This window comes from Callithrix jacchus, chromosome 11 (genome assembly GCF_049354715.1).
Source record: "Callithrix jacchus isolate 240 chromosome 11, calJac240_pri, whole genome shotgun sequence".
NCBI classification, from domain to species: domain Eukaryota; kingdom Metazoa; phylum Chordata; class Mammalia; order Primates; family Cebidae; genus Callithrix; species Callithrix jacchus.
The window spans coordinates 112,064,207-112,572,187 of NC_133512.1; the positions used below are offsets into that span (position 1 = coordinate 112,064,207).

The 507,981-nt window shown below is 40.3% G+C and overlaps 5 protein-coding genes, 2 long non-coding RNA genes and 1 pseudogene across 41 annotated transcripts; 5 read left to right on the forward strand and 3 right to left on the reverse strand.

Annotated features, from left to right (window-relative positions):
* The first annotated feature begins 6,571 nt into the window (after positions 1-6,571).
* Positions 6,572-36,749, forward strand: WDR91 (WD repeat domain 91). Of its 2 annotated transcripts, none has more exons than XM_054237687.2 (15): positions 6,572-7,250; positions 8,333-8,512; positions 9,101-9,307; positions 10,869-10,952; positions 11,953-12,083; positions 13,573-13,738; positions 20,026-20,184; positions 21,815-22,008; positions 23,046-23,196; positions 24,433-24,527; positions 24,705-24,873; positions 29,005-29,113; positions 29,912-30,024; positions 31,308-31,505; positions 34,284-36,749. In XM_054237687.2, the coding sequence occupies exons 2-15, from the start codon at positions 8,366-8,368 to the stop codon at positions 34,446-34,448; spliced, it is 2,088 nt and encodes a 695-aa protein (XP_054093662.1). In that variant the 5' UTR covers positions 6,572-7,250; positions 8,333-8,365; the 3' UTR covers positions 34,449-36,749. The 2 variants fall into 2 exon arrangements, with proteins under 2 accessions (XP_054093662.1, XP_054093661.1); XM_054237686.2 differs by having other exon boundaries at positions 6,572-6,718.
* Positions 36,750-39,156: 2,407 nt separating this feature from the next.
* Positions 39,157-47,286, forward strand: CYREN (cell cycle regulator of NHEJ). Of its 7 annotated transcripts, none has more exons than XM_035254692.3 (4): positions 39,196-40,647; positions 40,746-41,020; positions 41,982-42,057; positions 42,953-47,286. In XM_035254692.3, exons 2-4 carry the CDS (start codon positions 40,884-40,886, stop codon positions 43,220-43,222), a joined length of 483 nt encoding a protein of 160 aa, XP_035110583.1. In that variant the 5' UTR covers positions 39,196-40,647; positions 40,746-40,883; the 3' UTR covers positions 43,223-47,286. The 7 variants fall into 7 exon arrangements, with proteins under 7 accessions (XP_054093664.2, XP_035110583.1, XP_054093667.1 ...); XM_054237692.2 differs by having other exon boundaries at positions 39,196-40,027; XM_035254691.3 differs by having other exon boundaries at positions 39,196-39,525.
* Positions 43,890-61,708, reverse strand: TMEM140 (transmembrane protein 140). Its single transcript, XM_009003014.5, has 2 exons — positions 61,513-61,708; positions 43,890-45,369 (listed from the first exon to the last, which is right to left on the reverse strand). The coding sequence occupies exon 2, from the start codon at positions 45,343-45,345 to the stop codon at positions 44,788-44,790; it is 558 nt and encodes a 185-aa protein (XP_009001262.1). The 5' UTR covers positions 45,346-45,369; positions 61,513-61,708; the 3' UTR covers positions 43,890-44,787.
* LOC144578444 (uncharacterized) lies at positions 48,655-64,164 on the forward strand. The gene is made up of 5 exons (XR_013524243.1): positions 48,655-48,778; positions 50,497-50,587; positions 57,328-57,381; positions 63,252-63,365; positions 63,931-64,164. It is a non-coding gene; the product is annotated as an uncharacterized LOC144578444 (long non-coding RNA).
* Positions 64,165-74,407: 10,243 nt separating this feature from the next.
* AGBL3 (AGBL carboxypeptidase 3) lies at positions 74,408-214,777 on the reverse strand. Of its 6 annotated transcripts, XM_009003028.5 has the most exons (17): positions 214,363-214,777; positions 213,168-213,276; positions 211,844-211,904; positions 208,670-208,855; positions 185,837-185,944; positions 164,160-164,298; positions 162,232-163,011; positions 159,483-159,645; positions 147,640-147,766; positions 146,650-146,750; positions 146,315-146,427; positions 139,571-139,637; positions 131,857-131,931; positions 124,023-124,080; positions 122,529-122,600; positions 92,173-92,404; positions 74,408-75,331 (listed from the first exon to the last, which is right to left on the reverse strand). In XM_009003028.5, the coding sequence occupies exons 2-17, from the start codon at positions 213,228-213,230 to the stop codon at positions 74,932-74,934; spliced, it is 2,745 nt and encodes a 914-aa protein (XP_009001276.3). In that variant the 5' UTR covers positions 213,231-213,276; positions 214,363-214,777; the 3' UTR covers positions 74,408-74,931. The 6 variants fall into 6 exon arrangements, with proteins under 6 accessions (XP_009001276.3, XP_078199838.1, XP_078199836.1 ...); XM_078343712.1 differs by lacking the exon at positions 162,232-163,011; XM_078343710.1 differs by lacking the exons at positions 185,837-185,944; positions 208,670-208,855; positions 211,844-211,904; positions 213,168-213,276; positions 214,363-214,777 and adding an exon at positions 167,799-167,937.
* LOC103795015 (V-type proton ATPase subunit G 1 pseudogene) lies at positions 97,598-98,059 on the forward strand (annotated as a pseudogene). The gene has a single exon (XR_013524242.1). The product of XR_013524242.1 is annotated as a V-type proton ATPase subunit G 1 pseudogene (transcript).
* Positions 214,778-224,052: 9,275 nt separating the features above from the next.
* On the reverse strand, positions 224,053-462,280 carry CALD1 (caldesmon 1). 22 transcript variants are annotated; one of them, XR_013524233.1, is made up of 16 exons: positions 462,184-462,280; positions 357,901-357,988; positions 333,565-333,673; positions 269,680-269,826; positions 263,954-265,082; positions 262,605-262,670; positions 256,713-256,858; positions 249,439-249,700; positions 246,431-246,571; positions 239,163-239,206; positions 238,985-239,066; positions 235,956-236,093; positions 235,473-235,568; positions 232,874-232,988; positions 230,431-230,511; positions 224,053-226,648 (listed from the first exon to the last, which is right to left on the reverse strand). XR_013524233.1 is itself a non-coding variant. In XM_009003025.4 (15 exons), the coding sequence occupies exons 3-15, from the start codon at positions 333,633-333,635 to the stop codon at positions 226,643-226,645; spliced, it is 2,406 nt and encodes an 801-aa protein (XP_009001273.3). In that variant the 5' UTR covers positions 333,636-333,673; positions 357,901-357,988; positions 431,058-431,150; the 3' UTR covers positions 224,053-226,642. The 22 variants fall into 22 exon arrangements, 12 of the variants coding, with proteins under 12 accessions (XP_009001273.3, XP_009001272.3, XP_078199843.1 ...); XR_013524235.1 differs by lacking the exon at positions 462,184-462,280 and adding an exon at positions 431,058-431,150 and having other exon boundaries at positions 238,985-239,063; XR_013524232.1 differs by lacking the exon at positions 462,184-462,280 and adding an exon at positions 431,058-431,150.
* Positions 462,281-477,254: 14,974 nt separating this feature from the next.
* Positions 477,255-481,064, forward strand: LOC103795016 (uncharacterized). The gene is made up of 3 exons (XR_013523784.1): positions 477,255-477,322; positions 478,302-478,488; positions 480,411-481,064. It is a non-coding gene; the product is annotated as an uncharacterized LOC103795016 (long non-coding RNA).
* Positions 481,065-507,981: the final 26,917 nt, after the last annotated feature.

A 507,981-nucleotide genomic window follows, 5' to 3' on the forward strand; every position in this document is an offset into this window, starting at 1 on the left:
ACAGTCAAGATGCAAACAACTCCATCACCACAAGGATCCTTTGTGTTGCCCTTTTAAAAATGACACCCTTTCTTTCCTTACACCCTTCCCACGTGTCCATCCCTCTTCATGGCCTTCACTAATCTGTTTTCCATGGCTGCATTTTGGTTTTTCAAAAATGTTCTATACATGGAATCATGCTGTTGAAGGACATCTGGCTTGTTTCCAGTTTGGGCTGTTATTAATAAACATTTGTGTGCAGGTTTTTGTGTAAAAATCTAAGTTTTCATTTCTCTGGGACAAATGCCCAAGTGTCATTACTGGGTTGTATGGTATTTGCATGCTTAATCTTGTAAGAAACTGCCAAATTGGTTTCTAGAGTGTGAATCATAATTTTAAACACATTGTATTATAACTATTTCTCCAAGTAATTAAATTTTCTTAAAAAATAAAAATTGTAACAACTGCATAATATTACATGGGATAGATGTAGCATAATGTATAAGAGTTGAACATTTTGGTTGTTTCAGATTTCTTTCTCCTTGTAGAAATCAGTAATAGACTCCTGCATGTGGAACTGCTGTAAACAGATCCATTGGAACTGGTTCCTGTAGTCCCCAGGGGTGACTAAGTTCTCAAAGACTGATTTATGTTAACCTCATTGCACAGGAGCCTGAGGAAGATATCATGATGTCACTTTGTGAATCTTTGAATGAGACATATAACTGTCACAGGGACTATTCATGGTAGCAGTGGCATAAATGATATCCTTTCTACCTTGGTGAATGAGGACCCCCGCAAACAGGCTTTGTGTGAGCAACATGGCTGTTTATTCACCCAGGTGTGGGCAGGCTACGTCTGAAAAGAGAGTCAGTGCAGGGTGGTGGGATGGGAGTTGGTTATATAGGTTTGGGATAGGCAGTGAAAAGTTAAAGAAGTTACCGTTCAGGATGGTTTTTGTAAACTGGGAGGGGGTCGTAGGGTCTGGAGTCATGAGGTTGACCAAGATCAGTTACAAAGTCCAATTGCCTTATCAATGGAGGTGGGAATAAGGAACAATAGAAGAATGTCTCAGGTTAATTAGATACTGCAGGGGTTGATCATTCTTCCTCTTTTCATGGTCTTCCAGTTACTTCAGATTTTCTAATTTCAGGAGGCCATCCACAGGTGTATGTGCAGGTCATAGGGTTGCCAGGGCTCGACTTAGGGTATGGCCTATGGTACAGCCATTTCAAATAACCTTGCATTTGAAGACTATCACAATCAGAAACTACCTTTCAGTTTACCAGAAGGAAGACACTGGAATGCTACGTTTCCATGTAGTCAAGTGCTGGAGAACATAAATGGTCCTTTTGTGAGCTTTGTACCAGGAAAAGGGGAGTGGGATGCCTCTTAGGGCCCAATTCTGGGGTGGTCTAGTGCCACCTTCTCATGTTGGGGATGGCCTTGTCATAGGTCAGAACACAGGACGAATGCTGGCTGTGCTGCACATGAGTGTGAGCCCTGTCCATGGAAGTCTCTGGTTTCTGTGTGCCTGTGTTTTAAAATCTCGCTCTACTGACATAATATTTATTTTGGAAGTGAGTGCCCTCAACTAAGGCCAGTGAGCCTAGTAGCTTTTCTCTCTCTTTCCACTGATGTTGCATCCTTGGATTCTAATCCATCTTAGGTTGATTTTGCAGTTTAACTCTTAGTGGGAAGTACAATTTCTTCATTCCCAAGTTCTTGGAGGGGTACCTCACAATAGCCTCTAAATACGTATACCTTTCCCTATTGTAAATAACCCATCATTAAAGATAATTTTGCACTCATATAAAATACCCATTCTGCATAAATCTTATTTTTAATGTTTAAATTATTTTCTTTTTTAAAAAAATAGAGAACGGGTCTCCCTATGTTGCCCAGGCTGGTCATAACTTCTGACCTCGAGTGATTCTCCCACCTTGGCTGCCCAAAGTGCTAGGATTACAGGTGTGAGCCACCATGTAATGCTTTTTTTTTTCCTTCCAGTTTGTTTTTAAAATTATTTCTTTAAGGGAAATTTTAGAAGTGGGATCATTGGGCTAAAGAGTAGAAACATTTTGGGAGCTTTGATAATTTAGAAATTGTCTCCTAGAAAAATAGCTCCTTCTGAAGGTTAAGGACAATGCCTCTTTCATTTTATGTTCACCAACAGTGGGCAATAAATTTTAAAAATTACTAATTTGAGAAGTGAAAAAGGGTATCTGTTTTAACTTGTGTGTCACTGATTTTCAAGGAGTGAAGCATTAACATGTAAATAGGCTGCGTCCTACAACAAGCATGAGGGCTCTCAATAGGAAACCTGTGAATTACTGGATGGGTCACGGTAGGCCATTTCCAGTTTTCAGAGGTACTCATAACTTTTTATGGAACTGACTAGAGTAAGAAAAAGATTTATCTACCAGAGGCTATGGCAATGGATGCTCTCTACTGAGGATGTAACTTGGCACTATCTGTGAACCAGACAGTGGGCATCCAACAGACAATGAATTTGCTGGTGCCTTGATTTTGGACTTTCCACCCCCCAGAACTATGAGAAATAAGTTTCTGTTGCTGATAAGCCACCCAACTGATAGTGTTGAAAAAAATAGCAGCTGAAAAAGACTAAGACAGTGACATTTGAACAAACACATGAAGGAGGAAAGGCAGCTATCCACGTGGCTATCTGGAAGAAGACATTCCAGGTAGAATAAAAGACTTGTGCTAAAGCTCTGAGGAGCTGCCTTTCATTGATCAGAAAACTAGTCTTAGCTGGTTTTACAGGCTCTGGTCTAGGAGGTGTCAGGGCAGATGGAGGTGGGGGAGGTAAAATCCGTGGTTGCAGACTTTAGGTGCCCTTAGGGAAATCTAATTTACAACTTTCCTGTAGGTGAAAGCTTTGGTGACTGAGATTTGTCCCAATTTTCCAAATTCGCTTTTGATGATCTGAGTGAGATCTCAGAGCAGGAGTTGGTCTCCCAGTGAAGCAGGAAAGGCTGCAAAACAAACCTCTCAAACACCGAACTTGGAAGGAAGGGGTGATTTGTTCAGCCGGGAGCAGCAGCGGCATAGCTGCCTAACAGCTGAGCTCCCCAGCGAAGAAAATCCTTGCCCTTTTAAAGGCTTACAACTCTATTACAAGTGAAAGGGTCTTGATCCATGAAGTAGGCGTGGGGTACATGACTTAGGTGGGGGTCTCATCGGGTTTCAGTAAAAACAATGACTTCTGGAAAGATTCCTCCATGCCATATGTGAGTAACCCCCCATATAGGCACCGAGGAAGGAGAACTAATCAGAACCCTGGCACAGTTAAGGCCTGAGGAATATCTCAGTTTATAGTGTTACTACTCAGTTATTTCCTTTTATATAATCCTTTATACAATCATATATTAGTTTATAGAATTAGGGCTTGAAGAATATCTTAGTTTATAGTGTTACTACTCAGTTATTTCCTTTTATATAATCCTTTATACAATCATATATTAGTTCACAGAATTAGGAGTTGAAGAATCCCTTTATATAATCCTCTATATATAATAATATAATAGTTCATAGTATGAGTGCCTAAAGAATATATATATATATATATATATATATATATATATATATATAAAATTATATCTTAGTTCATAATCAGAGGAATGCTTAGAGTAGACACAATACAGAGCATGAATTAAGAAATAAGCAGCTTATAATCGGAGGAATGCCTAGAGCAGACACAGTGCAGAGCATGATTTAAGGGGAAAAAAAACAATTATACCAGGACAAGAACCCATGGCCCAGGCGGCAGCCTTCAGTATCGTAAAGATACCCACTGTACGGCAGGCTTGGGGCAAGAGCCACTCCTCCTGATAAAGGAGTTGTAGGACTTTGCTCCAGTTCTCGTGGAAGGCTGCCCTCAGACCGGCAATCACACCTTGGTGACTGTGAACTTTATCAGCTCTTGCTACTGTGCTGCTCGAAAAGCATCTTCCCATAGAACTCATTGGAAGCTGCCAGCAGGTGGTGGTAACCCTGACAGCGCTGTCACCACTGTGTGACTTAAAGCATCCGCCCCCCCCCCCCCGTAAATCTTCTTAGTAGTTTGCCCATAGATAGAGGTATAGCACACTGCACCCTCTTCACTGCGCATGACCCACCTTCAAGCCTCGGTGATCTAATGGGGTGGACCCCTTACTTCACACGGCTCTTGCCTTGATGGGAATGGGCCCCTTGCTGCACACTGTCCACCTCCTAGCCTAGGTGACCTAATGGGGGTGGACCCCATGTTTTATTGGTCACGACCCTATCACTATCCTTAAAGATTGTTTCACTCACTGCCCTAAACACAATAAATATTCACGCTTCTGGACATTTGAGGCCTCGCCTGACTCTGCTCATAGGTGGTGTGGCCCCCCGAGCCCAGCTGCATTTTCCTTGTACTTCTGTGTCCTGTCTATTTCTCGGATCCTGTGCCTCAGCACAGCATAAGGGACACCCCATGACCCTGTGGGGCCTTCAGCCCTCCACCATATCCATGATCTATAGATGGGATTGTGGTTAGCAGTAGGGGTCTTATCCTTAACCTGGCTGGTGGCGCCAACCGGTCTCTCCTCTGGCTGACTTGTAACTCCTCTTTAGAAGTCAGACAGATGCAATTGAGATGCAATGGAGAAGGCTGAAGAGGATTAAGGGTCTTCTTCCTCACCAGTAGTCACAGTGGTGACTCTCTTCCTGCTCTTCGGGCAAGGTTAGCTGCCTGGGGGGAAAACTTGTGGAGGCGCGTGGGGCAGACAAAACAAGGTCTGCCTCGACTTGCTGTGGCTTGCTCTGTGCTATCTTTTTGGCTTTCTCTGGTGCAGATCAGAGCCCTTTTGGAGCTGAATTCCCTTATAATAGGATTGGAGGGTGTGAGCAGAGGGGCAGCAATGATTCTGAGTTGTATTTTGACAAACACGAAAAGTCTACCATTAGAGGGAAAGACAAAGGAACACTCACTGCATTTTACCAATAGGCTATTCGCAGAGTGCTAAGTGTTTTTACATACACTGTCTTATTAAATCTTCATTACTACTGTGCAAAGTGGGTGTTATTGTCACTATTTTGCAGATGAAGAAAGCAAGTCTCAAAGATATTGGCTATTTTCCTACTTACAAAAATATATACACCTTGTAAAAACTTCAACAATAAAAATAAAGTAAAAACAAGAAGTCCATCATAGTCTGACCTCTCAGATAAAACCACTCCAGTTGTCACTTGGTATCTGCAGGGGTTTGGTTTTAGGACCCTCCCTAGAAGACCAAAATCCATGGATACACTGATGTAAAAAGGCCTAGTATTTGCATCTAACCTATACACTTCCTCCTGTATACTTTAAATAATCTTTACATTGCTTATAATACTGAATATAATGTACACATTATAGAAATTGTTATGCCATATTTAATGTGTTTTAAAAAATTATATTGTTATTTTAAAAAATTGAGATGGTGTCTTGCTCTGTCACCCAGGCTGGAGTGCAAGTGGTGCAATTTCAGCTCACTGTGGCCTGGACCTCCCGGGCTCAAGAGGTCCTCCTGCCTCAGCCTCCCAAATAGCTGGGACCACAGGCACGTGCCACCAAGCCTGGCTAATTTTGCGTGCGCGCGCGTGGTGTGTGTGTGTGTGTGTGTGTGTGTGTGTAGAGACGGGGTTTTGCTATGTTGCCCAGGCTGGTCTCGAACTCCTGGGCCCAAGAGATCAACCGGCCCTGGCCTCCCAAAATGTTAGGATTACAGGTGTGAGCCACTGCACCCAGCTATTTTTTATTTTTAAAACTTTAGAAAAAATATTTTCAATCCTCATTGGTTGAATCCGCGAAGCGGAACCTGAGGATGCAAAGATCCGACTGTGTAAGAACTTGGTGTATAATCTTCCTGAATTACAAAAATATGCATACATACATACATAGCTCATTTTTGTTTTTGTTTTTGTTTTTCCACAAGAAACCAGGACTATAGCATACACACTGCTATGAAATTTGCCTATCCTAGCAGTGCATCTTGTTTATCTTGCTGTGTAGCCCATTCGTCTTATTGATGAGAACAGGGCTTTGGGGGAGTTAGCGCTCTCTGAGGACACGCATGGTTGTGGCTTCACGCCGGTCACTCTGCTCTTAGGGGTCCAGCTTCCCCCGTGTAGGAGGAGGGCAGGGGATCGAGGGCTCCGCGATGTAACGCCAACCAGCAGGGCGCCGCACTCCCTGTCCGCCTCGCGACTACCTGGGATGTTCTTAAGGTCCAGCCCGGTTTGACTTGGGTGGCAGCTGCCACTCTCAGTAACTCAAATGGCAAAACCGCCGCCAGCACTACTAGAAACTCCGGCGAGCAGAAGCTCCCTGAGCCGCATGTCTGAGAGGGTGAGGATGAGCCCAGCGGCCCAGCGGGCCGGGGCCGGCTCAGGGGCGGGGCCTCGGGCGGGCCCAGGGCGGGGCTCCAGCAGAGGGGCGGTGCCTCAAGATGGGGCGCAGAGTGCGTGCGGGTTGTTAGGCTTGTCGTGGCGTGACGTATTCGGCGCCCGTGCTCGGCCCCGCCCCATTCCGCTGAGGTCCCGCCCCTCCGTCCCGCGCCGCACCACCCCTCAAGACGCTGGGGCTGCGATGGCGGAGGCCGTGGAGCGTACTGACGAGCTGGTCCGCGAGTACCTGCTCTTCCGCGGCTTCACTCACACACTACGGCAGCTGGACGCCGAGATCAAGGCGGACAAGGAGAAGGGGTTCCGGGTGAGGGGCCGGAGGGTGCGGCGCGGGCAGAAGCGGCCCGAGGGAGCCGGGGAGCGGGCTTCCCCGCAGCACTGCCTCCGGGACGGGAGCGGCGCTGTCACTCGCGCTGGGGCTCCAGAGACCTCAGCGCGTCCGACCCCAGCTTGACAGATGAGGAACTGAGGCCCTTAGACGGACAGGACCTGCCTGAAGCCCCATCGCCCCGCGTTAGGAGCATCGCCGAGGCTGGAGCCCCAGTGCCCCGGCTCCTGGTCCAGGGTTCCGTCTCCACTCCAGCCTCCTTGGCCAGGATGGCTATGAGGTTTTAGGAGCTGAGGTTAGGTAGATGGTTGCGTTTTGGCAACCGATATTCGTGTTGGCTTCCGATGGCAGTGGAAGCAAAGAGGTCTGCAGTCCACACGTTAGCTGGGTTCAGGTATCTGCAGTGTTTGTTTAAAAGGGCCTCGTCAGGGACTCATTGGCAGTTTTGCTTCTGCAGTTGTGGAAGACCTCATGACACATTAAAAAAAACCCAAACTTCCCCTGCTTTAAGGTGATTTTCCTTTGCGAGGTTCTTGGAATGTGCATGTGTGTAATTTGTATGTACTGACTTCAATGAGAGGCAGTGAGCTAGCAGCAGGAGCACTCCGGGAGAGTTAGGAGATCTGGCTTCCTGCCTGGCCAAAGTTAGTGGCTACTTAGTGACAAAAGCAAATCATTTCACCTCTCTGGGCCTCAGTGGCCCGATTTATAAACTAGGGGAGTTGAATTGGTATTGGTATTGAAACCCTTTTCCGGATTCTGTACTCCGGTGTAATTGCTCCTCACAAGAAGGTGACTTCCTTGGCTGACACTGAGCAGCTACCGCAGCTTCGGTGGAACTTTGATGACTTGAAGGAGTCAGTCCCTGCACATGATCCTTGGGATCCTGGAATTGAGATTGTCTCATACTGTCTTCTCCACCCCACCCCCTTTTAAAAAAAATGTGAGGTAACTGAGAGTACAGTCAAGCAACATTGCCAAGTTTTTTTTTTTTTTTTTTTTTTTTGAGACAGTCTCACTCTGTTGCCCAGGCTGGAGTGCAATGGCATGATCTCAGTGCACTGCAACCTCCGCCTCCCTGTTTCAATGATTCTCCTGCCTCAGCCTCCTGAGTAGCTGGGATTACAGATGCACACCACCACACCTGGCTAATTTTTGTATTTTTAGTAGAGACAGGGTTTTACCATGTTGGCCAGGCTGGCCTTGAACTCTTGACCTCATGTGATCCACCCACCTTGGCCTCCCAAAATGCTGGGATTACAGGCATGAGCCATGGTGCCCGGACTGACATTGCCAAATCGATCAAGTAAGTCAGAGGCAGATCCAAGATCTGGAGTCAGATATCTTGTGTTCTGGGCCAGAGCCCTTTTATACCTGAAATTCCTGTGCTTGCTAGAGGGTCAAACCACTTATCTAACATCAGAAAATTACTGAAAAACGGTTGCATTAATATGTTTTGAAAATGTTATAGATTGCTAACTTAAAAATTTTTTTAACACCCAGAAACCATGACATGAGGAAAAATCTTTATTCAGTGGAGGGGAGAATTCCCTTCTGTCCCTTACCATCTTCTCCATCCATGTTTCTCACCAGGTGGATAAGATTGTTGACCAGCTGCAGCAGTTAATGCAGGTGTATGACTTGGCTGCCCTTCGGGATTATTGGAGCTACTTGGAGCGTCGGCTCTTCAGCCGCTTGGAGGATATATACAGACCCACCATCCACAAGCTGAAAACCAGCCTGTTTCGCTTTTATCTTGTCTACACAATCCAGGTGCCTGTTGATTCAGGGGTTCTGTTTCCCTTGGTGGAAGGAGCTCTTTGACCCTGAAATAGATTTTCTTCCAATTCCTAGGGAGGACTCTGTATGTGACTACGGTAAAGAGCGTGGCAGTCACAGTGCAATTATTTTTGACTGTTTTCCTTCTTTTTCTTTTTTTTTCCCTTGTCATCTGTAGATATCTGACTTGTCTTCCCCATTCCTATTTCCTTTCTTATTTTAAGATGTAAGCTTAAAGCAAAGGTGGTATTTTAAAAAAGGTAAGTCGCCGGATTAAAGTTTGAGTAATAAAGATGATAGCTGACCTGGAGGAATGAGTCACTTAGTTATTTGAATATCAGCTAGGGATTAATTTTTAGGATGGCATTTATCATTAGAACTTCAGTTTCAGCCAGCTTTGAAATGACAAGTTCCTTGAGAAAAGAGTGAGGATTTCCTTTATACTATGGAATTTGTAGATCCTGTTTCGCCACTCACCTGGCAGGCTGATAGCCAAAGGTTGTCTGCTGTGCAGTGATGAAGAATCTTACCTCTGGACTTCTGTCTCTCCTCCCTCCTTGTTACCTCCTTGTGTCTTGGCAGACAAACAGAAATGACAAGGCTCAGGAGTTCTTTGCAAAGCAGGCCACGGAACTCCAGAACCAGGCTGAGTGGAAGGATTGGTTTGTCCTGCCCTTCCTGCCATCCCCGGACACCAACCCCACCTTTGCTACCTACTTTTCTCGACAGTGGGCCGACACCTTCATTGTGTCCCTGCACAACTTCCTGAGCGTCCTGTTTCAGTGCATGCATATCCTCTCAGTTGCCTGGGGCTGAGGTTCCCAGCCTCAGGCACCCAGACCTCAGGATCAGTAGTCTACTGCTCTCCATACAGGCATTTCTTCTACATATTGCACAGGTTCCATTTTCTTGGGTCACTTGAGGGGGCTGGACAGATTGTGGTTGTTTTTGCCATTCAGCCAGGGAATCATAAATCTTAGTTCTGACACTGTGCTGCTGAAGTAATAGCTGACATGTGTGGGAAGGGACAGCGGCAGCAGTGGGGTGCTAGTACAGGCTTTCTCAGCAGGCACTGGGGTTGGAAGGCAGCTGCTGCTTGGAGAAACCGGGCAGCCTTGAGAGTACTTTCTCTGTGCATGAAACGTGTTCCCAGGGATATGCCTTTGCTTGAATTAGGTACAAATGAGAACACTTCTTGGGCTGGAACTTCTGCCTGCGTTAGTGTTTGGGTTACTGTCTTTATAGTAACTTCAGTGTTCCTTAAGTTGCCAGAAAATACAGTAGCTTTAAGAATATATATGCAGGTATTTAAGAGGGGGATTGAATAAGAATGTAGGTAAATAATTTACAGGCTACCAAAAGTACAAGCCAGAGCTCCTGAAGCCTGGGGCCTAGGACCTGGGCCATGTGGCATGCTGTCATTCATGCTCTCTAGGCTGGAAATCTAGGGAGGAGAAGGCAGTCTGGCTTGAATGGGGCTGACTGGTGAGACACTGATAAATTTGGGTGTTTAGAGACCCACCCTTGGGCGGGCATTTTGGCCTCTGGGAGGAATGCTTTCTGGTGGAGGTGGGAGGGGCGCCTTTCCTGCCTTCACTCTGTCAGCGTTGCCAACGAGTATGAATTCCACTCTTGCAGGAGCTGCATTTTTTTCCTGCCTTTTGCTCCCTCTCTTCATCCTGAGGGCTCTCCAGTGAAACTTGTAGGCCCTTCAGTGAAATTGAAACTGTCATGCAAGATCTTTCCAGTTACACACATGTTGGCTCCATCTTCTTCCCCAGTTCTGCGGCCCTGTCTGCTCTGTGCTCCTCTTAACTGATGCTGCCTGAGGCAGTGGAGAAGGACTGTATCACAAGCTAGTTTGGGGTTGTTCTTGGGGTGGCCTTGCAATCTGCAGAAAGCTTTCCCTTTTTAGTCCAAACCTTTGCTAGGGAGAGGCTCAATGTGGGGAGGCGAAGCCAAGTGGCTGGTCCTTTCTGCCTCAATGGCTGTATTTTTGCAGAGCCACTGGCCTCAAGGGCTGCTTTTAGCTGCCTGAACAGACCTCACTAAAGCTCAGACTGACTGTGAAGTTCACTGGATGCTAGCTAGCTCTTTGTTGCTGGTATTTGGGAGAACATGCTTAGGTTTGGATTTATGTCCCCTCTGTGGGCTGGCCAGGCAGATGGTCATGCGTCTGTGAGTCTATTCGAATGAAATGACAAGGGAGCGACAATTTCCTTAAGCCCACAAGAGCCCACAATACCACTCCTGTACTCTGTTCTCTGTGTCTCGTGTGTTTTACTGGTTTGTCAAGGGTTTGGGAAGGACTGAACACTTCACAGCCTGGCTTATTCTTTAACTTTGTGCACCAGTCCCTGTGATCCTGAACTTTGATGCGGAGTGTCAGAGGACTAACCAGGTTCAAGAAGAAAATGAAGTTCTGCGTCAGAAGGTGTGTTCTGAACAGGCTCGCTCCTGGGGAAGTACTTCTGCTTTTTGTGGGTGAAATTAGGTAGTGGCAGTGGAAGGCTATATTAATCAGCCTTCCACTGCCACTACCTAATTTCTCAGATGGAAATGAGTCACCAGAAAGTCAATAATGGGGATTTGGAGAATAACAGTCTCTGAAAACCAGAGGTGAGATTCATATTTTAAGTCAAATGTATAGCATGAACAATGTAGTAATAACAGGTAATTAACTTTTCAGGAGAAAAAGACTATATGCATCCATGCCACCTTATAAATAACCGGTTTTCATACATATGTTTTGTCTTTCCACATATAGCTATACACACACACACACACACACACACACACTTATATATATTGTTTACAACCCAGATATAATTTAGTTTTTCCTACTCAGCTATATATTTCTCTAGTTTGATAAAACAATAAATGCCTATACATTTTGCCTGAGGAATATTTCTCTTTCTTGAAATTAAGAATCTCTGTAGGTGATATTGTTAGAAAAAGGAAGATTATAGGCTGTTTAGGTTATAGGGTTTAAGATTCTTGGGTTTTTGGGGTGAGCAAATATGTAATTTTCTTCAGGGAAATGGTTAAAAGCACTGTAATTCATTAAAAAAATTTTTTTTTCATTCCAAAATCAGGCTTTGCAAGTTCCAAAGCCTGATTTTGTAGATTCCAGAAAGCAAAGCAGGATGGGTGGAGCTATTTTTCTCAGTGAATTTAGGAGGAAATAAGTCAAATGATTTTTTAAAAAATGAGTTTTGGATTTCTAATGGTTTTTGTTTTTCTGATCTCACTGTTGTCCAGTGGCAGCAGTCACTTTTCCCAATCTGCGGTTAGCAGAGTGAGATGGGCCCCTTGAGGCTGAGGCGAGTGGCTCTCAGAGCCAGTGGCCTTGGATGCAACGAGTCTAGAAATCTCCCTCCGCAGAAGGAGGGTTAGCTGAGATCATTGGCTAACTCAGCCCTACCCCTATGTAGCTCTTTGCATTGCAAGCTGAAATCCACCGACTGAAGAAGGAGGAGCAACAGCCAGAAGAGGAAGAGACGTTGGTGCAACACAAATTGCCTCCTTATGTCTCCAACATGGACCGCCTGGGGGACTCGGAACTGTGAGTGTGTATGAAGGTCCTTTCTGTGCTCTCAGCCCCACGGTTCCCTCTAATCTCGCCTGTGCCTCCTGAAGGAGAATTGCGGAAGAGCCTCCTGGCACATAGTGCCGTTGCTTCAGAGCTTTATTTTTACTTTTTGAGACAGAGTCTCACTCTGTCGCCAAGGCTGGAATGCCATGGCCCAATCTCGGCTCACTACAACCTCTACCTCCTGGGTTCAAGAGATTCTTCTGCCCCAGCCTCCTGAGTAGCTGGGATTACAAGTGCATGCCACCATGCCTGGGTAATTTTTTTTGTATTTTTAGTAGAGATGGGATTTCATCATACTGGCCAGGCTAGTCTCAAACTCCTGACCTCAAGTGATCTACCCACCTTGGCCTCCCAAAGTGCTGGGATTACAGGCGTGAGCCACTGTGTCCAGCCTTGCTTTATGAGTAAGCAAGGCTTGCTTTATGAGTAAGGTCCCCCTGGCCTCAAAAGTCGTGTAGGAGTTCTCAGCCTCCAAGCCTGTGGCTTCTGCCTAGAGCTGCGGAACTGCATGGCTCTGCCAGGGACCTCTACATCCAGATACGTGTAGCCTGGATAGATAAAAACACAACCACTGTTGTAAAGTCTTGGGAAGGTTTTACACATTGGAAGGAGCATCTCATGTATGGAAAGATTGGATGTAACCATGGGTTGGATGCATTCCTCAGTGGAAGTATGCACCTCTCTGATGGTTTAAAGAAGTAGGCAGATTAGAGAAGGTATTTGAGTGACCTTCAGAAACAGCCAGTTAAAGCAGAAGCCCCAGCTGGTCATAATAATAGTAGCAGTTGAAGACACAGAGGCACACACAGGTGAGGAAGCTAGAGATTGGTGAGTTAGGATGCAAACCCAGGCAGCCAGATTCCAGACCTCCACATAGCCAAGTCCTGAACCAGATGAAATAGCTCTAGTGTTGGAATCGCTTTCTGATGGAAATAAAATGCGAGCCAAATACATAATTTAACTATTTTAGTAGCTATGTTAAAAAAAGTAAAAGAAACAAGATGAAGTTAATTTTAGTGATACATTTTATTTGGCCTAGTATATTCAAAATATCATTTCAATATGTAATGGATATAAACAAAATGTTAATGAGCTATTTTATACTTTTTTTTGTGCCAAGTCTTTGAATTCCAGTGTGAATTTTATATCTCTAGCACATCTCGATTTGGACTAACCACATTTATGTGCTCAGTAGCACATGTGGCCAATGGCTATCCCATAAGACAGCTCTAAGTTGACTCAAAGAAGAGCTGCAGACTGCACCCTTAAAAGAGATAAGCTGCTGGCTCCCTTTGTATAAAAAAAGTGGTACCAAGGATAATACCACCTTAAAGTCCAGGCTCCTGGACCTGACTGAGGCCTGGTCACTTACCGTCATCCAAAGCCCTGTAGGTCTATGTTCTTGGTTTTTTCACATCCTGTTTCAGCCGTCTGACCCTGTGGTGTGTTTGCTGACCAGTGCCATGGTGTGCAGCCAAAGGAATGCCTCCCTCTCCCAGTCACCTCGCGTGGGCTTCCTATCCTCGCTGCTGCCTCAGAGTAAGAAGAGCCCCTCAAGGTTGTCGCCTGCCCAGTGCCCTCCTCAGGCTCAGAGCTCGGCCAAGAAAGAGTCCTTCGGTGGTCAGGTAAGCAGAAGTCCTGCCTCTCTAACCCTGGCCAAGAAGCCCCTGACAGCTGCCTGTGATTCCAGACCTCCTTGTCAAGTGTAGACTTATTTGCCCTCTCTTTAGGACTGATTTCTTGGGCATGTTGATGAGATTCTAAATGGACATCTCATTCCCTTTCTTCTCCCTTCCCAGCCTTTCCTCTCACAAAGTGATGGTTCTGCAGGATGAGAACCTATATAAGACTGTATTGGAGGAACTGAGAGGAGAAGGAGGAAAATCCACCAAATGCATTCTGGCTCCTTACCTCCATCTTCACCTCTGTCTGGCTAGACTGCAGGCACTGTGGTGTTTGATACGCTGGGTAGATGCTTGTGCACTGATCAAGGCAGTGCCAGACCTCACACCCGGGTCTCCTGAACCAAGGGGCTGCCTTCCCCTGCCTGTACTCCTGTGTCAGCTCTCAAAAGTCTGTGATGCTTTCTGGGTGAAGTAGTAGATAGCTGATGACAGGAAGTATGCTTTGAAGAGTCTCCCCTCTTTTCTCATAAATTTCCTGTGAACTCATGAAGGCTTATGACTGTGTTTTGGTGGCTCAAGTGTGAGTTCAGGCAATTAGAATTTTGAATTTTGGGTGATATAAAAATAGTCTTTGTGTAAAGAGTAAATCAAGAATTACCTCTGAATCCATGTATTTTGCCTAGAAGTTGGTATTTGTTGATTCTGCAAAGGATTTTCACTATTTCTCACTTTTATGGAAGACTGAGAGGATTTTTTTGATGTCAGCTTATATCCAAAACAGCCAAGGGTGCCACTGAGTAGTTTAACTAGTAGACATTGTCAGAATTCATTGCTTTCAGAAATGCCTGCAGACTCAGTTTATTGCTTGCGTAGGGATACTTTCTCTGTTAGCGTATTGTCATTGTCTGCGGCTTCTTCTCCTACTGGCCTAGATGTAAGACCAGTTGCAAGTGACATAGCAGTTTGTGGCTGCTTGCTATATACCCAGGGAGGTAGGGGTCTGCCTCAGAATGCAGCGCTTGGACTGGGTATTGTTGAGCTGGAGACACTGAGCAGGACAGTGGATCAGAAAGAGCATGGGCTTTGGAGTCAGGCAACTTTACTTCCAGCCCTGGCTCCTCATTTGTCATTGGTGCTCAGATTGCTTAAACTCACCCCAGTTTGCTTGGGATAATAATAATAATAGTATTTACTCCCCAGGGGAGGATGAATTGAGCTGCTAGAAGAAGAGTGTTTGGTATACGCAGCGCCCGGCAGGGGGTCAGCACTCAGTAAATGTTGGTAGTACAAGTTGTATTTCTGCAGACCCTGGCCCACGAGGGAACCCGAGTTAGTTCTGAGACCTAAAGTGCCATTAATGCAAAATAATTATAATCTTGCAGCCATGAGGGTTCAGGCAGTTAAAACCCTATCATGGTCACTCCTGTGAATGTTTTTCTGAAACTCAAATCTTAAACTTAGAATTCCATTTCTGTGGAATGTGGCCGAGTACGTTGTACTGCTTGCTTTCTGGATCTCTCACTGTGGAACATTTTATAAGTTTAAAAGATCACATATGGAATGTTGAGCCCCTTGAAATGAGCTTGAAATTATGAAATTCAATATCATTAACTTGAAAGAAAACACAGAGACAGCTTCTGTGGGAGTACTTCTGTGAGAGTAAGCCATGGCCGTTACTCTATGTGGTCAGGAACTGTGTGCCACATGGTGAGGTTGAAATGAGATTGGAAATTATTTATGCAGTTTACAGCTAAGTGATGGGGATACGAATGTGTAATGTGCAGTAAAACATGCCTTATCTTGCCTCCAAAATATAATGGAACAAAGATTGGGTCACTGTGTGGTATGTTAACAGAGCAGTTTCTAGTTCCTCAATGAAGACGACAGATAATAATCTAAAAAACCCAGTAGTCAGGTCACTTGTTTTTCTTATTAGTGGTAGATGATTTAGATTCAGCATTTATGTTTCACTTCTAAAAATAACTAGTAGATTTAAGGTTCAAGAAAAGCACAGAATTTTAGAGTTAGAGGGAAGCTTGAAGGTCATCTGGCCCAACTCCTGCTGAGTATAGGACACTGTCTAGATTGATTCTTCCTAAGATACAGAGCTCATGGGCTGTCAAAGTGGGAACATATGCATGTTAGAAAGCTGTTAGAAGAAACTTCTTTATGACATTTCCTCCCCTGTCTTAGCTTAGCCCTCTGGAGCTACATAGAATAATAAGGCTTATTGTATAGAATAACTCTTCCTATCTTTTCTATGGTAAGCACTCTTTGTTCACCCTCCCTCCAACCCCCACCTCAACTGTTTGTCCCTGTGGTATGATTTCCCCTCACATTCTGGGCCCCCTGCTCTGGGGGACATTCTAAAGTTTCAATCCCACTGTTATAATTAATGCCCAAATTTGAGTGTACAATTCTAGATGCTGTCTCACAAATACTAAATGCAGGGCATGGTAGGCTCACTTCCTGCCATTTTGATAATATACTTCTTTGAACTCAGTATACAATGGCATTGGTTTTTAAATAAGCCACATTGCTTTGTTAGTGCGTATTAAGTGTGTACTCTTTCTTCCTCACTACTATCACACCACAGCCCTTCTTTCTTTTTTACTGTTAAAGAATAAGCACACACAAAATATAGGCTGTATTTTATTGTTGCAGTTAGCAACATGTAACTCATTTATTACTGAGTTAAATGTAACTCATTTATTATTGAGTTAGCAATATGTAAAATGATTAGATTTTCCTATCTTAAATATAATTTATAGAGTTGTAAATTTGGCTCCCATCAGCATTTTGCCTGCTTGTAATTGGTTGCTGTACCTGTTGTCATTATTACTGAAATGCTCATTGCATTATTCTTGCAAAATAGATGGCAAAATAGACTGCTTTTTACATTGAAAGCCTGGCAAATCCTCTCCAGGCTTTCAATATGAGTCTGGAGGCAGTTTTTTTTAGTGGAAATAACTGCAAAACCATACTTTCCAGGCCCTTCTGGGATCTCTAATTACAATAGCCAGGGAGGGCACATCTGTAGCAAGCTTGCCTGGGCTGCTGCTTGGCCCACACAGCTTGCGGTTTGTACTCCATCCTTCCCGCCAGCGCTAAGTTTGCTCCTTTCACACCCACTTGGTGAGCCGTGGAAATGAACTCATTATAGAGATAACCTTTAATCGGCTGTAAAGTAAGGCGTTCTGTGCTTGTGACTCTTATTAGTGTCAAATTACCTCCCAGTTACTGAGAAGTAAGTGGTCATAACCACTGCCCTGAAGGCTTTTCACAAGGATCTTGACAGGAAGCGGGAAAGCCTGTCTTTCATTCTGGGATTTCTGTGTAAATAGGGCCTGTTTTCTGGGTGGCTTTGTTTAGCTTCAGGTGAGACCAAATTACTGGAACTTGTTTCCTGCTCCATGTGGATGGCTGCTATCCTGGTAAGCTCAGTGAGGCTTTGGAATCCCTCCTGACCTACTCAGTCCACCGAACATTAATGACTATCAACTTATGTCTGTCTCCAGAATGAGAAGGTCAAATGATAAGACAGAGGTTACCGTGTCTCTCCTGAACTGTGGGAGTCAGGTAGATTATGATAGAATATACTTCAGACTATTGGGATATTCTGGTATTTGAAGCCAACAGTTAGACTTTTATGAAGTTTGCCCTTAAAATGAAATAAAACTTTCAATTAACAGTTATTTTATCTATCCATCAGTCCATCATTTATGTATTGAGCCACTCGTGAATGAGTGCCCAGCCTGTGCAAGGCATGGTGCTGGGTGCTAAGATTACAAAGATGTGTAAGGTAGGGTCACAGTGGAAGAAGCTTCCAGAAGGGTGCGAGCTTCTCTGTGAGCAAGTGTCATCGTCTAGAGCGTACACAGTTCTGCTGACATCTTTCACTCTCTTCAGCTTTTTACCCATACACAAGTGCGTGGCCAGAATTTTATGGATTTATTTGAAGGTAATTACTTACATTGCACTATGACTTTATGCCTTTTTCCTTTGTTTTTATTTTTTAGCTTTTTATTTCTATAATAATTAATGGTTGCCAGTAAACATTGACTTGTTATATACATTTGTAGCTAGACACAAATTGGCCTTCACCTACTTACTGAAAAGTTTTGTGGACAACCACATTCACCAGCTTTTAATACTTTATTATCTTTCATTATTCTTCTTTAGTGACTAACATAGTTTTAAGAGAAAGAAGAAGCTATCCTCTTTGTTAAGCATAATCTGATAGGTCATGCTTAGGTCCATCACTCTCTTCCCATAAACTGCTCTATCATTGTAAAGGCAGTTCTTCCCTGCACCCCGCACCTTCCTTGCTATCTTGACTTGTGAGGGAAGTGTTACCTTTGCACTTCTCAGTGTTTTATTGTTTGCTCTTGCTGGGGAAGATTGTTTGCTCTTTGCTGGCTTTTGAATCAGTGAGAGGAATTAGAAGCCTCCTCCTTCTATCAATAATGAGCCAACTGAATTGAGCACTCTTTACTGCTACTGAAAAAGGAAAGACGGCATTTTCCCAGTGGGGGTGCTGAATAAGGCAGGAAGGGGCCCATAAAGTGGCTGTCTCCCTCTGCAGCATTTCCCACCTTTGGTTCCAAGGAAGAATACCCCTGTGACCCATGTACAGCATGGCATGCATGTGGCAGCACAAAATGTGGAAGTGGCACCTCCTGGACTGTGATGTGGCTGCTGATGTTGGCATTTTCATTGACTTGTTTTATAGGAATGTCAGATCATTGTCTTCAAACAGGACATGATGCAGTTGCCTGCCACTGCCTACCACCTCCCCAGACCTCAGCCTTGACAGCCAACTGCAACAGGCCACCTCCCCACTCCGTCTCTCTGAAGCTCTCTGAGGAGTGGACATTACCTCTCTGTGGCTTTTGTCCTCCCAAGACCCATACACAATTGTTATTGACACAGTTCTAATACTTTGAATTAAATGTGTTTGTGGCTGATTGAAACAGGTTTACCATCCTTTCTTTTTTCATGGAGGTACTTGAAGTTCATAAACAGGCCAAAAATAGCAAATGCCCTGGTTTGGTTCCAGGTAAGCTAATAGTCTTTTAAAATTTTCTTTCTTAACTGTTCATATGGCTGCAGGATTCCAAAGAATCTATGTTAATCATTTTAAATTGTTGACCATTGACATAAAAAATAATAAGCAGAAGAACTAGAAAGCAACAGGTCAGACTTTGGTTGAGTTTCTTCTCTCCACTCAGGGCTTGTGTAGAAACGGTTTCTCGAGAAGATTGGTCTCAAACCTTGAGTGGCTGTTGGCATTTATGTCCCTTTGCTAAGAGTGTAAAAAATGAGGGTAAGGGTATATACTCACCCTCACTCTTTGCTAAGAGTGTAAAAAATGAGGGTAAGGGTGTATACTCACCCTCACTCTTTGCTAAGAGTGTAAAAAATGAGGGTAAGGGTGTATACTCACAGTTTGTGGGTATAAGAAGCCCTGACTGACAATCTGGAAAGGTGATGAGGTGGCAGCTCCTTTTGAGAGTCTCTAGATTAAGAATGGAAATGTCTTCTCTCTATATGACCAGGGTGGGGATGATCGAATTCATTCCCTCTTGCTGTAACTTAGCTGACCCTATCACTCTTGTTATGAAAAGGAGCCACAAAATGCCAATTTATTTCCTGTCCAATATATCTTTCTCAGTGTTCCTTGGGTTTTCAACAATTTCTGTTAAGAATTTCTGGTATTCTAGTAATCATTTTCAAACACCTCAATATTTGTTTGGCCATACTTGGCCCAAAACAAGAGAGGGTACTATGTTCCTTTTCCCTCCAGGGGTGTTACTTATTGCATACATATTTTTTAGATTGCCCAAACATACTGTAGCTTGTAAACTTTTATAACACCAAGCGTAGGCTCTGGCCTGCCTCAGTCATCCCTTAGGAAGTCCTGGCTTCTCCCCCTCAACTAGACTAAATTGTTCTGATTAGATCAAGATGACATCTCCTTCCAGATGAGAGATACCGCAGGATGAGGATTGCAGGTGACCTGTTCTCTTAATGGGTAGAGAACAGAAAGAAGGAGGTCATATGGTCATAGCAGAGGCTGCCTATGACCTCACCTACCTAGCCGAGCCAAAACCATTTTAACCACCTGCCCCCGCCATCACACACCCCACCCCCGCCAGCCAGGGAGGAGCTTACCTGGGAGCTGTAGGGCAGAGAAGCCACTCCCTGGTTCTTGTTTCTCTCCTGGCATGGTTGTCATGGCCAGGGCTTATGGGAAGAGACTTCACAGCCAGCTTCTTGTCCTCTAGGCTACCAAGGGAAAGGACCCAACGTCTGGGGCCAAGGATGGGAAGAGCCTCCTCAGTGGGCTGGCCACTGGGGAGTCTGGCTGGTCACAGCACCGACAGCGGCGCCTGCAGGACCATGGCAAGGAGAGAAAGGAGCTTTTCTCCACAACCACTTCCCAGGTACTGGGGTGTCCTGAACACCCCTGGGGACACTCGTGTGGCTACTGAGGAGCACCATGGAGGGCCTCCTCTTCTCTCTCTTCTGAGTTCTGCTGTGCACAGTGTGCTTTTGTCTTAATTGGTTTCAATGGCTTATATTTTGGTTATTTGGGTTCATCATTTGCCTGGCTCTTCTGTGGTCCATTTCTCCCATGCAGTATTTCCCTAAGTAGGGACCAGAAATTGCAGGGCTCTGGAAGTGCTCCCAGACGATGACTTCTGTGATTAAGCTGGCTTGGGGACCTTTGCATCCTCATTCTTCCCTTAGGTTAATTGTGCTTAGCAGCCTGTCGTGGGCTCCTAGAGACCTGGGTTTCACCCAGTCACCCAGACTTGCTTGATCACAGGATTCCTTTGTCCTGTGCTGCCTTGCTGCCCTGAGGGCCATGTGCCCACACAGTGGGAGGCTGTGGCCCAGGCCTTTCTGTGCTGAGCCCTGGGCTCTGGGGACTCCCCTCACTGGCAAATGTGGGCCACGGCGTGCTCTTCATGGCATTACAGCTGAATCTGTTCCTGGCAGGTATTCCTGATTGGTGGTGGAAGTCTGAGGGATTTACTGGTTCTCTTGCCCAAGTCACCTTCTTGACCATATATTTCTTAATTGGGGCTATTTGCCTGTTTTAAAGGTATTTCCTCATTAATAACTTAGTACTGTGGTGACAACGGACCCTTAAGGCTCAGATCACAAGTCGTTCTGGCATTGCACGATTCAAGATGCACTTGGGGGCCAGCCACAGCCCCATAAGGTCTGAAGTTCCTTGTTATTGTTTTTTTATTGTTGAATTCCTCCTCCTGCCTTTCTGAGGAAGCATTTGCAGGAGCATCTGGACCCCAGGCTGGTAGAGAGTACCCTGGCCGATGCCCCCAGCCTGGATTGTGTCTAGGTGAGCACCAGACGGTAGCCAACACCTCTGCTCCAGGGACGCAGAGAACAGCCAGCCTTGGACCCTCAGCAGCCCTTGGATCTCTCTGTCTTCTGCCTGGCCAGCTGTGTTTGTTTCTTAGTTTCTCAGTGCCTGCCTCCCAGGAGGGCTGGTGGGCCTAGGGGTGCACTGGAATTGGGCTGGGCTTACCTCTCGCCCACCCAGCTTCACATCCAGTTTCTCCCCCTTGCCAGCTGTATGACTTTGGGCAAGGGATTTGGCTTCTGCTTTAAGTCTTTTAGTTTCCACAGCTGTAAAATGGGGAAAATAATAGCATCTTATGATTTGGGGAGGACTAAATGAGAGAAATCTGTAAAACATAGAGCGCGGTGTATGGCCTGCACCACGCATCCTCCACCTGGCCTGTTGTCAGGGCAGGGGTGTGTCCTGAGTCCCATCAGCTATATCATGGAGGGCCCACAGCCCCCTGTCCCTTAGCAGGGCCTATGTGGAGCAAAGTCTCCAGGAAGGGGCTGTCAGGGGAGCAGGTCCCCAACTCTGCCAGTGTGAGCTGAGCCCTAACCTTGCAGGTCAGAGCTCTTCTCCCCATTTCGTAATTACTGAGAGCTCTGCAGAATGCTGCTGCCTAGGCCTAGACCCCTTGCGGTGTGCGCTCTGGTATGGGGGATCCCTTCCTGGCTGACTTGTCGCCGCCCTGCTTATGACAGTGTGCAGAGAAGAAACCGGAAGCCAGTGGCCCAGAGGCCGAGCCCTGCCCAGAGCTCCACATGGAGCCGGTGGAGCCACTGACTCGGGCGTCCTCGGCAGGCCTTGAGGGTGGAGGAGTCCGCCCCGAGCAGCCCTTTATTGTGCTGGGACAGGAGGAGTATGGGGAGCATCACTCATCCATCATGCACTGCAGGTGGGTTGGGCCTGGGGCCAAGGAAACCCTGGGAAGCTCAGATTTTCAGGCAGCACATGTATAGGTGTGGCCAGCAGGAAATGGGGAGAATAGGGGCTTGGACAAGGGCCACAGTCATGGCTCAAGAATCATGGGAGTTGCTTGGAGCTGCCAGTGGACTGGCCAGCTCTTCTGCCCTTTTTTTTTTGAGACAGAGTCTTGGTCTGTCTCCTAGTCTGGATTGCAATGGCATAATCTTGGTTCACTGCAACCTTGGCCTCCCAGGCTCAAGCGATTCTCATGCCTCGGCTTCCCAAATAGCTGGGATTATAGATGCTGTGACCATGCCCATCTCATTTTTATATTTTTAGTAGAGACAGGGTTTCACCATGTTGGCCAGGCTGGTCTCGAACTCGCAGCCTCAAGTGATCCACTGGTCTCAGCCTCCCAAAGTACTGGGATTACAGGTGTGACCCACTGCACCCAGCCTCTCTGCCCTTTGTAGTTATGTTTCTCACAGTTTTGGGAACAAATTACCCTTTATTTTAACCCCGCAAACTCACTCAATTTGCTTTATGTTGGTACTTTTAGGTAAATGCCTGATTTGTAATTTGCCATTTGTAAGTTTTTACTTAAGCACAGTAAAAACCTTTAAAGAACAAACTATGATAGGGTGTAATTTTCAGCCAGTAGGTAGGTTTCTCGTTTTGACAGCCTTGATGGCTCTTGGGGCCCTTGGGCTGTTAGAGAATGTGAGTCCAAAGGCTCTGTCTCCAGAGACTGGAAGTGCTCTGAGGGCAGGGCCCTGCAACTCTTGCTCATGGCTCTTTGCCCAGAGTTGGTGAAAAACTTAGCACATGGTTGGCATTTAATAAGTATTTCTTAGACAAACAAATGAATGAATATTTCTAGAAATAAGTCTATATCAGTCCTTTGAATGTAGACCTCTAGGGATTGTTTTTCAAAACAGCAAGGAAGTCATAAAAGCGATCATCCTGGCATTAGTGGAAGAGAATGGGGACTGAGAGCTGACAGGCCTCCCTTTTTTCTCATCTCAGAGTGGACTGTTCTGGGAGGAGAGTCGCCAGCTTAGACGTCGACGGTGTCATCAAAGTGTGGTCCTTCAACCCCATCATGCAGACCAAAGCGTCCTCCATTTCCAAGTCGCCGCTGCTCTCTTTGGAATGGGCCACCAAACGGGACAGACTGGTGAGTAATGGTGGCCTCTGGGGCTCGCTCTGCCGGCTCAGTGGAGGGATTCCCCAGGGCTCTCCACTGGCTGAGTCAAGGCAGCCAAGCCAGTTTTCTTCCCTTCTCTCCATTATTGGGGATTCCAGGACACACATCCAGAACCAGCTCAGAAGGCTCCTGTTTTAGGGAGGCAGTGAAGTTACCAGATTGACAGATTGAAAAGAACTGCAGGGGGCCTGGAAAACACGGCTTCTTCCTGTCTGTGGCGGTCTGCCCTGCGGACCATTTGCTTGACTGCTGTCTCCTCGTCTGTCTGTGTTTCCAGCCGCAGTTGCAGCAGACACCCTCCCGTGCCAGGCCCCATGGGAAGTGGCTTCCTCTGGTGAGGGGCTGGTGTTCTATTTTGTGGTTCCCATGGGTCTTACAGTGTTCTTCTCTCTGGATTTTATATTTCAGATAGGACTTGTAGTAAGGAGGTAAAATTGACCTGCTGTTTTTTCTTTTACTCCGTTTATGGGGATTATACCGTATAGCCCAAGATGCAAATTCTGTTTTTCTATAATTTTTGGCAGCTGAAGGGATTATCATCATGGATGAGGACCCCAGGGCTTGCCCTGGGCTAGCGTCAGTTTGCCAAGTGAATGCTGAGGTCATACTCTACCTAATATTCCTCACACCTGAGCTGCTTCTGGAACTTTCCTCTGGCACTATTTGTGATTATGTTTGAAGCTTTTCACCAAATAAATCACAAATTCCTGAACACAAGGATAGCCACTTTTATTTTTTTTCTGGAGGTCTTTACAGACCCAGAGCCAGAGCTGTCCCCTAAAAAGGCAAATGGAACAGTCATCCAGGCCCCATGGCAGCCGAAGCCAGTACTCTGAGAGGGATACTGGGCAGACCAGGAGCGGGAAGGAAAGGTTCCAACAGCTGGGGGTTCAAACTGAAGAAAGTGAGGATCAGAGGGCCTCATTCCTCCAGCCAGAACATTTCCAGATGTATCCAAGGTGACATGTCTCTCCCAATCCACAGATACTTTTTGTGGTTTTGCTTAGAAGTTCAAGGTCGGCTCTCATGTCTTTGTTTAATTTTAAAGTGAGGCTCATTGTAGCCATATTTCCCCTGAACTGCCTGGATGCAGAGAGGAGGGGCCTCACCCCCGCAGCCTGTGCAGCCTCAGCCTCTCTGGAGATCCCCCCTGACTCAGCCTCATTCCCTGCTATCCTTCCCACCTCCCGCCCCTTGTTGTTCCAGCTCTTGCTGGGCAGTGGTGTGGGGACGGTGCGTCTCTATGACACAGAAGCCAAGAAGAATCTCTGTGAAATCAATATCAACGACGACATGCCCAGGTGAGCTGGAACCCACCCCTCACCATCAAGGCTGCAGATTGCCAAGTGTGGTCCATAGGGCTGGTTCTTTCCTGAGCCTTGTGCTCCATCTCCTGTGCAGGACAAGCCTCAGGACTGAAGTGTGCCCTCTCTCTGTGGGCAAGCAGAGGGTCTGACCCAGGCCCATGTGTGTTGCAGAATCCTGTCTCTTGCGTGCAGCCCCAGTGGGGCCTCTTTCGTCTGTTCGGCTGCAGCTCCTAGCCTCACTTCCCAGGTAGACTTCTCAGCACCAGACATCGGCAGCAAGGGCATGAACCAGGTTCCTGGCAGATTGCTGCTGTGGGACACGAAGACCATGAAGCAGCAGGTACGGGCCTCCCCTGTGGCTCTCCCTGGGGTGGGGCACAATCTGCATTCCCCTGGGTTTCTGAAGAGCCTCTTTTGCTTTGGTCTCCTCAGATTTTTAATAAAGTTTTAAGTGTTGAAAAGAACTGGGGATATTGTTAGCGACATGTCACTGAGAATTGTGCTGCAAACTTAGAAGTCACCCAGAACCTACCAGAGGGCCCCTACGATTGATTTTTAGGAGAGAACTTGTGGCTCCTTCTGACATCCTGTTAACTTAGAATTGTGTGAGAATTGTAGCAGCAGCAGCCAACAGTAACAAGGACACATGCAGATTCATAAGAAGCAAGGTGACCAGACAGCCTGTGAACTTGCTTCCAGGGGACCTGGCCACCCTTCAGAGCTGAGGACCCCTTCCCCCAAGACAGTAATAGATGCTGCAGCTGCCACCCTAAGCCCCAGAGAGATTGAATCTGACAAGGCAGTGCTGCTTCTTGTTGAAATTATTAGTTTCAGTGCTTACAAGCCATATGGCCTTTATGTTGAACACATTGTTTCCTGATGCTGCTGGACACTTGAGAGCCCCTGCTTTCAGTTGGGTCCTGTTCTATGTGCTCAGTTTGTGCTGTCCTGCATCTGCCTGTAGAAGCGGTCTGTGTTCCCTTTGGGTCTCTCAGACCTCTGAGGCCCAAATTCTTGACCTCCACTCCTTGCCACATACATTCATCCCCTCATAATTTTCCTCACTTTGGCAAACGTACCTCACTTAGAAATTGGAGATCTTGGCCGGGTGCAGTTGCTCATGCCTGTAATCCCAGCACTTTGGGAAGCCGAGGCAGGTGGATTGCTTGAGGCCAGGAATTCAAGTCTAGCCTGGGCAATGTGGTGAGCTCTTGTCTCAACAGAAAATTTAAAAATTAGCCGGGTGTAGGGGTGATCACCTGTAGTCTCAGCTACTTGAGAGGCTGAGGCAGGAGGATTGCTTGAGCCTGGGAGGTGGAGGCTGCAGTGAACTGATATGGTGCTATTTCATTCCAGCCTGGGTAACAGTGAGATTCTGTCTCAAAAAAAGAAAAAACAAACAAACAGAAATTGGTGTTCTTCCCAGACCTGTCCTTCTCCCTCTGCTCACACAGTCCATAAGCAAATACTGCCAGTGTGTTTCCAGTCTGACCACTTCTCTGCATTTCCAGGGACATACTCTAGACCTGTCTCTCATGTCCCTCCCTGCCCACTGTCCTGTCCACTGGTTTAATTCAATTCGTCTTAGTTCGTGGCATCTTGTATTTTCCTCTAAAGCTCTTATTAAAATTTGTAATTGTATGTTTACTTGTGATTTTCAAGTTTTTAATTAAACATTGAATACATACAAAAGCATATTGAAATCATAGGTATATAATATAATGAGAAGAAAAGCAGTACAGTGAGCACCCGCAGACCCATCACGGTTTATACAGAGCATCATCAATACATTTTAGCTCTTGTGTGGCCCTTCCCAATCTTGATGGTCTTTTTTCCCTTCCAGAGAGAACCTGTCTTGAATTTTGTCATACTGTTAGCTTACATTTTTTCTTTTTTGAAATGGAGTCTTACTCTGTTACCCAGGCTGGAGTGCAGTGGTGTGATCTCAGCTCTTCCCAGACTTGTCCTTCTCCCTCTGCTCACACAGTCAGTCCATAAGCAAATACTGCCAACGTGTTTCCAGTCTGACCACTTCTCTGCATTTCCAGGGACTCTGCCTCAACCTCCCAAGTAGCTGGGATTACAGGTGCCCATCACCACACCTAGCTAATTTTTTTTTATTTTTAGTAGAGATGGGGTTTCACCATGTTGACCCTGTCTCGAACTCCTGACCTAAGGTGATCCACTTTGGCCTCCCAAAGTGCTGGGATTACAGGTGTGAGCCACCACGCCTGGCCTGCCTTACATTTTAAAAATGACTTTACCACATTATTACGTATCCCTAAACAACCTAGTTTATGTTTTGCGTGTTTCTGACTCCATATGTATGGAACCACAGTATATCTGTTTTTCTAGAATAGCTTGTGGTATTCCAGGCTGAAGACTGATTCCCTAACCTTGTGACTTGGTCCATCCTCTGACTGCCTTTGCTAAGCCCGGAGCATTAGCTCTCTGTGTAATTGGCATTCCTTTGTTGTCTTTTTTTTTATGGCTGCTTTTAAAATCTTCTTATCTGGTTCTCTGGATGTGGATTTTCTGGCTTTTAAGTTTTAAAATTTAGTTTTTTAAAGTTCTGCCTGGGATTTGGTTTCTGAATCAGAACATCTGTGTCTTTGTCCAGTTCTGGAAAATTCTCAGTCATCATTTTTTCCAGTATTGCAGTTCTCTGATCATCTCTTTCTTTCTGGAACTCCCATTCCGTATGTGTTGGAACTTGCCTCTTCCTCTTTTTTGTTTCACTTTGCTGCATTCTTGATAATAATTTCTTTTGATCTATCAGTTTGCTAATCTCTACTATATCTAATCTCCGTTTCATCTATTTATTAGGATGGTAATTGCAGTTATTGTGTTTCTCATTTTTAGAAGCTCAACTTCATTTTTTTCAAACCTGCTTTGTCATGTTTGTAGTCTCTCATTTTTACCCATATTTTCAATTTCTTCTTTTATTTTGTTGAACAATTGAATATGCTTGTATGTTCTGCATTATAAATCTAATGTTTGAAGTCTTTGTGGGTCTGATTCTGCTCTGCTGGTTCTGGGTGCTGGATCCTTTTGCCTTATTTTCCTGTTTCTTATGAATTATGATCATGGTGTTGTTTCTTGAACCATTATCTCTGAGAATATTTTCAGGCTTGGATTGGAGGTGCATTTCTTGGATTTGCATTAATTTTTTCCAGGTTCTTCAGGGCACTACCAACTCCTGACAACTTTAAAATAGATTCATAAAGATTGTGAATTAGGGTCATAAGCCCATGTCAGGGCTAGCTTGTGGTTATGAATTTCCAGGGAGGTAGGTTTTCTTGTTTTCCCTCTCTCTGAAGTAGGTTTATTTCTAGTTCACTCCTGCTCTTTGGAGTCCCAACTCCATGTGACAGGTTCTTACCGCCTGACCTTGAACAGGTCACACATTGTTGTCTTCAGGCTCATGAGCTCTTCATGGGTAGCAGAATGGGAACTTGAGTCATCTGGATCTGATTAATGCCCCAGAGTGAAAGCCAGCTTTGGAGTGTGCTGATTCTCTGGGTTCTTGCTTTCTCTTAGTTTGGCTCTAGAGGATTTTTTTATTTGCTAGCTTAGGACTCTGTGTGTGTTTTTTTCCCCTTTTTTTTTTGAAACAGAGTCTTGCTCTGTTGCCCAGGCTAGAGTGCAGTGGTGAGATCTCGGCTCACTGTAATCTCCACCTCCCAGGTTCAAGCGACTCTCCTTCCTCAGCCTCCCAAGTAGGTAGGACTACAGGAGTGTGCCACCACACCTGGCTAATTTTTTGTATCTTTAATAGAGACGGGATTTCACTGTGTCAGCCAGGATGGTCTCAATCTCCTGACCTCGTGATCCACCCGCCTCAGCCTCCCCAAGTGCTGGGATTACAGGTGTGAGCCACCGTGCCTGGCCCCTCTGTGTATATTTTAAATAACATTCTATCTTGCATTTTTAATTTCAGTAGGATTATTTAGAGTTCCCAGGGTTCCATATTGTTTGAAATGATAGTCTTCATTAATTATCTAATCAATAGACCCTGTGTTCTATGAGGTGGTTTTGTTTGCTACTGTATTTCTAAGTGTTTCTATGGGGAGCTGGTAGATTTTTTAGTGTTGTCTGTCAGGAAAGGTGGTCGATGAAGGGTTATTTTCTGATGGCAATAAGACTTTTCAATGAGAATTTGCTTGGAATGCATTCTGGGTGAAGTGTAGGTTGCTAAGATATGTATTATATATTTTATAATGGAGCAAGTGTGGATGATTATCTCCCTATGGAAACCAGAATGTGTATAGGCACAGAGACCTTGTTCTCAAAAGAGCACAGGTGGTCACTGGCACAGCACTTTGGCAAAGGCTCAGATCTACATTTCCAGATTACATAAGGGAGGAGCTGGTGGAAAACCCAATCTAGGGCACCTGTCTGCTTTGGAATAAGCAGTGTGCCTACGCTGAGTGAAGATCTGCTACTGGTGTTTTTCATTTTGTTGCAATAGCTCCAGTTCTCCCTGGATCCAGAACCCATCGCTATCAACTGTACAGCCTTCAATCACAATGGGAACCTGCTGGTCACAGGGGCAGCGGATGGCGTCATCCGGCTGTTTGGTATGCAAGTGTGCTCATAGTAATCCTTGATCCCTCCTTAGATGTCCCAGGGATTTTTTTTTTTTTTTTTGCCAGGGTTGGATTTGTTTTGCCAGCTGGGCTAGAGGCTTTTGCAAACCCTGACTTCAGATGCATGTACTAGAGCTTAACTTTAGTCAGCGTTTTGAAAACACCCACCATAATAAACTCGCCCATAGTTAGTGTCAATAGACATGGGAGGGGGTGGAGCTCAGTGGTCCTTGAGTCTCGAGTTGTTCCATCTGAGTCCTTGTCACCTGTGTGGGATCCAGGAAGGCACACAGGAGTACTGCCATCCTGCCCACTTGCTGTGAATAGTTCATTCTAAAAAGCATCAGAATACCCTGGCATGCTGTGTACAAATCCCCAGGTCAGGCTGTGTCCCCAGGAGACATTCCCAGAGCCTGGGCTGGGGCAAGGTAACTATATCTTTAAGGGATTCCCAGGGCGCCTGTGGGGAATTTACAGAGGGCAGTTTCCTGGGTGTCTTCTTAAATGCAGGAATCCCTAGATGAGCTCCCCACAGGGACTCCTGAGCCTCACTTCTGACCTGGTGAAAGACGCTGCTTCTGAGGCTCAGAGATGCTGCTCTGATGCTCCTCAGAAACAGCCTGACCTCTTGGGCAGGGGCAGCTTTATGGCACTTGCTGGGTCCTGGGTACCCTTGGCCTCCAGAACAGCCATCAGCCTGAGTAGAGGGGGAGGGGGCCTCTTGCTGCAGGCAGATGCCTTCTGCAGAGCCCTGGTCAGGATGCGATCGGCGATGTCTCGTTGCCTCAGACATGCAGCAGCATGAGTGTGCGATGAGCTGGAGGGCCCACTACGGGGAAGTCTACTCTGTGGAATTCAGCTATGATGAGAACACCGTGTACAGCATCGGCGAGGACGGGAAGGTAGGCAGCCACACAATTCAGATAAGAGAGCACCGGGATGACATGTGGGCTGGCTGCCGGTTGTGGCCATACCTGTTACTGGCTCTACAACCTCAGGCCTCTTTTTGCAGCTTTATCTGTAGAATAGGGTTAAACTAGTAATTCGTCTTACAATCTTTTTGAGGTTTCAGTGAGTTCAGCAGGAGTTGGCTGTTCTTATGAAAAGAAGTACCAAAAATTACTCATCTTACCATAGATGGATCTGTGGGGTCTGGATTTAGGGCTGAGTTTGCTTCGCTGGGCTTGGTAATGAGTGGTCCAGGATGTGTCCACTCATGGATGTGTAGAGTTTGCTGAGTGGCTGGGGACAGCTTAGATGCATACAAACCCCAGCAGAGCCCAAAGATGTGAAAAGAAAGCCAGAAAAAAAGGAAAAGTCAGTGCCCCCAGTAGATTCCCTCTGCAGAGGGTTAGGAACCGGGAACAGTGATCACTTCAGATGGGGAGGTGGCAGGGGCAGAGGTGGGAAAAGGATGCCCTTTCCATGTGTGCCTGCCTGGACCTTTTGGATTGGACACTATCTTTTTATCCATTGAAAGGATTAACTACAAAATATGTTCTTCATTTGAAAAGTATGGGAAAGGACTTTTACGTTAAAGCTCGACTTCCTTCTTAATGTGGGATGCTCACAGTGAGGAGGTGGTCACAGCCAAGTCACCTGTCCATGGGGTAGGCTAGGGGATGATGTCTGCTATGGTAAGGAGCTGAGTTTATAATGGCATCGCCCAGTGTTCAGTTGAGTGTATGCCTAAGACACTGGTGCAATATATGTGGAATTTGTCCTCTGTACCTCATTCCTCAGACAGAAAAATCGACTTGGGTTTTAACTCTATAATAATAATGGAGTTAGAGTATATAATAATAATAGACCACTTGAAACATTCCTTCTGCTTGAGAGACGAGGAATCCAGGCAAAGCCACTTGCTGTCCCTTTTCCTCTCCTAGGGTCAGGCCAGGGGGAAAGAGAAGGGTTGGACTTTGATGTGAGGTTGCTGCCTCTTTTTCTAGATTTTCTTCCCTAAAAAATGCTTAAATCATGTTGGCCAGAGATCAGACTTGTAGAACTCTCACCCCAAGCCCCTTTCTGCCTCTGGCACTTGAAAGGCTTTTCAAGGATGTCAGCACTGTGGCTGGGAGGTGGGTCGCCCTTGCCAGCCTCTGCTCTGTGTGGGTCCTTGCTCTTCCTTGAGGCCTGCATTGGCCAGCCCTGCTGAGAGCACCCTACTTGTGCCCTGTGACTGCAGTTCATCCAGTGGAACATCCACAAGAGCGGCCTCAAGGTGTCCGAGTACAGCCTCCCCTCGGATGCCACCGGCCCCTTTGTGCTGTCTGGATACAGCGGCTACAAGCAGGTTCAAGTTCCCAGGGGCCGACTCTTTGCTTTCGACTCAGAGGGCAATTACATGCTGACGTGTTCTGCCACAGGCGGCGTCATCTACAAGGTAACTGGTGGTTGGTGGGGGGGTGGCGGTATCGTGATGGGCGGGGGTTCCTCCCTGGAGGTCTGGACCATGGCCACTGAGCATGGCCCTTTATCTCCGAGCTGCATGGCTATGGAGATGTCTTTGACAATGGATGGGCAGTGCCTAGAGCAGGGGTATCCAATCCTTTGCCTTCCCTGGGCCATGCTGGAAGAAGAATTCTCTTGGGCCACACATAAAATACACTAACACTAATGATAGCTGCTGAGCTAAACAAAATCTCATCATGTTCTTAAAACACGGATTTGTGTTGGGCCTCATTCAAAGCCGTCCTGGGCCGCATGTGGCCCATGGGCTACAGGGTGGACAAGTGTGGCCTAGAGCCTCCTTGTTGCAGGCTTGGCCAGGGCTGCTTTGCAGCTCAGGTGGGTAGAAAAGGCGGGATTGGGGCATGAGAACCCCCCATTCCCTGCTCATCCTTGACAAGATTCTGCCCTTTTTCTCCCTTCTTTCCTTGGGAATAACCTATTATAAAAATCACTCAGGAGTAGGGAGAAGAGTTTGGGGAGTGCTGGGATGGAGGAACATGTCCCCATCCAGGTCCCAGCTAGGTGGTTTAATTTAGAACTCTAATCTGATGTAGATTTGTTAATTTATTGAATGTGCCATGGGTCAAGTATATTCTAGTCCATATTTTTAAAAAAATGTTTTAAATTCTTAATTTTTGGGGTTACATCTATAGGTATATATATTTATGGGCAACATAAGATGTTTTCATATAGGCATGCAATGTGAAATAAGCACATCATGGAGAATGGGGTATCCATCCCCTCAAGCATTTACCCATTGCATTCCAAACAATTCAGTTACATTCTTTATTTTAAAATACACAGTTATTATTAACTGTGGTCACCCTGTTGTGCTATCAAATAGTAGGTCTTATTCATTCTATTTTTTTCCCCACCCAGTCCATATTAGAGACAGAAATTTGAGGGTGTGATTTGTCAAGCCATAGTGTAAGTTGTCCACATTATTTTCTGCCCCTCAGTTTACACATTTGTTTTAGTTCTTAAATCAGAACTTATTTCATGTAGTTTTAAGTATAAGTGTCTTCTATTTTACTGGTATCACCTTGACTAGTGATGAGGGTTTGTGGCATAGCCTAAGCTCCTGTGTCTGGTACTGAGTGGGTCCATTCTTAGTCTGTGTGATACTTTTCAGTTACTTGCCCAGTGGTGCTGGTTGTTTAGGAACATAGTCCTTCAAGGTGGGATATTCTCAGCAGCTGTTGCTGCCACAGCTCACTGACCAGTCAAGGGCATGTGTTTTGGATGGCAGTTTTGTGCTAGGCATTGGACCAGGCACTGTGGCATGTATGAAGGAGATACAGAATATGATCTCTGCTCTCTTGGGGTGTACCCTCAGACACAGTACCAACAAGGGAGAGCAATGTGGAGTTGAGCAGCTCAGAGAAGCAGGTAACTGCATCCTTGGGGAGGTGGGAGGCTGTGGATTGGAGGCCTTGGAAGCAGGAGGAGAGGAGGATGAGGAGTTGTTAGGTAGATGGAGAGGAAGGCAGGTCTTGGGGCCCCACATGGGCAGAGTGAGCAAGAGCATACAGTGAGGCAAGGGGTACTGCGTGTGCTGAGGTAGGAAGTGGGGCCTCCTAGAGTGTAGCCTGAAGTATGCACAGCAGGACCTGGCTTGCTGTCAGCTAGGCTCCTCTTTTCTGTAGAGCAGGATTATGTCAGTTGCCTTTGTCCTTTCCTTCAAAATTAGCTCCATCATTTCTCATAACCATTATTTCCCAGTGGAGATGCTGTAAAACGCTTTCCATTTAAAGCCTGATCTGATTTAACTCTTGAAAGGTTTGTTTTCGTTATATTTTTGGTGGGCTGTTCAGTACTTTGCTTTCTGTATGGCTATATGTGTCTATGTGTATGTGTATGCATTTTATTCTCAATCATGCAGACTTTGTCATTTGATCTGATCAGTTCCTATGATTTACAGTCAGTCAGACTTGCTGTATGACCAGTCAGTGGGTTGAAAGATTTTCCTCTGTAGAATTTGTAAAATGTGAATAATGAATTACTTAAGGAATATATTGAACTTCACGTCTCACTTTTACAATCTATAAAAAATTTAATTTATGGTTTTTGTGAGTATTTTCGCAATGAAAGCTGAATGCTGCATGTCTCCTGTTCACAGTTGTTACACACAGTGGTACTGATAGTCATTTAGTTTGCTCCTATCTTCCCTTCCGTGTTAGTGCCCTAGCACCCTATCACACAGGATTGCTGGCTGGCTAGCGCCGGGGTTCAGAGGAGAGCCAAGTTTCTGCATTAACTGAAGGCTCCCCCAGCGCCAGCATTATTCTGGGTCAGGCAGGCTGGCCCTCCCACAGGAGAGAGCTGCCTGAGGCCTTGCTGTCCTGCAGCTTGCATTCCCCAGCGTGGGACTGAACCTTCAACAGATAAGCAGATTCATGAGCACATGTCAGGTAGTGAGAAGTGATGCTGTAGTGAGAACGACCAGTGTCTGTGCAGGAGGCACCAGCCCACAGCAAGTTCAAGGTGGCTGAGAAAATGGCATCCTCTAAGGAGCCTCTCGGGGGCTGCTTTTCCACTTCAGATGGACCAGCTGTAGTTGGGAAACTGAAGGTGTTTCCTGGTTCAAGAAGTTAAATGGACTTTCTGGAAAGGTGGGCATGTGTGCCTGGCCACATCCTCAGGTTGGCCGCTGAAAGTGGATCAAGTGTGTTAGTGGTGTCTGCTGACGTCCTCTCTTGTCCTCTTGCAGCTGAGTGGCGATGAGAAGGTTCTGGAGAGCTGCTTGAGCCTGGGTGGCCACCGAGCCCCTGTGGTCACTGTAGACTGGAGCACTGCCATGGACTGTGGGACCTGCCTCACTGCCTCCATGGATGGCAAGATCAAGCTGACTACCCTGCTGGCCCATAAAGCCTGATGGCCTGCCCCAAGGGCCACCAGAGGAAGCAGTATTATCTGGGGGTGGGGGAGATACAGGACAAGAAAACTGGGCGCTCCACTCCAGCTCCCTGCCAGTGCAGTGACTCTGCAGGGAAAGGCTGGCCAGGGGGCTTAGGCACTTCCATCTGCGGTAACTAGAACGGGACCCACGTGGAGTAGGTGGCATATGCTTCCCAGAGACTGGTATCATGGCTGCGCCAGTACACATGAGGCTGTGGGAGGAAAGCTCCGGAGGAAGGAGAAACACTGAGGTGGCTACTGTGTTGGCCCAGGAGAAATTGACAGTATTTTGTATATATGTGCCCATTTTTCCCTTTTTTTTTTTTTTTTAAAAAGAATGCTCTTGTGGTCCCCTAGTGTCTCTTTGTAGGATTTGTGTCACTTTGCTTCAGTGACAGCCCTCCCACCGTGCCTGGCTCTGCTGACCCTCCCCTAGGCTCTCCTGTTGCTCTGCCATGGAGCCAGGTCAGCTCTCTGTCCATTCTGCTGGGTGACAAGGTTTCTTTTGTAGTTCCTGTTTCTCTGGGCTTAACTCAAGGCCACAAAGTTCTTTTTTGTCCCTGAAAGCTGGCAGCTTTTGTTATAGAACCTTCTCAGGGTGAAGGCAGGGGCTGAGGCCTCTGCCACTGGCTGCCCCTTTACATCCAGTGGCTGCTATTTCTTAAGACAGGCTAAGCGTCCCTTATCTGAAATGCTTGGGACAGGAGTGTTACGGATTTTAGATTTTTTCAGACTTTGGAATATATGCATATATACATAATGAAGTATCTTGGTAGATCCCATGTCTAAACATGAATATATACCTTATACATGTATCCTGAAGGTAACTCTATACAGTATTTTAATTTTGTACATGAAACAGTTTTGACTCTGCTCAGGTGTGGGATTTTCTACTTGTGGTGTCCTGTTGGTACTCAAAATTTGGGGGCTGGGCATAGTGGCTCACGGCTGTAATCTCAGCACTTTGGGAGGCCAAGGTGAGTGAGTGGATCACTTACGGTCAGGAGTTCGAGATCAGCCTGGCAAATACAGTGAAGCCCCATCTCTACTAAATATACCAAAATTAGCCGGGTGTGGTGGCAGGTGCCTGTAATCCCAGCTACTCTGGAGGCTGAGGCAGTAGAATCGCTTGAGCCCAGGAGGCACAGGTTGCAGTGAGCCAAGATCATACCATTGCCCTCCAGCCTGGATGACAAGAGGGAGACTCTGTCTCAAAAAAAAAAAAAAAGTTTTGGGTTATGGGGGATTTTGGATCTTTGGGTTACGGATGCTCAACTTGTATCTCTTTCATTTGGTGGCTCCTCTCCTTCCTCCACTGAACAAACATCCTTGTGGAAAGGTGATGGCTGCCTGCACCCCCTGCTGGTGAAGGGTGAGAAGGTTCAGAGCAATAGGGCCAAGTTGCTGGTGGGCACCTGAGGTTCAGGCCAGCCTAGCTGTGACTGAACCCACCTGTGGCTGAGCTGAGCATCAACCAGCTGTGTCCACACCCGGCCTGAGGCCTGCCCTCTCCTCCCTGGCTGGGGTGGGAGGCAGATCCTCCCATTAGGTGAGGAGCAACAAGAGACCTGCTCCCCTTCTCCCTCTTGCTTTTCACAGCCGAGGCGGAGCTTACGGGAGTCACTATTAGAGTGAAGGACCTGGGCTTTGGTCTTTGGTGCCTGGCAGGGGTGACCGTATCACTGAGATGGGGAAGGAGCTGCCATGAGTCATTTTAGTCTCTGAGCTCCAGCCCAGTTCTGGGGGCACAAGGCTGGAGTTAGGGATACTCCTGGTTACCTGCTGTAGGAAAAGCACAAAATAAATTGGCATTAAAGTCTTGGCTGTGTTCTGGGAGTTGAGGGAAAAGCAGGGAGGGATTTAAGTGGCTTGATGAAAACACCAGAGACAGTAGTAAGTAGTTACTTACTGATGTTTACCCATTTCTACCCTGGTAATCCTCCTGCAAATGAAGAAAACCAAGATTTCTTCACCTATGATTTTCCCCATCTTCTGTATTGAAACAGTGATCTTATCTCACGCAGTGACTGCAGGACGTTTAGAAAGGTGGCCGTGGGTTTCATTAGAGTGGGAACGTGTTAATGTCTCCTCTCTTCATCTCAAAGTTTCTGTCTTACTACCTGTTCCCTCCTCTTAATGCCGTCTCTACAGTTTGCTGAGATGCTTTAAGGATCAGAGACACAAAGAACATTTGAACCCAGGGCTCCTCTCATGCCACCACCCCCCGCGGGGGGTGGGGGGGAACGCTCGTCCTTAAATAAAGCATGTTGGAACTTCAGCTTCTCTCTCCTTCCACAGAACTGCTGGGCGTCTGCCCAAGAACCCAAGCACCCAAGCAAGACTTCTCCATTGTCTTGGTTGAGGGCGGCATAGAAGAAACCTCTTTGTCAGTCCCAGACTGTTTCCAGCTCAGGTGTTGGTCCTCAGCTCTGGGGAGGGCTGCACGAAGAGCCTGGTGGCAGGTGCACTCCCCACTTCCTCCCGCTCTTCAGATCCCTGCCAGTATTTGCCTTTTCTGCTTCATGGCCTCCTTCAGGCCTTGGCTGTGTTCTGGGAGTTGAGGGCAAGTATTTGAATGGAGAGGGCCTCATAGCCAGTCCCCATTCAGATGCTTTAGGAGTTCAACATAATGTTTTGAAATATGTATTCATTGTGGAATACAATGCAGAATGATTATATCTAGCTAACTGACATGCATTACCTCATATGATAAATAACATTTTAGCTGTCAGTTAAAAAAAAAAAATCCCGAATCCCCCAAATGCTTTGGGTGCTGACTCCAATCTGCAAATCACACAGTTTGGATTCCTGACCACTGCCTGGGGCAGGGAGCATCTCTCCCTTCAGATAGCTCTTTATGTACACTTGTTTCCTGCTCTTCCGGACTCATTTTCAGCAGGCTATGGAAAGAGGTTTTAAGGAGAGAAATGAAATGTGCAAGGGGTGGTTCTGTTAAAGAAAAACTTAATGATACTCGTTAAAGCACAGTAAAGACCACCATCTCGATATGTATAGGACCACTGCAATGGGGTCCTGCATGGGGGAGAGAGATTGGGCTCAACTCTGAATACAGGGTGCACAGTGGGAATTCATAGTCAAGGAGCAGGGTGGTGGTGGGGGTCTGTAAATAGAAAATTACTAACAGGACCCATCAGGGTAAGAGGGATTCTGGTGAAACTGACTTAACAGGACTGTTGCTTAAGACAGGCCAGGGTGATACACCACTCTGGGATGGTGGAGGGTGAGGAGCCTGATAAGGCCTAGAGACTGATCAGATACCCAAGGGGAAAAGGGTTTTTGCTAAGACTGGATTTTACAAGGTAGCGCACACATGGGCCTCGCAGAAGACTCTGAAGCTTGGACCTTAAGCCTCTCTGTCAGTTCTTCTAATTGCCAAGGATTTTTTCCCCTGAAAGTGACGAGGCAGAATAGCCAAGTATTTTATGTTCCTTTATTCACAAGGAAACGATGCTTCTCCACCCTAGCCCGTGAGACCTGGGCTTGTCGGAACTCAGCGGGTGAGAGCCGGGACCCTGGATGTCACTGACCCTAACCCCTCACGGCGGCGGCGCGACTCCCGCGCGAGACTGCCCTCCAGAAGAGCTGCACGCACCCCAGCCGCGGCGGTTAGGTTGTGACCTGAAGGCACTGGGGCCGCCCCTTCAGCCTTGCTATCTGGACTCCGTCCCTCGCGGCCCGGGGCTGATGGCAGAGATCCGGCCGTGCGGGAGCAGCGCAGGGGAGGGAGCGAGGTCTCCGAGCTCGCTGCACCCGGGTGTGAGCGGCACCCACTCTAGTCGCCTATTTGTTGCGGACCACGTTTCCGATCGCTGTCCGGAGTTCCCATTTGGGGACAGATTCCCCCCCACCCCCCGTTTTGGATATGGAGTCTCGCTCTGTTGCCAGGCTGGAGTGCAGTGGCGCGATCTCGGCTCACCACAACCTCCGCCTCCCGCGTTCAAGTGATTCTCCTGCCTCAGCCTCCCGAGTAGATGGGATTACAGGCTCCCGCCACCAGGCCCAGCTAATTTTTGTATTTTCAGTAGAGATGGGAGTTTCACCATGTTGGCCAGGATGGTCTCGATCTCTTGACCTCGTGATCCGCCCGCCTTGGCCTCCCAAAGTGCTGGAATTACAGGTGTCAGTCACCGCTCTAGATCTTATCATATCATCCTTGTAACCTCAAAATACTGTAGGGGAAGGCCTCACATCGGAGATTTCCAGTCTGGGCTCCGGCCTCCTTTGGACTGCGTGAAGCTAGCAGTGTGGTTTTTAACTAAAACTCAGCGCCGGCGCCACGTGACGGCGGCGGAGCCCAACGTCCTGCGCGCGAGCAGAGGAGACCCCCCGGGGCCGCCACCCGAATAGTAAGCCTTAGAAAGGACTCCTCTCTTATAGGATAACAGGCCGGGCTCCCATCCTCCTGTACGCGAGGACTGCCTGGTCCACCAGGGGGCGTTCAACCTCGTTTGAGGGAATTCCCGGAGGGGCTTTCAAAAATGCTCCCTTTTCCCTTCCGCTAACTTCAGGGCCCAGGAATGGACACTTTCGCTTTCCTCAGGTCGGGCCGGGCCGCACCGCCTAGCTGGCATTCACAGCGCGCAGGAAACTGGGTGCCGGCAAGGTACACGGGCACGGCCAGGACCTCCCAGTGAGCCAGCGGCTGGAAGCCGGAAATGACGTGAGCGATGGGACCGGAAATGCACCGGAGGCTGGGAGCGCGCAGGGCCCGGAAGACGCGGGCGGCCGGAGGAGGTCCGCGGAGTTCGGGCGCCGGGCAGGACGGCGAGGCTTTAAGTTCCGGTGGGGGGTGCGGGTCCCATAACCTTCCGGGAATTGCCTCCCGGCTCCGCTCTGGAAGCTACGAAGGGGCACGAGAGCCGGAGCAGGGGACCGTGAGAGCAGGGAAACCAGTAGGCAGGTCGGAGGAGCGCGCCGCAGGTCGGCGCCGCCAGTGCGGGGACCGGCCCCGAAAGCGAGGGCGGGCTGTGAACGGGCGGCACATCGCGTTCCCGCTGGTCCCGGTTCGCTCAGGCAGGATGGGTCGGTTTGAGGTCGGTCCGCGAGCGGGGAGCCCGGGAGCCCCAGCTTCTGGAAGGTGCTGCGGCCAGCCCTTGGGGCCGAGAAGCAGGGCGTACACAGTACAGGGTCTGGAGGCTGTGAAGCCAACCAGCTGATTTCAGACTTTTCTGTCATCTTCTGCAAGTTAACTAAGCCTCAGTTCCTTGTTTGCGAAATGTACTTAATATGCACCCCAGGGTGAAATAAATTTGTCTGCATAGACTGCAGCACTGTGGGCTTGGGAGGCGCCTTAGTGGGTAGGGGTCAGACATCACTGTCTGACTTTTGACAGAAATTAAGGTACATTGGCAAAGGTGTGCCCCGTGGCCAGACAGGTTGTGAGGAGGGCCTGCTAATATTTTTTCTTAAATTGTAAACATCCATATGAATGAGCAATGTATTATCAAATTATGATTCGGAGAGGACTATCGCTGACTACTGTTTTCTGGGCAAACCTCTGCTGTAGGAGCTTCTGGCTTGATTCTTAAGTGGAAGGTAGAGACCTAGGCCCTCTGAGTCAACTCCCGTCTGGGTGAGGACTGAGCTTCGGGACTGCAGAGTGGAGGCAGAACAGTTGGGATAGGGAAAAGAGAGGCCAAACTAGATCTGAGGCTGGTGTGGGGCAGGGGCCTCACAGTCTACCTACTGGCACAGTGATGCCCCCTGGCCGCTATTGCTGGTTCAAGTTTGACCAATCAGAAGTCTCTTTAGCTTAAGGGCGGGTGTTGGCCAATGAGACCTTACTGTGAAATAAAATGGCCTCAGTTTATTGTAACTCAGTCACCATAGAGGAATGGAGAAATCTGGAGTAGGGCAGATGAAAGGCCATTAAGGGGTATTTTAGGGATCGGATGGGCTGGGCACCCTGAGGACAGTGGCATTTGGGGTGGTAATGAGAAGGAACATTAGAGGTCTCCGCCTCCTTCCTTTCCTCCTGTGCTGAGTCAGCACAGATGCTGCAGGGTGGTATCTCTGGTTGGCTCTGGCTGCCTGTGGGGGCACCAGCTTTGGGGAGGTCAGAGGGCTCTCTCTCGAGCTGCTGTTCTGCCCACAATCACACCTGCTCGATGCCTGTGAATGGCCTTCTGAGTCTCCTGGGCCCTGCTCACCTCTTGGTCAGTTCTGGCCTACCCTGCACTGACGAGTAACTGTACCTGATGACTGGAGGTATTCTAGCTTATTGGAATTCACTGGACTTTGTTGTTTTTTGTAGGAATAAAAGATCAACTCTCACTGAGGATAAATGGACGTGTAATTCTGGGTGTGACTAGAGAGTGAGATTTGCCTTCCTGAATGAAAAAGCAGGTCATTAAGCTTGGGTCCTGACACTTCTTTGTGGGAAGGTACAGAGATGGAAACCTTACAATCTGAGACGAAAAAGAGGATCCTTCCCTCATGGCTGACAGCCCAGGTGGCTGCAAAGAATGTGGCACCAGTGAAGGCCCCCAAGAGGAGGAGAATGGCAGCAGTGCCGGTGGCAGAAGCAAGGTGCGACAACCCTGGTCAGAGGACCCCTGCAAAATTCGAGTGGATCAGGGGCCCCCACGATCTGGGCCGGGTCTTCCAGTTGAGGCAGAACAGCAAGATGGGTGGGTGTTTCAGTCTGATCATCTCCTGAGATCTTAGGAGGCGGATGGGCTGCCAGCGGGAGGCAAAGTGGGTTGACCCTTGAGGACACCCTCACTTTTGTCTCTGCTGTCAGCACACACACAGTGGCTTCTTCATGTCAGCCAGGCTCTGATGCCACTTGTCCAAAATGCCAGTCTTTTCCTTTGCAGCAGACATGGTTACATGAGATGGGTAAGATCAGGGGTAGGGTCTGGTCTCCTGAGTGGTGCCTGCTCTTCCTGTGAACAGACCTTCAGGGATGGACAGATGAGCAGCAGCTGCGGGGCCAGCAAGAGATCAGCAGCTGGGAAGTGAGTTAGTTGAATGATGGTAACTGCTGGAGGGGAGTGTCTCCAGGCTGCAGCATCAAGTGTGCTCCCCTCTCCCCCCATCAAGTGGGTGTTCCCTGTTTCCCTGTCTGGCTCCTCCTCCTCTAGGGTTTCCTAATTTACAGCCCTCCCTTGTGATGGCTGCCATCTTTCCCTAAATGTGGTCCTGCTTTCAGTTTCCTCTCGATGCAGCCTTGGCCTGAGGTCCCCTTACTCTTGCATCCACATGAGTGTTTCAGAGGCAGCTGTCCTTCCCTACTTCCAGATTCTTGTAGGGCAGTTAGTGGAAGGTGGGAGGCACCCCAGTGTTGCCTCCAAGAAGCCCGTGCCAGTCACTGGGCTGCAAGGCTGAGGAAATTGTGTCTGTGTCGGAGGAAGCTCCTCAGCTCAGGTGCTGGTGCCTCCTGCCTGGTGGGAAAGGCTTGGGGAAGAGGCCCGCTTGCTCCTGTTTTCTTTGTCCTTGTGAGACCTGAGAGCCTGTGTTATCTGTGCCTTGTGTGTCTTTGTTTCAGACTCCCTGTGACGAGGACTGTGTACTGCATGAATGAGGCTGAGATAGTTGATGTTGCTCTGGGAATCCTGATTGAGGTAAAGTCAGCTGAGCCACTTACTCATGACCAGAAACTCTCCATGGGCAGAAGCTAGATTAGGCCCTTGGTCACTGTCAGTAAGAGAGACACCCTCTGCCGCAGGCTTCGTCTTCTTCCTCCTGCCCTTTGCCTTACTCTTGTCTCGGCCCTGCTCCCCAGGCCTCTCCCATGTGGGTGTGCACCCATGGGGTGGGTCTTTGGGGCTAGACGCCTGGGAGCGCGTGTGTGTGTGTGTGAGGGAGAGCGACTGTGCACTAGTGTGGATGTGGATGGGACATGAAGCGTTTTCCTCTTTGTGTTCTTGGAAAGTGTTCCAGTTGGGTAGATGACTTTTTAGCCGTTGCCCTTCTCCTGAGCAGAGGCTGCTGAGCTTCCTGGCTTCCTGCAGTAATAATTGCAAGGCCTCAGAGTTGTAAAGCACTCTGTAGTTTCCCAGGTGCCTTGAAAGTGTGTGTGACGTCATTTTAGCTTAGCAATAACCCTGTGGTGTGGTTGTGTCAAGATACTACTACAAGAAATCGAGCCTCTGGGACTTTTCCTAGTGCTAAGACGTGGGCTCACACCCAGGTTTTGTATCCTAAGCTCCTTCCATTCTGTTACTGGCCTTTCTAGACATGCTTCTTCCATTTGTTTCTTTTTCCTTGCCCCTCAGCTGATCCTTACGTCTCTGCCTGCTTCTCTCCCAAGTGGGTCCTGGTTTCTTCAAGAGCTGAGAAGAGGGGTTTGGGCTGGAGTGGGGTGAAGAGAGGGTGGGTGCTCAGGATATGGGTGCATTGCCTGGCCTGGTCACATTGGCTTTGCTTCTGGATATATCCTACGTTACCGACAGACAGATCAGCATGTTAAGGAAATAAAACATGTTTGTTGAGCCTGCCGTTTCCTGTATTCCACAGAACCGCAAACAGGAAAAGCCCTGCGAGCAGCCGGCCCTGGTGGGCACTGATAACCCACAACCCTCCCCTCCCTGCTCTGTGTCGCCTCACACGAGTTCTGGGAGCAGCAGTGAGGAAGAGGACAGTGGGAAAGAGGCACCGGCCCCAGGCCTCAGCCCTTCCCAGAGGCTGGGAAGTTCCAATTCCCCATCCAGCAGGAGCCCCGAAGGGGAGGAGGAGGAGGAAGAGGAGGATGTGCTGAAATACGTCAGGGAGATCTTTTTCAGCTAGGGCATAAACTCTGAACTTCCTGCCAAGAGCAGCTGGAGGGCAGCTGAACTTCTGCTGGTGCTGCTGGGCCGCCCACCTATGGGAATGGGGCTCTCTGTGCTCCCACCTTTGTGCCTTCCTGGGCCTGGCAGATTGACTCCAGGCCTTGGGGCTGCTGTTTTGAGTATGCGGAAGCCATGGCTCAAAAGAGATCCCATTCGAATCCCGCTGTATGTACTGCGCCCTCTCCCAGCTCCGAGGCGCTGGAATCCCAACTGTCTGTGGTAGTCAGTGACCAGGTTCCAGGGAGAATGATGTCATATGCTGGTCCAACTGACTGGAACCAAAGAGACAATACTTTTCAAAGAAAAGGATCACAGCCAGGCGCACTGGAATTGCTAAAGTTTAGTCCGCATGATCTCTCCTGAAGGAGGAAGCCTGTTTAAAAAATAGTTTCCGTCATGGTCAGTCAGTCAGAGAGCTCCCATCCCTCCAGCCAGCCTAGAAGGCAAACGAGCTACCCACAGTTCTCCACCCTGTCTGGGAGCTTGAGGACAGTATACAGACTGGTAAGCCAGACAGGCCTCCTCCCCTAGGCTGCTACCTTGTTTTCACCTGTACCTTGGTCCCCAGGGAGTTAGCTATAAAGCAAGAGGGACAGCCCAGAAGAGACACTGAAGACAAGCAATCACATCTGAGTCCATGTTTCTGCCTCTGTTTTCAGTGTGGCCTTGGACAGGTGTAGATGAGTAAATCATTGGAAATGATACAGGTTTTCCAATACACAGGTGCTAGAAAATACACAAAATTCCCCAATGTGTAAGTTGTGCCAATGTCCTTTCCAGGTCCTGGTTGGGAAGTGGAGGGTGGCAGCGTTTGTATGTGTACAACCGTCCAGTCCTGTTCACACGGATTTGGTGTCCTGGGTCTCATCATGGGAGTGATTTGCCGGCAGATGTATCTGCTCTATCTGGCTTCAGGTCCAGGGAAGCTTTGAAGCAACCAAGGCTTCTCTTTGTGCCCCATGTATCCTTTGTTGAGTCACTCAGAGATCATTCCTGGGCCTGTGGGAGTGGAGTCCCAGTGGTGGCTCCTGGCAGCCCACTCACCATGGTGAGTCCAGTGGAAGCTCCCTAATCAGGGCCCCAGTGACACTGAGGTGCTCACTTTTTTTTTTAATGTCCTCATTTGTTGCCATAAATCTTTGCTAGGTTTCAGTTTGACATTTTGCAGATCAGCCTGGACGTCTGGCCCCATGATGGGAATCACTCCCTCCTGAAGCTAGAGGAAGATTTGCTCAGATCCATTAATTAAAGCAGGAATTGCTGTGACAATGAGCTGCATGGTTTTAGGGAGTCTTTGGAAGCCTTGGAAGTCCTGAAGGACAGACAGTCCTACACTAAGAAGCCACCGGTGCTCCGGCTGCCCTTGGTGTCCCTTGGCCTCCTTGATGTAAGGGCCCCACCTCTGTAGTGGGTTCCATCTGCTGGAGCTGGAGATCAGTATTAGCTATAAAATGAGTTGGCTGAAAAGATGTACCATCTCTGAGCGTGGCTGGAACTGAACCCTTGCAATCACATAAGACTTTAGCAGCTCTCAAGCGCACTCTTAGCCCTCTCAGCCCTCAGAGGGAACACAACTGTGGCCATAAGCAAGAGGATGAGTAAGCCCTGGGCGCTGCCCAGAGCTAGAAACCCAGGCCCCAGGAGGGAGAGCCTGACCCACTTCCACACATAGGAGAGGAAGAGGCCTAGGCCGCCAGCCAGTAGCACAGAGGCTGCACCCAGGAAGCCCACTGCCAGCCGCCATTCTCCCTCATCACTGTTGCACCGGGCTAGGAGGAGAGGCAGGGGCACAAAGAGGGTGAGGACCAGGGCCCCATACACGCCAAGCCTGGCCAGGGCCAGGCCAACCTGAGACACCCCCAGGGCCTCCAGCTCAGGGAACCGGTGACACTGTAGGATGCTGGTGTCCTCATTCCACAAGCAGAAGTTGTAGAAGCCAATTCTCAGGTTGGGCAGATCAGTGAGGTTGCCAGCCTTCCAGAGGAGAGCGTAGAACATCAGGGAGATGACCACAACTGTGAGGGCCATGATGCTCATGAACAGCAGCAGGTTGCCCCACCGAGGCCTTGGGCTGGCCATCTCTCCTGCCCTCTGCGGGGGGACCTGCGGGGAAGTCACAGCCGTCAGTCCAGCTCTCCCTCGCTTGCTCCCTGTGTCCTCACAAGCTCATGTTCTCCCTTTGGCATTTCTTAAAAACCCATGGCAGTCTTCTCTCCTACCCTGCCCTCTGCCAAAGGCCAGAAATCTGAGATGACCTCCTGCCAGGATCCCTTTGCTAGTAAGTCATTAGCTGCCCTCTGATTTGAGGTTGGGAGGAAAAGTCCCCCAGGCAGCTTTGAAAGTGTAAAATATCTTAAACTGAGTGAAATGCCCTTTAGCCAAAGGCTTTGCTCCAGTCCAAATACAAGCCACTGGAAGGATTAGTGAGGGGATTTCTCCGATCTTTTTTGATGCTGGGTTTTGGCTGAGGTGAAGGGCAAGGCCCACCCTTACTGGGGACTTGAAGATGGAGGAAGGTACGGTTTTTACTACAGCTGCCTAGACAACCACCTGGGGAGCTGTAAGAACTACCCATTGCTGCGCCACAGATCGATCAAAGCCCAACATTTGTGCTTAGGGCTGGGCACTGGTGTGTTTCTGAAGCTCTGCAGCTCGTTCAAAGCTGATCCTGGGTTGAGGACCACTGCCACACTCACTCTGATTTTACCTGCTGTGCTCTGGGAACTCATTTCTGGGCCAAGACATTACCTGGTGATGAAATCTCATTATATATTCATTATTTAAAAACCTAATACATTTTTTTTCTGACAATGGTAATATATGTTAATTATAGAAAACAATAGAGGATTTTTTTTTTTTGAGATGGAGTCTCACTCTGTCACCAAGGCTGGAGTGCAGTGGTGTGATCTCGGCTCACTGCAACCTCCACCTCCCAGGTTCAAGTGATTCTCCTGCCTCAGCCTCCCGAGTACCTGGGACTATGGGCACCTGCCATCATGCCTGGTTAATTTTTGTGTTTTGGTAGAGATGGGTTTTGCCATGTTGGCCAGGCTGGTCTCAAACTCCTGACCTCAAATGATTCACCCACCTTGGCCTCCCAAAGTGCTGGGATTACAGGCTTTTGCAGAAAACAAAAAAACAAAAAAAAACAAAACCTGTATCCCACCATACACATCATAAAACCACTGTTAATATTCTACCAATATTTTCTTCCTGTGCTGATGTATTTTTACATAAACATGCCATTGAACATGCTTTTCACTAGATTTAGTAAACATTTTTCAATGTTATTAAATATTCTTCAAAAACTTGATCAATGGCTGCATAATAGTTCACATGGAATCATCCATTATACTATCATTAGACAAATTGTTTCCACTTTTCACCATAATAAGTGATGGTCAGTGAAGATGCTTGTGTGAATCTTGTTTGGAATCTGATTTTTTCTCAGGTGAGCTACCTATAAGTGCACTTTTTGGGTAGAAATATCTTTTAGTGATTTTGCTGAATATTGCCTAACTGGCCTACAGAAAACTTGCTAATCATAGTCCGTCTAGTTGTATATAAAAGTGCCCACTTTGTTATACTCTTTTAAAACATTATTTTCACTACTTTTTAAATCAGAAGGGGTTTGTCCAGTTGGCCTCTGAAACAGTGGTCTGCACACTGTACCTTTACATATGTGCATTTTCCAATATGGGATAAGCTTTGGCTGATATGGTTTGGCTGTGTCCCCACCCAAATCTCATTTTGAATTTTAGCTCCCATAATCCCCATGTCATGGGAGGGACCCAGTGTGAGGTAATTGGATCATGGGGGTGGGTTTTCCCCATATTGTACTCATGGTAGTAAGTCTCATGATATCTGATGGTTTTATAAAGGGTAGTTCCCCTGCACATGTTCTGTTGCCTGCTGCCATGTAAGACGTGCTTTTGCTTCTCCTTTGCCTTCCGCCATGATTGTGAGGCCTCCCCAGCCATGTGAAACTGTGAGTCCATTAAACCTCTTTTTCTTTATTAATTACCCAGTCTCAGGTATCTCTTCATAGCAGCATAAAAATGGACTAATGCAACAGCATTCATACCTGGAAGTGACTAGGAACACAGAGCTTCAGGCTTTGTGAGGTACGAGATATGGGGACCATGATACCAAGTGGCTTCCTGTAAGCCCTGGGAAGAAGTCACAGATGGTGTTCAGCAGCAAAATGAGTGGTGGCCCTAGGGAAGGACCCAGAGGCTACACAGCCCTGATAATCAGCTTCTTAGGGGACCCCTCTGGAGGAACAGACCGCTCCTCTTCCCCAGAGGTGACTGGAAGGTCTGTCTCATTCCACACACTGCATTTGTTCTCTGAGAACAGAAAGGGACCAAGTGGGGAAAAAACAACATGGAACAAGCTGAGAGAGAGGGCGGTTCCATTCAGAGGACCTGGTGTGTGCCAAAAATGTGAATAAAGACTGACCAGCAACTCCTTTGTCAGAGACCTGGGCACACTGGCCAGCAGAGAGCTGGGGCCTGGGAGTACAGCAAGGGCAGGGTCCACACTGCCACCACCTCCCCTTGGATGCTACTGATCCCGACTCAGCAGTACTGGGCCATCTGTTCAGTTCTGCCCAGGTGTGCCTGTGGCTTCTGCTCCAGAGGAGCTGGGTGGGGACAGTTGGAGTGGAGGAGTGAGGGCTGTCCCGGGAGAAGCCCTGGCTGCCGCCTCTGGTGGCACTGTCTCTCAAAGGCTCTGGAGGTCCCAGGGCCAAGGACCTGAATACCCATGTTTGAATGTAGTTGAGAGATTCTTGGAGCAATGATGCTTGTTACAGAAGGATTTATTGGGAATTGAAAAGATGGCTTTAGTCTGTACATTATTAGCCTGGGATGATAAGGAGTTTTAACCATTTGAGTCTGTGGTATGGGAAAAATTGCCAACGGGAACATATTTTGTACGGTTTTGCTTATTTAGCAAATGTTGTAAAAGTCTATATCGGTGCTTTTAATGGGTTTGGGTATCTTAGGGTGTGTGTGGATTTCCAGGACTTCTCTGATTTATACCTACCGTTGTGCTGTGGAAAAGGTTTGACTTGCTCCATTGTTCAGGACCAACTAGGAAGGGACTTGGGGATGCCTTTGTTTAAACACTCCCTCTCACTTTTCCTATTTGAATTCTGTTACACTGGGATTCCCCCCCCTCCGCCCACCAAAAAAATTATGAAACATTTTGCCTCGAAAATAGAGCTCCCTTTTTAAAAATTAATGTGGCTTCTCAGAGGGGAGATTGCATCAGCCACCTCCTGGCAGCTCCTGCCAGGCACCAGGAGCCTTTGTTTTGACTTCCTCATTTTTCTCTTAACTGACCTTTTGGTGGTTTTAAATGTAGAACGAAACAAAATAAAACAAGCCAAGAAGCTCAGGACCAGGCATGTGGAGAAGGTGGCGGCCCCTCACCTTTTGGCAGTCCCAGCTCCTATGAGGCTCTCCACTATCTGGTGCGACTTGGAACTTGAACGTGGAATTCTCTGGTGAGGCCCAGCTTCCACTCTTGCCTTGTGCAGTCTAGCATCTGCTCAGCTGCTCAGGCTGTGTAATAATACATTCCCATCTGCCCATCCTCAGCTACTCCCCAGCTCCTAAAGTCTTTCCCTACTTTCTGTTTCTCTAAATCTGATCCATGCAGCATGAGCATTCATTCCTGGGCTCCTTCAGCCCACACTCTGGTTTAGCTATAAATTAGGATTTACTCTTCACCCCAGTGTCATGTCTCAGAGGAACAATCTTCATCTGTTTTGCTATTCTGATACACAGTAGGGGCTCTTTTTTTTTTTAATGAGCGAATGAAATTGCCACATAGTCTCCCTGAATTCTTTCATGTAGGAATCTTGGTTACACATCTTAGGACAGCAGAGCTGCTTGAGTGAGGGCTGTGTTTAATGTCACATGCATGCCCAGCACAGTGCTGGCATGGCCCATCCATGCTTTCCATTGGAACTATGAACAGACTTCAGGAACTTGTGTATGGAGAGGGTGGAGGTTGGTGCTCGCTTCTTTCCCTAAACGTTTTGCAGTGGCAGCATATGGTTCTTTGGTTGGAAATCTCATGACACTCTTCTCTGCTTCCCCACGGGCCTACCCTGCTTTTCGTTTTTGTTTTTCTTAAACAATCCTGATAATAACACCTTCACCACAGTGAACTTTTAAATTCCCTTTAATGATTAGCCAATGTTTCCTTCAGAGGCAGAGGGGAGACTGCTGAGTCACTGTGGCCATTTTTAGATGAACTTTTTCCTGTTTATAAAATAACACATGTTGATTGCAGGAAACTAGAAGATACATGAAAGTGCAAAGAAAAGACTAAAATTCATCTTCTACAGCTTCACATTGTAGAAATAACCACTCTGAACAGCACACTTCTTTTATAGTGGTGTTTTACACTGCTGGGATTACGTATATATGTTTGTATCCCACTTCGTGAACATCATTCTACTTGAACTAGAAAGTTTCCTAAGCACTATTTTAAGGACTGCATGTAGCTGTATCATAATTTATAGTGTATACACATGATGGCTTATAACGTTATTTTGTAACGTTATGAATGCTATGGTGAGTATGTTATGAATCAGTTTATCCTTCCACCAGCAGTTTAAGAGAGTGTATGTCTCATCTCATCCTCCCCAGTATTGCATATTCTTGAGTCTTTTATTCTTTGATAATGACAAATGATCAGTGATAGTTTTTCTTCATGAGTAAATGTTTTCAAGTGTTTGTTGACCATCTGTATTTCTTCTCTTGTGAGGTGCTGTCAGTTCTTTTGCTATTTTAAAAATCATTTTGAGTTTCAGTTTTTGTTTGTTGGTCTGTATGAACCCTTTAAAAATAAAGGCTGTTAGCCTTTTGCCATTGTAATTGTGTCAGTAAATTATAATCTTTTTCTGCACTAGGTCCTCTGGACCCAGGCACAGATTTAGACTCCAGGTCAGCATGTAACTTGACCACTGTCACTTGAGAGTTACAGCCTGAGCAGGGCCTTAGGAGGGAGATGATTTCTGCTTAAAGGCAACACAAATTCCTAGTTAGGGAAATAGAAGAAAAGTGTTCTCAGGAGATTAGTTTAAGGCAGCTTTTTTGTTTGTTTGTTTGTTTAAGCACCTCTAAAATTTTCATACTAATAAGGGAGAATGGGATGGGGGCTGAAAGAGACATGAATATTGTGTCATTTAATTCTAAATTGTGTTTTTGTCAGGTTCTTATTGAAAGAGTGAAACTTGAAAGGAACAAGATGACTATCTAAACGCGGGTAGTCTGTGCCTCTGCCATGGTGAGAAGCCAAAATAGTAAGTGGATCCATTTTGAACAGATTGTCTAGGAGAGGATGCTAGGATAAGCTGGAGAAGATATGGGAAACATAAGTAGGAGAGGGTTTGGGGCAGCTTGCTTAGCTGGAGCTGACTGAGAGTCTGGAGAGGCTCCTGATGTGGGGAAACAGTAAGAGAGAACCCCCTAGGGCTCTAAAACAAACTGTTACAGTCTTGGCCATGGGAGGAAACCCTGACCCACTAGGACCTTGGGCCTGACATACAGGGATCCTAAACATTGCTCAGAGACATTGCTACAGAAAGGAAACCCATACAAAACCTCACAGGCATCTGAACCTGGAGCAGCCTCAGCAGAGTGTCATTTTGAGAGCCTAGATCCTGGGACTCTACAGACATGGCTCTTGCTGCTGAGCTGCTCCGGGGAGACAGGAGAGTGGGTGCCCCCATGTACCCCTAGGAGGTTCTGCTGCCCTGCTGTGGGCTGCCAGTGAGACAGATGTGTGTAGACAGCCCTCCCTTCAGCTTCTTTTCCACATTGCTTGTCTGGGAGGAACACTCTCTGATCCCAGGTCCAGGTGGCATTTTGAGAGTTTAATGCTGGGCTGCATCCCCCTCCCAGCCTGAGTTTGGGCTGAGGAGGCTGCAGTGGCCTCCTTGCTAAGGAGGGATAGGGAAATCATTCCAACCTACACATATCTAGTACAAGACCCACTGCCCTGACATGGGCTGCTGTAAGACTGAGGCATAACCAGCCTGTATGTTCCACAGCTTCTTGTCAATGCGGCTTGCCTGTGAGGTGCTCCACCCTCTCTGGTCTCAGGCTACAGGTGCTATTTTGAGAGTTTAATGTTGGACTGCACCCCTCCCTGGGACTGAAATTGGGCTGGCACAGCTGTAGCTGCCACCCAGCCAAGGATTAACAGGGAAATCAGGCTGCCCTTTGCACATCTAGGTCAATACCCACAGCTCTGAAACATGCTGCTGTTGAGACTGAAATGCGAGCAGACCGCCTTCCCCACAGCTGCCTGCCCAAAAGGAGCCTGGCCCTCTTGTTCACAAGCTAAAGGTGCCATTTTGAGAGTTTAATGTGGGTCTGTGCCCCACCTTCTTGCTTAGTTCAACTTGATGTGGCTGCAGGGACAAGGAATCCATGCTCTCTCACACATATCTAGGACAATACCCAGCGACTGCTACTGGTTGCTGTGAGACTGAGACTCAAGTAGACCAAACTCTACAGCTTCTTGCCCATGCTACTTACCTGAGAAGGTCCCCCTCTCCCGCCTTCTCTGGTCACAAGCCCACAGCTGGCACCATTTTGAGAATTTAATACTGATTCACAATCAGTCTAAGTGTGAGGCAATGTGACTGCAGCTGCCACCCATGTGGGAATGGGACAGGGATGATCAAGCTCTCCTAAGCACACTTAGAGCAATGCCGACCACCCTGCTTCAGGTGGCTGTGAGACTGGGGATTAGCCCACCTCACCCATCACAGCTTCTAGCAACACCAACATGGACTGCCTGGATCCCAGGTGGCTGCTCCAACACTGCCACTGCCATCACTCACATGATACCACCTGGCCTGGAGCTAGAGATCATACCCACACACTGGGCTCACCATTCCCACTACTAGCTTCTAAGCAAGCCACATGTCGGCACAAGAATCGGCTCTCCAGGACCCACTAACCACCAGAGCCAGTGTAAACTGCTGTGGGGCCTAAAACCAGGCACACTCATCCCACTGTTGCCACCACTGGGGCCCAAAGTCTGCTCAGTTGACATCCAAGTTCCCAGCTAAACTTCTGGAGACTTCGTTTCATCTAATTACAGTACTCTATCTTACTCAGGAAATCACAGAGACCACTGACCTAGGTACTGCCGAAGAAGTCACAGAAAGATCACACTACTGCAGGTACCCAAAATCAAAGTCAAAGTATCCTGTTCAATAACATACATACATCCTGAGGAACAAATTTTCCCTTCTAGAAGCAATTTCCAAAAACTGGAACAAACAACCTTATACCAGATGCAGAGAAATCAATGGAAGGATACAGGAAACATGTAAAAGAGAAATATGACACCATTGTATTAGTCCATTTTCACACTGCTGATAAAGACATACTCAAGACTGGGAAGAAAAAGAGGTTTAATTGGACTTACTGTTCTAATTAAACTATAAGTTTAATTGTAACTGGCTGGGGAGGCTTCAGAATCATGGCAGGAGGTGAAACACACTTCCTACATGGTGGTGGCAAGAGAAAACAAGGAAGAAGCAAAAGTGGAAACCCTGATAAACCCATCAGATCTCATGAGACTTATTCACTAACATGAGAATAGGATAGGAAAGACTGGCCCCCATGATTCAGTTACCTCCCCCTGGGTCCCTCTTATAACGTGGGAATTATGGGAGCTACAATTCAAGTTGAGGTTTGGGTGGGGACACAGTCAAACCATATCAACCGTCAAAGGACCACAATAGTTGTCTAGCAGCAGATCCCAATAAAAAAGAATTCTTCAAAATGCCAGATAAAGAATTCAAAATATTGATTTTAAAGAAGCTCAATGAGGTGCAAGAGAAATCTGAAAGCTAATACAAAGAAATCAGAAAATTAGTCCAAGATATAAATGAGAAATTTATCAAGGAGATAGACATCTTAAATAAAAACAAGCAGAAATTCTGGAACTAAAAAATTCATTGAAGGAAATGCACCATATGCTCAAAAACTTCAATAATAGACTACACAAAGCAGAAGAAAGAATCTCAGAATTTGAAGACAGGAGTTTTGAAATAATCCAGACAAAAATGAGGAAAAAAGGATAAAAAAGAATGAATAAGCCTTTGAGATATCTGGAACTACAAGAAGCGCTGAACTTATGAATTATTGGTATTTCCAAGGTGGAAAAGAGATTAAAAAGTTTAGAAAACATATCTAAAGAAATAATCAATGAAAATTTCCCAAATCTATCAAGAAATTTAGACATCTAGATAGAGGAGGCCCAGTGATCTCCAGGAAAAGACATTGCAAAAGGACTTCACCATGGCATATTATATTCAAAATGTCTGAAATCAAGTGAAAGAATTTTAAAATTAGCAAAAGTGGCTAGTCACCTATAAATGAAATCTCAAATCACATCAGACTTAATAGAGGACTTTTCAGCAGAATCCTCACATGCCAGAAGAGAATGGGATGGCATTTTCAAAGTGCTAAAGGGGAAAAAAAAATGAATAAACCGTCAGTGAAGAATTTTGTATCCTGCCAGAATAAGCTTTATTAAAGGAGAAATAAAGTCCTTCCCATATGAGCAAATGCTTAGGGAATTTGCATTTCCTGGTACTATAGGAAATGCTCAAAGGGATCTTAAACATTGAAATGAATGATGTTTTTAATTAATTATTTTTGACATAGGGTCTTGTTTTGTCACTCAGCCTGGAATGCAGTAGCGCATTCATAGTTCACTGCAGCCTTGAGCTTCTGGGCTCAAGAAATCTTCCTGCCTCACCCTTCTGACTAGCTAGGACAGCAGACATGTGCCACCAGGCCTGGCTGAGTTTTAAATTTTTTATAGAGACAAAATCTCCCTATTTTGCCCAGGTTGGTCTTGAACTCCTGGCATCCCTCTACCTCAGTATCCCAAAGCACTGGGAATAAAGGCATGAGCCACCATGTCGAGCCAAAGGTTAATATTCACCATCACAAAAACATACAGAAATATAAAATGCATCGTTTATATAAAAAAATCACACAAAGGAAGAGAAAGGAATCAAATGGCAACATGAGAGTTTCATCAAAACACAAAGTAAAAAAGGCAAAGACAATTTATAAAACAACTTGAAAATGATGAACAATAAAACAGAAACAAATTCTTACAGATCCATATTAACCTTGAATGTAAGTGGATTAAATGCTCCCCTTAAAAGATACAGATTGGTAGAATGGATTAAAAAACATGATCCAACTATATGCTGCCTACAAGAAACTAACCTTACTCAAAAAGGCATATAGTCTAAAAACAAAGGGGTGGAAAAAGATGATTCCATATAATGAGAAAACAAAAGCAAGCAGGCCTAGCTATACTTATATCTGATAGACTTTAAATAATAAAAAAAAACCCAGAAAAACAGATAAGGTTAGTGTATAATGATATAGAGATCAATTCAGCAAGAGGATGCAATAATCATAAATATGTATGTACCCAACATTGAATCACCCAGATCCACAAAACAGATATCACTAGATCTGAAGAAAGAGGTAGACAGCAATGCAATAATAGTAGGGGACTTCAACACTCCACTTATAACACTAGACAGATCATTGGAACAGAAAATTAACAAAGAAACATTGTATTTAAATTGAATTTTAGACCAAATTGACTTATAAAACTACCCAACAACTATAGAATATACATTTATTTTTGTCAATACATGGAACATTCTCCAAGATAGATTACATGTTAGGCCACAAAACTTTTTTAAAAATTGAAATTATATCAAGTATCTTCTCAGACTACAGTGGACTAAAACTAGAAATCAATACCAAGAGGAACTTTGGAAACTATACAGATACGTGGAAATTAAACAGCATACTCCTGAACAATTACTGGGTCAATGGAGAAATTAAGACAGAAATTTAAAATATCTTTGAAATAAATGAAAAAACACATTGTACTAAATCCTGCAGGTTACAGCAGAAACAGTGCTAAGAGGGAAGTTTGTAGCATTAAATGCCTACATCAAAAAAATAGAAAGACACAAATTAACAGCCTAACATTGCACCTCAAAGAATTAGAAAAAGAAGAACAAACCAAATCTGAAGTTAGCAGAAAAGAAAGATCAGAGTGGAACTAAATGAGATAGACACAAAAAATTTACAAAGGATCAATGAAGCGAAAAGTTGGTTCTTTGGATCAATAAAGCTAAAAGCTGATTATTTGAAAAGATAAACAAAATTGATAAACCACTAGCTAGATTAACCAGGAAGAGAGAAGATCCAAGTAAACACAATCAGAAATGAAAAAGGAAACATTTATATCAGGCAACTGATACCACAGAAATACAAAAGATCATCAAGGACTATTATGAAAAACTATGTGTTCACAAACTTGAAAAACTAGAGGAAATGGATAAATCCCTGGAAACACAAAAGCCCCTAAGATTGAACCAGGAAGAAACAGAACTTCTAAACTGACCAATAATGAGTAGTGAGCTTGAATCAATAATAAAAAATCTTCCAAAAAAGCTTAAGACTAGATGTATTCACAGGCAAATTCTACCATACAAAGAAAAACTAATACCAATAATCCAAAAACTATTAGAAAAATCAAGGAGGGATTAATTCTCCCCAGCTCATTCTCTGAGGCCCGTATCACCCTGATAACAAAAACCAGACAAGGATACAACAAAAAACAAAAACACAGACCAATATCCCTGATGAATATAGATGCAAAAATCCTCAACAAAATACTAGTAAATCAAATCCAACAGCACGTCAAAAAGATAATACAGTATGATCACATTGGATTTATCACAGGGATGCAAGGATGGTTCAACATATGCAAATCAATAAATGTGATATCCTGGGTTGCTGGATTGTATGGTAGTTCTATTTTCAGTTATTTGAGAAATCACCATACTGTTTTCCCTAAAGGTTGTATTAATTTACATTGTTACCAACAATGTATGAGCATTCCCTTTCCTCCATATCCCTGTCAACGTCTGTTGTTTTTAGACTTCTTAATAACGGCCATTCTGACTGGTGTAAGATGGTATCTCATTGTGGTTTTAATTTGCATTTCTCTGATGATCAGTGATGTTGAGCATTTTGTCATGTGTTTCCATATGTCTTCTTTTGGAAAATGTCTGTTTATGTTATGTCCCTTGCCCACTTTTTAATAGGGTTGTTTTTCTTGTTGAGTTGTTTGTGTTCCTTGTAGATTCTGGATATTAGGCTTTTGTCAGATGCATAGTTTGGCAGCCCCTTCCCTACAGGGCACCATCAGCAACAGTTGCTATCATGGCCTTGAGGACTACCGCATGGAACTTAACATTTTTTAATTTTGCTCCTGTTAAATGTTATACACTTAGCAAATTTTGCAGAATAGATTATTAAAAGAAAAAACAGGTAAGCCATTAGGATCCTAGGGTCTTTCTTTTCATTAATTTCAGAAAGCCAAAGGGGACCAGGGAGGGGAGAACTTGCTTTGATAGGACTCTTTGATCAGTGGAAGGGGTCTGAGAAGGAATCTAATTTTAGCGAGAACATATTAATAATTGAAAACATACCTCAAAATCTCTTGAGAATTTACTATATGCCAGGCCCTGTGCTAAGCACTTAACAAGTATTATCTTACTAATTTCTTACAACCATATGTGTAGAGTTACTGTTTTTTGTCTTCATTTTCCAGAGAAGAAAACAGGCCTAGTGAGGGTCAGTAATTTGTCTAAGCTTGTACAGCCAGCTGATCAGGCTGCATTATTAATCACCATGAGGATCTACCTCTAACTGGGTGCCTGGCCCTTTACATGCATTAACTCTTTTCATCTTCACAACACCCATGTGTGGACATTAATATCACTGTTCCCATTTGATATAGTGAAGACAGTGTGGAGTACTGGTTCTGAGCATGGACCTTGAAGCTACGGCTGTTGGGTTCAAGACCCTGCTCTTCCATTCAGCAGCTATGTAACCTTAGTTACTTAACATCCTTCTGCCTCGTTTTCTGATCTGTAAAATGGCTATAATTATATAACTTATTTTATAGATGTTATGGAAATGAAATGAAGTTATTTGTGCATGGCACTTACAACATGACCCGGTAAGTATTATTTAAAGTGTTATTATCATAGACAGAAAACTGAGGCTCAGAGACGTTAAGCCCAGGCTACCAGCCTGACAGTGATGAAATTCCAGGAAGACAAATAGTGCCAGGGTTCATTCCCAGAGATGGACTCTAGGAAGCTGGCCTCATTTTGTTTGGTGGTGTTGACTGCAGGATGCAGCTGTCCTGTTGAGAGGTGGCACAGTGTGGCAAAGGAGCATGGGCTTTAGAGCCAGATGACCTGGGAGCATGTCGCTGTTCTGTCACTCACTAGTCATATGACCTTGGGCTAGTGAAGTAGCCAGCCTGAGCCTCACGTCCTCATCTGTGATGCATCAGTTGTCACGTTCCTCATGGGCTGCTGTGAGACTGAAAAAATTTAACTCGCATATAGGAGGATTGGGACCTGGCACAAGCTGGGTCAGTGTGTCTGCTCTAATTATGATGCTGAAGCAATAGCTCAGGGGAGAAACAGGAATTGACAGAGAGTCATGTAGAGACAGTTGGGTATGTCGCCTGAACGGAGGGAGGAGAACTGGGAAGAAAATGTCAGAAAGCTGGGGCAACAGAACTTGCCAGGGCATAGAACAAGGGTATTGGAGGCCACCAGTCCTGGGTAAAATATTTCTGGCACAACACATTGAAGATCAGTGTGTTCATGGGCGTGGCTGTCACGAAAATAAAAAGGGAAGAAGAAAGGGAAATGTGTCATATTTCCTTTGGCAGAAACATGAGTCCAGGTTCTAATTTTTTTTAAAACGGGGCTACTGTGGTGTTTCTCAACAGTGTGTCGGTGGTAACAGCTCCTGGATTTCACAATGTTTTATGTGGACAGCCATCCCTACCATCAGGCTTTTTATGGAATGCTGTGATGTTTTGATATACTTAATTATTCAATGTAAATAAAACAGCTTTATCAGAGAAATAGGACTATACCATGAGATTGTAATATACAGTCAGAAGCGTAAGTCCAGGCACCCAGATGAGAAGCCATTGAGATAGCTGTTTAAATGGTCCTATTAATATTAATTAACTTGCTATTTATACAATTATTTTATTGATTATTACTTCCCACTAGCAGATAATCAAAGTGGGAACAAATATTACAAAAAGTTTAGAGGGAAAAAAAAATCCTTAAAAATGAGAAATGTCTACAAATGACCCATCCTAATTTGTTTGTTTGTTTATTTGAGATGGAGCCTCGCTCTGTTGCCCAGGACGGAATGCAGAGGCACCAACTTGGCTCACTGCAATCTCTGCCTCTTGGGTTCAAGAATTTGCCAGCCCCAGCCTTCCAAGTATCTGGGATTACAGGAGCCTGCCGCCAGCTACCACGCCTAGCTAATCTTATAAGATTTAAAAATACATTCTATTGGCAGGACTCCATGGTCCAGTTTATGGGCGGCTAAGATTCACAAGATTCAGAGTTTGAGAATCAGTAGTACCAGAAACTAGTGACTGGCTTTGGCTGTCAGTGGCTAGTTTTCCTGCTCCAGCTCTCTTCTGCAATTATGGAGGTGATTTGCCACCCGCTTCGGCCGATGGAGTCAGCATTTTATCTTGTGACTCTATTAGTGGCACATTCTGGATGACTCCCCGAATCAGAGGCTCTGGGGAATCAGTGCACACAGGACAAACCAGGTGCCTGCTTTCATTGGGCCTGCACTCTGGTTGGAAAGGCAAACACCAAATGTATATTTAAAAAGATAAGTATAATTTTTGCAAAGCTTTGGGAAGAAAATAAACAAGGTGAGTTAGGGAGAGAAACTGGCAGGAGGAAGTGATGACTCTAGATTATAGGGTCGGGGGAAGCCTCTCTGCAGAAGAGACATTTGTTTTGAGGCCTGAAAGGAGTTCTTCATTAATGCTGAAGCAATTGATTAGCTAATGAGAAAAGAGAAACAAAACTATTTTAGGTCCTCATCTCACTCCGCATACCCAAATAAATTTCACATGGATCAAAGAGTAAAAGGTAAAAACAGATAAAAAATCAAAGTTCTGGAAAAAAGTATATATTTGATTTATGAGTGAGAAATAAAATTTGGAACTTAAAAGCAAGTAGAAACTATATTGAAAGAATTGCACCGATTTAACTATTCTAAAATATAGATTTCTATTCACCGAAAACAACATAAATATAATTAAAAGTCAATGAGCATGGAAAATATCTACCACAAATATGAAATGATTTCATGTACTTAATGTTTAAAATGTTTATGTAAACTGTCAACAAACATTAAAGCTCATTAAAAATGGACAAATATGAAGAGAGAATTCAAACAGAATGCAAAGTAGTTAACTAACATGAAAAAAACTCTGTAACTTTTCTAATATAATCAAAGATACACCAAGTAAAATAACCTGAGTTTCCCTATCAATGCTGTAGGTCAAAAACACTCGATGATACCAACAGTGTGGTAAAACTGGCTTTCTCACACAATGATGGTGGATGTGAACATTTGCACAAACTTTCAGGGAGGCAGACTGGCAATGCACATTAAAAACCCCTGGCTGGGTACAGTGGCTCACGCCTGTAATCCCAGCACTTTGGGAGTCTGAGGCAGGTGAATCACCTGAGGTCAAGAGTTCGAGACAAGCCTGACCAACATGGTGAAACCCTGTCTCTACTAAAAATACAAAAAATTAGCCATGTGTGGTGGTGGGTGCCTGTAATCCCAGCTACTCGGGAGGCTAGGGCAGGAGAATCGCTTGAACCCAGAGGTGGAGGTTGCAGTGAGCTGAGATCGCGCCAGTGCACTCTAGCCTGGGCAGCAAGAGTGAGACTCCATCTTAAAACAAACAAGCAAACAAACAAACGAACACCAAACTAAAAATAGCCATATCTCTTTGGCCCACTTTTATAAATCTATCCTAAGATAGCAATCAGAAATGCAGTAAATAATTTATACATAGGAATATTCAGCACAGCATTGCTTTTGGCACAAAATGGCAAACGGTTGGAAAGTCCAATATTAGAAGTGAACTATGACATATAAAGGACAAAATACCATGCATCTTTTAGAAAAAGCAGGTATAAAATCACTCTATATAGTGTGACTACATCCATATAAAGATGTATAGGAGAAACAGTCTAAAGAAGTATTTGAAAATTTCGTGTTAGCTCCGGTAGCTCTGGGTGGTGACGTTACAGGCAATTGTTCTTCTCTATTTGCATTAAAATATTTTTAGAATTATGTGCTACATTTATGAAAAACAAATTTATAAAATAGGCAATCAAAACAATCTTAGTAATTAGATAAAGCAGGGACTAAACTGGAAAGAAATTTGAGAAAGAGGAATATGTGAAAGATTGAAAGAATTTCTCATAGACCGAGTCTCAGACCTGAGATTTTGGGGAATGGGGTATGGGAAGATGATATTGAAAAACGCTCTTCAGCATGAGGGAAGAAAAGAAGGAAATATGCGTCTTTTCCCTCTCTCAAAGGAGCCTTTGATTTTCATAGGCAAAGAAGCATAGTGGAAGTTATTATAGAAACTAAGCCCACATTAAAAAAAAAGATCTCTTAAAATATGCCCCAAGAGAACTAAAATACCACCATGGATTTCTACTGGGGCACGAGAAGCAATCTGGTCTAATAACAAACATAGGGTCTAAACATCTCGTAGGTCCTGTTCTTTGAGGCAAGAACACAAGTCTTTCTGTCCATATTAATCTTCAGTGTGTATCTTAAGGTTTTATGGTGTTTTCATAACTACCTTTGAATAGTGGTTTAGTTAGCGCTGGTCAGTGACCTGCTTTTGTTTACCTGTTTCTGATGAACAGTGTATAGCACAAGCCACAGCCATGTCCTTGTACACGCTGTGTGCAAGACCCTGCTGTGCACAGTCAGCCCTGCATGGTTCTAATCAGTTATACTGGCCTTACTTTCATCATCTTTGAGGCCAGAGCTACTTAGGTTGATGCTGAGGAATGGAAGGAAGGAGAGCAGAGAGTAAAGGTGGGTAGAGTTTACAGACGCGAGGGAGGGAAGGTCACAAACACTGAACAACCAGTGGGTTCCCCTATGCGGATTGCCAGAATGAGAAACATCTGAGAAGAAAACAAAATTGTCTTACAAGGTAGTGGATGTCTGGGTAAGCTGTGATGCTTGCAGGATCGGTACTTACAGAAAGGAGGTGCAGAGCCCACAGGAGCACTCATGAAAAGGAGGAGCAGGAAATCAGGGTTGGTTGTTTGAATCTTCCTTCTCCCTGGCTTTCTAATGTCCGACTCTAGAAAGGAGTGGAAGCGAAATGGCAGGCAGATGCAGTCCTGAGCTGGTGCCCCCTTGCATTCGCTGTCGTGCCTAGTAAACAGCTCTCTGAACTTTGGTACATTTATTCTGACTGATGTCACTATCAGCTGATTTCACTTTCGTTTCTTAACTTGCCAGTGGCCCATGACTTTTCAGAAATGAGGTATGTAAACAACTTTTTATTGTCCATCATCATGAATTCTTTACCCACACTGATTTAAAGAGCCAGGTAAATGTCTTGATTATGTCACACAATAATTCCAGAAAGGAAAGTAGCCAAAGAACTCTCGAAGCTCCCAGTGATTTAAACTGCAAGATAAACACAACCCGGAATTTTCTTCAGAAGAAACTCCTCAGGATCACATGGTCCTAGCTCCCAGTCAGTGCGGCAGTCAGACCCAGGTCACCTCCTACTCATTCTCTTAGGAAGCAGCTATGCCATCTGTCCCCCTAACCCCTTTCAGAGATCAGTTTTATAATGATGACTGGGCTTCTCTGGGCACAAAACTTTGTGTCCTCAGCATTCTCACTAGGGTGTTTAGGCCCATGTTGGAGCAGCTGGACCATCTATTTTATTTCAAAATAGATGAGAACAGAGCAGAACAAAGCTTTTATTTTTGTAAGCATTGGGGCTCCTGGCCAGAGTTTAAAAATTGTTTCCCTTGCTCACATGACCAACTGGAAATTTCGACTGGGGGTTAAACTTGGTTATATGAGTAGACCGCTACCTAGTGGTATTGCTGAATCCTTCAGTGTTTCTCTTCTGCTTCCCTGCCCTTCCCCCAAAGGAGTTTTTTGAACTGCTACATTGCCCTCCCCCTGCCCCTAGTTCTTTTGAGCTCATACTCTGGAAAGAGGCTCGATCCAGGAGGAAGAACAGAGGTTTGAGATCAGAGAGTTCTGCTACATACTAGCAAATTATTTAATCTCTCTGAGCATCAATTTCTTATCTGTCAAATGGAAACAGTACCTACTTTGCATGGCTGCTCTGGGGATTGGAGATAATATAAGTGCTTAGTACAGCACTAGGAACTTAGTAATGGTAGCTATTATTATTAAAAGTGGAATTTCTGTATATTTGGTCTAGCCTCCCTATTAATGCCTTGAGACAGAGAAAATTAACTTTTTGGTACTAATATAAACTAATCTGAAAACTGAATACTGCTGAGTAAAGTGAAGTGATATAGAAGACATAGAAACATGTTTATATTTATGAAATTTATTCCAGGTTATCATGTACCCAGTTTTCAAAGAGTCAGTTTTTCAAAATTTGTTATGAAAATCGTCAGTCCCACACTCTCCCTTTCTTCTTATTCAGAGGCAGTCACTTTCACCTGTGCTCATTCTTTAGGCATTTACCTCAGCTCTCTGAATAACATGCTTGGATTGGTACTTGTTGGTTTTTCAGTTTCAGGCACAATCTACTGACTCCCAACCATAGAAGGTGAAGATTTAGCTTTCTTCTTCCCAACTATGTGTTCCTGAAGTATGCTTCCTGTCTTCCTTCTCTATCCAAACTGGTTATAGTTTTGTTTAAATCAATATTCAGTGTTTACTTTGCACAGGTACACTTTATTTTATTGTACGTCTCTTTCCTTATGGATCTTTTAGAAGCTGAGGATCTGTGGCATCCCTGCATTGAGCAAGTCTATTGGCACCATTGTTTCAATAGCTTTTGCTCACTTCATGTTCCTGTGTCACTTCATGTCCCTGTGCCACATTTTGGTAAGTTTTGCAACATTTCAAACTTTTTCATTATTACAGTGTTGGTTATGGTGATCTTTGATGTTACTGGTGTGATTGTTTTGGGGTGCCATGAACCGCACTGTATGATGGTGAACTTACTTGCCAGTCGTGTGTTCTGACTGCTCTGCCAACCAGGCATTCCTCCATTTCTCTCTCTCACGTTGGGTCTCCCTATTCCCGAGACACAGTAATATTGAAATGAGGCCAATTAATGCCCCTACAGTGGCTTGTAAGTGATTAAGTGAAAGGAAAAGTCACATCACATGTCTTTCATTAAAATTTGAAACTTAGAAATGACTAAGCTTAGAGAGGAAAGCATTGTGAAAGCAGATAGGCCTTATGTTGTGAATGCAAAGGCTCAGATGATCAGTAGCATTATTTAGCAACAAAGTATTTCTAGATTAAGGTATATCATTAGGTTTTCTTAGACATAACAGTATTATGCACTAAATAGGCTACCTTATAGTGTAAACATAACTTTATATGCACTAAGAAACCAAAAATTCGTGTGATTTGCTTTTCTGTAATGCTTACTTCATTGCAGTGGTCTGGAACGGAACCTGCAATGCATCTCTGAGGCACGCCTGGAAATACCGTTTACAGCAGCAGAGCCATGTAGAAAATGAAGATTACTTTTCTTATTCGGCATAACTTTTGGTCTTCTCCAAAGATAATTGCCTGTTTAATAAAGTTTGTTTGCTTGGTTTTCTATGAATTAACACTAATCCAACCCTCAAATCTTTATCAGATCTTCTATGAATAAATGTATATGCATCAAGTATTCTATATCTTTCTGAGAAGGGCTTTTCAGGGCCTTCCAACCTGCCTCAGTCTGGCTTGATATCACAGACAGCTGTTGTCCCGGATTCTCACATTGTCACCATGCTGGGGATTCCCTTTGCGTCTGTCCTAGGTTGGTTCTTTTACTTCCTGCATCAAAGGCATTTCTCTTTTCAATTTGTCCAGTTCTGGGAGAGTAAATCTCCAGTAACTTCCTGAGAGTAGGTACACTGAAGATAATTTTTTGAGAACTTACAAAACTGAAAACATCTTCATTCTAACTTGACCTATTCAAATATGATCATATTTAGTCAGAATATAAAATTTTAGGTAAAAAGTAATTTTCCTTTATAATTTTGAAGGTTTTGTCCCATTATGTGTAGCTTCCTTGTTTTGTTAGAAGTTTACATTTGTTCTGCTTCCTAGCCTCCAAAATGGTCTCCTCTCTTGTCATCCTTTCAGCTTTATGCCTTAAAAAATAAATTATTTTGGTGGTTTTAAGAGGAAGCAAAATCAAATGTATATCCAGTTTGCCATTTTTAACTGGAGGTCTAAAATATTTCTTTGTTCTTTTTTTTTTTTTTGTCTTTTGAAACGGGGTCTCTCTGTCTCCTAGGCTGGAGTGCAGTGGCATGATCACAGCTCGATGCACCCTCAACCTCTTGTGCGCAGGAGATCCTTCCACCTCAGCCTCCTGAGTAGCTGGGACTACAGGTGCACGCCACTATGCCTGGCTACATTTGATATTTTTTTTTTAGAGATAGGGTGTTGCCATGTTGCCCAGGCTGGTCTGACACTCCTGGGCTCAAGTGATTCACCTGCCTTGGCCTCCCAGAGTGCTGGGATTACAGGGATGAGCCACTGCACCTGGCCTCTTTCTTATTCTTTATCTTCCCTTTTCTCTTCTTTGTTTTTACTCCAAGAGGGTTGCTTTTTACTGTCTCTTTCACTGGTTCTCTGGCAATCTAGCTGGCCTACAGTTGAGCTTGTTGCTTTTATCAGACTTCTCATTTCCTCTTAATTGCCTACCATCAAAATTGCCATTGTTTTTGGCAGTACCCTTAACCTTGAACTTTCCCACACTCTGTTCCAAATAAATCAGTTTATTTGAGGACAGCTTCAGAACTCTCTGTTAATAAGGCTTGACTCTCCCCTGGGCAACAACATATCTGAGCCACTGCTCTGGAGCTGAGGTTGGTGACAGTGGCTTGCTTCTTCTGGAGTGACCCATCTGCTTTTTGGGCCTGGTGCTGAGTGGGGTAGTAGCCTCTGGTCTTTTCAACTTCAACTGGACTTTCCTGGCATGGAACCTCCACCCTATGAAGTAGCTGGAGAAAAGGTGACCAGGAATCCAGTATTCCCAGCCCACAGAATCTTTGCCTTATAGTTGAGTGGAGGAAGGGAGTCCCTGACCTCTTAGTCACAGTGGTCTCAAATGTTGTCTCTGCTGCACAGAGGTAGGGAGATGAGAAACACTGGCAGCCTTCTCCTCCTAGGGGAGATACCATAGCCCTTGACTGGGAGCTGGAGGGACTGTGATCCCAGTGTCCTTGGCCATATCCTCCCACAGTGGAGTTTCCCTTCTGCTGAAACATAGGGGAAGGAAAGGAGTGGGCCATGGCTAAGTACCACAGACTCTCACTTTTCCTACAGGAATTTAGTAATTTTTCTTGAATAAATATGTCTTTATTTGATATATATCTTAAAGACAATTTTTAGAGACTTTAAATGAGTTTTTCTAAAAATGATTTCTACCAGGTTTCCCCAAAGTCCCCTGCTGGGAAGTGTGTGAGAAGCTCTCAGGGTGCTGTTTTAGAGCTGGGTCTTTGCCCATTGTTTCTTAAAAAAAGTCTATATTAGGCCAGGCACGATGGCTCAAGCCTGTAATTCCAGCACTTTTGGAGGCCGAGGTGGGTGGATCATGAGGTCAAAAGATCGAGACCATCCTGGTCAACATGGTGAAACCCCGTCTCTACTAAAAATACAAAAAAATTAGCTGGGCATGGTGGCGCGTGCCTGTGGTCCCAGCTACTCAGAAGGCTGAGGCAGGAGAATTGCCTGAGCCCAGGAGGCGGAGGTTGCGGTGAGCCAAGATCGTGCCATTGCACTCCAGCCCGGGTAACAAGAGCAAAACTCCGTCTCAAAAAAAAAAAAAAAAAAAAAAAAGTCTATATTAAACACTTTATTTCTTAGAATGATTTAAGGTTCACAGGAAAATTGAGAGGAAGGTACAGAGATTTCTCATGTAATTCCTACACATACCCAAGGTCATCTAGTTTTTTCCTATGTTATCTTCTAGATTTATAGTACTGCATTTTACATTTAGGTCTATGATCCATTTTGAGTTAATTTTTGTGAAGGCAGGTCTGTGTCTGGATTTATTTGTTTGTTTATCCATCTGTTCGTTTGTTTTTTGCAATATGCGGATGTCCAGTTGTTCCAGCACCATTTGTTCAAAGGACTGTCTTTGTTCTACTGTATTGCCTTTGCTCCTTTGTTAAAGATGAGTTGACTATATTTATATGGATCTTTTTCTGGTCTCTCTATTCTGTTCATTGATCTGTCTGTTCTTTTGCCGATAACACACTGTATTGATTATTGTACCTCTATGGTAAGACCATTTTTAGAATTTTCTTTTTATTTATTTTTGTAGAAACAGCGTCTTACTAGTTGCCCAGGCTGATTTTAAGCTCCTGGCCTCAAGTGAACATCCTGCCTTGGCCTCTCAAAGTGCTGGGATTACTGGCATGAGCCACCACACCCAGTCTGTAGTAAGTCTTAAAGGCGTGTTATGTCAGTCTTCTGACTTTGTTCTTCTTCAGTACTGTGTTGGCTATTCTGGGTCTTATTGCCTCTCTATATGACCTTTAGAATTAGTTTCTATCCACAAAATAACTGGCTGGGATTATTAATTGGGATTGATCTATAGATCAAGTTGGAAAGAACTAACATCTTGACAATCTTGAGTCTTTCTATCTATGAACATGTACTATCTTTCCATTTATTTAGTTATTCTTTATTATTATTATTATTTATCAGAGTTTTATAGTCTTCCCCATATATCTTGACATATACTTAAGTATTTCCTTTTTCTTTTTTGGTGCTAATGTCAATGGTAATGTGTTTTTAGTTTCAAACTCCTATCATTCATTGATGGCATATAAGAAAACAATTGACTTTTGTATATTAACCTAGTGTCTTGCAATCTTGATATTATCACTTATTACTCCCAGTTTTTTGTTGTTGTTATTGTTACTGATTTCCTTGCATTTTCTACAAAGACAATCATGTTATCTGTGAACAAAAACAGTTGACTGTTGAGCTACACTGGAATTAGAGGCACCACCCCCTCATACAGAAGAAAATTGACATATAACTTTTGAAACCCCCAAACTTAATAGCCTATTGTTGATCAGAAGCCTTATGGATAACAAACAGCTGATAACACATATTTTGTGTATGTATTACATACTGTATTACAATAAACTAACTAAAGAAACTGTTAAGAAAATCATAAGAAAGGCAAATACATGGAAAGAACTGTACTGTATTTATTGATACCATTAAGTTTACATTATCCGTTTATGAGATAAATTGTCTGTCTGAAATAGTGGGCAACTGCAGCTGCAGACCTCAATATATCGTGCATATCAAGCAAGTCAACTTTTTCTTTTAATGTCATGACACATTCCAGTATTAGACATATCACTGAGGCAGAAAACTAACAAAGATATTGTGGAACTACACTTGACATATGACCAAATGGACCTAGCAGATACCTACAGAACACTCCACTCAACAACAACAGAATGTACATTCTTCTCATTTGCACATGGCACATACTCTAAGATCAACTGCATGCTTGGCTATAAAGCAATTCTCAGAAATTAAAGAAAAAATGAAATCATACCAAAGACTCTTTCAGACTAGAGCACAATAAAAATAGAAATCAATGCCAAGATTTCTCTAAACCATACAATTACATGGAAATTAAACAATCTGCTCCTGAATGACTTATGGGTAAACAATGAAATTAAGGCAGAAATCAAGAATTTCTTTGAAACTAATGAAAAAAAATATACAACAGTGAGAATGTCTGGGAGACAGCTAAAGCAGGATTGAGAGTAAAGTTTGTTGCACTAAATGCCAACATCCAAAAGAAAGATCTCAAATTAACAATGTAATACACACCTAGAGCAACTAGAAAAATAAGAGCAAACCAACCCCAAAGCTAGAAGAAGAAGAGAAATAAGCACAATCTCAGAGCTGAACTGAATGAAACTGAGACACAAAAAACCATACAAAAGATCAACAAAACCAAAATTTGTTTTTTTCAAAAGAATAAATAGAATTGATAGATCACTAGCTAGACTTGAAGCAATAGAGAAGATCCAAATAAACACAATTGGAAATGACAAAGGGGACATTACCACTGACCCCACAGAAGTACAAGGAACCCTCAGAGACAATTATGAATGCCTGTATTGATACAAACTAGAAAACCTAAAAGAAATGGTTAAATTCCTGGAAACGTACCACTTCCCAAGATTGAACCAGGAAAAAAGTGCAATCTTGAACATACTACAAGTTCTGAAATTGAATCAGTAATAGAAACCTACAATCAGAAAAAGCCCTGAACCATACAGATTCATTGCTGAATTCTACCAGACATATAAAGAAAACTGGTACCAAACCAACTGAAATGATCCTAAAAAATTGAGGAGGAGGAGGAGGAGGGACTCCTCTCTAACTCAGTCTATAAGGTGAACATCAGCCTGACACCAAAACCTGCCAGAGCCACAATGAAAAAAAGAAAACTTCAGGCCAATATCCTTGATGAGCATAGATGAAAAAATCCTCAACAAAATACTAGCAAACCAAATCCAGCAGCACAATGAAAGGTAATCCACCATGTTCAAGGTGAATGCAAGGTTGGTTCAACATACGCAAATCAATAAATGTGATTCATCACGTAAACAGAACTATAAACAATGTTTTCTGCATCTATTCATCATCTCAATAGATGCAGAAAAGGCTTTTGATAAAATTCAACATCACTTCCTGTTAAAAACTCTCAACAAACTAGGCATCCAGGCAACATACTTCAAAATAATAAGAACCATCTATGATAAACATACAGCCAACATCATATTGAATGGGCAAAAGCTGGAAACCTTCCCACTGATAATGAGCACAAAACAAGGATGCCAACTTGAACCACTGCTACTCCACATAGTATTGGGAGTCCTAGCCAGAGCAACTAGGCAAGAGAAAGAAAAGGCATCCAAATTAAAAGAGATGAAGTCAAACTATCTCCCTGCAGATGATATGATTCTATACCTAGAAAACCCCACAGTCTCTGCCCAAAGGCTCTAAGCAACTTCAGCAAAGTTTCAGGATACAAAAGCAATGTACAAAAATCAGTAGCATTCTTATACATCAATACTGTCCAAGCTGAGAACCAAATCAGGAATGCAGTCCCATTCACAATAGCCAGAAAAAGAATAAAATACCTAGGAATACAGCTAACCAGGGAGGTGAAAGATGTCTACAATGAGAATTATAAAACACTGCTGAAAGAAATCAGAGATGATACAAATAAATTGAAAAACATTCCATGCTAATGGATAGGAAGAATCAATATTGTTAAAATGGCTTTACTGCCCAGAACAATGTATAGATTCAATGCTGTTCTTATCAAACTATAACATTTTTTATAGAATTAGAAAAAAAAATTCTAAAATTCATATGGATCTAAAAAAGAGCCCGAATTACCAAAGCAATGCTAATCAAAAAGAACAAAGCTGGAAGCATCACACTACTTGACTTCAAACTATACTGGAAGGCTATGGTAACCAAAACAACCTGATACTGGTACAAAAACATACATACAGACCAAGGGAACAGGTTAGAGAACCCAGAAATAATGTTGCACCCTACAACCATCTGATCTTTGACAAAGCAAATAATAACAAGCAATGGAAAAAGAGTACCTTATTCAAACAATGGTGCTGGAATAACTGGCTAGTCATATGCAGAAGATTGCAACTGGGCCCCTTCCTTTCATCATATACAAAATACCAACTCAAGATGGATTAAAGACTTAAATGTAAAACCTAAAACTATGAAAACCATAGAAGAAAACCCAGAAAATGCCATTTTGGACATAGGCTCTAGCAAATATTTCATGTTGAAGACTACAAAAGCAACTGCAACAAAAACGAAAATTACAAGTGGGACCTAATTAAACTAAAGAGCTTCTGCACAGCAAAAGAAACTTTCAGCACAGTAAACAGCCTATAGAAGGGAAGAAAATATCTGCAAACTATGCATCCAAGAAAGATATAATATTGAGAATCTATAAAAAACAAGCAAAAAATAAACCCCATTAAAAAAGGTCAAAGGACACGAACAGACACTTCTCAAAAGAAGACATTCACATGGCCAATAGGCATATGAAAAAGTTCTCAACATCAGGTACTGTCTCACAATAGTCAGAATGGCTATTGTTAAAGTAAAAAAAAAAAAAAAAAACAGTGAGTTTGCAGAGAAAAGGAAATGCTTACACACTGTTGGTGGGAATGTACATTAGTTCAGTCACTATGGAAAGCAGTTTGAAGATTTATCAAAGAACTTAAAATATAACTGTCATTTGACCTGTCAATCCCATTATGCAGTACATACCCAAAGGAATATAAATTGTTCTAGTATAATGACACATGCATGTGTATGTTCTCTGCAGCACTATTCACAATAGCAAAGACATAGAATTAACCTTAATACCTGTCAATGGTGGACTGAATAAAGAAAATGTGGTACATATATACCATGGAATACTATGCAGCCATATAAAAGAATGAAATAGTGTCCTTTGCAGCAACATGGGTGGAGCTGGAGGCCATTATCCTAAGCAAATTAATTCAGGAGCAGATAACCAAATGCCACATGTTCTCACTTGTAAGTGGGAGCTAAACACTGAGTACGTGGTCACAATGAAGGGGACAATAGATACTAAGCCTACTTAAGAGTGAAGGGTGGGAGGAGGGTGAGCATCGAGTACCTATTGTGTACTACGCTTATTACATAAGTGATGAAATAATCTGTACATCAAATGCACATGACATGCAATTTATCCATGTAACAAACCTGCACATATATCCCTGAACCTAAAATAAAAGTTGGAAAAAAAAAATCTCTTTAAAACATATGAGTCATATCGGATCCTATCTTTTTATCCATTCTGAAAGTCTCCTGTCTTATAACCACTGTATTTAGACCATTGGCTTTTAATGTGATTATTGAAATAGCTGAATTAATATCTACCATATTTGTTACTGTTTTCTATTCATTACCTTTGTTTTTTGTTATTTTTGTCTTCCATTTGTTTTCTGCCTCCTTTCATTTTAATGGAATATTTTGTATGATTCAGTTTTTTCCCATTTTAGTATATCAGTTATACTTCTTTTTTACTCTTGAATTTACAGGATGTGTTTACAATGAATCTAATCCTCTTTCAAATGACATTATACCACTCACTTCTTCGGTAGTAGAAGTATTTTATAACAGGGTATTCCCAATTCCTCTCTCTTATTCCGTATAACATTGCTGCTATTCATTTCACTTATCAGTAGGCTCTGAATACATTATTATTGTTTTGAACAAACCATTATCTGTTAAGTCAATTAAGAAAAATAAAATATTTTATTTTACCTTCATTTATTCCTTTTCTATTGCTTTTTCTTTCTTTACATAGGCCAGAATTTCTGACCTATATACTTTTCTTCCTCTCTAAAGAATTTCTTTTAACGTTAAAGAAAAAGCAGGTCTAGAGGTGACAAATTCCCACAATTTTGGAAAATTTTCATTTCTCTTTCACTTTTGGAGGACAATTTCACTGGATACGGGATTATAGTCAATGGTTGTTATGGTCTGATGTTGCATCCCCCAAATTTCATAGGTTGCCATCCTAACCACTAGTGTAATAGTATTAGAAGATAGGACCTTTGGGTGGTAATAGGTCATGAAGGTTAAGCTTTCATGAATGAATTAGTGCATTCATAAAAAGAGACATGAGATGATCTCTCCCTGCCATGTGAGGATACAACAAGAGGGCCACCTGCAAACCAAGATGACTGCCCTTACCAGACACTGGATCTGTTGGCGTCTTGATCTTGGACTTCCCAGCCTCAGAACTAAGATAAATTTCTATTGTTTCATTAAGCAGCCTAGTTTATGGTATTTTGTTACAGCACCCTGAGCTGAGACAGTGGTTCTTTAAACCCTTTAAATATTTCACTCCACTCTCCTTTTTTCTTATGTGGTTTCTGAAGAGATGTCTGATGTAATTCTTATCCCTTATAAGGGTTACACCTTATCTATACATAAGGTGTTTTTTTGTTGTTGTTTTTTCTCTCTGGCAGCTTTTTTCAGTATTTTTTTCTTGGTCTTTGATTTTTTTGGTATTTAATCCTTCCTGGTATTCTGTGAGTTTTCTGGATCTGTGGTTTGGTGTCATTAATTTTGAAATTCTCGGTCACTATTGCCGCAATGTTTCTTGTGTTCCTTTTTTCTTTTACTTCTGGTATTCCCATTACACGTGTTACATCCCTTTTAAAATTGTCCTGCAGTTTTTGGATATTCTGGGTTTTTCGTTCTTTTTTTCTTTGCAATTAAGTTTTGCTAGTTTCTATTGACACTGTTTCAAGCATACTGATTCTTTCCTCAGTTGTGTCTAACCTGATGAGTAGTCCATCATTCATTCTGTTACAGTGTTTTTGATTTCTAACATTTTTTTTTTGTTTCTTAGTTCCCCTCTCTCTGCTTATATAACCCATCTGTTCTTTTATATTGTCCACTTTTCCCATTAGAACTGTCAACATATTAATCGTAGTTGTTTTAAATTTCTATGGAAATACGTGGAAGGTTTGTCAGAGAAGGCAGCAGTTGAGTTGAATCTTAAAGAAATAGGAGCTGCCAGGTGGAGGAGATACTGGGCCAATAGAATGAAAGGCTTTTATGAGAGAATGGCATGCTCAGAAAACTGCAAGTATTGTAGCAGAGTGAGGCAGTGGACTGCCAATCCTCCTACTTTGGGTAAACCATCTTATATTTGTATCAAATACAAGGAATGCAATTATGGATCAAGGCAAAATTGTTTAGGTGGTATCTCTGCATCCCTAAAAATCTTCCAGGAAACTGGCTTATCACCTATTTTTGGTCATCCACAAAGACAATAAATTCCAGAGTTTACAATTTCAAACTCTTAGACAACTGAAGATTCAAATGACATTTCATTGAATTAAAAGTAAATATTTTCCCAGAGTTTAGGCTTTTGTCCTGATCTATGTGGATAAGGGCCAACTGAATTTTGAGAACTCTTACTGTATCCTGAAGTCAGCTACAATAACTGCTGTGATCCAGAACACTAACCTGTTCTCCTAAACTTGAGCACCCACCTGGCAGAGGGAATCCCAAAAGCAAGTAGACTTCTGCTCTTGCCCAAGATAATCACTGGGGTTGAGAATTTTAGACCAAAAGTTGGGGGATTCTCTGAGAACCAGGAGACTTGCTTCCAAAGCACTGTCTCATGTGTTCAGAAGATAACTATTTTCCACTAGATGTTAAACATTCCTGAGGAAATCTACAGTCATGGTCCTTTAAAACAAAATAGTTACTCTTTTAATAGTGCAGTGGGCTCTCCTTGAAAACTTGTTAGCTACTAGAAATACTGCTGAGAGTAGATCACTCAACCCCAGATCTTCATTGTTCCACCCAGCTGTAATTAGACTGTGGCCTATATTTTTAATATACCTCACCTACCTGACCCTCCTTCTGCTTAGCCTCATTTTCTAATGGATGCCAATGTTGACCCATGATGCGAGGCTGCCTGATGCTGTTTTCTTACCACATCCATCTTGACTCTTCTGCCTGACATACCTGCTCCTTTGTGTGTCCTTCACAAATCCCTCCCAGTGCTCACTGCCTTATGAATGACAAACCGAGGTGCTAGACTTATTCCAGTGTCCACATGAATAAATGGCTGGAGATGTAAACTCATTCGCTGTAAAAGAAACTGTACCTCTTTACACCTTTCCCACATTTTGAGAAATAAAATGACTATTTTTAACCATAGTCTAAGCATTTCGCTGCCATTTTGTGCCACACTTGTGCTTTGTGCAACTAGCAACTTTTAATATACAGTATTTCTTCTAATCAATGGAAGTACACAACTTAACACTTTATCTTATTCTGTCATCATTTTATTCATGTATGTTTCATCTGTGCAATTATTTGATAATCTCCTAGTGGAGATAAATGGTTCCTAGCACACCAATGATATGACAGAAAATCAGGAAATGATGTTTGTTGACTGATTCATTAAAGTGTCTAGGGAGGTTAAAATCAATGACATTACATATCATCCCTGCCTTGAGTCCTTAGGTGTCAAATTCTGGTGTCGAATACATAAGTAGTTTTGGAAGAAATCAAAACTTCAGAGATATTTTCCATGTTGATACAAAAATAAACATATGTTTAAATTTTTTTCCGTATTTTTTCTGGATTTCTTTTTAAGTCTCTGAAAGATGTCCCCACTACAGAAAATGGGATATCTAAAATTTGTGGTTTATGCATATGCATGTGTAGGGGACAGGGAAAGGGGAAGCGGAGGGCTTTCCTTTTTTCTTTTTACTACCTAAGCATATGTTATCTTTCATTCACAGTTCTCAGAGCAGCATAAAGCTAGATTAACTCTCCCTTTGGAATTTCAGATATAAGGTGGTTGTCCATCATTCTTATTGGCCTGCTCATCCTTATTTTTAGTTAGATGGAGGGTTGTATGCTTAGAGCTTTGCTGGTTAGTTTCTTCAGCTTGAAGACTCTTATATTTTAGAACATTTGCATCCATTTCAAAGCTTGAAGAAGCAGTCTCCCACTTGCTGCTGAAAGGTTTTATGTCTTCATTCTTTATGGCCCAGATTTGAGAATGTTTATTCTTCTTGGGGACTTTGAGAGGTGATAAACTTTCAAATGACCTGTGGGGCTTGGACTGGACCCATTCTGAGGAGTTTGCTATAACATCCCCTTGGATTATAAAAGGTTGATTTCTGGGTGCTATCCAAGATGTGCTGTATTTCTTTATATTTTTGCAAGCAGCCGGATTTGGTCTAGAAAAGAAATGAAATATGTGAATTTTTGTCCATCATGTACCTACTTTGTAGTCCTAGGTATATTGTCATAGTATAAATAATATTTTTTCTTTTTAGTAAGTTCATCCTCAAGAATTTTACCATCATTTATAAGTCTTCATCTCTGATTTTTTTTAGCACTACTCCAGTCCTGTACTTCTAAATGCCTAGAGGATATGTTTATTTGGATACCTACTCTGACCTTAGCCTTCCTAGTATACTAGCCACTCTGGGTCCCAGCTCCTTACCTGTATATCTAGTTGAAGTAGATGGTCACTAAAAAGTAAAGTAGTTGTTTGCTCTAAAGATCTGTTGTGTTTATTCTATTAGAATAGATTCAGTATATATGCTATGAGTTTTGTTTTCTATTACCAGTAAAAAAATCAATGTGAGTCTGAGAAAGGGAAGTTTTCCTTGAGGGAGTTTTGCAAATTAATAATTGCAGCCACTTAACATCTCTGTTTTTTTAAGCATTCTATTTTTAACCATAGAATATCAGCTATATTTTTAATTAAACTTTTAAATTTTGAGATAACTGTAGACTTACATGCGTTTAGGAGAAGTAATACAGCGAGATCCCATGAACTCCCAGTTCCCCAAAATAGCTTGCAAAACCATAGAACAATATTGCAATCAGGATATTGACACTGATGTAGTCAAGATCGAGAATACTGCCCTCATGTTGCCCTCTTATAGTACCTGCTTCCCTCCTTCCCCATCCCCTCCTTAATTCCTGGCAATCATTATTAGTCTATTATCAAGTTATATTATTTTGTTATTTAAAGAATGTTACATAAAGGAATCATACTGTATGTAACCATCTGGGATGAATTTTTTTTTTTTTTTACTCAGAGTAATTGTCTGGAGATTCATCCATATTTTGTATATCAGCAGTTCATTCTATTATAATTGCTGAGTCTGGGACATGAACGTACCATGGATTGCATAATAAGTCATTCATTCAAGGACATCTAGATTATTTCCAGTTTATGGCTATTACAAATAGTTATACACACAGGGTTTTTTGTGAGTTAATTTTTGTATAAGATGTAAGTCTAAGGTTCATTGTTTTTAGCCTATGGATATCCAATTGTTCCATCACCATTTGTTGAAAGGCTCTTTTTTCTCCATTGAATTGCTTTGGAATTCCCTATCAAAATCAGTGGAGCATATTTATGTGGTCTATTTCTTGTTCTCGCCTCAGTTCCATGATATATATGTTTATATCTCCTCTAATACTACTGTCTTGATTACTCTAGCGATATAAAAGTTCTTGAAATCAGATAGACTGATCTCTCCCACTTTATCCCTCTTTGTCAAAATTGTTTTTGCTATTTTTGTGCATCCGCAGGTAAATTCTGGAATCATCTTGTCTGTAGATACAAAAGATCTTGCTGGGATTTTGATAGGCTTTGTGTGCATATTAATCTGGGAAGAACTGACATCTTTTTGAGGCTTCCAATTTATGAACATACTATGTCTTTCCATTCTTTAGATATTTTTAAATTTCTCTTATTCATGTATACTCTTCACTATACAAACCCTGTACAACTAGGTATTTTATTTTTTTGAGAGATTTTAAGTGGTATTATATTTGTAATTTTGGTGTTCATATGTTCATTGCTTACATATAGAAATGCAATTAATTTTGTACATTTATCTTATATTCAGAGGCCTGCATAACTTGCTTATTAGTTAAAGGTTTTGTGTGCCTGCGCGTTTGTGTGTTGTGGTAACTTTATTAGGATTTTCTAAATAGAGAATAACATCTTTCACAAGTAGGGACCATTTTATTTCATTCTTTCTGATTTGTATGCTTTTTATTTTTTTTTTATTGCCTTATTGCAGTGGCTAGAACTTCTAGCACAATGTTCAATAGAATTGTGTATTAGTATATTCTAACACTGCTAATAAAGGTCTACCTAATACTGGGTAATTTATAAAGAAAAGGGGTTTAATTAACTCACAGTTCCACATGGCTGGGAGTCCTCACAACCATGGTAGTAGGCAAAAGAGGAACAAAGTCACATCTTACATGGTGGCAGGCAAGAATGCTTGTGAAGGGGAACTCCCATTTATAAAACCATCAGATCTCATGAGACTTGTTCACTACCATGAGAACAGTATGGTGGAAACTGCCCCCAGGATTCAATTATCTCCACCTGGCCCTGCCCTTGATACATGGGGATTATTACAATTAAAGGTGAGATTTGGGTGGGGACACAGCCAAACTATATCAAGTGGTAAAAGTGGACTTTATTAAGTTGAATAAGTTCCCCTTTATTCCTTTTTTTTCCTTGAGATGGAATCTTATTGTTGTCACCAAGACTGGAGTGCAATGGTGCAATCTTGGCTCAGTGCAACCACTGCCACTTGGGTTCCAGAAATTTCCACCTCAGCCTCCTGAGTAGCTGAGGTTACAGGTGCCCACCACCATGCTTGGCTAATTTTTGTGTTTTTAGTAGAGATGGGGTTTCACCATGTTGGCCAGGCTGGTTTTGAACTCCTGACCTCAGGCGATTCACCTGCCTCAGCCTCCCAAAGTGCTGGATTTACAGGCATGAGCCACCACACGCAGCCTATTCCAATATTTTTTTTCTGAGACATTTTATCATGGATGGGTATTGAATTATGTCGAATACCAATTTCTGTGCCAGTTAATAGTATCTTGTGATTTTTTTTCTTAAGCTTGGTAATATGAAGGATTTCATCAATTACCTTTTGAATATTAAACTAACCTTGAATTCCTGAAATAGACTTCACTTGGTCATGGTGTATAATTCTTTTTATTTAGAGCTGAATTATATTTGCTAATATTTTGTTAGATTTAGCTTTTTAAATTCTATATTTATGCACAATTTTATTGTGTCATTTCCTTTATTCTTTTTCCCTTGTCTGGTTTTAGTATCAGGCTAATAGTGGTTTTATAAAATGAACTGAAAATTCCTAGTTTCTGGTAGAAATTGTATAGAATGGGTATTAATTCTTCCTTAATTTATTGGTAAAATTTTCCTCTAAAACCACCCAGGCCAGGTGATTTCTTTTTTAGGGTTTTAAAATTATGAAATCAGTTTACTTATTAGTTACAGGGGTATTCAAATATTTTATTTCATATTGAATGAGTTGGGGTAGTTCATATTTTATTGAGGAAATCATCCGTTTTCTTTAAGTTGTCAAATTTGTGTGTAGTTTTTTCTGGTATCTTTTTGATATATGCAGGATTTTTAATGATATCCCCTGTTTCATTCCTCATGTTAGTAGTTTGTGCCTTTTTTCTTTATTTCTTTGTCAGTATTAATAGTAGTTTGTCAGTTTTTATTGATCTTTTCAAACAACCAGTTGTTTCACTGATTTTCTGTGTCATTTTTCTGTTTTCAATTTTATTAATTTCTGCTCTTATCTTTATTATCCTCTTTCTGCTTGCTTTCAGTTTATTTGCTCTTCTTTTTATAGGTCTCTGAGGTTGGAGTTTAGATGATTGATTTGAGATGTTTTCTCATTTTTTAGCATATGCAGTTAGTTCTATAAATTTCTGTATCAGTACTGCTTTAGCTATCTGTCACTTATTTTGATACATTACAGTGTCATTTCCATTAATTTAAATATATATTTTTACTTCCTTTGAGAATATAGTTTTGTAATTTTTGTTTTTATTTTTTATTTAAAAAAAACAAGACACATGTACGGAACATGCAGGTTTGTTACACAGGTATATATGTGCCATGGTGGTTTGCTACATCTATTGACACATCCTCTGTGTTCCCTCCCTTCATGCCTCCCACCCCCCTACAGGCCTTGGTGTGTGTTTTTCCTCTCTATGTGTCCACATGTTCTCATTGTTCAACTCCCACTTATGAGTGAGAACATGTGGTGTTTGGTTTTCTGTTCCTATGTTAAGTTTGCTGAGGATGATGGCTTCTGGCTTCATCCATGTCCCTGGAAAAAACATGATCTCATTCCTTTTTATGACTGCATGGTATTCCATGGGGTATATATGCCACGTTTTCTTTATCCAGTCTATCATTGATGGGCATTTGGGTTGGTTCCATGTCTTTGCTATTGTAAATAGTGCTGCAGTAACCATACATGTGCATGTGTCTTTATAGTAGAATGATTTATATTCCTTCGGGTATATACCCAATAAAGTCTAATAGTATTTCTTGTTCTAGATCCTTGAGGAATCACCATACTGTCTTCTACAATGGTTGAACTAATTTACACTCCCACTAACAGTGTAAAAGCATTCCTATTTCTCCACAGCCTTGCCAGCATCTATTGTTTCTTGACTTTTTAATAATCACCATTCTGACTGGTGTGAGATGATATCTCATTATGGTTTTGATTTACATTTCTCTGATGATCTGTTTTTTTTTCATATGTTTGTTGGCTGCATAAATTGTCTTCTTTTGAGAAGTGTGTGTTCATATCCTTTGCCCACTTTTTGATGGGATTGTTTTTATTTTTCTTGTAAATATATTTAAGTTCCTTGTAAATTTTGGATGTTAGACCTCTGTCAGATGAGTAGATTGCAAAAATTTTCTCCCATTCTGTCAGTTACCTGTTCATTGATGCTAGCTTCTTTTGCTGTGCAGAAGCTCGTTAGTATAATTAGATCCCAATTGTCAATTTTTTGGCTTCTGTTAAAATTGCTTTTGGTGTTTCAGTCATGAAGTCTTTGCCCATGCCTATATCCTGAATGGTATTGCCTAGGTTTTCTTCTAGAGTTTTTATGGTTTGGGGTTTGAAATTTAAGTCTTTAATCCATCTTGAGTTAATTTTTGTATAAGGTGTAAGGAAGGGGTTTGTTTCAGTTTTCTGCACATGGCTAGCCAGTTTTCCCAGTACCACTTATCGAATAGGATATCTTTTCCCCATCGCTTGTTTTTGCCAGGTTTTTCAAAGATCAGACAGTTGTAGATGTGTTGTTATTTCTGAGGTCTCCCTTCTGTTGCATTGGTCTATATGTCTGTTTTGGTAACTGTAGCCTTATAGTATAGTTTGAAGTCAGGTAGTGTGATGACTCCAGCTTTGTTCTTTCTGGTTAGGATTGTCTTGGCTATACAGGGTCTTCTTTGATTCCATATGAAATTTAAAGTATTTTTTTCTAATTCTATGAAGTATGTCAATGGTAGTTTGATGGGAATTGTGTTGTATCTGTAAGTTACTTTGGGCAGTATGACCATTTTCACGATATTGATTCTTCCTATCTATGAGCATGGAATATTTTTCTACTTGTTTGTGTTCTCTCTTGTTTCCTTGAACAGTGGTTGGTAGTTCTCCTTGAAGAGGTCCTTCACATCCCTTGTTAGCTATATTCCTAGGTGTTTTATTCTCTTTGTAGGAATAATGAATGGGAATTCATTCATGATTTAGCTCTCTGCTTGTCTATATTGGTGTAAAGAATTCTAGTGATTTTTGCACATTGATTCTGTATACTGAGATTGATGAAGTTGCTTATCAGTTTAAGGAGTTTTGGGGCTGAGATGATGGGGTTTTCTAAATATAAAATCATATCATCTACAAACAGAGACAATTGGACTCCCTCTCTTCCCATTTGAATACGCTTTCTTTCTCTTGCCTGAATGCCCTGGCCAGAACTTCCAATACTATGTTGAATAAGAGTGGTGAGAGAGGGCATCCTTGTCTTTTACTGGTTTTCAAAGGGAATGCTTCTAGCTTTTGCCTGTTTAATATGATACTGGTTGTGGGTTTGTCATAAATAGCTCTTATTATTTTGAGATGTGTTCCATCAATACCTAGTTTATTGAGAGTTTTTAACATAAAGGGATGTTGAATTTTATTGAAGGCATTTTCTGTATCTGTTGAGATAATCATGTGGTTTCTGTCTTTGGTTCTGTTTATGTGATGGATTATGTTTATTGATTTGTATGTGTTGAACCAGCCTTGTATCCCAGGGATGAAGCCAACTTGATCGTGGTGGATAAGTTTTTCGATATGCTGCTGGATTTGGTTTGCCAGTATTTTATTGAGGATTTTTGCATCAATCTTCATCAAGGATATCGGTCTGAAGTTTTTTTTTGTTGTGTCTCTTCCTGGTGGACAAGACATGTCCACCATTTTATGATGGTGGCTTCATAAAATGAGTTAGGGAGGAGTCCTTCCTTTTCAGTTGTTTGGATTAGTTTCAGAAGGAATGATATCAGCTCCTCTTCGTACTTTTGGTAGAATTGGGCTGTGAATCCATCTGGTCTTGGGTTTTTTTGCTTGGTAGGCTATTAATTATTGCCTCAATTTCAGAACTTGCTATTGGTCTATTCAGGAATTCGACTTCTTCCCGGTTTAATATTGGGAGAGTGTATGTGTCTGGGAATTTCTCCATTTCTTCTAGATTTTCTAGTTTACTTGCATTAAGGTGCTTATAGTATTCTCTGATGGTAGTTTGTATTTCTGTGGGATCAATGGTGATATCCCTATATCATTTTTGTTATGTCTATTTGATTCTTCTCTCTTTTCTTCTTTATTAGTCTAGCCAACGATCTATTTTGTTAATTTTTTCAAAAAAACCAGCTCCTGGATTCAGTGATTTTTTTGGAGAGTTTTTTGTGTCTCTATGTCTTCTGTTAGCTTTTGGATTTGTTTGCTCTTTTTTTTATTTTTTATTTTTTATTGCATTTTAGGTTTTGGGGTACATGTGCAGAGCATGCAATACAGTTGCATAGGTACACACATGGCAGTGTGTTTTGTTTGCTTTCTCCCCTTCACCCACATTTGGCATTTCTCCCCGGGCTATCCCTCCCCACCTCCCCCTCCCACTGGCCCTCCCCTTTTCCCCCCAATAGACCCCAGTGTTTAGTACTCCCCTCTCTGTGTCCATGTGTTCTCATTTTTCATCACCCGCCTATGAGTGAGAATATGCAGTGTTTCATTTTCTGTTCTTGTGTCAGTTTGCTGAGAATGATGTTCTCCAGATTCATCCATGTCCCTACAAATGACACGAACTCATCATTTCTGATTGCTGCATAATATTCCATGGTGTATATGTGCCACATTTTCCCAATCCAGTCTATCATCAATGGGCATTTGGGTTGATTCCAGGTCTTTGCTATTGTAAACAGTGCTGCAATGAACATTCGTGTGCATGTGTCCTTATAGTAGAACGATTTATAGTCTTTTGGATATATACCCAGTAATGGGATTGCTGGGTCAAATGGAATTTCTATTTCTAAGGCCTTGAGGAATCGCCACACTGTCTTCCACAATGGTTGGACTAATTTACACTCCCACCAACAGTGTAAAAGTGTTCCTTTTTCTCCACATCCTCTCCAGCATCTGTTGTCTCCAGATTTTTTAATGATCGCCATTCTAACTGGCATGAGATGGTATCTCCATGTGGTTTTGATTTGCATCTCTCTGATGACCAGTGACGATGAGCATTTTTTCATATGATTGTTGGCCTCATAAATGTCTTCTTTTGTAATGTGTCTGTTCATATCCTTTGCCCAATTTTGAATGGGCTTGTTTGTTTTTTTCCTGTAAATCTGTTTGAGTTCTTTGTAAATTCTGGATATCAGCCCTTTGTCAGATGGGTAAACTGCAAAAATTTTTTCCCATTCTGTTGGTTGTCAATTCACACTAGAGACTGCTTCTTTTGCCGTGCAGAAGCTGTGGAGTTTCATTAGGTCCCATTTGTCTATTTTGGCCTTTGTTGCCAATGCTTTTGGTGTTTTGGTCATGAAGTCCTTGCCTACTTCTATGTCCTGGATGGTTTTGCCTAGATTTCCTTCTAGGGTTTTTTATGGTGCCAGGTCTTATGTTTAAGTCTTTAATCCATCTGGAGTTAATTTTAGTGTAAGGTGTCAGGAAGGGGTCCAGTTTCTGCTTTCTGCACATGGCTAGCCAGTTTTCCCAGCACCATTTGTTGAACAGGGAATCCTTTCCCCATTGCTTGTTTTTGTCGGGTTTATCAAAGATTGTATGGTTGTAGCTATGTTGTGTTGCCTCCACTGCCTCTGTTCTGTTCCATTGGTCTATATCTCTGTTTTGGTACCAGTACTATGCTGTTTTGATTACTGTAGCCTTGTAGTATAGTTTGAAATCCGGTAGTGTGATGCCCCCCACTGTGTTCTTTTTGCTTAGAATTGACTTGGCTATGCGGGCTCTCTTTTGGTTCCATATGAAGTTCATGGTGGTTTTTTCCAGTTCTGTGAAGAAAGTCAATGGTAGCTTGATGGGTATAGCATTGATTCTGTAAATTACTTTGGGCAGTATAGCCATTTTTATGATATTAATTCTTCCTAACCATGAACATGGAATGTTTCTCCATCTGTTTGTGTCCTCTCTGATTTCGTTGAGCAGTGGTTTGTAGTTTTCCCTGAAGAGGTCCCTTACATTCCTTGTGAGTTGTATTCCAAGGTATTTTATTCTTTTTGTAGCAATTGTGAATGGCAGTTCGTTCTTGATTTGGCTCTCTTTAAGTCTGTTATTGGTGTAGAGGAAGGCTTGTGATTTTTGCACATTGATTTTATATCCTGAGACTTTGCTGAAGTTGCTTATCAGTTTCAGGAGTTTTTGGGCTGAGGCGATGGGGTCTTCTAGGTATACTGTCATGTCGTCTGCAAATAGAGACAATTTGGCTTCCACCTTTCCTATTTGAATACCCTTTATTTCTTTTTCTTGCCTGATTGCTGTGGCTAGAACTTCCAGTACTATATTGAATAGGAGTGGTGACAGAGGGCATCCTTGTCTAGTATCGGATTTCAAAGGGAATGCTTCCAGTTTTTGCCCATTCAGTATGATATTGGCTGTTGGTTTGTCATAAATAGCTTTTATTACTTTGAGATACGTTCCATCGATACCGAGTTTATTGAGGGTTTTTAGCATAAAGGGCTGTTGAATTTTGTCAAATGCCTTCTCTGCATCAATTGAGATGATCATGTGGTTTTTGTTTTTGGTTCTGTTTATGTGGTGAATTACGTTTATAGACTTGCGTATATTGAACCAGCCTTGCATCCCCGGGATGAATCCTACTTGATCATGATGAATAAGTTTTTTGATTTGCTGTTGCAATCAGCTTGCCAATATTTTATTGAAGATTTTTGCATCTATGTTCATCATGGATATTGGCCTGAAGTTTTCTTTTCTTGTGGGTCTCTGCCGGGTTTTGGTATCAGGATGATATTGGTCTCATAGAATGATTTGGGAAGGATTCCTTCTTTTTGGATTATTTGGAAAAGTTTCAGAAGAAATGGTACCAGCTCCTCTTTGTGTGTCTGGTAGAATTCGGCTGTGAACCTGTCTGGACCTGGGCTTTTTTTGTGTGGTAGGCTCTTAATTGCTGCCTCGACTTCTGCCCTTGTTATTGGTCTATTCATAGTTTCAGCTTCCTTTTGGTTTTGGCTTGGGAGGACACAGGAGTCCAGGAATTTATCCATTTCTTCCAGGTTTACTAGTTTATGTGCATAGAGTTGTTTGTAATATTCTCTGATGATGGTTTGAATTTCTGTGGAATCTGTGGTGATTTCCCCTTTATCATTTTTTATTGCATCTATTTGGTTGTTCTCTCTTTCCTTTTTAATCAATCTGGTTAGTGGTCTGTCTATTTTGTTGATCTTTTCAAAAAACCAGCTCTTGGATTTATTGATTTTTTGGAGGGTTTTTCGTGTGTCAATCTCCTTCAGTTCAGCTTTGATCTTAGTTATTTCTTGTCTTCTGCTGGGTTTTGAGTTTTTTTGATTTTGCTCCTCTAGCTCTTTCCATTTTAACGATAGGGTGTCAATTTTGGATCTCTCCATTCTTTTCATATGGGCACTTATTGCTATATACTTTCCTCTAGAGACTGCTTTAAATGTGTCCCAGAGATTCTGGCATGTTGTGTCTTCATTCTCATTGGTTTCGAAGAACTTCTTTATTTCTGCTTTCATTTCATTGTTTATCCAGTCAACATTCAAGAGCCAGTTGTTCAGTTTCCATGAAGCTGTGCGGTTCTGGGTTGGTTTCTGAATTCTGAGTTCTAACTTGATTGCACTATGGTCTGAGAGGCTGTTTATGATGATTTCAGTTGTTTTGCATTTGTTGAGCAGTGCTTTACTTTCAATTATGTGGTCAATTTTAGAGTAGGTGTGATGTGGTGCTGAGAAGAATGTATATTCTGTGGATTTGGGGTGGAGAGTTCTGTAAATGTCTATCAGGTTTGCTTGCTCCAGGTCTGAGTTCAAGCCCTGGATATCCTTGTTGATTTTCTGTCTGGTTGATCTGTCTAATATTGACAGTGGAGTGTTAAAGTCTCCCACTATTATTGTGTGGGAGTCTAAGTCTCTTTGTAAGTCGTTAAGAACTTGCCTTATGTATCTGGGTCCTCCTGTATTGGGTCCATATATGTTTAGGATCGTTAGCTCTTCTTGTTGTATGGATCCTTTTACCATTATGTCATGGCCTTCTTTGTCTCTTTTGATCTTTGTTGCTTTAAAGTCTATTTTATCAGAGATGAGAATTGCAACTCCTGCTTTCTTTTGCTCTCCATTTGCTTGGTAAATCTTCCTCCATCCCTTTATTTTGAGCCTTTGTGTATCCTTGCATGTGAGATGCGTTTCCTGGATACAGCACACTGATGGGTTTTGGCTTTTTATCCAATTTGCCAGTCTGTGTCTTTTGATTGGTGCATTTAGTCCATTTACATTTAGGGTTAATATTGTTATGTGTCAATTTGATACTGCCATTTTGATGCTAGGTGGCTGTTTTGCCCGTTAGTTGTTGTAGATTCTTCATTATGTTGATCCTCTTTAGCATTTAGTGTGATTTTGGAATGGCTGGTACTGGTTGTTCCTTTCTATGTGTAGTCCCTCTTTCAGGAGCTCTTGTAAAGCAGGCCTGGTGGTGACAAAATCTCTGAGTACTTGCTTGTTTGCAAAGGATTTTATTTATTTTTTCACTTCTGAAGCTCAGTTTGGCTGTATATGAAATTCTGTGTTGAAAGTTCTTTTCTTTAAGAATGTTGAATATTGGCCCCCACTCTCTTCTGGCTTGTAGAGTTTCTGCCGAGAGATCTGCTGTGAGTCTGATGGGCTTCCCTTTGTGGGTGACCCGACCTTTCTCCCTGGCTGCCCTTAGTATTTTCTCCTTTATTTCAACCTTGTTGAATCTGACGATTATGTGCCTTGGGGTTGCTCTTCTTGCGGAATATCTTTGTGGTGTTCTCTGTATTTCCTGCAATTGAGTGTTGGCCTGTCTTGCTAGGTGGGGGAAATTTTCCTGGATAATGTCCTGAAAAGTATTTTCCAGCTTGGATTCATTCTCTTTGTCACATTCTGGTACGCCTATCAAACGTAGGTTAGGTCTCTTCACATAGTCCCACATTTCTTGGAGACTTTGTTCATTCCTTTTTGGGCTTTTTTCTTTAATCGTGGTTTCTCGTTTTATTTCATTGAGTTGATCTTCGACTTCTGATATTCTTTCTTCTGCTTGGTCAATTCGGCTATTGAAACTTGTGCATGCTTCACGAAGTTCTCGTATTGTGTTTTTCAGCTCCTTTAATTCATTCATATTCCTCTCTAAGTTATCCATTCTTGTTATCATTTTCTCAAATCTTTTTTCAGGGTTCTTAGTTTCTTTACGTTGATTTAAAACATGTTCTTTTAGCTCACAAAAGTTTCTCATTATCCACCTTCTGAAGTCTAATTCCGTCATTTCGTCACAGTCATTCTCCATCCAGCTTTGTTCCCTTGCTGGTGAGGAGTTTTGGTCCTTTCTAGGCGGCGAGGTGTTCTGGTTTCGGGTGTTTTCCTCCTTTTTGCGCTGGTTTCTTCCCATCTTTGTGGATTTATCCACCTGTCGTCTGTGTAGTTGCTGACTTTTCGATTGGGTCTCTGACTGGACACCCAGATTGTTGATTATGAAGTATTTCTGTTACTTGGTTTTCCTTCTACGAGTCTAGCCCCTTCACTGTACATCTGCTGAGGTCCACTCCAGGCCCTGCTTGTCTGGGGTGCACCTATAGCAGCTGCGGAACAGTGAGGGATGCTACCAGTTTCTTTTACTGCTATCTTTGTCCCAGAATGATGCCTGCCAAATGTCAGTCTTTTGGATATAGAGGGGTCAGGGAGCTGCTTGAGGAGATAGTCTGTAATTTGTAGGAGCTCAAGTGCTGAGCTGTGAGCTCTGTTGTTCATTCAGGGCTGTTAGGCTGCTATGTTTAATTCTGATGCAACATAACTCATAAAAAACTTCTTTTTTTCTCAGGTGCTCTGTCTGGGGGGTGGGGTTGGGGCTTTCCTTGTGAGTGTTCGCCCCGCTGTCTTGCCCAGCTAGGAGGCAGTCAAGTCACTATTTGCCTGCTGAGGCTCCGCCCTGCTGGTGTGAGGTTCGCCCTGTTGCTGCAGGCTCTGCCCTTCTGCTGTGGTCTCCGCCCTGTTGCCACAGGCTACACCCTGCGGCGGAGTCTCTCTGTTGTACCAGGTTGCCTCGGCAACGGCAGGCTGCGTAAGCAAAGGGCGTGTACCTCAGTAGGGGCTGATTGCCTTGGTAATGGCGGATGCCGCTCCCCCACGGAGCTGCGCTTTAAGAAAACCTCCTCACCAGGAGCGTTTGGAATCGCCATTTTGTTTGTCGCACTGCGCTCCCCCAAACGCTGAGTACCTGGGATTTCCTGGGCTGGCTCACTGTCCAAGTCCCGTTCAGTGTCAAGTTCAGCCCTCTCAGGTCTCAGTTTGCCGGTTCAACAGGGCTCCCGTAACAGTGCGCTTTTGTATGGAGCGCTGTGGAGTGCCTGTGCGCTCCAGCGCGGGCCAGAGTCGCACTGGCTGCTGGCTACACCAGCCGAGACCTCTGCCTGGTGTCCCACGTCTCTTTTATACCTGGGAATTTCCCCGTTCTGTGGGCAACTAAGATCCCTCTGGAAATGTGTTCCCAACTCACCCTCTCCACGCATCCAGCGAGAGCTTCAATCCTGGGTTGTTCTCACAGCGCCATCTTGAGTCCTCCATCTGTTTGCTCTTTTATCTCTAGCTCTTTTAATTGTGATGTTAGGGTGTCAATTTGAGATTTTTCTAGCTTTCCAATGTGAGCATTTAGTGCTATAAATTTTTCTTTTCAGCCCTATATTCATTCTCTTGTCCTTCTGAAACTACAATAATGTGAATATTAGATCTTGTTTTATAGTCTTACAGGTCCCTGAGGCTCTATTTATTTTATGTTAAGCCTATTTTTCTCTGATGTTCAGGTTGGATAATTTCTATTTTTCTATCTCTCTCAATTCACTGATTCCTCTGTTTGCATAGTTGTACTGTTGTGTTCAGCCATTACGCTTTTAAAATTTCAGTTGTATTTTTTAATTCAAAAATTTCAGTTTGGTTCTTATTAATATATATTTTTTCTCTCTCTGCTGAGGCTTTCTATTTTTTTTCACTTGTTTTTAAGTGTGTTTATAAATGTTTCTTTGAAGCATTTTTATTATGACTGCTTTAAAAATCTTTGTCAAAAAATTCTGACATCACTATCTTCTCAGTGTTGGTGTCCATTAATTATCATTTTCAGTTTTAGATCTTCCTGGTTCTTGGCACAACAATTTATTTCTGATTAAAACATGGTCACTTTCATATTATGTTATGAGACTCTGGATCTTATGTAAACCCTCTGTTTCAGTTGGCTTTGTGTTACTCTGATCCAGCACAGGGAGTGGGAAGGTAAGACCTCATTACTGCAAGATGGAAGTGGAAGTCCAGGTTCCCCATCTGGACTTCATTTACACCAGAGACAGGAGGCTTCTAATTATTATTGGACAGATGTGGAGGTTCATCTCCATGTGTAGCTTCCAATGAGACTGTGGTGGGGTCTAGGTGACAATTAGGACATGGCTTGATTTTTAGTCATTACTTTCATAAGAGATTCTTTATATATTAATACTTTAAATCTAGAAATGCACTCAATGAGGATTGGCCTGAGCATGAAGGTACAGACAAATAGTAAGGTATTAATTAAGACTTCTTTGGTTACAAGTAACAAACCAATTCAAGCTAGCTTAATAAAAAAAAGCATTAGGTAGGGTAGGGGAAGAGTTATAAGAAAGTACAAAGCTACTCATGGAAACAAAGGGAGAGGGAATTCAGCCAGCCTTCAGGAAAGGATTAGTACTAGAAAATGGAAAACTCCCAAGGCTTTTTATTCATCTGCATTCTCTGCTTTTCTCTTTTCCACAGGAAAGTTTTTACTTCCCTTAGCTCAAATTTGCATCCTACAGCAGTTTCACGTACAAGACTGATCCACTATCTCTCATTCCAATTCCGAAGTATAGAGAAAGATAATCTGACCAGCAACCATGCCAGTGGGTAGAGGTCACATAATTACAAATGCAGCTTTTGGAAACTCTACCCTTGTGGATCAAGAGGCAGTCCACAGAGAAGGGCAAATTGTGCCTGGAGTGGATACCCCCGAAAGTATCTGATATAGTACACGTGGAAATATTAAAAAGTAGGAAGGCAGCAAGCAAGGCCTTTCTTAACAGACAATCTCATTGCAAACTTAAACATTGGCAGGTTGATTTTTGTTGTTGTTGTTGTTTTACAGCTTAGTTCTTTATGGCTACCTTTTTCTGTTTTACATATCCTTTGTCTGACTATATCAACACTCTCACTATTCCCTATAGTAAGTGATTCAGGGTAAAGTGAGAATAAGCAAAGAATGAGGAGATTACACTTTGTTAAACCATCTTAGACATTGGTCTAAATTAGGATTAAGGAGTGCCTGTAATCCCAGCACTTTGGGAGGCCGAGACGGGTGGATCACGAGGTCAACAGATCGAGACCATCCTGGTCAACATGGTGAAACCCCGTCTCTACTAAAAATACAAAAAATTAGCTGGGCATGGTGGCGCGTGCCTGTAATCCCAGCTACTCAGGAGGCTGAGGCAGGAGAATTGCCTGAACCCAGGAGGCGGAGGTTGCGGTGAGCCAAGATCATGCCATTGCACTCCAGCCCGGGTAACAAGAGCAAAACGCCGTCTCAAAAAAAAAAGGAGAAACTAGTTTATGTGCTGTAAGAGTTTGCAGAATTATCTTGTTGAAGGATATAACATCTGAATGTAATGATAGGGCTGAAACCTAAATTGTCTGTTCTCTTCTTAAGCCAAAATGCATAGGGTCTAGGTGGATTAATAGGTGAATTGTATGTAAACAAGATGATTTACATACCTTAAATTTCTCTCTGGTCAAACATGGGTCAGATTTCAAATATGGAGGAATAAATCTCATGTTTGGCATTTCATTTGGTAATGATAAAAATTCTTGAGAAAGATTATGCAAATCAAAATATAATTGGAGAGATTTTTTTTTACTTCCAGTGAGATGAAGTAGGTGCATTTTCCCTATTCTTTGCACTAAAAATAACTACAAACCCCTGACATTATATATAAAATAAACATAAGACAACTCTGAAAGGTAGAAAGCAGGCAGACCACCTAGGGATTTCAAGAACCAAGGAACAACACAGTGGTGTCTCCTGGGTTTTCTTTTTGCCTCATATATCCAAGACTTGCAGCTGAGGAAGCCAGCAATCTGAAAACCCAAATGGGCCCAGACACGTACACAAAAAGCTCTCAACAACAGCCTGTGCTATACAGACAAAGGATCAAGAAAGGGATAGCCTACTGATATAGAAAATGTTAGGCCATAACCACTGTACTCCAGCCAAGCACCACAGATAAACAGTGCCCTCACTCCCACCTGTGTAAGCAGAGGCAGAGTGAGGGGCTTACACTTCCATTCTTATGAGGTTTAAGAAGGCATCTCAAACCTTTGCTAGGGTGGTGCCAAAGAAGGACAAGTAGAAGACAAAACTTTGACCGCCCCCAACCCCAACGCTGGCCTATAAAGAGTCTCTGCCTTCCCATGGGGTGTCATTGGAAACCAAATGGGGAGCCTAGATTTCCACACTCAACAGACAGAAATGAAGCCTCTTCCTCTCCTCATTGGGCTGGTATAAAAGGAGGCCTATTGTAGAGTCAGGGTTTTTACAAATGCGCAGTAGCAATGGCTCATAGCTTTCACACATTTTCTTATTAAAGTATTCATAAGTTTACTTACAGTTGATATGTAAGTACTCTTTGTATATTAAATATATTGGTCATGTTTTTCACTTATAAAGAGAAATGGCAAAGCATAATGATGAATTTTAGGAGGATTCTGGAGTCAGAAGGTCTAGGTGGATTTGAATCCAGATTCCACTACATATTGGCTAATGAGGTTTTGGATAAATTATTTAACCTCTTTGCACCTCAATTTGCTCATGTGTAAAATGTAAAGTGTAAACATATAACTTAGAACAATGTGTTGCACATAGGAAGTACATTATAAAAACCTGTTGATAATATTAGTATTGTATTTATTATTTTCAGCTCGTTACTGTCTTTACTTTTATTTATATGTGTTTCCTTTCTGCCTTAGAAGTGGTTCTGTTTTTTACCTTTAGAAGGAAACTGATCTCACTGTTTCTGCTTTCATCTGAGTATCAATAAACTAAAGTGGCCCAGATTAATTATTTTTAATTCTGGTTACCGCATAGGATTATAAGGTTTAAAACACCTGACAATTTTCAAGTCAGGCTATAATCATACTTTATGCATACTTTATTAATAGATCTAAATTAATGAGTAGTTTCATGCAAATAATCAATTAAATAAGGCCTGATATCTTACTCCTTTACTTATCAAGTGTTTTTTGACAGCTCTGCCTCTTTGTTCTTTGCCAAATGTGATGTAGCTGACATCATTTTCAAGAGCAGATATTTTTTTCTTAGGATAATGAATTAATAAGCCCTGCTTTCTTAAAAAGATGTGTTAAATAGCTAAGACTGATAAAATTGTATTGACTTACTGATGTTGGATTTGGAAGTTGGTTCTTGGATTGAATAGCTGATTTATCTGAGTGGTTTGCATGTTTTTAGTGCTATGCATGATGGGGAGCAAATGCTGTGATATTTCTTGAGTTTGAGCTTTTCCTTTATCCTTATAGATTCTTTTTTCATCATCTGTCCAATTTACGCCAGTCTTCTTGCCTTGGAAAGATATGCATTCTTTTATTTTGCTTTTTAAGTTGTGGTGCAGATCTGGGGAGCAAGCACAAAAATATGTACAGAGATATGAACTGTATTTATTCACAATTATTTATCAGTCATTATTTTATGCCAAGGATTTTATCTAAAATTCCTTGCCCATCTGAAGCTTGTACTTTAAAGGCAGTGGGCAGATAATAAAGAAACAAGTAAAACATATATTATGTTAGATAATGATAAAGTTTACAGGATAAAGTGAAGCTGCAGAGGGGAGTGGAGAATTCTTGAGGGGTTGATTTCTATTTTTAAAAAGATTTTAAGAGAAAGCCTCCTTAAGAAGCTGACATCTCATGGAAGTTAGGAAGTGAATCAAGCAGGTTTCAGGGGAAAGAGAATTTGAAGCAAAGGCCTTACTGAGGTGGGAGAATAGTAGTATGTTCAAGAACACCAAGAATGTATCAGTGGCTGGAGTAGAATGAACTAAAGGGAAAGGTATAAGAGATGAGTTCAAGTAGGTAACTTGGGTTCAGGTCATGTAGGGCCTCATAGGCCTGTGGAAGGACTTTGATTTTTACTGAATGTGATATGGAGAATCACTGGAAGGCATTGAGCAGAGGAATGTCAGTCTGAGATTTGTTTGGAAAAAATTGTGCTGGTTGCCAAGTTGAGAACAGGTTGAAGAGAGGCAAGAGTGAACAAGCAGGGAGATCTCTTGGAAGGCCACAGAAACAGTCCAGGAGAGAGGGTGATAGCTTGGACCAGGGTGGTGGAAATGGCTAGAAGGGTAAGAAGTGGGGTGGGGGTATTCTGGGCACATACGTGGATTTGCTAAGGAATTGGATATGAGATGAGAGAATAAGAGAGGAACCAATGGTGGCTCCAAAGCTGCTAGTTTGAGGAAATGGCAGTATAGGGATGGGAAGACTGGGAAGAGCATGTTAGAAAAATTAAAAATAGGATTACCATATGACCCAGCAATTCCACTTCTGTTTATATCCCCAAAAGAATTGAGAGCAGGGTCCCAAAGAGACATATATACATTCATATTTATAGCAGCATTATTCATAATAGCCAAAAGTTGTAAGCAACACAAGTGTTCATTGATGAATGGATTAATAAAATGAGGTATATTCATACAATGAAATGTTATTTAGCCTTAAAAAGGAAGAAAATACTGACAAATGCTACAGTATTGATAAATCTTGAGAGCATTATACAAAATAAACCAGACACAAAAAGACAAATGCCCTATTTGTCATCCAAATATTTGACTGCAGTTCCTAATTTGACTAGAATATTCCATTGACTAGAGTAGATACAAAAGTAGAAGGATAGTTTCCAGGTGCTTGGGGGAGGGGAAAATGGGAAGGTGCTGTTTAATAGGCATAAAGTTTAACTTTTAAAGGAGGAAAAGGAGTTCTGGAGATTGTACAACAATGTATTTAACACTACTGACTGCACACTTAGAAATAGTTAAGATGGTACATTTTTAAGTGTATTTTATCACAATTTAGAGACAACATTCTTGGGAAGTGATGGGGAACCCTGAGTGAAGCCTGAAGGAAGACTAGTAGTCAGATATTTTAAAAAAGTCTTATAATTCATAATTATCATGCCTAAATTGGTCTATAGATAGCATAAGAGAAAGTAGAATACTTTTAGAATAAAAGCAAGAAATACACTGTGCTTTGTTAATAAGTGTTTATCTAGTTAGTGATATACACTAAACTGTTTATAGGCAAAATAATATAATTTACAGAATTTATTTTAAAATAGGGAAAAGTTGTAAGAAAACAGATGAAACGAGTAGGAGGATGCTGATGAGGATGAATGATGGGTATCAGTGGACTCATTCTTCTTTCTACTTTTGTTTATATTTGAAAATTTCTACAATAAGTTTTTTGTAAATAAAGGAATTGTCTATTCTTAAAAGAAAAATAAACAGATAAATAAAGCATGCATTATATTAAGTTAGATCTGAAACATAATATATGATTGCAATATCTGGGAATACTGGCAAATGAAATGAACTTATTTACAGTTTCTTGATAGGCCATTCTTAAAGGGCCATTCAATAAACATTCATTGAATGTAGGCCTGGTATGGTAGCTCATGCCTTTAATCCTAGCTCTTTGGGAGGCTGAGGTGGATGGATCACTTGAGGTCACGAGTTCGAGACTAGCCTGGCCAACAGGGTGAAACTTTGTCTCTATTAGAAATACAAAAATTAGCTGTGGGTGGTGGCAGGTGCCTGTAATCCGAGCTATTCAGGAGGCTGAGGCAGAGGAATTGTTTGAACCCAGGAGGCGGAGATTACAGTGAGCCAAGATCGCATCACTGCACTCCAGCCTGGGTGACAGAGCAAGTCTCCATCTCAAAAAAGTAAAAATAAATAAATATACATTCACTGAATGCTTATATCTAGCACTATTTTTGTTTGGTAAATATGCGTGAAAAACACAGTCCCTGCCTTCAATATGTTAAGAATCAGGACTAGAGAGCAAAAAGTGAAGTATCTATTAGAATATACTTCTATAGAGATAAACCAGGACACTTACTACATACATATAGCAATACTTATAGATGGGGGGAAAGGGTATTGGGTAAATGAATAAACACAAGTCAGCCAAGTTAAAAAAAGGAGAGTGATCTAGGTTGTGGAACTAACATGGCACATTTAGGAAATCACAAGAGTGATGTAGAATAATTGGGATATCAGGTAGGTATGCAGACGTGGTTCAAACCTAGAGACTTTGTTTGCAGTAACACTTTTGTGAGAGATCCTCTGAGATGGGAATAATTCATCTGACAGTGGCTAAATAAATGTGTTTCAAATGAAACAATTAGGGGGCCATTGAAGATTTTATGCAAGATAATCGATTTGCATTTTTGAAAGATCACACTGGCACCCAGGAAAACAGAAGATTGAAGAAAAGTGAAACACGAGGCAGGGAGACAAATTAGGAGACTAATGCAGCTATTCAAAGGAGGCAAAATGATGGTCTGAATTAGCAGTAGCATTAAGATGAAGAGAGCAGATTCAAGAGAATCTTTAGAGGTAAATGGATATACCTTCATGTTATTAGATACAAAAAAACAGAAGTATACAACATTAGGATAAGTATTGGGTTTATTACTTAATAACTGGATGATGGCAGTATACTGACTGAGACATGGGATGAGGAGAAAGAGATCAGCAGTGGATAAGTTGAATTGAAGTGCCTGTGGGGAAAAACAGATGGAGATACCCAGTAGGCAGAGGAATATAAAATTCAGGAGAGGCTTAGACTGAAGATTAAAAAAATACGTTGGTTGTCAGTTGCTGGTTGAAGCTACAGGTAGAGATGAGAGTGCTCAAAAATAAAGTATGTGGTGAGAAAGACCAAAGGATGGACGACTGGAAAATAGCCCACTTAAAATTTAGGCAGAGGTGATGTCCTGCATGGTCTCCCCTTCACATATTTCATCATATGTTTCATGAACGGGTAGAGAAACAGAAGTAAAACAGTCTAGTGTCACAGATATGACACTCAGATAGTCATTGAGCTATTGTGGAATAGCTCACAACATGAATATTCCATAATAGCTCAGTGAATCAAGGGAGAGAGTTTAAAGGCCCTGGGAATAATCAACAGTAAAGAAGTCAGTATGGTTTTGTAAATAACCATTTCATGGTATGGCAACAGTAGACATCTTCTCAAGCAGTGGGTTGAGAAGTATACAAGTCAGGAAGTGAAGGTAATGAATGTTGGCTACATTTTGAGGAAGGTGAGAAAGAGGGCAGTAGTTAGAGTTATGTCACTAAGGAAACAGGGACGGGGATCTAGAGCACTGATGAATGAATTAACCTTAAACAGAGGGATATTTATTTCTTTGAAACAAGAAGGAAGGATGTTTGAGATGAGTTAACTTACTGATGGCTCTCTGGTTTTTGTTTTTGTTTTGTATGTGTGTGAAGTAAGAAATGAGGTTATCTACTGAGGGTAAACGGGATACGTTAGGTAGGAGAGAGAGAGGAAAAGATTTAGCATAGTTACTTTGGGGAATGGAAGATCAAATATATGTATACTAGTAATTGATATGCAAGTATATGTATATGTAGGTGATCAAGTATATGTATATGTAAATTGGGCAAACAAGAATGTATGTGCTATTTGGTAATGCAATTTTTCTCCAGCAGGGCTCTGTAATGTAAAATAGGGGCAGGGATGAGTTTCATCTAGAATTACAGTTGTTCAGCATGGGTTTAGTCAAAGGATACGGAGGCAAAAAGGGTTTTAAGGACATTGTTAAGAAAGTGTTTGGGAGGCCGGCTAGGAGCTAGCATGTGCTGTTCTCATGGAGAGAAACTGAAGGGGTGAGTAAATACAGCTCTCAATTGAAACATCCAGGTACACACATTGGGATTCATAAAGAAAATAACTTGACCCATGGAGAACAGAGAAAAGCAAGGCAGGACAACTGCTCACCCAGGAGTGACACGGAGCCAGGAGAGCCTCCCCTGCCCAAGGAAGGGGTGAATGAGTGAGTGACAATGGGGACCCACGCTTCTCCCACAGATCTTTGCAGCTCCCAGGTCAGGAGGTCCCCTCATGAATCCACTTCACCATTTCCTTCAGTCTGACACAGTTATTAATACAGGGAGTCTTGGCAGAGCAGCCTCTCAGGTACACACAGAGCCCCAGATTCATAAGGCAAGTTCCTAGAGGCCTTATAAAGAGACTTAGATTCCACATAATAATAGTGGGAGACTTCAACACTTCCCTGACAGTATTAGATCACTAAGGCAGAAAATTAACAAAGATATTCAGGACTTGAATTCAACATTGGACCAAACAGATCTGATAGACCTCTACATAACTCTTCACCCCAAAACAACAGAATATACATTCTTCTCATTGCCACATGGTACATACTCTAAAATTGACTACACAATCAGACCTATAACAATCCTCAGAAAATGCAAAAGAGCTGAAGTCATAACCAACACACTCAGACCACAGCACAATCAAAATAAAAATCAAGACTTAAAAATTTGCTCAAAACCATGCAATTACATGGAAACTAAACAATATGCTCCTGAATGACTTGTGGGTAAATAATGAAGTTAAGTCAGAAATCAAGAAGCTCTTTTAAAATTAATGAGAACAAAGATATAACACACCAGAATCTCTGGGACACAGCTATGACAGTGTTGAGGGAAATTTTTATCACTAAATGCCCATATCAAAAAGTTAGGAAGATCTTGCTCAGAATCGCTGCCGCCATGGCCAGTCAGTTGCAGGGGATTCAGCAGCTGCTGCAGGCCGAGAAGCGGGCCGCAGAGAAGGTGTCTGAGGCCTGCAAAAGAAAGAACCGGAGGCTGAAGCAGGCCAAAGCAGCAGCTCAGGCTGAAATTGAACAGTACCACCTGCAGAGGGAGAAAGAGTTCAAGGCCAAGGAAGCTGCGGCACTGGGATCCCATGGCAGTTGCAGCACCGAAGTGGAGAAGGAGACCCAGGAGAAGAAGACCATCCTCCAGACCTACTTTCGGCAGAACAGGGATGAAGTCTTGGATAACCTCTTGGCTTTTGTCTGTGACATTCAGCCAGAAATCCATGAAAACTACCGCATAAATGGATAAAGAAGAGAGAAGCACCTGTTCTGTGGATTGGCATTTTAGATGCCCTCATGGAATATGAAGCTTTAGTACAGCTCTAGTTATCTTCTTATGAAATGGCATTAAATTATTTCCGTGTATTATGTAGTAGGTCCTTCCACTTTTTGGAGAATAGCAACTCTAGCTTTTTTGTACAGACTTAGATTACCTAAAAAATTTCATCTTTTAACCTCATATTTCTTAGGAATTTAATGGGCACATGTTGTCTTTTTTCCTATGCCTTTCAGCTCAAGCAACATGTACATCAGTGTTGACTTTTTCTTTCTTAGATCTAGTTTTAAAAAACACACCACATAACAATTCTTTGAAGAAAGGAAGGGATTAAATAATTTTTTCCCCTAATACTTTCTTGAAAGTCAGGGGCTTTATCTATGAAAAAGTAGTAAATAGTTACTTGTAACCTGTGTGAAGCAGCAGCCAGCCTTAAAGTAGTCCATTCTTACTAATGGTTAGAATAGTGAATACTAGTGTAATTGGGCTGATTTTAGTTTCTCTTAACCAAAATCACTAGATGATAGAATTCAAGAACTTCTTACATGTTATTACTTGGTGTATAAATAATCATTTAAAAGTAAAGACTCTGTCCTGCAAAAAAAAAAAGTTAAGAAGATCTCAAATTAACAACATAACATCACAACTAAACTAACTAGAGAAGCAGGAACAAACCAACTTCAGAGCTAGCAGAGGACATGAAACAACCCAAATCATGGCTGAACCGGAGGAGACTGAGACATGAAAAAAATTTAAAGGATCAATTAATCCAGGAGTTGTTTTTTTGAAAAAAAAATCAGTAAGATAGATAGGCTGCTAGCTAGACTAATAAAGAAGAAAAGACAGAAGAGCCAAAGAATCACAATGAGAAATGACAAAGAGGATGTTACCACTGATCCCACAGAAATACAACGATGAGAGACTACTATGAACATCTCTATGCAAACTAGAAAACCTAGAAGAGAAGGATAAATTCCTGGATAGATATACCCTCCAAAGACTGAACAGGAAGAAATAGAATCCCTGAACTATTCAATAATGAGTTCTGAAATTCAATCAGTAATAAATAGTTTATCATCCAAATAAATCACAGGAGAAGACAGATTCACAGCTGAATTCTCCCAAGTGTACAAAGAGCCGGTACCATTCCTACTAAAACTATTTCCAAAAGCTGAGGAGGAGGGACTCCTCCCCAACTCATTTTATGAGGCCACATCATCCTGATACGAAAACCTGGCAGAACCACAACAAAAAAAGAAAACTTTAGGCTGATATCCTTGATGAACATAGATGCAAAAATCCTCAACAAAGTGCTTGCAGACCAAATCCACAGCACATCAAAAAGCTAATCCACCATGATCAAGTAGGCTTTATTCTTGGGATGCAAAGTTGGGTCAACATATGCACGTCAATCAATGTGATTAATCATATAAACAGAGCTGAAGACAAAACCACATGACTATCTCAATAGATGCATAAAAGGTTTTTGATAAAATTCAACATCCCTCCATGTTAAAAACTCTCAGTAAACTAGGTGTTGAGGGAACATATCCAAAAAGATCTATGACATGCCCATCATTGTGTGGACAAAAGCTAGAAGCATTCCCCTTAAATACTGGCACAAGGCAAGGATGCCCTCTCTCACCACTCCTATTCAACATAGTATTGGAAGTCCAGACCAGAGCAATCAGGCATTAGAAAGAGCATCAGAATAGCAAGAGCGGAAGTCAGATTATGCCTGTTATCATTAAGTAATAAATAGCTTACCGTCCAAATAAGTCACAGGACATTTATTTGGATGGTAAGCTATTTATTACTGATTGAATTTCAGAGCTCATTATTGAATAGTTCAGGGATTCTGTTTCTTCCTGGTTCAGTCTTTGGAGGGTATATCTACCCAGGAATTTATCCTTCTCTTCTAGGTTTTCTAGTTTGTGTGCATAGAGATGTTCATAGTAGTCTCTGATCATTGTATTTCTGTGGGGTTAGTGGTAACATCCTCTTTGTCATTTCTCATTGTGATTCTTTGGCTCTTCTGTCTTTTCCTTTTTTATTAGTCTAGCTAGCAGCCTATCTATCTTACTTATTTTTTTCCCCCAAAACCAACATGATTCTAGAAAACCCCATAGTCTTGGCCCAAAAGCTCCTTCAGCTGATAAAAAACTTCAGGAAGTTTCAGGATACAAAATCAATGTACAAAAACCACTAGCATTCCTATATACCAACAACAGCCTAGCTGAGAGCCAAATCCGGAACACAATCCCATTCACAATCACCAGAAAAAGAATAAAATACCAGGAATATTGCTAACCAGGGAGATGAAAGATCTCTACAATGAGAATTACAAACACTGCTCAGAGAAATCAGAAGTGACATAAACAAATGGAAAAATATTCCATGCTCATGGGTCAGAAGAATGAGTATCATTAAAATGGCCATACTGTTCAAACAGATTTACAGATTCAATGCTATTTCTACCAAACTACCAATGACATTCTTCACAGAACCAGAAAATGATTATAAAATTCATATATAAACCAAAAAAGCCCAAATAGCAAAGGGAATCCTAAGCAAAAGGAACAAAGCTGAAGACATCACACTACTTGATGTCAAACTATATTACAGGGCTACAGTAACCAAAACAGCATGGTACTATACAAAAACTGACACATAGACCAATGGAACCAAATAAAGAGCCCAGAAATATGGCTGAACACCTACAACCATCTGATCGTTTACAAATCTGACAAAAAGAAGCAATGGGGAAATGATTCCCTATTCAATAAGAGATGCTGGGATAACTGGCTAGCCATATGCAGAAGACTGAAACCAGACCCCTACCTTACACTATATATATATATAAAATCAACTCAAGATGGATTAAAAACTTGAATGTAAAACCCAAAACTGAAAAATTCTCACAATGTGGGAATAATGGGAGCTGTAATTCAAGATGAGATGTGGGTAAGGACAGAGCCAAACCATATAATTCCACCCCTGGCCCCTGCCAAATCTCATATCTGCATATTTCAAAACCATTCATGCTTTCCCAACAGGTACCCAAAGTCTTAACTCATTTCAGCATTAACTAAAAAGTCCACAGTGCAAAGTCTCATCTGAGACAAGGCAAGTCCCTTCCGCCTGTGAGCATATAAAATCAAAGGCAAGTTAATTACTTCCTTGATACAATGGGGGTACAGGCATTGGATAAATATACCCATTCTACCTGGGATAATTTGGCCAAAATTAAGGGGCTAAAGGCCCCATGCAAGTCTGAAATCCAGCAGGGGAGTCAAATCTTAAAGCTCCAGAATGATCTCTTTTTACTCCATGTCTCACATCCAGGTCATGCTGATGCAAGGGATGGGTTCCCATGGTTTTCGGCAGCTCCACCCCTGTGGCTTTGCAGGGTACAGCCTCCCTTCTGGCTGCTTTCATGGGCTGGCAATGAGTGTCTGTGGATTTTCCAGGTGCATGGTGCAAGCTGTCAGTGGATCTACCATTCTGGGGTTTGAAGGACATTGGCCCTCTTCTTACAGCTCCACTAGGCAGTGCTTTAGTGGGGACTCTGTGTGGGGACTCTGACCTCACATTTCCCTTCCACACTCTCCTGGCAGATGCTCTCCATGAGGGCCCTGCCCCTACAGCAAACTTCTGCCTGGACATCCAGGCATCTCAATACATCCTCTAAAATCTTGCAGAGGTTCCCAAACCCCAATTCTTGAATTCTGTGTACTTACAGTCTCAACACCCTGTGAAAGCTGCCAAGGCTTGGGGCTTGCACTCTCTGAAGCCAAAGCCGAAGCAGTACCTTGGCCCTTTTTAGCCATGACTTCGCCAAGTCCCTAGGCTGTACACAGCAAGGAGGCCCTGGGCCTGGCCCATGAAACCATTTTTTCCTCTTATGCCTCCAGGTCTATGATGGAAGGGGCTGCTGAAAAGGTCTTTGAAATGCCCTGGAGATATTATCCTCATTGTCTTGGGGATTAACATTTGGCTCCTTATTACTTATGCAAATTTCTGCAACCAGCTTGAATTTCTCCTAAAAAAATTGGTTTTTCTTTTCTATTGCATAGTCAGGCTGCACATTTTCTGAACCTTTATGCTATTTCCCTTTTAAAACATAATGCTTTAACAGCTCCCAAATCACCTCTCGAATGCTTTGGTGCTTAGAAATTTCTTCCACCATATACCCTAAATCATCTCTCTCAAGTTCAAAGTTCTACAAATCCCTAGGGCAGGGGCAAAAGGCCACCAGTCTCTGCTAAAACATAGCAAGAGTCACTTTTGCTCCATTTCTCAACAAGTTCCTCATCTCCATCTGAGATGGCCTCAGCCTAGATTTCATTGTCCATATCATTATCAGCATTTTGGTCAAAGCCATTCAACAAGTCCCTAGGAAGTTCCAAATTTTTCCACATTTCCCTGTCTTCTGAGCCTTCCAAACTGTTTCAACCTCTGCCTGTTACCCAATTTTGGGTATCTTTACAGCAGTACCCCACTCTACTGGTACCAATTTATTGATTAGTCTGTTTTCATGCTGCTGATAAAGACATACCCTAGACTGGGTAATTTATAAAGGAAAAGAGGTTTAATGGACTCAGTTCCACATGGCTAGGGAGGCTCACAATCATGACAAAAGGCAAAAGGCACATCTTACATGGTGACAGGCAAGAGAGAATGAGAGTGAAGCAAAAGGGGAAACCCCTTATTAAACCATCAGATCTCAGGAGAGTTATTTACTATCATGGGTACAGTATGGGGGACACTGCCCCATGATTCAATTATCTCTCACCAGGTCCCTTCCACAATACATGGGAATTATGGGAGCTACAATTCAAGATGAGATTTGGGTGGGGACACAGCCAAACCATATCAATCATGATGGAATCAAGGTTGGGCCAATCTTTTCTGCCCTTTTATTGGGTACTTCAGTACAGAAATATCCCAAGACAGAAACTATGAACTACATTAGTCTTCAATTAGTTAAGGACCACTCTAAAGAGTGATGAAGTAACAGATTGTCTTCAACTGAAAACCCCATGTTTAGGAATCAGAAGTTACCAGAATGTCTTATTTTCTTGAGAGGTAGTGGTGAGGGTGAAGGGAATCAATAACAGGAAGATATTAGGAATATGGCAATTAAGTTTTTTTCAAGGCTGTGTTAAATGAAAATATTTTTCTCCTATATTCAACTCATATACAAGTTAAAGCAAGTATTTTTTAGAGACAGGACTAAAATTGCTATCAATCCTGTCTTTTTACAAAAGTAGTTCCCATAATCCAAGTTTCATAGGATATGTTAATATAATGAAAACCATCTTTGTATGTATGAAAATCCTAAACAATAAAAACCAATAACAACTTTCTATTGGTGTCCTTGTCTTATCAGTCCAAGTAGAAATTTGTTTGCTCACAGGAGACTTCAAGAATGTCACTTTGAAATGATTTCCATATAAATCAGTTTCCTTGAGGGGAATTTTTTTCCTGGATTGGCCTCTCACTGATATATAAAAGATGTCTGTGTTGGTCTTTGCTATGACTCTGAGTCATACTTTGGGAGATGAAAACAATTGGGTACTCTGATTTCATTGTCAACCGTAAACTACTCATGCAGGAGTAATGTAATGCCATGTTATATTTGCATATTACACCTCAGAGTATGCAAAGTATTTTAATACATATTCTCATACTTGGCGCTCTGATGAGTCTTGTGATGTAGGCAGGATGGCCAATGTTATTCCCATGTTACATAAGGGGAATCAGAGAGGTTAAGCTATTTCCTCAAGATCCCATAACTAGTAAGGGGCAGAGGCAGGTCTAGCATTCACATCTTCTAACTAGTTTTTCTATTACCTTCTTTTGTCTTAATCTATCATTTGATTTCTTTCCATAGGACATGATAAATAATATATTTTTAACAGTTAAGTCAGTTTAAAATAATTCTAGATCCAAGTAAAAGTAGGCCCAAGTATGCTTTACATATTGGTCTCTTACCTAATTTTCTATATTTCTGGGGCAAGAGAGTCTACATCTTTCATTAGAACACATTTTATTTAACAGAAACCAATTTCTTAGAAGACAGGCCAGGAAGGAAGAAAGGATATACCGTGGTCTCTCTTTTATACAATCTAGTTGGTTCTCAAATACTTACCTATGGTTACCTATTCTGGCATCCAGACAGTTGTGTATATTATTCCTAAGGAAGGGGAAACTTGCCAGGGGTGATAGAGATATAATAATTACTGGTTTAGACAAAACTACAAAGTTTGGCTGTTACCTTTGACTACCCATTATTTCTTTCTCCAGTTTCTCCTATGACCAGTGCTCCACTTGCTACAACAGTTAGTAAACATTTGATTATCATTTGTTCTAAAGTGCTAAATATTTATCTTACGCCAGCAGTGTTTCTTTTCAAGAAGGGAAATTCAGACAATGCAATGCTAAATGCACAGAAATAAATATCTAACTAGATTTTAAGGCATCCACTGGGTAGTCTGGGGATATTGAAATCGTCTCAAATCTGCTAAAACACATCTTGTGGGACATTCTATATAAAACTGACCTAGTCACAGATACTGTGTAGAACATGAAGAGACATCTAATTAGCAATGGTTATCAAAAAAGTCACTTTTACCTGTTGTTTTAATTCAAAATCAAAATCTTATAAGACAGAGGAAAAGGTGTAAGGCAGTCAAGTAGAAGGAATCAAGTACAGTTCTCCTACCTCAGATATTTTTTTAGAAGCCAAGAAGGGGCTCATTCAGGTATTTTCACTAAAAAAGAGAATATACCATAAAATATCCAAGGTTAGGTTTTAAAAATCAATAAAAATTTTTAACTTTCTTGGCAATTACTTCATCCATATATTTAATGGCTAGTTTAATTGAGCCTTCAATTAACCTACCATTGTTTTATTCCAACATACAAAATATATGCATACATATTTCACCTGAAAGTCTTTAAATTAAATTGTCCAAGAGAACAGCAAACAATATAAATACTTAACCTATCTAATAAGTGTTAAACAATTCAAAACAATCTATGAAAGACAGTGACATGTACATTAAGGTGACCAACTTTTTTAGAGAGCCGATCTAGGACACAGATACGTCAGACCAAAAAGTAGTCTAATATATAATAATTATATACACATGTTATTTTACAATAAAATATGAAAATAACATTTTTATTATTCTGTATTATTTGCTTTATTTGCTTTGCTGTTACCTACAGGTGATTATTTAGGCAAAACAACAACAGGACTAATTAATAGTGGCAATTAGCAGTAATAGTAGACCAGATTAATAGTATGTGTAAGTAATATTTTTATAATATTTCTCTCCTCTGATAAAGATTTTAACTCTTTAGTGGATATTAAAGTTTTATAGATCACATTATTACTGTATATTCTTAGGTTATAGATAAGACCTTTTAAAAGATCAATGTAAATATTTATTAAAAACTAACAATAACATATTTCTTTGTGTCCCAATGATAAAGTAGGATATTTTTGCTGTTTCTTTTTCCAGTAATAGTTCTCTGAACTGCCTGTAGCCTTTGGTATATCTTTCTTTGATGCAGGGATTAAAAAGAATACACTTGAATGCCAAATTCCCCTTGACTTTCAGGTCTGCTCTTATCAAGCCCACATGACACTGATCCTGGTATCATTCCAGTGAAACGAAATCAAGTTAGATATCCTGTCGACAAAAATGGTTTGAGCCTGGAATACAGTTGGCATTCTGTGTGGCTTCCACATCTGTGGATTCTACCAACTGAGGTTGGAAAATATTTAGGAAAAAAATGCATCTGTATAAAACATGTGTAGATTTTTTTCCTGGTCACAATTCCCTAAAAAATACACTCTTACAACTTTTTACATAGCATGCACATTGTAGCAGGTATTGTAAGTAATCTAGAGATGATTTAAATCATACTGAAGGATATACGTAGGTTATATGCAAACACTGCCATTTTATATCAGGGATTTGAACGTATGCAGATTTTGGTATTTGTAGGAGATCCTGGAACCGATCCCGCATGATACCAAGGAATGACTGTACTTACGACTTTACTTATTAGGAATGGCGGGTGTTTAGACTTGTGGGGATTGGTTTACAGCTTTTCAAAACTGTCCGCTCACTTTGTATCTATAGACCTATTTTGGTAGACTAGCTCTTTGTCCTTTAGGCCCTTTGCATCTATAAATTGGTTGTGAAGGGTCTCCATATCTAAAATGTCCTGTTTATAGATCCTCTAAAATACATTGAATGTCATTATAATTTCAACTTCTCTTTCTCAGGTAAAATGTTTTTAAAGTACTAAGGTAATTTGAACTTAAATTGAACATAGATTACAAGTAAGTTAAAATTTTAGGACTGTTTAACTTGTATGCTCCTTTCTGGTGACACATTTTTGAGTTCTGAGTCAGTCTTATTTCCCCTCAATGTCATTTTTTACCATACACGTCTTTGTCACAACCCACATACGATATAAAACAACTCAGGTGCAGCCAGTTCATCGTTTTCTTGGCTTCTTATGGCTTCTTCAAAGATCATCAAACAGTTTTGAAGAAACAGCGTATAAATTCTATTTTACTGTAGTCCTTTCTTCCATTCTCATCCTCAACATATTTCCAAATTAGAGAAAGATATTCTTCTTGTCCTATATGTTGAAAATGTGATTTAATGGAAAACCAACATTTTGACATCACTATTGCTGGCAACAATGATAGCTATCTTGTAGGTACATGTCTAAGAAGGATATCTTCTTCCATTTATATAAAGTCAGAAGTCTCATTCAGTGCTTTTGTATGTTTTCAGGAAACTAAAAAGTGACTCCAAACTTTTATTACAGAAGCCTCACCGTCACAAGCTAGCAAATCATACCCTTTACTGTACAAGGTGTGGAAGACATTTAGTGGGTAAGATCTTTTCATTTTCTTTCATATGAAGTTCACAGACTGAATGAAATATGCCAGAATTTACATTTTCACTGCCAATAATGCAGATTGATGAGTAAAGTCTAGTTAGTATTTGGACAAAAGATTAGTTAGAAATATTTGGTTTTATATTTTCTTTGGTTTCATTAAAATATTAATAGAAATCAAAATTATTTGAAATGTCACTTTTGAAATCAAAGTACCTAAGAGCCTGGGATTTTTTTCTTTTGTTGCTATGATTCAGTGTGTGATGTGACACACTGTAGAAAACATTATTGTTGGTAAGATCTGACATAATGAGCTCTACCTTGTAAGAGGTAGCTTTTATAAAATTTTCCCTTCGTTGACCCATAGGATATTTTAGTCGTAACCTTTTAACCAGGAAATATAATTTTACTTTGTTTCATCAAGCAATCAAGGGAATGAATGATCTGATAAGCGTTCCTTTGTGTGGTATGCCCAAGAAAATTCACCAGCTATTATGTTCAATGAGCACTGGTGCTTTCCTGGGTCATAAAAACACTTTCAATTGATTTAGAAGTGCTTGCCTGTTTCTTGAGGACTCCCGAGATTCAGTCTTCATATGTGTTTCCACATCCTTTCCCTTATGATGCCCAGTCCCAAATTCTTTTCTGTGTATTTTGTCATATGTCTTATTTTGGGTATCTTCCTAGTTGTATATGTTATTCCACTAGTCATTGAAAGAATAGCATATAGCTTGCCTGCCTTCCTTCTTTCCTTCCTTCCTTCCTTCCTTCCTTCCTTCCTTCCTTCCTTCCTTCCTTCCTTCCTTCCTTCCTTCTCTCTCTCTGTTTTTTGGTTATATCTGGGTCATGCTGGCACTGCTATTATACTCATTCTCTTTTCATTATCTGAACTCTTAGGAAACATGATCTCAATATTCACAACATTAAAATTAAATTAGCACTATCTCACTGTAAACAAAACAGTTAAATCACAGATAAAGTCAAAGATGATTTTTTTTTTTTTTTTTTTAGAGATAGTGTCTGTCTCTGTCACCCAGGCTGGAATGGCATGATCTCGGCTCACTGCAACCTCTGCCTGCCAGGTTCAAGCAATTTTCCTGCCTCAGCTTCCCAAGTAGCTGGGACTACAGGTGTGTGCCACAATGGCCAGCTAATTTTTGTATTTTTTTAGTAGAGACAGGGTTTCACCATGTTGACCAGGCTGGTCTTGAACTTCTGACCTCAGGTGATCCATCTGCCTCGGCCTCCCAAAGTGCTGGGATTACAGGCATGAGCCACTGTGCATGGCCCAAAGATGAATTGTTAACACTCCAGATTGCAGCACACCTAAGTTGTACTTCAGTCCCGCCTCTACTCAGAGTGATGCTCCCCTGGATGATCCATAATTGTGAGCAACAAAAATTATGGTTGCCAACATCAGCAGTCAAGGGAAAAAAAGTGACAGTGACTTTGAAAGCTGGATGATCTATGACGTATCCAGTTAGCACAAAAAAACAGTGTTGCTTCCATTTTCCATTTTGGGGAACTGAAAGCAAAGATAACAAATGGCTTTGTATTTTCTTGCCTTTAAAAAATGGTTTAAAATCTCTTCTTGGTCACAGGACAGTGGGTAACAAAAATTGAAGTTAATAGGCCTTTACGGTGGGGTTTTATATTAACCTGAAAGGGAATTGGACTATGTTTGATGTTTGCTGTTGCCACTGGTGTCAAAGGCTTGGAATTCCTCTAGGATCTTTGTTTTTGTCTCTCCTGTTGTCTTTAGGGTTTCCTAAGAACTACTTGTCAGATAGAATCTGTGTCTTTCTTGTAGCTCTATCAGCTATAAACCCCTGTTAGTATACTGGAGTCATGTTGGTATGTGGCAAGGTGTGGGGAAGAGGAAGAGTCTATAAACTTATTTTTAAATCTCAGTCTAAGTGGGCCTGTGTTCCTGGGCTGTGACCTTAGTAAGTGTTTCTTAGCTTTTCTTCCTCTGACCTTCCCGTGAGACTGGAAGACTAGAGGAGGCTGGAGTTGGAGAAATATTCCTCCCCGCCCCCAGACAGGATAAGGTTCTGGTAAAGCCTGTTCACCTTGTGAACTTAGCAGAGTTCCAGGTTTAACATCAGTGACTTTATCTTGGGCTACTTACTCCATCTTGAACTGCTGACGAACTTTGAGACCAATAAGAGAACTATGAAAACTAAGTTCCTTTGCAAACATCTGTGCTCTCAACAATACAAGGAAACTGATCCCAGGCTTTAAGGGATTCTGTGTATAGTTTTTCCTTGCCAACTGATGCAAATGCACCATTCTACTAATGATTAAATCTTCTTTGTTTGGTAAACCAATGAAAAATCTGACAAACAACTCAGGTAATCTGAATAAATTCCTGAGGGTCCTCTTGCCCCTCTTGGATATACAGTCTCTGATTACTACCCAGGTTGCAATTCCTATTCTGAATAAATGCTTCATTTGTCTCTAACCTACTGATTTTCTCCTTTTAGAGTTGACACCCTAAGAGAATAGGCCCTTGTTAAGGAGAATGCTCTGGTTGTATTTTACAATGTTTACTCTTCCTCCCTTCCCAGAGCAACTAAGAGGTCTTTCTTGGCTCTATGAGAAGCTGGTGGGGTTCCTGAAGAAACTCCACAAAAGTGAAGCTCCATACAAGACTATGGCTGCCAGGAGTTTCTCAGTTTCAAGCTAGTGTACACTCAGCCCCTGGCAATTTGTTAAAATCACTGTTTAAATGTTCCTACCACTTTATGATTCTAGCAGCTTCTGCTTCAGACAAGCAGATCTCAGCCGTGACTTGGATTCGTTTGTCTCTTCAGATTTCAGGGTGGTGGTTTACTTGTCAGCCTCAGTTATCTGATGGATCCAGTAAGTTGCTGATTTTTAGTTCGTTCAACTTTTTCTTGTTGTAAGGACAGGAATGTTGACTTTCAAGCTTTATTCATGTTAGAGCTAAAACCAGAAATCCCCTTACTCTGTGTTTAAATAGCAAGTCTGTTTTCTTCTAAGAGTAGTTTTAACTCCTACATTTGGGTCTATGATCCATTTTCAATTATTTTTAGTGTGTGGTATAAGGAGCAGGGCCAACTTCATTCTTTTGCATATGGATATCCAGTCGTCCCAGTAATATTTGCTGAAAAGATTATTTTTTCCCTATCCAATTGTCTTGGCACCTGTGTTGAAAAATCAATTGAAATATATATAAAGGTTTATTTCCATATTTTCAATTCTGTTTCATTTATCTATATGTTTGCTCTTAGGCCAGTACCACACAGTTTCAATTATAGCTTAGTAGTCAGTTTTGAAATCAGGAGTCCTCCAACATTGTTCTTTTTCAAAATGCTTTGGTTATTCTGGGTGCCTTTAATTTCCATATGAATTTCAGGTTCAGTTTGCTAGTTTCTGCCCAAAAGATAGCTGACATTTTGATAGAGATTGCATTGAATCTGTTAATTTGAGGAGTGTTGTCATCTAGCAATATTAAATCTTCTGATTCATGATCATAGAGTTGTCTTGCCATTTATTTAGAGCTTCTTTAATATAGTTCAACTGTATTTTTTGTAGTTTTCAGTGAACAAGTCTTGTACTTCTTTCGTAAAGTTTATTCCTAAGTATTTTGTTGTTTTTTATGTTAATGTAAATGGAATTTTTTGTTAATTTCATTTTCAAAATGTTCATTGCTAGTGTATGGAGGTACAATTGATTTTTATAACAGATTTTTGAGATATAATTCACATACCATATAGTTCATTCATTACAACTGATTTTTGCCTATTGATCTTTTATCCTGCAACCTTGTTGAACTCATTTATTAGTGCTAATAGTGTGGTGTGTGTGTGTGCATGTGCGTGCGCACATGTCTGTTCCTTCGCATTTTCTGTATGCAAGAACATATATTCTACAAGTAGAGATGGCTTTGATTTTTTTCTTTCTAATTTGCATGACTTTCATTTTTCCTTCTTGCCTTATTGCCCTGCCTAAGCCTTCATTATGATGTTGAATAGAAATGCTGAGAGTGAATATCTCTGTCTTGTTTTGGATCTCAGGGAGAAAAGCATTTAGTCTTGTACCACCAACTATGACATTAGCTGTGGGATTTTTGAAGATGGCTTTTTTTTTTAGGTAGCAGAAGATTCTATCTTTCCTAATTTGTTGAGCATCTCTTTTTTCATCACGAAAGAATGTTGTATTTTGCCAGACACTTTTCCTGCATCTATTGAGATGACCATATGCCTTTTTCTTTATATTCTATTAATATAGTATATTATATTGTTTAATTTTCATAGTTCCATATGTTAGACTAACCTTGCATTTCTGGGATAAATTCTATTTGGTCATTGTGTATAAATCCCTTTTGGTTTGCTAGTATTTTGTCTTACTTTTCCATTCTAATTCTTAGTAGATAAAGAAGTTGGCTAAAAAAAGAAGTTATATTTATTTGGCCCCTGAAATCTTAACAATTACCTTTTCTGAGAAACCTTTTCTGATTTGGTGCTACCCGCAAATAACTCTGATGTAACACAATAAGTAGCATTTGTTTCATATTACTTGTCACCTTCTCTGCTATATTTTATTTACCATTGTACCCAAGTATCTAGCACAACCACTCACTATGACAACTTGGGACCTCTGAGGAGCAGAGAAACATCCGATTTTTAAAAGAATATTGACAACAATGGAAATACCATGTAACAAAGGTTGAATATAAGAGAGTGGCTAAAACAGAATAGTTTCAGGATAATTAAACCTCAAATAACTAAGATTTGAAAAAAATATTAACAACAAAAATTTTACTTAGCTGTATTCAGAATAAAAATATACAAGTGAATGTTCAGATTTATACTTCTGGAATTATTTTATAATACTTATAGATGACAAAGAGCAGAGTCCCTCAGCTCATAAGTTACTTCTCTCTTTTCTATTAAACAGAGTTTTCCTCTAACTGGAAAGGGGAGAATAAATATTGGAAGAGATGAGAGAATCATAAGGCTCTGAATGAGTTCTCTCCATCCCAGACATATTACAAGTAAGGAAAGCATTTACAACAAGACCACAGAATTATTGACAATAGTCCTTTAGAAGTCAAGGAAGTGATTTTCCTCTCTACCCTAAATGCCTAACTTGTCAGTTAAGACTACATCAAGATTTAAGGATTAGACTCTTCAAGAAATCATTTTTACAGATTTCCTGGTGGATTAGATTCCCTTCCATGAGCCACCGGATCAACTCGTGCATAACTATGATTCACTCTATCTTACTCTTATTTTAAGGAACTGTTTGAATCTTATTAAACTGAAATGATGAGTAGCTAATCTAGTTGAAGAGAGACAGAAGTATGTTTCAGGAAGAGAAGTCAGTATGAGCAGAAGCAAGGAGGTGAGATGACTGATACATGCTGAGGCAAGAAGATCATCTCTGTAAAGGTCAGGGTCCAGATCACCGGAAGTCTTTCATGTCATATTAGAGAAGTTGCTTTCTCTTCCTTGCTATAGGAAGAAACTCCTCCTGGTTCCCAGCTGATTGTGGTTAGAGGATGGGGTGGTAGAGGCGTGGTGTTTCCTTCCATTTTCTATATGACCTTACCTAGTTTCTGTGCTCACCAGGGTTTCTGTTACTCCTCTGATGCACTCTGGTGCTCTTCCTTAGTTTCTAAGGTGCAGCTAGAAGTTGTGAAAAAAAATTTTTTTTTATTTCTCAGAGCAATGTCAGCAAGATGGCTGGCTAGAAGACCCTAGTTCACACCCCTCAAAAAGAACAATGAATAAACAATTATGCTTGACCTATGAATAACACAGGTTTGAACTGTATGGGTCTACTTATACGTAGATTTTTTTTCAACCAACATGGGTCGAAAATACAGTATTCAAGGGATATGAAGCGCATATTTTTTGAAAATGTGGGTTCCACAGGGCTGACTTTGGGACTTGAGTATGTGTGGATTTTGGTACACATGGGGGTCCTGGAACAAATCTCCCATGCATACTGAGGGGCAACTATAGATTTTGATGAAAATAACTAAGGAAGAGCATCAGAGTGTATCAGAGGAGTAACAGAAACTCTGGTGAGCACAGAAACTAGGGAAGGTCACATAGAAAATGGAAGGAAACACCAAGCCTTTACCACCCCATCCTCTAACCACAGTCAGCTGGGAACCAGGAGGAATTTCTTCCTATTGCAAGGAAGAGAAAGCAAGAGGATCCCAGCAACCTCCATCAACAGATTGGACACCTATTGACTTCACCACCTGGGGTCCCCTGCAGTCCTCATAGACACAGACAGTCCTTCCTCACAGCTGAAGGAGCTGCCTGGACTCCACGAGCTGTGCTCCCTCAAGAGAAGGAGCTGTCATCTTGGAACTGGAACTACAGCAGAAGTATGTCTTGTATCAGAGGTGAGTAGCTATAGCTCCCCTTCATCCCTGAGACTAGGCTGCCTTGGAACCACCCCAGCCTGGTTCCATCCTCAAACCAAGCTCTCTGAAACGGAACAGAAGCTGTTACACTCTCCCTCTCCTTGCACCCTTAGGCTGGAGCTTAGGTGGTACCCTACCTCTTGGGAAAACAATGCCTTGCCTGCTCAGAGTAGTCATGCCTCTCCAGTGCCTAAGTTAAAGCAGTGCCCTGTATCCCATGAAATGGTGCCTTGGTTACTCAGAGTGGTCGCATACCCCAGTACCTAAGCTGAAGTAGTGCCCTACATCCCAGGGAAATGGTGCCTGGGCCACCCAGAATAATCATAGACCCTAGCCCTGAGCTCTAGCAGTACATTTCCCCTTGGAGGATCAGTGCCCTGGCTGAGCTGAGGAGCTGTGCATCCCAGGACTGAGCTGATATAGGACCCTGTGTCCCAAGGAAATAGCAGTGGCTGAGCTGAGACACTCTACTCTACAGGCCAAACTACTAGAGTATTCTGTTTCCCTAGAGTTGAACTAGCCCCTTAGAGTCTGAGCTGCTGAGATACCCCTCTTCTTGGAGAATGGAGTCATTGCTCTGCTGTTCCCTGTCCCTCTAGGGCCTAGATGACAACTGTACGTTACTACTCTGGGGTACTTTCTGCCACTGCACCTGGCCTCACAGAGTCTGTGATATACTGAGCCTCATCATTCCAGGGTCTAGAGTCACTACTACATAGTGCCTCATCCACTGGAATCTAGATTGTCACTGAACCCCATTTCCTCAGGTGCCTGAATTGCAGCCATATCCTGCCTCCTGGGCCCAAACTTCCAGAGTACTCTTTCCTACCCAGAGTAAGGCCAGTGCTGAGGATAGCATAGGAGTAGAATCACAGCTACAACCTGGCCCCATGGGATGCCTCAGGTTCATAGATCCTGGCTTTGTAGGGAACCTATATCCAACTGTGCCATACAAAGTGAACATGCACCAGAAGACCCAGGTGCCACAATAGTTTCATGAGTCCTTGAGTCAAAGACCCTGGTCTCACAACCACTCCAAGCACCTGCACCTGGAACCCCACACCTCTGCAGCTGCTTGTAGGTTGTGTAAGGCCTGAGAACATGAGGGATCTCTTCAGGTAAGTCTCTCTATTATGGGGAAAACAAAAATAGGAAGACTTCAAAAGCCCTTAACAGTGAAGAGATTAACAATATATGCTGTTCCTTCCACAAACCTCTACAGCCTAGACCACTGAGACAACCACAGTTAATGCTTATGTTGAACACAGATGAAGAAATTTCATGAAGACTATACCACTGCACCTATCCAGAAACAAGTCAGCACATTATTCCCAAATGGTACACAGAAACCCAACTGCAGGTGAAAGTTTCTCTACAAAGCCACTCTAGAATGTTTGGAAGGGTCAATCATTCCACCAGATGCACAGGTATCAATGCAGGGATACAAGCAACACTAAAAAGCAAAGAAATATGACACCACCAAAGAACCATAATAACCTTATGGTTATAAATATGGGTCAGTCATTCCACCAAATACACAGGTATCAATGCAGGGACACAAGCAACACTAAAAAGCAAGGAAATATGACACCACCAAAGAACCATAATAACTTCTCAGACTCCCATGTAAAGGAAATCAACAAATGGCTGGAAAAATAATTCAATGAGAAATTGAGCAAACTCAATGAGATTCAAGAAAATACAGATAATTCAGTGAAATCAGGAAAACAATTCATAATATGAATAAGAAATTCAACATAGAAATAATAAAGAAATATCACAGCTAAAACAGTCAATGAATTAAATAAAAATTACAATAAAGAGCTTCAAAGGCATACTTAAGCAGAAGAAAGAATCTCTGAACTTAAAGACAGGTAATTGAAATACCCAGTAAGATGGGGAAAAAAAAGAATGAAAAAGTAAAGAAAGCCTACAAGACATGAGACACCATTAAGCAAACAAATATTCATATTATGGGAGTTCCAGAGGAGAAGAGAAAGGAAAGGTGTAGAAAACCTATTTCTTAAAATAATAGCTGAAAACTTTCCAAGTCTGGGGAGACATATGAGATTCAGATCCAGGAAACTCAAAGTTTCCCAAATAGACTCAACTGAAAAAAGGTCCTCCCCAAGGCACATTACAATCATATTGTCAAAAGTCAAAGACAAAGAATTCTAAAAACAGCAAGAGAAAAGCATTAAGTCACACACAAGGGAATCATCATTAGACTAACAGCAGATTTCTTTACAGAAACTTTACAGGCTACAAGAGAATGGGATAAATTCAAAGTGCAGAATGAAAAAAAAAATTGCCAGTCAAGGTGACGAGACCCAGCAAAGCTATCTTTCAGACATGGGAGAGAAATAAAGTCTGTCATAGACAAGTAAAAACTGAAGTAATTTATTATCACTAGACTGGTCTCATAAGAAATAATCTAGGGAATACTACATTTGGAAGGAAATAGATAATAATCACTATCATTAAAACATATAAAAATATAAAACTCACTGCTAGAACAGATACACAAAAGGGAAAAAGAATTGAAGCTTATCAGTATAGAAAACCACCAAACCACAATGATAAACAATAAGACAGCAAGAATGAATCAAAGGATGTACAAAACAACCAGAAAACAACAAAATGATAGGAGTATGTCCTCACCTATTAATAAAAACCTTAAATATAAGTGAATTAAATTCCCCACTTAAAAGATATAGACTGTCTGACTGGAATTTAGAAACCAATTATATGCTGCCTACAGGAAACTTACTTCACTATAAAGACACATATGGACTTAAGTGAAGGGATGGAAAAAATATTCCACACAGAAAACAAAAGTGAGCAGAAGTATCTATATTTATATTAGATAAAACTGACTTTAGGTCAAAAACTGTAAAAAAAAAGACAAAGTCATAATGATAAAGAGGTCAACTCAGCAAGAGGATATAATGATTGTGAATATATATGCACTTCCCTCTAGAGCACGCAGAAACATAAAGATCTAAAGGGAGAGATAGACTTTGATACCAAAGGGGACTTTAACACATCACTGTCATCATTGGACAGATCATCTAGTCAGAAAATCAGAAAAGAAACATTGAACTTAAACTGCACTTTAGGACAAATGAACCCAATAAACATTTACAGAATATTGCATCCAACAGCTGCAGAATACAGATTCCTTCCATCAGCACATGGAACATTCTCTATTACTTATGTTAGGGAACAAAATAATTTTCAAGACATTTAAAAGAACAGAAATAATATTAAGTATCTTTTCTGACCACAATGAAATAAAACTAGAAGTCAATAACAAGAAGAACTTCCAAAATTGTACAGTTACATCAAAATTAGACAGCATATTTCTGAACAACCGCTGAAGAAAGTAAAAAGGAAATTAAAATGTTTCTTGAAACCAATGTAAATAGAAACACAACATCCAAAACCTATGGGGTATAGCAAAAGCAATACTAAGAGGAAAGTTTATAGCAATAAATGCCTACATACAAAAAGTAGAAATATTTCAAATAAACAACCTAATTGTGTACCATGAGGAACTAGAAAAGCAAGAAGAAACCAAACCAAACCAAAAATTAGTAGGAGGAAAGAAATAATAAAGATCAGAGCAGAATAAATGAAGTAGAGACTAAAAAGTATAAAAGATCAATAAAATTAAAAAGTTGACTTTTTTGAAAGATAAAATTAACAAACCATTAGTTAGAATAACCAAGAGAAAAAAAGAAAAGACCCAAATAAAATCAGAATGAAGAAGACATTACAACCGATACCACAGAAATACAAGGATCATTGGAGACTATTAGAAACAACTGTACTCCGACAAATTAGGAAACTTAGCAGAAATGAATAAACTCCCAGACATGTACAACCTACCAAGATTAAGCCAAGAAGAAATAGAAAACCCAAACAGATCAATTATAAGTAATGATTGAATCTGTAATTAAAAGTCTTCCATTGAAGAAAATCCCAGGCCCTGATGACATCACTGCAGAATTCTACCAAACATTAAAAGAGGAACAAATACCACTTCTTCTCAAACTCTTCTAGAAAATTAAGAGGAGGAAATTCTTCCAAACTTATTCTGTGTGACTAATATTACCTTGATATCAACCAGAAAAGGACACAACAAGAAAAAGAAACCTATAGGCCTATGTCCTTGATAAACATAGATGTAAAAATCCTCAAAACAAAAACAAAAACTAACAAACCAAATCTCCTAAATCCAGCAGCACATTGAAAAAACTATCACCATGATCAAGTGGGATTCATCCCAGGGGGGCAAGGATAAATCGCCATACACACATTGATAAATGTGATACATCACATCAACAGAATGGAGGACAAATACCCTTTGATCGTCTCAATATATGCAGAAAAAGCATTTGATAGAATTCAACACCCTTTCATGACAAAAACTCTCACCAAATAAGGTAAAGAAGGAATGTACCTCAATACAATAACAGCCATACAAGACAAACCCACACCCAATATCACGCTGAATGAGGAAAAGTTGAAATATTTTCCTCTAAGATATGGAACAAGACAATGATGCTTACTTTTGTTCAACATAGTAATGAAAGTTCTGGCCAAAGCAAATAGGCAAGAGAAAGAAATAACTGGCATCCACATTGGAAAGAAGGAAGGCAAACTGTCCTTCTTTGCAGATGACATGATCTTATATACAGAAAACCCTAAAAGCTCTATCTAATACTCCTAGAACTGATAAATTTAGTAAAGCTGAAGGATACAAAACCAACATACAAAGATCAGTGGTATTTCTATATACCAACAACAAACCATCAAAGCGGGAAATCAAGAAAGCAATCCCTTTTACAATAGCTACAAAAAAATAATACCTAGGAATAAATGTAGCCAAAGAGGTGAAATATCTCTACAAGGAAAACTATAAAACATGGATAAAAAATCTGAGGACGATACCAATAGACATCCCATGTTCATGAATTAGAAGACAATATTGTGAAAATGTCCATACTATCCAAAGTTATCTGTTGATTCAATGCACTCCCTATCAAAATACCAATGACATTATTCACAGAAATGGAAAAAAAAATCCTAAAATTTGTGCAGAACCACAGAAGACTCCAAATAGCAATAGCAGATCCTGAGCAAAAGGAAGAAAGTTGGAGGCATCACACTACCAAACTTCAAAATGAAGGCAATAGTAATCAAACCAGCATGGGTAAAGACATAAAAATAGATTTGTAGACCAATGAGAGAGAACAGAGAACCCCACAATAAATCTACTTATTTACAGACAACTGATTTTTGACAAAGGGGCCAAGAACATTCATAAGAGAATGATAATCTCATCAATAAGCTGTGCCAGAAGAACAAGATATCAGTATATGAAAAATGAAACTGGACTCCTATCTCTCACCAGAAAAAAAGTCAATTCAAAATGGACTAAGAACTTAAATGTAAGACCCCCAAACTATGAAACTGCCAGAAGAAAACACAAAGGAAATGCTTCAGGACATTAGTTTGATGAGAGATTTTATGGAGAAGACCTCAAAAGCCTAGGCAACAAAAGCAAATATAGGCAGATGGAATTCTATCGAATTGAAAATATTTTGCACAGCAAAGGAAACAATCAACAGAGTGATGAGATAACCTGCAGAATGGGAGAAAACATTTGAAAACTATCTGACAAGGGATTAATATCCAAAATAAATAAGGTATTTACCTCAATAGCAAAAACAAAAAAATCAAAACCAAAAAAACCCCAAGTAACCTACTTTGAAAATGGACTAATGAGCTGAATAGACATCTCTGAAAAAAAGACATACAAATGGCTGACAGGTATATGAAACAATGCTCAGCAGTACTATCATCAGAGAAATGCAAATTAAAACCACAAGAAGATATGACCTCATATCTGTTAGAATAGCTATTATCAGAAAGATAAAAGATAACAAGTATTAGAGAGAATGTGGAGAAAAAGGAATCCCTGCACTCTTTTGGTGGGAATGCAAATTGTGCAGTCATTATGGAGAATAATGTGGAGGTTCCCCAGAAAACTAACAACAGAACTACCATATGATCCAGCAATTCCACCACTGGGTATATATCCAGGAAGAATGAAATCAGTATGTCAGAGAGATACCTGCACTCTCGTGGCCATTGCCTCACTATTCACAAAAGCCAAGATATGGAGTCAACCCAAGAGTCCATCAACAGATGAAATAATAAGGAAAATATGGTATATATACACAATTTAACCATAAAAAAGAACAAAATTCTGTCATTTGTGGCAACATTGATGAGCTTGGAGGACATTATGTTAAGTGAAATAAGCCAGGCACAGGAAGATAAATACTGCATGTTCTCATTCATACGAGGAAGCTTAAGAAGTTGATTTCATAGAAGTAGAGAGTAGAATAGTGGTTAGTAGAAGCAGAGAAGGATAGAGGGGTGGAAAGGATAGTTGAAGGTTGGTTAACAGATAGCAATTATAACTACACAGGAGGAACAGGAATTAGTGTTCCATGGAATTATAGAATGAATATAATTAACTATTCATTGTGTATTTTCAAATAGCTAGGAGAGCAGTTTTGGATGTTCCAAACACAAAGACATGATAACTGTTTGAGGTGATGCTAATTACCTCAATTTAATCATTACACATTGTAGACATGTATCAAAATATCACCCTGTACCCCATATGTACAATTATTATATCAACTAAAAATAATAAGGAAAGGAAAACATTTTGAGTTATAGATCATAATTGGAAGAAACATTGCATAAGAAAACTATTCAGAATGAAATAGGCTTGGTAGAATTATTATGTCAATTAAAAATAATAAAAGGAAAAATTTTGAGTAATAAATCATTACTAAAAGAAAATTGCATAAGAAAGCTATGCAAGATGAAAAAGGTTAGGATGGGCTAGGCCCCAACTGCTTGGCCTCCAACCAGTTTTCACTGTAGTCTCCATAGTGGTAACTTGCAAAGTGTGGTCTGCAGATCATCAATGTCAGAATTATCTGAAATCTCATATAAACAATACAAATTAAGGGGTGGCATCAAAGACCTACTCAGTCAGAGGCTGAGGTTTTCATAAACACTTTTGGTAATTTTTTTGTTCACTAACATTTTAAAAACAGATATTCTATAAGACAACTTGCCAATAATCTTAAAAAATGCCAGGGTTGTGAATGACAAAGAAAGGCTAAGCCAATGTTCCAAATTAAGAGAATGAAGAAATATGATAATTCAATGCAATTCATGATTCTGAATTACACCTTGAATTAGATAGCAAGTTTGCTCTAAAGAACACTATTGTGATATTTGACAAAACTGAATTATATGTGATACAAAATAGTATTGTATCAACTTGAATTTCCTGATTTTAATGTAAGAGGATGTTCTTTTTTTTAGAGAATATATGTGGAAGGTTTTTAGGGATAAAAGAGCATGCTACAACTTGTACTCAGATGGATAATGGGAAAAAGATAGACAGATAGGGAGTGAGAGAAATTTTTTTACTGTTCTTGAAATTATTTTAAAATTAAATGTAAAAAAGAATAGAGAAAGAGAAAGCCTAAAGACAAGACAGTACCAGTCTTAGGATAATGCCAGTCCAACCCCTGTTAAATGACTGGGAATCACTGAAAGCCTTTAGGCGGTGGTGTTGCATAGTCAGATTTGTGTTTCTAGCAAATCACTTTGATGGTAGTATGAAGGGTGTAATTAAAATGACAATATTGGTGGCAGGGAGACCGACTAGAAAACTATAGTACACTTGGTAAGTGGATGATGATAAGAATCTGAAAAGAATGATGGTAGTTAAGACAGAGAAAAAGATTATGAGGTAAAATCAGCTGGATTCAGTGGCTGAGGGGATATGAGGGACAGAAGTGAAAGTGAGAAAAAAGGATACAGATCAGATTTGTAGCTGGAGTGGTTATGGAGATAGTATTACTGTCTGTGTTATTGGGAATATGGGAGGAAGAGCATTTAGTGTGGAATTAGATGAATCTGAATTTGGATATGTGGGACATCTGTGTGGTGATGTATAGCACATAGTTAAATATAAGGCTCTGAAGCTTTGATAAGATGTCACATACAATGTATGTATATGTGTGTATGATACATACACACCCATATATATGTATTCACGCATGCATACATACAAAGTATAACAATATGACATAATCAAGATCAAGAGTTCATGAAAGGCTGTGTCTAAGAAGATTAAATTTAAATTAAACAGGAATAAATTTACGGTCAAGCACAATGCACTAAATAATAAGAAAAGAAGTAAAGAATGGAGGAGATACAACTTAGCAGTAGCACCATGAAAATAAAACATTAAAGGTTTGAATATATGAAATCCAATATGTCAATATTTTAGGATAACTTTCAAAAGAAGAAATATCATCTTAAACCGCATTAATGGAAACCTGGTATCTATAAAGGAGCAAATAAAAATGATATATTTTACACTTGTTAGGTAACATCTGCAATACTGTGTTCAGTTTCATTTAAGCTCGAATAGCAACAAAAATGAGTAAAATTAAATGGTAAAGGGGCTTGAATCATGGTGTTTTATGGATGGTTGAAAGAAACAGGGAAAGTTTCAGGGAAATAAATGACAGCTTTTTTAAAAATAGAGAAGGTATTACAATCACATTATTTCAAGGAGAATTGGGGAAGATGAGTCCGTCAGAATTATTTACCTTTAAGGTTTCTTCACTATTTTGTGTTGTTAGAACAGATTAAAAGAAGTGGATGACATTTACAAGGACACATATTTTAAAGTCAAAATAAAATAAACTGTTTCAATGCTATAACTCTTTAGCACTGGAACGAATTATATTGCAGTTTAGTAAAGTAGTTGTCACCAAGCGTAGTCAACCAGAGTTTGGATATGCCTGGGACCTGACATGAGCAGAAGGTGAGGCTAGAGCACTCTCAAGGTTTCTCTCTACTCTAAGATTTGATAAGATGGGAATAAAAAGATTAGACAATGAGATGAATATTCTTTTGTTTTGGTTTGGTTTTGACTGGGTAAAATTAAAAGAAAGCAAATTGACATACAGTAAATTTCTACTGGTTTCCCCTGTGTATTTCTAGAGCTAGAGAGAAAAATAACTTTCAGATCCTAGGGGACCACTCATTACTGTCTGTGTTCCTATTTCACTCACCCAAACCTTGATCAGGTAGCTGTCTTCTGAAATAATCAACCATGTAATCATCTGTTTCATTTGGCCTTGTATCTAGAGAAAATGGTAAAGCTCATAGTAGCATGAAAATATTAATTCACTCATTTACATTTCCTATTTTTCATCTTTTCTCAAACTGGAAAAAGCTAGCAAATAACTTGTAGACAGTGGTAGTTCAAGGAAATTAAAATAAGCAGTCTTCAAATGTTAGAAATTTTTGTTGCATTTAAAAACACTCATACCTTTTGGGCAAGCAATTCCTTTTCTAGGAACTTATAAAAAATAATTAAGAATACACACAAATAGAGAGTTATAAAGTTTTCATTGTTGTTTATAACAGGAAGAAAATTGGAAACAAAATGTAAGTTTAATAGTAGGGGTGGCTTAATTAATAGAATGGAATACTTTGCCAACATTTATTTACATATAAAGAGGTTTATAATATATTGTAATTTAAAATTAAAAAGTAGGTTGCAAAATAATGTGACTATTATGTGATTCATTAATATGGTGTGTATGTGGATAAATATAGAAAAGGGTCTAAAATAAATATCCTAAAATGTAATTTTTACTTTCTTTTGCTTATCTTTATTTCTAATTTTTGACATTACAATGTTAACAAATGAATACATAAAAGTTACATATAAAAGCAGCTGAATTGCAGAAAGATAAAGTTTAAGTGAATTGATTATTTTAATTATAATAGTATACTTGCCTTTCCTAGGCATGATTCTTAGTTCTTATATCCATTTATACTCTTAATTATTTTGCTACATCCATAAACTAAATGGATATATAAATGTGTGTGCATGTGTTTATAATTAGGCTACCTCAAATCCTTTTGGGAAATAGGTAGATAAAAATGTACAATAAAATTAAGTATTTTAGCTAAAATTAAAGTATTGCTTAAATTATATTATTTTTTCCCCCAGAGGACCTCAACTAAAGATAAGGTGATGAAAATTAAGAAAAAAAAAAAAAAAAAAAAAAACCCAGAATGTGAGAGAGTCAGTTGAAGATTCACATCAGACTTAGTGGGTTGTAGTAGAAGTCAATGAACAGTCTGTGAACTGATTTCTCTCCTAGGCTTATATTCTATTAAATTATGAAATGAGAGGAAAAAGATGGTTTTTAAAACATAAAATCCCTTTCCCGTTGGGGATTTCCTTTCAAAACCTCAAGGATAGCCCCCAAATACGTGGCCCTCTCTGTTCTTCAATGTAATTGACCACTCCTTCCTCTGTGCTCCCTGGGAACCCTGAACAGACTACTGGCATTGTGTCTATGACACTGCACTTGGCTTGTTGTGTTTTCTTTCCTGATTAAAGGATGAGGTCCTGCAGGAAAGAAATAGTATCATGGACTTTTAATATCCCTAGCACCAAGCACAGTGGCAACCTCAAAGTTGTGGCACCAAAAATTCTTAGTTGAGTAAACAAATTAATTGTTTAGGAGAAGGTAGAAGCAGAATGTTACCTTTCACGTCAGAATTTGATTCTTTGTGTCTTTGCAGTAAATGTCCTCTATCATAAACCTAATGGAATGTAGAACCAGAAAGCAAACAACACTATGTTATCAACATGAAATGGAGTATATTTCCTATATGATTTATGGTATTGTGCATTTTTAACAGGCATTTCTCATTTCATCCTTACAAGTTTAGAATGACCAAAAATATCTTATAAATCAGAATCTTCTAATATTTTTCACTACACTACTTTTCTTCTGCATCAATGAGTAGAAGAAAATATTGATGCTATATTTTGGCAGTAAAGGTGGCTTAAAAATTTTCCACATCACATAGAGTTTATTTGTAATGAGAAAGAAACAAAAAAAGATATGCTTATAATCTCACTCATTTAAATTAGAAGAACAAACATATGGGAAGATAAAAGTGTGAAATGGGTGAAAAGATATAAAATTATGTAAAAATACATAAACAGATTGCAAAACTGTGCTTATATATAAAAAGATGAGGCCAGGCACGGTGGCTCATGCCTGTACTCCCAGGACTTAGGGAGACCAAGGCGAGTGGATCACTTGAGGTCAGGAGTTCAAGACCAGCCTGGCCAACATGGCAAAACCCAGGCTTTACTAAAAATACAAAAAAAAAAAAAAAAATTAGCTGGGGGTGGTGGCAGGCACTTGTAATCCCAGCTACTTGAAAGGCTGAGGCTGGAGAATTGCTTCAACCTGGGAGGCAGAGATTGCAATGAGCAGAGATCTCACCGTTGTACTCCAGCCTGGGTGACAGTAAGACTGTGTCTCAAAAAAAAAAAAAAAAAAAAAAAAAGATAAAAATCATTTTCTTGAAGCTTGTAAAGAAGTCCGAAGTTCCATATGAAGTTTAAGGTATTTTTTTCCCAGTTCTGTGAAGAAGGTCATTGGTAGCTTGATGGGGATAGTGTTGAATCTGTAAATTACTTTTGGCAGTATGGCCATTTTCACAATATTGATTCTTCCTAACCATGAACATGGAATGTTTCTCCATCTGTTTATGTCCTCTCTTATTTCGTTGAGCAGTGGTTTGTAGTTCTCCTTCAAAAGGTTCTTTAAGTTCCTTGTTAGTTGTATTCCTAGGTATTTTATTCTCTTTGTAGCAACTGTGAATGGCAGTTCATTCTTGATTTAGCTCTCTTTAAGTCTGTTATTGGTGTATAAGAATGTTTGTGATTTTTGCACATTGATTTTGTATCCTGAGACTTTGCTGAAGTTGCTTATCAGTTTCAGGAGATTTTGGGCTGAGACGATGGGGTCTTATAGATATACAATCATGTCATCTGCAAACAGAGACAATTTGACTTCCTCCTTTCCTATTTGAATACCATTCATTTCTTTTTCGTGCCTGATTGCTCCGGCTAGAACTTCCCATACTATATTGAATAGGAGTGGTGAGAGAGGGCATCCTTTTCTAGTGCCAGATTTCAAAGGGAATGCTTCCAGTTTTTGCCCATTCAGTATGATATTGGCTGTAGGTTTGTCATAAATAGCTTTTATTATTTTGAGATACGTTCCATCAATACCTAGTTTATTGAGGGTTTTTAGCATAAAGGGCTGTTGAATTTTGTCAAAAGCCTTCTCTGCATCAATTGAGATAATCATGTGGTTTTTGTCTTTGGTTCTGTTTATGTGGTGGATTACATTTATAGACTTGTGTATGTTGAACCAGCCTTGCATCCCCTGGATGAATCCTACTTGATCATGGTGGATAAGCTTTTTGATATGCTGTTGCAATCGGTTTGCCAGCATTTTATTGAAGATTTTTGCATCTATGTTCATCATGGATATTGGCCTGAATATTTCTTTTCTTGCTGAGTCTCTGCCGGGTTTTGGTATCAGGATGATGTTGGTCTCATAAAATGATTTGGGGAGGATTCCCTCTTTTTGGATTGCTTGGAATAGTCTCAGAAGGAATGGTACCAGCTCCTCTTTGTATGTCTGGTAGAATTCGGCTGTGAACCCATCTGGACCTGGGCTTTTTTTGTGTGGTAGGCTCTTAATTGCTGCCTCAACTTCAGACCTTGTTATTGGTCTATTCCGGGTTTTGACTTCTTCCTGGTTTAGACTTGGGAGGATGCAAGTGTCCAGGAATTTATCCATTTCTTCCAGGTTTACTAGTTTATGTTCATAGAGTTGTTTGTAATAATCTAGGATGATAGTTTGTATTTCTGTGGAATCTGTGGTGATATACCCTTTATCATTTTTTATTGCATCTATTTGATTCTTCTCTCTTTTCTTTTTTATTAATCCGGCTAGTGTTCTATTTTGTTGATCTTTTCGAAAAACCAGCTCCTGGATTTATTGATTTTTTGAAGGGTTTTTTGTGTCTCTATCTCCTTCAATTCTGCTCTGATCTTAGTTATTTCTTGTCTTCTGCTAGGTTTTGAGGGTTTTTTTTGATCTTGCTCCTCGAGCTCTTTCAATTTTGATGACAGGATGTCAATTTTAGATCTCTCCTTGCTTCTCATGTGGGTGCTTATTGTTATATATTTTCCTCTAGAGACTGCTTTAAATGTGTCCCACAGATTCTGGTATGTTGTGTCTTCATTCTCGTTGGTTTCAAAGAACATCTTTATTTCTGCCTACATTTCATTGTTTATCCAGTCAACATTCAAGAGCCAGTTATTCAGTTTCCATGAAGCTGTGCGGTTCTGAGTTAGTTTCTGAATTCTGAGTTCTAACTTGATTGCACTGTGGTTTGAGAGACTGTTTGTTATGATTTCTGTTCTTTTGCATTTGCTGAGGAGTGATTGACTTCCAATATGTGGTCAGTTTTAGAGTAGGTGTGATGTGGTGCTGAGAAGAATGTATATTCTGTGGAATTGGGGTGGAGAGTTCCATATTAGGTTTTCTGTATTAGGTTTTCTTGGTCCAGGTCTGAGTTCAAGTCCTGGATATCCTTGTTAATTTTCTGTCTTGTTGATCTGTCTAATATTGACAATGGTAACAAAAAGAGAGCCCGCATAGCCAAGTCAATTCTAAGCAAAAAGAACAAAGCGGGAGGCATCACACTACCAGACTTCAAATTATACTACAAGGCTACAGTAATCAAAACAGCATGGTACTGGTACAAAAACAGAGATATAGACCAATGGAACAGAACAGAGGCCTCTGAGGCAACACCACACATCTACAACCATCCAATCTTTGACAAACCTGACAAATACAAGCAATGGGGAAAGGAGTCCCTGTTTAATAAATGGTGTTGGAAAACTGGCTAGCCATGGAAACTGGACCCCTTCCTGACACCTTACACTAAAATTAACTCCAGATGGATTAAAGACTTAAACATAAGACCTAACACCATAAAAACCCTAGAAGAAAATCTAGGCAAAACCATTCAGGACATAGGCATAGGCAAGGACTTCATGACCAAAACACCAAAAGCATTGGCAACAAAAGCCAAAATAGACAAATTAGATCTAATCAAATGCCACAGCTTCTGCACAGCAAAAGAAACAGTCATTAGAGTGAGCCAGCAACCAACACAATGGGAAAAAATGTTTGCAGTCTACCCATCTGACAAAGGGCTGATATCCAGAATCTACCAAGAGCTAAAACATATTTACAAGAACAAAACAAGCCAATTCAAAAATGGGCAAAGGATATTAACAGACACTTTACAAAAGAAGACATACATGATGCCAACAAACATATGAAAAAATGCTCATCATCACTGGTCATTAGAGAAATGCAAATCAAAACTACATTGAGATACTATCTCAAGCCAGTTAGAATGGTGATCATTAAAAAATCTAGAGACAACAGATGCTGGAGAGGATGTGGAGAAATAGGAACACTTTACACTGTTGGTGGGAATGTAAATTAGTTCAACCATTGTGGAAGACAGTGTGGAGATTCCTCAAGGACCTAGAAATAGAAATTCCATTTGTTCCAGCAATTTCATTACTGGGTATATATTCAAAGAATTATAAATCGTTCTATTATAAAGGCACATGTACATGTATGTTCATTGCAGCACTGTTTACAATAGCAAAGACCTGGAATCAACCCAAATGCCCATCGATGATAGAATGGACAGGGAAAATGTGGCACATGTACACCATGTAATATTATGCATCCATCAAAAACAATGAGTTCGTGTCCTTTGTAGGGACATGGATGAAATTGGAAACCATCATTCTCAAAGAACAGAAAATCAAACACCGCATGTTCTCACACATAGGTGGGTGTTGAACAATGAGAACACATGGACACAGAGAGGGGAGCATCACACACTGGGGGTCTGTTGGGGGGGTATAAGGGAGGGACAGCAAGGGATGGGGAGTTGGGGAGAGATAGCATGGGGAGAAATGCAGCAAATCACACTGCCATGTGTGTACCTATGCAACTATCTTGCATGTTCTTCACATGTACCCCAAAACCTAAAATGCAATTAAAAAAATACGAACATTAAGAAAAAGAAAAAAAGACGTCCAAAGTGAGGACATAAACATTTGGTCCTGCTTTCTATCATGAAAGGACTTGCCAATATGATCCAGTTGGAGTAAAAGGGACACAAAACACTGTGGAATTGGAATTGTGACTGCTAATTTTAACTAGTCTACAAATCATTATGTTACCAAGAAAATATTTTAAATGCTCCCAAAGTTTTGTTTCTGTATCTGTGATATATGGATATTAGAAAGAATTTTCCAAAGGGGCCTGAGGAAGATTTATATGTATATGTATTACGTGTAACATATATGTACATCTATTACATGTATATGCACAGATATATTATGTGTATATACATTACATGTAATGCATATACATGTATATGCACATTCATGTTACATGTAATGCACATAAAACCAAAATAAAAGTAGACTATGAATTGGAGTTAAAAGCTGAAACCCACCTCTTCATGTATATAATCTATTGGCAGCAAAAAAAATCAGCAAAATCAGTATGAAAAGAGTAAAATGTAAAAATCAAAATTTGATTATTGAAGAAAGGAAAACATTCCAGAAAAAATACACAAATTTAAAAGTAGTGATATTATGTAATCACTAGGATTTGGCAAGACAAGGAGTGAAATCGGGTTGAAGAAAATTAGTAAGACTTGATTTGATAAACGCTTGGCATTTTCAGGCCCCACTGGAATGATTCTGTGAACCATAATAAACTATTACACTTATCCCACAGAAAAATATCACCAGGTCAGTGATCTTATGTACATGAGCTACAATTTCTAACTACAGTAATTGTTTTCGTTTAAAGTCTTCAGAATCAATAAGTGAGAGTGTCTTAGTGGAAAACAAAGTTAACTGAAATATTTTTAAAATAATTTACCAATTTTATTTTATGGTTGTACTGAAGTCTTATAAGCAAACGAAGTAAGAATACTCAGCTCGAAAGCATGAACTTAAGTTGTCCTAGCCATTTACCTGAGTGAAATGAGATTGTTCACTCTTTTTGTGAAAGATGAGTAGAAATTTTAAGATAAGTGACCATGATCTCCTATCAGCTTATGGGCATACTTAGAATGTATGCAACTTTCTCAAAGCATTTGACCAAATGAAGATTATTTTCCATTTGGAAGTATTTAACTTTAAATATAATGATTTAATAAAAATTTAAAACCTCCAATCAAGAAAGATGCAAATACATGAGCATTTAATATAAAGGGATTTATAATATTTTACATTAAATGTAGCTTGGATAGGTGAGGAAAACCACTATGTGAACTGTTTATGAGAACTAAATAAATATGTGTCTTGCAATGTATACATTGTTAAAATCCCCTAAGAAAACGTATTTTGGTTATTGGGTCCTGCAGATGACTTAACACAGGGGTATCAGTTAGAGAATGTTTGCCATAAAAAATTTTTAATTCCTATTCATATTACATTCTTGAAATAATGTAATTCTAGAAGGGCGAGCAGAGGGAAAGGAGCATTACTCCTTTATAGCCGTCTCTGCTCCCTGCACTACTAAGCCTCTAATGTTGATCCTCAGGAGTAAACACTTAGGTATATCCACATTCACTTGGGATGAGAGTGGTTTAGGCAGCGCTCTCTTTGTCTCCTTCCCTGACCACATTCAGCTCTTCTTTTCAGACTAATCCAATCAAATTTGGACTTCTTCAAAAGGATAGTTGCAGAAGTCAGTGTTTAAGACTTTTCTTGATTCCAGTTAGGGCTCCTGCTAGCTGTCTCTTTCTCCAGCTCTCTCTGGCAAACTAGTCAGTATTCAGTTTAACTTTTAGCGCTGATGAATCTGCTAGGGTTGTTAGAGTAGATAGGTAATCAGGCATCAGCACTGCAGGAGAGGGCTCCACCAAAACTCCGCCAGGAACGTCAGGCATCAGGTGGTCAGGTGGTTGTTAACCCTCTCTCTAAAATAATAATTGGTTGCAGCCAGCAACAGGGAAAGGCAGGCTTTCTACAGATAGGAAACACCTGAGACTGGTGATCAGCAGCTTCATGATAAGATTCAGGAGTGAGCTCAAGCATGCGCATCAAGAAACAAAATGGCGGAGTTTAACTGGTATATGAACTTTTAAAGAATTTGACTCACAGGCATAAGGCAGAAAAAGATTGAGACAAGTTTTAGGGCAGGAGTGGAAGGCAAGAACTGATGTTGCTGCAGACGTGTATGGATTTGCTGCAGGTAAGATAACTTCTGCCGGTAACATATTTGTCTTCCAGATTTTCTTATCTTTTTATCTGTTTGTTTGTTTTTTTAACTGCACTTGCACTGGTTTTGAGAATGTCCTTAAGCTTGAACTTCTCTTTTTCTGGAAGAGATTAGGAGCTATTTGTTTCATGACCTGAGTTTTCAGCAGGGCAAAATTTATAAGCTATGGCTTACGAGCTGGGGATGCGGAAATGGCACTCTTCCCTCCAAGTGATACCCTGCTTTAGGAGCTGAACTATAGGTGGGGGGAGACAGTAGCTTTAGGTCTTTACCATTTGCCTCTACCAGTGTGGAGCCAACATTTTACAAGTCAAGATAAAGGCAATCAGAGCCCAAGAATTCGAAAGAGTGGAGCACGTGAAGTAGAGCCTCTGTCTCATGAATGGGGACTGGGAGAGGAAGGGAGCCCCCATCTCTTGTCTGCACTCACCTGACTTAGCAATGGGTAGCTGGGGGCAGAATAAGAAATACTGTTATCCTGCGCCTCCCAGGATAGCCCTTTGGAGCTCTGGGGAGAGGGAACGGTAATTTCTTGTTTACACTAGTGTGTTGTTTCTATCTTACTCAGCTGGGGAGTTGGGTCGGGGTAGGGGAAGAGACAGTCTTGATTGAAATATCACAGGCTCTCACGGTTTTTAATGAATTTTAGTAGACTTTCTTGAGTAGATTTTTGTTTCATTTGCTGTATGCCCTTAAGACTATTTCAGAGACTTTAAATATCTGTTGTTGTTTGTTGTTGTGGATAATAATTTTCCCCAGTTTTGCTGGTGAATGTGTTTGCAGAGCTCTTCGTGCTGTCATGGTAGAAGCTGATCTTTCAGTACCACTATTTTTATTTTTATATCCTTATATTCCCATTTAATTTTTCTTAGTTTTAATTTCTTTATTCTTGCTACCCGGGATGCATCTCTGTAAGCTTCCTCAAATACTTTTTAGAGTAAGGTAAGTATAAATTCAATTTAAGTATGGCATCTTAATAAGGCCCACCTCTCATCCGTCAAGGATCTTTTGTGTTTTTATAAACAGTAAATAATATGAACAAAATTTTAACTTCTCCCCGGCGAAAATTCAAGTATAAGAAGTGTAAGAGAAAGTAACTTGCCATTCTCTTGCATTCATTAAAAAAAAAAAAAAAAAACTTGTAATAACTAGATTAATGAAGATTTACCTTTTGTCCTTCTCTGGCATTTTGGTGGCTTGCTAGAGTAGAATTCCTTTCCTTCTTTGTTTTCAAATGTTTTTTCTAAGTGAAAGAATCATACTTAAAATGAATATTTAATCAACATATCAAATAGTACATATGCAGACATGCAACTATTTTGAGACTCCCACTTTTAAGAAGATGAGAAGTATTTTATTCCTCCCACTAACTACAACAAAAAATTCTGGGTATTACATAAGCAGCTCTAAAAGGTGGAAAGGTGAAGGCAGACTAGCTAGGGAGTTCAAGGCCAGAGGAGTGGCATGATGATGAGTTCACTGGGTTTTCTTTTTGCTTCATATATTCCCACTTCAAAGCTGGAGAGGCCAGCAACCCAGAAATACCAATGAATGCAAATTAAAAAAAAAATCCCTACAAAAGCCTGTTCCTTCTAAGCCCAAGGACCAGGAGAGGGACAGCCTATAGAGACCAAAACCTTTTAGATAATAACTGTTCTACTCCACCCTAACACCACAGAAATGACTGTGATTCCCACACCCACCCTTGCCAACAAAAGCCGAGTGGAAGTGCCTCCACCCCTTCTTCCAGTTAATGTCAGAGAAGGCTAAGCAGGGGGGCCAGGAAAATAAGCATGTGAAAAGATATTCAACATTGTTTAACTGTTATGGAAATGCAAATTAAAACCACAATGAAATATCACAACACACTTGTCAGAATGGCTGAAATAGAAAAAAGTGACAACACCAAATTTTGGTGAGGATGCACAGAAAATGGATATACTGCTCTTAGGAATGTAAAATTACATATCCATTCTGGAAAACAGTTTGGCAGTCTGATAAAGAAGTAAACATGTATGTACCATAACTACCAAACCACCTACCAATTGAACTTCTGGGTTTTTATCTCAGGGAAATGGAGACTTATGTTCACATAAACCTGTACACAAATGTTATGTTCATAATGTCCCAAAACTGAAAACAACCTGCATGTTCTTCAACAGGTGAATGGTTCAATAGGCTGTGGTAAATCTATAGACTGGAATAAAAAAGGAAGAAACTATGGATGTTTGCATCAACTTGGGGGTGGGGGATGAGTATTCCAAGAAGGACGCCAAATGATAAAAGTCAATCCCAGCAAGTTACATATTGTGTGATTTCACAGAAATGTGAAAAGCATTTGTGAATAGTGAATGACGCATGTACAGAAATGCAGAAGAGATTTGTGGTTGACGGGATAACTGCAAGGTAAGGACAGGAGGGAGTGGGTGTGGCTTTAAGAGAGCAATGTGAGGGATCCTTATGGTCATGGAAATGGTCAGCATTTTGACTGCATGAATACAAATACCCTTATTGTAACATAGCACTATAGTTTTGCAAGATGTTACCATTTGGGGAAACGGAAAACAGGGTCCTTGGCATCTCTCTGAATTATTTCTCATAGCAGCAAATTAGTTAAAAATTTAATTTTTAAAAGTTAGAATTTAAATACTATTGTTTTATCTGTTTATTCTTAAAAGTTAACATTTTTATAATGCTAGAAAAATATCTTGGAAAGGATGCCTATACCAAAATGTGGCACATAATTAATATCTGATCATTGTAGGGATTTGTTTAGTTTTTGAACATGATCACACGGAATACAAACTTGTTCTTTTTCCTGTTATTTTTTTACCCCAGAGGGTGTGTGTGTATGTATAACTGCCCGAATTGTGGTCATGGGTATGAATATCTATCCATGAGTGTGCTGATATATATAACTGGGAAAGAGAAGGTGTTTGTGAAGTAAAGATTTGCATGGTATTTTAACAAACCCACTAGAATATATAAGTATAATGCTTTAAAGTATTGAGGGTAGAGAGAGGAGAAAGGAAAAGATTGGCAAATGGAAGGAAAGAGAATGTGATAGCATAGGAGAGAATATAGGTGAAGGTAAAACATTTATTCTTGTGCTATGTGATTGTTTAAAATTTTTTTGAATTTGAACTTTGTTCAAATTTGTTGCTCACGTCCCTAGATCCCATTCTTTCTTCTTCTGGCAACTGTGTTTAATTTTGTTTGGGAATTTAATCCTACCCACTCTCAGTTCTTGAGGTCTGGGTGTGTCCTCTGAGGATCTGTGAAATAACCCAGGCTGAAGTCAATCAGCACAGTCCATCCTGTTAGTTACAGTGAGTGATTTATGGATTGACACATCTAAATCAGCCTGATAACAATCATCTTTGCTTTTTTCCCTCCAGCTTTATTGAGGTCTAAATTGACAAACAAAAATTGAATTGTATATATTTAAGGTGTACATGATGTTTTAAGTATACATTTTGAAATTATCACCATAGTCAATTAACACATATGTCGCCTCACATAGTTACCACCTTTTTTAAATTTCTGTGATTTGAATACTTAAGACCTATTCTCTTAGCAGATTTCAAGTATATAATATAATATTATTAACTATAGTCACCATATTGTACATTAGGTCGTCAAAACGTATTCCTCTTACAACTGCAAGTTTATACCCTTTGCCTAACATCTCCCCGACGCCTGGTAATGACCTCCTGTTCTCTATTAGGTCAACTTTTTTAGATTCCATATGAAAGTGAGATCATGTAGTATTTGTCTTTCTGTATTTGGCTTATTTTACTGAGCATAATATCCTCCAGGTTCAAAGGCTAAATGATATTCTGGTATGTACACACATGCATACACACACACACACACACACACCCCTCATCTTCTTTATCCATTCATCCACTGATAGACACTTAAGTTGTTTCTGCATCTTGGCTATTGTGAATAGAACTGGAATAAACATGGGAATGCTGATATCGCTTTAGCATCTGGGCTTCCATTCTTTTGGATAAATACCAGAAGGGTGATTGCTGGATCATACGGTAATTCACTTTTTAATTTTTTTTGAGGAATCTTCATGTTATTTTCCATAATGGCTGTACTAATTTACATTCTCACCAATAATGTATAAAGGCTTCATTGTCTCCACATCCTTGAAAACACAATTTTTTAACTTTTTGACCTAGCAGGTGTCAGATGGTATCTCATTGTGGTTTTGATTTCAATTTCTCTGATGATTAGTGATGTTGAACAACTTTTCATATAACTGTTGGCCATTTATATGTCTTCCTTGGAGAAATGTCTATTTAAGTACTTAGCCCATTTTAAAATCAGCTCAGTGGGTTTTTTGCTATTAAGTTTTAGGAGTTCCTTATAAATTTTGGAAATTACCACTGTTTGAATATATGATTTGCAAATATTTTCTTCCATTCCATGGGTTACCTTTTCTCTCTATTAAATATTTTCTTTGTTGCACAGAAGCTTTTTAGTTTGTTGTAGTCCCACTTGTCTATGTTTGTTTTTGCTTTCTATGCTTTTGGTGTTATAGCCATTAAATTATTTTCAAGATCAATACCATGGAGCTTTCACCTATGTTTCTTCTAGGAGTTTTATAATTTCAGGTCTTATATTTAAGTGTTTAGTCCATTTTGAGTTGACTTTTTGTGTGTAGTTTAAAAGTCCAGTTTCATTCTCTTGTATGTACATATCCAGTTTCCCAACATCATTTTTTTCCTTTGATACAGGGTCTCATTCTGTAGCTCAGGCTGGAGGGCAGTGGCCCAATCATGACTTACTGTAGCCTTGATCTCCTGGGATCATCGATCCTCCCACCTCAGCCCCTGGGGAAGCTGGATAATTTTCTTATTTTTTTTTGTAGAGATGAGGTCTCACTGTGTTGCCCAAGCTAGTCTCAAACTCCTAGACTCAAGTGATTCTTTTGCTTTGGCCTCCCAAAGTGCTGGGATTACAGGTGTGAACCATCACAGTTGGCCACCAATACCATTTTTTCAAGATACTATCCTTTCTTCATTGTGTATCCTTAGCACCCTTGTCAAAGATCAGTTGACTGCATATGCATGGTTTTACTTCTGGGATTTCTATTTTGCTCCATTGTTCTGTGTGTGTTTATATGCCAGTACCATATACTTTTGGTTATTGTAGCTTTTGATGCAATAACCAGGAAGCGTGATGCCTCTAGTTTTGTTGTTCTTGGTCAAGATTGCTTTAGCTATTTGAGCTCTTTTGTGGTTCTATACAGATTTTAGTACTGTTTGTTCTATTTCTGTGAAAAATTGTCGTTGAAATAGGTATTGCATTGAATTTGTAGAGAGCTTTGGGTAATATGGACTTTTTGACAGTATTAATTCAGACTATTCTGTGACAACACAGAATACCTTTCCTTTTGTGTCTTCTTCAATTTCATCAACATTTTACAGTTTTCACTGCACAGATCTTTTACCTCTTTGTTAAAAATTTCCATCTCGCTGGGCACAGTGGCTCACACCTGTAATCTCAGCCCTTTGGGAGGCTGAGGTGGGTGGATCATCTGAGGTCAGGAGTTTGAGACTAGCCTGATCAATATGGTGAAACCTTGTCTCTACTAAAAATATAAAAATTAGCCAGGCATGGTGTTGTGCACCTGTAGTCCCTACTACTTGGAAGGCTGAGGCAGGAGAATCGCTTGAACCTGGGAGGCAGAGGTTGCAGTGAGCCGAGATCATGCTATTGCACTTTTTGAGGGAACTGCTAGAAAGGGAGGATGTCTGAACCAGACTTCATATGGTGAGGATGTGAGTGGAGGCTGGACTTCTGTAGTTATTTTACTGCCAAGAGAGGAAAGTCTGTCTGAGAATGGAACCAAAGAAGAAAAGGCAGAAATGAGATGAAAGTGGGAGAAAAAAACCCTCCAGGATCTTAATGACATCATTTGAGCCCCTTATTTAAGCCATGACTAAAGACATCCTTGTCCCTAGACTTTTTATTTAGTAATGCAACAAATTTCCCTTTTGACTAAACCATTTTAGAAATATTTTTTGCCTCTTGCAATGGAGTCCTGCTATATCTTCAAAATATGGTTTAGTAGCTAGACAATGAAATGAAGTTTACTATTTTACCATTGTCCCCATGAAATGGAAAATCTAATCTCCAGATACTCAGATCCCAAATTCTGGAGACTACCTTCTCTCCTTTCTATTTTTCAATCTTATAAACATGTCATCAGCAAATTCTCTTAACTCTGTCTTGAAAATATATCTAAAGTTACCAGGGGCTGCAGGAGTAAAGGGGCGGGTGTTGGGCAGGTGTTGGTCAAAGGATACAAAATTCCAGGTAGATAGGTGGAATAAGTTCAAGATCTATTGCATATCATTGTGACTATAGTTAATAACAATGTCTTATATTGAAAACTGCCAAGAATAGATTTTTACTGTTTTCAGTGTTCTCACCACAAAAATAAGGATGTGAAGTAATCAATATATTAATTAGCCCAATTTTGCCATTCCACAATGTATACATATTTCAAAACAATGTGGGATATACAATAAATATATATCACTTTTACTTCTTAAAAATAAATCAATTAAAGAAAAATGATGACACAAATTATGTAGAAGTGATGCATTTAGTAAAACTGTCTTGAGTGATAGTTTGAAAGATAGAAAATCTGCCTAAGAGACTTGGGTAACTGGATAAAGAGGTTTTGAGGTAGAATATTTAACAGTGTGTGTTAGTTATTGCTAGTTTCATTTGATAAAGTATTAGAAGAAAGAAATAAGCTTGAAAAAGAATTGGATAAAGGAATTAAATTGAGAGGAAAAATGGAGTCCAAAATTCTGAAACTTGGGTGTTGACTTCAATGTAGCCTTAAGGCCAAGATCAAATTAAGATCATGACTGGTAGGTAGTCTCTAACATGGTCTCTAATGATCCATCTAATGTCTCCTAGTATTCATTCCTTTGTATAATCCTCTCCTCTTGAGTGTGGGCTTGATCTAGTGACTCACTTGTAATGAACAGAAGATGGCAAAAGTGATGAAATTCTGCTGCTGAGATTAGGCAACCAAGAGACCATAGCTTCCATCTCACATGCCCTCATTCTCTCTTGCTTACTAACTGATAGGAGCCAGACTCCATGTTGTGGGCTGCCCTGTGGAGAAGCCCACATTGCAAGGAACTGAAGGATACTTCTGGCCAATAGCCATCAAGGAACTGAGGAGTCTGGCCCAACAGCCTGTGAGAAATTCAGTCTTGTAGAACCATATGAGTGAACCTGGAAGTGTATCCTCCCTCAATCAAGCTTTCAGATCAGATCACAGCCTGGACAACAACCTCATTACAGCTTTATGAGAGGCCTTAGATAGAAGCATCCAGCTGAGACATTCCTGGATTCATGACCCACAGAAACTCTTATGATATTAAATGTTTGTAGTTTTAAGCTGCTAAGGTTTGGAGTAATTCCTTAGCAATAAAAAATTAATAAACATCCTTTGATAAAACCTAAATTATTAAGATAGCATCTAATCCTTGCAGTGGATAAAATGGCTCTCAGAAAGCTTAAGTATGTGGTCTTGTGAAATGACTGAGTAATTTATGTTTTTTGTGTCTACCCACATTTCAAAAAGAATTGAGTGAGGTTTACTGGAATCAAATATATATATATAACCTATAGTTTTCTTAAGAGCTGTAGTGATCAAAATATTGTCAGCCTGAATTAAAAGGACTGTCACTGTTCAAAATGAACAAGAATTTTTTGATTTTCCAACTTTTTATAGGTAGGAATCAGGCTGAGAAAGATGTACAGCCATCAACAAGAGCATATGCTCAAAGCTTTCTAGAAAAATGGTCAAGGAAGCTGGGTGAAGGGTAGACAGGAGCAGTCCATGCTATCTTTCACTACCTTGGCAACTTTTCTGTAAATCTGAAATTATATCAACATAAAAGCTTGTTTTCTTTGAAAAAGCGTATGGGGCAAGACTATATACCCATGGATGTGTTTCCATCTGCAAATCCTCTCTTCTGAAGGACATGAAACAAAACAAAACAATAACAACTAAAATAAGTCAGGATGGGGATAGCTCAGAATATAACTGAACTCAACCTGTAGCCTGAATCCAAGACCAGTTGACCGTACCCACGTCTAACAGAGCCAACCTGCAGACCCATGAGTGAGAAAATAAGAGTTTGTTGTAAGCCACTGAGGTTTTGAAGTTGTTATGTAGCAAAAAGCAGTTAGTACACCTAGTATCTACCTGGCTTGTCCCTCATTTCCTTTAAGGTCCTAAGTGTTTCTTAAGTATCTTTCACTTTGGGAACCCCTATCCAAAAGTGCAGTTTCCTCCTAAACTCGGTATTCCCCTCCTGCCTTAATTCACTCCTTAGGCACTTATCCCCATGTAACGCATCATGTATTTTACTTATACGCTGATTATTTCGTGTCTCCCCTAACCAGAATATAAGATAACGAGGGGAAAGCTATTGTCTCATTTTGTTTGCTGCTTTATCCCCAGCACTCAGCCAGTGCCTGATGCATAGTTGGAGCTCAATACATAGTTGAATAATAAATGTTTAAATTAAGCAGTCAGGTGGTGTATGTTAGGCTACCACCTCTGTCACTAACAAGTTGCATGGCTTTTAAGAAATAATTTCATCTCTATGGATCTTTACTATTCTCATCCATAAAGTAAGAATGTTAGAATAAGAAACGCTAAGGTTAAAAAAGAAGTCTGTGATTTAAAATATGTACATAGTTAGAAAATAAGCAACAGCGGTGATGATACAATAATTACATATCTGCAATTGTTTGGCCTGATTATTAGTTACAATAAGAACTGTACCTACAGAGCATATCCACATATAAGCAAAAATACTCAGTCTTACCTGAGAAGTTAACTTGAGAAGGTAAGTCTGAGAGTCAATGGATTCTGAACTGTCAGAGTCTCGGCTACTACAAAAAAAAACCATAATTTTAGTTTATACAGTGTTCCAGTGGCATCTTAAAATTTCAACTATTGCTTTTATTTATCATCTTATTTGAATGGTTGAAAAGTTCTTTTTTTTTTTTTTCTTGAGATGGAGTTTCATTTTTGTTGCCCAGGCTGGAGTGCAATGGTGCGATGTTGGCTCACTGCAACCTCCACCTCCTGGGTTCAAACAATTCTCTTGCCTTCATCCTCCTGAGTAGCTGGGATTATAGGCATTCACCCCATGCCCAGCTAATTTTGTGTGTTTTTACTAGAGACGGGGTTTCTCCATGTTGGTCAGGCTGGTCTTGAACTCCCAACCTCAGGTGATCCGCCTACCTTGGCCTCCCACAGTGCTGGGATTACAGGCGTGAGCCACTGCGCCCCGCCAAAAAGTTTTAATTATTAGAAGTGGCCTGGTGCGGTGGCTCATGCCTGTGATCCCAGCACTTTGGGAGGCTGAGACAGGTGGATCACCTGAGGTCAGGAGTTTGAGACCAGCCCGACTAATATGGTGAATCCCCATCTCTACTAAAAATCCAAAATTAGGTTTGGTGGCACATACTTGTAATCCCAGCTACTCGGGAGGCTGAGGCAGGAGAATTGCCTGAACTCAGGAGGCAGAGGTTGCAGTGAGCTGAGAATGCACTCCAGCCTGGGCAACAAGAGTGAAACTCCATCTCAAGGGAAAAAAAGAGAATGTTTACAAAGGTGGTTTAGATGTTTAGTAGTTCCAAACAGCTTAGACATAGGGATTTTTGTTGAATGTGTGGAGAGATACAAAGGTTCGGGAATGTATTAATGGAATGTAAACTACAGAAAAGCAGGGTTTTTTCTGTCTGGCTCACTGCCCTATCACCAGAGTGGAAATAGTGCTGGGTATATAGTAGGCACTCAATAAGATTTGTTAATATGTGAATGAATAAATGCTATATCAGGGGAGTTTCCTAGATCTCATGGCTATCATTAGCTCTTAAAATTCATTTATTTTTATATTACTGTATCCATTCTACATAAGGCAATGCAGGACCATATGAAACATAGTACCCCAAGAAAAAAGGGTCAAACAAATCTATTTCTAATTATAATCATTTAATGCAGTAGTTGGAAAATTTTTTTGCTTGAGAACCAATACAAGAAATAAAACATTTCTGGGTTGTATTTTTATGTATTATTTTAAAATTAATATAATTTATGTTTTTAGAAAAGTTCTAGGATTACAGAAAAATTAAGGAGGTAGTAGAGAGTTCCCAAACACATGCCCCCATTCCCTGCATAGCTTCCTAAATTATTAACATCTGATGTAATGTGGTACATTTGCTACAACTGATTAAACAACACTGATACATTATTAAAAATTACAGTTTACCTTAGGGTTTACTCTTGTGGTATACGTTATATGAGTTTTGACAACTATATGTAATGATATATATCATCATTACAGTATCATAAATAGTAGTTTAACTGCCCCAAAATGCCTCTGTGCTCCATCTATTTATTCTTCCTTCTCGCAGAGCTTCTGGCAACCCAGTGTCATATAGTTGGGATCATACAGTATGTGGCCTTTTCAAACTTACATTTTTCACTTAGCAATATAAACTTAAGGTTCTGCCATATATTTTTTATGGTTTGATAGCTCATTTAGGAAAAAAATCACTGAATAACATTTCATTATCCAGATGTATGTTTCTTTATCCATTCACCTATTGAAGGACATTTTGGTTGCCTCCACTTTAGGGCAAGCATAGATAAGGCTGCTATAGAAATGCAATTGCTGGATCAAGAGGTGAGACCATGCTTAGCTTCGTAAACTGCCAAACTGACTTCCAGAATAGCTGTACTATCTTGGACTCCCACTAGCATAGAAGGAGAGTTCCTGTTGTTCCTCATCCTCACTGGTAGTTGGTATTGTAACTGCTTTGGATTTTAGCCATATAATAGGTGTGTCATGATATTTCACTGTTGTTTTACTCTGTAATTTCCTAGTGAAAAATGACATCAAAGCATCTTTTATTTTTACTTTTTTCAGATGTCAAGCATCTTTAGACTCATCAATTTTTTTCTTTCATGGATCATGATTTTGTCATATCCAAAAAGTCATTACCAAATTCAAGATAATTTAGATTTTCTCCTATGTTATCTTCTAGAAGTTTTATAGTTTTGTATTTTACCTCTAGGTCTGTAATTCATTGGAAGTTAATTTTTGTGAAAGGTACAAAGTTGCTTCTAGATTCATATTTTTGCCTGTGCATGTCCAGTTGTTCCAGTAACATTTGTTGAAAAGATTTATTTCTCCATTTAACTACCTTTGTTCTTTTTTCAAACGCCATTGACTATATTTGTCAGTGGTGACAAATATAGTCTGTTATTTCTCTAGTACTGTACTGTTTGAATTATGTAGCTTATATATGTAGCTTTATAGCAAGTCTTAAATTCAAGTAGTGTAGGTCCTTAGATTTGGTCCTCCTTCAGTATTGTGTTAGCTGTTTCATACCCATGCAGATTTTAGAATTAGTTTGTCTATAGTCACAAAATAGCTTTCTGGGATTTTGATTGAAATTTCATTGAGTCAAAAATCATGCCAGGAGGAACTGATATCTTAACAATATTGTCTTCCTATCTGTGAACACAAACCCTCTCTCCATTTATTTAGATTTTCTTTGATTTCTTTCCTCAGTTTTGTAATTTTCCTAATATAGATCTTACACATATTTTGTTAGCTTTAATCCAAATATTTTAACTTTTTGTGCTAGTGTGGATGGTATTTTGTTTTTAATTTTAAATTCCAATTGTTCATGACTGGTATATTGAAAGGCAATTGTATATTAACCTTGTATCTTTAAATCTTTCTATAATTGTTAGTTTCAAGTCAAAATTATTTCATATTTTTTACATGGATAATCATGTCCAGTGTGAACAGAGATGAGTATTTTAACTAAATTAAATTTAAAATGCCACTTTTCAACATTTGTAGAATAGTGCACAAGTAGTGCTTAGAGGGAAATTTATAGCATTGAGTGCATGTATCCAAAAAGAAGAAAGCTTTATCATGAGCAATCCAAGTGTCCACATTAGGAAGTCAGAAAAGGAAACAGAAACCTAATGCAAGCAGGAAAAAAAGAGAAATAATTTAAAAATCAGTGAAACAGAAAACAGGGAATCAATAATCAATGAAAACCAAGTTGAAGCTTTGAAAAGATCAATAAAATTGATAACTCCCTAGCCAGGCTAACCAAGAAAAAGGAAAGGACACAATTTACTAACATCAGAAATAAAAGGAGTTATCACTACTGATGCTGTGGAAATTAAAGAGATAAAGAAGGAATAGTAACAACTATGTGCTCACAAATTTTATAGCATAGATGAAATAGACCAGCTTCTTCAAAGACACAATCTACCAGAATTCACACTGGGAGATACATAGATCTAATTCTAATACAGCTATTTCAGTTGAAGAAATTGAATTGAGAGTTAATTAAAGAATGAAGCTATGCCTTCTACATGTATCTGTATGCAAAGTTCTTAAAACATTTGGAAGCTTTCATTTGAAATTGTTTTATATCTCTGGGAAAAGTAGATGGTGGTTATTATGTTCCTTTTTACTTCTGTAAACTATGTAAACTTTCTACTTCTGTAGACTATGAATTGGTGCTAGGAAATCAAGCTTACGTCCCAATTTACCATAAATTCCTGAATTTCTTAAAAGGTATTCTAGATAGTTAACACATGATATATATTATTTATATAGTATTTTATAGCACCAAGTTATAGAGCATTTACTAATACATTATCTTATTTGATCTCACTTCTATTTCTTATCCTGATTTAGAACCACGTTTATAAGTAGATAGTTTTCAAACATCGCATGTTCTCACTTATAAGTGGGAGCTAAACAAAGGGTACACATGAACATAAAGATGGAAACAACAGGCACTGGGGACTCCAGGAGTGGGAGGAAGGTGGGGGAAAGGCATTGAAAAACTACCTGTTGGGTACTACGTTCACCATTTAAGTGATGGGTTCAATGGGAGCCCAAACCCCAGCATTTGCAATAAATCCATGCAACGAGCCCACATATATATCCCCCTGAATCTATTAAAAAAGACTAATTGAAAAAAGTAGGTGACTTTCAAATGTTCCATTTGAGGACAGAGTAAATTATAATATATCCACACTGTGGAGTACTACACAGAAATAAGGAAAACATTTATATACTGAAAAATCTACAATGATTTTGAGAATATCATAAGTGAAAATAGCAAGATATGGAACAATGCTTATGGTATGCTACCTTTCATAGAAGGTACAGGGAAATGAAAATATGTAGCTATTCGCTCATATTTGCAAAGTAAAGCAATAAAAGAATAAGTAAAGAAACTAATGAAAATGGTTACCCATGGAACAAGGGAGGAAACAGGGTAGGTGGGGGACAGGGGAAATCAACACTTCTTTGAATGTCCTTCATTAGATAGTTTTGATGTTCTAATGTAAATGTGTTATATAATTTAAAAACAAAACATTAAATAAAAAGTTATTCCTAAAAATTAATATAATCAAAACCAAAGACACTTAACTGTCAGACTGGTGGCATAGCCACATAGAGAAAATAATCTCTTCTAAAAAATACTTTGTACTAAGCTTAAAAAGAATTACAAAGAAATGTTAAACTGCATTCAATAGTCATTTGATTGATAGCATTTTATTATGGGTATATGGTAGGGAAAGGAAGAAGCAGGTAAATATTTACCCTAATGCAATTAGGAAGGAAGATTTTTCAGTATAAGAGAAAAGAGACAGAAGCATAAAAAATAAGGAAGAATAAGCTCTATAATCTTAAATTTGAGCTGGGAATATAATTATGAACTGAAGATTTTTTTTCTCATGAAAATATGTTTCCTTACTTAATCCTTTGGGAAAAATAACCTGGAAGCAATAATAACTACCATCTAGGCTATGTTATCTAAGTACCCCTTTTCACTGAAAAGAACCAGGACTTCTGAGAGAAATGGTAGATTCCAGTTCTGGTACAGGAAAGGTATAAGATGAGCCTGGGAAATCTTGTCATGGTTGAAAACTGAAGACTATGAGAGTCATATCAAAAAAAATACAGGCCAACTTAATCGGTCTTGTCCAGATTTGGGAAAATATGAGCATTCATATAATGACTGAAATTGATTAGAGCACCTCAAATATTATATAAGCAAATTTATGAGCTCAAAATGATACTCTTCATCTAGAAACAAACTTGGTCACTAGGGAAGATTGCAGGGGCACTAACTCAAGACTAAAAAATATATAAATATAAGAGAAGAATTATACATTTGTTTTACCTTTCCTGTAAGTACTGTACTAAAATTAGTATATTATTTCTTCCAACTATATTCTCCTAGAATTGAATTTTCCAGTTATTATTAATTACTTTTTACTATACTGCTTTTGTGTCATCTCAATAAAATGTCAGTTCTCTGTGGGTAGTAACAGCATTAGAAATAATTTGAAGAGAAGAAAAAGTGAAAAACTATAAGACTAATAGAAAACAGCAAAATGATAATAGTAAATCTTCTATCAATAATGACCTTAAACATAAATGGACTACACTCCTCAGTCAAAGGACACAGAATGGCTGAATGGATTAAAAAAAGAGAACCCAACTACAATTCATTTACTCCCTTTAGATTTAAGGACATACATAGGCTGAATTAAGGGATGGGAAAATGTTCCATGCTAAAATGGTAACTAAAAGAGAATAAGAATAGCTATACTTATATCAGACAAAATAGACTTTAAGTAAAAAACCGTCATGAGAGACAAAGAAGGATATTATATAATGATAAAAGGGTCAATCCACTAGGAAGATTATAACAATCAACAAATATATATGCACCTAACATCAGAGCACCTAAATATATAAAGCAAACATTGATAGAACTGAAGGGAGAAACAGCAATACGATAATAGCAGGAGACTTCAATACCTCATTTCAATAATAGAATATTGACATAGATAATCCATAAGGAAACAGAGGGCTTGAACAACATTATAGACCAAATGGATCTAACAGACATACACAGAACCTTGTCCCAACAGCAGCAGGATACATATTCTTCTCAAGCACATCTGGAACTTTCCCAGGGATAGATAACATGTTACGCCAGAAAAGAAGTCTTAACAAATTTAATAAACAAGTATTATTACTGACTACCATGGAGTGAAAACAGAAACAGCAGAAGGAAAACTGGAATTTCACATTCACAAGTATAAAGAAATTAAACAGCACAATCTTGAACAATCATTGGGTCAAAGTAGAAATAAGGAAATTAAGAACAATTTGAGACAAAAATAAAAACATACCAGAAATAATGGGATACAGCAAAAGCGACAGGGAAAGTTATTGTGATAAATGTCTATACTTAAAAAAGAATAAATCAATGAACCAACTTTATACCTTAAGGAGATAGAAAAGAACAAAATAAGCCCCAAATTCGCAGTAGAAAGGAAATAACAAATATTAAAGCGAAATAAAATAGAAAATAGAAAAATAATAGAAAAAAAATCACCACTTACAGTTGGGATTTTAAGTTGAGAATTGACAACAAAATGCTGGTATAATTATAAAGAACATAGTACATCAAATTGCATTACTTCAGTAGTCTTAAGTTACCTAGACTCTACATCCAATGTAATTTCTATCACAGGAGTGTCTAAATCCTCAAAGACTCTTTCCAGGGCTATATGTCTTTCCATTTCTTCTAATTCTTTCAGGCACCGGTAATACTAGAGAAAGATGATAAATGAGTTTATTACAAACTAACTTTATATTTCATAATTATTTGGAGTATTTATAGACACCTGGAACAATTGTTACTGGGAAACTAAGTGCCCAAACCCCAGCAACACTTTTGGAACATTAAAAGGCAAACACTGCATAGATCCATAGTCAGCTTATGTTACCTGATAGGCTGGAGTCTGATGCTTCACTGAATGGACTTTGCTTACCTTGGTCCGGTCGGGATCACAGTAGTCCAAGAGAGAATCACAAAAATGATATCCCATTGATTCCAGGTCCTTTGTACTGAAATGAGTGCCTCGCTTATTACCTAAAACATCAATAAGTGTATCCACCCTTGAGGATAAGTTAATAATTTTTCTTAGCAGGTACATTGTAAAACAGAGAGTATAAACAAAACATTGATATGATTCCCTATCCTGTCCTTTGGATTTTCTTCTCCAAGGCAGGTAATTTAACAGCTCATTGCTTTCCCTTCTTCCTTTTCCACCATCTGGACCAAAGCTGATTTAACACACATTAGTGCATGTTGTAAAGGCAGAAAAAATATTCAATAAGACAGTTATACAGTATTTGGTTGCCAGTTAGAAAGTCATAATAATCACTGAGAAAAGCTTGCATAAAGATTTTATGAGAAAAGGTTTTCATCATCACAAATAATGTTATATCAGTTTCAAAGTGCTTTAAAAACTAGCTGGAAAGTACATGTGTAGATTTTCATTTACATATTATTTTAATATGGAGTATTCGAACCATGTTAGGATATGCTAGATGTAACTAAAAGATTTCTTAAATGGGACCACAAAGCACATTTTTTTGTTCAGAAAACAAAGTGCTTTCACTTAAACATATATTGACCCCAAAAAGTCCATTTTGCCTTGCAAATAGCAAATCCGATAAAAATATTTTTTAAAAGTCTGTAGATATTCCCTTAAGAATAACAAGCATTTAAAAATTAGCATATGAAACAACCAACTATTCTATTTACATGCTTAAAAGTTCCTTTCTAAACAAAGGGAAATGATGAAATAGAGATACCATATAGTGGGAATTTATTCATCCTGTTTACAGAATTGATTAAATATTAGTATTATTTAAGTAGGAAAAAAGTGGTATTATATATGCTGTTAAATTTATATTAAATTATATACATTGAGTTAAAAGCTTTGAGAGCTGTGAATGAGAACCCTTAGTCTTACCCAGAGTAGATCCACAAAAGGTGGCCTCCATGGTAAAGCTGTTCCTGATTCCCATTTTCCACATTACCACCCTTCCTGTTCCTTCTCTGCTCTTCTGGACATTAAACTTGCAAGCCAAGAATGAAAACTGAAAGGAAGCAAGTAAAGATGAGGCTCTTTGTTCTGGTACCTTTGGGGTTTTTTTGGAAGTAGTATTAAAAATGAAAAAGTGGTTATGCAAAATCTGGAATTCTCACTAAAGCTTCAGGAGCTATTTTTTATTTCCTGACCCATGGAAAAAATTCATTTTAAGGATGTTAAGTTGTTCACATTTCTGAGAACTATAGATTCTGATTCCTACAATAAAATTTACTATTTTTATAGAAAGATATGCATATGTCTTTAGGTAACATATATATTCAAAATCGGTTCTTTTCAAATTTTAAATTTTTGCAGATACATAGTAGGTTTATATATTTAGGGTGTAAATGAGATGTTTTGATAGAGGTATGCAATGTGTAATAATCACATCAGGGTAAATGGGATATCCATCACCTCAAGCATTTATCGTTTGTGTTAAAAACAATCCAATTATACTCTTTTAGTTTTTTTTTTTCTTTTTTCTTGCATTTTAGGTTTTGGGGTACATGTGCAGAACATGCAAAATAGTTGCATAGGTACACACATGGCAGTATGTTTTGCTGGCTTCCTGCCCTTCACCCACATTTGGCATTTTTCCCTAGGCTATCCCTCCCCAGCTCCCCCCCACCCGCTGTTTCTCCCCATTCCCCCCAATAAACCCCAGTGTTTAGTACTTCCTTCCCTGTGTCCATGTGTTCTCATTTTTCCTCACCCACCTATGAGTGAGAATATGTGGTATTTCATTTCCTGTTCTTGTGTCAGTTTGCTGAGAATGATGTTCTCCAGTTTCATCCATGTCCTTACGAAGGACACGAACTCATCGTTTTTGATTGCTGCATAGTATTCCATGGTGTATATGTGCCACATTTTCCCAGTCCAGTCTGTCATCGATAGGCATTTGGGTTGGTTCCAGGTCTTTGCTATTGTAAACAGTGCTGCAATGAACATTCGTGTGCATGTGTCCTTATAGTAGAACGATTTATAGGCCTTTGGGTATATACCCAGTAATGGGATTGCTGGGTCAAATGGAATTTCTATTTCTAAGGCCTTGAGGAATCGCCACACTGTCTTCCACAATGGTTGAACTAATTTACACTCCCAACAGTGTAAAAGTGTTCCTATTTCTCCACATCCTCTCCAGCATCTGTTGTCTCCAGATTTGTTAGTGATCACCATTCTAACTGGCGTGAGATGGTATCTCAGTGTGGTTTTGATTTGCATTTCTCTGATGACCAGTGATGATGAGCATTTTTTCATATGTTTGTTGGCCTCATGTATGTCTTCTTTTGTAAAGTGTCTGTTCATATCCTTTGCCCATTTTTGAATGGGCTTGTTTGTTTTTTTTTCTTGTAAATCTGTTTGAGTTCTTTGTAAATTCTGGATATCAGCCCTTTGTCAGATGGGTAAACTGCAAAATTTTTTTCCCATTCTGTTGGTTGCCGATTCACTCTAGTGACTGTTTCTTTTGCCATGCAGAAGCTGTGGAGTTTAATTAGGTCCCATTTGTCTATTTTGGCTTTTGTTGCCAATGCTTTCGGTGTTTTGGTCATGAAGTCCTTGCCTACTCCTATGTCATGAATGGTTTTGCCTAGATTTTCTTCTAGGGTTTTTATGGTGCCAGGTCTTATGTTTAAGTCTTTAATTCATCTGGAGTTAATTTTAGTGTAAGGTGTCAGGAAGGGGTCCAGTTTCTGCTTTCTGCACATGGCTAGCCAGTTTTCCCAACACCATTTATTAAACAGGGAATCCTTTCCCCATTGCTTGTTTTTGTCAGGTTTATCAAAGATTGTATGGTTGTAGATATGGTGTGTTGCCTCCGATGCCTCTGTTCTGTTTCATTGGTCTGTATCTCTGTTTTGGTACCAGTACCATGCTGTTTTGATTACTGTAGCCTTGTAGTATAGTTTGAAGTCTGGTAGTGTGATGCCTCCTGCTGTGTTCTTTTTGCTTAGAATTGACTTGGCTATGCGGGCTCTCTTTTGGTTCCATATGAAGTTCATGGTAGATTTTTCCAGTTCTGTGAAGAAAGTCAATGGTAGCTTGATGGGGATAGCATTGATTCTGTAAATTACTTTGGGCAGTGTAGCCATTTTCACGATATTGATTCTTCCTAACCATGAACATGGAATGTTTCTCCATCTGTTTGTGTCCTCTCTGATTTCGTTGAGCAGTGGTTTGTAGTTTTCCTTGAAAAAGTCCCTTATGTTCTTTGTAAGTTGTATTCCTAGGTATTTAATTGTTTTTGTAGTAGTTGTGAATGGCAGATTGTTCTTGATTTGGCTCTCTTTAAGTCTGTTATTGGTGTATAGGAATGCTTGTGATTTTTGCACATTGATTTTATATCTTGAGACTTTGCTGAAGTTGCTTATCAGTTTCAGGAGTTTTTGGGCTGAGACGATGGGGTCTGCTAGATATACTATCATGTCGTCTGCAAATAGAGACAATTTGCCTTCCTCCTTTCCTATTTGAATACCCTTTATTTCTTTTTCTTGCCTGATTGCTCTGGCTAGAACTTCCAGTACTATATTGAATAGGAGTGGTGAGAGTGGGCATCCTTGTCTAGTGCTGGATTTCAAAGGGAATGCTTTCAGTTTTTGCCCATTCAGTATGATATTGGCTGTTGGTTTGTCATAAATAGCTTTTATTACTTTGAGATACGTTCCATCAATACCGCGTTTATTGAGGGTTTTTAGCATAAAGGGCTGTTGAATTTTGTCAAATGCCTTCTCTGTGTCAATTGAGATAATCATGTGTTTTTGTTTTTCCTTCTGCTTATGTGGTGAATTACATTTATAGACTTGCGTATGTTCAACCAGTGTTGCATCCCCGGGATGAATCCTACTTGATCATGATGGATAAGTTTTTTGATGTGCTGTTGCAATTGGTTTGCCAGTATTTTATTGAAGATTTTTGCATCTATATTCATCATGGATATTGGCCTGAAGTTTTCTTTTCTTGTTCAGTCTCTGCTGGGTTTTGGTATCAGGATGATGTTGGTCTCATAAAATGATTTGGAAAGGATTCCCTCTTTTTGGATTATTTGGAATAGTTTTAGAAGGAATGGTACCAGCTCCTCTTTGCGTGTCTGGTAGAATTCGGCTGTGAACCCATCTGGACCTGGGCTTTTTTTGTGTGGTAGGCTCTTAATTGCTGCCTCGACTTCTTACCTTGTTATTGGTCTATTCATAGTTTCGGCTTCCTCCTGGTTTAGGCTTGGGAGGACACAGGAGTCCAGGAATTTATCCATTTCTTCCAGGTTTACTAGTTTATGTGCATAGAGTTGTTTGTAATATTCTCTGATGATGGTTTGAATTTCTGTGGAAACTGTGGTGATTTCCCCTTTATTGTTTTTTATTGAATCTATTTGGTTGTTCTCTCTTTTCTTTTTTATCAGTCTGGCTAGTGGTCTATTTTGTCGATCTTTTCAAAAAACCAGCTCTTGGATTTATTGATTTTTTTGAAGTGTTTTTCGTGTCTCTATCTCCTTCAGTTTGGCTCTGATCTTAGTTATTTCTTGTCTTCTGCTAGGTTTTGAGTTTTTTTTTTTATCTTGCTCCTCTAGCTCTTTCAATTTTGATGATAGGGTGTCAATTTTGGATCTCTCCACTCTTCTCGTGTCGGCACTTATTGCTATATATTTTCCTCTAGAGACTGCTTTAAATGTGTCCCAGAGATTCTGGTATGTTGTGTCTTCGTTCTCGTTGGTTTTTAAGAACTTCTTTATTTCTGCCTTCATTTCATTGGTTATCCAATCAACATTCAAGAGCCAGTTGTTCAGTTTCCATGATGCTGTACGGTTCTGAGTTAGTTTCTGAGTTCTGAGTTCTAACTTGATTGCACTATGGTCTGAGAGGCTGTTTGTTATGATTTCAGTTGTTTTGCATTTGCTGAGGAGTGCTTTACTTCCTACTATGTGGTCAATTTTAGAGTAGGTGTGATGTGGTGCTGAGAAGAATGTATATTCTGTGGATTTGGGGTGGAGAGTTCTGTAAATGTCTATCAGGTTTGCTTGTTCCAGGTCTGAGTTCAAGCCCTGGATATCCTTGTTAATTTTCTGTCTGGTTGATCTGTCTAATATTGACAGTGGAGTGTTAAAGTCTCCCACTATTATTGTGTGGCAGTCTAAGTCTCTTTGTAAGTCATTAAGAACTTGCCTTATATATCTGGGTGCTCCTGTATTGGGTCCATATATATTTAGGATCGTTAGCTCTTCTTGTTGTATCGATCCTTTTACCATTATGTAATGACCTTCTTTGTCTCTTTTGCTCCTTGTTGCTTTAAAGTCTATTTTATCAGAGACGAGAATTGCAACTCCTGTATTTTTTTTGCTCTCCTTTTTCTTGGTAAATCTTCCTCCATCCCTTTGAGCTTTGTGTATCCTTGCATGTGAGATGGGTTTCCTGGTTCCAGCACACCAATGGGTTTTGGTTTTTCATCCAATTTTCCAGTCTGTCTTTTGACTGGTGCATTTAGCCCGTTTACATTTAGGGTTAATATTGTTATGTGTGAATTAGATACTGCCATTTTGATGCTAGCTGGCTGTTTTACCCATTAGTTGATGCATCTTCATTTTGTTGATGCTCTTTAGCATTTAGTGTGATTTTGGAATGGCTGGTACTGGTTATTCCTTTCTATGTGTAGTGCCTCTTTCAGGAGCTCTTGTAAAGCAGGCCTGGTGGTGACAAAATCTCTGAGTACTTGCTTGTTTGCAAAGGATTTTATTTTTCCTTCACTTATGAAGCTCAGTTTGGCTGGATATGAAATTCTGGTTTGAAAGTTCTTTTCTTTAAGGATGTTGAATATTGGCCCCCACTCTCTTCTGGCTTGTAGAGTTTCTGGAGAGATCTGCTGTGAGTCTTATGGGCTTTTCTTTGTGGGTGACCCGACCTTTCTCTCTGGCTGCCCTTAGTATTTTCTCCTTCATTTCAACCGTGGTGAATCTGATGATTATGTGCCTTGGGGTTGCTCTTCTTGCGGAATATCTTTGTGGTGGTCTCTGTATTTCCTGGACTTTAGTATTGGCCTGTCTTGCTAGGTTGGGGAAATTTTCCTGGATAATATCCTGAAGAGTATTTTCCAGCTTGGATTCATTCTCTTCGTCACATTCTGGTACACCTATCAGACGTAGGTTAGGTCTCTTCACATAGTCCCACATTTCTTGGGAGACTTTGTTCATTCCTTTTTGGGCTTTTTTCTCTAATCGTGGTTTCTCGTTTTATTTCATTGAGTTGATCTTCAACTTCTGATATTCTTTCTTCTCCTTGGTCAATTTGGCTGTTGAAACTTGTGCATGCTTCGCGAAGTTCTCGTGTTGTGTTTTCAGCTCCTTCAATTCATTCATATTCCTCTCTAAGTTGTCCATTCTTATCATTTCCTCGAATCTTTTTTCAAATCTTTTTTCAAGGTTCTTAGTTTCTTTGCATTGATTTAGAACATGTTCTTTTAGCTCACAGAAGTTTCTCATTATCCACCTTCTGAAGTCTGATTCCGTCATTTTGTCACACTCATTCTCCGTCCAGCTTCGTTCCCTTGCTGGTGAGGAGTTTTGGTCCTTTGTAGGAGGTGAGGTGTTTTGGTTTCAGGTGTTTTCCTCCTTTTTGTGCTGGTTTCTTCCCATCTTTTTAGATTTATCCACCTGTCGTCTGAGTAGTTGCTGGCTTTTCGATTGGGTCTTTGAGTGTATGCCCAGATTGTTGATGCTGAAGTATTTCTGTTACTTAGTTTTCCTTCTAACAGTCTAGCCCCTCTGCTGTATGACTGCTGAGGTCCACACCAGTCCCTGCTGCTGTGGGCTTCACCCTGCTGCTGTGGGCTACGCCCTTCTGTCTTGGGCTTTGCCCTGTTGCCCGTGGGCTCTGCCCTGCTGTTGTGGGCTCTGCCCTGTTGGCGGAGTCTCTCCATTATGGCAGGTTGCCTTGCCAATGGCAGGCTGCGTCAGCAATGGGCACGTACCTCAGTAGGGGCAGAATGCCTCGGTAGTGGCGGATGCCCCTCCCCCACGGAGCTGCACCATCCTGGATTCAGCTGTGCCCACAGTGAAACTCTCAATCCCAAGAGTTTCGAATTGCCGTTTTGTTTGTCCCTGTGGGGGTGGGACCTGCTGAGCCTGATCACCTGGCTCCCTGCCTCAGAGCCCTTTCTCCCTCTTTTTTTTTTTTAAGTTGAACAGTTGACTCTCTCCCAGGTGTTTTAGTCGCCTGCTGGTAGGGCACCGGGATCTGTGTGATTTCCCGTGCAGGGGCCCACTGCACCAGCTCAAATGTTGCTTCCCGGGAATCTCCTTGTCTGGCTCACTGTCCAAGTCCCATTTAATCAGATGGACATGCTAATCTGCCCTCCCAAATCTCAGATTGCTGGTTTAACAGGGCACCCAGAGCAGCGTGTTTTGTGTGGGGTGCCGCTGCACTGCGGCGCCGGCCGAAATGGCCCGCGCAAGCCGAGAGGGCTGCGCTGGCTTCCCCTGTCTCTGCTACACCTGGGAATTTCCCGTTCTGTGGGCAAAAAAGATCTGTCTGGAAATGCGGCTAGGACTCACCCTCTGTGCCTTCACTGAGAGCTGCAATCCCGAGTTGTTCCTACCGTGCCATCTTGGAAAAATCTCTCTTTTAGTTATTTTTTAATGTATAATTAAATTATTATTGACTACAGTCACCCTCTTGTGCAATCAAATACTAGTTCTTATTAATTCTTTTTTTGTACCTATTAACCATCCCCACTTCTACTCTCCCCCACTACCATTCTTAGCTCCTAGAAACCATCCTTCTATTCTCTGTATCTATGAGTTCAATTGTTTTAATTTTTAGCTCCCACAAATTACTGAGAACATGTGAAGTTTGTCTTTCTGTCCCTAGCTTATTTCACTTAACACAATATCTCCAGTTCCATCCATGTGTTGCAAATGACAGAATCTCATTCTTTTTTATGCCTGACTAGTACTTATTCTGTATATGTACCACATTTTCTTTATCCTTTCATCTGTTAATGGACACTTAGGTTGCTTCCAAAAGTTGATTCTTTATATAGTGGGGATAAAATTTTATACTTTTTAAAAAGTTCTAGGAAGGGATTCAGTCTTCATTCATTTTAGGAATGAAGATTAGTGTTGAAGATGTCCAAAAATAAAGTTTTTTAATCTTTATATGAAAGACCATTTGAAATTATGTCCTGAAAGTTTGTCTACAAAGATATCAGTGTCTACAAAGAAATTTTTTGAGGTGCGATTTTGTTTTTTCAGTAAGGTGCAATAAAATTAACTTTTAGTGTAATCTTTTGAGACTGGCTTCTTTCACTTAGCCTAATACTTGTTAGATTTATCCAAGTTGTTGCATGTGTGAGTATTCATTCCTTTTTATTGCCAAGTTCTATTCCATTGTATGGGTGTACTAAAATGTATATCCATTTACTGGTTAAAGAACATTTTGCATTGTTTCCAGATTTTGGCGATTACGATAGAGTTGTTATAAATTCTTGTGTATACAGGTTTAAATATAAATGTATATTTTCATTTCTCTAGGGTAAATACCTAGAAATGGATTGCTGAATCATATAAGTATACAATTTACTTTATAAGAAACTGACAAACTACTCTTCAAAATGATACAAAAGTGTACACTATGAGAGTCCTAGTTACTCCAAATTCTTGTTAAAACTTGGGATTGTCAGTATTTTTTATTTTAGCAATTCTAGCAGGTGTGTAATTTTGTCTCCTCATGGTTTTACCTTGCAGTTCCCTGACAGCTACTGATGTGAAACATCTTTTCATGTGCTTATTTGCCTTCACATACCCTTTTTGGAAACATGTATTTAAGATTATTTCCATTTTTAATTGGGTGGTTTGTTTTATTACTATTGAGCTATTCTGGATAAAAGTTCTTTGTGAGATATGTGATTGCAAATAATTTATCTGTAGCTTAAATTTGTATTGGCTTAACAGGATCTTTCTGAGAACAAAAGGATTAATTTTGATGCAGTCCAGTTTATCAATTCATTACAACCCAATGGATAATGCTTTTGGTATTTTCTAAGAAGTTTTTGTCTTCTGTGTTTTCTTCTAAAAGTTTTACATTTAGGATTTGAGGTGTAAGTGAAAGTTTTTTTGTTTTTTATATGGATCTTCAATTGTTCCAACACTTATTTATTGAAAGGTTTCTTTCTCCATTAAATTTCCTGAGCACCTTTGTCAAAACGCCATACGTATGTGGGTCTGTTACTAGACTTGCTATTCTGTACCATTGCTCTTGGTGTTTTACACAGTTCCTATTAACATACTATCTTTATTACTGTAGTTTTATACTGTCTTAAAATTTGATAGTGTGATTCCTTCAACTTAATTTTTAAAATTGTTTTGCCTATTCTAGTTCCTTTGCATTTCCTTATTCATCTTATAATCAGCCTGTTTATAAACAATGATGCTGTGATTTTATCTGAAATTCTGTTAAATCTACAGATCAACTTAGGGATCATGTCTTACTGTGTTCAGTCTTCTAATCCATAATACAGCATATGTCTCTATTTATTTGGGCCTATGATTTATTTCATTAAAAATGCTAATGAAATAAATCATTAGTTTTAGTATACAGAGTCTGTATATTTTGTTAGGGTTATAACTATTTATTTTGGAGCTATGATAAAAAATAGTATTGTTTTTAACTTTGGTTTCCAGTTTTTTCATTGTAAGTATATAGAAATGCAGTTGGTTTTTGTGGGTGGGACTTGTATCCTATGACCTTGCTTAAACTCCCTTGTTCTAGGAGTTTTGTTTTGTTTTGTTTGTGTATCACTTCAGATTTTCTCTGTGGGTAATTGTGCCACCTTCATTACTTCTTTCCAATTGGTCTGCCTTTTCCTTTTGCCTTTTTGTACTGGTTAGAACCTCCAGTATAAGACTGCATGAAGTGGGAAAAAGTGGACATTCTTGTCTTCTTCCTGATCTTAGGTGGAAAAGATTCAGTCTTTCATCAACTATGCTGTTAGCTGTAGAGTTTTTTGTAGATGTCCTTTATCAGGTTGAAGAAGTACCCTTTTATTCCTTATTTGCTGAAAGTTTTCTTTTATATATAAACAGATGCTGAATTGTGTTTTGCTTTTTTTATATTGATTGATGGGATCACATGGTTTTTCTTCTTTCGACTCTTAACATAGTGGATTACACTGATTAATTTTCAAATATAAAACCAGCCTTATTTTCTTTATATATTGCTGGATTAAATACGCTAATATTTTGATGAAGATTTTTGCATCTATGTTCATGAGGGATATTAGTCTGTAGTTTTCTTTCCTTATACTATCTTTGTCTTGTGTTGGTATCATGGTAATCCTGGGAAAGACTGTGCCTTTACGTTTTTGCTAGAATGCTTCAGTGAATCCAACTGGATGAGGAAATTTGTTTTCTGTAGTTTCCTTTTAGAGTGCTTTTCAGGACTATTCAGATTATTTCACCTTGGGTTAGTTTTGATTGTTTGTAGTTTTCGAGGAATTGGTTCATTTCATCTAAGTTGTTAAATTTGTGTGCATAGAATTGAGTTTCCCCTTATTATTCTTTTAATGCCTGCAGGGTCTGTAGTGATACCTCTCTTTCATTCTTGATATTGGTTAGTTGTGTCATCATTGCCTCCCCCTCTTCCTCTTTCAGTTTCTCCTATTCCCTCATAAATCTTGGTAAAGTGTTATCAGTTTTGCCAATCTTTTCCAAGCACAAATATTGCTTAATTGATTTTTTCCCTTGTTTCTTGATTTCCAGTTTCATTGACCTGCTTGTCTTTATTATCTGCTTCCTTCTGCTTAGTTTTACTCTTCTTTTTTTATTCTTATTGTGGAAATTTAGACTGTTAAATTCAAGACCTTTGTTATTTTCTTTTCTTTTTTTCTTTTTTGAGATGGAGTCTCTCTCTGTTGCCCAGGCTGGAGTGCAGTGGTACACTCTTGGCTCACTGCAACCTCTGCCTCCTGGGCTCAAGCAATACTTCTGCCTCAGCCTCCCAAGTAGCTGGGATTACAGGCACAACCATGCTTGGCTAATTTTTGTATTTTTGGTAGAGATGGGGTCTCACCATCTTGGCCAGGCTGGTCTTGAACTCCTGACCTCAAGTGATGTGCCCACCTCAGCCTCCCAAAGTGCTGGGATTACAGGCATGAGTCACTGGACCCAGCGTGTTCTTTTCTAACATAAGCACTTCTTGCTATACATTTTCTTCTAAGTGCTACTATTTAGTTGAATTTTATAAAAGTTCATGTTGCATATATTCATATTATTTCAGGTCAAGATATATTCTAATGTTCCTTAAGAGTTCTTCTTGGGTGTAAGGATTATTTAGAAATGTGGTTTAATATCTGCATGTTTGTAGATTTTCTTCTTTTCTTTTATTGATTTAGTCTAATTCCATTATACTTAAAAAACACATTTTGTATGGTGTTAATTATTTTAAATTTGTTAATATTTATTCTAAACCAGGATGTGATCTGTGTTGGTGCTGTTCCATGTGCATTTGAATATAATGTATATTCTGATGTTTAGTAGAGTGTCCTGTAAATGTCAAATCCAGTTGGTTGATGTTGTCTAGTTCTTATGTATCCTTGCGTACTGTCTATCAATCAGTTCCAGATTAATGCGAGAGGTATTTAAAATCTCCAACCATAATTGTGGATTTACATGAAAAGATTTTAAAAAGAAACATTTAACAGAAAACCTAGAAACAGAAGCCTCTATGTTTTAAGCAACCTTTAGCTGACATGGAGGACCTCTTTAAACTGCAGAGTGGTTGAGTTGTTCAAGAAATTGGTCCATTTCATCTAAGGCACTACAGGGTAGAGATCTAAAACCCTAAGAAGCATGTCAATAAACAAACATTAAAATACCTTAGTAAAATAGAACTATGTTACGGGAGTAATAGACTATACCTAAGAGTATTGACAGTATAAATGTTCATCAGAATAGCTTCGGGTATGAGGTTGAGTTTTCTGGTCTTTCTGAGGAAATGAATCCTCTTTGGGGAACAAACCTGTTCTTTCTTTAAATAGCTATTTTAATCAGATCCATACTTTCTTTTTTATGTCTTTGGGCCCCAATTATCCCCAGAAGACAATTAATTCTTCTCAGTAAGTCCTTTATAATTGGATTGATTGGTTGGGAACTTATGGGAAGGTCTGCAGGAATTTCCTTTGCTATGTTAACATCTTTTCTCTAAAGAATGATTAAAGTATTTTCACATCTTGGTAAATGAGTAGCTCCAATATTTCCATAGTTTGTGAAAATAATAATATATTTTTTTCTTTTCTCATTCTAATTTCTATCTATTTTTGAAATATTGGTTATTGGATTAAGTTTTTTTCCTGGCAAAATTCTAATAAGAAACATTTGAAGAAACTGTTACACATTTCTTAAGAATACAATGTTTAGTCTGTATAATTTAGGCACTCAGTGAATATTAAAACAATAAAAAAGGCCCTAAAATTGATTGATAAAAATGGCGAATAGAGGAAGCTTTCAAAGCTAAAACAGCAGTGGTATTATGGTGGTAGGTTTTGGGGCACGTTTGTCTTTTTTTCTCACCATATTTTCAAGTTATTGCTCACGAAGTAGTTCTATATAGTTGCTTTCTTATTGTCAATTGTATAAACCAGCCAAAATAAATGAAAAAGCAGCTTGGAATAGCATTATCCATTCTGCTATCCCACATGGGCAACATTTGGTAAAGGAAAAGTTAAAAATCTCAAAAGATACTTACTTTATCTGGACAATTTTTGCTCAGCATAAGTGGGAAGATTCGTTGCTGTAAGTAGAATGTTTTAGATCTGTGGCTACCATCGCAGCCATACATGAAGATGTTCTCTTTCCTACTGTGGCCATGAAGATCACAATATAAAATAACCTCTCGTTTCTCCATCAGTCTGCCAGTAAGAAAGATAAGTTGCTAAGTTTTACCTCTGCATTTTTCTTCCATAGGTACAGCTATGAATTTAGAAGTGTAATATTCAAATAAATATAATTTCTTATATTCTAGTTTTCTCTTGTTGATATTGCATATTATTAATAGACAGTTTTTAAAATCTACACTAACATATTAGCTATATCAAGATCTGAATGCAGGCTGGGCACGGTGGCTCACGCATGTAATCTTAGCACTTTGGGAGGCCGAGGCAGGCGGATTGCCTGAGGTCAGGGGTTTGAGAACAGCCTGGCCAATGTGGCGAAAGCCCTCTCTACTACAAATACAAAAATTAGCTGGGTGTGGTGGCGCATGACTGTAATCCCAGCTATTTGGGAGACTGAGGCAGGAGAATTACTTGAACCCAGGAGGCGGTGCTTGCAGTGAGCCGAGATGGCATCACTGTACTCGAGCCTGGACCATAGAGTAAGACTCTGTCTCAAAAAAATAAATAAATAAAAATAAATGAATAAATAAATAAATCTGAATGCAGTAACTTTCCATTATAAGGACAAAATTTACCTTACTTCCAAAACTTTCTCCCACAAGAACTCTATGCTTTATTATTTTTATTTTTTCACTCTTGCTTTTACCCATTACCTTTCACATAGTTTCTTTCTGACTGGAATACCTCCTTACTTGATCTTTGTAAATGTAAATACTACCTGCCATCCTTTGATGCTGACCTCATGTCTCACTTCCTTTCTAATTTGTCAAGGCCACAGAGTTTCTCTTTTTGAACTTAAAGATACTGGTACCATTTGCATGGCCCTTGTCTAGGAAAGTTTTTATATTTTTCATATTCAAGCTTATTAAGAATGGGGAATGCTTCAAATCATCTAGACGAGTCCATTGCACATAGCAAGTGCCCAGATATTTGTTAAAATTGAGCGCTGATGACTTCATGCTGAAGCCAATTAATAGTTAACCCTTGATTAGTGTGGTGACTAAGTTATCATTTTGAGAAAAATGGTACCAAAGTTTGAACTGACTTTTTCTGATAAATTTCTAACAAATATATAAATTATTACACATTCCTGAAGACAACAGCCTTTGGTCTATATAATTTAACACTCAATATAAAAAGAGCAAAACAAAAAATAAATGCTGATCGACTAAATGAGGAGGCTTTCGAAGGTAAGGAAGTAGTAGTGTTAAGCTGGTAGGATTATAATTAATCAAAAGTACGCATACTATTTTCTATATCTGGAAGGGTAAACACCAAAATGTTAGCAACAGTATTTATAATAAGAAATATATTACATTTACAACAAAATATTAAAACCTAAAATATAAACTTTCAAAGCATTTTGCTTCTATTAGAAACCATACTGCTTTAAACTATAGTGAAATTACAAACTAAAATTTATTATTTGTTGATTTATTGCCCTTTTCTCATTTTCTGCCTAATAAATTCTCATTGATAACATAAGATTGACATAAAGCCACTAAATGATAATTACAAGTTTTTAGAAAACTAACTAGATTATAAGGCATGAATATCTAAAGTTAAGTTTTTAAATATGAAACATGCTGTACATTTTTAAGCTCCAAATTCCTCAGTCTTTCAATTTCTTATAAGCAAGTCAAAAGAAACTCTACTTCTAAAAAATTAATTACCCAAGAAATGCTATTACTTCTGAAGTGAAACAGGATATTAGGGTCTCTCATCTTACATTAATTTAAATAACTTTAGAAACAGTTTAGATTTTACCCATAGATAAACAGAAATACTTAGTATAAGATTTACCAATAGGTATCTTTATGGGTAAAAAGATATTCTAAGTATCTTATACTAAGTATTTTATACAAAAATCTACTCTCTCTTATTCTAATATGCTTCAGATATACTTAATCTTATATATACTTATAGCTGCTTACCTTTTCACACATGTGACTGACTTCTTATCCTACTTACTCGTGTATCATTAACTGCATTAAGATATTTCTCTCTCTTTGAAGTCTTTTAAAACTTGCTGAATAGACTCCTGCCTTAACCTTCTTACAAGACAATCAGAGACTAAATGTGACATTTAAAAGTGTTTCCATGGAGAGAAGCCAATGGGTATTAACCTGTCCGTCATGTCTCAGACCAGCGACCTTAATTTCAGAGAGCATGAAGCAGACATTATAGATATTCTATTAGATATACCATCAGCTCCCTTTATATGTACATATTTCACACACACACACACACACACACACACACACACACACATATAAACATGAAATTATTTTAAATATCAGTGCTAGCATTATCTTTAGCAAGAAACCAAATTTGGGATATGCAAATTTAACTATTGATTTCATCAAGTCATCAAAACATTCTAGAATCTGTTTTTATTTAAGGGAAGGTTAATGAATCCAGTGGCATAATGCCAGAGGGTACAGAATCACAGTTGTGAATAACTGGGAAAAAATAAAGTAGTTATACAGTAGTTAGACTATCTTAAGAGAAGTAACAGTAAAAAGAGTGAGATTGTGGGAGCAAAATTCTTACTACCAAGTTTACTAAATAAGCAGAGCAGTAATTTGAGGCTTATTTTACCTATGAACCATGTTCCGGGTATACCATACAGAAGGAAAAGATTCCTTCAGGAGAGATGTGTAATTACGGTTTAAATCCCGTCCAGCTAAGGAACACCGATAATTTCCCACAATCACACCATCTGGATTCAGCATGGGTACCACCTTGAAGACAAAAGTGTCCCGAAGCAACTGTGCATCACTTGAGTTTCCTAAAATATAATCTAGGAAGCCTTTCATGATCCAAGAGCTGTTGGTTTCCCCTGGATGGACCCTTGCAGTCAGAATCACAGCCTTCCGCTTTCTTGAGTCAGAGTTCTTCAAGGGGGTAGTGATTGTTAAAATATACACCATGTTCCTAGCAAGCGTGTGGCACAAGACACGTATTTTACAAAACTTTGACCGTACTGGATCATTATTGATGCCAGAAAGGTATTCTTGCAGGTTGGTGTAAGTGTATGGATAACAGTGAGCAAAGTAGCAGGTATCTTTGTTGTGTGGAAATTGAAATGTCCACGTAAGAGAAAAATAATGGCGCCCATCTTGCCTTGGGTTGTTCCTATAATACTTGATTTGGTCTCCTATTCTCTGCCAGCCAATATGATGAGCCTTGGCCTCTTTTTCAGAATAGAACAGTGGGCGCATACCCCGATTGTAAAGACTTGCAGGTTTGGTGAAGTTGACAATAGTGAATCTGTAGATGATTCCTGCTTGCATGTTAGTGACTTGGAAATAGTACCACTGGGTGTGTTTATTTGTGAAGAGGTCAGGGCGTACCGTCAGTTGGTATTCATACTCTGCCCTAATACACAAGAAAGAAAGGGAAAAAAGCACGAAAGAATGTAAAACTGACATTTTGTAAAAAATGAATGTAAGATTTTGAGTTGAAGGAAAATTATTTTCCTTTTACTCATTCACAGAAAGCTTTGTTAGGAAACAATCTAGGCAGTATAATAGCAAGTAGTTTCGAAAGATAAAAGTTTTGAAAATTTCCCTTTTGTTGGATGAGAAACTGCTTCTATGCTAATTCTAAAGCCTTTGTATTCCATTGCAATTCAAGAGAGCACCTAAAAACACAGATACTTGATAAAAGTTTATATATTTCAACCTAATTAGATTTTCTATATAAAACATGATTAAAGAGTTACTGAAACTGGAGCCAAGTCCAACATTTTTTTTTCACTTCAGACATATGCATCTATTAGAGTCTAACTCTAGGGATATAAAATAACCATCACTGAGAGATTTTAAAACATATAAATTAAGATGATCACATAGATTACATAATTTGAACTATTTGAGGATACTGGAGATGCTTAAATCAAGGCAAAAGTATTATTTTCACTGGACTGTTATTTATATATATAGTAATATTACCTGGTTAGCCGTGACTATTTTCTCTGCCAAGTAACCTTCTATTCTGTCGGCACTCTGCACTTAGTATGTAATCCGTATGTGTACAGTTGTAAATCATGACCTAGGAATACGTAAAATATATCTTGCAAAACCTTGATGGCTGTTGAGTCTAGGTGATAGGATGTGTCCATGAATGTAGCATTGTATTGTTCTCTGTACTGGAGTGTATGTTTCAAGATTTCCATAATATTTTTAAGTAAAATAATGCCCTTGGGATATTCTATGGAACACTCATCCTAAGAACTATTTCAGTGCAAAGTTTGAGAAGCACTGTGTGTGTGTGACAATTCATATTGCCATATTGAAAATGTACAGTACAGAAGCCTTCTTAACTTCACCTTATAGTTCTCAAAATTATTTGAACTCAGAATCTTTTATACTTCCCTCCTCCACAATAATCTCTAATTATTAATAGTATCTATAAACGAATTCAAGGCATTAGTTTAGTAATGGATAATAAGAACTTTAATGTACTTGATATAGAAAATAAATAGTTGATATCTAGTTCCTCAAATAAAAATAATTAGAACCTACACTTTGACTACCTTCTGTAGATTACCACTCTCAAACCTTGCTTCAAACATCAAAGTATTGTCACAGTAATCCATAGGTTGCTTCAAAGGTGTTCGGTTACCCCCAACTCGGGAATACACAAAACAGGGCTCTTTATAAGCTGATGAGAGAAGAAGATCATAAAGATGTCAAAACATATTTAAAGAAAGAAGCTCATTCTGCACAGTTTGGAGCAATAGTACAAGTATAAGGATTGTAAATTCGAAAGTAATTTGACACTAAGTTATATAGACACGTTGAAATTTAAAAGTCTAAGACTATTTAGACTAGGAAAACTATGCCTAAAATAAATTTGTGTATTTCTTACATAAAAAATATTCATTTGGCCATGTGCAGTGGTTCATGTCTATAATCCTAGCACTTTGAGACGCCGAGGCAGGCAGATTGCCTGAGCTCAGGAGTTCAAGATCATCTGGTGCAACATGGTGAAACCTTGTCTCTACTAAAAATATATAAAAAAAAGAAAAAATTAGCCAGGTGTGGTGGCACGTGCCTGTAGTCCTAGCTACTCAGGAGACTGAGGCAGGAGAATCGCTTGAACCTGGGAGGCAGAGGTTGAAGTGAGCAGGGATCACGTCACTGCACTCCACTCTGAGTGACAGAGTGAGACTCTGTCTCAAAAAAAAAAATACACTCCACTTCTGGTCATGATGAAGTAATTGGCTCTGAACTTGCGCTTTCACTGTAAATGACTATAAAACTGGATAAAAAATAATGAGCTGTTTTTATGCATTTGGACAACATGTAGAACAACTATGGTAGGATCTTTGAAAGAAGATCAATATATAAAGTGAACCCATGTTTAGCCCTGGCTTTCTGCATAGGGGTATTTACTGGACTACAGCCTAGAAAGGTGGCATTTTAAAACAGCATGACAGTCTTGAGCTGAAGAGGAAAGACTGTTGCTTGGGGCTGCTGAAATTTGTGGGTCAGGGCACCAGGGAGAAGAAGGTACATAGAGGGAGAACCTCCACAGTCTACATAGTGGTTTCCTAGTCTTTGGATGAGGGTTTGGCTACACAATCAAAAGATGAGACTAAGAAAGATAGGGGAGAGAGCACTACTGCAGGCTGAGATGCCCGAGGACATACATTGCTGGGATATATTAGATTTCCAACTTATCCAGAGTGGAAAGATTTTATGGAATAACTTAAGCATTCAATGCGACTCCAGAAAGCCTGCATCTTAGGCATAAGGGCCATATTCAAGAGTAAAGGCCATGACCTAGGATGGAGGATAAAATGAAAACAGACCTGCCCTTATACAAAATAAAAGCAAGCCTGAGAGAAGCAAAATGATCTGCCAGCAATTTAATTGCCCGCTAGAACAAAATTCAATATAATATTTAAAAGAACATAATACAGGCCGGCTGCAGTGGCTCATGCCTGTAATCCTAGCACTTTGGGAGGCCGAGGTGTGTGGATCACCTGAGGTTAAGGGTTTGGACCAACCTGGCTAACATGGCGAAAACTCATCTCTACTAAAAATACAAAAATTAGCTGGTGTGTTGGTGCGTGCCTGTAGTACCAGCTGCTCAGGAGGCTGAGGCAAGAAAATAGCTTGAACCCAGGAGGTGGAGGTTTCAGTGAGCCAAGATTGTGCCACTATACTCTAGCTTAGGTGACAGCGAGACTCCATCTAAAATAAATAAATAAATAAATAATAAAAGGACATAATACAGACTCCCTAAAACATATCTTTTACAGTGTTCTGCATTGTGATAAAAACATAAAGCATTCAGAGAAGCAGGAAAATGTGATCATGGATACATATAAAATTCAGCAGACTCCAAGATAATGCAATGTTAGAATATACATTCAAAGAGAAGGACTTTGAATATATATTCAAAGACAAAAATGGAAAGATAAGAGATCATGAGAAAACAGGTAAGTAATCTCAAAAAAGAAAATAAACTAAAAAGAACCAAATGAAAATTCTAGAAATAAAACTACAATAACTGAAAGATTTACAAATGGGCTGAAGATTTCATTATTCCACACTATATTAATAAATCATACAATCATTTTGTATGCCATAAGTATATACAATTATAATTTGCCAATTTATAATTGAAAATTTTTAAAAGGAAAAAAAGGTTAAAGCTTGCAAAAGTAATAATCAGTGAACTTGTAAACAAGTACAAATTGTCCAAACTGAAAGACAGAGAGGGGAAAAAATGGACAAATATCCACTGACATGTGGGGACGTATCTGGAAATCCAACATATGTATAATTGGAATTCCAAAAAACATGAAAGAAAGAATGGTATAAAAAAATACGTGAAGAAATAATGGCTGAAGTTTTCTCAAATTTTGGTGCAAAACCCCAACTAACCTATGGTTCTAAGAAGTTCAGCAAACTCCAAGCAGAATAAATATTAAGATAACCAAGTCTAGGCGCACCATAGTCGAATTGCTGAAGACAGCCAGAGAGAAAAAGACACATTACGTGCAGGTGATCTTCTACTTATGATGGTTTGACTTAACGATTTTTCAGCTTTACAATGGTGTCAAAGTGATATGCATTCAGTACCCTCCTTGGCTTATAATGAAGTTATACCCAAATAAATCCATCATGAACTAAAAATATCATAAGCTGAAAATACACCTTTGACATGATATTTTCAGCTTAAAATTGGTTTATTGAGAGGTAACCCTAATGTAAATTGAAGAATATCTGTATAAGAAACAGTGATACAGGCATACCTTGTGTAATTGTGCTTTGCTTTATTTTGCTTCACAAATATCATGTTTCTTTTTTTTTTTTGTAAGAAATTAACGGTTTGTGTTGAGCAAGACTGTCAGCGCCATTTTTCCAACATGTGCTCACTTTGTGTCTCTGTGTCATATTTTGGTAATTCTCACAACATTTAAAACTTTTTCATTATTATGATATCTGTTATGAGTGATCTTTGATGTTACTGTTGTAATTGTTTTGGGCCATCATGAACTGCACCCAAATAAAATGGTGAATTGCCGTGTGTGTTCTGACTACTCCACCACCACCCAGTCCCCCATCTGTCTCCCTCTCCATGGGCCTCCCTATTCCCTGAGATACAACAGTATTAAAATTAGACAATTAATAATTCTACAGTGGCCTCCATGTGTTCAAGTGGAGAGTCACACATCCCTCTCTTGAAATCAAAAGCCAAAACCGATTAAGCTTAGTGAGGAAGGCATGTCAAAAGCTAAGAAAGGCCAAAAGCTAGGCCTTTTGTTTCAGTTAACCAGGTCATGAATACAAAGAAAAAATTCTTGAAGAAAACTAAAAGTGCTACTCCAGTGAACACACAGATGATAAGAAAATAGTCTTATTGTTGATACGGAGGAAGTTTGGTGGTCTGGATCAAACTAGTCATAACATTCCTTTAAGCCAAAGCTGAATCCAGAGGAAGGCCCTAATTCTCTTCAATTCTATGAGGACAGAGACAGGTAAGGAAACTGCAGAAGAAAAGTTTGTAGCTAGCAGAGGTTGCTTCATGAGGTTGGGAGGCTGAGGCGGGTGGATCACGAGGTCAAGAGATCGAGACCAGCCTGGTCAATATGGTGAAACCCCGTCTCTACTAAAAATACAAAACTAGCTGGGCGTGGTGGCGCGCACCTGTAGTCCCAGCTACTTGGGAGGCTGAGGCAGGAGAATTATTGAACCCGGGAGTAATACAGACTCCCTAAAACATATCTTTTACAATGCGGTGAGCCGAGATCGCGCCATTGCACTCCAGCCTGGGTAACCAGCGAAACTCTGTCTCAAAAAAAAAAAAAAGAAGCCATATTAATAACATGAAAGCACAAGGTTAAGCAGCATGATGGAGAAACTTCAGCAAGTTATCCAGATGTAGCTAACATAGTTGATGAAGGTGGCTGCACTAAACAACAGCTTTTAAATGTAGATAAAACAGCCTTCTATTGGAAGAAGATGATATCTAGGACTTCCCTAGCTAGAGAAGAGAAATGCCCTGCTTCAGAACTTCAAAGACAGACTGACTCTACTCTTAGTGGCTAATGCAGCTGGTGATTTTAAATGGAAGCCAATGCTCTTTTACCATTCTGAAAACCCTAAGAATTATGCTAATTCTATTCTACCTGTGCTCTATAAACAAAACAACAAAACTTAGATGACACACAACTGTTTTTAGCATGGTTTACTATGCCCATTATTGAGACTTTTCAGAAAAAAGATTCCTTTCAAAATATTACTGCTATTGACAATACACCTAGTCAGCCAAGAGCTCTGATGGAGATGCCTAGGAGACTAACCTTGTTTTCATGCCTGTTAACCACTCTGCAGCTCATGGATGAAAAAGTAATTTCAACTCTCAAAATTCTTGTTTAAGAAATAGATTTTGTAAGGCTATAGCTGGCCTACATAGTAATTCCTCTGATGGATCTGGGCAAAGTAAATTGGAAACCTTCTGGAAAGCATTTTCCATTCCAGAAGCCATTCAGAACATTAGTGATTCATGGGAGGAGGCAAAAAGACCAGTATTAACAGAAGTTTAGGAGAAGCTGATCTCAATGCTTATGGATAACTTCGAGGGCTACACAACTTCACTGGAGGAAGTAACTGCAGATCTGGTGGAAATAGTAAGAGAACTAGAATTAGAAGTGAAGCCTGAAGATATTACTGAATTGCTTCAATCCCATAATAAAACTTGAATGAATGAGGAGTTGTTTCTTATGGAGGAGCAAAGAAAGTGGTTTCTTGACATGAAATTTATTACTGGTAAAGATGCTGTGAAGATTGTTGAAATGACAACAGAGGATTTAGAATATTTTATAAACTTAGTTATAAACTAAGGATTTAATAAGACTGACTCCCATTTTGAAAGAAGTTTTACTGTGGGTAAAATGCTATCAAACAGCATCACATGTTACAGAGAAATCTTTCATGAAGAGTCAGTTGATGTCACAAATTGTCAAAGCCACTCCACCTTCAGCAACCACCACCCTGATCAGTCAGCAGCCATTAACAATGAGACAAAATCTTCTACCAAGCTAAAAGAACATGAATTGCTGAAGGCTTAGATGATCATTAGAATTTTTTTAGCAATAAATTATTTTTTGCATTTTATCTTTTATTTATTTATCTCTGTTTTTGCTTTTTTCTTTTTATTGTACTTTAGTTTCTGGGGTAGATGTGCAGATCATGCAGGATTGTTGCATAGGTACATATATGGCAATGTGGTTTGTTGCCTCCATCTCCCCGTCACCTATATCTGGCATTTCTCCCCATGTTATCCCTCCCAACCTTTTCACCCTGCTGCTTTCCCTCCCCTGGCCCCCCTGAACAGACCCCAGTGTGTGATGCCCCACTGTGTCCATGTTTTCTCATTGTTCAATACCCGCTTATGAGTGAGAACATGCAGTGTTTGGTTTTCTACTCTTGTGTCAGTTTGCTGAGAATGATGGTTTCCAGATTCTTCATGTCCCTACAAAGGACAGAAACTCATCATTTTTTACGGCTGCATAGTATTCCGTGGTGTATATATGCCACATTTTCTTGTCCGGTCTTTGCTATTGTAAACAGTGCCACAATGAACATATGTGTGCATGTATCTTTATAATAGAATGATTTATAATCCTTTGGATATATAAGTAATGGGGTTGCTGGATCAAATGGAATTTCTATTTCTAGGTCGTTGAGGATGTGCCACACTGTCTTCCACAATGCTTGAACTAATTTACACTCCCACCAGCAGTGTAAAAGTGTTCCTTTTTCTCCACATCCTCTCCAGCATCTGCTGTCTCCAGATTTTTTAATGATCACCATTCTAACTGGTGTGAGGTAGTATCTCAACATGGTTTTGATTTGCATCTCTCTAGTAACCAGTGATGATGAGCAGTTTTTCATAAGTTTTTTGGCCTCATATATGTCTTCTTTTGAAAAGTGTCTGTTCATATCCTTCACCCACTTTTGGATGGGGTTGTTTGTTTGTTTGTTTCTTGTAAATCTGTTTTAGTTCTTTGTAGATTCTGGATATTATCCCTTTGTCAGATGGTCAGACTGCAAAAAATTTTTTCCCATTCTGATGGTTGCTAGTTCACTCTAATGATAGTTTCTTTTGCTGTACAGAAGCTGTGGAGTTTAATTAGATCCCATTTGTCTATTTTGGCTTTTGTTGCCAATGCTTTTGGTGTTTTAGTCATGAAGTCCTTGCCTGTGCCTATTCCTGAATGGTTTTGTCTAGGTTTTCTTCTAGGGTTTTTATGGTGTTGGGTCTGATGATTAAGCCTTTAATCCATCTGGAGTTAATTTTAGTGTAAGGTGTCAGGAAGGGGTCCAGTTTCTGCTTTCTGCACATGGCTAGCCAGTTTTTGCAACACCATTTATTAAAGAGAAATCCTTTTCCCATTGCTTGTCAGGTTTGTCAAAGATCAGATGGTTGTAGATGTGTGGCTTTGCCTCCAAGGCCTCTGTTCTGTTTCATTGGTCTATATCTCTGTTTTGGTACCAGTACCATGCTGTTTTGATTACTGTAGCCTTGTAGTATAGTTTGAAGTCAGGTAGCATGATGCCTCCAGCTTTGTGCTTTTTGCTTAGGATTTTCTTGGCTATGCAGGCTCTCTTTTGCTTCCATATGAAGTTTAAGGTTGTTTTTTTCCAGTTCTCTGAAGAAGGTCATTGGTAGCTTGGAGGTCATTGGTAGCATTGAATTTATAAATTACTTTGGGCAATATGGCCATTTTCACAATATTGATTCTTCCTAACCATGAGTATGGAATGTTTTTCCATCTGTTTGTGTCCTCTCTTATTTCCTTGAGCAGTAGTTTGTAGTCTCCTTGAAGAAGTCCTTTACATCCTTTATATTCCTAGGTATTCTCTTTGTAGCAATTGTGAATGGGAGTTTGGTCATGATTTGGCTCTCTGTTAGTCTGTTATTGGTGTATATGAATGTTTGTGATTTCTGCACACTGATTTTGTATCCTGAGACTTTGCTGAAATTGCTTATCAGTTTAAGGAGGTTTTAGGCTGAAATGATAGGTTCTTCTAAATATGCAATCATGTCATCTGCAAATAGAGACAATTTGACTTCCTCTTTTCCTAATTGAATATGCTTTATTTTTTTTTTCTTGCCTAATTACTCTGGCTAGAACTTCCAATACTATATTGAATAGGAGTGGTGAGAGAGGACATCCTTGTCTAGTGCCAGACTTCAAAGGGAATGTTTCCAGATTTTGCCCATTCAGTATGATATTGGCTGTAGGTTTATCATAAATAGCTTTTATTATTTTGAGATATGTTCCTTTGATACCTAGTTTATTGAGAATTTTTAGCATAAAGGTCTGTTGAATTTTGTTGAAGGCCTTCTCTGCAACTATTGAGATAATCATGTGGTTTTTGTCTTTGGTTTTCATTATGTGGTGGATTGTGTTTATATATTTGCATACGTTGAACCAGCCTTGCATCCCCAGCATGAAGCCTACTTGATTGTGATGGACAAGCTTTTTGATGTGCTGTTGCAGTCGGTTTGACAGCATTGTATTGAAGATTTTTGCATCTGTGTTCATCGTGGATATTAGCCTGATGTTTTCTTTTCTTGTTGAGTCTCTGCCGGGTTTTGGTATCAGGATGATGTTGGTCTCATAAAATGATTTGGGAAGGAGTCCCTCTTTTTGGATTGTTTGGAATAGTTTCAGAAGAAATGGTACCAGCTCCTCTTTGTATGTCTGGTAGAATTCAGCTGTGAACCCATCTGGACCTGGGCTTTTTTTGGTGGATAGGCTATTAATTGCTGCCTCAACTTTAGCCCTTGTTATTGGTCTGTTCAAGGTTTCAACTTCTTCCTGGTTTAAGCTTGGGAGGATGCAAGTGTCCAGGAATTTATCCATTTCTTCCAGGTTTACTGGTTTATGTGCATAGAGTTGTTTATAGTAATCTCTGAGGGTATTTTGTATTTCTGTGGGATAGGTGGTGATATCCCCTCTACCATTTTTTATTGTGTCTATTTGATTCTTCTCCCTTTTCTTTTTTATTAATCTGGCTAGTGGTCTATTTTGTTGATCTTTTTAAAAAAACCAGCTCCTGAATTTGTTGATTTTTTGCAGGGTTTTTAATGTCTCTATCTCCTTCAGTTCTGCTCTGATCTTAGTTATTTCTTATCTTCTGCTAGTTTTTAAGTTTTTTTTATCTTGCTCCTCCAGCTCTTTTAATTTTGAAGATAGGGTGTTGATTTTTGGTCTTTCCTTGCTTCTCATGTGGGCATTCATTGCTATAAATTTCCCTCTAGACACTGCTTTAAATATGTCCCAGAGATTCTGGTATGTTGTGTCTTCATTCTTGTTGGTTTTGAAGAACACCTTTCTTTCTGCCTTCATTTAATTGTTTATCCAGTGGACATTCAGGAGCCAGTTCAGTTTCCATGAAGTTGTGCAGTTCTGAGTTAGCTCTTAATTCTGAGTTCTAATTTGATTGCCCTGTGGTCTTAGAGACTCTTATGATTTCCATTGTTTTGCATTTGCTGAGGAGTGATTTACTTCCAATTATGTGGTCCGTTTTAGAGTAGATGCAATGTGGTGCTGAGAAGAATGTATATTCTGTGGATTTGGGGTGGAGATTTCTGTAGCTGTCTATTAGGTCTGCTTTGTACAGATCAGAGTTCAAGTCCTGGATATCCTTGTTAATTTTTTGGCTCATTGATGTGTCTAATATTGACAGTGGAGTGTTAAAGTCTCCCACTATTATTGTGTGGGTGTCTAGGTCTCTTTGTAGGTCATTAAGAACTTGCTTTATGTATCTAGGTGCTCCTGTGTTGAGTACATATATATTTAAGATTATTAGCTCTTCTTGTTGCATTGATCTTTTTACCATTATGTAATGCCCTTCTTTGTCTCTTTTGATCTTTGTTGGTTTAAAGTCCATTTTATCAGAGATTGGATTGCAACTTGTCCTGTTTCTTGCTCTCCATTTGCTTGATAAATCTTCCTCCATTCCTTTAATTTTAGCCTATGGGTGTCCCTGCATGTGAGATGGGTTTTCTAAATATGGCACACCGATGGGTCTTGATTTTTTATCCAATTTGCCAGTCTGCATCCTTTGGGGCATTTAGCCCATTTACATTTAGGGTTAATATTGTTTTATGTGAATTTGATCCTGTCATTTTGATGCTAACTGGATGTTTTGCCCGTTAGTTGAAGCATTTTCTTCATTTTTGTCAATGGTCTTTACCATTTGGTACATTTTTGGTGTGGCTGGTACTGGTTGTCCGTTTCCTTGTTTAGTGCTTCTTTCAGGAGCTCTTGTAAGGCAGGCCTGGTGGTGACAAAATCTCTGAGTACTTGCTCATTCGTAAAGGATTTTATTTCTCCTTTGCTTATGAAGCCTGTTTTGGCTGGGTATGAAATTCTAGGTTGAAAGTTCTTTTCTTAAAGGATGTTGAATATTGGCCCCACTCTCTTCTGGCTTGTAGGGTTTCTGCTGAGAGATTTGCTATGAGTCTGACAGGCTTCCCTTTGTGGGTAACCCGACCTTTTTCTCTGGCTGCCCTTAGCATTTTTTTCCTTCATTTCAACCCTGGTGAATCTGACAATTATGTGCCTTGGGGGTCACTCTTCTTGAGGTATATATTTGTGGTGTTCTTTGTATTTCCTGGACTTGAAAGGTGCCCTGCCTTGCTAGGTTGGGGAAGTTCTCCTAGATAATATCCTGAAGAGTGTTTTCCAGTTTGGATTCATTCTCTCCATCACATTCAGGTACACCTATCAAGTGTAGATTAGGTTTTTTCACATAAGCCCATATTTCTTGAAGGCTTTGTTCATTTCTTTTCACTCATTTTCTATTTTAGCTTCAGGGCGTATGAGTTTAGGTTTGCTAAATAGATATATTGTGTGATGGCGAGGTTTGGGATATGGATGATCCCATCACCAAGGTAGTGAGCATAGCATCTGATAGGTACTGTTTCTGCCCCTCCCTTCCCCATCTAGTAGTCCCTAGTGTCTCTTGCACCCATTTTTTTTTTAATTTTTTTATTGCATTTTAGGTTTTGGGGTACATGTGAAGAGTATGCAAGATAGTTGCATAGGTACACATGTGGCAGTGTGATTTGCTGCCTTCCTCCCCTTCACCTATATCTGGCATTTCTCCCCATGCGATCTCTCCCCAACTCCCCACCCCCTGCTGTCCCTCCCCTATTCCCCCCAACAGACCCCAGTGTGTAGTGCTCCCCTCCCTGTGTCCATGTGTTCTCATTGTTCAACACCCACCCATGAGTGAGAACATGCGGTATTTCATTTTCTGTTCTTGTGTCAGTTTGCTAAGAATGATGGTCTCCAGATTCATCCATGTCCCTACAAAGGACACAAACTCATCATTTTTGATGGCTGCATAATATTCCATGGTGTATATGTGCCACATTTTCCCAGTCCAGTCTATCATCAATGGGTATTTGGGTTGGTTCCAGGTCTTTGCTATTGTAAACAGTGCTGCAATGAACATTTGTGTCTTGCACCCATCTTTATGTCTATGTGTACTTAATGTGTAGCTCCCACTCATAAATGAGAGCATGCAGTATTTGGTTTTCTGTTCTGTGTTAGTTTGCTTAGGATAATGGCCTCCAGCTTTATGCTGCATCCGTGTTGCTGCAAAGGACATTTCATTCTTATTTATGGCTGCATAGTATTCCATGGTGTATATGTACATTGTCTTTATCCAATCCACCACTGATGGGCACCTAGGTTGATTCCACGTCTTTGCTATTGTGAATAGTGCTTCAATGAACATACATGTGCTTGTGTCTTTTTCGCAGAATGACTTATTTTCTTTTGGGTATATACCCGATAGTGGGATTGTTGAATGATAGTTTTGTTTTAAGTTATTTGAGAAATCTTTAAACTGCTTTTGACAATGGCTGAACTAATTTACTTTCCCACCATCAGTGTATAAGCATTCTCTTTTCTCCACAGCCTTGCCAGCATTTGTTGATGGGTTTTGTTTGTTTGTTTGTTTTTGCTATGCAGAAGCTCTTTAGTTTAATTAAGACCTACTTGTCTATTTTTGTTTTTGTCACAGTTATTTTTGGGGACTTAGCATAAATTATTTGCCAATGCTAATGTAGAGAAGGGTATCTCCTAGGTTTTCTTCTAGGATTTTATTGTTCGAGGTTAATATGGTTTGGCTGTGCCCCCATCCAAATCTCATCTTCAGTTCTAGTTCCCATACCTCCAAGTGTCATCGTGGGTAACCTGGAGGGAGGTAATTGAATCATAGGGGCGGTTTCCCTCATGCCGTTTTCATGATAGTGAGTGAGTTCTCACAACATCCGATGGTTTTATAAGGAGCTTTTCCCCCTTTGCTCAGCATTTCTCCTTCTGCCACCTTGTGAAGAAAGTGCCTTGCTTCCCCTTTGCCTTCTGCCATGATTATAAATTTCCTGAGGCCTCCTCAGCCATCCTGAACTGTGAGTCAATTAAACCTCTTTCCTTTATAAATTACCTAGTCTTGGGTATGTCTTTATTGGCAGCATGAGAACAGGCTAATACAGAGGTCTTATATTTAATTATTTAATCTGTCTTGAGTTTATTTTTGTGTATGGTTAAAGCTAGTTTCATTCTTCTGCATATGGCTAGCCAATTAGCCTTGCACCATTATTGAATAGGGAGTCCTTTCCCCATTGTTCATTTTTGTTGACTTCATTGAAGATCAGGTGGTTGTAGGTATGGTTTTATTTCTGGGTTCTGTATTCTCTTCCATTATTCTATATGTCTGTTTTTGTACCACTATCATTCTGTTTAGTTACTGTAGACTTAGAGTATAGTTTGATGTTGGGTGATGTGATGCTTCTGATTTTTCAGCCCCCACCCCCGCCCCCCACCCCACCAAGAATTGCTTTGGCTCTTCGGGTTATTTTTTTGTTTCACATGAACTTTAGAATAATTTTTTCTAATTCTGTGAAAAATGACATTGGTAGTTTGACAGGAACAATGTTGAATCTGTAAATTGCTTTGGGCACTATGGCTATTTTAGTGATACTGACTCTTCAAATCCGTGAATATGGAAGGTTTTTCAATTTATTTGTGTCGTCTCTCATTTATTTCAGCAATGTTTTGTAGTTCTCTTTGTAGAGATCTTTCACCTTCTTGGTTAACCATATTCCTAGGTATTTCAGTTTTCGTTTGTAGCTATTATAAATGGGACTGTGTTCTTGATTTGGCTTTGAGCTTGAATCTTATTGGTGTATAGAAATGCTGCCGATTTTGTATATTGATTTTGCATCCCAAAATTTTACTGATTTATTTGTCAGTTCTAGGAGCATTTTGGCAGAGTTGTTAGAGTTGTCTAGGTATAGAATCATGTTGTCTATGAAGAGAGAGAGCTTGATTTCTTCTTTTCCTGTTGGATGCCTTTTATTTCTTTCTGTTGCCTGATTGATCTGACTTGATCCAGTACTGTGTTGAATAGGAGTGGTGACAGTGGACATCCTTGTCTTATTCCGGTTCTCAGGGAGAACAGTTCCAGCTTTTGCCCATTCAGCATGGTGTTGACCATAGGTTTGTAATACATTGTTCTTATTATTTTGAGGTATGTTCCTTCAAGACTTAGTTTGTTGAGGGTTTTTATCATTAAGGGATGTTGAATTTTCTCAAAAGACTTTTCTGCATGTATTGACATGATCATATGGTTTTTGTTTTTAATTTTGTTTATGTGGTGAATCACATTTATTGTTTTGTATATGTTGAACCAATCTTGCATCCCAGGAATGAAGCCTATTTAATTGTGGTTAAGTTTTTGATGTGTTGCTGGTATTTTCTTAAGGATTTTTGTGTCTATGTTCATCAAGGATATTGGCCTAAAGTTTTCCTTTTTCACTGTGTCTCTGCCAGATTTGGGTATTAGGCTGATGATGGCTTCATAGAATGAGTTAGGGTAGAGCCCCTCCTCCTAGACTTTTTGGAATAGTTGCAGTAGGATTCATACCATTTCTTCCTTTTTGTGTCTGGTAGAATTTGGTAAAATTTGGCAATGAATCCATCTGGCCCAGGGCTTTTTTTTTTTTGGTTGGTAGTTTTTTTTAATTACTAATTCAATTTGGAACTTGTTATGGTCTGTTAAGGTTGTATATTTCTGTGAAATACGTAGTAATATCATCTTTGCCATTTCTGATTGTGCTTATTTGGATCTTCTCTTTTTTTTCTTTGTTAATCTAGCTAACAGTCTATCAATCTCAGGTATTCTTTCAAAAAACCAACTCTTGGTTGCATTGATCTTTTTATGGACTTTTGTGTTTCAATTTCATTCCATTCTTCTCTGATTTTAGTTATTTCTTCTCCTGATGGCTTTGTGGTTAGTTTATTCTTTTGTTTCTGGTTCCTCTGTGTGCAATGTTGGATTGTTAATTTGAGATCTTCCTCACTTCTCCATGAAGACATTTAGTGCTATAAACTTTCCCCTTACTACTGCTTTATTTGCATCCCAAAGATCTTGGTCAGCTGTGCCTCTATTTTCATGAATTTCCAAGAATTTTTTAATTTTTTCCTTAATATCATTGTTCACTCAACAGCAAGGAACAAGTTGTTCAATTTCCATGTATTCGTGTAGTTTTGAAAGGCATTCTTGTTATTTATTTATATTTGTATTGCACTGTGATGTGAGAATGTGCTTGGTATGATTTCAATTTTTTTGAATTTATTGGGTCTTTATGACAAAGCATTTGGTTGATCTTAGAGTAAGTTCCATGTACACATGAGAATATCTATTCTGTGGTTGTTGGGTGTTCTATTAGGTCCAATTGGTCAAGTGTCCAGTTTAGGTCTAGAATTTCTTTGTTAGCTTTCTGTCTCAATCATCTAACACTGTCAGTGGGGTGTTAAAGTCTCCTACTATTATTGTTTGTCTTTTTATAGGTCAAGAACTTTTATGAAACTGGATGCTCCAATGCTGGGTTTGTATATATGTAGGATAGTTAATACTTCTTGTTTAATTGAACTGTTTATGTAATGCTCTTCTTTTTCCTGATTATTGTTGACTGAAAGTCTGTTTTATCTGATATAAAAATTGTGATTCTGGACTTTTTTGTTTTCCGTTTGCCTGGTAGATCTTTCTCCAACCCTTTGCTTTGAGCTTGTTGTTATTACATATGAGATGGGTCTGTTGAAGACTGCAAACAGTGGGTCTTGTCTTTGTATCTGGTCTGCCATTCTATGCCTTTTAAGTGGGGTGTTCGCACCATTTACATTCAGTGTTAGTATTGATATGTGAGATTTTAATCCCGTAATTGTGTTATTAGCTGGTTGCTCTGTAGATTTGATAGTGTAGTTGCTTTACAGTGGGTTGTATGGTTAAGCATGTTTTTGTGGTAGCAGGTATTGTTCTTTCATTTCCACATCATCTTGTAAGGCTGGTCTGGTGATAACAAATTCCCTTAGCACTTACTTGTTTGAGAAGGATTTTATTTCTCCTTCACTTATGGAAGCTTAGTTTGATGGGATATGAAATCTTGATTAGAATTCTTCTTTAGGGATGTGGAAAATAGGTCCCCTTCTGGCTTGTAAAGTTTCTGCTGAAAGGTTCACTGCTGGCCTGATGGTGTTCCCTTTGTAAGTGACTCTAGCTGCCTTTAAGATTTCTTATTTCATGTTGACTTTGGTGATTCTCTGTGTACTTTGGGGATGATCATCTCGTAGAGCATCTTGTAAGGATTCTCTATATTTCTTGAATTTGCATGTTAACCTCCCTAGTGAGATTGGGGAAATTTTTGTAAACTATATACTAACATACATTTCCCAAGTTGCTTGCTCTCTCTCCTTCTTTCTCAAGAATGCCAATGGGTTAAAAGTTTTAGAATCTTTACATAATCTCGTATTTCTCAGAGGTTTTGATCATTAAAAAACCTTTCTTCATTTTTGTCTGAGTTTATTCAAACAACTGGTCTTCAAGTTCTGAGAGCTTTCTTCAGCTTGGTCTATTCTGCTGTTAATGCTTCTAACTGCGTTATGTAATTATTGTAGTGAATATTTCAATTCCAGAAGTTCAGTTTGTTCTTTTCTTAAAATGGCTATTATATCTTTCAGCTCTTGGATCATTTTACTGAATTCCTAGATTGGGTTTCAGTTTTCTCCTGAATCTCACTGAGCTTCCTTGCCATCCAGATTCTGAATCCTACGTCTGTCATTTCAGTCATTTTAATCTGGTTGAGAACCATTGCCGGAGAGCTAGTGTGCTCATCTGGAGGTAGAGAGACACTTGGACTTTCTGAATTACCTGAGTTCTTTCTTGTGCTGATTCTTTCTCATCTGAGAAGGCTGGTGTTCTTTTAACTATGGTTTGAGTATAGTCAATTGGCTTTATTTCTGGGTGTTTTCAGAGGGCCGAAGCTCTTTATGGGATATTTATTTGTGGATAGATTCTTGCCCTGGGTTTTACGGTATATTGGCAATATTTTGATATTGTAATTTGTGCTATGAACCAGTAGATGGCATTTAAGAGTAATTGCCAGCAGAGAGGCTCTTAGCCATAGAGCTCTTTTGTATTACAAGGCACATCTGAAGCAGCACTCTGTGGCAGGCAGGTGGAGAGATGACCGCCACCATCAGGTCTACTCCTGAGCCTTGCGGGAGTCCCCTCCAATCAGTGGTGCCACTTCTGCGGGGTTTTTTTTGTGTTAGGTGTTCCAGGTTGTGGGGCTCCCCTGCATGTCACAATGTTCCCAGATGGTCCTGTGGAGGGAGGCGTGCCCTGATCCTCTGCTGGCCCATGAGCTTTCATGTCTCACCTCTCTCAGTGTTCTGGAATGGGGACTCCTCCTTCTCAAGTGCTGGCCACAGATCTACACTCAGTGCTCACAAGCTGCATGTCAAAGAACTGGGACATTGTGACGGACCTGTGCCTCTATCTGGACGCTTGTGGTCAAGCACTGGCTGTGCTGGGGGATCTGAAGTGTTTCTAGGCCACTGGGAAGTATTCAGATGGGGCAACCAGCAAAGCATCCAGGTTAGGCAGAGGAGGCTGTGCCGTGCACATGCTCCTGCAGGAGCAGCCAGGCAGGGGCCTTGGGAGGGGCTAGCAGGCAGAAGAGACTGAAGAACAGACATGCCCCAGTCCCACAGGATAGGATTGTCAGCCCTGTTCTCGCTTGGCCCTGTAGTCGACTGGGGTTACAGTAACTCAGAGGAACACAGGGAGCCTTGGGAGATGGGTGCCCATGGCTGTGTCCTGCTTCAGCTGTCCATGTGCAGAATCCCAAGCTCCATGCAGGCAAAATCTCTGTCTCTGCCTACTCTCCGGGCAGATGCCCCTGCCAGTTCAAATGTCTATGGGGATCATAGATTCTCTTGTAGCTAGGATTCCAGTAGTCTGCAGCCAAAGTAGGCTGCCCACCATCCCTTCACTTGCCTCTTCCCTAGGACCATTCAGGGGTGGGAACTGGCCCTGGCATTCAGCAACCCCAGGCAGGGTTCCTAGCTTCCTTCCTGCCTTGGTGTCTGCATTGCCTTTCTATCAACCCTCAGTGTTTTCTCTCTGAGGAACTATTCAAAGTATGTTGATATACTTGATATGTTGGTCTCTCTCAGCGGGAGCAGTGCTTCCTGACTGTTTGCAGTCAGCCATCTTGTTTCTTCCTTTGCTGAGTTTTTATAGCACGTGAAAAAGTAAAACACTTGAAAACCATAGTACAAAGAAAGGGAAGAAGGAATTGAGAATATGCTTTTGTAAGGTGCTCACACTGTATGTGAAGTGACATAACATTATTTGAAGAGAGGATATTCTAAATTAAAGATATATACAAAAAAAAACCTATGAGAAAAATTTAAAAACAGGTATACTTGATAAACTGATAGTGAAGATAAAATGGAACAATAAAATATACTCAAATTAATGTCAATGAAGGCAGAAAAAGAATAAAAAAGAAATAACAGATGGAATAAAACAAAGCTAGTAAGACGGTAGCTATTAATCCAACAACATTAATAATTATATATTGGCCAGGCACGGTGGCTCATGCCAGCACTTTGGGAGGCCAGGGCAGGTGGATCACCTGTGGTTGGGAGTTTGAGACCAGTTTGACCAACATGGAGAATCCCATCTCTACTAAAAATACAAAATTAGCCAGAGGTAGTGGGGCATGCCTGTAATCCCAGCTACTCAGGAGGCTGAGGAAGAAGAGTCACTTGAACCCGGCAGGCAGAGGTTGCAATGAGCCGAGATCATGCCACTGCACTCTTGCCTGGGTTGGACAGAGTGAGACTCTGTCTCAAAATAATAATTATTATTATATTAAACAGAATAATTAAAAGACAAATTTTCAGTTTATATGAAAGGCAAATCCAACCATAAAAACTCTAAAAGAAAACCTAGGCAACAGCATTCAGGACATAGACATGGGCAAAGATTTTATAATGAAATCACCTAAAGCAACTGTAACAAAAGCCAAAATTGACAAATCATATCTAATTAAACTAAAGAGCTTCTGCATAGCAAAAGAAACTATCATCAGAGCAAACAGACAACCTACAGAATGGGAGAAAATTTCTGCAATCTACCCGTCTGACAAAGGTCTAATATCCAGAATTTACAAGAACTTAAATATACAGGAAAAAAATCAAAAAGCAGGCAAAGAATATGAATAGACACTGCACTAAAGAACAATTTATGTGGCCAACAAACATGAAAAAAGCTCATCCTCACTGATCATTAGAGAAATATCAATCAAAACCACAATGAGATACCATCTCATGCCAGTCAGAATGGCAATTATTAAAAATCAATAAACCCCTCTATTTGGGAGGCTGAGGCAGGAGAGTCAACTGAACCAGGAGGCAGAGGTTGTAGTGAGCTGAGATCGCACCACTGCACTCCAGCTTGGAACAGAGCACACTCCATCTCGGGAAAAAAAAAAAAAAAAAAAAAAAAAAGTCAAGAAACAACAGATGCTGGTGAAGCTGCAGAGAATAAAAACGCTTTTACATTGTTGGTGGGAATATAAATTAGTTCAACCAATGTAAATTAGTTCAACCATTCCTCAAAAATACCATTTAACGTAGCCATCCCATTACTGGGTATATACTTAAAGGAATATAAATCATTCCGTTATAAAGATACACATGTATGTTTATTGCAGCACTATTCACAAAGGCATAGACATGGAACCAACCCAAATGCTCATCAATGATAGACTGGATAAATAAAATGTGGTACAAATACACCATGGAATACTATACAGCCACAAAAAGAAATGAGATCATGTCCTTTGGTAGGGACATGGAGGAAGCTGGACACCGTCATCCTCAGCAAACTAACACAGGAACAGAAAACCAGATGCTACATGTTCTCACTCATAAGTGGGAGCTGAACAGTGAGAACATGTGGACAAAGGGAGGGGAACAACAACACCATGGCCTGACAGGGCCAGGGCGAGGGGAGGGAGAGCATCAGGACAAACAGCTAATGCATATGGGGCTTAAAAGCTAGGTGATAGGTCCAGCAAACCACCATGGCACATAGATACCTATGTAACAAACCTGCACATTCTGCACATGTATCCCAGAACTTGAAAAAAAGCAAATCCCAATGATATGCTGTTTATCTCCCACAATTTAAAAATATTAAATATAAAACATAGGTTGAAAGTAAAATGATGGAAAATATATACACACTATACAAATACTACAAAAAGAAAGATCGAATAGCTTATTTTTAATATCAAAGTAGATTTCATGGTTAAAGCTACAATATCAATATGGTGGTACTTGCTTGCATAAGTATCAATACATCAAAGGAACAGAACGAAGTGTCTAGAAATAGACCTACATATATATTGTTAACTGACATTTAATAAAGGTGGCTAGGCAATTCGATAGGCGACAGGATACTCTTTTCAATAGCTGGTGATGAATCAATTTTGTTAAAAAGTGGCAAAAATAAACCTTGACCATTATCCCAAATGGTTTTCATTCATAAAATATGATTCTAGATGAATGAAAGACAAAGATAAACAAGAGAAAAGAATGAAATTTCTTGAAAGAACTAGGTGATCTTGGGAAAAGCAAAGTTTATAGGTGGGAAGGATGTAAAATGCACTAAATTTGAAAGAAAAACAATTGGTAATTGATTTCATAAAAGTTTAAAAGTTCTACTCATCAAAAGACATTGTTATGAAAATGAAAAGGATTTCCATAGACGAAAGTGAAGATTTCACTATATCATATATATCTAATTCAGGGTTTATATCTGGACTACTTATCAATCATAAAAAGACACATTGTGGTATAGTCATATGATGGGGTACTATTTGGCAATATAAAGGAATCTGCTAACATGTATAAATCTGAAAACAGGGCCGGGCACGGTGGCTCACCCCTGTCATCCTAGCACTTTCAGAGGCCGAGGCGGGCGGATCACGAGGTCAAGAGATTGAAACCATCCTGGCCAACATGGTGAAACCCCGTCTCTACTAAAAATACAAAAAAATTAGCTGTGCATGGTGGCATGCGCCTGTAGTCCCAGCTACTCAGGAGGCTGAGGCAGGAGAATTGCTTGAACCCGGGAGGCAAAGGTTGCAGTGAGCCGAGGTTGCACCACTGGAGCGCCTGGTGACGGAGTGAGACTGTCTCAAAAAAAAAAAAAAAAAAAAAAATCTGAAAACAGATTCTAAGTCAAAGAATTCAGACACAACAGTGTACTTACTGTATGTATGACTGCATTTATATGAAGCTAAAAATCAGGCAAAACTAATCTATGGTGACAGAAATCAGACCAGTGTTTGCCTGGGGCTGGAGCTGGGGACTGACAGGGGACAGATGGGAACTTTCTGGGGTGATGGAAGTGTTCCACATCTTGATAGGCGTGTTGGTTACATAGATGATATATTTTTCAAAACTCACCAAATTGTGTACTTATGATCTATACATCACTCTATTTGCATTTTACTTCAATTTATCCAAAATAAAAACTAATCATGTCTCATAGTATGCCACATTCTTCAGTATCCTGTCCTAGGTTTTAACTTTATATTAACATTTAATTTTCACTGACATTTAAATAGTATCTTACCTACTGAAATTTGTCTTTTCTACTCTTGTCATTTGTAAAAATGGAAAAATGTAAGTATTTGTGGTTAATCTTTCACATGTTCAGTGAAAATCAAGTAAGTCAGATGTTTTTTCATCCTCAAGCCTTGGTTCTATAGCTTTCCTTTCAGCTCATGGACAGGCAGATTTTCACAACTCCCAAGTATGGTAGAAAAATAAGATCAAGTGGGATTGACTGCATGTTTGCTCTGTTTCTACCTACAGATCCATCCTCTACTGTTCTCCACATTATACCTTTCCAAAGAGGTTAATCTATTGATTGCCTCAGAGTTCCCTTGCCCTTTGGCTGTGGACAATAGGAGGCACTGGTAGAACATGGGAAGTTGGAAGGAGAGTGAAATTGGGTTATTTATCCCCCTAGCGTTTTCCCTTCAGTGCCATGGGCTGGCAGTTGTCTGTTTCTTTACTGAGAGCCACAATTGTTTTGAGGCTGCTCTCTCCTATACCTAAAGAATTCTACAAGTGTGGAGACCATTCTTTCTTGTCACCCTTTCAGGCTTAGGAGACCTATCTGCTCTGTTAATAGTCTTATGTTACTTCACCATCCCTTGTTAATCTCCATTATCTCTGCCTACCCTTTTAAAATTCATTAAATTAAATTTCATTAAATGTTCTTAAATTATTCTGAGTATGGTAATTCCTGAAAAGACCCTGACTGATTCATCTCAATTAGTTTAGTTTTTAAAATCAGATCTCATTTCAGTTATGTATGGCAGTTCTGAGGCATGTTCACCATATGAGTATTTACAATCAAATTGGAAAAATCAGAGGTAGTCTCACTTCACTTGTTTAGAAATATTGTGAATGTACTTTTTGTGAGTTGTTTGTGAGTATATGATTTCTAGAATCTGCTTACTGTACAGGAAGCAGTCTCTGTGAATTTCTCTTTGTCTTGCTAGCCCCTTAAACAAAATACATATGCTCCCTGGAAGTTACTTTTAATATACGAAAATACTCTAAGATATTAAATTGTGATAGTGAAATTGTGCGGAGTCTATACTTCCTTAAGCTGGTTCTTCAGGAGCAGTATAGTTGAGAATATACTCTGAGACTTCTGTGTTTGATTATTAGCATACTCTATCATCATGAAAGCAAACAAAATGTTTTGCATTAGTAGATTTCAAAGTTAAAAATATGAATCTTGAGTGTTAAGAACACTTTCCTGAGATATAATCTTAGATATTTTTTGCAATGTGGGGTAATTCTTTCTCTTTTAAAGATTAAAACACCAAGAAATGCGTCAGTCAGGAAATTAAAAGAAAAACATCTGAACAAATGCGTTAATGTGAGCAGTACATGGAGAGGGAACAATAATTGCAAAGCACTTCGCTGGGTTTATCTTTCAAAATTATATGAAGCAAAATCGTTTTAAATATAACTCTTCATTCTAATGGCCAACATGATGTTTAATTTTAAAGTAATTTTGCATAAACTCCGATACCCCTTTAAAAATATAACTGGCACTAAATCAACGCTTAGATCAATATGTAGCCAGGCATCTTTATGTCTGGGGACTGGTCATCTGAAATTTCTACTATAAGCAGCAAAACAAATATAACTACGAGATTAACCTAAGTACCAAATTATATTTTACATCAACATATGTCATTATGTGCCCACCATCTTCAGCTAGATAAACCACAGTATCTTCCTTTGATTCTGGATAAAGGGGTTCCGTTTCTAAGCCTGTCGGGATATATACTGGCTCAGGACAAGAAGGAGTCCAATCTGGGGGAAAAAAAGTGAAATATTATTTGAAAATTACTTCAAAATAAATGAAGAAAATTTTATTGCATATTTTCAAATTATTCATTGATAGATCTAAGCTAAAACGTAGTGTTTTGTATGGGCTAAGATTTTACTAAGCAATCATTGGATGTAATATCATTATCACACTATGATATACCTTATGACATTTCATTCATACCTTCTTCTGCATTATTATATTGAATAGTTTCATGATTGTTTTTGTTCATTATTGGTTTTATACTTATTTTATAACACAATTCTCTTTCTCCTGAGCCCCTGATAGCATTGTATTCCACCTGTGGGACTCTTACTCTACCTTTTATTCTTCCTTTCCCTTCAGCCTCTTTGCTTGATAATGGCTGTCAAGATAAATCTTATAAACATGCTCAGGCTTATCTTCCAAAAGGAAAGATATTCTTTGATGTCCCCCTACCCCTGCCACTTCTCCTTTAGCTACCAGCTTTCCTCTTTTTAGGATCAAATTTCTTAAATGTCATCTGCACTACTCTCTGGTCTTTGTGACCATGAGTTATTTGATGGGGGAAAAATGACTTCACATTCCTAGTTATTTGTGTTTTTTAATGGAGCAAGAATTTAGTGACAAGTAAGTGTTACCGGACAAACACTTTGGAGATTATGTGTACATCAGCTCTAACAACAGAAGTGCATTTGACGTAACCAATAGGGGACAAATCTAGCTACAGAAGAAAAACCGTCTACCATATTGATGCAAATTTGTATCACTGTACTGTAGAGTTAAATGAACCACACACAACCAAATAAATTCATAATAAAGATAAGCAAACTATAATTAAAATTTAAATGTTTTATTTAAAATCTTCTCATTAGTTGAAAGCCTTAACCAACTTAAGCAAAAATTAATGAACTAATAAAACAGCTCCCATTCTGAGAACATTAGGAATTTCAGCTATTTGCCTTTGTGTATGCCGATTTTCAAAAGTTGCACAAAATCTAGACTTCGCAGTTAAGAAAATAGTTAGAGATTTTATGTCTGCTTATGCTCTTCTTTATTCATTCATAACTAGTCCTTCTGGTAAAGAACCATGAGACCCTATCATTATAACTTGTATATAAGGGTCAAGTTTGCAGCTCATCAGAGTACCCTTACTGAGGGCCATATTTTGAGAATCAGATGTAACCCATTTCTGATACCCATATCCCCTGTTCCACTAAAATTGTTCTTTTTTTTTTTTTTTTTTTTTTTTTTTGAGACGGAGTTTCGCTCTCGTTACCCAGGCTGGAGTGCAATGGTGCGATCTCGGCTCACCGCAACCTCCGCCTCCTGGGTTCAGGCAATTCTCCTGCCTCAGCCTCCCGAGGAACTGGGATTACAGGCACACACCACCATGCCCAGCTAATTTTTTTGTATTTTTAGTAGAGATGGGGTTTCACCGTGTTGACCAGGATGGTCTCAATCTCTTGACCTCGTGATCCACCCGTCTCAGCCTCCCAAAGTGCTGGGATTACAGGCTTGAGCCACCGCGCCCGGCCTAAAATTGTTCTTTACATTATATTTGAAAAAGGGTGAGCGTTCAGTTAAATGTCTATAGATTAGATGGACAGACAGATCAATAGACATATGGAGAGATGAATGGATGGATGGTTGAACAATGCAAAGTTTTCATCCACATATTCCTTAAATGTAAATAATGTAATATACATCTACTGCATAAAAGCCTTATGTCTGGCAATATCGTCATTGCAAAAAAGCTACCCTAGAGCTAGGGTTGTTTAAGTAGAAGATTTTGGCTTGAAATGAAGCATTTCAAGATTTTCTGAGTATTCTATAGTAAGCAATTTAATCCGTAATGGACTTAAACATTAACATGGATTCCTGATAGAGGTTCTTCTTGACTGTTATTCAGTGACAGATTTTGCAGCTATCTTTATGGCAAGTAGCCTGGAAAATTCTATATTCGTCTTTCCATTATCACAGACTCCTATCCTTGTTGATGTCTGCTGTTCAAAAAACTACTTGAAAGTGGTAGTTACCACTGTCCCAAGAGAACTCAGATGTCTGTGCCTAACGAATATGTGTTTCCCAGTTCTCTCAGAGCTGCCAACTCTTGAGCTGTGAAAACAATACTGCATTCTTTTGAGTCCTCCTCTAGTCAGAGTCATGTTCCCAGAGGGAGACTGCGCTTAGCAGTTATCATGTCGTAGGGGCTCCAAATCCGTGCTGTTTGTGCCATTATGTCTCATGGATCACCTTGGGAAGATTTTCGCTTTGGCCTTCAGCTTCTTTCTCCATAGGCCTTAGGACTGGCTGAGGCAACATGACTTCAGCCCTACACCATATACTTCATTTTCTTTTAGGGAAAAATAATAATAATAATAAACTTGTATGTGAAAGAAAACTCCTTCAGGTCCTAACCACCGGTATAGCAGACAGGCCTACATGTCCAAAAATAGCTTATATTTTAGATGTAACCCCTGTACAAAAATAAGTTTAGAACAGCAAATACATATATTCTACTTAGGCTTTGAAATCAGTGCTGTAAATGGTTGAGTCAGTCCTAGAGCTGTTAATTTTTATGCTTTTGTAAGAATAGCAAATATTTTGTTTTCAAGCTTTCTGTTTGATGGTATTCTTCATCCTCTCAACCCTCCTTTATTTGATTAGTTTGAGTTCCACATCTGTAAATAACACTGTCCTTGATAACAAAATACTGTTTTCTCAGAAAGTCAATAAATGCATATTTAGAAAATGTCTTCATGATGGTCAGTCAAAATCCGTGGAATACAGTTATTTGTACTATATCTGTCATTCTTTTATGGAAGAAAAACTTAACAATTCACAGCTCCAGGACTGATTCACCCATTTACAGCACTGATGTAAAAGCCTGAGTAGGTGGTAAGGGTATTCCATTTTGTATATCTCTTTTCACTTGGCTACTGTGAGACTTGTTATCTGTTCTCCAATTCATCTTTGGTTGATCCCACTTTTTGATCACTGAGATATGGCATATGCAAATGATCTTATAAAAGGGCTATCCAGGAGTCATAGAAAATCCCAGAAATAATACAGGTTCTGAACAAAAGGTGTTTAATTTGGAATGCTTTTTATGAGTAATTATTTTTATCAGACTTGTTTATTGTATAAAAGTTAAAAGTATAGCTTAAGGAAAAAGAAAACAAATCCATAATCTCATTAGGCAGAGATAAATATCAACATTTTGGTTTTTATCTTTTTAGGATTTTTCACTTTCAACCACCCAGTTCAGATGCTTTTGGCGTATGCTAGGAAAAAATATGTTATTTCACACATCTAGAAACCCAGAAGTAGAGTGGACTCAAGGGATGGTATAATCAGTGACTCAGTGGTCATCCAGAGCTCAGTTTCTTTATGTCTCTCTGCTTTGTCATCCTCATCCTAAGGCTTACCGTTATACAATGTAAACAACATGGCTGCCAGTGGAAGCGTGTCTTATACTAACTGATTTAATCAATTGAGATGGAATCAACCACAATGAGTCAACCACAATGTCTTCTTCATGTATACAGCATCATTCTATATATACCGACCACCAATTTGTTTTTCCCACCCCACTTCACTAAGTATCTTACAGATGTTTAATATACATACATCTTTATAATTTTTTAGCATCTGTATAGTGTTCTCTAATATGGATTGCCACAATTTGACTATTAGTGGATGTTGTGTAATAGTTATGTTTTTATTTATCTAAGAGATAAACTGCTGGTCAGGTAATACATGTATATTTTCCTTTGCTAGGAAACAAAACTGTCAAACCTTTTTACAAAGTGAGAATACAATTTTTACATTCCCACCAACAATGTATTAGAGTCCCAGTTGCTCTACATTCTAATATTTGGTTGCCAGTCTTTTAAATTTTTTGCCATCCTGGTAGATGTCAAGTGGTATCTCATTGTGGTTCAAATTTTCATTTCCCATGTTGAAAATTTGTTTTCATATGTTAATTGATTATTATATGTCTTTCTTTGAGAAATGTCTGTTCAAGTATTTTGTCCATTTTAAAATTAGGTTTTCATTATTGGTTTGTAGGAATTCTTCATATATTCTGCATACAAGTCTTTTGTCATACATGTGTTGGGAATTTTTTTATAGGCTGTGGCTTGCCTTTTCATTTTTAACTGTATCTTAATGAGAAATTTTAAATTTTGATGAAGTCAACTTAATTAATTTTTCATTGTTTCTTTTCTCTGTCTGGCTCACTCCAAGGAGTTGTTGACTTATCTATGACTACAAAGATATTGTCTGTTTTCTTCTAGGAACTTTAGAATGTTAGGTTATATGTAGCTTTATATGTTCAGGTCTATAATCTGTCTTGAAGTAATTTTTGTGTACTAGTGAGGTAGACATCAAGGATTTTTTTTTCTACATGTATACTAAGTTGTTACAACACCAGTTATTGAAAAGACTTTCCTTATCCTCACTGGATTTCTTTGGTGCCTTTGTCAAAGATAATTTGGTCATAAACATGTTGGTCTATTTCTGGACGTTTTATTCTGTTCCACTGATGTATTTATATTTTTGTCAATTGTTTGTGCCCATTAAAAAAAATCTATTGGCCGGGCGCAGTGGCTCATGCCTGTAATCTCAACACTTTGGGAGTCCGAGGTGGGCAGACCACCTGGTCAGGAGTTCAAGACAAGTCTGGCCAACATGGTGAAACCCTGTCTCTACTAAAAATACAAAAATTAGCTGGGCGTAGTGGCATGCGCCTTTAATTCCCGCTACCCAGGAGGCTGAGGCAGGAGAATTGCTGGAACTGGGGTGAGGGGGGTGGTGCAGAGGCTGCAGTGAGCTAAGATTGCGCCACTGCACTCCAGCGTAGGCAACAGAGCAAGACTCCATCTAAAAAAAAAAATTTAGCAAAACAGACTTCTATCCATATTTCACATGGCCAGAAACAAGCAAATGTTTAAAAGTTTATTAGGAATTATACTTATGAAAAGTGTAAAAACAAAGAACCACAGCTTACTGATTTATCACAAAGCAAATACCACATAGGCCAAGAAATAATACATTGCGAGTACCTCAGGTACTCCACTCATGCCCCTTTCCCATCACCAGTCTCTCTCTCCCTTTGAAAAGTGGCCATTAGCCTTATTATAATGCAATAATTTCTTTACTCTCCTTTATAATTTTACCACCTAAGTATTCATACATATGCATACATATGTATATGTATGCATATTCATACATATATGTATGCATATCATACATATACATATGTATAATACAGTTTTTATCTACAGAAGTGTAAATAAAACTATTGCTTTGCTTTGCCTATTTTTTAATTTTATATAAATTAAATCACATAGTAGATGGTATTCTTCTGTGCTGTTTTTCGTGTGTATTTATGAAATCAACCCACTTAGTGGCATATTGCTGTAATTTGCTTATTTCATCGATATATAATCTTGTACAAAAATACTGCAATTTATCCATTTCTATTTACAGTGGACATTTGGGCTGTTTCAGTTTGGAGCTATTAAGAATAATGGGGCTATGAACAGCTTTATCCTTGTTGCTCGGAGCACCTCTGCTCACATCAATTTGGGTTATACAACTGGGAATAACAATTTTAGGTTGCAGTGCATGCATATATTCAATTTCAGTAAACTGCCAAGCTATCATCCAAATGATTATACCAGTTTACACACCCACAAGCAGGTCACAAAGTTTCTTCTAGTTGCTTCATATTCTCACCATTGCTTAGTATATAAATATAACCTTGCAAGGTGTCTGTCAAACAGTGCTCAGCCTAATTAACAATCAGGAAATTGCAATTAAAATCACAATAAGATGCCAATTCATGATAAGGTTGATTATCATCTCATATGTTTATTGGCCATGTGATTATCAATTTTTATAAAGTGCCTATTCAAATCTCTTGCCCGTTTTCCTACTGAGTTGTTTGTTTTTTCTCATTACATTCAGAAATGGTTTGTATATTCCAGAACTGACCTATTTGTCAGTTATGCATTGCAGATATTAATATGGTCTCCCAATCTATTGTTTGCCTTGTTTTTTTTTTTTGATATACTGAGATTTTAAATTTTACAGTAGTCAAATTTATCAGTCTTTTTCTTTTTGGTTAGTATATTTTATGTTCTGTTTAAGTCTTTCCAGATTTTAATATTATGGAGATATTTTCTTGTATTGTTTTCTAGAAGTTTCATTGTTTTGCCTTTTGTTTTTATATCCATAACCCACTTGAAATTGACTTTTGTGTATAAGGTAGGGGTGAGATTTCACCTTTCCCATATGAAAATCCAACTATTCCAATATTATTTACAGACTTTTCCTCTGGTGCTACCAGGTACTCACAGGGAAGATCAGAGAGAATCCTGGGAAAGTTCTTGTGGTGCTGGCTTGGGGAGGAGAACAGCAGCCTCTGCTGAACTCCACCCAGACCCATCTAGGAATCTCCCTTTATAGAACAAAATACTGAATCTATAATAGGACATTAGTAGAAAACCATTGCATCTGGGGAAAGGGAACAACAACAACAACAACAACAAAAAACAATGCAAAAAAAAAACCCAACACTACCACACTAACTTTGAGTGAGATGCAGGCATGTGTGCTGTTTTCTGTCTATATAGTTGCCTGTTCTACGCATTTCACATAATTGGAATCACATTATTTGTTCTTTTGTGTTTGGCTTCTATCACTCAGCATGTTTTCAGAGTTCATCCATGTTGTAGCATGTATCAGTACCTCATTCCTTTTTATGGCCAATTAATATTATATTGTGTAGAAATACAATATTTTGTTTTTCCATTCATCCATTAATGAACATTTGAGTTGTTTCCACCATTTGGCTACTAAGAATAATGCTGTCATTAACATTTGTACATAAGTTTTTGTTTGGATATACGTTTTCATTTCTCTTGGGTACATACTTACAAGTGGAACTGCTGGGTCAAATAGTAACTCAATGTTTAAGTTTCTACAGAAACGCCAAACTGTCTTACAAAGTAACTGCACAATTTTACATTCCCAACATCAGTGTATGAGGGTTCCAATCTCTCCACGTGCTTGTCAGCCCTTGTTATCGGACTTTTTGATTCTAGTCATCCTAGTGGGTGTAGAGGTATCTTATTGTGGTACTAATTTGCATTTCCCTATGACTGAAGATACTCAACATATTTTCATGTGTTTACTGGCCATTTGTTCATCTACTTTGGAGAAATGTTTTTTTAGATCCTTTGCACACTTTAAAATCTAGTTGTCTTTTTATTATTGAGTTGTAAGAGTTATTTATATAGTCTAGATAGAAGCACTTTGTCAGGTAAATAATTTTCAAGTATTTCTCTCATTCTATGGGTTTTATTTTCATTTTCTTGATAGTTTCTGTTGAAACACAGAAGTTTCAATTTTGATAAAGTTCAATTCATCTATTTTTGTTCTAGTTGTTGCTTGTGCTTTTGGAAGTATACCTAAGAATCCACTGCCAAATCCAAAGTCATGAAGCTTTGCCTCTGTTTCCTTGTAAGTGTTTTATAGTTTGGGCTGTTAGTTAGATCTTGATCCATTTTGAATCAATTTTTGTATATGGTGTGAGATAAGGGACAAAATTCTTTATTTTGAATGTGGTTATCTATCCAGTTGTCTTGGCACCATTTGTTGAAAAGACAGTGCTCTTCCTATTGAAAAGTCTTGCCATCCTTGTTAAAAATAAGTTGACCAAACACACATGGGTTTATATCTGGACTTCCAGTTTTATTCACTGGTCTACCTGTCTAACCTCATGATAGTGCCACACTGTCTAAATTACTGTAGTAAGTTTTGAAATCAGAAAGTGTGAGTTCTCAAAGTTGCTCTGTTTTAAGTTTTGTTTTCTTTTCTTTCTTTCTTTCTTTTTTTTTTTTTTTTTTGACCATTCTGGGTCCCTTGAGTTTCTATAACAATTTTAAGATCAGCCTGTCAATTTCTACAAAGCCACCCACTGGTATTCTAATGGAAATTGCATTGAATTTGTATATTCATTTGGGGAGGACTGTCATCATAATAACAGTAAGTCTTTAGATCTATAAACATGAGATGTCTATTTACTTAGATCTTTACTTTCTTTCAGTAATGTTTTGTAGTTTCAGGTATGTTTTTCACTCTTTACCTTCATATTTTATTCTTTTGCAAACAGAATACTTTTCATAAGTTCATTTAGGATTGTTTATTATAAGTGCATAGAAATACAATTGATTTTTAGATATTAATCTTGTATTCTGCAACCTTGCTGAACTCATATATTAGTTCTAAAAGTTTTTTTTTCAGTGGATTCCTTAGGATTTTCTATGTCCAAAATTATTTCATTGGCAAACATAGTTTTATGTCCTTCTTTCCAATCTGGATTTTCAAAACTTCTTTTTCTTGTCTAATTACTCTGGCTAGAACCATCATTACAATGTTGTATAGAAGTGGAAAAGTGGATATCTTTGTCTTGTTCTTGACCTTATGGGAAAAGCATCTAGTATTTTCAACATTAAGTAAATACTAGCTGTGGGATTTTCATAGATGCCTTTTATTGAGGACATTCCTTTCTCTTCCTAATTTGGTGAGTGTTTTTGTCATGAAAAGGCATAGGATTTTTTTAAAAATCCCTTTTCTATGTTTATTGAAAAATCTTTTTTTTTTTTTAATTCTACTGACATGCTCTATCACATTGATTTTTGGGCACAGGGAACAAACATGTCTAGATAGATTCCACTTCTTTATGACATATATTCTTTTTATTTGTTGCTGGATTTAGTTTGCCAGTATTTTTGCTGATGAATTTTACATCTATATTCGTAATATATATTGGTCTGCAGTTTTCTTGTGATGTCTTTGTGTGGTTTTGTTAACAGAGTAATACTGGCCTCACAGGATGAATGGGGAAGCATTCCTTCCCCTTCTAATATTGGAAGAGTTTTTGAAGAATTAGAAATTCTTTGGTAGAATGTTCTAAATGTTAAATGTTTCATAGAATTCAGCAGTTAAGCTATTTTGGTTTAAGCTACTCTGTAGTAGATTTTCTATCATTAATTAAATCCCTTTACTTGTTATATGTCTTATTTAGATGTTCTATTTCCTCTGGAGTCAGTTTCAGTACTTCGTGTCTTGGCCAATCATGTGTCCATTTCATCATAAGTTATTTAATTCATTGAAATTCCTTTTTAATCTGTATCTGGTTCTCATCTACTTTGATAATTACTTCCTCTTAGATTTCTAGCACAGGATTCTCAGGACAATTACATACATCATCACAAGTTGGTAATATTGAAGCCTTTAAAAGTGTTTGCAATTACAGCAGACAGTTTGTTCTGCACTTAAATCATATGCCACAAAATTTTACATAACTTCTTTTTAATGGTATCCAAGTCTAAGTATTCCTCCAAAAGATTTCACAGGACTTCCAAAGTTGTGCTGAGGGGTCACTTTATTTTGTCTTATGTGGCAGATATAAAAGATGAGTATTTTCCACAAGACAGAGTTAAGTGACTTTGTTAAGTAACTGCCAGAATAAGCCATTTCCATATGCAGATTTAAGTAGTTCAAGTTAGTTCACTGTTATGTGAACAAAAGAATATTTAGGAATATAAGGCCCTGCACTCAGCCAGTTGTCCTCCAAATTTCTACTGCTAGTTTTTCTGTACACTGCTAGTTGTCCTTCCAAATTTTCATTCTAACTTTCTTCCTTACTTACCAAAACCTGACTTTATCAGGGCAGCAGTGTACCTCCATTAAAAAACCTTAAGTTGCAGTTGCTCACACCTGTAATGCCATCAACTTTAGGTGGCTGAGGTGGGTGGATCACAAGGTCAAGAGATCCAGAACATCCTGGCCAACATGGTGAAACCCTGTCTCTACTTAAAATACAAAAATTAGCTGGGTATGGTGGTACGTGCCTGTAGTCCCAGTTACTCAGGAGGCTGGGACAGGAGAATCAACTGAACCCAGGAGGCAGAGGTTGCAGTGAGCCAAGATAGGGCCACTGCACTCCAGCCTGATGACAGAGTGAGACTCTGTCTCAAAACAAAAACTTTAAGTTTTCAGGCTTGCCTGTGGCCAGGAGTAGCCATGTAATATAATTCTAGTCAATGAGATGTAAAAAGATGAATCCTGGTGGAATTTCTGGGAAAGCTTTTTTTTTTTTTTTTTTTTTAAATAAAAAGAGAGAATCAGCTAGCATAAGCATGTTGCTCCTTGTTTTTCCTCCTCTTCATTGTATTTTCATCTGCTTAACAGGGTCTTTTGCAAAACAAGAGCTTTAAATTTGAAGTCTAATTTATCAATTTTTTATTAATCATGTTTTTAATGTCAATTCTAAGACTCTTTGTCTAGCTCTAGATCATAAAAATTTTCTTCTATTTTAAAAAAGTTTTATACTGGCATGTGTTACATTTAAATCTATAATTCATTTTGAATAAATTTTTGTATAAGATGTTAGACTTAGATTGAAGTTTTCCCTTGTATCTTTCTTTTCTTCCCATGGATATCCAATTTCTCCAGCAATATTTGTTGAAAATGCAAACTTTCCTCCATTAAATTGCTTTTCACTTTCGTCAAAAACCGTTTGGGAATATTTGTGTGGTTCTACTTCTGAGTTCTCTATTCTCTTCTACTGATCTAATATGACATAGCTTTGACTGTGGTAGCTATATAAAAGCTTGAGGTAAGAGGCTACTTTATCCCATTTTATGCTTCTTCAAATTGCTTTTTTAAAAAGTTATTCTAGTTCTTTAGCCTTTCCATATAAATTTTAGAATAATTCTGTCTATATCTACAAAAAGAAATCTTGATAGGAATTTGTTAAACCTGTATGTCAACTGGGGAGAGGTGACATCTTTACTAGATTGAGCTTAGTCCTACCCATGAACATGGTATATTTCTTGATTTATTTGGATCTTCTTTTATTAATTTCATCAACATTGTGTAGTTTTAAGAATGCAATCTTGTACATGTTTTGTTAGATTTACACCTAAGTAATTTTTTAAAAAGTAATTGTAACAGTAATGTTCTGTACTGTGTTAGGGGTTTAGCTTACCCAAATGTATGCATTTGTTAAATTTGTTAAAATTCATTGATACAATTAGATTCGTGCATTTGATGTTCTATAAAATGTACCTCAAAACTGAAAAGGAACGCTCGGTAATAATATACATGCTAAAGTATTTAGAGGTGAAATGTAAGGATATCTGCAACTTGCTTTTAAATGAATAAAAAACTAAAATGATGGATAAAGAGAGGGATGGATAGATGACTACATATGTGATAAAGCAATATAGTAAATTATTGATTGTAAAAATCTAGTTGATGGCCTTATGGGTTCCTGTATAATCCTTTCAACTTCTCTGCATATTTGAAAATATTCTTAATAAAATACTGGAAAGTAAGAAGTTAATACATAGTGAGAGGTAAATAAAGAATAAATCTAAATAAATTAGATTTATAAAAAAATCATAAACTAATAAATTATTAGAATACAGCATAAGACTAGGACTAATAAATAAATTCAAGCACTGATTCTCTGAAAAAATTAACAAGATGAAGCCTACCAACATACTCACGGGAGAAAAATAATGCAAAAACATAAAATATTAGGACAAAGGGAAAAAATCTCCTATCTTTAAAGGAAATTACAGCAATTATAAGAGAATATCTTAAATTTATGAAATGAATTTTAAAATCCTGAATGAAAAGCATTATTTTTCTAGGAAAATAAATAGCCAGACTGTCCCTGGAATACACAGGAAACCTAAACAGACCTAACAAAGAAGAAACTGAGAAGTTTTATAATACAGTATTCTCAGTCTCTCTAAAACAGTCACAAAGTATGCACAGTTTTAGAAGACTTCTCTCAAAATTAAAAAGAACATTAATGAAAGCATTATTGAAACTGTTCTGAAGAAAAGAATTCTAAATAAAATTTATACCAAAACCTGAAAAACATACACAAGTTATAAAATTTTAAAAATCTATCTTATTTATGAATATGAAAGCAAAAATCCTGCATAAAATTAGAAGACAGAATTCAGCAATCTACTAAAAATTATTCACAATGACTAACTGCACTTTATTTCAATACTATACATCTGGTTCAATATTAAAGAAGCTAACATCACTCACCAAAATAATAGGTCAAATAAGAACATCATAATCCTTCCACCCCATGGATGTTAAAAAGTCATTTAATAAAGTTTAGTAATTATTTCTGATAAAGTTTTCTTAATAATATAAGTGGGTAACTCCTTACCAGAATCAAAAAAATTTATTTTAAACCAGAAGTCAATATTATTTGCTTAATGAGAAAACAGTAAACCTATTCCCATTAAAATGAAGAATAAGATAAAGGCAACATTATCAAATATTTTTTTTACTGTACCAGTCAATGCATTTAATACAAAAAAGAAATATAAGATATAAAAACTGGAAATGAGGAGATATAATTATATGAATACAGGATAATATAACTGTATAATTGGAACATATATGATAATTTAAATATTAGAAACAAAAGATGACAATTTTCAAAATTAATACAACAATAACTTTCCTGTATATAAACAAGTTAGAAAATATAATGTAATAAATATTCTATTTGAAATTGCTATATTCACAAGAAAAATATTTAGTTTTAGCAACAAAATAAATAAAATGCCATAAAATAAACTTAGTTCAGGAAAAAAATTTAAAACTATGATAAGGGAGATAAAGGAAAACTAGAATAAATGGTGAGACAAATCTTATTATTGGATAGGAAGGTACAATTCTAAAAATGTTACTCTCCTTAAGTTAATCTATAAATTTAATGTGATTACAATAAAGTTACCAGCTTATTTATTTTAGGACAACTAGGAAAGATTATTTTAGATTCTATATAGAAACATAATAAGGCAAAAGTAGCCAGAAAAATCTTGAACAAAGTAAAACAGTAAGGAACTAAGTTTACCACATAATTATAGTTTAAAAGCCATAGTAATAGTGTTCATGCTGGCATATCAAAGGAAAACTAATGGAACAGAATCCAAAATTGGACCTAAGAGTTTAGTATATCATAAATGTGGACATTGTAAGTGGGTAGAAAAAAATAATTTATTTAATAAGTTTTGTTGGAACAATTCACCAGGCATTTAATAATAGGACTGGATTGGAAGTTTACTTCTTATATCAAAATGTATTCCAGATGGATCAAAAATTTAATCACAAAAAATACACTCTGACATTACCAAGAAAGAAGTAAGAAAATTTCAAAACCCCAGAAGTCATTTAAAAAATGATAGACAAAATAACTACATAAAAATTACAAATGTATGCATGCCAAAGACAAAAGGCAAATGACAAACTGAGAAAAAAAATGCATGCAGCATATAAGACACAGTAAACAAATCTCTTGCATAGACAGAAAGCACTTACAGATCAAGAAGAAGAAAAGTCCAACAAATAGCAAAATGGGCAAAGGATTTTATCAGACAGCTTATATAAAGTCAGTAGATACAATGTTTCGTCTCATCCATAAAGAATACATTAACAAAAAACACATATCAAGTAAACAATATCAGACTGTTAAAATCTAGAATGGATGATTAACAGCATTAATGAGAGTATGGAAGAACAGGTACTTTCATTGTGTAGTCAGGATTAACTCAGATGGCCTGTGTTGTCCAAACCCTGTACATCCAAAGAAAGATTTGGACCTTACCCACTCCTGAGAGATAATCTCTAAGACTCTGAAATATTCTGCCTGTTCAGAGTCTTTTTGTCTACTTGGGGCCTTGGGTCACATCAGATAGTTATGCTAATGTGAGTTGTGGTGGAGGGCTCTGGGCCACATTGTATTAATTTTGGATGGAGAGGCTGGGAACTGAATAATGAAGGCTGGCCACATGGACATTCCTTGCAGACATAACTGGTCCCTAATAGAAACTGTGGACACCAAGGCTGGATGAGCTTCCCTGATTAGCAGTACTTCATGAGTGTTAGCTCTCATCATGGCTGGAAAAAGTAAGTGCTATCTATGAAGCTCCACTGGGAGAAGACAACTAGTCTTTCCTAGACTCCACCCTAAATCAATTCTGTTGATTTTAGTTTGTAACATTTCACTGTAATAAGCCACAACCATTAATGTAATGGTTTTTCTGAATTTCTCGAGTCCTTTTAGTGAATCATTGAACTTTATTTAGGGTAGTCTTGGGAACTCCTGATCATAGGTGATGTCAGAAGTGGGACTCACTAGAATTACCCTGACTCACTGAAATACAGCAAAAGAATGGTTTGGGAAAAGGAAGAATAAGAGGGTGGGAGTTGACAAATCTTTGATTTGGGCAACCCATGGTGTGAAGTAGCCCGTGTTGCAAACAGTTACTAGAAGTAAAAGTCACCACTGGAATTTAGAAATGATAAATCTAACTCCCAAAGAATTGGCTCACTGGATGCATAAGGAAATGCAAAATGACAAGAAATATGCTAAATATACAGTCTCTCAGTTACTATGTGTAACAGCTAAAATGACAGTAAAGTATTGAGGCAATTTCTGATGCTGGGCCATGCTTGAATTTTAGCTGATCTAAGCTACAGACACTAGCTTCAGGGTTTCCAACAAAGGGACAGATAACATGCTGAAACAACTGACAGCTAAAATAAAATGAGTCAAGAGAGAATGGGAAAGACAAAAGGAAGAATCAAGGGACTCATTCCAGCAGGTTGGACACTGATAGGATCAAAAAGGTCTTAATGAAGCACTATTAGAAATTACATAGACCAATGGGAGCTCCTGGTATATCCCAACTTTGAAGAGCTTTAAACAAATCTGTTCTATTTACCTTAGTCTGGAGGAATTAACAAAGCCGAAAGGCAAAAAGGACAATGAAAAATGTTACCTCAAATCATCTGCGGCAATTGTCTCATAAAGACTAATGAAAAGAGTCAGCATCCTTTAGTCTGATCCTTGTTTGGTTAAGAATCAGCAGGTGTGGTTAAGATGGTCAGTGAGTGAAGAGTAAGCTCTTCTAGTACTCTTTGACATGGCAGACCAATGCACTGAGGTTCTTAAAACTGTTGGTGAAATCCTAATGTTGACTACAGTTAGTTTGGGAGACTTAGCCATGAAATGTTTGATGAAATTAAAAGTTGAGATTAAAACTGAATTATTTAAATGAACTTCATGTGAACTGAATGTATCTCCTTTTCCTGAATGCATTGCGATGTATTTTATATCTGACTGGGGATTATATAGACTATCTAATATTCTAAAACTGAAGGCATGTAAACTTGTCCTTTATCCAGTATACCTGCTAAATATGCCACTAAATGGGAACCCATAGAATTGTCCAAGCCCACAGATTTTAGTTGGAAATAGTATAAAATACCTGATGCACAAAAAGAGATTAACCTTTAATCAATGACATGTCAGAAACTGGGATGCTGGTACCAACATATTTTCTCTACAGTAGCCCTGTATGGACCAGAGTTTGGGGCTAATGGAAAAAGCCTGTGAGCACCATCAAGCAGTGACTACTGGAATTTGGACCAGAACATTTTCAGAAGCAGCTGTAAGACACGCAGCATTTGGGAACCAATTACTAACTTGCTATTGGACATTTTACTAATGTCAGAACTAATTTCTAACCAATTACTGACTTGCTAATGTCCAATAGCAAGTCAGTAATTGGTTCCCAAATGCTGTGTGTGTGTGTGTGTGTGTGTGTGTGTGTGTGTGTGTATTATAGGAATTATATTAGTGAATATATACATATGTGTATGTACACTGTCATAGAATTATGGAGACTGAGAAGTCTCATAATCTGTGTGCAAGCTGTAGAACTAGGAAAGCTGGTGGTGTAATTCAGTTCAAGTCCAAAGGCCTGAGAACAAAAGCTCTGATGTCTGGGGGCAGATGATGAATATCGCAGTTCAAGAAGACAGAATTCACCCTTCCTCCATCCTTTTGTTCTATTCAGGCAGGCCCTCAATAGATTGGATAATGCCCCACCTCCTTACACTGGTGATGGTGGATCTTCTTTAGGAATCTGCCAATTCAAATACTAATCTGTTCCAGAAACACCCTCAGAGGCACATCTGGAAATAATGTGTTACCAGGTACCTGGGTATCCCGTGGTCCAGTTAAGCTGACACATAAAATTAACCATTATACTGAAGGACATATAAACGTGAAACTTGAAATGCCCGTTTGTGAAAGCATTGTGATGTGAAAGGAACACTCTGATAAGGCAGTGCCCAGAAGGGCTCCATAATAAATGGAAATGGTTTATACAGGACAGTGTGACTGGGACAGTGTAAGGCAGTTGCAAGGTAGATAGTCAACATGCTGTTTGGAATGCCATTGTACTACATCCAATGACGGAAAAGTTCTGATCGAAGAAGGTAAAAACATCTGCTCAGGCTGAACTATATGCTGTCCATGCAGTGATGAAAAAACTGAACAAGTATAAAAGTTCCATTTTAAAATAATCAAAATTTGGGCAGGGGCAATGGCTGGCCATATGGTCAAATAGATGGGCAATTAAAAACTTAGATGCCCCATATGGGGCACCATCCTATGGAAATCACCATGGGAATTTAGGGGCAAATTAAAGTAGGACATGTCAATGCCCAGCAGAAGAACCCTCTTTCAGGATCAGATGATGACTGGACCCAGTAAGTGGAAAACTTGGTGTGCTTACTTGAGGTGGGCATGTGGGTCCATGAAATAAATGGAAATGAGAGACATGTAGAAATGTAGGCACAGGCTGACTGTTAGCATATTTCTCTTGTTCTCTCTGAGGCACAAAATACAAATAAATACTACAAGAGAGAGACCACAGGTGGCTACGGGCAGATTTCCTAGGGAGAAGGTGGCACACACAGCTGATAAGTAACATCAGAATGCTGTGGTAGCCCCAGGAGACTACCTATAGAGTAGTCTATAAAAGAGTCCTGACAGGACTAGACATTTACTTTGGACTAGGCTTTGCACCCCCAGAGGTACATGGGTACAAATGCTTAAAATACTATGAAAGGACTGAAACAGAAGATACTGTGCCAATTTGGACCATCAAGTTATATTTCTTCAGACCAAGAAACACACTTCATAGCCCATAGTGTCTAAGATGGGCAAAAAGATATCACATCAAAATGGACTAGTGGTTTAACTAGAGAATTGAAAAAGGTAATTGAAACATTGTCTAAAATGGGGGATGATAAAGGCAGGAGGGGTTTGTATATATACCTTCATGAGTATGTGTGCACATTCAACATGGGGCGGACGAGAGCGAGTTTCCACTTGACAAATTCTTTTATGGTGGATCTAGGGAAGAAGGGATGGAGGAGGACACTGGTACAAACTACAAAGTGATTTCCCACATCATCTCAACTTTCTTTTTTTTCCAAATTGGGGCAGTGGTTGGAGACTGCAGGTCTAGAAACAGGAATGATTCCTAAGCAGGAAACTTATTTAAAGCTTTATGTTAGAATTGCTGTAGGCATAATGGGGTAGACTGTGTCTTCACCCCATCTGGCAAAATTTGGATTGACAGTGAATGCAGCTGTATTGTCTGGTGGTCAAGGTAGCCCACTAGTTCTATACCTACATATCCTTACTGTATATAAAGGGAAATGAGCTGAAAGGAGGCACGAGCTAGACTGGTAATACTGCTGGCAATCTACACCAGCACAGTAGCTAAGCCTAACAACTCTTTCAAAGGTGGAAATGTTTGGGTAAAAAATTGTGACAAGTGAAAAATAGGAGAAATAGCCAAGGCATGGAATAAATAAATGGATTAGGTAATGAGGAAAAGTTAGTATTACATTGGTGCTTTGAGAGAGGCTCAGAGCAAGATGACAGTTGTCTCTTAGCTTCATTTTACTAGATGCCCAAAAAGGTGAAGTCAGTTTTCTAAGGCCAGCCCTGCTCTTAGAACCTGAAAAGGCTGAATGGAAGCCTGTGAACTTGAGTGGCATTGCTCTGGGAGACATTCTGGTCATATGATATAATGATGAACTGGACCAATTAATTGTTAATACCACAGTGGAACTCTAGTAACAGGCCGTTATCTTTTGATTCTTATTTTTCAGGTTACATCTACTACAATACTGCAGATACAGTATAACACGGGCATTGTTGGTATGATTCTTCTTCCTTATGTAAGTAAGTCATATGACGATGATCAAATGTATTGGAAAATTGAATCACAGCATGATTGATATGTAATATCAATGAAAAGTGGGCTGAGTAAGAACTGGATCTACTTAATTATGAGTTAATTTCTATGCTGAGTATGTATGTATAAGTTTGTCAAAAGGTATAAATAGCAGAATATTAAAATAGGAGATAATCATACTAGTTAAAAACTATGAAAAGGTCTAATGGCTTTATAGGACTGATTAGTTGTTTCACTAAATCTATTCCTACCCCACACTTGCTCCTCAAAATTTTAGGCATCATATTGACACTATCACTATGTCTTTTATAAGAATGCTATACTAAATGTAGATGCTTAGACATATATGATAGTTTTGCTGTAAGAGAGCCTAGGCCAAGTGACCACGGGTGGCCTGTGTGTAAATGATTAACTCAGCAGGCCTGGGTTGTCCAAATGCTGTACATTGTAAAGAATGGTCTGGACCTTGCTAAACTTCTGGGAGATAACCTCTGAGGCCTCGGAATACCTTGCCTCATGAGAGTATCTTTGTCTACCTGGGACCTTGGGCTATGTGAGATAGTTTATGCTAACAATTGATTTATTGTGGTGGTAGTGGTAGAGGCCTTGGACACACACTATCAATTTTGACCCCTGGAAAGTCCAGAGACTAAGTAACTGAGGTCAGCCATGTGGGCACTGCATGTAGATATAACCAATCTGCAGTAGGAACCAGTGACACCAAAGTTGGATGATTAGCAGTATTTCATATTATCTCAGGTTATGGCAGGGAGAATTAAGTGCTGTTAATTAAGACTCCATAGGGAGAAAACAACTGGAAGCTTGTGCTTGGTCTCATCTGGACACTGCTGCAAAGCAAGAGTCCCCAACCCCAAGGCCATGGACTACTACTGGTCTGTGGCCTGTTAGAAACCAGGCTACACAGCAGCAGGTGAGCAGTGGGTGAGCGAGCATTATCACCTGAGCTCTGCCTCCAGTCATATCAGCGGCAACATTAGATTCTCATAGCAGCGCAAGCCCTATTGTGTGTGTGCAAGGCATCTAGGTTGTGCGCTGCTCATGAGAATCTAATGCCTGATGCTCTGAAGTGGGACGGTTTCATTCCAAAACCATCCCCCCACATCTGTGGAAAAATTGTCTTCCCTGAAACTGGTCCCTGGTGCCAAAATGGTTGGGGACCGCTGCTATACGCCATTTATTTTTGCTAATTTTAATCTGTGTCCTTTCAGTGTAATAAACCATAACCATGAGTATAATGGCTTCTCTGAGTTCTGCGAGTCCTTGTAGCAAATCGTGGAATGTGAGTTATCTTGAGGACCCCTGACCATAGTCATAAACTGTTTGCTTTTATGACTATAAGTTAGTGCAACTCTTTTTGGATGAAAATTTGACAGTATCCTTATACCAGAAATTCTAGGATAGAAATTCTTATACCTAAAATATATATGTATATGTGCATTAGGCCACACATAAAAGGATATTTATGCAGTTCTGTCAGAACCAATGATTGGAAACACCTAAAATTTATCAATAAGGTACCAGTTAGGGAAATTCTGATTCATCCATTTAATGAAATCTGACATACCAGTTTATAAAAAGATTAATATATGTAAACTGATACGGAAAGACTTTCAAGATAGACGGCTGTGTAAGACAGAGTTAATTTATAGCTGAACTGGAAAAGCTGTTTTTACCTCTGGGGAATTCTGGCTGTCCAGCTTGGACTCTTGGCCAAGATAAGAACAGTAAGATTAATGATACACTGTTAACAAGGAGTCTGAAACTCCCCTTGATAACCCAGTTATCATGGCCAGTTTGTTTACTGATGGTTTTCATTTGGCAGAATCAGGAAGACAGCCTGATTTGATGACAGGACTATAGGGGCCTAAAAACCCAGATGGGAACTTTTGCCTTGAGGTCTTCTGAAGCTAAGATGAATCACATAGATCTTAGTGTTTCAATCTGAACACAGGTAGTCTATGTGTGAATAAGGCCCCTGGAAAGCTAGCACGTGGGCTCTCATGTTTACCATGGTATCTTTCTCTCGCTGCACCGTATCCTCTGCCTTTAAATAAAAGCCACACATAAGAATGCTCTGTGGAGTCTTACAAGTCCTTTCAAATATCTAAATTTATAAAATCTTTGCAATAGTCAGGTGACAAAAGCAAGGTCTACAACAATATGTAAGACAATGGGAAGTAAGCTTTCTGAAATGCTAGCAAGCAAAGTGGAAAGAGCCATCAAGGACAGGTGGGAGAAGATTCTGATTCTCCTACACAGGGATGTATTGCAGTGGGTGTTCCAGTTGGCTTAAGGACCGGTGGAATTTGCAAAAACTTCAGGGACACAGACTGAAAATAAATGAGCAGTGGGATAACCCCCAATGAAGCTTTTATCCAGTCTGACTCTATCTTGCACAGGTAGTGTCACCGATAGCTGTGTGACGTCATGACTCTGGGGATCTTGGGAAACGTATGCTTACGGAGGCTGCATCTGCACCGGTACTGTGTGGTGACTGCACCTTCACCAGAATGGAGGCTGGGTTCGCAGAACGCAAAGACTATTTATTATATAAGGTATCTGAAAGATAGCACCATAAACTCTAGCCACTCTTAAAACAGTATTGTTGGTTAGAAAATATATTTATAATTTCAATAGAAGAGGCTAGAAACGCAGCTGCCCTCATCTGGAAGAACCTCAAGAGAAACGGGGGGATTACCAGGCAAACAAGGAGAGTAGAAACTCTCCCCACTCTGAACTTCTGATGGTGACTCCTATGACAGAGGGCAAAATGAAGGCTGAAAGTGAGGGCTGGGAAATGTAAGGAACAGAAAGATGTGGCAAGGATGTGACAGAAGGGTTTTCTAGTTAGATGAGGTGGAACTTAGCTGAGTGGAACGAGTACATGGGGCTGGAAGTGACACTAAGAAGCAGTGGCAGGATGGGTGTTGCTTTCCTCTTCCTTTTGGGTCTCTTCTGCTCTCAGTCTCTCATCACTGCTACTGGAGAGAAATTAGGGAGAAGTCACAGTAGGAGCAGTAGGGATTTTCCTTTATTGTTCCTTATTCATTCCTTCTGCCACGGATGTCATGAGGAGGCTGGGAAACAGAACCAAAGTACAAAAAGAAAGGCTTGGGGGAAGGTTCCAATTCAGTAGCATGGCAGTGTTTTCTCTGCTTGACTTTTTAATTTCCTGCCCTGGTGCTGTAGCAAAATGAGGTTAGAGTGGGTGGTAGCAGAGGAGTGGTGGGAATGATGGCAGATGGACTGAAAGGAGAAAAAGGGAGAGAAAGGGATGCCCTATACTGGAGAAGATAAATATATACTCAGTTTTGAAGAGATCTGTGTAAATACATGACGCTGTTAAGTACTATTAAGCATTAATTCTTTAGTATATTTTTAACCCTATAACTTTGGAATTCTTGAGGAAAATTAACTTTGTCCTCTATGAACAAAAACGTGTTCTTTCTTTCTCCACTCCCTCTCCTTTCTCCCCATAACTATCTATCTATATGCCAGATAATATATGAAGAAAATTTAGTTTTTAAGAACTCCCAGTAGGCACTGCAATAAGTGTATAGTTATAAAAAGTATGTATGTGTAGTTATTTTATTCACCAATGAAGGCCTGTAAGATCTCTACCAGGCAATACCATATGTTTATGTGCCTCAATCAACAAAAGGTGGAAAGTCATGGCAGTGAAAGATGGTGGACAGTGGGATATTTGTCATGCCTGTGCATGGATTGGAGAGAGGAGGCTATAAGCTTTACCTGGGAAAGCAAAAAAAAACATTTGGAAACACACACATACAGAAACATTAATATCTATATATGAAAATATACACTCTTCAGTTCCATAAACATCCATTAAAGGACAAAGTAGGAAGTAGGAACAAGACAAAGGAGCAGTAAGAGAAAATGAAAGAAAAGAAATGGAAAAAGGAAAAAGGCAGAAGGAGGTAAAAGAAGATAAAGACACACTAAGGAGAAGACAGACATAGGAGGAAATAAGGAGAAAGAGACAGGGAGCCACAAAGAGCAGGACTACAGCTCACAGACATTCTGGCATAGCCTCCATCTGTGACTTCACTCTGTGTCTGAGTTTGACTGCCTTGGACACTGTCATGCCCTTTGGAATTGTTTAGAATTAATAAAGCTTCAGGAGCCAAGCAAATGCTGTAAGTGCCTCCATTTAAGCCCATGTGGCTACTGAACACTTGGAATGTGACTGATTTCAACTCAGATGTCTGTAAATATAAAAGGACGCCAGATTTCTGAAGACTTTGGACAAAAAATATTTCACATTCTTATACAGAAAGAATGTGAAATATTTTGGATATATTTGGGTTAAATAAAATGTATTTTTAAAGTTAATTTCATTTTCTTTTTACCTCTTTAAATGTGGTTACAAGCAAATTTATAATTACATATGTGGCTTATGTTATATTTCTGTCAGAATGTACTGTTTTCCAACATTGCGAGACTCCTTATTAAAATCAAGGTTGGCAAAGTTTGCTAATGTCTGAATCTCCCAAACTGCTACAAACATACCAATATGCTGGACTTTTTCATCGATGACTTCACAATGGTATGGCCACCGTGTTGGGCTCAGTGGACCAGAAGAAGAGACACCGTATAAATCCCGTGGTTCACGAAGACGTGGCACCCATCTCCCTAGCTGATATTCTAATAGTATCTGTGTAGTCCGGGGGAAGAAGGGATCACCAAAAGAGTTGGCTGAGAAAAAGATTTAAACACAATCATGAGTGGGAAGAAGAAAAACCCCAATTTCTACAATTTTTATATAGTTCCTTTTTCCCTTTCAACACTATTTGATGTGTGGATATCTTCATAAATGTTTTATAATTCATGGCACTTTTTATAAAAGTACTAATGAAATTTTGTGATGATTGATCTTCACAATAGCTAAAAAAGAGTTGTTGACCTTTAGACTATTCATTTATTCTAAAAGCTCACTACTACTTTAAAAACATTTGTTTCTTGCTGCTTTTCTAGCAAATCATCTACTTTGACTCTTCTTAAACTTAGTCATACTATTTTTTGTCTAATGAGTTAAACACAGTGTTGAACTATAACTCACTACTTACTGGAACTGTATTCTCAAGTTTTGCTAGTGAACTCAGTCACAACTTTTTCTCCGTTCTCCTTCTAGACCTACTGTGTGATACAATGCCAGGAACACAATTCACATAGACTCGTATAGGGCTATGCCAAGCAGACTGTGTGTAGTGGCCTGGTCTTTTGTTGTGATACTACGGCATCAGTTGATATTGATGATCGCCCCTCCTTAAGCATACTTCTCTTCTTTTATGATACATTTCCTGGGTTTCCACCACTCTTTTACATATTTGGTTTTTCATTTGTCTCCCTGACTCCTCTTGCTTTTTCACCTTTGAAATGTGGCTTTTTGCTGAGATTTAGTTCTTGGTTATTTTTATACAACAGCAGATACAGCAACTGGACTAGAATCAGATAACTGGGTTCCTTCCCTTTTGCCACTTTGTTACTGTATGACTTTGTTTGGGCAAGGCAGCCTCTCGGAACTTAAATCTTACTACAGGTCAATAACTAATAATATCATCTTCCCTAGCTACTTATCAGGATTGTTCTATGGCTCATTCATCCAGCAGAAGAACCAGGAAAAGGGGTCTTTAGACTGTGCAGGGAATCTGAAGGGAAGAAGGAAATCACAGAAAGGTATCTCCTAATCCTGTATATAAGCCTACACAAGTCTCAGCCAAATCCCTGAGCTATATAAGCAGACACATTCTTAGAGACCATGAAAACTTAACTGAAACTTTAACCCCCCCACCCACACACACATCTTAGCTCAACCCCTGAATTGCACATGTGCAAGATAGTCCCAAACCAACACAAGGAAAGCTTAAGAGAACCAAACGGAGATTTGAAACATCTATAAAGTCTCAAAATCCCTGAACTACGCTGGCATGGGAGAGAACCAAATAAGCATAGCAAAGGCTTACAGATCAGAACTGAGATCTGAATTACTATCCACAGAAGGAGTGACAAAACTTACCACTTAAACCTAACTGGATTGATTGCCTGCTAGAAGAAATATATTGACCTTGTCCAAAAGGGCCCAGACTCTACACAACATAGCATGAATAATGGAAAACCAGGAATAGGACCAGTTCTCAGGGCAAAAGGCAATCAACAAATGTCAACATCAAGATAACTCAGATACTAAAACTATCAGACAAGAACTTTAAAGGAGTCATTACAATTATACTCCATGAGGTAAAGGAAAAGCTCACTTGTACTGAATTAAAAGGTAAGAATTCTTGGCAAAGAAATAACCACTGCTGGGAATGCAAAGGGATATAGCCACTTGGGAAAACAGATTCGCAGTTTCTCAGACAGTATATATTTAGCATATAACCCAACAATACTGTTCCTAGGGACTTACCCAAGAGAAATAAAAACATATTCACACAAGGACTTGTACAAAAGGTTCACAGGAGCTTTATTTGTTACAGCCTAAAGCTGGTAACAATTTAAATGTGCATGAATGGATGGCTAAATGGAGAAATTGTGGTCTATTCACATAACGAAATACCTCTCAACAATAAAAAGGAACAACCAACATATGCAACAATATGGATCAATCTCAAGAGTATTATGCTTAGTGAAAGAAGACAGAAAACACAAAATGTATGATTCTGTTTTGTGAAATTCTAGGAAAGTCAAATATAGGGGAGGGAAAGCAAATCACTGGTTGCCTGGAGCCAGGGGTGAAGCCTGGAAAGAGAGGATCTGCTGCAGAGACACAGGAACATTTAGGGGTGATTAAATGTTTTATCTTGCTTTTGGTAATATTCTAAACAAAGGAAGCAACATAAAGGGATTACTATAAATGGGCAATTCATACCACCTATGAATATGAATAGATAATAAGCCTGTGGAGGTAATTCTTAACTTCTCTAGCAATCCTAGAAATGCTAGTTAAAGCAGTGAGTTATCACCTGTCTTCCAATAGCTTGGCAAAATTTTAAAAACAGAAGAGGGAAGCAGGGAAAAATCTATAAAACAGTATTATAAAATGTCTGTCTATGGGTATAGATATGTGTATATGCAAAGAAGAAGTTCTAGGATGATACACACCAAACTCAGAATGGTGGTGATCTCAAAGAGGAAGATTTATTTTAGGATGGTGGTAAAAGACAAAAGAAAAAAAAAGATAAAGGCCTTAACTTCAATTTCAGAGTATTTGTGATACCTATGTAAACATTTAGTAGAGATATTTTAGCATTTGAAAGTACAACTCTATAAATGTTTAAAAATTAAGTATACATCAAGGTGCCCACACACATGTTCAGTTGCAAATGAATGACTTTATTAAGGAGATTCTTGAGACAATGTACTTCATTTAAATGAAGATGTACTTCTAACATAATCTGTCCTTTATAACTTGAGTCATACAGTAAATGTATTTAAATAAATGACAATCCTTATGTTAAATATAAGAGAATCACCACTTTCACATATTATTTTCTAATATAAAATAGGTTTACCTAAAACAAACCTGAGAAGTTTGGACTCTGCAGTGAATACATTTCTCTCTCACAATCTACTAGAATCATTCCCTATATTATTCAATCTGACTCTTCAGTTTCCTCATCTTACTTTTTATCCACTCAAGGTTTTATGCTAAAAAAAAAAAAAACTACATGAAAAAGTTCAAACCTGTTAAAAGTGCACACTGATGAAGATCTTCATTTACAAATTTCATGAACATATCCTCATCCTAAAATAAGAATTTAAAAATATTTCTCTTTTAAAATCCAAGTTTTCAAATCCAGAAATTGTTTTACATCTATTTTAGTACTTGGGATTGAGTGTATGTCTTTAACCTTTAATAAATGAGAAAATTAGAGAATTATTATTGGCTTTAGCCAATATTCAGGATATTTGAAGTGTTGAAGCACCCAACACTTCAAATACCCTGAACCTTAAAGTTTGCATCTTTTATTCCTCCTTTTTCACTGGCTGTGGTCATCATAATAAATCTATGGAAGGAATAAAATTTAAAGATTCTTGGTAAACCTAGGAAAACAATTTAAATTAAGAATAAAATAGGCCAGGTGCGGTGGCTCACACCTGTAATCCCAGTACTTTGGAAGGCTGAGGCAGGCAGATCACCTGAGGTCAGGAGTTCGCGACCAGCCTGGCTAACATGGTGAAACCCCATTTCTACTAAAAATGCAAAAAATTGAGTTGGGTGTGGTGGCACATGCCTGTAATCCCAACTACTCAGGAGGCTGAGGCAAGTGAATCATTTGAACCCAGGAGGCAGAGGTTGCAGTGAACCGAGATTGCGCCATTGCGCTCCAGCTTGGGCAACAAGAGCAAAACTCCGTCTCAAAATAAATAAATAAATAAAATTAACAACAAAAACCCCCCACAGAAAGTCATAAATCCTTTAAGTGGCTTTAAGTAGCTAAAGTAAGCTTTAAGAGCTTATTTTGGGACATTAACTTACATACATAATTTATACTTTAATAAACTTTGAAGGAAATCTCTCAGTATATGTAGTAGAAACAGACTAGAGAATTTTAAATACTACGTTTCTCTCCTTTTTTCTTCTTCCAAGTCCATTCCTTTATGACATCAGAGCCACATTAAAATTGTTACATTGATACAAAATAAGGTTAGAACATGGTGGTTCTATGATACATATTACAGTGTAACACAGTGGAATCAGCACATATAAGAAAATAAGTGGACATCAATCCTAAAAATAAAACCCTACTCATAATTTCATACATGAATTTTAATAACATCTAGAAGAATCTTAGCTAAAATATTTTCTCAAAAAAAAAATACAAACATAGTTTTTCTTTCTAGACAGGGCACAGTGTTCCCAGTGATAGCTTAGCTTTTTCAGCCAAATTATTTCCCAACTTTAATGACAATAATTTAAACATCCAACTGATTTTATAATATTTTAATTGGGGTTTATATGATACAAATTTTATCTCCAAGTAAAATAAAGTTGAGAAAAACATACCGATTCATCTTCATCACTGATTGTTCCGTCCGAATAGTCTTCTTTTTCTGAATCTTCTGACATCTCTTCCAGTGTTTGAAGTGAGATTTCTTGTAATATAACGGGTAGGCTGTAAAACAATTTCTAAGGAACTTATTTGACAACTTTTCAAGCTGTAGGTGTTTACTATATTAAATGAGTACTCAAAAATAAATTCAATTGCATTTAATTTAATTTATTTATTTTTTTTGAGATGGAGTCTCGCTCTGTCTCCCAGGTTAGAGTGCAATGGCACAATCTCAGCTCACTGCAACCTCCGCCTCCTGGGTTCAAGCGATTCCCCTGCTGCAGCCTCCCAAGTAGCTGGGATTACAGGCGCCTGCCACCACGCCCGGCTATTTTTTTTTTTTTTTTTTTTTGTATTTTTAGTAGAGACGGGTTTTTTTAAACAGTCACAACAGTCTTCTCTAAAAACTACTTAGAATACAACTAATGAAACGTTCAATTTCAAAGATTTAAAGGAATTTTCCGTGATTATGAGACAATCACAATAAAAGACAAATCAGGTAAATAATTTAATTAAAAGGAATTCCCAGACTATACAGCCAAATCATTCACATTCTCTTATATTTACAATTAAATACTACAGAGCAAGTTCAGAATGATCCTGAGGCATTCAAACATAATGAATTAATAGTCACTTAGTGAAATGTAGCAATGTCATTTTAAGTTTTCGCCTTAATTTTCAACTGACCAAAATTTCAAGTGACAAGACTTTACATTTTGATTAATATTATTCTGTAGATACTGTCCGTTCTAATATTCGTTTATATTATTCTCACTCTTAGAAATCTCAATAGCCACCAGAAGGTTGTATTGGTGATGACCATTCCCCTTCTATGCAAGTATCTTCCCATGTGGTTAATAAGACAAGGGAATAATGGAAATTTCTTGTCAAGTTTCCATCGTTCTTGAGGGACCAAAGTACTTGACAATTTCAAATCTACTGGTTTACACCCCTCTCTAAAGAAAGCCTGTGTTGGAGCGTGGACTGCAAATCACTGCCAATGCCACGGAGCTGACTGTCCCACAGATGACACCCTCAGTCCTAAGAGACTGAAGTTTTTGCCTGGGCATCACGACTCCGCATTTGGAAAACCGGACTGGCCTAAATCTCACTCCTTACAGGCGCACACGGGGCACACAAAGTGCTGACCTGCTGGGGATACTCTGGCCTCAGGAGAGAGCCCGTATTCAGTCACACTCCGCGGGTGTCTTCCACTGCAGAGGAGGAGCAGATGCGGGCGTGTGCACGCTCAGCCGTGTCCCAACAGTACCAAGTTCTTGGCGGGAAGCACGATAAGGCCACAACTCCCCGCAGCCGAGTTCCCTCTGGCACTCACTCCTGGACACCACGGTGTGGGGAGGCGCTCATTTTCCGGGGCGCGCTCGCTTTCCTTCTCCGTACCTCACCGTCCTATTGTCCCGTTGGGGCTAGCACCTCGCTCACGCCCCGAGTCCTCTGGCCAGGCCAGTAGTCGTTTCCGTGCGATAAGAATATCTTGGGATCTCACGGAGGACGCAGGACCCAGCCACTAAAAGGAACCTCACTGCCTGAGTTCTGCAGCCCCAGCCCCGCCCCTCAACTGGTTTGCCCTCTTGAGACTTCGGACCGCCCTCGGAGATCACCTAGCAACCAGCCTGGAGGAAAGGAGCCTGCGCAGCGTTTTGGCGCCAGGAAGGGGGAACCCAGAGGATGCCGGGAACTCGGGGTGGGCTGCAGGGTGCGCAGAGATTAGAATCCCAGAGAGGCTTTGGGGTCAGTTGGGATAATTTAGGAATGGGGAAGGCTCGACAGCTTTTTATCCTAGAGGTCTGCCCTTCAGCTGTTGCCTTAGAGGAGGCAGTAGAGCATGCTGGTTAGGACTGTTTTGGAGCCCACCTGACTTTTAACAGTGCGTTGCTGGACAGATTAATTATCTGGACTTCATGGGTACGATACTTGCAATTACTACCTGGAGGTGTTAGACTATTAAAAAGCACGTTGATCTTGCTTTGAATACACACTGAAATCCATTCTACACAATTGTGTGATTAATTATCTTTATTCGATTCTGGAAAATGAGACTTTTCTCCTTAAGTACTAAATGGAGAGTCCTAGATGAACTAGGGTGAATTCTCAAAATTATCATCTCAGAGATTCTTTAAATATAGTAATTGTTAGCTAACATATTAAACACTGTTTTCCTCATCTCCAAATCACTGTATACGTCGTCTCATTTAATTAAATACGATCTTTCCATAACAGACTCAGACGTTATTCATCAACATCCCATATTGATTTTTCCCTGATCTTTAGCTCCAGTGGGTAATGTAATCTATTTTGAACAATTTTCCAAGTGCATCTGGAAAAAAGTCTAGATTTTGGTGATATAAGAATGTAAATAATAAACACTTTTCACAAAGCATTATATGCCATGAGATTTGTGATATTGTAGAAATGGAGATAATGAATGGTAGCAAGTTTGAAAGTAGAATAAAGGGCAAAGCACTACGGCTTAAACGTGGAAATGGGTTAACATCTCTGTATTTTGTAAGTTTCTGAAAATAGCAGGTGTTTTTGAGGTCAGCAATTTAAAAGTCTGAACCTTCCAGATTAGATCCTGGCTAGAGAATATTAATAGAGTATATCTTAGATCACCCTCTTGAAAAGTAGCTCTTATAGTCCTTATTTTATGCCATACATAAGTCATTAAAGGTGACATGCACAGAGAAATCTTTATGTATGTAATCTGTTTTTCTGTTGGATTTTAGTCGTGGCTGCAAGCTGTAGAATGTCAGTAGCACAAGGGAAAACTGAGAAATGGTCTAACCAAGTTATACAAGAAATTAGTGGCAGAGCTAAGAGACTTAAGTCTCAGGATTTTTAGTCCAAATAGCTGTATTATTATATGTCAAGTAATCCATGAGAAGAAAAATAATCTTAGTGCATAATTTTTAAAACTTGTTTTTTTGTTTGTTTGTTTGTTTGAGATAGAGTCTCACTTGCTCTGTCGCCCAGGCTGGAGTGCAGTCATGCGATCTTGGCTCACTGCATATTCTGCCTTTGGGATTCAGGTGATTCTCATGCCTCAGTCTCTCGAGTAGCTTGGACTACAGGCACACACCACCACTTATTTTTGTATTTTTTTTTTTTTTAGGAGAAATGGGTTTCCACCATGTTGGCCAGGCTGGTCTTGAACTCCTGGTCTCAAGTGATCCACTCACCTCAGCCTCCCAAAGTACTGGGATTACAGATGTGAGTCACTGTGCCTGGCCAAAAACTTAGGAATTTTAAAAAAACTTTGAAAATGATATGCATTCATTTTTCATTAACAATTTTTTTCTTTTTAAAGACAGCTCTGTCACTCAGGTTGGAGTGTAGTAGTGGAGCCTGCTCACTGCAGGCTCAAACTACTGGGCCCAAGGGATCCTCTCACCTTGGTGTAACAAATTTCCTGGATGGCTGCTACCTACTTAGGGACAGTTCACTGTTGCAAGAAACAAAACAGACATTTATTGTGGAGGTTATGTTCTGGTGGGAGAAAACAAACAAATCAATGATGATAATAAAAATGATATCACTCAGGTAATCACTGCTATGGAGAGAAATCAATCAGGGAAAAATAAAAGACAACAGGGAGAGCTGGGAGTGGGTGGGGTCTTGGCAGGGTTGCTCTTTTAGATGGAATGGCCAGGGCGGGCCTTTCAGGCCAGGGGCATTTGAGCAGAGGGATGAACCATAGGATGTCTTAGGAGGAGACTCTGCCAGAGAGGGTAAGCAGAAAGTACAAAGGCTCTGAGAAATCTTGTGTTATGAACTACAGTTGAGCCTTGAATAACTTGGGGGTCAGGAGCATTGTCCTCTGCGCATACAGGACAATGTGTATAACTTTTGACTCCCCAGTAACGTAACTACTGAGAGCCTACAGTTGACCAGAATCCTTACTGATGACATAAACAGTTGATTAGCGCATATTTTTTATGTTATATGTATTATATACTGTATGATTGCAATAAAATAAGATAGAGGAAAGAAATGTTATTAAGAAACATTAAGAAAGTCATAAGGAAGAGAAAATATATTCACCATTCATTAAATGTAAGTCAGTCATAATGTTATTCATCCTTGTCTTCATATTGAGTAGGCTGAGGAAGAGGAGGAAGAAAAGGAAGCGTAGGGGTTGCTCTTGCTCTCTCAAGGGTGACAGAGATGAAAGACATTCCCTCTATGGAGCCACATAGTTCAAACTCATGGTTTTCAGGGGTCAGCTGTATACTAGGCAGTACTGTTTAGCCAAAACTTAGCTGGAGTCAGTATCATTTTAAGGTAAGAGATTTTACAGGGATTTTTTTTTTCTTCCCCAAGTAAAACTGAAATCGTTTTCTTAAGTATCTGCTTTTTTTTTAACTCGTTCTTTTTTAACTTACTCTCCTATTCAAGACAGTAATACATTCTGGAAATGAAATGCTTTGTCTTTAAGTTAAAATGTGGAAGTAGGGCCCAGAATAAACTTCTACCAAGGACTTTGTCTGAATTTTGTTTCCCTCCCCTATAATGTCACCAAAGAAAGTTACTGGACATGCTCCTTCTTGTTTTTTTGTTCTTTTTTTTTGAGATGGAGTTTTGCTCTTGTTGTTCAGGCTGGAGTTCAATGGGTGCCATCTTGGCTCACAGCAACCTCCCTCTCCCAGGTTCAAGTGATTCTCCTGCCTCAGCCTCCCAGGTAGCTGGGATTACAGGCATGTGCCACCATGCCCAGGCAATTTTGTATTTTTAGTAGAGACGGGGTTTCTTCATGTTGGTCAGGCTGGTCTTGAACTCCTGACCTCAGACGATCCACCCACCTGGGCCTCCCAAAGTGCTGGGATTATAAGTGTGAGCCACAGTGCCTGTCCTGGACATGCTCCTTCTCTAGCCAGCTTCTGCCTTTTAGGAAGGTAAATTTTCCTTCTTTTTTTTTTCTTAGTGAGTTTACTCTAAGACTGCAGTTTAAAAGGCAATATAATGAAAAATAGAGTAAGAAAAGAGGAAAAGAGAACCAAAACTGTAAGTGCCAACTGTGCCAAAAAGCACAATTACTTGTGTGGGAATCAGGAAGAAAATTCGTTTTAGCAGGATGACCAAAGATAAGTTGTGTTCGGAATATATTTTTGTGTAATTATATCATTTTGATCAGAATCAAAATAGAGTCATGAAAGTTAAGAAAAGTCTGACAAACAGAGCTGGGAAAGGCTATGAAAGGATAGTCCTGACACTTGTATGCTTGAAAATGGAAAAGACTCCATAACAGCCATAACCTTACACGAAAAGTACTTCCACAAGGACATCTGCTCAGCAACAGCCTGGCTAACCTCAGACTGGCTTCACTCTTGTTATTGATCTTTGTGGCTAAGGATAATCATTTAAAAGACAAATACGTAATCTTCCTCCTTTTTCTTTTAAAAACCTTTGTCTTCCTTTACCTCCCTGACTACACGCTTAGTTTATTATGGCATGCATGTTGCAATGTTCTATTCTCAAATAAACATCTTTTCCTCTTGGGAACCTCTGTCATTTAGGTTGACAATTGAGAGGGTCTTAAATGAGAATATGAAGTGACTAGAGCAGTCAGTTGCTTATGATATCATAGAACTCAGTGGTCCTGTGACCTTAGAGGTCTTGTAATTTGACTGAGGGAGCCATAGTAGGGACTGGGAAGCCCAGGAGAGGCTAGTAGCTATCTTGGCCTTCTTCATACTGTCTGGGTCTAGGATGACCTCGTACAGGGCCAAACTGCTCAAACTGTTTCCAAGCTCAAATCTTGAGATCTGTCTCAGCCGGTCAGCTAACTAACACTCAGCTCAAGGGTCATTCACTTGGTGGTGCCTTTTCTAATTTGTCATTGGTAGAATTAATTGTCTGTATTTGGAGACTAGAGAGAAGTCATCATTGCCCTTAGTATTTGGAAATGAATTAGAAAGAATGCCCCCTGCCTGCTCAACAGATAATGGATAGGATAAATCATCTCAAAAGAGAACGAATGGTTCCCAGACTCAGTGTGAAATCTCATGGCAAAAAAAAAAAAAAAAAAAAAAAAACACATAAAATTGTCTTTTTTCCTCCAAAAAACTGCCCTAACTCAGCAATGGTGAAATTCCCTTTCCAGCTGAGGGCATGTTGGCTAGAGGTGGTAACTTTGCAGCTACTAAAACAGTCTCATTTTGATATTTGAGATTTGCATCGGGTATTTGGTCTACATGGCTGGTCTCAAGTGCTGTTCTTGCTCTGTCTGTGGACTTCAGGAAGAGAGCAGTGGCTCCCACCTGCCCCCTCGCAAGGGGCTCTCTTCCAGGAGTACTTTTAGGAATAATCTCTTGTGAGAGAGTTAAGCACGTGGGTTCAGAAGCTAACTGCCTAGGGTGAGGTATTCTGCCAGTTAGCCATATGACTATCAGCAAGTTTTTACATTCTCTATGATTCAATTTATTTACCTGTCAAGGGGGGGACAATACAGTAGTACCCATCTTGCAGGGTAGTGAGGATTGGGTAAATAACATTGTAAGTTCTAAGTACTTACATGTTACAACGGGGAGCAGGTTGGAGCCTCTATTCTCCTCATGGCATAGGGCAGTGGTTTTCAAAGTGTGGGCTGTGAGACCCTAACTGAGAAATCCTAGTGAACTTGACGACTAATTTTCATAATTTGAAAACTCAGAGCACCTGTGTTACTTATGTTGGCAGGTGTGATGGTTAATACTGTCAACTTGATTGGATTGAAGGATACAAACTAGTGATCCTGGGTGTATCTGTGAGGGTGTTGCCAAAAGAGATTAGCATTTGAGGAAGTGAGCTGGGAAAGGCAGACCCACACTTAATCTGAGTGGGCACAATCTAATCAGCTGCCAGCACGGTGAGAATATAAGCAGGTGGAAAAATGTGAAAAGAGAGACTGGCCTAGCCTCCCAGCCTATATCTTTCTCCTGCACTGGATGCTTTCTGCCCTCAAGCATCAGACTCCAAGTTCTTCAGTTTTGGAACTTAGACTGGCTCTCCTTGCTCCTCAGCTTGCACATGGCCTGTTGTGGGACCTTGTGATCATGTGAGTTAATACTTCATAAACTTCCCTTTATAGATATATAAACTATTCCATTAGTCTGTCCCTCTGCAAGATAGCATTTTATTCTAATAAAAACAGGTTAGAATGAAAGAGTGCTAGGTAAGGTTGAAAACTAGTTAAACTAATCTTGTGTTCTGTAGGATTGTGGTACTTTTGCATAATTTTTAGTATATTTGGTAAGAGAAGATTGAATGAAGTTTCCTTATCCAGGTAGAAATGACCTGTTGGGCCAGCTAAAATCTATTTTAATGCGACATTTTTTTGAAATCCTAATTCAAGATAGTAAAAGTCATCACCACCAAGAGCATGTCATGGCAAAACTCTGCTATTAAATCTGCATTAGAGGCCAGGTACAGTGGCTCATGCCTGTAATCCCAGCATTTTGAGAGGGCAAGGCAGACAGATCACTTGAGGTCAGCTTGGCCAACATGGTGAAACCCCATCTCTACTAAAAATATAAAACTCACCGGGGTGTGGTGGCGCACACCTGTAGCCCAAACTACTCAGGAGGCTGAGGCAGGAGAATTGCTTGAGCCTCGGAGGCAGAGGTTGCGGTGAGCTGAGATCTTGCCACTGCACTCCAGCCTGGCGACCGAGCAAGGCTCTGTCTCCAAACAACAGTAACATCAACAACAACAAACTGCGATGCAGTGATGTAAGAAACCAATGTTATTATGGAGCTGAGATGCAGAGTGAGTTGATACATGAATGATAAATGTAGTAATATAAAAGGTCACGAAACGAAACTCTCAGAACTCTAGAAACTTTACAGAAATTGACAGCAGCACATTTAACAAAGTTTATAAACTGAGTTGCTCATGAAATCATCTTATCACTTACCAAGCTCTGTTATGTGAAGAGGTACTGCGTACACTTCTAGGAGTACAAAAAACTTTAAGGCAGATATTTTTCTTTTTTGATTACCCCAGGCTGAAGTATTCTCTCTTCCCTCTAAATGCCGACAACTATATACTACATAGTTCTTTGACATTTATGTGCTAGAGCTTTGTGCTACTTTATCTCTTAAATTCTTGAATTGTTTTTCTCATCTTTACCATTCATCATTTATTTCCTTGTTAGAATACTAGAATTGTTCCACAGAGTGAAGCTAGGTGGCAATCGGTTTGAAGACCAGATAACTTTAAATTCACCTTACTTTTGGGAGGCAGCTCTCTGAAGACCCAATCAAAGCTAGAAGTAGTTTACCAAGCCCTAATCCTTGGCAGTTAGCAGATTCTGACTTTTCTTTCTCTAGTTCCATTGTATTGCCCAAGATCTAGCTCAGCCTCTCAGCTGCCAATTGTAGATCAGCATATGCTCTGAAGCAGAAGCAGCCCCAGCATGAACAAGAAGGAAAAAGTAACATAGTACAGGTGGCACATAGCTAGGATACTATTAAATACAAAAATATCAGTAATTATATTAAATATGAAAGGACTAAATATTCCAGTTGAAGTTTAAAGATCAGCAGATTGGATTACAACCCAAACCCAAATCATGTGATTGTTAAAGACACACATCTAAGACCAAAGAATATATAGAGGTTGAAATTTAAGGGATGGAAAAAATAATGTGATGCAAGTCCTACTCAAAAGAAAGCCACTGTAGTAATTTTTAAAAATAGAAAAAATCAGGCAAAAGTTTTTGCAGAAATAGTCACTTCATAATGATCTTTAGCTAAAGATCTAGAACCATTATATCTCCCTAGTGAATTGAATATTTCCCCTAAAAGATAATCTTAAAATGTGGAAAGCAAATTAACAGAATTACAGGGAGAAATCCATAGTCATAGTGGGAGATTTTTCATTTTCCTTTCTCAGTAACAGATAAAGGAAAAAATCAGTAGGATATAGACTATTAGAACAACATGATTAATAGAGTCGACAAAAATAGACACTGCACTCAAATCAAGACCTTGTTAGTCATCTCCTAATGCCAATGGAAGAATACAAACTTAGGATGAGATCTTTATTCTCATCCATTCTTCCACTTGGAGCACACGTGCAAGCAAAGGCAGGGAAAAACCTTTAATACAGGCCTGTTTTGACATCACAGAGGACACTAGTATGTTTTCAAGCTCATATTCTGAATATACACGTTGTAAAATTAATTTCCATTCATCCCTAATCTTATCAGTTTGGTATTGGTAGTAGATTGTATTCTTTCCATTGCTTAATTTTGCAAATTAATTTTGAAAACAATTATATTATTGTCTATACTTATCACCCTTCTTAAGACACAGAAATAAAAATAGTAATTTTTAATAGTATCTTAGTTGTGTCAATCATCTTTTTCTTTTTTTTTTTTTTTTTTTGTGGTACTCTGTCACCCAGGCTGCTGTGCAGTGGCACAATCTCGGTTCACTGCAACTTCTGCCTCCTGGGTTCAAGCGATTCTTCTGCCTCATCCTCCGAGTAGCTGGGACTACAGGTACGTGCCACCATGCCCAGCTAATTTTTGTATTTTTTTAGTAGAGATGGGGTGTCACCATATTGACCAGGCTGGTCTCGAACTCCTGACCTCATGATCCACCTGCCTGGGCCTCCCAAAGTGCTGGGATTACAGGCATGAGCCACTGTGCCCATCCAATTGTGTCAATCTTATGGGCAGTGTTGAGGGAACTGTTGAGGAGCTTCAAACTCAGTTTAAAACCTTTATGAGAACTGCTAATTTCAGACCAATTAGTGCTACATAAATATTCAACATTAACATGAAAAAATAACTTTGGATTCACATGTAATCACCAGTCCCTTGCAAGTACTAAGTATTGTACAAACGAATGGTATATATTAAATGGTGTTTCTACTATAAAAGACACTGCCTTTGGGAAAGCAGTACTTCCCATCTTAGCAGCCAGAGGGCTGGTATGTGACAACACTGGCAATGAGGAGGAGGATGGAGGGACATTTGATATTATCTATTTTTTTGAGACAGAGCCTTGCTTTGTCACTTAGGCTGGAGTGCAGTGGTGTGATCAGGGCTCACTGCACCCTTGACCTCCAGGGCTCAAGGGATTCTTCTGCCTCAGCCTCCTGAGTATCTGGGACTACAGACATATGCCACCATGCCTGGCTTTTTAATGTTTTTGTACAGAAGAAGGTCTTGCTATGTTGCCCTGGCTGGTCTTGAATTCCTAGGCTCAAGCAATCCTCCTACCTCCCAAAGTGCTGGCATTGCAGGCGTGAGCCACTGTGCCCAGACAATAGTTTCTTTTATGAAGGACTTGAAAAATCCCTCTTTAACCTTTCCCATACATGTTTGGTTAGTTGTTGACATAAGACCAATTTTCTTTTTTTGAGAGGAGTCTCATTCTGTTTGTTGCCCAGCCTGGAATGCAGTGGCATGATCTTGGCTCACTGCAATTTCTGCCTCCCAGGTTCAAGTGATTCTTCTGCCTCAGCTTCCTGAGTAGCTGGGATTATAGGTGTGTACCACCACGCCCAGTTAATTTTTGTATTTTTAGTAGAGACAGGGTTTCACCATGTTGGTCAGGCTGGTCTCAAACTCCTGACTTTATGATCCATCCATCTTAGCCTCCCAAAGTTCTGGGATTACAGGTGTGAGCCACCGCACTGGGCCTAAGGCCAATTTTCTACATTTTGTTAAACAATTGCTTGTAATAAGCATTTTAAAAATATGAAAATGCTTTTCTTCTTTAAAGAGTGAAACCAAGACTCAACCTGAAATACAAGTTTTACTGTGCCATAATCTTTATTACAATACACATACCTCTCACTATCAGTACTGTAATAAGTGAGGCAAAGACATTTTGAAAGAACTCCATTTATTGTGGATGCATTTTCACAATATACTTTTATTGCAGCGATCAATTATCAGTGAAAAATATCAAGTGTTTATAAAATTTTTAGGAATGGCAGATTCACAGAACATGCTAGTCAGCTTGCAGTTTTACCTCTTAAAGATAACAGAGAATTATAGTCAAACCAGTAAACAAGGAATTTACTTTTCAAAAGATTAAATCCAAACTGAACAAAATTCTACCCTAAAACTTACTCCATCCAAATATTGGAATAAAAGTCAGGAATGATACATTCTCTTCTGAACTTAAGATTTTCTAGAAAAATATATAATAGTGATCAGGAGAAGCTCTTGTTCAAAAATACAACAAAGCAATGTGACCTCACCATAGGCCTTAATTGAAACTTTGTCCATTTCACTCCAACGATGGGAGTCAGTGCTACCGGGGCACTTCTGTTTGTAAATTCTAATTTAGCTTCTCGTAGACTTGTGCCTACTCTGTCATGAGTGTTTGACTTGTGCATTCTTCGTGGATTTCCTTCCTTTGGCCCAGGTTTGCTAAAGCTAGGAGATTCAACTGTTCTTTACAGACTTATGAGGAAAATAGACTTTGGAATGCAGGGGTCACTTCTCATGCCAGCCCTGCCCTAGTTAGCACTTCTGGAGGAATATTGTAGATAAGAAAATAGTTATTGGAGAGGCTCCCGCAGTGTGTTAGGAATTGAGACACACAATTTTGGTTAAGTCCACTGAGGTATGAGTTTATATAACTCCACTGGATGTATCCAGCAATACCAGAACATTTTGCCAGGACACTGGAGGACTCGTTTATTATCTACTGTGAAGAATGAAGACTTAGAGGCTGTAATAAGATCTGGATTGTGTGTATAAAAATCATGAGTTAAAAAAGACTTGGAGAGGGCCGGGTGTGGTGGCTCACGCCTGTAATCCCAGCACTTTGGGAGGCCGAGGCGGGTGGATCACGAGGTCAACAGATCAAGACCATCCTGGTCAGCATGGTGAAACCCCGTCTCTACTAAAAATATAAAAAATTAGCTGGGCATGGTGGCACGTGCCTGTAATCCCAGCTACTCAGGAGGCTGAGGCAGGAGAATTGCCTGAACCCAGGAGGCAGAGGTTGCAGTGAGCCGAGATCGCGCCATTGCACTCCAGCCTGGGTAACAAGAGCGAAACTCTGTCTCAAAAAAAAAAAAAAAAAAAGACTTAGAGAAAAAAGTAAAACTAGTAGAAGTTACATATAACTTTGAAATTTCACCACTTTGTCAACTTATGACAAGTGCCGATGACAAATAAAGGTAGAAAAGTTTAATTTAAAAAGTTTCAGAGTATATAAAGATGAAAGTACTGTCATGACCCCAAACACTGGGTTTTGCTCACTTTACTTCTCTGCTTCCAGACATTTAGCCAAAGTTATTTGTCCTTGTTTAGACTTACACATGGAATTGCAATCTGTACAATATTGTCACTAACTTTCTTGTTAGTGACATTTAGAGACAAGATCTTATGACATATTGTGAACTTCTTTGTTTGGAATAAGCAGGCTTTGAGCTTGATTGAGATGACAGCATTAATAAAATTCACACTGGACTTCAAGATTGCATTTAATTATAAACTAAATACTATGTCTTTTGGAAAATTTCAACTCCTTGTGACACTTCCAATCTCTTTTTTCCCCCAATACTTTCTTCTTATAGGTCATCAGGCATTGAAAACGTATTGATACCTATCTGCCATGTTTCTATTGGCAAATATGAAATATTAATATATTGTGATTTTTAAGTTTTCAAAAGCTGTGATATTGGCTAGTTACAATGACATGCTACTAAATATAATAGTCTAGCACATAAAAAAGCATTCTACCATTAGTGTGTTTGTATATGTGTATGCACATACATACATAATTGGGTTATCTAAAATGTGGTTCAGGCTACTATCACTACTAAAGAAATCCACATAACAACCAACCTAAAAAATCAGTACCACTGTCAGCTAACATAATAATGTAATTTAGATATGAATCAGCATGAAAAAAAGTAATACCTTAACAGTACATTTCCTTTTTTTTTTTAAAGACAACCATTATTGCAGTATATCAAATCTGAAATGGGTTACTTTCAAAAAGTGTTCAATTGCCTACTAAGATTAATTTCTTCCATGCTTTATCATAAAGTGCAGAAACAACATGACTTCTGTATTTATAAAAACAAAAACTACGGTTCATTTTTCTAGATACTGCACACATTCCGCAGGCAATTTTAAACTTGGATCTTGTTGACTTCAGATGTGGTTGGTGTATCACTCTTCAGACACAGAGTTACGATGATCAGTAGAAAAGTCTCTATTTCACAGCATGGGTTTCTTTAGAAACAGGCTCCTGTGCAAAGGCAGTACTTTTACCATGAACATCTCTAGACTGTGATTATTAAATATAGTGATAATATACATGGATTTATTGGGATATTGAAAAATAAAATGAACCCAATTTAGTAAATCAACATAAATACAAAACAGAGCAAATTAGCTCTCTACAACTGAGCTCGTCCCGCGTCTTGAGCTTGGGTTCTTTCTTGAACTGTTTCAAACCTGCCGAGAGAAAAGAACTTGAAATTGACAGCCTACAGTGTTTCAGGCAGATGGTTTTTGTAGTCAAAAGAAAAAGGAATAATAGTATGGCAGGAATAAATATTTATGAAAGAGAGGATTATTGTTGGCATTCTATTAAAATATGATGTTTTATTTTTTATTGTTTTATTTTTCTAAGATGAAATCTTGCTCTGTCACTCAGGCTGGAGTGCAGTTGTGTGATCTCAGCTCACTGCAAACTCTGCCTCCTGGGTTCAAGTGATTCTCCCACTTCAGCATCCTGAGTGGCTGGGGCTTACAGGCATGAGCCACCACGCCCGGCCAAGTTTTGTATTTTTGGTAGAGACGGGGTTTCTCTATATGTTGGCCAGGCTGGTCTCAAACTCCTAACCTCCAGTGATCTGCCTGCCTTGGCCTCCCAAAGCGCTGGGATTACAGGTGTGAGCCACTGCACCCAGCCGGATCTCCTTTCATTTTATCCTTCCTTCTGCTGATTTTTTTCACTTCCCTCTTCCTATCTTTCTCCTTTATGTTCTTTTCTCCTATCTTAACCTTTGGCCTTGCTCATAGCATTCAGAATCAAAAAAGTTGCTTTTTTTTTTTTCATTTTTTAAACTCCACTGTAAGAGCCAAAAATCTACAGTGTGTATTCCAGGACAGGTACACGTGACTGAATAGCTCAGTTAGGGCCACATCAATGTATGATGGTGAAGGAGGATATGTTTATCTTCAGTTTTCTCCCATTTTTAATCTAGCAATCTATTTTCTCCCTCCTAATCTTATACCCCTACCCCTGAAACTTATCTGACCTAGAGTACCATTCTTATATCATTCTCTCCCCCTCAGCTAGTTGCTAAAATTATTTGCTAAGCTATTAAGAAATAGTAAAGTATTGTTAATTCAGATTTTCAAGTGTGTTCATTGTCTTCCTTCCTTCCTTCCCTCTCCTCCTTTCTCTCTCTCCTCTCTCTCTCTCTCTATCGTCTGGCTCTGTCACCCAGGCTGGAGTGCAGTGGCATGATCTCAGCTCACCGCAACCTCCACCTCCCAGGTTTAAGTGATTCTCCTGCCTCAGCCTCCCTAGTAGTCCCAGCTAATTTTTGTATTTTTAGTAGAGACAGGGTTTCACCATATTAGCCAGGCTGGTCTCAAACTCCTGACCTTGTGATTCACCTGCCTCAGCTTCGCAAAGTGCTGGGATTATAGGCGTGAGCCACCACACCCGGCCATTGTATTCATTTCTAAGGAACAACTGAGTAACAAGAAGTGAGTTTGACATTTTGGAGCAAAAGAGCTACCTAATCTGCTACCCCATAAACTCAGTTCTGTGTCTGGTGGTTATATTATTACTACTGTAGAAATAGTGGCATGTGAAAACTTGCACTGTCACCCTCCTACCTTGTACTGCCCTGGTGCTACACAACTCCAGGAAGTACCATTCATGTATGTATTTGAGTGGTGTTCACTGAGCCTGACCGTTCCACAGCATCTGTGCCCCACTTTCCAGAGCTCTGGCTAGAAGGAATGTTATCCAGAGACACTCCATTGGTGATGATGGTGTATGGTCAGCTGACATCCCCCTTTCAGATGGGAACTATATAAACACTGGGACTGCCATTCTGAGAGGTTGGATACCTCTCCGAGGTCTGAGAGGACACCTTGTGCTGTCAACGTTCTTCCCACTGTGATGTATGGAGAATGCCTTCCTGGGAACCATTCCATGGGTCTGGGCAATTTATATCACATGGCTGACAAGCCTGCAATGCGCTAATAGCATAGGCTACAGTGGTCATAAAGGCTTAGGTCAACAAGCTCATTCTTCGTTTAAAAAATAACAGAGGCCGGGCACAGTGGCTCACACCTATAATCCCAGCACTTTGGGAGGCTGAGGTGGGCGGATCACGAGGTCAAGAGATCGAGACCATCCCGGCCAACACGGTGAAACCCCGTCTCTACTAAAAAATACAAAAAAATTAGCTGGGCATGGTGGCGCGTGCCTGTAGTCCCAGCTGCTCGGGAGGCTGAGACAGGAGAACTGCTTGAACCTGGGAGGCGGAGGTTGCAGTGAGCCGAGGTCGTGCCACTGCACTCCAGCCTGGTGCCTGGTGACGGAGTGAGACTCTGTCTCAAAAAAAATAAAATAAAATAACAAAGAAAGTTCTTTTCTCCGCTGCCACCGGGAGAAAATTATACAAGGAATTGAATGACTATACATTTTCTCCTGAATATGTATCCTAAAAGAAAGATATGACCATGTTCCTACCACTGTGCTGTATTGAGAATGTCTTACTGAGACCCTTCCATGGGTTTGGGCTGCTTATGTGATGTGTATGACTGACAGACTTGCAATGCACTTTTCCTTTCACTGTGTTCTGTACTGGTCTTTTAGAGGCTGATGGCCAAGTATAGACTTTAGACGTGTGCAGGCAAAGTATAATGGTTAAGAATTCAGGCTCGCATCAGACTGCTGGAGTATCAGCGCAGGTTATGCTACTTATTCGCTATGTGACTTTGGGAAAGTTTCTTCATCTCTCAGCGCCTCGTTTTTCTCAGTTGCAAAATAAGAATGATCCGCTACTTACCTCACATGACTGGAGGATCAAATGAGGTAATGGAGGGTAAGAAGGTGGAAGAGTGTCTGGCATATAGCGGGGTGCTCACTTAGTGCTAGTAGTTTGTAATGTGATCATTACCAGCAGGCAGTTTTCATATGTTTAGCAATGACTTAGAAAGTGGAACTTATTTAAAAGTCACCTTAAGGAGAGGCTGGGCTAGTGGATTTTAATGGAATAAAAGCATAATATGTAGCTAACGGTGAAGGTGGGGTACTATGTTTAGGCAGCTGCGCCAGAACTAAGAGCGTGTAGAAAGTAGGAAAGGGAAGGTAGTTCTCTCACTGTAGTGAATTGCAGTGATTCTCTAGTTGTCTTTGATGTGTTCTGTAGTCCTGAGTTTGCTTAGGAAGTGCTTCTTTTTAAATTAACCCGTAAGCAGCCTGTCGTAACCTTGCTTATTGTTGGTCTTCAGTTTCTCTCTTTTTAATTTTTCTTTGTTGAAGGAGAAGACTAGACTATTACTTGGACGGGGAAAGGCTACAGTTGGGAGTTGAATGAGCTCATTGTACCACAAAGGGTCACGTTTGTAGTCTGAGCATCATTTGGATGTTCTTCAGAGCCTTCTTTCTGAAGAATGACCAATCCTTTAAGACTAAAAGTGAAAGAGGAACACTATCATTCTTAGTCATTTGTTTTCATAGGGTGGTAAATGGTTGCCTTACTTTTGAATATTATTTTAATTTTGAATATTTTTTGCCTTATTTTGAGTATTTTAATTTTTTGCCATACCAACCCTGAGTCTTAGGCTGCTGGCAGTGGCAATATAATCTAAAAGGACTCCAGAAAGCAGCTTTGAAAACACTCAGGGAGACAGATGTTTTCCCCAAGGATCTTTAAATGACTGTGGCACCAAGCTAGGACCTTGTAAGGAAACATAGACCATGGCATCCCATGCAGCTTTCTGCTGCTGACATTCCTACCACTGTGCTGTGTTGAGACTGTCTTACTGAGAACCATTCACGGGTTTGGGCGGTTTATGTTGTAGGACTGACAAACTTGCAATGCATTTTCCTTTCACTGTGTTATGTCCTGGTCTTTTAGATGCTGATGGGTATGCAGGCAAAGATCTGGAGGTCATTGATATTTCTTATCTGACTCCAGGACATTATACAGCAGGGTACATCAGGAAAACAAACCTCTGAAATACTAGTCCTCCCAATAGATTACCTTAGTGGGGGAAGTGACCTTGTCCACAGATTGCTTTTCCCAGAGGTTCCGCTTGCCGGATACATCTCCTGGTCTCAAGTCCTAATAAAGAGAAAGCAGAAAAACATTGATAGGTGGCCATTTATATTTTCTAGCCAGCTCTAAATAAATGGCCACATCTATTCTTTATTTGAATCAATCTGTTGTTTAATACACTTTACTCCGGGGACCTGAAATGCATAGAATTGAAAGGACCATCAGCTGTTGTTTGATATTTTTTTTTTGAGATGCAATCTTACTCTGTCGCCCAGGTTGGAATGGTGCAATCTTGGCTCACTGCAACCTTTGTCTCCTGGGTTCAAGCAATTCTCCTGCCTCAGCCTCCTGAATAGCAGGAATTACAGGTGTTTGCGACCACACCCAGCTATTTTTTTTTTTTTTTTGTATTTTTAGTAGAGACAGGATTAGCTGTTGTTTGATTTTATATAGACCATGACGTGTCTTATGATATGAGAATGGGCTGGAACTAGCCTCTGGGTCCTTGCCCCTTACCAAGGACTTACTGTTTATTGATCAGTAAAAGTGAAACAGGAGCATGTTAAAAATAATATAGCCACTTTTTAACTTTCTGCACTCTCAAAATCAGTAGAGCACAGGTTATTTAAAAATAATTAATTTGAGGTTTGATAAGCACTTCCTGCCTGACAGGTGAACCCTTTCAGTTCTCACCTCTTTTCCCCCAGCCCTTACTACTTTAGTGAACACCAGCCAATAGCCAACCCCACATGGTACTTCTCTGCCTAGGGACTTTCTCTGGTTATAGATGCCAGTTTTGCCTGCCCAGGAGGCAGGTTGGAAAGTTCAGAGAGTTTATATTTATTTATTTGTTTGTTTGTTTATTTATTTTTTGCTCTTGTCGCCCAGGCTGGAGTGCAATGACACAATCTCAGCTCACTGCAACCTCTGCCTCCTGGGTTTAGGCGATTCTCCTACCTCAGCCTCCCAAGCAGCTGGGATTACAGGCACCCACCACCACACCTGGCTGATTTTTGTATTTTTAGTAGAGATAGGTTTTCGCCATGTTGGCCAGGCTGGTCTTGAACTCCTGACCTTGTGATCCACCCGCCTCAGCCTCCTAAAGTGTTGGGATTATAGGTGTGAGCCACTCTGCCCGGTCCAGAGAGTTATTATAACGTCCCCAGGAGCAGTCCTCAATAGCTGACTGGCAAATGTTGGTGCAAAATTATTTCTCAGGCTCACGCTTGCCGCAGCTCGGGTAACTCTGAAGTATGTGTTCTTTGGTGGCTTCCAGGATTTCCGCCGTGGGATTAAGGTTTAACAGTCTATGTGGGGACTTGCTTAATAACACTTTGCGGGCTGCCTCCTTCTCCCAAACCCAGTCCCTATAGTGTTTTCTTCACCTCCATGTAAACGACTTGCTCTGGAATCACTGTCTTGGGATCAGCAGCTGGGCAGCCCAAACAAAGTCAGTTTTCTAGCAGCACTTTCCTCACCCTAGAATCATTTTGTGTCTCCTGAGGGGCAAGTGGGTAATTCAGAAGTGGATCAGTAGAACCTAGCAAATATAAACATTCATCACAAATTGAACCCATACGAGAAGTTGACAGCTGATGACATGTGTAAGAACATGTGGAAATCTTAGGACGGAAACACTAAAATACCATCAATAACAGTTATATAGCTTGGAGTCCTTATATACTACCTCATAATTAATTTCATTTGGGTAAGGATCCAAATTTCTGTTTCAGTTTACTTTTCTTCCAGCATTTGCTTATATTAGTACTTGGCAAAAGGTAGTTTGTAGAAAATAAATGTGCTTTACTGAAATAGTAATGCTTATCTTGGCAAACCCTTTTCTCAGGAGGAAGGCAAAGCTAACAGCCATTGCATTTACCCGTGGATACTGATCGAAATGGACATACTTCTGATAGATCGTATTGAGACTGTGACACTGAAAATGCACAGTTAAATGATACCATGTGAAGCATTTCAGATTTGTCTAAACCTTACTGAGTTTCTGGATTTCCTCTGTGGCATGAATTCCTGATATTCTATTAGAGAGTTACACCTGTTTAACTTGGAGCCATTAAGCAACAAATCAGATTATTTCTGTAGAATTCCACGACATTTGCCAGCATAGGTAGATGCTGCCAAACTGTCTGGAAGACTGTTGTAAAAGTTTGGACACTATGATTAGGAGCACACTGATGGACGCTCTGGAAGGCAGCTTTAGTGCTTTATTCATTTGATTCATATGAGACAAATATTTTTTCCCTCACATCCATGTTTGTCTACCGAAGCAAATGGACTGCACTTCCCATAAATCCTGCTGATGAATCTTTCAAGATCAGAGTTAAAGAGTTTAGAGTCCTTTTAAGAAAATATTAACATCCGAGTTATAAGTTGGCATTTTAAATCAAAGGGGAAATATAAATGGAATTACCTGACCAGACTACATTTTAGAGAAAGACCCACTCCGGAAGAAGAGGGAGAAATGAAGGCAGGAGAAGCAGGTTTCCAATCAACCAGAGACCAAAGAGTGAGGAACAGAAGTTCAGCTGAGAAAGACATTGTTGGTTTTTTTTTTTTTAAACAAAAAGAAAGACAAATTAGCTTTTTAATTGCTGTGTAACTTGTAGTTTAGACACCAAGAATAGACAAACCAGCTAAAACAGATATACTTAGAATTGAATGCAGTTACAAAGTTACACTGAAATACTATAAATTCTACCCACAAATAGCAAGGGACATCCCAGTAGCAATCTGGTGTATTTACAACATTGATTTCATAGAACTTTCTTCCATCTGGTTCTCATTCAGGAAGCCATACTAGTCTACAAAATCTAATGGGAAGAAAGACCTCACTAAAATCTATACTAACTGCCATGTTGTTCTTTCCTTTTCTTCTCTATCCTCTAGAGGGTGCTCTAGCAAGTCACACACTAGTAGAAAAAGCAGGCAATGATTCTGTAATTTCTCTGCAATATCTTTTTTTTTTTTAGGAAGCTGTCAATAACCCCAGAACAAGGTGTATGTTCTTGCTTACTTGCTGTGGAAACCTGGATACAGTTATACCTATCATAATAATAACTGAATTTTATCTTTTAAACCTCATTAGGATGTCATACAGATGATGGTAAACTCTTAAGTTGACAGGTTAAAGTGCCGATAAAAGAATAGGGGGCAAGTTCTGGACCAAATTTATGAGTATAATCTGCTACACAAATGAAAGATTGCAAATATCATAAACATGCAAAAATTAGCATTTCCTTGCAATATTTCACACTTATTGAAGAGGGAAGCATAGATCTTTCTCTCCTTATTATCTTAGAGTTCCTCAGTGGGTCCATGGACCGTCTTGTTTTTTATATGTATGTTTTTGGGGAGAGGATCCTTAGATTTCATTAGGTTTTCAAAGGGGTTCAAATTCAAAAAAGGTTAATAATCATTGGTCTGGAACCACAAAACTTATATATACTGCAGTGGCTTTGTTTTTGAAAATAATTTCTACTCCTTCTGATACCAGAGATGGTGGGAAAACTTGAGGCACTAAAGAGAACATAACTTTTGGGTATGGCCTCTTGTCTCGACAGTGTCCTTTTACAAACCCCCTTTCTTTTTTTTGAGACGGAGTTTCGCTCTTGTTTACCCAGGCTGGAGTGCAACGGCGCGATCTCGGCTCACCACAACCTCTGCCTCCTGGGTTCAGGCAATTCTCCTGCCTCACCCTCCTGAGTAGCTGGGATTACCACCATGCCCACTAATTTTTTGTATTTTTAGTAGAGACGGGGTTTCACCATGTTGACCAGGATGGCCTCGATCTGTTGACCTCGTGATCCACCCGCCTCGGCCTCCCAAAGTGCTGGGATTACAGGCATGAGCCACCGCACCCGGCCAGCAAACCTCCTTTCTTGTACCTATTGAGAGGGCAGGAATAGTTGCTTTTTTCAATGCATAAAGATTTTCTGATTGTCAGTTGGCTTGACGTTAGTTTATACTTCCTGTGAGTCCGTATGCAAAGAATCTCAGGGTATATATTAATTAAATGGTTCAAGGAGTTGTGCCCAAGAAGGATTTGCGAACCTTTTCATTTCTTCTTTTCTCTTTTTAAATTGGAAACTGACAAAATTTAGTGACTTTGGAGATTATATATGGAGCCAAAGAATGCAATTAAATGGCATGTAGCCAATGGATACAATTCAATGCACAGAGGTCTAGGATTGGAAAGTTTTTCTTCTTCCTCTAGAATGTAGGATTATGACGGTGGACTCTTACCTTTTTTTTTTTTATAACAGCTATAAAAGCAAACTTAACAGGGAAAGCTCAGCAATATACAGTGAGGAGCTTCATACGTTTTCTTATTATAATGACAAATCCAAGGTAACTGTCATATACATTCAATGAAAGGTGAAAAGAAATGTACTTTTTAGCAAGATAGCTGCACTTCGTAAATTAAGAGAATTTTAGATTCTCAAAAACTTATCATTCATAACCAGTTTTTCTAGTGTTTCCAGTTTTATGACTTTCCTCAGGAGGTGCTGACAACACAATTAGACCAATTATTTCAACAACTACCCAAGAACTGCATTTTTGTGCCATGGTATAAAAATTAGGTATATTGGAACACACAGGTTCACAATAGACAACATACATATTCTTTTGGGAATTTAGGGGTGGGTGCTCTTGATAAAGTAGTAGCCAAAATAATTTGACCTTTCGTTGTCAAATTGCTATCCAGGATTTATAGAATAGAAGCTAAACAAATAGACGAGTAAAGGGTCTAACTTTGAACTGCCTCAGTATTCTGGCTGATTCATCTCAGTTAGGGTGTAGAGGTGATTATTTGGTTTCATTTTACCCCCTGAGTAACTGCAATGCAGCTTCTTAGAACTGCTGTAAATTTGAACACTTCTTTGATATTCGTTAGGGAAAGCAAAGAACAGGGCCCTGTGATTCCTAGGTAAACAGACCAACTGATTGTTTTCTTCCTCTGCTAGGAGCTGAGAGATCAAAGAAACTCAGTAAAACCTAAAGGTACTTACAGAAGGTTTGGGAGCAGGTGACTTGTTTCCATCTGGGGTTTTAGTTAGCCATTCATTGATGCGGCTGGAAACCCCTACCTTCAAGCCAGCAGTTTCCTACAAAGGGGAATCATCCAAAATATTAAAGAACAAAGTTAACTACCTGGGAAGGAATTTTCAAGGCAAATTCAAAATATCATCTTAACACCTGATATTTACAGAATATATTGTCCGGTTTTCTTTCCCTTGTAACTCACCCTACCCCAACCCCAAGGGTGGACATTTCAGCTCAGGCGTGTTAGAGAACAATGGCCGGGGCTTCCACATAGGGCAACCTCACCAACACGTTCTCTCTGAGCCTGCGTTTGTGGTCATTGCAAAACAAAGTACACATTGCACCTTCTACACTGCTTTTATTATTTACTAGTGTGATTCCTAAATTGAAATCGACATGCCAAAAAAATGTGTCCCTCCACACTTAAAAGACAAAAATCAGATGCTCACCTTATTTGGGGTGCCTGCTGCCGTGGGGGATGAAAACACATTCCCTTTCTCCCACATGCTCTTGATGTTGCGTACCCCTTCAGCAGGAACAGGAAGATCCGAGGCTGCCGGCTTTGTAGGTTTTGCACTTTTCGTTCCCTGAAATGTGTGAGTTATTTTTAGGACTGGTGCAAGAAGTTTGTTCTCACATAATTGTAGTGAGCTTGTCTTCCCCAACACTGTCATCTTAAAAATTCGTTGTGTAAACACCTTCACTGAAAATGAGAGTGATAATTTCTGCTATAAAACTATATCCTGATGACAGATGTCCCTCAAAATGAACCCTCACAGCTAGATCAGAGGATCTTCCAAGAATGGAATATGGTTTCTGTTCGGACATCATTTATTGTGAAATTGATATTTTACTTTGTTTCTTCGATTTTTTTTCTTTTTTTTTTTTCTGAGACAGAGTCTTGCTCTGTCACCTGGGCTGGAGTGCAGTGACACAATTAAGGCTCACTGTAGTCATGACCTCCAGGCCTCAAGTGATCTTCCCACTTCAGCCTCCTGAGTAGCTGGAACCATAGGCTTCTCTCCATTTTGTAGAGAAAAAAATGAAAAAAAATAGTCAGGCATAGTCCCTGTGTTGCTCAGGCTGGTTTTGAACTCCTGGGCTCAACGTATCATCCTGTCTTGGCCTCCCAAAATGCTGTGACTACAGGCATGAGTCACCACACCTGGCCTCAACAATACTTCTTCAATGCCTACTGTATGCAGGCCACTTTGCTGGGCTCTAGGAGGCTGAGGGAGGAGAATCGTTTGATTCTTCCCGGGAGGCGGAGGTTGCAATGAGCCAAGATCACGCCATTGCACTCCAGCTTGGGCAAGAGTGAAACTCTGTCTCAAAAAAAAAAAAAAAACAAACTCTTGTCTCCAAAAGAAAAAAAAAAAAGACAGTTTTGTGAGCTGCAGGTGGCTTATATTTTAATAGAAAGGGAAGACAGTAACTAGTTATACAAGTAGTTATTTCAGACTTTGCTAAATGCTGTGAAAAATAATGAAGTGCCATAAAGCATGGCACACAATTGGGGAATAATACTTAGTTGGGGGTACAAAGAAGGCTACTCTGAAGAAGTGACATTTAAACCCAGATCTGACAGAAGACTTGAAAGTGGGGAAGTAAACAGGAGGAGCAAACTCCATTCCCTGCAGAGGTAACAGCATGTGCAAAAGTCCTGAGGCAGGAAAGAGCTAAAAGATGGAAAGACTGAGATACCCCTGCATGGGAAATATATTGGAAAGGAGGAAAAAATGGATGTAATTAAGAAAGAAGTGTATTCAAGACACTCTCCCGGCATTAATGAAGGCCATACCCCAAATGGCTCGAGTTTCTCTTCCAGTCCTGCTTTCTGGCCTGCACCTATGGTTAAGAAGGCACAGCCTTCTTGGATGAGTGACACCATTAGTGGCCATGGCATAAAGAACAGTCTCACTGGACTATGCAAAGTTTAAAGCCACAGTCTTGGTGTCATTACACCTATTAGTGCTATGACCAACTCAGCCACAGAAAATAATGATCTGCAATCTGTTGTCTATTTGAGTGGACATTTAGTCTTGTAAATCACATCTTCAGTGTTAAGACTTGATTGTTCCTTTGAAAAATCATCAGATGCTTCTCCTCCTTCCTCTTAGCATCTGTAAACTACTATTTTTTTTTTTAAGACGGGGTCTCACCATGTTGGTCAGGCTGGTCTTCAACTCCCGACCTCAGGTGATCCGCCCACCTTGGCCTCCAAAGTGCTTGGATTACAGGCATGAGCCACCACACCCGGCCTGTAAACTATTATATGTGTATCTCCACTCTAGAGTGTAAAAGAGAAGAAAAAATCAAATCAAACTGATCCAGTTACTTCATAGAAGGTGCTCTGATGTACAAGAGGCTAAAACCATTGACTAAAATCTATACAAAGAAGAAAACAGCAGGATCACATCTTGATGATCCGTTTTGGTGCTTTGGTACTGGAAATACACATTTCCAAATAGAATAAAACCCCCAGATCAGTTGGGTGGGGGAAAAAAAGGTGAAGTAGATAGACACATAAAACTGTGGTCCTTCAAATATAAAAATCTGTTTGAAACTGATGATGATTAAACTTGGGTTGGCTATCATCTTTATATTACATTATACTACTACTTTTGATAATAAGAGGTTTATATAGGGGTCCAAGGTGGCTCCGGCCGGAGGTCGTGGCGCTTGCGAAGGCGAGGTCATGAGTTCAAGGCTAACCTGAGCAACTTTATAAGCTCACACTGATTGGCAAAAAAAAAAAAAAAAAAAAAGAGGTTTATATAAACAACAGAGGACTAAGATCATAAGAGACCTCTTCAAACCACATATAGGAACATATTTCATAAGGAATTAGGGATATTGAAGATATAAATGTGAATGTATAAAAATTTTAGTTAAATACCAATAAACCCATTCATTAAAAGAGTAACCTTTTCATTAAACAATATTCAGGCTGAAAGTAGAAAATAATTTATTTAAACTCTTCTAAAATTTATCTTTATTATTGTATTTCTTAGAACTTAGAATTTCAAAGTGTAATAAAGCATCATTAATATTCTAACACTACTGGGGGCTGGGTGCAGTGGCTCATGTCTGTCATCCCAGCACTCTGGGAGACCGAGGCAGGTGGATCACTTGAGGTCAGGAGTTTGAGTCCAGCCTGGTCAATGGGGTGAAACTCTGTATCTGCTAAATATACAAAAATTAGCTGAGTGTGGTGGTGGGCCCCTGTAATACCACCTACTCAGGAGGCTGAGGCAGGAGAATCGCTTAAACCTGGGAGGCGGAGTTTGCAGTGAGCCAACATTGCACACTCCACTCCAGCCTGGGTGACACAGCGAGGGTACATCTCAAAAAAAAAAAATTCTAGCACTACTGTGGCTATTGGACTTGATTATTGTCCTAAGTGTTTTTGTGGTCTTCTATGTAGTCAGAATCTATTTCTGTTCAGTGGGACCATAACGCTGAGGACAGTTCTCACCTCAATTGCACTGGTATACTGCTCCAGTCTGCTGTCAATCTTGGAGACTACTGCTGCTTGATGAGTTGATTTGACACCACTGCTAAAAAAATAAACACAGACATATAAAAATATGAGAGAGAATCTTCCCATACATATGCTAGCTGATTAGCTCAAATGAACCATCAACCGTATTTACCTTTTCTGCACAGACTTATTCAAAAATTCTGCTCGCTCTTCTATCTAGGAATTGCAAAAGAAAATAAACCCAATTAATATTTCCAGCTTATAAACAGTGTTTCTCAGCCCAGGCCAATATCATCCCTGAACCTGGTAAATAAACACACGGGTTACTGTGCATAGCTCTGCTAGAAGGCAAAACTACATATAAGGTAATTGATAGTGAGATTTGGGGAACGAAGGTAAGACTGATACAGGGTAGAGAAAATGTGTTAAAAAAAAATCACGTTTTCAAGGCAAAATAAAGACCAGACAGAAATGGAATTAAAATGCCTCTGAAACAATATAAATAAATAATTAAAATTTAAGACTAACATAATCAGATGGGTGCTGTGGCTCACGCCTATAATCCTAGCACTTTGAGAGGCCACAGCAGGCAAATTACTTGAGGTCAGGCAATCAAGACCAGCCTGGCCAACATGGTGAAACCCCGTCTCTACTAAAAAATACAAAAATTAGCTGGGCGTGGTGGCATGTGCTTGTAGGCCCAGCTACTTGGAAGGCTGAGATGGGAGGATTTATGGAACCCGAGAGGCAGAGATTGCAGTGAGCCAAGGTTGTGCCACTGCACTCCAGCCTGGGTGACAGAATGAGCATCTATCTCAAAACAAACAAACAAAAACAACAAAGCTTGCATAACTTTTTCAAAAATACATGCTGTTACCTTTTAGGATGTATTTACTGTAGACATACCATGCTATTTGAGTAACAGAATTTTCCCACGATGTTTTAACTACAGATTTGGTATGTAACAGGATTGAATAACTAGGAAATGTGAACTAGTCTCTTACTGCTCAACTTAATTTCCTAACTTGACAAGGGTCAATCATCAAGCCTATTGTTGAACTTAGTGTTGGAATGTAAAAGATGTGATGCAGGTATAGTGAGGATGGGGCACAGCTCATCAGCAATGGCTGAGGCTTCCCGTGAAGACCCTCTTAGACCAAGTGTAAAATTAGGACATAAGTCCAAAGAAACTGAGATGGACATAGAAAAAATGGGCAGTTCAGTGATCTTTAATGAGTTCTTTTGTTGTTGTTAAGTTAGGAACTTTTTGCTACAACCGAAGCTGCTAAATCAAACATTATATTTTACTGAAACTGTATCACTTAAATTTAGATGTTAGCAATAAGCAAATATTTGTTGAATCCATGCCATACCTGACTCCAGACTAGAAATATCCTCTGCCACCCATCACTTATCAATACCATGAGCAAATATCTTCTTTGCTTAAAAGCACATGCAGGCTGAAAAATTCCATTGTCTTCCCTGTTCAGGGCAGCTAAGAAATATACTAGATTATAGTTGCCTTAGGCTAGTATGTTTGAGTAGCCCCTTGTCTCAGTGAGTTCCAGTTAATATGAGAAATTACTACAGGCTGGGTGGCTTCAAACAAAAAACATTTCTTACATTTCTGGAGACTGGGAAGTCTAAGATTAGGTTGCCAGCATGGTTGGGTTCTGGTGAGAGCTCTCTTCATGGTTTGCAGATAGCATCTGCAAACTGCTATGCCACCATATAGTGGAGAGTAGAGGGAGCAAGTAAGGTTCTGTGTCTCTTCTTACAAGGGCACTAATCCCGTTAAGGGGAGCTCTACCCTCATGACCTAATTGTCTTCCAAAGGTCCCACCTCCTAAATTTCAAGTTAGAATTTCAACATATGAATTTTGAGGGGACACACACAATTCTCCAAGATGTAAGGAGTTCTTTCTGACCCAGACTGGTCCGGGATTCATGAGCAATTAATAAATATCACAGAGTTGTTTTTTTTTAAACATGCTTCATGCTTCCTCTCTAATATCAGCTGAATAACACTTTTATACTGTTAGTAAGAGCATTTCATTCTTTCCAATGATTTCCTACAAAGATAAAAGCAAACTCTTACTTAAAAAACTTTATACAAAAAAGTACTATAAGTAATGCTGAGCATATGGGATATAAAAAAATCTATAAAGTAACTCTTATTTTTCTGATTTTAATGATAAACTTAGAAGTATGTTTCTGTAGAAAAAGTTCCCAGGTGAGTAAGGTGAAATAGTTTAAAACTGTGCAATGCACTGGGACTTTTAATATTGTCCGTCCATCCGTCCGTCCATCCATCCATCCATCCATTCATCCTGTTTTTGTCCCTGCCAGCCTGTCAGACAATTAGCCAATAAATTATATACTGAGTACCTTCTATATAAAATTGAATTCTAATAAAAAGTGTTATTGATCAAATTGGGTCCCCCTAAATAACGCATATGTTAAGGCTCTAACCCCCAATGTTATTGTATTTGGAAAAGGGGCATCCAAGGAAGTAATTAAGGTTAAATGAGATAATAGGGGTGGAACCCTGATCCTACAGGATTAGTATCCCTATAAGAAGACACACTAGAGAGCTCACTCGCTCTCTTTCCACCATGTGAAGACACAGTAAGAAGGCAGCCATCTGCAAGCCATGAGGAAGGCTCTCACCATAAACTGAATCTGCTCACACCTTGATATTGGACTTCCAGCCTCCAGAACTGTGAGAAATACATTTCTATTGTTTAAGCCACCCAGTCTATGGTATTTTGTTATGGTATCCTGAGCAAACTAAGATAGACACGGTCTTATTCTTTCTTTTTTGAGACAAAGTTTCGCTTTTGTTGCCCAGGCTAGAGTGGTGCAGTGGTCCCATCTTGGCTCACCGCAACCTCTGCTTCCCAGGTTCAAGCAATTCTTCTGCCTCAGCCTCCCAAGTAGCTAGGATTACAGGCATGCACTACCATGCCTGGCTAATTTTGTATTTTTAGTAGAGGTGGGGTTTCTCCGTGTTGGTCAGGTTGGTCTCAAACTCCTAATCTGCCCACCTCGGCCTCCCAAAGTGCTGGGATTACAGGCGTGAGCTACCACACCCAGCTAACAAGGTCTTATTCTTTAAGGAACACAAAATTTAGTCGGCAAGACTAGTAAAGTATATAAAATAAAATATTTAAAAATTAACAGTAGATATAATATTAAAGAAAGAAAAGGAAAAAAATGCTGTATCTATAAGAGAAGTAACTATCTGGGGGAGCTGGAGAAGGCTTTTCAGTAGTTTTGATGTTGAGTTGAGATTAGTAGTTTTTGGCTGACATGGTTTCAGAAATGAATTTATGAAAGTGAGCCAAGACGTGCATGGCTCAGCCAGGAAAGGTATGTACATATGCAAAGCAAGCATATGTACAAAGATTTGGGGAGCCACAAGGCACGCAGCATGGTGAGACTGAAGAATGAAGAAAAACTCAGTGTGGTGGGAGGACAGAGGTACTGCAGAAGGGGATATCGGAGGAGAGAATTGTTCTTTGCTCCACCTGCAGTGTCTTTAAGACTCAGGGACTGTCTTTCTAACATAGGCCATGGCATTCATTCAAATTACCAAGGCCTCAGATTCCTACTCCTTTTGTATCTATCATAGCTAACATAGCTTGACTTCATCATCACGTTTTGTACATTTTGTCAGGACACACTGTCCGTTTACTGATGCTCCTACTGGAAAATATCCTAGCTTAGTGACTCTGTGTAATTTAACAATTTGTACTGAATTTGTATATTACATGTTCTGTTTAAGCAGTTTAATGAGGGAAATTGGTTCTTCTGAAGACCAAGAGGTGGCAGTATTGTCTCGATAAAACTCAAAATACAAGCATACTATTCATTTTAGAAAACTGGTGCTCTTGTTACACCACACCCTGCCCCCAACCAACATATAAAGGCAATAGAAATTTTTAAAATCTTTGAATTTAATTTACTTAAAATTTATTCTTTATTACATATCAAAATCATTCACTAATGATTTTGATATGTAATATGTAAATGATTAGAAACCAGGCACAGACTTTCCCAAACAAGGAATAGAAATCATGAAATATTTTTCAAAGATACACTAGTTGATAGTACTTTGTTGTCAAATAGCAAATATGGTTCCTCCCATCGGTATTCTACGATGCTAACGGTGACCACTTAAAAAAGTTGCAGGGCCAAGGGTATCAATAGCTATTCCAATTAAATTGTAGAATATGAACTTGATCTTGAAAATCAGAGTCATAGCAAGTTCTTCAAGGCACATACATGGAGAGAATCATAGACTGTCTGCTTCTGAATACGTGTCTCTCTTATATAGAAAATTTTTCCTAGACTTTTTTTTTTTTTATACATCTACTTTAGTCAATTGCAGACAAATATCTCTCCACCAGAGGGAGTAGACAAATGGCTCCTTGGGAGTTCTAAATGAAGTGGGAAGCCAGCATCTGGTTGAGGGAAAGACCAGAGAAATAAGTAAGTTGAGAAATTTGGTGGCAAGGAAATAATTAAAGAGGAGGGAGGGTGAGTTATAGTTTCTCCTGGAAAAAAAAAATGTAGAATTTGGAAGTATAGATGACTACTACTTTCTTCATGTTACCAAGATGGTTCAAGGAAGGCTTGGGTGGGATTTTAAAGAAGGTGGAAAGAGAGAGCATGGTTTTCTTTGATTACTGTTGAGCCAGGAACAGAAGACCTAGATTGGGAATGGGCTGAACTCTGAGTGCTGTAAAGAGACAGCCTGACCCCCAGGGGGGTTTGGCTTTCTAGAGCAGGGGGTCTGCAACCCATTTGCCCACATAGCCCCAAACCTGAAATGGTTTTTTCTCTTTTTTTTTTTTTTGAGATGGAGTCTCACTGTGTCACCCAGGCTGGAGTGCAGTGGTGTGACGCCTCCCGGGTTGAGGCAATTCTCCAGTCTCAGCCTCCTGAATAGCTGAGATTACAGGCACCCGCCACTTCACTTGCAAGTTTTGTATTTTTAGTAGAGACGAGGTTTCACCATATTGGCTAGGCTGGTTTTGAATTTCCGACCTCAGGTGAGCCACCTGACTCTGTCTCCCACAGTGCTGGGATTACAGATGTGAGCCACTGCACCCAGCCTTGAGAACAGTTTTCACATTGTTAAATGGTTGAAAAAAAAATCAAAAGAAGAATAACGCTTCATGACATTGGAAAATTACATAAAATTCAGATATCAGAGTGGATGCTTTATAACCTAGCTAAGTTGATGGAAAATGAAATGTTAAATAAAGCTTGCCTACTCCGCAGAGCCTTTCTCTCCTCCTTTGGCTCTGCTCTGAGACCAGCATTTGGTCACCTTTGTAATTCTTGAATTGTTTCTTTGAGGCAGTCATTAGTGCCATCAGGACAGCCACCTTGCTTTGTTCTTTCCCTCATAGGACATAGCACGCATTAAGTATTTCATAACTGATCAAATATTAAATGTCTAATCCCTCTGTGGCTTAGTATGAATCTTCCCTGAAGCAGACCTTGAGACAAGGGTTTGAGTACAAATAATTTATTTGGGAGGTATCAGAGATATGACTGAGACCCAGATCATCATAAAGATTAAGGGAAGCCATCTGGGGATTTAAAAATTCTGATTTTTTTTTTTTTTTTTAGAGACAGGGTCTCACTCTGTTGTCCAGGCTAGAGTGCCGTGACACAGTCTCAGCTCGCTGCAACCTCTGCCTCCTAGGTTCACATGATTCTCCTGCCTCAGCCTCCCAAGTAGCTGGGATTACAGCTGTGCACCACCCCACCTGGCTAATTTTTGTATTTTTAGTAGGGATGCAGTTTCACCATGTTGGCCAGGATGGTCTTGAACTCCTGACCTCAGGTGATCCACCCACCTCAGCCTCCCAAAGTGCTGGGATTACAGGCGTGAGCCACTGTGCCTGGTCAAACCTGGGTATGATTCTGTCCTGGCTTTGCTCATTGTTGATGCTTTAGAACCTAGCTAAGTTGATGGAAAATGAAATGTTAAAAGTTCCAATCGCTGAAGATTCATTCATTCAGTCATCATGTAACAAATATTTATTAAGTATCTTCAATATGATATAAGGCACTGTGCTAGATGCTCAATGATGTTAATCCTCAAAGAAACGGCCACTGGCAATAATGGTGGACTGATTATAAATCAAGGATGGTACTTTCTTGAGTCCACTGTGTTTTTCCTACATCTCAGCTATTCATTCTATCATCTCCCTGACTCAGCTAATTCCTGCTCCTTCTCTGTTCTCTTGGCAGCGCTCTGTTTTACATCCGTTAGGAGTTGTGCTCCATGAAGGCTGTCATAGAACCAAAGCCATCCCAGAAAAGGACCCTCTGCAAGTCACTTTTCACCTACTGCCATCATAATTGCTTTAAAATTTGCACTGGCACCATTTCCAGCTGGCTTTTAATCATGACAGAGAAACAAATGAACAGCTAGCATGAAAAGCAGCTTAAACTTTTAAAATATGTGTTCCCATTTTATAAGCTTTAAATGGTTCTATTCTCAATTGTTCAAAGGAATGAGGCACATGGGGAATGTGGATCAGTGAAATTCAGAGATAATCACCAAATGCCACTTTAATGTATGCCAAAGCATCTAATAAACAATAGATAAAAATTTCACTGCCGTCTCTCCTTTCCGTATGTTGTAAACAATGAGAAGCTGTTAAACAGCTGAAAGGAGGTGCTATGGCCCAAAATTTAAATGTTGAAACTGAATCCTTGACGTGTTGGTATTAAGAGGTGAGACCTTGGGATGGTGATTAGGTAAGAAGGGTGGGGCCCTTGTGGGACCAGTGCCCTTGTAAAAGAGGCCTAAGGGAGTCCGTTTTCTCCCTTTCCCCTTCCACCTTGTGAGGACACAGGGAAAAGGCGCCATCTATGAGGAATAGGCCCTCCCAGAAACCACTTCTGCTGGCACCTTGATCTTTGACTTCCCAGCCTCCAGAACTGTGAGCAATACATTTTGAGAGAGTCTTGCTCTGTTGCCCAGGATAGAGTGCAGTGGCATGATCTTGGCTCACTGCAACCTCCACCTCCTGGGTTCAAGCAATTCTCCTGCCTCAGCCTCCCAAGTAGCTGGAATTATTCTAGGTGCGTGCCACCAGGCCAGGCTAATTTTTGTATCTTTGGTAGCGATGGGGTTTCACCATGTTGGCCAGGCTGATCTAGAACTCCTGACCTCCAGTGATCTGCTCGCCTCGGCCTCCCAAAGTGCTGGGATTACAGGCATGAGCCACCACATCTGGCCCCAGTCTAAGGTATTTTGTTAGAGCAGCCTGAACAGATTAACATGGAAGGATAGCAAAAAGATAAATGAAACAAAGGCCCCAAATAATCAATAACTAAACAAGGGGCTAAAATCCAGTTTCTATTATATTCTAATAAAGGTATTATAAGAAGATTTTTCTGGGAAAAAAATACCTTGAGAGATGAACCTTTAGGAGTGAAACACTTGAATGGTTTCTTGTCATCTGACAAGCCATCTTCTGGCATCTTCTGGCGTTTCTCAGCAGCTTCTGCTCTTCGCCTTTCAATCTCTTCCTTTAGCCTTCTCTTCTCTTCCTAAGAGAGAAAGAACAAATAACGAGGCATCAATATCAGCTTCACAGCCAAAGGGAAGAGCACTGTAGGAGAGAGAGCACAGTCGGAGAGGCAGGAGACTCAAGCCGCAGACCGGACACTCTCCTTCTAGGTGGTCCCCAGAGGTTGAGCCTGAGAGCTGGAGTCCAGCTGCCTGCATTTGCATTCTGGTGCTGCTACTTTCCAACTGCCTGACCTTGGCCATATTATTTATCTGCTCGGTGGCTCAGTTTCTTCATCCATAAAACGGGGATAACGAGAGCACTCATTTTATAGGGCTTTCATGAGGACTCAATGAGAAAGCACATGTAAAATGCTTAGACTAGGCTTGTTCAGCTCATGGCCTAGGGGACACATGATGCCTAGGATGGCTTTGAACGTGGCCTAACACAAATTCGTAAACTTTCTTAAAACTTTAGGAGACTTTTCGTGATTTTTTTTTAGCTCATCAGTGATCATTAGTGTTAGCGTATGTTATGTGTGGCCCAAGGCAATTCTTCTTCCAATGTGACCCAGAAAAGCCAAAAGATTGGACACCCCTGGCTTAGACTAACACTCATTATGGTGATTTCTCATAGGGTGATACCTAATCACCACCGTCCTGTGGGTCATTAACAATGACCTCACACTTCTGAGTATGTAAAATTAATATGAATATCCCTTTTACCTACATCCTGGGAGAGCTGTGAAGACAAATGAATAACTTATGTGAACAGCTATCTATCTGTGGTACTGTATTTGCCAGATGGTACAAGATGTGATTTTTATGGTTGCTCCCTGCTTCAAGTGAATAAATAATTTTAGATAGTTTGACAAACCCGAAACGCTATAGACCTTGCGTCATGGCGTTGCAATCGCAAATGTTTACAGTCTATCTCATTAACCCCTCTGTGTCTTCATTCCTAGTCAGGAATACCCTGTCTTCTCTATCAGGCAAAAAATTCAGAGCTCTGATTCAGTTGCACGACTTGATTTTCCGAGAGATTTATGCAGTCTCAGGGAGTTCTTAAACTGCGAGATCATTATCACTGCATGTTCTCAAGCAGAGAGCAGACGTTCATCTGTGTCAGAGGATATTGTAGAAGAATCCTGTGTTTGGCAGGTTGGCCCAAATAATCGCCTAGGTCCAATCCAGTTCTAAGACTTCATGATTTCCCTTCAGCCTTTCCTGATGCTTTCCTCCTCCGAATAATAATCATAATAACAGTGATGGCAATAATGATATCTACCAATTTTTGAGTGCCTAGAATGTGCCAGGCACTGGGAGCACAATGATCTATTAAAGTATCAGAAGAATCCTGCAAAGTTGATATTATTTCACAGGTAAGGAGAAGAAGATGCAGAACAGTTCAGGTTTCCCAAGGCCTCAGCTTGTCAGTGGCAGAGTTAGGACAGAAGCCTGGGTATGTTCTGAGATGGCGCCACTGCACTCCAGTCTGGGCGACAGAGTGGGACTCTGTCTTAAAACAAAAAAATGCCCAGGTGCAGTGGCTCACACCTGTAATCCCAGCACTTTGGGAGGCCAAGGTAGGTGGATCCCGAGGTCAGGAGATTGAGACCCTCCTGGCCAACATGATGAAACATGTCTCTACTAAAAATATAAAAATTAAGTGGGTGTGTTGGTGCATGCCTGTAGTCCCAGCTACTCAGGAGGCTGAGGCAGGAGGATCGCTTGAACCAGGGAGGTGGAGGTTGCAGTGAGCCGAGAACTTGCCATTGCACTCCAGCCTGGGCAACTGAGCAAGACTCTGTCTAAAAACAAAAGCAAAACAACAAACAAACAAAACACCGAGAAGCCTGGGTTTGTTTAATTCTAAAACCCTATCGTTCTGATGACTCCCAACTAAAGGTCATTGGCTCATTGAAAGCTGGAGTTAACAGAGACCTTGAAATAATGTATCAAAATTTTCCATACAGTTCAGGAAAATTTTGCGTAGGATCCATGTCAAAATGCCATTGAAAGTCTTTTTTTTTCCCCCATATTTTGAATGATGGGAGATCACGATCTCAAAAGCTCTAGACTCCAAGTTGGAAAAGCGGGGTCTCCATACTGATTCTACCACTTATTAGTCAAGAATCTTGAAATAAGTCACTCAAACTATTTGATTCCCAGTTTCTTTGCCCATAAAATGAGAAGAATGTACCTCAGGATGAAAGGAAAGACTGCACTTTGTAAACTGCAGTACTGTAAGTTGTAGTTCGTTAAACCTTATTTCATATGCTGAGCCAAAACGTTCCTCCTTGTAACTTTATCTGCTGTTTTTGGCTCTGTCTTAAAAGATGAAACAAACTCATCTATTTATAGTGATGGGGTTCCTCCTGCATGGCAGGCGCTGTATGAGGTCCCGGGTATAGAGTAATGAACAACACAGACACTGTCCCTGCCTGTTCACATTCTAATCTACTTACTTGCCCATTAAAAAAAATTTTTTTAATATTCTCTATAAAACGTCTCCAGCTATTAGAAAACAAGTATCACATAACTTCATTCTTGTAACTAATTTGCAGACCTTTCATCCTTCTCAGCTTTCTAACTTTTCCTTTTTGAGAGGCAGTATAGGGTAATGGGTTAACACAAGGGAGACCTCAGGAAAATTACAAAAAAACAACCAAAAAACCCTCTCTGTGCCTGAGTTTTCTCATCTGTAAAATGGGGATAAGTACCCATATCAGCGAGTTCTTAGAAGCAGTGGACAAATTAACATGTCTACAAGTTTTAGAATCGTACCTAGCACATGGTAAGTTTATTATTCTGAAAAAATATTAAGAGCCCATGCTCAAAAGAGCAGCCGCAGGGCACTAGGGAATTTTCCCCGGCCACGTTTGCAGTGGGCTAGTGCCTGCCTTACCTCCTCTCTGAGTTTTCGATCGGCCTCCTCCTGCTTCCTCCTCTGTTCTTCCTCCTCCAGAACCTTCCTTCTCTCCTCCCTCTTTTTCTTGAGCTCCTCCAGCTCCAAAGCCGCCTCCTGCTGCTTCTGTTTGAGCTTCTCAAACTCTTCGCTCTCAGTCTCCCCGCGACGACGACGAAGCTCCTCCAGCCGCTTGCCGGCTTCGACCTGGGGGGCGCCTTCAGCCTCCTTGGTGTCCACGCTGGCCTTCCCTCCAGGGCGGCTGTGGTTGGGGGGGCAATGGAAAGGGGTTTACATGCCTTTGCCTGCAGTCTCCCTGGAGGAAGGCGAGGTCATTCTGTGGCTTCTGCATCCCACACCAAATCCCCACTGCCTCTCATTAGCCCAAGGGGTAGTAGGTTGGGAAAGGGGTCTGCCTGGAATCACAGGGGCCGAATGGGAGCCTCAGTTCTGCCACTTGCGCTTCGTTTCCTCAGCTGTAAAATGTCACAAATATGTACTGCAAATTGGGGCTGTAAAGTGGTGCAGCTGCTATGGAAACAGGATGGAGGTTCCTCAAAAACTCAACAAGAGAACTACCTCATGATCCAGCAGTCCCGCTTCTGATATACCTCTAAAAGAATGGAAAGCAGTTGCAGAGGTATTTGTATACCCATGTTCACAGCAGCATTATTTACAATGACCAAGAGATGGACGCAAGCCCATCATGGCAGGAATGGATAAATAAAAAGTGGGGCTGAGCGTGGTCGCTCACGCCTGTAATCCTAGCACTTTGGGAGGCTGAGGTGGGTGGATCACAAGGTCAGGAGTTCAAGACCAGCCTGGCCAAGATGGCGAAACCCCGTCTCTACTAAAAATACAAAAATTAGCCGGGCATGATGGCAGACGCCTGTCATCTCAGCTACTCGGGAGGCTGAGGCAGAGAACTGCTTGAACTTGGCAGGTGGAGGTTGCAGTGAGCCGAGATGGCACCACTGCACTCTAGCCTGAGTGACAGAATGACACTCTGTCTCAAAAAAAAAAAAAAAAGCATGGTCTAGCCATACCATGAAATATTATTCAGCTTTAAAAAGGAAGGAGATCATCTTGTTACCTGGTACAGCATGGATAAACTTTGAAGATACTGTGCTAAGTGAAATAAGCCAGTCACAGAAATTATACAAATAGTATATGATTCTACTTCTATGAGGGATCTAAAGTAGTCAAATTCATAGAGACAGAACTTGAACTGTAGTCACCAGAGACAGAGGGTGGGTGGTAGAAGGAAATAGAGAATTGTTGTGTAATGGGTGTAGCCTTTCAGTCTTGCAAAATGAAAAGCGTTTGGAGATATGTTGCAGAACTATGTGAATATGCCTCACACTACTTAACTGTAAATTTTAAAATGCTTAAGATGATAAATTTGAGGTTATGTTTGATTTTACCACAATTTTTAAAAAGATACATGCTTCAACATGGAAAAATGGGGCAAATACTATTTATTCTATTTACCTCAGTGGGTTGCATGGGACTGTGTATTGTATCAATATGAGAGATATCATACTGATATAATTTATGTATCATCTACTGTATGAATAGTAGTTGTTATTGGAAGGGAAGGCATGGAGTCCCAAACATTACTTGTGAATGAGTTCAAAAGTCTCGTAGTGCCTTACTAGTCCTTTCCCATAAGTTACTGGATAACTTGGATCTACCTGGAGTAGTGGATCAGGAGGGAAGACAGAAAGGTTCAGGCACTGCGAACGGGAGAAAGTGGCTGAACTAAGGGTAGGCACTGAAGGAAATCCATCTATCCACAACTTTGCCTCGAGCTTGACTCTAGCAGCGGATCTCTGGTAGATGAAATTACCTATTGCCCCTTGATTAGAGCTAAACACAGTGATTTATGTCCATTCTTACAGAGACGCTCCAGGAAGTCCTTAATGACTGCATTAACCTGTGGCTTCCATCTGTGTATTTTCTATGTTCTTTAACTCCAACACAACCGGACTGTTCCTTATACAGACTTAAAATTGTGAAATTAGTTTGGTATGACACGGTTAAGGTGATTACTTACATGTCATTCTTTATGCTTTCTAAACCCTTTTCATATCCACTACTTCATTTAACAGTCACAATAACTAGGGAGATGTCAGGTTTGGTTGATCATCCCCATCTTACAAATAAGGTAACACAGGTGAGAGAATAATTTACTCAAGCTTTTGGTAGCTAGAAAGCAGCTGAGCCAGAATCAGATTCTAACGCTTATGTATTAGTTGTACTCTTCTTGTCACTATAATTATACCTGAAATAAAATATGTATTGTTATGAAGCAATGAATAAACTGAAAGAGAACACATTAGCCCATCTCTCCACTTCTCACCTCAAACCTTCAGGATGGAGTCTGAGAGGAACATTTCCTACCTCTGTCTCTAGAATTTCTGTAGTCTAGGCCTGGCTACATTCTGTGCCTGAGCAGAAGCAATGCTTCCTCAGATAGAATAGCTTATAAAACAGGAAGAAAATGGGTAAGAATATGTAAAAAATAGTTCTTTTTACATAAGAACTAAAATTAAAATTATATTGAGTTTTCTTTTGCGATTAAGGAGGATACACAGGGATTTCATTGCAGAATTGGGAACATGTTAAGACTTAAGACAGAATGCTATCCCAAAAGTCCTTATGTTAAAATTTTATTTCAGAACAGGTGTTTTTAGTATTTTACACATCTATAAAAAGATGGAGACATTAACCCCTACTGTGACCCCTAAGTTTCTTTAATAAATTTGCTATATGGTAGAATTAGAACACTGATCATTTTAAAACTGTCAATACTCACAGTAGAACTTCAGTAGCATACAGTGTTTTCACTAACACAGAATTTGCCTGGGACTTTACTCAGGAGAATTTAGTGCTTGAAGGCCCTCGTTATAAGTAGTCTTTAAGAGACAGAGATACAGCTTTGCCATTTAAAAACTTATTAGCAAGTAGTGAGGTCATTCTTAACTAGATGAGAATGTAGGTGTCCTATTCCTGACACTTTGTCTAGGGAACAAAGGAATTACCACACCCTAATACCATTTACCACATGTAAAGAATGGCACAGTGTTGCTAGCTGTGGAACCAAAGAACGAATAAAACAATGGCCAGGCACGGTAGCTCACACCTGTAATCCCGGTGCTTTGGGAGGCCAAGGAGGATGGATCAAAAGGTCAAGAGTTCAAGACCAGATTGACTAATACGGTGAAATCCTGTCTATACTAAAAATACAAAAATTAGCTGGGTATGGTGGCGTGCGCCAGTAATCTCTGCTACTTAGGAGGCTGAGGCAGGGGAATCACTTGAACCTGGAAGGTGGAGGTTGCCGTGAGCTGAGATTGGGTCACTGTACTCCAGACTGGGCATGAGAGGGAGACTCTGCCTCAAAAAAAATAATAAATAAATAAATAAAATAAAATAAAAGTAAAACAAGGAATGGGTTCAAGAAATACATTGTGCACATTGATTTTAAACACTGAAGTCATTCTAAATATACTGTGACCTCCAGGACAATAATTTTTAAGCTACTGACCAGAAAATCCATTTAGTAGATTGTAACCAACATTTAAACAAAACAGAACGTATCAGAGTGCATTGCATAGAGCAGAAGAAAGTTCCATTTCTTGACACACTTGTTTCAGTTATAAAAATATATACAGGCTTGTACTGGGTCATGATGTAAAACTTATTTCTTACTAAGGGTTTAGGTTAAAAAATTTAAAACTATTGGTCTAGGATCTTGACAGTTAAAAGTAAACTTTTATTTCGAACTCAGGGTTAAAGTATCCCTCAGAATCTTGTCATCAAAGGCTCTTTCAGAATCTTCTGACTTCACAGGCCTGTGACTCTTCTCTCAGTTAAGTTAGGGTCTTTCCTTTCAAAAATAAGTTTGCTCTCTCTGTGTTCGTCTTATCACTGCAGGAACTAGACCAGCAAAACACATGCCTACGGAAACATCTGTGGATTCCACTAGATGTCGCTCAGTCTTCATTTTGGACAATCAAAATGTTTGTCATCAGGGACTGGCTAAATAAGTCATAATACATCCTTCCAGTGGAAGGCTCTAATGTCATTAATTATAGGCTTATATCTACTGGTATAGAAAACAAGCTATAATACATTCTTATGCATGATGCAAGAATCAATGTAAAATTATAAGTATACTCACGTGTGTGTCTATCCTGAATATTATATACATAGATAAACAGCTGGAAAAAGTGTTACTGGTGGTTATCATTGGGTTGTGGGTATTTATTTTTATTCTATTTTCTGAGCATTTTTATAATGATTACATTTTTTTCTGTAACTGGAAAAAAAAAACTTTTAATTCCCACCTTAAAAATAAAACATCAAAAAGCCCTTCATTTTGCACTTTCTATAAAACCGTTGGTAGAATTTGCATTGCTATATCTTGCTCATTGAATGGAGATTTTTATGTCATGTTTTGGAGAGAACAAGTGAGTTACAAGAAAATGCAAACATTAGAGGGAACAGTAATTAAATCAAAGATAAACAGCTATGCTCAATAGAGGAGCAAAACTTTTGTTCACACCATCTCTGCCTATGTGCATGACCTCAGCTTTAGGGTGCCACTTAACGTGGAAATTTCTTCCATTAAGTTCTTTCCCCCACCCCTTGGCTTCTTTACATGTAAGTCAAGATGAGTATACAGTCTTTGACCATTAAGAATACAGCTTGTGGGCCGGGCGCGGTGGCTCAAGCCTGTAATCCCAGCACTTTGGGAGGCCGAGGCGGGTGGATCATGAGGTCAAGAGATCAAGACCATCCTGGTCAACATGGTGAAACCCTGTCTCTACTGAAAATACAAAAAATTAGCTGGGCATGGTGGCACGTGCCTGTAATCCCAGCTACTCAGGAGGCGGAGGCGGGAGAATTGCCTGAACCCAGGAGGCGGAGGTTGCGGTGAGCCGAGATCGCGCCATTGCACTCCAGCCTGGGTAACAAGAGCGAGACTCCGTCTCAAAAAACAAAAAGAATACAGCTTGTTCTCAGTTAAGCTGATAGGTACTAAACTTATCTAAATAAAGGCTGATACTGTCTTCCTCTCTCCTCATTTTATATGTGTTTGGAGCAGAATTATACCTCTGCTTCTATCAGCATGAACTTGAAACTAAAACTCACATACGTTGGTGGCTAAACAAAAATAAATAATATGCTAGCAGCTTGTTCCTGTATTTTTTTTCCTGCCCAAAATAGAAAAATTAAGGCCAGAGTCACATTTAAGGATTCTTAGCATTCAACTTGTCACCACCTCTTGTGACTATTTCTCCCTTCAAATTACCCAGCTCTTTGGATTTCTACACAATAGGCATGTTAATTATTAATTTAGCTTTGACTGAGCTTGTTGGCAAGCTTGCTAATTGTTAAACAGAATTTTTTCTACTGACAGATTTTTTAAACATTCCTCTTAACAAAAACAGAACTTATACCTTAAAAAACCCTTATGCCTATAAGGCATATTTTAAACTATTAATTTAAAAATAGTAATATTAGGTAACATTCATTGAACACTTTTCATGGGCCCGGCACTATTCCAGAGCTTTAAAACATTAAACTTCAGGCACTTCGGCAAGTTTTAGACTCAGCTTACTAGCCTGAATCACTTGCTTTGTAGGTTTTCTGTGAATGTTCAATAAACTTAATTTTAACATTGTTCTCTCTTGACAATCCCAAGTAGTATCTATAGATTCTACCTTTCTTACACCTTGACCATTTTATTTAGACCTTTTATGTACACCTTCTCTCTGCTTTAGGTTCTCCTTTGGATAAATATGAGTAGGTTTCTGTTCAAACTTTTGTATAGAAAAATGTTTGGGGGCAACTGTATTTATCCATCTAAGCCTCTTGATGAGCCTGAAATGTCCATCCCTAGCAGCTCCGCCTGCTTTCGAATATTACAAAGGCTTTGGTGTAAGGAGCATGTCAAACTTCTCCCTCATACCTACTTGGTGACTTTCTTATTTGAAGTGTTCAGAAAAATAGGATCTATAGGCAAGGCTGCAGCCAAGGCACAAGCCCAGGGAAATCCACATGGCAGGGACCCAAGACTCTTCTTCGGCACATCTGGCACAGCAGCCAGTGACAAGTAACAGAGGTTGGAATTTGGACCCAGTAGTTGGAGGGAGTGTTTTGTGGGAAAGGAGCACAGGAATCATGTGGCCAGCTCAGTGTCTGCACCTCAGGTTCTTCTACAAAATTGGTAGGGAGCTCTGAGAATTGGACAGTATTTAGAAATGAGAATTTACCTGGACATACTTGTCTAGTGTGTCTGATAATCAGTTGCCGAGATTTTCAATTTGATGGGGTAGGGGATTATGTTGAAGGGAAAGCTCAAGCTATACAAGAGAGTTTTTCCAAACTGTATGAAATAGAGCAGCAGGTCCATACCCTCTCACTCCCTCTTAAGAGACTCTCAAAGACCTGTGGCAAAGAAATCTGATTAATTAGGCCAGGCGCGGTGGCTCATGCCTGTAATCCCAGCACTTTGGGAGGCCGAGGCGGGTGGATCATGAGTTCAAGAGATCGAGGCCATCCTGGTCAACATGGTGAGACCCCGTCTCTACTAAAGATACAAAAAATTAGCTGGGCACGGTGGCGCGTGCCTGTAATCCCAGCTACTCGGGAGGCTGAGGCAGGAGAATTGCCTGAACCCAGGAGGCGGAGGTTGCGGTGAGCCGAGATCGCGCCATTGCACTCCAGCCTGGGTAACAAGAGCGAGACTCCGTCTCAACAAAAAAAAAAGAAAAGAAAAGAAGTCTGATTAATTGAGCTTTAACTAATGTTTCCCAAGTATTTGGCCACTAAACAATCTTAGTCTTATGCAGTATTTATAAACAACCTTTAGAAAATGCATTCTTGAAAATGGTACTGAGAAGGGTCTCTTGTGAAGGTGGTCAGACCATAGAGAGAATCATTGAACGATATGAATCCCAGTCATAATGTTTTCTAATACACTCTTCTCACATGAGGTCAGTGAAAAAAACCATGGATGCCACACATGATCTGCCTTTCAAAAGAATGGGAAAAGCAGATTAAGCCCTGTCTGAGTGGTGACTGCAGGTCTTCTGTTGGTGATAGGAGAACCGGACTTGCTGACTGCGCATCTGAGACAATGGCGAATGACCTCACAACAAAAGCATGCTGCCTGTTTAGCAAGTTTCTGTCTGGAGGCACAGGATGAGAAGACTTTTTTTTGGCATATGAACAGTTACTATTAACTAGCTGCTACTTCTTACCTGAAAGTATTCTCTGTATGTTTAAGTTTGTGGGTCATGAATTCTCCATTCTGTGACTTGACTTCTGTAAATCCTTTCTTCCGATCCATGAAGCTCTTAACTTCTTCTTTGGGTTCTTTGTCCTTTTTAATCTTTTCATCTTTGATCTAACCAACAGTACATATCAGGAAGGAACAGAACAAGAAAACCTTATTAGGATTTTGACTGGTATCAACAAATAAGACCCAAACTTGTTAGGAAGGCAGAAAACTCAGAAAGAAACCACTCAGATGTGGTAGCGTTGGAATCAGGGGAAAATCTGAGAGAATGAGCTATGGTCCTTTAGCCTGTGAACACCTTTAGCACAATTTTAAGAAGGCAAGATCATTCCTGATCTTACTGAGGTTTTTACTTTCAAGAGCGGTGGTAGTACTATTGTTTGGAAACCATTACGTTCTGGGAAATTCGTGTAAGAGTAGATGTTTGCAGTTCCCACTGGGAAGAGCAGTTAGTAGGGTGGCTTTGATGGAGAAGGGCCAGGTTTCCTGGACAGGTTTCTTCTTGGATGGAGAGAGAATCTGTGAGAAAGACACAAATGTAAAAGAAAGGAGAGGAAACCTACCAGTTTAGCTAGATCTGCCAAGCCATTTCTGGCAAAGACCAGTATTTTAATCAACAAGTAAATTCAGTCCCAAGGATGGGACACTTACTAACCCTACCCTTAGGAGGAGGAGTCAACGGCATATTTAGGATCTGTGAGGCCATGTTGGTAGTCATCTAAACCATTAACGTTAGAATGGAATAGGAGAAATTCCAGGGTTTCCCTTGATTTCCATTGTCAGTAAAAATTCAGTACTCTGGAAGTAGTTTTATGACTGTTGTGGGAGACACGGGAAGATGATATACGGTGGGCAGGTGTTAGCTTTCACATTTTGTGGATTTGTGTTTCTTACAGTTAAAGAGAGATTATTTAAAAGTAAACTGAATTTACATAGCTTTTTGTGCGGGGGGTAAAGGAGTTCAAAATACTTCAATCATATTATCTCATCCATTCTTAAAAGATGAGTGTGAAAACAGATGAGGTGCATTCACAATGGTTCTTTTCAAGACAGTTACAAAGCATGAGCATTCTAAAGAAACCCACAGAGGAAGGGAAAGCCGTAAAGACTCAGGACTCAGGACTTTAGAGTTTAGGCTGCTGCCTGGGACATTCTACCATGACCTGATCACTCACTTCTTCCCACTTATTCTTCAGATATCCTCTGACGATTTACTCCTAAAGTACATTATTTATTTATTTTTTTTTTTTGAGACAGAGTCTTGCTCTGTTGCCCAGGCTGGAGTGCAATGTTACGATCTTGGCTCACTGCAACTTCTGCCTCCTGGGTTCAAGCAATTCTCCTGCCTCAGCCTCCAGAACAGCTGGGATTACAGGAATGCACCACCACCCCCAGCTAATTTTTGTATTTTTAGTAGAGACCAGGTTTCACCATGTTGGCCAAGCTGGTCTCGAACTCCTGACCTCAAGTGATCTGCCAGCCTTGGCCCCCCAAAGTGCTATGATTACAGGCGTGAGCCACTGCGCTTGACCTAAAGTGCATGTTTTACAAAGAGCACAGGTTTTGGTCTTTATTGATGAGTTTTAAGTCCTTTGTCTTCTTTGGGTATTAGCTGATTAATTACTAGAAATTCCTACTGTGCTGCCCTAATTAGTTAAGACTTCAATTTTTCACTGTGGGGTATTTACCTAGGATGTCCCTCAGACACACTGAAAAGGAGGGCTATGCCTTGCCATTCCCTCCAAGAGCTTTGTCTGCAAATCAGGAAATGTGACTTCTGGCTCCAGTGCTGATAAACTAGTTGTGTTACTTGGCCAAATCACCTGACTGCTCTGGGATGCTGGTCCCACATATGTGAAAAGATGTGATTGGACCAGATGATTCCTTCTTAATGTTTCATCCTGTCATTTCCCTCTTGGCTCCTCATGGGTCATGAGAGGCTACAGAGAAAAGGAGCAAGCTCATAGCCTGAATGACAGCCTCACTGTGGCTCCCTGATGGCTGTCCTTGCTCAAGAATAAATACATCAGTATTCATTAGACAGGAAGAATGAAACAAAATAAATTCCCATTTTGGCCTACACTGTTAGACTTAGCCCCAGAAACCGTGGACTCGAGTTGATGTTCTGGTTAAGAAGTATCTGTGGCTACAAATGTGAGGGAAACCTATTTTAGAGAGAACCGTGAAACAAATTCTGAGCAGGATCTCACGGTCTGTGGAGTGCTATGTTTGGAGATACTCCCTTTAGCTCATTTCTCCTATTTTGCAGTCAGAAAAATTTCCATTCTCCCCAAATTTATTATATCTGATTTACTGGTCCCCAAGGTGTTTAAAATACATTTGTAAAATAGAATATGCCTAACAGACGAAAAATTACCTTTATTGGCAAAGGCTACAGTGGATGGTAGGCTTATGTTCTTTCCGGAAAACCTTCTGAGAAATATCGTCAATGTAATAATGATGATTTAAGTTCAACTGAAAATTATTTTCTCTTTCTGGGAAATGAATAAAGTAATTCCATAGAGCCTTTACATTTATTTTTGGATGTTATAGCAGATTTAACCTTAACTTATGGGATTCTGAGCCCCCTGGGAAAGGCATTAGAACTTACAGGTTAGAATGATACCTTGGAGAATGTCTGTGCTGATTCACAGGGAGCCAGGTATCCTGAAAGAGTCTGTGTGCTTGATACACAGATAACATTAGCATACTCATAAGAAAGGCTCTGGTCAAATGTGATCATTTGGGTTTTGAAACTCTAGATACTTGGGATATCCAGTACAATAACACATGGGAATGGGGTGGGGGATGGGAATTCAAATGACAGGTCCTTGTGCCAGAGAGACACTCAGAAAGTCAAGCGAGCAAGGACTGAGATGTGTCTCAGGCACATTTCGCATTATTTGGTTCCAGAATAGCAACAAGCGCTGGGTGCAGCTAGGGTTTCTCATGCTGAGTTTAATGTGCTTTTGTTAGCTTCATAAGCCCCAGATCCAACCCAGGGTTCAATTTCTATAACATGGACGTCTTCTAGACTCCCTGCTACTGAAAGTTTGGTCCATGGACCTCGTGGAATCAGATTCTGCATTTCACAAGACTCCCAGGTGATTTGCATGCACACTAATGTCTGGGAAGGGTTGGTCCGCATGACATGAACATCACTCTCAATACCTCAGAAGCAGCTCTGCTAGAAACTCTGTTTTTCTGTTAAAAAGAACTAAAAAGAGACTTATTATAACTGGAGAGGAAAGAAAGAAAGCTAAATTAAGTTTCAATGTTGGTGATCATCGGTGACTCACTGTCACAGTTAAACTGCCGTGGAGAAAGACAGGTTTTATTTTGTGTGTGTGTTTTTTAAGACACTGGACTGATTTCTGGAAATGTTTTCTCCAAGAAGGCTCATGTGATATTTTTGTTTACTTGTGTTGCCCTATCCTGTGCTGCATAAATCCTTGACAGGAAAGGTTTTAGTTAGTTGTTCTCTTTCTTTTTTGAACAAAAAGGAAAACAATAAAGGAAGAGGTTATTTAAAATGGCTGAATCATGTAAACGTGATTTAGGCTGACTCCATAAAGAAACAGTACGACTAGCTGGAAAGGGGAAAACCTAGTCTTTCGACCAGTAGATTATTTACACGATGTTAAAATAGGAATCTCGATTTGGGTTGTTTTCTTTTCTTTTAACCTTGGTTTGAGTGGCTTATCTGGCCTTGTGTCAAAAACAGGTCAAAGGTTTTGGAACTGGCTGGAATGTGAAGGGCAAAGGGGCAGGGCTCAATCATTCCTGAGAGTATCTGATGGACACCAAGGATGCTGTAGAACTAGGGCCTTATCTGAAAAGAGGCAAAAGGATCATCCGAGTGGCAACTGATGGGCCCTTCTAATTCTCAGACACTATACATAGGTATAGAAAGCTTTGGTCAGTACAAACAAATCCCATTTTAGTGAATTGAATGAAATTGTAAATATAGAATCCAGTGTTTTCTACAGCTTCCCTCCCCCCACATGTTTAATTACTGAATCATGCCCACTTTCTTTTTTTTTTTTGAGACGGAGTTTCACTCTTGTTACCCAGGCTGGAGTGCAATGGCGCGATCTCAGCTCACCGCAACCTCCGCCTCCCGGGTTCAGGCAATTCTCCTGCCTCAGCCTCCCGAGTAGCTGGGATTACAGGCACGCGCCACCATACCCGGCTGCCCACTTTCTATAAAGACATTCACTAAGAAACACTGCAAGAACCCATGTGGGACACATTTCAGTTTGAGTTTAGTTCCAAGGTAACTTTTTCATTTCTCTTTTTTGTAAATGAATTTGTAGGTATTTGTTCACAAAGTGAAAAGTGTTTCCCAGCATGTTCAATGATTTCCTTGAATGCCCCATGAGAGCTAAATTCAGTTTTCCTGTTATTAGCATTTACACTTTCTCCTTCCTTTACATGGTCTGTGCTCATATTCAATTTTCCCTTCCAAACCACCACAACTTCTATTAGAAACAGGGAGGAACATACATCTTAACAGAAATGTAGTATATAACATGAACTACGGGTTTTCATTTTTCATGTGAAATTTACAAAACATAGTTAAGAAAATAACCTACCCCCTATTTAATCTGGTCATCTGTTTTCTAAATATGGATTTCTCTGTTTAAGATTTTGAGTTTTCTGGCCGGACATGGTGGCTCATGCCTGTAATCCCAGCACTTTGGGAGGCTGAGGCAGGCAGGTCACAAGGTCAAGAGATCAAGACCATCCTGGCCAACATGGTGAAACCCCATCTCTACTAAAAAATACAAAAATTAGCTGGGTGTGGTGCATGCCTGTAGTCCCAGCTACTTGGGGAGGCTGAGGCAGGAGAATCACTTGAACCTGGGAAGCAAAGGTTGCAGTGAGCTGAGATTGCGCCACTGTACTCCAGCCTAGCAACAGAGCAAGACTCTGTCTCAAAAAAAAAAAAAAAAAAAAAAAAAAATTTGAGTTTTCTTAATAGATGCCATGATAGGCAGAGAAATGTACCAACAGCCTATGTGGGGTTGGAGCTTTCTGGATACAAATCACTTCACCAGTCTCAGAGGCGAAGAACTTCGGGTCTTCCTACTTCTGATAATTCAATTTCACCAAGTTCTAGTAAGTATTGTGATTTATTCAGTATAGTCAAAAATATTAAGATTATTTGGGGCAAACACAGCATGAGAGTCGACATGCAATCAGGTGTTCTGATGTGGCATTCTGATTACTGTCACCCCGTGCCATTCTATCTGCATAGCTCCTTGTTCACTTACCTACAGTCAAACACCCTGGCACCTGCTCCCGTGTGTGCCTCAGAAATGCAATGCAGAACATTTGGCCAAACTTCCCTTTTGAAAACCAAATATCACCTTCAGTTCACCAATTTTTCTACTGAGATGTGTGTGGGTGTTTTTCCTTTGAAAAGTTAAAGCATTAATCAAGGCCAGTTGGAAATATTTCATGATTGAAATGAAAGTAGAATGGCTCAAGGAAAAAAAAATTAGCATTCAGAAGAACAGAAAGCAGGATAAATTGATTCCAGCAGTCTTTTTCAAGCCTTTCTGATGGCGTCCCACAGAAAGAGAATTTACATGATAATGCAATACTTACTAACTACAATGCCCTCTGATGACTTCTGTCCATTTCATTTTAAAAAAAAAAACGCTGACTGATACATTTACTTAATTTTGAGACATTCTAACTGGATCTCACTATTCAATGGCTTGTGAGTCATGGCTTGAAATACACTGGGTAAGAGGTTACAATTTTGAGACTGTCAGACCTGAGATGTCATGGAACACTGACTGCTTTTTCTGTTGCTTTAGGATAATTACTTCTCAATCATATTTACCTCTTCTTTTTTGAAGGTAGGCTTGTCTTCTTGAAGCTTTTCTCTTTTAGCTCCCTTTTCTTCTCCCTTTTTATTTTCAAGAATGGTAAGGTCACACGAATAAAAGAAAACCTTTCTAACTGACAAGAGTGAGTGGGTGCTCGGATGGCCTTGCAAGTGCTGAGGGATGGCTTCTTTTCTGCTGTCTCAGCGCTCACAGCACAGTGGTTCTAAACAGCAAAGTGGGATATTTTCTTCCCACCCCAACATCTTGTGTGCCTGCCATTGTGCTCACTGAAATCTAGCATAGTGTGGCAGTCCTTGTGTGTGTTTGCAAACCTCATGTGTGGGGTTGGTGCACACTGCTCATGATCTCAACTATAGCTGTGTTCACGAGCCTCTTGTATAGAAGCAGGAGTTAAAGACAATTTCAGTGCATTGCAGACTTAGTGACAGAGAATTTGCTCTGGAAAGGTGAATGTGCAAGCATCTTTTTTTCTTTTTTTTTAGGGATGGTGGTGGTGTGATGTTTATTAGGTACAGTGCTTCTAATGCAGCCTTGCAGACTGAAAAAAACATCTTTCTCAAAGCTTACAAACATTTCCCCCCCGCATTTCCACCCTTCCTCAAGCCACGTGGATTTATGTCACCCAGGTAATAAAGAACAATATGTATGCTCTTAATTACCAGTCAGTTATAAATTGATACTACCCTAAATTAATGGCTTTCTGCAAGTCTACATTAAGCTGAGGTCTACATGTTGGCAAATCGGGGTTTTGACTTTTTTTTTTAAGGAGAGGTTCCAACCACTTCCTTTCCCTTCTTTATTACCAGTTAATTTTCAGGGGTTTGTTTTGCCTTCTTAAGATGAAATGTCTGACCATTATCCTTCATGTCTATTTCCCACCCCAGCTTTTATCATTATTTTTTTATTCAATGTCAAACCCATGAGTGAGGTAAGGAGTTACGGGCCTCTTGCCTCATGCAGACCTATGGATAGAGGAAAGATATTTGAAAGAATGAGTTCAGATGCAGGTGCAGAATCAGAAACCAACACAGCACCACCATGTTTAAATTTCTTTTTTTTTTTTTTGGTATTCATAACAATCAAGCACAGAGCAATTAATTTCTCTCTGTCTTTTAGACAGCCAAATTTACTGGCTATCCCAGTAAATTTGGTTGATTGACTATTCAGCCATCAATCAATTGCTGCATGCTTGCGTATTGCTATGGCCTGAAAAAAATGAACAGCTTGCCAAATGATCAAGCACGTGAACTATATGCATGTGGCCTCAGTCCCAAATTGGATGTGCATTACATTTCTCACAAGTCACAGGCATCACACATATGGTGCAAAATGTTTACTGTACCTGTTTCTTTGGGACAGCTGTCTGAAGTTTATCTTCTTGCACTTTCTTTTCATTTACCCATTTCCCTTCTATTTTCACTTTTACCTTTTCCCCTTTTATCTTTGTCTCTTGTGTGGCATTTTTTTTCTCTTCTAGCTGCTTGTTACGTTTCTGCTCTTCTGTCTTAGCTTTCTCTTCCTCCTCTGCCTTGGCCCTCTGCCTCTCCTCTGCTGCCCTTTTCTCTTCCTCCTTCACCCTCTGCCTCTCCTCTGCTGCCCTTTTCTCTTCCTCCTTCACCCTCTGCCTCTCCTCTGCTGCCCTCTTCTCTTCCTCCTTCACCCTCTGCCTCTCCTCTGCTGCCCTTTTCTCTTCCTCCCTCATCCTTTCCCTCTCCTCTGCTGCCCTTTTCTCTTCCTCCCTCATCCTTTCCCTCTCCTCTTCTCTCCTTTCTCTTTCTTGGGCAGCTGCTTTTTCTTCTGCTTCAATTCTTGCTCGTTCATCTGCAATCTTTTTGTCTTGTTCAGCTTTAATTCTTTCTCTTTCTTCTGCTTCCAACCTTACCCTCTCTGCCTCAGCTCTTTCCTTGTCTTCCTCTTCCATCTTTTCATGATGGGGAATCTCATCTGAACCTTGTTCCCTCTCCTCCTCTGGCTGAGGCTCTTCTGAACTGATCTGCCCATTTTTTAATGACATTCCCACCGTTTCCTCCTGGCTGGCGGTTGTTTTCTCTTCTACCATCCCCTCTACCTGATTTTCTCCAATGCTCCCTCGCTTTGATTTCTCTTCCTCCTCCTCCTCCTTTTCCTTGGCGTCTTTCTTGTTTTCATCAGCATTCCTCCAATCATTCTTCTGGTAGGACTTCGTGATTGTTTCTGTTTCCTCTATCTCGTATCTTTCTTGGCGACTTTCACTTTTTTCTTCCTTCTCTGCAGTTTCATTTTCTGCTGTGTCATTTTGCATTCTTCTGCTTGGGAGTGACAGACTTGCATCTGTTATTGTTGGGTCAAACTCCTTCTGCCGCTCCAGAGCCTCCTGAAGGCGTTTTTGGCGTCTTTCCTCTCGCCGAGCCAGGCGCTCCAGGAATGCGGCCTCATCATCCCCTTCCACTTGAGTGTTTGTGGTCGCTGTCTTGGCCTCCTCGTTGGGCACACTGTACAACAGAAAGAACAACACCAAAGACAGCTCGCTCATTCATCAGTCAGCAGCATTCATACAGCCTGTGCCACCCAGGACTACAGTAGGTGCCAAGCTCGTCCATATCCCCAGCCCATTACCATTTTACTACATGCCTGCCTGGCTTTCAGCTGACATCATGTGCTAGCCTTTCTCTGGGCACTGGAGTCTACTCAACATGCCAGAAGTGCTTTGGGTATGAAATGTCCCCTGGAAGCAGCTTTCAAACAAAAATGGACAAGCCCTAGTGTTTAGATACCTCAGCACCCCTCACTTTTTGAGTTGGATAATTCCGAGGTGTGTGTTCCACACTGGATCTCAGAGTTTCCCAGGGGAGCGAAGCTCCGGACACCCACAGTGGTGATGTGCTTGGTAATGCAAACTTTATTTGGTGGACCTGCCTTTTCTGTCTCACCTTCCCATGCCCCCGCCAGTGTTTCCTAGGATCGCCATACAAATAAACTACCAGGGGTCAGATCTTTGTTTCTGGACTGCTTCTTGGGGAATTTAAACTTAAGGACCAAACTGAAATAATAAGTGTGAATTCGTTTGGTGTCAGGTAGTATTCTCACATGTCACCCAGTCATCTAGAATTCCTGATCTGGATTGGAGGGTCCCGAGGCACTTTGAGAGGAAGAAAATGTACATTACAGTGTTGAGATTCCACACTCATGCCAATGACCCCAAGGGAAGAGACATCTAAGTGTCCCTTACAATTCCTGCTCCTCCTCCCACAGTCAGGGGGCTAGTGATTACCACTCAAGAATTAAATTTCCACCTTCCCCTTTCTTTGTACCTAGGTGGGGCCATGCGACCAGTAACTTCCAATGAAATGTAAACAGAAATGTCCAGCCAAGGCAATGAACAAACAGAGGTGCATTCTCTGTCTTCTCTCTGTCTGCTGGTAGATCAGTAAGAGCCAAGCCCTAGGTTTTGAGAGTCACAAGACAAAAGAAGACAGGTGGCTGGTTCTACCTACTAGACAGAAATATGCATAATGGTAAGTGTTACTGCACTAAACTTAAAAATTGGGGGCACTAATCTTTATAGCAGCCAGCATTACCCCAACGAATGTTTACACAATCTACCTTCTTTGTCAAGATTTCCATGAATAAAGGGTTTCTTGTCCATCTTTTCTACAGTGGACAAAGGGCAGTTACATTTGACATTTATTTTAAAAAGAAAAGTCTCTAAAAATGAAACTGTTGTCCATCACCTCCCTCGCTGCTGCAGGATGCTGGACACTGTCCAAGTTGGGGGTGTTGGTTCCTACTTGTAGGAAACACCCAGTCATGTGATACCAGAACTGTGGCCAGAGTTGGAAGAATTTGTCTTGCAGTGTTTAGAAACTCCATCAAATTTCATAGTTCAGACCAAACTTGGCCCTTTTGAAGTTCAAGTTCACTTAATTTTGGAAAAACACATTTCATATTTAACAACAAAAAATGTCAGAGTAAAAACCAGCTTTAAAATTTCCTTGGCTTTTACTTTTGCTACAGGATACTGCCTCCACGAATTAGACATGTAAGGATTAAATGTCGCTCCAAATGCAAAAATTTACAATTTAAGGAGAAATCTATAGAGAGGGCATTTGGATCAACTAATTTCTAATAATTTTTAAAAGGCACCAAAATTCCAAAGTGCTAGCCAGATTAAAGTTTTTTTTTTGTTTTTTTTTTTTTTTTTGAGGCGGAGTTTTGCTCTTGTTACCCAGGGTGGAGTGCCATGGCGCGATCTCGGCTCACCGCAACCTCCACCTCCTGGGTTCAGGCAATTCTCCTGCCTCAGTCTCCCAAGTAGCTGGGATTACAGGTGTGCACCACCATGCCCAGCTAATTTTTTGTATTTTTAGTAGAGACGGGGTTTCACCAGGTTGACCAGGATGGTCTCAATCTCTTGACCTCGTGACCCACCTGCCTCGGCCTCCCAAAGTGCAGGGATTACAGGCATGAGCCACCGCGCTGGCCTAAAGTATTCTTATGCTAAAAAAAAAAACCCCAACAAACTGTATTGAACATTTCTTTGCCTATTGATAAATCATGACAATAATCATCAGTAAATACCGAGTGCCAGTTAAGAGGTATTTGGCTCCAAGACTAATTATTTTTCTTGTGGCTAATATGTCAGAGATAAATCACATATTCTCAGACCTCAATATGCTTTTCTAAAAAAAAAAGAAGAATTTAAATTCAATCAATACCATGAAATCATGAATAATAGCCAAATATGAGAAGAGAAGGACAAGGAGAAGCAAGAATTTAAAAGCAAGAAAACTACAGACCACCAGTAACTTTCTAAGCCCCTGTTGACCACTCATTAATAACAAGATTCAGGAAAGGCATCAAAATGCCATTTTTAAAACTCTTTATATTCTTTCTGTCTCAGCTTGAAAATAGAAAAGGCAGGGAATAACTATGTTGCCCCCCAGTGTTAAGCATCTGGTAACAGTGAAAATTTATTGAGTGCTTACTATGTGTAAGACACTCCGCATTTTACATGCATTGGTACGTAGTTTAAGTTTAGCAGAATTTTTAGGAGAAAGGTATAATTTTTATTTCCATTTAAGTGAAGACATCAGTTAGTGAAAGGTCAAGCTGGAGTCAAAGTCAGTTAGTGAACCCTAGAGATCATACCTATTTCCCCTTTGCTCTACTTACTCCCCAGTTAGAGCTACTTACCAAGGGAAAAGGTCACCAATATCTGTGCTGCCTGCCAACATTTTCAAGACTGCTTTCAGAAACCCTCTAATACAGCCTCTCATACTCAGGTTAAGGAGGTCAGGCCCCATTCCCTTCAGCATTTTCTAAATAGACTGAATTAAACAAAATAAAACAATCTAAAACCAAAACCACATGTGAGATCTCATATAGTGTATCCATTATAATCAGTCCATGGTTTCGAATTGAAATTATTTTCTACATTTTCCTCCTCAAATATCCTCATCTTTTTTAGACCTTGGGGCATATAAATGACAATATAAATGGCATATACTAACCATTAGCATAATGAACTGTGTGACCTTATTTCTGCTGCAAAAGCCCTTTTTAAAGAAGTCAAACCTATTTAGTCATTCTCAACATCCCTGATTTCTACCAGGGCCTGAGTGAGAAAAAAAATGTAATAGTAAACTCATTAAGTATGTTTGAATCATCACATTAAATTAAGCAGAATTTTGTATCTCGTTGAATATTATGGTGATCAGAGACTATTGATTCGGGTTGCATATTAGAAAAAAGAAGACAGGGAGGGCCAGTGGGAGGGGGAGGTGGGGAGGGATAGCCTGGGGAGAAATGCCAAATGTGGGTGAAGGGGAGAAAGGAAGCAAAACACACAGCCATGTGTGTACCTACGCAACTGTCTTGCATGTTCTGCTCATGTACCCCAAAACCTAAAATGCAATAAAAAATTAAAAAAAAAAAAAAAAAAAAAGAAGACATCTACAATTCATGCCCACTTAAAAAAATTCATATGATATCTGTTAATGGTAGGCATGGAGGACTCTATTAAACTAACACATCTTCAGTTCAAAACAGATAGCAATATCCTATAGAATAAATATCTCCTTATTTAAAGATATTACCTGCCAGAAAACAATGTAGATTCCTTAAAGAACTAAAAGTACAACTTACATTTGATTCAGCAATCCCACTACTAGGTATCTACCCAGAGGAAAAGAAGTCATTGTATGAAAAAGATACTTGCACACACGTTTATAGAAGCACAATTTGCAATTGCAAAAATATGGAAGCAGCCCAAATGCCCATCAACCAACAAGGGGGTAAAGAAAATGTGATTTATATCTGTATCTATATCTCTATTCCATGTTGTGTTTATGTATATATATAATGTATGTATATATACATACACACACACACAACATGAAATACTATTCAGCCATAAAAAGGAACAGAATAATGGAATTCACAGAAACCTGGATAGAGTTGGAGACCATTATTTAGGTGAAGTAACTCAGGAATGGAAAACCAAAACCAAACATCCTATGTTCTCACTTATAAATAGGAGCTAAGTTATGGGGATGCAAAGGTATAAAAACAATAAAATGGACTCTGGGGACTCAGGGAGAAAGGCAGGAGGGGCGTGAGGGATAAAATACTACACAGTGGGGATGGTGTACACTGCTTGGGTGATGAGTGCACTAAAATATCAGAAATCACTATTAAACAACTTACCTATGTAACCAAAACTCCACCTGTTCCCCCAAAACTATTGAAATTACAAAAAATTAAACATACATATATGTAAAGATATAGTCCACCATATTTATTAAATTAAACAAATACTAGATTGTAAAATGAAATAAAAGCCTTCAACTGGGGTATGTTTATGAGATGGGAATGGGGTGGAGAGAGACAGAATAGTATGTCCTAATGTCTAAACCAGATTGCCTATCCAATCAGATTCGTTGCCTAAAACACCGCAAAATAATTAAACAAGTTAGATTGACCAAAAAGGGTTGAGTTGGGCTGAGAAAGGAATGCTTTGCTTGACAAATTACATTCAACAGACAGGCTAAGACACAAGTTAGAAATTCCGTATCACAAAGAGGACAGTACCTGTTCTGGGCATTCACCTCCACCTGGTCGGTCACCTGTCCCAAGGATTCTTCCTCCTGCTTCTGCCGCAGCCGTTCCTGTCGGGCTCGACGGCGCCGTTCCCGGGCGGCCTCCTCTTCATCATCGTCGTTCCTCTGGTAGGCGATTCTGCAACATTACAAAGACAAACCTCTCAGTATGCCACCTGCCAAACGTCTTCACCAACTTCTTGGCAGGAACAGTCCTGAGCCCTTTTCTGAATTTGACTGCTTAATGAATCACATTATTCTAAGAGGATGGTCTGTTTAGAGACCTAGTGAACTAGTTTTCAGACTTTTAACTATTTGAAAAGCATTAATCCAATAGCTACAGAAGACAATTTGCAATGACCAAATAACAACTAAAACATTCTACACAAAATGCAAGTTACAAAAGCAAGTTGCCTTTGGAAATTGTGGGTTAGCATTTATTTTCTTTTTGGAGATGGAGTCTTGCTCTGTTACCCAGGTTGGAGGGTAGTGATCTTGGCTCACTGCAACCTACTCCTCCCAGGGTCAAACGATTCTCCTACCTCAGCCTCCCAAGTAGCTGGGATTACAGGCGCACGCCACCATGCCCAGCTAATTTTTGTGTTTTTCATAGAGATGGGGGTTTCCCCATGCTGGCCAGGCTGGTCTTGAACTTCTGACCTCATGATCCACCCCCCTCGGCCTCCCAAAATGCTGGGATTACAGGTGTAAGCCTCTGCACCCGGCCTTAGGTTAGCATTTCTTTACAAAGCTGATTATCAGTATGTAAGATTTAGAAGAAGAGACCCAAAGGATTGAACCAAAAATAATCAAAATGCTTACTTAAAAAGATCTAGCATGTTGCATGAGTTACTTGTTTAGACACTGTCATGAAGATCAGAAAAGAATCAAGTTACACTACCAAACCAGGACTTTGGTGTTAATAAGCCCTAATTACAGTAAATATTATACTAATTATTAAATAGTATATTAAATAATAACTATTATTAAAATTGGGACTAGAATATCTTCTTTGCTTGGATTTTGTTTTTCTACCTAGTTCCTTTTCACTGGAGAGAGAAGGTGTTACTGACAACGGGTAGGATGCTTTGGAGTCAGTGCATTTTGAAGGGGTGGCAGCTCCCTTTAAAGCCCCCATCTTCTGCTCTAAAACATGCTTTAGTATCATACCACCCACATGCTGGGCACAACACAATGGCCCACAGCTGTTTATTTAGATAGATGTCTATGGGCTGAGGCAGACAGGAGACACAGAGGACTTCACATGTGTATACATTATTTAGCACTTTTTTTGAGACAGTCTCGCTTTGTCACCCAGGCCAGAGTGCAGTGGTGTGATCACAGCTCACGCAGCCTTGACCTCCTAGGCTCAAGCAATTCTCCCACTTCAGCCTCCTGAGTAGCTGGCACTACAGGTGCACACACCACCACACCCAGCTAACTTTTGTACTTTTTTTTAAGATACAGGGTTTCACTATGTTGCTTAGGCTAGTCTTGAGCTCTTGAACTCTATTTAGCTTTTGTAGTCATCTAAAGTGAATGCCTATTTGAGGAGATTACAAATCAATATCACTATGCTAGATATGTTTCTCTTAAGATTTATTTCCAAATAAAGAATTAGGGCTGGGGAACTGCAGCAGCTCATACTCAAGAGGAAATAGCTATTTTGACACATGTCTGACGAGATACAGAGTGCCAAGAAAGCATGGGTGCTAGCTTGAAGGGTCAGTGGGTTGAGTGTGGGTATGGGGCTGCATTGTGTAGCAAGCTGCTTTTTGTATTAAGAGAGCTGCAGTGTTTTTGTTACAATGTTACTGACATAGCTACAAAATAGAAATCCAGATATGTAAACATTTCATACTAATAATTCTTTTTAAAATTGTGGTAAGAACACTTAACATGAAACCCACCCTGTGGCATATTTTAAAGTATACAATACAGTATTAACTAGAGGCGCACTGTTGTATGGCACTTCTCTAGAACATGTTTATGATTCTTGTATCATTGCAAAGCCAAAATAATTTGCAAATTAAAATAAAACAGAACTATACCACTTATACCATACATGAACCTAATATAACTGAGGATGGTTTGCTCATGTTAGAGTTATAAATTAGGCATTATTAGGCTTAGACTCAGTACTTTTTTTCATCTGTGTCATGTTTGGACTTCAATAATAAGAATGTTATGAATGTTTTTCACTATCTCACAAAAAACAGGATTAACAATTCCAAAGGCTGGTTTCATCTTTGCTAACTGAAAAAATCTGACTTCATATTTACAAAAATCTGCTCGTGTGCAATCCTCAAAAGCCAATACAAATAAAGTGTTACTTACTAATTCTATAAAATGGGCTAGTTTATTCTACAAATATGGGGGGGGGGCAGTGGGATATAGTTGATAATGGATGACTAGATTATGCTTCAGAAAACTTGGGTTTTAGAACTGGTCTCTCACTAATTTACAGCCCTTTGATTAATCTAAATGAAATAATTTTCTTGTGTGTGACAATCAAATGAAATAATAGGTATGTCATGACAAAGCATTCCACACTGCAGTATCTTCCTGTCATTAGGAAAGTTCAGTTAAGGAGCTGCTTTGTGAGGAAAGATGAGTTCAATTTTAGACTTGTTGAATTTGAGGTGACAACATGACATGATTTGAATGTTCCTTTCTAATTCAACCACATTGTAGTTTGCAGTAGAAAGCCCTTCCCAGTGGTTTGGCTTCACCCTTCAGATTCTTGGCTTAATATTCCTTTGGCTTCTTTCTTGGGAGACAGCTTTAACCACAACAGGGAGAATCCTTAATAACTGCTTCCCAAACTAATCAAACAGAAAGTCTCAATTTGCTTTTCTACATCTCTGGATCAGCCATGAGGTCATGCCTGTTACCTGGGGCCTTCTTCCAAGACAAGCAAGAGGCATAAAATTCCATATAGGACATCCCTATTGATACAGTTGGGCTTTGTGTCCAAACCCAAATCCCATCTTGCATTGTAATCCCCAGGTGTCAGGTGTTGAGAGAGGAATGTGGTGGGAGCTGATTGGATCATGGGGATGGTTCCCTCACACTGTGGTCGTGATAGTGAGTTCTCATGAGATCTGATGGTTTTATAAGTATTTGGCAAGTTCCTCCTTCCCTCACTCTTCTCTCTTCTGCTGCCTTGTAAAGACAGTGCCTGCTTTCCCTTCCTCCATGATTGTTAAGTTTCCTGAGGCCTCCCCAGCCATGTGGAAACTGAGTCAATTAAACCTCTTTTCTTTATAAATATACCCAGTCTTGGGTAGTTCTTTATAGCAGTGTGAGAGCAAACTAATACACCTATACTGAAAACAAAACTCCTCTAAGCCCTTAATGGAATATAACCATGAGCCCTTAAGTTCCCACTATTTTGATGAGTTACCATCTTTCTCCTTTCACCTACCCACTGGGCATCATGGCTGGATATTGCTGGCTGTTTGCTCTGACATGAACTAGATTTGCTACATACGCTGTATCACATGTCATCTCTCTTCATCTTTGATTTCTCAGTAGAGGAGTAACCTGAACAACCGATCATCTCCACTGTCTCTTCTAGCTCTTCTTGCTTGGTACAGCCTAAAGTTTATAGGCTCTCCATTGGGAGCCCCTTTTCTAGTGTACACAGCTACTAGAGTCTATTAGCCCCTTTTCACACGGCTATAAAGAACTGCCCAAGACTGGGGAACTTACAAAGGGAAGAGATTTGACTCATAGTTCAGCATGGCTGGGGAGGGCTCAGGAAACTTACAATCATGGCAGAAAGCAAAAGGGAAGTAGACACCTTCTTTACTAGATGGCAGGAGAAGCGCCAAGCAAAGGAGGAAGAGCCCTTATAAAACTATCAGATCTTGTGAGAACTTGCTATCATGAAATAGCATGGGGGAAACTGCACCCATGATTGAATTACCTCCACCCGGTCTCTCCCTTGACACATGGAAATTATGGGGATTACAATTCAAGATGAGATTTGGGTGGGGACACGAAGCCTAACCATAACACAGGGCAAAATTTCTAAGGATCTTTTTATGACCATAATTTAAAAAACAGATTAAAATTGTTTACAAAGTTAAGAACAAAAATGAACTAAAATGGTTTCATGGCATTTTCAATCATAACAAGTCCAGTTGCTGGTTCAAGAATATATCAGTTGGCTCTATAGGTAAAATTGTGTACATGCCAAGTGACTTGATAGGAATGGAAATTCTTCAGCTGTGAGGCTCCCTACCTTAGCCTTCAGCATGCAAAGCAAACAGTCATTTCTTAGCTTTTGGGCCTCTTTCATGGTAACTTTTCCATCCTACTAACTCCACAGGTTTATTATTTTTTCTTCCAAAATTGAAAAAAACAAACCCTCAATTGTTCATTCTTTTGGATTTGAAAAGGAACTCTCACATATTATTTTTTTAAAACCAGATAATTCAAATGTATGAAAGAGAAAGTAAAACCCACTCCCTAGGATCCTACCACCCAGATTCGAACATGATGAATATGTGAAGTATCCTACCATTTTCCTGTGCATGCACAGATGTTTTCCTTTTTAATAAAATAGGATGTCATACATATCATATAAGAAATGTCATAAACCATTTCTTCAATTTACCTTGCTTATGACTATCTTTAACATTAGCAAAATATAAATTCAATTGCAACACAGTATTCCACTTAGGTATACACACACATAATAATTACATGGATCTACTATGATTTAATTTTCTACTGAGGCACATTTAAGTGTTTTCAACTTTATATCTTCTTATAAACAATGCAACAAGGACATTGTTATAGACTCACTTTAATCACTTGTTCAATTATTTACTTAAAACTTTTCAGAAGTTAGAATTTCTGAGTTTAATTTCTGAATTTAAGAGTATGCTCATTTTAAAGGCTTTTGATAATCATTGACAAATTGTCAATTTAACACCAGTAATGTACAAAAGCTGATTTCACCATAAAGCAGAATTTGTCCAAAAGACAAGTACACAGGATCCTTATTATATCCGAACGATAGCACAGGCTCTGCTTCATGCTTCAGTGAGAGACAAAAATGTTGACATTTCTGATTTTCCACACGCCAGATTTAAATGTATTTGAAATGCTGCTGACTAGTAAAAATCATACCTAACCAACCACTGGGTTGTAATAAAAGCATAATAATCCATTTGTTCCTTCTGTGAAAATTCAGCAGATGCCAGTATTAACCTGTCTGCCAAAGCCCACTGATGTTCCCAGATGATTCAGAAGCAGTGTGGGATCCTGAAGTTTATCTGACTCATCTGCGAATGACTGAATTATGTTTAATAGAGTTTAAATCAAATGTGTTTTATTGGGAACCTATTTTAAAAAAAAAAAAAAAAACAAAACTGGTAAGCCACAAATGATCTATAAAGCAGGTCTCGATGAAATAAAATGTTCGTTTGACCAGAATCCATGAACTTCCCACCTATGCTGGTTGGAAGAGGGTTTATTGTGGAGTGTTTTACTTTATTACTTGGAAACTGCTTTTGCTCATCTTTTGGCACAAACACTTGGAGAAAGGTACAATCGATTCTTCTGCAGCAAGATCCGTTGACAGCAACATGGCTCGTTGGATATTTGGGAGAAAGAGAAATGATCTTTGTGTGTATGTGTGTCTGTGTGTGTTGTGGGTGCACACACTAATGAATAAATGCAAAGAATTTTAAAAGTCCATAATAATCCCATGATGTTATTTGATTGTGTCCGTAGTATGAAAAAGTAGAGAGGATTTTTTCTATTCCTGGAACCATTGCTTAAAGGCCCTGGTGTTACAAGATAAGAAAAAAACACATATGCAACGGGAAAGCTCTCTTCTAATGCTGTGGCTTTTACACCAAAGATATTTTAGGTCTTTAACACCAGGCCCTGCTGCCCCAGTGTATTTAAGTAACAAGATAACCATGTTATAGTCTGCAGCTTTTAGATAGAAAGTTCAAACAAATTAAAGTCTTACAGACATGGCAAATGAGGAGATCACGGAGGTGTGATTACATGTGGATGGGCCAGGGTCTAAATGTATGCCAGACGAGAGACAGAGGAACTTGCAGACGCTTCCTTAGCAAGACACTGGAGCAAGGCACGAGTTGTCCTCTTGCTCCAGTGTCCCCCACCCCAGCTTCCCTATCAAATATTTCTCAAAACATCTGCAACACTGGCAAAATTCTTATTATCCTCTCATCTATAGTGAAGATCGTCTTGTTTGGTTTTTATCCCATGTTCCCCATAGTTTAAAGAATGTTTCTTTTATTCCCTTCATTTTGTCTTTTCTCCATTTCGGTATCTTCTGGTATTAGATTATAGGACATCATCCTTAAAGATTCAAGTAAAATCATGGCAACAGTATTTTATTAACAAAACAAGATCTCTTCTCAGGAAGCCATGTTTAAAAATTAAACCAGGAAAAAAATAATAGACATTTTTATGGGGAGGGGGCTGATTTTATTACAGGTTTGAGAGCATTCAAGACTCAGAAAGAATGAAAAAGAACGGTTTAAGTCTATAGAGAGTACAAATATTTATTTCATGTTGATAATCTCAGTACTGCTCTGAGTAATTACCTAGATAACCAAATAGTTAATCAAGTTTGGATTTGCATCTTGCAGTTATTTTTTACATACATGGTAACTATAGTTATTTTGCCATGTAAATATTTTAATAATATATTTGAGGACTTGTCAAAGTCAGTTCACTAGGCATACCTTTATTTTCATAATTTATGTAATAGGATATCATAGTTTAACCATTCTATAGGTAGAAATTTTGGGTTCCATTTGTTCCCCTATTGCATACAATGCATGTGTTTCTCTAGGGTAGATATTGAGAAGTGAAGTAGTATGTGTTCGTTTAAATTTAAAATTTAAAAGATCAGATCAAACTGCCCTGAAGAGCAGTTGGTGTTTTTTTGTTTGTTTTTTGTTTTGAGACAGAGTCTCACTGGAGTGCAGTGGCACAATCTCGGCTCACTGCAACCTCCACCTCCCGGGTTCAAGCCATTCTTGTGTCTCAGCCTCCTGAGTAGCTGGAATTACAGGCTCCTGACACCATGCCCAGCTAATGTTTGTATTTTTAGAAGAGATGAGGTTTCATCACGTTGGCCAGGATGGTCTCGAATTCCTGACCTCAGGTGATCCTGACCTCAGGTGATGCCTCGGTCTCCCAAAGTGCTGGAATTACAGGCGTGAGCTACCATGCCTGACTACAACAGTTAATTAAAACAAATTTACATTCCAATGCTTTGTCATTTCAAATACCCAAGTTGCGTCAACATAAACTAAGACAGTCCACTGCTAACTGGTAAGATTAAAGATGCAGTCTTCCACATCTTGTATTGTAATGGTTTCTAACATTTTAAGAATGAGGATCCTTTTAAAATATTAAGAAAAAATAAGATCTTAAGACAATTGCTTATATGTTTATTTGTTGAAATGTTTTATAAAATATAAATGTTTTAATGTTTTATAAAATAATGCATAAAAAGGAATCTGTATTTTATAAACCAGTACATGTATTCTTATTTGAAAAACAGTCTTTCATACATGAGACAACTATTTAGCAGACTACAGTAAATACTTGGTGTGGACATGAATTTGGGCATCTCTCAATCTTCACCACTAGAGAACCAATGCTGTATTGAAAGAGATTACAAGAGTATCAGTGGATAGACTTTGAATTGTCACCTTCAGACTTTTTTGTGTTCTTCAATATTCCCAGTGCTTGATAAGCACACACAGACACAGACACAGAGGCAGATCCACAGGTTGTGAGAAAAAGCCTCAGAGAAAACAAAAGGCTCAAGGTACTATAGTGAAGCCCAGTTAGAAAAGACTTAGGACTTCATTGAGATCAAAGTTTCCAAGTCTGGTTTCCTTGTTTCTGCCACATTCCTATATTTGGAAAAAGGACTCTGCACCTAAAATTCCAAGACCATCTGACACGAAGTTCACCGTTTGTGAATTCATAGTAACTTACTGGCCAGTAGACAGTTGACCGGACCCCAAGATTAGCTCTAATCTTTCTGCATTCCACTGTCTGTCCACTTTTATATAAGGTTGATGGAGATTTCAGGCTGGTAACTGAGATACTCAATCCAGAACACTATCCTGTCCCCAGCTTCCTGCAGCTATACACTCCCCACGAAGGCCACAATCCGAAGAAGAATGCCTGGGCCTCACAGCCTCAAAGAAGGATGACTTCTTAGTCAATTACTTTTATTTGATTCCCATCATTACTGGCTCTGCCAATGGCATTGTCTAAACCTGGGTCTTAATATGGAATCCAACTTAAAAAGTTAAAACCTCATGTAGGTTGGAAACATGCTTATCAACTATTTGGAGGCAAAATGACTCACACATACTTTCATTATTCTTTTTCATGTACCAAAACCCCCAGGGATTTTATTTTATAGTATGAAATGCAAGCAGATTCTCCAAATATATCCAAGTAGCTCTATAAACTGCTCAAACATTCTTAGCAAAATCTCAGATGATACTGTGATCAGGAGGGAAAATCCTGAGCTACCGAAATGAGTCATGTTTGCCCTGCAGATTTACTGTATGTTTGAAAGTTAAAAGAAGTTTATAGAAACATTCCAGGCTCTTAAATATGATTTTGTTTATACGTGGTGTCTGCAAAATGTTGTGGTTTCATGTAATTCACATAAAATCCAACTCTGAATTTTTTTCCTTGGAGTCCTTAAAATACAGGCATTAAAAGTTATGATGGAGAAAAAAAAATCAAGAAAATAAAAATATTTTTCACTTCAGAATATGTTTAGACTTAGTAAGTAGTCTGCAGTCAGTTGGTCTGTTAGTAATGAATAGAGGAGAGTGAAAGAAAGTCCCCTTGATTTAGAAGAAAAAAAAATTTTAGTGGAAATGTGCTGTATTATTTCATTGCGGGGTTCATTACAGGATCAGTGTTGTGTTTTTTCCTGGGGTGAAAGCATGCAAGGGGATATATTACTTGAAAGAAAATTACCCAGGAAACAAAGCATTTCCCACTTCATTTGTTCCCATTCTCCCACCCCATCTCCCCATACACAGATATATTTGAGAGTCACCAAAATTTGCATCCCAACCATACTTCGACTCTTAATAATAAAACACTGTGTCCTTGCAAGCTTTAGTGTTATGTATGTTGTCACTACCAGCCCAACATCTGCTTTATACAATGGTGCCATCCCCTAATTGTATGAGTTTCTATAATTACAGACCCTAACAGGGGACATATGCTGCAGAACAGAGGAGACGATGACATAAGATCCTCTGCTTGTGTCTACACATACCATAGCAGTCTGGTCGTTAGCATCATCATGCCTGGAACATCCTGTCCAACAAATGGATCAGGTCTGATTGGTCTTGAATGGTTAGAAGACATCCAGGACATGCTAAGAGTTCTGATTTTGACTCTGAGTTATAAAAGGACAGTTCTTAGAATGGTCCTGTTCCAGGACAGGCAGATCCCCAAGCTTAGAGGCTCATTTCTGAATCCATGCACATACTCGCAGAACATTTTTAAATGATGGACTCTAATTATTTGGGTTTATTATTTCAAGCTAAAATGGCTTTTATCATGACTTATATTGTACCTACAAATGAATATATAGTACATGACTACTTTATTTTTTATTATTATTTTAATTAATTTACTTATTTATTGAGACAAGGTCTCCTCTGTAACCCAGGCTGGAGTATACTGGTGCAATCTTGGCTCACTGCAGCCTCGACCTCCTGGGTTCAAATAATCCACGCACCTCAGCCTCCCCAGTAGCTGGGACCACAGGTGTGCACTACCACACCTGGCTAATTTTTGAATTTTTTGCAGAGACAGGGTCTCTCCATGTTGCCCAGGCTTGTCTTAAAGTCCTGAGCTCAAGCACTCTGTCCGCCTCAGCCTCCCAAAGTGCTGGGTTACAGGCATGAGCCACCATGCCCAGCTGTGTACACAACTACTGTAAAGAATAATCAGACACACAACCACGTGCCTACTACCCAATTTAAACAACACCAGTTGTTAGGGATCCTTATGTGCCCCTTTGCAATGCCATCGCTATCTCCTTTTTTTGTTTGTTTTTTTGAGACAGAGTCTTACTCTGTCACCAGGCTGGAGTGCAGTGGTGAGATCTTGGCTCACTACAACCTCCACCTCCCTGGTTCAAGCAATTCTCCTGCCTCAGCCTCCTGAGTAGCTGGGACTACATGTGTGCACCACCACACCCAGCTCATTTTTGTATTTTTAGTAGAGACTGGGTTTCACCATGTTGGCCAGGATGGTCTTGAGCTCTTGATCTCATGATCTGCCCACTTGGCCTCCCAAAGTGCTGGGAACCTGTCTCTTTTTAACTGCCTCCAAATATACACTAGCCTGAATTTTAGGATCTCTGAATTATTCTCTTGCTTTTCTTTGTAGTTTTACCAGCATGGTATGCATCCCTAAACAATGTATTTTTCAGTGTTGCCTTTAAAGAAACTATACATGACAATACTATAAGCATTCTGTGATTCATTCGACATGTTTTTGACATTCATCTATGTTTATATGAATAGCTGTAGTTTATAACAACAAATGAAGCACCACCTTTTCTAAACCTTTCTTGAGATTATAATTTGCATGGGATACATGTTTAATTTCTTTTCAGTTGGTGCCATTTTCTTTTAAAATTTTGAAGGCCAGGCACTATGGCTCATGCCTGTAATCCCAGCAATTTGGGAGGCCAAGGCAGTTGGATCATCTGAGGTCAGGAGTTCGAGACCAGCTTGGTCAACATGGTGAAACCCCATCTCTACTCAAAGTACAAAAAAATTGGCTAGGGTGTGGTGGTGCACGCCTGTAATTCCGAGGCTGAGGCAAGAGAATCACTTGAACCCCGCAGGTGGAGGGTGTAGTGAGCTGAGACTGTGCCATTGCACTCTAGCCTGGGCAATAAGAACAAACCTCTGTCTAAAAAAAAAATTGTTTTTAATAAATATGATTCTCAATGAACTTAGGCTTTTAAATGTTGTCAGTCAAAAGTAAAATCTGAGTTGGAGCTGCTCTTTGGCTGCTATTATCTATTAAAAGACAATCTTGCTTTAATACATAGTAGATGTAGATAATAAACCTTGGGAACGACTCAGACCTAGGTGTTCATGGCTAGTAGCACTATATTCTTCCAGCTCTTTCTCTTGCATAGAGGTCTAGATCTGGATATACAACTGAATCACACCTGCTCCAGAGCAGGATGTAGGGAGATTCCACGTATCTACTGGCTGAGTTGGATGCAATGACATTTGGCCACAGGTATATAAACAGGCACATTATTTTCATATCCAAAGACAATCTCCTAGAAACAGAAATTTCCATTGCCATCTTCAAATGTAAAAAATATGAACTCCTTTTAGATGAGTCTTATATTTAGAGTAATCTAGAAGTTTAAGCCTCACCCCCAAATCTAAAATGTTCGTGTATAGTCCATAATCTCACGTGATTGAGCTTCCAATTATGACACTGCTATCACAACGGTAGACCTCTAACAAAAGACATAAAGCGATTGGAAAATGAAAGCAAGATGTCCTTAGGTGGACATGATAAGCCTGTGAGTAATTAAAGGGGATCCCTGCAAGGGAAAGTGGTATTGCAGACATGTTGACGGAAACGGTACAGGGCATATGGATGCTGCTAAATCAAGTCACGTATCTTGTGTCAGCTGAGTGAATTCTCAGCATCCTCTCTAGACAGGCTCTGCTTAATGTGGGGAAATTTATGGGTAATGGATTTTCATAACAGGCCTTTTATGATCTTTCCCTCCCCCAAAAGTGCCCTCTGGAGCTTTTCTGCTTCCACTTTCATTTTTCTTAATTGGAAAAAGATTTACTATTCATTTCCTCCTTCCCAGGGCTCCTTTCCACTCGAGTGGCATTGCCTCCCATCTTGTTTCTCCATCTTGTACCCCTCATCTCTTCTTCATAGACAGAAAACTGTAATATATGATAGAACTGACACTGGGGCATTGTTGCTGGCTCTGCTAGTGAAGAAGTCACTGCTATTCTAATAAGAATGGGATGAACCCCACCTGCCTGACTCCAGAGGTCCTGTACATACCTATCTAACATCCAGTTGCCTCATACCCCCACTCCATGTGCTAGCATTGGAGAGCTTTGTGTACAAGTGGCAGAAAGCAGAAAGACAAACTTTGAGTGGAGACAGGAAGTAGGAAACGAAGGGCCAAATCCTGGATGTTTGGCCCATTGGAGAGAATATTTATTCTTGCAGGGAACTTGGCAGCCAACCACCGCTCATGGGTCCCATCTCACTACTGTTGAGAAAGGAAGTCAAGGAGTCTGCTCTGTTCTTGGTAGCTCATCTTCCTAAATCAGTGGAAACCTTACTTAAGATACAGCCTGCTCGATGTGGAGGGAGAAGAGCAAACACTCGTTTGTTGTGATTTGGTAAAAAAGCCAGCCTGACCAAACCAAACCAGGGTAGCATCTTCTATGCTTAAAGACTCCTTTTGAGTTAATAGAAGACACCTATAAAAATGTGAATGTTTTAACTAAGCACTCACATTTATGTGTGCAATTGAGTTAGAATCACTAACAGCTTAAGACTCAGGGAACCAGGACTCTGAGAGAGGGAGCATGAGCATTAGAAACATTCTTGGACAGCACTTAAATGATTTGAGGGTTCTTGTCTGTCCTGGAACAGATTTCTATCCAAAAAAGGTAATTCTATCCTAATCTATTGGCTAGATTAGATTACTAACCAATCAGGCTTACGCTGTCTGCTCACTAGATCACCAATGTAATCACTAATTCCTTAAACTAATTCCTCATACAGGAGGAACTGCTTCACTAGTGGAAATCACTGACTTGACTTGAAAAGAAAGTCTGTATTTCTGAATGACAGATAACAAAGTTACAGCACCGGCACTAGCCAGTTACTAGCCAGTGCTGTAACTTTGTTATCTGTAATTCAGAAATATGGGTTGCTAATCTTGTATACATTCCTCTCCCTGATTGATCCACGTGGAACCTACCTAGACTTGGAGGCAAGGACAGTTCAATTCACGTGAGACATCAGAGTGGTGAGCTCTGGGCAGCAATGGGGATGCATGAATACCTAGGTTCCAGGAGGAGGCATGAGGGCCTAGGTTCCAGGAGGGGGTGGCAAACCGTCATTCAGAACCATCTGCCAGATACCACGGTGGAGTCTGAACTTGCGGTAGTGGGATGCTGATAGGTAATGCTGCTATAACCTGGAAACTATAACACCCAGGTAGCTGGAATTAGCACATCCATTCAACAGATACTTATTGAACTTTTACTCCATTCAAGCCACCGAGGGCAGAAACCAAGATGAATTAAACCCCTGAGAGGGGTTCATAATCTCTAGGGAAGTTAAAACCTGTTAAGAATGTGATAATAGATAGAATGTGTTAAATATTACAGAAGACTTTTGGGATGGCAAGGATTGCGAGCTGAGGGAATGAAAGAGGACCTCTCCACATACAGAAAGCTCAAACAGCAAGACTGCAAATTCAGGAAATATGGTTATGGAAAAGCACACAATTCCATCTGGCTAGGGCTTGGAAGGCATGAAGGGCATTAGTGAGGCACGAATCATGCTTGGCACATACAAAAAGATGGCTTTGAATAACTGAGAAGAGAGGACCAATCATTGAATGAAGTATAAGCTCCTTCCAAAGGCTGTGCCCTGTGGAAGGGAGCTCTTGAAGGGCAGCACACATGAGGAGTTTCTCGTTTCAGTCTCCACTGCAGGTGTTTCATCTCACTCTGCAGCTTTCCCCAAGAAATAAAAGAAATTAGGGCCAGCTACCCAATATCAAGGACCCCATCCATCTTAGCTGCAGGAGGAGACATCTGTTCAGCAAGTCCTACAATCATTTAGAACAGCAGCACCTCAAGAGCCATAAGCTGTGACTTTCCATTTTTCGGAGTGGAAGTTCTGTCCTTTTTTATTCTGTGACCTTCTCCACCATCTTGCACTCACTCTGCCCACCCCGTGTTAAACTGGATTTTCACTTATTCTGCTTCTATTCAGAGCCCAGCTGAAACCCACTGCTTGTGGTAAGGTACTGATTGTCTAGGATGAGAGATTAATGAAACTAGAAGAATTTTGAGGTTATTTTGAATTCAAGCTTTACATTTTATACTTGGTAACCCGGGGTCCAAGAGGTAAAGTGACTCATACAAGTAATTACAAAATCAGGATTGACCCAGGTCTTCCAGTTCCTATGCCTGTTTTCTTTCTACAATAGAAAGCTTTCTTAGGGTGCCCTGGAGATGAACAAAGAGCTTCAGTCATCTGAGCCAGGGATTGGCAAACTATGACCTGCAGGCCAAAGCCAGCTCACTCTGTTTTTGCAAATAAAGTTTTATGGGAATAAAGTTTTATGGTTGTATTCTCTCTATTGTCTATGGCTGTTTTGCACTTCAGTGCCAGAGCTGAGTTATTATGACAGAGGCTGCATGGCTCACAAATTTGAAAATATATACTATCTAACCCTTTAAAAAAAGTTTGCTGATCCATGATCTAAGTCAATAGTTTCTAAATGTCTTTTCATAGTATACTATAATCAATTTTTAAAATTAAGCATGCATCACTAACACTGACATATATATTTATGTATACTATACATTTATACATATATGTGCACTCATTTAATTATAAATTAGATACATGTATCATTTAAATGTTTACAAATATTACAAAACACAATAAACAGAAATTTAAAAAGATAGAATGACAAGGAAGCAAAGGTATATTTAAAGTAATGTTAAATTTAATTTGTTAATGTTCATAAAACTTTAACTGTTTTTGAAAAATCTTGGCTGAACACATTGTAATCAATAATTTGAAGGTCTGGCTCTAAGTTCAGTTTATTTTGATATTCAGTTTTAAATGACAGTCAGAGCTTAATTTTTTTAATCCCCAAAGATATGTAAAGAAACACATTGTTGGCTTGGCAGGTTGAAGCACGGTACTAATACATTAAATCTGCCCAACTAACCATGCACTGCATTTTGCCTAGAAAATTGCATCCAAAAATTGTCTGTTCTGATGTCAATCAGTTCTAGTTCAAAGTAATCCCAAGGTGCTTCAGTTTTCCATTTTTAAATAAATAGCACCAAAATCTACTGAAATGCTTCACTGGGGAGATTTTTAAATAGATTAGAAAATGTTTCCAAGGTGGAGTGTGAAGATAAGATAGTCTTGGTAGTTTATATGTTTACATCTTTTTCACTGACAAGATCACAAAAAAACAGTGCCATTTTCCAAAAGATCTCTCCGATCATGAGTTTCTTCTGAAAAGTAATGGATTCCCCCTCTCTGCTGGAAACTCCCCTCCGCTGAAAGGAACAGGTAAAGTGTGAGGCAAGGACGCACTGGTCCCTGTTCACAAGCATTAGTGTCCGCTCTATATGCAAGTGTCAGTGTTGCTTTGGGTTTGCGTTATGAGTGTTACCTTTTGCTGCAGCTTCTGCAGAAATCCTTCTTAGTACAGGTCTATTTCACGAAGTTTAAACTAGATAAAGTTTACCGCTGGGAAATCCATTTACCTAGTCAGTTACAAGTAAATTGCCTTAAGTCACAGAATGCTGAAAAGACACGGCCAAGCAAAGGCCGCACTGTTCTCCCCCCTGAGGGTGCAGGGAACTTTCCATTTTTCCAGGGCACTATGTTTTTGTGATACTCTCAGGACCAGTCACATGGGGTCAGAAACCGAGGGAAAGTGCTGGTGCCAGAAAGCGCAACAAACAGTAAAGCTTGCTTTCTTTTTCTTTTAATTTCATTTTATATTCTCTTGTCCTCTTTGATTATACTTTCCTTAAGAGGCTCTTTCCTCCTCTCCATTTTTACCAAGAACCCACTTATGTGTCCCTCAAGGCCAGCTCAAATGCTACACTCTTCCATCATGGAAGTCGACTAGAAGGAGCCCTTTAATGCCTCTGAAATCTCTGTGGTTGTTCCAGTTATTTATCACATATTGCTCTATTGCTGCTATTTCTGTATTATCTCCCATATTATGACTCTTGAAAGCAAGAGTCATGTTTTAAACATTTTTTTTTTTTTTTTGAGACGGAGTTTCGCTCTTGTTACCCAGGCTGGAGTGCAATGGCGCGATCTCGGCTCACCGTAACCTCCGCCTCCTGGGTTCAGGCAATTCTCCTGCCTCAGCCTCCTGAGTAGCTGGGATTACAGGCATGCACCACCATGCCCAGCTAATGTTTTGTATTTTTAGTAGAGACGGGGTTTCACCATGTTGACCAGGATGGTCTTGATCTCTTGACCTTGTGATCCACCCGCCTCGGCCTCCCAAAGTGCTATGATTACAGGCTTGAGCCACCGCGCCCGGCCATGTTTTATACATTTTTAGCACTCTTCTCAAAGTGCCTTGCATAAAGCAGTATTTAATAAGTATTTTTAGTAACTGCAGTCAAGAAAGGCATATAGCATTAAAATACAAAGCTAACCTATACAAAATAAGAATGAACTGCCTAAGATCATATGGATTCAGCTAAATCAGAACATGGAAAGACCAAATACTCCAAGACTTAAAAGTTTTAGTGTCAAATACAGAACAACAGTGCTTCCTCAAAAGGCAGATCAATGTAATGGAACTCTAATCCATATATAGGGAAAGGCTGACAATTCTATGCTAGGCTCATGAGTATTTACTGCAAAAAAGGCGTTTAAAGCTATTACCACTTTATCTTTTCTCAGTAACAGAGGCAGGAGAAGGTCATCACCAAAACCAAAGCGTGTGCACACACACAGAGCACACATACACTTTATCAGAAGCTTTGGAGTGGCTTTAAAAGCAGACACTTCATACTGGCTCATGAATATGAACCAGGAATACCTGGCTGTGCCTGCTGCCATGTTGCTATGGGCTGCAGGGCTTACCCTTTGACCATGGTTCCAGAAGGTGAAGCCTGATCATTCACCAAAAAAAAAAAAAAAAAAAGGTGACCTCATAGATTTCAATTTAATCATTATGACAAAACTATATTAAACCAACTGAGGAATGACAGTGACAGCCTAAAAGCCAGGCGTGGAGACAGAATTTTTAGAAAAAAAAAAATACAGAGATAGAACCCCTAACACTTTGCACTTCCCTCAATTCCTTCCTGCCAATAGTTGCAAGCAATTACTTAGCCACAGACTTTCTTGCCAGTGTTTCTTAGGCAGGTTCTTGGCGCATTTTGCTCATTGGTCCAGAATGCAAATGTTTCAATGCATTTCTTTGCTTCTCATTCCTATGCTACTTTCTCTGGAGATGGCATTATGTTGCAACTATATATAGAAAACCCCCTTGAGTTCAGAGCTGGAAAATGGATGATTTACTTTTTAAGAAGACCAAATGATTATGGACAGGAGAAGTATTTGACTTTTGAACCTAGTCAATAAACAGGTGCTAAAGTCAAAAGGAGTCAACCGGTGTTTTCCATTGAGATTGTGGACTGTGGCCTGCTTCAAGAGCATGTATGTGTGTGTGTGTGTGTGTGTGTGTGTGTGTGTGTGTGCGCGCGTGTGTGTGTGTGTGTATACATGTGTGCATTTGGCATCAGCCTTTTTTATTGTCATGTGATTGGCCTTGGCTTGGCTCATGAATAGAGCCGTTCTGTATTTTCCTGCGACTCTAGCACGTGCCTTTTTACCTCCATAACTCCTCCTGTACCATCTTCCCTTGCAAATTTCTTATATTCTTTCTCTTTTCACTATCAAGATTAGTTTTAGTTTTGGCCTTTTGCAATATCTGTGGAAAGCAAAAAGAACTCAGTACAGCTAGGTTAACTGAGCATGTTTGATTTAGCCAGTGCTTTGGAAATAAAACTGGTTCTGAAATTCAATGGAGAAGTCATTAAGATAGCCCAAAATAGTTAATTCCACTGTATCCTGGGCTGTCTTGTCAGTTTACATTCAATTCCACAGTTAGGTTTATCAAGTTAGTTTAACCTACTTGGTAGTTGACCGAAAATCATCTTGGGATGGATCTCTACGGGGATAGTGAAGTGATTTTTAGTTCCATACATCTTAACCACTTGCCCAGATGATTAAAAAAATCAAAAGAACAGTTCAGTTTAATTATTAAATACATTGGAACAGTATGTTGACTATATTCAATATTTTTGATCCCGGTATTAGCAGCCACAACTCCAAAATGACATTATGTTACAGGCTTGTGCTCTCTAAGCTGTCCTTTGAGACGAACTGTCCGGCATCCCTTTGTGCTATCAATCTTACTCGATCCCACAGAGAACTCTGACACTGTTTATTGCATCTTTCTTTTTGAGATTCTCTGTTTTTGTTTATTTTGTAGTTTCTTTTGTACCTTTTACTCAGTGTCTTCCTCAACTCCTTCCTTCTCCTATCCAACATACTCTCCCTGGATAATCTCATCTATGTCTATAACTTAGTTGTCAATTTTAAGGCAAGGATTCTCTATATTCCCAGCTCAGTCAGCACTCCTGAATTTTTTTTTTTTTTGAAATGGAATTTTGCCGTTGTTGCCCATGCTGGAGTGCAATGGCATGATCTGGGCTCACTGCAACCTCCACCTCCCTGGTTCAAGCAATTCTCCTGTCTCAGCCTCCCAAGTAGCTGGGATTACAGGTGCCTGCCACCATGCCCTGTGAATTTTTATATTTTTAGTTCAGGTGGGGTTTCACCATGTTGGCCAGGCTGGTCTCAAACTCCCAACCTCAGGTGATCCACCTGTCTCAGCCTCCCAAAGTGCTGGGATTACAGGTGTGAGCCACGACACCCAGCCTTTGCACTCCTGAATTTCTAAATGGCCTTTCTCCCTTGGTAATGAAATGTCCAGTAAGGAAGCTGAGAGTAATTTTAGACACCTGATTAATCCACAATTCTTTCAAAATTCAAAACTTCTCTCCATGCTGATACCGCACTTGCATATGCTCTTACTTTTAAAGATTGATAATCTGAAAAAAAAATTTCTTGGTCATATCATCCTATCCTTCCTACAGTAATTTCACAATTCTGGAAAGTGAAGTTGGCTTAATATTATAAGAAAAAGTAAAATAAGAGGCATTTATTAACTAAATTAAGTATCAAGGGATGAATAACTTGCAAGGACACAGAGAAAATATAAAAAAATATCACCTCATTTGGGAGGCTGAGGCGGGTGGATCACGAGGTCAAGAGATCGAGACTATCCCAGCCAACACGGTGAAACCCTGTCTCTACTAAAAATACAAAAAAAAATAGCCAGGCGTGGTGGTATGCGCCTGTGGTCCCATCTACTCGGGAGGCTGAGGCAGAAGAACCGCTTGAACCCAGGAGGCGGAGGTTGCAGTGAGCCGAGATTGCGCCCCTGCACTCCAGCCTGGTGACAGAGCAAGATTCCATCTCAAAAAATAAAAAAAAATCACCTCATTACTTATGACTTTGAAATGGATACCATTTTCAACTACTTAGCAGAGTATTTTACTCCTTACATGCATGGAAAAGAAAGTTTAAACAATACTCATGTGTCTAGAAGTTGATTTTGGTTGAAAGCACAATTCTCTACTGTTGAGTGTTCAACAGCCGAACCAAATCTCCCAGCTTGAGAGGAAACCTGTCTAACTTGTTTCATAAATATATTGTATTTTCTTGAGAGGTTTCAAAATGTCAGGAAGAAAAACTGCCTGGCCCTTTAGGGGGCTGGATGATCCAATAGAGGATGCATTCAGAGCAGCGGTTGCTTCTCAAGGTCCCCAACCTTGACTGCATATTAGAATCACCTGGGGGAGCACCTAAGCCTCTTGATGACCAGGCCATACCCCAAACCAATTAAACCAGAATCCTGCTCGAGGTCTCATCCAGGCATTAGAACTTTTTAAAGCTCCCGGAGTGATTCCAGCCTGCAGTTCATGTGAGAAACACTGATGCGTAATGAGTGGCTCAGGAACACTTCGGACCAGATGCAGTTAAGTTAAAAGGCAATGTCGAGTCATTCAGAAGATAGAGTGGAGAGAGGAGTCACAGGCAAGCATTTAGTGATCAGATGGGAAATAGATGAGCAACTCATCACTTTGATCCTAAATGCCAGGCTCTTTTCGTTTCTTTTATTATTTTTAAATTGGGGAATATAAATATGTACAAGCAAAAGTCGGTGCTACTTAATATTGGTGCATAGATAAATGTTTAAAACTTACTAGACATTTGGGCCAGGTGTGATGGCTCATGCCTGTAATCCCAGCACTTTGGGAGGCCAAGGTGGGCAGATCATGAGATCAGGAGTTCAAGACCAGTCTGGCCAACACAGTGAAACTCATGTCTCTACTAAAAATATGAAGATTAGCTGGGCATGGTGGCGTGTGCCTGTAATGGCAGCTACTCAGGAGGCTGAGGCAGGAGAATCGCTTGAACCTGGGAGGGGGAGACTGCAGTGAGCCGAGATGGTGCCATTGCACTCCAGCTTGGGCAACAAAGCGAGGCTTTGTCTCAAAGTAAACTAAACTAAAATAAACCTTATTAAACATTTCTTAAATATACCCAATGGAATATTCCTTATTCTCTCCATGACTAAATTTGATCAAGTCCAATATCACCTTCCTCACCTGGTGGCCAAGAGGATTTTAACCTATAACCTCAACCTCTTTTAATGAAAACATCATAAAATCCCAAATTCCTATCTTTTTTCAATATAGATAACTGTGTCAGCATGATATTCCTAAGGCTGTTAGAGATCTGTGAAAAAACAATTCCTAGCAGTCTGTTCTACAGAATTCAAACTGAAAAAAAGAGAAAAAAACCTAGGTCTGGAGCCAGCCAAACCAATGAGATACCTGCCAAACCACACCTTATCCTCTTCAATCAGCAAAAATATCATCCACCGCCTGACTTCCCTTCCCTCACCAATAGGCGTTTGTTCATTCCCTTATTAGGACAGTGGCAGTGACCAGAGAGATTGCTCGTGTCTCAGGGCCCACGAGTGGCTCCCACAACATGTGCAGTTCATCAAAAATGAAAAGGCGGGGAGAATGGAAAAATAAAATCCTCACTGTAGGGAAGAGAATACATTTGGGGTAGGCCACAATTAGGGTTTGGAAAACAATTTTTTTTTTAAAGGCCAAACCAGAAAAACACAATCCTAATATTTTTTGTAAATGCATTTTTAGGAAGAATATGTTTGAAACTTAGAAATGCCATCAAGGAAACTTTATTTGCATGCTTCCAGGGAGTGGAATATAAAATCTGGAAGTATCTAGTCTTGCCTTTAAGAAGGGCTAGGCTTGGCTGGTCTATTCCAGTTATAGGACCTGGGATAGACACCCGAACACAGAGTTGTTATGTGATTTTTCTTTTTTAACCTGGAGAAAAATAAAAGCTCTGTCCTCCCTTCTCTCTGTGTCTCCTGTTTACAGGGCTACTTTCTCCACTATCCTCTGATCTTAATTCTTACACCTTCTTCCTCTTCTCACAAGGTACCAACTGAGAGTTAAACCAGGTTTTTTTTCTGTGATATTAGTGCAACTTCCAAGTCAAAATGAGACATCTCCCTGTTATGATCTGTGTCAGCAAGGCTGTCTTGCTAATCCTATCCTGTTTAGTGGTAAGCTGTTTTCAGAGCCAACTCATGAACTCAGATCCATCCAAGCAAAAACAGATGGCAACTTTTTACAAAACACTTCTACAAAGCACTTTTATCACTTTTTACAAAACACTTTCATGAGATCTAATTTGATCTTCTTAGTTAATAGTATTTGAGAGATGGGCACTATTGTTTCTATTTCATAGTTGAGGATATTGGCTCAGAGGGGTTAGGTGACTTGCATTCAGAACCAGGACATCACTACAATTTTGGGCTTTTCTGACTGGTGGTGTCCTCTACTTTCTCCAAATGTCACAGTCCTGCTCAAATAAGGAGCTCTGAAGCCTACTAGAGAGACTTTAAGTCCTCAGCTTCCCCTAGGGAGCCCTAAACAAAGGGTCTCAGGGCTGCTAAGAGAGTATAGGAGACCCCAGGAATCACCTCACCCTTCTGGGTCTGAGCTGCTGCTAGTGAGGAATACCTAATTTGCTCAATTTTACTCCTTGTTGAAGTTCTAGGTTTATCATTTGTAAAGTTAAAAACTAAAAATCATAGCCACTGTCTATTTAAGAATGAACAGTAACACTGATAATTTAATAAAGAGGAATGCACAGGTCCAGCCCATCTTACTTTGAAGGAGTGAGTCAAAGAAATTGTTTTCAAGGATGGTGAAGCTTACTTAACAGTAATAATTTGCTTTGTGCAGTAGTTACAAGGTACCAGGCAGATGCAGCTCATCTCATCCTTACAACAACAGTGAATAGGTATGACTGCTCTTATTTTACAATCTAGATGAGCAAACCTGGCACAGAAAAGTCAAATCAGTTGCCCGAGATTATACACACAGCATTTTAGCCATCACCGGCCAACCCCAAAGTCTGAGCTCTTTACACAACAACAAAGCCCATTCAGTTCTTTCCAGGTCTCAGCTCTCTGGCTTTGACTGGGCCGGGGTTAGAAGTCTAAGATTTAGAGAAGTCATATGACTTTGTATGCCAATTCAAGGCCAAGAGTTTCCTTTCTATCTATCTATCTATCTATCTATCTATCTATCTATCTGTCTGTCTAATTTTTGAGATGGAGTCTCGCTCTGTCACCCAGGCTGGAGTGCAGTGGCGCGATCTCGGCTCACTGCAACCTCTGCCTCCCGAGTTCAAGAGAGTCCTGCCTCAACCTCCCCAGTAGCTGGGACTACAGCGCGTGCCACCATGCCCGGCTAATTTTTTGTATTTTTAGTAGAGATGGGGTTTCACCATGTTAGCCAGGATGGTCTCAATCTCCTGACCTCGTGATCCGTCCACCTTCATCTCCCAAAGTGCTGGGATTACAGACAAGAGCCACCGGACCCGGCCTGACCTCTTTTTAGGGCCTGTAGGGCAATATTTAGAGCACTGGGCTGATTATTTAGGGGAAAGAGTCACAGAACTCAAAGTATCTTCCTAGATCCTTCCTCTTCAGCCCTCCAGGCCTGCTCCTCCGGGAGGAGAAGTTTGCTCATCAAGCGGGATATGATGTAATAATACAGCCGCTGCCAGATTCACCCACTCGAAGACCAGAGGTTAGAGCTCTGAAAACACAGGGAATAGCCTCCATTACGTGCTAAGCTGGAGAGAGCAGGGAAACCACCAGGAGCCAAAACCAGGCACCAGTCTTACACACACCCAAGCAGAGAGGAGGTCAGCAAGTGAGTGAACCCTCTGGCCTATTTTCCTCATCTGTAAATGGAGGTTAGTACATTATCAGTTAACTGACTGGTGGTGTAAGGATTAAATGAACTAATATTTGGAGTTGTAAGGATTAAATGAACTAATATTTGTACAGTGCTTAGAACAGTGCTTGGCATATAGTAATACTACATGAATGTTCGCCATTTTTATAATTCTATCATCATCATCTCATCATCATCAACACAATGGAAATTTAATCTGTGTTTACGGGTCTTGCAGAGCATGTTCTTGTTTCCAAACAAGCAGCGGGGAATTGGGCAGAAAAGATTTTTAAAACTTAAGGATCTTAAATGGCTTTTCACTGATGATAGTTACACCACAGAAGGCTGAGGAATGCAAAATAAATGTAAGGGAAAAATCCTTATCTCCTCTTTGCGTTCCCTTGTTCTTCCCTGTTGATTACCTTTCTCTTTCTTTTTTGAGGGGTGTACAAGGAGAACTGTGGCTAAATATGTTCAATAAATGGAATGCCTTTCATCTCTTATTTTCTCTTTCTTAATCCAGGTCATTTCTCACTGAAACGTACTTGTAAATTTATCAGAGAGCTTTATCTTCCCATGCCAGAAAAGGTTTGTGTCCTAGTGGAAGAGGATAATCCCCTTTTCTGTTCTTCTTTGGCGCTGGTTTCATACCCAGACTTCATGGAGAATTGATGGATCAGACTCGATGCAGGGAGACTGGTTAGCTTTCTAAGAAGTGAATGCTTCCTGATCACCAAGAGGCAAAAGTTCCCTAGCCCCAAAGATTTTAGACAGGTTTTTTACCTATCAGGGAAGGACCTAGCTGTCCTCCCTACTCCAGTGAACTTCGGCCGGCTGGCATTTTATTTATTTATTTTTATTACTATTTTTTGAGACACCATCTTACCATGTTACCCAGGCCAGAATGCAGTGGTGAGAACACTGACATCCCAGAGCAAGCGATCCTCCCACCTCAGCCTCTCGAGTAGCTGGGGCTTTAGGTGTGTGCCACCATGCCCAGTTAATTTTTGTAGAGATGAGATTTCACCATGTTGCCCAGGATAGTCTCAAACTCCTGGGCTCAAGCAATCCTCCTGCCTCGACCTCTCAAAGTGTTGGGATTACAGGTGTGAGCCAGCATGCCTGGCCAGTTGGCATTTTAAATGTACTTAATAATTATTATCCCACTTATTGTTTTTATTTATTTATTTTTTTGAGATGGAGTCTTGCTCTGTAGCCCAGGCTGGAATGCAATGGCACAATCTTGGCTCACCGCAACCTCTGCCTCCTGAGTTCAAGGGATTCTCCTGGCTTAGCCTCCTGAATAGCTGGGATTACAGGCATTTACCACCATGCCCGGCTAATTTTTGTATTTTTAGTAGAGAAGAGGTTTCGCCATGTTGGCCAGGCTGGTCTCAAACTCCTAACCTCCGGTGATTTGCCCACCTCGGCCTCCCAAAATGCTGAGATTATAGGTGTGAGCTACTACACCTGGCCTATCCTACTTATTGCTTATGAATTAAACCATGAAATTGCATGTTAAAGTTTAAAAATATTTCTGTATTTGTCATGAGTTCAGTTGTATCTTCCAAAAAATGGTATGTGGACAACCTAACGCCCAGCTCCCCAGAATATGACCTTATTTGGAAATAGGGACTTGACCGAGGTAAGTGAGTGAAGATGAAGTCATTAGGGTGGGTTCTAATCCAATGTGACTGATGTCCTTATCAAAAGGGGAAATTTGGCTTCAGACACAGAGACAGACCTGCACAGAGGGCAGACGCTAAGAGACAGTCTTGGCCACGTGAAGGCAGAGATTGGAGTAGTGTATCTACAAGCCAAGAAATCCCGAAGCTTGCTGCCAAACCACCAGAAGTGAGGACAGAGGCATGGAACAGATTCCTCCTCACAGCTCTCAGAAGGAAGCAACCTTGCTTGTGATTTACTTTTTTCTAAAGATTTTATTTTTGTAGAGGAGTTTTACATTCATGGCACAATTGAGAAGAAGATAGAGAGGTGTCCCATATATTCCCTGTCTCACACACACATAGCCTCTCCCATAACGTCCCCCACCAACATAGTTCCTTACAACTGATGAACCTGCTCGGATACAGTATCACCCAGAGTCTATGGTTGACATTGGGTGGTACTGATAGTTGACACAGGTCACTCCTGTCATAGTTGACATTAGGATTCACTCTTGCCATTGTACGTTCTATGGGCTTGGACAAATGTAGTATCATACCAAGTATTTCACTGCCCTAAAAATCCTCTGTGTTCTGCCTATTCATCCCTCCCTTCTTGCCCTAGTGCCTGTAAACCACTGATCTTTTTACTGTCTCCAGTTTTATCTTTTTCAGAATGTCACAGAGTTGAAAACCTACAGCTTACAGCCTTTTCCGACTGGCTTCTTTCACTTAGTAATATGCACTTGGCTTTCATGGCTTAACAGCTCACTTGTTTTTTGTTCTGAGTAATGAGTCTAGTGTTTGGGTACACCACAGTTTATTTATCCACTCATTCACTGAAGTCATTTATCCATTCACCTACTGAAGGACAACCTGACTGTTCTTTCAAGCCACCGAGTTAAGTGATACTTTGTTAAGGTAGCCTCAGGAAAGGAACGCAGAACTCAGTTTAAGGACTGAAGGATTCTACTTTGCTAATAATCATGTTTCCACCATCTAGCACCTTGTACTGATTATTTAGGTTAGTGGTTCATTACGTTCAAGCAGCAGCCCACCTGACTGTTTAAGATGCCTTCTGCTATAGGTTGTAAATTTATTCTATTGGATGTTCCATTTTTCCCTTTGCTGTGTTCCTTTTGTCCTCTTGTATATGGGGATCTTGGAAGAAGATTTCCCTGTAGTTCTGAGGTGGGCTCATGAAACCTAAGCCTTCCTAGGCTCCCAGGAGTAGCTGGATCACAGAGCCACTCCATTCCCTGGGAGTAAGGGGTGGTTTACATGGTGTACCTCCCAGCCCCAAAACCTTCAGATTCAGAAGAAACAGACTCATAATACTTCCCTGGATCACACTGAATGTTTCATTAATGTCAGACATTTGAAATTTATACCGGAAAGCTGAAAAAGCACTCCCCATGGAGTTGGCGTAGACCAGGATGGCTCAGTTTGTGATGCAAGGTTGTTTCCTCTGGGGTGAATCGACATACACATACTTCCTGATTGCTTCTCACTCAGTGGAGTTAAAAGGAAAGTCCCTGCCCCTGCTTGGATCTAGGGAACTTTTGCTCTTTTGTGACAACAAAATATCCACTTAGAAAGTTAACCAATATCACAAAACCATTTTTCACAATAGGCCTCTCTAGGTTGCAAGAAATTTGCCCAATGTGTGGAGACCTCAGCCAATTTTAGAATGTAGAGGTAATGGCCAGATTCATTGCATTTAATCTAGAAGTATGTACACTCAGATGATGGGTTGAATTGTATCCTCCACCTCCAAAAATATGTTGAAGTCTTAACCCCCAGTCCCTCAGGATGTGACCTGATTTGGAAATAGAGTATTTGCAGATGTAATCAAGATGAAGCCATTAGGATGAGCTCTAATCCAGTGTGGCTGGTGCCCTTTGGACACAAACACAGACACACACACACAAGGAGGCCTCTGTGAAGAGAGGGAGAATGCCGTACGAAATTATGGGAGCACTGGAGTTAATGCTGCCACAAGCCAGGGAACATCTGGGACTACCAGATGCTACAGGAGGCAAGGAGGGCTCCTCCCTACAGGTTTCAGAGGGAGCATGGCCCTGCTGACACCCTGATTCCAGATTTCTAGCCTCCACAACTGTGAGACATTAAGTGTCTGCTGTTCTAAGCCACTTGGCTCATAGTACTTTGTTGTGGAACAAGCAAAGCAGCCCTCAGAAATGAATACAACGCATCACGGTCACTCATGCTTCTGTGATTACCCAGAAGCTCCCTCAGGGTCATCTCCCATGCACCGAGATCATGGCAGTAACTATTATTAAACACCTACATTCCCCCCTGGTGCTTACCCCTTGAGCACTGAGTAAGCACCAGGCACTGCGCGAACCACTTTACATGTATCTTCCTTTTTCCTGTAGATCAATCAACTGAGAAACTCAGAGAGATTCAGTAACTGGCTCAAGGGCACATAGTTAATGAAATGACAGGACTAGGATTTGGATTCAAGCTTATCTGGATTTTGAAGTCAATAGTCTTAATTTATGCTCTCCTCACCTGTGCAGAATACTGCAAAATGGTGGCATCTGCTGGCAAACAAACACCTATCTGTTCCTACCTCCCTCTTGGCACTGAATCTGGTTTAAGCCCACCAGAAAAAGTAGTAATTCTATATTTTGCCAAAAGAATATTGATTTTTAGCAAGTTTCCTTTAACATCAGAGTTAGCCAACGTATAGTGGTTCAAATTCTTATTTTAAATAGTAAGTCAATGAGATAACTAAATCTGAAATAAAGAGCTCTAATTTTCCTGAAAGCAGAATAATGTTGTAATAAATGCATGCCAATCACAAATTGAATTCTGTTGAATTCGCCCGGCATCTATCAGTTTGTTGGCGGAAGATATCATGCCCTTTCTCTTCAGGGGTCTTTGGGGAGGGAAGTACCCAGAGGGAAAGGGAAAGGATGGAAATTTTATTTTATTTTTCCCTCTGTTACTTACAAAGTAAAAGGTAGAGTGATTTGGAGAACTGAGTTTTAGAAAAGGTGAATGACGACATTCCTTGTAAAGATCAGCAAACAGGCTGGGTGTGGTGACTCATGTCTGTAATCTCTACACTTTGGGAGCCACAGGCAGGAGTATCTCTTGAGTCTTAAGAGTTCGAGACTAGCCTGGGCAGCACAGTGAGCCCTCGTCTCTACAAAAGTCACATTGATCAGGCATCCACTGTGGGTTATGTACTTTGCATAGCTAGTTCCTTTCATTTTCACCTATAAGACAGACAGTAGACATGTTTAGCAAATGGAGAAACTTAGGCCAGTGAAATTAAGTGACCTGCTGGTGATCATGCACTGAGTAATGAGTGGGATCTGAACACAGATGTGGGAGTCAGCATACGGGGCCCTCGTGTCTTATTTGTCAAGAGGGTACCCATTTAGTGCTGTGAGGGCTGGGCCTGGGTAGCAGGAGGGGCACTGAGACTCTTTTCCGCAAGCTGCAGTGCAGCTACACCCCAGAAAAGCTGCCTGCAAGTTAGTGAAGACAATCAGTTGCTCTTTAAAGCCACCCCTTCTGCTTCCAGCCCAGGGAACGTAACCCCTCCATGCCTCAGCTTACTGATTCAAAAGCCGCGTGAACACAGTCTTTTTCAATTCAATTCTCAGGCACACCATAACATTCATGAAATAGCTGCAGAAAGTATCTGCAAAGAAGCGACAACAGTCATGAAATCAGCCTAAAGCTGAATCTAAAAAAGCTGCTTAACTTTTCTGCATTTTGTATGTTTTCTCGGAAGCTACGCTAAATTCTGGTGAGCAGTGGCTTTTGGTGGGCATAACTGGTTTGTGTAACGAATATTTTCACTCTTTAAAGGGCAAAAGGGGTCAATTATTTTCTTCTCTTTGGAGTGAATATAGTTTTTATTTTATTGTTATTTTATGTTTCCTCTGTTACTTACAAAGTGAAAAGTAGAGTGATTTGGAGAACTGAGTCCTAGAAAAGGTGAATGTAAACATTCCTTGTAAAGATCAGCAAACAGGCCGAGTGTGGTGACTGTTTCCCTAAAATCTGGGAGCCCGAGGCAGGAGAATTTCTTGAGTCCAGGAGTTCAAGACCAGCCTGGGCAGCACAGTGAGACCTCATTTCTACAAAAAATTTAAAAAATTAACTAGGAGTGGTGGCACGCACCTTTACTCCTAACTACTCAGGAGACTGAAGTAGGAAGATTGCTTGAGCCCAGGAGGTTGAGGCTGCAGTGAGCCGAGATAGTGCCACTGCACTCTAGCCTGAGAGAGTAAGATCCTGTCTCAAAACAAAAACAAAAAAGAAAGATTGACAAACAGACATGGAAAGATAGAGAAAAGACACGAAGAGCTAATGCGGCAGGCAGAGCTAGCCTGTTAGAGGCATAGGTCTAGGATGGTTAGGCCCCTGAATAGGAATTCAGCAGGCCTTGAAAGAAGCATTCTGGCTGGGTGCGGTGGCTCATGCCTGTAATCCCAGCACTTTGTGAGGCCCAGGAGAGTCAGGAATTCAAGACCAGCCTGGGCAACATGGCGAAACCCCGTCTCTCCTAAAAATGCAAAACTAGCCAGGTGTGGTAGCCGGTGCCTGTAATCCCAGCTACTTGGGAGGCTGAGGCAGGAGAATCACATAAACCTGAGAGGAAGAGGTTGCAGTGAGCCAAGATTGTGCCATTGCACTCTGGCATGGCCAAGAGCGAAACTCTGTCTCAGAAAAAAAAAAGAAGCATTCGTTCTAACCAATGTCTGTGTGAGATGAGGTTTTAGTTACAAAAGGAAAAGTGAAAGATAAATGAGGAAAGTACCATATTTGATCTAAAAGTTTATTGTTTTAAACCCTTCTTGATAAAATTATCTCTTTTAGTGGTTAGATTTACTGTTAGTTGCTTTTAATAAAAAGTGGTCTTAAAAACAGTAGAAATTAGTGTTTATAAATCTACTGGGTTAGAGCAGATAATATCAGGCAAAGCACACTCCTTTACAAATTGGCTCATAACTTAAAAACCCAACGACCACCTAGTTGCTTCCTTGATTTTAAAACCAGAAAAATGGCCAGGTTCAGTGGCTTGCACCTATAATCCCAGCACTTTGGGAGGCTGAGACTGGCAGATCACCTGAGGTCAGGAGTTCAAGACCAGCCTGGCCAACATGGCAAAACTCCGTCTCTACAAAAATACAAAAATCAAGCCTACAATCCCAGCTACTCTGAAGGCTGAGGAAGGAGAAGTGCTTGAATCCAGGAGATGGAGTTTGCAGTGAGCCAAGATCACTCCACCTCACTCCAGCCTGGGGGATAGAGTGAGACTCCATCTCAAAAAATAAAAATAAAATAAAAAATAAAACCAGAAAAAAGTATTTAAGGGCAGAAGGACCAGGATAATTTGGCTGAGCTTCTTCAATTCAAATCTAGTTATAATATCACAAACAAATGTCACCCTGAGGTTTCCATTTATGAAGTTGCAGCTTATTATAGCCTTGTTCAAGAATCCTTTCCCAGATCTACAAAGAACAAATGGTCCCTCCAAGCTGTTCCTCTGATATTAAATTTTAATTACAAAAGTAAGAAGGTTTAATAATAACTTGCCTTTGCTTTGTACTTAATATTTTTCTGCACACTTTCATGCAATTAGACTGGATGCTCTTGCTCACCCTGTGAATTACGCAGAGCAGGCATACGCAGAATCTCCACTTTATAGCCGTGTTGCAGCAAGTCTAAGCGACTGGCTTCAGATCACTGTGCTGATTACTGAAGGAGTTAGACCAGAATCCAGACCCGCTGACTCCCATCCAAAAAATCTTTTCTTAAACCTCCAGGCTGGCCAGGCATGCTGGTGGGTGCCTGTAATCCCAGCTACTTGGGAGGCTGAGGCAGGAGAATTGCTTGAACCTGAGAGGCAGAGGTTGCAGTGAGCCAAGACAGTGCCATTGCACTCCAGCCTGGATGACAAGAGTGAAACTCCATCTCAAAAAAAAAAGCAAAAAACTTTTGGGAGGCTTAGTACTTTTGGGAGGCTGAGGTGGGAGGACTGCTTGAGCCCAGGAGTTTGAGACCAGCATGGGCAACATAGTGGGACCCCCATCTCTACAAAAAAATACAAAAAATTATCAAGGCATGGTGGTACATGTCTGTAGCCCCAGTTACTCAGGAGGCTGAGGCAGGAGGATTGCTTAAGCCCAGGAGGTTGAGGCTGCAGTGAGCCAGGGTTGTGCCATCGCGCTCCAGCCTGAGTGACCAGAGACCTCTCAAAAAAACTACATTAAATAAATTTAAAAAGAAAAAGAAAAAAAAAAAACAACCTCCATGCTGACCCCCATAGCCAGCAGCCTGGGTTGTCACCAGCCAACATAGCTTCTTAAGCTGCCTTGATGGCAGGGACCAGAGATGCCAAAGTCATGTGATATGTTCAGTGGCTTTCAAACTTTCGTTTGTGACCTGTCTACAGCTTCTGAAATCTATTTAGTGGGTGACCAGCACTTTAAAATGAAATAGAATTTAATAGAAAATATCAGAGGACATTGTACACAGCAACAGTGAGCACTGTTTCATGTAATTTTTGTTTCATATATATATATATATATATATATATATATATATACACATTGTATATAGGTACTGGGGCTACAAAATAAAATGCATTTATTTCACAAGGTCACAGAAATAAAAATGAAGATTGAGGACACTGATGTAGATAATGCTAAGCTGGGTTAGAGGTCGGAAGACGACAGGACCCTTGAGGCCAGAGCCTACATGCTTTGTCCTTTTCTATGTTCTTAATGCTCAGTCAGCACAGCAGTATTCACTAGCATGCAAAACCCTCAATGAGTATTTGCTGAATGAATGACTGGAAATGAATGAGGTTTATAGATTTTCTAAAGACTCCTCTTAAAAATTTAATTAGGCTTGGAATTAGATTCAGCCAGCACTACATTTATGAAGAGCATGTTTCCAAGACCTTCTTTGTAAATTGCCTTTTGAAACTTTGAACATCAGGACACATGGTAGTTGGAATCTCAGACCAGCCTATAACCACCAACCACCATTTTTTTTTTTTTTTTTTGAGACAGAGTCTTGCTCTGTCAACAGGCTGGAGTGCAGCGGCATGATCTCGGCTCACCGTAACCTCCACCTCCCAAGTTCAAGCGATTCTCCTGCCTCAGGCTCCCGAGTAGCTAGGACTACATGCACGTACCACCATGCCTGGCTATTTTTGTATTTTTAGTAGAGACGGGGTTTCACCATGTTGGCCAGGATGGTCTTGATCCCTTGACCTTGTGATCTGCCCGCTGTGGCCCCCCAAAGTGCAGGGATTACAGGTGTGAGCCACCATGCCCAGCCAACTACCTTTTTAAACCCAAGGTACATCTGAAGCTTGTATGGAGAACCGAAACCGTGTTTCTATAGGGAAGCAGATCCTCACGGGTTCGGTTAGAAATGCCACGGTAAGTTCGCCTTCAGAGAACAGAGGACCTCTTCCCCATTTCTCATTCCTCTTGCCACTGTGAGGCTTGTCTCTATAAAGTGATTTTGATGGGCTGAGAGGAATGTGAGAAGCAGCGACGGCAGGGCTCATTTCAAGGATCAATAGGTCAAAGGTAAAGAGAGGGAAAAAACGCAGATAGCAATGCAAGTAGTGTCAATAGATATGAAAGGCTTGTGGCCACCAGGTATTGAATCAGTGTGAATGTGGGTGGGCAGGCCGTTCGTAGAGAAGACACATATACAGAAGGTCAAGACCACCTCCGTAATCACCACTGCTCGTGCAGTGCAGCAATATCATGTACAGAGTACCCAATATGTGCAAAGCACAATGACCAATTTCTCTGCCATTCTTTTTTATTTTTCATCTATAAACAGCAGTAGCAATTTTATCCATAACCAGATAAGGAGTCCAGATCATTTAAAATCTTTCATTGAACAAAAATTAAGGAAAATTGGTCAGTTTGGCCTTCAAACCAATAGTCACAAAATGTAAATGCCCATTACTTTGTAAGAGAGAAGGCCTCTCTCACCAGATTGTTGATTTTTACTTTGAACATAATTCTAACAAATGGGTATCCTGTTATTCTTGGCAACAGCAGAATAGGGAGCAGGACCAGTAGAGGCAGATGCATTAATATGTACTGGAAGAGATTTAAAAGCATCAATAAGTAGATGGAAGGCATCATATAATAAGTGGACCCATTTTTGGATGGGAGTCTTATCCCCTGAGGTATCACTATTTTACAGCATGATTAAAAAACTATATTCATGAGGACAACTCCTAGCAATTCGAGAATGTTTAAATGTATTGCAATATCTGTTTTAATGAAGGCAGAGTTTTTCACTAAACACATACATACAGATGGATGTGTGTATGTCTCTCTCTCTGTGTGTGTGTGTGTGTGTGTGTGTGTGTGTGTATCTCTCTAACAGAATTTAGCATCCTGGATAATTATAATGCTACATTTCCTGATAACACTGAATAAACCAGGCATTCCTAAACTTTTGACAAATCTCAATATTCTTGTGTTTATTTCCTTTGTCATTACTGCAGAGTATTTAAAAATGATGGCAAACATTTATTGCCCAGCACTGTTTTGGAATCAGTTCCCTGAGAAAACAGTGGGATGAACTAAATAATCTCCTATGTTTCCTGACTCCATGATTTTACAGTTTATACAGCCTTCCATGTTTGTTAGAAAATTTAACTCAAAAATAAAACTTGTAACTTTCATCTGCTGGATATATAAAAGCACACTTCTCTGTAAGAAAAATAACTCTTTGTGGATTAAAACAAATATTTACAGGAAACTCCAAATCTTGTTACAAGTAAACTTCCTCAGGCTTTGGGAAAATGATAAAAGTAGCAGTGAAAATACTAAGCTGCAAGTAACAGAAGTTCTCAGTGATCCTGGTAGAACCAAACACACCTTGAAATCGAAATAACTGAACAACCGTTCACACCTGCTCCAGAAAATAACATGGCCCTTGTGTCGGTCTTGGCAGTCAGGAATTTTAACATGCCTCATTAAATAAATCACAGCCAATCTTCCTCCACAGGTGATGAAACAGAGATACATTATCTGACGGCAATGCAAAGGAACTTAGAATTCATTTTGATGGGCACCTATTTTAGCACTTAACTTAGTCCGTCTTGCAAAGCAAAAGGAGTTCAGGCTTGTATGTTCAAATGACTCAGATGAAAAATGTAAACTCAGGTGAACTGAGTTTGATTTAGTCAATAATAGGAAACTTAAAGAATATTTCTGGGCATCAGCTCCATTCCAGATGCTGAAGATTCAAAGATTCAAAATCGTTCTGTTTCAGGTGAATTACCATTTATTGGGAGGGAGGAGAGCTATGTTCAACGCTAACTTTAGTACTGAGAAAGGAAATTGAATTTTGGGACCTGAACGCATTTAGACAAAGGAAAAAGTCAAGACGGGAGTGGGTAACTCAAACGTGCCTCCCCCTTTTAGTTCCTAAATACGATCGACCACTACAAGGTAAAAAGCTACAAAAGTCTCCCCCATATTTTGCCCACAAAGAATCACCATGGCAATGCAAACTGGTAGCTTATCTTTACAGGTGCAGTCACCCCGGCCCACCAGACACAAATGCATATCTGATTGTTACCCTATCCCTGTTCTGTGTTATGGGATGTAAAATGCAGATTCCCCACATTTTTCCTCTGCCTCTTTTATGTCATCTTATATAAAAAACGCAGATTCACTTACATGAAAACTGTGTACTTCTCAATAACCTGCCCTTTCCCCTTTAAATTTACAGCCCCCAAAATCACCTTCAGATAAAAGCATAGACCTGTCTCCCAGGTACATCCTTAACTTTGGCAAACAAACCTCCTAAAATGATTGAGACTTGCTTCGTCATTTTCCTCAATTGACAGTACAAAGCCAATAGGAGAAGGTTGGGCAAACGTTATCAGAGAGAGAGAAGTAAGGAGTGAGGAAGGCTTATAGAGGATGGGAGCATTTGATCAAGGCCTTGCAGGACAGGGAGGTGGTCAGAAACAGAGGAGACTGAGGGTGTTCCCTGTGTAGGGAATACAGTGAGTCAAGGAACAGTGGTGGCTTGTATATGCTGAGTTTGGGGCACTGCGAGTGATCTTATTTCACTGGATCAGGTACTCCTGTACTTTTTACAAATACCACATCCCTGCGTGCATTTCTTTTGTTATTTCTGCAGAATCTGATAAAATTATTCCTATCATTTATTTATTTTCCTGCAATGTTTTTAACATTCTCCATGGTGGAAGTCAGGATGGGAGGAAATACTGAAGGCATATTGTGGAGAACTTTTAATGCTGTAATAAGGAGAGAGTGGACTTTATCTTCAAGGATGCTGTAGGTGGCTGTATCAGAAAGGGGAGAGAGACAGAGGCCGAGGACCAGATGGCAGGCAATGACAACCATCCCAGTGAGAGGCAGTAGCTGCTGAAATCCAGGAAATGGCAGAGTAAACAGAGAAGACAGAGAAAGCAGACTAATAGAACCTCAGGCCTGAAGGAGTGGAAACAAGGGTCAGGACCATGCGTTGAGTGAGAGAGTGAGAGAGAGAGAGAGACAGACACAGAGACAGAGACAGAGAGAGAGGCAGACTGGGCTCTTTTCTTAGCATTCCACACTCTATTACTGATCAGCTGTCTGACCCTGGGCAAGCCCTTCCTGTGCCTCAGTTTTCCTCACCTGAAATGAAGGCTTTCAGTGAGATCAGTGGTTTCAAAACTGTCCCATGGAGACCCAGGATTCCAAGGAAGTTGTGATGAAGAGGATGGGGAGGTAGGGTAGAAGAGGGTTGAAGCGTGGGATAGAATCATGCTGTGGGCTGGAGAGTGGAGCAAGGATGAGGAACTCCAGACCTCAAACCTTCTCTTTAACCAGAACATCTCCTTCACATAACAGTATTCCCTTTAAGATTAAATTTGATTTTTAAAAAAGTTTGATAAGCCCTGGACTATACAGATAACTTCTAAAGTCCCTTTGAACTCTCCCACGTGAGTAATCACGCTTACAGAAACTAGTTATCCAAGAGATCTGCTAATGTAATGGACATGGGTCTTGTTTGTAGGACTCTGATGAGTTCCTCTGTTTATCTGATTAACTGTTGCACAAACGCTGGAACAACTGGAACAACAATTGTCATGCTGAATCGGTGCCAAAACTCTCAAAAATGGAAAAGATTTACTGAAAGGCCATTTGGTGTTCTTACTCTTGTGCGGTACCTTTTCCCAAGACCCAGTACGCTTTTCAAACCTCATAAACACCAGTGTGAAAACGGCCCTTTGCATGAGAGTACAAAGACATGGCTTTGCTACCAACTGTTGTCTGCTTTGGGGTAAGTTGAGTTACCCCTCTGGGTTCTGTTTCCCTGCCTGTTGAAGGAGAGCATTGCACCAAAGAGTCTAAAGGCCTCCCTCCTGGCTTGAACATTCCAGCATTTCATGATCCTAAACCCTTAGAGCCCGTTATCTGAACAATTCCTTGATCAGTAGCATATGCTCTGAATCTTGTTCTGTCTCAGTCAGATGGTCAGTATATCGAGGGCTTTGGCTGTTTACTTTAAGGATTGGGCAATGTGTGGTTTAGCCGAAATCTCTGAGTCCTGCAAACTGATCATTCTGAACGGAGGGCTAAGGTCTAAATTAACAGCAGACCTTTAGAAACACAATGCTTTGTGGATTGGTATTTGAAATGGAGAAACCTGTGCCCAGGTATAAACCCCTGGCAAATGGTCCACAAACCACCATTAAAATGGAAACAAGAAAAACCAGTGAATCAGAGCAACCATGAAGTGGAGACCGGAAAGTTTCAGACAGGTCTGAAACTCACACGCTCACTGCATTCCTTTCCTGCCTAGTGTCTCCTCCTCTCCCCTCCCACTCCCACATTTTTTTTTTTTTTAACAACAATTCGTTTGTTTAAAAAAAAAAAAAAATAGAAAAGAAAATAAAGGGAAAACCAAAAAGGCGAAATGAGGACTCACTGGGAGAGTGCGGCCAGGCTGCGTCTTCCATGCGATCCGGATCCACCCAGCATGTCCGCAGCTGGGAAGGGGCTGCGGGGCAGAGAGGTACGGAGACCTGGCCGGGCCGGGCGGTCAGGGCGTGGGCCGGGCCATGTGATCTGTGGCTGAAATGCACAGTGCAGGATGCTCCCGTGTTCTCCCTTTGTGTTAACACGTTGGTCCGTCCCTGTGACGAAAGTCTGGGCTTGTCCTCAGCCAAATCTACTCCTCCCCACCGATCCCTCCTCACAGGATCATCAGAGAGCTGATTGTTATTTTTTACTGTAATCTCTCTAATAGAAGCCCATCATGTTTGGCGATTAAAGAACACTGATTGCTTCAAGAGTTCCAGAAACGTTATTGCCGGGTAGTCAGGGCCAGGATTCCCAGTAGCTTTCCTGATGAAGACTTTATATGCTTAACTACAAATATATTTTCCAACGTAAGTAACTAGTCAAAGGAAAAAGAGACTGATGCATTTGCTCAGTCTTTTGGCAAATAGTTGATCATGGTATTACATGCATATACAACCTAATTCTGACAAGATCAACAGAAATCAGCCCACCAAAAAGTTCATCCGGGTGCAGTTCTCAGGCTCTCATTCTGAGCTCTGTTCTCAATTAGCATTGTCGTAGGTGGCTTCCAAAGCAAACAGTTCCCACTGAGAAATCAAATCTGAGAAACTCCTCTTATCCCTTTTATCCAGGGAAGGAGGCATGACATAAAAATGCAAACCAAATGCAAAGGGATGAAGAGAGACGGCTCTGCTCAGTGATGGGCTGGATGGTTCAGCCTATTTGGTGCTCACACCTCTCCAAGAACTGTGGGCAAGAGCCCTCCCGAAAACATGTTGAAACAGCAGGCCCCGTCTGCACCCATGGTACTCTGCCGGTGATCTCATCAGCCAAGCTGGGCAATGGAGCCTGGTCAGCAGTGGCTTGGAAAGCAGCCAAATCCCAGTCCTGAGAAGGGGGTGGTGCTGATTCTGTCTGGAGATGACACTCCATCTCAGCTTGACTTATGAATATGGTTCTTCATCTCTAATGAGCAATAAACAGATTGGTGCTTGGGTACCAAGCTGCTTGTGGGACTGACTGGCTTTTTATCAAGTGAGAACAACTCTGATCTCCACAATGTAGGGTTAAGATTATTCTCTTGGTAAATGGCAGGAGAAGCAGTCAGCTTCACACATTGAGAACCCTTTCACGGAATGAAAGAGATCTTTGAGATCTGTGGCTCTATGTCATATGCAGACAAGGACACCAAAGCACAGAGCATTTAGATGCCCAATGTCACGGAGCTGAACTGCATCTCCTACTCTGTGTTCAACTTAAAGTTTAATTGGGTTAGGTTAAATGCTGTCTTCACTTTAGCTAAAACACTTTAGTTGTTTTCTTACTCAAATACTATGGGGGCATCAAAGTCATAGTTTATAGGCCAAGTGAGGTGGCTCACGCCTGTAATCCCAGTACTCTGGAAGGCTGAGGCAGGTAGATCAAGGTCAGGAATTCGAGAGTAGCCTGGCCAACGTGGTGAAACCCTGCCTCTACTAAAACTACAAAAATTACCCTGGCTTGGTGGCGGATGTCTGTAGTCCCAGCTACGTGGGAGGCTGAGGCAGGAGAATCGCTTGAACCCGGGAGGCAGAGGATGCAGTGAGCCGAGATCATGCCACTGCACTCCAGCCTGTGTGACAGAGCGAGACTCCATCTCAAAAAACAAAACCACCACAAAAAATGAAGTCATGGTTTATAGAGTAAATACAGTTTAATAAACATCTCCATATATAATTATGTAGATGTGCATTTAAATATCTCTCTGATTACACATATGATCACTGAACATATACTGACTAAAGTAGCACATAGGACACTCACAAAAGTAGAGATACGTCTGCCTTCACACAACAGGACTTAAAATATACACTGACTTGTCTTGAGTTTCTTGCTGTAGAACATGTATGAAGACAGAAACATATCAAGGCATTCTGCTGCTCCTCTTTCTACCAAATTTGGCCCAGTACATTTTTCCCCTTCAATTACTGACAGAAGTCAGTGATTTTCTGTGGTAGGTGGAATAATGTTTCCCCTAAATCTCCAGAACCTGAGTACATGTTACTTTGCTTGGCAAAAGGGACCCTGTAGATGTGATGAAATTTAAGACATTGAGATGGGGAGAGCATCCTGGATTATCTAGGTATGCTCAAACTAATCACATGGCTCTTTAAAATCAGAGACCCCTTTCCAGCTATAGTTAGAGGAGCTTTATCTTCAGGGTGGGCAGAAAGATGCACTGGCGAAAACTTTGAAGATGGAGAGGGGGGTCCAGAGCCTGGGAATGTGACTTCCTCTAGAAGCTGGAAAAGCCAAGGAAATTGATTCTACCCTGGAGTCTCCAGGAAGGAATGCAGCCCTGCTGATACCTCGATGTTAGCCCAGTGGGACCTGTGTCAGACTTCTAACCTGTAGAACCGTACACTCTAAGTTGTGCTGATCTAAGCCACCAAGTTTGTAGTTATTTGTTGCAGCCATGCGAGAAAGCTATCACCTCCTGATTCCCTCCTCCCCAGCCCCCACCCCAATTCTGAGGTGACAAGTATAGTTCTGGCATATTCAGAATAGGTTCATAAAATGGAATAACCTAGAAAAAAAGAAATCTGTGGTTCTTTCTGGCCAGTATTCTACATGGAGGAGAGCAAGAATTTAGTAATCTACTCGCGCAGAATCCATGCACAGAAAGTGTGCTAATTGCCAGCTGTCCACAGGATGGCCACCAGGCTATTTCCCTAGTTGCCAAGTGAGGGAAAGGGAAACAGTGCATACCCTCCTTTGTTTTTAGGTGCATCCATTTGGGAAGCAGCTGTCTCTCTCCAGTTTATGATAGTAAAACTCAGTGATGTTATAGCTCGTGCTACCTGGGAGGGTACCGACATGGGAACAGTGAAGAGAGAAGTGAGTCTTGGACCTAGTTCAGACACTCGCTGGGAACAGGAAGAGCACAAAGACCAATGAAAGACAGACAATGCAGGAAGATGCATGGAGATAACAAGTGAATCCCAAGCTCAGAGCAGGGCTGGGCTAGGCAAGTGCTTCCACAAGCCCTCTGAGACCTGGTGGCTGGGGCTGGAGAGGCAAGGTAAGAGGAATGAGAAAGAACAGTCCAAAGGTTATTTGTGTGCACAGTGTTCTGGTTCTGCAGAGACCTCCAGGCCTGTGTGCTTTCACTGCAGAGCAGAGACTGGCACCCAGGGTCCAGCTGCCAGAACTGGTATCTCTGAGAAGTGAACTAATGACCACTGACTGGCACCAGGAACCGCTGAGCCAGTCATCCTTCAGCAAGATAATAGGTATCATGAATTTAATGACACTTCAGGACGCTTTTACCAGGAAAAACAAAAGTCTGGGCCACTCTGAAATTACTCATAGCATCCTTTGTTTCTGGACACTTTATTGTTTAATTTTTCATCAAAGAGATTCTGGGCTGGGAAGGTTGGAGGGAGGTCAGTGCAATAGGAAAAAACAGCTCCCACCACAGGGTGGTCCTTTATTAAGAAAACATGATTTTTTAAGAATAACTTGACTTCATGGAGGTAGGGGACCGGACCACATGATCTGTTCCAGACTTTATAGTCTGCAGAGGTTAAGAACAGCTTCTACCTTGGAGCAATTCCCAAGGGAAAAGAGAGGTATGTGGGAGGTGCTGTGCACATGCCCTAATGCACTTACGACGCACATGCATGCACACATGCACACACACACACACATGTGCAAAGGCACACACATATATACATGCATGCATGCACACAACATATAAAGCCATTCACTTCCTACAGAAACTCACATAAACCTAAGTGAAATTCACCCCTAGAGAGGCAGCAGTCCAAGTGGTATAAAGGGGATGTCTGAAAAGGCTGCTGGTGATATATTTTCTTATAAAGAAATTCATAGGCCCTGTACTCTTAGAACTAGGCAAAAAATCTTGACTAGACAGCTGTTCCTCCACCCCAGGGTGAACAGGAATGTAACTAAAGGAGTTTACATACTTGCAGGCAGCATCTCTTTCCTCCTGTCTGTTGGCCTCTCATAGTCTTCCTCTTGTAGCTGACAGCTGACAGCCTCTCCCATCCCCTGCCCCCACCATGCCACTGAACATGTTCACTTAAACTCTATGGCTCTGTAACATCCTGTGGTATTGAATGTATGGGCTGCTGTGGAAAATCACAGTTTACTCCTCATCCTCGCCTTCCAGTGGTTCTTCACTAGCATCCTTGTGGCCTGTGCTTTTCTTTTCTTATACTTTTCTTTTTGAGATGGAGTCTCGCTTTGTCACCCAGGCTGGAATGCAATGGCATGATCTCGGCTCACTGCAACCCCCGCCTCCCAGGTTCAAGCGATTCTCCTGCCTCAGCCTCCCAAGTAGCTGGGATTACAGGTGTGCGCCATCACACCTGGCTAATTTTCATATTTTTAGTAGAGTTGGGTTTCACCGTATTGGTCAGGCTGATCTTGAATTCCTGACCTGGCGATCTACCCGCCTCAGCCTCCCAAAGTGCTGGGATTACAGGCATGAGTCACCACGCCTGGCCCACTTTTCTTAATTATTCTTTGCCTCATCTGTTTCTAGGCCTGTAATAGGGTCTTGGGTTGTGACACTCTCTGATTGCCCTTCTAATGGTGACCGGATAGTTTTATTTTGTCCCAGCACATTCCTCTTTGCTTTGCTTCACTTAGCACCATTGGAATGTGTGCTATAAGCAAGTCATTGCACTAAGTGCTGTGGGGATGCAAAGATAAGAAGGGCAGTCCCAAAGGGAGATAAGATATGGATACGAAAATTCTATTACAAGACAGAAGACAAGTGAACAGTACTCTGAAAGCAGTAGAGCTAAAGAACTATGCTTCAATAGGTGACATCCTGTGATCAACCTCCCAGTGTTTAATCACTCTCACGCTCAATTTATCCTGTTATCAAACTAGGTTTCCTGTTGCCGAAATAGAAACCCACTTATCTCTACGAGGGCCACAGGTATTAAGTCATCCTTTAGTCTCGCATTTTCTAGGATAGATGCCAATGCCTATTTTCCATCCTTTCAATATCAGCCTGAATATAACAACTCTTCAAATGGAAAACCAAAATTAGGCATAATAAAAGCTGACCAAGGCTTGGATGAAGTCCCAGCGCTGCCTGCCACGTTCCTGTTAACACGTCCTAACATCATTTTCACATTGATAATAGCATCTCTTAGAGAGATCATTCATTCAGTTTTATGCTAAATCCACAGTTTTTGGCTTTTCTTTCTTCTTCTCCAAATGAATTGCTCTGTGCGTCCTACGCCCACTCTCACTCCTTTTGCTTCTTGAATTCTCGTGGTTCTTTAAGAACCAGTACCTGGCCTCACCTCTATGAAGTCTTGGATTTGACTTTATTTCTTTATCATTTATCTTCTTAGGGAGAGAGAGACCAGAAAGCTTGAGCCCACTCTTGTTTACATGTATTTGAGAGATAATTATGTTGCAATGTATGAGTCAGCCCCTCCAGCCAACTTGCTGTGAGACTCCCTGTTTCTGTTTAAACTGTCTTGTACCAATTACTTAGGTCATCTCTCTAAGCTCTTTTGAAAATCCAGGGTTTTTAACCAACTGGACTACTTTCTTTTCCTGAAAAGTTTCTATCTGAAAAGGATCCTGCCTCTAACTCCTTTCTGCCCTCCAACTTGAAACATATCTTTAAAACAATAAACAGTGCTTAGAAATAGCAAGGCTCTAACGGTTTTTTGAATGAATGGTGGCTGGCACACATCTAAAAAATCCTGGTTCTGGTCTCAGTGAAAAGAATAATAATATCTGCTTTATCTAATTCTAGGAAAGAAGTGTGTACTTCAAAGAAGTAGAAATCAAATGAAGAATATGATTTCTACTCAGAAGAAACTGAATCTGGACCCTAGTGCTACATTTTAGAACACAGATTTGTTGTTCAGAGATACAGGCTGTGAAGGAAATTATTACTGGGACTCAGGAGATAATTCTAGTGCAGAAGAAAAGGTCAAATCTTCAAAGGGAGCATATTAGTTCATAAGCCACAGAATTCTCAGTATGTACCACTCTTGTTCAAAGTATCTAAATATTTCCACAACCATAAATTTAGTTGCCGGTGTCCACTTTATGCATCTGGATATTAAATTTACACATGGCTTTTAAGCTGGAATCAAATCCAGATTTTTTTCCAGTGATACCATATAAAGTCTTAAAAAATATTGATTTCCTTCTTTTTTGCGGGGTGGTCCGCCCTGGATGAAAGCATATTGTTCCTATTGCTAGAGAAAGAATCCATTCTGTGTTTCAGATACTTAAGGTGTTGTGCTTCTTATTTACATGATATAAATAACACTTTATCAGGTTCGGTTACATTTTATAATCACATCTGACTGGAATCAGTACTTAAGATATCTAAAGATAGAAATAAATGTATGGTACGGGTATGGTGGCTCACACCTGTAATCCCAGCACTTTAGGAAGCTGACGCGGGTGGATCATCTGTGGTCAGGAGTTCGAGACCAGCCTGGCCAACATAGCGAAACCCCAATCTCTATTAAAAATACAAAATTTAGCCTGGTATGGTGGTGTGCACCTATAACCCCAGCTACTCCAGAGGCTGGGAGGTGGAGGCTGCAGTGAGCCAAGATCATACCAATGCACTTCAGCCTGGGTGACAGAGTGAGACTCTGTAGAAAGAAAGAGAGAAAGAGAGAGAGAAAGAGGAGAGGAAGAGAGAGAGAGAGAGAAGAAAGAAAGAAAGAAACGGAGACTGTCTCAAAAAAGAAAGAGAAAGAGAAAGAAAAAAAGAAAGAAAAGGAAGGGAGGGAGGGAGGGAGAGAGGGAGAGAGGGAGAGAAAGTCTTATTTTTCATTGCTCCTGTGTAACTTATTTTACCAAATAAGTCTGTCTTAACTGGCACTTTACCAAATAAGTTACAGTATAACTTTTTCTGCTGGAAGGAATATTTCCCACCACCAGTTTTGCACCTGATACACCTAGAAGGGCGTTAGGAATATAGCAGATGGCCAATAGTACCTGTCCCTTGTTCTCTGGGGTGAAGAGGGACAAGGATGAAGTAGAGATGCTGCACCAAGGTCAGCTGGCTTGTCCTTCCAGTGGTTTCCACAGACTCGCCATTTAAAATTTTGGAGGATTCATAACAGTTCTGTACCAGAAATTGGATCTTGGAAGTTCCAGAGTCGACAGGTATCAGGAAGATTGATGAACTCACAGATGCACAAGAGACCAATGCCATCTCTGGTACCAATTAAAACAGAATAAATGCCTTCCATCTTCTCTCATTTCCCAACCACGGCACCTCCCATTCCCCAAGCCAGGATGTCAGGAACCTGCGTAGTCAACAGAGACTTCTTCATGAGTGTGAAGTCAGAGCAAAGGGGGTGAAACCATCACAGGTAATATTTTACCCAAGCCAAGGGGAGACGTGAGGAAACACTTAAGTGGAGAGAATACTTTTCATGTCACAACTCTGAGATTCAAGCCATGAATCTCATGTCACCACCCTGAAACTTAACCAACTCTGAGATTCAAGGTCTGCCTCATTTGGATATTCCTAGATTCCCAGGGCCAAACCTGGTATTGAACTTGGCAATCATGCAGGCTTTTTCTACTGGCCATTTTTTTTTTTTTTTTGAGACAGAGTTTCACTCTTGTTGCCCAGTCTGGAGTACAATGGTATGATCTAGGCTCACTGCAACCTCTGCTTCTTGGATTCAAACAATTCTCCTGCCTCAGCCTCTATGTAGCTAGGATTACAGGCATGCATGACCACACCCAGCTAATTTTTTGTTTGTTTTTTTTGAGACTCAAGTCTTGCTGTGGCCTAGCCTGGAGCACAATGGTGCAAGACTCACTGCAACCTCGGCCTCCTGGTTCAAGTGATTCTCCTGCCTCGCCTCTCAAGTAGTTGGGATTATAGGCACATGCCACCACACCCAGCTAATTGCTGTATTTTTAGTAGAGGCGGGGTTTCACCATGTTGGCCAGGTTGGTCTTGAACTCCTGACCTCAGGTGATCCATCTGCCTCAGCCTCCCAAAGTGCTGGGATTACAGGTATGAGCCACTGAGCCTGGCTAATTTTGTATTTTCAGTAGACACCTCACTGTGTTGGTCAGGCTGGTCTCGAACTCCTGATTTCAGGTGATCCGCCCTTCTCGGCCTCCCAAAGTGCTGGGATTACAGGCATGAGCCACAGCAGCCAACTTCTACTGGCCATTCTTTCTTTATGCTTGCTAATATCGTGGATTACAGTTGGACTCCACTTACTTAAATCTGGGAGACCTAATGCAATTTGACCATTATTGTACTGTATTTATTAGCAATGCTCTTCTGTAGAATCTTAGGTACCTTTACGATGGTAGCATAAGGCAGGAGATTAGAAATAGAGTAGGAGAAGAAAGCTTTTCCATTTTAAGATGCTGTTTTACTTTGAGCTTAAGCAATAAAATCAAGCTCTTATTAAGACAGGAAAAGCAAATGGGGCTTATTTTTTTTTTAATTTTGCTCACTAATTTATAGAAGAAGAACCAGGCTGGCAGATTTTTAAGAAAAATATTTAGTTTAAAAAAAATATATATATATATATATTCAATTTTCTCATTTAAAAGCCAGACGCCATCTGGAAAGCATTTCAATTTTAAGACATTATGAAGACAATAACAACAAAAAATACAATAGATGATACTTTTTTAAAAAAGTAGCGGACAGTCACTTGGAATTTGAAAGCCAATGATCTGAAATATGAATTCAGCTTTCTAAAATACGTTGCCAAGTAGAGGGGACTGAAGTAATCCGAGATTCTCTTAGGTATTTTAGAATTTAGAGTGTTTCTAGGATAACTTCAAATTACCTTTCCTTCTGACTCTTTCCCAGTGGATCTAAGAATCAAAAATTCAACTGAAAAGTAAGAGATACGATTCTGAGGCTATTCTATTGTGCTTCCGGGTCTGTGTATTTTGAGTGTTCCAGTTGCCTAACTTTATTTTCATTACAAATTTTATACCAAAGGGTATAATTTCATAATGAAGAAACTTCACTTATAAATACTTCTCCTCTTTCTTCCAAATAGTATTACTCAAGGAGCATAAACCATTTGTAAAATGCTTGACTTTACTGGAAAAAATAATTAGCCGCTTATGTCTTGATTAAAAAGTATTGGGCTCTAAGTATTACTTTATTGTTTTTCTTTTTCTTTTTTGGTCCATCATTACATCTCAGTGTTGGGAAACCATTTACCATTTGGAATCGACACTTTGAACTCAATGGGTATGTTAAACCCTCTATTCTATTGTATGCTAAACATTCTATTCTCAGAAAGAATGTTGCAAATACTTGCCAGAGATTGGCCCTGCCCTTATCCTACTTCTGCCCATTCTTCTGGGATTAACTTTTCTGGGGTACTTTACTCCTCCCGGCCACAAGCTTGATCTTTCATTGGAGAAATTTTTGATTATACAGCTTGTTCACTGTTGGACTCCTGCATGTTTGGTATAAACCCTGTAATTTGATGATTATCTGATTTTACAATGCAGATACGAATTGCAAATAATACCAAGGGCTTGAGTACTAGAGCAAATAGGCCAACAAAAGGAAACGGACTCTTACCATGTTAATATCATTTGCCTCCACAATGTAACTAAATAAGCATACATGGACACAATTATGTATTGTAAAAGTCCAATTATCCTTAATAATCGGAGAAACATACAGATGAATCTTCTTTATTTCTCTAGAGAAAAGATCTGGAGTCAAAATCCCAATGGCTTGAAGGCTCAGGAGAGGACTGATGAAACCCCAAGAAAGTTATTAATGGTGTCAGTATTGACAGGACACAATGAATGTCACTAACATTTCTGCCTCTCAGAAGTAGCTCAGCAGATTTGTCAAAGTTGTGCCTTAACACAGATAATGGACTAAAGTATTAGTGTCCAGCACTGTATGCTGGTCTTGAGGAAATAAAAGTGAGTAAGATGTGGTTGTGATCTACAGTTGCTTTCAATTTAGTGGAGAAAACAGATAGGAGAACAAATAAACATATTTAAAAAGTGATAATAACTAACACACATTAAAAAGTTCCATATAAGACTCAAGGTGGGAGTCGAGTTTTCAGAGTAAGCACAGTTTCCTTCGGATTGGGATGAAGCCAGAATTTCAAATCTTCTGCATTTTCTCAACTCACAACTAGAGAAAAAAAGGAAGATAAAATGGCTTTGGTGCTCCTAACTGCAATTGAGGTCCTAGGCCTTCTCCAGAGGTGACAGAATCTAGGGAAAGTGACAGGTGACGTTTTATTTCATTATATTTTCTCAGCATCTGATTTTTGAAAGACTGGAATGCCAGCGGTCCAGTCAGATAGCATAAGGAAGCAGGGTGAGGAGTGTGAAAATTCCTTTCAAACAGCACGTGACCAGCATGAAACCTGCAACTCTACACATAGTTAATATAGCAGTGAATCCAATTTCAATTAATCACCTGGGCACTTCAACATGATAAACGTATGTCATGCGCATTACCCTTTACACTTTCCATGGCATTTTTTCTATATCTTGCTTAATTTTCTGAGCCACCCTGAGAAGTGTTAGTTTTCTTTTGTAGATAGGGAAGTCCTGATCTGACGAACTTTTATTCAGTGTCTTTTACCCTTCATTTAAAAGGCAATCTCTTTAGCAGGAATTAGAGGACATTTAACTCTAATGTAATACTAAATTGAGAGTGGGGGACCGCACGATGCAGAGAAAAAAGCGCCAGAGTTGAGTAAATGACAAGGTTTCCGAATTTGGCCCTGCCACTGACTGTGTGCTCTTGGATATGTTGCTCTACAAGCCCTGGGTCCAATGATTTGGGCTTTCAACCCCCTTTCAGAGAACGTGTGTATGTTAGTTTCTGATCCAATTAGACACAAGAATCTGTCTTCTAGAAGTTAATTTGGGAATTTCTCTTTGGCCTCAACCTAGAGTTTAAAAAAAAACTTCATTCTGTTCAGGTCAAAAACCACTGTGCATCGGTAGCAACAATAATCCCTAGGTAGCCAGGACATTCTATGAGGATGCCGGCTCAGGGAAAATACACTCAGGGTTAGATAGGAAGAATTAAAGGATCTTAAAAGGTAGCAGCAGGAAGGACAGTTCTGATATCAGATATCAGTTCTTTCTATGTCACAATTTTTGCCCTAGGCCCCTTATTAATAGTTCCTTTCTCATCTTCTTCATCAAAGGAGAAATAATGAGGGAATATTCAATTCCCCAAATGAGCCCCCACTGAGAAAAGATCAAGATCTACACAACAGTTTTGATTAGAAAAACAAGAATTGTTCAAGGAATGGGTGGGCAGAGATATACCTATACTGTACCTGCCAATAGTGCCTTGGGAAAGATGCAGTGTAATTAGACCTGATGATGCTTCTTGTTTTTGAATCGGTGTGATAACCTATCACCTCATCCTGCTTGTTTATTTGCTCACTTCCTGCTCGGTTATTTTCCATATTGGTCTCTTGAGTCCACCCCCCCCCACCCCCACCCACCCAAAAACCTGCCAACAGTGCAATGTTTTCTGTGGGAATCAAAAATGGATTGACTGCTGTTATTCTAAGTGGGCACAGTAGCGCTACTAGCTCCAGAAATAAAGGACTCTTTCATTACCCAGTTGCTAGTGCCGGCTCTGAGTTATCTAGCTTTTATTTGGAGAGCCTCATGAACCATGCAAAATTCCCACTGGACAAAAATACCCAGGCTACCCTTAGAAAAATAAAAGCACATATTGAGCAATCTGCTGGAAACTGTCAGTTGAATTCCTAAATGGTACAGGAAAACAGAAGCCAGTGGAGATGTAACATGGATAGTCCATGTCACCCACAATGGAAAATATGAACATTGGAAGAATTTCCTATTCTAAACAATGTGGGGTTTAAAATACACTCTCCGGAGACTCTCCTGAATGTACAGGCTTGTAGCTGCTATTTATAGTGACCGATGTGTACTTTACTGAGATTTTTATGCCAACAAAGGAACTGTATGTGATAGAGGGAGCTATTAAAATGGAAAATAAGCCCTCACATTCTAACTTAGTCAGTGGTACTCATCTCAAATGCAATGTCAAGTCTGACTAAAATAGATTAACTAGAAGGAAGGCCAGTAAAAATTATGAAATACCTTAAAAGAAATTTAATTTTGAAAAATAGTCAAGTATACCTACCTGGTAACTTCCACCACACTAGCAAAATATTAGAAGGTTATTCAAATGGTGAATAAATAAAAATGATTTATAATTATCAAATTAAGCTGTTCAATGTAAGTGAATGTTTCCAAAGTTATTTACGAGGTTTAAAAAAGTTGTACTCTCCAGTGTTTAAAAACTAAGCCATGGAACGTAGCTTACATACTTAACACGTTAACCAAACCCTTTATTTATAAATAATTCAAAGCTGTACTTTACTAATGTCCCTGAGTAAATGATTAAAAAATCAAAAACAGTGTAAGTTAATGCAGTTTTACCATAGACTAAAAACTGATTTTCCACTGCTGATGAATAGTGCTCATTAGATAGCAAACTAGTGAAAAGAACTGATTTTATTCACAAAATATGCACATGATTCATTTTTAACCCGATTCACAGATGAATGAGAATTCACTTAAGCGGCCACCACATCGGTCCAACATGCTCATGTTTCATGCCCTGTGGTACTTTCTTGCAGCACTGTTTAGGGACCTTTGGGATACTAAGGGTCAAGAACTTCCCTGGAAGACTTGAAAGCAATTGAAGTCATCATTCTTACCTGCTAGTTCCATCTGACACACGGGGTTGTACCTGACCAAATGACAGCTGCAAATGCAGATCTGTCACTCCTGCTGGCCAGTGAGAAAACCAAAGGCCAGAAGAGAGAGGTTCAGTATAAATATTGGAAAAGCTTTCATTACATTTCTTTTTGAGACAGGGTCTCACTCTCTTGTCCAGGCTGGAGTGCAGTAGTGCAATCATGGCTCACAGCTCACTGCAGCCTCGACATCCCAGGCTCAAGTAGTCCTCCCACCTCGGCCTCCAGAGTACCTGGTACTACAGGCACACACTGCCACACCCAGCTATTTTTTTGATTATTTGTAGAGATGAGGTCTTTCTATGTTGCTTAGCCTGGTCTGAAACTTCTGGGCTCAAGTGATCCTCCCACCTCAGCCTCCCAAAGTGTTGGGATTATAGGAGTGAGCCACCACACCTGGCCTATATTTTTACTTTATTTTGATGAGAATTCTGTGTTCACATTGTATACTTCTCACAGCTGTAGACAGCATAAGGACATTTGTCCTGTGTGTTTATTTTGTCTTGAGACAGAGTCTTGCTCTATCACCCAGGCTGGAGTGCAGTTGTGCAATCTCGGCTCACTGCAACCTCTGCCTCCTGGTTTCAAGCGATTCTCCTGCCTCAGCCTCCCCAGTAGCTGGGATTACAGGCACCCACTACCATGCCCGGCTAATTTTTGTATTTTTAGTAGAGACAAGTTTTCATTATGTTGGCCAGGCTGGTCTTAAATTCTGACCTCAAGTGATTCACCTGCCTCAGCCTCCCAAAGTGCTGACATTACAGGCAGGAGCCACCACACCCAGCCTGTCCTGTGCGTTTAGAAAAACAAACTTCTTGCCCTCTCAGGGAAGTGGGCTCTCACTGACACCTTTACCTGAGAGTCTGGAGCGAACTTTTGGAATGCCTGGATCCCAGGGCCCTGGATAAGCTAGTACCTAAATTCATGATTTCATTTCAAATTTTATTTTAAAATAAATGAATTATTCAGAACACTGGTTACCTCTGCGGGTGGGGAGGTGAAGGGAAGGGACTGGAGGGGAGCCTGGGGCTTCAAGGCCATTAGAAATGTTCTAGGTCTCAGGCTGCGTGGTGAGTTTATGGGATATGCATTAGGATGATTTAGAACTTCCATATATATTACATAGGATTACTTTGTATGCATCAGCTTTCTCATAATTAAAATGAATAAATGAGTAATTTTGGATACATCTTTTTCAAAATCATTTGGTAAAAATTAGGCATATAATTTTCTTTATGTTATTAGTACAGTATTTATATATAATGTTGGCACTGAGAAGCTTCGGGTTGATGCTGTAATGGCAATGGACTCATAGTTTATGCAATGTGAAAAGAGAATTTCACAAAGCACAAAGAGTACTGTAAATATGGTCATTCCTCAGTATCAGCATGAGAATATAAATGCTATGCACATAGTTTTACATTGTATTGTTAGGAAATAATGACAAGGAAAAAAAGCATGTACGTGTTTAGTACAGAGGCAACTATGGTAGGCCTAACTACATTTTTAATCTGGGTTGGCTGAATCCTCAGGTACAGCGAGCTGTCCGTATATGATTAATTAAATTATACACATACATACACATATGTTGATATAATTGTGATAAAGGCCTTGATATGTACCAGACTATCCCATGCTTTTGTCTTGATTTCAAACAAGTAGGGAAAATGGAAAAGGACTCTTAATAACAAAAAGGTAAATTTTCATCTTATATGGAGACCTTTATATCCATAGTTCTCCCATCACTTTCAAGGTAGCTGCTAAAACAGATTTGAAACAGAGAAGAGACGAGACACCAAATCATCTGACACATGGGGTTGTACCTTGCTCACTGATACCCCAGAAGGTAGCTGCCAAAAGGCTGAGTTTCCTGGGAGATGAGCCCAGAGAGGGATTTTCTGAGAGCACCTTTCTCACCATGTCATTCAGTCAGCAGAAAAAAAAGCAACAAGAGGTATCCTAGACTGAACATTAATCACGTTTCAGGAACTACCAAGTGCTTTATAATCTGCATTAAACCTCATGAGGAAGAACTGTTCCGATGGCCATTTTCCACATGATGAAATGGGCTGAGAGAGGCAGAGCAGAACTACTCTTGAAAATCCAGCTGGGATTCTGGGATTTGAATCTAAGTCTTCATGACTCTACATCCTACTCTCTGAAAGGCACCTGTCCCACTCCAAATCTGTCCCATCCTCCTCAAAGATAGTAATGATAAATGTAAAATGTAAGTTTCTCTATTAGGAATCAAATCAGTTCTTATCTTTTTCATATTTAGAGAGAAAAGCCATTTGATGAATTTTCTAAAAACTGGTAAGGATGGAGAAATCCTACGTAACTTATTTTCATAATTAAGCTTTGTTTGAAGAAATCATGCTAACACAACATATACCAAATAAGACTTCCAAAATTGATGGAAAATGGGATTGTAGTAAATCACCATCGTTTTTTGTCCTTGTTGACAAAGATGGCAACGTCTGACTCCCAGTTCCTGACCTTTAACTGCTACCATTCTGTCATTTGTAAGTTATTCACTTCTCCTGTTTTTCACTCCATTCACTACAAAGTAATCTAACCTAATCTTCTTTATTTAGAAATATTATCCATAAATGGCTTTTAAATTTTAAAAAACATCTACATGTAGCACAATGTAGACTATACTCTTTGCCAAAAATATGCTTTTTCCTAATCAATAGCCATAGGTTTTTGTTTTTTGTTTTTTTACAGACAGCAAGATCAGGATGGCTTTGTTTATCCAGGGACCCACATTATGCAAATAGCTTAGCTGGGTGATCTTGAGGGGCTATGTCTTCTAGGCTTGAGTTTCTTCATATTTAACATGCAGTTTTAAAATTCATTAGATCAGGGATTCTTGGCCAGGAGGCATCGGCCCCCAGGAGGTCTGCGGACAGAGGTTCATGATGCCACTGAATGTAAGTGCCAAGTTTGGTGGGTGCATATGTGCATTTTTCTTGGAGGAGGGTCCAGAGCTTTCATCAGTGCCTCAAAATAGTGTGTGGTCCAAAATGGAATACATAATGTTCCCCTGTGGAAGATGATTCATAAGGTCAGGGACAGCCTTAAGTTTTTAAGAGTGATGATATGACTAAGTCCCTGTCCTAATGATGTACAGTGTTGTTGAAAAAATTCCAGTGAAAAGTCAAGAATAGTCATATCAACAGCCTTCTTTGCCTTCAGCAGGGAAACTGGATCTTCTCTGTTTCTATTTTTCTGTGAAATGGGAATAACACAGATTTTCTGAGGGCAAACTAAACAGTGACTGCCTACACATGTAAGCAATTTACCGGAAGAAGCCTAAAAAACAGTTCAACTATGCACAGTCATCTTCGTTCAGTCTACTGCTGTTACAGGACTTCCTTAGTTCAGTTAAAGATGGGGTCCTTGTCTGTCCCATGGCCAGGAAAATTTGGGCTCACAGGTGGTTTAAAGGGTGAGCAAAGCAAGATTTCACTGGGTGAAAAGGAAGAAAAGGGGGAAACCGGGACTCTCGCGAAGGCCAGAGGCCCTCTGCTAGACAGCTTCCGGCCCGCCATTTGAATCCCCCTCCTCCCGTGTGTCCACACAGGAAGAGGCGGGGCCAGGCTCCTCCCAGCTGCAAACCAGGTGAGCTGGTTGGGGTTTCTCCAGAGACCCCCTCCTACCTGGTTGTCGCCACATAACTGCTTTGAATGAATATCTCCCGCCTTCAGGAGTTATTTTTCTATTATGAGATAATGGATTTTCAGCCAAGACCACCAGTTAAAAACATGAAAAATTCCATGGATCAATCTGTTTCAGTGGAAAAGCTTTGAGATTTGAGGCAGGCAGGCAGGACAGGCTGTAGTCCTTATCTCTATGAAGTTGAATATGTCACTTAATCTTTCAGACCCAAGGATTCCTCAACTGGAAGTAAAATATCCAAGTCATAGGGTTGTTTTGATGATTAAATGAGATAATGTATGTAGAGTATATTACCTAGTACCTGGAATTTGGTTGATGTTAAACAAATGATGGTTCATTTTCTTATTAATATTGGACAAAAAAAATTTGTCTGATACTTTTTTCTACTTGAGAACTATTCTCTTTATTTTGTTTTGTTTTCGTTTTGTTTTACTGGCATTCTTACTGCTATTTCATATAAGATGGGGAGAACTATTCTAAACTAAATTTTTAAAGTGAAATTCTGAGAAATGTTTTAGACATTATATTTAAAATAAAGGATATGTCATTGATGAGTTAGAAAATTAGCCACATGTCTATAATATGTGATTTTGAAGTCCTCATGGAGCAATTATATTTGCCAGGTTGATTTTGATGTTGCCAAAGGTTTAATTCTTTCCCAACTGCAATAAAAACATCTCAGCAAATTCAAGATCAGTATAGAAAAGAAGCTTTGTGGTAAGGATGCAGCAAGTTATAATACCGAGCCGACAGAGACATAAAATTCATATTCAGGGCTGGGCATGGTGGCTCATGCCTGTAATCCCAGCACTTTGGGAGGCTGAGGTGGGCACATCACGAGGTCAGGAGCTTGAGACTAGCCTTGCCAACATAGTGAAACCTGTCTCTACTCAAGATACAAAAAATAAGCCAGGCATGGTTGCACAGGTCTGTAATCCCAGCTACTCGGGAGGCTGAGGCAGGAGAATCACTTGAATTCAGGAGGCGGAGGTTGCAGTGAGCCAAGATCGCACCACTACACTCCAGCCCAGGCAACAGGGTGAGACTCTGTCTCAAACAAACAAAAAAAAAATTGTGTTCAGTAAAATTTTATTTTGTACCAAAACATTAATACAATTTTAATAATAACATCTAACATTTCTTGAGCATATACTATATGCCAGGTATTGTGTTAATTTTTCTACGTCATGGGCCAGCTGGTATAATCTTTTTCTTTTTTTTTTTTTTTTTTTAGGCAGAGTTTCACTCTGTCACCCGGGCTGGAGTGCAGTGGCATGTATGACCTTGGCCTACTGTAACCTCTGCCTCCTGGGTTCAAGTGAGTCTCCTGCCTCAGCCTCCCAATTAGCTGGAATTAAGGCACCTACCACCATGCCCAGCTAATTTTTTTGTTTTTATTTTTGTATTTTTCAGTAGAGACAGGGTTTTACCATGTTGGCCAGGCTGGTCTTGAACTCCTGACCTCATGTGATCTACCCCACCTCAGCCTCCCAAAGTGCTGGGATTACAGGCATGAGCCACCGTGCCCAGCCTAATCTTTGACTCTATGAGGTATTATAAAGAAAAAGGAGCAAGAAATATTTAATTCATCACAAGTTAACACACCTAATAGCTGTCCAAGTCAGAATCTGAACCCAGATCTGTCATACTTCATCACTACACACCTAACTACCAAGTCATCCTCCCTTCCCTAGGTGACCGAGGATTGTGAAATTATAAATATTACGTATGGAAATGGGAAAAAAAATTACTATTTTAACATGTAAATGTATGGATTTACATATTTGTTGCCTTTTTTTCCAGCTAAGAACGAAGTGATGGATCAGCATGTGAGACCCTTAAGAATCTAGATATTCCATTTTTGTACCAAAAACGTAGATGCAGTTATTAAATGGATGCCACTTTGGGTAGATCCTCAATTCTTGATGTTCTACTGACAACCATAGAATACTTTTAGGTTGAGAGGAATTGTTAGGTTAGTGGAAATTAGTCAAAGTATGTCCTCTTTACCTATAAATTGACAAAGGTAACAAACAATGTCTATCTAGAGTGAATGAGAGGAAAAAAGTACAAGAGGGAGAGCATATCAGTGTGTATGTGTATTTTTATATGACTGGACACAAATAGGATCCCTATACATGGAAATTACTTCATCTTGTTCATGCACCTACATTCAAGGTAGACTGAAACTAAACATATAGATTGGAAAAAGTATAAATAGATATGAAAACCTGTAATTTTTATGTCAAATAGATATAAAACTTTCCATATATATATATATATTTGAGACAGTGTCTCATACTGTCACCCAGGCTGGAGTGCAGTGGTGTGATCTCGGCTCACTGCAACCTCTGCCTCCCAGGTTTGAGCGATTCTCCTGCCTCAGCCTCCTGAGTAATTGGGACTACAGGCATGCACCACCATGCCTAGCTAATTTTTTGTATTTTTAGTAGAAACAGGGTTTCACTATGTTGGCCAGGCTGGTCTTGAACTCCTGACATCATGATGTACCTGCCTTGGCCTCCCAAAGTGCTGGTATTACAGGCATGAGCCACTATAACCAGCCCAGAAATAATATTTTTGAATTTCTTTCAAACCTATTACTTGAAAACAAATTTTTTTTTGAGAGGGAGTTTTCCTTTTGTTGCCCAGGCTGGAGTGCAATGGCGTGATCTTGGCTCACTGCAACCTCTGCCTCCGGGGTTCAAGCAATTCTCATGCCTCAGCCTCCCAAGTAGCTGGGACTACAGGCATGCACCATCACACCCTGCTAATTTTTTGTATTTTTAATAGAGACAGGGTTTCACCATGTTGGCCAGGCTGGTCTCAAACTCCTGACCTCAGGAGATCCACCTACCTTGGCCTCCCTAAGTACTAGGATTATGGGCATGAGCCACCACACCCCACTATAGATCTTTTAATTTGGAAGTATGTGGTAGCTCACACCTGTAATCCCAGCTTTTTGGGAGGCCAAGGTGGGAGGATTGCTTGAGTCCAGGAGTTTGAGACTGGATTGTACAACATGGCGAGAACACAGCTCTATAAAAAATAAAAGTAAGAAACTAGATGACAAATTCTAACTTTCTTTTGCCTCCTGGAGTGATCAGTTTTCTGAGAGAACTGAAGGGAAATTTTGAGCAAATCTAGCTAATTTAATAATTTAGATAGTTTCAAAGGAATATTGTATTTAACTTCCCAGTAGAAAATAATATTCTGATAATAAAATAATAGAAATTTCATTTTAAAAGATTTTATTTAAAAATATCAAGGTCCTGATGCTAAGCATTTTGAATAAGTGTGTGTGTGTGTGTGTGTGTGTGTTTGCGTGTGTGAGGATGTGTGTGTGTTGTATATTCATTGATTGGCTGTTTCTATTAAATCATGTGAAAAAGTCTTAGTGATACGGTTGTGGGAGAGTACTTCAGAGACCCCATGGATTTTAAAAAGTTGCTTCTTTTCATAGTGTAGTATAAATATTTACTTTCAAATGTCTAATCATCAAGCGATTTCAGAGGCCCATAAAAATGTATGAATGATGGCAAGAGCTAGTGTTTTCATTCCCTTTATTTATGTCTGTGAGCTTCTGAATCTGATAACATAACTACAATAGGGGCCTTTCTTCTGATCAGTGAGAGGAGCTCATGTCGGGTGGGGAAAGCAGATGCTGGGAGTGTAATGAGCACATCTTGGAAAGTGAGAGAGGTGCCTGTTGGGAAACCAAGCCCAGCGTCGGGCAAAGTACGTCTACTGGAGATTTTTCTCATGGATAAAAGCCTCACTGCTGGTTTCTCAGAAAATATGTCACACAGGGTTCCTCACGCCTGTAATCCCAGCACTTTGCGAGGCCTAGGCTGATGGATCACTTACTTGAGGCCAGGAGTTTGAGACCACCCTGGCCAACATGGCGAAACCTTGTCCCTAGTTAATACAAAAATTAGTTGGGTGTGGTGGTATGTGCCTGTAATCCCAGCTACTTGAGCGGCTGAGGCAGGAGAATCGCTTGAACCCAGGAGGTGGTGGTTGCAGTGAGCGGAGATGGTACCACTGCACTCCAGCCTGGGCAACAAAGCGAGACTCCATCACAAAAAAAAAGAAAGAAAAAAAGAAAATACACCACAGCTCAACATTCTTTCGGCCAAATTTTTTTAAATAACTCAAATTGGTGCTAATTCTTCCAGCTGAGACAACACAATCCTTCCACAGAAACTGTTGCTGATCACAACCCCTCAAAGCTCTTCAATCAGTCATGAATTCTTGCCTTGCATTTTACCTATGGTCCTTGTATCATCTACGATGTGCAAAAAACCCCACAAACCTTTCATATTTTTTATTATTTTCTTTGCATGTTGTAGAGAATCAAATTAGATAATTAATGAGTTTACTGAATACTTATTAGATAAATAACACTGTGTTAATATTTTCAAAACCCAGCGAGGTGGATACTTTTCTTACCCCCATTTTGTAGAGGAGGATACCAAAAGATTTGAAAGATTGAATAATGTGGTAGGTCCCATAGTTCATAAGCAGCAGAGCTGGGATTTGACACCATAGCTGCGCAGTGCTAAAGCTCATAGCCTTAACTGCCAACTGCACTGCTTCCCACCCTTATACCGCCTGGGGTTCCTTCATTCACATACAGCATAAATGTTTCATTCAGACATAGCTAATTCTGGGGCCGGTGGTGGTCCATCTTTACTAGATACACATAAAATGTTTAGCACTTTTTTACACTTGCTGAATAGGAAGAGAACTGGGTTTCTCTCTCCCTCTTTCCTTGCCAGAAGTATGTATCCTGGTGATACAACAGCACATGCACACATAATCCAGATCAAACAGATTCGGAGTGCAGATGGGAAGAGTCATGGAAACAAACAAATCAAGTGTTGATGAAGATGCACGTGGACCGGGGAAGAGGCGGCGCACAAAGGTACAGCGAATACAGGGATGAAGGAAGAGAAGAGGGAGAGAGGGATTGAAATAAATGACAGGAACAGAAAGGGAAGCAGAATATAGCTCTTTTTTTTTTTTGGAGACTGATTCCTGTAGTTCAGTATAGAATCTTGCATTTTGTAGGTATTCAACATCTATTTTTTTAAATGACAAAATGGAATACTTCCTTTTTGCCAAATCTAAAGACCTTACTCAAGAACTCAGAGTGAGAAAGCCAAGTAAAAGGCAAGGACAAAGTAAGTGGCACAAAAGTTGCACAGGCTAACGGGCAAGACAAAGAAGAAAGAATTTCTTTTTCTGAGACGGAGTCTTGCTTTGTCGCCCAGGCTGGAGGGCAGTGGCACGATCTCGGCTCACCACAACCTCCGCCTCCTGGGTTCAAGCGATTCTCCTGCTTCAGCCTCCTGAGTAGCTGGGATTACAGGCATGCACCACTATGCCCAGCTAATTTTTGTATTTTTAGTAAAGACAGGGTTTCACCATGTTGGCCAGGCTGATCTTGAACTCCTGACTTTCAGTGATCCACACAGCTCTACCTCCCAAAGTGCTGGGATTACAGGCATGAGCCACCATGCCTGGCTGGAAGAACATTTTTGATGCACTAAATTTGCAGTTGAGGTTATCTGAAATGGACCAGGCTAAACCCTTAGAAGGAGATATATGGACGGCAGAGTCTCAGGGCAGCTTGGACGCAGTGAGTAAATGCCAGTCCCAAACACATGAAAGCCAGCATGGCACAAAGCCTGCAATTAGCTTGCAAAATAGTCTTTGAAAAGGTCTATTTCTGAGAAATAAAATGTGTAAACATTCGGGTTATTTTAATCTGTGGTTATGACACCAGGTGAAAGTACAAGTTTTAAATTATTTATCATTTCAAAGTAAAACTTCACCTGGTAATCAAACTCAGTACTAATTAAATAAAAATAACAGGGTATTTTTATTTGGAAAGCTTTTACGGGTAAGGAAAGTCAGTGGACTTTTTCTTCTCTGTAGTACCCCTTCTCTTCCCCGCATTGTCTGGGTAAAGTGTACAAAGGCTGTGGGTCATTTTTAATAAGTATGAAGCCATATGGGGTATATGGTATGTTTGAGGATATAAAAGGATAATTTCTTGATCTTTACTTGGGTTTAGATAGGTTGAAAAGCACTAAGCACACACTTCCTGACACTGTGACTCTGTGGGTCTATTCTCAGGACCCAAAATAGAGCTTGTAGTGGAATAGATGCCCAGTAGAAACCTGTTGAGAGTAAATGAATGAATCTGCAACTCTGAGCCTTGGAGCCACTCTATTTCCAGTAATTGGCTCTCCTGCCCTCTAGATCAGGGATGAGTTCTTTATTTTAGTTCCCTATTTTCAAAGGGAAGGTAAGTTTTCTTCTGACTGGCCTCAGGTATACTGCATAGGGCCGTAGACTGATTTTTTTCAAAACAGAAAATTGCCTTAATTTTTATTTGGCTTTAAATTAAGTAACATATGATCATTATAAAGAAAAAAAAAAATTAAATGACCACCCATCCCCCAGAGAAAATGGCTAGTCTTATTTTAGAGGAGGAAGCCAAGGTCTGGAGCTAAAGGAAGAGAGACTTGCCCAGGGTCTCATGTGCCCTTTGTCTTCGGATCAAAACCATGATTTTAGATGGCCTTCATTTCTGCTTCTAGCCACCTGTTTCCTGCACACACCCTGTACTTTCCCACCAGAGCTGGCTGAACCATAAAGCCTGACTTTCACTATTCTCAGAAATGATCAGATTTTACAAAATCCTGAAGGGTGGACATGGGCTTACCCAAATCTCAGAATAGCGGAACTAGGAGGTTCACCTTGAAACATGGAAAGGTAAACTTAGTACAAGTAAAAGGAAATACGTAAATACTACTCTTTCTTAAGAAGAGAGAGAGAGAGAGAGAGAGAGAGAGAGAAGAAAAAAAATAGAAGCAAGAAAGAAAAGGAAGGAAAGACGAAATAGAAAAAGAAAACAATATAATATTCCAAAAGAAGTAATACAGACAGAAATGTAAGTTAAACAAGGTTAGGATAAATGTGTGTAAGTTTATTTCAGGTTATGTAGGGTACATAGCTAACATTTACTGTCTACACTCCTTTTACATCTGGCAATAAAAGAAGGCAAGTTCTTCCACACCAAACAAAAAAGTCGAAGGAACGAACCATGTCGCTGTGCAGTCAATTCTCAGGCAAAGTCCTCAATCTGAAGACACTAAGTTCACTCACTCTAATGACAGTATGGCTCTAACCACAGCAATTCAACTCTGTCACACTGCTCTCAATGATTCCCTGACTCCCTGTTCACGTAGAAAGCAAAGATGCTGACAACGCCAATCCAGCCCGATGCCAATGTCTACGTCCTCAGTCCCGAACCTCTCTAGCCACAACTGTCAGGCCTACCCCTACACCCTGGCCTGCCTGCTTTCTGATTTTGTCACACTTGGGTTTCTTGGCATGCTGTGAGGTACATACAGGCAGGAACTATGTCTATTTCTTTAACACCATTATTTTTCACATCTCTAGCACAGACACTTAAACCTGGTTAGTGCTTAGTAATAGTTGTGGGATGAAGACATCTTGTAGACTATCATGAGAATCAGAGGTGAAATAACACAGCATCAGAAGGAATAGAGGTATGCTTCAGGCCGGGCATGGTGGCTCACACCTGTAATCCCAACACTTTGGGAGACCCAGGTGGGCAGATCACGAGGTCAGGAGTTCAAGACCAGCCTGGCCAACATGATGAAACCCTGTCTCTACTAAAAATACAAAAGTTAGCCGGGTGTATTGGCGGGCACCTATAATCCCAACTTCTCGGGAGGCTGAGGCAGGGGAATCACTTGAACCCAGGAGGTGGAGGTTGCAGTGAGCTGAGATCATGTCACTGCCCTCCAGCCTGGGTGACAGAGCAAAACTCCATCTCAGAAAAAAATAAAGAGGTGTGTTTCACTGGGCCCAGCAGTGGCCCACAAGACTTCCATGTCCACCATGTTCACTAAACACTGGACCTCATACTCTCCCTCGTTCTCCCCCATCTCCCTGGTACATTGTCTTCTTCAGTGGTTTCCATTATACCTTTATGACCTTTTACTTTTTCTACATTTGCTTTTCTGGGAATATCCTTCAGCTTTTGTACTAGCACCGCCATACTGTGCCTGCCCAAATTGATGAATCATAATTTCTCTCTCTTTTTGAATAAAGAGTGAAATTTCCTATCTGTACGTGCCTGCAGGAGATCTCCATTTGGATGTGGTTTCTCCCTGAAATTAAACACAACTCCTCTGACCATTCAAGAAGGAAATCCTTCATTTGAGACAAAGCAACTTTCCTTCCAGCTCAGACATATATTCTTTGGAATTGTCTGAAGCTTTTTGCTCTCCTGAAATGTTTGCTAATTTTCCCTCTGTAAAGATGTTGATATTTGATCTTTCTTCATTTCCACACTCACCTGATTCAGACCCTCATTGCCCTATGTTCCATACTATCTCCTCCAGTGCTGGTATCCCTATATTTTAGTCTCCTGTAGATAAGCTTCTCCAGCATAGTGTCATCATACATAACTTCCTTGTTAAGTTTCTGTCTATTCCTTGTATGGCAAATAGGAACAGCCAAGATATACAAGGCCAATCCATTTTTCCTCAAACCACTCAACAAGTTTCTTGAAACAGGATTTTTTTTCTTTTTTTTGAGATGGAGTTTTGCTCTTGCTGCCCAGGCTGGAGTACAATGGCACAATCTTGGCTCACCACAACTTCTGCCTCTCAGGTTCAGGAGATTCTCTGCCTCAGCTTCCTAAGTAGTTGGGATTACAGGCATGTGTTGCCATGCCAGGCTAATTTTATGTATTTTTAGTAGAGATTGGGTTTCACCATGTTGGCCAGGCTGGTCTCAAACTCCCGACCTCAGGTGATCTGCCCATCTCGGCCTTCCAAAGTGCTGTGATTACAGGTATGTGCCACCGTGCCCAGCCACACCAGGATTCTTATTTCTACTTCTGTACTTTGCCAGAGTCATTCCTTCACCTAGACAGGCTCCCTTTCCCTCTTCATCGCCATCATTACCTCCTCTATGGCTCACCTCCGCCAGGAAAGTTTCTCTGACAAGTTTCATCGCAGGATGATGACTACCTTTTCTTCTCTTGGCATGAATGTTTAGTTCTGGCTACCCTGCTATGCTGTCTCTTACTTGTTTGGTGAGTGATAATGGTTAGTAATAATAATAGCTATCATTTATGAAAAACCATCATTTATGGAAAAACTACTACATGCCAGGTACCTGACTAGGCTATTTATGAAGCTCAATAATCTTCCCAACAACCACACAGGCTAATATAGATATTATGCCTACTTTATATATAAGACGACTATGGCTTAAAGAGAAATCACTTGCTCAGGGCCACACAGCTTGAAAGTAGCAGAGCTAGGATTTGAACCAACAGAATGTACCATCCACAGTGCCTGTGGACATGCTTAGTCATTTTGTGAATGGCAGCTGACTCTGGGCCAGTTTATCATAGGCAGTCATTTTATCTTTTGCTTTTGCATTCTCGATGCAAATAAGTAGAAGGTAAGAACAATACTTTTGATTATAGGTGGAAGTTTCCAGTTTTCTACTGCAGGATTGCTAAAGAGTCATCTTTCATCTGTGCATTGGGATTACTGGGAACAAAACGGATTTGATTTTAAGGTCTTAACATTTTTCTCTCTGTGAATGCCTAACCTGCTTTCTTGAAAGAACATCTGATTTAAACCACATCAAATACCACTGTCCTTTGTCCTGAGACCTAAAATGTTAAAATATCTATTTATGCCCCAGGTTTTACATGCCCATGCGTTCTCTCTCCAACCTGACCTCATAGTCACCACTATAGAGGCCCATGCAACATTAACAGCTTCCAGTTACACCCAGAATCTCCTCAGTAACACAGTCTACTATTAATCTGTACTGTGCAGACCCCTAGAGCTGGATACTTTTCTAATAAGAATGAAAAATTTTCACAAGATTTATCTGGGGCTTTTTGCCTTTTTTTTTTTTTTTTTTTTTTTAGATTGAAGACTCATTTTCGAAATGGCTCCAATATTCAATACTTGGCATTTTTCTGTCCATTTCAATATTATATAAACCTTTATCCATACATTACCTTTGTCATTTAAAACATTCCGATGCGAAAGGTATTGATTAAATGCAATTTATCTATATGCAATTATCAGTTGATTCCTCTCAAATCTCTTTTTCTTGACCTATTTTTTTTTTTAATGCCAAATTTAGAGCTTCGGCAGAAAAATTTTCCACAACTACTTTAGCAACCGTTTAGCGTGCAATATAATATGACCACACGTGGCCTCTCAGAAGGATGGTCTTTGAGGCCTGAAACCAGCATTGTTGACAAGGGAATACAAGTGTTTTTCAACGTAGATCCTTACCTTTCTGCTTCGAGTCGCATCTCCTCCCTCTTTTGCCTTCTAAGTTCTCTGCGACGTTCAAAATCATCCATGGTGTTATTTCCGGTTCAGGGAGCCCAGATTTCTGGACCTGAAGTGGAGGAGGTAGACCCAGTATCATAGATGGCTCAGAGTGTCACCTCTCCTCGGTCACTGTGGTCCCTCCTTCCCATTTGTCATTGCCTTTGAGTTTTCTTTCCTCGGAAAGCTGATAAGGTAGCCAGTGATCAATTTCTGACTCCCGAGCCGAGTTAAATTCAGTCTCATTCATGAATCTCTTAGAGACGAGTAAGTAAAATCCCAAGATTAGATATATATTTTAAAAGACCTCAGGAGACAGGTTTTGAAGGCTTGAACTGTTGGTAGAATCACTTGAGATTCTACTGAATGGTTTTGTTCTTTGTAACTTACTGAATCCCAGACCAAAGTTACGAAAAAGTGAACAAAGGAGGAGGAAAACAGGAATGATAAACAAAAAAGAAAGCGGCAAGAAGACGACTATGTAGAAACCAGGAGAAAAGTGAAAGTGAGAAATGAATCAGTATCTAGGCATATAATGTGCATATTCTCAAAGCAGCATTCAGGATTTTAATAAAGACTGCAGCCGTCACATCATGAATAAACAGAAGGAAGCAACATTTTTAAAAGCAGTTAAGTGGCGATCAAGCTGTTTTCCCAGCTCTAAAATCGCTGCTCTTTCTGCGGATGTAACCCAACCATTTTACCGTTTCCTACCTCCTCGGTGATGGTTTCAATTCCGGAAAGACCTTCCCCTTCCAGCTCTTCAAATGAGGAGCCTGTTTCCCCTGCACTTCTGGGCCATGGAGTCAAGTATTCCAGAATCCCCCTGCAGCCCAAACCCAAAATGACCACCAGGAAAGGGGAAGCGGCTCTTTTCGTCCTTGCTTTGTTTACAGAGCTGTCAGTGGTTAGTTAAACTCGGCCTGGAATCTGGCGTTTAAGGCCTGCTCGAAGATTGTTTCCTGTGCGGAACGGGAGGCCTCCACTTCCTCTGGAATCCTAGACTCTGCTGCACTCGAATCACAAAAATATTTTCCAGCCCTTTCTGTGCACACGAGACGAGCCATTTGCCCTGTGTGAAAAAATAAAGAGCTGTGCAAAACCTAAAGCCCTCGCACCTGAAGGCATCTTGGTTTGAAGGAGCAAAAAACAAAACTTAAATTTTGAAGCCAAGTTCAGAAACCTTCTTAAATAAATTGTCAAATTCTTTTATTTTTAAAGGCCTTTTCCCCCTCTTAAAAAAAAACCCACAAAAACAAAAATAAAACCTCAGCCAACAAAAGCAAAACTATACAATGTTTGAATTTTTTCCCCTTTTGTATCCTCTAGGGTATTATTAATGCTGCTTATAAATCTTTAAAAATTCAAATCTTGGTGTTTATTTGGAGTTTTAGATTTTTGATGTTTATCCGTCTTGTTCTTAACCAAGAGTACTTCCCAAGTCTTTGCTAGTTATGAAGGAGACAACCCATTTTCCTTCTTACGATTTTTATCAACCACAAAGACATTTCTCTACACTTTCTAATCTAGTTTATAATTATCAGAACGGAAAAAAAAGTGATTTGAGGGTTCCCTAAGAGGCCATCTGAGGGTCCTTCTCCCTGGGGTAGGGTCCTCTTCTGACCACAGAGCAGGAGTGTGTGAGAACAGCCCTGTGGGCAGTAGGGTCTAGATTCATGGACTCGAATGCCAGGTGCACTGGGAGAGTAGATTCTTCTCTTCCTTCAATGTGGTCTTTTGTTGCATATGAACTACCTCTTGAATAACTAGGGCAACAGCAAGCAGACATGGGAGAAAGAGGTCTGTCTACAAGCAAACAATTTTACCTTTTAAAATTTATCCAAGTAGCTTAAAGAGCATCCTCTAAGCCTCCGTCTGGTTTTTGCCCCTATCTCGTCAAATTTAAGTAGTCATTCTGGCTGCTTGTCAGCAGTGGCTGTTTTCAGCCTATTCCTCTGGTGGAGGTGCTAATGAGCAGTGAAATGAGATCTCCAAGCAGGCTGGAGATGCACATGGTCTGCAGAGCCGGGGGTGTCTTGGAATACTTAGAGGGAAGTAAAACTAACATCATGAGGTCACTCTGGCTGGCCATCCTCACTGGCTTTCAACCCACACAAATTCTTTTTCTTCTATCCATTCTCTCCTCCCACTCCTCACCTTCTCTTGTGTACTTGGGCACTTTTTCTTTCCCAGCCATAGAAAAACTACCTGTCATTTGAATGCTGCTGAGTACACCTGTGGGGGCACCCAGAGGGAGAGAGAGAGAATATGGGTGCTATTTCCTGTGTCTCTACAGACCAGTGCTTTTCTAGGTGAGGCTTTGTGCACATGGGTGGGTGTAGCCGAGAGGAACGCACAAAACCACATCTGTGTTCCATGTGGTAGGACTCTCAGTTGTGTGTGTGTCTCATGTGGGGGAGAGAAGGTGTATGTGTTTATGAAAATGGCTCTCAGTATCAACCCAGGATGGGGATGAAGATCCTCTTTCATCCCTACACCCCTATATTCCAGAGCTTTTCTGTATTTCTCTGGTCTCTTCCCTTTGTAAGAGGAGCCACATCAAGGTAGAAAGGTTAAGTGATTTTTTTCCTTTGTCTGTTCCGTGTCCCCAGGCAATAGTCCCTCATTTCCTGCCCTACCCCACTCAGTGCTGAATTCTTTATTGAATTTTTTTTTTTTTTTTTTTTTGACATGGAGTCTCGCTCTGTCACCTGGCTGGAGTGCAGTGGCATCATCTTGGCTCCTGGTTCAATCCCTGGTTCAAGCGATTCTCCCGCTTCAGCCTCCCAAGTAGCTGGGATTACAGGCACACGCCACCATGCCTGGCTAATTTTTATATTTTTAGTAGAGACAGGGTTTCACCATGTTGGTCAGGATGGTCTCGATCTCTTGACCTGATGATCTGCCCAACTTGGCCTCCCAAAGTGTTGGGATGACAGGTATGAGCCACTGCCCCCGGCCTCAGTGCTGAATTCTTTTCAGCAACATTGTTTAGGAAACAAACTCTGAACCAATGAAGGGATGAAAGTCAAGACAGGATGATTCCATCAATCGTGAGGCTCTGGGTGTCACAAATAATGTAAAAGAGCTAATTATTGATGTTTGTGAAAGAGCTAATTATTGATGTTTGTGACAGATGAGTTCTCAAAGAGTTTTATGAAAATCTAAATTTTTTGCTGCAGGGGGATTGTCGACATGCTATTGAAAGATTTACTGAGGTGACTTCTTTTGTTTAGAGGGGAAAAACAAAAACCTTAACAGAGGCAGATAAGTCATTACCTATGGATACCTCCGTCTTTTCAATAAGGGTTCTCACAGATCAGATTGGATTTTCTTTTAAAACAGGGCATGCCTACACTGTCATGATTAAGAAATAAGTCAGTATTAAAGGTGTCTGGCCAGGTGTAGTGGCTCACACCTGTAACCCCAGCACTTTGAGAGGCCAAGGTGGGTGGATCACCTGAGGTCAGGAGTTCAAGACTAGCCTGGCCAACATGGTGAAACCCCATCATTACTAAAAACACAAAAAATTAGCTGGGCGTGGTGGTGGGTGTCTGTAATCCCAGCTATTTGGGAGGCTGAGGCAGGAGAATCGCTTGAACCGTGAGGCGGAGGTTGTAATGAGCCAAGATTTCGCCACTTCACTCCAGCCTGAGCGACACAGTGAGACTCCATCTCAAAAAAAAAAAGGGGGGGGGGGAATTTCAAATTGCCCTACACACTGCCCTTCCTTATTTTTCTTTTTGAGATGGAGTTTTACTCTTGTCACCCAGGGCTGGAGTGCCTGTCATTTGAATGCTGCTGGAGTGCCTGTCATTGGTGCCTGTCATGGTGCTCTCTTGGCTCACTGCACCTTCACCTCCTGGGTTCAAGCAATTCTCCTGCCTCAGCCTCCCCAGTAGCTGGGATTACAGATGTGCACCATCATGCCCAGCCGATTTTTTGTAGTTTTAATAGAGACAGGGTTTCACTATGTTGGCTAGGCTGGTCTCAAACTCCTGACCTCAGGTGATCAGCTCACCTCGGCCTCCCAAAGTGTTGGGATTACAGGGGTGAGCCACCACACCCAGCCTGCCCTTCCTTTTGGTAACAAAGTCAGAGGCCTGTGGCCTAGGGGATTGGCACAATATGACATAAGGTGTGTCCTGCATCTTACCACCATGTCAGGGCTCCCAAGACTTTCCTCTCTCTCCTTTCCTTCCTCCTTGCCTCTTTGTCTCTTTTCAAAGGCAAAACATTGGCTGGTATTTCTTCTGACATTAAAAAACCTTTTTCTCTTTCTCTGTCACTTTTTTTCTTCTCTATTTCCCACCCTGTGTTGGAAATTAAAGTATATTTATATTCATTAAAACTAATTTATGGCTCTTTTCTTAAAAAATGTAGTTTAGTATCTGATGTGCATCTTTCAACCAAGAAATCTATTATGTTTTATATTCACCAAGTTCTTGCTGTTTTTCTTTTTCCCTCGAGGGCATGTGGCCCTCACTATAGATATTTCCTGTGATGCTTTTATAGGAAAAACTAGTAATTTTCTGCTTTGTTTGGGTCCGGGTTGGTGGCAGAAAAGTCATTTTAGGTGTGTGCGGGTGTACTCGCCTGTGCACACACATGTGTGTAAATGCAGTCAAGGCAGGAGATGTTTGTGACAGGTGGCTTTTCTAACCCAACACTCAACACTTAGGGACAAGGCCACATGGAGGAAGCTAGTCTTATCAAGTTTTTTGGGCCATGCCACTATGGGTCTTCGAATGCAGGAAGAATAAAATCCATCATGTCAGGGAAACTGAATAAATCAATACAGCATCCAAAAGGAACTAACATTTCTTGAATATGTACTATTCAGCAGGCCATTTTTTAAACCTTTAACATTTTTAATGAATAGACTTTACTTTTTAGAGGAGAAACAAAGTGAATAGAGAGTGCAGAGTTCCCATATATTCTCCCCTCCCCAACTCCTGGCCTCGTCTTCTGCATTTGGAAATAGAATCTTTGCAGATGTTGTCGAGAGGAGGTGATTAGGGTGGTCCCTTATCCGATACGATGGTGTCCTTATGGAAAGGGGAAATTTGGCACAGAGACAGACACACACAGAGAGGAGATAATGTGAAGACATGGGGAGGTGCCAGGGGAAAATGGAGACAAGGAAGACCTGAGGCTGCCAGAAAGCTGGGAAAGAGGAGTGGGACGAACCCTCCCCCAGCATTTTCAGGGGGACCCTGGCCATGCTGACGCCTCCATTTCAAGTTTCTATTCTCCATAACAGTGGGACAAGAAATTACTGTTCTTTTTATTTCAATGTTATAAGATTATTTTAATATCAATCTAATATTCTACATTTATACTTTTTAGCAGCTAGAGATGTTTCAAATTTCCAGGCAACTGATGAATACATATTGATTAAAAAGCAATAGTGGTGATGACAAGAGTATGGAGTAACAGAACAGTAAGCTTTAGAGTCCAGACTTTAGCTTTATGCTGTAGCGACTGTCTGTGACATTAGCCAAACCTTGTTAGAGTCAATATATTCATCTACAAATCAAGAAGTTTAGATACCCATTACCTCCATGCTCAGTGCTCGTCTTTTTTTTTTTTTCCATTTTGTGTGTGTGTATATATATATATACATATATATATATATTTTTTAATTGTACTTTAGGTTCTGGGGTACATGTGCAGATCATGCAGGATTGTTGCATAGGTACATACATGGCAAGGTGGTTTTCTGCCTTCATACCGCGCATCACCTATAGCTGGTATTTCTCCCCTCATTATCCCTCCTCACCCTCCTCCACACCCTCGTCCCTCCCCCTAGCGCCCCCTACTGACCGCAATGTGTGATGCTCCCCTCCCTGTGTCCATGTATTCTAATTTTTTTTTTTTTTTTTTTTTTGGCGGGGCGGGCGGGTGGGGGGGTTCGTTTTTTTTTTTGAAATGGAGTCTCACTCTGTCACCCAGGCTAGAGTGCAGCTGCCAATCTTGGTTCACTGCAACCTCTATCTCCTGAGTTGGAGCAATTCTCCTGCCTCAGCCTCCTGAGTAGCTGGGATTACAAGTACGCCCCAACACGCCTGGTTAATTTTTTATTATTTTTAGCAGAGACAGGGTTTCACCATGTTGGCCAGGCTGGTCTTGAATTCTTGACCTCAGGCGATCCACCCACTTTGGCCTCCCAGAGTGCTGGGATTCCAGGTGTGAGCATCACAGCCGGTCTAAATTACTGTTACTCTAAGGCAGCCAGTGTGTGGTACTTTGTTATGGCGACCCTAGGAAGCTATTAGGAGCATCTTGCAGTAGTGCGGCACATTTGTTACAACGGACAAACCAGTGTTCGTGCATTAGTATTAACTAAAGTTCATAGATTAGTTTAAGGTTCACTCTTCGTTGTACAGTTGCATAGGTTTCACCAAATACCGAATGTCATGTACTTGCCATAGTCATCATATGAATAGTTTCACCGCCCTAAAAATCCCACGTGCTCTACTCGTTCCTCTCTTTCCTCCCTCTCCTTACTCCCAAACCCAGGCAACCACTGATGATTTTATGTCTCTATAGCTTTGGGTTTTCCAGAATATCATGTAATTGGAATCATACAGTATGCCTTTTCTGATTGGCTTATTTCACTTACCAACACACATTTCTGTTTTCTCCAAGCCTTTTCGTGGCTGATAGCTCCGTTGGGCCATTAAAATATATGTAATCTTACTTTATCTGGGTGACAAACCTGTGAGGTAGCTATTATAATCCTCATTTTACAGAATGTCAAAGTGTATGCTCTTAACCACTATAATAGGACTAATCCACTATTTCTCACTAGGATTTGCTTTCCACTTCAGGGAACAAACAAGTGTGCCCCAGAGAAGTTCTGAGATGACTGTTATCAGTGATTGTCACATTGTCACATTGATTCATTGGATCATATAGCCTTAGGTAAGAAATAATCCTAAAAATTACCTACACCTTCAGTTTACAACCTGTTTGGTTTAAATCATAGAATTATCAAGTCACAAAAGATCTCAATTGAATAAGCCTTCCAAAAGCTTATTTCATCTCCGTTAATTTATTGTTAGTGCTTTGTAAAATTCGTAACTCAGGATGGCTATATCCTCGATAGCATCTGCATATTCTTCTCCCACATCATAGTTCCTTCGTCATTACACATCTTCCTCCTCTAATCCACTATGCCCTCATCACAACACCATCATTTCTTTGCTCTTGCAAGAACGCTCAAAACAATTATTGGACAGGTCCTCTCTGACTAGTCACCATTTTACACCCACTGTAAATTTCATGATTCAGCTACTTCAATGAGGCCTCACAAAAACATTGACACAATCAATATTCAATAAATATTTACTGAACAGCTATGATGTGCCAGGTATTGTTCTAGACACTGGGATTGAGCCGTGAACAAGACAGAAAAGGTCTGTGCCTTCCTGGAATTGAGATTTCAGACTTTCTTGCTTCTTTAAACTTCCACCAGGCTTATCACACTCATCTGCAACCTTGGATCACACCCGTCACCTGCTTTCTGTCTTGTGATCTTGAGATTCAGTGCTTTGTGGGAGAAAGGGAGCATGTTGTGTTGATCCTAAAGATTTACATTCATTTCAGTTGGGCCATCGCTGAACCTCAGTGATATTTCTCTTCCTCCTACAAGTATTAGGTGATTTCTGGATACAATATACTCGAGCAGATTTCCTACCTCTGATCTGCAAATGAGCATCACTCACCATGACCCTTTAACTGTTTTCCTCCGCAAACCCTTGGCAAATAGTGACCTGGAATGATACTTAGGAGACTGAGACTGAAGCTCTAGGCGCTTTATTTCTCTATAAAGTGAGCTGGTTTAAGAGATAATATACAAAGTTTCATCTTACTCCATCTAATAATACTATGACTCTGTACCTACTTAAACCAGCGAAGTTGGAGGCATCACACATGACATATACATTCTCCTTCCTCCTTCCCAGATATAAATGTCTTGAATATCTATGTCTGTTCTCATTTAATGTTTTGATCTCCAAACCATTAACCTTCCTTTCAAGCTGACATACCACAGCATCCCAGATAAAAAATATTTTATTACCTCTCATATGTCTTACAGTTTTCTACCTCTACATTTTCACTCATTCTTTTTAGTCCACATCTTCACTATCCATATTTTTATTCCATCATGAATTTCAGGCTCAAATTTTACTTCTCTCATGATTCGCTTTCCTGGGAACCCTAGATTAAAGTGACAATTCCCTCCTTGAATATCTACAATTTATTTTGACAGTCAATAACACACCGTTGGCTGCGCCTCATCAATTGTTCTCTTTAGTCTTTAAATATTTGTATTAATATTTTACTCTCCATATGCTTTTGTTCTTATGGCCCCTTATGAAAAGATAGTCTTTTTAAAAATCTTTCCACGACTGGGAGAGAGTAGGCACTCAGAAATTGCAGCCAATTTGAGCCAGTGGCTTTTTATCCTAGCTTTTACCATTCTGAGTATGGAAAATGTAACTCAAGCCAATTCATCTCTCTGTACTTTACTGACTGATCAGTGTTTACAAAGTGAATCAAAGGCCTTGGTAATTGACTATATATGAATCTAAAAAATCATATAAACCCACATTTGCAGTAGTTACACAGTAAATCTGGCAGCATGTTCTTTCCGACTGTACCAGATGAACTTCTGTCCTTTTCAAAAAAATCAATTTATCAACCCACTTTGCTCTTTTCTGAACTGAATGGTTCATTTGGGATTTGAAAACCAAATAAACAAATAGATTAGCATGTACAGTTTGCACTTAACTTTAGCTCAACCTTCACCATCTTGTTCCAAAAATCTGTGCTACTTTAAAAAGAATGCATGCATTCACCAAGGCAGAACTGTCAAGAGTAGCGGCATAGAAATAAGAATTAATGCAATCAACCCGAGGCACTTAGTCTCCTCAAGCTGTTTCTTTTCTCTAATATGGAATCCAAAACACAAAGACCTACTAAGGGCAGGTTAACAGGTTCTGACCTGTTTTTCCCTCACCTTCCCTGCAGGATCTTTTAGCATTACTTTTCTCTATTTGTACTTCTCCACTAGCAAACAGAAGACCTGACAGATTTAACATTATTATTTATTTTTTATTTTTTTAGACTGAGTTTCGCTCTTGTTGCCCAGGCTGGAGTGCAATGGCTCAATCTCGGCTCACTACAACCTCAGCCTCCAAGGTCAAGCAATTCTCCTGCCTCAGCCTCCCAAGTAGCTGGGATTACAGGCATGCACCACCACACCCAAATACTTCCGTATTTTTAGTAGAAACAGGGTTTCACCATGTTGATCGAGCTGGTCTCAAACTCCTGACCTCAGGTGATCCACCCACCTCGGCCTCAATGCTGGGACTACAGGCGAGAGCCACCATGCCCAGCCAGCTTGAACATTACTAAAGCCAGTGTCTTTATGCCCTCTCTTTCACCTTCTGCATAGCAGATAGTTTGGGTAGTTCAGATTTATGAAATGATGGTTTTTCTAACTTCCTAACACTTAGGAAGACAGCATGTTTAGGGACTTTAGGTTGCATTTCCAAGTGTTATCACAAACAATACCACCTTAATTCCGAGCACTTCACAGTTTTAAAACTTTACGGTTATCATTATTTGACCTTCCCAAGTAAGAAGAATCAATTCAACCCCATTTAAAGAAAGGAGACTTTGACATTGGCTCCTTAACCTCCACAAATCAGTGGTAAACTAGGATTGGCATTTAGACAAATTTCTTCCTTTTTTTTTTTAAATGGAGTCTTGCCCTGTGGCTCAGGCTGGAGTGATCTCGACTCACTGCAACCTCTGCCTCCTGGGTTCAAACAATTCTCCCACCTCAGCCTCCCAAGTAGCTGGGATTACAGGTCCCCACCACACCCAGCTAACTTTTGTATTTTGAGTAGAAACGGGGTTTCACCATGTTGGCCCAACTGGCCTGGAACTCCTGACCTGGTGATCCGCCTGCCTTGGCTTCCCAAAGTGCTGGGATTACAGGTGTGAGCTACTGTGCCCTGCTGATTTAAACTAATTTCTAAACCAACTTGAAAGTTGCTTAGAAGAGTGAAGAGAAGTGAAAATTTGGGATGCAATGTCTTCTGTTTTCTTTTCAAGTATTTACTTTTCCTTGATGAACTCAAGGAGAATTAAGCTGAAAGACAAGAGTAATGCTAAATCAGAATAGGCATGAGACCACTGCTGCAAATGACATAACTGCAAACCCTAAGGCAAGGTGGAAATTCTCCACTAACTTGTGTCTGTGTGGGAAAAAATACATAGACTTGCTACAAATATATAAAGATGTTTTCTTTTTTTCTTTTTCTTTTTTTTTTTGAGACAGTCTTGCTCTGTGGCCAGGCTGGAGTGCAGTGGCGCAATCTCGGCCCACTACAACCTCCACCTCCTGCGTTCAAGCGATTCTTCCGCCTCAGCCTCCCAAGTAGCTGGGACCACAGGCACATGCCACTACACCCAGCTAATTTTTATATTTTTAGTAGAGACGGGGTTTCACCATGTTGGCCAGGATGGTCTCGATCTCTTGACCTCGTGATTCGTCCACCTTGGCCTCCCAAAGTGCTGGGATTATAGGCGTGAACCACCGCGCCTGGCCTTATAAAGATGTTTTCTAAATGTATGCCTGACTAACAGAGGCATTCACAATATTATCACACATAAATCAGATGCAGGGAGGCTCAGCTCCAGCAGGACTACCCAAAAATGGGGGTGCATGGAAAGGGCTGACCCCTATCTCTGAAAATAGACAGGGAAAAATGAAGTGGCCATCTGTTTAGGGTTATAGTGAAAATATATTTTTTAAGATTCTAAGGCTATGCTGTCCAGTATGGTAGCCACCAGCCACGAGGTCATTTAAATTTAATTGAAAATAAATAAAATTTAAAATTGAGTTCTGCAAGGTTCTTTGAATTGACTGCACCATGGACTACACCATAGTCAAGCCATGGTGACCCCTGTGACCCACACATATGCCTCCAGATGACCTCCTGCAGCCAGAAAGTCTGCGATAACAAGAAAACCGCAAAAGGAGAATAGCTAGCTCCCGCAGTGCCTGATTAACCGACCTTATGACATTCCACCATTGCTCTTGCCTGAACTGATAAGTCAACCTTGTGACACTGGAGCCTGTGGCCTGGTTAACCAATCTTGTGACATTCTATCATTGTTCATGCCTCAACTGGTAGGTCAACCTTGTGACACTGGAGCCTGTGACACCCCACCCCCAACTTGCAAAACACCCGCCCTAAACTGTAACTTTCCATTGCCTACCCCCAACCTATAAAACCATCTCCTATCCCACCACCCTCTGCTGTCTCTTTTCCAACCCAGCCTGCTCGCACCCGAGTGAATAAACAGCCTTGTTGCTCCCACAAAGCCTGCTTAGCTGGTCTCTTCATTCAGAGCATGTTTAACAAGTCCCATTTCAAAAGCTCAGTGCCCATTCTGTGTTCAGTGGCCCCCATGTAAGATGGTGCAGAGAACATTTTCATCATTGCAGAAAGTTCTTCGGATTGCCCTACTATAAGATCTTCCAACTCCTAGCCAGGCACAGTGGCTGAAGTCTGTAATCCCAGCAGTTTGGGAGGCCGAGGCAGGGGGATAATGAGGTCAGGAGATAAAACCATCCTGGCCAACACAGGGAAACCCCATCTCTACCGAAAATACAAAAAAATTAGCCAGGCATGGTGCGTGCCTGTAGTCCCAGCTGCTGGGGGCGCTGAGGCAGGAGGATCACTTGAATCCAGGGGGCAGAGGTTGCACTGAGCCGAGATGGCACCACTGCACTCCAGCCTGGTGACAGAGCGAGACTCTGCCTAAAAAAAAAAAAGATCTTCCAACTCCTAATATGAAGTGATTGTACTGAGCGAAGTAATGTTATGCACTTCAGAGGCATGCAGGTGTGTTAGACATGGCCTCTGTCTTCAAAGACCTTACAGTCTCATAGAGAATATGTGATAAGGGGCCTGGCGCGGTGGCTCAAGCCTGTAATCCCAGCACTTTGGGAGGCCGAGGTGGGTGGATCACGAGGTCAAGAGATGGAGACCATCCTGGTCAACATGGTGAAACCCTGTCTCTACTAAAAATACAAAAACTTAGCTGTGCACCGTGGCATGTGCCTGTAATCCCAGCTACTCAGGAGGCTGAGGCAGGAGAGTTGCCTGATCCCAGGAGGCGGAGGTTGCGGTGAGCCGAGATCGCGCCATTGCACTCCAGCCTGGGTAACAAGAGCGAAACTCCGTCTCAGAAAAAAAAGAACTTGGTCTTAAAGAGACATTCCGGTTTCAGGAACCGGAGTATTAGGCATTTAACTGAGGGAATAGGTTGCTCTTGGATGTTGAAAGAAAAAAGAGACATGATGAATAAGAAGAGAAGAGAATCAGAATTCAGCAAAAACACTTCAAATTTCCGCAGCCTTTGGAAACCCCTTGCTACTCCTCCATCATAATTAGAAAACACTGACATTCAGAGCCGATTTAAATGTTTCCATCAGTCTAAAAAAAGTGTTGCCTGATTTTGCTCTGTAACCATGCTCAGTAATTAGAAACAGAAGGCACCGTTCTGGACGTTTGCTTGGGAACCTACCCTTCCCTGGCCTCGTGTGACTACCCATTGGCTATAGGACTTTTATCTTTTCTCACCATCTCTCTTAGGAGCCCCAGCCCAGATCACAGGAAAAGTGTGAGGTTGACATGGGCATTCCTGGAAAAACTGTGAACCTCCGGCGCCACTTTAGACTTTAAAATGTGCAGAAGAAACTCACTCGGCCTGCCTGTTTCCTCGCTAAAGCACTGTAGCTCTGCACTACGCGTGGAACGCAGCAGTTCAAGGATGGTGAGAGAAAGAGGTGATTCGAACCAAAAGAGGCAAAAGAAGACACAACCAGCTTGAAATGGCACATCCTTGTTCATTTCTTAGAACAGCAAAGCTGTTCCAGGAGCTGATGCTAAGGTTCCTCACCCTCTTGCTGGAAAACCTCTGCTTTACAGAATGTATGATTAGAATACCATCTAAGAAGCAGCGGCAACAGCTTTCTACTTCTGACAATATCTACAAAGAAAATGGAAAAATACTTGTAATAAAGGACTTCAGCTCGACAGCTACCTAGCTTGTCAAATTAAAACATGTGGCAACCACCTGCTAAATTTCTTGAAAGAATGGTACTTTCTCGTTTTTCTCCTTGACTTAAAAATCTCTTCGGAGTACATTTGCAATTCCTAATTTTTCACACTTAAACAAAGCTGTCCACACTATGTTTAAAGATGACTAAGCAATTTTGTATTAAGTAACCAAAGAGCACCCTGCCAATTTTAGAATAATTAAGTTTCTGCAGCCTAATCTAAACAGTTCCAAGAACTACATGCGGCCTACCAAAAGTATATATTACAAGTAGTCAGCCCTGCGGCCAGCTGGCAGACAGATCAGCATATTAAAGTAGAACTGTTCAGAATTTGGAGTATTATTTTTCTTTTCTCCCAATATTTTTTCTGCATCCAACTTTGTTTCTTTGGGAATGTTTTCAAGTATACAAAGCAAGAAACTATTGTGGGATTGCACCTCTTGTAAACGAATGAGCATTTCTCTTGAGATCCGTTGGAATGCAGATATCATTCCCATTTCAATTCCATCTACACAGGCAGCCAAAGAAAAATGGAGCAAATGAATCCACCTTCTTACCCTTCAACTTAAAGTGTTCATATTCTGCTTGATCACCAGAAAGATCTGCACTGACTGCTGGACAAGTGAATGTGGACAGTAAGTCATAGGTCTGTTGAGTACCAAAACACCTTTCTGACCATAGATCCTTGTACTGTGCATTAGCCTGCTCTTGCATTGCTATAAAGAACTATCTGAGACTGTGTAATTATAAAGAAAAGAGGTTTAATTGGCTCATGGGCAGGCTGTATAAGTAGCATGGCTGAAGAGGCCTCAGGAGACTTTCAATCATGGCAAAAGGCAAATGGGAAGCAGGCATGACTTATGTGGCCGGAGTAGGAGGAAGAAACAGCAGGGGGAGGTGCTGCATACTTTTAAATAACCAGATCTCGTGAGAACTCACTCACTATCATGAGAACAGCAAGGGGGAACCCCTTCCTTGTGATCCAATCACCTCCCACCAGGCCCCTCCTCCAACAACCGGGATCACAGTTTGACATGAGATTTGGCAGGGACACAAATCTGAACCATATCACGCTACCTTTACCAGATAGCTTCGTGGGCCAGAATTTCGTGCTAATAAGGCTAAAGTCACAGATTTATCTCACCAGGAATGAGTTAATCATCTGAGGGGAAAAATTCCTAAATTACGGCCCTGTGCCATGATATTAATCCTGGCCAGCTATATGACAGATGTAGCTGACCACCTTAAATCTAGAAAATAGAGATGGTTAGAGTAGCGCGTCCCACCATGACCTTCAGTAGCGTGTATGGACAAATGAATCTGAGTCTGTCATCACACAAAAGGCTCCTATATTTTCAGCTGCATTATAAGTCCTGTCATCTTCTGCATTGTATTTACATTCAGATACAATCAAGAGCGGCCGAGACTCTCCAACCATCATCCCAATGAGAACTTTAATAAAAACATTCAATAAATGTTTATGAAAGATTATTCATCTACTAGCCACCTTGCTATTCAGTGCAGCATGTAAGATGTGAACGCAACTCTTCTGCCCTCAAGGTGCTTGCAGTCTGATGGTGGAGATGGACAATCAACAAATAAAATACAAATTAGGATAAGGTTAGGAAGAAACCTAAAAAGAAGCTGCTATGAGAGAGAATTACGGGAGCGATCTAATGGTTTGCTATGATTAGAATAAGATCTGGGCGGTAATTACTTTTTCCAAAAGGAATGACATTAACATGTATACAGACATGAATTCATACAGGAACATAAATTTGTAAGACTAGAGTTTGTATTCATTCATCAAATTAAATTGACATCGAGTATGTGCCAGACATGCATTCCCCTAGGTGCAGATAAATAAAATTCCTTTCCACTTCTTTCTCCTAAATAGCTGGGTGAGGAGAAAAGGAACTAGTCAGATTTGAGGGATAGTGAGCTAGTTTCACCGACTTATTTCCCACTTCATGTCCTATATAAGCCACATAAAAATAAGGATCCATCAGAAGCTATTGCCAGAATTCATGCAGACCCAGGGAATCCACGCAAGACATTAACTTGACCCGGTTAAGGTGGGAGGCATAAAAGAGGACATCTTTCTAGACCCATCCAGCTCTGTGAACTCCTGACAATAAAAGCATGGTTCTAACCCACCGTCAAGCAGAAATATGCTGATTTAAACAAAGCTGATCCACTGTGTTTTTCAAATGCTGGTGCATGATTCCAAGAAACAAACAGTCCATAATAAATTTAGCCCAGTGGCAGAACATCTCACAACCAGCTTTTCCACTTTGAATACCACAAACAGACCTTTTATTTGTTGACACACAGCCCCTGGACATTCATGAAAACAAGATGTTCTCTTGCTGCTTTTTAAGTTAAACAGATTTAAGTCAAGGTCTCAGCTCTCAGCCGAATTTTAAAAACAGATGTTACATAGCAAAAAGGCTGAACTGACCCCAGCAATAAGAGGCTATTTCACTTGAACTCGGATATTCTTTGTCAGCAGGAGAAGTGATCAAAGATGCTTTAAACTGGAGGCAGGAGCAGCCCAGGGTTTATTACTGTCTCCATTCAGTGATTGCCTTGCAGGTCTGGGAAGCTGTTGGGAATTCGGGACTCTTGATTTTGGGAATAAATGTGGCTGGAAAGGGTTGGTGATTGGGAGGTGCAGATTCCTTGGTTTTGAAGATTCTTTGGCTTTGTTATTCAGGAAAAATGATCTTCCTCCCACATGCCACTATCTTGTTTCTCTGCAGACCCCAGAAGCTCTCCATGAAATAGTTCCACTCTATCCATCACATGATTCCTCTTGCCACCCTACCCTCCCATGCAAACATAACTTACAGCCAGCCCAAACTACTAAGTCCTGCAATGATTTCACCCTCATTTCTGCCTCTGGGCCTTTGTCCCTGGCTTCTTGCCACCCATAACCTGAAGTGCCCTCCACGCCTGCAAATCCCATATATTTTTCTAAAGTCCAGTCCCAGTCCTATCTTTATCCCAGAACCATCCTCCCTTTCAGCTTCTACAGCAATCGTCAGCCTTGTTCTTGACGATCAATACTATATGGACTTGTTATTCAGATGTTTTATAGCATTGCTTTCTCTTGACCAAGTCTGGAGCTGCTCGATGTTAGGACCTATATCTCCTCTGATATCCCCTCACAATGCTGAGTACTTTGCTATACAGTTATTTATGAATGGAAATATTTGCTGAGTTGAACTCATTGAAAAGCTTAAGAATCCTGGCCCAAGACTCCAAGTTCCAAATAATGTCGCAGCTATGATGCTTTGTGCTGTTTGCCCCATGCTCTTGTTTCACTTCTTCTGGGCATATTATAGAATTGTGCTTGCCCCTTGTAGTCATCTGGAGCCAAGTGGCTAATTCTGGCCAAGAGTTTCGAGCAGAAGTTATCATGTCACTTGCCGATGGGAGATCCTCCAAAGAGCTCTTTCCTCTCTACCATGGTTGGTAAGATTTCCATACAGTCATTGTCAGTAGGGGTTCCTAGGCACGGATGACAGTGATGTGAACTACAGACCCTTGCCTATCCAGGGTTAGTGATAAAGTATGAGTGATAAACACATATTCGTTTTGAAGTCGCTGAGATTTTGACTGTTGCTGATGCCAGCATAACCTAGCTTCTCATGATGGACGGAGTGTTGGCCAGCTCTGACATTAGGTCATACTCATCTCTGTTTCTAAGCAAGAACTTGCTCAGATTCCTCATTTCCTATTTCTCTTCTGAGACCTCTAGTTTAGAAGACAGGGATAGGTAGGTTAACTGGAATACTGTTTGCAGGGAGTGGAAGTGGCTCATATTTCACTTCCTTATGGGCCCCATCTCTCTACTCCAATGGGGCATAAAACTGCCACTAACTATAGCAGTGCTCGTGTGTTATGTGATCATTCATTTACATCAGGCATGAAAAACTCAGATAGTTTAAAGGACCAAAAAAGTAACTATCTGGGGAGTGGTAGCTCATGGGAAAATGGAGAATATACGCATCCCTGCAAGCCTGTGAGCTTTCAGACTCTAAATTATTTTTTTTAAATGCTGGCATTAATCTATTCTCACACTGCTAATACAGACATATCCAAGACTGGGTAATTTACAAAGGAAAGAGGTTTAATTGACCTACAGTTCCACATGGCTGGGAGGCCTCACAATCATGGTGGAAGGTAAATGAGGAGCAAAGGGACGTCTTACATGGCAGGAGGCAAGAGAGAGCATGTGCAGGGGAACTCCCCTTTATAAAACCATCAGATCTTGTGAGACTTATTCACTATCATGAGAATAGCACAGGGAAAAACCCACCCCCAAGATTCAATTACTTCCCACCTGGTTCCTCCCATGACACATGGGGATTATTACCATCAAGGTGAGATTTGGGTGGGGACACAAAGCCAAAACACATCGGTGCTGCACAAGGGAAGCACATTTGCAGAGCAGCATGGGCCTTGGGTTGCTGGTTTGTGACCCTGATTTCTACAGTCTTTCACTGATGGCTGACCATGTGCCAGGTTAGGCACTGTGAACAGGTTGCAAGGGTGAACCCACAAGCAATCCCATAGAGCTTTCAGTCTAGATGAAGAAGTTTATTTATTTAGCCAACAGTTATGTAGCACTTACTATGTACCAAGCACAGTTCTACGAACTTCGATACTATCAATTTAAATCCTTGTAACAATCCTTACATTTCCATTTTGCAGATGAAAAGACAGAGGCCCAGAGAAGGTGAGTCATTGGCCCAAGGTCACATAGCTAGTAAGTGGTAGAGCTAGGATCCACATTCAGGCAACCCAGCCCCAGATTGTGTGCTTTTAATCACAACATTCTGTTACATCTCACAAGACCTGTAAATGGGTAAATCAAAGTGGACTGTGTCAAGGACCTCAGTGATGAAATGATCACGTGATTGCCTGGAAGGATTTATGCTCTTGTACAAATGCTCTTACTAGGAGCTGTTTCCTGTTCAGCAGGAGGCCTTGGCTTGCTTGATGTTAGGTTCCGTTCATATTTGATGTTTATTAATGAAGTAAAAATGAATCTTCTGTTTATGTTCACTTGTGCTTTGGCAAACTGATTTATTATTTCACTTAAGTGGGGTTCACTTTAGAAAATAAGCTGAATTTGTCTTAAAGCCTTAACAAAATAAATGATCACATTTCACACTTTGACCATTTCTTTGCTTTGCTCACTTAATTAGCTTTAGACATGATGCTAAATCATCTCAGTTTATCTGTGTCAGTCTCAGGGCAGATCCAGGTTTTGTGGAACCTGAAGATTATTTGAGAAGCCTTCTTGAAATACCAGAATACAATAGTAAATGTAAAAAGTTAGGCATGGGGTTGTTGAGGCAGGGACCTGTCCCCATGAGAAGCCCTGTGGCTTAAGCTCTCCTGCCTTCATGGTAAATTGGCTTCTGGTCTCTCGTCTTTGATTCTTATGAGCATTTCATAAAAATATCACAGCACCCTTACTTTGCTTTTAAGTTCAATTACTATCAGCTCGCCATATCCATGGGTTCTGCATCTATAGATTCAATCAACCAGGGATAGAAAAATATTAAAAAGAAACAAACAAAAAAACCAATGGCTCATTGGAGTAGAGAGCATTTATGCAGTATTTACATTGTATTAGGTGTTAGAGGTGACCTAGAGGTGATTTAAGTATACAAGAGGAAATGCATAAATTATATGCAATTACTATGCCATTACGTATCAGGGAACTGAGCATCAGTATATTTTGGTATCCTCAGGAGTCCTGAAACCAATCCCCCATGGATACAGGGGAAGGAGCATACCTGAATCTACATTATAGTCTGCTTTTAACAAAATTCTAAACAAAAGTTAGGATCTAGGAAGCAAATACTGTAGGGGGAAATTATGCATTACTCTTCCAGTTATTTGCAGAAAAGTAGATTTACAGATCCAGCCAGTGCATGCCTGTGTTTGCCTATAAACCACATGGTAAAGTATGATAGGTGGATGAGAGGGCAGAGAAATTTAAAATATTATGACCCCTGGCCAAGACGAGGCCAGTGAAAAGTAAACACGGTATCAGAAATCACAATTTACGTCACTGAACACATCACTGGATTCGTGAAGTTTTCCATTGCATTTAATTCAAAAACGGTCCATTTCATGGTAAGGAACACAAGGCTTGCAAATGTAACACAGACCTAATATGGCACGAGAGGGAGAAGGTCCAATCCAGTGATACCTACAGAATAAATGAATGAGTGAGTGACTGAATATGCATGTTTAGGAAGGTGCTAATGGTGGTCATAGGCTTTCCTCATCAACCCCAACTGATAATTGCATTTGTAAATTTATAAACCATTAGCCAGTAATGGGAGACAGTTAGATAAATCCCCGGAGTCTCTCATGATAACAAATGTCTTTATATCTATCAATTTTGTAATTGTGTGGTAAAATCAGATTCAAAATCACCATGGTAGCATACACTCGTAGGAGGAATTCTTTGAGGAACCTGGAGAAAATGCTCCCAGAAGAGCTTCTTCCTTAGGGCCCAACACGTGTTTGCACTCATTCCCGTCTGCGTTCTGTGGCTGTGATAAACACACTTTCCCCCAAACTCAGGACGCCACTTTCCACTACCAAATATATCATATTTGGTCATTAAAGAGCAGGATTCCATATTAATGTTGGCCTTCTTTAGCAAAGTGTTTTCAGCCAAATATATTAAACTAGTCAACTGCCCTTTTCCCCTGTCAGTAAAACAGTCAGTATCCTGAAATCACAGCTCATTTGTACCACACTGGCGTGACTCTTCAGACTCCATTTGTCTCTAGCTCTTAGAGGCTGGTGTTAGAGTGGATGATGGACATTTTGTTTTGAATTAGCAAAAGGGAGGAGGAAAGAAAAAAACCCAAGTAATAAGTTTGGGTTAAAATATGTTTCAGGGAACGCAGCTCTGCCTTTTCCTCTAGGAAACATCTATTTTTTTAAAAAAAACTAGATTTAATTTGGCATTAAGCTGAGCCTGGGATTCAGAGAATAGTAGGAAGGAAAATGTCTTAGGGTTTTTTTTTCCCCTAGACTGTTTGTTCTGCTTAAGTCCTATTTGAGTACCGTTGCTCAGAGTGGCATGAGATGTTCACAACTTAATCTTGTTAAGCATCTCAAAGCAGAGTTCAGAAGCAGTTGAGTCTGTGTCCTCTAACTGTACAAATCCTACTAGAGTCAGAACCTTAGGAAGGACATGATAGTTTGTGGTTCAAAGCTAAATAGCACAATCATTGTTTTCTCTTTACTTGTGTACTCACTCGTGCTTATGAGAACAAAAGCCTGGAAAGGAGTTCTAGACAAAAGCTCCTGGCACTGTTATGTTTTCCTCCCTGCTCTATACCCCTTCTCAGCACAGTCTTTCTCTGTCAATGGTCATGCCAGGTGGGAAGGGGTGTTTTCATGGAGGGGCCTCTTAAAACCAGGTGCAATTACCTGGCCGGGTAAACACATTTATCTGGGCAAGGTTACTAACGCTGCACGTGGTGATGTTGGAATGTCTTCTATCCTCTTTACTATGAAGGTTTCCAGAGTGCTGGGAGTCCCATAGAATGTGTGACCTCGTGTCCCCTCCATTCTTAACCAAATCTGGACTATGCCCAGGCTCACTGTGGATTTTTCTTCTAATATCTCATGACAAGGACCCTGAGAGCAGTCTCCTTGAGAGGAGACTCCCAGGGAAGGGAATGGATTCCAGACCTTCTCCCATATGAGCCTAGTTCTACAGCCACTACCAGAAACCCACAGGAAAGACTCTTCGTTTAAGAAAGCTCCCTTCAGATCCTTCTATAAAAAGCTTAGGCCCACCTGAACCAAAGGAGACTAAGGACTTTGTCAAGTGTTTCTAAGGAGGCTCATTCTGCAAAACTCAAGTAAAGAAGAAGAAGAAGAAGAAAATAAAAACCCAAACTTCTCTTTCCACTCCATCTGGAGCTTCAACTGACTCCAAAAATATTGTCCCACAGTGGTTATAAAATCTCCCATTCGAAAACAAGGGCAAAGCCTTCGAGGTGCTTACAACTCAAAGCACTTCTTTTACACGCTTGTAGGAAAATGATCTTGCTCTCCAAGCCCGTGAGCTGACTGAAATTAATGAAACACAGTCAGGAGGCACCTATGTTGGCCACTGGCCATCATTCATTGGAACAGCCCAACTAGGCCATTCATGGATTGCAAAGGGTTTCCTCTTGCTTTCAACATTTCTCATTTCATATAAATAGCAACTTGCATAAAATCACTGACCCATGTGTCACTGACATTTTGGGCAGCTTCAAGAAAATGGGCATCTTTTTCCTGGCTACTCCAAGAGCACGAAGAAGAAAGTATGGAAGTAGGTCCTTGAAGAAAGCTGGTATCTCAATGTACATTAAAAAAAAATTGGGTAAGGGAGTAAAGAATAAAGAAAAGCAGGAGGTGGCTTCCAGACCTCTGATAGCCTCTTCTGCTAATAATCAGAAAATCACCCTGAAGATCAAGGGTTTCTAATAAGGAAAGAGAACGAAGGGAGAGGGAAGAAAAATCAATTGAAAGCAAGGAGAGAACTTAAAAGAAATAACACTTGGGAAAATAAAAGAGAGATGAATAAATATCTCTACCCCTTTTATTTGCATCATGCTAGCAGAGCTAATTAGGGAAATTCAGCCCAGGGGTAAGTATGGCCCCATGAGAAATGACATTTGATGGTGAGGCCTAGAGAGGGGCGGCTGGTCATGCCAGGGGCCATGATCCAACATGACTGGATCCACTCTCTAGCAGCTTCCTTCTGGTCTGGCAAGAAAACCCTAAAATACCGTCAAAGCTTATTCTGGGGAACACGTGGAGTGGGACAATGAGCAGGGGACAATGGACTAAGGAGGGTATTCAGGGCAAAAGAGGTACAGCCTTCCAACCCTATCTGGAGTCTTTACTTCAAACTGTCTCTTTGGTCACTAAGGAGTCTCATCCTGGCCTCCCCTGCTATCCATTCTGATCAGCTCTGATCGGCTGATGAGGAAAACGGGCCCAAAGGAAGGTTGTCCAAATCCCCTGGGCAGGCACCAGGGGAGTCAGACAATGACCATGGGGGGAGTTAGCTAGAAGGGAGCAAAGGCGGGTGGGGCTAGCCCCACAGGATGGTCTGGGGTATAGCCCCCAAAAGGCAGGACAGAGAAGGTACAAAATAGGCACAAAAATACAAGGGGAGAAAAAATAGACACATTAGCTCATCTACATGTTCTCACACATCTTCATTAGAAGTAGCATGTAGTGTTCGTCCTCGTGGACGGGTCCTTCTCCTGTTACCTACCAGGAAAACTTTCCATATATAATTTCTGATGGAATCTGTAAGCCACTGCTCCCCTCCCTCTACAGTCTTCCTTGGCGGCCTCATCCACTGATGCACGGCTACTTCCTGCCTGTAGGTGGTGACTGTGAACATCTCTCTAGTTCTCACCAGACCTGCCGACCTGCATATGCATTGGTTTCTAGACACATGCCTTTGCGTGCCCTACATGCTTCAAATTAGTAAGTCCCATTTGGATCCCCAAACAGTATTCTCGTGGAAAGGCCACCATAACTGGGGCATGCTCGTGCTATTTACTGTTTCCTACCTCTTTGGGGAAAAGGTGACTCTCTTGCTATTAGTCAATCATACGTTTCTTTAAATGTTTCTCCTCAGCCTTAACTTATTTCTACCTGTCTTCGGGAACAGCAAGTGAGGAGAAAGCACCTTTAATACTCAACATTTGAAGACAGTCTTAAAGCAAATAAATTATAGGTTCAGAGGCTGCATCTAATCCTCCTTCCATTCATTCATTCATTCATTTAATAAATATTACAAAATGTCTACTGCACACAAAACCTCCTCCAGTGCTATGAGAGATGTAGAAGGCACACTTTCTGATTTCAGAATTTATAGAGTGTCACAGGGAAATGAAAGCTGTACACAAATGACTATAATAGACCGTAGGAACTGCAAATGCTCTGAGAGTAACGTAATCGCTAAGGGGGTTTAGGAGGGGACAATCAGAGGGAAGCCCATATGCAAGAAACAAAAAAATCAGCATATTAGAGAGAGAAAATGATGGCGGCAACATTATGGGCTGAATGGTATTTCCCCCAAATTCATACGTTGAAATTCTACCTTTCAGGACCTCAGAATGTAACTGTATCTGGAGATAAGTTCTTTAAAGAGTGATTAAGTTAAAATGAGGTCTTTAGGGTGGGCCTGATCCAATATGACTGATGTTCTTACAAGAAGAGGAAATTTGGGCACAGAGAAAGACACCAGACAGGTGTGTGCCTAGAGAGATGACCATGTGGAGACACAGGGAGAAGGTGGTCATCTGCAAGGAGGGCCTCAAGAAATCCACCATGCCAACACCTTGATCTCAAACTTCCAATCTCCAGAATGGCAAAAAAAGAAACCTCTGTTGTTTAAGCCACTCAGTCTGTAGGTTTTCACTATGGTAGCCTGAGAAAACTTGCGTGGGGACGGCAGATAGAATCTTGAAATCACAATTGCCTGAGTGGTGTGCTAAACTCCTGAAAGAACTTTTCCACCTACCGGAGCCAAGCTCAGCAAAATTGTGAATGAGGGAAGTGTCCTTTCGTTTCTCCATCCTCTAAAATGGAAATCCCCTCTTTTACCTCTGTAGGTGGTCCCTGTTCTGGTATAAATTTTCCGCCCAGGTGAGAGAGTTTGGTTGAAAGTGAGGGGTTGTTAGTGCTCCTGAAATCACCAGTGTTTGCACAAAGACAAGCTTATTCACCTTGGAAGGCTGACTTGTGTTGTCTTTATTGATTCAAATCACTAGCATGTTTCATAGGAAGTGAAGACTTCATTATTGATCCAGGACTGTTTTGTGAAAGATATTATGTTGCAGGAAAAATTCAAAAATAAAGCAAAAAAATCAGACCAGAAAACAGGATACAAGACTTGATAAAGCCTTCAAAACTTCATAGATTCTAACTGATTAATTAGCTGGTAAGGAAAGTAGGAAGGCCACAGCAGAGAACCTGGTTTCTCACAGTGCATCTTTAGATGTAAGAATGTAGAATATCAGGCACAGAGGCTATGTAATTCCTAAGAAAGGAACCCAAAGTATTCATTAAACATAAACTTAACTCACAGGTCAGCAATCAGATGTCTGAGGCTTCTGGTTGATGACCAGTCCCTATGGAATTTGATTTGATGATCTTGAAATGTTCCAATGATACCTGGAAAAAAAGGAGGATAGAAACATGATTAAGTTGAATAAATTTTAGTTAATACAGACTATATATTTTCAAATATTTTTCCTTCAAGTGCTGTTGTTAGAATCTAAAGGGAGAAATCAGGGAGGAGTAGAAATAGCTATTGTACATTTGCATTTTAAGGAAAATTAATACAGTTACTACAGAGTCCATCTCAGAATTATTCTGAAGGTATTATTCTGGAGGAGGTATAGTTAAGACAAACCTTCTGGCAGGGACAGTATCTAATTGCCAAGCTTCCTTTTCACTATTCCCAATCTCCTCGGTATTATTATTTTAAAATTTGAGAATGAATAAAGGGAAACTGAAGGAAGAAAATGTTATAAGTGGAAAACTTTTTTGGTCTGTAGTGTCTGTGTATGTCCATGAACTATCTTGTCAGTGAGACAAAGACAGAAAGACTTTCAAGAGAAAACATCACCTGAATGGCAGAGTGACTAACAGTAGAGTTTTGTCTTCAGATAATCTCTTTCCTTTCTATTTTCAGATTGAAGGGCTAAGGGCCAGAGAGTTGCTAAAGCTCTTACTCCCTGTTTTAAGATCTTTCTCTCCCATCAGTTACCTTGCAACTTCAATAGACACCTGGGTGAACCATTTCTCACTTTAGCCCTTTAAGCCATAGCTTTTAATGCAGTGCCCGACACACACATGCTGGCTGCCCTGGCTCAGAAACAGTTGCCAAAGGTCTCTGCAGGGAAAGCTGAGTCTAGACCGGAGGTAGTAAGGAAGGAAAAGGCCCAAGATGAAGGAAGACGGGAAGGGAGCTGGGCTCTGTTAGGCAAATGAGCCTGTCTTCCTCCCGAGTCCCCATCGCAGCCAGTGGCAAACAGCCAGGCACTAGTTATTGCTCCTTTAATTTAACCATCTCCTCAGGCATGGGGAGAAATGAGTTTTACATGAAAACATTTACTATAGGAGAACCAAGGTGTAATAAAAAGAAAGAAGTAATTTCTTCTCTCTTAATCAGATTTCTAGTCCTCTAAGAATAGTGATTTTCTTAGAACTCTAAAGTCACTGAACAGCATAACAAACTGTAACTAGCGTCTTTCTAGATTAAGCAAATAGAAAAACATTATTAGCACATATTTACAGGAGATGGCTAATATCCTATGTTAGAATTTCTACTGCAAGTATTTTCAGAAAGATGGCATTTCCCAAATGGCTACTAAGAGGCTAGTGGTGGGGGAAGAGGGGAGGGTGATATAACTTATTTTAACAGAGAATCATTGCAAAGGTTATATTAGAGATCCTTTATAAAAATAAATCATTGTAAATAGCTGACAAGAAGAACTAGATTTTAATTAATTTAAAATTTTATCTTACGTGGTTGAATTAGGGTCTCTGATTTCAACAGTATCATTTTTGTTTTTTGTTTTTGTTTTTGAGACAGAGTCTCGCTCTTGTTACCCAGGCTGGAGCACAATGGTGCAATCTTGGCTCACCACAACCTCCGCCTCCTGGGTTCAGGCAATTCTCCTGCCTCAGCCTCCTGAGTAGCTGGGATTACAGGCACGCGCCACCATGTCCAGGTAATTTTTTGTATTTTTAGTAGAGACGGGGTTTCACCATGTTGACCAGGATGGTCTCGATCTCTTGACCTCGTGATCCACCCGCCTCGGCCTCCCAAAGTGCTGGGATTACAGGCGTGAGCCACAGCGCCCGGCCTCAACAGTATCATTTTTATGAAACAATTCCTCAGTGACCTTTGCATAATATGCTTTGCTTTTGTTATGGAAATAATAATAACCATTGTTTGTTAAGTATTTTTCAGTGTTAGGCCCTGTGCTAAGCACACTGCACACATTATTTTTTTTTCTTTTAGAAATACCTACATTAGGTATTTCTCCTAATGCTATCCCTCCCCTAGCCCTCCACCCTCCTCGACCCCTCCGACAGGCCCCAGTGTGTGATGTTCCCCTCCCTGTGTCCATGAATTCTCATTGTTCAACTCCCACAAACATGCGGTGTTTGGCTTTCTGTTCTTAAGTTTACTGAGAATGATGGTTTTCAGCTTCATCCATGTCCCTGCAAAGGACATGAACTCATGTTTTATGGCTGCATAGTATTCCGTGGTATATGAGTGTCACATTTTCTTTATCTAGTCAGTCATTGATGGGCATTTAGGTTGGTTTCAAGTCTTTGCTATGGTGAACAGTGCTGCAATAGACATACGTTGCACACGTTATTTCATTTGATGACCTTATAAGATGGATATTCTTATCTTAGAATAAGCACTGAGATGTTCCTTGGCTTAAGTCATTTGCCTGAGTTCACCCAGCTAGTGGTGAGGCCAGTATTCAAAGCAGAGCCTGACCCACCATGCTGGGTGTATTTGGTGCATACAGGAGCACATTTGCTTGTTCATTGAGTGAGTCCTCTGCTCCAGGACAGGACACATGATGATGCACGAGGGCTCTGTTTCCGTGGAGCTTATACTCTGCTGGAGTACAAACAACACGCATTTCTGATAGCAAATAAAAAATCAGCAGGATGTGAAGAGGGCCACTGAGGGTCCCTGGAGGTTGGATGGTGAGGGACGGTCTCTGAAAAGGAGACATCTAGACTAAAAATACATTTCTAGGAAGGAGTCTCCCATGTAAAGATCTGAGGGAAGCATGTTCCAGGCAGAGCCCTTGAGAAGCCTGGTGTGAGGCTTTTGAGATGGCTGCATGCTCTGGGATCATTAAACTCTTCCAAGTTACTTGGTCCATGTGAGATTCAAGCTCATATGTCTGTTCATAGAATACACAATGCTGAAAGATGTGCCCAGCAGAGGGTCTTACAAAAAAAGATCCCCACAGGGCTGCCTTTGCTGGAAAGCATGAGAGTCTGTCCCCGTCCAGAGATGAAAGTGCCAGGGAAGCATATGGTCACCGTTGTTTGCAGTGCCTAGAAGGATGGACGTTCCTCACTCCCTCTTTTGCTTGGTAGACTTCAGGAGAGCTGCGTTCTACAGGCTTGCATGAGCTCCTTTCATACGTTAGAGGGTAAGGCAGACCATTTCTTAATAACAGATGGAAAAATGAAAAGCTACAGGATATAACCCTTAAAATGGGAAAGGAATGGTGAATAGCTATTTCAATCATAGTTGGCAGGAAGTCACATAATTTGTGGGGATGGAAATTAAAATAAAATATTTAAAAATAGATTGATGGGTTTTAGTGAGAATGAGCCAGTAATAATAAGAAATTATTAGTTGTCTCTGCTTTACATTTATAGTTGAATATGGGAGCTAGGAGTATGTTAGAAGGAAAGAAATATATGATATTAGAGAATTTGGGTCATTTAAATAAATACTAACAAGTGAATCAACCTTGAACAAGTAATTTAACCGCTCAATTCATCTGTAACATGTAGCATTTGGAATAGATTTGCGACAGTACTTCAATTCAGATGGTTTATTTCTACCATCTTTCCATGAAAAAAAAATGCACTGTGTATGTGAATGACCTTGTTATAGTTTTGAATAAAACAATTTCAACCAAGTTCTCCCTTTTCAGCATGTGCTCGGAGAAGAGTACTGCTTTTCAAGTCCACCTACCCCTACCCCTTCTCTGTTATTTCTAAGAGATGAACGTATTTTATAGCTCTAAGAGAAATGATAATATATTACATAATAATATCTGTAATTTATTGAATACCTACTATTTGCAAGGTACTTGATAACTGTTCTTTCATTTAGTCTTCACAAGAAAACTGTGAAACTAGTTGTTTTTTTATTATTCCCATTTGGAAGTAAGATTTATTGTCACATAGTTAATAAATGACCAAGTTGGAATTAAAACCCAGATTTGTTTTATTCCAAAGCTCTTTCCATGACTGGATACATGGGGCAGCCATAGCTGCCAACATTGACACTTTCTTTTACCTTTTTGAGTTCTATAAAACAGTTTTCTTTAAATGTTTTGGAGGAGATTGTTGATGAGTTTGTGGAATGTAGCTAGACTGACTTAAGTATCTGCCTAAATGGAATAGCTTATGGCAGTACAGCGCTTTCATTGAGAACAACTAGAAAATCTGGGTAATATTCCACAAAACCAAAATCAGTTTGGAGGTATCCCAGAGCTGCTGTGGTAACCAGGATTTGAGGGGCCAACATGTTGGAGAGAAGGAAGGCCTGGGAAAGTAATCTCACATTCAGTGATTTCCCCCTTAAGGAATCTGGTGTACCTAAGATACAAGCAACAAGAGGAAACAAGAGAGAAACTAAGTAGAACATTTCTGAGAGACAGAGCAGAGTCTTAGCAGTCTTGTGGAGCTGAGTAGAAAAAACTTTAAGTGCAAGACTGAAGGACCATTCTGGGGTGATAGAGCCATGCTACATCTTATTCATGGTGGTTGTTGTTTAACTATATGCACTTGTTAATACTTGCAGAACTGTGCACTGAAAAGAGTAAATTACACTGTGATAAAGGATCTTGGGATACAACCTTAGTTATTACCCTTGGATATTTCAGCCATGAAGAGGGAACAAACCAGAGGTTGAAGGAGTCATGCAAAATGGAAGATGAATTGTAGATCAGCTCAGCCCCGTTTAACTGATAAGAACATCCCCAACTCTATCAAACAACTAGAAGGTAAGACATGTGTAGGAAAGTAACATCACCCTGCACCTAAATGAGTATTTATATGGAAAAAGGAAAATCAAAACTTGACCTCTATTTGGCATCATTCTAAATGTGAAAATTTACACATTTGTGCTTTCAAAAAAAAAAAAATTCTCCATGATTTTGAGATAGGCAAGGATTTTATAAACATGACATAAAAATCATTAAGTATTAAAAGAACTTGTGTTGCATTAAAGCTAAAAGCCATAAAAAGAGTGAAGAGCCAAGCCATAAATTGAGAAAATAATATTAACAATATGTATGACAAAGAACTTGTATCCAGAATATGTAAAGAATCTCCACAAATCAAAAGGAAAAAGACAGATGGTGTAACAGAGAAATAAGTAATGATTTCAACAGGCATTTCACAAAAGAGGATATTTAAAACTGCTAACAACTAAAAAATAATTTCACTAGGTGTGGGTGCATGCCTATAGTTTCAGCTACTTGAGAGGCTGAGGTGGGAGGATCTTTGAGCCAGGGAGGTCAAGGCCACAGTAAGCCATGATCGTGACACCGCACTCCAGCCTGAGTGACAGAGGGAGATCTTGTCTCAAAACAAAATCAAAAAGCCAAAAAGCCCAACAAGTATATGAAAAAGTGCTCAATCTCATTAATCATTTAAAAAATTTAAATTGAATCTGCAACGAACTAAAACTACACACCTAGAATAGCTAAAATTTTAAAGATAGATAATCAAAATATTGGTGAGCAAATGAAACTCTCATGCACTGCTATGGGAATATAAATTGGCAAAATCACTTGAGAAAAAGATTTGGCAGCATGTGCTAAAGCTGAATATTTGTGTACCCTGTGACCCAGAGATCTTACTCATATACAACAAAAATCCATACATATATTCACCAGAAGACATGAACTTGAATGCTCCTAGTGGTACTATTAATAATAGCCACAGAACAGAAATAATCTCAATGTCTATCAACAGTAAAATGGATAAATTGTGGTAGGCAAACAATGAAACACTATACAGCAGTTAGAATGATCTAAGTATTGCCCAGGCAATCAATCTCAGAATCATAATGTAAACAACACAACAAAAATTACTATATGATTTCATTAATATAAAAACTCAAACCCAGAAAAAAATTAACATGACGTTAGAAATCAGAACAATGTTAGAAATCAGAATAATTCATAAGTGAATTAATGGAACTGAAGAATACAATATGGGAACTCCTAGAAGTATGCACAGGTTTAAACACTCGAATTGATCAAGCAGAAGAACGGATATCAGAGGTCGAAGACCAACTTAATGAAATAAAACAAGAAGACAAGATTAGAGAAAAAAGGATAAAAAGGAATGAGCAAAGTCTCCAAGAAATGTGGGACTATGTGAAAAGACCTAATTTACGTTTGATAGGTGTACCTGAATGCAATGGAGAGAATGAATCCAAGCTGGAAAATATTCTTCAGGATATTATTCAGGAAAATTTTCCTAACCTAGCAAAGCAGGACAATATTCAACCCCAGGTAATACAGAGAACACCACAAAGATATTCCTCAAGAAAAGCAACCCCAAGGCACATAATCGTTAGATTCACCAGGGTTGAAACGAAGGAGAAAATACTAAGGGCAGCCAGAGAGAAAGGTCAGGTTACCCACAAAGGGAAGCCTATCAGACTTACAGCAGATCTCTCAGCGGAAACCCTACAAGCCAGAAGAAAGTGGGGGCCGATATTCAACATCCTTAAAGAACAGAACCTTCAACCCAGAATTTCATATCCAGCCAAACTAAGCTTCACAACCAAAGGAAAAATAAAATATTTTATGAACAAGCAAGAACTCAGAGATTTTATTACCACCAGGCCTGCTTTACAAGAGCTTCTGAAAGAAGCATTACACATAGAAAGAAACAACCAGTATTAGCCTTTCTAAAAATATACCAAAAAGTAAAGAGCATCAACATAAAGAATTTACATCAACGAATGGATAAAACAGCCAGTTAACATCAAATGGCAGTAACCCTAAATTTAAATCGACTAAATCCCCCAATCAAAAGATACAGCCAAAACCCAACTGTATGCTACATCCAGACCCATTTCACATGCAAGGATACACAAAGACTCAAAACAAAGGGATGGAGAAAGATTTACCAACTAAATGAAGGGCAAAAATAAATAAATAAATAAATAAATAAAAAGCAGGAGTTGCAATTCTCGCATCTGATAAAATAGATTTTAAAGCAACAAAGATATAGTGGTAAAAGGATCAATGCAACAATAAGAGCTAATGATCCTAACACCCAGATACATAGAGACTTAGACTCCATGAGACAGAAAATTAATAAGGATATCAGGACTCAAACTCAGATCCGGAACAAGTAAATGTAATAAATATTTATAGAGCTCTCCACTTTAAATACACAAAATATACATTCTTGTCAATACCACATCACACCTACTCATAGGTTTAAATGAAATATTGATTGGCCATTATTAATACCTATTTTTTAGAATAAAGCAACATTTCCATTCTCTCTCCCTCTTTTTCTTCCTCTCCTTCTCTCAAAATAAATAAATAAATAAATAAATAAATCAGAACAATGGTTATCATGGAGTAGTGGCTGGGTGGGGGAAGGCGTGACTCTGAAGGGACATTTGGGGACTTCTGTTTTGTGATCTGGATGCTCACTACTCAGCTGCGTTCATTCTATGAAAGTCCATCGCACTTCTCTGTATGTTACACATCGTTAAAAAGATTATTTTTAGAACATGTGAATAGAAAAAGATGAAGCTTTAGCCTGAAAGATGACAACTCAAGGGAATTTATGAGCTCAAAATACATAAAATCATGAAGGTTCAATATCTCTGGTCATATATTGGACCAGTAGGAAAATAAAATAATAAAAAGAAAGACAAACAATGAGAGAAAACAATAAGATAATACAAATCAACGTACTCTGCAGGGGGAGAATTATGGTTGGGAAGGCTGGGATCAATTTGGCCAGTTATTTCTAAATTAAAAGTCAACACTGGATTATTTACCAATGACTTAGTGAACTTTCCATGTATATTTTTTGGCTTACCATATCTTAGAAGGGAAATATTGAATGTTTTTGCAAGTGGCCCATACCAAGGCAATTCAAATACAGGACTACTTATCATCTTAAGAATGCCATGAAACGTTACCATCCCTCCAATGCCTTGCTTAGTATCCACTGTTTCTCCTCCTCACTTTTAACTACCCGTCTTCCCCAAATTATTTCTTGTAACTCTTTTGTGCTACAATCAAGTCCTTGAACAATGTTTCCTTTTTACTTCTTGAAATTGTATGTTTCCATTTCAGATTTTGCCTATGTATCTTGAATAAAATTCATCTATAGTATGCTTGTATTTTAGTGTATAGGTTTATGTCTGGGTGAGAATCTCTTGATTTTTATGAGATACATTTTTTGTGTTATTAAGGAATTATGCATATGGAAATGTATACAGATATTTGTAAAAATGAGTAGGTAAGAGAGACAAGATGTATTAATATGATAATATGTTAGGAATTTAGCTACCAAACAGGTTAAAGTGGGAAATTAAGGAAGTTCTTCTTATACTTAAAGAAAAAGTCAATTATTCAGTGAAAGAATTCTTGTGGCATTCTGTAGCAAACAGATTTACTGGATTGCAGAGAAAGCTTTATCTTTTAGTTGGATTGAACATAGATCTTTCCCATTAAAACAGCATGAAATTATGGAAGAAGACTTGACTGTAAGGTCACATAGAACTCTACGCTTAATAACCTAAGAGAAGCTCTTTAACAAAGATACCTAACAGGTATCAACTACTTCAGTTTTAAAATGAAGATAGTAATAACTACCTTGAAGGGTTTTTTTCTTCTTCCATTGCACTTTGTTAATGCCTCTATGGTAGCATTGCATGAGTATGGGATTCCCAATGGTAAGGGGATGGTCTTATCGATCACTCCATACCCAGCATTTACCATGTTCCCTGACATATATCATATGCTTCATAAAAGTCTGTTGTTGGCCAGGGGCAGCGTCTCATGCCTGTAATCCCAGCACTTCGGGAGGCTTAAGTGGGTGGATCATGAGGTCAGGAGTTCGAGACTAGCCTGACTAACATGGTAAAACCCTGTCTCTACTAAAAATACAAAAATTAGCCTGGCGTGGTGGTGCCTGACTATAATCCCAGCTACTCGGGAGGCTGAGGCAGGAGAATTGCTTGAACTCGGGAGGCGGAGGTTACAGTGAGCTGAGATCACACCACTGTACTCCAGCCTGGGCAGCAGAGCAATTCTCCATCTTAGGGAAAAAAAAAAAGGGAGAAATGCCTGATGTAGGCAATGGGGGTAGGGGGTGATGGAGGCAGCAAACCACCATGGCATGTATGTACCAATGCAACAATCCTGCAGGATGCAGGATGTGCACATGTACCCAGAGCCCAAAGTACGATGAAAAAGAAAAGTCTGTTGTTGAGTGATAATTGAGATAACATAAAAAGTACCTAGTATTTAACCTAGCATGCCACTGACCCTTCATGAATATTATTGGCTACTTTCTTTGCCTTCGTTATTCTGCATCTGGATAGTAGAATGGCTCAATTCTTAGTTTATTTCTATGCCATCAGATGGCCAAGACTAGCCAAGCTACCAGGGAAGTTTTGCTGAGTTCTTCTTAAAATTTTATCGAGTGCAAAGGATATAACTTAGATATATGTTTTCAGAGGAACCAATTTTGCAAAACTATGAAAAAAAAAAGATCTTACTCTGTTCTATAATAGTACAAAAATGGGCTTTGATGTCTTAAAATGGTGCCCAATCACAGAAGCCTTTCTACTTTCTCCTGCACAATCATTTAATGAAGAGTAATCTGCGATGCTATTGGCATCGGCCAAGATCTTTCAATTGTTAATAGAAGAATGAGGATGGATTTTTCCAGGCAGGATGACTTCTGATTGGAGAAGCAATAAGAATGTATCCATGAAGGTCAGATGTTTATTTTTAAGTTTCATGAAAAGTTCTGTACTTGTCTGAAGAAAATAGGAAAGAGAAAGTCATCTGTGGTATTATGAAATTTCTAAACTTCTCGTGGGAAAGTAGCTGACGTCAGTGTTTGATAAGTTTCCCGTGGCTACAGGCATAAGAGACACTGAGAGAAATCTATCTTTCTCTTCACAGCATCATGGTGTACCTGAACTTTGAACTGGGTATAACTACCACACATCACAAAAGACCTAGCGTAGATAATAAAAAGTTTGTGGAAAGGCAGTGGCAGGTGTTTCTCTCACCTTCATCATCGTAATCATCACCACTGCCACTACCACTGTCATCATCATCGTTATCAACGAGCACAGACTGTTGTCTGTAAGGTATGATGTTACGTTACCTAGGTTTCAGCAAGTGATAAGAAATGGTGCACTTAATTTTTATGTATATTACATTTTCCAGTGGATGTGGTCTTTCGGTTCTTTTCTGCCTCTGTGCCTGTGTATGGTGTCCTAAATAAATAGAACTTTCAAAGAGAAGCAACTACAAAGATTAGAACCCTCGGGGCCGAGGAGGCCAAGCTAAAGAAACAGGATGGACATCTAAGCAAGGGTAAGAATTATATCATTTATCTTTTTTTTTTTTTTTTTTTTTGAGATGAAGTCTCACTCTCTCGCCAGGCCAGAATGCAGTGGCATGATCTCAGCTCACTGCAACCTCTTCCTCCCAGGTTCAAGTGATTCTCCTGCTTCAGCCTCCTGAGTAGCTGGGATTACAGGCACCCACCACCACACCCAGCTAATTTTTGTATTTTTAGTAGAGATGGGGTTTTACAATGTTGGCCAGGCTGGTCTCAAACTCCTACCTCAGGTGATCTGCCTGACTCAGCCTCCCAAATTTTTGGGGATTACAGGTGTGAGCCACCTTGCCTGGCCTCATTTATCTTTTATCTATAGAATTCAGCACAGCCCCATGCATATAGGATAAACTTAATCATTTCCAGTTTGGCAACACTGAATTTAACTGTATTAGACTCTTGGTTTTTGACAATCTTATCAATAAAGGCTATACTTAGAAATGTTTGATATTCACCAAGAAGCAGGGTCTCAAGTCAATACTTTCTAGTTGAGGCTACATGTCATCAAAGTGATCAGATTATCTATTATGCACTTAAGTCAACTCTGAAAAATTTATGCACATTTTATCAATGTAACAAATACATTTTCAGGTTCCTATTTATGATATGTTCTTGTTTGTTTAAAGTACTCTTAAAACCTTTTCTAATGTTAGTTTTGACTACTGACTGAAATTTAACTACCTAAAGACAGGGCCATATATTTCCTTTATGTCTAGTTGCTTAAGGTAAGCAAAAAACAAAGCAAAATAATACCCTAAGTGGAATTATCCTGTTCCTCTTTCCCATGTTCTAACCAACTGGCATTGCCCACCTCTCCTCTCTCCCACAGAGCTGGGTGCTAAGACCTCACCAGAGCCTCGAGCCCCATCAGTGGCAAGCGTGAAACGCTGACAGAGAGGATCTGGGCAGCGGGACACAGGGCTCAGGATCTAGAATCACTTTGTCCTACCCTTGCAACCAAAAGCAGAACCATCAGTATGTGTAGGCTTGAAAAACTTCACTAGATGTCATTCCACAGCATTTTAAAGAAAGGCAGGCAGTACTTTATCTCTGTGCACATTCAACTGAAAGAGTAACCAGTGAAGGCTGCAAGCCCATAGATTAGATACAGAGGCCTTTGCACTAGAAAACTGGTAAAATATCACTCACTCTGTCTGTTCATCATCACCCAGATATCCATCTGTTAATGTCTAGGAAGCTGTGGACATCAGCAAACACAGCAAAATAACAATGCACAGGGGACCATTTTGTGCACAGGGCCCTGGGAAGGGCCAGCAGAATTCCTCTGATCAGTCTCCTTTTGACTTTTTCCCATAGACCTTGCTCCTGCACTGAAATGTCTGGAATGAAGTGGGTTGGTCACAGGGCAATTATACTTCTACCATCAATCAGATCAGCCGTTTGTGGGCTGATTTCCAAGTGCCTAGTGACATCACAAATAGGCTAAGAATACAAATATATGACACTTACAGTAAACAGGGCTTTCGTATCCCTATTCTGAAATGGTTTTCATACAACCCTGGAGGTCAGTAAGACAAGTATTGTTGGCAACATTTAATAAATAAGACCTAGAAAGGCCTAGAGAGGTTAAATGGTTTACCCAAGGCTTCTCAGCTAGTGATGGGAGGAGCTGGGTTCCCAAATCTGTTCTTTTTGTAGAACACCATTCTGCCACTGTTTGATTAGTTAACAACAAAGTTCATTTAGCAGGAGCTCGTTATTTTTTATTTTAGGACAAATGAATCACTACACCTGTTTTTAGACATTGGAAGAATCCACTGCTTGATTTCTAACTGCTATCATGGCTAAACAGTTTTCAAATAATTATCTCAAGAACTAATTCTTTGTGGCCCTTGAATCTGGCCTGTCTTTGCAGTAATCACACAGCAGACAGAGGGTAACAAGCAATAAAGACTTCAAGCAACCATCGTAATCTCAAAGCATTTGGACATCAAAATAGATCTTCCATCAGGTATGGTGGCCCACCACAGTGGCTTTCTATGTGGAGTTCTGATCACAGTGTTGTTGCTACCCCAACGTGTCATCAGAAATGTCAGATTTCATGTGATTTACTTTTTTAAAATGTTAGGAAGGGTTCAAAGTCATCCATATAAACTTGATGGATTCTAGGCATCTTTCTTCAGTGGAAGAAAAAGGCCTATTTGTCTTCCTCTAAGTGGGTCTTTTCTGTGAATATCATTCCTCACATGGGGGAAAAGTTTAAGATTTGCTCTTTTACTATTCCAATCTCATAAGACAAAAGGTTAGGACCAGCTTGGGATTCTATTTCCAGTTATTATATGGGAGTTGCTAAGGAGACAGCAGAGATGGAGAAAGACAAGATGCCTGCCCTCAGAGGGCTAACATTCCAGGGGGCAAATAAGTATTAAATTATTTATGTCATATTCATTTCTGTATCCCCAGTGTCTAGCATAGCTCTGAACACATGGCCGTGTCTCAATAAATGGGTGTTAAGTGAATAAGTGAGGTCAATCTCCTCTACTTCTAAGTCTTGATGAAAACATCATTCTCCAGTGCCCTTCTTCCCAGGGACAGACTGAAAACTGATACAAGATGGACAATGAGAATCTCACTGAAGAGCAGTACTGATGTTTTTGTTGATGGTAATGTTGACAGTACCAAATGTCAGTCTTACATGGTCACAAACTTAAACCCAAGCTGCTATCTTTTTTAAAATGTGGAATTTTAACCAGATAGAGGATGAAGTGCAGATATAGATGGGTTAATGAAAGCCATTTCCACATTAATATAATATTTTATATTGTACATCCCATAATGTTTATCTCCAAAGGATAGTATTTTTAAACATAGCAAAGCTTCCATTCATATGCCAAAAAAAAAAAAAAAATCCCAAAAACAGAAGTTTCACTGAGTTCAACACTTATAGCTAAGTGGATTGAATTAAGTGAAAAAGATAAGTTAATTCAATAAAAAGTGAACTGTTGGGGAGCTCTCCGTCTCTGTTGAAATGGCAATTCTGGCATTATGCAGGCACAATTATAGGCTAAATAGAGCTCATATGTGTAAGTGTAAAACATGTCTTGAGGTTTCATAAGGAAAAGTTCTAAAACATACTTTCCAGAGACAAGACAATAATTCTTATATATGTGGCACATAAAGATGTGATTGTGACAAATTACTTCTAAAGGATATAACTATGAATAACTTAAAATAACTAAGCTTACATACAAACACCACTCCAGAACCTTGAGCAGAGATACAAATACATTACGTGGAATACACTAGAAGAGTGAGGAGGAGGAAACAAAAAAAAAAGGAAAAACCTTAAACTTAGCCAGAATTTAAATGATACTGAGGCTGCACAGATACTTAGGTTGTTTTGCGAGTGTATTTCTCCCCCGTCTGTCTTCCTTCATTTCCTGATACAGCTCAAAAGAAAAACCTCAGAAATGAAAATCAAAACTGTCCTTATTATGTTCTTAGGCTGTGTGAACCCAAACAAGGGAAATCCAGGAGTGTGGGAACTTGATCATAAGATCCATGAATGAGCAATCACATTTTCACACCACTTCATACACCACAGTATCTCAGGCAGTTCTTGACAAGTATTCATCGCTGGGTCTCAAGACTGCTTTTATTTCTATTTCATTCTATTAAAAACGGTTTCAAATTGTTACAGGTAGTCAGTCATGAGCCGAGGCAGGAGAAGGCTCTCCCCCAACCCACTAGCAGTATCAGGTGATGGTCTGGCAGTTATCCCTTTGCCTCTCTAAAAATGATAATTCAGCAGCCAGAAAGAGACACACGCTCCTGATGGTCTACACCTGTTAACATTGAAAGTGTTAACGGAATGCAGACCCCAGAGAAAAAACAGCTTGCTGGAAATGCATATTAAGAGACAAAAAGGGCGAAGTAAGATCTCCTGGGTACTCTCCAGAGGAAGAAGGAAGAAAGCCTCAGATGGGTTTGTGTATAATTCCCTAGACACACTGCGCGTGCACAAATCCCAAGAATAAGAACGGCTCTGCGCATGCCCACCCTAAGGAAGAATTATGGGGAGAAGACAAGCTTTTAAAAGTCCTAGGATCACAGTAAAATGGGACATTTGAACTTCTCTTTTTAACATTCATGTGCCTGCTTGGGTCTCTTCCAAGAGCACCTTTCTTTCCTGTTCTAAAGCCTTTTAAAATAAACTTCCACTCTTGCTCTGAACTTGCCTCTCTCTCTTTTTCTGCTTTACATGCCCCTCAATTGAATCCTTTCTTCTGAGGTTGCGGCAAGGACTGAAGTTGCTGTGGACCTATATGGATTCGCCACCACTAACTCCCCGATAACTCGGATCTCTTCCGCTGCTAACAAAATCATCAAACCTGTAGGAGTTATGCCATCTCTGAGGGCTATATAGATATACATTTTATTATAGAAAGTATGCAGATATGCATTTTATTATAGAAAATACAGAAATTATGCAGACAATAATTCTAAAGTCTCTTAATCCTTCTCACCCTGATATTACTTTAAAGTTTCAATATATTTCCTCCTAGTTTTTTTTTTTTAACAAACATAAGATTTTATTTTAAAAGCAAATTTGACGTTATGCACTCAACGTTTTTTACTAATTATATATACTTTTACACCGTTTTTAAAACATTATTGGTAACTTCACAGTTATATGTAATCATTATCTTATCACTAGACATTGAGAGTATTTCAGGTAAGTAGTGCTGTGAGGGAAATTCTTGTACATAAATCTTGATCAGGAAATCTCTACCACTGTGTTTTTGCACTGGTAGGTAATGTAGAGCTTAGTGCTCTATCTGTGGCTCTCAGGGGACTCAAACTGATCACATTTTCTTTCTGTGAATTCTTCTTATTTCCACATAAGCCACTGGAGAAGTTGGAGCAGTAATTGCAATGCCACCAAAATATCTGTAGTTGCATTACAGCAAATAACAGGAGGACAAAATGGTAAAAACTTCTATTGTCATCTATTCACTGCCAAGATTATAGAATCACACACAAAAAAATTGCCTTTAAAGATCTGGGTTGAGATCATATCCTTTTCAGTGCCACAGATGGAGCTGGTGGCCATTAACCTTAGCAAATTAACACAGGAACAAAAAGCTACCGCTTTTTTTCACTTATAAGTGGGAGCTAAATAATGAGAACAAATGGACACATAGAGAGAAACAACACACAATGGGGCCTATGGGAGAGTGGAGGGTGGGAGGGGAGAGACGAGTAGAAAAAATAATTAATGGGTACTAGGCTTCATACCTGGGTGATGAAATAATCTGTATAACAAACCCCCATGACACACATTTACCTATGTAACAAACCTGCACATCTTGCTCATGTACCCTGAACTTAAAGGTTAAAAACATTAAAGATCTAGTTTTTAAAATCAACTGATTTGAGTCTTGATAAATGAGATAATTCAAAGGTGTGTTAAATTAAATTATTAAAATCAATCGCATTATGTATAGACACACACAGAGGAAGGGTGGAGAGAGAATAAATTCTAGAAGTGACATAACCCACATCACAGTAGAGCCTCTGGCGGTTTGAGAAAACCTGGTAAGGAAATATCAACAGTGGATTTAATGCTTAGGGAACAAGCATTCTGAAGCTGGGTGTCAAGCTTTATACTTTTGTTTCCTCTCTATAACTCACAAAAAGTTCCATCACTACTTCCCCCTCCTTTTTTCCTCAGCAATCAGGATAGAATTGAACACAGTATGAACATGTTCCCCAAGTTTTTACCATCTTAGCAAATGACACCAATACTTTCCTGGTTGCTTAAGCTCTGGACTTGGGAATCACTTCATATACTTCCTCCTTCCTCATCTACTCTTACTCCCTCTACAGTAAATTACTAAATCCAGGTGATTCTCCCTTCAGGATATTTGCCTAAAATGATTCATTTATCTTCATTATTGTTGCTGTCACTCAAATCCAAGCCACCATCATCATCTGGACTCTTCCAGGATCCTCCCAGCTAGTCTTTCTGTTCTAATCCTCCAGCCATCTGCAAACAATTACCTTTTTGAAAACATAAATCTGATCATGTCACTGCCCTGCTTAAAACATTTCAGTAGCTTCATAGTGCATCTACAATACAGATACAACTCTTCCTGTGGCCTACCATGTCGTGTATGCTCTAGCTCAGCCTTCCTCCCCAGCTTCCTTTTGTGCCTCTCTTTTGTGATCTGGTCACATTAGCTCGCTTTCAATTTCTTGCATGGATCCAGAGCTAACAGGCCACAGAGACCAGAAACAAGTCCCTTGTCCTTACCTAATGACAACAGCATACTTCTTACCTGGATAATTCTTAGCCTCTCTTAAACCCACAAAGCCAGAGTTGGAATAGTATTAAATAATTGCAACACCCTGAAAATACCAATTTTTATGTTATAATACAATCAGACAATAGTGTTCAAGTATCCATTTATTACCAAGGTATTGTAAATTAAAATTCGTTGCATAAGACATATAGATTTTTAAGATTTTACTTCCATGTCATTCTCTGTTATAAGTCTCTGCTCTCTGTTTTCATGTACAATCACAATTTGCAATGATATTCACGTTTGGATACTTATGTATTTAATACTTGTCTTTTCTACTAGACTGAAAACTCCATGAGAATGCATCTATTGTGTTTACTACTGATTCTTCAGCACTTTGCAGTTGCCTGCCATTTAGTAGTCACTCAATAAGTATACATGGAATGAATGAGTGGCCAACATAGACCTTGAAATCAAAATATTTCAAAAGAGTAACCATAAGGCAGTGGGAGAGCTTTATAGATTTATCATTTATTTACAAAGAATTAACAGCTCTTAATTAAGAGCTTGGCAATTGCTAAGTGCTCAATATACTGAATAACGCAATGAATATATGGATGAATATATAGTTATTAGCTATCAAAAGCAGAATGTGATAAATCTAAATGAAAAGCAGATAACTATATCAGAGCAACCAGGGGCAGACCTAAAAGTTATTTTCTCTGCTGCTACTTTTCTCCAAATGTTGTAGTTTAAAAGGGAAAGTATAGAAGGCTCATAAATATGCTTTTTTTGGTAATAGTTGAATCATGCATTATCTCATTGGATCTTCCTAAGAATCATATGATATAGGTACTATATTATCCCCCATTTGACAAACAATGACATTAAGACCAGTGTCTAAGATTACTCGGAATGTAGTGAATCCAGAACTCAAATGCTGGTTTTCTGACCCAAGAGATTAAGCAACAAGAACAACATTGGACAACATCTATGGGATAGATGATGCAATTTTATTCTGATTTCCTCCCCTATATCTGTGTCAAGGTTGGCTGAGCTTTTAAAAAATTAATAGTCTTTCAATAAGAAGCAAGCAAATGCCCAAATTTCTCCAAGTCTTCCAGCTTAAAAATCTGACTTTGGTCTAGTTGCGATTCCTAATTATTTTTGGATAAGTGAATTTTTATATTTCTTTCCAGCCATATTTGAAAATATACTCTGAGCCACATTTGTCTCTATTCCTTTTAAACCAGTTAGGAAAATGCTCTCAAGAAAACTGCCTCGGTACGGAGGACCTACTCACACACCAGCCGCGATCTTGGCTTATTTCCATATAACCTAATATGGTTAAGAAAATGTTTGACTGGAACAGAGTGAGGATTGCCAAACTTAACAACTTTTTAGTAAGAAAAGTGCCACAGAGTCCTCTGTTTAGACATAGTGTGATTTCAGTTCACACGCAATGCTTATCCGTTCACATCAACGAAACCAAAGTTGTATTTCTATGCAGTAACAAAAACCAGATACCTGCTCCCTTTGCCCGGTCACAGGCAAGATGAACAAATACGAGCTGCTCAGAAAGGCTCTTGGTGATAGTCTATTGAACATGTTGCCCTTCTTGAATTATAAAAACTAAGTGGCCTGGGGATACCCACTTCAGATTCTGTAGAAGGTCCTGTGAGTTTGTGTTAAACCCAGCAGCTTAAAACCGAAGAACAAATGAAAGGAAAGTCGTCTCCTCTAACTGAACCTCCGTCCATCATGGACCCTCCATCACCTTCCCCAAATACCGCCTTTCACTGACATTTCTGTATCTTCTGACTCCCAGCACTCTGAGAGATTGGGAATATCAATGTGATCTGATATATCAATATGGTCCTCACTCTTTCCTGCGTCTGGGCCACAGCTGTTGTCATCTGGCCAAGTCCTGAAAGGTTTTTAAAGTCAGGCAGATCTAGGTTTGAATTCTGGATTGTGCCACTTTCTTGCTGGATGACTTTGGCAAATTGTTTATTTGCTCCATTAGAAAGTGGAAAATGCCTGCCTCTCATGGTTGCTGCGAGAATGAAACGTGTGTAGCCGTATAGAACCCGGTATGGAGAAAAAGGTCAACAAATGGCAGCAAATGCCCATTTTCTACTTTTACTCTCTCCCCGTCTTACTACATTCTGGAAAATAGTGCTGGATCTATTTTCCCATCTGAGAATGTAGCAAATGAATACCCACTGACTCCTGACATGGTCCTGATCCATTGAGATAGGGAGATCTGCCTAAGATTTCAACCTGGGCCGAGTTAAAGAAAAACTAATGTCAAAACTTCTGTTGCTTCTTGGAGTTACTAAGCGCATAGGCCCAGGGTAGATAACTGTTATATTTTGTTTACAGAAATATCTTGACCTTGCTTTGTGGTTGTAAAAGTTGAATGGCCCTGTCCACCCCAAAAATCACATGGTAGATAATTAAGGCAAAGAACTAAAGAGCTAATTTTTTTCTCAAATTAAAATATTTAATTTTGAGCTGTGATCCAGTGTAGGCTGCATTTAATGTCCTTCTATCACCATAAACCTTTCATCAGAGTCTGTTAAATGCAGCAGCTTTGTGGGAATTAAGAAAAAAGAACTTTTTCATGCTCAGAGTTAAGCTGGTAGAAGTTGGATTGAGGCTGTAACTGTGTGACAGGAATTTGGAGCAGGAGGTGACAAAAATATAAGGCATCCCACCACTTTAATCTCTTTCTTGGACATTCTCAGAAGTAGTGAGATGGAGGCCCCAATTATTTTATTTGGATCTAAAATGAAAGAATAGTCCAGGAACAATGTGGGCATATCCAGGTTTCGTACTTAGGAATAGTGAACCAACAGTCCAAAATCAATGAAATGCCTGTTATCATGATTAGTTTAGGGAATTCAGGCAACAGTATTGGTGGCAAAAGACCTCAATTTTAAGTCATGGTGACACTACTAACTTGCTGTGTGATCTCAGGCGAGTCACAAACTCTGCAGGCTGGGTTTCTAAACTATAATAGGTTGAAGAATGGACTAGAAGAGCTCTTCTGTATGTTGATTACGTGGGCTGGAGTACTTAGGAGATGCTTCAGAAAGATGATTGGCACTTAAAGAGTTAAGATCTGGATAACTAGAAAGGAGGTGTGAGAATATTTCAAACATGAGGAAGGAGCAATGTCAGCAGAACAGAAATACATCAGTTGTGGTCATGGGCAGCTGTGGTTATGGGAGAGTACATTCAAAAGCCTGCCTGGGAGGGTGGGAGGGAGCAGGAATATGGACCTGGATATCAGTTTTGTACTTTATTCTTTGGAGCAGACAATAGAGTAATAAAATTATCCTTATGTAGAGAATTTAAAAATACTAATTTTTCTCACCCCTCTTTAAGATTTTTTATGTAAATAGGAGTTTGGGAAGATTTTGAGACTAAGATTTTTTTTTTTTTTTGTATATATAAACAGTAGATAGGGAAGATTTAAAATCAGTTTACAGGATGGAATGATATTTGAAAGGGCTAAACTAGAGTGTGTAGTTTGGAGATTCTTGAAACCTGAATGAAGATGATGTTGGTGAAACTGAAGGAAAAGATAGCCTGAGACACTAAGAAATTGGCGTGTATTTCTCCTCAGCCTACCCATGGCTTCTCTGGTCAGTCTGTTCAGGGATCTTCTCTCAGTTGCAGTGCCCTGAACTCTAACCCCTGGATCTAAAAATTGAGCTATTCATGACCAATAAATCATTTGAGAGGTTAATCTACAGTAAGGGTCAAAACAATTTTTTATCATAAGTATAAAATGATCTTGGGTTATTATGTGATGTAGTATTTTACATTAATTGCATAATTGAATATAATTTTGTAGATTATACCAACCAACAATGAACTCTAAATGACTCCACCAAAAGGGAAATCTTCACATTTTTCTGGAAGAACATACATAAGACATCTATAAATCCAAAAGTTAGTCTATAAAATTGCCCTTATATAGAGAATTTTAAAATGCTAATTTTTCTCATCCCTTTTTAATGTTTAGATATTTTATAGCAATTTAAAGACCTTGAACTATCCTAATCACTTATAAAAATAAATGCTTGAAAAGAGGAAATTTAAACTTAAATTTAACAGAGCAAATTTATTTGAATGTGGGTGCATGACATTCTCTTAACAGCTCTATGCCCTAGAATGAGACAGAGTTAGAAGTGAAGTTCAGGTCTACCTAAATGTATGAGCCCATCTATTATCTAATAAACTTAGCCATCATCTTATAAATGTTAATCACCTTACCCCTTTTCCCGTGTTCCTTTTTCCATCCCCCTTTCTCCCCACTTTATCTAAATCTTAAAGCTCTGAAGTGATCATTTTAGACCAAATAATAGAAGAATCCCTTTGCATTATAAGTATTAAACATTTGGAATATATTACTTTCAATGCTAGTACCATGCTAAAAATGTACATAGCTTCAAGAGGAGTTTAGAGATGTTATCGCATAATCGATATTTAAAAGCTTCTGAAGGAAAGGCAGTATTTTTAAAGTCTCAGAGAATAACATAAATTCCAACAATGGTCTCTTCTTGCCATCATCAGAGACATCAGGCTCTGGAGGTCATATCTGACCAAGTGAGGTATATCAACAGTTCTCATATTTTTTAACAGTATAATATAATGAGTGTCAAATATTCTTTTCACCCTTTTCTTGAGAAGTTTTCATCACAATGGAAAATGAAAAAGAAAAAAAGCAGAAAACTCCCTATGTACAACTGAGGGGGAATTGGGAAAAAAATTACATTTATTGTAGACCAATTACGTATCAAATGCCACAACATCTATTTAATGTCCCAAACATAGTATAAGGTGAGCGTTTGTTCTCTCCATTTATGGATAAGAAAATGAGGCTTGAAAGGTTAAGAGAAACTTTCCAAGCATCAGATAGAGGTAGAAGAGTTGAAGCTAGATGTAGGTCTTAACCAATCCTTCCACCACTCCAAAGAGAAACTCCTATTAAAAGAAAGAAAAAAGAAGAAAGAAAAGTAAAGATTGTCCAGTCATATAATTATTTCACTCACTGTTGTTTGAATAGAGCAATTGATATCTTAAATCCATCTGATCAACTGCACAAAAATGGTTGGATTATTTAGAAGATTTGATTGAAAACCAATTGTTTCAGTGTTCATGTGTAGACCTGGACTCAATAAATGACCACCTTTGAGTCCCCCAGCTGAAAGAGAACAAAAGAACCTGGAGGCAAATCAATGGCAAACTGCCACCCTAAACAAACTGCAGTATGTAAGTTCTGAAATTTGAATTACCCTTCAAGGATTAAGGTTCAAGACTGTGAAAAATTAAAAACGTTGCCTACCCTAGGAAATAGCATATGAATCAAAGATCTCATTAGTAAGCCTAACTGTAATCTTCCACATTCATGACATCTAAACTGTTTTGTTATTCTTAATGGACCAAATCCTCCTTCTGGTAATGTTCTGAAAATTCTATTTTTGTGGTAATTGAAAAAATCATATGGCATGTTCTTTAGATTTGGTTTATGTAGGAGTTAAGACCACTTCAAACATACTTTTCTTTCTTTGTCAGATGGCTATTTAATACTGTGTCATTCACTGGTTGAAATAAAAGTTAGTTAATCTGCAAAAATACATGAACACCCCAAAAGGACTGAATTGTATCTTTGAGAAATGATACTTTTTTTCAAAGTCAGACATCAAAGGCTCCATATTCCAGAAAGTTTATTTTGAGAAGCTTCAGTCAAAACAGTTTGGAAACTATGAAATGAGTCATTTTTTCTTAAAGAAATGTAACTTTGTCTATTCCCACTGCATTTTTGGTTTGGTAGGAGACATCTTTATTCCACAGGATTTTAAAAGCATGTTTAAGATTCCATAGGTTTAGTATTACATCACTAATGGTTCCTAATGAGATCCAGGCAATAGCAAGACAGGGGTAAAAAGAACACACAAAGGCTGAATTCTACAACACCAAGCACCATGTAAAATGCGGAAAGTCTCCATGCTTTATCTATTGCTCAAGCCATCTGGATAAAAAGGGGCCAATTCACATTCAATCAACCAGACATGTGGATGACATGATACCCAATGTTTGGCTCTTCATAATCAGTCATCTAACGGGCTGAGTTTTTTACTTTTCATGCAGATGTTTGCTGCCCTGTGGGTACAGTCAAAACTAACCGTGTAAATACTGAGATATTTTATTCATTCCACTGAGTGCTTAGGGCCTTAGCTACTTGTTTGGCTTTGTTCTCATAGGCATCTTTTAGATAAAAATTACAGAAATTTTCTTTTTGAGATAATATGTATGTACATATAGAAGCATACATCTTCCCCAAGCTTCCAGCAATTTTGCTTTTTTTTTTTTTGAGATGGAGTCTTGCTCTTTTGCCAGGCTGGAGTACAGTGGCACAATCTCAGCTCACTGCAACCTCCATCTCTGGGATTCAAGTGATTCCCCTGCCTCAGCCTCCTGAGTAGCTGGGACTACAGGTGTGCACCACCATGCCAAGCTAATTTTTTTTGTATTTTACTAGAGACGGGGTTTCACCATGGCCAGGATGGTCTCGATCTCCTGACCTCATGATCCAGGATGGTCTCGATCTCCTGACCTCATGATCCACCTGCCTTGGCCTCCCAAAGTGCTGGGATTACAGGCGTGAGCCACTGTGCCCGGCCGCAATTTTGCATTTTAAGGAGGCAGGTGGAAGGACAGTTGGGGTGGGCAGGGTGACCCACGGAGAAGTCACTTTTCTACAGACCTATTCACCAATTTCATCTTAAGGCAATTCCACATTGTTGAGTACAGAGCTTCTACATGTGAAGTACTAAACTAGTTGCAGTGGAGGGGAGGGATAAATTAAAGCATAGTTCCTGCTTTCGAAGAACACGTGATCAAGTCAGGAAGATAGAGGCAACTAACTATATTGCCAAATAGAAAGTAGAGTGTCGAAATATGATAGAAAAATCCAATGAATGAAAAACATACCCAATTCTCTTCAAATGAAATAGAACAAGTTGTTTGAAGATTTGGGGGGAAGTTTGAAAAGGAGATGGTAAGATAAAAGGTTTTAGAAATTTAAAATATTTTTATACAAGGAAGTATCAATGCCTTCCAGTGAGTGTTAGCATTCACTCATGAACCAATTATAGAATATACCTGACATTACAGGATTATGCTAGACAAGTTAGTATTTTTCTTTAGCAAATGCATAACTTAAATTTTGTCATTTCTTAAGAAAAATGACTATATTCTGAATTCAACTGAAGATAAAATGCGTGGATAGATACAAATGTCTTTCTTATTTGACAAGGATCAATTCATATCTTGTCTGAACAAGATATGACTCTAGAAATTCTAGAAAGTTTCTTTTCATCCCATTTACCCATTATCGTTCACTAAATAAAGAAGAAATAACATTTTCTCACACATCTGGTAAAGCTCTTTTGGGCCTAGGCACTGGCTTTATAAAAGATAGCTAACAGTACCTCATCAAACAGAAAATTCTAGAAATAAAAATTTCTGATTTTTCTTCAATATATAACCTTAACATAGCAAGCAGTCCTGTGCCCAAGATAATATAGAGCTGTCCAAGGGTTAGCACTGTCTCCAAGAATTGGGTGATGTGCCACAAAGTTGTCAGCTGTTTTGTGATTTTAGACTCAATAGTTTTGACAGCTTAAGAGTTCCCCCATAAGTTTCTGGCCAACAGGAAAGGTTGGTGTGCCATAACTGAATCAATGTTTTAAAGAATTAATTGTTAAATCTTTGAAAGAAAAAAAGGAAATCAGATAGAAATAATGAGAGAGGTTCAACTAGTTCTCTCGACAAACATCTATCTCTTTTATTAAAATGTTGTTGACTCTTGGCTAGGCGCAGTGGCTCATAGTGGCATTTTGGGAGGCCGAGGTGGTCAGATCACGAGGTCAGGAGTTTGAGACCAGCTTGACCAACATGATGAAATCCTGTCTCTACTAAAATACAAAAATTAGCTGGGTGTGTTAGTGTGCACCTGTAATCCCAGCTACTCAGGAGGCTGAGGCAGGAGAATCGCTTGAACCTGGGAGGTGGAGGCTGCAGTGAGCTGAGATCACACCATTGCCTGGGTGATGGAGCAAGACTCCGTCTCAATAAAAAAAAAAGTCGTTGACTCTTAAAAAATTAAACATAAAAAGGAAAAAGAACATTTTTTTAAAAAAGAAAATCACTTACACCTAGCACTCAGAAATAATCTTTGTTAACATTTGGTGAACAAAATTCTGGATATCTCTACAAAAGATAGATGGATAGAAAGTTTTATACATATAGTGTAATATTTAGAAATATTACTTACAATAATTTAACAAAGAGAAACAGTTTCAATGATAGAAGTCGATGAACTAGAGATAAATGTTTCTTTACAATGAGATATGGGTTTTTAAAAGCTAAAATTATGGAAGAAAAAGGCTGGGCTTATTGTTGTTGTTTTACTACAGACATCATCACTAGACATTTTCTGAATCCCTGCTATAAAGCATAGGGAAATTTGTACACTTATATTTTTTTCTTTCAATTTCTTTCTTCCCTATTTAAAAAATTATGTTATTTTACATTGCCAAAGTATGTAACATTTACATTGTGTAATCACAAATTCCAGCAGTTGCTTAGCTTTCATTTTATATATGAGTCAGTTAAGCATAAATGTAATCTAAGTTTAATAGAAAACAACTGCATTCTAGCCTCTAAGGGGTGTAAATAGTTTGCATTTTTTTTCTCCTCCCCTCTCCTTCACTGCTTACTGTGGTTTCATGTTACCATTAAAATTTTTCTAAGGAATGTATCCCTTTGTCCCTATGTTATATTGGTAGTCTTTTAAAAAACCTTTTAAAATAATGGAAATACTAGTATGTATTTTGAAGTCAACACTTCCTACAGTCCATAACCACCCCTTGCTACCCACCATATCCCCCAGAAAATATCTGACCCATATGTCAGAGTAACATGTAGACTTTTCCCTTAAAATTGAGCAACTGTGGACATCTAGTATTTATGGATAATTTCATTTTAAATAAGATTAATTTTTAAATAGGTTAATTCCTAAAGGTCCAAGGTAGTCCTTCAGAGCCTCTCAAGATTTGTAGCGGGTAAAGTATAGACAGAAAGGCTTCTCCCAGGAACAGCGAAAAGGATTTTTTCTCCTTGGAATTGGACTTTTCTTCAAATATTTTGTGTATGTTATAATGGTATCTGGATCAGGTCATCGAACATCCAGACTTTCATCAAGTATCTTTCAGCAGCTTTTAGACTGGAGGCATTTTATCTGGTGGATTCAATGTGTTCCACCCATTTCTACTTCTGACAGATTTCTCCTGGATTTTATTGTTTCCCTTTTTGACAACATAGAACTGAATATTTTGCCATAGAAACCAACAGATTCAGGAGTGAATTAGCTCCAGGGGCAATTTTAAGCATAGATTTTAGGTTGTTGTCCATCTTTACAGTGGCAAGATCATAGATCTGTCAGTTTAATCTTCTTACAATATAGACAGACCACCCTCATCAGTATGGGCTGAAAGGTACACTGAGAATGTCCTAAAAGTTTCTGGTTACCATCTACCATCTGTGTAGGCATGAACTCAAAATTCTCTTAGATCTGAATTTCCATGAAAATCAAACTGAAGTGAATAGAAGGGTGAAAAAAAGAAGCACATTAACAAAAATTTCAAAACCATGCCTGATTTTCATTAGATCCATTCTTTCAGTTTCTACTGTCTTTTAGCACATAAATTTACAGGCCAGCGTGTATTTCCATGGTTATCTTCATTGTTTTCTTAAAAACAGGGTTTTGGGCTTTTTTTGATTGTTTGTTTTGGAGATGGGGTGTCACTATGTTGCCTAGGATGGCGTGCAGTGGCTCAACCATAGCTCACTACAGCTTTGAACTTCTGGGCTCAAGCAATCCTCCTGCCTCAGCCTCCTGAGTAGTTGTGACCACAGGCACGTGCCATCGCATCTGCCTCAGGAACTAGAGGTTTTATGTGTAGTCGTCATTGGGTACTAAAATGCTTTTTACAAGGGCTTCTTAGATGCTGCTTGAATTTTCCAAAGCTTGGTAGATATGATTTCCATACCATTGGACTGGGCTGAGGTGGTGAAGATATTTAAACACCTTATTAAGCCATCTGGGGCATCCCGAACATTAAGGGCATGGGTAACATAAACAACACATATATATTAACCATTTACTGTGTGCTAGACACAGTGCTAAGCACAAAGCATAAAACTGTAAACATGAGAAGTATGGCCCCAGTTTTATTAAGCTTGCAGTCTAGTAGGGATGTCATATTCAATATTACAATGCAGTGTGATAACCCTGCTCTGGAGAGGGTATCAAGCATTGTCAGAGCACAGAGAAAAGTAGTAAGTCAAACTTGAGTCTGTTAAGCTTTCCTTGGGAAATGGTATCCTAAGCTGAGACATGAAGGAAGACTAGGAGTTAGGTCAGCAAAAGGCTGTGGAATAGAGTGAAGAATGCTTCTTAATTCCCCAGAGTGTCATTCACGTTCTAGCACGTTCTACAACTCCAGGCCTTTTGTTCTTGCTCCTGGGCCTCACCTAGGATTCCTACTTCATCTAGTCAGTGTCCCTGTCCTTCCTCAGTTGCTTTTGCCTTGTGCAAAATCAGAAACACAGAAGAGAGAGGAGAGGAAATTAGTCTGGGATTTTGGATCTGGAGTGACTCTTTCCTTTAAAAAAAAAAAAAAGGCCCTCTTTAGAGTGGCCAGTTTGGATTTTCCTAAGTTACTGAACATGATTGAAATCTCTACCACACACCCCTGGCACCCAGTCTCTTGTGTTTTCCTCCTAAAGTTTTCCATTACAAATAAACAAAAATGTTGGCATATGAACTACTGCCACTGGTTGACTGCTCGGTTTCCATCTTGAAGTATGTCATAGACACCAACTCCGTATCATGTCCAGCTGCCTCTTGGAGCTCGGCTGCCCACAGAAGCTCTGGCGCAATGGTGGGTCACTGAGTTACATTTTCCAGTGTGGAGTGATAATTGCAAGATTTACTGAGCAGAGAAATATGACCCACCAAATTCAGTCTAAAAATAATTTCTGTTCTGAAAAAGAAAATCTAATTACCTTGCTCTTCACTATGAAAAATTGGCTTCATCTGGGTCAAGAGACATGGAACCTTTCTTTGAAGTAGACCCTACATTCCAAGATATCCCTGGCACACTCTGGGGCCTGCTTCTGATTAAATAATTGACATAAACCTCCCCCCAATAAACACTGAACCCTTCAAAAACAGAGAAGTAAATGAAAAAAAAATGCATCTATGCTTTAAGTAGATGATCGTCTACAATAATTTGTTACCAGAGAGCAACTTACTTTTCCTTTTGTCAACCAGCATTAACTCTAAGAAGAAAATACCCTGGGGGAACTATTTGAAACTTCAACTTAGTCTTAAATATATTCTACATATTATCAGATTTAATGTTGACCTTAAGGGAGTGCTTCCATATTTATGGTTTTCCACCTTATCCCTCAAAACTAAATTTATTACTCATAAAATATGAACCTTAAAAAGTAAAATATTGTATTTTCCTCAGAATATGTTGGTCTTTAGATTGAGAACAGTATTGAGAAATACATCGTAAGGAGAAAAAATAACAACCCAACTGTGTGTGTCTGTATAAATACCTTGCCTCTTTCTTCAAGGAATGCAATATGTATATATAAAACTCAGAAACAGTTAACCAAGACATAAAGAAAAAGAGTAAACTCTTTTGGGTTCACTACAGATGAGGTTACAACTTAACAGGTCGAAGGTTAGTGTGGCAAAAAGTATTGCTGGAAAATTCTAATCTTGTTGCCATAAAACAGTGACTTTTCAGAAATATATGGGGAAATTTTATTGTAAATAATATTTTATTGTAATAAAATAAATTGAACTTATTGAAATTTTATTGTAAATAAAGTTTTGAAGAGGTCTTCAATAATGGAATGAGTAAGATAATTACTATTTTACTTCGCTTTCTAAAAACTTTGCACCAATGAATTGCTGCCTTCCCAGATGGTTTTTTCTCATTTAGCTTTTGTATACTTCATAAAATAGAAGAGTGACTTTGTTCTATCCTTCACAGGCTGGGATTTATAAAGATGATTTTGTTTGCCTCTGCAAAATGTGGAGAAGTACTCAATAAACAACAATCAATCAGGAATTTTTCAGTTAAAGGGACAGTTTTTAGAGGAAACCCGTGGTTGTAATGATTATTTCTTGTTTTAAAAAAATCCTTCTTATCTAAGTGCATTGCGAATCATACAAATGTTGATTTCCTAGGTTTTGGTATGGTACTATAGTTAAGCAAGATGTTACCACTGGGGAAAACTGGGTGAAGTTTGGGACCTTTCTATACTTGTGTGTAACTTCCTGTAAATCTTTTATTTTATTTCAAAATCAAAATGTTTAAAAATGAAAAAATTCAAATAAATGTCAGTGGTCAAAAAGAGCAAATAAAGAAAAAGTCCTTTCTAACCAGCCCAAGAGAATATATACCCATATGTTGAGATTCTGTTTGTTAAATATAACTCTTCTTTTTAAGGTAGTCTTGTAGAAGCTCTTAGCAAGCCTGCGTACCTTGCATTCCTCCAAAGATGCACTCTTTATAATTTTGACCATAAAGGAGAACACCAGACATAAAAAATTTAAATAAAAATAAAATGGAAGCAGTAACAACCTCCTAGCAAATGTGAACAGCACACCATTGGTCTGTGCTCTACAATACTATTACAACATTTGTTATAACAAATAATCCAAATGAACAAATTGTCTCTAATCCTCTGACATCTACTCTTCCCAAGACAGAAAACATAACTTTTCAATAAAGCCAGGAAGGAAACAGGTTCCACCAGAGAAGTTGAAGGAAACTGAAGCTCATTTTCCTTCTGACACAGTAGAGTCTCACCTGTTGAAGCCATGGGGTTGTCAATGAAATGTAACTAGTATGGGAACCAGTGGAAATGTCTTCTCCAGTGTTTGGCTGAAGACATTGATCGTATGCTTGCACAGTTCACTTCAAAGTGTGCTTACTCCCTATATTTTACCCATTCACCTGGAAACTTCTAAAATCCTCTGACCAACTCAGTCAGAGAAACAACATAAGCATAAATCTTCCAAACGAATTAATGTTGCATATACAAAACAGTCTACTGATGGCTTAAATTGGGCGAAGAGAAAGGGGCTATTCAGGAACGGGTTTGGTTTCTGAGCATGTACACATAATCTAGGAATGATGTCATATGCGCTTTCAAATATTTGGGGGTAGCTTTTAAATTGCAAACTAAATGGAACTAGTCAAATTCCTACCTTTTCCAGCATGTGAAAATTAGTAAGTGGAAAATCCAAGAACTCTAGCAATTTCCTTCAATAAATGGCCCAGTGCCTCTTGGAGAAGTTGCCTGTCATTGTTTCAGGATAAGGAAAGCTCTGCTTGGGGTTGGTATGTGTCACTCTTGGTTTATGAATATTTAGTAAACATAGTTTTGGCTATAGCCCTGATGCACTGTAATTATATTATTCACCTATCTGAAGACTAACTGTTTAGAGGGCTGACCCTCTGCATTTCTTGTGGTTTTTAAGGTTGAAGGAATGTTGAACTGAGCCTATGAGGTCCTACACCAAAATTTTGCCTATCTTCTGGAAACTATGAAGCTTCCATATGGACAAACTATGAAGCTCTTGGATTGAAAGCCGAACCATGGCCTCTGTGCTCCTCATCCTTACGTGATGCAGTGCTAGGGACACATCTACTGATTTGCAACATCACATTATATAATCAGATGCTGAGATAAACTCCAATTTGATGTAAAATTTGGCTTTAGTTTTAAAGCCTACAGTCCATATTTGTGCACAACAAACTCTTGCATGTTTCCACAAAAATAAGATGGTAAAGTTGGAAATGACTCCTACTGGAAGAAAGTTATGTAACTGAACTAAATTAGTGAAGCCTTAGCAAGGCTGAGGCAGGACAGCACTGGGCAAAACGAATGTTCTGGATCTGGTTAAGAGGAGGCAAGACAAGTTCACAACTGAATGACCCTGGTGAGCACAATTGCCATTTTAAAAGAAAGATTCTTTAGGAATTGATATTTTACAGAGGGAATATATGCCAATTAGAGGTTCGTTTTAAAAAAAAAAAAAATTAACAGGTTTTGCTTTTCAAAGGATATGTATTTTTAAATGTTTCATTTGATAATTGGTTCTTTTACAAATACTGTATATTTGGAAACTATGCTAAGTATTCGGTCTCTATGTTCATTTTCTCTATGCATTTGGTTCAAACATGAAATTTCTCAGTTCCACTAATTCATTGAATTTTTCAGTTTACCCAAAATCCTAGGTCTTGCTAGCTTCCAGAAAATAGGTAAAATTTTGGTGTAGGACCTCATAGGCTCAGTTCAACATTCCTTCAACCTTAAAAACCACAAGAAATGCAGAGGGTCAGCCCTCTAAACAGTTAGACTTCAGATAGGTGAATAATATAATTACAGTGCATCCGGGCTATAGCCAAAACCGTGTTTACTAAATATTCATAAACCAAGAGTGACATGTACCAACCCCCAAGCAGAGCTTTCCTTATCCTGAAACAATGACAGGCAACTTCTCCAAGAGGCACTGGGACTGGGAAGTCCTACTAGCACTGCGGAAAAAAGAAAAGACAGAAATTCTACAACTTGAGGACAAGCTGGAAAGACAGCATGGAGTATATATTCTCCTTTCGTCTCCTCCTGTTCTTTGTATCACAGACATACAAGCATTTTGATAGTTGCTTCTCAGGCAATATGCACAGCCTAAATTCCAACCATATTTGTGTGTGTTGGGTTCTAACCCACTTCATCCCCAGAGGCCAGCAAGAGTTGCAGCAACCCTTGGCATCACTTGTCTGAACATGATGAAGACACAGCAAGATCACTAAGGGACAGCAAGCAACCTGGTAAAAAGTACCGTAGCTGGCCCATGGTCTTGACATATGTCTTGACCATTTCTGGCAGCAGCAGAAGAAATGAAAAGCTAGACCATGGCAAAACTGACAATAAAGGGTAGGAACCAGGCACCGATGTAGGCCAAACCCAAAAGCCAGGAAGCCATAGTGAAGACCCAGATTCAGGGCTTAAAGGGAACCTAGATGTCATGTGGTCTAGTTCCCCTATTTTACAGAGGAAGAAATTCAAATTCAAATTGGAGGAGGGGAGCATTTATCAAAGCACAGTTAGTCAAGACCAATACCCAGGTTTCTTGACCATGGAGTGTTAATTCCAGAGTCAACAGGCAAACAGTGAATCCACGACCACAGAGAGACTGTTGCCTCTTTTCCAACAGGAGTGTCTCTTCACTCTTTATCTGACCTTCTTCTGGATACAGCAAACACTTGTGCACCAGCTGCACTGAAGCATTAAACAAGGTATGGAATAAACAGCATCTTCTGTAGGGTTAGAAGAGCGAAGGTGGTCCCCAGGGCTTTGTGTACTCTTAGTAAACGACTCCTTTCCAAGCCTCTGATCAACCTCAGTAGGGGGGGAAAAGGGAGCCCAGAATTCTGTGTGTTCCCGGAAGGAAGTTCCTCCACAGCGGTCCCAGCCTCACTACTACAGTATCCATGAGAGACCACCGGAACTGACTGCATGATGCCTTACATTCTGCAAGACCCCCAGGACTTCCAGATCCTTGTGGAACCTCTGCACCCACAGCAACTGGCTCTATGCATCGCCTGCTCTGACCCAATATCATTCCCCTTTCTGATTTCTTTGGAACTCCAGATAAGTCATCAGCCAAGACCCTACACCTCACACTCTTCTTTGAATGTTCCCTGCAACTTCATCTCTATACTTCCTCTCACGATTTAAAGCTCCACTGACAGCTTCCATACCCTTTGTATCACAGAGCCTGGAAGTAGATGCAGTGGTCTCCTTGCTCCACAGCCATCTTCTTTTCTGAAACTATTACCCTCTACCCCTCCTTGTTGCAGTCATTTCCTGATCCCTGCATTACTCCCCTTCATTTCTAGATGTTAGCTCCTGGTTTTAACTCTTTCCAATACTACTTCTCCCATAATTCTCAGTGATTTCAATATTCTTGTCTGTGATCATTCGAATATCCTAACCTCTTAGTTCCTTGGGCTCCTCTCCTCCAGGGATCTTGTCTTCCCACGTGCCTTAGCCACGCACCCTCCCTTACCAGCTGACATTCCCTGATTCATCACTCTCAACACTGCTCTCCACGTAGCAAGCAGGCAGGAGGACATGCAGCTAAGCTAACTGCTTTTACTTAAAAGTTGTTACCAGTAATGTCAACTAGGTTCTTAGTGCTGCCTGGCAGTTCTGCTCTGTTTCCCAAGTCCAGACATCCTCCGTTGCCTTAAAATCTCCCAAATCTCCTGCTTCCCTACTTAGCCTTAGTTGAAGAACTTGCTACCTTATTTCACTGAGAAAATAGAGGCAATCAGACAAGAGCATCGCATTCTACTTACAGCTGAATCCAGATAGTTTGTCTTCACTCCTGCAACGATGCCTGATTTGTCCATGCTCCTATTGAAGAGCAACCCTTCCACTTAGCTCTATATTTCATCCTCTCTTATCTACCCAAGGACATTGCTCTAGCAATTGTCACCTCTCTTATGCATGTGCATCTCCTGCTCTGTATGATGATTGTTCTTATCATCATACAAGCATATCAAAATATATCTCATCTTAAGCTAAGAGAAAAAAGAAATTTCCATTAAACTCATGCAACTCTCCAGCTATTATTCTAATCCTCTGCCCCTCTTTCAACAAAAGTTCTGAAAATGTTGTCTCTATTCACTGCTCCTAGTTCTTTTCCTCCTATCTTGTTTTGAATCCATGCCAATCAGGCTTTTTTCTCTACCATCCTTGATGCTTTTCAGGATCATCCATATTTCTACATTGCCAGAGCCAGTGATCAATTTTTAATTCTTAACTAATTAAATGTGAGCATTCATCACAGTTGATCGCTTCCTCCTTTTGGAAGTCCTTTCTTCATTTGGCTTCTAGCACATCTCACCCTCCTGGTTCTCTTTCTGCCCCGCTGGCCACTCTTCTCAGCCTCCTCTGCTGGTTTCTGGTCTTTACTCTCACCTTTAAATGTTGGAAGACCCTAAAAATCATCCTGGGACTGTGCTCCTCTATCTAATAACTCACTGCCTTGGTCTCATCTTGTCTGTTGGCATTAAATACCATGCAAATGCATGACTCCCAAATAAATACATTCAGGACCTCTTCCCTGAACCCCAGACTTATAAATCCAACTGCTTAACAATTCCAATCAAATGCCGGATTGTCAGGTCAAATATAAAATGTTCAAAGCTGAACTACGACTGATCTTCACCCCCATAGCTCCTCCTTCTCTGTTCTTCCTAAGTTTGGTAAATGAAAACACCATTATTCCAGTCTTTTAGACCCAAAACCTTGAACTCTTTTTTTTTTTTTTTTTAAACTATTCTTTCCAGTGGTGTGCTGGTAAAGGGATAATAGCAGTCTCTCATCTCTGAAGGGAGGGATGTGGAAGAAGGCCTGACTTCCTTGTGTAAATATTTCCAATATTGTCTATTTCTAGCTATAAGTGTGGGGCCTCTAAGTGGTCCTTGGAGACAGCACACACAAAATCAATGGAACCCCAACTCTGCATTCTGCTTATTCAATCATTCTGTGTAGTTCCAACTTTGGGAGAAATAGTTACAAGAACTGGAACTGCATTATTCTTTCTTTATAGAAAATAACATAGTAACTTTCTACCATACGAAACTAGATGGGTAAAGATTATCATGAGAAGCAGGAGAGTAATGGTAGCATGCAGCATGCAGGGAATGTGTCCTACGACATTCTCAGTAACAACTAGGTCTCAAAAAAATAGCTAATTGCAAATATTTGATAAGTTTTTAAAAGTTTCCCCCAAACCTCCAAAACCCTAGGGAAGAATAGAGTGTTCCCAGGCCAGACAAAAACCTTTTAACCTTAAGTCCCTTAAACATAAATATGTTGCCAAGATGCCGAGTGGATATTTAAATCATCCACTTCCTGTTTCAGTGCTATCTCTCTGTTTTGGAGAGGAACCAAAAATGTTTCATTCCTTTTGGCACTGCTTTCTTCATTTAAAAAGGATTTATACTTTAGGGGTTTTGACTCCAGGAAAAAAAAATAGCACATATTTTGGATGTCAGATTCTTAATGTTTTGACCCTTTCAAACAAAAACACACTACTCCATAGCCAGTGGGGTGAGAGAACCAGATCAGGCGTAGAATATGTCCAAATGGGCTTCTAAGTAACAAAGAGGGAAAGTTGGCCCACCCACAATAACTTGTTAGGAAACATTAAAAATAGCCCATCCAAGAAACAGATTTTTCCTAGACCACTTGTCAATGGTTTTGTTGAAATGTAATTTAAGAGCATCTATCTAAGTATTTCCATTGTGTCTGAGTTAATCAGTTAATTAAACTTCAAGTGTGATGAAAACACATCCAGGACTAGTTTTAGGAGGTTTCATTAAAACGAAGAAAGCTAAATTGAAGATTCTGAATGACGTATTTTGGACTTGAAGGGTTTTTTGAAGTTTCTCAACCAGCGTAAGGATTGGTGAGAGTCGAGCAGGGATAATTTCAGTGTATCCCCGAATAGCTTTTAAACATAGTCCACTACCATTAGCCTGTATAGTTTGGGAAACTGCCCAGGTGATTCTGATTGGGCTCCATACCCCTGCCCCCAGTGAAGATTCCCCAGTGAGGCAGGATAATATTAGAAGTATTAGAACGGTGTCAGTAAACAATCCTTTCTTCAATTAATTGGACTCAATTCAATTCAGCATTTTTTGAGCCTCTGCTTTGTGTTTCATGCTGTGCTCAGCACTGGAATTGAGAGCAGGATACACAAGAGTCCATAAAAATTGTTCCTGCCTTGTAATGAAGTAGAGAGATGACAGCGGTAAACCCTGTTGGTCAGCTATAATACACAGAGGTTTGTGCTGTGAGACCCAGGAGGAGAACCATTTATCCTCACTGGGGCAATAAGGAGGTGGAGATATATGAGCTGAACCTTGAATTATGAATTAATTTTCAATCAGTACAGAGTGAATGGAAAAGCATCCAAGACCAATGAAATGGTCTGCCTATCTGACAGCACATGTTGATAGACATGTGCTTGGGAAAATCTGTAGACAACTTGGGTGGTTGGCCATTCCCTCCATGGCCCAGGATTTGCCAAGAGGCTAACTCCCACACACCTAGCTGCTGCATCATCAGCTAAAAGAGGATAGGGAGGCATTCTCAGACTAAGAATGCAACGGCTGAGAACAGAATGAAGGCTTGAGCAGACCTCACAGGTAAACCTTGGGTTTTATGAAACTGCTGCCATTTCAAAAATTGGCCCACACTTGTGTGGGTGCAGAAAGAGAGAAGATCTTTAGCCATCATGGGAGGAACCCTAAAGATAAAGTCAATGGTTTGATCCTCTGATGGCCAGTTCCATGGTTGCTGTAGCTCTCTCCCTAGGGAGCCAGCACACAGGGCACACTGTTGTCCTAGGGTGCTGGGCAGGAGGATACTGACTATTGGAAAACGGCGTGCATGTACCCTACTAATAGCGAGCTCATAATACATATTCTTATACCTAAATTACAATATAACTAAATAAAGGGCAAATAGATCCTCCATCAAGTGTAATCTGCCAGGTGCAATCTGGCAGTTCAAAGGTGTGCCAGAAAGTGGAAAAATGTAGCAAACACTGATTAAGACAGCTGAGTAACCTATTGGCGGATTTGCTATCTCTGACCACTGATTTATTTCATATGAGTAGGATTTAAGTCAATTCACTGAAAATGCAGGATTGGACCAATTGAGTTCATTAGACCGCAATTGGCAACTAGTCCCAATATGTTCACTTTTAGTAAGCAGTTATGATCCTTATGTTTATGCTACCTCTGAGAATAATATTAATCAATTTAAATACTTTTATAAAAATTCAATATCTACAAAGTGTTTTGGTGACCTTACTATTTCTGTAAGTCATCCAAGATTCCTTTTAAACGTTTATAGTCTTTGGTTTGCTAAATATTGTCAAAAGATGGGGGGGAAAACCCTTCAACCCAAGGGTGTTCTTGTGGAATTTGGCTCCCATGTCCCATTTCTGTCTGTATAGCTTAATTTTTTTCTAGCAATGAAAATATGTTCTCATCACCTCTGCAATACAAAGCCAAATGCTGGCTTGCAGCCTCTTGTGATTGTGAGTAAGCTGTCAAGGCATTAATATTTTAGGGCTCCAAAGTTGATTTGAGGGAATTTTAATCTTATTTTCTTTGTTTTCCAATGTGACTACCCTAAACCTCTCTTTTCATGGTGGAAAATAAAAAATGACAGATATGACTAAAACTGACAGCAAAAACATACACAATTATACCTTGTTGAATGTACATTTTGTTCTAGATGGAGTTCTCCTGGAAAAGACATGAGCAGAATGTAACATATCAGGTTGGTTAAAATTTTGTGGCTACAAGAGGGAACTGATATTTATGCAGCCTCAACAGGCGCTGTGCTAAATTATTTATATTATTTCATTTAGTTCTTATAACTCCCACCCCTCACCCCTATCTTTTAATGGATAAGGAAATAGAAGCTCAAAGGGTTCAGTATTTTACCTAGGCTCTCACAGCTAGGACAGACCCAGTGCCTTTTGTATTGCAATGAAGGTCTCTCTCATGCATCAATTCTAACCCATCAGCTTCAGCTGCCCAAAATGCTACATTAAAAAGAATTTTAAAACCATAAAAATTAAAAAAAAATTTAAAACCATGATTCATTAGCAAGAGCCCATGATCAGGATTGTAGTAGGTATACTACCTGTGTCCCTGGTATTACACTACAGTGCCTCTCATGAACTTTTATTGGTAATTTCACCTTAAAAGTAGGGGGTTGGGTGGAATAGAAAATCCTCATGGATTCTAGCCTTCAAATTCTTTCCTTAGTAAATATAGATTTCTATGAGACAGTATTTCCCCTGGTTGTACTATTTTCTTCACATTAGTTTATTTTCATCCTAAAATATTCAACTACTTTTTGTATCTCTTGCAATGAGCCCCTGTACGCCTAAAAGAGTTAGCTCAGCATTGTGACCAATGTTATATTGTTGAAAAGTAATTTTAAAATACTTCAATACTTCAGTGCAGACAATGTACGTAAATGAACTCTAATCTGCACTCTAGGAACTGTTAGCATATGAAGGACTCTAGTCAGGTATCCACACTCCAGAAAGCATAAGATGGATGTTTTCAATATCATTCTCTAAATCCATACCTGAAGGTCTACAGATTGGCATAAAGGATTAAGAAATAATGCTTCTTCGGGAAAATGAGTGAGTGTTCAATATATGTGATTGGGTTGGATAGAAAGACTTATTCAGGCATCTCCATCCTTGTGTGTATAGGGATTAAGAAATCTGACAAACCCAGCATTCAGAGGAGTGCCATAGATCTAGGATTCTATTCAGGCCTCTGCCCATTTAATGAAACTGTCTAGCCTGGCTAAAACATGAGCTGACACTGCCATTAGAATATTGTAACATTTGCCAGGGAGTGGATCTTTTGCCTAAAGTGCAAAACCACTTGTCAAAATATTTAAAAAAAAAAAAACAGAATGAGCCAGGCACAGTGGCTCATGCCTGTAATCCCAGCATTTTGGGAGTCTGAGGCAGGTGAATCGCCTGAGGTCAGGTGTTCAAGACCAGCCTGGCCAACATAGCAAAACCCTGTCTCTACTAAAAATATAAAACATTAACTGGGCTTGGTGGCGGGCACCTGTAATCCCAGCTACTAGGGAGGCTGAGGCAGGATAATTGCTTGAATCCGAGAGGCGGAGGTTGCAGCAAACTGAGATCATGCCATAGCATTCCAGCCTGGGCAACAAAAGCAAAGTTCTGTCTTAAAAAAAAAAAAAAAGAAAGAAAGAAAAATAGAATGGGGGCTAGGCAGTAGCTCACGCCTGTAATCTCAGCACTTTGGCAGGCCAAGATGGGAAGACCACTTGAGCCCAGGAGTTCAAGACCAGCCTGGACAACATGGTGAGACCTCTACAAAAAATCATTTTAAAAAAATTAGCCTGGCATGATAGCATATTCCTGTAATCCCAGCTACTCAGGAGGCTGAGCGGGAGTATTGCTTGAGCCCAGGAGTTTGAGGCTGCAGTGAACCATGCTTGCACCACTGTACTGCAGCCTGGGTGACAAAGTAAGACCCTGTCTCAAAAAAAAGAGATAGAATGGGGACTCTACCAAATGTATGAAACAGGCTTTATAATTGTTTTTATGCCTGTTTGTTTCATGTGTGGCAGAATTTAGTCTCTGAGACTTGTTTCCATTGTAACATATCACCTGGAATTGAGGTTATCTGGGAGGAAGTGGTGCCTACGTCTAAAAATTGGAGATAATCGGCTGGGCACTGTGGCTCACACCTGTAATCCCAGCTTTGGGGGACCAAGTCGGGTGGATCACCCGAGGTCAGAAGTTTGAGACCAGACTGGCCAACATGGCGAAACCCCGTCCCTACTAAACGTAGGAAAATTAGCCAGACATGGTGGTGCACATCTGTAATCCCAGCTACTCAGGAGGCTGAAGCAAGAGAATTGCTCAAACCCAGGAGGAGGTGGAGATTGCAGTGAGCCGAGATTGTGCCACTGCACTCCAACCTGGATGACAAAAACGAGACTCCGTCTCACACACACACACACACACACACTCACAAATGAAAGATAATCTACATTCTCTAAGAAGAGCCAGACAACTATGAAGGGGCAGATTAGCTTAGGTCATTTTGTAACAACCAGTTATTATGGGAAGTCTAGTTCAGACCTCTTCTTCCTCCACCCCCTTCACACTCCCCATATTCCAGGGTTATTCACTGGAATGAAGGAAAAGAAGTTGTTCAAGAGCCAGAGCCCTACAGTTCTAAACCACTAGCCTCCAGCCTGGGAGCAGTGGGGTGAGGGTGGGGGCAGTGCTTTGAATCAGATATGAGATGAAATTTCAGTTTTAAAACAAGCATTTATCTTTCTAGAGTTTAGAAACTGGTCAGAGATGTATTAAAGGCCCCTTGTAGCTAGTAATAAAAGGAAGTTTGACATAGAACAATACTAATAGGAAAAAATAGACATCAGTTCTTCTTTATACCCACAATGAGTTGGTACTCCCCAATAACCCAGTCATGCTATCATGAAAAGAATGTTGTAACCAAAAACAAAAACCACATGATCATCTCAATTGACGCAGAGAAGGCATTTGACAAAATTCAACAGCCCTTTATGCTAAAAACCCTCAATAAACTCGGTATCGATGGAACGTATCTCAAAGTAATAAAAGCTATTTATGACAAACCAACAGCCAATATCATACTGAATGGGCAAAAACTGGAAGCATTCCCTTTGAAATCTGGCACTAGACAAGGATGCCCTCTTTCACCACTCCTATTCAATATAGTACTGGAAGTTCTAGCCAGAGCAATCAGGCAAGAAAAAGAAATAAAGGGTATTCAAATAGGAAAGGTGGAAGCCAAATTGTCTCTATTTGCAGACGACATGATAGTATACCTAGAAGACCCCATCGCCTCAGCCCAAAAACTCCTGAAACTGATAAACAACTTCAGCAAAGTCTCAGGATATAAAATCAATGTGCAAAAATCACAAGCATTCGTCTACACCAATAACAGACTTAAAGAAAGCCAAATCAAGAGCAAACTGCCATTCGCAATTGCTACAAAAAGAATAAAATACCTTGGAATACAACTCACAAGGAACGTAAGGGACCTCTTCAAGGAGAACTACAAACCACTGCTCAACGAAATCAGAGAGGACACAAACAGATGGAGAAACATTCCATGTTCATGGTTAGGAAGAATTAATATCGTGAAAATGGCTATACTGCCCAAAGTAATTTACAGAATCAACGCTATCCCCATCAAGCTACCATTGACTTTCTTCACAGAACTGGAAAAAACCACCATGAACTTCATATGGAACCAAAAGAGAGCCCGCATAGCCAAGTCAATTCTAAGCAAAAAGAACACAGCGGGGGGCATCACACTACCGGATTTCAAACTATACTACAAGGCTACAGTAATCAAAACAGCATGGTACTGGTACCAAAACAGAGATATAGACCAATGGAACAAAACAGAGGCACCGGAGGCAACACAACATACATACAACTATACAATCTTTGATAAACCTGACAAAAACAAGCAATGGTGCAAGGATTCCATGTTTAACAAATGGTGTTGGGAAAACTGGCTAGCCATGTGCAGAAAGCAGAAACTGGACCCCTTCCTGACACCTTACACTAAAATTAACTCCAGATGGATTAAAGACTTAAACATAAGACCTGGCACCATAAAAACCCTAGAAGGAAATCTAGGCAAAACTATCCAGGACATAGGAGTAGGCAAGGACTTCATGAACAAAACACCAAGAGCATTGGCAACAAAAGCCAAAATAGACAAGTGGGACCTAATGAAACTCCACAGCTTCTGCACGGCAAAAGAAACAGTCACTAGAGTGGATCGGCAACCAACAGAATGGGAAAAAATTTTCGCAGTCTACCCATCTGACAAAGGGCTGATATCCAGAATTTATAAACAACTCAAGCAGATTTACAGGAAAAAAACAAACAAGCCCATTCAAAAGTGGGCAAAGGATATGAACAGATACTTTACGAAAGAAGACATATATGAGGCCAACAATCATATGAAAAAATGCTCATCGTCACTGGTCATCAGAGAGATGCAAATCAAAACCACATTGAGATACCATCTCACGCCAGTTAGAATGGCGATCATTAAAAAATCTGGAGACAACAGATGCTGGAGAGGATGTGGAGAAAAAGGAACACTTTTACACTGTTGGTGGGAGTGTAAATTAGTTCAACCATTGTGGAAGACAGTGTGGCGATTCCTCAAGGCCTTAGAAATAGAAATTCCATTTGACCCAGCAATCCCATTACTGGGTATATATCCAAAAGACTATAAATCGTTCTACTATAAGGACACATGTACACGAATGTTCATTGCAGCACTGTTTACAATAGCAAAGACCTGGAATCAACCCAAATGCCCATTGATGATAGACTGGATTGGAAAAATGTGGCACATATACACCATGGAATATTATGCAGCAATCAGAAATGATGAGTTCGTGTCGTTTGTAGGGACATGGATGAATCTGGAAAACATCATCCTCAGCAAACTGACACAAGAACAGAAAATGAAACACCGCATATTCTCACTCATAGGCGGGTGATGAAAAATGAGAACACATGGACACAGAAAGGGGAGTACTAAACACTGGGGTCTACTGGGGGGAAAAGGGGAGGGCCAGTGGGAGGGGGAGGTGGGGAGGGATAGCCTGGGGAGAAATGCCAAATGTGGGTGAAGGGGAGAAGAAAAGCAAAGCACACTGCCATGTGTGTACCTACGCAACTGTCTTGCATGCTCTGCTCATGTACCCCAAAACCTATAATCCAATAAAAAATTAAAAAAATAAAAAAAATTAAAAAAAATTAAAAAAAAATAAAGTTAACATTTGATTACAAGCAAAAAAAAAAAAAAAAGAAATATTTCTTTATAATTCAATTTTTGCCACTCGATGATAGCATTTAATCTACTTTGCATAAAATAAAAAAATTCTTGTTGCAGTTAAAAAAAAAAAAAAAAGAAAAAGAAAAGAATGTTGCATGGTTGTGCTAATGTTTTAATAGATATAAAATCTGAGGTCTTCAGGTCTCATATTGTTCAAATCCTCAAGGAGCAATATCCATTTTTCCCATTAAGAGAATCATTTCTATTTAAAAGGTTGAGCATGGGAAAACAGAAGTTAGGACCAGGGGCTAAGTCTTCTGCCCATCATGATTCTTCTCCACTTGCACACAAACTGAGAATTTGCCTTCCACCACAACTGTCATGTCGGAAATTATCTTCAAGGCTAAATCTCTACTAGATAACTTAATTTTCCTCAATTAATAATACAGGCTGAATGAATAAATAGGTGAAATTTGGGGGGAAATGATGGCAGCTGTTATTAAGATGGTCCAAAGTAATATTTCATCTACTAGATCTGCTCTTTGGGAGCCATGTTGTGATAGGAAAAACTACCAAAAAACAATCTCTTTTGACCACCATGTTACACAAATGAATGAGTGTAAGAAAATAGAATCATAAAAATTCTAAGGAATTTTTTTTATAGACAAAAGCGTTGGCAAAAGATTGATAACATACACACAAGCAAAAACTTAGGCACTATAATTTACTGAGTGTCTGAGAATCCAGAATTCTGAATCAGTTACTTAAGGCTTTTGGTCAATATGGATCAAGCAGATTCAACGAGCATTTCTAATCAGCTTCAAATGCATAAATGTTGCAGAAATAAATAAGCAAAACATTTAGAAACACCACTCAAATGAGCTTATAAGCAAGAGAAGAACATTTCCAGGTTCCAGAATACAGAGGAAACTCAAAGACAGAGAAGTGAGCCTGAATTAAGGGTTTGGTGGCATTCATCAGTAACGGAGCCGAAAATTGGAACTGAGAGCTCGTATAAAGCCATGAGCTAGAAAGGTGGTGTTTCATCTATGAACACAAACGGATACACACTACTCATGAGGAAGCTAAAACATGGGCGGAGGGGAGAAAAACCTCTTTTTGTGTGAGGGAATGGGAAGCAAATGTGAACTACCTGCTTAGGAATTCCAGCCAAGACACTGATGGGAAACATGGTCTAGAACCAGTGAAACGGACAGGGACTACCAAAGACAAAGGGGGAACCATCCCATGGGGATGGCTCTATGATGCAAGTAATGCCCTAAGACTTCTCAGAATGTTGACCCTTTGCTTACAACTCAGAGGGAAAATTTTGGAAAATCATCTTTGGGGCCGGGCGTGGGGGCTCATGCCTATAATCCCAACACTTTGGGAGGCCAAGGCAGGTGGATCACTTGAGGTCAGGAGTTCAAAGCCAGCCTGGCCAATATGATGAAACCCAATCTCTACTAAAAATACAAAAATTAGCCGGGTATGGTGGCATGTGTCTGTAGTCTCAGCTACTCAGGAGGCTGAGGCAGGAGAATCGCTTGAACTCAAGAGACAGAGGTTGCAGTGAGCCGAGACTGCACCACTGTACTCCCGCCTGGGTGACAGAGAGAGACTCAGTCTAAAAAAAAAAAAAAAAAAAGTTTTAAATGAAAATCTTTGGATAGACTTATTCAAGAAAAAGAATCTAAAGGTATGGGTATTTGGAGATTGCCATGGAAAGAAAAATAACTGGCCCATTTTCTGCCAGGCAGCACTCCTGAACCCACAGCTTTTAATAAGCTTTTTACTGCTTTATTCCTGTATGTGGACAGGCAGCCAAGGATCACCAGGATTCTGAGGGAAGAATGAAAGTCAGAGACTAGCACAAATAATAGAAAACAGGAACACCGAGAAAAGTCAGATGAGGCAGGGCAGAAAGGCACTTAAAATATAAGTGATATTTCCCGGGGCATAGAGAACTACTGTATCTACGAAAGAGGATCGGGATGTTATAAAAAGAAATGTTCAACAACAACAAATTAAAATTCTGAGAAATTAAAAATACTACGGCTAAAGACAATATATAGCCAAAGTTAAGGAAACTCTCAAAAATTAGAATAAGATATATAAAAGTAGAATAAAGTTAAGAAAATATAAAATCAGAGAATTGGTTTAGGAGGTTCAAGCTCTCAATAATTCAATGACAGAAGAAAGAGTGTGTGTGTGTCTCAGAACATGGGAAATGAGGAGAAGGAAATTATCACCAAAAATATATAAGAAAATTTCAAACTAAAAGATGTGTTTTTCTGGGTTGAACAAGCCCACTTAGTGTTCAGAGTGAATAAAAATCCAAATGATGCCAAGGTACATTGTCGTGACATTTTCGAATATTGAAATGAAAAACAAGAGTCTAAGTACTACCAGAAAGAGCGAAAAAATGGTCAACGTACAAATATTCAGTAATCAAAATGGTGTCAGACTTGCTACAATCAACAGTGGAATCCAGAAGATAATGGAAATAATCCTGAAATCGCTTTTGCAAAATCATAATTGAGAAAATTATTACAGTGAAAGAGATCGGACCTAACCGACTCCATCTTGCTTCTAAACTCCAAGCTATCCTTGTTCATTCCTAGGCATAGGCCAAACAAACTTTGGGAGGAACTTAGTTTATGGTTTAGCTTTGAAACAAAGATGTTAACAGCCCTTTCCCAAAACAAACCCTCTTCTTGTCTGGTGACTAGACTGCCTTTGTAGGACTAACAGATTCGCCACAAGATATGAAATGATGATTTAGGAGTCACGAAGCTGGAGGCTGCAACCTCCTCAGATTGCTCCTGGGGAATAACACCAGTACTGTAAAACCTAAGGTCAGTGCTTGAGATATTTTGCAGACCCTGCAGTTGATGGGTCAGCTGACACCACCCAGATGGATAAACTGGCTCATCTGGTCTTGTGGCCCCCACCCAGGAGCTGACTAAGCTCAATAGGACACCTTCTGCTACCTATGATTTCATCTCAGACCCAGCAAATCAGCACTCCCAACTCACTGCCACCCCCACCCCTCTGCCACCAAATTAGCCTTAAAAATTCCCATCCTGAATTAGGAAGACTGCTATGAGCAATAATAAAACTCTGGTCTCCCCTACACTGGTTTTGCATGAATTACTCTTTCTCTGTTGAAGTTCCTCATCTTGATAAAACAGCTCTGTCTAGCAAGCAGGCAAGGAGAAGCTGTTGGGCAGTTACAGTGCAGGTATGTTTCAGGAAGTTTTATGAAAAATGATTTCCAGCCTAGAATTCTATGTTCTATGCCCAGCCAATAAATGAATCGAGTATGACTTAAAGATATTAAAAACTATTAAGTTTTCAGAAATTTTTCTTCTCTGGACCCTTGTTCAGGATGCTCCTAGATGATCTTCTGCATCAAAACAAGAGTATAAAGAAAAAGGAATAATGGGAACCAGGAAATGGAGGATTCAAATTTCAGCCCACATACAAAGGAAATTCCTTTTAGTTCTAGGAAGGAAATGCCTAAGATGACTGTGAAGTGAAGATTTATAACAGCAAGCTGTGCACCAAGCCTAGAAAATGCCAAGAAGTTTCCAGAAGAATCTCTTTAAAGAAAAATAATTGACAAATTACCTGATGTGTTTGACTGTATTGAAAAGGGTTTGACATCCCCGTCAGATACTCTGGGGCAGGCATTAATAATAGAAAACTAAGCAGCTAAAAGAAATGAAGTCATTATTAAATCATGGGGGGTAGTGGGAATGAAAGTGGTAATATAGAAAGAAAATGTAATCATAGTATACTACGTGGTCAGCTACAAAGTATTCATACAGTTATTATAATATTGAAAGGATAGGGAAGATGCTGTGTTGAATGGGGAGCCTGTATGAAAGTACTAAATCCTTATCTCCAATAGTAGAAAGCTCACAAGTAATGTCTAACATTAATGAAGCCACATAATCAAGACAGTTTGGTATTTGTGTAAAAATAGACAAATGGATCTATAGGACAGAAAAGAAGCTATTTAACAAAGAAAAAACAAACAAAAAACCATGCTTGACTGAGTACGGTGGCTCATGCCTGTAATCCCAGCACTTTGGGAGGCTGAGGCAGGTGGATCACCTGAGGTCAGGAGTTGGAGGCCAGCCTGGCCAACATGGCAAAACCTTGTCTCTACTGAAAATATAAAAATTAGCCAGGCATGCTAGTGCATGCCTGTAATCCCAGCTACTTGAGAGGCTGAGGCAGGAGAAATGCTTGAACTCAGGAGGCAGAGGTTGCAGTGAGCCGAGAGAGATCATGCCACTGCATTGCAATCTAGGCAACAGAGTGAGACTATCTCAAAAAAAAAGAACCATGCCTATACAGAAAATGACCGATTTTCAACAAGAAGTCAATGCAATTCATAAAGAAAGGTTTTTTTTACAAATTCTTCCGGAACAATTGGATAAATGAATGGGGAAAATGAAATTCAACTGCTATCTAACACCGTACACAAATAGTAATTCTACATGGACCATTGACCTAAACATAATAACAAGAACTATAATTTTTTTAAAAACATAGAAGATCTTTACAACCTGGATTATTCAAATATTTCAGAGAAAAGAAAAATAACTAGCCATAAAATTTTAAAGAATGATAAATTAGATTTCATTAAAATATAAAACTTTTGTTTATCAAAATCAAGGAAATGGAAAGGTAAGCCACTGACTGAGAGAAAATATGTATTAATATAATACATATATCAGACTTGTATCCAGAAAGTATAATGAGCCCCTACAAAATAATAATAATAAATAGTTTAATTTAAAATTAAAGATTGGGCAAAAAACCCGAATAAATTCTTTAATTTAAAGATTGGGCAAAAGTTTGAATAAATACCTCCTAGAAAATATAAATATAGGTATGTTCAATAAGAACAAAAATATGCTGAATATAATTTGTCATTAGACTAATGCAAAATGAGGCCACAATGAGATACTACCAAACAACTACTAGAATTGTTTAAATTAAAAAGACTGATTACTTCAAATGTTGTCAAAGATAGGGAGCCACTGGAGTGCTAATTGATTGCTTGTAAGTGTTAAAAATAGCATCACCACAGTGAACAGTTTGGCAATTTCTTGTAATTACAAACATATACATTAGACTCAACAATTCCACTTCTGGGTTTTTAGCCAAGAGAAATAAAAACTTGTGTACACACACACACACACACACACACACGAAAAAAGGTACTTGAATGTTACACAGATGGTCCTTAAGGTGATTTGACTTTACAGCAGTATGAAACTGTTGCAATTTCAGTGTACTTCAAATTTCAAATTTTCATCTTTTCTCTGGCTAGTGATATGTAGTACATAAGATTCAACATATTGTTATAAAATAGGCTTTGTGTTAGGTAATTTAGCCCAACTGTGCGCTGAGCACATTTAAGGTAAGCTAGGCTAAGCTGTGATGTTTCAGTAGGTTAGGTGTATTAAATGCATTTTCAACTTAAAATATTTTCAACTTACAATGGCTTTATCAGGATATAACCCCATCATAAGTTGACAAGCATCTCTTGTGTCTTTATTCGTAATATCCCAAACTGGGAACAACTCAAATGACCATTAACAGGACAATGGAAAGCAAATTATGTATATTAATTCTGTGAAATATTATTCATTAAGTTTAAAAAAATGAACTACTTATACATGTAACAACATGGATGAAGTATAAAAGCATTATGTTGCACAAAACAAGACAAAAAACATATATCCTATTTGATTCCATTTATATGAATTCCAAGAATAGACACATGTATTCTATGGTGATAGAAATCAGAACAGTAGATGTCTAAGGTAGGCAATGTGGTGATGGAAACTGACATATATAGACAGACATATATATATGACATACACGTGCACACACATATATATGTTGATATCATGTGGCAAATATATATGTATGTATGCTATAAACATACACACACATATATATTACACTTAGAATGTGAATATTTCTGTGTGAAAATTTTGCTTTTTTACTTTGGTTACAAAAATGACCAGAGAGAAACATAAATTATATTGGCAGAAGAGAGGGCAGCAAGACTGTCAGCCAACTTCTCCTAAATAAATGCGAGAAGAAAATGTAATAATATCTTGACTGGGTGTGGTGGCTCATACTTGTAATCCCAGTAATTTGGGAGGCTGAGGTGGGAGGATGGCTTGAGCCCAGGAATTTGAGATCAGCCTGGCCAACATGGCAAAACACCATCTCTTTAAAAAAATACAAAAATTTAGCAGGCATAGTGGTGTGTGCCTGTAGTCCCAGCTACTCTGGAGGCTGAGGTGGGAGAATCACCTGAGCCCAGAGGTCAAGGCTGCAGTGAGCCGTGATTGTGCTACTGCACTGGAGCCGGGGTAACAGAGTGAGACTCTTGATTCCTCACCCCCCGAAAAAAAAGAAAGAAAGAAAAAAGAGAGAGAGAAGAAAATGTAATAACATCTTCAATGTACCAAGCAAAAACACTCTATACTCAGCTAAACAAATATCCAAGAGTGAGGTCTAAATTAAAAGTTAAAGCAAAAAGTGTATTTTTACGAAGTCTAAGAGCTTACAACCCAAAGTCACTCTCTAAAGGAATTACTAAAAAATAACTTCAGCAAATAGGAATTTGAACCCAGAAAGGGGGCATGAGATGCCAGAAGCAAGGGTGAGCAAAGAAATCAACAAAACATGTAGGTAGATTATTTTAAGAACTGGCTCTTTTTAAAAAAAAATGTAATAAATTTTTCAGGGCTTAAAAACAAAACAGATTGTTAGAAAATGATAGCTTATAGGATGAACACAGATTGTTTGGAGGGAAAGTAAAATTTATACTTTATAATATCGGCATATTCAATTTTAACAGAAATATCCTCTAGAATTGGGATGTATTTAAACAAAACAGTAAAGAGTAAAAGGGAATCAATACACATAATAAAAGACCAGGAAAGGAGAAAATAAAGAAGTGAGGAATATACATGGAAAAGAATACAAAATGTGATGTTAAAAATAAGACTAAGTTACCTTGTGTCCAAAAAAATCAGAAAATATAGGGTAAGCACTTATACTGTAGGCTAGTTACTTTTCAAATAATATGCTCATATGTTTTGTACAACAAATACACTACATAGGGTCAAAAAGTCTGGAAATTCAGGGAAAACAGTGTATTATATTTTTAGGGTTAAAAAATTGGACACTGCTTTAAATTTAAAGATACTTTACTTGAAATGTTGTCTGAAACTTGAAGAAAAACATATTGAGCCAATATTTTTAAAATGTGACTAATATATTGTTTAAAATTAAGCTCATCCTGTGTTTTCAGATTTTCATCCTGTATATAATCCATAATAACAAATATAATGGATTTCTCACATATATTAAATAATGGAAATCTCTGACTCGAGTTTGAAATTTATCTATATGCTATTAATGAGATCAACTCTAAAATAATTAGAAATATTAAAAATAAAAGGTTTAAAATTTATGTAATAAGTAAATAACAAAAGAAACATGTCATAGCAATATTAATAGCAGACAAAATATGCTTTAAGATGTAAAAATCATAAACTTATATGTATTAAGCAACATAGAAACATGAACAGTAATAATGACAAATTTTATAAGAGAGACTGCCATAGTTCCACAGTCATGGGAGATTAATGTCTTGGAAATTAATTAAGAAAAAATTTTAATTAGTAAGAATATCAGAGATTTGAGCAATATATATAAATTAAATTGAAAAAGTTTAAGCAAATTAGAAGCCTGAAAATAGGAAGTTTTTTTTTTGCTTCATTATAAAATCTACCATAAAACACTCAGCTTAAAAAAAAAATCAAAACATTTGTATTAGATACTTTATTGACACAAATTATCAGCAACATTTTTACTTTTCCTGTTTAGAATTTTAAAATTCTCTTTCTGTATGCAATTGTTTAAATGCTCTGCAATTTACCAATCTTTTTTCATAACCCTGATTTTCTGTACCACCTAAGGATATTTTCCTCTACAGTTTAACTAATTCTACCTTTTCTCATCTTTTCTCTTGCATTCTGGGTTTTTTTCCCCCAGTCCTCTAATTTTCATCCTCTTGGTCCTTATCAGATTCTGAGAGACTTAAAAAATATTTATGAACTGCTCCTTGTCTTTCTTGATGAAAAAAGCCATAAACACAATTTCCATCTCGTCACCAGCAAGCTGTGCAAGCTGGAACAAACTTCCCTGACCACTGCCATGGTATTTTCTACCAAGTATTTTATGAATGTCAAATGGTGCATTTTTTCATGTTGTGCCCCACATGAAGCAGGGTCTCTTTATATACCAGAAGGCCAATCCAAATGACACATGTTTGCTTTATCAACCTCTGTAAAAGTCTAGTGGTAATTTATATTGATTACATAATAAGAAACTTCATCCCTGGTACAACATGTTCTTTCAGCTGCAGAGCCACACCTGTAGAAATGCTAACTCACATCTGGTTCCATAAATCTGTTCTTTCTGATCCTCTGGAGAGATACTTTTATGTAAACTCTATAGCTACATGTGGAACAGGAAAGACCAAAGCAGATGGCTAAACCTAGTAACCATTTCCACCCCAAGCCCTGAGCTCTTACTTTCTTCCTTGACTTTGATGTCTTCCTCTTTGAGAATTAGTTCAACCATTCCATCTCTTTACCGTCTTTATTTGTAGTTAGATAACCAATTCAGTGCTGATATTATTGTTACTTTGAAGTTTTAAGGAAATTCTGAGTTAAGAATATTAGTTTCACTCATTGTTAAGGGTCCCTCTCAATTTTTTCATATGAAGATACCAAAGAAGATAACTACATTTTCTCATCGTGATATATTTTCACCTCTATTGATTCAGATGTACGTAGTTCATTGAAACTCTGTACAAAATCAACTTTAAAAACAAACCAACTGTGATCAATCAAATAACTAGTTATCTTGAAGGCAAAGGATTTGTAACTAGTATTTGAACTACATCTAGCATTTTTCCCCGCTGTGAAGCAATTTGTTAATGAAAGCAAAACAGAAAAAAAGAAATTTGAGCTGGGTGCAGTGGCTCATGCCTGTAATCCCAGCACTTTGGGAGGCCAAGGCAGGTGGATCACTTGAGGTCAGGAGTTCGAGACCAACCTGACCAACATGGAGAAACCCCTCTGTCTCTACTAATAATACAAATTAGCTGGGCCTGGTGGCATATGCCTGTAATCCCAGCTACTCAGGAGGCTGAGGCAGGAGAATCGCTTGAACCCAGGAGGTGGAGGTTGTGGTGAGCTGAGATTGCATCATTGCACTCCAGCCTGGACAACAAGAGCAAAACTCCATCTCAAAAAAAAAAAAAAAAAGAAATTTGATAGAAAGGACACCAACGAGGCTTCTGTGGGATTATTATAAAGCCCCAATCCAAACAACTTTAAAACTAGGAGACCATATCTAGTCCAGCCCCTTCGCCATAAGGTGCCACCCCAGAAGACTGAGATGCCTCCAGATGTCAGTCAGCAAGATGCCCAAAGACAGAAATTGAATTAAAAGTATTATTTCTGCTCGTGTCTGCTGGTAACTCTATTTCAAGGAAAGCTTGGAAGTGCAGTATGTGGAAGACTGTCACTGGGATGATTTCTAGTAAGCAATCTCCTTTATGATTTCTCTATTTGTTACCAACAGGTATTTTCCACAAATTGTAGTGTTAAGCTGGCCAAAATCTTTAGATCTCAAGATCTAGGGGAACATGGCTCGGATCTTCTTTTGGAACTTGTAATGATGTCAAAGCTCTTACAAGTCACTGTGGTATGAAGCAACTTTAAGAACAGAGTTTCAGCAATTCAACAGCCAGGTAAACGTTTGCACTCTAAGGCTTCAGCCTACAACTGTGAAATTGTGGGAGCGGGTGTGATGCTGAATATTACCAGCTGTTTGGAATGAATAGTCAGAATGGCAGCAGCAAGAAGGTTCCAACATCTGGCACCAGGGTAGGTCAGGCTGAGAAGTTTGCTAATGGCCTCAAGGGAAACAAAGCAGAGACCAGAAGAGGCCTAAGGTATTACAGGTGGAAAGTCCTCAAGATATTGCCTGTCCAGTAAGCATATGTTCAAGAAGAGTAGGCTTACACCATCTTCACTCATGTATTAGAGTTCCATCAATATCACTACAATGAGAACATTACGTTTTCCCCATATGAAACATTATTCTACTTGAAGGGGCTTAAAAGATAAATAAAGGACATTAGGTAAAACCTAAAGCAATCCAAATAAAGGATGGACTTTCATTAATAATAATGTATCAACATTGTTGTATTACTTGTGACAAATGCGCTTTAATGTTAACAGTAGGGGGAACTAGGTGTGGGGCATATAACTCTAATATTCTTGCTACTTTTCTGTAAATCTAAAAGTATTCTACAATAAACTTTTATTTAAAGAACAATAAAAATAAACAATTTGGATGGGCATGGTGGATTACACTTGTAATCCCAGCACTTTGGGAGGTTGAGGCTGGCGGATCATGAGGTCAGGAGATTGAGACCATCCTGGCCATCATGGTGAAACCCCATCACTACTAAAAATACAAAAAGTAGCCAGACGTGGTGGCGTCTACCTGTAGTCCCAGCTACTTGGGAGGCTGAGGCAGGAGAATCGCTTGAACCCAGAGGCAGAGTTTGCAGTGAGTCGAGATCACGCCACTGAACTTCAGTCTGGTGACAGAGCAAGACTCCGTCTCAAATAAATAAATAAATAAATAACAATTTAACCCACCCACAGGATTGCTCGTTCAAGCCTGGCTGCAAGCACAGTTGCTGGGATCAAATACGCTTTTCCTCTATTGTTCTTCTTAGGTTCCTGGAGCACTTTTACACTTTACTATATTCGGCTATAGATAGTGAAGTCACAGATATCACAAAGCACAAGCACTTTCACATATGTGATCTTATGTGTTAGACACTTAAATGCTGATCAAAGACAATTTTAGAAAATCTGAGGGCAACAAGGTTCCAAGATTCTGCCATTGTGCATTATGTGCTCTGGTTTCAGATAAAGCTTTTAAAGAAGTTTTCTGGGCTGGGTGCAGTGGCTCAGGCCTGTAATCTCAGCTCTTTGGGAGGCCAAGGTGGGAGGATTACTTGAGCACTAGAGTTCAAAACCAGTCTGGGTAATATAGTGAAACCTCGTCTCTACAAAAAACAATGTTTTTAAACCAGCCAGATGTAGCCCCTGCTACTTGGGAGGATGGATAAGGCTACTGTGAGCTGCAGTTGCACCACTGCATTTCAGTCTGGGTGACAGAACAAGGCTCCTTCTCAAAAAAAAAGAAAAAAAAGACAAAAATTTTTTCTTACTACATTAGAGGAAAAGATTGAATGGCAATCTCTCTCAATCCTCCCTTTTCAGTACTGTAGGGTAGAGTTTCTCCAAACAAGATGATTCTCAATATTCCTTTTAAAGATGAGGAAGGGGCCAGCATGGTGCCTCATGCCTGTTTATCCCAGCACTTTGGGAAACTGAGGCAGAGGATCACTTGGAGCCAGAAGTTCAAGAGCAACCTGGGCAATACAGGGAGAACCCTTCTCTACAAAAAAATACAAAATTAGCCTGGCGTGGTGGTGCTAGCTAGGAGGCTGGGGCAGGAGGATTGCTTGAGCCCAGGAGTTCAAGGTTGCAGTGAGCTATGATTGTACCACTGCACTCCAGCCTGGGTGACAGAGTGAGACTCTATCTACCTCTAAAAAACTTAAAAGAAAAATAAAAGAGGGAAAGGCTGGAACTGGGGGTGGGGCAGCCCCAGCAGAGAAAGTCAGCTCTCATGCATAGGATGATTATTGGAGACCCCAAATTCTGAACTTTGACTATGGGTTGTTTCCTTTATTAATAGATGACTTCCCTCTTCCTCCAAAAACCAACCAGCAAAAGTCTTCATATTTCAAAGGAAGAAGAAAGGAAATCCATGTCTGTGTTTTAAGACACTTTTCTGCCTAATGTTCTTTTGTATTAAAGACTACATTGCTTCCTACCTTGGCATCATAGAGAAGGGAAAAGGCTGTTGGCAGTTTATGATTAAGAAGCCTGAGGCACAACGAGGCCATTGAGAGTCATACAGATGATCAACTGTACACATGAGACAGGAGACAGGGCTACTTTCCTATTAGACCACTCTCTAGAGGCTAGGGCTCCTACAAAATACAAGAGCCAAGACTTAAACTTAAAACCTCATGGAAACACTCTCTCAAAAAAGAATTAGCAAGCTAGAAACTACTCCCATGGAAAGAGTGATTATTTTATTTTAACAGTATATCTAAGAGCAGAAATATGAAAAGGCATAAAGTTTAAAAAAATTTAAAAACAAAAATAACTGTCAAATTCCTATATTCCTTGTTTCCTAGTTACTCAGAAACAGGTGGGTTAGTGGCTCCAGGCTGGCTGGGAATGACTCTATCAAGTCTTAGGGTAGTAGGGAGCTCTCTGGATAGATATTTCCATTTTACCATCGCAAAACTATATACCTACCTGGCAGAGTATGGGTGAAGTATTTTTTGTTACCATCAATCTTCATAAAAAGATATATCTAAGCAAGAGAGTTATAGGCACCATGACTAAAGCACAAGGCTGCCCGATAGTAATAGCACATTTCAAGCCATTTAAATCTCAGTGGGAGAAAAAATAAAAACTGGAAGAATGTGAAGAATAAGGAGAAAGAGAAGGAAAGAAAAGGAGGAGGGAAGGAAGAGAAAGAGAGAGGAAGGAAGGAGAGAACTGAATAGAGTCCTTATCTCTATTCATAAAATATCTTATTTCACTGTTATATTAGTCTGTTCTCACTCTGCTAATAATGACATACCCAAGACTGGGTAATTTATACAGGAATGAAAAGGTGTAATCGACTCACAGTTCCTGGAGAGGTGTCACAATCATGGTGGAAGGCAAACGAGGAGCAAAATCGTGGCGGCAGGCAAGAGAACAGGTGAGGGAACTCCCCTTTATAAAACCATCAGATCTCATGAAACTTATTCACTATCACGAGGACAGCATGGGAGAGACCCAGTCCCATGATTCAATTACCTCCCACTGGGTCCCTCCCACCACACATGGGGATTATGGAGCTAAAAATTCAAGGTGAGATTTGGGTGGGGACACAGCCAAACCATATCCACTATCTTCTTTCCTCATTTATTAATTTTTAGAGTATTTGAAGAAAAAAAGAGAAAGAAAATTATGATCAAAATCCTCAAATAAGTAAATAAATAAAAGGATGAGAACAGCTCCTGATAGCTGACACAGTGCCATTCTGTCAAGTATTTCAGATACCTGTGGACTGGCTTCTAGTGACTTACAAGAGGAAAATACTCTTACTCTCCCATTTTCAAGTTTCAAGTTCAGGCCTTCCTTGAGCAACCCTAAGTCTAAAGAATATCTGGATAATTGAAGTGATTTTTCAGAATGATCCATAAGTTGCAGATGACTGTGTCATGAGAACTACATTTAAAATGAACTGAAATAAATCTTTATTCTGTCTTGTTGCCAAAAACTTTATTGTGACTTATGTTAAACCTATAGCAGGCTGGGTGCAGTGGCTCATGCCTGTAATCCCAGCACTTTGGGAGGCTGAGGCCGGCAGATCACTTGTGGTCAGGAGTTCAAGACCAGCCTGGCCAACACGGTGAAACCCTGTCTCTACTAAAAATACAAAAATTGTCTGGGCATGGTGGCACACCCTGTAAGCCCAGCTAGCACTTGTAAACCCACCTACTGGGGAGGCTGAGGCAGGAGAATCGCTTGAACTCAGAAGGTGGAGGTTGCAGTGAGCCAAGATTATGCCATTGCACTCCAGCCTGGGCAACAGAGTAAGACTCTGCCTTAATAACAACAACAACAAAACACCTTTAGAAGCCATTGTTAGGCCTTTGGTATACATTTCTTTAGAGGATAAGATGATTCAGATTACTGAAGTCATAACGAAGGCAACGCACAGTTAGCTTCAGCTGTCCCTTTCTTTTTGTTTTTCGGGTCACATACTTTCATAATTTTCAATTCTAGTGTACACAGGTACACAAATAGGAAATGCATCCTGTGTAGCCTAGACACATACACAGAACATGTCTGTGTAACAGTAACAGGCATGACTGCTTGCGTGGTGTGGGGATTGTTCTTGTCTCTGGGTAGAGGTGCTGAAGGGGTGAACAGACCACTCAAGACTCCTCTGAGACCCAAAGCAGCTTGTAACATTTGGTGGTTTATTTTGAAGTGCGTGCGTGCATGCGTGTGGTGGCGGGGAGTGTGCGTGCGCATGCGTGCTCAGCTGTGTCTTGATTTGTCTCAGAAATGCAGGGACTGTGTCTTGCATATATCATGGCAGACAGGCAGGGCCTCTGTAAGCTGCAGTCCAGTCTGTACCCAAAAGAAGAAAATCAAGGAAATTAAGGGATAACAAGAATTGAAGAGGTGAGACTACATACAGAGCAGAGGAAAGTGTGGGAATGAGGAGGAGATAACAGAAGATAGAAATATAAAAAAAAAAATAAAGGTTCTTGGGGTGGAAATAAACAAGAAGGATCAGAACATAAAAGGTCTAAACAAGAAAGGTACAGAAATAGAGCGAGTGGTTGCTAGGAGAAGAGAGATTGACGGAAAGCAGAAAACCACACCATGGGTAGAATAAGCATCCACTCCCACATGCCTTTGACAGTCCTATTTCAGGACGGCATTTTAGGGAAATTATTAACTGCTCCTTCTTTCCCTCTCCAAAGTGTTCCAGTTTGATGATAAGTGGTATAGTCATCCTGTCTGCAGGCCACCTAGCCTAAGCCAGAGAAGCCATGAGCAGGACCAAAGCTGGGAAATGGGCACCAAGAAGAGCTTTAAGGAAGGGACAAAGAGGAATGATAGCTGAAATCAAATACTTTTAAAAAAGAACATGGAAAATGGAGACAAGACACAACATGTGGGCACTTGTAACCAACTAGAGCAACACAGATCAAGTGAGAAGGGCTAGTGAGAGAGAAAGTGTATAAAAATTTAAGGACAATAGAGAGGAGAGAGAGGAAAGCAAAGACAAGAGACAAATGACTCAGAGCACAAACCTGTGTAGGCTTCAAATATTTTTCCTTGTGTCTGGGGATTCGTGGGATGTGATCAGCATGTATAAAAGTGATGGAAAAGGGCCGCCCTCTTTGGGCCCTGCACAGGCATGCACAAGGTCCCTCTGTGGCTGCCTCCCCGGCCCGGCCAGCTGTCCCCAACCTGCTCACCTCTCAGCGCCTGCCTCCCTAGGTTGCAGGCTGCCTTGGCCAAGCCTTCCCACTGAGCCCCCTCGCTGGCTCCCAAAGGCCTCATACCAGATGGTCTGCCACCGTGGTTTCATAGCTGTCCACAGATAGGCCACAGTATGTGAAGCTGTATTTCAGTGCGTCATTTCGAAAACCTCTTTGGACTTTCAACGGGATCAGAATTTCATATTGAGAAAGGCAGAAAGTAAATATCAAAGGGAAGTTCAAAAGGCCAAGGGATTTCTAGCAAAGTATTCCTTTAGACCCAGTGGAAAGACAGAATACCAGCAGCAGTAGGGTCTTTGGCAATTGAGCTTCAGAAAATGTGCCATATGGATTTCTATCTATGGGCTGAATTGTATCTCCTCCTAGTATTCATATGTTGAAGTAGTCCTAACCCCTAAGACCTCAGAATGGGACCTTATTTGGAGATAGGGTCTTCACAGGGACCCTCATTTTAATCAAGTTAAAATGAGGTCATTACGGTGGTCCCGAATCCAGTAAAACTGGCATCTTTATAAGAAGAGGACATTTGGATGCAGATATACATTCAGAAAGAATGCCATGTGAACATAAAGACGGTCATGTACAAGCGAAAGAGAGAAGCCTGGAACAGAGACTTCCCTCATAGCCCTTGAAGGAACCGATCCTGCTGACAGCTTGATCTTGGACTTCTGACCTCCATCCGGAAATAACTTTGTCTGGGGCATTTTGTTATGGCATCTAATATGGTTTGGTGTGTCCCCACCCAAATCTCACTTTGAATGGTGATAATTGCCATGTGTCAAGGGTGGGGCCAGGTGGAGATCACTGAATCCTGGGAACGGTTTCCCCCATACTGTTCTCCTGGTAGTGAATAAGTCTCATGAGATCTGATGGTTTTATAAATGGGAGTTCCTCTGCACAAGCTCTCTCGCCTGCCACCATGTAAGATGTGACTTTGCTCCTCATTCACCTTCTGTCATGATTATGAGGCCTCCCCGGCCACGTGGAACTGTGAGTCCATTAAACCTCTTTCCTTTATAAATTACCCAGTCTTGGGTATGCCTAATTAACTAGTACTCCAGATGCAATCTGATCAAAGACAATAGTTAGGAGATGACCAGACTGCTTACAGGTTTGTTGTTTGTTTGTTTTCATTTCCCTGGGGAGACTAAGTGATGCCTCTTTGAATTATCTGAAAGTGTGAGGGCACTCTGTATGGCAAGATGGGACTGGCTGTCTTTGAGGAAATAATTTCAACTGCTCATGCCTCTGTTTCTCTCTTCATAAAATTGGTTACTGAGCCTGCAGTCTAAAGTGTCCATGGCAGCCAGGCATGGTGGCTCATGCCTGTAATCCCAACACTTTGAGAGGCCAAGGCAGGCAGATCACTTGAGGTCAGGAGTTCAAGACCAGCCTGACCAATGTGGTGAAACCCCGTCTCTACTAAGAATACAAAAAATTAACCAGGCATGGTGGCGCATGCCTGTAATCCCAGCTACTTAAGAGGCTGAGGTGGGAGAATCACTTGAACCCAGGAGGCGGAGGTTGCAGTGAGCCGAGTCATGCCATTGCACTCCAGCCTGGGTGACAGAGCGACACTTCGTTTCAAAAAACAAACAAAGCGCCCACTGTGTCTGAGTCTTAAGGCAGAGAGTGATCCTGTGAATATTCTCAGCTTTGGACAAGAAGATAAAACTTAAATGTAAAGTCCTCTTAATAACTACTTCTGAGAGTGGCTGGGGAGGTGAGTGGACTCTCACTTCTTTTGTGCATCGCTGGACAGAGAAATAGAGTCCTTAACTTCCCACCTGACCCTCACAGAAGCAGCTCGGTCTTGGCCTTTTGAATACCTTTTGAATATGTTGGCCTTTTAAATACCTCAACTGATCCTCTGCCTTTTTTTAAATTTGACGTAAACACCAAAACAGCTTGAAGTATTTATGTGAGTAGTTGAATCCTTTAGTGCCTAATGCCAGAGAAAATCTCCCCTTGAGTCAGGGAGAAGGATGGAAACTGCTTGTTAGACTATCTCTGGGACCAAGAAAAAAAAAACCCAAAAGTACTGCTTCGGCCTTTTTCTTTGTTTAATGTAACTGCTCAGGGTCTTCATCCTCATCCTGTCAAACGCTGACTTGAGCAATCTCCCCAGTCAGTGCGAAAGGAATGGTGTTTAGCTGTTTCCTTATATGGCGGGAAGGACAACGTGCTTGTCTGTCTGAACTGCAGCATGGCTCCCTGACAAATTATAATGACTGGTTACGGAAACGTCCTGCTCTGGTTTCCATCGCTTTCTGGGGGAAGACGCAGAGCAGATAGCTGTAGAGAAATGGAGAGGGTTGGTTGGAGTCAGAGAGCAGCTTTGAGTCCAGCTCTGCCATTTTCCAGCAGTGTGAGTTTGGGCAAGGTATTTGATTGACTTTACTGCTCTGAGAGAGCCGTTCTCAAGCAGAACAATGTCTGTCACACAGCTAGTAGGCCAGCAAGGTAGCTGAGTGAGCAGCTTATGTTCTCAGCCATCCTTATCCTGTGAGGACTCCAGATAACTATCAATTCATTGCCATTCAGTCTCTCTCCCAAGTTTGGTACCTTTTCTCCAGATAAATTCCAATTTCCTTCTTCCCTCCCTTCTCTTCCCCCTTTTCCTTTCATCCCCCCTCCCTCTCTCCTCTCCTCTTCCTCCCTCTCTCTCTCTCTCCTTCTTTTTCTCTTTTCTCCTCCCTCCTTCTTTTCTTACTCCCTCTCATTCCTGGTCTAAAACACTGAAAACCTACTAACCAACCCAATCTCAGGAATATGACTCTTTAGCTATACTAGATAAAATGACTTAAAATGTTAAAGGCAGCACAGATTTGTTGATAAGGAGGGCAAGGGAGTAAACCCGGTTGAAGAGGATAGTGGAAGATGTCTGCTTCTGTAGAGCAGCGAGGTCCATGCTTCAGAGACAGATATCTCTATTTAGAAAGTGCTTAAGCTGACCTGAAATAGGACTTCCCAGAACTCGTGTCTATTGGTCCTAGTCTTACCTCCTGGAGACCCCAAATATAGAAGTCGGCTTTTTTTACTCTGTCTACAGGATGGCCTAGAGGAGGCAACAGGGGGACAGCGTGTGGCTAAAAGTGTCACAGCCCCACACTTACAGAGAGCCTCCACAGGAAATCACAGCCAATAACTGACCATTTGTAATTTAGTATCTATCACATACGTGCAAAGCAGATTCGAGATAGTACTTCTAGTAGTTGTGACAACTACAATGTGGAGGAAATTATCCCCACTTTGTAAGCGAAGAAACTGATAAATTTGAGATTCAAGCTCAAGTTCTGCTGACTCCAAAGCCGGTTCTCAAATAGATTGCAATTCTAGAGCCACATACAAGAGGAGTCTCAGTCACGTGGACTGATAGGCTACGCAGGCAATGCAGCATGGTGGTAGAGAAGGTGGGCAGTGCCTCCAGTTATCCCCGGTTCAGATCCTGACCCAGCTACTACTAGCAGTAGGACCTTAGCTGTCTTAATCTAATTGTAACTCAGTTTCTTCATCTGTAAAATTAGCAGTTAGGAAGATAACTTATTTTATTTTTACCTATAAAAAGCTATACAAGGCTGGGCGCGGTGGCTCATGCCTGTAATCCCAGCACTTTGGGAGGCCGAGGCGGGTGGATCACGAGGTCAAGAGATCGAGACCATCCTGGTCAACATGGTGAAACCCCGTCTCTACTAAAAATACAAAAATTAGCTGGGCATGGTGGCGTGTGCCTGTAATCCCAGCTACTCAGGAGGCTGAGGCAGGAGAATTGCCTGAACCCAGGAGGCGGAGCTTGCGGTGAGCCGAGATCGCGCCATTGCACTCCAGCCTGGGTAACAAGAGAGAAACTCCATCTCAAAAAAAAAAAAAGCTATACACTACTTAGCATGTGCCAGACACTGTTCTAAGCACTGAGCTATGATACAATTCATGAGGAATCAACGCACTCCAACATGAACACTGGCTTCAAGTGTCTTTAAAGAAGAAATTATAGAATTTTACTCTTTTACTTTTTTTTTTTCTGAGACAGGGTCTCACTCTGTCACCCAGGGTGGACTGCAGGGGTGAAATTTCAGCTCACTGAAGCCTCGAACTCCCAAACTCATGTGATCCTCCCACCTCAGTCTCCCAAGTAGCTGGGACTACAGTTGCACACCACCATGCCCAGCTAATTTTTGTATTTTTTGTAGAAACAGGGTTTCACCATTTTGTGAAGGCTGGTCTCGAACTCCTGCACTCAAGCAATCTGCCTGCCTTGGCCACTCAAAGTGCTGGGACTACAGACGTGAGCTACCAGCCTGACATTTATTTCTTTCATTCATTTAACTCATTTATTAATACTATATGCAGGACACAGCACATTTTTAGGCTCAAATCATAGCACTGAAAAAGCCAAAGTCTTTGTTCTCATAGTGCTTATGTTCTAGGAGCATGAAATAAACAAGCAAACAAATATGTAATCATATGCAAACATGATGAATACACATGTAACTGAACCACAGAGGTATTCTGATTGGTTCTCCAATGTAGAGGCTAATTTTACCGCCACATCCCTTAGGATCAGTGCTGTGCCAATAAATGTTTAGTAACAAGCTCTTGGGCGAGGGGAGTCTGCTTTGTAGCATGTGCCAATTTCTGTGGTGTAATTACGTCCATCATGGTCAGTTTCAAGTTCTGAATATGACATCACTGAATGAAGAATTGGGAAGAGAAACTCAGTTGCATAGTATTTTATGCAGTATTTCCACCATATAGCCACAATAGATGTAACTAACACGAAGAGAATCGATAATAGTGAAACGCAGTAAAATAATTAGGAAGAGTTTTAAGTATTTACTATCTTGGCTTTTCATATAACATATTTAATTGCAAGTTTATATAATTTAGTTTTTATAATGGCTGTCTTTTACAAGGGGCTCTCAAAATTCTTGAAAGTTTAACAGTCAGCTTTTGGGAGCCAGTATGAGTTTGGAGCACATAGAAAGTGCGGACAGTGTTAGAGATGAAGGAGACCGAGTCCAGAGAGTGGCATCACACAGAGGTGGATTCTAATCGCATTCCTTTTTAGCTGCTCTTCTCCAACAAGCTCTGCTTCTATGTACACACGGAAGCACCTGCCCTCTACACCAAAGAGCACAGTTACAACTATAGTAACAATTTTGACATTCTTACTAGACCAGGCCACTCTTGCAGAGAAACTTTTAGCTCTCCAATCTTTAGTGAATATAATTCATGTACTCAGTGCTCTGAATATAGCAGATTCTTCTGTGCAGTACAGTCCCTATTGAGTAAAGGAAGACCCTAGAGAAATTTTCTGCCCTTCTGTAAAAGCAAATTTGCCCCCCTCCATGCACTCAAAGAGTCAAAAGACTTCTGTCTCGTAGGGCCCACATACTTTTGAAAGGGCCATGTAGGGAAGCGTCTAAGCCAGGGCTGTGATGGCTCTGGCCCTAGAGAAGATGTAGGGGTGAGGGTGGAGGAAGCTTCTCCCCTATTCAGCATTTCTGCATCCTCACCACAAAGGGAAAACAGAGAAAAACATCTTCAGCTTTTCCTAGGAAGTGAAATATTTGCTCAAAACCTCCTAAGAACAGCAACACTTAAATATTTTTTTTCTCCTATATTCACCCCTTCCCCAAGCCTAAATTTCACTTAGTAATGATGGCTGGAAAAGGAAGTGGGAAATACCATGAGAAATTTTATTCTTGCCACATTTCCAGCGCTTTACAAAAGCAAACACTGGAAATCTCATCAGAAAAGTTTGACCTTATGGGGTTGATAACTTGGTGCTTAAACTAAAAAGATCAAAACTAAAGGTTTTGCTTTTCTAGCAAAACTGATTATTTGGCATATGCAGCTATAATTTTTAGAAAGAAATTATTCAAAACTAAAGAAATAGGCTTCTGAGGAACAAGTAACTACATACGTCTACTATCAATTATTTTAACCATAGGTGCACAGAACTGTTTCTGAGCCAGGATGTTTTATCAGAGTCAGCAGGGAGCTTTTACAAACTACAGATGCCTGGACCCCCTTCTAGACCTACTGAATCAGAATCCCCAGAGGATAGAGCTCAGGGATGTGTATTTTCAAAAAGCCTACAGTTGATTCTGATTACAATGCTGGTTAAGATCCACGGCTATATAGGCAGATTGGGCTGCATTGTGTAACCTAAATTTGCAAACTGTAAAAATATGCTCTCTTACTATCAGGGGAAGTAATGTGGTATATCAGAAAGGTTAACCGCTTAGGCCTTAGGACCTGTGTGTTTTAGAACTATCTTACACTAATTAACTGGATGACTTCAGTCAAGTCACTTGGTTTGTTCCTTCATTCAACAATATTTACTGAGATTCTGCTGTGTGCCAAGCACTGGGTATATATGAACGAAAAAAAAACAGATGTTCCCTGCCCTTATGTACCTTATAGACCAATTAGACAGGGCAGACATTAATCAAAGAAACCTACACATACATATAATTTTACTTGGTGTGGCTAGGCTTTTAAAAGGTTCCCCTTTTAAAAAGAATTTCTACTTGAGATCCCAAATTTCCTTTCCCAACCTTCCCATACATAAATATGTTTTAAGTCCACTCATTTATAAAACATTTATATGTTTTAAGTCCACACATTTATAAAATTTATATTAAAAGTCCACTCCCAAAACCAAAAGCTACTATGAATTCAATAACTCTTTTAAATAAATTAGCATTTTATCATCATAATGTCTATGTAATTAGAAAAATAGTAGCACATACGATGTAAGATGTATCATTTACTCAGAGTAGCTTGCCAAAAGTCGTTGCTGCATATACAGATTTGTTTACCTCTTGCAGTGACTTTGTGGCTTCCCAGGGGTCCACTCAGAGGTTAAAAACCTACAGACTACATTAATGAAGACTAAAACATGGTATTGAGCAGATATGGTCCTGGTATCTAGTGACTATCAGTGACCACATTTTTCCCTCCCCTCTGAGCTTAGACTCATCCTCAGAATCCTTCTTAACATGTCAATTGGTTGGAGCTGGCATAAAGATGAAAAATTATATGTTCCCCTTAGGCTAAATGATCTCTTAAGGTCTTTCCCAGCTTAACAATTCTAAGAATTTATGTATTCAATTCTGTTCTGCTGCCTTGAGACACACAAATGCCTTCTCCTATGTTCACATAAAAGCACCCCAAATATTGGAAGGACCCCAAATAGGTGGCGTCCTCATTTTCTTTCCTTTGGGATGAACAGCTCTAGACTCCTTATCTATTCCCACGTTTTGCTTTCCTGATTCCCTCCAGCCTTTGACGCTCAACCCAAAATGCCTATTTGTCTGTGTCTTTCTGAAAAATGAGCCCAGAACAGAGCCTGGGGTCCCAAACGGGTTCTGAACTGTGCAGAACTCAGGGGATTTTTTTATTCTACTTGACAAACATCATGATGGATCCTCAATGAATTAAAAATTATGTTGCAATTATTACCTAGACCGGAAACGTCCAGTGATTAAGAGTACACCAGCTTTTATGCATTCAGCTTATTATGTATTGTGGTTTACATGGAGATGTGCCTGTCTTTATTTATTCAAATTGTTAAATCATTACATATTAAATCTTCAAGATTGCTTTCATTTGAGGGGAGCCATATCCCACGGAAAGTTCATATGAAGCTTCTTGCCAACAATAATATCCAGAGTGTTTTTTTTCCAAAATCTTTCTGAGAGGGATGATTCTTACGCTTTCAGTTATCAGTGGTCAAACTTCCAGATTAATCTCCCTTAACAGTGGCTTACTGGGTCATGCCACAGTAATCACAAAGAACTGTGATCAATCATTAGGTGTTTGCCTCTCCAGGAATTTATTCACCTAAAAATTCAAATGATTCCATTGAGAGCTGTTGGACATTTCAGCTAATTTGCTTTACATGCTCAATTTCTCTTCTAACTAAAATTACCCATTGAGATTTTTTTTGCCCAGGGATGACCACTGCCTGGATTAGACTAATTCATCCATAGGCACACCTGTACCTGTCTTCGTCCTGCTAAAGGATTTGCAATAGTCTTTGGCTAAACCAATCAGATCTCCCCTCTCAGGACTAGACATGGAAGCATGGAAGATAGAACTTTCCAGTTGATAGAACAACAGGAAGAGGCAGACACATGCGCTGAGCTGAGTCACACTTGTGGAAAGGGATGGAGTGGACATCCATGGACCACTGCTGTGATCTTCTCACTCACCTTGATTCTAACCCCACTCTCTTTGGGCCCTCGTCCTATTTGGGCTTCTGCTCTTGGATATCCATGTGATTCCATCCCTTCGTTAATCTATGTCTTATAATCCTGGTCCTTTACTTGAGCTACCAAAGTTCGCTCACATCTATTTCTTCCTAACACTGGGCCACGTGGTCTCCCAGACTTCACCTTATTCATCCAGATACTGCTTTGCTAAGCAGGTACTTGAGTTCTAAAGCTCTGCCTGACTTCTGATTTTTGCTGTTTCTTCTTTACTCAGCTGACTGTCATGCACAACTTAGCCCATTTTTGTAACTTATATCCATCCTGGCTTGGACTGGTCCTCCTGACCCCAGTGGAACTAATATCTTTGATGCCAGCTGTCCTTGGCCCTCTTGGGCACTTTGCCTTGGTCCGGATGGTCTTCAACTAAAGGCGAAGTCAGCCTGGTTCCCCAGCAATATATCTTGAGACAAGCGAGGGGTAATGTTATATTGGGTAACATGTAACATTCAAAGTCATGTCACAGGGACTACAAGTCAAAGGAACTAATTATACAGTCCTACTTAAGATGTTTCCCTCCGAGAGATTGATCCAAGATGGCCGACCACTAACAGCTCAGGATTGTAGCTCCCAGTGAAAGCTCAGAGAACGAGACGATGCCACATCTTTAGATGAATTTTCATCACTCACCGATTAGCCGATTCCCAGTGGAGGAGCCCCACGGGTCGCCAGCGCGACTCCTGTGGCCGCCGCAGTGGTTTTGCCGGCGTCTCGGCGCAGCAGCTCTTCATGCAGAGCCAACGGGACCGCTTCCCCTACTGACCGGAGTTTGGAGCTCCGGGAAGTCAGAGCCGCTTGTTGCGGACTCAAGAGGGAAGCCAGACCAGAGATTCCCGGGCAGAAGAGCACCATCAGTCTTACCGCTGCTATTTAGGCTGCAGCAGTGGGTTGCTCGGATCCCAGCACTGGGAATCAATAAGTCGGACGTCGACTCAGAAACCTAATTAGAAAGGCGGGTCATCTACAATGAAGGGAAAAAAACAGCCTAAGAAGGCCGAGTATACTCAAAATCAGAACCCATCAGCAACGGAACAAGCCCTGATGGAAAAGGACTCATTAGCAACCGAACAAGCCCTGATGGAAAAGGACTCATCAGTAACGGAACAAGCCCTGATGGAAAAGGACTGTGTTCCGTTATCTGAAGTAGGCTTTAAAAGGTGGATGATAAGAAACTTCTGGGAGTTAAAAGAACTTATTCTAACCCAATGTAAAGAAACTAAGAACTTGGATAAAAGGTTCGAAGAAATGTTGAAAAGAATAGACAATATAGAGAGGAATACAAATGAACTTATGGAGTTGAAAAATACAACACGAGAACTTAGTGAAATATGTACAAGCTTAAACAGCCAAATGGATCAAGCAGAAGAAAGGGTATCAGAGGTCGAAGACCAACTTAATGAAACAAAACGACAAGACAAGAATAGAGAAAAAAGGATAAAAAGGAATGAGCAAAGTCTCCAAGCAATATGGGACTATGTGAAAAGACCTAATATACGCTTGATTGGTGTACCTAAATGTGACGAAGAGAATGAATTCAAACTGGAAAATACTCTCCAGGACATTATTCAGGAAAATTTTCCTAATTTAGCAAAGCAGGACATTATTCAACCCCAGGCAATACAGAGAACACCACAAAGATATTCCTCAAGAAGACCAACCCCAAGGCACATAATCATTAGATTCACCAAGATCGAAACGAAGGAGAAAATATTAAGGGCAGCCAGAGAGAAAGATCAAGTTACCCATAAAGGTAAGCCTATTAGGCTTACAGCAGATCTCTCAACGGAAACCCTACAAGCTAGAAGAGAGTGGGGGCCAATATTCAATATACTTAATCAACAGAACTTTCAGCCCAGAATTTCATATCCTGCCAATTTAAGCTTTACATTTGAAGGAAAAATAAAATCTTTTAGGAACAAGCAAGTACTCAGAGATTTTATTACCACCAGGCCTGCTTTACAAGAAGCATTATACACAGAAAGGAACAACCAGTATGACCCTTTCTAAAAATACACCAAAAAGTAAAGAGCATTAACATAAAGAAGAATTTTTATCAACGAAAGGACAAAATAGCCAGTTAATATCAAATGGCAGCAACCCTAAATTTAAATCGTCCAAATCTCCCAATCAAAAGATACAGACAAAATCTAACGGTGTATCCAAGGATATACATAGACTCAAAATAAAGGGTTGGAAAAAAAAAAAAACGTACCAACCAAATGGAAAGCAAAAATAAATAAAAAGCAGGAGTTGCAATTTTCACATTTGACAAAATAGATTTCAAAGCTACAAGGATACAAGGGTAAAAGGATTAATGTAATAATAAGAGATCTTAACGCCCAGATACATAAGACCCATAATGAGATTTAGATTCAACAAGACAGAAAATTGATAATGATATCCGGGACTGGAACTAAGATCCAGAACAAATAAAGTCAATAGAGCTCTCCATTTTAAACACACAAAATATACATTATCCACAAAATCTAACGATATATCTAAAGGTATACAAAGACTCAAAACAAGGGGATGGAAAAAAACTCACCAAATGGAGAGCAAAAATAAATAAATAAAAAGCAGGAGTTGCAATTCTCACACTTAATAAAATAGATTTCAAAGCTACAAGGATACAAGGGTAAAAGGATTAATGTAACAATAAGAGATCTTAACACCCAGATACATAAGACACATAATGAGATTTAGATTCAACGAGACAACAAATTGATAACGATATCCAGGACTTGAACTCAGAGCCAGAACAAATAAACACAATAGAGGTCTTCATTTTAAACACATAAAATATGCATTAACCACTTTAAACACTCAAAATATTGATCGGCCATTATTGAAACTCATTTTAGGAATAAAGTAATATTCCTTTTTCCCTCTTTTTCTTTTTTCCCCCTTCTTTTTCCCTCTAAAAAAAAAAAAAAAAAAAAGATGTTTCCCTCCAAGTGAGATTATTTCCTCTTAGTCAAGTGCTATTCACAAAACAATGCCAGAAGCCTCCAGATATCATTACAAAACAATTTATCTTCAAGGTGTACATCATTTATTCATACATATATTTTTTCAAAGAAAAGCTATGTACTAAAATGAGTGCCCAATTTACTAAAAATATTTAAAAACGTCTTTTCCTTCACCTGTGTCCTCTTAGCAAGCCTTTATTCACTTCTTGGTGTCATTTTCACACACACTTAATAGGAGCCGTTTCTGAACTTCTCCAGCCTCCACAAGCTCCCCACAGAAAACTGCTTCTCTAGATGACTTCCTTTTCTTTGAAATGGAGGCCATATGAGGCAATCTCCGCCTATACATTTACCCCTCTTTTCTTCCTTCCAGATCTGGGAAACAAAAAAGGACACCTCCACTCATGTTCTGATCCCATCCACCCTTGACTTTTATGGGAATCGAGACCTGACCCCACTCTCCATCTGAAATGCCCCAGCTCTAGGGTCTCTTATCAGTCAGTCATGAAGGGTGGGTTTACAAAGGGACCTTAAGGGTTCACAGTTTTTATCAGATTTTCAAAGGTTTCCATAGCAACAACACAGGGAACAACCTCATCACCCCTCCCTCACAGCCCAGGTCACACTTTCCCTCCCACCCCCTCCCACAGCCTTACCAGCAGCCTGCCAATTGAGAGTTTAGGGTGAGAAGAAGAGTGGGTCCTTACCACAAAACAGGCTCTGACGTCTCTTCTGTCGCTGCACGTGGCTTTCCCTGGCTAGAACGTATCTGTACTAGAGAGTTCTGCTGGACTCTGGGCCTCATCTTAGAGCTGGCCCCTGCAAATCCTCAATATTGAATCAAGAAAGCTCCCCGCCTGGCGTGGGGATGCGGGAGCTGGGGAAGAAGGTGGAGGTGAGGGCCTTGAGGTAAGGAAGTTATGGATGCAGCCAGGGTCCATTACAGCTGGGAGCACTAAAGAGGCAAAGAGGAGAGAGGCGAGCTCCGTGGAGCAGTCTGGTTTCAATACCAACAGAAACCACAGCCAGGTGTTCCTGCCTTCCTCACCCTTCCTACAAGGACCAGGTGTGACGTGTTGGGATTCATTCCATGCTTTTGGCTGGAAGCAGAGAAGCTGCCTCATTTACTGAGGCCTTTCTATTGTCAGCACTTTCTCGCTGGTCTTCTGCTCAAGTGATCTTTGGATTTCCTGATTCCTGGCTATTGCCTTGTACCATTGGTGGCCCATCTTATTCAACTTCCTTATATTTGTGTCCTCTTCGTCTGTGATCATCAAAGTCAAAATTCAGACAACAGTGGGGTAGACAAGTATTCACTGGACATGGCTCAGGGCTCTAGAAAAAACTAGGAGTCAGAAGGTACCACTCAAGAGTCCTCAGGTACGAGAAAGAAAGAGATCATTAGGGATGCTAGGTAAGAAGTGGAGGATACCAGCCAAGACGAGCATGTTATCCAGAGGACTCAAATGATAGGCAGTTCAGGTGTATAATCTGCAGAAGGGAGGAGGCAAGCAGCTTCATCTCATTTGGACATCTGAACCACTGCAGGACGTAGGAAAACATTACCAACATCCATTCTACACTCTACAAATGAAGTCAAAAGCTGATGACTTCCTCAACGGCCAGGGTTACTTAAGTAGAGGAACCAATACTAGAACTGAGATTTTGTAGTGGTTCTCATAAGTTAAGCCTGTGCCAAAAGTATCTCTTTAAGCTACCCAGCTACTCAGAACTTACGGGCATCTCTCCAATAGCAAACAGATGAAGGGCTTTCAGTAAGGAGCTAATGGTGTCTTAGGCTCTAAGAGAACTTTTGCAGAAAACCCCCATTTTAAGTCTGAAAATTCTTTGGCAGCATCTTTCTAACCTCCTCCTTAGTCCTACCATGCTATTTGCATACCACTCCATCAGCATTTTCCCTGTCCCTTGACCACGTTTCTGAGACATGCGGTAGACTACAGGCAGATGGGGAACGAGCCAATCTCTTTTCATGCCCTAAGTCACTTTTTCGTCTTGCTAAGGAATAACTAACTAGTAATCACGCTATCATGAAAATGGCAAATGGAGACAATTACATGTGTTTCTACAAAAATGCCTGCTGAGGTGCATTTTATTTATCAGAACAGAGAATACCTGGGCTAGATTCTGGAACTTTCCATGACTGGCTATAGAACAAACTTATTCTATCTACCCCAAGAGCAAGAGATTCTCAGGCCAGTCACAGGAGACAATTAGAACTGTTAATAATTCTAATAATATGGCAGTTGCCTTACTGTCAGGGAATGCTTTCATGTATCTCATTTAAAATCCTTAAAGTTGCAGTTTGAGCCTGGTTCTCCCTCTTAACTTTAATGTAAGAATTGTGTGTTTACTTAAGGCAATCTTGTGATTGGAATGATTTAAATTACGAATGCTATTGGCTTCCAATACTTGAAACAACTTTGCACTTTACTTACGAATCAATCCATTGTACACATATGCCTCGTGTGTTCTAGGATCAACTCTTAGCGACTTTTTCTTCTGGAATTTTGCGATTATATTTCTGAAATGAAAGTTACTGTGCTTTCATTGTGCTCCTTTTACCTCACTATGTGGGGAAATGTGTTCTAGGAAACATTTGTGAAGAAGGAAGTAGCACAAAGAACTGCCTGAAGTTCAGCAGAAACTCCAATCCTCTCACTCTATCCTACATATACAGCAGAACACCCAAAGTGTTACTAAAGTGTTTTTGTGGCTGCTGGGGGTGGGGAGCCCCAGAGGTGGGGGATGGAGGAGAATGGTCATAGCACAGTTTGAACTTTCAGGGATTCGGAGATGTTGGTTTCAAAATGGAATTTATCTCAAATCCCAAGATTATAGATTTCCTTCGAAACTGCATTCCCTTCATGGCTCTGAGAACAGTTAAAAGAAAGATTGCTCTCCATATTTTGATTGACATTAAAAACACTGTGAAAATAGTTTGGAACTTGATCTCTTCAAGGGAAAGACAGTAATTAAACTATAGCTTTTGCCTGCAGCTTTTCTTTCACACATACTCAGAACTGTTCCAGGGAAGGAAATTCACAGGGAATTCTGTTCTCATATATCACTTCTAGAAGGAGAGAGAGGCATTCCCGAGAAAATTATCCCCAAACTTCAAAATACAAGAAAAGGTTACTTAATGAATCGCAACCCCAAACCACCACATTCCATGGAATAAAATCAAATTGAATCAGTAGTTTGCAGCCAGTAGTCTTTAATAGACAGCACTATTAAAAAATCATCAGATTTACCCTGCTTGCCATATAGCGTCTAGTCTTCACTCAAGTTCTAGCTGTCTATGTCTGGTTTTGCCAAACACATTAGAAGGATTTTCAGTTTACAAGTCCATCTGCATAGTCCTGTTAACAGAAGGGATCTATAAATACCAAGTACTTTGTTCTCATCCACTTTTTTTGACCATGTATTGCCACTGCACTAAAATTCCCCCACCCCTTACAATCAGCTCTTTCTAAAAGGAATTCCAGCCTACTACCAACTAGCTGCCTTGTACGACTGTTTCAGACGCCCAAATATGTCTATCTCCATAGAAAAGCCTACCGCCTCCCTTTCTGAAACTTATTTCCAATCGACATCTTTTCAGATTCTCTAGACACTTTCAAACAGAAAATCAGATTTCTTAAATAATAGTTTTGTAGGACGTTAAATGTGCTTTTTCGAAATACACCCACCAGCCCATGCATTCTCTTGTTATTAGGTTTTATAGGAAACAGACTGGGATAGGCATCTTCTGTCTTAGCAAATATCAGATCAGTGTCATTAACCCTACCAGTGCTAGGTGCTAGTGATCTCTCCATCTCTGACCGTATTTCCTTACAACTCTGGAAGTCCAGTTTTAAAGACTGGCAGCAGACTATCACACAAATGCCTTTGGTTAAAAAAATCATTTCCTTTTGGCTTCTCCTCAACCTCAAGAATTGTTGCTTTTGTTTTTAAAGCAGAACCTCTTTAAATCTTTGGCAATAAAAGGATGCAGAAGAGACTGTGTGAGCAGTCTGGTGCAGTCACCTTGCTAACACTGGCCTGTGGATATCAGGTATAATCTCGTATGGCTGTCCTAAACAAAAGGCTGTCCTAATCAAAGTTGCCAGTGCTCCCTAAATGTAATTCTCTACATGGTCGCTCCTCTTGTCCCAACTCTAAAAACAAAACTTGAAATCTCATCCTGTTTGCCTTCCGGGAATATCCATATGGCAGCGAAGCCCAGTCAGGCTCTGGAGCTTTCACGGTTTACTGCCTTGAACATTCTTGCATCTCCAGCTACCTTAGCCAGGAATGTGGACCGAAAGCCACAGAAAGTCCCCAGATTCTCTGTAGAAGGAAAAAAAAAAAAAAAAGAAAGCCTTCTGTGCCTTACCTTGTAGGCTGAAACTTCTTCCCAAGGACTAAGTCAGAAAGGAAGGACTGATTTCTTTAAGCAGGAGCACAGTCAGAGAGCAAGCAGGCAGGCAGCCGAATACACACTGCTCTATTCAATAAAACTCCAGACCGCCCTTCCTTGGCCCCTCCCAGAAGTCCATGCTAAGTGAACACATATTCCCTATGTTTATAGTCGGCAGGCGGTGGTATGCATTGTCCTGTCGTTTTTCTAATAGGCAGCCAATGACGACACCCCGGCCAAGGTGGATGCAGCCTGCCTGTGGAGATGCCTGTCATTCCCTAGGCATGCTCAGGAAATCACTCATCAGAAAACCCAAGACCTAAAAAGCTCTGAAACTGCCTGCCGGCTGCCAAAACCAGCCTGCTCCATGCCCTTTTTTGGTTATCCTTAGCAGGGCCTCTGGAAGTGGATCCATTGTCAGGAACAATCATAAGAAATGTTAATCTTGGAGAAAGAGGCTGTCTTGTAGAACACAAATGCAGCAATAAAAAGAAAGCACAGTCTCTGAAATAAAAAGTTAACAGATCCGTTTATTGGGGGTGGGGGTGGGGGTGGGGAAGGCTTCTTAACAGAGGGAGTCTTAATAGCATATTTCTTTACAAAGTTCTTGCACATACAAAATGAGTTTAAATTGTTATGTAATTCTAAAACCTGAAGTAGACAGGACCTGGGTCTGCTGTGCAGACTGAATTCTAGCCTGAAAGAGGCACAACTCCCCTAAATATGTCTACATGTGTTATAAAAGCAAGCAACCGAAGGGAAACCAAAAGCTTAGGTCTTTTTAAGCAGGTAATACCGGCCAAAGTAAACCTAGGGTCCTGCGGGCTTGGATATCCTCACTGGCTTCACTTTCCTCTCCTTACCTCTTTTGTTTCCTCAGATTTGGCCATGTGGAGATAGTACTAGAAATTGATACACATCAGAGAGGACATGAAGAGACCCACCACCTGCTTTGGCTGAGGTAGACAGATGTATACATCCCACAGAGGTGACATAATGTTCAGGTGACTTCTTGAAAGTGCTCCGACCAACTCTTCATCGGTAGCACGTGTTCCATAAGAGGGTCAGAATTAGGAGCTGCTAATGAGAAGAAGGTAACTGGCCCACACGCAGTCTTCTCCTTTTCAATATAGAATTCACTCAGTTAGTACTTAATTAAAATTGAAAACCCCTTTCTTGGAGCTCTTACTATTTGTCAGGCCTGAGGATCGGTGCAAGATCTATGTCTCATTGTTGTATGTTTGTAGACTGTTTCATCCCTGACCAAGAAGCTTCACGATATTTTTCCTGGTTAATTACAAGTCCAGAAGATTGGTCTTCAAAAATGTGAGGTTTTACTATATACCTTTCCCTATTTATGAAGATGTGACTTAGAAATGATCTCTGTTTAGGAAACATGATAGCAAACACTCAGTTGTAACTAAAGTTTGTGCCTCTTTCAGAACAGCTGGGAAGTGACCAAGTGACCAACCCACGTGGTCAGTTTCCTTCTTCAGCCTTCCAGCATTAACAAGTTACACAGAGGCATCCATATCAACTCTTTACACTCATCTCTTTCTTGAGAAGGCTGCTTTCCTCCCCTCTTCCTGACTGCTACTGCTGCAAAAGCCCAAAAAGCTGAGGCTGCTTCCCTCCCCTCTTCCTGACTGCTACTGCTGCAAAACTCCAAATAGCAGAGGCTCCCAGGCAGAGGGAGAGATGAGCTTCAGGCACCCAGCTTAGAACTAGGAATGCACTCTCCTACAGAGGAGAATAAATAATGGTTGGTGGGAAACGTACAGCCGATGTTACATTTCATGTACACTGTGGCACAAGCAGGCATTTGTGGAACACCACTGTTTATAAAATTGTTCCTGTGGGAAAACGTCTTCTGATCTCAAATAAATGATTTAGAAATAAATTTTCGGAACACAGCCAGTTTTGCTGATGGGGGTATCCCATGTCTAGATATGGTGGAAAGAGAATAATACTACATAGTCTGGTAAACTGCTGGTCTTGAACATATTGTAGGGCGGACATCAGGGAGTTTAGAAAACAACTCAATCGGTGATGTCTGTGCAAAGATATGACCTGTGTCCAGAGACGTTCCCGGTGCGTGCTCTCCGGGTGGTATCCTCCATAACTCAGCGAGGCCTGTTTGAAAGTGCTGTTTTCCATTGCCACTGCTGATTATATCCTAGGCCACACTCTCCCTGCTTGTATAAATGATGCCCTTTGGTGCAACAGCATCAGGGTATAATTTTAAAACCTATGAATAAAATAAATACCAGCTTTCCAGAGGAAAGAAAAGTTGTGTTACAAATGGGGAAAATATTATCAACAGGAAACACGGCAGAGACCTGCATTTTGCATGGCTTTTAGAAGATAAATGGCGAAATATTTTTGGGTTATATCTTTTGAAAAAAAAAAAGTATGTTTCCCTTGATAAATTCTGGCTATCTCATAAAATACACAACCTATTTTATGTATTTGAAATAGACTTGTGGAGAAACTAGATAGTTTGAAAAATAATTTAACAAATTTCATGTAGTGTACACCATGATATTGAACAATTCTTCTTTCTTTGTCTGTTTACTTTTTTAAAAACAATCAAGAATTTAAAAAGAAAGGAAGGAGAATAAAAAGAAAAAAAAAGATACATGTTGCTGAATCTCTGCCGTGGGAAATTTTACTTTCATAGTATTTAGTTTTACCAGAGGTCATTTGTAAACAGCCCTAAAAATACACGAGCTTTATATAGGAAATTTCTGAGAAATGTATTTCCCAGTTGGATCATCCCAGATAAAGGACTGCTTGTCTATCATAGGCTCTATCTACCTAATCAAACCATAATAAATTTAAAGAGACATCTGGAAATATCTGGATGATTCTTTATATTATTTTAGTTAACTGAGTGTTTGCTATCATGTAGATCCGTAGCAAGAAATTGTGTTTTGCTTGCACGTCAATTTGGGAAAAGTAAAAACAGGCCGTTTTTTAATCCAAAATTAGTTACTTCATTTAGTTCATAAAAAATATACCTCCTTCTAACTTAAAATGTCTATGTTATTGAATAGAAAAGAAGATCTGAAAATTTTAAAAGGCAGCAAAATACCCCTTGCCACATTCTTTTAGTTAAATAAAACCTTTGCAAACACCCAGGTTTATCAAACAATAAAAAGGGACTGGTGGAATCTTGATGTCAAAATTGGACAAACAAGTATCAATCACAATAGAGAATTTGGATTAAGTTCACTTGTGAACACAGATGAAAAAATTAGTAATTGAATCCAACAGTGTGGAAAAAATAGATAAGAGCAATGCATAGATGGTTTAAAATCTAAAAATCTACTGATATAGTGTACAACCTTAGCAGTTTAAAAGTAAAATAAAATAAATAAGAAAAGTAGAAAAAATGAAAGAGAAAGATCATCTCAAAAAGTGAATGGTACTTCATAAATTTAGTAATCACGTATAGAAAAAAATCTTCTTGGAAAACTAGAAATAAAATCTTTTTAAACATATTGAGAGGCATTTGCCGGAAATCTATAGCAAACTTCATGCTTAATAATAAAATGTTAAAAGCATTCCCATTAAAATAAATGAAAAGGCAAAGAGGACTACTATCTCTTCTACAACTAAAAAAATGTGCTGGATACCTGACCAAGACAAATAAATGGAAAACAGAGCCATTGGGATTAGAAAGAAAAATAAATGTCTTTATTTTCTGTATGATTATCTGTGTAGAGAATTCAAGGTATTTGTAAATATATTAGAACTAATAGAAGAGCTTAGCAAGATTGTTGGAATTAAGTTCAAGATGGAAAAACCGAGAGTTTCTGTAATCAGCCATCTCTAATTTTTAAATATAATGGAAAAAAATACCATTTATGATAACAAAAAGTGTTAATTATCTGGGAATAAATGTGCAAGAAAGTTAGAAAACTTGAGTTAAGGGCATGAAAAACTTGACTAAATGGTGAAATGGATCATCTTTATGAATGGAAAACCTAGAAGTTGTAAAGATACACATTCTCCTCAAAGTAATCCATGCATTCATTGTTCTAATTAAAATCTCCAAGTGGCATATTTTGTAGAACTTGACAAAACAATAGTAAAAATATTTTAAAAGTAAAGATCTAAGAATCGGCAAAGAGGTTTTTTATAAAGCATCACTGCCCTCCAGCCTGAGTGACTGAGACTCTGTCTCAAAAACAAAAAAAAGTTCATTTATTCTTTTATTCACTCACTGAACAAATATTTATTGAGTTTCTACCACATGCCAGGGCCTGTGCCAGATGTTGTGAACAAGATCATTTTGATGGAGGGAGTCAGATAAACACATTAGCTAATACGTGAATATATAATGTCAGGCAGTGGTAAGCACTATAAAAAGATAAGAAAGGGTAAAGTAATAGGGAGAAACAGGGATATCTTTTTTGAAGGTTTTCAACAGAAACATGAATAAAGTGAAGGAACAAGCAGTAAGACTACGTGATGGAAACGCCTTCCAAAGGCAGGACTGCAAGTGCATATTACAGAAACAGCAGGCTGGGTGTGGTGGTTCATGCCTGTAATCCCAGCACTTTGGGAGGCTGAGGTAGGTGAATCACCTGAGGTCAGGAGTTCAAGACCAGCCTGACCAACATGGAGAAATCTCATCTCTAATAAAAATACAAAATTAGCTGGGCATGGAGGCACATGCCTGTAATCCTAGCTTCTAAGAAGAGGTTGCAGTGAGTGGAGATCACACCATTGCACTCCAGCCTGGGCAACAAAAGCAACATTCTGTCTCAAAAAAATAAAAAAGCAACGAGTCCAGGGGACTTGGGAGGAGTGAGAGCCAATGGCCAGATCCGTCATCCAGGGGCTTCTAGCCACGGTAAGGACTGTGGAGTTTGTTCCAAGTAAGATGGAAGGTCACTGGAAGATTTTGAGCCAGGAAAAAAAAAATCACGGTGGCTACATCATCTAGAAAAGGAGCAAGATTGCCAGAGGTGGAAACAGGAGGTGATCACCCACTCCCAGGCGAGAGGTGCTTCGTGGGCTGGGGCAGCGGTGCTTGGGAGCTGAGAGAGCATTGAATTCTAGGACATGGAGATTCACTGACGGTTTGGATGAGAGCTGTGAGAAAAAGAGAGGAATCAAGAGTGTCTCCTGTTATGGTCTGAATAACAGAGCGAATGGGAGTGCTACTGAATAGAACGGGGACCCCCAGAGGGATCCCTGAGGGACGTTTGCAGGGAGGAGTGGAAATCACATTAGACATATTTCAGGCATGTTAAGATGACCATCAGACATTCAGTGGGAGTGAAGGTAGGGAGCGTCATATGCAAATCTGGTGTTCAGAAAAGGAGTCGAGTCTTAAGGTGCACATTTGGGAATCCTCAACTTTTAGATAGGATTTAAAACCAGGAATGAGTTACCTACGGGAGTGTAGATAGAAAAGGGCGGAGATGTGGGAGCTAACACACTAACATTTAGAGCCAGAAAAGGAGGCTGAGAAGGAGCTGAGACCCACTGCTTAGGGGAAGAGGCAGTTGAAGGAGGCGTGGCCATTGAAGGAAGGACTCCTGCTTTAGTTAAAGACCATCTAGTATTATTTGACTTTTCAAACAATGTAGCTTGTGATAGATTGGGTTATGGTTACCAAATTCACTTCCTCTTTTAAAATGGAAATAAACACTCACATTCCTTGCAGCACTTCGGTAGGTGGATTTGATCATGTGGTTTGCCTTGAGCAGTGCAATGTGGCCAGAGGTGATGGCATGCCTGTCCATGGGAGAGGCTTAAAGAGGTGTCACAGGTTTGCTTTTGCTTCGAGCACCTGCCCTTTGCCATGATAACAGCACACGCCATGTAGTGGGTTGAACGGTGTCCCCGACAACAATATGTTCATCCAAAACCAGTGAATAGGACCTTATTTGGAAATAGGGTCTTCGTATATATAATTAAGGAACTCAACATGAAATCATACTGAATTGTCCAGGTGTGCGTGAAATCCATCCACAAATGACCTTATAAGAAAAAGACAGGGAGATTTGAGATACACAGGACATGGAGGAGAAGAGAGGGTGAATACAGAGGCAGGGATGGAAGTGACACGCCTACAAGCCAAGGAATGCTGAGGCTTGCCAGTGACCCCCAGAAGCTGGGAGGGAGGCATGGGGTGCAGTCTTCCTCAGGGGCCCAGAAAAAGCCAGCAGCCCTCTTGACACCTCGATTTTGTACTCTGGCCTCCAGAACTGTGAGAGAGAAAAAAACGTGTATTGTTCTAAGTCACCCAGTTTGTGGTAATTTGTAATAGCAGCACAGGAAACGAATCCTCCCCAGATAGCGGCTGCTCTGCAGTTTGGTTTCCACAGTGAGAAGATGTGGAGCGGGACTGGGCTGGGGAGTTCAATCAACACAGGCAGAGCTGCTATTTCCCAGACCTCATGTGTCGGGAGCAAGAAACAAATGTCTGCTGTTGTAAGCCCCTTGAGATTTGAGAGCATTTTTTCTTTTTACAAAGAAAAAGGTAACTCATATTTATAAATATTAAGTAAAAATTAAATTTTTTAAAAATTTTGTTTACATCATAATGTAAACATTTCTGTTCAACAAAAGCCGCCATATACAAAGTGAAAAGACAAGCCATGAGAACATTTTCAATGTTTAAAACAAAAAATTAGCTAGACTATTGGCCGGGTGTGGTGGCCATACAATTCAGTATGATTTCATGTTGAGATCCTTTTTTTTTTTTAATTTTAGAGACAAGGTTTCACCAGGATGATCTCGATTTCCTGACCTCATGATCCACCCACCTTGGCCTCCCAAAGAGATCCTTAATTATATACAAGCCCAGTACTTTGGAAGGCCAAGGTGGGCTGATTACCTGAGGTCAGGACTTCAAGACCAGCCTGGCCAACATGACAAAACCTGTCTCTACTAAAAATATAAAAATTAGCCAGGTGTGGTGGTATGTGCCTGTAATCCCAGCTACTTGTGAAGTTGTGGTAGGAGAATTACTTGAACCCGGGAGGCAGAGGTTGCAGTGAGCTGAGATCACACCACTGAACTCCACACTCCAGCTTGGGCAACAGAGCAAGACTCTACCTCAAAAAAAAATCTAGACTGTCAAGGAATGCCTACAAATCAACTGTTACAGAGAGAGAGTGTGTGTGTTAAGAGAAACCCAAGAAAAAATAGGCATAGGAAGAACAATTCACTTAAGAGAACATTGCAAAGGTCAAAAACCTTGAGGTGAGGTTCAACTTCATTAGTAATCAGAAAAACCACAAGTTAAAACAATGACAACCAGATTGGTAGAGAAGAAAAAAAGTTTGATTATGCAAAACTAAATGATACTGATGATGTACAGAAACAAATTCTTATACACTTTGGATAAGAAAGTGGATTGGTTCATTCACTTTATTGAGTGATTTGACAATATCTAGTGACATTCGGTATGTGCATCTATGTTCTCTAATCCCATTTCTAGGTATATCCTCTTGGGACGCTCTCACACTGTTAAGCCAAGAGACATGTCAAAGGACGTTCATTAGTTCATCAGAGCATTGTCTGCAGTAGTGAAAATAAAGTTAACAATGCGCCAATAGCAATCCACAAGGGAGAGGCTACATAAACTAGGTATAGGATGGAGTATTATATGTAACATAATAGCTAAATACCTAATTATATAAATATATGTATGATTATAAAAATATATAATAGCTAATACCATATTGCATATGGTATAGAATGGAGTACTATAGATAATAGCTTTAATGAGTGACCTAGAGGTACCTGAAACTCCAAAGCACACAGAGTGGGGAAAAGAAGCAAGTTGTAATTGGAATGATTTCATTTGTATGAGTCATTTAAGGATGCATATTAGAATGGGCTAGAACCACATCAAAGTTAAGATAGTTGTTGGCCATGAGGGAGAGAGGGGAATGGTTCTGGTCTTGAAATTAAGAAATTTAAAATGTATCAGCAATGTATAAAAAAGGATCTTAAGCAATTATGAAAAAAATTACATCTGTTAATGATGCAGAGCATGTACACAGTTGTTTGTGGTATTATTCTTAGGCTTTTTTTTTTTTAAGATGGAGTGTCGCTTTGTTGCCCAGGCTGGAGTGCAGTGACGCCATCTCAGCTCACTGCAACCTCTGACTCCCAGGTTCAAGCAATTCTCGTGCCTCAACCTCCTGAGTAGGTGAGATTACAGGTGCACACTACTGTACCCGGCTAATTTTTATATTTTTAGTAGAGATGGGGTTTCATCGTGTTGGCCAGGCTGGTTTTGAACTCCTGACCCCAGGTTTTCCGCTTTCCTCAGCCTCCCAAAGTGCTGGGATTACGGGTGTGAGCCACTGCGCCTGGATTTATTTATTTATTTATTTTAATTGCAGTATAAATGAGACATTCTCCCCCTAGAGCACTAGTAATCTGGTCCTCTAGATTACTTCTTGGATGTCCCTGAGACATCCAGGAAAGGCCACTATGCTTCTTTGTCCACAGGCCAACAGAACAGCTCATGTGGGGCCAGCCCAATTAGCAGGAGAATGGACCTGCCCTGACTGTGAGGTCCTCAGCCTAGTCACACATTTGTACACCATCACATCAATAGTTACTCCTGAAGGAGTAACAGCTTAAGCCACAGCCTGCTCAGTGCCTGCTCAGTGCCTTGGTGCCAGCTGCTCTATGAGTAGGGTGCAGATAAAGTGAGCCTGCACTGACCCACTTTGATAGGGCCAGTCTCCTGAAGCACCGGGTGGAAGAAGGGCACTGGTGGTCTGGGATAAGGCTGAGGACCTGACAAAATGAAAGAGGGCATGATCCAGAGAAGAGCCAGTATGGATGAAGGAGCTCCTGCAATAAATGGTACCATTTCTCACTTCCATGGAAAAGGACTGGCCATCCCCTCAACCCCCCTGCAGGAGTCTCTGTCTCCTTATTTCTTGAGCTACAGTAGATGACTGGATGTCTCTGTTCTACCTTTCCCAGTCCACCCATATTCATAGCTGTTGGATTTGCTCTAACCTTAGAGAAAGCAAAAAGTTTCCAGAAATTTCTCCCAGTCTCCAATAGGTATCTGAGTCATGCAAAGCTGTGACTAGATTTTTCTCAGCTAGTCATTTGTTCATTCATTCATTTATTCACTCAACATCTGAGCATCTGTTACCTGCAAGGCTTAGTGTTAGGTTCTGTCCCTGTTATAAAATCTCATCCTTTTTATAATCTTGTCACGGTCACTTTGATATAATCAAAGACATGGTGTGTGCCTCTAGAAAACTGCTGTTCTAATGGGGAAGCTCTGACAGGCAGTGAAGATGGACTCCAGGATGGCAAGTCCTGAGAGAGACCATTTTGCTTTGCGTGTCTGTGTGCGCTTACACAGCCATGCGCGTTTCCTCTTCTTGTTCATGCACAAGGAAGCCTGTCTGAAATCCATCCAAGACTGTTTGGTGAGGCCTGGCCTCTCCTCCTGACCAGAAAACACACCCTTCACTCATTTCAGAAAAAAAATAATAATAATAATAAAGCCAATCTTATAATTGGCTTTGCATTGCAGGCATACTTGTGAGGGGTGCAAATAAGAAAACATTTAAAATATTTGATCTATTTTGGGTGAGGTTCTGCAGCTTTGGCCTAGCAGACTGTCATCTGAGAGGCAAGAAGGCAGAGATTTCTCTTGGGGGATAGACTATTTTTAAGATTGGAAAAAAAAGAGGGAAAATATTTTTAAAGAGATTGCTGATTCTGGTCAAAACGGGAGAGATGGCTGTTTGATCCAAGCAAACTAACTGTGTGATATAGATGCGTCTAACCACGGATCGGGCTCTGCGGGAGGTTTGATGGATTTATCACACACACACACACACACACACACACACACACACACACACACACACACACAGAGTGTATGCACAAGAGAGAACGGAAATATCTTCGCAGCTTCACGGCCTTGCGCCTTTCTGAACCCTCAGCTTCATCTTACCTCATGCTGCTTCCTGCTCTCTTGTCTCCCTGTTGGTCCCTCCTGTCTGTCTATAAACATGTCCAAAGGTTGGAGTGAAAATACCTGTGACCAACTCTCGTTTCTTTTAGCTCCACTCTTCTCTTTCCTTTTGGTGTCAAATTTCTCCAAATGATTAATTTATGATGTAGCCCCTCCCTATTCTTTGTCCATGACCTCACCTCTTGGTCCATGGGCATCCTGTCTTCAGCCTCCCTTGCTCCCTCCTCGTCTGCCCTCCATGCTCTCTAACTCCTCTTGGTTCTCACTTTGTCTTTGGTGGCTCCTGACACCAGCATCTAGCCTATCGTCCTACCTTTCTGGCCTCTTGGCGTTTTCTACTTGTGCTGTCTTTTCCCTAAATATGGGCATCTTCCCAGGTCCAGGCCTGATCTCTCTCTCTCTTAGAAACCAGTAATACCTGCTTCACAGGGCAGAAGTAAGAATTCAATGAAATAAAATGCATATGAAGTTGCTTTGTGAACTAACCACTCATTTACTTACATGGAATAAACATTTATGAAGTAGCTTTTCTGTACTAAAACTTTTCTCAGTCCTGAGGTGTTAGGCCATTCTTGCCTTGCTATAAACACCTGAGACTGGGTAATTTATAAAGAAAAGAGAAGGCCAGACACAGTGGCTCACACTGTAATCCCAGCACTTTGGGAGGCTGAGGCAGGCAGATCGAAATCCTGAGGTCGGGATTTCGAAACCAGCCTGGCCAATATGGTGAAACCGTATCTCTTACTAAAACTACAAAAATTAGCGGGATGTGGTAGGCAGCTACATGGGAGGCTGAGGCAGGAGAAACTGTTGAACCCAGGAGGCGGCGGTTGCAGTGAGCCAAGATCATCCCACTGCACTCCAGCCTAGGCAACAGAGAAAGACTCCCTCTTAAAAAAAAAGAAAGAAAGAAAAAGAAAATGAAATAAAAGAAAAGAGGTTTACGGGGCTCAGGGTTCTGCAAGCTTTATAGAAAGCATGGTATTGGCACCTGTCCAGCTTCTGGTGAAGAAGCCTCAGAAAGCTTTCAATCATGGTGGACGACAAAGCAGGAGGAGGTGTTTCACATGGCAAAATCAGGAGCTATCGGGAGCGAGATAGAAAGGGACACACAGGCGCCATATATTTTTAGGTAGCCAGATATTGTGATAACTCACTATCTCCAGAACAGCATCAAGAAGATGGTGCTAAATCATTCATGAGAAATCCATCCCCATAATCCAGTCACCTCCTACCAGGCCCCACCTCCAATGCCGTAGATTATAATTGAACGTGAGATTTGGGTGGGGACAAATATTCAAACAATATCACCTGGGAACACATTGATACTATATAAGACACTGTGCCTGCCCTTCTCATAACAGAGGTTTGCCTTTTGCTGGTAGGTGTACCTGGAATCACATAAGTGCAGTAGAGTGGGGGCAGGTCTCCTACAAAAATTCTGTGCAGTGAGGGTTACGTCAGTCAACCAAGGAGGAAGAGGTCATTTCTATCTTACTACAGTTTTGAAAAATCTCATTTGTTCTCATGTTTTTAACAATTAGCTCTTGTGATAACAAATAATATGCATATTTATACCTTGAACTATTTTTTTTCCTCCGAGACCAACTCTTGCTCTGTCGCCCAGGTTGAAGTACAGTGGCACAATCTCAGCTCACTGCAACCTCCACCACCCCGGGTTTAAGCAATTATCCTGCCTCAGCCTCCAGAGTAGCTGGGCTTACAGGCATGTGACACCACACCTAGCTAATTTTTGTATTTTTAGTACAGAGGGGGTTTCACCATGTTGACCAGGCTTGTCTCGAACTCCTGACCTCGTGATCCACCCAACTCAGCCTTCCAAAGTGCCAGGATTACAGGCATGAGCCACCGTGTCTGGCCTGAACTTGGTTTTCATGGTGAATTAATGTTCTTGCTCAAACACCTTCGATATTATCTTACTACCAATAGGATAAAATTAAGGCTTGGCTGAGCATTTTAGGGGAATCCGTAATTGTCCCTCTGCTTGCCTTTCCTATGAGTCCCTGCACAAAGGTCTCTCTCTCTCTCTCTTTGATGTGCTCAGCACTAGCCCCACATCATAGAGTGCACCTCCTGTCTCAGTGACTTCAGTCTTGACGCTTCTCCCGCTTCACATTTGCCCATTCTGGCTCCACACCCACATGAAAGCCGCCTCTGAAATTCCAGCACTCAGCTCATACTCTTTCTCCGACAACTTGTAATCCCAGAAGTGAAGTCAGACTCTCATTTTCTCTTTATCATTTACTGACTTGAATTATTTGATTTGATTGTATTTGAGTATATCCACCATGTTTCCCTAATTAGATTAATTAACAACTAATTAATTAATGTTTGAGTGACACTAACTGATAATGAATTAATCAATGAATAATTGACAAATATTTCTTGGGTGGCTCTTATGTGTTACTCTACTAGGTCCTAGTGCCATTGTGGTGAAAAAGGCAAACAGAATTTTTTTTTTTTTTTGAGAAGGAGTTTCACTCTTGTTGCCTAGGTTGTAGTGCAGTGGCCCCGATCTCTGCTCACTGCAACCTCCACCTCCCTGGTTCAAGTGATTCTCCTGCCTCAGCCTCCCGAGTAGCTGGGATTACAGGTGTCCGCCATCATGCCTTGCTAATTTTTTGTATTTTTAGTAGAGACAAGGTTTCACCATGTTGGCCAGGCTGCTCTCGAACTCCTGATCTCGGGTGATCCACCCACCTTGGCCTCCCAAAGTTCTGGGATTACAGGTGTGAGCCACTGTGCCCGGCCGCAAACATAATTTTTAAAAACTGAGTCTATACCAGAAAATCATCAGCCATATGTCATTCCTGCCTATATTTCTCTCTTTTTTCTCTTTGTCTACTGCCTTTCTGAGCCATAATTTCAAAATGCAAACAAAATATAAAGATAACTCAAAAAAAATTATTTGTATTCAATTTGTACACAAACCCAGAACCAAATCTGATAATGCAAGTCAGTGCCTGGGGAATGGTGGTGGATTTGGGTCTAGGCCAGGAGTCCTGGAGTCTGGTTGTTTGTTGCTACCCTAATTAAGAGGTGCAGGTGTCTGGAAAGGGAAGCCAATGATACAGTCCTCCCACATGCCCAGGAATGCCAGGCATACCACACACACAACTACCCTACTTTGGGGACACTTTGTTACATGTATCTTCTGGAAGGCAGAGAAGTAGTAGCCATAATAATAACAAACACTTAAGTATGGCTAAAGGCTGATTTAGAAACTAGAGTGCCAATTAGCTATGTTAAAGTGGGAAATCTATTCTGAGAGGGAAAACTCAGGTGGCCATTTGTACCAAGTCTCCTGTCTGGTGGGCAGCACTTCTCAGGACACAGAGAAAGAGGTGTTAGGGGAAGTTCTGACCAAGAGCTCAAGAGGCTGGCCAGTCTAGAAGGATGGCTCCAGCAACCTATGGTGACTGATAAATTGCCCCTCTTTAGGGATATTTCTGCCTGAGAAACTAAGCGCCATTGCTGGAAGAACTTCTCCCTAAAATAATACCAGAGGAATACTCATATAGTCTTCTTGGTCAAGCTCTAAAACACTAGCCTTCTCTTTGCCTTCTATTTATGCTGCCTTCTTTCAAGTTATGGATCTCATGTTCACGTATTATGTTTAGTTGAATATTTCCTGGTGTTATATATGAATCTATCTCCTTAGAAAGACTATCCCTAAATCTTGAAATCACTCTGTTGAATAGTTAATTTCTGGGAAGTTTTTAAGTAGACTACAATGTGTAACTCTAGACAGACAGACAGACTGGGAGACAGATTAGATAGAGAATAGGTAGATAGAGGTATAGATAGAGATATGGTTCCAGATATAGATCTAGATATAACTGAGCAAGTACTCATTTCTGTATCCCAGCCTCTGGTGTAATATCACACAAAATGTTATGAGATGAATGAATTTTAGAGAATTTTAACTTCCTGATTTCATTTCCAAATCTGGGGATTCTTCCTACTTTCAGAACCCCGTATGATTTGGATCTGTGTCCCTGCCCAAATCTCATGTCCAGTTGTAATCCCAACATTGGAGGTGGGGTCTGCTGGGAGGTGACTGGATCATGGGGGCGGGTATCCCCCTTGGTGCCGTTCTCCTGACACTGAGTGAGTACTCACGAGATCTGTTTGTTTAAAAGTGTGTGGCATCTTCCCTGATCTGTGTCTCCCTCCTGCTCCAGCCATGTAAGATGGGCCTACTTCCCCTTTGCCTTCCACCAGGATTGTGTTTCCTGAGACCTCCCCAGAAGCCAAGCAGATGTCAGCATCGTGCTTCCTGTACATACTGTGGAACCATGAGACAATTAAACCTCTTTTCCTTATAAATCACCCAGTCTCAGGTATTTCTTTATAGTGATGTGAGAACGAACTAATACAGAACCCTTAGCTAGGAGAGCTTTTAGCAACTCTCCCAGTCCAGCACTCTAATACTCCTCCCCTCCCATGAAGAAAACCCATGCTCGAGACTGCCCGAATTCAAAGAGACCATTCTACATGATCTAGGCACTAGAGCCTAGAGCCTTAGAATATATCTATTTAGATGCTTCCTTTACCAGGCTGGAATGGCAAGGAGAGCTGGGACTACACTCACCTAGGAGAGCGCGTGCCCATTTCTATTTTCCACTTTCTCTTCATTTTGCTGGCTGGTGGGCTTTGAACCAGCCTTTCTTCCACAATGAAGTGCTAAGATCCAAGATTCAACTGAAGATTCTATTGTAGTCCAACTAAGCTCAGTTGGAAGATACCCTGCATCTGGGGTCAAGGCTCCAGCCAATAGGAAAACTGCTCCTTTGTCCAGTATTGGCCTCTGCACATATTTCTTCTCTTGGGAAACTCGCAGAGAAGGGTGCCTAATGGTGGGGAGCCAATTTGCGGGTTCCCAGGTCCATTCCTGCTAAATACTATGCTTTGAAGATGGTTTATAAGCTGCAAGGACATGATTGCAACTATTTCAAAAATAATAAATACAAATAATGGTTAATATCTATTAGCACTTTTCATCCAACGGGGTGTACCACTCATACTGTCATCACTTTTCCTTTCCATATCCCCATAAAGTTAATTGGCAAATGTTATAATGTTCACTTACAGGAAGCAAAGACAGGTTTAGAACCTGACCTCGGGACACAGGAAGAGTTCTAACACAGAAAGAGTGCAGATTACAAGTTAAGAGACTTGAGTAAATCATTTAATCTCTCTGAGTTTGAGTTTTCTCATTTGTAAAGTAGCTGCCTCACAAGAGTTGATAGGAAGATCAAAGAGATTAAGAAATGTTAACATGCTTTGTAAACTAAGACAGACTTAGCTATGTTATCAGCACAAAACTGAGATAAAACCCAAGTAACCTCCTGACTGTCAGGTTTTTTTTTAACTTTAAAGTAATTGACTGCAAATTTTCTTTCTATGAGACCTTGAACCTCAATAGATTATGGAGCAGTGATTTCAGCAGCCACAGAACTTTTTCTGATACTTTTCATTCCAAAGAAATTGGTGAAATTCCACTGAGCACAGACAGGAAAACACTAAAGTTTTTTCTTAAATGTCAAAATAGGATATCATTTGGAAAAATGGGTTGGAACACAGGGTTGAGGGCAGAGAGAAGTAAAAATAAAACTTCACACAGAGCCAATTTTAGGTGAAACTGTGGAGGAGGTAAAATGTGTTTTCAGAATTCTGTGTTTCTCACTTCTCATGTCCTAAAGACCTATCTCTGACTGATCATATGATACTCACCTTTCTTGGCATCATTTATGTAGCATTCCTCCTTTTCACCATTCGCTGTTAAAGCCTGACTATCCCGAGACCTGTTCTCTTGGAGGCCTCCTCTAAACTAGACCAACTAACTAAGCAGTACTGAGTTGCTAGTACTCAACAATGATTACTGTTTTGATCTGTCTGAAAAGACAGGGTACTATACTTGTTACCTACGTGCAGTTTACCTACATAATAATTCTGCACATATACCCCTAAACCTAAAATAAAAGTTAAAGAAACAAAGAAAAACATTTGCATTCTGGAACTCTGTTCTTTTGTTTTGTTTCGCTTTACTATTTTTATAGCATCCTCTTATCTTACTTCTCCCCACTGCAGGCAGCCATCCTACTCTGTTCCCTGCGTACTTTCTGTACTGCATGTCTTCTTCCAAAGTTCTAAGTATTGCTTCATGTGCATATATCTTTAATGTATGTAAATGTGTTGTTTTATATATCATCCTATCTCTTATTTTTCTCTCTAAATTCTATGTGATTCAGACCAAAAACAAAAACAGAATTTGCCCACATGCGATCTTTCAATTCTTTAAACTCAAAAGAGGTACTGTAATAGGGAAAATTTCAGTCAGTGTGTAAGTTGTGATGAAAAATATTTTGGAATCAAGGGACTGGGTCCTCTTAGCATCCTTCAATTTTTTCTTTCTTCTGCCTCTAATTTGTCACATATTCCAAAGCTATTACCTTGCTTAGGTCATCATCATTGCTTATCTGATTTTATGCAATAAACAGGTCTCCTGCCTACTCTGCCACTCCATCCCCAAACCCCACCCTCAATCCATTCTTCTGCAGCTAGAACTGTGTAAGCAGGGTTATGCTACCTCCCTATTGAAAACTCACATTTGGATTCCTACCACACTCAGGATATAACCCTACAAGTCCCTCTGTAATCTTGCCCTTCTATCTCTCAGACTTCACCTCCTACTGCTCCTGTGCTCTTGCCCTTTGCTCTAGCCAGAGCGGCCTCCGGTTGTCCCTGCAACACTGTGTCCCAGCACATGGTGCTCCGGCCCTCCATACGCTTTCCTCTGCCCAGACTCTGCTTCCGCAGCACATTATCTTCATAACTTCTTCCTGCACTTCCTTAGATCTCTGCTGAAAGCCACCACATTAGCAAGGCTTCATTGACCCTATGTGAAATGAGAACCATCTGCCACATTGCTTACTGCCCACTCTTAGTTATTTTCCTTCTTGGCATTTACTGCCACTTGACATACTATATATTCAATTAGATGACTTGTTCATTGACTTCCCTCTGCTATTCACAAGAATGGAAGCTCCTTGAGGGCTCATTCGTTGTTTTATTTGTTGCTTTATCCCCAGCACTAGTTCTTGGCACGTGGTAGGTGAATGAATGAATGAATGAATGGTTCATGGATGAAGGTTAGTCACCTATAAAGAACTTAAAAGGCCAGCTTTTAATAATTTAGCTCCTAGCCCTCTATCCAGGGCCATCTTGGTAATCCCTCCAGAATCTGCCTCCACCCCCGCACACACATGCGCATACACCCTCTCCACTCTACCCTCCAGCCAGATGAAACTGTTTTTCATTGTCCTGAATGTGCCTTGCTCCCTCTTGCCCTCAGGTTTTCACATATGCTTTTCTCTCTGCCTTGAATACTGTTCCTCCATATCTGTGTCGAGCTAGCTCCCTTCTGGCCTTTTTCTAGGTGACCATTATAACTACCCAAGTCTGAGTTAAGAGCCCTCCTGGCCCCCACACAGTGAACTTCCAATATAATTGTGCTCATTCTCCTCTCTTGCAATCACCTGTGACTTTTCAGTCTCTACCTTGCAGTTTTAGATTTTTGAAGACAAAGGCAGATCTATTTTTTTCTCATGAATTCTGCAGTGCCCAGAAGAGAGCCTCAATAAATATCTGTGGAATCATGGTCTCTTAGTATATTCTAGTAAGAGACCAATCATTCCTCAGATATTTATTGAGGCTCTAGTATATTCTAGACTCTAGGTTGCTAGAGGGCATTGCTTGTAGGTTTAATTTGCTCTGAGTAGCTCTTTATAAATGTTATGCTCATGCACTTTGGGGCTGAAGCCTATATGGGGTCACAGTACACTAACTAGAAAGATCCATAGACTCTCCAAGGGGCTATTTTTACCTTTAGAAATAGCCACAGGGGAATGAATACCTAATCAGTGGCCTATAGGAATTTTTAAGCAACCTTGATTTAGGGAATTGCCACATGCTGTCATTTTCATCAGTGTGATGGGGCCCAGAGCTGGGAAGGAAGGGACAGATGTGGGTGCCAAGCTGAGTGGCAGCGGGCTGCCTGGATCCTCTGGGCTATTCTCAGTGTATGTTCTCAGGAAGAGACTGTCAAGCCCTGTGTACATGCAGTTGTCTCACATGTTACTATGAGAATAGCAATAAGGGAGTCTCCTTCCCAGTATCCCTTTGAGGAATAATAAATAAATGTTACTTAAAAAAAAACAAACAAACTGTTTCACCAAGCAAAACAGACTTTGGAGTAAAGAAACAGCCAGCCAGAATTCCACAGGGAGCTGGAAACTGTTCCACATTTTAACCATTCCCATCTGTCTAATGGGTGGTAATTAGTAACTTCTCCACTGCTATGTTCTTGGAAACAGACACACACACACACACACACACACACACACACACACACCAATGGGAACTGAAGATATTTAAAAGAAAGGAGAGCTAACTTCACATGCTTATAAGTATCTTTGGACTCTTATCCCGAATGACCAGTTCACTTAAAGTTTAAATGTTGTATATGAATTAATTTTCATTCATTTGCTATTAATATGATTAATATGGTTGATTATGTATGTTATAAATGTGTGCGTTTATATATTTATATACGAAATAAAATAACATCCCAGTTCTAAAATGAGATGGTTCACCAAGGAAGTCCCTAAACTGTTTTCAGTTCTAACCATCTATGAGTCCTGGAGTTTTGACTTTGCATCATCTCACACAGGCTTTAGGAAAAAAGCATAGTGTTCCACACAACAGTCTAAATAAACCAGCATCACCCAAACACTCAGCATGTGGAATGCACTTGTAGAAAGTTTCTGGGTGGGCCCACGTAAACTATGCTTGCTATACTAAACAGAGTCTCTGTGCTCAGCTGGTTACAAGTTTGACTCAAGGCACAAGCTTTGCATTGTCATCAAATAGATGCTTGTGCAGGATCAACAGTACCTGTGTGAGTGAGCAAGATCTCTTGTATAGCCATTCTGAAACAGTTTTGCTGGACTTCATTTTTATGTTTTGAGATGGAGTCTAGCTCTGTTGCCCAGGCTGGAGTGCAGTGGTGTGATCTCAGTTCACTGCAATCTCTGCCTCCTGAGTTCAAGCAATTCTCTGCCTCAGCCTTCCAAGTAGCTCAGATTACAGGCACCTGCCACCACACCTGGCTAATTTTTGTTATTTTTAGTAGAGATGGGGTTTCACCATCTTGGTCAGGCTGGTCTCGAACTCCTGACCTTGTGATCTACCCATCTCAGCCTCCCAAAGTGCTGGGATTACAGGTGTGAGTCACTGCGCCCAGCCTCCATATTTTTAAAATAGTCATACAGGAGACCATTTGAACTTCTGTAAAACAGACCCTGGTAAGAACTTAGGCCTGGAAACTTCTGGAAGTCTCCAGGCTAATTACATGAGTAACCTTTGGAGTCTGTGGAATGAGGTCTTCAAGGAACACAAAGCTGCAAATCATAGGCATCAACAGCCAAGATACAGGATAGAGAGCAGGATCTTTCTATAGGCAGAACCAGGAGGATCTTTTTGAACAGTGAAGCACAGAGAATGGAAGTGGGAGGTGGAAGGAGAACAGTACTCTGCCCTGCACAGCTCCAGGGGTCGTCAATCTCATTCTATTCTACGTAGGCAGTGCTCTCCAGAGAGAAGGGAGAGTAAAGTAAGTGCACTTTTCATTCAGTTGCACCATACGGAAAGCCAATATGGAAAATAATATTCATGCTTCAGGGGTTTATTTGATAGCCAATAACTAAACAACTAAATGTCCTAGGTTTTTTTTTTAAGTCCAAAGCAAAAATTAAATTGACTCAAAGTTTTCTGGCAAAGAAAGTGATTCATGCCAAGTTCTAATACCATATGTCTTAAAATAGCAAGCGCAAAATGGCCTCTCTGAATGAAGCAAATCAGTAAATGCCTAGAAAAAAGAGCATAAGTGGTGATTTTCAAGTTAAGAATAGTACTGCTTTCATTCATCCTGCACATATTTATTCACTGACTACTATTTGTCAGACTTTGCTATCAGATGGCATTTAAGGTTCTCACAGGCCCAGGAAAAAGCTCAAATTTATATTTTGGATTCTTGTTCTAAATTATCAGTTCACTTACAAGGTACATGAATTAATTTTATTAATACACTATGAATCAAGTTATGAGTTTCAAGTCATAATAATATTCAGGAAGAAATAAAAACAAGTTGGCTGCTTCACTGGACACCAAGATCTGTGTCTAGGAATCATGCAGAATCCACCAGGTCTAATTATGTATTTATAACAGTATCTAGAGAGAGGTCTTCAAGGTGGGAGCTTTATAAAGATGACAAAAGGATTATTTAGATTGATTGAGCCTCCTATCAGAAGTGAGACCTCCATATAATTTATAATACATAGTTTATTATAACATCAATTTATACACTATGAGCTAATCACAATATAGAGTAGATTTTTATTTAAACCCAACCTCTCACTAATAGATCGTGATAACCCATGACTAGTGTAGCTAAATGAATAATTTCTCCAAATACAATTTTAATAGTAAGAACAGAATGCAGAGCCTCAAAATGGACCTATGAATATAGGGAAAAAATGGCATATGATAGAGGTAGCATTTTAGATAAGGGATGTCTTTTGGATGTCTCTCCAATAATTTGATAGTGTTATTGGTTATCCATTTGGACAAAGATAATGTTTAGATCCGTACCTCATGTCATCCACTAGTTGTTTACAGATAGATTAAATAGATAAGCATAAAAAGTAAAACTATAAAAATATCAGAGGAAATGTGGAAAATGTTTTACTTTGGGTAGAAAAGGTTATTCTGAACAAGACTCAGAAGGCAAACAACACAAAGGAAAAGACCAATAAATGTGATTATAAGAACAACTTCTACACTCTGAAAAATAACACAAGTAAAATTTAAAGACCCAAGAGACAGAATTAGGATAACATAATTACATATTTATCACAAACAAAAGCTGAGTGGCAGTTACATCTGTGCAGGCTGTGTAGTGCACACCACCGGGGGAGCTATTCAAGTAGACTACCATGTGAATTGAGCCCTGAAGGAAACCCATGATCTATAAATCACCCCTATATCAAGCCACCCAATAGAAAAATGGGCAAAGAATATGGAAAGTGAACTCATAGAGAAGTAAAACTAAATAATAGTAGGCATACACAAAGATGTTCAATCTGACTTGTAATCAATGAAAAGCAAATTGAAATAATGAAACATATTTTCACTACACTAGTAATGAAAAAATACTTAAATCCAAACAAAAATACCATTCCAAATAAGCAAAATTTAAAATATGTGACCAGGCATGGTGGCTCATGCCTGTAATCCTAGCACTTTGGAAGGCTGAGGCAGGCAGATCACTTGAAGTCAGAAGTTCGAGACCAGCCTGGCCAACATGGTGAAACACTGTCTCTACTAAAAATACAAAAATTAGGCAGGAGTGGTGGTGGGTACCTGTAATCACAGCTACTCAGAAGTCTGAGACAGGAGAATCGCTTGAACCTGGGAGGCAGAGGTTGCAGTGAGCCCAGATTGGGCCACTGCACTCCAGCCTGGGTGACAGAGTGAGACTCCATCTAAAAATTAATAATAATAATAATAATAGTAATAAAGTAAAATATGTAATAGTGTTGAGAAGAGTATGGTAAAATGGTATTCTCTTGCATTCCTAGGGTGAGATGTAAATTGACAATACCTATTTAAAATAAAAATTCATATACACTATTGTTTAACAATTTTACCTTTCCTAATCTTCTGTAAAGAAACTTTTGGGAGCCGCAGTGGCTCCAGCCAGTTGTTCTGGTGCTTGAGGAGGTGAGGCTATGAGTTCAAGGCCAACCTGAGCAACATAACAAGCTCTCATTGATTAACAAAAAAAAAAAAAGAAACTTTCACACACACATATAAGCTATACATTGTATTTATACAATTGTTTGTAATTGTATATATTGGAAACAGCTTAATTGTTTATAGTTAGCATTTAGCAGTTGAGTAGAATGAGATCTATAAGTGGTATAATGTCCATTATAGACTGTTGAGTGAAAAAAGTTTCATAACGACAGATGTAGTATTATTCTAGTTATATAAAACACACATGAAGCAATAACATATATGCATTTTTTGTATGTGAAACAGTTGGAAGGATTACACAAAAACAGAGGTACCTCTGGGAGCCAACAGGGATTATACATGGGTACCAGCAGTGGGTTTTAGGTTTACTTTTAATGTTGTGAATGGTTGAAAATGAGAGCACATGTATTATTTTATAGACATTTTCTTTTCCGCTTGTGCCTTGAGATAAGGGTGGTACTAAAAAGTCATGAAGAAGACATGATACGTAATTTTTTAAATGACAGCAGCAATTGATAAGCAACAGTGGCCAAAACTGACATTTATAATACACCCTTAGGTTTAACCAAATAAGATGGTCTTACTCATCATTCATTTCTCTTCTCCCTTCTCTTTATAAAGTCTCTCCTTTCCATATCTCAGGCCCTGTTTCAGAAGCCTACCTCCTAGTCACCTAGGCTTTCTCTCTCTCTCTCTCTCTCTCTCTCTCTCTCTCTCTCTCTCTCTCTCTCTCTCTCTCTCTCTGCCATAGGCTGGTCTCATCCTATGACAAGAAGATTGTTATCTAGATGGATAGGCTGGGACTTCATCTCATCGCACAGAAGTTACGTGTTGAACAAATTTGGTCAGGGGCTGCCTGTGGAGATGTTCCCAGCCTCCTGCAGGAGAGGAGGGACTGGAAGTCGGAATCCAACTGAGAGGGCTGAGTCAGATGCCTGCTTCAAGTCAAGGCATCTAGGGGAGCTTGCAAAGCCAGAGTTTGCAACAGAGTGGGCAAATACTCAGAAGAAAATACAAATGTCTGGAGTCAGAGCAGGCCAGGGAGGGACCAGCAGGCATCTGGGAATCAGAAGCATTAAATTATAGACAATAGATACAAGACAATCCATAGTCAAGGACCAGTGCTACAAGGCAGGAGAATAAAGAACATGAAGCAGAAAGGGCAGCAAGAATGGGGAGGAGGCCTTACTGTTATCCTGTTTGCATCTCTGCAGAAATACTTTGTCATAGTCCCTGCAAGGCAGGAGCCACACTCAGGGAAGTTGGCCTAGACCAATGTTTCTTGCCTGGTGTGCTTTAAGAAAACTAGCAATGCCTAGCCTGCATCCCAGTCCAATTAAACTAACATTTCTTGGGTGGAGCCGGATGTCAGTATTTTTCAAAACTCCCCAAGTAATTCTCAGGACTGAGATGCATTGCCCCGGCCTTACAAACTTAGAGTTGGTGATTGGTGGCACCTGGCACAGGTGAGGCATACACAGCGTGGAGAATCCTGGGAATCCTTTCCCTCAGAACAATTTCATCTCACTTTTTTAGTAAATGAGATGACACACCATTTTTTTCCTTAAAAATTAAGTGCCTGCTGTCATTATTTGCTTACATGAGAAGTTAGGCCCAAGGTTTATCAAGTCATCACAATTTCTGGATCCTTCATTTCAGTTCTCTTTTCAGAGCTGAGTCTTGTCTTTTTTCTCTAGACAGGCTCCCACTCCATCCCAAGGCCCAGCACACTTTGCAGCATGGACCCAATATAGGAGTCCATTAATTATTCTCTGTCTGAAAATAATACATTCAACACGGAAAATTGTGTTTTTTTAGATTTGTTTTTTTGATACCAAGTCTTGTTCTGTTGTCCAGGCTGGATGGAGTACAGTGATGTGATCTTGGCTCACTGCAACCTCTGCCTCCTGAGTTCAAGTGCTTCTCCTGCCTAAGCCTCTAGAGTAGCTGGGATTACAGGCACTTGCCACCATGCCCGGCTAATTTTTGTATTTTTTAGTAGAGATGGGGTTTCACCATGTTGGCCAGGCTGGTCTCGAACTCCTCACCTCCAGTGATCTGCCCATCTTGGCCTCCCAAAGCGCTGCAATTATAGGCATGAGCACTGCGCCTGGCCTGAAAAGTGTATTTTTGATAATGGGTGCAAAGACTGGATTTATAGTCTGATCTGACATATATCAGGTTCACAATTTATTGGCAGAAATAGAAGTTGCATAATTACTCGGCTGTGGTTATGCATTCTTGACACATTTATCTCCTAGAGCCTGAACTCTGTACGTGCATGGACACATATGAAATTCCCCACTCATGATGCCTATTTTCTGGCACTTGGAAAGAGATTTATGAAGGTATTACTACACAATATATAGTTTCACTTTTATAATTTGGATGGTTTAGGGTAGTCATGAGAAGAAGCTAAACTTTTGTGTACTAAAGTCATAACTAATTCCTTTGAGAATCTTGGACTGGATATACAAACGCAAACACAAAATGAAAAAGAATTAATTTGGAAATTATTTGACTGGTTATTTTGACTAGCAGACTTCTTTGGCATGAGGCAGAAAGCTTCGTTTTCTGCCAGGCTCAATACTCTAGTTAGCCTATATGAACTAAGCATTCTGTCCAAGTCGCACATCCAAGATGATTCATCACGCTCTTGAAAGCTATTCCATTAAGCTCTCAGGTCTGATCTTCCTGATTCTTTCGCCACTTGAAGATCCTTATTAACTTGCTCCTGGAAATCTCCTCCCAGTATGTCTCGAGCTAAAATACTACATGAATGACATTATCTGAAAAGAAACTATGCCTTGGGTGAGGAATCAAAGGATTCAAGAGTGTAGATGATAAACTTTTTTTTTTTTTTTTTTTTTTGCGATGGGGATATCACTCTGTTACCTGGGCTGGAGTGCAGTGGCATGATCTCGGCTCACTGACTACAACCTCCACCTCCTGAGCTCAAGCGATCATTCCACCTCAGCCTCCTGAGTAGCTGGGACCACAGGTGCACACCACCATGCCCACCTAACTTTTTGTATTTTTGGTAGAGACCAGGTTTCACCATGTTGCCCAGGCTTGTCTTGAACTCCTGAGCTCAAGCAATTCACTGCCTTGCCCTCCTAAAGTGCTGGAACTACAGTCGTGAGCCACCACGCCCAGCCCTAGATGATAAACTTATATAATAATTTTCTCTACCAACAATAAAAACTTTGAAGAGAAAGAAAGATCTGTGGATTAAATGTACAATTAATAAGATGGTAAAGCGCTGGGCACAGTGGCTCATGCCTGTGATCCCAGCACTTTGGGAGGCCGAGGTGGGCAAGTCACAAGGTCAAGAGATCAAGACCATCCTGGCTAACACAGTGAAACTCCGTCTCTACTAAAAATACAAAAAATTAGCCAGACGTGGTGGCGTGTGCCTGTAGTCCCAGCTATTTGGGAGACTGAGGCAGGTGAATCGCTTGAACCCGGGAGGCGGAGGTTGCAGTGAGCCAAGACTGCGCCACTGCACTCCAGCCTAGACAACAGAGTGAGACTCCATCTCCAAAAAAAAAAGATGGTGAAGAGAAATGAGATTTATAAGACAAAGCCATGGTTCTAGGTACTGGGATGAATGATGTATTCTTGGTAAGGGAAGGATATTTGACCAGAGTCTGGGTGAACCAACTGAAAAACTTTAAGGAAGAAAGGACAATCACCTTGATAAACCTATGAATGTGGTTCCCATGGAAGACAACAAATACAAGTTGAGAATATGAATAAACGTACAGGAAATGCCTGGGGATTTGTGCCCCCAAAATATTGGGAGGCAGAGAGGAGACAGAAATGATATGAATAGCCTCAAAACCATTATAGTAATAATAGCTGTCATTGATTGAGCATTTATTATCTGTCTATCTCAATCAGTGTGCATTGTAAATGAGAGGTTACACCATAATGGGATTTTTTTGAGACGTTGTGGGAAGGGACTTCAGATTAAAATACAGTGATGGAGAAGCATGCCACATTCCCAAATGACAGGCCATAATAAGGGGAGACTGAATAGTATGATATGTCTGTAAGATATTCACTGGAGTAACCTAAGAACAGGAACACTGGGGAGAAGTGAGTCAGAGAAAAATGTAAGTCACTTGCTCTGGAACTTTGGTATAGGCCATCAGAAGGAGGAAATTAATCATGCATTTCTGACAGATTTGTAAAAACCAATATAGAAGTAAGGTATAGAATTGGTCATTGAATATATATTTTATATGGTGGTGATGAGAAACTTCAACTATTGGATATTTGCTAGAGTTTGGTGGACATGCTCTTGACTTGTCTTTCAGAAGAAAGTGAAAGTAGATTTTTTTTTTCTGCTAATAGCCAGGAACGGAAAGGATAAACATAGTCAAACATGTGCCTCAGCTTTTGAGATGGCAGGATTTTAAAAAGTCTGCAGAAGATAGTATGGTTCTCCCGAGAGAAGTTGCCTGGAAAAGGCTCAACTACAATTCGAGCTGCAATACAAGGTTCTACTAGGAAAGAAACATAGGTGTTCCCAGGACGCTGTAAGGAGAGCATGCCACTTAAAAAGTTGTGACTTCTCAACTCCAGACCCACGTTCCTATATTTAACTGAGGCTAGGACTCTGCACGGCAACCTTCTGCTTGGTCAGCTGACACCCTGATAGGCTCTGCCAGTAGGGGGCACGAGAGAGAGAGAGACCACAAGCCTGGATGGAGGAAGGGAAGGGGTTCCTTGCTCCTGTTGGCAAACAGCTCTTGGGGTCACCCCAGCAATGGCAGTGCCTTCCTGAAGCAGCAACTGAATCTAGTTTTCGGAGGTTGTTGTTGTTTGTTTAACACTTGCCATATCAACTTTCCAACTTGTCCCCCAAGACAGCTGGTCCGCGCCTTGGAAATCTGGGTGTCATGAGGTCACTCTTTCAGAGACACCAACACCAACACCAGCCCAGCAGCTCTCTGGGAGCCCTCCCTGAAGTTTCTAAGTTTCCCTTACAGAAAGCTTCTTTTTACTGAGAACTGCATTCCCTAAAGAGATTCGAGAGCCAGCTCTCTCTGTGAGAGTAAGAACTTCTTTTCTGTATCCCTGAGAAACCTATGTCAATTCTTTAAATTAAATTACAGAAATATAGTCCACCCTTCCTTGGCATCACTGAACCTTACTGCTTTTTTCTGGAACCTTGAAAAACTCCCCTAGGTTGGCAAAATAGAATTCCTTCATGATGTTAGAATGAGCACCTGGGTCCCTGGCTCCAGGTGCATCTTGACCTTACACATCAAGCATCTTCTGAGGCTGGATTATTCCATGCCTTACCTCATTCTTCCGGCCTTGCTTCTTTTTTGGGGGGGATGGAGTTTTGCTCTTTTTGCCCAGGCTGGAGTGCAATGGCGCACTCTTCGCTCACTGCTACCTCCGCCTTCAGGTTCAAGCGATTCTCCAGCCTCAGCCTCCCACCCATGTAGCTGGGATTACAGGCATGCACCACCATGCCCAGATAATTTTGTATTTTTAGTAGAGACAGGGTTTCACCATGTTGACCAGGCTGGTCTTAAACTCCTGACCTTAGGTGATCCGCCTGCCTTGGCCTCTCAAAGTGTTGGGATTACAGGCATGAGCCACCATGCCCAGCCCCTGGCCTTGCTTCTTAAAGACCCAATCCTTGCTCTGCATCCTTGAGTCACTTCTATCTTTGGTTCCAGGGCTGAGCGGTATTCCTTAGTATTTGTAAAGACAAAGAAGCCCCTCTTCACTTTTCATTTATTGAGCTTCATTAGATTATTGAAATATTATTTCTCACTAGATTCCTCTTTCCAAAATGTCCAAACTGTGGTGTATTATTTCATTCAAGCTGCCACCATGAAGTGCCATAAACTGGGTGGCTTCTAAATAATGAAAATTTATTTCTCACAACTCCCGAGGTTGGAAAGTCCAAGCTCAGGGCAGATTCAGGGTCTGGTGAGGGTCAGCTTTCTGACTATAGATAGTGCCTTCTTTGCCCCACATGGTGAAAGGAGTGGGGTCTCTCTATAGGCTTTTTGATGAGGACATTAATCCCATTCATGAGGACTGCCCTGATGACCTAATCACCTACCAAAGGCAGTACCTCATAATACCGCCACCTGGAAGGCTAGGATTTCAATATGAATTTTAGGGGAGAAACAAACATTCAGACCATAGCATTTCACCCTTGCCTATAACCCAAATTCATAACCTTCTTATTGTTGTTGTTTCTTGAGACAGAGTTTTACTCTTGTTGCCGAGCTGGAATGCAATGGTTTTATCATGTTGGCCAGGCTGGTCTTGAACTCCTGACCCCAGGTGATCTACACCTCAGCTTCCCAAGTTCTGGGGTTACAGGCATGAGCCAGTGTGCCTGGCCTCATGTCCTTCTTGCATGCAAAATATATTTATTTCATCTCAAGAGCTCTGAACTTTTAACTTAGTCCAGCATTAATTTAAAAGTCTGAAGTCCAGAGTCTCATCTAAATGTCATATAAATTAGATATGGGTGAGACCCCAGGTACTATTTCTCCTGAGCTGTGAACCTCTGTTAAACACATTAAGTGCTTCCAAAATAAAATGATGGGACAGGCATAGGTTAGATATTCCCATTCCAAGATGGAGAAATAGTAAAGAAAGAAGTGGATAGTTCTAAGTCCAAAATCTTAGTGCTCAAGCATAATCTTTTTGGCTCAGTGTTCCACTCTCTAGGTGCTGAGGCAGAGGCCCTGCCTTGCAGACCCACTGGGAAGGCAGTCCCACCTCTGCAGCTTTGCCTGCCTTCATGGCCTTGAGCAGCCCTGCCACCACAGATTTGCTGGGTGTAGCCTGTGCCACAGCTGTCTCTGATTGGAGTTGGGAGCCTGCTGTTCTCTTAGATGAGAATCACATGCTAGGGCCTCTACTGGTCTGTGGTCTCAGGGATGGCCCCACTCCCATGGTTCCCCTGGGTATTGCCTTAGTGGGGGCTCTCTATGGTGGCCCCAACTTTGTGACGTTTGTCCACCTGGGCCTATAGCTTTCCAGAGCATTCTCTGAATTCCAGGTGGAGGCAGCCATGCCCCCATGGCTTTGCCGGGTACTGAGCATGCTGCACTGGAGCTATCTGAGCTGGCCCTGGGGCAGCCAACGGGCACAGTGGTGGAGTGCAGGGAGTAGGGCCCCTGATATAAGGCTGCTCTGGGCAGTGATGGCCTTCCTTTGATATTGTTCTGCACTCCAGGACCTATGATGAGAAGGGCAGCCCCAATAATCTCCAGAATGCTTCCTGAGTCCTTCTATTATCTTGACAATAGGTCCTGGGTTTCGTTTAAATTAAATTACAGAAATATATAGTCCACCCTTCCTTGGCATCACTCAGTCTCACTGCTGTTTTCTGGAACTTTGAAAAACTCCCTCTAGGGTTGGTGAAACAGAGTTCTTTCACATTGTTAGAATGAGCACCTGGGTTCCTGGCTCCCGGTGCATCTTGACCTTACATATGAAACGTCCTCTGAGGCTGGGTCATTCCAAATCTGCACTTTACCTCACTCTTCTGCCTTCTTTCTCAAAGACTATTCCTTGCTCTGCATCCTTAAGTCACTTCTTCCATGTTTGATTCCAGGACTGAGATGACAAATCTCCCAGTTACCTTGATTAATAACACCTGGCTTCCATTGAGATAACAATCAATACTAACCTTCTTATCAAATAATCATTTGGCCTCACCCTTGTTCTCTCCCAAACAAATTTTCTCATATTTTTTTCAATGTGAATAGACTGAGAATCTTCGAAAATTTTAAGCTCTGCATTCCTTTTAATTAACAATTTCGTCTTAAAATCATTTCTCTCTTCTTGCGTTTTACTATCAGCGGCAAGAGAAACCACGCTACTCCTTCAACACTTTGCTTAGAAATAGTTTCAGCTAAATACTTAATTTCATCACTCACGAGTTCTACCTTCCACCAAACACTAGGGCAAGAACACAGGGCAGCCAGATCCTTTGCCGCTTTAAAATCAGAATTGCCTTCTCTTCCGTTTTCAGTAACATATTCCTCCTTTCCATCTGAATGGCCTCATCAGAATAGCCTTTACCATCCATATTTCTACTAACATTTTCTGTTCATGACTACTTAGGTGTTCTCTAAAAAGACTGAGATTTTCTCTACAGCTCTCTTTTTTTCTTCCTGGGCCCTCAGCGATATTACCCTTAATGGTTAGTTCACCACAATGTAGGCTTCTTCTAGCATGCACCTCGAAACTCTTCCAGCCTCTACTCATTATCCAGTTCCAAAGCTGTTTCCACATTTTACATATTTCATACAGCAGCGCCCTCGCTTCTTGGTACTCATTTTTTGTCTTCGACCATTTGGACCACCAGAACAAAGTACCATAAACCAGGTGACTTATAGCCAACAAAAACATATTTCTTACAGCTCTGGAGCCTAGCAAGCCAAGATGAAGGCAGATTTGGGGTCTGGTTCAGGTCTGCTTTCTGGATTATAGCCAGTGCCTTCTTGCTGTGTCCTCACGGGGAGAAAGGGACAAAGGGTCTCTGATCAGTCCACTCCCATTTATGAGGGAATCGGCCCTTATGATCTAATCACCTCCCAAAGGTATCATCTTCTAATATCATCATCTTGGAGTTAGGATTTCAACATATGAATTTTGGGAGAGACGGAAATATTCAGAATGCATCATGGGAAAGCATTCATATGAGAGTTCAAGCTTTGAGCCCTGAAGGCACCATTGCTGGAGATTCCAGCTAAGCTCTTCCTACCACCTTCCCCATAGGTTCTCTCCAGTCATCATGAACTAATACCAGTTGCTTCGTCAGCCCACACAACCATGGTCGATAACACCTTACATCAGAAATTGAGACATAAATACCACTATCACCACAACAAAAAGGTTCCCCGAATCTTCCAAAATTCTTGGCTGCTGAGCAAAAAGAACAAGGATTGCTTAACTATTAAGGCCACATCACACCATGTATTATAAAGAATAATTGGAGATGAAAGGCATAACTTCTGGGACATTAAAAGAAGATGAAATATATTTTAAGTTGCTATTTCTAACGTATAGCAAAACGACACTTCCTCCCCAACTTTTATTAATGTAGCCCGGGAAAACTTATCAGAGAAGATAGGTCCACAAGGTAAGAGCCGATGGCAATTGCCCCTTGGAATTTAAGTTAAATTCACCTCTCTAGCAGATGTTTTGATTTAAAATAGTTACCTTTTGTTCAGCTTAACTCTCAGCTCCCAAGTCTTTCTGCTTTCAATTCTTCAAGGAAGGCATCCCTGAATACAGTGCGAGGGAGGGAGTTTAATCCAGAATTCTTGAAAACAGCTTGATATTTTCAACTAAATCCAGTAGCGGAATGCAGGCTTAACTGGCCCCACCCAATTTCTCCCACCCAGATATTTTTCCTTTTTGTTCAGCAAAGTTTCATCCGTTCCAAAGAAAGAAAAAGAAAAATGTTTGCTTAAACCATTAAACTCTAGACTACTTAACCAATTCTGACCAAATTTAAGGTGCCCGATACTGAATTACAATGGAGGTATTCATTTCATGACTTTTTTAAATGGAGTTTTAATTTTATCTTCTCTGATAAGAACACTTAGGTTATAGGTTACTGCTGTATAGTAGATCTGGCTTTGGATGGATTTATTTTATTAATTAAACACACACTTATTATGTGCCTATAATGTGCAAGGTACTAGGCTGAAATCCCTATGGAGGCACAACGTGGAATCTAGCCTAATCTTGCCTTTGTGGAGCTTATCAATCAGTAGAAGAGATTAGAGAAATGTGAACGTAAATTACTATGATACCAGGCACAATTAAACACGTGCCAGAAAGACATGCAGGTACAAGTTCTGTGCGAGTCCAGGAAAGGCTTCCTGGAGGAAGAGGCATTTCAGCTGCCCTTCAAGAGCAAAGAGAGAAAAACCTCCCAAGGCTCTTCAAGGAAGAGCACAAAGGGTATAGCCAACCAAAGGATGAGGCTCCTTTAGGAAATGACTTACAGATACTTATCACGGTAACCAAGCAACTCCCCCAGTGTTCAGTGAAGAATAAAGCTCTGGTAAACTTACTCTAACTACCTTATTTTGATTTTGCTAGGTTTCTGGAGGAATTCAGGGTAAACGTTCAAATACGTGACTTTACCTCCTCCGCATTCAATATGTCCAACGTTTCATACATAAAATTATGAAATTAATCTTGCTCTTTCATTCTTTCTCCCCATCCCTCTCTCTCTCTCTCTTCCTCTTCTCTCTCAAGGTGCACGTGTGTGTGCGCGCACACACACACACACACACTTTCCTGATAGAAAAGAATAAATATTTAAAACCAACTTTAAAGAGGCAAGACTTCTGGTTTTCTTCATTAAATAACCAACCTGCATTTCAAGCTGCACATTAAACCCCATCAGAGACATCTGGAGGTAGGCCCTGATCTTGCTTCCTGGGAGTGAAGTCAAATGATTTCAGGCCTGAGAGCAGGCTTGAATATTTCCGCAGCCACTTAGCTCCCCTAGAAAACTGACAGTTCTGTGTAACACCACCCATTGTCTGCTTTGATAAAAATCTCTCTCATTACTACAAGCTGCTACTAGAGAAGGTTTCCCATTGGCCAAGGGCTTAACTGTGAGGCTCTGTTCTTATATCTTCTCTCCTTGGTCTTCCCCTCAACCATGGCTGCTGCAGGAAGAGAGGGATCCACTGTCAGCCAGACCTTAACACTGCCCACTAATTTTTAAAATGATCACAAACAGCTGATCTGATTGGCTATTTTTCATCGAATTTATCAGAGGACTTCAGTGAGGAAATTAACCAACTGCTTGACGATCATACTACTATAGATCTCAACTTTACACATGTGAATTCTTCTGCCCGGTGGAACAAGTAATTTCTGCTATGTGAGTGTGCAAATAAACTAGATTTAAGTCTTATATTTGTGAGAAACTCCACAAGTAAAGTCATGCAATTCTGAAAAGGTGAATTCAACAAAAAGTGGACGGGGATTAGACTACAGACACTGTCACAGATCATGTCAGGATGCAGGTATTTTAATAACCAGTAACACTTTTCTGATTAATTCCAAGCTGATATCCAGCACATGCTGCTTATTTCTTGTTCATTGACAAAACGCTAAGTTGAGTCATTGCGCAGAGAACATCTCCACTTCGAAAGAGATGGTCGACAAAACAGCAAGATCACTTTCCCAAGCATCAGAGAAAAGAAGTTAAGTATCTGCTGAGCTCTCAGAGAAGGAAATGAACTCCAGTTCCCACTCCCTTAGATTTGCTCAGGGTTGTGAAGAGCTGAAAAACTTCAAAGTATAACAAAACTGAGGCTCAATTTTAGAAATATAAAGCGTTTGGAGTTACTAATTTGGCCAAATATTTATGTTTTGGTGCATAGTTGAAGTGCTTATCAGACCTTCAGGAATTCTTTGTTTTTCATTTTTGTGCTTTTATTTCCTCTCCTATCTTCTCCTCCCCTCGACAGAAGCAAAACACCCTCTGGCAATGAAAGCTGAAGATGCTTCTTCATGGAAGAACCAAGCCAGGGCCAAGGGGGCTGATCCCCAAGGTCCTGCCAACTGAACTCAAAGCAGTCATCTTCCCCTCCCCCTGGCTCTCTTCTGAGAAGTGCTGGGAAATGTGGAAGTCCCTAAGGCCTCCCCAGGAAAGAGACAAAAATCTTTTCCTATGAGTATTAAAACCCTTCTTGAGGGATCTTAGATTGACTTTAAAAGGCTGCTGTAAAGGGCTGGTGTTTGTGTCTTTACAAACTGGGGCAGAGAGGTAGGCAGGGAGGGTTTCCAGGAGCCTCCAGACCTAGAAGACCCTCTGTTTTCACTACCAATATTCATCACTTTTCCCTGCCACGTCCCACAATATCTCTGCAGTCCTAACCTTAAAGAAACAGAAGACAGCTCAGGGAGATGGTGCTCATTTACAAGAAAGCAGGATAGGTGTTAACACTGCTCACTTTCAGTGGAGACAGGGCTAAGGGAAGGCGTTTGGACAGTCTTTGTGGGAAATTATGCTGAGATGTTCCATACTGGTAAGAAAGGCAGAGGAATTGCTGTTTCTCCTTTCATCTCCAGGCTGACCTCTGCTCTCAGGGCAGCCTGCAGTGACAAGTTCTACATTTCCTATTAGTTTTTTCACCTTCCAGCCTGGGGGACTGCTGAACCACACCAGAGATCCCAGGTGGGCCCCAACCAGCCGCTGCTAGCAGAACTCTACTGCTCCCAGGCTTCAAAGCCCACAGGGCTTCGAGCACATTCCAAGACATTCCACAGCTGGGAGGCTGGGAGCCTGGAATGTCTGCAGCCCACAGAGGGAAGGTGTCCCAGCACGCTCCCCCCATTCCAACCACATTTCCCCAAAGATCTCAAAGCATTCTCCAAGGGTGATCTCATTTACTAATAGACATTTTATTTCCATTTTCATCCTTACTGTGAGGAATGGTCTTCTTTTGCATGAATGTCACTTTGAGTTTTTCATATAGCCTATCTCATGGTAAGAACATCACCTGGGGAACCAAGAACTCAATTACTACTCAACTACCAATTAGATGTCATTTAAGCCCTTTTCTAGCACACAGACCTTTGACATTTAACAATGAGGCAGCAAGAAAATGGCTGTTCCAGTTCCATCCTTTGAAAGAGAAAATGTATGTAATGTGGGGCCAAGACATACATCACAAATATGAGTGTGTGGGTGTATGGGTATCAGTATCTCATCGTGCTAGTGCCACTGCAGTCTTCAGGACTTCTATTTCCTTAACTGTGGAAAGAAGATAATACCACCACCACCTTACAAAGTACTTGTGCTCTTGATGTAGTGACTGGAACATAGTAGGCACTTAACGAATGTTTGCTGAATAATCACACTGATGGATGAATCAACATAAAGTTTCAGGGTTTGCTTCCTCATCTCTTAACTTGTCACCTTTAATTCACAAAGCAATTTGGAGGATTGAAGGACATCCAGGTGTTTAAATATAGCTTTTGAAAATAAAAAACTGTAAAAGTATCAGATTATTATTGCGCAAGTGACTACGAGCATTGGTGCCCAGGTGTGTCAAAACTTCATGGATCTATATCTTTTTTTAAAAAATATGCACTGGGCGCTAGACCAACTCCCTGTACTATTCAGGAAGTAACTCTGCCTCTCTGGTTCTTTTTTTTGGAGACAGAGTCTTGTCCTGTCACCCAGGCTGGAGTGCAATGGTGTAATCTGGGCTCACTATACCTTCCATCTCTGGCATTCAAACGATTCTTGCACTTCAGCCTCCAGAGCAGCTATGATTACAGGCGCCGCCGCCACACCCAGCTAATTTTTGTATTTTTAATAGAGACGGGGTTTTACCATGTTGGCCAGGCTGGTCTTGAACTGCTGACCTCGTGATCCGCCTATGTCAGCCTCCCAAAGTGCTGGGATTACAGGCGTGAGCCACCGCACCCAGCCTCTGTTTCTTTCTATAGCTTTGTTTTTATGTGTTAATTGCCTCAACCCCATTAAAACTATTGAACATGAATTGAGTGCTTGAGATTGGAGAGTTTCAGAGCTGATATGGTTTGGCTATGTCCCACTCTGAATCTCATCTTGAACTGTAGTCCCATAATCCCCATGTGTCATGGGAAGGACCTGGTGGGAGGTAACTGAATCATGGGGGCGGTGACCTCCATGCTGGTCTTGTGATAATGAGTGAGTTATCACAAGATCCAATCATTTTATAAGGGGCTTTTTCCTCTCTTCACTCTGCACTTCTCCTTGCTGCTGCCATGTGAAGAAGGACGTGTTGCTTCCCCTTCCACCATGATTGTATGTTTTCTGAGGACTCCCTGGCCCTGTGGAACTGTGAGTTAATTAAACCTATTTCCTTTCTAAATTACCCAGTCTCAGGAGTGTCCTTATAGCAGTGAGAATGGACAAATAATACAAAGCTTAATTGGACAGATAGTGTGTGGGGTAAGAGTATCAGTCCTAGAGTCCAAATGCCTGGACTTTTGTGCCCTGACCCCCAGATTTATGAAGGTACATAACCTCGCTATGCCTCAATTCATCCATGAAATGGGGACACTAGTAGTAGAATAATTTCATAGACTTGCTGTGAAGATTGAATAAGATATACATGTAACGAATTTAGAGAAGTGCCTTGCACATGGTAAGAATCCAATAAATGCTAACTCTAACCATTGTTGGTGTATTACTATTATAATCCCTCTGCTAATGAGCTTGCAGTCTAGTGGAGAAGACAGATCTTAGAACGAACAAAGCTGGAGGAGTGACGCAGCATGAAAAAGGTTACCAGCAGTATGCTTTGAGTGCAGAAGCAGCAGACATCTTTATTCACAATCCTCGTCACCTCCTCTGTATAGTCTCTAGTTTGTCACTGTTCCAATGTACACAAAATTTAAAAATAATATCCCAGATTCCATCCGAGGAGCATAGAGCCTAACGCTTCTCACGATCATCACACAATGCTTCCATTAATGCAGTCTAAGTTTGTGGAGCCATATCATACTGTTGGCTCACACGAAGCTTTTGGTCAAACAAGACCCCCAGGGCCTTTTCACATCAATTGCTGCCAAGTTGCATGTTCTCCATCCTGTATCCCTATAATTCTTTTTTGGACCTAAAAATAAGACTTTGCATTTATCCTTATTACATTTTGTGTTGTTAGTCTTGGCCCCGCATTGCAGTGTGTCAAGATAATTTTAAATCTTGATTCTGTCATCTATCTTATGTCTTTTTTCAAAATCCCCTCCAGACTTGTGTCATTGCATATTTGATCAGCATACCTACTACTTCCTCATTCAAGACACTGATTCAAATGTTGACCAAACTGAGGCTAAGAGAATAGCCCAACAGTTCAATTGCAGAGCCTCAGCATACTTAATTGTGTCTGCAAATTATTTTAGGTATGATTGTTCGAGTAGTTTTGAATTCATTGAGAGGTACCCCTATTTCACTATTTCATTCAAAATACATTGCTGACATAAAGATAACACGCTGAGTCTATGACATCCTTGAATATTATTTTATTTTAAATGTTCTTGGAGTGCTGGTATCTCCCTTAAATGGTATGGGAATGCCGCTTTCTAAATCCATATTATCAGTAAAGAACTTGGTGGACATCCTTTAATAGGTGACTTAAGAATAAAATTATGCCATTTGATTGTTACTCTTACACTCCAATTTTGGGCCTTAGTTTAAAGGTGCATTTGCTAGGATATTTGCCTGCCTCAAGAAAGAGCCTCCAAAATCTCAGTGGCTTAAGACAATGGAAGTTTATTTCTCGCTGACATGAAGTCACATGAAGGGATGCTGATTGACAGACTGCCTTCCATGTGTCTTTAAGGAAATCTAATTTCTTCTATTTAGTGGCTTTCCTCTTCTCTTGTTCTCAGTTCTAGGAAGTCAGCAGTTAATGGGGAAAGAAGAGAGATGATGGCATGTGAAATGTTTTTGTGGCCCAGGCCTGCGAGCAGTGCACATCAGTCATGTGACCACCTTACCTGCATGGGAGTCTGGGAAGCACATTTTTTACATGTGCCCAGCAAAACCAGAGAGTGAACAGCAAGCTTGGCTTAAAAACGGACTGAAAACAGAGTTTAGGTGGGACCCACATTCTATTCCATGTTAAGTATGATACTAAAGCTGACAGTATAGGGAGTTGATAGATCAGAAGTGATAAGACCTAGGTTCTAATTCCAGGTCTACCATTTATTGGGTAAATGTAGCCTTGGATAAGTCACAGAACTGTACAATTGCTACGCTTATGATACTAATATCTTGGGCCATTCTGTCCATTGCTGAATCCCTTCCGTTTGTGCCCATTTGTGTCACATTCTGTGGGCTAATTGCTTCCATATAGTTTTTGCTTGTTTCCCGCTATAGAAAACAGATGAGCTCCAAAAACCCTTCAAGGTAAAGCTCTGCCCCACTTACATTGCTTCTGTGATTTGAAGTCCACTCACCAATGTTCCCTCCATAATTAAACTTAAGAAGCAGACATTGAGTGCCTGTTGAGGCCAGGACATGTACTAAGTTGTGGGGTCATGCATGGATTGGTACAGTGCATCCTAAAAGAAATAAAAACACTTGCACATGGTAAGAATTCAAAACTCTGGAATGAATTCAAAACTACTTGAACAATCATACCCAAAATGATTAGTGGATACAATGAAGTCTGCCCAGGGCTCTGCAATTGAAGTGCTGGACTATTCTCTTAGCCTCCTTTTGGTCAACATTTGTATCAGTACCTTGAATGAGGATGTAGTAGGTATGCCGATCAAATAGCGCAATGACACAATTCTAAAGGGAACTTTAAAAGAGACATAAGATAATTGACAGAATCGAGATTTAAAATTATCTTGACACGCCTAAACTGTAGGACATGCCAAAATGCTGGTCCTATAGTTAAGGATCCATCTGACAGTTTTATATACCAGATAGCTCTCACCTTATTTGTTAATAAGAATTTTCAACAGAGAACAATCAAAATCTTCACTAAAACTACTAGAAAATATATTTAATTGGAGGCCAGATAATAGATGACCTTAAATGCAAAGGCAGGGAATTTAGACTTTATTCCACAGGCAACATGTGGGCGGTCAACAGTTGCTAAGCCAGGAAATCTCATAGTCAAATAAGAAAACATAAAATGTAGATGAAAGAGCTTCTTAATTCTGACGGGATGGCAGGCTGAAATCACTAGGAAACTCTGCCTTTTGGGTATGCCTAGGATTTCAGAATAAAATATAACAAAAAAATTTTATGCAAAATTAAGATTACAGAAAGAAGGGGAAATCACAGAAAGAGAAAGAATGAAACTAAGCAAGTTAGCGTGTGAACTACTGATTCTCCATTTCCCGTAGAATTGGAGTGAGTCACAGAGCTTCAGAATCCATGGAACTTGAGTTTTAATGACCACAGGAGATAAAGCCTTGAGCTTCACGAGATGGGGGTGGAAATGAGACTCCCTCATAAAGCCAGCCTTGGAGGCCTGAACGGGCAGGGAGGATATAAACCAGAAAAAAAGAAATTTCTCCACCAGCAGAGCAGGATGACATGGAAACACATTTGTCTCTCTTTGTGGGAAAAAAAAAAAAATCTTTAAAAATCTTTGAGAATGTAAAACCCTGGAGCTACTCTACATATGAATTTGGTTTTTAAAATTACCTTATTGAAATAGCCCAGAAACTTCCAAGCCAAGCAATTAATGTAAAAACTGGTCCCTGGCTAATAATATTGTGGAGTGGCTGGCAGAAGCAATTACAAAAACACCCTAGAGAGATATTCCACCATCCAGAATACAAGGTGGTTTCACAGGAGTAAGCAAGTCCATGTGAAATGAGCTCACACTAAAAGGAATTGCAAGACACTGAAGGAAATAATCCATCCTGGGGGAGTCAGTAGATATTACACACAGCAGAATTGATGAGCACTACCTCCTACCTCCCAAGGAACCAAGGCACTAGAACCATAATCTGAAAGAGAATATAAAATAAGCATGTTTAGAATGATTGAAGATATTACAGAAGGAAAGAAATTCACAAGAAAAGCAATACCATGACTAAAAAAAAGGGCAGACTTTTTTAAAAGAACTAAATGGAAAGTGTAGAAAGAAAATGCATAGTTATTTAAACTAAGAACTTAATGGAGGTGAAGCACAGTGGCTCATGCCTGTAATCCCAGCACTCTGGGAAGCTGAGACAGGAGGATTGCTTAAGCTCAGGAGTTCAAGACCAGCCTGGGCAACTTGGCAAAGCCCCATCTCTACAAAAAAAAAAATTACAAAAATTAGCCAGGTGCGGTGGTGCACACCTGTAGTCTTAGGTACCGAGGAGGCTGAGGTGGGAAGATCGCTTCAGTTCAGGAAGTCAAGGCTGCAATCGCCTGTGATAGTGCTACTGCACTCCGGCCTAGGTGGCAGATCAGGACCCTGTCTCAAAACAAATATATATTTGCTTAAAAATATATATTTTACATAAATATTTGATGAACTAAATAGTAAGTTAGACATATCTGTAGAAGAATTAGTGAACAAAACCAAGCTAAAGCAACATAGTGAAGGTAGCACAGAAAAATAGAGGTGAAAAATTTAGAAGATAAGATAGAAAAAAATAGCATGAGAAGCTTTAATAAGGTCTAAAGCAATTTCTAGAAATGAAGAAAAAATGAAGCTGAGGCATTATTAGAAAAAGCAATGGTCGAAACGTCTAATTGGATGCACAACATGAATTCTCGCAGCAAAGATGCACAATGAATCTGAATAGTATATATAAAAAATTGTCAAGGCCCATCTTCTCTGTGATCATCTACCATCAAGCACTATCAGTCTTCGTTCTCTGGAGATTTAAGGTTATCTTGACAGTTACCATTAGCCAAATCAGATGCCATCGGCCGGATGATATTGCTTAGCTTTGTTCTTTAAGGGAGAGAGAGCGGTACTCATTTTGCCTATCTATACGAAAACATGTGATTTCTCTTTGGAGTCTCTAAGGCATGGAAGGAAAGAGAGAGGTCCTGTTGCTGAGAAGCCCCATTTTGCAAAGAATCAGTCTGGAAGTCTGTAGAGCGTGGAGCAGCATGAATGAAGTGGAAGGAGCTGAGTGTGCACATTTGTGTGTATACATCTTTCTGTAGCTCTATACTCTTGCAGACATAGGCACATATATAAAGGGATTTCAATAGGCTCTCATTGACCTTAAGCCTCTATCAGATTTTTTTAATGTCATCCTATATGTTCAGATATAATACACGTATTCTCTTCATTGTTGGGGGGGGGATATTTGGTTTGGATTTTGTTGTCAGTGTCAGTGTCTTCAAAAGCGGAACCTTTGCCTCCACTCTTTTTCCTGCAATAGACACATAAAGGGGAAAGGCTTGCACTCCTATTTCCCACAGAAGGCACTGTATGCAGGAAGCATTGAGGCTCCTGGACCCCTGAAAAAGATGTTTCCTTTAATAACATCGTGTCTTGTCTCTCCTTCCTATTCTTGGGTTTTAGGCATGAATCGCTCTCATAGATTTCTGATCAGTGTGTTGGCGGAATTTTTCCTTTTAGTAGTAATGTCATTATGCAGCCACTACTCTTCAATGTCCCCAAGGTATTTCTGCATAGGATAGTGTTCAAGGAATCTATTAAACTCCTTATAACATGCACCCCAGCTGTACTCTTCAGAGTTATATATCTCTACCTCCTAGCAATGTTTAATCCCAGGTAGCCAAAACATTTTAGCAAAAAGTTCCAAATTCAACTTGAATGTCCCTTATGGCAATAGGACAAGGTGTAAACCAAGTCCCAGGAGCAATACGAGAAACCTCGTAGTACTTGGAATAAGTATATAAATTTATTTCTGCTAAGAACAAGTTCCACTGAGAGCTACACACACACACATACACACACACACACACACATACATACACACACACACACACACACACACACGAGAGTGGAGAGGGAAAGAGAGAAGTACCATTCCTGTAGGAGTGTGTGCTGTATGATACACACACACTCACCAGATCGTATGCATATATGGCATTACCACTCAAGTTTATGTTTCAAGGTTTACTTCAATATTTCACCCATACAAACTCAGTTATTCAAATATACTGAATGGTGTCTGTTAATGTGCAAAGAGCTTTCCCATCAAGACCACTACAAACAGATGAATGTATCTACGTTTTGAATCAAATGCTATTCAGAACTACATCAATATCAAGGCCCTTCAAAGAGATACACTCATGCTGCATCTACCTGACACCAACCATCTTAATGAAAATTGAAGGCAATGAATGTCAAACACCAGTCTTCATATCCAGATACAAAGCGTCTTAGATGGTCCAAAGTGTCTTTCTCCAGAAACAGTGCCACCCTTCATTGACAACATAGCCATTCAGGAGTTGTTCAGGTCCATCTTGGAGCAGTTCTCCACCGTGTTCAGACACAAGGCCTTCCTGCATTGGTACACACAAGCATTGACAAGATGGAGTTCACTGAGGTCAAGTGTGAGATGTCTGACCTGGTGTCTGTGTTCCAACAGTACCAGGATGCCACGCCTGAGGTGAAAGGAGTGTTTGAGGAGTAGGATGAGAAGGAGGTGACCTAGAGCCTTCTGTTACTGGGTGTATTAGTCTGTTCTCACACTGCTAATAAAGACATACTCGAGACTGGGTAATTTATAAAGGATAGAGGTTTAATTGACTCACAGTCCCACATAGCTGGGGAGGCCTCACAATCATGGTGGAAGGTGAAGGAGGAGCAAATTCACATCTTACATGGTGGCAGGCAAGAGAGTTTGTGCAGGGGAATTCCTGTTTATAAAACCACCAGATCTCACGAGACTTACTCACTATCACGAGAACAGCTCGGGAAAGGAAAGACTTGCCCCCATGATTTGATTACCTCCCACTGGATCCCTCCCGTGACATGTGGGAATTATAAAAGCTACAATTGAAGAGGAGATTTGGGTGGGGACACAGACAAATCATATCACTGGGCAAAGGGAGGAAGTGGCATGAACTCCTTATTCACTTACACTCTCTTCCCCAATAGCCATGTCTCACCATGTGTGCACTTGTGAAGACACTTTGATGAAAGCATTTTCACAGTAAAACAGCAACAACCATAAACAGCAGAACAAAGAGGTGCACTCTTAGAAACCAGAATGAATACGTTTCCTCATGAATTTGGGAGAGAAATAAAAATCCGGCAGCTTGGATAGGATTTTAAGAAATAACTCTTTATAGGAAACATTGTTTTAATTTGATGATAGCCTCTGGATAACCAAAGAAATTAGAAGTGTGTCTATTTCCTCTGTGAACCTCTCCTCATGCTATGGAAGCTCAAGAATAATTTGTTTTCCTCTGTGATGACCAGTATCAACCCTGTAAGGCTCCAGTAATGTCACTGCTGTATATTAACAGGCTTTTAAAGTTTAACATAATGGATTAATATAAATAACTATGCAATATATGCTATGCATATTTTATATTATTATAATGTAGCAAATTTATACCATATAAATTAGGTTATACAGACTGAATGTTATATAATTATTATATAGTGACTTCTATATAACAATTATGACATTATATAATTTAATATCATTTAGCAGACATTATTAAACACCCAATATGGATATTGCTTTGGGGGATAAAAAGATGTACAAAATATAGTCCCCAGCTTTAAGAAGTCCATAGTTTTTTCAAGAGGATTTGGGAATTCTAAAAACACTTCTGTGGTTTCTAGAAAGATATTTCCCCCTAAACACCTCTGGGCTTTTGTCCCACCCTAACTCATCTCCATGGAGGAGTGAGTTACCTAGATGTAACTTTTCAGAGAGGAACGGATCTAGAGATGTGGCTGGGGCTCCTCCCCTCTGCCCTTTGCTCTTGCATTAGGAAGCCTATAATTGCAGCACAACAAAGCTACTTCCTTCAGAAATAGTTTTATCAATAATAAAGCATTGTGTTTTGATCCTATCTGCTGCTCCTTCCCCTCTCTGGTTCAGCGCTCAAGTGGAGAGGAGAAGGGTGTAATTAACTGGAGGCCCCTGTAATCCCAGTAGGAGTGAGATGTGTAACAGGTAATTCGAACACAAAGCATACTGTGATCAGTGCCGTGTGAGTTCCAGAATGCTAGGAGATCATCAGCAAAGGAACATGCACTCCTGCCAAGAGATTTGCTAAGAAGCACAGCTAGAGGGCACATCCAGGCCTGGGTACATCCTGCTTGAGAATTGCTTATGTGTGACAATACATTTAGTTATTGATTAAGTTCACCTAGAGGATTTTTGTTACTGGCTCTCTTTAGATATAAAAATATAGCATGGGATTGTGTGGGGGTAGCTTCAATAAAGAACTGGTGGGGGAAACAAAAACTCTTGAGAAATAAAATTGGAAGGGTCATTTGGGGGCAGAGGTAGAGAACCTGTCTTAGTCCATTCAGGCTGCTGTAACAAAACACCTTAGATTGGGTAATTTATCAACGACATCAATTTATTTCTCACAGTTCGGGAGCCTGGGAAGTCCAAGACCAAGGTACTGGCAGATTTGGTGTCTGGTGAGGGCCTGTTCCTTATAGATGGTGCCTTCTGTGAGTCCTCATTTGGTAGAAAAGCAAACAGTATCCCTTAAGCCTCTTTTATAAGAGCACTGATCCCATTCATGAAGGCTCTGCCCTCACAGCTTAATCACCTCCCAAAAGGCTCCACCTCTTAATACTATCATATTGGGGATTGTTTCAACATATGAATTTCACCAGTACACAAACATTCAGAACATGGCAGGTCCCTAAATGCATTGTGTAAGCTTTAGGCATTGGGTGGCCATTGAAATTATTTGGGCAGGAAAATGCCCGGCTTAGATGTGTGCTTCACGAAGACTGATGTACAGCAGTGTGTCAGGTTAAGTTGCAGCTCAGTAGGGTAAGACTGGAAGCAGAGAGACCTGCTAGGAAATTATTGCATTAAATAAGGTAAGAGAAAGTTAAATCATGAACTCTAGGGGTATCCGTGGAAATAAAAAGAAAACAACAAACAGAAAAACGATGTTTTCAACAAAATTGATAGGACTTAACAACCAATCAGACGTGGGACAAGAAAAGAGGAAAGAATGAAAGATTTTTATCAGCCTTTTAAGCTGGTGCAATTAGAAACATTTTCATGAATAGAAATTGGAAAAAATTAACAATGAGGGTGGTAAGGGATTAATTTAGTCTGAAACCCATTAAGATCAGCACACTGTAGAATATGTGGGTGGAAACTTCCAGCAAGGAGTTAGTAAAGCCACACTGGAAAGAGGAGGTTTCAGAAACGTGTCACAAAGAAGGAAGAATTAAACATGAGACTGAGTGAATTCACCACGAGAGCAGAGAGAAGAGGGAATGAAAAAAAAAAGATCAACAGCAGATTCGTAGAAAAAACTTAAATTTGGAGCTGGAAAAAAAAAAGAGGAAGTGAAGGAGACACAGGGGTCAAAGGGGAATAAGAAAAGCACATTATCAGGAAGCCAAAGAGGTGAGAATTTCACAGCGGGGCATGGTGAGGAGTGGAGGAACAAGGGTCGGTCATGTAAAGCAATTAAGCAAAATGATGACAAAATAAAACACTGCATTCAGTAACTCGCTGATCACTGATCTTTAATAAAATTATTACGCAGCATTCAGAGCTGAAGCCAGACTGCAAGGATTAAGAATGCCGTGGGTGGTATCAGAAAGGAAGCAGATGACAAGCTGACTTTTAAAAGTTTAAAAGATGGTGAAGAGAAAGAATGCAGGGAAACTTGCTTTAGGGAGAGACACTGGAAGAAGAATGTTATTATGTTTGTTTTTATTGATTGGCTGGTTTGGGATAGTAGAAACTTGAGCATGATTACAGAGGAGCAAGATCCAGTAGTAGAGTCAAAGAGAGGATGAGAGAGAGAGAGTGTGTGTGGAAACTGATGGAGCAAAGCTTCAGGCAGGTAGGAGGAGCTCCAGCTGGGAGGCTAAAATGGCAGGTTAGCTGTGGAGGAGGAAGGTGCTGTAACATGGGTGAGCTGTGCTGTTAATAATAGAACCAGAGGCCGGGAGTGGTGGCTCACACCTGTAATCCCAGCACTTTGAGAGGCTGAGGCGGGTGGATCATGAGGTCAAGAAATCGAGACCATCCTGGCCAACATGGTGAAACCCCGTCTCTACTAAAAATGCAAAAATTAGCTGGGTGTGGCGGCGTGCACCTGTAGTCTCAGCTACTCAGGAGGCTGAGGCAGGAGAATTGCTTGAACCTGGGAGGCAGAGGTTGCAGTGAGCCAAGATCACACCACTGCATTCCAGCCTGGCACCTGGGGACAGAGCAAGACTCTGTCTCAAAAAAAAAAAAAAAAAAAAAATGGAATCAGAGATGTCTAGGTTAGACAGCATGGAAAGAGGGAAATAAAGGCAGTAGACCAGATGCTGGCAGTGGCAGCAGATGAGCAGGGAAGTAGGATCGGTTGGATGGGAGGGGCAGGTGGGAGCTGGGAGGAGCAGCTTTTCCTTTGGGCCCACATAATCTAAAGCTGGAAGTTTCCTCCTCAACCCCCACGCAAATTCCAGCGTGTCTGACATATAAAATCTTAGGAACCGTGAGAGCCAAGAGCCTATTTTAATCCAAAATTATCATTTCTATTGCTATTTTATAACTTGTATTGTTCCTAATTATGGTATTAACCAGTCAATGCTTAATGTTTTTTATTCTAAAAGATGAGTAAGACCAAAAAAATTATAAATAGACTAATCCATCTTGCTATTTCTGTGTCTCTTCCAAAGACTGGATGGCAGAGAGAAGACATTTATGAGATACGATCTGTTATCAAAGTACCGTAAGTCTGGGCTTTTCGGGGAGCTTGCATCACGGTGCGGTGCTTGCGTTACTGCTTGTAAACCCTTCTGTGGACAGTTCTTGACGCTGTTGTGAGGATGAAAAGAACTAGGAAGTTGCAATCCTTGCATGATGGATTTGTCAGGAGCCTTTCTGTTTTTCTCCAGCAGTGCCTGGTCTGATTGGAAAAACGAAAGCGTTGTTTGGTGTGATTTTGTTTCTTTCAGTTCCCTTTACTTGTCCTCTAATGTTTCTGGATATTTGATTTATATTTAGAGGCAAACACTGGGAATGTTGTGAGAAAGAGAGGGAGGGAGGGAGGAAGCAGGGAGACAGAGAATGAATGAAGATGGGATTTGAATCCTGGTTTGAATTCAGGCTTTATTCTGTGAATGGGGCAGGCTCCCAGAACTGAAGTTTCAGATTCCCTTCAGAGCTAAGACATTCCCCAGGCAGCAGTCTCCTCATGTCCTCTGCTCGCTCATCTGTGACTGTGCCTGTTTACGTGTGCTCTGGGAATCCCTCTCTTAAGGGACTGTACGCTGGGCCTCAAAGTCCACAGATCCCGCCATCCAGGAGCATAAGTCCCATCTGACTCTCCATCCAGAGTCTAGATTTGGCCTCAGCAGGTTTCCTTCTCTCTTAGCAGGGATTTTTCTTACTGTTACACATGTTGCTATCTTTGCTTCCAATAGGCAGCAAGTAATTCTCCACCTCTGTAAACCTCACTCACAGATCCTCTTGATATTGTCCTTGTCCTCTGCCTTTCTCCTTGGACTTCAAGGTAGCAGAAAGAAAATCTGCTGGTTTTATCAGAAATAAAAAATGTTGGTGACTTCTTCAGAAGGCAGTGTCCTGTGGCAGAGGCCGTCTGTACAAGAGGGCTGTGCCCTGCTGAGCAGGAAGCAGGGAGGCTCTTGGCCAGGGGGAGACTTGAGCTATGCCAGCCCTTCAAATCTTCCTCGTGTGTCCCCTCGCAGGCACAGTTCCCAGCTGGACTTGAGCCTGCCCTTGGGGGCTGCATGCCATAGCCTTCTCCTTTTTTGAGCACCTGTCCTGTGCCCTGTGTCAGCACTCTTCGAGGTGAGAGGCAGCAGAGGACACGTTGGAAACCACCTCTGGGATTTTGAGTCCCAGCTCCACCATTTACTAGCTGGGTGACCACAGGCAAGTCATTTGATTTTTCTGTCCCTTTCCTCATCTGTAGAAAAGGAGTAATAATACTGCTCTATGACAGGGCTTGTGAGAAGAAGAATGTGCTAAAGTGTGCAGGAAGCACTCTGTAGTGCTACATAAGTACTGGTTACTACCTAAAATCTCACTCCTTGAAGGTGTTAAAAATGGTGTCTTTTGGCCACGCGTGGCAGCTCAGGCCTGTCATACTAGCACTCTGGGAGGGTGAGATGGGCAGATTGCTTGAGGCCAAGAGTTCAAGATCAGCCTGGCCAACATGGTGAAATCTCCTCTATATGAAAAATACAAATATTAACCAGGCGTGGTGGCAAGTGCCTGTAGTCCCAGCTACTCGGGAGGCTGAGATATGAGAGTCGCTTGAACCTGGGAGGAGGAGGCTGCAGTGAGCCAAGATCACACCACTGGACTCTAGCCTGGGCACAGAGCCAGACTCTGTGTCAAAAAAAAAAAAAAAAAAAGATATCTTTTATCTGTTGTCCCTCCTATGATTTTTGTATTTTAATCAGAGCTTTGTGAAAGGGCCAAATGAATTAACCTCAAGGGATAGAAAAACAGGGACAGGAACAGTCTAGAGATCTTTCTATCCCAAATGCAGCTGTTGGAAACACTGGTCCTTTCCCTCAGATATTCTCCAGTCTAACGCTGACTTTGAATTAAGAAGAATGGGGGTGACTGCTTAAGAATCATCACAGATCTGTTCGATCAAGTTTGGCCTAAAAATCTCTCTGTGCATCATCAACTGTAACAAGTGGAGACATAAACAGACCATAGCCTACACTTGTGCCAATCACCGAGTTTTGGCCAATCAAATGTAGCCAACTGTCCAAACTGTGTTCAGATAAGGCAAACTGTCACCAGGCAGGTTGTTTCTGTAACTCACTTCTGTTTTCTGTACCTCACTTTCCTTTTTCTGTCCATAAATCTTCTTCTACCACATGGCCGTGCTGGCGTCTCTGGGCATACTCTGACTCAGGGGGCTGACCGATTTATGAATCGTTCATTGTTCAATTCAACTCTTTTAAAGTTAATTCAGCTGAAGTTTTTCTTTTATCAGATCAAAGACTTAATACAGGAAACAGGTTGGTCAAGGCTAAAATAGGCTCAACATCATTCTCTACATTAAATATTATAGCACAAGGGAACTCACAGCCATTCTCTTTTTAGATTTTACTCTTCTCCATGCTGAATACAAAGAAAATAGGTTGGCAGTTAACAGGACATACGTAAAGTGACTAATGTTAGCAAAGAAAAATCACCAAAAATAGGAAATCCATAACACGGACTTGGATGGTTTACTTCCTCAGGATCACTCATAAATCTCAACGTGTCTGACTAAAATCTACTCATTAGCAAAATGAAAGAAAACTTATGGAAGACCAATGATTTGGGATGAGCTTCTTCTGCACTAGGTCTCAACAGACCAACCCAAAATGGAGTCACTTACGCTAATGTTCCCATTCACCAAACTGAACTAAACTGTTTACTTGTACGATCTCACCTGAGAAGTCAAGAGAGAGATGATAGCCAAACCCTCAGACAGGTCAGTTATCCCTCAAAAAAACCCATGTGATTCACAGCAACCAGCCAACCTGAGCTGGCATGAGAAGGAAGTCCCCTCTGCTTTAATCCGTACAAGGAAAGTAACCTGATATTAACCAATGCGCTTTTTGCCCTGTGCTGTTCCCTTGTTCCTCCTGCTCAAGCTACTTTATAAAAATGGACTTTCCTTGTTCCTCCTGCTCAAACTACTTTATAAAAATGGACTGTTCCCATCATGCCTGGCAGAGCTCCTGTCTATTTTGTAGACTAGATGCTGCTCAGTTCATGAACTGACAAAAGCTAGTTTGATAGTTTGATCTTTAAAACTCCAATTGTTAAATTTTGTTCTTTGACAGGACCAAGAAGCAAAGATGGATGTGGGTGTGTGACTAGAGGATCCTGAAGAGCAGAAGATTAGTCACATGTGCTGTGATCGCCTGTTTGCCCTGCAAAGCACGTGTCTCTTACTAACATCAATAGAATCTGAACCCATGGAACAGATCTTTGTCAATTATTATTGTTATTAGTTTTCTTTTTTATTTAATGGTTAAGATTCTGCACCCTCTTCAGGTTTCTAGATTTCTTTTCTTATGTATCTTGATGAGAAGCAAAACTTGCTTCCCATTGTAGAAGTGGAAGGCTCATTTCCCAGCCTCCTTTGCAGTTGGGGTTCGGAATATGACTGAGCTCTTTGTCAGATACACCCCTCTAGTGGGACAAGGAAACTGTGAGGAGGAGGAACATTTCTGGAGGTTGTTCACAGCACTGTCAACAATGTGGACTTTCTAGTGACAACAGTGGCTGAAGAGTACCAGATGCAGAGTGACTGGTGACATCAGGGGCAAGCTGTGACGTCCAGCTTTATCCTAGATGGGCTCTGGAGCAAAATTTTGGCTGTGGTCCTGGCGGCTGCCAGGGCTTATTTGCTCCTGCTCAATTCTTAAGCCTTGTTTTGAAGCCTGTGAAATACACAATACCCTTTTATTAAATGCTTTTTCTGCTGAACTCAACCACATCTGTTTCAGTTGTTTGCAACTGTAAAGTCCTGACTAATACAACTGATGAAAAAAATTTTTTTTACTGTGATTGCTGGGATTGCCAGCTGTCTACCAGTGTTCTCCTTTTTGTCCTTTGATACCTCACTTTCTTTTTTCTGCCCATAAATCTTCTACCATGTGGCTGTGCTGGAGTCTCTGGGCATACTCTGACTCAGGGGGTGGACCGATTCGTGAATCGGTCTTTGCAGGAGGAGGAGAAAGATGCAGAAGCCAGCCCCATGGATAGGTGCAGGACCTTGATCTCAGCACACTGATGTCCCCTTGGGTGTAAATGGCTGATACATGTTTTTAAGGCCATCCAACCTCAGAAGAGGAAGGAGAGGGCAGTAGAAAAAAGGAAGGAATGCTGAGCTCCCCCTGGAGGAGTACTGGCCGAAGCCTCCTGGACTGTTCTAAATTCACTTTCCTAATCTTCCTCTGTGTCCATTTAACAAGCAAGGAAACTGAGGCTTAAAGAAGCTAAGGGCTGGCTGGGCGCGGTGGCTCATGCCTGTAATCCCAGCGCTTTGGGAGGCCGAGGCGGGTGGATCACTAGGTCAAGAGATCGAGACCATCCTGGTCAACATGGTGAAACCCCATCTCTACTAAAAATACAAAAAATTAGCTGGGCATGGTGGTGCGTGCCTGTAGTCCCAGCTACTCAGGAGGCTGAGGCAGGAGAATTGCCTGAACCCAGGAGGCGGAGGTTGCGGTGAGCCGAGATCGCGCCATTGCACTCCAGCCTGGGTAACAAGAGCGAACTCCGTCTCAAAAAAAAAAAAAAAAAGGAAGCTAAGGGCTTTGGGAGGTAGTGTGGTACAGAAGAAGAATCGTGGAACTTGGAGTCAAACAACCCAAGAGTCCTTTAGCCAGCTACTGACTATACGATTTAGCTAAACTACTTCGTTGTGCTGTTGTAAAAACAAAGTGAAATCATATTGCATATGCAGCACTACCATCAAGTCTAGCACACAGAAGTTGTGCTGTCATCTTAGTTATTTTTCCTTTCTTTGTCCAAGGTCACAGAGTCAGTCCAGACTGGAGGAGCTGAGGTTCAGACTCATATCTTCCTGAGCCACAACCCCAGGCGCTCTCCACCCTCCATGAGGCCTTTCTCTCAGCTTCCCCTGAGTATTAAACCCAGGTTCCCTTCTCAAAGGCCTTTCCCAGCTAAGCTGGTTAATCTTCATATCCAAGAAACAAGAAGATGATTTCTAAACAACCCCTTTTTAGGGCTAGAGTGCCTTCCCTTCCCTAAAGCTGATTCACTCTCACCTCTGGAGAAATATAAACATGCCTTGGTGAGGGGCTGGAAAGGGAAGCTGGCCAGCCTTGCCCTTTCCCAGTGATTTTTCAGGCTCACAAGGGAAACCCTTGAAGGGAATCCCTCTGGGCAGCAAAGTCCATCCCTTTTATGGACAGATTCTCCTGCTGCCGCATAGCAAACCCTGAACAAATTTTTGGCATGCAAGAGGCCTCACATCTTTTTGTCTAGAAGACAAACATGCTTCTCTGAATTCATAACAGCAGCTCAGTTTTAAAAGGTTTGCAGATCCCATTGAATGCCTCCTCTACCACATTTTTCTCAGTCTCAATAAACAGTAAGATTCTAAAGCCAAGAGGATCCCCCTACTTCCAACATGACTTTGTCCAACCACCTGCCTCTAAACTAGGCTTTCTCAATCGCCACACTGTGGACATTTTGAACAGGTGCATTCTTTGCATTGTGGAGCATTCAGTAGCATCCCTGGCTTCCACTCATCATGGGCCAGTAGCACCATTCCAGCCTTCCCCCAAAATTGTGACAGTCAGAAATATTTCCAGACATGTCAGACGTCCCCTAAGAGGCAAAATCACTCCAACTTGAGAACACTCCTTGAAGCAGACCTGGAATGAGGTTTAAAACTGGTTTTGAGCTTGCAGTTTTCTGCAAAAAAAAAAAAAAAAGTTACCTTTTCTACTGTACTTGACAGCTTGAGTCCTTAGTGAATCAAATGGGAATATTGGGGGTATTGAGTATGGCTGATTTAAGGGTGCCAAGAACAGCGGTATACAGCATAATACTGAGCACCACCTTATTTCCAACTCAAATGGTGTCAGGACAAGAGGATCGGGGTAGGTCCCTGAGCCATGCTAACCCTAAACTACCCAGAAGATAGACAGAAATTTCCTAAGGTATTAAAAATCTTAGGCCAAGATGCAGAAACTGTAGAGAAACTTCAGTGTTCCCCAAATGCACTTTACATATGTGATCTCATTTAATCTGTGATATGACTCTAGAAGGCATAGCAGCTATATCTTTTTACCCAATAACTGAAACTCAAAAAGGTTGAGTAATTTATCCAAGGTCAGTCGGCTGATAACTGATAGAGATGAGCTTCATACTCAGGCTTAGATGTGGGGGTGACAGTTGATATGAAAAACCAATCCGTGTTAGTGATTCCTTGACTGGTTGGAATCCTGGTGTCTCTGGAGTCACCACAACCCTAGGCAGTTGCTAGGGCTCATCCTGATAGCTCTCATTCCACAGCAGCTGGGCTCTCTGACAGTGGCCTTTGGAAATTCAGCCCTTGAAGTTAACTGTGAGTCCCATTTTCCTAAATTCAAAGAAAAGCTGACTCGCCTTTCTGCTATATATCTAATAGAAAAGGCCTCCCAGCAGGGACTGTGGGTAAATGGAAGGAAAAGGATAGAGAGCAGAAAGGAAAGGTGGAGGGGGTGGAATAAGACGTAGCAAAAAAGTGAGAAATAAAACTACTGCAGAGGCTGGGCATGGTGGCTCATGCCTGTAATCCCAGCACTTTGGGAGGCCGAGGTGGGTGGATCACGAGGTCAGGAGTTTGAGACCAGTAAAACACTGTCTCTACTAAAAATACAAAAATTAGCCGGGTGTGAGGCTGAGGTAGGATAATCGCTTGAACCCAAGAGGCGGAGGTTGCAGTGAGCTGAGATCGTGTGATTGCACTCCAGCCTGTGTAACAGAGCAAGACTCTGTCTCAAAAAAAAAAAAAAAACTACTGCAGAATGCACAGCACAAAGTTGGAAAGACGACAACACTAAAATCAGAAGATCAGAAGAAGAAGAAAAGAGAAAAGAGAATGGTGAAAAGGTAAGAGAGGAAAAAAGAGGCAGAGAAGAGAAACTTGGCTGGAGAAAAGGAACAATAGAAGAGAGGGAACCTGCTCCAAAGTCATCTTTGTGGCTACTGACTCCTGGTGAGCTTTTAATTTGAACACCATCTGTGAATAAACGGCATGGTGTCTGTGCACAGATCATACAGTAGAAACTTCCACTTACTAGGATCACTTAGCCAGCATGTTTTAGCTGTGCTCTAACTTTAAGAAAGAGAAAAATCATCAGAGTAAAAAGCTACAGTCAGGATTCAAAAGAAAAACCCCTCGTGGGTATTCAGTGTAGAGGAGTAGCACGTGCATAGGGCCAAAGGGAAACCCTGCCTCAATGTATTGAGGCTGCGTTCCATAAATTACACTGCACAAGCTACCCCACTACTATTAAGTCTTACCTAGGTGACGAAAAATATTCTTCAAGAACTGACTCCAAATCTCTTAAGATATCATGGTTACCTGCTCACGCCTGTAATCCCAGCATTTTGGGAGGCCGAGGCAGGCAGATCATGAGGTCAGGAGTTTGAGACCAGCCTGGCCAACATGGCGAAACCCTGTCTCTACTAAAAAATACAAAAATTAGCAAGGCACAGTGGCAGGCACCTGTAATCCCAGCTACTCAGGAGGCTGTGGCAGGAGAATTGCTTGAACCTGGGAGGTGGAGGTTGCAGCGAGCCAAGATTACACCACTGCACTCCAGTGTGGGTGACAGAGCAAGACTCTGTCTCAAAAAATATATATATATTATAGTTACCATATGTTGATCTTTTACCAATATTCCTACAGTAATAATGTTGCAAGGAATACCATTGTCCCCATTGATGGGGACAGAGACACTATGGCCAAGAAGGGTGGAATAACTGGCCTGAGGTCACACTATTAGTCACTAGGATTGGCTATAGATCCTGTCTTTCCCCTAAGCCACACCCACTCTTCACCACACACACACACACACACAGAGCCATGTGGTTGTATTCAGGGCACAGTTTTTGCTATAGTAGAACAGTAAACCCATAAATTCTAAGTTTTTTAATACACAAAGGCCGAAACAAAATCATTCCTTGTGCTCAATTCATATAATTGTAGAATTCCAGGGCTGGCAGGACTCCAGGGTCATGAAGTACCCCAAACTTTTTTTTTTTTTTTTTTTTCAGATGACCTAAACCAGGCTCAGTGGGTAGAAGGGCCCAAAGTCACTGCAGTTAATCAGAAAATTAAATTAACTGAAAATCACCGTTCTTGAAAATATCCTATTCCCAACGGTTTTCTTGTACCCTGAAGGGGAATGTTCTTCTCTTCCAGAGGGTTGGTCCACTACTCTCACCCCAACTGTGGGGGACACAGGGAAGCCACAGAGCCTCCTGTTCCAGTGGCCTGTGGCAGATATCAGGAACGGCCCCAGGCCGTCGGGCTACAGGTAGGGAGGAGATCCAGAGGGTCTATTAGGCAGACCACAGCTTTGCTAAGAAGTTACGGGGCAAACACCAAATCACCAGCTCTCAACTCTTTGTTTGATGCTATTACTTTTATAATCTATTGTTCCCTTTAAATCTAGTGTAACATGACAAGCTTATAATTCAAAACACATTTGTACAAAATGTAAAGTACACACTGTACAAGCCCATGAATATAAGATGCAATGTTCCCTTCAGGCCTCCTACTGAAAGCAGACAACACTTCTTCAAATCATCTGACATTTCTGGTCTGCTAGCTTGAAGACCCTTCGTTCCCCACTCACTGTTGCTTTCTGTTGACCAACTGTTACATTTCACGTGGGTCCTCCTGCTCGTGTGTGAGTGCATGTTAAGTGTTTGTTTTCCTTTAGGACAGACATTCCCTGCTGTGTTTTTCCTGGATTTGGACTATTTTTACTATTTACTTTACGTTGCCATGGAGATGGGGAGATCACAGATGTTAAGCGTTGGAATCCGGGGCCACAGGAGATATTTATCATTGTACTTTGCATGAAGTGGGCTCTTGTTCCCCATTTCTGCAGAACCTTGTGTTTATTTTATAAAGAAGTTACTAATGAGGACTCAAGCCTAATGAATCATGTGAAACTCTGCTTCACCTCCATGGCTCATGCTTGCTACAACAGCGATCTTATCAGAAAAGGTAGAGCTCCTGAACATACAAAGATGAGCAGCTGTCAGTTTCCTCCTGTGTAGGAAACAGAGGGATGCGTCAGAACAAAGGATCCATTCATCATCCTTTCCAAGCTCCTTGAAGAAGAGAAACTTTCCCAAATTATTTCAACTATGCTCTACAAGGAAAAAAAAAGGAGGGCTAACCAGAGTGCTCCCGTCGTCATTAACAAATGTTTGCTGATTACTGGTGAACAGAGGATGTGTCTGACTACAACAAAATACAGTGGGTGAAATTCACAAAGGCTACATGCTAAAACATACTAAACATATGTGCTGAAAGCATACACACACATACACACTAACCAAAGTGGGGCTTAAGAAACCCAACTTTTATTCTCTTCAAGAATCCATGTAGCTCAAAGTACAACTGAATTGAAACACAGATAAAAACAAAAGAAAACAAAAACTCACTGTGGGCATCTTTGGTGATTGATTTGAACATGGTGGGATTTGAACATTTTGACTTTTGAACAAATAACTCTCAAAATTCATTCCCTTGAGAGCCAGCCAAGGTAACCTTTGGCTTCTGTCACTGTCCAAACCAGATCAGGGTCCTTAAAAGGTCTTTTTTGCACACACACAAGGCTGTTGACATACAAGCAAAACAAAATAGACAAACACATATCTGACAATGACCACTGATGGGCCCAGCTACACTCTTCCTGTGCTTGGAGAAATCTCTCCTATCCCCCTCCCAAACTACCAGTTTCTTAACCTGGATCCTGTTCTCTGCCTACTCTTTCTAGACTATGATGACTGCCTGCCCAATTTCCCTGGACTCCAGCCCTGTGCCTGATGGGTACTGTATTTAGACTGGCTGTTTGGCTCCTCCTAGGCTTCACCCTGGCTGCTCTGCTATTTTTTTACAAGTCTACACCAAGTTCCTCTAGCAAACCTCATAACCCTGTTCTGCTCCCAATCCTTGTTTTAGGCACCTAGCTCTCTATTTGCCCTGTAAAGACATTTTCTTTCATCCCTTTGTTTCTCTTCTTTCTATTTTCTTTCATCCTTATTTATTCTTCACTTCTCCCTTTCCTTCTTCGCTGAAGCTTACATTTCCTCTTTAAACAATCAATTTTCCTTGCCCAGTGACCTTTATAATTTGGTTTGAAAATTAATGTTTCTATAGCTAAAATGTTTTCAGAGGCAATAGAGGCAGAAAGAACATTGGACTAGCTTCAGACCTTATCTCTAACATTTGTGAGCTGTAGGATATTGGGGAAAATAATGTCCCTATACTTCAGTTCCTTCATTTGCAAAATGGTGATAATAATCTATACTGTACACAGCAGTTTGAGGCTAGCATGGGTGAGAACCACTGATAGGTTCCCAGTAAAAGGTAACGCTTTCATTCAACTTGATTCAAAGATTTATTTGGCAAATGTTATTCATCTAGGTATGACATCTAAGCAATAGTGACAATATTTTAGGGAAATAGAATCTCTAGAAACAGTTGTCAAGAACTGCTAAGGGTCTCAGATTTTACCCTTCTTGAAAACTAGCAACTGGTATAAGACACAAGACTTCTGGGTCAGAGACAAAGGACGTTATTATTCAGAGCAACAGCAGTAGCCAAAGTCTTCTTATTGCAACAGATATTTGAACAGTAATTTACTCCAATTTTAAAACAGCTAAGGCCAGGATTTATGCATTTTTAATGCATAACAAACCTTTCATAAATCATCGGCATTTTACTACTTGTCTCTGCTCCCATCTCAGATACGTGATTATATGAAACTTTTTCTGTCCCATTAAATAAACAAATGTATACAAATAAATACAAGTATGTAATTTATAGCAGTAGAGTTTAGCGATTAAGAACTCAGGTTCAGGAGTCAACCTGCCTTGGCTCAAATCCCAGTTTAACCATTATAGAGTGACCTTGAGCAAGCTATTTAACTTCTCTGTGCCTTTCTGCTGTGTCTGTAAAATGGAGATAATAACAGTGTCTACTTCATAAGATTGATGAGTGGATAGAACATTATAACCCATGTAAAGTGCTTTTGACATCAAGCTTAAAATAAATGGTAGCTATTATTAATAGTGTATATTCACACAATCCTTTGGATTTCATCTTCTTTCCCAAATGGAGGACTTAAAAAAATGTTTTCAATCTAGAATTAGGGTTTCAGAATAAATGCACAGGCACTTATAACAAAAACTGCTCTCCCATTTTTCTTCTCTTACCACAAACCGACTTTAAATTGATTCTGTGTTTAAAAAAGAAAAGGGAGAATGAAAAATAGGTACCAGTGAAAATTCTACCTTCTGGAAGCAGTCACATAGTTAGTATTGTTTTCTTTCCATGACAAGGAGAATGTTCTTTCATCTAGAAACAATCATTTGTTATCATTTTCTCTTAGTTTCAGCTGTAGTCCAAGCATGTTACTTACTAAGAAGATAAAAATCTAAAATATATGTCTCCATATTTATGTTTTCTTAGTCATTTGTTTTTTAATTTTTGAAATCTCCAAAGGCAATTGGCACACACAAAAAAATCCTGGGACTTAAGGAAAATGTTTACCAATCCATTAAACACATACTAGCTCTGGTTATAATGACTGTGCCTTCTTACAAGTGGAGCTGGCAGGGCCTTTCCTATCATGGAGTCAAAGTTCTCACTTTGACCTTATGGACCAGAAGCCTGAGCCCAGGAAGGCGAGCAAATGCTCGAGTCCGAGCATTCCAGTGCTTTCTCCGCACCACACCATTCCTTCTGCCTGGCCACCTTCTTTCCCCTTCTTTTCCTTCATTCTCGGGATAAAAACAGGTACATTTAATTGGTATTGCATGAAATGAGATGTGTTGAATGAAACTGAAATGTGTTTTGATTTCATTCCTGGTGCTTTTTTCGTCATTGTAAGCAAGGTACCAAGGTCACTCTGCTTTTCCAATTGGGCTCTTTCAGTTTATTAAAACTACAGTGGTCCTTTGGGTGGTGACACCCTTGTCTATGGCACTGTAGTGGCCGATACATGACATCATACATGTGTCAAAACACATAGACCTGTACAACACAGAATGAACCCTAACCTAAACCATGGACTTTAGTTCATAGCGGTGTTACCAGTTTTGATTCATCAGTTTTAATGATTGAACCACACTAATATCAAATGATAACTCTAGGGGAAACTGTATGTGTTGTGGAGGAGGAGAGAGATTATGAAACTCTTTGTAATTTCTGTTCAATTTTTCTGTAAAAATATACTGCCTAAAAATTAAGTATATTATAGATAGATAGATAGAGTCTATGATAAGTATTCATATAAAATTTCAGTGGTCCAACCTTGTTATATTTGAGAGAGTGTATGGTAATGGAGTTTACTAAGCAATGACAATAGCCACAAAAAAAACAAAGACTAGTGATTTCTCATCTCATTTGGCATCAGTCTTTGGTGTGAAAAGGCAAATTCTAGAACTCACTATTCACATCATCCATATCACACATCAAATTCTACAATGTAAGTACTATTCCTTAATGAAATGACAATTTGCAAGGCACAGTGCAAAGTGATTTTGAAAGATGCTGCCATCTTTTTGATAACTAGCTCACATCCACTCTACCATGAACATTTGAACTCACTTTGGTCATGGTTTTGATGGGAACTCTTCTGGCTGAGTTTTTCCCCTGCCATTGTTTTCACACACTGTCCATACAGCTAGCTTCTATTTTTGCCAGTTTCTTTGGTGGTGTGTTAAAAACTGATCAAACATCTAAAAGTTTCTTCTGTCGTGTACATGTCAAGAGTTTGGAAAATAATAAATCTTATATTTGCCAGCGTGAATATCCAGTACAAAAGCAAGCAACACAGAGTCTTATCACTGGCGCTATCAACATTTCACAGAATCTCAGCCTTCTAATTAATTCATTGAACACACTGGGTGATAAATCTGGCATCTGTGCTAGTATATTATGAGACAGTGAGAGTGGTTGAATTTTTATAGTAGCCAGTTGCATTGTTTAAACAGATTGTTTAACAAAATTACCCGACGGTGCATTCCATTTTCTCTGAGTGCATCTCATTTGGCATCAGTCTTCGGTGTGAAAAGGTCTACTTAGAGTCATACTGAATGTGACTTTTTATTGTAAGATTTCATTTTAGTTCACATTCAGTTTTCTAGGTACAGTAAGCTCAAGACACACTGTAAGATGCCAAAAACCTTATTTTTTTCACTATATTCTGCCTCAGAATACCATTGTAACTTGGCAGGCACCATAGAACTATTTTGCAAATTTTTACTGCATGAAGTACGTCCAGTAACTTTTAGCTCCATAAAAGGTGAACCCCAATGACAAATAAATATTAATGTTCTCCTTGTCTCTGCATGACTATATGAGAAAGTTTTCCACACATGGCCTTCATTGACTGGCCTTCTACCTGGTCAGACTTGTCATTTTTATCTTGATACGTTTCTTATTGTAAGCATAATTATCCTATTCCCACTTGTGGGGCAGAGGAAAATACATATAAACATAAATGCTGTCTCATATATGTATAAAATTTGTAAACCTGAAGCCAAGAAAACTTAATTCATTAAAATTACTACAATATGATATTGCCATAAGACAATGCATAACATGTCCACTTGTATTGCACAACTCATGTTCCCCCCGTAAGAGAGCACAGAGCTGAACATAGGCACCCAAGCCTTAACCAGCAATTTAATGGGGTGTGATCTTTCCCATGTTAATGGCAGGTATATACTTGCAATAGTTTACTTTTGGGTACATGCACAGGCCCAAATTCAGGAATAGATTAGGACAGACGTCCAAGATCTGTTCAAAGACACATCTATTGACATTCAAATATATACAAAAGAGAGAAAATATATTTCAAGAGAGAAACTCTGTTCTGGGTCTGAACTTAACCAAGCTCACCCAGTAGTAGAAGTAACTGTAGCGGTGGTCTTTAGTATGTTAAAATCTAGTGCCTGTCAAATTTGAGTGTGTGTTTATAATTTCTTTTTCTGAAGAGTTGAAGTATAATATATCTTATGATGAAGCTCAAGTTTTATATTTGCGGAATCTCTACAACAAGGCATAGCCTTGCTCCATAGATAACATATGGCAACTCATTGAAGGAAAGAAGCTGAGCCAACTAATAAGGAAAATGTAGCCGCTCCCCTACTAGGCGAAGGAGAAACCACAGCTGGGATTGAGGTAGGAGACTGGCAGGACTTGTTTTCCAGACTAGAAAGAAAACTGCCCAGAACCAGCACGTGGCACCTCTTTCAACCCTTTGGTGCCCTGAAACAGCAAGTGGCACCAACAAAGCAACCTCTACTTGCGCTAGCTGCCCATCAGCATAAGATGCTCCTGCCAGTGCCATGACAGTTCACAAATGTCATGGGAACACCCGGAAGTTATCACCCCTTTCCATGGCAAAACCTGAAAGCTACCACCCATTTGCTAGGGATTTCTGAAGGACCCACCCCTTCATTTGCATCTAATTAAAATGAGTAGAAATACTGCTTGCTAGCCAATAGCCCAGATGCTGCTCCTCCGAGCGAACTGCCTATGGGCTAACTCTACCCGGCAAGGAGCACTCACTGAGCAGTGACACTGCTGCTTCGGTAAACCTGCTTTCTTCCACTTCCGGCTCACTCTTGAATACTTTCCTGAGCAAAGCCAAGAACCTGCCTTGCATCAGTACTGGCTTGCAGAGAGGCAGACAGAAGTGGCCTGAGAGGAGAGCAAGGTGGGCAGAGTTAGGTCTTCTCGATGGAGATGTGGACAAACTTGAAAAGGAGTGACCTGAAAGGACCGGGAAGAACCTGCCAGAGGAAGGGCAAATCAGCTGGGAGATGAAGGAGCATGGACCTACATGTTCTTGGGGTGCCATGCAGTTCGGCTGGAACTTCTTCCTCTCCTCTAAACCAACTATATTAGTCCGTTCTCACACTGCTGTAAAGAAATACAAGAAATTGGATAATTTACAAAGAAAAGAGATTTAATTGGCTCACTGTTCTGCAGGCTATACAGGAAGCATGATGCTTTGAGGCCTCAGGAAACTTTCAATCGTGGCAGAAGATGAAGGAGAAGCAGGCACATCTTCCGTGGCTGGAGCAGGAGGAAGAGAGAGAGGTGGGAGGTGGGAGGTGCTGCTCACTTTTAAACAACCAGATCCAACAATAACTCACTCTCAGGAGAGCAGCACCAAAGGGGAAATCCATCCCCATGATCGAATCATTTCCCACCAGGCCCCTCTTCCAACATCGAGAATTACAACTAGACATGAGATTGGGTGGGGACACAGACCCAAACCATATCACCAACCCTCCCCAGTTCAAGACATTTTTTTCTCTCTGCTGTTTGGAATCATCTGAGATCCCACTACGTCTATTTCCTTTTCTTAACCTCATGAGTTTGGGCATGCTTTTTCTAAGCTACTGTTCTGAAGACTATCGTCCCATAGGAAAACATCAATTTCCCACCTTTGATTACTATTGAACAGAGCTAACATCAGTGAGTTTCTTTATTGAAGGATATCAAGCCTTTATTATACTAATTGGGGGGCGGGGTTTCCTAGGGAGGATTTATTATGTCATGTTTTCCATACAAATTCAGTTAAAAAACTGTTTTTCTCTGTAGCACACCTGTTAATGTCTCCTGAAACTCATGTCCCACAAAACGCAATCAGAGAAATCCTGCTTAGTGTAAGGCACTGCGTGTCCCGGAGCTCCTTTCAGTCACCAAGGCAACAAGTCCCCACAGTCAGAGGGTACTGCATTTTGGGGGGCCATCTGTGTTTCCAACTAAATCCCTTAAAAGGAAATTGTTTACTATGGTTATTTTCCACCGCGTCATCCAGGTGAGAAGAAACAGGAGCTAGGTCAGGTAAGTCTGGATTCAAGTGGAAATTAACATGAAGTGTAGGTTCTAGGCAGGCATTAAATAGAACTACTGAAGGGGTGTCCACAAGGGTGTCTAGGAAATGAGGAATGAGAAGTCAGAGAGAGGATAATGAACACCAATATCACTTATTTCCCGGTGCTGACTATAATTTGGGGAAATCACCAGAACTTCATTTGTCAATGTGAAAGCTGGGTTTAAAGTTCCTTTTCTGTTTTTGTGCCTTACCCTTCTCCCCGATTATATGTATCTCAGTCCCTTATGTATTATAGACTGTCAATAAATCCTTGAATGAAAGAGGAGAGGAGTAAATGAGAATTGTCCTGGTCCAAATTATAAAACACATAAAGTTTATTTTCAGGCATGTTTTCCTCTCGGATTTTAGTGACTTTCTTCTCTTCTTTCTCTCTGTTATATAAACCCCACACGAAGGCATGGGGATCCTTCCGATTCCATCTTACAGTGCTCTTTCATTCAGCGGTAGTCTGTTATTTCATTAAGGGTCAGATCTTAGCTAAAAGACCCTATGGTGGAAAGAATCCCTTTGAGCATCAAAGTCTCCCCAGACCCCTGCAATTTGACCACAAAAGAGAAAACTCACTCTTAAGTTCTGAGGATGAACAAAAGTAAAATACTAAACTGATAACCCACCATCTTTAGTTTCTACTTTAATTCTAAAAGACCTTCCAGAGATTGTCCCAGGTGAGACATTTTCCCAGAGACACAACCCCAGTGTCTTGAGCCGGAATGTGGCTGCCTTGTGGGTGACTGCATGTATCCAATTGAAACCACAGGGAAGAATTCTGGTGGCTAGGATGTAATTACCCAGTAATCTGGGGCATTTGTCTTCCGGGTCCCATCTCTCCACCAGTCCATAATCAAAGCAGGGTATTACGGCTGTGCCAAGACAGATTCCAGACTAAATATTTTAAAAAGAAGATTTTGTTGGCTGGACCTCCAAGTAAGATAGATGAGAGAGGTGTCTGATGAAGCAAAAGGTTTGGGGGAAATGGTAAGAGGTCTGTGCCTGTTGCTTGATTTTAGAGTATGCTGAAAAGGAATACTCTAGGCATTGTTTCAAAATTAAAAAGAGAGAATGACAATTAGAGCAAAATCTTTTCTCAAGCCTGTCTTGGGAATTTATTTTTTCCCTCCCTCCCTCCCTCCCTCCCTCCCTCCCTCCCTCCCTTCCTTCCTCCCTCCCTCCCTCCCTCCCACCCTCCTTTCCTACCTCCATTCCTTCTTTCCTTCCTTCCTCTATTTGGTACCTATACACCAGGAATTGTGTTGAGACTACAAAGATAAATGGGAGATGGTTCCTGCTCTGAATATGTCCAATGATCCGTTTCTCTTCCTTCCTTCACTGACATTGCCTAAGCCTTCATCTTCTCCATTTTACTTTTCTCTATTTTTTCTACACTTTACATAACAGCCTATATTAGTTATAATTTTCCAGAGGAACAGAACCAATAAGATATATATGGAGAGAGACAGACAGAGAGAGAGAGAGAGAGAGAGAGACGCATACACACACACACAGAGAGAGAGAGAGAGAGACAGAGAGAGAGAGAGAGAGAGAGAGAGACACTGAGGTTGATTTTAAGGAATTGCCTCACGCCATCATGAGGCCTAGCCAGGCTGAAGTTTGAGCAGCAGGCAGACAGCCTGGAGACCAGGGAAGAGCCGGTGCTGCTGCTGAAGTCCGGAGTTGGTCTGAAGGTAGAATGCATTCCTCTTTACGGGACCTCTGGTTTTTTCCCTTCTTAAGGCCCTCATAATGGAGGCCTAACCACATCCTGGAGGATAACTACTTTACTCTTAGTCTAATGATTTAAATGTGAATCATCTAAAAATACCTTCACAGTGACATCTAGACTGGTGTTTGATCACATATCTGGATGCCATGGCCTGGCCTAGTTGACACGCGAAACTCACATCATACAGTCGCCCCCTCCACCAACACCGGTATCCTCTCTAGACTCCACTTCTTCTTGGGATTCTCCTCCCACCAGCTTCCCTCACTCTCACAGGAACCCCGAGGTAATAGTGACAGGAGCTGACATTTCCTGAGCTCCTCCTGTTTGCCAGACATTGTGCCACAGGCTTTGTGTGGATTTCTTAATTCTCACAACACTTTGAAGTAAGCACTTTTGTTAACACCACATCTCAGCCAGAGAGGTTGGAGACCTTGCCCGAGGGCCTATAGCTGGTGTGCAGGGGGTCAGGGATTCAGAAACCAGTCAGCCTGACACCACCCTGGGGCGTTCACTGCTGGGCCATGATGTCACCCTTCACACTCAGGGTGGCTCCTGTGGGAAGCATCCTCCCCTTCCCCTCCTCTTGAGACTGAAAATCCTCAGGCATGAGAAGGGAACCCATGGGGTCAACTGAACCTTCATCTGAAATCCCACCACTTCTATTTCCTTTACTTAACCTTGAGAGTTTGGGCATGCATTTTCTAAGCACAGAGAGTGTGATCTTGGGGGTGGCAGAGCATGCCAGTGCCTTCATGGGATACCCTGCCCAGAGCACATGCTTCCCTGCAGAGCAGGGCAGGCAGGGAGGTACAACCAGTGTTCCCTGGAGAAGGGCTTCCTGAACCCTATGGCCAGGCCAGAGCAAAACCCATGGCCATGGGGTACTCTACAGCCATGAACAATCATTCTGGAGTAGAAAATCAATGACATGGGGAAATGTTCATGATATACTAAATTAAAAAGCCAGTTCTGCCTGTAATCCCAGCACTTTGAGAGGCTGAGGCGGGTATATCACCTGAGGTCAGGAGTTCGAAAGCAGCCTGACTAACATGGTGAAACCCTGTATCTACTAAAAATACAAATATTAGCCAGGCATGGTGGTGGTGGGTGCCTGTAATCTCAGCTACTCAGGAGTATGACGCAGGAGAATCATTTGAACCCTGGAGGCAGAAGTTGCAGCGAGCCAAGATTGCACCACAGCACTCCAGCCTGGCGATAGAGTGAGAATTCATTGAAAAAAAAAAAAAGCCAGTTTCTAGCAGTTTGTAAATTTGAGCTCTTTAAAAGCATGTATTACACAGATTACACATATAAACATACAAATAGATGTGTATAAATGTATGTGCATGCGCAGAAAAAGTCAGGAAAGACAGGCTCAAAAATGAAGTAGGATTATGGGTAGTATTACTTTAGGCTTTATGTTTTCCTGCATTTTCCAAGATTTCTACAAATAAATATATTTTGTAGAAATGTAAAAAATGCTGTATTATTCTGCAATTAAAAGACTGGTCACACAGGAAGACATTTAGATACTTAACTCTTTCTGGGTAGTTTAATCCTATACCAAACTATTGTTAAAAGTGAATTCCTGGCCAGGTGCGGTGGCTCACACCTGTAATCCCAGCACTTTGGGAGGCTGAGGCCAGCAGATCACAAAGTCAGGAGTTTGAGACCAGCCTCGCCAACATCATGAAACCCCATCTGTACTAAAAATACAAAAAATTAGCTGGGTGTGATGGCAGGTGCCTGTAATCCCAGCTACTTGGGAGGCTGAGGCAGGAGAATCACCTCAACCGGGAGGCAGAGTTTGCAGTGAGCCGAGATTCTTGCCATTTGCGCTCCAGCTGGGGTGCCATTGTGAGACTCCATCTCAAAAAATAATAATAACAATAATAATCCCTAGATATACAGGACTCAAAAAGATCCATATTGAAATTATTGGTTACAGATGGGATGTCAGTCCCTAAAGAGATAAAATGGCCAGCCTAGGAAGGAACGTCAGCTTTCCCGAGAGGAATCTAATCCAACAAAGGTGTTTGGCTTAATGACAAGAATTTCCATTGCAAAAATATTTTCCATTCTTTAATCAGAGCCTAATCCAAAAGAAACTTCAGATGCCCGTCATGGTACTTTCCATTTTAAATCTCCGCCTCCTGCTTATTTCGGTCTCAATAGCATTCCTGCGCTTCGTGAATGGTAAAGAAAAAGCTGGAAATTGTAAAGGTCTTTTTCAAATTGTCACCCACTTTATTAATCCCTCAAGTTGTAATAGTGTGACTGAGTTCCAGGACTAATAAATAAGACCTGTCTACTTTGTGAAGAGAAAAACTTATTCCAATTAACTCTCATGGATCCAAACACTTGTAGCTCTTGAATTTGTTTTCACAGGCTATGTATATCTCTTTAAATAACGATAATAAATAATCGTACCATGTATCATACTATTTATACATTATCCCATTTATGCTCAAAACATCCCCAAGACTCTGTATAACTTCTGTGGCATGTAGAAACGAAGGCCCCAAGCTGTTGTTTGCCCAAGGGCACACAGCTGGCAAATAAGAAAGCCAGAACGTCTCACTTCAAACATAGTGTACCATCCACCTCACAGCATCTCCTTCACATCTTAGAAGGTGGCTTGAGGTTTGAGGAAACAGCCATTCAGATCAAGGTCTCGGAAATTAAAGAAGTCATTCAACCAATGGCTGTCAGTGAAGAATACTGAACATGCACCATAGTCCATGTACGATTCTACTTGGGGAGATCAGATGAATGGTCCCTGTTGTCCCCAAATTGCGTAATGATTTTTGGTCAAAAAACGATATGGCGGAGGGGTGAGAGGGAGGTGGGAATGGTTAATGGGTACCAAAAATAGGAAGAACGAGTAAGACCTACTCTACTATTTGATAGCAAAATAAGGTGACTATCGTCAATAATAATTTAATTGTACATTTAAAAATAACTAAAGGAGGATATAATTGGATTGTTTATAACACAAACAATAAATGCTGCAAATTGTTTTCCTGCATTTTCCAAATTTTCTACAAATAAATGTATTTTGTAGAAATGTAAAAAATATTGTATTATTCTTCTGCAATTAAAAGACTTGTCACATAGGAAGACATTTAGATACTTCACTCTTTCTGGGCAGTTTAATCCTATACTAAACTATTGTTAAAAATTAATTCTTGGCCAGTCGTGGGGGTTCACACCTGTAATCCCAGCACTTTGGAAGGCTGAGGCAGGTGGGATGGATACTCCATTCTCCATGATGTGGTTATGTATTAGGCATTGCATATCTGTATCAGAGCATCCCATGTGCCCTATAAATATATACACCTACTATGCACCCACAAAAAATACAAATAAAATTTTAAATTGGAAAAAAACGAGGTGGCACTTTTAATGTAATGAGACTGTGTGTGTGTGTGCTTGTTGTAAACTTGCTCCAAAAACCTCCATTCATTAGCATCTACGTCCTTGAAGGTACTGAGGGCATTTTAGGTGTTGGGCAATGTATGATGACATTCAAAAAAGACACGAGTTTCAGACTGATTTCACAATGCACGTTTGGTCGCATTACTGAAAGGTGGTCTGAAAAACTGAAAATGTTGCTTTGTGTGTTGATTTATTAACTTGTTAGTCAGGACACATGACTGTCAAAACCTTGCCATTACCTGTCACTAATACTTTCAGCATCAAACTAAAGATTGACATTCAGGTACTACAAATCTCATATAATTTGCCCCTGTCTCCTTTTAAAATGTGTTACCTTTGGTTGGGAGTGATTTGAGGGTTTTCTTTTTTAAATTGGTGTTGCTATCTATCTATCTATCTATCTATCTATCTGTCTGTCTATCATCTATCTGTGTGTCTATCTATCTATATATTAGTTAGGAGTTGTTTTCTAAAGAATTGGTATCTGATTTCTTCCTATACAGATCTTCATAATATTATATTCTAGATCAGTTATTTTATGTGTGACTTTTCCTAGGAGCACTTGGTAATGTTGCTTTAAATATTACATTTGAAACAGAAAATTCACTAGGCCTTTAGTAACTATGAGGATGCTGATAGGCTAAGATTAAATTAGATGGGGCGATAGAGACCTAGTAGAAATGACTCTTCTGTACCAATTAACATATGTGGTTCTTTGATAGTTCCTAGAAATAGGCCTTTCAATGTAGAGTAACTAGGAAATTTTATGCTGGAGTCCTTAAACATAAAAAAGATTACAAAAAACCCATCATAATTCTTGATGATATGATTCACTAACTTCTAGTCTTCTGTATTTTGAACTTCTAAATCCAGGCCATATAACAGTGGTTCCCAAACTTGTCTGTAGTAAAGCTTTTACTGGTTCACAGAGCAGTTAGAAAAATTAGCACATAGAATAAGTATCATAAATAAATGTATAAATGTGTTCGTGAATTGGTATGTGCCAGTTAAGCTAAATAATAATGCATCTCTAATGTACAACTCTCAAATCTCAATTGCCTTATACAATAAACGTTTATTTTGCGGTCCTATCACAGTCCATGAACTTGAGGACTGCTCCATTGGTCATTCTGGGACCTGAACTCCTTCCATTCAGGGGCTCTGCCATCTTCTAGAACCTGGGAAGGGAGGGTAGAGAGGGCACACCTGCATCTAGCCATCTGGCCCAGAGGAAACATGCATTCCTTCTGCATTTCATTGGTAAGAACTAGTCACATAGCCCCACATAAATGAAGGGGAAGGGGTGGAAAAATGCAGTCCAGCAGCATATGCTGGAAGGAAAGTATGCAGACATTAGCCAAAACCTGGCTGGAATAGGCCACTAGGCTAAGTCTACCTATCATCCTTTCTTGGCAAGGAGGCTTTTTTATTATTAGTCTATGTTTTTATCCTCCTTTGGTTAAAGTGGAAGAAGTACTTTGTTTTGTGGAAAACTGTAGCATCAAACTTGGGCTCAAGAGATCCTCCTGCCTTAGCCACCCAAGTAGCGAGGACTGCAGGCGAACGCCACCAGGCTCTGCTAATTTGTGTGTGTGTCCATGTGTGTGTTTTTGTACAGACAGAGTCTCACTCTGTTGCCCAGGCTTGCTCTTTAACCCCTAACCTCAAGTGATCCTCCCACTTCAGCCTCCCAAGTATTTGGATTACAGGCATGAGCCACGACGCCTGGCCCCTAATTTTAAAATGAATTTCCAAATACCAGAACCACTGGCTTACAGAACACTCAAATATTAGAAAGCTTTTGCCTGGATCTACTGACTCACTTCATAAAACTACTTATAACTTTTGGCCATGGTATAGCATGTACCAATGCCACATGGTATAGCATCTGAAATTGCAAAACATTTTTCTACTATTTCTTTCTGCAGACTCCAACAGCTACATAAGTGCAGGAGGACCAAAAACAAAACAAAGCCATTTTTTTCATTGTTTGGTTGGTGGGAATAATCACATCGTTCTAGTATTCTTCACTCATCAAAACCATGTGCTCCTCCAAGGGGTCTGGACACATTACCAGGAAAGTGGATCCCTTGGGAATTTAATGTCAAATGTAACTTTAGTAAAATTATATTTGCAAAAGCTTTTCTAATAAATATAACTGTGCTTCAGAAAAATGATCAAGAATGGAAGAAGCTGTTACTGCTGAACCCTTCTTAGCCATGTTACTGTCCTCTGCTTACCTGGATCTGCTAGGATGATCTTTTCCTATTGTTACAGACAAGTCAGTGATCCCACAGAGTGTCCAGCTTTGTGTCTAGCACCAGAACTGCTCTCCTGAGAGGGACACAAATCGATACCGGCACAGTTCTCAGCACGTGGCAGCTGGTCATTACATGCTGAATAAAGGACAGACAGGCATCTCTTTCTGATCTTGTCAGATTGGCTGCTATGTTCCTTTTTGCTGTCCCTTTATTATTTGTACTTTCAACCCTGTGAGTTGCTTCACTGTTCAAAACACCACCACCCAATCTCTTACAACCATCCCTAAAATCATTCTTGTTGTTGGTTGGCTGATCTAAAGATTCGTTAAGTCAGAGTGGGATAGGGCGACAATTTGTGACACTTCTTTTCAGTTCCCAAAGATGACTGATTTTTCTCTGTATTGGGTTATAGACAATAATGTGCATGTTTCACCTAACCCACTCATTTGTTTCCACCCTCCAACAACAATATAAATTATAGCTATCCTATGGTATGAGTCTTCTATGTTTCAGAAACAATGTTGGTGTTCAGCATATGTGTGGCATCTCATTTGACACTGGCCTTAACTCTGTGTGTGGGTGTTATTAGCCCTGCTTGATAGATATGGAATCTGAGCTTCAGCAAAACATGCCCCAGTAACTAAAAGTATCATATTGTTTTCATAATTATATTGCAGTGTAGCTTTGAGGTTTGGCAGATGTGAGTTTGAACCCTAGCCCTGCCATTCACTTTACTGGGACTCTGGGTGAGTTGCTTAACTCTCCTGGACCTATTTCCCTAGGGTGCAAGGAGTGCCAATGGGGTCCAAGCACTCCCTATCAGTGAGAGGAAGGGGGTTGCAGGTGCTACCATGGGGTGTCCAGTTCTTGATCTGTTCACTCCTCTCTAGGGTACTCTGGGAAGGTCAAGTTGTCAAATTCCCCAAAGTCTCAAAATCCCCAAGAAGTCTCTTTCTGTAATTTGGGGTTTGCTCATGACTCCCTAGGAGTAGCTGAAGTTTTTCTAAGGGGACATGAACTTCTCACATTTCCTGAAATACTTTCCCGAGGGCCCTCCAGGTCCCACCTCAAACAAAGTCCATTGGCAATGAGGTCCTATGGTTTCTCAAAGTTAAATTGTGAGAGGTTTGGCCCTTCCACCTGTTCTAATGAGCAAAGGGACTTCTTTGCTTGATAGTTAGCCCTGCGTAGTGGATGTATCCCAGGCCCCTACAACATTCAAAGTAGGACCACACAGCGTTTACTAAGGTGACCCAGGAAATTATTTTTAGCCATTATTTACAAGAAAAAAAAAAATGGAATCAAATTGTAGCTAGGCCTAGCAGAGAGCACTTTGAAATTCACAACAGTTTCTATCAGAAAAGTCTCTACAGAAACAGTCCTTCCTGGAGACTCTTGGTTATAAACATTTAAAGGTCTGAGCACACGGAACGCCAAATTTGTCTATCGGCTCTGCAAATAAAACGACCTATTAATTTTCCATTAGCACCACACATTTCCTAATTTATACATGCCTCAAATCGAGCTGTCCCTCCCTTACACAGCAGTTTGGCTGCTCCCTGGGGTGACCTAAGTGACTCAGCTGCAAAGGAGACTGATGCTTTTATTTGCAGTTTGTTCTCAGCCTTTGACCTCAGAGAAACTGCTTTCGTAAGAGAGTAGGACTCTGCTTGGTGGGGGTGGGAGAGGGCAGATGCTTTCAGAACAACCCGCCAGTGACATCTGGTGACCTATAACGGAAGGCCTATGAGGACTAACGGCCTTTCTCAGCACGCCTTTCTCCTCACCCTAGAAACACCTCAGACCATGTTTACACCAGAATTAACACATTTCGGGGAAGCATGCAAAAGGCAATCAAATCTACCTTTGCCTGGGCTTTGAGAATTTCTGAGCAATTTCTCACCCCCATTCTGCCTTATGCTTAGCTCGCTGAACACAGTGGCTTGGAAGAAGAAGCAGTGCTGAGATCAAACTCTACTTCTCTACCCTGAACACGCTCTGTCTGGAAAGAAGCAGAGAAAAAAGAAAGAGTTGGTCCTTGTTTGTAGGTGAGAAGAATAGACCACATCAGTGGTTCTAAACCTGAAGCCTAAAAGTCAGCTGAGATGCTGGTTGAAATCCAGGGGTCCCATCCCCAATGATCCTGGTTCAATTCAAATTCCCCTGCAGATGGCTTCCAGACTAGCTTCTAGGGGGACCTGGTGATCTCTTAGTCCACCCAAGCTGTTACAGCCTGAGGATTTTTACGTCATTGACCCCTGCTATTCCTGGCAGCCTGGGGCCAGATAGTCAGTTCTTATCAAACCTTTAACCAGTCACTGCCTCACCGATGTTAGATGTAACATGTGCTTCCTGGTCAAATTCCTGATCATTCCTGTCTTCCTCAATAATAATATCTCAAAGTTCCTATGTTCTTCTTCCTGTGTAGTCAGAGATACCTCAAAAGCAAGGCAAAGAGAAACAAGAAAAGCTGGTTTGGCCAGTGGGGTGGCTCACGCCTGTAATTTCAGCACCTTGGGAGGACAAGACGGGTGGATCATGAGGTCTGGAGTTCAAGACCAGCCTGGTCAACATGGTGAAACCCTGTATCTACTAAAAATACAAAAGTTCACTGGACATGGTAATGTGTGCCTATAATCCCAGCTACTAGGGAGGCTAAGGCAAGAGAATTGCTTGAACTGGGACCTGGGAGGCAGAGGTTGCAGTGAGCCGAGATCGCACCACTGCATTCCAGCCTTGGCTACGGAGTGAGACTCCATCTCAAAGAAAGGAAAAAAAAAAGAGAGAGAGAAAAGAAGAGAAGCTGGTTTATAGCTGAAGGGAAGGCTCTTTGATTCATCTTCCTCCTACCACTGCCTCCTCATTCTGATCCCTTCCTTCCTCTAATAGGCACAGTCATCATTTTTACATTTTTAAATAAATAAAAGCACAATTATGACAGGGCTGAGCAGCATCTTTGAGAGGATCTGATCCTACTTCCTTACTGTTCAGGTAAGAAAATGGGAAGACAGACATTAAGGAACTTGCCAAACGTCACAGCCAGCAGAGGAAGCAGTGGGATTTGAACCCAGGCAGTCTGGCTTCAGCACACAGCTTTTAACCAGAATATTCCACAATGCATGGATGCAATAAGAAAGCTGAGCTACGAGCACAGGCTAGGCGAGTATAATAATGTTGGGAAGATATATGCAGAGGTCAGGGCAAAAGGTTATCCTTGTGCTATTCTTATCATTTTGTTCAACAAAATTGTCAGCGTGTGGGCAGAAAAAGAGGCAAAGCCACACACTGTCTTAACTATTTGTAAGCATAGACTATATTACAAAGGGAATTAAAACTCACATTGTCAGATTCTCTAACTTCTTTCACTCCCTTCCCTTTCCCTAACTCCCAAGAAGAGTTGGGCAGCTTGGGCCTGACTGGAGCCCTCATGGGGTCCAGCAGCCTGGGGTTCTTCTTTCCAGGCTGCCTCTTCCCAACTGCATGGGGCAATCACTCCCCTTCTCTGGGTATTGCTTCCTCTGTAAATGGGGAGAGGATTGTTCAAGCAGATTACTGATTGTGCTCTCCAGCTCTGTGGTTGCATGTGTGTCCCACCCTTGAGGGCAGGGGTATTAGTGTAGTTCTCTGTGCAGCTAAGGGGGACAGGAAATGTATGATCACATGCATTTTTACAGACTGGTTTTGTGTCAATTCATACCTCAGCCTCCATGAATGGGGAGAACTTTCATAGCCCTTGTAGTTCCTCTCAGCGTCTAGAGCAGGATTCTGCCTGTGGCAGGTATTTAGCAAATGCGGCCAAGTGGCTGCTCCCAGGGCCAGAGCTGCCTGCGGGTCCCCCAGAGTCTTGATAAGGCTCCCCCTTCCATAGAGCTCCTTCCCCCCTTCTCCTATCCAAGACTGGATTTAGGGGGCTCAGGATTCTACAAACAGAACTGAGTGACCCTGTGACCCTGTCATCTCATAGTGACTAGACAAGCCTGTCTCTCTACGTGACTCCTGGGAGTCTGCTCCTCAGTCTTACAGAGACCTGGCTGGAGACAAACTATTGGCCATTTTGCTTCTTGCTTGTGTTGTCTTGGGTCTTTCACAGTTTTCTTGAAAAAACAAAAGGTGTTCAGTCTCCTAAAAGTATTGCCCAGTCCTTACCCTTGACAACAGCACCTCATCACCAATAGTCAGTCAATTTCATCTCTTCTCCCATATCCATATTTCCCTTGCTCCTGGGCTAGGGAAATGGGTTTGGTTCTGGCTTCATACAGCTGCAGAAGGATCTCCAGAATGAGGCCCCATGATGGCCATGGAAAAGGAAACAGGCAGGAACTGCCACTTAGGAGTGATTTCTTGTCAGACATTTCCTCTTCCTTGGTGGATGGCTTAATAGTCAGGCTGGTGAAAGCCAAATGTTCATCCTCCAGAAACGTTCTAGAGATTGTGCCGCCTGGAGGCAAAGGGCTGTTCTAAGCCAGTCTCAGAACTTAGGACCTCTGATGTCTAATTCAATGGTTAGAACAAAGGCTAAATGCTTTTGATCCCTAGATGGGGCCAGTGAGCTTGCCAGTTTAATTCAGTAGCCTAAAGCCCACCACTCACTATCTTAGTGAAATTAGTGCAGTTATTCAACAGGAAAACCAAAACGAGAGGCTTCACCTCAACTCCTTTCAAGCTGGTGCGCTATCCCAAAGCCATTGGAAATGCTGACATTGATTTGGCAATGACATGTATGAAGGAAGAGTTATGAAGCTCAGCATCAAAGACTGACGTTTCTACTTCTTCCATGCTCTCGTTATGTTGATGTCGCCTCCTCCACATTACCTTCAGATGGAAAGAAAGAACGTCACATAAATGGTCAGATGTAAAAATTAACTCTCTTCAGTCCTGGATTAGGTAAAAATAATGTATTTGGTAAATCGTAAAGTTAAGTATTTACCAAAAATATTTTTTACTGCCCTAAAATACTGGAAAAGCAAAAGAATAAAGGTGTTCTATTCAAAAATGTAAGTTTATAAATAAGTGGCAAAAGAAAGGAACAGGATCAGGGAGCTGGGAGGACCTGGGAGAGGGTGAAGCCCACGTGGATGAGGATCCCAGCTCAGAGAGGCCGTGTGCTTTCCTAGGGTCACATAGCTTAGGTAAGGTAAAAATAAGAGAACATTTAACCCATTATGCCTGAGGTTGCAATTTTTTAAATTTTTGCAGATTTTGGTAATGACATTGAGCAGTAGGATATAAATAACTCCCATGTGCTCAGCGTTCCCATAATGGAACACTAGGCATAAATGGGTTTCAAACAAGTAAAAAGAAACACTGATTTTTCTGATTCCTAGTACAGTGCTTGTTCCTCCATATAACGTTGCTGTCCAGGTTTTTTTTTTTTAGATTGTTCATCCATTTTGGAAGCCTAATTGGCAACATGATGGAATTTTCTGAAATCCAGAGAGAAAAGAAAAAGGGCCGACTTCATTCAGTTTTTTTCGTTGTCTTGTATTGGTGGAATGTATAAATGATTCACCAAGAAACATCATTTCATAGTCTGAAAGGGGTGGGGAATTAAAGAGGTAATTGTGTTCAACCTCTCAGTAGAGGAAAGCCCGTGACATCAAGGCACAAGGCTATGGTTGAATTATTTTGGATTAGAGGTATGTGTGTGGGATTTGGGGCATGAAAAGAGGTAAGAGAGGAATTGAAAGGAATTGTTGCTTTCTGGAGAGCTCCAAGGTCAGATACAACTGCAGTGAACTGATCTACGTCTCCTCTTACGAGGAAAATACCATCAACCAGCTGCATTTGTGAGAAAGAGAACCTTTCTTCTGCGACCCCCTTGTAGACCCCTGCCCGGTACCCGACCCCAAATAACAGCTCCAGAGTTGGAAGCCTATAGTTCAGGTTTATTGGGACCAGCGGGCAGGCCAGGAAAGGAAGGAGATCGGGGCTGGCTGCGACTGCGCAGCTGGGGTAGGAGGGTTTTATAGGGGGGTGGACGGGGCGTGGACACAGGGCTGGCGGAGTGTCGTAGGAGCTTAGGATAGGCTGTCCGTCTCTGGGCAGACTGCTGAGGTGGCTCAGAGGGTTACGTGTCGGTTCAGGATAGGCCGAGGCTTGGCGGGCTTTCCTGCTGCGATGATTGGCTGCTTGTTGTTGCTGGGCAGAACAGAGCAGGCTTGGCGGGCTTTTCTCAGGGCAGCAGGAAGCCTGGGGGGAGGGTGGGGGCAAGAAACCTGGGGGAAAGATGGCGGGACTTTCTACCGAACATTTCTGTCTAAAAGAGGACCACAATGAGTTTGTTGAACTAAACGACTTTGTGAAGGAACGTTGTCACAAGGATGGCTAAACGTGCTTTGAAATCAGCTGGGTTATGCAGAAAATAAGCCTATTGACATGAGCACATCCAGCCATTCACGGTTGCCCACGTAATGCACATCCTTTTGCTTCTCCATCACTGGGACACCTTTTCTTGGGGCGATCCTCTTCTCAGGTTTCAGGATCCAGCTCAAATTGCATCTGGTAAAGTGTAGCCTTCTCATAATGGCCCAAAGCCAAACTCCTGTCAGCTTTGCATCTATACCTCAATATGGAATTGACCAAAATTATTCCTTCCTGCCTTTTCTTTTCCACTTGATCATCAACTCCTCAAGATTAGGGACAAGGTCATATTTATCTTTCACCCTAGTGCTTAATACAGTACTTGTATATGTCATGGTTGATTTTATGTGTCAATTTGGGGACACAACAACGTCATGCATTGTTGTTTGGTCAAACGTCAGTCTAGATGTTGTGGTGAAGATATTTTTAAAGATATAATTGATATTTAAATGAGTTGACTTTGAGTAGATTACCCTACATCATGTAGGGGTGGCCCTCATCCAATCAGTTGGAAGCCTTAAGAGAAAGGACTGAGGTCCTACAAAGGGGAAGGAATTCTGCCTCCAGACGCAAGTCTGCAATGTCACCTCTTGCCAGAACTTCCAGCCTGCTGGTCTGGCCCTGCAAATTTCGGACTTGCAGTTCCCATACTTCCTTTTAAAATGAATCAATCTCTGTCTCTCTTCCTTTCTGTCTCTCTCCATATATATGTATACGTCCAAATATACGTGTGTATATATTGAATCAATAACTTGTTGATTCTGTTTCTCTGGAAAACATGGAGTAATACAGCACATGTTTAGTAAGAGTTTATTGAACCACCAAGTTAATAGCAAGGAAAAGATGACAGCAAGTGGGGCTTAAGGATGGACGGGAGAGGAAAAATGCTGGAAACTATGTGGGTAGATAGAGATTGAATAACCAGGGAAGAAACTGCATGCCACTCTTT

What these genes read in the sequence shown, in the direction of transcription:
- CALD1 (XM_009003024.4), bottom strand. Translation starts at nt 333,635, where the DNA reads ATGGATGATTTTGAACGTCGCAGAGAACTTAGAAGGCAAAAGAGGGAG. An exon ending in ATGCGACTCGAAGCAGAAAG is followed by an intron (nt 269,827 to 333,564) that starts GTAAGGATCTAC and finishes GTAATGTTGCAG; the next exon opens with AATCGCCTACCAGAGGAACG. An exon ending in GAGGTGAATGCCCAGAACAG is followed by an intron (nt 265,083 to 269,679) that starts GTACTGTCCTCT and finishes TCTGTTGTACAG; the next exon opens with TGTGCCCAACGAGGAGGCCA.
- WDR91 (XM_054237686.2), top strand. Translation starts at nt 6,596, where the DNA reads ATGGCGGAGGCCGTGGAGCGTACTGACGAGCTGGTCCGCGAGTACCTG. An exon ending in CGAAGACCATGAAGCAGCAG is followed by an intron (nt 24,874 to 29,004) that starts GTACGGGCCTCC and finishes TTGTTGCAATAG; the next exon opens with CTCCAGTTCTCCCTGGATCC. An exon ending in CAGGCGGCGTCATCTACAAG is followed by an intron (nt 31,506 to 34,283) that starts GTAACTGGTGGT and finishes GTCCTCTTGCAG; the next exon opens with CTGAGTGGCGATGAGAAGGT.
- CYREN (XM_035254692.3), top strand. Translation starts at nt 40,884, where the DNA reads ATGGAAACCTTACAATCTGAGACGAAAAAGAGGATCCTTCCCTCATGG. An exon ending in GTGCCGGTGGCAGAAGCAAG is followed by an intron (nt 41,021 to 41,981) that starts GTGCGACAACCC and finishes TCTTTGTTTCAG; the next exon opens with ACTCCCTGTGACGAGGACTG. An exon ending in CTCTGGGAATCCTGATTGAG is followed by an intron (nt 42,058 to 42,952) that starts GTAAAGTCAGCT and finishes TGTATTCCACAG; the next exon opens with AACCGCAAACAGGAAAAGCC.
- TMEM140 (XM_009003014.5), bottom strand. Translation starts at nt 45,345, where the DNA reads ATGGCCAGCCCAAGGCCTCGGTGGGGCAACCTGCTGCTGTTCATGAGC.
- AGBL3 (XM_009003028.5), bottom strand. Translation starts at nt 213,230, where the DNA reads ATGTCAGAAGATTCAGAAAAAGAAGACTATTCGGACGGAACAATCAGT. An exon ending in TCAGTGTGCACTTTTAACAG is followed by an intron (nt 208,856 to 211,843) that starts GTTTGAACTTTT and finishes TCTTTTTCTCAG; the next exon opens with CCAACTCTTTTGGTGATCCC. An exon ending in AACTTCCAAATCCAACATCA is followed by an intron (nt 75,332 to 92,172) that starts GTAAGTCAATAC and finishes TTTCTTTTCTAG; the next exon opens with ACCAAATCCGGCTGCTTGCA.